This window comes from Halichoeres trimaculatus, unplaced genomic scaffold, assembly GCF_033239565.1.
Source record: "Halichoeres trimaculatus isolate MK-OKI-2021-1 unplaced genomic scaffold, fHalTri1.1 fHalTri1_scaffold_1, whole genome shotgun sequence".
Classification (NCBI taxonomy): Eukaryota; Metazoa; Chordata; class Actinopteri; order Labriformes; family Labridae; genus Halichoeres; species Halichoeres trimaculatus.
The window spans coordinates 33,536,009-34,047,100 of NW_027437179.1; the positions used below are offsets into that span (position 1 = coordinate 33,536,009).

General features: G+C 39.0%; 20 protein-coding genes and 4 long non-coding RNA genes across 46 annotated transcripts; 12 read left to right on the top strand and 12 right to left on the bottom strand.

Moving 5' to 3' along the window:
- Positions 1 to 1,075: 1,075 nt before the first annotated feature.
- On the top strand, positions 1,076 to 6,502 carry LOC141790143 (uncharacterized). Of its 2 annotated transcripts, none has more exons than XM_074669824.1 (6): positions 1,076 to 1,193; positions 2,659 to 3,269; positions 3,357 to 3,470; positions 3,777 to 3,838; positions 5,656 to 5,916; positions 6,053 to 6,502. In XM_074669824.1, exons 2-6 carry the CDS (start codon positions 2,669 to 2,671, stop codon positions 6,089 to 6,091), a joined length of 1,077 nt encoding a protein of 358 aa, XP_074525925.1. In that variant the 5' UTR covers positions 1,076 to 1,193; positions 2,659 to 2,668; the 3' UTR covers positions 6,092 to 6,502. The 2 variants fall into 2 exon arrangements, with proteins under 2 accessions (XP_074525925.1, XP_074525917.1); XM_074669816.1 differs by lacking the exon at positions 1,076 to 1,193 and adding an exon at positions 1,223 to 1,374.
- A 3,166-nt stretch (positions 6,503 to 9,668) lies between these two features.
- rplp2 (ribosomal protein, large P2) lies at positions 9,669 to 11,878 on the bottom strand. The gene is made up of 5 exons (XM_074673902.1): positions 11,782 to 11,878; positions 10,322 to 10,445; positions 10,190 to 10,238; positions 10,008 to 10,103; positions 9,669 to 9,797 (listed from the first exon to the last, which is right to left on the bottom strand). Exons 2-5 carry the CDS (start codon positions 10,442 to 10,444, stop codon positions 9,721 to 9,723), a joined length of 345 nt encoding a protein of 114 aa, XP_074530003.1. The 5' UTR covers position 10,445; positions 11,782 to 11,878; the 3' UTR covers positions 9,669 to 9,720.
- Positions 11,879 to 15,415: 3,537 nt separating this feature from the next.
- Positions 15,416 to 19,051, bottom strand: LOC141793029 (adenosine receptor A1-like). The gene is made up of 2 exons (XM_074673342.1): positions 18,454 to 19,051; positions 15,416 to 17,615 (listed from the first exon to the last, which is right to left on the bottom strand). Exons 1-2 carry the CDS (start codon positions 18,807 to 18,809, stop codon positions 16,988 to 16,990), a joined length of 984 nt encoding a protein of 327 aa, XP_074529443.1. The 5' UTR covers positions 18,810 to 19,051; the 3' UTR covers positions 15,416 to 16,987.
- A 9,819-nt stretch (positions 19,052 to 28,870) lies between these two features.
- On the top strand, positions 28,871 to 31,213 carry LOC141794382 (adenosine receptor A3-like). Its single transcript, XM_074674973.1, has 2 exons — positions 28,871 to 29,238; positions 29,396 to 31,213. The coding sequence occupies exons 1-2, from the start codon at positions 28,910 to 28,912 to the stop codon at positions 30,039 to 30,041; spliced, it is 975 nt and encodes a 324-aa protein (XP_074531074.1). The 5' UTR covers positions 28,871 to 28,909; the 3' UTR covers positions 30,042 to 31,213.
- A 16,783-nt stretch (positions 31,214 to 47,996) lies between these two features.
- Positions 47,997 to 48,935, top strand: LOC141795035 (uncharacterized). The gene is made up of 3 exons (XR_012598573.1): positions 47,997 to 48,075; positions 48,206 to 48,261; positions 48,890 to 48,935. It is a non-coding gene; the product is annotated as an uncharacterized LOC141795035 (long non-coding RNA).
- A 306-nt stretch (positions 48,936 to 49,241) lies between these two features.
- Positions 49,242 to 60,836, top strand: LOC141795023 (tubby-related protein 3-like). Of its 2 annotated transcripts, none has more exons than XM_074675758.1 (13): positions 49,242 to 49,380; positions 52,506 to 52,629; positions 52,746 to 52,856; positions 52,941 to 53,072; positions 57,576 to 57,695; positions 57,835 to 57,978; positions 58,051 to 58,133; positions 58,216 to 58,380; positions 58,581 to 58,693; positions 58,788 to 58,896; positions 58,996 to 59,094; positions 60,074 to 60,245; positions 60,493 to 60,836. In XM_074675758.1, the coding sequence occupies exons 1-13, from the start codon at positions 49,366 to 49,368 to the stop codon at positions 60,624 to 60,626; spliced, it is 1,521 nt and encodes a 506-aa protein (XP_074531859.1). In that variant the 5' UTR covers positions 49,242 to 49,365; the 3' UTR covers positions 60,627 to 60,836. The 2 variants fall into 2 exon arrangements, with proteins under 2 accessions (XP_074531859.1, XP_074531867.1); XM_074675766.1 differs by having other exon boundaries at positions 57,838 to 57,978.
- A 3,292-nt stretch (positions 60,837 to 64,128) lies between these two features.
- On the top strand, positions 64,129 to 105,899 carry tead3b (TEA domain family member 3 b). 8 transcript variants are annotated; one of them, XM_074678343.1, is made up of 16 exons: positions 64,129 to 64,311; positions 64,647 to 64,799; positions 82,660 to 82,913; positions 94,058 to 94,122; positions 96,556 to 96,618; positions 96,760 to 96,822; positions 98,701 to 98,712; positions 99,577 to 99,702; positions 99,792 to 99,832; positions 99,992 to 100,048; positions 100,453 to 100,517; positions 100,612 to 100,748; positions 100,871 to 101,044; positions 101,139 to 101,282; positions 101,377 to 101,529; positions 103,737 to 105,899. In XM_074678343.1, the coding sequence occupies exons 3-16, from the start codon at positions 82,907 to 82,909 to the stop codon at positions 103,848 to 103,850; spliced, it is 1,221 nt and encodes a 406-aa protein (XP_074534444.1). In that variant the 5' UTR covers positions 64,129 to 64,311; positions 64,647 to 64,799; positions 82,660 to 82,906; the 3' UTR covers positions 103,851 to 105,899. The 8 variants fall into 8 exon arrangements, with proteins under 8 accessions (XP_074534444.1, XP_074534462.1, XP_074534453.1 ...); XM_074678361.1 differs by lacking the exon at positions 99,992 to 100,048; XM_074678352.1 differs by lacking the exon at positions 98,701 to 98,712.
- A 1,203-nt stretch (positions 105,900 to 107,102) lies between these two features.
- On the top strand, positions 107,103 to 115,675 carry smpd2b (sphingomyelin phosphodiesterase 2b). The gene is made up of 11 exons (XM_074671116.1): positions 107,103 to 107,545; positions 109,694 to 109,826; positions 109,935 to 110,031; positions 110,140 to 110,216; positions 110,639 to 110,732; positions 110,838 to 110,927; positions 111,021 to 111,103; positions 111,303 to 111,435; positions 111,742 to 111,846; positions 111,931 to 112,108; positions 114,268 to 115,675. The coding sequence occupies exons 2-11, from the start codon at positions 109,777 to 109,779 to the stop codon at positions 114,690 to 114,692; spliced, it is 1,332 nt and encodes a 443-aa protein (XP_074527217.1). The 5' UTR covers positions 107,103 to 107,545; positions 109,694 to 109,776; the 3' UTR covers positions 114,693 to 115,675.
- Positions 115,676 to 118,795: 3,120 nt separating this feature from the next.
- Positions 118,796 to 135,265, top strand: LOC141797237 (plakophilin-1-like). The gene is made up of 13 exons (XM_074678635.1): positions 118,796 to 119,112; positions 120,739 to 120,830; positions 122,570 to 123,129; positions 123,217 to 123,358; positions 125,987 to 126,194; positions 126,530 to 126,689; positions 129,048 to 129,165; positions 130,026 to 130,202; positions 130,974 to 131,144; positions 131,261 to 131,414; positions 131,653 to 131,839; positions 131,975 to 132,059; positions 134,644 to 135,265. Exons 1-13 carry the CDS (start codon positions 118,923 to 118,925, stop codon positions 134,716 to 134,718), a joined length of 2,319 nt encoding a protein of 772 aa, XP_074534736.1. The 5' UTR covers positions 118,796 to 118,922; the 3' UTR covers positions 134,719 to 135,265.
- Positions 135,139 to 146,688, bottom strand: LOC141797211 (troponin T, cardiac muscle isoforms-like). Of its 2 annotated transcripts, none has more exons than XM_074678633.1 (11): positions 146,674 to 146,688; positions 142,636 to 142,659; positions 142,521 to 142,542; positions 142,354 to 142,417; positions 142,155 to 142,271; positions 141,977 to 142,054; positions 141,672 to 141,773; positions 141,472 to 141,578; positions 141,286 to 141,376; positions 139,191 to 139,231; positions 135,139 to 136,231 (listed from the first exon to the last, which is right to left on the bottom strand). In XM_074678633.1, the coding sequence occupies exons 4-11, from the start codon at positions 142,396 to 142,398 to the stop codon at positions 136,192 to 136,194; spliced, it is 621 nt and encodes a 206-aa protein (XP_074534734.1). In that variant the 5' UTR covers positions 142,399 to 142,417; positions 142,521 to 142,542; positions 142,636 to 142,659; positions 146,674 to 146,688; the 3' UTR covers positions 135,139 to 136,191. The 2 variants fall into 2 exon arrangements, with proteins under 2 accessions (XP_074534734.1, XP_074534735.1); XM_074678634.1 differs by lacking the exon at positions 146,674 to 146,688 and adding an exon at positions 145,411 to 145,491.
- A 293-nt stretch (positions 146,689 to 146,981) lies between these two features.
- On the bottom strand, positions 146,982 to 152,000 carry LOC141797253 (uncharacterized). The gene is made up of 4 exons (XR_012599002.1): positions 151,959 to 152,000; positions 148,911 to 151,646; positions 147,201 to 147,342; positions 146,982 to 147,077 (listed from the first exon to the last, which is right to left on the bottom strand). It is a non-coding gene; the product is annotated as an uncharacterized LOC141797253 (long non-coding RNA).
- Positions 152,001 to 152,547: 547 nt separating this feature from the next.
- On the top strand, positions 152,548 to 154,504 carry LOC141787547 (uncharacterized). Its single transcript, XR_012598080.1, has 3 exons — positions 152,548 to 152,749; positions 153,849 to 153,935; positions 154,432 to 154,504. It is a non-coding gene; the product is annotated as an uncharacterized LOC141787547 (long non-coding RNA).
- On the bottom strand, positions 153,464 to 154,947 carry LOC141787540 (troponin I, slow skeletal muscle-like). The gene is made up of 6 exons (XM_074666025.1): positions 154,927 to 154,947; positions 154,596 to 154,634; positions 154,375 to 154,506; positions 154,074 to 154,163; positions 153,816 to 153,992; positions 153,464 to 153,568 (listed from the first exon to the last, which is right to left on the bottom strand). Exons 1-6 carry the CDS (start codon positions 154,936 to 154,938, stop codon positions 153,464 to 153,466), a joined length of 555 nt encoding a protein of 184 aa, XP_074522126.1. The 5' UTR covers positions 154,939 to 154,947.
- A 7,773-nt stretch (positions 154,948 to 162,720) lies between these two features.
- Positions 162,721 to 169,404, bottom strand: csrp1b (cysteine and glycine-rich protein 1b). Of its 2 annotated transcripts, none has more exons than XM_074666005.1 (6): positions 169,299 to 169,404; positions 168,346 to 168,455; positions 166,153 to 166,321; positions 165,871 to 166,000; positions 165,682 to 165,775; positions 162,721 to 163,301 (listed from the first exon to the last, which is right to left on the bottom strand). In XM_074666005.1, the coding sequence occupies exons 2-6, from the start codon at positions 168,452 to 168,454 to the stop codon at positions 163,225 to 163,227; spliced, it is 579 nt and encodes a 192-aa protein (XP_074522106.1). In that variant the 5' UTR covers position 168,455; positions 169,299 to 169,404; the 3' UTR covers positions 162,721 to 163,224. The 2 variants fall into 2 exon arrangements, with proteins under 2 accessions (XP_074522106.1, XP_074522115.1); XM_074666014.1 differs by lacking the exon at positions 169,299 to 169,404 and adding an exon at positions 168,591 to 168,721.
- A 5,660-nt stretch (positions 169,405 to 175,064) lies between these two features.
- On the top strand, positions 175,065 to 277,062 carry nav1b (neuron navigator 1b). Of its 7 annotated transcripts, none has more exons than XM_074665918.1 (32): positions 175,065 to 175,590; positions 202,682 to 203,439; positions 203,601 to 203,689; positions 226,447 to 226,549; positions 229,553 to 229,903; positions 255,218 to 255,368; positions 256,489 to 256,789; positions 257,672 to 258,416; positions 259,075 to 259,491; positions 260,101 to 260,142; positions 260,237 to 260,397; positions 260,972 to 261,136; positions 261,660 to 261,712; positions 261,907 to 261,930; positions 262,417 to 262,494; positions 264,740 to 264,748; positions 265,469 to 265,552; positions 266,315 to 266,426; positions 266,540 to 266,661; positions 267,576 to 267,751; positions 267,883 to 268,039; positions 268,917 to 269,115; positions 269,703 to 269,800; positions 269,886 to 269,981; positions 270,426 to 270,594; positions 272,286 to 272,521; positions 272,610 to 272,764; positions 272,852 to 272,923; positions 273,032 to 273,228; positions 273,335 to 273,453; positions 273,586 to 273,783; positions 273,898 to 277,062. In XM_074665918.1, exons 2-32 carry the CDS (start codon positions 202,709 to 202,711, stop codon positions 273,979 to 273,981), a joined length of 5,694 nt encoding a protein of 1,897 aa, XP_074522019.1. In that variant the 5' UTR covers positions 175,065 to 175,590; positions 202,682 to 202,708; the 3' UTR covers positions 273,982 to 277,062. The 7 variants fall into 7 exon arrangements, with proteins under 7 accessions (XP_074522019.1, XP_074522028.1, XP_074522046.1 ...); XM_074665927.1 differs by having other exon boundaries at positions 175,065 to 175,564; XM_074665936.1 differs by lacking the exon at positions 175,065 to 175,590 and adding an exon at positions 178,432 to 178,449.
- Positions 277,063 to 277,459: 397 nt separating this feature from the next.
- On the top strand, positions 277,460 to 291,780 carry LOC141787514 (myosin-binding protein H-like). Of its 2 annotated transcripts, XM_074665993.1 has the most exons (16): positions 277,460 to 277,730; positions 278,571 to 278,627; positions 278,906 to 278,962; positions 279,971 to 280,033; positions 280,242 to 280,307; positions 281,207 to 281,341; positions 281,979 to 282,146; positions 286,643 to 286,731; positions 286,821 to 287,016; positions 287,130 to 287,269; positions 287,365 to 287,524; positions 288,813 to 288,949; positions 290,558 to 290,744; positions 290,847 to 290,900; positions 291,406 to 291,437; positions 291,526 to 291,780. In XM_074665993.1, exons 1-14 carry the CDS (start codon positions 277,505 to 277,507, stop codon positions 290,876 to 290,878), a joined length of 1,713 nt encoding a protein of 570 aa, XP_074522094.1. In that variant the 5' UTR covers positions 277,460 to 277,504; the 3' UTR covers positions 290,879 to 290,900; positions 291,406 to 291,437; positions 291,526 to 291,780. The 2 variants fall into 2 exon arrangements, with proteins under 2 accessions (XP_074522094.1, XP_074522085.1); XM_074665984.1 differs by lacking the exons at positions 278,571 to 278,627; positions 278,906 to 278,962; positions 279,971 to 280,033.
- Positions 291,781 to 295,159: 3,379 nt separating this feature from the next.
- On the top strand, positions 295,160 to 302,153 carry LOC141798335 (uncharacterized). Its single transcript, XR_012599143.1, has 3 exons — positions 295,160 to 295,471; positions 296,971 to 297,073; positions 302,007 to 302,153. It is a non-coding gene; the product is annotated as an uncharacterized LOC141798335 (long non-coding RNA).
- Positions 302,154 to 302,622: 469 nt separating this feature from the next.
- LOC141809579 (synaptotagmin-2-like) lies at positions 302,623 to 350,862 on the top strand. 4 transcript variants are annotated; one of them, XM_074696789.1, is made up of 10 exons: positions 302,632 to 302,778; positions 302,880 to 302,931; positions 336,880 to 337,120; positions 337,220 to 337,380; positions 339,333 to 339,467; positions 341,782 to 341,949; positions 343,775 to 343,942; positions 344,346 to 344,463; positions 345,053 to 345,186; positions 345,311 to 350,862. In XM_074696789.1, the coding sequence occupies exons 3-10, from the start codon at positions 336,904 to 336,906 to the stop codon at positions 345,524 to 345,526; spliced, it is 1,317 nt and encodes a 438-aa protein (XP_074552890.1). In that variant the 5' UTR covers positions 302,632 to 302,778; positions 302,880 to 302,931; positions 336,880 to 336,903; the 3' UTR covers positions 345,527 to 350,862. The 4 variants fall into 4 exon arrangements, with proteins under 4 accessions (XP_074552807.1, XP_074553055.1, XP_074552890.1 ...); XM_074696706.1 differs by having other exon boundaries at positions 302,623 to 302,931; XM_074696954.1 differs by having other exon boundaries at positions 302,624 to 302,931; positions 339,342 to 339,467.
- Positions 350,863 to 351,352: 490 nt separating this feature from the next.
- LOC141793366 (protein phosphatase 1 regulatory subunit 12B-like) lies at positions 351,353 to 366,015 on the bottom strand. Of its 2 annotated transcripts, none has more exons than XM_074674019.1 (7): positions 365,493 to 366,015; positions 358,075 to 358,091; positions 357,792 to 357,930; positions 356,690 to 356,791; positions 356,246 to 356,293; positions 356,092 to 356,142; positions 351,353 to 353,188 (listed from the first exon to the last, which is right to left on the bottom strand). In XM_074674019.1, exons 1-7 carry the CDS (start codon positions 365,592 to 365,594, stop codon positions 353,102 to 353,104), a joined length of 546 nt encoding a protein of 181 aa, XP_074530120.1. In that variant the 5' UTR covers positions 365,595 to 366,015; the 3' UTR covers positions 351,353 to 353,101. The 2 variants fall into 2 exon arrangements, with proteins under 2 accessions (XP_074530120.1, XP_074530110.1); XM_074674009.1 differs by having other exon boundaries at positions 356,246 to 356,296.
- A 4,107-nt stretch (positions 366,016 to 370,122) lies between these two features.
- Positions 370,123 to 373,622, bottom strand: LOC141787877 (uncharacterized). The gene is made up of 4 exons (XM_074666573.1): positions 373,208 to 373,622; positions 371,171 to 371,649; positions 370,935 to 371,082; positions 370,123 to 370,836 (listed from the first exon to the last, which is right to left on the bottom strand). The coding sequence occupies exons 1-4, from the start codon at positions 373,466 to 373,468 to the stop codon at positions 370,339 to 370,341; spliced, it is 1,386 nt and encodes a 461-aa protein (XP_074522674.1). The 5' UTR covers positions 373,469 to 373,622; the 3' UTR covers positions 370,123 to 370,338.
- Positions 373,623 to 376,669: 3,047 nt separating this feature from the next.
- Positions 376,670 to 389,188, bottom strand: LOC141789460 (immunoglobulin-like and fibronectin type III domain-containing protein 1). Its single transcript, XM_074668871.1, is given in 22 exon segments — positions 376,670 to 376,674; positions 376,774 to 377,100; positions 378,240 to 378,536; positions 378,643 to 378,835; positions 378,923 to 379,008; positions 380,614 to 380,922; positions 381,089 to 381,217; positions 381,297 to 381,473; positions 381,598 to 381,897; positions 381,979 to 382,272; positions 382,365 to 382,506; positions 383,639 to 383,763; positions 384,347 to 385,018; positions 385,096 to 385,258; positions 385,340 to 385,453; positions 386,447 to 386,642; positions 386,710 to 386,752; positions 386,861 to 386,884; positions 387,000 to 387,099; positions 387,211 to 387,350; positions 387,450 to 387,596; positions 389,158 to 389,188. Coding segments are annotated over 22 exon segments (4,014 nt in total).
- Positions 389,189 to 396,300: 7,112 nt separating this feature from the next.
- LOC141789469 (immunoglobulin-like and fibronectin type III domain-containing protein 1) lies at positions 396,301 to 410,208 on the bottom strand. The gene is made up of 21 exons (XM_074668882.1): positions 410,163 to 410,208; positions 408,485 to 408,607; positions 407,944 to 408,083; positions 406,042 to 406,141; positions 405,787 to 405,859; positions 405,510 to 405,702; positions 405,297 to 405,410; positions 404,971 to 405,139; positions 404,593 to 404,865; positions 404,208 to 404,480; positions 402,361 to 402,518; positions 401,187 to 401,328; positions 400,816 to 401,109; positions 400,376 to 400,678; positions 399,908 to 400,087; positions 399,695 to 399,823; positions 399,516 to 399,595; positions 397,810 to 398,002; positions 397,030 to 397,326; positions 396,398 to 396,724; positions 396,301 to 396,305 (listed from the first exon to the last, which is right to left on the bottom strand). Exons 1-21 carry the CDS (start codon positions 410,206 to 410,208, stop codon positions 396,301 to 396,303), a joined length of 3,612 nt encoding a protein of 1,203 aa, XP_074524983.1.
- A 9,645-nt stretch (positions 410,209 to 419,853) lies between these two features.
- Positions 419,854 to 430,234, bottom strand: LOC141789478 (immunoglobulin-like and fibronectin type III domain-containing protein 1). The gene is made up of 24 exons (XM_074668895.1): positions 430,183 to 430,234; positions 429,914 to 430,036; positions 429,699 to 429,832; positions 429,494 to 429,593; positions 429,343 to 429,384; positions 429,217 to 429,262; positions 428,934 to 429,117; positions 428,709 to 428,822; positions 428,428 to 428,590; positions 425,991 to 426,263; positions 425,521 to 425,874; positions 425,269 to 425,346; positions 425,057 to 425,181; positions 424,842 to 424,983; positions 424,444 to 424,737; positions 424,065 to 424,361; positions 423,781 to 423,960; positions 423,186 to 423,314; positions 422,787 to 423,095; positions 422,609 to 422,694; positions 422,314 to 422,506; positions 421,898 to 422,194; positions 419,957 to 420,283; positions 419,854 to 419,858 (listed from the first exon to the last, which is right to left on the bottom strand). The coding sequence occupies exons 1-24, from the start codon at positions 430,232 to 430,234 to the stop codon at positions 419,854 to 419,856; spliced, it is 4,047 nt and encodes a 1,348-aa protein (XP_074524996.1).
- A 3,389-nt stretch (positions 430,235 to 433,623) lies between these two features.
- LOC141791988 (immunoglobulin-like and fibronectin type III domain-containing protein 1) lies at positions 433,624 to 459,623 on the bottom strand. The gene is made up of 25 exons (XM_074672767.1): positions 459,489 to 459,623; positions 455,116 to 455,213; positions 448,548 to 448,667; positions 448,306 to 448,448; positions 447,979 to 448,078; positions 447,789 to 447,833; positions 447,138 to 447,171; positions 445,475 to 445,658; positions 445,267 to 445,380; positions 445,013 to 445,181; positions 443,840 to 444,112; positions 442,953 to 443,663; positions 442,683 to 442,775; positions 438,872 to 438,996; positions 438,592 to 438,733; positions 438,136 to 438,429; positions 437,741 to 438,037; positions 437,314 to 437,493; positions 437,086 to 437,214; positions 436,687 to 436,995; positions 436,053 to 436,138; positions 435,772 to 435,964; positions 435,394 to 435,690; positions 434,273 to 434,599; positions 433,624 to 434,180 (listed from the first exon to the last, which is right to left on the bottom strand). The coding sequence occupies exons 2-25, from the start codon at positions 455,162 to 455,164 to the stop codon at positions 434,176 to 434,178; spliced, it is 4,419 nt and encodes a 1,472-aa protein (XP_074528868.1). The 5' UTR covers positions 455,165 to 455,213; positions 459,489 to 459,623; the 3' UTR covers positions 433,624 to 434,175.
- Between the last annotated feature and the right edge of the window lie 51,469 nt (positions 459,624 to 511,092).

Genomic DNA, 511,092 nt, shown 5'->3' on the forward strand with positions numbered 1-511,092 from the left:
TTTCTCAATTTCTTTCTTTCTTTCTTCCTTTCTTTCTTTCTTTCTTTCTTTCTTTCTTTTGCTAGTTCATGTTTTCAGTCATTATTTCTTTTTTCATTTCTTCTTTTACTTTTTTCTTTGATCCCTTTTCTGTTTTTTTTTCTTCCTTTACTTTTTCTCTCACTCTTTCCTTCTTTTTCTTTCACTTTCTTTCCTTTTTAGGGTCCTCGTCCTGAGCAGAGGGCACCTTCCAGCAAGAGCTAGTTTATATTTTTTTCTGCTTCTTTCCTTCTTTTATTTCGTCTGTCTACATCTATTTCTTTCCTGTCTGTGCCTCTGTCTTTGCTACATTGCTTTTTTTGCTCACTATCTTCCCCTCTTTCCTGTGTTTCCTCCCCCTTTGCCGTGATAGAGTGAAACAGATCATACTGTAGCCTACTTCTTTCTGCTGTACAATAAGAGGTGAGGGTATATGTTTACACATATAGCCCTACTCCCTCAACAAACACTTATATTTTTCCTTTACTTCACTGGAATTCTTATTTACCACATTTTGGAAACTTTTTAAATCACTTCTTCTTTTATTCAATAACTTTGTGCATTAGTCAGACACTCTGCAGAATTGCTTCATTCTTCATTCTCCTCTGAAAATAAACATTAACCTTATCCACTCATAATCACAGATCTTATCAGATAGATAAAGTTACTCAGTATCAAAACAATGTCTTGTCAGATCATCCTCCATAGTAAAACATTCATTCACTTCCGTCTGTGTGTAAACTAAGCATTGAGCAAAATGAGTACCCTGTATTAAATCAACCTACTTTTTTTTTTTTTTTGCAAGTTTTACTTTTTTTACTTTTAATAGAATTACTGCAATCTACTGTAAAATTTTAAGTTGGTAAGTTATACGAGTTCTTTTTGCATATATTATGAAATTGCACACTTTTCTTTTTTTATCACATCAAATTAAGCCTTTTGATTGGGTAAGGTCTTACAAGCAAGCGTTTCTGTCAAAACATCTCTGTAAGGGGAAGCGACCTGCCGTGACTTCCTGTTAGACTTTGATAAAAACAGAAACTCACACTAAAAAGAGGACAGCCTTGAAAACTCGACGTGTACGTAATACTATGGAATAAGGAAGAGGTATTTTCCCATCCCCCGCCCTCTTTTCCAGTCTACGTGTGACGGCGAGGAGGAGGAGGCGGCTCCAGGTAAGAGACGAGTCCTTACATGGGAGGAGAGGAGGGGTAGAGCAGGTAATCTCACCTGAGAGAGGCAGAGAGCTTTAATACGAAGAGCTTCAGAGAGAGGAAGACACGTTTATAACAACTGAAGACTCCTGCGGTGATCTGTAGGGAGGATACGATTTCTACTGCAGCTGAAACACAGCAGGTGAGTTAACATGTGGAGAAGTTTTAACAGTACAGTACTTTACATTACAGACATGATATTTCTGTTTTTATATATACACTTCTTCCGCTTCCTCTGAGCCGTGAGTTTTGCTAAGAAACACTCAGATGTCCACAAACACGAACTGTTACAGGCTGGTTCATGCAGGGCTCATAAAGAGTCAAAGCTATGCGGGTAGATTGATGCGTTTGCAGAGTTAATTAATCGATTAGTTAGTTCAGTTGAAAAATATATCAACTAATTTTAAGCTTAGATGTTTTCAGTTTGTTTTTCTTGGTCTGTTTTGAACCTTAGCACCTTTTTTTTTTTTTTTTTTTTTTTTTTTTTTGAGAAGTCGACACAAACTAAAGAGGAGTGAAAGCCTTTTTTATTTGTTAGAGCTAATTTTGTAAGCTAACAATGAGGCTCTGCATTCATCTGCAGACTGTTGATGTGAATGTATCTGAAATACCTTCAAATGGATCACAAACTAAATTGATAATAATATTTTGGACTGAATGTTTTATAACAGTAAAAGTTTTCCCATTCTCCTGTTTCCACAGTGAGAGTATTTCCTGGTTTTCTTGCTCTTTTATGACTGAAGGCAGTTACTATGGCTGTGATAAAAGAAGAGATTTGAATAAAATACGACAGGATAGATTATAAAGTTTTTATTGCCATCGTGTAATGTGCAACAAACTTGAAAGTGCTTCACTTCAATCTGCACTGAAACAGCAGCATTCAGGTTTCCACAGTTACACAACATAGGCAAAACCAAGCAGAGGAGGATGGTGGGCTAGGTATTAAAATGTTCTTCTAAAAAGTTAAATAAAAAGGACAAGACTGTGAAAGAAGTCTTCAAATGGCATCATTTGAAGACTTCTTCCTCAACATTGTAATTTTTCTTTTTGACTAAACCTGTAATTAACTATCACATTGAAGGGTACCATGTAAACACACAGTAATCTTGGATTGCTGCCATGAGTTTCTGGATTCTGAGATCAATCAAGAGATCAAAAAACAAATATTTTTCTTGAACTAACTTTAAAATCTTTAATTTCCTGGTTTCAGTCTGATCCTTAGAGATGTCCAGTTCTTTATGAGCTAAAACAGCAGACAAGGAGGATAATTTGTTGGCTTTTCGCTGGACAAGAGCTGTTTTTCTTATTGTTGACCAAACAATTCATCAGTTGTCATTTTAGCTCTTTGAAAAAAGAAAACAGTCCATGAGAGTTCAAGAATTCAAAAAGCTGCACCGTGTGTGATGATGTTTTCCTTTTCTCACAGTCAACCAGCCATGGAGGCTCCACCAAACCATCAAAGACACAACAGCAGCGGCCAGCTGATCTTTGTTCCCCACAAAGACACAATACGTCTGCTGGAGGTTTACGTGAAGCGTAGCCTCAGCCTGAACGACGGGACTCTTGGGAATCTGGGGAGCGCCCAGAAAGAGAAATGGGTGATAATGCCGAGGAGGCAGAGACGACATTCTAGCGACCCTTCTGTTCACCTGGCGGGATTAAACGACGAGGGACTCGTTGGGTTTTCTGGGGTTGATACTCAGCCGAATCCACCGGAGCCACTGCCTGAAATACAAGAGAAACCCAACAAAAAACCCAAGAAGAACAAGAAGCCGTCGTTCTGGAAGAATCTGTTTGGCATTTTCTCTCGAAAGAGCAATGAGGAGGAAGAGGAAAGTCTGCCAGAGATCCCTGAGGTCTCCCAAACTGGGGACAATTCTGATATCATAAGCAACTGCTTGCCCACGACTCCAGTCCCAGTGCAGAAGAAAAAAAGCAGCAGGAGGAAATCATTAAAGAGAAGATTCTCCAAAAGACGGCTGTCTGTAACTAAGGTTGGCAAACCTGGAAACCTTTCAGAAATCACGCGAGTTCAAGGTAAGGCCTGAGTCAACTGAGACTCATTCATGCTGCTCAAACTGAACTTTCATAAACATAAATAAAATGACGAATTTGCTTTTTCAGATGCTGTCTGCAGCGTGGAAGCGACTTACTCTTATTACGAGAAGTTTTCAGAGGAACTGGAGAAAATTGTGCACGAGGTGAAAGAGAAAGAAGAAGTTGAACCACTCTCTGATGGTGAGCGGCTGTTTCTGTTATTATGGTGTGGGTGGAAGTGCTTTAAAAACAGAAGTTTGATTTCAAAGAAAGAGACAACAGAATACATACATTTCTGATTGTAGTAAAAGCTGTGTGGCTTAAGGAAACATGACTCCTCCTTTCTTTTTCCGTGCATCGAAGTCCTTCATATTCAACCTCAAAATCGGATCAATATTTACTCACTTTCAATCAATATACATGTCAGTGATACTAACAGGTTATTGTGAGTATCATGGGTTATTCAGCTTAGTGATTCCAATTCCTCCTGCTCTTGTCTTATCTTAGAGGAAGTCATCAACAGGATCATTGCTCTCACAAAGCAGCAAGGTGACGCCATCGACGACAAGGTGAGTGAAACTCTGAAACACTGACCTTTATGGGAATGTCTATGTGATAAGTTCTCAAAAATAACACAGACGGGGTCTAATAGTGCAGATTTTGCATACAGCCAGGTGTTGGGGGCGTGATAGAGTTCAGCCGTGGTGATATCACAGTATTTTTCAACAATCTGGTGCATTTACCGAAAGTAAAAGCTCTTCAGTGAATCATGAAAAACAAAGTCATAAAGAGTTCAAACTCCACAACGAAGGAGAAACCGCCCTGTTTATATACTTCATTTATCAATTTGGGTCATACTGTTTTATGTTAGTATTTCCTATAGTGTCCTATTTATGAGCATGAGATCACTGTTTATTTTATTTTTCAGCAAGTACAAGATTTATGCTGAGTAACGGCAGTAAAATAAGTAAAAGAGTCATCACAGAAAGTCACTCAGAGTACGAAGTCATGAGGTCTGCTCTGCAAACAGGACAACACATGACTGCTCTGCATTAAAGCCTGTTAAAGCACACTTATGTAATGGATTTAAAATGTGTACACAGATACCACAATTAGCCAGCGGGAATGAATTAAGCTGTTATAATTACTAGTACATGTTGAAGCTTGAAAGTTAAAGGATGTTAGCTGTTGTTATGTGATGATATGATTTCTTTACTGAGTCGCGTGTGACTTTTTAAACCGAGTCTCTGATATGTTCAAAAATTAAGAAATGGGTTGTTTTAAAAGTTTACAAATTTTTGATATGTTTTTTTATCCTGAAAGCATCTCTGCTTTGTGTTTACCAACTAGTTTTGCACTGATTTGTCAGAGTTTTGGTGCCCCCTGTGGCCAAAGCATGTAGCATGAAGTCCCTACGATGATTAGCAATGCCAGCCAGGGCTTCTTTTTATTTTTCATCTCTTTCAGTGTTCCCATCTGTAAGATAGATAGCATCGCTCCATGGTCCATTACATGCCTCACTGTAGCATCTGTTCATCCATTTCTCAGTTATGTTTGAAGTTGCATGGTGGCTTCACACTTGTTTACTTGAGGAGGGTTAGCCAGAGAAAGAAAGAAGCTCCTCTCATTAAAAGAAGATCAACATTTTCTCTCTGCATTCCAGACAAACAGGAAATCTAAGCACTGTTTGACTTTTGCAACACAACGCTGAAGAAATTCCTTGTTAATTCATGAATAGAGCTTTCTATAAGGCTAATTTGTCAGATTATAGCTGATAGAAGAAAATATGTCACAACAGCGGTGTTTCACCTGCTTTTGCTCTCTGTAGGGAGCAATTCAAAGTGCTTTACAGAGTGAAAAACAAAACAGTTACATCAGTATCCTTAAAAATATGTTGGGAAGTAAACAACAATCGAAACATACATACAACATGAAATAATATTATTCAGATCAGGAAAGAAAGAAAGAAAGAAAGAAAGAGAGAAAGAAAGAAAGAAAGAAAGAAAGAAAGAAAGAAAGAAAGAAAGAAAGAAAGAAAGAAAGAAACAAACAAACAAACAAACAAACAAACAAACAAACAAACAAACAAAAAGACAGCAAAGCCTATCAATAAAAGTGACTAATGGGCGATCAGATTATGGATTTGCTAATCTTTAAAAAGTGTACAGACAAGTTTGAAGTTTTGAAAAATTTGGACACAATTCTTTTTGGAAAACTAGAGGAAAAGTAAAACTGATTATTGGAGCCTGAAGTTACACATAAGACGGTGACCCGTGACATCACTCACTATCTATTCTTCCAGCAGCTGTTTTATCACTCATAAATTCCCACACAGGTCAAAATATTCACCTCTGACCATCAACCCTCCTCTCCTTATCTCCCACAGCTGAAGGATAACCCAACCTTGAGCAACTTCTTCCAGGGGATGTCCTACTCCTCTTTCCAGAAGCTTGCTGACGCATATCTGGAGGAAGAAGCATCACCAATCCGCAACCCTCCCACTGTGCTCCCAACAGCTCCTGAACTGGTCAAACTGGCCTTTACACTGGACTTTACAGCCAGGATAGCTGGACTCTCCAGACAGAATGTGTGTCACATTACAGGCTTAGGGAACAGATATCTGCAGGACCGATTTGAATACCAACAGGTGAGAACTAAAGATGTCTTAGCTTGGTTTTTGTGGCATGGTTAAAGGATCAAGGATGAATAGAGCATAATGATCACAAAGAAAAGTAGGTCATGCTGAGAGATTTAGGTTAACATTCTGCTTTTGTTTCTTCCAGGCGTGTACAGATCACCCATGGTCAGACAGTGATGACTGAGAGCGCCATGCAGAAACCAAACCACCACTGGAAAAAGGAGACACTGTCTCTCAGGTGGTTTCAGGATGTGAGGAAAGCCTGATTTCCTCTTTTTTTACAAGAAGAAAATGTGCCAAGTCACACAAGTTTACAGCTGGTAAACAACAAATCGTTGCTGTTTGACTTTCACTGTTCTGGGACAGAACGCCTGCATAATTCTGCAGCTTTAGGATGTTTGCTGAAGAACCAGTTGAATGCCACTGGAGGAATTGGGTGTGTGCTCTGCAGTGTGTTGACTGTTTGCATTCACCTGGAAGATGAGGAAAGAGACACTATAGAGTATTTAAGCTATTCACCTCTGTGCAATATGTTTTGTTATTAATAGGATTTTAAATTTAAAGCAAAAAGCTTCTTTCAAGGAGGCTTAGCTGAACTGTGACATATTTGTTATATGGATGCTGGCGTTCATATATGTATAAAAACCTAGAATAAAAGATGTGATTTAATGCAGAAATTGTGCTTTTCTTTTCGTTATTCAACCAAACCTCACTGCCAGGCATTTTTCTGTTGCTTCGTGTTAATTCTGAACCTTTGGCTTTATGCAAAGCAATGCAAAATCAAGGCTTGCTAACACAGGCTGCACTCAGTTGATCTGTCACAAACACTTTCATTCCGGGTAATCCACTCCTTCTGAACACAAAGGTGAATCATTACAGAATGAGCAATATCAAAACGCTGCAGGCTAATACTGCGGTTTCATCATTTAGTGCTTTTTAAAGAGGGAGTGTTGGAGTTCAGAGGCTGCCGCAGCTGTTTGACCATCTCAGGTGTAGACCTTATGGTATATTTTAAACCTCATGGGACAATTTATGAGACAGGAACCAGGATAGGACAAAAACAACGACCACAGGAAAAATTCCTGAAGCTCAGCGAGCAGCTACATGTAGAAGAATGTAAGTGGTCACATGTGCCGAGAGCAGAAGATAAGGACAAGAAGGAGAAGCAGTGCTCTTTCACTGCGGATGTAATGACCTCAATTTCTTGTGGGGTGAACAAGCTTTGAGCTGCCACACCTCTGCATTTTTACAGAGTACATTCCTGTTGTGGCTGGCATTAACAAGTCAAAGCTGCTGCAGCTGTGAGCTCAGTGAGCATTGATCTGCTGAAAGTTATGTCAGAAATGCAGACAAAGCAAGAAGAAGAAGCTGTTCAAGCTTTAATTTGATGCCTCTCAACATGGCCCTCCTGGTTATCTAAGGACAAATAACTCCGCAGTAGAGAATAAATAATGGCTCAGCATTGTGTTAACACTGTGGTCTGAAATAGGATGCAGCACTATTTAAATGAGGGTTCGTTGAAGCAGTTCAACTTCTGCAAATGGATGCAGAACGTAGCTGTGGAAGGGAACAGAGCGTCGGTCTTAAGGCGAAGCAGAAAGCCAGTGTTGATGAGGAATAGGGAGAGGGCTCATGGTGTAACCATGTAAAGTTTAAAAGGTTCAAAGTGCGGTCTAATAAGTGTTTGCTGCAGGTAATTATAAGACAGAGAGAAAAGCTGTTGCATAATACGACACCGTCAGTGATGACAGTCACCTGGAGAACAGGTTCCCCTGCAGCCAGGAAACCTTTCCAACTGAGAGCGTCCGAACAAAACCTCCAACAGCTAATAGGCCCACAAGAGATTCATATACACCTGAGAACTGATGATAACAGCGGCAGAGAAATTAATAAGATGGAACTCAGCAGACCAGTTTACCACCATGTGCAGCAATCTTATCTTTCTTCAAAAGGTCTTTTATTGAAAAAGGAATAATAAAACCAATAATAAAAACCAAACAGTTTGGTTGTTCGATGGCAATTCGTTCTCCCATGCTTGACACCCAAAAAATAAAAACACAAAAAAAACAACAAGTTAGTTACAAATGAAAAGGAAGACACCCTCTCACCTGCCTACCAATTTACCCTCTCATTTACCCTCAACATAACAAAAGTAGAATGGGGGTAAAATAATAAATACAAAATAAATTTATGAACATAAAGTGACAACCCTTTGGGATAAATAAAGTATTTTTCATTTCATTTCATTTCTTTTCATTTCATATATATATATATATATATATATATATATATATATATATATATATATATATATATATATATATATATATATATATATGTGTGTGTGTTTTTTTTTGTTTTTGCAAAGCCCATTTTTTCTCTTTAAATGGAGCCACATCTGAAAGGACCATGCATTTGTGGGATGAGCAGCAGAAGTGAGTTTATGGGTTATACCCCTAAAAGTTGCCAAATCTTCACTGACAATGCCTAACAGTTCATTTTGATGTTGCTGATGACTCTTGTTAAGAGTTTCTGGGACCCCCAGGTGCTGACAATCAGGTGTGTGATTAGCACCTGATTGGGAGCACCTGTGAGCCAGTGTCGTGCTACACTTGTCAGAAGATGTCTGCTCCAAGAATTGACATGCCACTTTTGACTGATCTGGATAGGGCCAATGCCACAGGACAACTTCTAGATGGTATTCCACAAAACCAAAGTGTGGCTAATGTAAAATGAGCTATCAAACATAAAGCCCTTGACTTTTTTGTGCTAAGTTTATTTGATTGTTAAAAGACAGCAAGAGGAGAGACATTACTAACATGTCAATATGACAAGCCCAGCGGGGGTAAGGAGGCATCACTCTAGACTCAAAAACACAAACTTAAAGTTTGTCACGACAGTTCCAAGGAAGGTGGACAACAAAACATGACAGTGCTAGGAGAAGCAAACAGTGGAAAAATTCAAGTCTGTAAGTATTACATAACAGTTTTGACACTTTCAATGACTGGTTAAGGTGTCATGGCATCTAATTAGAATAAATATGAACAATAACAAAGGATGGACTGTGATGTGACAGATGACTCATCTCATTCGGTGCAGCATGTTGGCAGATTCTTGACTTGCGCAAAACAGAAAAGTAGTCTTGGCTCATCACTGCACGGAAGCAAACATTATCGTGACATAAGTGATTGCTCTGCATGCTTTTCAAGTTCTGAGAGCTGAGTTGATCATAGCAGTACTTTGCTGTGAGGAACATGTCTTGCATATCTTGAGGTGACCTTCTACTTCACCTCCTGTTCAAATATGAGAATGAGTGCAGAATAAATACCTCATCCTAAACATAGAGCACAGCCACCATTTACCACTCAGTGTGTCACTGGCTGGATGTGCAAAAACTAGACATAAATGTACATAAAATATGTCTTGAAATCGTGCCTGCTCATATTTTGATGAAGTGTTGACATGGATGCAAATTGTGGTTTTGACCCCTGTGTTCGCAGCTGAGTCATTGCTTGTCCTGTTAATTCAGAGACATTATGTGGTTTCGGTAAGCAGCAGGACAGGCTGACCACATGCAGTGTCCAGATTGCCTCATAATGAAAGGTTGCACCGTCTGAACTATTTTTAGCAGGCAGCAAAACAGCATTCATCATCAAAAGCCAGACTATTTATCTCTAGACACACTTCAGGGTAATCTCTTTAGGAATAATAGCCTTTGAGCAAAGCCATTTCAGAATATAAAAAGGACACAGACCACGTAATGTGTGTAAACCTTTTACATTTTTATTGCTTTTTGAGCACAGAAGAGTGAGATCAATCAAAGAGTCCGAAGCCCATGTCCTCGTCTGACTCTTCTGATTCCTCCTTCTTCTCTTCTTTTTTCTCTTCCGCTGAAAAAAAAAAAGACAACATTCAACACACACATTTGCAACATCTCATGCAGTACTGATTTCAAAAAAGGCCAATCTAGTTTTAAGATTTCTTTATGTATTTATCTTTCTATTAAAATTGATATGTGGTAATGCATTCAGGTCTTAAAGCAATCAAACACACACTATTAGTGTATCAACTTCAGCTAAGTATAAGAGGTGTAGTCTTACCAGCAGCAGGAGCACCTCCAGCTGCAGGAGCTCCACCAGCAGCAGCAGGAGCAGCCACAGCACCACCTGCTGGTACGGAGGCTAACTTAGAAAGGCCTGAGGAGAAGGAAAAAACACATTTTCAGGCATCGTTGATGTCAGAGACTTTATATCTGTTTTAAATTTTCAGAGAGGCTTCTCACCTGAGTTCATTACTTCATTAATGTCCTTCCCATTGAGTTCACTTATGACCTACAGAGACATGTAAGTTTTAAACCAAAGCCATGATATATCTTAAGAGTTTCTTTCATGTTTTACTTTGTTTAATAACAGACCTTATTCAAGCGTTCGTCATCGGCCTCAATTCCCACGCTGCCCAAGATGGCTTTGATGTCCTTTGCAGAGGGGCTGGTGTTTCCACCGAGCACAGCCAGGAGGTAAGCGGCCACGTAACGCATTCTGCAATGACAGGAAGGACAGAGAATAACAGGTTAAGATGAGCAAAACTTAGGTTTGTGTGAGATATTTTTTTTTTTTGTTGCATTAGCCCTTTTCATCAAATATATCTGTGATTACAGGTTGGTTTTGATTTTATAATTCAGTGACCACTCTCAGTTTATTGGGAAGAACATTCTTATGGTATGCAATCCAAACACAGATAACACTGCCTTGCTGCTTTTTTCCTGCCTTTAAACCTGTTTATACACTTGGTGAGACATAAGTGTGCAAACTTTGACAGAAGCTCATGTAATTTTTAATAGCTTAAATAATTTATAAGCCTAATTTTGATAAATGTTGACAACTTGTAAAACAAAAACGAAGTTCTGCTTTTTTTCTCAAAGGTTGGACCGATATATTAACTGCACAAAGCCTGCAACGAATTCAAATATGAAAGAAATTATATCAGATTTATCAATGAAGATTTTATTTCTTGGCATAAATCGTTCTATTGTGATTCCTGTCTGTCTAAAACTTTTACAGAAACCTCAAAATAACGCCAGAAATGTCAGAAAAACAACTCTTGTTTTTTTTTTTTTTTTTTTTTGTCTTGAGGACACCTGATACTCATAAACAGTCCAGCTTTATTACACTTCGGTACTTGAAATCACCACTAGGAGGCGATAAGGCATGCTTCCATCTGGCAACAAATAAATCTTTAATCCCTATCATTACATGATATCATGTGTACATACAGTAGGCAAAACCCGTTACGATAACAACAAAGCCAGTGATTTGGTCCCGCTACAGTCTGTTATTAGCTTAGCTTCAGAACATCAGGACTGATACATAGAATAGAATAGAATAGAATAGAATAGAATAGAATAGAAAATACTTTATTTATCCCCGAGGGGAAATTCAGGAGTCACCGCAGCATTTAAGAAAACAAAAGTAAGAAAGAGTATAGAAAGTGCAAAAAAGTCCATAAGAAATTAGATGACGACATCCCGTCCACCACTCGTCCACCACTCTCCAGCCCACATGTCACCCAGACGGACTAACAAGACATAAAGCTAGATCGTGGAAACTGGATTTTAGTTCATTGTGACGTTTAATCTGTACGTTTATAGCAGGGTAATAACTTGTAGCTGATCTCCATTGATTATTGAGCTGACAGCGAAAGCATGGCGCCTCGTTTTTTCCTACTGTCCTCCATTTCTGACACAGCCTTCTACTATGTCAAAAATACACTATTTATGTAATTAAAAACAAGCTTTAGATCCAATGTAGCATTAGAGACACGGACAGTCGTTGTTTTAGAGGCACAAGCAGTTCAGTTTACTCAGAATTTACTTACTTTAAGTCTAAACAGACACGAAACGTCGGTCACGCTAAGAAATCCGGAAGAGAGAAAGAGGCGTGACCGGAAGTTGTACAGGAGCCGAATGAGTCGATTTGATTGGTCCACCGGGTGACAGACATGCCCGACAGAAATACTTTTTATACTCGAAACAAACGCATTTTTTTTCTTGATTATTATCATTTTATGTATGAATATTATTGATGATACAGTAATTTGAAATACAGAACCAGACCAGAAAAATTATAGGTTTAATAGGTATAATGTTTTCTGAGCTTTTCCTTCCTTTCTAAAAGCTACAAATCCAACACGTGTGTCATGTCTGTTATTGACGGTACGCACCTTATAATTCAAATGTAAGATACGTTGATTATGTGTGTTACAGTAGTGATGCAAATTTTTAAACTACTCATTCAATCAAAATAGCAGTTAAAAAAAACTCACTGCTGCATACATAAGTCTTGCACCACCACAAAATTGAGCATTAATAACAGAAACAGGGCATTCTTTCACCTTTTTATTGTTTGTAGCACTGGGGAGGAGCAGGAGCGTTATCAATATCATATGACAACCTGACAGGAGCTCTTATTACATTTTATCTCTTTTTAAATACTTTTTATTGTCATCATATCACAACTTTCATTGCCCTTTTTGAGAGACCTATGTAAAGATGACAACCATTTTTATACATATATAATGTGTGCATCACCCTGTGATAGTGACATTTCATGTGTCCAGAAAAATAAATAATAACAGTATTTAGCGTCCAAGTTTAAAGTGCTACCATATTTAAGATTCTCCGTGTACAATTAAATATATACAAAACATTTTTGATTTATGAAAATCTGATTACTGTGTTTTCTCAAATTTTCACACCTTCTGAACATTATGACAAGGCAAATAAAGTATATACAAACAAACAAGCAAACAGAGAGAAAAAAATATATTACATTTTATCTACCGGAACAACATCTGAAATAGGCTATTTTTGCTCCTTTGTCTTTCTAAAATTTTATACACCGGTGGCAAAGCTACAAGAGCGTTTCCACTAAAAGGGCACCAGAGAGGGAATTTAATGATGATGTTTTATCCACTAGAGAGACATCCAAGAAGCCTGTTCAGGTTTGGAGGGTAAGGGATCACCCTCCTTTCCCTCATTGCCTCTCTCTGGTAACACAAGTGCTGCTGACTAGGGTAGATAAACTGTTATGCAATCTAAAAGTTAATTGTATTAATTTAAATATTTTTCTTCGAAAGTATAATTTCTGTCAAACTGCTGTTGGCAAAGTTGAAAATCCAGTTAAAGCCTTTCTATTTAAAAATTAAACCAAAAATCTTTGGCTGCATGTTTATTGGTTGGAAAAGTGAATAAAATTCAACACAGTTTCATCCAAATTTTTCTCCTCTTGTTTCTTCCTTGAATGAAACTGATGATCGAAATTTGGGCACTGAACAGAGAATAAAACATACAGTATTAAGTGTGAAAATGCTGTAGTGAGAACAGAGAGGGATGAATGCAAACTTTATTTATTTTCATAAATTTAACAAAATATTATTCAGAAATCATTTCTTCACAAACATATCAGCTAGTTGTAAATTTTTTAACTGGAAAACTCTGAAAAAACACAAAAACACAGCATTGTAGCGGCCAGTTCTCCCTTGCAACCTATAACTCAGCCAACCGCTCCCGTCTGTCCTGCGTGAAAAGCCAGCCAAACAGAAAGACCCCCACTTCATACACAAACTCTTTAATCTTCCTTGTGTTTGACACAGACCATATTTGATACCCAAACACTCCAACCACACACAACAGTAAAAGGACAATCCAGACCATGAAAATTCGATCCATGTAATAGCATACTTTCTCCCTGAATGTCCACTGCTCCCAAGGAAGCGCACGCCTGGCTTCAGCGTATCTACTGACGAAGAGCAAGGCCTTTTCGTTTTCATCCATCTCTTCCTCGGGAGTCTCCTGGTCCTGGTCACCCTCTGCTTGGTCTGTATCAGCCATTTTTACAAAGATGTCACTGCAAACAAAAATGAGCTCTCAGTTTTGTGTCATTATCGAAGACATACCTGTCACAATAGGAGAACTAAACCTCCTGTTGTTGCTGTTGTAAGAAGAAAGAAAAAGGTCTTACCTTGAAGACAATTAGTCTTGGTTGAAATTCAGATGCAAAATCAAAATACAGACTCTGGCTTCTTGTATCTACAGCTACTCCATGCTTGTTCCCTTCCAGCATTCAGCAGACCACGAGTCGCAGTAGTGTGTGTTGCAATGGCAGAGCTGTTAATGCCACGTTGGTTATACTGCACCTACCTCACTAAGACAAGGGTTGAGGATTAGGTCGGACTCAGCAGTTTCAAATCCCTCAACAAGGATGAAGGTGACAGATGGTAAAATAGGCAAAGAGCTGTTGGTTAGAGAGGGACAGAGCTTTACAGAGTGAGGGTGGTGGTTTCAGACAGACATTTTCGTTTAAAGAAGTGTTGTTGAATAGACAGAAGAATGTTCAAAAATGTGGGCAACATAAACTCTTATATCCATACATATACAAACATATAAAATACTAGTTTTAAATCAAAGAAGACCAGATCTTCTGGATCAGACTCTTAGTGGAGATAATTCAGTATGAACGGAAACTAAGCACAGCTCAAACTGATGATAAAGCAGGTTTGCAGCGTTAGAGTTGGAATAAATTACTGAAGTCTGCTGTAAAGCTCTGCTGGTTAATTTACTCAAATGCTTATGAGCTTCACTGCAGCTACTGAAGTATGGCTTAAACCAGCTGAATTAGCTGGAGAAATGGGGCTGTTTCCTGTGATAAAGAGTTATCGCTGCTTTGCTTTGATGTTTCCGGACTTTTCGTACATTAGCTTTGAGGAGTAGTTGTTCATTTGCATACTAGGAAAGGTCTCCTCATTCCATTCTTTATGGAGATTTGATTTTGTGGGGACATAAAATTAAAGAACCAGCTATTGATCTAAGCCACTGAATCATCCGGGTCCGACTCATCTGCTTTAGTTCACATGAACGTTAATTACTTCTTGCTGTAAATTTTATTTTATGTTCATGACGTCAGGATAGCTGTGTCAGGAAATGTTGGTCCATCTCCTCTTAACAGATTGAGATACCTATCAGCCCAATTCTTGAATGTTTTTATTTAGTTGTGTTTTTGCAGGTCAGAAATTTAATTAATGAAATTACTAAATTTAATATTAAACTTTTCTTTAAAAAAAAAAAAAAAATATATATATATATATATATATATATATATATATATATATATATATATATATATATATATATATATATATATATATTAAAGAAAAGTTTAATATTAAATTTATATATATATATATATATATATATATATATATATATATATATATATATATATATTAAAGAAAAGTTTAATATTAAATTTATATATATATATATATATATATATATATATATATATATATATATATATATATATATATATATATATATATATATATATATAACTTAACTTTTTACACTGAAAACTTTTTACAGTCATTAATTTTCTCCTCAGGTTGGATTTTTTCTTTTATTTCTAATTTTTCTTTGCCTTTGGCTTTTCATCTGACACCACCTTGAGGTCAATTTTTCAATGAGTCAAAGTCTTTGGTGACTAAAAGTAGACGTTTTCAAAACTGCAATTTACTCAGTGCCATATTTCAAGTATTTGCATCTAGCGCTGGACTAAAATGGTACTCAAAAAGAGCATGATATCTGCAAACATTAGCATGATAGCGCTGTTATTTAGGCAAGTTAGTTAAAAGGTAACGTAGTGTCCTAACAGCATGTGACACTAGTGGGTGTCAGCAAGTGGATAAGGTTCATTTTGTTGTTCCCGATTCAAGTTTTCAAATACAAGCAACAGGCGATTTCAGTTTATATTCCTGAGTTCAGGTGAGATGTTCCCCATAATTTCACCACAGAATACTTCATAAAGTGGCAGCTTGCCGGCCAATAAATCAAGCTCGGACCACAGTAGCCCAGATTTCAGAGAAGGTTCGGCCTCAGCCTGCCTTCAAACCACTCTGAAACCCACATGTCTGGTGCTATTTGGGCCATATGTATTGCCACTGACGCTCGCTCTGTTCTGTATTTTGAAAATTTTTGCTGCTGCTCTACCTGCCTTGACTTTTCATGAGTCCACATGAAAGAGAGAAGTGTGCTCTCCCCACCTCAGGGCCTGGTATTCCACAAATTCACATGGAAGGGAAAGGTAGGAAACTTCCAGAACAAAGCCATATCAGAATATATAAGTCACTGATTGCACATAGTTAACTCTTTGATGGAAATATTCCTGATGAAGATTTATTGAGAGGTGGTTAGTGGTCATATTTGGTGTGCGGGTTAACAAGATCATCTTCCTATAAATAGTTAACACAATTTGTTTCCCCCACACAGCTGATAGCATTGTGGTTAATTTGCAGCTGAGTTTGATTGATTCTTATGTTGACAGCGAGTGTCTGCTCCTGTGCTGTAAGGAAACTGGGTAAAAGCACCACTGTGTTGTAATTATCGATTGCATAGAACATGAATGTTATGCCCTCCATTAGTGTCTGAAGAAGTATTATGAGGCCAAACGATGGCAGCTTCCAAGTTAGAAGTGCTGACTCCAACTTACTTCAGGCTTTTAAAAAAACTGACAAAGAGGTTGAGCTGAAGCCAAAGCCTCGCCAACGTTGTAAACAGCTACAACTCACCGTTGTGAAAAAATCCTGACCCCTTTAGATGTTACGACCAAAGAAATAAGTAATTTTAAACAGCAAACAACTTCTATTTGCTATAATCTGCTATAAAGCTTAATTTGGACAGTGAATCAAGAGGTTTGAATGTTTATTCCGGGGACTGTACCAACAGGCTTTTCAAACATGAAATGTGTCTGCACTACTCTTGCGTTGATGTAAAACTTAATTCAATATGAATCAATCAAAGCAGCTTTAATATCAAACAAAGCAAGGCAGGCTGGGATTTTTCAATGCAGGCTTATTTTTTCAAATCTAATGTCAAAGAAATATAATCAGTTGTAAAATGAACTGCTCCCATGAGTGAAAGCAAAGCAGTCAAGCTCTTTGTTTTGTGCGTAAATGTGAGGATGTTCCAAATTTTTATAACACTATAAGAGTCACTGCAGAATAATCTGACCGTAAACTGCAGTTTATTTCACAGGTCCACTTTCTCCGTCAGGGCTGGTGTGTTAGTGCACGGGGTCGGCTCTGTGGGTTTACAAAGCATGCATCGACGAGTGATCTGGATCAGTGTGACCCGAAAACGTTTTATCCTGAAGGCGTACACCATCGGATTGACCGCTGAGTTCACATGGGACATGAAAATCCCGATATACATGGCAAACTTTGGCACGTGACAGTCAGGGCAGAAGAAGTTGATGCAGTTCATGATGTGTATTGGCAGCCAGCACACAGTAAAAAGGAAGACCACCAGGGCCAGAGACTTGGCCAGCTTCAGTTCCTTCTGGTAGTACCGGTCTCCGTCACTTGTAGCCTCTGCACGCTGGTTGAGCTGTCGCCGGATCACTCTGAAGATCTCTGCATACAGAGCGATCATTATGGTCAGCGGTACCACCACCCAGCCAAAGAAATTGAAGTACACCATGTAGTCCATCCTCATGACAGTGGTGAACTCACAGGTGATTTTGCTGGAGAGGCTGATGTTTGTGTGAGCGTCAATGTTATTCCATCCAATCATTGGAACCAGTCCGGTCAGAAACGAGAGGATCCAGCACACACAAACTGCAACATACGCCCTCCCCTGGGTCACGATGGTGGTGTACCTGAGTGAGAGTTTTGGAAAAGAAACAAGAAAAGATTTTCAATAACCTGGACCAGTATGTCTTCATAAAAAAAAATCCATCTTTTCCGATGCCAGAGTTTCCGTTACGTCCAAATCCAACTGTTAAACCGAAAGCAGCACAGAACGACTGCCAAACTCCAAGAAACAGTGCTTGTGTCAGTTATTTAAGCAGGAGGCACATTTTAATTTGCTTAAAAGCTTCTGATGTCCGAGCCATTGATTTACATTAAACCAAGGCAAAGATATATGGAGCCATGGTCGGCATCGACTCGGGGAACCACCTGGCTTTGACTGACAGAAACAGATTGAGCTTCTGACACTAAAAGCAACAAAACAGTAAGAGGGGCTATTTGTGCTTCAAATATTCAAAATTTGTTTATCATACCAGCTTCTACGACTACTTTAAATTGTTAGACTGTCTGAGGAACTTCAGTGAATATACCAAGCATTGATGGATCTAAAAGCTGTACTGCTTTCAATCGACTTGTATGAGGAGGATAAAAGTAAATACTTGTGAAGCCAAGCTCAGCAGGAATACTTTGAAGCAGTTTATTTGTAGTGAGAGAGCTGCAGAGAATTAAAACCAGACAGGAACTGGATTGCCTTCCACCTCCTTCAGCTGCAGGCTATAAATATTTTATCTATCTTACTGTAAACAGGCTGCAGATTACATCAAAGATACACTGTTTCTATCCTCGACAGAGCCTTTACACCATCCCTCATTGAGTCCAATCTTCATCAAACCGTTCAACACTTTCCTCACTCACTTCATTTTCCTTTTTTTCTTAGAGATATCAAACCAAAGTTTCACTCCTCACCTGATGGGAATCTTTACTCTCAGATATCTGTCGATAGCGATAGCCAGCAGGGAAAGGATGGAGCTCTGAGTGATGATGAGCAGCAAGCAGGAGAGGAAGAGGCAGGTGTAAAACTGAGTGTTAAATCCCAGACTGATGATGATGGCCAGAGGGATCACCAGGACACCCACGGCGATGTCAGCCACGGCCAGAGACACGATGAAGCAGAAGGTGGTGTTGCGTAGAGCCCGGTTCACACACACAACCAGCACCACCAGCACATTCCCCAGAACCGAGGCCAGGGCGATGGCTGTCTCGATGGAGATGTACAACATGTCCACATGCTCTCGAGGTTTGATACCCGGAGAGGAAGACATTTTGACTCTTTAGGAATCCTACCTTTACTCAGATTGTAAGAAGAAAAAGTTGACTTTTAGAACTTTTACCATCCTCCACTATGTGTGCCCTTGAGCTGAAAGAAGTTTACTTTTCCTCTTTGCCATATTCACACAAAGAACTGTCTTTGTTGAAGGATTCATCTCCTGCATGTTCTACCTCTGCACAGGACTGAGTACCAATGCATCACTACTCTACATCCTCACTCTGCTCACTTACTCGCTCCCTCACTACCCAGTGCACGCAAGTAATAAAAAATGGAGGGGGGGGACTTTGCTCTCTGCAGCTCACTGCAGCATTAGTTTAGCTCACGGTTAGTGTTTGTGTGTGCTCTGTGGTCTCTTGGTGGCAGAATGCAGTGTGATGAGGGTGGTAGATAAAGAAACTCAGAGATGGAAAAAGAGGTGGGTGCTTTCTGAACATGCGGTAGATTTTATAATCAGTTATCATTGAAACTACACCATTTCTCGATAGAAAAACTTTTTTATGCCTTTAAATAGAGAGGATAGGTCAGTGGATAGAGTAAGAAACAAGGTGAGAGTGGGGACTGACATGCGGAAAACAGACCACAGGCTGAATTCGAACCTGGGCCGCCTGCTCAAGTGCAACCTAGACTGCTAGGTCATCTGCATCTCCTTACGAAAGCTTTCATATGATACTTTATATTTAACCCATACATTTGTTGGTGAAAACCTCTCTGATCAAACTGAAGTTGTAATGGTGAGGGGGATATTTTCTTGGCACACTTTGAGCCCCTTAGTACCCACTGAGCATGGTTTAAACACCACAACCAACCTGAGTATTGTTGCTGACCATGTCCATCCCTTTATGACCACAGTGTACTATCTTCTGATGGCTACTTCCAGCAGGATAACGCTCCATGTCATAAAGCTGGAATAATCTCAGACTGGTTTCTTGAACAGGACAATGAGTTCACTGTACTCAAATAGCCTCCACAGTCCCCAGATCTCAATCCAATAGAGCACCTTTGAGATGTGGTGGAACGGGAGATTCTCTTCATGGATGTGCAGCCGACAAATCTGTAGCAACTGTGTGATGCTATCATGTCAATATGGACCAAACTCTCTGAGCAATGTTTCCAGTACCTTGTTGAATCTTTGCCATGAAGGATCGAGGCAGTTCTGGAGGAAAAAGGGGGTCCGGCCCGGTACTAGCAAGGTGTGCCTAATAAAGTGGCCAGTGAGAGTAGATCGTCCAAAATAATGATAGCATCAATTACGGATGCACAACATTAGGTTCTTGGTATCGGCCGATGTTGGCTTAAAGACAAACTATAGGACATGGGCCAATACGCCAATATCCATCGATATAATAAACCAATAAAATAATGGGCTGCTGCTTACTTGACTAATTGCCAAACCTGATTTTTGTTTGAAAGCAGTTTTTATAGATAAATGTGCAGTGAAAAGAATATTGGCAAAAAAATCCAATATCCTGCATCCCCAGGATCAACATATCATTACGATAACTTTATATATAACCTACTTCTGTACTCACTTTTTTGAATGCAGAAGTGCATCATGACTACTAGCTTCATTTCTGGTGATAGGCACAATTTTAACTAAAGGACTAAGGCATGATAAAATAACACTATTAATCACCACAGAGAAATTTCAGTTTGTTGCATCATCAAAAAAATATCCAATAAGAGGAAAACATAATACAATAAAGTAGTGCTGCACGATTTGGGGAAAAGGTGCGATTTGCGATTAGGTGGACAATATTGCGATTGCGATTGTGCTTGCGATTTAATAAAAAAAGTTGTGTCCCGATGAGTCTACAGACTTGCTTGGTTATCATGGAGAAAAATCTGAACTGCATGTGCTGACATTGCGATTGCGATATCCTCTTTTGCGATAACGTAATTGCATGTGCTGACATTGCGATAATCGTGCAGCCCTACAATAAAGCAATAAAAAATTAACAAACTAAAACTTAAATAATAAAATAAAAAAAGGATTAAAAAAAAATAATTAGTTGCAAGTTCAACAGTCTGCATGGGTCAACTTTGAAGTAAAACCCTAGTTTTTGCCACTCAGCCACAACATATCATTAACATATCAAATCAATCAATGCTTGATGTAAAAAGCTGATGATTGACGTGTTATTTTTTAGATAAGACTTGAGGATAAGTGCTTGACGTGTGTGATGACTCATTGGCAACCGGAAAGTTTACCATGGTGCCAAACATGAAAGTTATGACGTCACTTTGGAGAAAGACAAAGAAAAGGACTCTCAGGAGGAGCTGCATATGAGCTGTAAGTGAGCATCATTACTAAAAGTAAGCTACGACTTTTATCCGTTTTCCTCGTGATCACTTTGGTTGCTTGTGCACAGCTGCTAACTGGCAGAAGTTGTGTCTTGCTGTTTTCATCATAATTTGAGATTAATCTGCTGGAGTTTACTGTTCTTAGTCACAGATGATTCGTTTCCTGAGCCCACAGATGCTGTTAGTGACTTTGTTGTAGATTTTAGTGGGTTGGGGTTGTTGTATACTTTTCGTTCCCATCATTTTGACTCTTATACTAAATTAATTATGCTTGTGTTTGTTGCATCAGGTATAATCTGCTCCTGCCTCTACCCCTCTTTATCTACCTACAAACTAAACAGAGAGCATTTTAAGCATAATGATGCAAAGCAATTACATGGCTTTTTTCTTGTTATGGTTATTATAGTTCATTTAACTGCGGTTGGTTACTGTTAATCATCCACTGTGTGACCGAGGTCCCTTCATGTCTTACATCCACTTATGTTCCAGTTTTAATTGAAGTGTTGTAAAGACATGCTTATGGTGACTCAGGTCTCTTTTATCACCAGTCCCTCCTACAGCATTATAGCTCTGCTTTGAATTACTGTTCCCTTAGTCTGCTGATTAAACCTTATCTGCCTCTGTCAGCAGTTAAGATGCTTTTATTCCCACATTTAAGCCAAGCTTATATTTAACTCCAGCAGCATGTTGTCTTTAAATTTTTCACTCTGTATGCTGTTCTATCTAATGAAGTCCAGGCTTTGGATTCTGTGAAGTTAACTGCAGGTAGGAATCAGATCCAAAAGTTCAATTACTTAGAAAAACTTAATTTAATTGTCTGTCTGAGCATGAAAAGTCTTTGGCAGCACGAATCACTGAGCAAGCAATCACTGAGATGGTCCTCAGTTGCTTGAGGAAGCAGATTGTCTGACTGGAAGTAAATTTTGTCAAACCACTTTATTTTTTTTTCTTTCCAGAGAAGGCAATGACTCAGGCTGATTTTTTGGACACTGCCTATCATCCCTGGTCAGTGCACTGAAGTGAACAAGAACAGACAACAGTTCTGTTTTAAGAGGGCTCTTTAATTGTACATGCTTTCATTAGCTTTATTGGAGTTTTCATACATTATAACCTGTAAAACATGAAGGCAGTAAATATCAAACATGGTGCACTTTGAATTTAACATGTCTGCACATATTTATCCCATTTGCTTTGTGGTAGGTTCTGATTTATGTTTGATTTGCATGTATCAACAAACTCTTTTGTGGTTGTTTGGTTTCACATTTTATTCAAGCAACACCGCTTGCCCTCATAATGTGAAACCTACGGGGAAGTGCTAAAATCTGCAGTTCCGTGAGCGCCCACAAGAGGCCAGTCGCAGAAACACCAGAAACTATATGTATACCAAGCCAGAAAAGCAGAATTTCTGCTAAAACAAACACATTTAAAGTCTAGCTATTTAAAACAAAACAAAAACATGTCTCAAGGTCTAGATCATATAAGCTAACATTACACTTTGAAACAGTGGTGAGATTCAAGCCTCCTCCATCTGCAAATGCTTGCGTGGCCTGATGACACAGATCCTACTCTTTTATGGGCAAGCCTTTAATTGCTATTGTAGCATCTGCAAAAGAGACCCTGAGACTTCAGCCCTGAACCACATGTATATAGACAGGAGCGCAACTACCTACTTTCAGGGGGGTATGCAGACACATGACAGGCCCCCCCCATAGATGAGGTCCATGAGGTCCATTTCCATGGGTTTTTTTTTTATTTTTATATAGGCCTACATATATACATACATACTCTTTTTTAGGCTTCAAGTCACACAAGATGTTTATTTTTTAATTATTATTTATGATGTTAAAGCATCATTTTCCAAACAAAAATGTATAGGCTATTTAAAAAAAAAAATCAACTTTTTACACCAAAGGCTAGCTGGATTCCTGTGTATTTTGTTTTTATCTCTTGGACATGTTTGCCCTGCTCTCTGTAACATATTTTCTGTGGAATGGATATATTAAAATTGATATGAGCTGAAAACGAAGCACGTAACTCGAGGTCCTTGAGTAGGCGGATCATCGTGACGCGTGCCTGGCCAGCTGATGAGCCGCTTAAATAAACTGGCTTTGTTCAGATGATTTGACATGCCGAAAAAGTGCTGAATTATCTAAAAAATATATATTGTGGGGCGGGGCGCATGGGAGGGGTTGAAGGAGCGGAGGGGCGCTAATCAGTGATGTGCTGAAGTAAGAAAGAGTGATAGTGCAAAAAGGTCCACAAGAAATTAGATGACGACATCCCGTCCACCACTCGTCCACCACTCTCCAGCCCAGCCAGTCTCCACCTCCACAGTGTCCAGGACTGGACCTCCCCAGAAGTCTGTTCAATCTCTGTCTCCTGGATCCTGTCTGGTCACAGCAGGTGAAACTCCTCCAATGTGGGGCCGGCGTCCGATGTCAGCTCCGTCAGCCACGTCCATGAACAGCACGATGCCGCTGGGTTAGCACAGCTAGCTCATCCATCCCCCGGGGCTAGATCCCACATTCCCAACAACAATGGATGGAAGGACAGGTCCACGTCGTCACCTCCCAGCTCACATCCGAGAACCAGCACGTCGTCCTCACCTCCTCCTCCTCAGCTCAAGGGAAATCATCAAGCCCTGCACTAGTTAGCATTGACATGCTACAGGCTGCTAACAGCTAATTTCACATGTAAACAATGCAGCCATGGTTACATGTAGGATCTCCAGACAAACACAGGAGAAAAGTAGTAAAAAATATCACCGAAACCACAAAAAGTTTGGTGTCTGTGACCAACAATGAACCATACAAAGTGATGATCCACTCCAAATACAAAGATGACGAAAAAGAGACGGAAAAAATTTCAAGAAACGGTAATAGGCAAAATAAAATCATTGCATAAAATCATACCATTAAACATCAAAAATGATTAACTGAATTAAAAGAGGGGAGTGCAGATAAAATACTTTCAGTTGTCATATGTAAAGCTAAACAGAACTGTTTTCAGATAGGTTTTGAACATTGATGGACATTACAGTATAAACGTGAAATATTGGGAGAAACCAAAAATCAGTTTGCCAGATACGGTCTTGGTATATATATATATATTTTACTTTTTTTCTGCAGCTGTTAAACTTACCAGGTTTGCCCGCAAAAGGGCATGGCTAATTTCACAAACAGGCTAACACTTTATAGCTGACTGCAAATTAGCATCTTAACTGAGGAATTCTAGGTTGAAAGGCATTACCATTATGGTCCCCGTCAACAGTGTGCTTAAAAACTCTACAATGGAGGACGACACAGACATTTTCTTGTTGGTAGACTTTCATAATACATTGCTCTGAAATCTTGTTCTCCTGTACAAGAAGAGTCAGTTGTCCTCAAGTGCTCTAGGGCTTAATTATTGTATTCTCAATTCTCTATGGTTTTAACACACCAGACTAAATATAGGTTTCATATTAGTCTCTGGAATAAAAAAGAAAAAGAATGGGGGAAAAAATAGAAACAATACCTTTGTACCACATGTGTATGCCACCTTCCTCTCCTGATCTTCCTTCAGTTGACTCCTCTCTTTGCTCTACACAACACATCTGTATCCATAAACAGACCTAATAAATTCAATTATGGTCATGCAGGGATCCGCTTGATGCATGTGTCACAGGGATTTCATGACAGAAAAGCTTCTATTACCGGTTCCAATTAACAAAATCCTCCGTACCAAGCTTCCCTGCAATGTGAACAATTAATTACGCTCACAACATAATGACTCTGCTGCTGGGCTGTTTTCATTTTTGCATTTGTAGGTCAAGCTCATCACTTTTGACAAGGATTAGATTACAAATTAATGTTTGAAAGACGTGCAATAAAAATGTTTATTGCATGCCAATTGCCTATTTCAATCACATTCATTAATAAAGTTGAGAAACTAAACTCTTTAAGCAGACATCAAGACTCCAAAAGTGGATATTTGCTTTTGTAGATCAAACTTTTCTTTCATTATCTCAAGTAAATAAATTTCAAAAAGCAAACAAAAAACAACAACAAAATTTCATTCCCCTGACACATTTAAGCTAATTTCCATTGTGCGTGTGCTAGAAGTGAATGTATGATGGTGAGCAAATGATGGATAAGGCTGGTGTTCACTAAATGGAAAAGAGTTCTGTTTATTTACATGAACAGTTTTAGGGGGGAAATTTCTATTTTTCATCTGAGTCAAGCAGATCTCTATTTAATATGTTATTTTAATGGATTAAAGACTTAACAAAATCAATATCAGGAAGTTAAAAACACCAATGATCGATCACTTCTTAAAATTCTAAAACTGATTTTAACCATAGATAAAATAAGAATACTACAAAACATGGACACAGTCACCGTGACGTCACCCGTCTGTTCCTTAAACAGTGAAACGAAGTCAATCCACAGACACAGCCACACTGGATATGACGCAGGTTTTAAACTTCCTTAAAAACAGCTACAGAGCGCCTTTCAGTCACTTGAGCTGAGCTGTGTTTCTGATTGGACAATCAGTCTGTCCTAATATCTTCCAAACCGCAGTTGGTAAAAAAAAAAAAAAAAAAAAAAAAAAAAAAAACCCTCCTGTACAGTGTGTGTCAATAGTGAAATCAGCAACCCATGTCATTTTTGAACCAGGCTGTAAAAAATTTTTTTAATGCCATACAAGTCTGTTTTTAATATGTGACTTCCACTCTTTCTGCAGCCAGCCTCAAGTGGGTTCCTGAAAAACAGCAACTTTTAGCTTTTTGGCATAGGTTTCATTTTTGTAAACTGGATGTTGCCCCTTGATTTGAACTGGTTTTCTCTGCAGACTCATTATGCATAGACTGTATAAAAATGGATGTAGTCACCCTGATGACACCCGTGAACCTCTACAACGGAGTTTTGAAGCCAATTGACTGGCGCTCTGCAACTGGGGTGTGCCTTCTCCACAGAACAGCCATAGGGCACCTATCGGGCACGTGAGCTGAGCCATACCTCTGCAAACTCCCGCTTTCAGTATCTTGTGACCCTTTGACTGTGATTCAAACTTTTTTTTTTTTTTTTTTTTTTGTAACAGTCTTTAAATATTCTTAATTCTGCTGTGAAGACACCTTTTTTTTGGCTTGGTGTGTACGTGACCTCTGGTACTTCCGGAGCCAGCCTCATGTGGACACTCAAGTGGATTTTAGCACTTGTGCACTGTCTCATTTTTTCAGACCAGTTGCCTCTGGATATTGTGCCAGGCTGTCCTGAAACCCTAACTGTGAGTACTTCATTATGATTATGTATTTAGTTAGTTAGGGTTTTGTTTTTTGTTTTTTTAATCAAAATATAAGTCATTATATGTTGTGTAGGCCAAAGTCACAATAGAGCAGGAGTTATCACTTGGGGAAAGATAGTGTAATGTAATAATAACACTGCAGGTTGAGATGCAAGCTGGTAAGACATAAAGCAGACCAGGCTAAATGTAGATGATGGAAGATGTAATTTATATGATATTGCTGAATGGAAAGCTATAAAAGTTGTAGTTCTCCAAAAAATGCCAACTACTTTGTCTTTTTGATGAAGTGATGTTTCTTGACTTACAAATTTCATTCATTCCCCCCCCCAAAAAAACAAACAAAAAAAAACAAAACAAAAACAAAAACAAAAACATTTTTTTAAATAAGAAAAATGTACAAGTTAAAAGTGAACAAAGAAGCATAATATAATAGGATGTTCTACAATTAACTGGTTTTTATCAAGTGTAATGTACAGAATTTACGTAGGGGATCAGATGACATGGAGATGCTGACAGAGGTGGAGGAGAAAGGCCTAACTGAATAACTTGATCTTATTCACTGACTTTTGCCCTTTCTGTCATGCTTTTCTCACTTTTATCTGCAGGTGTTTTGGATTAAAAACCTCCAATTAGGTCTGTTTCATCCTACTTTTCAGAATGTTTCTAAAATGAGGTGGAAAGTGCCCAATTACAACTTTTTCTGTTTGATTCTTTTGAAAAAAGCCCAGAAGCTCAGCAAAATAACCGTACGTACAAATGTGAACACAACACTGATGCTTCCACGGCAAGCTAACCACTGAAAGTGAACGAGTAAGACATTAGATGCTGGTCAGATGTTGGGGCGTTGACTATGGCGTTGTAGTACCAGCAGTAGGGCAGGTGAAGTTGTCTTAGAAAGCGAGTTTTATCTCTCAACTCAAAGCAAATCAATTGGAGTGACGGCTTGTGTCTCGAAAATCTCATTAGTTGGGGAATTAATATGTCAAGCTTCCTCGCATTGGTGGAGTCTGGTAAGTCAGGACTTTTTGAGCTGTTTTAAGATTGTTTTTGTAGCTAGCCTGTTATGTGAGCTAGTTTAGCAATTATTTTGATTCAAGGCTTTTAATCAGAAAAGTCAAGGTGAACAGAGTGCATCTGTGGGTTGTAGTGCCAACAGCTGACTTAATTTTGCTAGCTAGTCAGTCAATGTTATAAATGATTGTGTGGTTACAATAAACATTTCTATAAAATGGAATTCGAGAGCAACACAAGACACTTGAGTGAGACGTTCCGAATTCAAGGTGTTGCGGTGAATATGGTGCCCCAGACATAATGTAGCAAAAAACATAATGATAAGAGCCACAGGTTAATTATTATTATTGTATGTTTTGACCATGCCATGTGTTCTGTAGATGACTACCCATTCGGCATGGAAAAAGCCTACAGCTTGCTTCTCACTCAGTCACTTTGCAGCTAAACTTTGCCCCCCAGCGTAGTGATGTCAGGGACTTTTAGTTTACCTATTGCAAATTGATTTGAGTTCTCCACCTATACTGAGGAATAGGTGAAGCAGCCGACTATGAACAAGCTAACAGTGATTCTATTTATAGCTCACTTATAAAGTCCTTTTTTTGTAAACTCTTGCTGTAACCACTCCTGAACATTGTTTCAATGTTTATGTAGGTGAAAGCAGGCCTGTTGTCAGCAGTTGCAGCACAAGAAACAGGACATGAAACAACAAAAACAGATAAGTAATTTGCAGCGATTTTCACACTTGATTGTGGTCAGTGTGTCAGCCAACCCTTAATAGTGTGCTGCTGTTTGTTGATTTCCTGGTTTCATTTATGTTAAACATTGTGCAGCAGAGTACTTCTCTACTAAAGTCTTTTTAAAAACACATTCAAGTCTATCGTGGTTTTTAAATGGAGAGATTTTATTACATGACATAGATATTATTTGGTAGCATTGCATGCTTTGCTTTAATAACTATTTGTCTCTTAGGTGTGCGTTTGTGTCAAGTGAGATAAGTGAAAGAAAAAAAAAACAGATAATTTGCGTGGGCTGATATATGGGTCGGAAATGTGAGTATTATTTCTTGTGAACTGCAGCTGTGCTCATAAGAGTAGCTGTTTCATTTTACATCTGCATTAACTGCAATAACCATTGGATAATGCTTTTTCATTACTGGTTTTATTTCCCTCTAGAAACTCTACACAGAAACCAATGTCACTTCTGTTTTATAGGAAACATTTTCTGTCACTTCAGTCTTAAATATTGATTTATTCACATTTTATTTGACTTGTGTAACATTGAAAGATTTTAACTATAATGTAATAATGAGAAGTAGTGACAAAGTAAAGATGCAAATCATTGCAACTTTTTTTTTTTTTTTTTTGAGGTGGAGAGTGACTAGAGACTTCCTGAAATCTTTCACAACAGGGAGATGAGTGATAAATGAGACAGCACAGCACATTCAGGCTCAGACCCATATTTTGAAATGCTCAAGCGTCAAGCCTGATTTGGAGGATAATGCAAGCAGGCATGTTCTTCTACATTATGTTGGAGGTAATCATAGGTGTTTGCTGCTGTCTTGGAAATATGTTGGTGATTTTGGCTCTGCGGACCAGTAAGTGTATGAAGCAGCCCACTTTCTGCCTGATTGTGTCTCTGGCTGTGGCTGACTTCATGGTTGGATGTGTGACCATACCCATGGCGGTGGTGGTGGCTGTAGGCTTAGAGACGTCGTTCTACGGCTGTTTGTTCCTCAGCTGTGTGGTCATCCTGTTCACTGTGGTATCAGTTTTGTGTCTCGTGGCTATCGCAGTGGATCGATTCCTTCGGGTATACATCCCTCTAAGGTAAGAATATTTTCTTTATCCTGCAGTTAAAAGTAGAATAGTGCAGAGATCATTGCCTTGAACCATTTCTTTCTTTTTATACAAGGTACTCACTTTAATGTACTGTGCTTTTCTTGACTAGGATATGGGTCAATTTAATAATATCATGTTTTTATAGGTACAAAAGGACAGTGACACAGAGGCACTCATGGCTTGTGGTTGCAGCATGTTGGATTGTTGCAGTTCCATTGAGTTTCACTCCCATGCTTGGGTGGCATAACCCCCAAACCTCATCAGCCGCAGAGAACTCTTCTTTTGTTTGTAAGTTCATAGACGTGATCCCCATGTCTTATCTGGTTTACTTCAACTTCTTCCTCTGCACCCTGATACCCTTATTTATCATGACTGCACTCTACGGCTGCGTCTTTTATACGATTCGAGGAAACCTCAGAGAGAAACCAGGCAACGGTTTCCTACGTCAGTCCCAGAAACACATGCAGAAAGAGAGAGATCTGGCTGGATCCCTGGCTCTGGTTCTGGCTCTGTTTGCCCTGTCCTGGTTTCCTCTTCACATCATGAACTGCATTGATTACTTTCAGGGGGAGACTTGTGTACCTTTAGCGGGCATCTACGCTGGCATCATTCTCTCTCATGGTAATTCAGCTGTGAACCCAGTTGTGTATGCGTTCAGAATACAGAAGATCAAGACCGCATACCTGGAGCTCTGGAAACAGTTGACCGTGTGCATGAAAGATAAAGGATCTCAGACAAGTCAGACAACAGATAACAGTAGTAACACCAACAGTGCCAGCAAAAATGGGTGAACTCTAACTGATAAGTTGAGCTCAGTCATGCACATCTTGGAATGAAGAGTCAAAAACTATCCTGACACTCAAGCACTGAGGTCATGAATCAAACAATTTTGGAGACACACTGGAAAACCATAAATAAATATTGTTAACTGTTTTTTGTAGCACTCAGATACAGTGATGATACTAAAACAAGATCTAGAGAAGCTGCAGCAGATTTTTTACAAAGTAATCCATATGGTCTGCTGTAGTAGGACAAACAATACAACAATAGTACACATGGCTTACTGAAGAAAAAAAGATGCTGTTCTAAAAGTTATCATAAAGACATCATCTACACAGAAAGAAGAGACGTCATGCCATGTACCCAATTTTTTCAAATGGAATGATCTCAGCAGCTGAGTTATACAAAAGTCTGTGCACTGTGCTCATCTGTTAAATGGAGGGGAAAAAGCTACAGACACAAACACCATTTGTTGTTCAGGTTACAATCAGGTTTCCTGTGCTGTAAATATTAGCTTTTGTCTCACGTAGCATCTTGAAAAACTGTTTTAGGTGTTTGATTGTGGCTGTATTACGAAGCGACTGATGCTGCTTCCTGTTTTATATTTGGAAGCTTTCACAAAACTGAGGACAATTTCAACACAGTTATTGAATCTCTCAATGTGCACCGAAGATTTATATGTGTGTGTTCAACATTTTGTGTTTCTGTGTGTGCGTGTGTATTGCAAAATCTGGTTGAGGAAAGGGGCAACTTCCACTTGTATTGAAAGTTACACGTGACCAAGTTTCATATCACTGTTTTTCACTTTCTGATCAGGTTCCAGTTCTTCCAGTTCTTCTTGCTAATTCCTTTGGAAACTACCTTTTATTGCCTTCTGTAGAAAAGATATTTCAGTGTAAACCTATGAGTTGATTGGCAGCTGAATGATCACAAAAAGCTGATATGTAATATACTTTGTAAATGTGTTCATTGTCTAATAGCTGTTTTTATTACTGTGTACTTTAAGATACACAATCATCAGATCCAAAAAGATCTACTTTTATTTCAGTTACAGTAATCTCAAAAGTGGGATAAAGACTATAAATGATGCACATTTTCTTTGCAGAACAGTATTGACCATTTACATCTATTCAGGTGTTATTCTGTGTACTATAGCTAACAATTTATCAATAAACAAATACCAACCCGATAATCCACCACTTTGACTTTAACTTGTTTGAATACTAAATGTAAAAACAAAACAGCCGACAAAAATTAGTCTAAATAGTTTGAACTCAAGACAATACTTAAAAAAATTCAAAAAGGGTCAAAACTCCAGCAACACTTGTAAAGAGAACATCTTTATATCAGACTAATATATTTCATGTGACTTGTGGCTTTTATCAGGGTCATTGTAAAACAAAATGCAGATAACAGAGAGTGTAAAACAGATGATGAGAAATCTGATGAGAATAGGAACAGTGTGGAATGATTCTGAATTATGCCTGTTTTGGTAAAACTTTAGTCTGCTTTCAGAAACACCCCGGTTTTAAACTTTTTTTTATTATTACTATTCTTTTGGGGCTTTTCATGCCATTGATTGGAGAGGATAGGACAGTGGATAGAGATGGAAACAGGGTGAGAGTGGGGAAAGATGTGGGAAACAGGTGGCAGACCGGACTCAAACCAGGGGCACATACCTGAGGGCGAACCTCATGGGGTGCGACCTAGACCGCTAGGCCATCTGCGCCCCAGAAACACCCTGGTTTTGTATAAAATGATACATTTTGGAGAAACAAAATAAAAACTAAAGGATGAAGTTGTACTTAAACCTGCTGCTTCTGCTAATACATAGAAATATATGAGTTTCACACACTTGTCTTTGAGGGAATTCCTTCTGCGTATCTCTTATATTTTAAGTTTGTGACTTAAAGCTTATTCATAGGGTGCATCACTGGATAGTATAACACGAGACTAAAGGTCAACATTTGACTCAGAGGCAGAGTGGAGAAAAAGATTCATTTGGATTTTATTTAGTCATTTCTAGGTCAAAGGGTATCAGGGTAAATTCAACAACAGACTTTTTTTTTTTTGTACTGGAAAAAAAATGCTCTTTCTTTCCTGAGTCTATTTTACAAACCATCAAATATGAGTGTTTAACATAAGATAAGAAGAGAAAGCTTTATTAATTCCCAATGGGGAAACTCGTATGCCACCGGAGATTAAAAATAAATACTTGCAAAAACAAATTTCAAATGCCATTGTCATGAAAACAAGGTGCAAAGACAATGGTGCATAGCAACTAAGTCACAAGTGTTCATTAAATTACAAACTGCTGCCAATATAAGTCCTTCTGAATTGTTTAGTGGAGCACTTAGGCATCACCAAACACTCACTAAAAGAACTTCTCAGTTCATTAAAAAAACCAGACTAAGAAATTCCTTGTTATCACAACTAATAATCATACACACTGGGGATATAACTTTGGTAAAACCTCCAAAACAGTGTTTTTAACAGTCTGTGATTTTTTTTTAAAACAGGTATGATTTCCAATAAATTCAGCCTTGAAGCATCATTTTGTTTGAAGAGTAGCTCTACAGGGGTCACAGAGTTTCAAGCAGCATTCAGATGTTCTGGTACAATCCTGAACAATACTGCATTTTAGATCCTCGGCAGTCTAAACCAACTTCTTTCAGATTAGACTCCTTTAGTGTTTACACTTCAGGGTCCTTACATCTAATCTGAGAACAACCCTCGTTTCCAGAGTTTCATCAGATTTTTCACACTTATTCACCTGGCAATCTTTCATTTCAAACCCAGATAAATACAGAAAAGAGAACTTTTAAACTGCTTGTAGTCTTTGGTCACAAGGTGGCGTCAGAGCGTCTTCCTCAGACGGTGTGAGCTTGAGTCCAAACACCCATTGTACCTCTCAAGGAAGGTAATAGACTGTATAGTTATCACCTGAGCGGGATTTAGTCCATCCCACAAACTATACAACCTACTACCTCACCTTGCAAGGCTCAACTTCAGGAACCTGTGAAAGCAAGACTTAACTTAAAATGTAAAAACTTAACTACACACTGTTTATTCCACACTGAACACAGCTTTCATCATTGTGTCTGCTGAATTCATAAATTCTTTGATGTATCTCCAACCTCGTCCTCAGAGGTCAGGGACCAGGCATCTCGTGAACCAGCATCACAGTCTCCTGTACAATCCGTCCTCATCATCACAGCAGATCGGCCTGTCTCTTTAGGAAAGACAGTAGATTGAAAAGTTATCTCAGAGGGAGGATCCAAACCCCACAACTATTCAATCTACTACCTCAGCCTCAAGGACAGAAAAGTTTCCAAAGAGCAGTGGAAACAGGCTCACCCCAACTGTAAGATAAAAATAAAAAGTGTGTGTGAGTTTCACTTCTTGAAAAGTAGTTAACATGTTACCATTTGGGATAAAACCACAAAACTAGTTATTATTTGAGCACTAAGTTTAAAAATTGTCCATGTGACAACACCATTTGTTGTGAATTTATTTTTTTCTCTTTAGCAATTGAGATGCAATCCTAAAAACCTTTCATGTACAATTATACCACAAACAATGAAATGCTAGACAAGGCAGTTTTCAGTGTGTCAGTGGAGGACATAATGGACAAATGCAGATTAGGATAGATTTGAAATGTGCCGAAGAGCTTCTTTTAAAGATTTATGTGACGAAAATACAATCCTGTCACCATGAACAGCATGGAAACTTTTTCAGTCTTGCAGCTTATAAATAATTTGTTATACTTTCAGTCTTGGCTGTTTTTCTTTTTTTCGACTCTGCTGCCTAAAAGACCTCAATTTCGATCCGTCTCTAAATCCTGAGGGCTGTGCCTAAAAAAAAAAAAAAAAGAAGAATGAAAAGAGGAAGGGGGATGGAAAATGGCAGTACCTCGGCCATTTTATGGAGTTGTTTGGCACCAGTACCGAACATCTGTGGTGCAACCTGTTAACTTCTCCTCCATTCAGTCCCCGTCTTCTCAACAGACGTTTGTTTCCCCTAGAATAATGCTTAACACTATATTTGGGCTGACTTTCGGTTCCTAATGCAAAAAAGGGTTTAGGTTTGTAAGTTGCAGATTCACAAAAGCATACCAAGAAATCCTACGTGTGATTTTGTTTTTTGCTTGAGATGCTTTAAAAGAGTCTTGACTCTCAGAAAACTGCCCTTTTTGCTCAGTGTGAAAGCCACTTCAAGTCCATTGAAGAAGAAGTCTGTTTACGGTGCCAGCTTGAGTCTGGGACACAGACTGGGCAGAGCTGTCTGGGCCCCGACTGTGCCATATTTTGGCTTAGCTGACTGAGCCCAGACACTGTTATGGTAGACAACGATGGTCAACTCATGCAAACGCTGGGACGCTTTGCATAAATTAGCATGTGAACCATGGTTGCTGAATGGCGGCTGGGCAGTTCATTAACATTCTGAATTCCTCTTTGGCCTAATTAATGCCGACAGTGATTGAAATGTTTTGGCAGGCTTTGTGGTGGCGGTGCCAGGGCATGCTCGTCGGGCCATAATGAAACGGCACAGGGGCATCAGACGGTGGGAGGCCTTAATTGAGATGTTGAATTAATTTGAAGGTAAATGGTATTGAACTCCTCAAGCTGACTGTTAAAGCAGAGCTGCATTCAACTTCATGTACAAGCAAAGTTGTGTTGACTACCAAGGCATCATGTGAGACTGTCTGGGAAAATGTAACTGTTGGATTGACACCAAAGCATCATGAATTAACTGTATAGATCAGGTGTGCTTGAAAAAAATAGTTTTTTTTCCCAAATTGGCTGGCACTGAATAATAAAAAGAGAGATAGTACAAGTATCTAAACATAGAACGGCGCTGTAGACAACAAGTACCAATGAGTGTAGTACAATAGCTACCATCCACCTAAAAAGGTCAAAACTATGCCCATTTAGACCTTAGCCCCCTGAATATATAAAGGCCAAATGACTTAGGAGATCCATTTTTATTTCCTCTACCTTGATGTAAAAGGCAGATAATGTGTAAGTGGTTGTTCTGCAGTTTTTATGAAGCTTACGGATACAAAACGGAGCAGTACCATGGAGGCAGTGTTGCCGTTACTACCTGATACATAGCTTTAGTGAGACATGAAGAAGAAATAACAACGGCCAAACTTACGCCATGTATTAAACTGCCTCACCGATCACTGCCTCCTACAACACTGCCTCCGTTTAGCTAGCAGTACATTAGCAATACCACTTCCACAGTCGCCATGCTTAAGTGTTTTTTGACTCTGGGCTGCCCCCCCTAGCGGATGAATTGGTGAACTGCATTGTCAACGTAAAGGACTTATGAAAGTATGTGAGCGGTGACTGCAACGTTGTTTGAAAAGGACGAATACATATTTGTACATACATGGAGTATAAATGGGCCTTTAGAGCGCTACAAAGAATGCAGATGTTTCATCTTCATCCTTGAAATGTCTTCTACAAACCTGGTGTATACTCCTATGTTGACTCGTATGGCTGCTTCATAGTGGAAAGTAGTCATGAGTGTCACATATTTGTGTGTGATTGTCATTGCACAGCTGTACTTAACAGAAACGCTAGTCTGCACTGCAGTTTGTGTGCTAGCCACAATGCGAGTATTCTGTTCTTCTACGTTCTGGGCTAGAAACAAATGTTGAGCAGTTAATCATGGTGCATGCAAATTTAAAAAGAGATAATATATTGGAAGAGAGAATCCACAGTCCCTGGAGGGGGGTACAAAGAGTGCCAGTCCATAAAAAAACAGACCAATCACAAGGCTTGTGGTCTAAGTTGTTTAAACGTGTAATTGTTTTTTTGAGAAACTGTGCATCAGGCTATGAGCATAGGCTTCTGAGTAAGTACAGCGCTATGCAAACTCCACCTGGGAGAGGAAGTCACACATGTGGTCATACATATGGTCAAATAAAATGCCATGTTCAGACCCTTGGCTGCATATGTCATTGTATAGATATGGATATTTAGTGAATACCTACAAAACAAATTGATCACAGCTGGAGTTAGGTAAATAATTGTTCTGTGGGTAACAAAACAACAAAGAAGAGCACAACTCATCAAAGTATTTTTCTATGTAGGGTACTCACACCTGGGTAGAAGCTCAAAGATCATAAAATAATTTCAATACCAATAAACTTCAGAAAGGCACAGTGACTTGTTTTTAGTATGTTGTTGTCACTGTTGTCATGTGAGTTTGATACCCTGGTGCATTTTTTAAAATCTCCTTAAATCAGGAGATGATCACACTAACGTTTTAGACATGCTTCCATTTGAGCAAGACCTGAACCGTCAGATGAAGTAAAACCATAGCACTGGTGGAGACACCAAGACACAAGTTAACTGCACCACCAAATTGTACCAGTTACCATGAGCTAATTTGCATCAAGTCCCCTAGAGAATTACAACTTTTTTTCAATAAGGTGCCTCTGTTTTTGATGAAACAATCAACAATCAGTGCCAAGTCTGGCATCCATTCATTTGAAGATTGTGAAAATGTTACCAGAACTTTGGATAAGAGTTGTCATTCACAACCAGATCACCTCTCAACCCTGGGCCAGTGAGGCATGCAAACAGGTACATTCAGATTTTATCAATCAGTTTTACTTGGAGAACATCCAAATTTATCCTCCTCATGACTTTGCATAAAACCTTACTGAAGCTTTCGAGATGTAAATACTAGTTCACACCTCCGTTAGAAGTCCACATGGTGTGTGGGCAACAAGAGTTAAAGCAAATGCTTATCACACCCGGAAGTAATGGTTTGACTTTGACGTCTCAAAGCTTTCCATGAAAGGAAAATGGCTGCTCTGTTGCAGAGTGTAATGATGAATAGTGCTATCAGTCCATGACCTTCGTTTATAAGTCACTCAGAACAATCAACATGCCAATCACGAGATCACAGACACGATTACTCACTACTGACTTAAAGAGATATGCCTCGAGCATCCCGTCTCATACTGCCAAAACCTGCAACTTATTAAACACATTCATGTTGTCAAAGAAATAAGAGCGGAAAAAAAGAGAATTTAGAAGACGAAAGCTTAAAAAAAGATACCCAGAACAAGTTGGCGTTGGTCCATGATGATCGTCGGGATACAGGGGACGACTGTGAGGGAAAGACTGAGACTGGTTCCTCTGAGCGGTTCTTTCCAATATTTGGTGCCAAGAAATGGGCATTGTCTGCGTGCCAAGCTGAATCTCAATGAGACAAAAAGGGGGTGATGTCGTGGATGCAGCATGGCAGAACCCACCGCTGAGGGGGGAGGAGAGTATTGGCAGTGAAGCAATGGGAGGATGCCATGTCAGAAAGAGGGTATGATACTGCACAATAAAGTCTGGTGGCATAGCTTGCTGCCAGATGCTCGGTGCAGTGTCCGTGCTGTGTGAGCGAGTTGATCACACATCTAAAGAAAGGTCCATTGTTTCGTCAGCAGACTTCGTCCATATGTTGGACAAGTGCTCATATTCTGTTTGAGTCTGAGGTTTCAGTGGAAGCACATCATGTGTGATGCATATTGTTATAAACTGAGGTCAGTAGGAGTTTACGTCCATCAAGCAGATTGATTCAGTCTACTGTAATTAACGTGTACACACAGGACCTGCGTGACATCTTAATGTTGCACTGAATTGACAAATTATTTCAATGAAGCTGTTCTAAAACTTCTGTCAAACTATCATTAACTATTATTTCATGACTCACATGAAGGTCATCACATTCACAAGTTAAAGAGTTCATACTGGAAACTTCAGATTAGATCTGAGGACATTTTTGGTTCTGCGGCCAACTATGCCAGATGTTATCTTCATGAAAAGCATGTTTTAACCAAGCAGAAAACCTTAGTCTTGAGAAATAAAGCCAATGCAGAAGTGCTAAAACTGTAGTTCCCCGAGTGTCCACTTGAGGCAGAGGCAACAGAAACCACATCCACACTCACTCAGTGAAACACCAAACAACCATGTTCAAAGCTTCAAAGGCTAAAAACAGTCTAATGGTCTGAATATCTCATAACTCCAGCAGTACACACTGTTCAGGCGCTAAAAATTTTTAGAACTCATTTTGACATATTAGATTAAAAACTAAAGGCATGGTGACTTGGCTGACAGATGGCACACTGTAGCTGTTACTGAAGGAGGCTAAAGGCCCACCTCAACTCCATCTCTTTCAGTTGGTCTCATGAAAATCAGAGTGAGTCAGCATTTTCGATGTGATATCATTTACTGCCAACGGCAGGCTTCAGTACCCTACTTTCTAAACCAAAGAGGAATAAAATGTCCATGTACTGCTACTCAGAGTGTAATCACTTTTCAATGCCCAAAGACATCAATGCTTCCTCAAAGAAACACAACAAAATAACCCAAACTGTCCCACTGGCTGTGTTCGTTAAATAAGGTCTCTGTTATCCTCCCAAACACACCTATATTTTGCTTTTATTTATTGTTTTAATTTTTTGTCTTTATTTTTTTTTATTTCACTGAATAAAGTCAAGTTTCTCAGTGATACAGCTCTGACTGGGATGCACTTTGTTCCTCGTTTTTGGAATAAAGATGTGTACTACATTTCTATGAAATTTATATTTGTAACTAATGACTAAATAAAACAAAAGAAGAAAAATGCCCAAAATAATTAATATTTAAATTTGGCACAGAAGCAGAGCCACTCTTTAGACTTATTCACACACACACACACACACACACACACACACACACACACACACACATTAAGAGAAAAACACAGCAATTACAGATTTAATCTGAATCATCCGTTGGAGCCAAAATGGAACAAGGGCGGGGTTTTAGCCCCCACGCTAATAGCTATAGGGCGCCCACCTGTCAATCAGCCTAACTGTACATCTGATTGGATGAACTCACATTCTTAATATCTTCTAAATTGTAGTTAGAAAATAATTCACCCTCTGTGCATTGTGTGCTCTAAGTGATCTTAGCTATTCAGATTGAAGTTTTGTACCAGGCTGTAAAGGTGTTAATGAAAAAAAAACTTTTCCTGGTGTCTTTGTGGTTCCTGGTACCTCCAGAGCCAACCCTAAGCCCACACTCAAAGAACTGCAGTCTTTAGCACTTCCTTATTGCATCACATTTTCGTTCAAGTTGTTTTGCCCATTGGTTAAAGTTTAAATTACTGTGACTTCAGAGATTCGAGAATCTCCTCAGACATTATTAATAGAGCACTATCTTTACATGCCAAAGAGATCAAACTGTCTCTTTGCTGTTCATTAGTTCTTGAATAATGAACACGTCATACATGGCATTTCTGCAGGACATAAAATTACCCAGAAAGTCTAGATTAAAGTAAACACCTGAACTTAATTACAATACGTCTAAACGGTTGAACCCCAGTCGAGGTTAGGGGTTAGGAGGTTAGATGGCTCTTGTTTGTGGTTGACATTTAGTTGCAACTCTTGCACATTTCCTGTCTTTGGGTTTGTTTTTCACATTCTGCTGTGGTTATCACAAAGACTCATCTTCACTTTTCACTTACCACAAACTCTCTCAACAACTCAGGTTAAAAGACTCTGTAAATATGATATATGAGCTACGTGAGCTGCTTGATGACAGAACAGCGAGTACTTGATAGTTAGGATGATCACGGGAGACTGTTGAAAGTTTGTGTACTGAACTTTGTCTTACGTGGCGTCATCCTGTCACGGGAATCCTTCCCGTCTAATATTCGACACAGCTCAAAAACAAGTGTGAGGACACGAGAACACATCTGGACCTCACAGATGTTGATGCAGAAACATATTTCTCATGACTTTTGCTCTACACCGCAACAGTTTTAAGTGATAGTTTATGTAAAACAGCCAGATTAAAAAAAAAAAAAAAAAGTTGAATCCAGGACTGTTTATGAGACATAAATCAGTAATGCTAACCAACAAGGAGAGCTGTGTGTGTGAGTGCAGTATGACCTGATAAAAGCAAAAGCAGAGACTTTGATCCTGGTAACCACAGAGTCCCTCAAACCATGGGGAGGAGAGAAACGCAAATAGCAGAGGATATGGCTTTCCAAACAACGTGTCATCAAGTTTGACACGGCAAGTTCATCTGAGGAGAGCTGTGGGGGAGGAGGAGGAGGAGGAAATAAGTTCATTTTGTGTCTATCTGCCCATCCTCCCGCCCCTCCCCCCTTGTTTTCTACATTCACTGTATCTGTACTGTACGGTGTCATAATCTGTGACACAAATACAAAGGCTGACTCAGTTATGCACAAAAGAAAATGTAAAAACTGCACATATAGTCGTGTGTGCTTGAAGTGAATGTTTTTATGTAGTCCAAAAATCGAATGAACGTGATCGATTTGAACTTTTCTGTAGCGTCTGTGATTAAAAATAATGAACCAACTGAAATGTGTGATCTGAAACCGAGACCCTGCAGTCTTACATTACAGCCTCTTCATGTATGGGACAATGCAGCAGAGGGATCTGGTTCATACTGGTTTAGGAACAGGTCTATCAAACAGCAGACTCAATCTGATACTACAGTTTTCTCGTATTATACACATCGGGCGGATTTCGTGAAGCCGCTCGCTTCTCCAGTGTAGGCCGCTTTTTTATTTAGAGGTACACGAAGCATAAAAAAATCGAAGTATATTTCTGATGTCGCCTTTATTGGAGTCATTTTGCAATCCGGAAATAAAAAAAAATCGAAAAGTTCCTTTAGAAAAAGCATCCAAATACCTTCGCATCCGCGGATCACTTTTTAAATAGTGATATTTTGTTTCAGCTTCTGTTTTCTGTGTCCCCCATTTGCTGGTAATTGTACCTAAATGTTCTTTTTACTACAGTCCTGCACTTAAAGATGCAAATACTAAACCTCATTTTGCTTCGGGGAAAAGATTTATAGAACAGGCCTCCGTCAGCAACTCATTACAGTAACTACGTACAAACGATTCAGTCATTATTTTGAATGTTTATCCTGAGAAATGAGTTCGTTCTCCACGAATCTTGCAATCGACAACTCGAAGCGAGTCAGGCTTTGTGTTCAGTACAAGCTAAGCAGACACGTGTACAGTGTGGAAGGTGACAATAGAAAAGTGTAAGAGGGTAATAGAAGAGATTTAGAGGAAATTTCACTTAAAACACATTCGAAAGGGGCAAACAGAAGCAGAATCAAAAGCGAGAAATACCTGGAGGTGACTTTTATGAACAGGTCACGCTAGTGTTCACCCGCAGCGTTAGGCCGTGGTGGCGGCAGAGACAAAAAAAAAAAGGAAAAAGGTGGGCTGGAAATGAAACAAGATTGCATTTCCACATCCCTCTCTTTTGCCTGCAGGACGAGAGAAAGGCTGAGAGCTGTACCAAGCAAGAAACCCCACTCGAACAGGGGCTGGGGCTTCAGAGCAGTTTCTGGGCCATGCCCTCCTCTCCCTGTCTCTCCCTCTCTCAGTCTTCCTCACTGCCTGCCCACTTCTGCCCCGCTGCCAAGAGGGAGAGACAGCAAGAAAGAAAGGGGGAGGCTAGGAAAGAAATCATGAAGTCACAAAATTATGCTCGTATTAGAGATAGAATCAGCTCGGAGCGAGCATGCAAGAGGCTGAGTTTGCAGGAAAGTGAGGTCAGAGAGTTAATAACCGGCCACACAAAGTGGAGTCACATGAACGGTAGATTACTGGTCATCAAATACACATCTCACTTGACTGTAGGATTAGGGGCTGAGAAGGGGAAAGAAACAGAGAGAAGGGCAAAAAGAATCAGACCTGAGTACTTACATGCTCTCTTGTAATGAGGCCAAAAGGTTTGACAGATTTATCTGGAGTTGGCCAAACATTTCAGTGCCAGATATTGCTGAAGCATTTCAGAGCGAAAGAGTTTCAGGCTTCTCTTAGAGTCGAGCAGTAAAGCCTTTTGTCAGCAGTTGGCTTCAGTCCCAGGTAGTACATGCCTCACAGTTCCCATTTTCGGTAGTCACTCCGGACGTCTTTAGTTGTTCTGCACCTGCCTGTGTTTTTGTTCGGGTTTGTAACAGAGCAAATAGAAAAGAACAGTATCCTTTTGCTCGTGGCTTAATTTGATTGTACTCGTGAATGGGAGCCGGTGTTTACTGTCAACATAACAAGCCAAACGAGAGATCCGGGATGTTTACCACAACACATCCAAAAGTAACTAAGTGTGTCATGAATCTGCAGCAAAATAAGGGCAGAGGAAGTGTCAGGCTGTAGAGGGAGGTAAATCCAAATATGAGGTCCTTCACTGGAAAATGAAAAGAGAGTAAAACACTAAAACGATCCAAGTCCTGGATAGAAAACAAGCTTTAATTTGAGTGCCACTGGAATCATTGGATCTTTTTTCAGGCAGTATCCAGGACAGCTTCCTGTGTGACGTCACTGACTCCTTATTTTTTAAGCAATTATATCCAAAACATGCATTAAATCCTTCTCTCTACATGCAGTCTTCTTTTAGTGGCATTTCTGTGCATGCTCTTGAAAAATGCGCAGTCTGCATGAAGAAAAAGGCAGATTGAATCATCGTCCTGACATCCCAGAGAGGAGCTGCAAACCCTCTTCACAAATCTAACTCTGTCTTTCTCTTCCTGCTCACGAACACTGAGCTTGTAAAAGTTTCAGCTGCAAGGGTTTTGGGCCAGCCTCCATTGGCACCGTTTCAAAAGAGCAGTGCCTGTTTCAGAAAAACGGAGGGGACAAGTCGGTGAGGGGAGAGCTGGCTCTGTATCTCCCTCTCTGGGGGCTCAGGGCAGTGACCGCTCTCAGGACTTTTTCTCTTTGCTCTCAGGGTAGTGTGCCAGCTCGGGTCGGCTCAGACGTCGAGGCATCTAGTCCTCCTGTTTGAGATCCAGGGTAGTCTGGATCACTGCTTAGAGGCTGGTCTGTATCATAGACAACCAGAGAATAGGAAACGCAAGCAGCAGCACTATTTCCTGGATACTTTGTCCTCCATTTCAGATGTGTGTCAAGCTCTCACGAGGCTCAGCGCTGCTTGTGTTACAGTTCACACAAGGTTCTGGCTGCTCTGCCTTTTAGTTCTGCTTTGAGCTGATCACAGTTTCTCATCCAAGTTTTCATGTTGCTTCCCTGTTCATGACTTGCTGCTGCAAAAAAGAAATCACAGTCAAAAAAAAAAAGTGCACATGCTTGTTCATGTTGGTACTTATTTCCATATTCCACAGATTATTCCTCCTCTTGCTCTATGGTCTTCCTTTGTTTCCCATTGAAGTGAAAGCTGTGCAGATGTAAACTGTTGTCTGCGCGCCAGAAACTCATCGACCCTTCACACAGCTATCTATGCAAATGGAAGGGTGTAAAAACCACATGACCTACTGTGAAACTAACAAGAGCCTACTGCACCCTCGCCGAGGTTATGTAAACACAGTTCTGTTTGGAATTTACTGTAAGCGGCATATTGTACATGCAGGAAGCTGTAAGAACTACTGAATGTTACAGAGGGAACATGCCCTCTCTGCTTTATTTTTAAATATCAACTTCATGACAGCTTTCACCTGCATGGTTGTGGTGGTTACCTGCAAATAACCACACATCTAAAATAATGTTTGTCCCTTTGGGGATTGATTTAGCACTGCAAGCCTCCGTGGCGCCACTGCCTCTCCTCTGGGACCGTACAGTGACGAGCCAGATTACAATAGTACAGCAGGGGTGTCAACGGCCTTTTTCCACATTTTATTTTCTCCTTGAGGTCAAACAGGCCAAAGAACGCTGCATGTCACAAAGCTGTGATAAGACCCCCTACTGTCTTGCTGAAATTATGTTTAACGAGACAGAAAGTGGAGGACTATTCCTAGTTTACTTTTTTAATAGAAATAGTATTTCCCCCTCTACTCAAGCCTTCATGGTGAACTTTAGTTTCAGAATTGTTTCTCATCTTTTCACCAAGCCAAGCCTTATGGTCCTCTGAGGAAAACTCCTAAGGGCTGCTGTGGTAGACACAGGAAGTACTAAAAGTGGGTTTAAACCCAGGAGAATGTGGAAATATCGTAAGCTTAATGCATTTCATACAAGTATTACGTAACTTATTGAGCATTTTGATTCATCATTTCACTGTACCATCTCGACTTCACTAATAACTGCATTGTCCAACACTTATAGTTGTCACACAACACTTCTCGTTTCTTTTGTACTCAATGTTATGTCTATTCAAAACAGCTTTTATGCTTATTATTTGCTTATATTTGGGAAAGTTAAATAAAAAGGAGTCATGTCCCAGCATTGGTCACAGCTACATCAAGAAACTAGACCCCTAAAAAAATATCTATGGGTAAAACAACAGAGATAAAGACTGTTCTATTTATTTTTATTTTTATCATTATTTTATTTTATTTATTTATTCATTTATTTTTATTTATTTTTTTATTATTAATTTTTTTTTTTTTTTTTTTTTTTTTTGGGGGGGGGGGGGGGTCTTTTGAGGGCAAACATTTGGACAGTGGTTAGAGCCTGAAACTGTGAGAGTGTGGATTAACAATGACATCACTCATCTGTTTCTGAAGCAGAGTTTTGGACCATATTGCCGTAGGGTGCCATGTTGGAAATGCTTGAATTCAGCCTACATCAGGAAAAGAGATGAGACAGCCTCTTTGCTAACAGCTACAGGATGCCTGCCTTTTCTGTTGAGTCAGCTGTGCCTCTGATAAAGCTAAACTTTTAACCTCTTCCTCTGAGCTAATGAGTCATAAAAAGATACTGCCCATACAGAGTGTGCCATTAGAGAATGTACTGGGCGCTCGAAGAAGTTGAAGGTGAAGTTTTCATCTATTTAACCATGGCTTCAAAAAAATGGCGTGGCAAAAGATTGGCTAGAAGTTTGGTCCCCATCTTTATGGACTAAAGCCCCTGTACAGGGGACACAGGAATTAAAAGCCAGGCCAAACCAGCAGTTTAAAATTTTGTTGACCCAAATACAAAGTTTTCTTGCAACAGCTGCATCAGTTTCACAGTCACTTTAGAGGAAAGTATGCTGTGAGTCGTCAGGGCTTAAAGAATCTTTATTCACCTTCTTATCAATATATGCTACAAAAAAATGCTATAAAAAAGCATATTCCTGAAACCATTGGGTGATTCCTTAAAGCTTATAGATTAAATAATGAATTATTTCCTACACTTTTTTTCTGCACCATCTGCAAATTTTGAAATCTCCGGATGTGACCTTGGTACATATATACTCTAAGCTGAATCATTTCAACCCTAACCTTTGAGACTATTTTTGCTTACAAATATCATCGTTCCATCTATATTAAACGGAGGAGACCTCCTGCCATTGTCTTCTTCTCTACCCCTCCACCTTGTTGGAACAATCCTTCCTTTGGGAATCCTTTACCCCAGACTTTCCTGTTTTGTCTTCATTGTTTGTCCTTCCTGAGATACGGCCCGGCTCTCGGTTGATGATTCACTTGTCTTTACAGTGCCACTGGGTTCACGTCCTCAACGACGTGTCGTTTCAGCACTGAGCCCATGAGTGAGCTGAAATATCATCATCATCATCATCATCATCATCATCATCATCTACCCCCTCCTCACACACAGGTCCCCTCCACTGCAGCTCTACCTTTATGTGTCCAGCATAACTCTTCCTGGCTTAATGTTTGCACAACTGCTTCCAATGGTCCCAGTTTCACCATAACTTTGATTCATGTGTTTTCATTTCAGTCAGGCTTGTTGTTACAGTTGTTGGTATAGTAAGAGCTGCTTTTACGGCCTCTCATGCTGCTTCTCATCGCCTCGGCTGTGTTTACCATCCGGCACGCAGCAATAAAACAAAAGTGACATGGAAATGGTTTGGAAACACAGTGTATGGTGAGAAACGCACAGTTGTTTCTGTCTCTTTAAGATCTTGATGGCTTCTCCGCTGCTCCCTGGAGGTCGCTGGCCTTCCTTAGGCCGCCTGCCAACTGCCATGTTACTGTCAAACGTTTGCAGAAATGCCAGCAAAGCCATTAGTCTAGATTCTTTTCAGCAGTCAGCACAGACTGGACAGAGAGAGACAAAGAGTGTGGCCTTATAAAACTACAAACAGCATTACTTTTAGTTTTCTGTCTTTATGTCCATCCCTAATGTTGCTGTTCACTTCAGCTGTTAGGACTCCCATCTCCTGTTGTTAACTCTGAGACTGAAACGAAGACATTCGTGTGGTTTTGAAATTTAGATTGCTATCGTTGTCAGGGATAAGTACTTTTTAAACTTTTTCAAACTGTTGAGTGTTGTCAGTTTTACACTGTATTTATGAACTGACTCACATCACCCTCTTCTGCCCCCTGGTGTCTCTTTGCAGAGTCTGGTACTAGGTTTTAGACTCTTGTTTTACAGCAGCATCTGGTGGCTGACTGGAGAACAACAACACATTTGAATAAACTTTATTGACATTTTTATTTATTAATTTATTTATTTTACTGCAAAACCCTATTGAGGGGAGGGGTGAAGGATTTCTAAAAGCATATTTTTTCTTCACTCTCAGGCTTACACTTCAGTGAAATTTTCAGGGTGACATTTCCCCTGTCCCTGCTTGTAAACTCATTTCATCCAAAAACAGAATTATTGTACAGTATTTCTGAATACTATAGAACAACCTGAAATTTATTTCTGATCCCAACACAAATAACCATGATTTCTTATTTTAATTTAAGAAATGAAAAACAGATAAATTCTAGTTTGAATCAAATAAACAAAAACCCGATCACAATTCCTCCACAAAATCCTCTAATTATTCTTTTCATCTTTGGTTGGCTCTGTTCACCTTTTATCATTTTGGATGTAAAAATGAAACCATTTGAAACCAAACCAAGTGAAACTGTTTTTTTGTTTTTTTATAATTATAAACAAAAAAAGAATAAATGAATAATGAAAAGGAGATTTTTGTTCTGTGTCCTTACCCCCCCCCCCCCCCCCCCCAAAAAATAAAAAAATAAAATAAAATAAAATAAAAACCTGTTGTTTTGCACATCATATATATATATATATATATATATATATATATATATATATATATATATATATATATATATATATATATGTATATATATATATATATATATATATGTATATATATATATATATATATATATATATATATATATATATATATATATATATATATATGTATATATATATATATATATATATGTATATATATATATATATATATATATATATATGTATATATATATATATATATATATGTATATATATATATATATATATATATATAGTTATAGTTATATAGTTATTTAAAACAGAATTTTAAAAAAAGGAAACAACTACTTGACTCCTTTTGATATTCAATCTGAAATGATCTAAAAAGAGCAAGACCAAGAACAAACTCCATCACTAGTGTGATCTGATTTCCATAAAAACTCTAGAGACCTTTCTGGAATCCATTTTAAAATTGTGTTACTGCAAAATAAGATAAATAAGACACAAAAGGACCAGGTAGAAGAAAACAACAGAGAGGATTAGAATAAATCATTTTTTAGTTTAAAGACAATTCACAATCATTAGAAAGCCTAAAAGTTTATGGCAAACCATTTTCAACCCCTAGTTTTCAGATGTGTATTTAGATAGAAAAAAAATACATTTAACAAATATGGTCTTTGAAATGCTAAAAAGAGTAAGAAGGCATGAAATAGAAAGAAAGAAAAAATATGAAATGGTGCGATGATTTCCTTGTGGGTTGTGATTGAAAGCCTGAAGACTGATTTCTGGACAGTCTGGATTTCTTGTTGAAGGCATGTAAACCTGTCTTTCTGTTATCTCTTAATCTGTTTATTGTGAAGTGAATTTACACTCTGGCCTTTCTTCTCTTCTTCTATGAAAATCCCTGAAATGCTCACAGATGGTGAGCGACTGATTAGAGTAATCTGGGTTGAAAAGTCGGGCAGGCCGGATGTGTGGATGATGATTGGGAGGGGGGACCTGTTGCTTTGTTAAAAAATCCTCTTAGAAGTCAAGTCATGTGACCTCAGTGTGGGCTGCAGGATGTGCATGGACGGTCATTGAAGAGCTGGATGGAGACGATCACACTGCTGCCTAGAAAAATCACTCCACCTGGTGAGATATTGTTCTTCTGCATGTTTATGTTGAAACTAATTTATTTTTTGCATGCAGGTTTGAACTCATGAAGTATCTTTGTGTTTTAACACTTTCTATTCCTCCTGTTTTCAATCAAATCCTGGTGTAGATGTCAGCCATGCCCCTCCACAGTCTCACCGTGAAGGAGGCGTGGCCACAAGACAGGTATGTCAACATACAGCTACACAAAACTTTACTAATGTTACTCCAAACACTTTCCCCCCTCAGTGTTTGAAAGATATTTTCAGTGGTACTTTTCTGACGCCTTGTGGTCTCTGAATAATGTTTGTCTGGCGTTACACTTGGAGCTTCGGTACTAAACCAATCAAGCATCAGGGGGAAGCTTTAATGGTTGTTGTCAGGCCGACCTGTTAAGGTCCAATTCTCGCACCCAGTGTGACCTGTTCATGGAGGAGTGACACTCTGCATGCAGAGCTCACTGGGTGGTGGGATGAGAGCCATGTTGGCCGTGGACGGCTAAACACATGGACACCATGATGCACTGTTCAAACCATATCTTTTTTTAGAGGTTATATATGAGCTAGTCAACTGAGAGAAGATTTATTTTCTTAATAATTAAAAAAAAAAAAAACAGATTTCCAGTACTCAAAAAAAGAGTTTATTTGGAACTATTTCTTTATAATTACACAATTTCAAGTAAATTATATTAACTAACAATAAAACTCATATGTTCAGGTACAAAAAACACTTCATTGGCACTAGTACTGGTGTATTTGTGATCATTAATGTAATGACTATGATAACTAACAGATTTATCACTGTTTTGCCTCAGGTTTGAAGAAGATGATGATGACTTTGCTTCAGACATGCAACTGAAGGTAAACCTTTTACTTTAATTTCATATAAAAACTAAAAGATCTTATTCATTTTAAGTCCAAACACACTCGAGCTGCAGATGCAGTGCAACAGGTGTGAACAAAGAGAAAAGTGTAAAGCTCTATTGACAGCTGTGTTGAGGTTCAAATGTGAACCCTGGACTCTGCTATGGTGTGTTTGAGTCTCTGGAAAGTGGCTGATAAGTCTTCTCCCTCCTCCTCCTGAGCCTTTGTTGGTTTCTCCCGTTGACGTGTTTCCACAGAGCAGATGGCTTTACACATAAATCCTATTAACAACTTTCTGCTAATGGCGACGCAGTGAGTGCACGGCTCCCTCACTCTTTCATTATCTCTGTTGCCAAGCCTGTTTTCTGCTTTTATTCTCTAACCTCTGAGAAGTGTGAGTGGTAGAGCCGAAGTCGGAGGCCACACCATGTCTGCAGAGAAGGTAAAGGGTTGGGTTGTGGTTTTGTGTATATTTAAATTAACATTTAACAACGGTGATAGTTAAAGTGTTCAGTCAACAGCTGAGTAATAATTTATGATTACATATTGATTCTTTGACTGCAGGCATATTAGAAATTACCTTTCAGAGAACCTTCAGCAACTTGCTTTTTGGATGCCTGAGGTAGGAGTAAGGGTTGGAGTGTCAGAACTTTAAGTGATGTTTTCTGACTGTGCTCGGCTTGTTTTTTGGTGTTTTAGTTTTTACAAGTGTAGAGCCCATCCTTCACATAAACCGGAGAAAAAACATTATTACGTAGTGAATAATCTGTGACCCACATGTGAGGTAACTGACCTGCATACAGACACCTCTGAGGGAAGATGCTGTTCATGTAACACAGACTATCCAGCAGAAATGTCACTTAAATAAGAACAGAAACAGACTAAAACAGCTTTATTTTATTTCATTTATCAGCTGTGCCATGTGTCTGCAGAAGCATGCATGGAGGGATTGAAGGATGTCTGTAATCCATTCATCCTCAACCTCCTATAGTGCTGCTGAGGTGACGTTCAATCCAAATGCAATCTCCTTAGTTATCCCATGTTTTTTTATTTTTTTTATGCATGGTCAGGTCTCTTTTAAGGTTGTTTTTTGGTTGTGTAAATATCAAAAGCTATTTCAAAAATATCATTTTAAAATAAAACTGCTAAATTGTTTCAGCTGACAAAGAGCAAATCATGCAAATCTTTAAACACAGGACATGTGTCAGGACATTAATACTGTTATGCAATGCCAGGATGATTATTGGTTAACAATTTCAAATTCAATGGAAATATTAAATTAACAACTAATGTCAGTTTGTCCAAAATGTTCAAAGCAAGCCACGGATATCTCTGATTTCATTCATATTATTGAAAATGTCTTAATTAGAGCGTGTAGTTCCATGTTTTTGAAGATGCAAAATTGAATAACAAGCAAGAATTTCAAAGACTTTTTAAAAGTCACAACAATCAGATAAGCTCAAAAGAAGAAAAAATGATTTAAAATCACATCTGGGAACTCTAACACAACAACCACCAAATCTGAGAAGTTGGCACAAATAGACCCCATCGGACCGGATCTGGATCTAATAGGATTACCTGTCTCTCCTCTGGCCGCAATCACTCTGACCTCCTTCCCTGTGACCTGAGATAGTGACACACAGATCCTGTTCAAGTTGTACAGATTTAGAAGATTAGAGTCCTCACACTCATGGAGAGGTTGAAAAGCGACACAAAAAAGTTCAGTGTTTATTCATTATTACAAGGAGTACACACGTAAGCTGTCCTGATTAGGTACACCTTTATTACACCAAACACAACAGTGGCTCTGCAACAAATTTCTACAAACTCAAAAACAGCTTTTTGTTGACTATGGAAGTTACAGTTTTGGATGTTAACTCTGGAGGAACAAAGTTGTTCATTGTGTAGTGAAAGTTATTTTTAAAGCTTCTGTGAGAACTTCTTAACTGGTTGTGACACTCACTAATAGTGTTTCTTTCTGTCTAGAGCCTTTCTTGGAGCATATGTTAGGAAATAATCATTACTTTAGTTTATCATTGAGTCCAATCATGTAGCTTAAAGCTCCTGTGAGGCGGTCTAAAATGGTTATTAAACAAGGTAGTTTAAACTGTGAATTATTTTTGCATGACCCCAAAAAGTAATCAAGACCATTAGCATTAAGATTTTAAAATTCCTATTTTCTGTGTTGAAGCTTGTAATCGCTGTGAGGGGGGTGGTCAGCAGATAAGGTGATTTATAGCACAATGAAGACATCCCTATTTTCCCGTCGTAGTGATGAGACAAGCAGAAAAGGACTGCTTTGTCAGAGTACATCCATGTAGATGAGTGAAGATATAAGAGGTACCATTTTGTCCACATGGGGGCACTAAAATTAACACAGGCAGAACGTGTTCTGCTCACAGGAGCTTTAATGCGACGCCCATCATGTAGGGAGAAAAAGCTTTAAAAGCATCTCATCACATCCTCAGTGGTACAGTTTTAATGTAAGGCCCTTTAAGGAATTTTTAGTTTCTGTTGAGTCTGATGTCCCCTGTGGCCAAAGCTGGACTTTAATTTATTTAATTTAATTTTATTGCCGACTCTTTCCTGTTCTACATAAGTAATTATTTTTATACTTAGTCTTGTCCTTCATATTTATGAGTGTCAGAAACTTGATCAATCATTGCAGGCATTGAAATATTCTTTACAGAAGTAATCCATGTCAATTTAGATGGTACTATTGGCTTTATTGGCTCTTAAAAAGATAGGAATATAAATTTCAATGTGTTTTATAACCAGCTGAAAACTCATGAAGGGAGCTTTAAATTTGTCTGAAAAGAATAACCAATTAACACTTGTAAAAATGGACATTTCTTCTCTTATGAATGCAAAGTTTATCACAGGGATCACATTTTGTTTTTACTAAAAGAGGAAGTTGGTTTGAGTGTTTCGTTCCAAAGTTGTAAAAGGTTCTGTGGGAGAACTGCCACACTTCTGAAGAAAACTACAGTTTAAATACAAATTAACAGACAGGAAAGAGTCACTAAAAGTATATTAAACTATTCTTTTGATGTCATCAGCGGTTGTCACATTTTTTCTACGACTTCAGGGACTAATGTGATCATTTTAATGGTGTACAAAGTGTGCTTGTTCTCAGATTTTTGATGTGTTTTTACGATGTATCTTTGAACTCAGTAGGAGTGTGATCCCTTATATAAAATAGTTACCAAACTTGTTTTTCTCAGAGTTATAAAACCGTGCTATCAAAAGTGGTAAGGGATTATGTGTTGGGAAGTTGTTGCTTTATCTATTTCTGTCCATAAACTGAACGCGAACAAATATCTGGAACATAGCAGAGACCTTTTCCAGATAACCCGACATTAATCATTAAAAAAAGAGAAAGTGTATATCCATGACATATGTTATTCTTTTCTTTCCAACATTGCTTCCCTTCATGTCTGACTTTGTGTTGGTAAGTTATCAACAGATATCAACTCTTCTTTCCTGGCTTTCCTTCTCTCTTTTGATAAGTCTCACAAAGTCTCACTTTTAATATGTGTTTTATGTCTTTTTGAAGAAAATCTAAAGAAGCCAAAAAAGAAGAAAGATGATGTAAATGGGACAGAAACAAAGCTGAAAGAGGCCAAGCCCAAAAAAACAAAGACCAAGAAAAGTGAAGATGTGGCTGAAGAGGAGAGTCCGGCAATTCAGAGTGAGAAACAGAAGAGACACTGTTGTTTCAAACTAAGAAAATGCATAAAAGTTGTAATTTTACATGTTTTTCTGTCTCCACTGTCATTCAACCACATTGCGTCTTTTTGAACATAGATGGAAAGAAAGTAAAGAAAAAGAAACCAGAGAAAGACAAAGAAGAACCAGAAAAGGAGAAAGAAAAAGAGCCAAAGAAGAAAACCAAAAGTGCTCCAAAAAAGAAGAAAGGTACACCTAAAGTGCTGTGTTCAAACTCTGCTGTCAAAAGACATTCAAACTTTATCATGTAATACATGTAAAATATTTCTGCAGATTCAGGCTCAGAAGATGAAGATGATGATGATGAGGAGGATGACACCCCCAAAAAGAAGACAAAGAAAAAGACGACTAAGGACAGCTCTCCTGCTCCGAGCTCAGGCAGAGAGAAGAAATCTAAATCTAAAGGTACGTCCAGAAAATGGTGCTGTAAAGGCATTAACAGGTCGATCTGGACAGACTAAGAGGATTACATGATTTTATTCTGTAATGGTGAGTTAGTGGAAACACTGACACAGTACAAAAACACAGCAAATAAACAGTGAAAGCGTGAATAATCAGCTGTGGAAAATGTAATTAAACTACACCAGACAAATCCTCGACACCTACTGCTGAATCTTACTCTAAATAAAGTGTTTCGTCAGACTCCCCTGTTTGTCTCAAGCAGCAGGAGGTCCAGTTAATGTTGAGTAACTCACATTCAGGTAACTCAAAGTGCTGGAACACATTCTTCACCAGTATAACCTGGATTACTAAATAACGATTAGTCAGCTTGCTTGTTAGCACAACAATTCATTGGCTAGCGTTTTTCAAAGTAGGGGTCTCTACTCTGCAACAAATTTTTGACATTTTTAAACATATATATATATATATATATATATATATATATATATATATATATATATATATATATATATATATATATATATATATATATATATATATATATATAGTTTCAAATATTCAGTAGTACAGAACTTCGCAACTACAACTAACTGTTTGTTTGCACAACAAAGTATATAATTGAAAGTTTAAGGAAGCCAAATACAATACATTATTTGTAATACCGTTTTGGTATGCAATGTTTTTGCACCTTTTCTATGCAAATAGTTTACATAACCAAAAAAAAAAAATTGCACCACTCAGTGAATCAGAAACAAGTTGCATACATGACTTATACTGATGTACTATCACAAAGTTGCTGCTCCACTGAAAACTAGCTTTCAAGTTCCCTATATTACTATTCCTATAAATGAAAAAGACCACAAGGAATTCAGACCGAACATGACTCAGCTACAAAAAAAACCCATAACCACAGGAAACCACCTGAGCATCTAAAACTGGATGGTTTGAGTCAGCATTAAGAACATATTCAGAATAGATTCACTACAGTGGGCAAGGTTGGCCGTGACATGTCCTAATGTAGTCCCAGTATTTATTTTTGTTAAAAGACTGTTTGCAAAAACAAAGTCATTGAATGAAATGACTAAACGAAAAGAATACCCGAAGGAAGAACTTTTAAAAGTTGTAAGTTTAAATCTTGATATTTTCTAATGTAATTCACAAGAAATATCAGGCTTTACCAGAGGAGTTTCTAGCAGAGAGTTGTACCTTTAAGGGGTCTTTGGCATATCTGATACATCAAATCTTGTGTTTTAAGCAGAGCACTCTTGTTTCTTCTAACCCTTTTGCAAATATTATATGGTAATGATTTCCCTGGTTCCAAATTTTGGTAAATTCTGCAGTATTTGGTAAGAAAACATCTGAGCATCACTGGGCTAAGAACACATCTTTCTGTGAAGATCCTGTGACTTTTCCTTCCAGAGGAACCATGAAGTGAGCATAACTGGTTTAGAGAGATGTGTCATGTGTGGGATGAATTAGCATGAATTTAGACATGTGCATCCATGCTTCCATTAAGGATGAACTAATTAGTTAAAAAATTCCATGACCTTCAGTGATCATTTATGTAATATTTTTATTTGTATTGTGGCTGAATCCTTGTTAATCTGATAATTTTTTTTATTGAGTTTCATTTTGTTTTAAGTGCAATTAGCAAATGCAATTAGCCCCCACATTGTAAATATGGTAAATATCATAGCTAATCAACACAGTTTTACTGTCTGTAAGCATGCTAAAATGCTTGCATGTTGTTTTCACTATTGATCACAGACATGCTCCAGTTGAGTATAACATACAATTTTAATCCATTCCTAAAGTGTTGACCCAGTTTGTCAAGGATGGTTTTATAAGTACTTTTTTAGCTTTATCAAGCCCAAGGAAAATGTGTATGTGGCCATGGTACCACCAGAAATTTTGGAGCTTTGGCGAAATGTGAAGTGACACATTTCCTCGTCTTTTGAATTGTTTTTACCCATTGTCAAAGATAATAAACAGTCTAAAAACAAGAAAACACTCAGGAAACAATCAAAATAAATCAGAGTAAAATGTTTTTACCAAAGCTAAACACAGGATCATCACAGTCTGTGGGACTAGCACTGAAACTAACAAAGCTACCACCACCTTCACGGGCCTGTGCTGGTTACAATTTACTCCTGTTGAGTGCCTATAATCCAGTTTAATCTGGTACAACCTGCAAACAACTTCATGCACATTTCTCATGACATAACTTTTGAAAGTAGTCAATTAAATCTGGCTGGCTAACCACTGACTCACCCACTGATTATGGCTCATCAGTTCTGGACAGTCTGTGAAGGGACATCTTTTGATTCAGCGTGTTTATGACTCATTTGGCCTGGCCTTAAATGAAGTGACGATGCGTGTGAATCAAACTATTTACACTTCAGCATTGGATAAATCTAATAAGAAGCTCAGAGCGTTGCTCACTTCTCTATATTATTGAGTTGGATGGTCTCCAGAGCTTTTGCCTCAGAGCTTAACTTAACCTCTCTCCACCTCAGAGCAGCCTTCAGTCATGTCAGTGTTACCTGCTCTGACTTGTTGGCAGCTCCTGTTCCTCCTGTACTGTAAGGAAAGCAACAATGGGAAAGGATTTCAATCTATCAGTAGCTTCCTTAACAGATGCTGATAGCCTCTATAATTACCGTGGATAACCTCTTCTTTTATACAATGTCAGGATTTGGGTTATTTTCAGACGATGTTATTCACAGAAGACCTGAACATTTCTCATGTATGGACACAGTCAGACCCACGAATGCAGTGCCACTATAGATGGGGAAAGTATGCATGCTATACGCAGGACCATCAATTTAATATGAGATGGACTTATAAGAATACTTTGAGCTCATTTTAACCTGCAAAAAAATTAAAATTTATTAAGTGTTTTTCTCTTGTTTTTAGTAAAACATGTCTTTTTTCAAGTTATTTAAAGACAAAAATGAGGTCTAAACTGCCGGAAACAAGTAAAAAAATCTACCAGTGAGAGTAAGAGAAATGAGCTTGTCAAGATTAGAATAATGTCTTAATACAAGCATATTTCTTTTGCCCCGCTGGCAGATTTGTTTACTTGATACAGGCAGTTTAGACCTCGTTTTTGTCTTTTATTAACTTGAAATAAGACATTTTTCTCAACTGGTCGGGTGAATGTGGCATATACTAAGTCTAAAAAGACATTTTTACTGAAAATAAGACAAAAACACTTAATAAGATTTCATTTTTTGTAGTGTAGCATTTACAGTTTTGCAATATTGCTAATGGGCTATGCAATCAGTTGCAGCTGATGGAGTCAGGCTGTGCTGAAATTAGCATTAATGCTATAAACCTGTTACTAGTGTAAGGCTGATATCAAAACAAGAAGCACAAAAAGCAAAGGAACTTGTTTTTAGTAGGTTTTTTTGTTGTTGTAACAATACATCTCAGCAGTAAAGCCTATATGAGTGGAAAGCCTGATAATTTCCGTCATTAATGAAGCTATATCTTTAAGGAACTTGCATTTTTGGGATGAGCAGCAGATCTTAGCATGTAGGTTGCACCCAATAAAAAAATGCTAAATCTGCCCTGCCAATGCCAAACAGCTTATTCTGCCATTGACTCTTGTTTTGTGGATTGAATGTCAGCCTTTCTCACTCACACAGTTAAGATGCGCAGCCTCTGAAATTAGACAGTATGTGTGTTTAGACTTTAGCTATGCTTTGTGGTAAGATGGCATAGAGTTAAAGAAATGATACGTAATCATTTGTTGACAATTAAGATGCGCAGCGAACAAAGTATGTTGATGAATGAGTATTTGCTAAAGTGCTTGGCTCAGCAGTTGTTCATCACATGCTTTTAATTCCTCAAGTTCATCTTCACCACAACGGTACCCACAGCAGTTTAACGCTCAGGTTTTCCATATGCAACATATTTTTGATTTACCATTGACTTTAAAAGGCCACAGGATACGTGACTCTAGATTTCTGAAGAATTTCCACCTTTGTCTCAGTATCTTAAAAGTCATTCACTCTCAGTTTTGGTGGTTTTTGAAGTGTAAACAGAGACTGAGAGCAGAGCAAATACCTGCGAGTAATGTTTGTTCACCTACCTGTCTGCTTCATCACCTGTGTCCTTATTTGAAAACACGTCAGCAGCCGCTGATATGCACCATAGAAGCAGTCAGGTAAAGCTTCATAGAGAAACCTGAATATTTCTCAAACTCTGAAACACTTTGAAGCTGTGAAGAAGAGCTGAAACAAAACAGGAGCAGATTTCAAACCAAGCAAACAAATCAGTTTGATGCTTGAGATTTGCAATACTCGTACAACGGGCTGATCTCAATGCCTTCTGATTGACCTCAGTGTTTACTTTTTTAGAAGTCAAACACAAAGAGACATAAAACTCACATCATTCACCTTGAAAAAATTAAATGAATTCCTCAGTGTGCCAATAAATCTCCAGATTGGTGTCAGAGTCAAGGACGGAAAACTTTTCAAAACTTTGTTCTCCATTTTTCAGAGGACAAAGACTCCGATGGAAAAGAGAAGAAGTCCAAATCCAAAGACAAGGACAAGAAGAAAGAGCCAGCCTCAATGTTCCAGATAAACGGAGAGAAAGACTCAAAAAGCAAGAAGAAAGGTGATTCTGGGAGGGATCATGTATGGTTAGGGGGTAGTTAAGACCCAGCTTCCTTTTATACACCAAGATCTGACAGATGATATACTGAATTTGTTGAAATGTCCTGGCTGAATGGAAATCTTTGCACCTGTTCCTTCAGCAGCTGCCAAATCTGACAGTGACGACAGCGAAGAGGAGACAAAGTCGAGTAAATCAAAGAAGAAATCCACCGCCAGCTCTGCATCCATGTTCCAGACAACAACAGACAAGGACAAGGACAAGGACAAGAAGACAAAAAAGAAAGGCAGGTTCAGTTACAAGTTCACCCCCTGAATGAGTCACTAACATGTTTATAACAAGTTTGCTTTTATTTCAGCAAAGGCAGAAGAGAGCGATGATTCTGACTCAGAGAAAGAGGAGAAATCAAAGAAGAAGAAGGGCAAAGGGAAGAAGAAAAAGGTCTCTTGAACTGTAAAGATGGTCTAATTATTCAAAGCTGTGTCAGAGAGGTGAGCTAACAATCCAAATGTTTTCTCTCCAGGAGAGATCCCCGTCTCCTGAGATCGAGTTTGATGATCTGGAGAAGTTTGTGATGCAGCCGGCTCCGCAGGGCACAACCATCAAGTGCCGAGTGACTCGAGACCAGAGAGGGATGGATAAGAGTCTCTACCCTCTGTACTACCTTCACCTCGACAACGAGAAAAAGGTCAGAGTTCTATCTGTATTTAAACCCAATTAAAGATATCCACTTATCCAATGTAGTAAGGATTTAACAGGTGTTATGCAACCACAACATCTGCAGCGTGAGAAGTTTGCAAGATCTTGATGGGAATAACATCAATTCATTCACATTAGATATATACATTTTTTAAATTTAACAGGAAACTTTGTCTTTTTTCTGTGCAGACGTTTCTGTTGGCTGGAAGGAAAAGAAAAAAGAGTGCTACTTCAAATTACCTCATCTCCATCGATGCCACAGATTTATCCAGAGGAGGGGAGAACTTTGTTGGAAAGCTGAGGTACACTACGTTTAAAAACCCACAGGTTCAAAGCTCACAATCCCAAATATGAAAGATTAGCTTCATTGTTTTAACTCTTCAATATATCCTTTAGGTCTAATCTAATGGGGACAAAGTTCACTGTGTTTGACAACGCTCTGAATCCAGAGAGAGCTCTTCCAGATCTGTCCAATGCAAGGCAAGAGCTAGCAGGCATCATCTATGTAAGTCACAAAACAGTTTGTTACAAATAATCCGTGAAAAAAAGGCAGGGATGTAAAAATAAAAAACAAAACAAACTAATCCTTTTTTTCTTGCAACAGGAAACTAATGTTTTAGGGATGAAAGGTCCCAGAAGGATGACAATTGTTATTCCAGGAATGAACAAGGACAACGAGCGAGTACCTCTACGACCGAGAAATGTAAGCTGAAGTTTTCTCTGTTTCTACTTTTTGTTACTGCTTGTCTTTAATATATACCTAGAGAGAGGACAATGGAGTTACTTGGAAAAATACGAGGAGGTGATACTAACCCCGTTAAGACTAGTTCAAACTGAATACAGCCTTCTTCAAGATTTAAAACCTCTCAATACAGAAATATTGAAAGAGACGATGTTGGATGACTTCCGGTTATGGCAGCATGTTAAACTGTCTTATCCTGAATTAACAATAATTTACCAATAATCATTAAAGTGTGTCAGCTCCAAAGCATATGTGCATTATATGTATATACTGACGGAAAAAAACAAGAACCAGTATAAATTGGCTTTGGGGTTTCTTAGTGAGAAAAGACGTGCCTGTAGCTAACTTCAAAAACATAAGGAGGATCAGGGCCGGTGAAAAAAAGTTTAATCTGTCCATTTTTTTATTACAATTTTTTTCTGAGAAAGAAGTCAGAGTTGTGACTTTTTTCTCAGAAAAAAAAACTAATAAAAGAAAAGTTTGGACTTTTTTTCAGTGGATCCAATCCTCTTTAGCAATTTTCAGACCTTAAGATAAAAGAAAGTGTTGGACTATTGTATTTATTTTCCTTTCATTTTTACAGAAACTTTGAAAATGAGTCCTGCTGTATTTGTGATCCTGACTCTACTGAGTTCTTCACACTTTCCCGGACAAAGTTAACACTTTCTGAGTGTTTTTTCACCATAATCTTCTTGTTTGAATAGACACATCACTCTGTTGAAGGACGGCTTTGTGCACATGTTGATCTTCAATGGTTCTGTTCGTCTGAGATTTTAATATCTTGATGCCATTTTTGGGTGTCAATAACCTCCACATGGAGCATACTTCAACACTTTCCTGTTGAAGACTCTGAAAGTTGTATTTTTTTTTCTCTTAACAGTAGAAACTTGTGGATCCCTCTTACTTGTTTCTGGTGTTTCTCTGACATTAATTTCTGCAGGAATGTGACGGCTTGTTGTTAAGATACCAGAACAGAAGGATGGATAATTTGATTGAGCTTCGCAACAAGACGCCCGTGTGGAACGAGGAAACTGCGTCTCACGTGCTCAACTTCAACGGCAGAGTCACCCAGGCTTCAATCAAGAACTTCCAGATAGTTCACAACAAAGACTGTGAGTGCTACCAGAGAAAATTTCCATCTGTGTCCCATAAAGACCTTTCTTAGAGGATATAATATGACATCACAAGAAAATCCAAACATTCAATGTGCTGTGTCTGCCATGGTCATACAGCTCATCAAGTTTAATTTCTACTAGCTGTCACTAAGCAGTCAGTCACTTTCTTTTGTTTCTTCTTGAAGTAAAGACAGGTTTCTTACAAAATTAACACCTTTACCTTTGAAAACTCTGCTCTTTTCAGTGGACTACATCGTGATGCAGTTTGGCCGTATCGCTGACGACATTTTCACCCTGGACTTCAACTACCCGATGTGTGCCGTGCAGGCCTTCGCCGTCGCTCTCTCCAGCTTTGATGGGAAGATCGCCTGTGAATAAGACAGAGATGCTCCCACAGAAACTAGTCTGTGACACACCCACGTCAGAACAGCTTGTGTCTTTGGACACCGCCTTGAACGCTTCCTGTGATAGGCGGTGATAACGAATAATGCTTATTCACCTGCTGCTGTGTTGTTTCCTTTGAGGGCGTGTTCTTCATACTGAATCTAAACAGGTCTCACATCATCGGCTGATCGTACACAGCATGTTGCTGTTGTTTTGAAGGGATGACTGGGGGTGAAGATGTCGAGTGGTAACGCCATTAAAAGATGTAAAACCTTGTTATATTCTGGCTTCAACCTTAATTAGATGTCATTTACAATAGTTTTTCTGAACAGATTTTGGAACTTATTTTCTAGTTTGTCAGTGCTCATAGGAGTGTAACAGTTTGTCAGAGTGTTTGTGCGTGCATTGTTCTTGTCTCTGTTGTAATCTTTTAAAACAAAAATCATTAAGTGTTGAAGTTAAGATTTTCTCCCCACCTCAGATTGGGACTCATGTAAGGTTGTGTAGTTTTTTTTTATTTTGTGTTTTGTTTTTTTCTTTCTCTTTCTTTTTGTATTATTAAATTATTTTTCTGAAAACTGCCTTTTTGTTTAATTTTAACACTTGCTGTGACTAATCAATCGATACAAACTGTGTATTTGTTTCCTTAGACCCAAATTTGCCAAACAGACATTGAGTCAGGAACAGCTGAGCTGCTAAGACATAAAAATGCTTTATAATCATTTAGGTTTTTTCTTTTTTCAAATTTAATCCTTATTTTTACCCCATTACAATATAAAATCTATTTCTTATCTTGTGGCTTAGACCAGGATGAAAAGGCAACAACTCTGAAAGCACATTGACCAAAGACAAGTCAGAGGAAGTAAAAACAGAAACTGTACCACAAGGGCTGATGGGTAAAGTACGCTACAAACTGAGTTTACAAAGTTTGTTTTCATGTTTCAAACAATAACCCCATCCAAATGTCAACAAATACATTACCTTGTTGCTTTGTGTTGTAAAAAGCCTCTTAAACAAAGAAAGTAGAGTTAAAAGAAAGATGCAATCTCTATCCTCACCACGGTGGCGGGGCAAGTGCCCATGGCAAGTGGGGCCTTTATCGTTAGCGCTAATGCTAGCTTTTCTAGAAAGTCCTCACAGCTCTTTAAGGATATAGCACACAACATTTAACCTACACAACTAGTTCCAAATAATCATAATAATATCAAAATTTATCAATTTGCAGGAATTTTTATGAATTATGTCAGAAGTTTGAAGTTTGTATCTTATTTTGTCATACATATGTCAACTTACAAGACAATGGATTTTTCGAGTTATAGCAAACATTTGACACATCATAATTAAGAGGGGTTTTTTTTGGCTAACTGTCAACAATGTTTATTTTTGAGTGATTTCATGAAACAATCACTCTAAGGTTGAAAGTAAAAGGGATCTTGTCAGAATTCACATAGCTGGTTCTCTCCAAAGGTATTTTAAAGTCAACCACCTTAAACAACTACAGGAAGAAAACCAGATCTTAAGTGTGTAACCAGAGATCTTTTGCTCAAAAACAAAGATTTTACCTAAAATTCAGCTGGAGGAGTTAAACTCTGTCTGATCTTCACATATTTATTTCTAAGCCAATAAACACTTTATGTTTACTCTGCCTTCTGTAGACTAAGTGCCACACATAAAAAGAAAACTTTTTTTGATAAAGCTGCCTTTAATCCCATTTCAAGGCCCTTACAGTAGATTCTTGTCAAAGTGGAACCAAAGTTGTATTTTTGTGACTTTATTATCACAGCAGATAATCACAAAGATAATTCTTCCAGTTCCAGCTTTAAGAGACACCCACGCTGCTCTGTGCGAGCTTCCTGACATGTCGAGAGGAGCTTCAGTCAAAGGAAAAACCTGTTTGAGCTGAGGGCCCTGAGAGCCTCAGAAGAGGTGTGTATTCTGCCTCAACCTGCTCAGGCAGTTGTCCAAACTCGCAGATTAAATGAAGCCTGAAGCTGGCAGCTCTTCTGGACAGATGCTGCAAGGTGAGTTCTTCTTCCTCCCCCCTATTGTCCTCTTTCTGTTACGTGAGCTCCAGCAAAACAACCGCCAAGAGTTTTGTTGTCATTCTTTAAGGCTGATACTGTCTGTGTGTATCTAATAGGTGAGTCAGTTTTAAACCATCTGAACGCTGACGCTCTAAATGTAGGAATGAATGTGTCCTGTTTAAATGTTGCAACCATGTTATTGACCAACAGAAGGAGCTGTTGCTGGACAAAAACACAGTTCAGCTCTAGCTTTGTGTAAAAAGAAACCTTAAAGTTGGACAAATAAAAAGAAAGGGCTGACTTTGTGTTATATAATTAAGAAAATATTCAGTATCAAAGTGGGTCATTATAATATCTGATAGATGCAATATTCTATTAATTAAATAAGTTTTATTCACCTCAGCTGGTTCCTTTTTTTAAAAGTTGTTGTGCCTTTAATAGGAGAAACTCCTTAGCACAAATATGATCATAACAGGCTTTTTGTGTGTCCTCTAAATGAAAATAAAAGTTCAACAGGGAGCTAAAATCAGTACAGTACATCTTATAGGTGTAGAACAAAGCTAAAGATACATTTTATATTATATTATAGCATTAAAATAAATTAAGTACTAAACTTCAGTACACAGTAAACTTGGATTGACTTCTTAAGAGTGTTGTTTCAATTCAGTGTTGAAATGTAATTTATTTTATATGCTGGTACATCCATAAAGCAAACGAAGCTACTTTATTGACTTCATGAAAAATAAAAAAAATAAAAATAAATAAATAAATAAAATTTGAGAAATATAATGTACTTGTAGATTTATACACTTAGATAAATATGAGGACAGTCAAAGTAAGTTTACTCTGACAAAAAATAAAACAGTTTGTATAAAATACAAAATCAGTGTGATCTGTATAGAGACAGTCTGCTATCAAGAATTATCAGACTGTTAATATGTACAGACCAATCAGAATCAAGAACAGAAGGCAGCTGCAATAAAATATACTAGGCTATGTCTCATTCAATGAGGTCATTCTGCATTAAATAAATAAAGCCCATTTACACATTATTTATTCATTTTATTGCTAGTTTCTCTATATCTTAACAAAGATATTCAATGAAAAAAATTAATTTGTTGACTCAAGGCTGCTTTAAACCTAACTAGGTCTGCATTTAAACCATTTTAGTCTTTTGTGATGTGAAAAAATACAAATTTGGACGCCTTTTTGGCTTCATGATTAGGGCCAAAGAACAAATAATGACGAAATTGAAAGAATATGAGTACAACTGTTGATTTTTTTTCTGTTGCACTCCAAATCTCAAAGGGATTTGTCTGTGTTTTAGAGCTTTAAGGTAAGCAGTCTGGTTTTGTGGCGCTCTGTCTCTGCTTGGTTTTGGTGGGCGTGGCCTGTGCTGAAGCCCCGCCCCTCGCGCTTGTTGATTGACGCGCACCGATGGCTCCTCCTTGCAAGTCTTTTCTCTCCCTCCCCCTTCGTTTTCCAGTGTAGTGCGTTGATTTCATACCAAAGTCATACTTAACATTCCACTTATACTGTCAAACCTCTGAGAAATATTAGGGAAAACAACAAGGCGCCAAATTTTAACAAACTAAGTCAAAGTGAGCTGCTGCTCTCTTTGAGGAGGAAAAAGGTGAATCTCGGAGGAAAGAAAGGTAAGTTCTCCTCTAAAGTTTACTCTTTCTGTTTGGAGCTCTTTTCTCGGCACTTTTTTCATGCCGCTTGTCTCGGTTGAAGTTTTCAGATCATTGTCATTTTTTACATTTTTCCGCGCAGCTCCCCGCGTTGGGAGGGAAGAAAACATTTGCAGATTGATAGTCTATTGTGTGTGACTTTCCAAGTGTGCAGGGATATCTCTGACAGCCTCAGTACAATCAGATTTTACACCGGTAGCCCGTTCATTGAGTCGGTGTACTAACAAAAACACAAAGCTGCTCTTTTGACAGCGCAGAAGTGAAGTCAGGATGTTTGTTTTTTGTGTCTCGCTCAGCTCATACCTGGACCCAACTCTTCCAGCCTGGTTCCTCAGGAGGACTGCTGCAGTTTTACCCACAGGCAGAGAAAAGAGAGACACACACACAAACAAGAAGCATTTGGAGGAATACACAACTTCAGTCTGGTTTGGACGTCTGCATCCCAAAAGGTAGGAGAAGTTCTTCTGTCAAAAGAAACAGACAGCAACTGACAGTATTATTTTTTTTTACTGAAAAGATAAATAAAAAATCTGCATTAACTTTTATTTTAGTGTTACTCTGGCAGTGATTTCATTTCTCTACATGGGAATTAACTTCTTATCCAAGAAAAACAAACAACAATGATAAAAAAAAACCTGCTTAAATCTGCTAATCAAGAGTCACTGAGTAAAGATAATCCCAATTTAGGCTCTTTTTGCTCACATGTTTGGATTAGAAACCCCATGTTTTACATAAATCTGAAACTAAACTTATGTTTAGAAAAAAGTCTTTCTAACACAGAAAGTAGTTTCTTAACTTGAAGGAAATGTGTGGTTTAAAACAAAACAAGCACAGAAATCTACCACTTAAAAGTTGTGGAGGGAAATGACTGATCTGCAAAGTGCATACCGAAAATGATTTGGGTTACATCATCAGGATTATGACTCTAGGTTTTACGAACAAGTACCAAAACGTGTGCACCAGTTTATTGGCTTGTCTGAAAAATATGCAACAAGAAATTAAAATAAATAAAGCAACCACATAAATTTTCCTGCTTTGACAACACAAAAGAAGTTTTAATCCATAAGGCTGGATGTTAGAAAAAGATTTTCTTTCTGTGGTTTTTATAAATAATTTTTTGTATGGCGCTTCAACAAACATTTGTTGACTTTAGTTTCATTTCCTCTCCCGTCTTTTCTTCTTTCCTTTGCGCTGACAAAACGCTCCACGTGTTTATTCTCTGCAAAGTCCTCCTAAGAACATAATTCATAGGTGCAGATTTGCGATGCACGGATATGTGGGCCAGCTAATTGTATAATTAAAAGCGGGCCACCTCAGACTACACCTGCTCCCTGCCTGGTGTTTGTTCAGGCTCAGGGGGTAAAAATATTTAGTCCTACCCTCGCCGAGCTGAACGTTGTGAAATATGTATTTAAAGAAGGAAAAAAAAAAAAGCGACGACATGTTAGCACCTCCTTCATCCTAAATTTGAGCAGTCATATGAGCCATGGAGTGAAATCACTGCCAGTCAACAGGTTTGACTGAACAACAGAATGCAGTCTGTCAGGTTCGCCTCAGTAAGCAGAATAACCCGTTAGTGTTTCTGTGAAGCTGCTGTCTGTGTCTCACTGACTGTTTTTACTGCTGTGACATTCCTCACACTTTTCAAACAAAAAAAAAAAGTTTTTGAAAATTAGCAAAGTTTTCAGAGGGATGTGTTGGCACCCTGAGTCCCTCTTTTGCATTTGTGTTTAACAGTCTCTGGTTGAGTTCGAGGCTTTTAAAGATGAAAAAAGCTGATTAGATAACATTCGGTTGAGTTTTCTCCTCAGTTTGTCTTGAAGGTTGAGGTTAAAACGCTTCAAATCGCCTGTCTCAGTCTCTCTTCTTTCCGTCCACATGTGGAAATGATGTTCTGAAATGAAACAACCAAACCAGTACAACCAAACAATGTGTCCTTGGTAAATGAGACCCCGCCAAGATGCCTAATAATAGATTTCAATGCTGATGGGTAAATCTGGAAAGGATTAAGCATTCTGCTGCTCCGACAGATTCTCTCCTCATTGTTTTTAAGCAGCATGAACACATCAGGCCTCCCCGTGCACAATGTGCTCCTTTTTTCCCTCCTCATTTTATGTTTCTCAGCCGTTGTGGATTTCACGTTCTCTGCTGGAGCTTGTGTGAGACTTAAATGCGAGGGGAAAGTTTTACAACTTCACCCATGTCATAGAGGTCAATTAGATTACTTGGGGTAATATCCCCTTAAAGTGGCCGCTTTCTCTCCGTTTTACTCCCCAGCTGTGTGCCTTCAGGCGCTTTATCAGAGAGAAGTCTTAATGAGCTTGTGCTCACGTGAAAAAGTCTGTTATCTTCTCATGTGCTTTTATTTCTAAACCACAACTTAAATCAGAAACCGTCCTGACTCTACAGGTATTTCAGATCAGTTGTGTCTGAACTTCTCTTTTCTTGCTCAGCGGTTTGTTTACTCTCAGCAGCAGCTTCACCCGTTTGTGTCAAACCCTCAGAAGAGTGGCTAATGAGCTTTTGCCCATTTGTGCAGACGTTGGTTTGCTTTTTAGCACCATCCCCACAAGTGTTCGTCCAAATGGTGGACACTTGCCCCTCTGTCAGCCAGGATCTGAACAAACACCACTTATGTCTGCGTGGAGAGCACACAGAGGGCCTCAGAGAAGAGCCTGCAGTGCTCAGCGGAGGGCATTAGTGACAATCTGGAAAACAATGTGCAGTTTGAGGAGCGCAGGCAGAGGTTGGATAAAATGAAGTCAATCAAGAGCTATTTCAGCAGAGATAGCACAAAATGAATCAATCAATTCAAGCATTTCTAGCTCCCACGAAACTCATCTTTACAGATACTACATATCCACGACAAACATACTCGTGACCCTGGAGATGCCTTTTTTGAGGGGCTTCTCATGTTACACTTACAAGATCCAATAATTTCAAAAGCAATTCTTCAACCCAAATGTCTGATGAGATCTGGAAGAGTTTAGTTTGGCCATGAATTATGTTTTTTGTGTGAAGGTAGCTTATTATGTTACAGGTGCATGAATATAAAAATAGAGAAGATCAATGGAAAGTAAAGAAAAGTTAAGTCTTATATTCATAACCTCAAGACACAGATCAACACAGGGTAGAAAATATGGCTATAATTCTTGGAGAAAAAAATGTGCAATACATTGGCTTTGGTGTATAAAATGGTCGTAAGGTTTGTGCCAGATGTTGCAAAGCTAAAGTTTAACTGATGAGGCAGTATGCTATAGAAATTAATGTAATTAACCACAAAATCTAAGCTAGGATACTCCAGCACGGATCCTTCAAAGGATATATCCCTGCTAACCTGCACTAACAGCTCAGGCTGAACTGAAATGAGAACCTCTGGTGTACGGAGGATTTCCTGGTCCCATCATGAGCTGTTCCCGCCTTAACACTGGTGTCACATAGTGCTGCCTGCGTCGCCTAGCTGTAGATGTAGCCAGCTGGCGAGCTAGCTAACAAAGCTAACATCATATAACTTGAGCTCACACCATAAAAAAAAGTTGCTGTAAATTTAAGAGTAACTTACTCGCACTTTTCTGCTCGGTACTGTAAAATTTACAGAATTTTCAGAAAAGATTCACAGTGAGCTACTACAAAGATTACGGTAAAATAGTGTTATGATTACGAAACTCAGTTACAGTGCATGGACAACACTTTAGTAATGTAACTTTTTACATTCATATAGCTCACTGTTGAGTTGAAACCATATGCTTTCATTTTACAGTGTGTTACTTCATTGTTTGAAGAGTCTGCCATCTTCTTCAAACTAATAGAGGATGCACTTAACGCTCATCCCATGGCCCAGGAAACAAAAGATAAACCTGTTATAGCATTATAAAGCAAATATGACGAATTCCTGATGAAGATGAAGATGTGCAGTGTTTTTTTCTGTCATTAATTTTTTTGAAGAATATTTTAATGATGAAGACTGAAAACAAATATTGTTTTTTGTGTATGTGTGTGTGTGGACCTTCAGAAAGAAGTAGTTATTTCAGTAATAACTAACCAGATCTTAGTTTAAAGCTACTGTGAGAAGCTTTCATGGAATACATCAAAAAAAATTAAAGAAGTCCGTGTACAGCGCGCTGTTAACCACTCTGTCTGACACCTCCCACACAGCAAAGATTTGACGCTTTGAAATTATAAAAATAATCTGCTGAATGATAATCTGATGGCCTTGATTGCTTTTGTAGTTCATGAAAAGGCATCACTTTTAATTTCTGTTTTATTATCAGCTGGAAAATGCTTCTTCATGAACTTTAATTCAAAAAGGAAATGAATACACAACAGATATAACACCAAACCCTTTCTTCACTTTGATTCCTCAGTGAAACTTTTATCAACATTGTTTTCACATTAATGCACCACACATGTTTACATATGCTCCAAACCATGAGCTTTTAACAGATAAGCTTCCTGGCCTCCTGTTCGGACTCGGCTCAGGGGAGGAGCCGGGGAGTGGCCTAGAACAGTGTACTCTTTGTGTCAGCTGTCCCCAAGTTACTGAACGTTTCTCGCTTTCCAGCGACCAACTTTTGGCAGCCCTTTAACACATAAATCTGCTGTAAAGAGGAAGAAGAGTTAGAGGCGTCCACGAGAGTGTGTGTGCCAGTTTCTGTCTCCTATGGCCGGGTTTGTAGCGATAACAGGAGACTCAGACTCTCACTGGGTTTGTCTGGTGTTCCAGAGACGTATGTGTGTGTGTGTGTGTGTGTGCGTGTGTGTGTGTGTGTGTGTGTGTGTGTGTGTGTGTGTGTGTGTGTGTGTGTGTGTGTGTGTGTGTGTGTGTGTGTGTGTGCGTGTGTGTGTGTGTCTCTGGAGCTCCAGTGACCCAAGGGCACTCATGTGAAACCCCTTTAATCCCTGCGCTCAGAGTGTTTTGGGTTGGGGGATGATCCTTCCCCGGCACCGAGTTTTGGTTGCTCCTAATATAAAACAACACAGGTGTTCCTGAGGGAGATTAAAGAGAGCAACAAGTTTATTTTTTATATGTTATCATAAGTTTGTCTTCCTGTAAATCCCCTCTATATGTCCATGATCAAAGCCTTCTCTCCTTTTAATGCCCTGTTCCACATTTTCTCTGGTTAGATGAGTTATTGGCTGGAGCTTTCTGCTGCAGAGTTCTGCATGTCTTAAAGGTTTCACAGATTATGGCTTCAAACCGCTCGACTCGCCACAAAATGACCAATTCAGGCCTGAATGGCTTCTCCGCTACGTTTGCTGGAAAATTTCCGATTAAAATGCTGATTCAGGCCGTAAAGAAAAAAGAAAAAGAAGGACCCTGGCACACTCGCTCTGTTTTGTGTCAGTCTTTCCCTCTTTTCAGCTGGATTCAGGATTAATTCTCTGCAAGTGTCATAAGTCAAGGTAGACCACATAGAAAGCAGTGTAAAAATAGACTGATGAAGGGATGAATCAGACTGTATGTTCATGCTCTGACTCGACTTTTGATGCTTATTAATCCACCTGAGTCTGGCTGTGACTCATTTCGGAAACCTGTAACCTTTCTTAACTCATGGTGTGTAGGCCTACCTACACGCTGCAGGATTTATGTGCAAAAAAACAACAAACAGGAGTCAGATGAGGTGGATTTCTAGCAGAAATAAGTCCAACTCTGATTATATCTGCACATTTTTGTTCCTGCATGAGCGTTTTTGTTTTTCTTGGGCATGCAGCTGGTATCAAACGGCAGATGTTTAACTGGACGTGGTAGCATGTGGTGTGTGTGTGTGTGTGTGTGTGTGTGTGTGTGTGTGTGAGAGTTCATGTGTGTCTTGACTTTTCTCTCTGCCTCTTGCCGTGTGAGCTGTTGGCTGCATGGCCCTCCTCCTCCTCCCTCCTCCTCCTCCTCTCACTCTCAGCTCTGATTGTTTCCTGAGCGCCGTGCCAGATAGGAAGTAGGAGGAAGTTATTGGAGGAGCTGCAGAGAATTTATTAGGGCCAAACACAGACAGAGGAGCAGAGGAGCAGAGAGGAGGGGAGGCTAATTTTTCTGGAAAGACGGAACTTTTTATGAACTTAAAGAAAGCTGCAGATGCATCCCCAGCAATAAGCAGCTCCAACACTTCATGTGTCTGAAAAGCAGAGTTTTTCTGCAGCTCTCCTGGCCTACAACCTAAAATGTTTTCTTTATCTGTAATCTGACCTTAGAGAGCAGCTGCTCCTTCTGCCACCAAGTCCTGTTGTTTCTCCTGACAAGTGTGTGTTTGTGTGGCTGTTGGTGTGTGCTTGTGAGAGGAGGGAAGGAGGAAGGGGAGGGTAGAGGGGGGCTCACTTTACATCTGTGAGCGCCCCTCAAACTTAACTAGTCTGTGTGCTTCCTCATGTGGCGGAGTTTTTAGGCTGCGGATTTGTCCCCGTGTCTAAAAGTGAAGTTGGATGGAGGTGTGTTTTACTCTCAGCTGAGCAGGGGGGCTTTTGGCTGCCAGCTGGGGTCTGCTCACTGCCAAGAAGTCTCCAAACCACCACAGCAACTCGACAAAAGCTGCCTCTCTAAAGAGCCAAACACATCCTGTCGAGTGTTGGTGTACAAACAAAAAGAAGTGTATACAATGCATAATGCTAATGTGGAGTAATGGAAGGATTTGCAAACACAGCAGGGTTAACGGATGATCACAAGGATGAGGCACAAACTTAAATCTGTTCCCAATCTGCTGTGAAGATGAGTCAGGAGGATTGAGTCATGAAGATGGGAGTGATAGAAGACAGAGGCGGATTATCATTCACTGAGTTTGATGAGACCAATATTCACTTTAGGAAGAAGAAATATCATTAGAAGACTGATTACCCAATGTTTAAATTATTGTGCTGTGTTACCTGAAAGCCGGCACGTCCATGTTCATATGACCCCACCTTTCATCTTACAATGTATGTATTACGGCACTAAAATGAATCATGTCTTGAACTATGTGTACAGTTACATTTTCAAGGCAAGTGCACAAACAAAACCAAAGTACATCTAGCTAACTTCTCACAAAACTACATTTGGTCTGTTTATGGGCTGCTTGCATAAAGCCAAAGCTCTTACATCTGATGTGTTTTAGTAAATGTATTCATCATGATGTGAAAATGTGCTTTATGAATAACCAGAGTGCAAAAAAATATCAGAATACACAAGACGAGATTGAAGCTATGAAATTGAGCAGAAAAGACAAAAAAATAGTCAGAACTGTTCAGATTGCAGGATAAGAGTTATTTAAGGCTAAAATGTTGTTTGTAGGTCAAAATAAAGATAAATATAAAGTTAATTTAAAAATCATCAAAATTAATCCAGATAAAATCCTGAACCGGAGATAACACCCTGATGTATTTTCCCCATATTATCTCTTAATAAAAAAGCAGAGTTTGCCGATGTTGACACAGGATGTAACACCTTAGAAAACTGACCACTTATCATCTGGTGTCTAGAGACAACTGAGGGATAGGTGGGGTTTATTTTTTCCAAGAACAACTAAAATAAATAATTCACAATAGGGGTTGGTACTAAATTAGGTACTTTTATAGTTACCGACCAAATTCTGTCAAAAGTACCGGGTACCGATGAACGTAAAACCAAAAGGTACCATGTGTAGGTACCAAAATGCATCCTTGTGACTGTGAGGGAGTGGAAAAGTAGGCGATTTTCCATGCTGGACATGACCACAGCATTGTAAGGTTATATATTGAATAATAAATATCTTAAATAGAATATATATATATATATATATATATATATATTTTTTTTTTTTTCTGAAACAAATTGATATTTTTTACCACACAAACGCAAAAAAGAACAGAAAATTGGTACCGTTGAGCATTGGTACCGATTGCCAGGAACCAGGCATTGGTACCATATCATTTCAAATGTACCCATCCCCAGTTCACAAATGGGGTATTCATATATTACTTTCATGGTTATAGTCATGTCTATGAGAACTCCTGGCCCTTGGTCATTTTCACTGAATCAAATGTAGCTTTCTTTGAAAACAGTTTGGACCACAGGGGGAAATTGTCATACTGGTACTTTCCCTCAGCTTCACAGAGCATGTCAGTGTCTTTTAGATTATTGTTTTGGCTTTTCAAGCATGTGAGGGCTTTCTGATGGTTATGGAAGAGTCTTGAATTTATTCTCATGTCTCTAAATGACCAACTAAATCAGGGATCTCAAACTTGTGCCATGGAGGGCCAAGAGGCTGCAGGTTTTCTTTCCAACCAAAAACTCCACCAGTTGATTTCACTGATTATTCTCAGCTGTCTGCTTGAAGGTGAGATAATCAGTGAAATCAGCTGGTGGAGTTTTTGGTTGGAAAGAAAACCTGCAGCCTCTTGTCCCTGCATGGCACCAGTTTAAGATCCCTGCACTAAAGCAAACACAAGTATGATTACACCTGAGCTACCACTGGTTCCTCTTAATGCCTGCTGTAGAAAAGGTGTCAGACAATGTGTCAAACTGCACGCTGTTGGAAAATATGCCACCATTTTTTTCTTTGATATTTGATAACAAGGCTTAGATGTGATTAAGGATGGGTACCTTTCACATTTAAAACAATACGGTACCGATGCTGTACCTGGCAATCAGTATCGGTACTCAACCGTACCAATATTCAGTACTTTTGTGTGTGTATTGTACTGAACAAATATTTATTTGTTCAATAAAATCTCAAGTTTTTCAATTTACATTTAAAATATTTATTCTTTAACATATAACCTTACAATGCTGAGTTCATGTTCAGCTTGGAAAATTGCCTACTTTTCCAATCACTCAAAGTCACAAGGATGCGTTAAAGTACCTAAATATGTTAAAGTTTGAATTTATGTGAATCAGTTCTCAGTACTACAGACAGAATTTGGTCATTACCTATGGAAATACGAAATTCGGTGTGTATACAACTTTATTTTATGCTTACATGATGTTTATTTTAAAGAAATTGGTGAGCTTCTGTATCCTTCAAGCTCCTGACTTGTCCTCTCTTTACCTGTCTGTATCTAAAATGATTTAGATATATTGATACAGATATAAATAAAGTTAGTCGTCTCAATTTGTGAAAAAATACAACAAAGATTAGCCACTCATGCTGGGTGGAAAAACCAGCAAAGAACAAAAATGTGCTGCAATGGTGTGTCCAGATTTGTTAACTTGAGTGGCCTAACTGGGGCGCTGACACGTTCTTTATATTCCCGTTTAAAGCTTTTAACTTAAAGAGTTAAATAACTGGCAACAAGCAGTGTATAAATCTTCTAACTTCTGTTTTTATTTTTTAAAGATTCAAAATAAAAATGTTGTCCAAAACCAATAAATCAAAATACTGTGTTATTCAGCGTTCCCTGTAATATAGCGTTCCAACATAAGAAAATGTGCTTCTTGGAAAACTACAAGCAGGCTGTTGCAACCCAGTCCAAAAACCTGATTTCTACAAAAGTCCTGCCTCTTACAAGGCAATTAGCCAATCATATCTCAGGACTTTGGGGCGGCACCATGGGTGGCCAATCATATTTCAAAGGCTGCTCCCCTGGACACACCTCTGGTTCCAAGGGGTCGCCAAAATAAAGTTCCTCACTTGATCTTTATGGTTTCATTCTTTCTTTGGACCATCAGGAGTGTTTTATTTCATCTAAACCCTGTGATAAATCCTCTGTTTTACTGCCTGCAAAGCAGCTGACAGCAGACGGACAAATTTAGCTACTAGCATGGAAACGTATTGTAGCATCTGGCAGCTCAAGAGCTTACTATATCCTGTAGGAGTTGGCAGATCACTGCTCATGTTGTTTCTTATCAGTAATCAGGGGTTTCTTTTTAGAGGTTTACATACCCAAACTTCTTCGACTTTATTTTTAGGCTACAGTTACAGAACCTGTTTGCTTACAATGCTAGCAGACAGCCGTAAGCTCAGACATATCTCTATAGCTTTGTTTAGTAGTAGATTGAGACCAGACATGCAATGGAGGACGTTACTCCAAAGTTTGAAAGAGTGAAAACTCATTCTGTGGTTACTCACGCCTTGAAATCACATTTTTTTTATCCCACTGTTTGGAGTTTGCTGCTTTAAAAGTGTTTTCTGTTTGAGATAGCCTGGGAAACACACATTATTGCCTGTTTGTTTGGTTGCTGTTGCACAGTGGTTAAATTATTTTCATGAATAACATCAAATAGGGTCATGATTAAGTGCAGCCAGACCAGGCACTACCCATTTGTGGTACCAAGAGGAGCCAGTGTCTGTTAAATCCAGAGAAATCTTAGCTGGATTGAAAAATCACTTAAGCAGGTCTTCAGTTTGAAATTAATAAGATGATATGTTAATTAAGAGACAAATCACGAAGCACGTTGAGATATGAGCTTTACTGTACACATAGTTCTTACTAATGCTCCTGTCTGAGCTCAACAGGCTCGCATGGCTCTCATGGTGGGATGTTTAGTCTCAGGATCTATTTTTCTAATCCATCCTGTTTGGTCGTTTCTCTGAATGTTCCTTTCTCACCGTTAGCTTGAAGGAGAAAAGTAACCATCAGGCCATAAAAATCTGAGACATGACAGAGAAATTTTGACTCAAGGTCTCGTCTTCAGATTCCTGAGCCTGAGTAGAAACCCAGCTGCTGGAGGACTGAGATGATCTAATGTTCAGCAGGAGATAAAATGAAGGATTTCAGAAATGCTAGCTCTGCTTTTTGTGGCTGAATCAGTGTTTGTGTGTGTGTATCATGCTGTGGTCCTCTTGTCATTAGTGGTACACACTCCCTCTGTTTGTTTCCCTGCTTGCCGGTGTTTGTAAGGGATTTCCTTCACTCTGTGGCACACTTAAACAAATGCCTGTGATGGAATCCCTCTCCTGATTCAGACTGTACACCGCCAGCGCTCCTCCATGTGACCCGGCAGCCTGAGAGTGACTCAGTAGAATTACAGGAATTCATCGGGACATTTCACCGCACACACTCCTGTCTAGGAAAAAACGAGAGAGAAGGAAACGCAGCGCGGTGCCGGTAATCTGCTCGGTTCGCAGACTGAGTCGCAGCAGAGATAAGCCGATTGCTGCAAACAGACTGCAATGTGATCGCTGCAGCAGGGCTGGGAAAAATAGGAAGAGGGATTCTGGTGCATGAATGGTGCTGTTTCAGTGAATGTGCTGCCGCATAGTTCTGCTGCATTTTCCTGCTGCACTCAGGAATTCTGCAGCACGCTGCTGTCTGGGTGGGAGAGGAGGTGTGTCCCTGAATTTGTCATAAATACAGGAGCTGTGTTATTATTCTATCGGGACTGTTCAGTGACTCCTCTCATCAGTCAGCAGGCTGAGGGAGTTCAAACACAAGTATGTGCAACAGATAATAAATAAAAAGCTGGGTTGGTTGAACATAAAGCAAACATTTAGTTATTTTTTCGACACAAAAACTGATAAGAGACACGAAACTTGGGGGGTAGAGAGAAAGACAGAGGGAAGACATGCAGCAAAGATCTGTGGCTGGGAGGGGAATCATGAACTGCTGTGGTGGGGACTATAGCTGCTGTACATGGGGTGCACCCAAACAACAAATAATAAAGTGAAATGTCCCCATCATTAGTTTTTAAGTAGAGTTAAAGAGACCAAAAAGAGGGGTGCACCGATCACAATTTTCTGTCCAATCACCGATCTTTAAAAAGCTTGACCTGCTGATACCGATTTGGGCTGGTACCGATTTTTATTTTTTGTTTTTTATTTTTTATTCCTGACAGCATATACCTTCATACTCCAATCTTATTCCATTGAGAATCACTGAACAATACCTGTGAAACAATAAAATCTTTATGTTTTAACTTAAACAACCAATAAAGTATCCTAAGTTTTAGGTTTCGGAGCAAATAGCGACAATAGCTGGCTGTCAGACCTTTCCGGAGGTATATAAGATCAGTTTCATATTTAAGGATGGGCCAATCACTGATCACAGATACCCCAAAATTAAGGAAATCAGCACAAGTCTACCAAAAAGTAAAAAGAAAAAAAAGAAAAGAACAAAACAAGAACAAAAAGAAATTGTAAACATGATGCAGATTTAATTTCTGATGTAGATAATTGGACTAAATATGTTATTAAAAGTGTTAATGTGTGTAGGTGGCACATGTGTAATTTTCTATTGTGAGAGCTACACTGTCTAACTTATGGTATATTAAAGCAATTCACAGTTTAACCTTGAATGAATTTGCTAATTGAAGCATTATTCTGAAAGCAAAAAAGTCTAACTTTAGCTGATTCCAGGAATTTCTTTTTTAATAGCTTTTGTCGAATTTTAGTGAAAGTTTTTTTTTACTTTGAGCTGATGGTTTAACAAAAACAATAAAAGCTGTTTTCTTTTTCGCTCTGGAAAATTGTAGTAAGCATTTTTTTACAGCGGTCTGGCATCGTACACACAGAATTATTAACTTCTAAATCATAGTAATATCCATATCAATAGATAAAAATAATAGCATGTGACAGCCTCACTGAGTCAAAGGCTCAGACTTGGCTCAGGAGAGCATGACAGTGAGTTTTGTAACAGCTGGTCTAATTTATTCAACATGTTGATTACAAAAGGTTTTATTCTGAAATGACGCTGTGGTTGTGAATCATGTTTGAAAATCTGATCCCAAAGGTTTCCCATCTGGACACTTTTCATAAGAGCTTGTTGAGATTTGTGTTTTCTGTTTTTTTTGCTGAGCTCAAGTCCGTAAATCTGTCTGAGTAACTTTATTTATTGGTCACTTTTATCGTGAAGACATGACGATAGTCCTGATTTTCAATCCTGTGACTCCAATAAGAGGATGTGCTGAAAAAAAAAGTTCTCCTCTGACAAAGCCCTGCCTCTCGTCCGAGCTTGGGGCGTCACAAAGCGGCAGCGTGTTCACTGCTGATGTTGCATTCCAGCTGGAACAATCCCACTGTTTTCCAGACCCCAAAGTGGACGCCTAAATTGGACAACACCCCCTCCTCCCTTTCCCCCCACCTCTCCTCACCCCACAAACACACCCCCTTTTTCTCCCCCTTTGCTCTCCAACCAACCACCAACCCACCCACCACCCACTCCTCCCATACACGCATCCCCTGGTCTCCTGTCCTTATTTGGGTAGAGACGTTCTGAGAGCCGGGTGGAAGAGGGGGAGGCGGAGGAGGGAGGGAGAGGGGGAGAGAGGGGGGAGGGAGGGCGTTGGGTTGACACAAGGGAGGCAGGAGGAGAAACAGTGAGCACTCGCGGCCCTTTCTTAATAAGGACATGTCTGGAATTCAGGCCCCTCTCTCGCTGAAGAGCCTCTCTTGAACGCTCTCTCGTGAACACAGCGAGGTCGTCAGATCTGAACGCAGCTTGTTGCTCTTCACGGCTCGCAGTTTGCAGTGTTTTCTCTGCTATAATTGGAGATAAACAATAGATCTGCCGCCCCTCCCTCCCTCTGTCCCTCTCTTTCTCTGTCTATGATTATTACCCCGCCTGTACTCAAGCTGTGGCCCTGCAGCACCTGTGCCTCCATTAATGAAATACTTTGAGCTGCCTGAAAGACATTTACACAGTAGACCACACAGACAGCAGGGCTGAGCTCTGCTGAGGCAGAAACTGCATTTTAGGGTTACAGCGTATAAGTTAAGGTCTCTATGAACATTGTTCTGTATGTTTATTTTAATTTGTAGCAGCATGCAGCTTTTAGCAGAAAGACACTGAGAAAACTCTCATGAGTAATGTCATGACGGACTGCCAAAGATGTTGAAATACTTCTGAAACAATGGCTAACCTGTTCCATTCCTTATGCAAGCGATTGTTTTAATTAATACTTTCTGATCTAATCATAACGACATTAAACTAGTCAAAGTCTGATGATGTTTTTTTTACGCTGAAAGCGGTAAACGGTGAATGAATTGACTGGAAGAGTATTCAGTGGCTTCTATTTTGGTCATTGAATTATTCTTCAGCCGTCATTCAAGCATAGCCGACCAGTCCACGCTGCTTACACCATTTCATTCATAAATATTTCATGCTTGGTCAGGCATGGGTATAAATTGAAAAGCTTCAGGGTTTGGAAGAGCAGCATAATGAAGCCAGTGTGGATAGTGTAGAAACGTGCAGTTCCTCAAGTGTCCACTTGAGGCTGACTCCAGAAGTCTCAGCTCTCACATTAGCGGCCATTTTAAAATTCTATTTTCTGTACTTGGATTAAAGAGCCTGGTACATGCCAACTGTTTTGTTTGGGAGGGGCAGTACTGACTTACAGGTAGGTGCTCTTGTAGCTTTAAACAGGAGTCTTGAGTCCAGCCTTGGCTCAGCCTCTTTGTCTGTTTCTAGAAAAACCAAAAGTTAGGTTGAGTCAGTATTTCTGACTAACCAAAAGTCATTGTTAGGCTTTGAAACTTTCCAATGTATGACATCACTATGACTGTGTTGATGATTACGCTCTTTGTCAGACTTAAGAGCAGCTTTTTTAGTAAGTTGTAGTCAGTATTTCCATCATGGTGATTACAGGTGAGAATTGCTTGGAATTCATTGGTACCAATTGTGCTTCTCAGTCTAATTCTTTGTTTTCTCTTGTCTATAAATGTGAATTTTTGGAGAGGCAAAAAGTAAACCTGACAGTTTTTTGTGTAGGATAAATATTCAGTGCCTGTCTTCAAGGTTACCTTTTGTTGACCAGTGTTCTGGTTCAAAAAGTTATTGTGTTAACTAGCCACCTTTAGCCAACCGTGTTGTATCACTGGTTGTTCAGGTTACAACAGCTATTGAAACACAGACAGTATCCTCCTAAATAAAACCAAGTTCATATACTCATCAGATAAACCATATGCTTTTGATAAAAAAGAGGTATTTAAATGAAGGACAAGAGTTAACAGGGTCGCCCTTTTAACCAAAACACCAGTGGGATAGAGCACTGCCATTAATGCATGTGTAGCTTTCTTTCAGCACGTCATGATGTTTCCACCTTGGTTTGAAATCACACGGCTACAGGTTATGCTATCAGCAGCAGTTTATTTTAAAACTTAACCACACTTCTTGTCCACCATGTTTACTTCACTGACTCCATATTGGTAGCTTACATGTTCGGCGTCAATATGTGAGGTGTTTGGCAGAAAGGTGAATGATCTTGATGGCTTGAAATTAGTGGAACTGGCTCTCGATTCCCAAACCCAATGTTGAGCACTACTAATCCATCAAATGACATAAGATGTCTTGAAATGTAAATAAAGCATCAAACGGGAGGTGTACATAAGGTTTTGATTGAGAAATCAAGCTGAAGCATTTTGCAGTTCTCACATGGATCAAGCAGATGAAAAACACTTGTTGGACACTAAAAGGAACAAACCGTCTCATCAAATAGCAGATTAGCATAATTGTGAGCATGTTGCTGTTCATTCTGCCGCTGTTTCCTCTTTCTCCCCTAAATTTGATTATCCAAGATAAAAGAAATGAAAACATTTTTGTAGTTAGCACAGCTGACTGTCAAAGCTAGCTCCTCCAAGACTCTGGGCTCCCATTGTAGAGATGTCTGTTGTGCCATTTACAGCTGCTGCAGGTTGAACTGATGAAATTTCTCACATTACAAAATTTGACCCATGAGTTTATGAAATATTTTCTATGAAAACAATATCACAAAGTTCCCTGTTCATTCAGCTTCATTTCTATTCACTGAGTAATTTACTTTCTCTTGCTTTGGTTGTTGTCTTTGTATCGGTATCATGCACTCACTCAAACGCTGGCAGGACTGAATACGATTAAACTAGCTCTGACTGTGGTCGTATGACGTCTGTGGTGGCTGGGACAGATCCAGCCGTGTGATCTGTGCAGACGGAGTCGGATCACTTGAGCTCCTGATCAGATCTCAGTTTCCGTGTTGAGTTTTCACACCATGACCCTGCAGCAGAAGCTCCACCATAACCAATATCCTCTCTGCTAAAATTAGCTGCTGGACTTGTGGATATTTCTCAAACTCTCGTTTGGGGTCATTGACGTCCATAAATTCCCCCTTGTGTGTTACGTGTGGTGTAATGTCACGGAAGGATCTGTGACGGATCCACCCGCCTTTGATGTTTTATAATTCCAGTTTAACGATGATAGGAGGGAAAGGAAGCATCACTAAGCCTCCCTTCTGCTTCTTCACCACTTTGTGGTTTGTTGGATGGTTGAACTGCAGCCGTCATAAAGTGTGAATCTTTCCCAAATATGAAAAAATAAATGGGGAATAGAAGACAAAGACTTCTCTCTTTTAACGATTTAACATCTTCCATTTGATTTTATATGTCATGCTGCAGATTTCGTCCCTCTTCTCAGAATGCTGTCTGCACAGTTTGTGTCATTACACTGTGAAGAATCACTAAATAGGCCTCAAGAACAAGAGTTCTGCTGATTTGCATGGAAATTTTCATACGTAGATTTTCCAAATGCATTTGCAAGTTCGCATCACATTTCAAGACCAAAATGTTTCGTTTATGTGCTGCTAGTAACAATACCTGACTCTGTAGCTGTGCAAAGCATCATAAAAGAGTTCAAATGCATGGTTTTATAATGGAGAAACAACTGAAAACAGATCCTGTATCTCACAACTGTCACATAAACTCTTAATATAAATATAATTTAATCACTCCTCTATTTGTACCAGTGATGCCTTATTTTCTGTCCGCATCTGCAGAAATGCTGCAGCAGAAACACAAGCATCCTGGGAGGATCATGGTTACCTCATAGACTGCTGTTGGAGAAACAACACAATGCTGAAAAGGCAGCTTGAAAAATACTTAAGATCTTTGCCTGCAGTCAGCCATAAGCCAACCACATCGGGACACAGTTCCCAGACCGCATGAATTCTTTGAGGCCAGTGCTGATTAGTGAGGTTCTTAAGCTTCGTTTTATGGAATATCTTGAATTCATTTGGCTGTTTCACAGACATAAAATATAGGAAATTATAGTAATGATTACGGCTGACATTGTTTGTTCATCCAGATTTAATGACTGCAATAAAGAAAATGTCAAAAAAGCCAAAGTTGTGATCTAAAGATGAATAACATTCTTTATCCTAAGCATCTCTCATTAAGTTTTACATAAACTCAGATTATTCCGGACCTTATTTGTTGCTTCCCAAGTCATTAAATTTATGAGAGTTTAAAAGAAAAACAGAGGACAAATAGAGCAGGGATTAAGGTCAACCAATGTGAAAGGTGCTAAGAAGGTTACAGAATTACATTATCAGATTATTTTTCCTTTTTTTTTGTTGAAGGTGAAAATTGATGATCTGAAGCTGTGTCAAGTGCTAAATTGAAACCAAGCAAACAGCTCAGTGTGTGTTACTGTGTATGCAAAGCAGCAGTGGAGGTGTTGTGAGGAAACTATCCAGTGATTCATGAAACCTGCTCATCCAGAACAAACACCACGAGAGGTTTTCAGGTTTCAACATACCTGCCTGATTGGCCCCACGCACGAGTGTCACAAAATTAATCCACTGCTGGAGATAAGGCTGATGTCAGGTTGATGTTAGTTTGGATGATTCAGTGTGGGAGTGAATTTAGTCATACATATTTCAACATATTTACTGTTGCTTCTGATGTGTTTGTGATAGAGTTGATATTTTCTCGTGCTTCAAATAAAAAAACACTTTACTGACTAAATAAGGAGAAATCCTTCCAAGCATTCCCACTGTGATAAGACTTTTTTAGAATTAAAAACTACAAAGTGTCAAATTACCAATATCACAAAATAATGAAACTTTTCATCTCTTGGTTGTTATACTGTGTTTTTTTTCATATCTGACTGCAAATCCCTTCTGCATTTGCTGTGGTTTATGCAAAAATTCATTAAAAAATACTCATGAGGGCCGACTGCAGCTTTTCACCATGAGTAATTTTTTTTACAATCTGATAAACTTTGTATGCATTTAAGGATTTTCCATTTCTGCGCTTATCCCGTGACAAATCTACCAGACCAAAACTAAGTCCTAAATCAACAAAGATAAACACACAAATGATGCATCATTTTTATATGAAGCAGTATTTTCTTAAACATCTGAGTGCTTTAGTGTGTCAGCCCCTCAGGCTCTTTGTAATAGGAGTAAAATGTCAATTTGTACGGGCCGTTTTTTAGATACAAGCCACTACAGATTTGTTGGATCATGTGTTTTGTGTGGTGGACTGATTTATGAAAGTGCACTGCCCCAAGTCATAATAATTCAACAACACATAAACTTCTACAGTTGTTCAGAGAGATGAATTAAAACCTTTTGGATGATAATGAGGCTGTTTTGCAGCTTAGGCTATATTTAACAAAGTGAAAATATGTTAAAGCTGTTTTAGTTTGGTGCAAAGCTTATTTATGATCTTTGTCCCATAGATCTCCCACAGTTCCTTGATATCGGGGCTCGGGGTCGGGCCCAGGGGGAGCCGCCACCATTGCGTCCAACGAGTGGAGCGCCAACGGAAGCCCAGAAGATGGGCTGGATGGGGACAACGAGGACAAGACCCTGGACGGGGACGCCGAGGGGGTGTGGAGCCCGGACATCGAGCAGAGCTTCCAGGAGGCCCTCGCCATTTACCCTCCCTGTGGCAGGAGGAAAATCATCCTGTCAGACGAGGGGAAGATGTATGGTGAGTACGCTGGAAACAGGCCAGAAAAGAAAAGAACAACAATTACATGGAAATCAGCTCAGCAATGAATGCACGAGAGTGAAAAAGCAGCCATACCGCAGAGATTTGTGGCTAGAAGGAAACAAACATCCCCTAAAGTGCTGTGAAAAGAAGAGGGAAAAAGGCTTTTCTTCCTCTTGCGTTTGTGTCACAGCTTTGACACAGAGGTGAATGTTTTCTCTCCACACACAGCTCTCTTTGACAAGTCTGTACCTGTCGTGCTGTGACCCAAGGGCAGGTTCTTCCAGTCACACCAGCACTCTGAGAGCTGCTTATTGCCGTCCTGAGAGCATCTCCCGCTCCTCACCCTTTGATTTACACCTGTCTCTTTCTTCACAGCGCTTTTCTTTACAGCCTATTTTTATGCCCACTGTTTTACGGCCTCCCCTCTTCCTCACTCGGCTTTCAGCCTTTGTCTTTTATCGCTGCACGTCATGCGCTTGTTTCTCCACACACCGGTATCGCTGGGGGAGTTTTGCCTTCAGGTGACCGGTTGGAGCTGGTTTCTGTACAAGTGTTCTGTTTGATGCTAAAGGTTTGGTTGAATTAGCGATAATTAGCACAGCAGGATTTCAGCAAGACTCAGGAACAAAAACATCATGTTAGCATGTGAAAGATTTTATACATCCATATGGTTTTGGAGAAGTTATGCTGTTTCCTGCAGTGCGTTCATTAAAATGCAGGTGTTGAGCCTGTAGTGTCCTGAAAAAGCCCAGATGGATATGTTGGCAAGTTGTTTGGCAGAATCCTTCACATCCAGGTGTAGAAAATTGAACACATTTGTTTTGAATTATTTGAACCCACTTCTCATTCCTGTTGTTGAGACGGTGCACGCTCTCATAATTTCATCTAACATGCAATGTTTGAAATTTATCTGAGAAGCAGTAAATGGTGATTGACAGAAATTTGAGCTGCTTTCTTTACTGTTTCACTCGCCGCTGTCTTCACCAAACCTCCTCGGGGTTTTCACGAAATTGTGTGATTTTCACCATCATAACTCAACTCCCTAGAGCTGTGCTTTGTCAGACTTCCCTGCCCTTTAATTATTGTCCATCGAGTCTTGAAAACTTAAAATTGACTCCAGCTTCAGAGAAACCTCAAAAACCATCAATCACTGCACAGTGTCTGAGACAGTCTGTGTATTTTTGAAGCATTAGTGTTTGTTTTTGAAAGCGCTGTTTTTTGGGGTGGCTTTTTTTGTGGCTTGACGTCACTTTGGATTCTTCTGGCGTGATTCAGCTGAGATGGAATCTCGTCCTCTCATTCGTCAGGCAGATTTGGATATTCAAGGAGAAGCACATACCTGAGATAACTCAGCTGCTGTTGCAGCTCCTGCTGTTCCTCTGATCCTGACTCAGGAGCATGTTAAGTATTAAAAAAAAGCAGTGAAGTGTAGTCATTTCTGATCCATAGGGAAACAGAAAACAAGCTAGATTCATCTTTTCATGACTTTTTTAGAGCAGTTGTTGCTTTATTTTCTGGGAGTTTTGGACTGCTTGCAAGACAAAACTAAGTATTTTGAGGGATTATCTTGAGTTTTAGGGTCTGGGGACAGGCATTTTGTCTTCTTTTGGACCTAACACTTACCTTTAAAAAAAATAATCAGTAAAAATAATGATTCCTTCAGCCAAATAGAGGAAAAGTTGCATGGTGTTTCTGCAGTAGCCAAGGCCCCATTAGATAAGTCCATACATGATTTTGCATCAGGGAGAGGCTGTCCAAAATGCACCTGTTTAGAAATAAAGAAAAAGGAGTTCTTGTTGGTTTGTACCAAAAAATTTAGTTGAAAAAATATTTTAAAAACTTGACGTATGCAGGATCGTACTGATCATGCATCACAGGAGCGTCTTGTCCTCAAAGGCCACCATCGCTTTTTCTACCCTCTAAATCTTTAAGAGGAAGCATGCATTAAAGTAAATTTGTTCTATATGTTCCAGAGATAGACGTCAAGTTTACAACATGCTTTTAATTTGTGTACAGACCCCAGGCTCTAGCTGCTGCAGGCATCTCTAAATTTACCTAAATAACCCCTCAGTCCTCTTTAGCAGGGCAGTGTTGTGTCCTCAGCTCTGTACATTTGTCATGAGAACGTCAACAAAGCGGCCGGCTGTGCACAGACCTGCCCCCTTAGCAACAAACTGTCAGGACCCCTTTTAGAGGCCTGCTTTTTTCTCGAGCACTAAACACCCTCTCCATTTACAATAAGTCATCTGAGGCTCTGCTGGCACAGCCAAGGCATGCCCCAGAAGAAGCCCTCTCACAAGGTGATTACCTCAGACATCTAAAAGCTGCCCTGACGTGAGCCGAGGGGAATGTTAACGATTGCACTGCATGTAATACTGTCTACCTTGCAGTCTCAGACTTCGAGTGGCCTCCAAAAGCAAGGCAAGTCATCCCTCCCATTGGGAATTCCACTTTTGTTGCCAGGATTTTTTTATATGATGGGAAACCTTTGCAAATTTCCACTGCTTTAGCAAGATGACGGATTAAACATGAGTGTTCTCTGCTCTACAAACCTGTCTAGACTTCCCGGTAGCTTTGCCAGTCATTTATGTAGCTCAGGGGTCAAACAGAGGTCAAAGGGGCATAAAACCCCATTTTTAACAAGCCATACATGATACGAAATACTGTAACTGTTTAAGAACATTAAAAACACAGAAGGAGCTTTCTTTGAGAGTCAAACTGCACGTCTTACTCCTTTTTCCATAAAATGCACAATGCTTTACAATTATTTATTGTTTTAGTTTTGAATGTCCAATCTACCACAGCCCAAGAGCTTGGATTGTAGGAGCATGTCAATTTTTGTTGATTTTAATCTCTACAAATTTCTCAGCTTGTAAAATGCCTGGACCTAAATTACCCACAATGCAACTCAATCAAACAGATCTTGCTTGGGATTTATGTTTACTTTGCTAATTGTGCCCCAGCAACCTGAAGCATGGATCTAATTGTATTTAGTGTATTATGTCCTCATCGTAGGTGACGTACTTCATTATCCGTCTGCTTTCCCTGCTCTTACATCTGTACGCAGTTAACATTTTAACTAGCTTAGCTTACCATTTAGTCTAAAACCAGGAGAAATTACTTTTTCAACCTTTTTCCAGAGGTAATAATTCCTCTTTGCCAGCACCCCTAACATGAACTGATTTACAAGGTTTATCTCATTTGTTTAATCCAGACATGCATTGGGTTTGGCTATTGAGAACTAGTTTCCTTTTCAGGTCCATGGAATTGACGAGGCAGGTGCACTTTGGTGCCACTTATTGGTTCCTCACTGTGACATAAAAAAGTTAAAACGTTTAGGTGTGCAAAAAGAAGTATGCTGATATTTTTTTTTGATTATTTAAATAATATTGATCGATGTCAATCATGTGTGACAAAAAGAAAAGAAAACTCACAGTGTTGACAATTAACAGTGAACAGTAAGAAAAAAGATTTTTTCTACTGATAATATTCATTACTTTTTTACACTCCAGAAAACTTTGAGTCCAAATCAGGATTTGATCAAATTGAAACGATACCCATCCTTTTAAATTTAAATATCTGGGGGATACTGCAATTGCTGTGAGTCACTTTGCTTGGTCAAGAAATAGTCTGTCAGATAATCTCCGTAAAACCACAAAATCATGTTTTAATGAGAGACAGACCCATAAATCAGACAGTTGGTTAGAGTTAGAAAAAATCTTTGGAACATTGGCTTAGGCCTGTACCTGATGACCCAAATTTTGCATTGGTGTTGTTCAGCAGGCGAACAACAAGAGTTAATATGTTATCACCCCTGCTTGTGGGCACCACCATTACTGGACTTAAAAAAAATAAAAAATAAAAAAATAAAAAAAAAGGTTAACATTTTTGACTCTTTTGGTCTGAAACGCCAGTCATATTTTGTGTCCAAGCTGGTGTGCAGCCAGGCATCACTAGCCAGTGCTCAGGCATTAGTTAGTGGATACTGTCTTAACATTATAATGCTATTATGATCTACTACCAGGATGTAAACAAGCACAGATGACAATGACATTTTGCAGGGCTGTGAAGTTTGTCAGTATCTTGATCAAGAAAATGGAGATAAAATTTTTGTGTAGGCTTTTTTTCTGGTTAAACAGGTGTGTAACAACTCAACCATCGCAGTGTGTGAGCACAGTGCTGGTGTGTGCCAGGAAAACTGACCACATTTCCTAAATCAGTTTATCACTGTTGCTCGCAGAGTTTACATTTCTGTTTGGATGGCTTGAAAATTTGTGGCTGCAGAACTTCCATAACCCATTTACACCTTCATCAGCATCAAAGTGGAAACACGTCCTTTAAATGAAGGTGCTCCAGAATTTTTTGCAAAAATTTTTTTATCCCAGGCACGTTTACTTCCTACTAACAATGGCATCAGGATGAGCCTAATTTATGCCCAGTTGTGTTCAATAGATAAACACTAGAGTTAGGCCTGTCACGATTAATTAATAAATCAATTAACCAAATGATAAATAAAAACGTCCTCGGTAAGTTTTCCAGCCTCGATAAACTGACACGAGCATGCATGTTTGTTTTCCTCCTCTCTTTCGACCAAAGAGGCTGAATGAGAAGATGGCTCACTACGTCTATCTTTCCTAACATCGGGGTGCATAGGTTCTATAGCGGATTTAGCAGATTTATAGCGGAGTGAGCATCTGTCAAAAGTGCAATATTTGGTATCTTTTGCGATGGGGCTGCTCGTGCGTACACACAGAGAGAGCTGAAGCGAGCGTCCTGAGGGATAAGGAAGAAACACACGCTAATATGAGTGATGGCACGAAAGATACGGTTCTTGAGCTGCCTGCCACTGTCCAGTGTGGGAATATTTTATTTTTTATCAGAATAAACAAAGTGTGAGCTCACGAACACCAACGAGCTGATATGTCGCATTTGTTTGAAAATAGTGGCGACGAAGAAGAAGAAGAGGGAGGAGCAGCGGAGCCTTGTTCTTTGACAGTCCTCTCTTACTGAGGCTTTTGGTCAGCAAAGTAAATAGAAATAAAAGCGCCAAATGGTGGGCGCTCAAAGACAGCTACATTGCCAAAGAAATGCAGCCCTTCAATACGGTTGAAAGCCAGAAATGTTAAAAATGTTTGACAGACAGTACGGATTGACGGAAAGTACATGTTACAAACAATTCAGGAACTGTATGAACCCCCTTTTATTTAGGCTATAGTTTTTATTGTTGTTTTTTTGGGGGGAGTTTTGTTTTTTCTTTAGACACAGGCTCTATTATTGTTTTTGATTAGTATTAATTATTTTCATTGACATGTATTTTTTTCTAAAAGAGAGTCCATTTCATGTTCATTGTATTTTTTTTTCTCTTTCTTGTTTGTTAAATTTATTTTATATTTTGTTAAATTTGTTTTATTTAAAAGATCCTGACCTTTTAATTACAGTTAAATTCTCTTAAGAAATTAAAGTTTCTTGCTTTTGATATGGTGTACTCACTTTATTATCCCATTTATCATGATTACATCAATGAAAAAAATGGGAAAAAAATCAAAATAATGTTGACAATAATATTGTTTATCGGCAATAACATTTTGGAAAATTATCGTCTAGCAAAATTTGTTATCGTGACAGGCCTAACTAGAGTGATATCTGCTTATTTCCTGGCTGCAAGAAAACAAATGCGCCTATAGCAGAAGTTAATACACACCCAGTGTTCTAGTATCAGTTCGCTGGCAGGTGATAATCTGAAAACAAAAACACTCTCAGTTTAGCGGTCCTTTGAAAGATTAAACAGTTAATAGCTGGCACATTTCACAACCCAAGTTCAGAGGAAGTATCTTCAGAAGATGCGTGTGTGTTAAAAAAATGTTGCTTGTCTTGTTCTGCTTTGGGGCTGTACTGACATGTTGTTCCCCTTGCGTTTTCTGGCCTAGACAGGTATGTCAGCCTGAGCACACACCTCTCCTTCCCTCTCATTCTCTCAGCCCTGCAGCTGTCATGACTGCAAAGCACTCTGGGTACGCAAAAAAGAAAGATTCCAGTGCTAGAGGGGAGGCTTATGTCTGTTTTGACCTTTGAGGGCCACATTAAGAATTAGCATCGGGTTCAGTGCATGTGCAAAGTAGTGAGGAAAGATGTGTGTAGAGGTATAGGAGGTGTGTATGTGTGTGTGTGTGTGCGTGAGTGACGGGGGGTGGTGGTTTGAGCGCTCTGTAATGATGACTGAGCAGGCCTTCCCTGTCAGCCCCCTTGCTGAGATGTTAGGAATGTTTTCAGTCATGGCTGAGCAGTATGTTAGCAATTTAGGATTACCTCAATGTTATGAGAAGGGAGGAGGGGGGAGAAGATGGGTGGAGAAAGGGTTCAGGAGGGAGACAGAGAGTTGGAGGGAGGGCGGGTGGAGGTATACAGGGAGTGAAGAGAGATTACCTTTTTGCTCGCTATCTTAGCATGGAAGTGGAAAATTCCAGCGGTCATGTAGTAAAAGAGAAAGATGGGCGTGTTCAGTTGGGGAAGAGGTTAAGAATGGCAGCCTGCAGCGATCTGAGTGGGTGTTGAGCAATCAACAAGGGAATCATGAGCAGCTCACTGAGAGGGTAGAGAGATGGGAAGACAGCGAGTGTTGAGAAATTGCAAGCGGAGGACAAATGAGGCCTTGCATGCGATTGTACAGCTGTGTTTCTGTGTCTCGTTGTATGCACCTGTCATGATCCCCCACAGTGCGGACCGGCAGTTGCAGCGTTTGTCTGACCTTTACTGGGCCAGATCTGGGCAGAGCTAAGGCTGCAGCTAACAATAAGACTACAGAGATTAGATTGTTTGTGTGCTCACTGCTTAGGTTAGAGTAGACTTGCATAATAAATTCTGGTGGATTTGTTTTACACCATTGACAGTATTGAAAGTCTTGGCTAAAATGTGTCCATGACAACAGCAAATAAATACACAGATTTAAACACTATATGTACCCCCCCTTTTCTCTTTTATGAAGCAGTTACATGTGTTATGGTTGCCATTTTTACTAAGAGGTAAACTCCTTGAAAAACAAACCAAAAGAGGAAGTGATTTCAAAACTGCAGTTCCTTTAAATGTCCACTTGAGGTTGTCTCCAAAAGCAAAGAAATCCCCAATGTTTCCAATGTTAATATGCCAATTTTTTTTGGTAAACAGGTTTACTTCCATGTCTAGCAAGCAATTTTAGTCTGGAAAGTTAATTTCCTTTCCCCCCTTTATGGGTGGATTTTTTCATACAACTATTTTATTTTAAAGATATTAAGGCCAAGAATCGTGCATAGATTTGCATAATTTAAGGCTTGGTTGAGTCAACTGACAGGTGAGTATGATGTAGTAACAACAATGACACTCATTAAAATACTTCAAAATGTCAAACCTAAAGTGTTTTTTTAGAAAAAGTCTCTTGTTTTAAGACTTATGTCATGTGACATTTTTCTATTTCTTTTTTTCCTTTTCGCATTGTGTGCAGAAGATATGACATATAGTTCCTTGCCTGTTAAAAAGGTAAAACCCATCCTCAGAAACAAATAATTGACACTACTGAGACTACTTCCATGCTTTTCACAGTGTGTGTTTACAAATTCCTGTTTTGATGATCCAAAAAAATTCAAAAAATAAAAAAAATGGTCTCAGGTAAATAATGGACAACAACATCATCCAACAGTGTGCTGTGCTAGCTAAGAGTGTAATGCAGGTCAAAGCTCACAAAACATCAGCAGGCTCACCATACTCACTAGTTTTTAGAATTAACCCATTTAATCTCAAATTACTCCCTGCAATATAAGTGCATGCATTTCATTCCTTGGGTCTCCCTAGTACATATGATTTTTTCATAATTTTATGTTATTGTATTATTTATTTAATTTCTATCTATCTATCTATCTATCTATCTATCTATCTATCTATCTATCTATCTATCTATCTATCTATCTATCTATCTATCCATCTAAGTTCAAATTCAAATTCAAATAAGCTTTATTAATAGGGGTGCACCGATCACAATTTTCTGGCCGATCTTTAAAAAGCCTGACCTGCCAGTACCGTATCGGGCTGATACGATTATTAGTTTTTATTTTTTTATAACTGACAGCATATACTGTCAATGTTTAAATCTTATTTTATTGAAAATACATGTGAAACAATAAAATTGTTATGTTTTAACTTAAACAACCAATAAAGTGTCCTGAGTTTAAGGTCGCAGAGCTAAAAGCAACAATGGCTTGCTGCCCTTCCTGATCCCCCAAAACTAAAAAAAATTGTCTATTTATTAGCATAAAGTTTAAAAAATGTTACCAAAGCCAGTGTTCAAATAAACAAACATATCAACAGGCAAAATATGATAAAATAAAAACAAAGAATAAACTAACAATGATCTATATTTGCATATCCATAGATGGTTTTAGTTGCCTTATAACACCTTATTAACTGTCTTTCACAGAAGCATCTGTGACAAGCTGTCACATATTGGTCAAACAGCTGAACAGTCACGCTCTCTTCTCCTAGAGTCTTCTGGAACTGTTCCACTTCAGGGAGATTGAGAAATTCATGGCAAAAATTTGTAAATTTGGGGGAAATATGTCTATAATATTTATGAAATCTTACATATTATATATACATATATATGTTCAAATGCTTATATCAAGGTAGGATTTATTCTGTTCTACTCTAGATGATAACATCCAGCTACAGGTCTTGATTTCTGAAGGCCTAATCAAACTACATCCTGGTTGTGGTGATCCTGAGCCTGGTGTATAAACTCTGTTCTTTACTTTCAGGGTTACACACAGGTCTCTCTGTGGTGTTTCTGCTAACCTTCAGTACACGTAATCTTTGCTTTTTAAATCTTTACACAAGGGTGTGAAATGAAGGATGTGGGTTTTGGCACTGATTACATCAGCATTTCTAAAACCCTTCACTGTCAGCATCTTAGCAACTTTTCTTTGTCATGAACTTGTGCCTCATATTGAGGGATGTAACAGATGACAAATCAAAGCTTTGTTCCATTTCCTGTGGTATCACGATCCTGTTTGTCCTTTTCCATAAAACAGAAAAATTAATGCCAGAGTTTGTATTTTACTGCTTCTTTTCAAAATCATTTAAGTTTATAAAAATTTATTTGAAACTGGAGATATTTGCTGACTTGCTTCAAAGTGGTGTGTCTGCATCCAACTGTATATCAAATGAAACCGAAGCAGTAATTTATAATATCACAGAAAACACCAGATGTTGTGGAAAACTTGGAGATATCATCTCAACAGCTCCACCACAGAGCCGCACTGTTCGACAGATGAACAAAACACATTTTTGATTTGCCACGCAATGCCAACAGTTGCTGTGCTCAACACTGTTATAAAATAAATGGTTTGCTGCTTTGAAACCATTTCCATAACACAGAAAATGAAAGATCTGATCCTCAGCGCAGAGTCGGAAAGTCTGCTGTGGATTTTTTAACCTGACCTGAGAGTCCAGAGAAGTTTTTGACCTTTTCACTTAAACTCTTTCCAAGGTCGTTCAGCTCCAGAGTTCTGCACTCTGCAAAGAGACGTCTGTGAAATTTATAGCAGAACCTTGTCTTGGCTATGATTAAATGTTCCTCCCCCCTCCGCTCCTGAGCTGAAGAGATTGAGAGTGACAGTTGTGCGGGGGTCGAGCTGGCATTGTTCTGTCTGCCATCCTCTGCTGGGACGGTCTGCAGCAGGTGCTGCTGTCCGTTGGGTGTGGGGTCACACAGTGGTGTTGTTTTGGGAAAAGGGGCTGCTTTGCTGCCAGGTGGCAGTTGTTGGCAGAGACAGTTATGGCTTTGTGCTTCCTCCAAGAGTTACAGCATCAGCTGCCCCTTTTGCCCCGCTAACTGTCGACCCCCTCTACCCCGGTCTAATGGCCCTCACCCCCTGCTCTAACCCCTGCTTCCCCCTGAACTGGGAGAGCATATGAGCATGTGTGTGTTCACCAGAGCTCTGGCTGTGTTCGCAGGCCCAGGCCAATCAGACTGGCTAGCACAGATGTGACAGGCCTAGAGGAATGCTAGGAATGCGGAGGCGCTGGAGCGGGCGTGTCCATCCTTGGCCCAGGGCAGAAGGGGACGGGCCAGCTCAGTATCGGCAGACAGCTCAGCTCTGCTGTGCTGGCTGACCGCCTGGCCGACTGGTTGGAGGGAGACGGTGAGCGCTGTGAGCCTGCTGGAGATGGGCTGCAGTACTTTTATGGTAATTGCAGTAACCAGGGCCTTCTGCAGGCCAAGTGCTAAAGAGTGTGTGAGAAACAGGACTTGTTCCTCCTGTCATTATGTGTCTGGATACTTTAAGGGCTGTTAAACCTCTTAGACACACTGCCTATTGTGTGTCTGTTTGGGTAAAAGGAGGCCAATCTTGACCAGTTTATTGTTGATGTAAATTACTGTCAGCAAATTTATAACACTTTAAGTCATTATTCATAATCACAGAGTGGTTCAACCTCTTCTCTTGGCCCAATTTTTAACCGCAGAAACCCCGTAAACATGACTTGGCAGAGAAAAGAAGTGGATAAGAGTGGACCAATTCTTCCTCCAGACAGCATAATAATGATGCTTTTGTAAATTGACTAATATCTAAGGTGCTCTTTGCTGACAAAGCAGGGTTAAATCTCACAGCCCTGAATGTAAAGAGGAGCACAAAGCCAGGAATAGATGTCTGTTCTCTGCACAACCTGTTTGTGCAGAATGTCGAGAGTAGATGTTATGTCATGAAAAACACAGTTCTGTTTTCTGTTCAGATCTGTAATTAGGTTTAGGGTCAAGTGAGCGGACAATAAGAAGGTGTGAAACAGACTAATGAGAACTTACAAGTGGAACAACATAAAATCAAACCTTTCAATCTCAGCTGTTTGAAATCAGGATGAGTGTTTTTAAACCAGGGTCTTCTTCAGGAAGTAGAGGTGTTATTGTGACCTTTGACCTGCGACCAAAGTGTGTTTACCCGTGATCTGCAGGGCTTTGGGAAAGGTCACACCGCTGTTCTCCTTACACCGGTATGATGTGTATTCATGGTATGACAACAGTGCCACCTGCTGTCTAAAAATGGGTACTATCCATAATGTTCACATAAGAAATCTCTTATTTAATGGGTTTGTGACCTTTTTTTCTGTTTATTGTGTTGCAGGTCGCAATGAATTGATAGCAAGGTACATCAAGCTGAGGACAGGAAAAACCCGCACAAGAAAACAGGTAAACACTGAAAGTTTTGATGACTTTGAAGAGTGGATTCAAAACAATCACGCATGAGTTTTATTTCAACTGACATTGTAAGATATAAAAAAAAAAAACTCATCACACTGAGGCTGAGAGTTATTTATTCTGGTAAAGAATGTTTGATGTTTATATTAACAACTTAGTTACAAAAGTTTATTAGTCCTGTTGGTCGTGTAGAAAGCTTTTATCAATAGATCCCATGGAAAGAGTAAAACCAGCATGATGATGGCCTGTCTAGAGGAAAGGACAAGACTTGAGCACTATTCTTTACATAAAAAACAACAACAAAAAACTACAGAAATTGGAGAAACACCTCATAAAGCAGCTGTTTGATTCAAAACTTTGTGTAATTAAACATATAAAAAGGTAAAAAGTTGTAAGTTCAAGCACTGACAAATTTCGGCCGTGAATCAAGTTGCTAAGAGGCTGGATGAATCAAAATTGTTAAAATGCTAGGTGCTCTTTTCAGGGTGTCTGCGGGGTCTTAAAAAGAATTAAAAGTTGATAAATCAATTGTGGGAAAATTAAGGCCCTTAAAAAATATTAAAAAGTCTTAGTTATGGTTTTCTATGGTATTAAATTTCATTGTGTTCAAGCTTTGACTCCAAAACTATCCATGAATATTTCTTTTCCTCCTTGCAACCCCTGATTGTGCATTGGTGGACACTAGAAGCTGATGGAAAGCAAATCACACAGTCTCAGGCACATTTCCTAAATTTTGATAATGATGAAAAAAGTTCTTATTTTTTCAGCCAGTTGACCTTGGATAATTGCTGTTACTTGTTGTATGGGAACAAGAATGGGAGTGTCACTAATCCTGCCAGTAGTTTAATTTATTCTTTCAAGCTTTATTCCTTCACAGCTTACATCATTACTTTTTAAATTTAAACCACAACCGCTAAAGATGGGTTGCTACCAACAGCTTAAAATTGCGATGAGGTCGTAAAACTTTTTAAAAAGATTTTTAAAAAGTCTTAAAAAGGTATTGAAATTAACCTCTGGGTTTCAGCATATCTTTTCTTTTCTTTTCTTTTCTTTTCTTTGGGAATAAATTCATGGCCTGTATATATCATTACTGCAAATTAGGGATGCACGATATTGGATTTTTGCCGATATCCCGTATGCCGATATATCGAAACCCTTTTTGGCCGATACCGATACCGATAATCACAAGTTTGTTTGTTTTTTTCACTGTAAAGAAAGCTAAGTCCATCCTGTACTGGCGTTTATATGTTACTCTTATTGTGACTGTTGTATTTGTTTAAGAAACACACATAAAACGGGACAAAAAAGCATTTGATTTTACCATAAATAAGAAATGTATTATTTTTTTAAACTCAAGACATTCAGTATTGAAATACAGAAAAATAATTTCTTTAGATCACATGAACTTTAAATGTACAATGCATTTTTAAACATAACCAAGTTGCATTTGATTATTTTAGAGCTACTGTAACAACCTGGTGACAGACACAGAGCTCTGCAGTGCAAATAAATGAAGAGCTACATTTTATTTAAGGAGCTTATTTTTCAGATGGAAAATAATAATAATCCTAACTGAATAGCTCCTTATAGGCTGTGCATATCGGCAGAAATTTTCATATCTGCAGAAACCGATAAACGTGTTTTTAAGCTTTTATCAGCTGATACCGATATTGTGCCGATAATATTGTGCATCCCTAATGTAAATATAGTTTTGAAAAGAGCACATTGGTTTTAATGAAAAGATGTGTTCTGTGATGATTTAGGAAAATTATAAATGCTACTCAGGCTGGAGCAAGTCACACGTGTTGGGGACTATTTTCAGCAGCGGATTAATACATATTGAATGCTCTAGTGAGTGTTAAGACCAGGAGTATGCTACTAAGGATGATAACAGCCAGTGATGGTAACTTTAAAAGTTTTCTGTTTTTTATTCAGGCTGTGTGGTTGACTGAAGGATTAAATGTCATTGGCTCACTTGTCTGCACCAGAACTGTTGTTTTGAAAATCTGATGCAAGTTGAGTTATCAAGTTATGTGTTGATGAAGGCCTCAGTTTTGACTGGTTTTTTATTTGGTGTTTTCTTACCTTTAGCCCAGTTTGCAAAGCAGAAATTAAAGTTTTATTTAAAAGTATTTATTCATGGCTTCAGAACATTCTCATTTTTTGGTGGTACCCTTTTTCAGTTTGGACAAATAAGCCATGAAGGACTCCCCACAACATGCAATCAGCATCATTCATGCTAGTTTTGTTTCTTTTCATGGGGTTTATTGATTAAAGAAAACATAGAATTTATCCATTAATCAGTTGATTTTGTTCGCATGAAAATTTGAAGCTGTTTTATTATTTTGTATGAATGCATGTGTTTGAGCCTGCATCTGAGTGCATGCTGTTTTTATGCTCAAAGACTGTTTCACACCCCTTTAGGTGTCTAGTCACATACAGGTGTTAGCACGGAAGAAAGTTCGTGAATACCAGGCCGGTATAAAGGTAGGTGCCACCAGCCTGCCTCCGGGCGACACTGACTGGGCGTCTCTTTCCTCTTTGGTTACGGCTTCTCTCCTCTTCCCTTGTCTTTTCTCTCCCTGTCTCCTTTTCTTCTTCCCTCCTCTTGGCTATTCTTCTGTGCAGGTTTCTAGCCACTTGCAGGTTCTCGCCCGGAGAAAATCTCGCGAGATCCAGTCAAAGCTAAAGGTATGCGCTTCACGGCGGGCTCGGCGGGGCTGGTTCAGGCTTGGCTTTGCACTAACCAGCTAATCTGTGCAGAATTATCCATCCATGCTTTGATTTTAGAAGAGTTCATGCTAGAATACGAGAACGCTAGCTTGGCAATTGAATGAAGTTTTTTGATACAAAATCAAGGTATTATAAATTACATCCTGCTATTGCAGTAAGCATGCAGTGCTGAAAAGAAGACTGTAGATCAGGGCTGCTTCACCTGTTAGTCTAACCACGTAACCCCATCAGAGAATGAATAGTAGCTCATACTAAGGCTTCATCTTTCGAGGAATGCTACGTGACTTGCTGTAACGATGAACCAAATAAACACTCAATGAGCTGCATGTTTCTCCAGCTCTGTATCTCTCCTCTGTCTCAGCCATGCTTTCTGCAGCACTCTGAACTTCTCTCAGACTATTTCTATCCTTAAAACTCTCTTTACTCTGAGACCTTTAGCTCCTCTAATGTCTGTCTGTGTTGTGATTTGTTAAAAGAAACCTGTAACTTTGATTTATGTTGACTTATTTTGTAGATTTTTGAATTTTTCCAGACTCCTTCTCTTTTTTATTGTTAATGTCCAACACGAGTACATAAACAATGAAGACACTCTGTAGTCCTAACTTCATCTCAGATTAACCCTTTTTAATAATCACATTAATTCAAACTAATCCTGCCCTGGACAATGTATTTGACATAAACCGTTTTAGATAAAACTCATACATTAGGGGGATGAACAATTTTCAGTGCTGTTGTTCATACTTCAGTTCACCCGGCCGTGAAAGTGTGTGAGAAAATACATCCATCAACTCTCTTTAATCAAATAAACTTTAAAACTGAACATTTGTTTGAACTCAGTGAGAAATTAACTTGAATGTTAAAATCAAGGCAGATCAAAGAGAGAAGAAACTCCCATCAGTTTCTATTTTTAAGTAGCGAGATTTTTTTTTTTTTTATCAGAAAAGTCACATGATGCACAAAAATGGAAATATTTACATCATGGTGTCAGAAATAGCTGGCATTCATGTTGACATTATAATTACATTATTTTCCAACATGACCTCATCATTTACAAATCTCTTGAAATGAAGCCTTCATTTTTTATGCTCCACCAAAGTGGTGACTTGTCTTGCCTTGGAAGAATCTTGATATGCTCCTTTCAATTCTTCTTGCAACTTTGTTTCCTCATAAAACTATCTGTACTTGGTTTCTATCCCATAATTTGAAATATATGTGAGCTTATTGTTGGAGGAAAATAAATATAAAACATGTTATGTCTCCAAAATACAAACACATATTTAAGTTGAGTCTTTTTTGAAAAGATAAGTTTTTCTTTGGACAGCTTGGCAACTTTTCCTTCGTTTTAACTTTTAACTTAGAGATTTGGAAGCTAAAGTTTGAATAATTTACTGCGTGTGACTTGCTAGTGGAGCTAATAGCTTGTCGAAATGCTAATTTACTTCAAAATGAAGTTAAGTCACAGTAGTTAATTTGTCCGAGACATTCTCTGAAGTTCATTTGACTGAAATGGGGTAGCACCCCTGTTGACCTGAAGCAAAAATCTGTAAACAAATATCAAGTCCAAGTGTGACTGATTTAACAGGACAGCTCAGTGTCAGCTGTATCTCATGCAAACAGCAGGAGCTAAAGATGAAGCCAGTTCCCTCACCTCAGACATAAATGCATCATTTAGTGTATTTTGTTACACATCTGACAGAATCCATACCTGAGTAAACTATGGATCTGTACTCAGCTGCAGCTGTATAAGTCAAACTTTATGTCCCCCCAACACTGAACTTCTCTAAAGCATCATGTAGAACTGCACAGAACTAATGCTGTCTTTCTTTCTCGATTCAGGCGATGAATTTGGTAAGTGCATCTGACTTGTACAATATGCTTCCCCTCCCCCCCCCCTTTATTTGGCAGCACCAGTGCACTGTCCCCTTGCTAAGGCCCTCTGCTGGCATGGCGTCCCGCCTCATCGCTGTCCCTTAGAGAAGCAATGCTTAGAAACAGCCGAGCTTTGATCCACGCAGCACTGCTGCGCCTCCTGCCTGATGTAGCGTAATCCCCTCAGCCTCTGCTCAAAGCCAAAGTCTTGCTTGCTTTGTTAAAGGTGTCGCTCTGTGATTCGGGGGTCCTGCTTTCCTTTAATTGCAGAGTCATAGCTTGAAAAGTGCTTTTTGTTTTATTTTTCAAACATAAAAAAGAGCAGTAGGATGCATTTCAGTAACGTTTGGTGATAAAGTGAGCAGAACTGGTACTTTGACAAGGATTGGTTGGCTCTGTAAATGTTTTGCTGCCTCTTTTTTCTGACTTTCATTCTATTTTTACTGAATTCATTAAATTATTCACTCTTTGATGCAGCATAAACCAACGCACACTCTTTATTCTTCTGTCCCTGTGGTGATCCTGATAACAAACTGATCTTCTTGTGTTGTGACCTAAGCTTTAATATCCTCTCTTCTTGTCTTTTGCTTCTTTTAAGCTGCTTTTTTGTCATTATTTGATGATGTTTGATAATTTGAGCAGTTTTGTCTCTAGAGCTTCAGTAGATGTAATGTATATTATTAAATGTATACCAGTGTCAGGTCTAAGTTAATGTGTCTTTAAGTTAAAACAGTGTGTTTTGGAAGTGTTTAACTTGCACTATAGTGTAGCAGTACATTTTATGTTTAGGTTTTAGTGCCACCTTGTGGTTGACCCAGGTCACTTCTCTGTTTGGCTCCACAGGATCAGGCGTCTAAAGACAAAGCCTTGCAGAACATGGCAGCACTGTCGTCTGCTCAGATCGTCTCCCCGAGTATAATCAAGAATCATCTTCCAACACTGCCTCCTGCCCCCTACCAACCTCCCCGAGTGAGCTCAGCTGCTTTGAAAAACACAAACCACTATGGATTGGATCACCAGTCAAGAAACTAACAATGTTTTTAATGCTTACTTTGCAGTTCTGGCCGGCTATCCCAGGACAGCCAGGACCCTCTCAGGAGTACGTAAACCCCTCTTTACAACCCAAATGATGTTAGAGTGTGTAGTTCCTGCAGAGAGTCATTGATGTTAGAGAATGAGTGATTTAGTAAAGAGGCGAGGTCTGATGTCAGGTGGGTATTGCAGGGCATGCTTAACGGATCACATTTTTGCACACTAGGATGGTTCTAGATCTCAACCCGGGAAGGAGTTCAGGGTTTGGCCACACCAGCCATGCGTAAGTTCCCCCTAGCCGAGGTCCAGCTGTGGCCACAGAGCAGCACTAACTCTTCTTCTACACTGTATTTATGTACTGTTTGTTTCCTGCACTGATGTAAACCACCACCAGGCAAATTAACTGCTTCTAATTTGTTAAGAAAAGAAGATAAATCCCTAAAATGTTAATGAAGGAGAAGAAATTCTAATCTGTTTTCTTCGAAACAAACAAACTGATGCAATTTTGCATCCTTAAGAAGCAATGAAGCAGGTGGACTTACGCCTAGCTGGTGCAACAACACATGCTTATGCTTTGACACTAACTGATTTTCACAGTAAAATTCATCTTTAAGACATGCAGATGTGTGAGGTCTCATGTGGTACTGCAGGCATTATTATCTCACTGAACCATTCGTTGTTTTTCAGTATCAAACCTTTTGCACAGCCCCCATACTCAAGCCTATCAGGCCCTGTGCCACAACCCATAACAAGTGAGTACAAACACAAAAGCATGTGAGGATCTTGGAAAAAAACTACAGAACATTTTACACTTCTTTTTTGGCTGCGTTGGTCTGTGTCATTCAGGTTATGAGCCCTTAGCGCCTCCTCCTCCACCAAGTGCGACTGCAGTACCCGTGTGGCAGGACCGGACGATCGCCTCCTCAAAGCTGCGGATGTTGGAGTACTCAGCCTTCATGGAGGTCCAGAGAGATCCAGACAATGTAAGTCAAAATTTACATAAAGAACTCTTACAGACACATTTAAATCGTCATATTAACTTTTGCTGCACGTTTTTGAAGTTCACACCAAGCTTCATTGTCCTCTTTGTCTTTGTGCTCTGCAGTACAGCAAACACCTGTTCGTTCACATTGGACAGACGAACCCTTCCTATAGTGACCCGCTCCTTGAGGCTGTCGACATCCGACAGATCTACGACAAGTTCCCAGAGAAGAAGGGCGGTCTCAAAGAACTCTACGAGAAAGGCCCTCAGAATGCTTTCTTCCTGGTTAAATTCTGGGTTAGTATCTTATCCTTATCTGGAGTGTGCGTGTGTGTTTGCATATTTGTCTTTCAACAGAGTGGTGAATGCCTTGATTGTTTGCTCTGTGCAGGCGGACCTGAACAGCAGCGGCATGCAGGACGGCCCCGGTTCTTTCTATGGCGTCAGCAGTCAGTACAGCAGCATGGAGAACATGACCATCACTGTTTCAACCAAAGTCTGCTCGTTTGGAAAGCAGGTCGTAGAGAAAGTAGAGGTAAGAACATTCACCAATGCACTTTTTTCTCTCAGTAACAGCTGATTCAGGGTCTCAGTACTTGAAACCTTTCCTGTATGTGTGTATTTAACAGACGGAGTATGCACGGCTGGAGGGAGGAAAGTGTGTTTACAGGATCCACCGCTCACCGATGTGCGAGTACATGATCAACTTTATCCACAAACTCAAACACTTGCCTGAAAAATATATGATGAACAGTGTTCTTGAAAACTTCACTATCCTACAGGTAGGACTCAGTTTTGATTTTTTTTCTGGGTTATTTTACTATAAAGGGAATATTAAATGTCTGCCCTTCTCCTCTGAGTTAAGAATTAGATGTTTACATTTGTTCGTCCAGTCAGTCTGAGTGCCAACAGCATGGCTCAGTATAAATACTACAAACAAGACAAAACAGCTAGCTTAGCACCTTAATGCACCCAAAATGTTTGGGGTTTGTGTTTTGTTTTTGTTTTTTTTGTTTTTGTTTTTTTTGTTTTTTTGGAGAGGCTACAATACATTGTGATTCAATACAGTACTGTAAGATGTACATTCTGATATGCTATGGTGTGGTACAACACCATACAATCCAAAACCATAAGATAAGATTCCAATGGAAACAATAAGATATAATATCTTATTATCAGATACAATCAGATACATTTTGTATTTCAATACCAAACAATGTGATGTTTTAGATACCATATGGATAAAATAAGGAATTATTCTACATTTCCCTGCTTTACATGAGGTTTTAATACGATGTAATATAATATGATACAATGTGGTACATGACAATTTTAAAACAGTATGACATTTGGTATGATACCAAAGAATTATATACGATACATTAGGATAAGATGCATTACAATACAATTCAATATGATACAGAATGATGATAAATGGACCGGTACTTATATAGCGATTCACTGGTCTCACTGACCACTCAAAGCGCTTTTGCTAGTCTCATTCATCCATACACACCACAATCAGACACTGATGGTGGATTTCCCATTGGAAACCATCAGGTTTATCTAATACATTCACACCCATCCACACACCACTGAACAACAGTGGGAGAAATTCAGGGTCCAGTGTCTTGCTCAAGGACACTTCAGCATGTGACTGCAGGAGCTGGAATTGAACCCCCAACCTTTATGATTGAGAGGCGACTACTCTACCACTGAGTTGCATAGTATTTAATGCATGATACAGTGCATTAAATACCATGCAATAGGATACAAAGATACAATATGTTACGTTAAGATAGGATACCAAATGTTACAATACAATACAGTACAGTATAGTATAGTATAGTATAGTATAACCCACCATACAATAAGTTATGATACGACACATTAAGACATGACACATTATGATACTATATGATATTATACCAAGCTAAAAGACAAAATAAAAAATTATCAGAGGTGTGGACTTGAGTCATGTGACTTAGACCTGAGTCAGACTCAAGTCATAATTTTGATGACTTTGGACTCGACTTGACAATATTATCAAAGACTTGCAACTTTGACATCAGTGACTCGGAACTTGATTGACTTTAGCGTGATGGCTTGAAAATTTTTGAAATTTTCAGTAAGACTGAAACTTTAACACATAACTTGAGGTTAAGGACTGGTAATAACACCTTAAACCTAATGTTAACCAGTCCAACATCTTCACTTACACACACCAACCCTACATATCCACTTACACACCCTGAATATACACACACTCAGCACACACACACATTAGATGAGTTAAAATGAATTATCACATCACAAAATGACCACATTTTCAAAAGTTCATTTGTTGTTGCAGCGCTCAGCACTCATTGTTTTCTGAATGCTATGTCAGCACTCTTTTTCTGTCATCAAGTTCTGTAACGCTGGTCACATTTTATCTGAAAAATAAAGCACCTCAAAATACAATAATAGTACTGGTCAAATTTGATAGATTATTTGTGAAAATTTATTATTTGGTAAAAAAAAAAAAAAAAGTGCATATGACTTGAAAGGACTCGAAAATTTTAAGTCTATGACTTCAGACTTGACTTGACTTGTCTTCTCTTTACTTGAGACTTGACTCAAGACTTGGGTTTAAGGACTTGAGACTTACTTGAGACTTGCAAAACAATGACTTTCTCCCACCTCTGCAAATTATAGATATTAGGATATGAAGCGGTACAATACAATACATTAGATACACTCCAACACAATGTGAGATACCACAACAAGATATGAAATGATAAGATCATTTTTGATAAGATATGTTAAGATGGCATACATTACAATTAAATATGTCATAGTACAATAGGTTTTAACATGGTACAAAGATAAAATGTGATGCCTTTAAATATAATTCAATTTGGTACAACATGATAAGATGAATTTTTCAGTGTTTTCTCAACAGACTGCATTTTGTCTTTTGCTAATGCCGCTGTTTTTTTCTCCCCAGGTGGTGACGAACCGTGACACCCAGGAGACCTTGCTCTGTATAGCGTTTGTTTTCGAGGTTTCCACGAGTGAACATGGAGCTCAGTACCACGTCTACAGACTTGTTAAAGACTAACAAATCTTCAGGAAGGTTTTAACTTTTTTGTTTGTTTTTGGAAAAGCCACACAGAAGCGTGACACAATCTCTCTTCGACCAGCTCAAACATCCAGGAAAAACTAAAAACACTCAAACAATCCTCGACCGAACTAACACGGACACATTTTACGCTCTAAAAGAAAAAGTCTTGTTCGCAAAGGAAGAAAGGAATAAGTCTCATCTTGCCAACATGCAAAGAAATTTTGAAGAACTACAGATTTTTCAAACAGCAAGCTATTATCCATGTGTTTAAACATGCTTTCGATGAAGTGGGTCACTTTTGCCAGGGTTTTCAGTGGAGCTCGAGATGTTGGATTGAGGGAACGAGAATGTGTTTAAGGTTGAAAGGACTCTTATAAGATCTAAGGGAACTTTAAGCATTAAGAGAAGTGTACATAAGGTTGAATGTGTAGAGAGAGCTGGACCATGGAAGAGAAAAACCAGAGCCAAGTAGTGTTGTTTAGGTAGGTTTGTTAGGAAAGAAAGTGCCTTTTCTCCAAAGATGATATCATTGCCTGCCACTTTGGATTGCCTTTTTTACTACCTCTTGTTTTTAACAAACACAAAACAGTCAAACAGGTGTATTTTGTAATTAAATTAGAAATAAACCTCTTAGTTCTGATTCTTTAGAGGCAGTTTTAGTATTCTGTCACACAGAAGAATGGGATGGAGTTTCAAAATTTCATGTAGCCTGTTCTTTTTATTGTTACAAAACAATTGTCCCTCAATTTTAAGTCCAAGTGTACAAGGAGAAGGTTTTTTATTACAGTACTATTTAGGTTCTGCTTTTTTAACATTCTGTTACACAGTTAAAAAATCAGGTCTTACAAGCATCTATTTATGGCTGATGTTGACACTATGGATGCCTTGTACAACCGCCAGCCTGACAGAAAGCCAGGGCTTTGCCATCCTTATGAGATCCCCTGTTTTTTCCTCTCTGTTTGAAGACGTGTGCTTGGTTGCACTTAAAAGATCGAGAAGTGTTGGTCGGGTGGAGCAACAGCAGTGCTTATTTTCTGCCTTGAGTTATGTAGCCTATTTGAAAAAAAAATTCTGTACTGTGAGTCAGTGGATGTTAAAGGAATATATGTTACATAGGAGTACGTTTCTTTTTTCGTCGGGGGAGGTGGCCTTTGTCCATATTTGTGATCAGTATCTCAGCACAGAGACCATGGTTTGAAATGGAGAGAAGTTAATCACTGTTTCTTTTGTTTAAAAAAGAGATTGTATGCTGTGAAGTCGGTTTATTTGCTTCACCTTTCTCTGTTCCATGTGTGGAGAAACTGCATGTTTATAAAAGTTCAGTTTTGATATTTAAGACAATTTTTTACTGACATTACACATGAAATATCTCTGAAATCAAACTAAATAAGTGTCTTGAATAAGAGCTATTGTCTCTGTGCTGTGGAGTATGACCATTGATTGTTATTTATGGGGTTGGTAAAGAAATAGGGGAAGGGCAGGGAGGGGTACTGGAGATGTATTGATTTTTTTTCCATTGTGATGGAGCTTAAAAGTATTGCAGGACTCATGTCACAGGCAGAGCTGTCATGCCATGGATCTTGCGAAACGAGTGTCTACTTTTTGTGGTTCACTGGACAATTCAACATTTTTTTTTCCTATGGAATAACTGCACCTGGCTTTGAATGTCATATTTCACAAGCTAGACATAATAACACTCCTCCTTCTCTTGCAGGTTTCATCTTTTATACAGACTTTTTTTGCCATTATCAAGATTAATGTTTTGATTCTGTCGTCTTTTTGACTTTCAGTGTTTGCCATATGCTTCACTGAAAATAATGTGTGATTGTGCTGATATTGATAATTAATAATGAGATATATAATGTATCATATTCTGAATGGTGTGGGCAGTTTTTGTTTTTGTTTTTGTTTTTTTGGTTTAAGGTGGTTTACTGTTGTCTTTGTTACCATTGTGCATTGCAATTTTATACTTCCAAGTAGAGGTTGGACTATGTACTCAAACAAATGTATCTAACAATAAAAGACGCATGGTGCCTTTGGGGCCATTTCCCCCAGAAAATACTTATTAAAAATGTTTGTAAATTTGTTTTGTCCATGTTGGTTCTTTCGCACTCATTTTGGGGGGAGGGGGGTTAAAAGGGCAAAAAGTATGCCAAAATTAGCCATACTTTCACATGTTTTGTTGATAAAGGAGACATTTTTCCGGTAATTCAACAATCTATCTCCTGGTAGTAGCAACTGCTAATATGGAGACAGATTTTCCAAAACGCTTATTTATCTATTTATTTATATGGGAATATTAGAAATAACTCTGATTTCTGAGGGCAGCGGATGTGAAGCAGTATCAGGAGAAAATGCCAGTTCAATTTAATGCTGAATGTCCACTGTTTTTGTACCACTCTGTGTGAAAAACAGGCCGTTTAAGGAAGTTGGCTATGTTGTTCTGAACTGGAAGGAAAAAAAGCTTACTAATATTGAAATCTTGTGACACATCTGTTAGATTTTTCCCACTGAAAATAAAGAATAAAATGTGTACAACTGGGGGAAACTTTCACACAAACAAATAGAAACCATGAAATATATTTGTAAAAATCAGTTGCCAAAAAAATCTTGACATTAAAACATCACCAAGTTTCTTACATGTGACTGTGAAAGCGCAATTTTTGAACCTTATATACACAATTTTCTCAGTCAAAATGAAAAGAGCATGTGATGAAAATGAGTGACATAGGTGTTGTAAGAAAACCTTTTTTAAGTTGATTGCGTAAGTGCATATTGCAAGCAATGTCTTAGGAAGTTGATGAAACGTGCCAAACCTACGCTGCAATAAAACATAAAGACACAGAAACAGTTTCTTCCCACAGGCCACCACAATGATTAACAATTAAATCTGCCATGCTAATACCATCCAAATACCTCATGCACAACTATAATAGACTGTGTCTATTTTTACCCATTATACTTTTTTTTGTCTTTATACATTGCACTATAACTGAATACATGTCTTTTACTTTTTCAATTATAAGATTTAGTGTTTTATAATGTTTTTTTGTACGGAAGGAGTACAGTTAAAAACGGAGTCAAATCTCTTGAATCCGTTTGGAAGATAAATGGCAAATACTTTAAATTCCAAGCGTTCAACAGCGAGGACTCCACTTCCCAGACTCCCTTGGGCACGTGAATCAAACCGGAAGTTTCCGTCATGTTAGCTAATACGTCTGTTTGTCAAAAAAATTCGTCTACGAAAAACAATGTTAAGGAATAATTTGGTTTTAATTTAATATATCTTTTGGAACAGGTATTTTAATTTTCTTGTTATTCCTTTATAAAGACTTTATCAAGATGACTCGAATAAGGGCCATTACGGAAACACGTCCACTGCTGAAGTTCCTGCTTTATTTTGTGGTTGAATATCAGCCAACCGGAGCCCATGACGAATATTTAATTCCGTCCAACTTTACACCGGCTGACATAGCACGTAGCAATGTAGGTGTCGAAGCCCTATTTAGTTAGTGACACGCTTTTTGAGATGCTAACCAACCTTACTATGTAAACCCTGGTTAATACTTAACTGGTTTGGAGAACAGCTACGATTACGGACGGAAAGTGTTTTGCATTTAAAAGCAGTTACAGCACTGTAAGTGCGCGTTAACGGTCCCGTTAACTAAAGCTGGCTTCTACGAGCTCTTGAGGTGAGTTTAAATAACTCATTAATGAATCATTAGTGTGTAATGTCATCAGAAACTGGAGGACGAGTCGTCGCTGTTTAGACTAGCTGGATGGCTAACTGCAGTCACTCAGTGGGTTACCTGCAGTGATTAACCTTACTGTGTGTACGTCATAGCTAGCTTCATAATCATAGACAAACATTTATATAAAACTCTATTATTAACTACCCAGAAGACGGGTATCTATTAACACAGAGTATCTACGTCAGCTAAAACTTCATCCACTGCATCCGCTGTATTTATGCTCGACTATAATCAGTCAACCGGCATTTTGGGTCACGTTACTTTTTCTGGAGTGATTCGTCTGTGAAAGATCCAGGGCACATATAATCTGATACTTTATATAAGAGTGTTAGAGTTTGATTTCCAGTTTTTTTGTTTGAGTGCTGTGTGTGCTACTGACGTATAAACAACATCCATAGCTTGTTTTTACTACTTTGTGATAGACATGTTGGGTATCTGTACCCGTAGGTGGATTTTTTTAACAATAAGATGATCATATGGATCCACTTCGACATTCAGTTACTGAACAACATCAACACAAAACCACACAAAACAGTCAAAAAGACAGAGATGAAAGAGAAAATTGCCACATTTGAGACAAAAATAATAAAAGCTGTATTATTTAAGATATTAATAAAGTCTAATGAATAATACTTATAAATAGGTGTGTGCAAATTTCACAACATCTTGTTCAACTCAGTGATAGTAGCAGGAACAAAGCTGTTGTTGTAATTTTGCCCTGCACCTTGGGACCGTGAACTTCCGTCTAGAGGGAGAAACCTAAAACTTGTTGTGCAAAGAGTAGGAGATATTGTTTTCAACTGAGGGAGCTATCTGCTGTATCTGTCTGGTGTCCCAGGATGCTGGGTAAGGCTGTGACTCACCAGTCAGACAATTAGACCATTTCACTGTTTGGTTCAAAGAATTTCTCTCTTTTAAGTGTTCGACCAAACCATGACACCAAAGACGGTGACAAAACATATTCAACAAAAGCATGAAAAAATAAAGTTAAGAGTGCACACTGGTTCAATTATCTGACTTGTGATTAAAGTGTTGTGGAGGTTTCCTCCTCAGATCAATGAGGAGGGTACGACTTCTCACAGCACTCTCCAAACTTGTCTATGACCGAGCCAGGGCTGGTGTCATCATCCTGAAGCAGACTCGCAATAACCGAATCATCTGCATATTTTATTATTATCCTATTCTTACACCTGCTCTGACATGTTAGTGTTAAGAATCATTCTCTGTTATTATGAAAATAAAGTGATGCTGTGTGCAACTCTTGTAAATCTTGGCACGTTTTCATCCCAAGTATGTTGTTCCTCTTGTTTATGTTGCCTGCTCGAAAAAATAGCTGGTTGTCCCCAAACTTTGACCCCAGAGCCCACTTGACTGGTTCCCCTGCATTGCTGCTTCCCTTTTTTGTCTCCAGACAGAGCACAGCTATGTCAGCACTCTGTTTGGGGCTGGTGTATTGTTGCACTCCCAGGAGACGGGAGTGAATGCTGTTGCCTCTTTACTTTGTCTCTTTTTTGAAAAGTCAACATTTTCCCACTGCAGGACAGAGTGAAGCTTTCCAGGGTCAGTTACATTGTTTAACACAAGGCTGTGTGTTTATGTTTTTTCATACAGAGGTGTTTCATTTGGCACAGTTTCATACTTTCAAACCAGATGTGAGAGCTGATACCTTTTAAGTTGTTTTCATTCTTTTTATAATATTAATTTAGTCTTAGTTGGAAGAACGTTGGAAAATAATTTGAGTTTTAAAGTTAAACTTGGTTAAAGAAGCTCAATCTTTTAAACATGCCAAGGCCTAGATTTGGAACTATGATTCAGACTGCATAGCTTGCACTTTTGGAGCTTACCATGCAGTTGTTCACGTGTATGTGTATGATGGTTTTCCGTGCATTCTTACTGCTGATACTAGTAATTTTGTGCTCTCTCAGCTCGTAAAAATCGATCTTGTGATTGAATTATTGAGCGTCAGCTGCCCTTTGCTCTACAAACTCTCCTTCCTTTGAAGTTTTTCCCCTGATTTCTTCATTTTTTGGGATTAGATTAAAAAAATAAAGCTGAGATAATGTTTGGTTTTTTGTGTTTTTACAAAAGGAGCTGTGTGGCAGTCACTCACCTGATCTGACACTCCATCATCATCATCATCATCGCATCTACTGATCCACTGACCTGCCAGCATGGCTAACATAGACTCAGCCAGTGTACGGGTGTTCTCCCTGAACTGCTGGTCAGTGCCTGTGGTTTGTTTGGAGGGATTCTTAATCCAATTCATTTTGGTATAAACTCCTTGATTCAAACACTTTCTGTTCATACTTTCTCTGTTTTTCTTCTTCAGGGGGATCCGTTACCTCAGCAAGCACTGTCCTCAGCGCTATGCCATGATTGGAGATATGCTCTGCAAAGAGGAGCATGATATTGTCTTACTTCAAGAGGTTTGTGTAGTTACATATTTCAGAGTTAGATCTGATGCATTTTTAGCTCATGTGCTTATAAATCTAAATGTTTAAGAACTCTAGGTGTAACATATTTAATTTCCTCAGGTATGGAGTGAGAAAGACTATTTGTCCTTGAAGAAGAAACTTGCCTGTAGTCATCCTCACTCACATTATTTTAAAAGGTAAAAGCTCTACTTTTTAAACATCTCTTTACATTCTCTGATGTCTCTGACGTCTTTACCCTGATCTGTTATCCCTTTCAAGCCACATGAAGTGCCTTAGTGTCAAAAAATGTATTTCATGGCATTGATCAATCCGAGACTTCAGTCTGGCTTCTACCTATGAGGATTAACTTCTGCAGCTTAATTCTTTCTTGACCTCATACCAGAGCACAAGACTGAGATTTAGCAGAAACTCAACCTTTCTAATCCTCTCTGTAGCTCACTAAAATGTCAACTCTAGTAGATCGGCTCTTACATCTGAAGATAACACCTGTAATCATATAGATTTCCGTTAAAGACATGGTGTAATTGACTTATCTTCAGACACAACTAAAGGTGGATTAAGTTTAAAGCGTGAGTCTTTCTTTTCTCTCATTCTGCAGTGGAGTGATCGGGAGTGGTCTGGCCATTTTCTCCAAACACAGAATCCACGATACGTTTGTGTATCGTTACTCTCTGAATGGTTATCCGTACATGGTAAGTCTGCAGAGTCTTTAGAAACAATCACATGTGACATGATGAAAGTAAACCACACAAGCTAGCATGTCAGCAGTTATAAACTTATTATCTCCTTTTCTTCAGGCTCACCATGGAGACTGGTTTGGAGGTAAAGCTGTGGGCCTGGCCATCTTAAACATTGGCAGCCTGACTGCAAACGTCTATGTCACTCATGTAAGCTCTTCCCTTTTATCAGTCCTCAGCCTCACCTCTGTATAACACCCAGTTATTGATCAGCATGCTGTTGTCTTTGTGTTCTGGTTTCAGCTGCATGCTGAGTACTGCAGGGACAAAGACTCCTACCTACCTCACAGAGTGGTTCAGGCCTGGGAGCTGCAGCAGTTCATTCGGTATGCACTGTCATCGTAACATGAAGCATGAGCCAATATTTGTTTTCTCTGGTTTGTATTTGCATCTCTGAGGTTTACTTCCTCTGTTGCTGTTTGAAGTTGCTGATATATTAAAAGCAGCACTGCACTGCACAGCAAAATTATTATCAGTTGTTTTTTTCAGTGGTGATAATCTTGTGGTGTGTGTTTTTTTTTTCAGTCACACCTCTGCTGGAGCAGACGTGGTGATCGTGGGTGGTGACCTCAACATGCATCCTCAGGATCTTGGCAACAGACTACTGAGGACTTACACTGGACTGAGAGACTCGTATTTAGAGACTGATAAGTTTGATGTGAGAGTGCTTAACATTGTTCTGATGATTTGTCTACTTTAGCATCAAAGCAGAAGGAAATCAGCTTTTAGCTTCATGTTTGTGGTCTATTATCAGTGGAGCGTTAAAGATTCTCACACACAGCTTTAGCAAGTTCACATGAATTTCGTAGAAAGTGTAACGCTTTATCAGGCTGTATCATTACATTGATAAGCAAAGAGTCAACCTCAGTGACAAAACATACGGTCAGAACTGAGTAAACAGGAAGCAGTCTGTGAAAAAAGAAACCTTATTCTGTTGTTTGTTTGATTTACATTTATGTTTCAGGGATGTGAGGATGGTTTGACCCTTATAGCCGACAACCCTTTTATCACCAAAAAGGAGCTTGGTCCTTTTGAGAAGGGAATTCGAATCGACTACATCCTGTTTAAGGTGGGTGACAATTTTGTGTTGTCATTGTTTTATCCTTCTTGCTTTCAACAACCAAAGTCTCTGACCTTGATTTAAAATTTTCAGGGTTCTCCCAAAGCGGACATCCTTTGTGATTTCATGTGCACAACCAAAGGCTCCGTCCCTGATCATCCGTTCCCGTACTCTGACCATGAAGCTCTGGCAGTTAAACTCAGACTGAAGACAAAAACCCTGACTGATGCAGGAAGTGACAACCAATCAAAGAATCAGGACTCCGCTGCAGGTAGTTTTTACACACTTTATTCTTACAATTGAATCAAATCAAATCAAATCAAGTTTATTTGTAATGCACTATTCATACGTTAAAAATAATGCAGCACAAAGTGCTATACATGTTAAAAACAGTCCCCACCCCCCCATTCAAACTCCACCCCAAAGCACCCCCCACCCACCCACACACACACATACACACACACACACACACACACACACACACACACACACACACACACACACACACACACATACACACATACCCACACACACACACATACATACGCACACACAATACATGATTTTAAATGTGTGATTTTAAAATCGTGTGGCTGAGTATTAAATTTAATACCTATCGACATAAATTTTGCTCAGACTGTATCAGCTTGTGAGTCATCAATAAGCACAAAAACATTAATGAAAAACACGTTATAGGTGGGGTTCTTTGCCTCAGCCTGCAGACATTCTGGTTGCTCCAGTGTCTGTACTGTGCTGTGCATATACTTCACAGTATACACACTCTTTACCACTAGCAAAAAAGACAGTTGATGCTGATGTGCAGATAAAGTATATGACAGTTCAGATTGGCACTTTGTTTCTGTGTGCAAAGTCCTGATTTTAGTTATTACCGTACAATTTCTGTAATATTTGACAGTTTAATGGTGCTGTGAGGACTATCCAGAATCAGCCTGACTCCATTTCCCATGATCACTTAATGTTGTGAGGGCGTGACTCTTGACAAGGCGTTTGTTTTGAACAAGGTGCAACATCCGGTTTAGAGAAATGAAGCCTAAAAGTCGCTGTTCATAGAGAATTTGCTTGAGGCTGGCTGCAGAAAGACTGGAAGTCACGTACACACCCAGCCATAAAAACCGACTTTTATGGCATTTAAAAGCAAAAAGCCTGGTTAAATAAAAGGGCTTAGGTATAGTGAGTGATTTTTTTTTCTAACTCTGCGGTTTAGAAGTTATTAGGATCGAGACATGGCTCAGGTCACGTGACTGATGGGCGCCCTTTTGAAAGGAAGCTCAGAGCCAGTGTTAAAATCAATTTGGCTGCATCTGCAGATTGGCTGCATTTCACAGTATCAGGAATATTCGGGTGACGTTGCAGAGACTGCGCCCATGTTTTATACAGTCTATGGTTTTGAAGCAAATGAATGGAGAGCAGATCTCTTTTTTACACTACTCTTTTTTGTTTATAACGATTTTTTACAGGATGCAAAATGATGAGGTAATGCATTTATTAACAGTCACATAGCTCCAGTGTCTGCAATCACTACAAAATAAACTCAGGAAATCCTTCTCTTCAAGAGAAAAGAAGTCTTTCTTCTCACTGCCATACTTTGCCAGCTGGCTAGGGGCGTACAAGTGATGAATGGTAAAAAACAACTGAGAACCTCAGATCTGGAGGGCAGTGTTTGAATTTTATTGGATTTTGATTATGAAGTAAGTAAGTAAGTAAATTTTATTTAGTATAGCAGCTTTCACAGAGTGGAGTCACAAAGTGCTTCACAGAAAATAGAAATTTAAAATAAGATATAACAACACACACAAAAAAAACATTAAAAATGTATTCACATAACCGGTAGAGTCAAAGGCCTGCTTAGATAAAAGTGTCTTTAAAAGTTTTTTAGAATTGGCAACAGAGGCAGCTCAATGATTATTTACAGGAAGACTGTTCCACAAAGTTGAAGCTACCACTTCAAAGGCACGGCCCCCTTTGGTCTTTAGAAAGGCTCAAGGGACAACCAGCAAGCCCTAGTCAGAGGACCTGAGTGACCTACTGGTGAGGTAGGGGTGGAGCAGGTCAGCAATATATTTCAAAGTGAACTTTAATGATCAGAAAGATGCAGACATTTTACATTAATCTTAAGATAAATTAAAAAAAAAAGGATCACTGACAAAATGTTTCAGTCATCAGGCTCCTAGGAACTGTAAAATCTCTCTGAATGCGCTGCTGTAATGCGAACACTGGTATTTTCTTAGACCTGCATCATGTCGACATCAATAATAGGCCACGTCCTGAATTTCACAGCGGTTGACAGATGTCTGATTATATTAACATGGTTCAGAGGTAATTCTGTAAAGCTAATCCAATCAGTTTGCGGCTGATAAAAAGGCACAGAGCAGCTCTGACATCCTCTTCCTCTTCTCTCCCTGTTTCCAGGGAAGGTGGCTGAGTTGGTGGACATTGTGACTGAGGCTCGTACAGAAGTCAAAGTAGGTTTGCACTGTGCTCAGAGGATGCGTTACACGGCAGCTCGCACCGGGGTGATGGGCTTGGCTCTGCTGATCCTGGAGCTGGCCATCGCGGCGGTGCCCTGGCTGGCTCTGGGAGCAGAGCAGCCTTTCCCTCGTACCTCCTTCTACCTACTGGCTGCTCTCTGCTTCGCCATCCTGCTGACCACGTCTCTGCTGTACATCTTCTACACCATGGAGCTGAAATCCCTTCAGGGGGCTGAGGACCAGATGAGGCTGGCTGTTGGGAGTCTGCAAGAGAAGCTCAGGGGCTTTCCTCTGGCTCAGCCGCACAATCCTCAGAGGAGATCCCCAGAAGGCCAGGAACCGAATGCCTTTGAGCCAGAGGAATAAGATGAGAGATAAGTGGGTTAAAGGGGTCTATCTGCAGGAAGTGAGCTTTAAGATGAATGTTAAAGGAGCCATTTACCCTCTGAATGTATTTATGCTCCTCAGATTTAGGTTTGTGCTGCAGAATGACTTTCTGAAAGTAGTGCAGGACACATGCTTCAACATATCTTTTTATACTTTTTATATACTCATCTTTAACCTTGTTTAACCTCTAGAGTTCCCTTTGTGCACCTCAGCATACTTGCTGCCTGTCACATGGTTTACTTCTGTGCTACTGCTCCTCTTTAAGGCCGGAGATGTGATGATCTGTTATTTTTAAAGCCTCAAGTCCCACTTGCATTCCACCCACTGGTAGTTTGAGCGGGACCAGTTGTTTCTGTTTTTAATTCCAGTATTCCCTTTTGTGATTTAGAGTCAACCAGGAATTGAATCCCTTATTTACTTTAAGAAAGTAGACACCCATTGCAGGTAAGACACTCCAACAGATGTAGTTTTACATTTATGTCAGTTACATTTTTCTGCAGGACAGATCACTGAAAGCTCCCAGCAGCACTTAAATGCACCAGTGTAGACTCCACTGTTTGTTATAGAATATTGGAAAACCTCACTCTTCACACTTCTGTTATCTCATCACTGTAAAGTATCTCACTGTTAGAGACAATCTCACTCTTCTGTCTCTGAAAGTTTAGCCGTGGGAATGCACTGAAGTCTTATACACTTTTATCTTTCGGCCTGTTTTACAAGACATCATGTACTGTAGAGAAATTATTATTGCTTATTATGTCTTTAGTGTGCAGTGCACTCACTTGACTAACCAGACAAACCACTTCCTTTTATGTGTGCTTAGAAATGACTTATTGTTCTGTGTTGCTTTGAAACACTGCTGTGACTCATGAAGAGTCTGCAAATGAAGACTTTGAAATTTTATTCTTAACTTTAACTCATAATGTTCATTCCAGTTGTAAATTGTGATGGGCATTATTATGAAAGCAATAATAAAGAAGTTCTTCTCATGTCTCTTGTGGTCAGTCTGCTGCTGACATGTGGTGTGATGTGCTGCAGTTCCATCATTCACCACTAGAGAGCGACACCTACTCAGAAGACTTCCTGCACTTCTTGTTCCAAGTTAAACACCAAACTGGCATCTCATCAGTAATAAAAACAAAGATGACGGAGCCTGAGAGAGAAGATGCCAAATTCACCAGATCCCACATGCCAGCTGGCACATTTACGCCCTCAGGGTGAGAGCACCCAGGGTGTGGTGCACATTTCATTATTTATTTTTTTCCAGTGCAAGTTTCACAAATACATTTACACAGTAATAAAGATAACTATCACTTTAAGTGTATTTCTCATGAAGTTCTGAGAGTATGACACAAAACAGAGAAACCAGGGAGTAGGTCAAGTGAAAGACATTATTGTGCATATAAAAGTCATTTAAAATCAAAGTAGCACTGGTTGCCCTACATCTCTTGTGGAACCATACCTTTTTTTTTTTTTTTTTTTTTTTTTTTTTTTTACTTTTTTTCCATAAAGTGAAGCTCCTTGTGCATCTTAGGTATGACTTCATGCATTTGATAATTTGTTTGTTTTGTTAATGCTAAAAATCATACTATCTTATTATTATGTTACTTGCAACAGAATTTTTGGAAATTCTATTAAGATACTTTTTTCTCCTGCAGCGTATTAGTGATTGGATCATATCCAGAAGTTGCAGTACTGACAGGTAAGACAGAACAACTTGCTTTGAACAATTTTGATTATTTTACCACTGTTTCTGAGCAGGATTATAATGTGAATTCAAAGCACTGAAGGATTAGTTATATTAATAGTCTTTATGCAGTGATTGTGCTTTTTCTTTAAAAAAAAAAAAAAAAAAAAAAAAAAAAGGGCCAAATTTTATACTAGCTCAGGAAAATGTAAGAAAAATTAAAAGTATATTTTACAAGAAGACTCAGGTAAATTGCATGGACATGAATGAATGTGTCCCACTTGTAAAACAATAAACATAATTACTAATCAAAATATCACAAAACTACTTTTAAAGGTATCATAAACACTCGTTATAAAGTCATACATCTCTTGTAAAATGTTGAAAAAATGCTGAAGTCTTCCAAATGACAACAAAACTAATAAAACTTTTACAGATACTGGTAAAAGAAATAGATATGCCTGTACCAGGTGTTTAAAGTTGAAGTACTTTCCCTTTATTTACCTTTATATCACCTGGAAACGTGATACAATGAAGTCTTCAGTGACATTTTTGCTCTTGGAGTCCACCGGTTTTTCTCCACCAGTATTGACAGAAGTACCCGGATTGTTTGCCAAAGTTTTGAGTAATTTCACAGTGCAGGCAGGTCGTCCACAAACTGTAAGCTCTGTGGTTCGATAGCAAGCTCCTGAAGAGATACTAAACGCTGAAGTTTGTCACCATGTCAAAGCCATCCATGTGTGTGCATATTTGTTAATCTGAGAAGATTAAATCCTGATGGGCAGGTTGGCACTTTGCATGGCAGCCTCTGGCATTAGGTATGAATGTGTGTGCATGTGTGAAAGGGTAAATGAGACTTATAGTAATTCACTTTAATGAAAAGAAGATTGCAATTTCAGTAGGAATGCATTTGAAATCTACCAAATCTATAGCAAAAGATTTGTGCTCTACATGTGGAAAGTCAGCCAAGTCCATACAACTAGACACTTGTATTTGCTGCTTTTGGGTATAACTTTTCTACACTTAGTACAGTCACTTCTTACTTATATTCTTCTTTCTCCTTTTTCATTTCAGAGGGGATCATATTTTTATGCTCTGAAAATGTCTACCGTGTGTGGGGCGTTGGTTGTATCACCTGTGTACGTCTCCTCTGTCATGATCTCATTGAGTGTACTGAGGAATAGGGCCACTGATAGGTAAGGTATGTCAAAAAAAATAATTAAAAATCTCAGTTTTTTATTTTTATTTATTTACTTTTTTTTAAAAAAACTTTAGGATTTAAATAAAAAAAGTTTTAAACCCACCTTCTTATCAGCATAACCCTAAACAATACCTCTCAGTATGCATCACTGTCTTCTGTAATACTTTCTTTTTCTTAAATAAAACAGTAAAATTTCAAAGATTTTCACATAACTTACAGATTTCTGGTGGCTATGGGTCATTGAAGATTGTCTGCCAGTTATAGTCTCATAAAGTGTTGTCAGGCAAGACACAAAACCCCAAATTGCCCCCAGTGACACAACCAGCACATGTAAAGGAAATTTAACACTGATTTGCAATTTACATGACATCCTCTGCTGTCAGTGTGGAAAACAGTTAACTTGACACGTAAATGTCTCAATGTTTGTTGAGTGGTCAGAAGACCAAAAAAAAAAACTCTAAAACTTCAGGCCACGGATTGTTTCCCCCCAAAAAAGAAAAGTTCAGTCTAAAGAAATAAAATTAAGTTTCCCTAGAAACTTTTTCCCCCTGTGCTCTGCAACCCCAAGAGTGAAAACCTGATGATGTAGCTTTACATGAACCAGCGAAGCACCAGCCCATATTTTAACCTCAGTAATAAAAATGTCATTTGCCATGTCACTGTAGGTAATGAATGAGTTGCAGGGTGTATTTTACAGTTAAACATACCTTTACTGCTAATGCTGTTGTAGACTTTACTGATAATAGCCTACTTTACTACTCTAAGGGCTTTTTGTGTATCATATACTTAGTGAAACTGAAGTGATTTGCATACAGCTAACAAAGCAATTCATCCACTATTTGAATATGTATGATTTATTTAAAGTTTTCCAAGAGAAATAATCACTTAGAGAGAAATAAGTACAAATCTCTGCAAATTAATGAGGCACACAAAAAGAGGCATACAACACAATACTGCGGTGAAGTCAAAGTATCCTTAATTGCCCTTTGGTAAATAGTTATTTAGAAATATTTCCTGGATCTGTTTGCCCTTCGGGATCATGTTAACCAGCTTCACAGGTCCACCATTATTCGAGTATTTGTCAAGACAAGTCAGAGAAAGCGCAGAGAGTGAGAGTTAATGTGCCAGCCTCGCTTTAGTCTCGTTTGTGTTCGTGCGTGTCTGTCTGGGCGCGGTCTAATGGAGCAGGCAGGGCAGGGCAAGGTGCGCTTTTATTACTTCACTCACACTCACCGACACTGCAGCCCGACTGGCTTCCTGTTTCAGCCTCCTGTGGACATTGTTCTTCGGCGGCCCGGACGGACAGTTTGTGGGGGGAAAAATGGCGAGCCTTGACCCGCTGAAGTCTGTCATATCCATCAACAACGTGGACGACACTTCTCTGGCGATGCCGTCTGGGAATCAGTTCAAAACGGGACAGGATAGAGTCCTGCAGCAAGTGCAGACCATCAGGAGGACCAAGTCGAGACACTCAAGCACCAGGAGCGGGTCTACTTCTTTATCCCCAACAAGTAAGAAGCAGAGCTCACTGTTAAATACAGCAGGGTCTGGAGCTAGAGGATATGTTTACATCCAAGATCAAAGAGGAGGAAATACGCGTTAAAGCATCTTTAAGAGACGTTTACATCCTATGCAGATTTTTTTTTTTTTAAGGTAACTATAGTTCTCCTACAGGAACAGACCTACACTTCTATGCAGGGAATTAATTTAATATGCAGCACGTCCAAGGGTGAATCCTAGTTCCCTAAGGTACTTTCCAGGAATTATTTTAGATTTATTTCAAGAAAAATGAAGACTGAGCTCACCTGTCCAGGTTGTGCTTGGGCGAAATATATTCAATATATATATATATGTTTATTAGATAAGAATTAGAAAAGAAAAAAAAAGTGGATGGACCTTACATTTCAAGTCTATTGATGTGGGGTCATGAGGGGTCAGCAACGTTAATGCAACACAAACATTTTTTTAGAACTCTTAAGACAGCGTTTGTTTAATGTTTTTCCCTCTCAATGTAAGGGGTAAATTCAGGCATCTAAATACATGTTTTCACAAAAGGCTGAAAAAAAGGCCGCAAAGCTTCGATCCTACTTTGATGTTTGGTGGTTAAAGTAGAAAGTTGTGTTTCTAATCAAGGGCAAAATATGTTGAAACATGATCAAGTCAAAAGCAGCTGGCCTCGATAAAAGAGAATGTTTTGCTTCGTATCTGGAAGACTTCTCTGCTTTCAAACTGACTCATAGCCGAAGTCAGAAACATAAGCCGCTGTGGCTCCTCGGGATCATTTCATCCAAAATATATGTTTGATAAACTCTAAACCAAAAATACAATGCGTCAAAGACCTTTGAACAAGACCAGCTGCCTTTTAGATGAAACTTTGACTGAATTTTTGTTGGAGGCTTTTAATCCAGGCCAAGGGTTGAGGTAGGATTCTTGACCTCAAGTTTTCTTCAAACTGCGCCTGTGGCTCAGTAGAAATGTGGGCCACCTCTTGATTAAATGATGTTTGATCCCCAGCTCTTGCAGCTTACAATCCTTGGTGCCTTACACTGGACACTAAGTTGTTCCCAAAGACAGTTTATGTGTGAATGTGATTCATACTGACAAGCAGTTGTGTAGCAGCCTCGACTACCTGTGTGCAAATGGGTGAATGTGACGTGATTCAAGAATACCCTGAATGATCCAAAGACCAGAAGAGCACAATTCAAGTGCAGTCCATTCACCATTTTAAATTCTAGCTGTGGCTCTAGTCTAAAAATCTAAATCGTGTTGAAAAAGGAAATGCATTAGAAAAAGGCTTTTTGCAAGTGTAAGACAAAAAGTAGATCTGGAGACCCAATCATGAATATCATGCATCAAAAGAACTTTCTTAGGTGTTGAATGATGCTTAAGGTGAGTCAGTACGTGTTTGCGGCATGTATGTTTGCACTACTCTTTTTTTCATTATTTTTTTTAATTTGAGTTATATTTGAGTAATTTTATAGATAATAATCCTGAATAGCTCTAGAATGATACAAAGATTTGACCTCCTGTAGAAGGACTAGACCTGTGAATCATTAAGGTCAGAAATCAAAGGTAATGGTCTTACATAAGCATTGTACATAAGCTAACATCTGACCATCCTCCATGTTTCTCTCCAGGCCCAGCGTACTATGACTCCGTGTTCACCGACAGCTCCAAGTCCAGTGCAGCCAATGGAAGCGTCTTCTTTGGGAATGGATTTTCTAAAGCTGTAAGTTCTGAAGCTTATCTGTGTTTTTATTACAGTCCTCACTTGTAAGCCGGCCTCTTTGCTCTTTTATTACTACCATCATAGCGCTGTCAGAGAGAATAAAAGGTAATCTGCGACAGAGATGTAGTAACCGCTGAGGATTGGAGCTCATGTTTTAGGGTTTGACAGACTACCTGGAGACAAAGGGGCTTTGTCTGGATGATTTACATCCCTTGATATTGGAAATCGCCTTTTGACTGTGTACAATAACGTGTTGGTTGTTTCTATAGAAAAAGATCTTCTATTGGCAATAATCCATGTCAGTGTAAGATATCAAACCCCCAAAGTTGACAGCTCAAAAATAATTTCTTTTTTCTTTTCTTCTTTAAAATTTCTGAAAGTGGAAAAAATTACCACTACAGTTTTTTTTTTTGTTTTTTTTTTTTTTTTAAACACAAAAGTATTTTAAGCCAGTACCATCCATCATAGTGTTTATTACCAAAGCTTAATGACAGTTCCCACTCTCACCTGGGCTAATTCACTTTAAAAGGCAAAAAAATTAATAATTTCTTTGTGTCATTTATTAAACAATGTGAAAACGTGTAGACAACTGGTATTACCCGGAATATTAACTATAATATATGGTGTTTGAAGCTCTCAATCTAACATTCTCTGAGCAGTATTTAAACAAAAAAAAATGGAAAAAAAAATCAAATAAGACAAACAAAAAAAACTAAACAAATAAACATTTTGTTTGAAGATCTAGAGGAGGTAAAGGGTGACATGAGAGGGCTTTCTGTGTGTAAATATGAGCCTACAGCGATGTGTGTGGTTGCATAACTGTGCTGTGGTATGGGAGATGATTTGTGATTTGTAAATGCATCTCTAAGACAGACGGGTGACACAAGGGGAATACTTTACTACTTCTGTCTTCCCTGACTTTGCAATTTAACTGCTGTGTTGCATTACTGCCTGAATCAAATTTTATCCTCCCATCTTCTGAATTCTGTCCAGTTGTCTCTTATCTCCCTTTAAGAGAGGGTTTCTTGCTTTTTTCCAGCCCTTATATTGTCCCTCTGGTACCTTAGCTGTAGCTTTACACAATTTACAGCTCAAAAAATTCCTATCTTTCTCACGTGTGTACTCCAGAAAAACATTAATTTAACCTTCATCTAAAAACACTTCATTTTAGTTGCTGTCTCTTTAAGGCTCCCCACTTCACACACCCCCTTCCATCTGATTGGCCAGCCATCTAGAAGCTTTTCAGGGCGGAGTTATGGGCAGACCTTGGTGTTTTAGGCCCTTCCCTCAAAGTGTCATAAACCAGTTCTGATCCTAATATGATGACTTAATCATTTCAGCAAGTCCCGTGAAGATCTTGTGCCATTTTTAGAAAAAAAGCATTTTGAGCAGTTTACAGACAGATTCAGGGATTTCCATTTCCTTACCTTGAAAAAAGCTTTTATCATTTTTTGTGCTGCCCCTTTCTTGTAAATTTCTTCAAGTTCTTATTGAACACCCGTTTCCAGATCCTTTCTTTTTTTTGTCTTTTTTTTGTCAAACAAAAATGTGTTTGAAACAAAAACTGTTCCCAAGAGAGCTGCCAAACCCTCATATCACCAACATTCATGTTTTTGCACCGTGACGATATCTCTTCACTTGATTTTCTAAGTTCATGTCAGTCACGTTGAATCTTCACTCAACAAAAGCATTTGATAAGACATTTTAATAACCGACACATGTATGTTTTGGCTCCACAGCTCAGCCTGGAGAGAAACGGCAGTCGGCAGGTTGTCAACAACAATAAAGGATCGCCTGTGAAGATGAGCACGGCAGCCTCGAACTATCAGTATGACAGGATTTTAGGCGCCAGCGCGGCCGGGGCTGTGGGAAAACCCAACACCAGCCGCAGCGAGCCTGATCTAGCCTGGCAGAACTCGATGGCAAAACGCTCACAGTCACAGAAACTCCTCTCCAACATGAACTTGTACGGGGTCGAAAAGACCAAAAAACAGTATGTAAAGGGCTCCATGTACCAGAATCACATCCAAACTCAGAGCACGCCACAGGTGCAGAATCTGCCGAGGTATCAGAGCCAGATTCCACCTCTGAGTCCAACACAGTTTCAGACTATGACTCTGTCTAAGTCACAGCCAGGCTTCAGCGTTGTGGATGGCACAGGTATGACCAGATCAAGCACAAAGATAGTGACCACCAAAGTTGAGACGGTGAAGACTACTCCAAAGTCGCCTGATACGACCAAAAGCACCTGTTTCATTCAACAGCCTGTGACAACCGTTACACCTAAAGAGGATTCTGGGTGAGTGTTTTCTGACCTTTATACACTCTGTGTGAGGTGAAGAAGTGTTTTAGAAACTCTCCTCTCATACGGTCGTTAACCTCTCAGGTTAAACGGAAACGGTGGAGTTGCAGATATCACCATGAAGGAGGCTGTGGAGTATCTCTCCAACAGCGACGAGACTTATCAGCACTGTGGAGCGTCCTTCATCCAGCACAGTACTTTCATGGATGACAAGTCCAAAGACGAGGTGCGTCTACCTTTTTGTAATCTTATCATGAATGTTGAGCTGTCAATAATTTCCATGTGGGTGTAGCTGAAGAGTCAGAATCGAGAAATAAGATTAGAGATATTTCCCTGCTAAAAAATAATTACGTCACTGTTTGTCCGCACCATGTCGGCCCAAACCCAGGCAAAGATGTGTTTTTAAGTTTTTTAAGTTTAAGTTTTTTTTCCCTCTCACATTTAACTATTTGTATTTTTGTCCCCAGAAACTCACAAGTAAAATATTTCTTGTGCTTTTCTACTTTTAGGTTTTGTATTTTGAGGGTTAAGGAGCAAGCATGAAAAACTAAATGAAGTTGAATTTGAATTTGCTCTTATTTGGGGGTAGGGGTGGGTACCAGATGAGGTACTTTGATAGGTACCGACCGAATTCTATCAAAAGTACCGGGTACCGATTCATGTAAAATCAAAAGGTACCATGATTAGGTACCTAAATGCATCCTTTTGACTATGCGAAGTGGAAGAGTAGGCGATTTTCCATGCTGGACACAAACACAGCACAGCAAGATTAAATGTTGAAGAACAAATATGTTAGATTGAGAAAAAATATTTATTTTATTATCAAACAGATTGATATTTTTTACCACATAAACACAAAAAAGTACAGAAAACTAGTTGAGTACTGGTACCGATGGCCAGGTACCGTCTATTGGTACCGTATCGCTTCAAATGTGAAAGGTACCCATCCCTATTTATGACTGCTCCCAATGCTTCTTCTTCTTCTCTCTTAGCTTTGTAAAAAATACAGTAACTGATATTTTTAAAGCAAAAAGGTTTATTTGAATTACAAACACATGATGGATCTCTGTTAGATAAAATTGTTCACTTTTTTAGGCGCAAACATAAAATGACAAATTACCTAAATCAGCCAAAGAAGGACATATGTAATTGATATCGTTAACAGAATCTTCTATCAGCCACTTCTCTCAACACTTCTAATTTTCCATACATTTAACTCCAAATTGGATTAGCTGTTACATTTCTTTAAAGATTAAAAAGATCATTATGAACCCTCTGATCCCACTTATACTAAAACTAAACTGGCATGAGAAGTATTTCTTGCCCTAACCCTTCTTGAAAGTGATAAGAGCCGCTGGGATAAGTAAAGGAAGGAAACTGGCTCACAACACTCCCAAACAGGTGATTTTTCCAACACAGCTGCTTAGTAAAGTCTGATCAGCACAGACAGAAAATAAAAGCCATACATGAGCAGTGATTCCTCTTTGGCAGCTGTAGGAGCCTGTTGAGACAAATACAAGACATATAAGACTTGTGAACCTTATCCAAGGATAAACTATGACGGAGATAAAGAGGCTGTCGGAGTATACCTGCAAGCTCAGTTTATATGAGGTCACGCTTCACAAAACCTCGAGGCCCCGCCTGAACAACTTCTCACTCCTCTGTGGCATTTCACAAACACGCTGCAAAGGAACGATCTTAAATAGTTTGTGGTTGTATTCCCCCTGAAGATATGATGCTTGAGATTTTTTTTACTTGGTTATTTGGCATCAGAGAGTGTAGCTGAACACGACAGTGGACTTTCCTCAAGAAAATACTCAGCAGTAAGATAAGAGGTGTAGCTGTGAAGAGCAAAGTTAACTAAACCTGTGTAACTTGATCATATAAGCTGCTCTGTTTACATTCTGTATTAGCAGTTCTTCATTTCAAATTTTCATTTCATGTCCCTGAACTAGATCAGAGAGCAGACCTTCGCCAAGCATATTGTGATCGTCAAGAAACACTTTATTCCTACTTTAATGTTATACTCCCTTTCAGCAGACTGTCTGCTACAATTTGGTGTTAGTTGCAGGTTTGTACGATAATTTGTTACCTGACAGTGTTGAAAATTATGACGACCCAGTACATATTTCATATTCTGGATCTCAGTATCCAGAATATTGCCAGGATCTGGATCATACTTTTACATCTGTCAGCAATTATGGTGACCTTGTCTTGTTTTGTTTTGCAAAGCAATCTGACCATTTATCATGGAGTTATACACACATATGGTGAAAATGGCCCTATCTCACAATGATAAAGAATCCTTTAAAAAGATCCTGGATCCAGACGGTGATCCGGATCACCTCCAAAATTTAATCACTTCCTCCTTACCCCATTTTGAACTTTTCCTGAAAACTTCATCAAGATCTGTATGTTAGTTTTTGAGCAATTTTGTTCACAGACAATAAAACAAAAAGACAGACAAACTCTCCCAAAAACATAACCTCCTTGGGGGAGGTAATAACATATCACCAGGAAGTGGCTCTTCACTTGAACATGCTGCGAATGGTTTGTGGATTGTGATCTCATTTTAACTAAGCCTGTAGTTTTACTCCAACAGGACACACTGCCAAAGTTGTAATAAAAAATTTCAACTGGGGTAAGGTTCGTTAGTTTTAAATGTCTGGATTAAAGAACCTGTGAGAATTAAATAGTGATCTTTTATATAGTTGCTTCTTCATAATAAAATGAGATCATCAGCACCAGAATTGGTGATTTCTAAATGCTGTTCCTTAGTATTTGGGGTCAGGTTGCGTGTTCATGAATCTGCTCTCCTTAGCTGTGTTCACTCTCACCTCCTCTTGACCTGCAGGTGTTGAAGTACAGCGGGATCCCTCCCCTGGTGAGTCTCCTGCGCAGTCCCAGCACTCAGGTGAACCAGACAGCCTCAGCTGCCCTGCGTAACCTGTCCTTCAAAAACAACTCTAGCAAAGAGGAGATGAACCGCTGCGGGGGGATCACAGAGGCCGTGGCTCTGCTCAGAGAGACTGACTCTCCAGAGACACAGAAACAGCTGACAGGTATAAATTCACTCTGACATCAGATGAATACATGCATGTGTTTACATCCATCCATAACAAGAAGCACACAGAAATAGAAAGTAGTGTGCTGCCTCAAACCTGTCATCTTAAGATCACAAATCTTAATGGTGCTTAAATGATGCTGCCAAAATCAACTTGCTACCTCTCAGGAAGCTAATGTTGATTTAAATGCAAATAATTGTTTGACCAGAAAGACGAGCTTCATTCTCTCATCACTTTACTTTTCATTTTTTTCAAAGCCAAATGCACACAAACGTCAATCCATTTCAGCAAATTTCATCAACGTCAGCTGATTTTTTCCTCATTCTCCTCAGGTCTCTTGTGGAATTTGTCCTCTGTGGACAGCTTGAAGCCAGACCTGCTGAAGTGCGCTCTGCCGGTCTTGATGGAGCGTGTGATCTTGCCTTACACAACAGGTCCAGAACGGACCAACATTGAGCCTGAAGCCTTCTTTCACGCCACAGCGTGTCTCAGGTACGCAAGAAAATCCACTCAACTCCTGGTTTCATGTCCGTCTCTTTTGTTTTAGCTCTCGTATGTTGACCAGGTTAACATGTTATAACAAAAATTATACATTATAACCAAAATGCACCTGATGGGTGAAAGCAGATAATGTTAATACCATTTCTAACATTTTTAATGACCTCATTGCATTTCTTGTTTTTCAAACAAACTAGGAGTCTCATTGTATTTACAAACTGTAGTTACTTTTAGTCCTTCTTTACTTTGAAATTTCCCTGGAAAATGTCTTAAGAGCTGTTCTTAACTGATTCCTGACAGAGACCATCAAGTAGTCTCAGATTGATGACTTTTGTTTTGATACTTTTTATCACATAAAAAAAATCATAGTTTGACTTCTTAGACTTCTTTCATAACACTCTTCTGATGTAACACAATCAGTGGTTTGAGTGGACGCGACAAAACGGATCCACATTAGCTACCAACGTTGGTTTACCGCAGCAGTCCTATGGCCAATGTTCATCAGTAATGCTGATATCAGCTGATACTGATGTCCAGGTGGTATATCAGTTCACAAGAGATTTATCTACAACTCTTTGTGCTTTGGTAGTGTTTCCCTGTAGAGGTGTAATAAGTTTGTAAATAATTATGTGCATGAAAATACATGTGTGGTGACCAAGCTCAATACAGAACATGTTTACAGTTGCACTTTTTATAGAGGGTGTCGATGAAGTCCCTTCACAATTAAAAAAAAATATATTTCTAAATAAAATAAACAGAAAAATATGTGAAAATCATTAAAAAATGAAGAGGTTGATACTGTATTTTTAAAAATAATTTCATAGAACAACTAACTTTGTAGAACACTGAGAGGCATCCACTCCTCCCTTTATCCAACACTGTCCCTGTCTCCATAAATTTATTGTACTATGAATTGGTGGAAGTGATGGTGGATCTCTTTTATACTTAGTTCCACAGTTTTGCTGATTCTGTGTATCTGATTTTGTTTCAGTAAACCATGACACACATTGTGTGTTTTGTGTTTTTTTTTTTAAATTGAGAGACTTTATAGGCATGCTGCTTATTTGAAAAAGTGCTGCTTAGTAAAAGTGAATGTAAAAAAGAGGCAAGAAGGTCTAAATGTGTTCAAAATACTGTTGCAGTGACCAAAACTCAAAATGTATTAATGATACTAGTTCAGTTGAGTTTTGTCTACCTCTCTTCGCTATGTTCTTGCAACACGGTGTTAGTTTTTGGTATTAGTACTCAATACCACACTAACAGTGTCAGAAACACAGGGTTTTTTTTATAGTGCAGCATTTTATATACTACTCCAAAACAGAAATTGAAAGGGGTGAATTTTTCTAAAGGACATAGAACAGGGTCAGAGTAAAGGAACAGTTCACCAAAATGAGACTCAGTTTGACACATTTAAATACTATTCACTCATATGACTTATTACCATGAGACAGATACAAAAAGCCTTCTGACTGTTATTTCTCTTTTTTCCCAGTGATTTATTTTATAAAGACTGTGTTTTTTTAATACCAAATAAAGAATTGAGCCTTCATAACTTTTGCAAATCATTAAAAATACGTCCGATGAACTCAATCAATCAATCAGTCTTTATTTGTATAGTGCCAAATCATCACAAATGTTATCTTAAGATACTTTCCAAAAACATTAACAGGGCTAGACCCATTAGTGCTAATCAGATTGAATTAACAGAAACCCAACATCAAGATAAGATAAGGAGTCTTATCTCATCTTAACCCTCCATGAGTACAGGACTTTGCAGCATTCAGCAGGTTATAATGGCCAGGAAAAAGTTCCTTTTAACAGGCAGAAACCTCAGACAGAACCAGACTCATGTTGGTCTGTTCTAAATCATATCCTTATATTACTTTATTCTTCAAACAAAGCCTTTTTCATTTCTTCTTATTGATCTGAATGTATAAAATAAATCCCAATCATCCACAGATTACATAAGATTTATATTAGTTCACATGATCTGTCTGCGATGATGTTACTCAATGATTTTTGCTCCTTTCTTTGGAAGCTGTTACTGTTTCACTAAACTTTTGCTGATTAACTTCCTTGATGAGAACTTGTTTTCCAGATAACATCCCAACAATAACTCACACTGTTTCCACTGACTCCCCGCCTGTAAGCTTTGATTAAGAGCCGCTCTGAACTCTTACTCAGAAGAATGAATCAGCCTGGTTCAGTTCCTGGATAGTTTACAAAACTAACTTTGGATGGACAAAACAATCGTTGAAAACATTTTTGTGTGCGTGTGTGTGAACTCTTAAGTCTAACAATGATGTTTGTAAGTTCAATATTTATGTGTGCCATATTTCTGTATTTCCACAGAAACATCAGCAGTGCCAAGCAAAGCAACAGACAGGCAATGAGAAAATGTCGAGGTCTGGTCGACTCGTTGGTCAGTTATGTCAGCGACTGTGTCGAGGCAGGAAGGCCAAACGATAAGGTGAGTACACCATTCATCAGCATGCAAATGTTTCTACTCCCACCTCTGTTGCTCTCTTCCACAACAAATGACTCCTTGTAATATATTTCCCAGCTGATTATACTATGTTAAGTATGGTATAGGAGAAGTTGAGTTACTGTGCAAAAAGTCTAGAAATCGTTGTTTCTAGTCCATTTCACCAGGACTGTGTCACTCTGGATCATCCAAACGTAACTCTTGAGCTGAATTAAGTCTGTTCTATGAAGTGCATGAAGGTTTTCTTTAAGTCTATGAGCCCTCTTAGCTTCATTTGAGATAGCTGGATGATAAAGCGAGGAGCTGCAGTTTAAAGTTCAGCTGCATGCACGCTCTATGCAGCCTGTAATTGTAGTTTTGCAGAAAGTATTTCTGTAATTAACGCATCCTTGAGTCATGAAGTCATGGTGTGGTTATGCTCTGTTTGGTGTGGTGGAAAAAACTATGAACCAACAAATGATATGAGCAGTATCACTCTGAGTATTTTTTATCATTGCAGATTTTTTTAGACAGTGTGACAGTGAACTGAGAGAACTAAAGAAAGGCATTTTACAAAAGTAAATACATGTTTTTTCAAAAAGTTTTAAAGAACTCAGATAAGTTAGACGTGTTTCTACCTAAAAACTTTATAATAAACAGAGAGTTGCTTCATTTTGAGCCAGCAGTGACATTGACTGGCGGTGCAAAGCAACAGCAACCTGCACCTCGAAATGATGATGAAATTCAACAGATGCAACAGTCTGTGATAATCTGTTCAATAACAAAGTTAAGGTGTTGCCATTATTCACACACTCATGTTACTTTGAGTATAACAGGTGCCCTTGTGTTTCCTCATGTTGAACCAGTCTCTAGAAAACTGCGTGTGCATCCTGCACAACCTGACCTTCCAGCTGGAGGACGAGGCCCCGGCTCTGTTCGGCAGGATCACAGCTTTGGCCAAAAATGTCATCAAGAACCAGAACACGAGTGAACCTGGGCCCATCGGCTGCTTCAGTCCTCAGGGAAAGTCTCCTGAGCAAGAGGTGAGAGGACAAAAGAGACTACAGTGATGCCCACAGGATACTTCCAGCACACTAACACCTGTAGACAGTCCCCTCAAGTACCTGTCTGTCTGTCTAGACTGGAGCTGTCAGTGTGCATATTATCAGTAATCCTGTTTCCTGAGTGTGACTGGTCTCTTAATGATACAAACATAATGCAGCGTATGATTATATTAAAGCCTTTTAACGCCTTTAATAGAGCCTCTAAGACCTGCATGTTTATATCTAAGATTTACCCTATACTTTTCATTTATCCCTGATGTGTTCCACTTTCTTTTTTATATATTCTTTCTTAATTGAGGAAGAGCAATCACTTTGCAATCGGCATATATTAACTCAAAAACTTAAGAGATACAACAAAACATGGGAAGATTCCATTTTAAATGTGCAAAAAAAACAGAGCAAGCCAAAGATAAAATAATACTTAAATAAATTTAACCTTATCTTCACATCTTCACTCTAATGAAATCAGGCCTCACAGGTTTAACATATTCTGTCCATCTGGACCAGATTCTATAAAATGATTCTTTTTGAACCTTAAGAGAAAATGACAGCTTCTCCAGAATATAAATGTTAAACATACAATTTTAATCCAGTCGTCAACATGTGGGGGATCAGGTTTCATCTATTTCCTAGTAAATGGTTTTTTGTTTGCTGCTGATGTGTCCCACTTTCGTTTACAGTTCTATGTCTTCAAATATCTTAGAGGATATCTTTATTTCCTAAGGATGCTCTCCTCTCCTTTTTGTGTAGCGTCACTTTGACTTCCCCGTTGTTGAGGATCCACAGCCCAGTGGTGCAGGTTGGCTGATTCACTCCAAAACTCTGCAGAGTTACCTTTCGTTGCTTGCCACCAGTGAGCGGGAGGAAACACAGGAAGCCTGCTGTGGAGCGATGCAGAACCTCACGGCTCAGGAAGGAATTGTAAGACAAAAACAAAAACATTATTACTTTATTGTTTGCAAATTTAACACATACTTTAAGTTTGAGTTCATTTTGATAATTCACTCTCTCAACATGGTGTTTTTTTTTTTTCACAGGTCTCTGGTGCAATGAGCCAGATCGTTGTGCAGAAACTGAACGGCCTGAAAGTCATTACTCCCCTTTTAAAGTCAAACAGAATCAACCTGCAAAGGAGCTCAGTGGCTTTGGCACGAAACCTGATTAGGAACCCTAACCTGCACAATACCCTCGGTAAGAACAGATACCAAAAAAAATGTCTGCTGCCTGTTTATAACATAACACATTTGAAATCCTGAGATATATAAAAATAAGTTGAAATCTCTTTAAATTCTGGTTTAGTTCTGATTCCTTGGTTCCTTTGGGGTTGCTCTCAGATTTACCATCCATCATCATGAACGTTCACTTGCAGTTTTACAAGTGTTTGCTTGTGTTAAACAGCCAGTGGGCTCTGTTTGTCTTGTTTCTAAAGCTCGTAAAGCTCTCCCCGAGCTGCTGAGCATCGTCAGCGCAGGCACAAAGGGAGGGAACGAGTCTGATGATACACTAGCCATGGCCTGCCACACGTCCAACGTCCTGCTTATGAAGGATCCTGAGATGGGCAAGCACCTGCTGAGCCCCAAGCTGATCGCTTCACTGAACGATCTCAGCCAAAACGAGTAAGACTGCCAGCAAGCAGAGGGAATGTGCTAGATAAGATAATACACCATGCGGGGATACCTGTGACTCATCAGGGATTTTTCTGTTCCCACAAGTCCAAGCCTATCTCTAATATTTGTTTCCCCTCCCTGCAGATATTTTCCAAAAACTAAAAAAGCTGCATCTGTGCTTCTCTACAACCTGTGGTCAGAAAAAGATCTGCAAAGCTTTCTGAAAAAGGTGAGTTGAATCATAACCCTCCATGCCAAGATCTGTCAGGGTTTGGGTGTGTCTTTTCTGTTTTCTGTTTCTGTTTACCATCGACTTAAGCATCCACGCCTCTCTCAGGTATTTGTGAGAAACAGAAGGAGAAAAGTAGAAGGATTAAGGTGAGTTCTCAGGTTGTACCCAGCCAATGTGAGCAAGACACAGAGAGGATACCGCAGAGGAATCTAGCAGCTCAGGTTCAGAGGAGCACATGCAGGAGTGTGTTCACACTCGTACAGCAGCGTGTCAGTGAGCTGCAAATTAAAACCTCGGAGTGTGAAATAATGAACGTTGTATTCTGAACACCCTAGGCATCTTGGCTGTTGTTTTTTTTCTTCTGCAGTGATTCAACCCATCTGGTAAAAAAGGGCGGTGCTGTTGAGGAAAGAAGGTGGGGAAAGCTAGAATATCAAAGTTACGCAGCCGAAGCCTGTGGCTAATTCATTAAGTGAGGAATTATCCCGTCAACCATTGTGTTTCCCACAGAATGAGATCCTATTTGTGATGGTAGCTTACTGAATTCTTTGGGCTAAACATGCTCACCATGCACCAAATAATTACTCAAAAGAATTTATCTGATCTTCATAAAGGTCAGCCGTCTTCTCTGCATCAGCAGTTCTGACTCCCATGAAGAGAAAACCATAAATCTATCAAATTAGAAACAATTAAAAAACTGATGAGCCATTTGTGATGAGTGCAAACTCAAGAACCTGCTGACTAATGCTTACATACTAATGAAAAAAAGATATTAAAACTAGAAAAGCATTCAGAGAGCGCAGACCTCTGCCAAGCATATTGTGATTGTCACCAACACTTTAGTCCTACTTTAATGTTATACTCCCTTTCAGCAGACTGTCTGCCATAATTTGGTGTAAGTTGCAGGTTTGTACCATAATTTGTTACCTGAAAGTGTTGAAAATTATGATGACCCAGTACATTTTTCATATTCCAGATCTTAGTATCCAGAATATTGCCAGGATCTGGATCGTACTTTAACATCTATCAGAAATGATCATGTCCTTGTCTTGTATTCTTTTGCAAAGCAATCTGACCATTTATAGTGGAGTTATATGCACATATGGTGAAACCGGCCCTATCTCACAATGATAAAGAATCCTTTAAAAAAATCCTGGATCCAGACAGTGATCCGGATCACCTCCAAAATTTAATCACTTCTTCCTTATTCCATTTTGAACTTTTCCTGAAAATTTTATCAAGATCTGTTAGTTAGTTTTTGAGTTATGTTGTTCACAGACAAGCAGACAAACAGACAAACTCTCCCAAAAACATAACCTCCTTGGCGGAGGTAATGAATAAAATCCTTAAAAGCTTTATCAGTCATTAATCAAGTTCAGCGACTAACTCAGTGTAACTGGCTTCCTGTCGCTTCTGATAATGCATCATCTTGAATGTTAGCTATTTTACGTAGGTGAAATAGGTTTATCATCTTATAAACCTTAGTTCAAGAGACAAAAAAAGGGCTACACCAATGTTTAATCTTGCAGTGTGTAGTTTAATATGAGTTATGATAGGAATTGACTCACTTTTAAAGTAAGCCTCAAGTGGCCTCTTCAGGAACTGCATGTGTTGCCATTAAGTGTTAGCGTAATTACCCAGGTCCTGAGGTTGCTTCCTTTCTCTTTTTTTCCAAATAATATTAAAAATAAAGATGTTTACTGTAAGGATAACTCAAAGTGACTATTTCCCCTGGTGTTTAGACTGACATTTAAATTCCTGCTGGTTTAGCTTAAGTAAAAAAAAAACATGTGGAAAACTGTCAAAGTCCAGCTCATTTTATTTGAAATGCTCAAACACAGGCTTAGAGATGTGTGAGGAAAAACTGAGTGTGGCTAAAGCTTGCAGAGCTAGCATCAACAAGTCTTTGGTCCACCTTGCTGGTTTACCTCGGCATACCTGAGAAAATGTTCCCCATTAGGGGGCGATATGGGGAAAATATGTTAAGTTTTTTTTTATTTTTGTTTATGGCAGGATCAGGATCCAGATTTCATCAGGATTTTTTTTTCATATTCAGACTTTTTGACCCAAATATTTCTTATTATGCATTCTGAACATTTTTCTGCACCATTTCATAACAAAAAAAAAATCTAATCTTGCATCCTCTAATGTGTTTTTAAACTCTTGATGTTCATTAAACACAGTGTCACACCGCAATAAATTCATATATTCAGAGACGTCATCTGTAAGAATTCTTGAGTTTCTGCAGAGTACACAGACCTTTAATTTTATTAAAGTAGCCGATGCACCGACCAAATTTAGTGATACGCTACTAGACACACTTTGTTTTTTTGTGACCTTGACAGAAAATGTAAATGTTCACATAATTTAGTTCATGATTCATTTCAGTGCCATGATTAATACATTGCAAGATGAAAGTTAGGGCTCATATGAAAGTGGGCTCAGGCCTGACTTAGCCTAGCTTAACTGTTTGGCTAACATACAGCTAGCTTTAACATGTTTGCTGTTGTGTCCCTCTTTGTTTGTTCAACATTATTTCTGTGACCAAATTCTGATTTATTCTCAACTTTTTACTCTGCAGCAAGGGATGACTAAGGCCTCATTTGTGAACGATGTTACCACAGCAGTACACAAGTCTCTTCAAGTAGTGGATTAATGCAGCGACCACTGACACTCAGCAACCATCCAAACTTACCTGGAAGTTCTCTGCATCGACAAAGGGACATCCTTTCTCATTTCACAAGGACAAAAGATTTTGTTTCTGTTAAATTTAATCCACAAATCATTCCTAAAGTCAATCTAAAGTTGTTCTGTAAATGTTGTAGGAAAATAGGTGAAGGTGAAGATTTAACATGTAAGCAACTAGATACAAGCCTTTATTTGCTGATGTAGTTTTTGCTGTTAAATGTCTTGAAATGTGTTTTATGCATTTGTTCCTGTGATGTGATCTCTAGAAACATGAGCTTGTGCTATTACTTAGGGGGAAAGATTTATTGCACTAAATTTCTGTTTTTCTACAATAGAAACATTTTAGAAATGAAAAAAAAAGTTTTGTATAAAGGAAATGTATCACATTTTTTTAGAGTTGATAATAAAAACAGGGTTGTTTTCTCAAGCAGTTTACATTTTGTAAAGGCGGCTTTTTCATACGTATGTGTGATTTTGAATGATCTGTTTTATCTTCTTAAGTGTCAATAAAGCCCTCAGAGATTAGCTGTCAATGAATCATCTCTTACCGTCAGATTTTAAGCTCAACATTAGTCATTGTCGTCGGCATAGCAGAAAGAGTTTCGACTCACCTTCCCTCCTGTCACACCCCTCATCCTGCTGCTGGCAGATGAGCACTTCGACTCCACCCTGATCATTTACTCTCCAAGGCTGTCAGAGGGAGCCACGGCAGCTGTTATTGTGCCATATTCTGCGTTATGTAACCGAGGTGAACTTTGGACCTGCGTCATAATCCGACAAACAGCCACGAGAGATGTCTCGTCTCCTGGGTGATGCTTAGATTTACGAGCTATCGGGATCATTTGATCTCTTTTATTTTCAACAATTTACACTGACGGACTTACTGTATATATTTTGAGCCAAACACACTGTCCTTAATCTGCCAGTCATAGTTACTGGTTGCAAAAGCAAACACTGAATGCCTAAACAGTTAATGCAAACACATTTCACCTTTATGAAGGTGTGGCTTTATATAATCATCAAGAATGCGCAAAGTACTCACAAGTGACAGAACCAAAGTCTTAAACATCCTTTTTTAAATAAAGACTTTAAGTTGTTGCATTTCATTGGTCTCAGACTCACTTCCAGTGCTGAAGACATGACAGATTTAGTGGCAGGACAGACATTAAGAAAGCATCAAGTTGTCATTTTTTTTATACCTTGAGTGTTTAAACTTTATGAATCACACACCTCCTGCCAAATCCCAAGTTGCAACAGCTGAACTCAGCATGCACTTCATTTCACAAACATGTTTAAGATCACCCTAAGATAACATCAGAAGTATAACTTGTTCTGGCCTGTGTAAGTATTTAGGAAACATTTAAATGTGGTTCACACTCCTCTCAATTGTTTCCTTGTTGCTGTCAGATGATGCTGGATTCTTGGTGGTTGATGTCAGGTGTTACTTCCTCAGGCCACGCTTGCTTCTTCTTCCCTTAGAGCTGAGGAGAAAGTAAGAAATGTCAAAGATGCTTCACGTGAGCAACAACACAGCCTCCGTAATCTTTAATACACACTGCGACTCTGATATGTTTGTTCTTTTTAACTAATCCACTTGGTTTTTTGCTGTATAACAAAAAGTGAGTTAACATTGATTAACATCTTTGTATTCCAGAAGCTGTATTTTATGTCAGCCTTGCATAGTTAAGACAATAAATGATTGTTAAGACTATTCTAAATACAGAAAGTTCAGAGTATGTCATACTCAATGAGAAATTTACACCTGCATTTGAATGTCATTACATTTAAGTCACATTATTTTTAAAGTAACTTAAAGCTCCTGAGGTAAGTTTTGAAATTTATGGTTAGTGAAAAATTTAGATGTTGGGCTATTTCACTGCCTAAGACCAATGTATGGGGGTTTAAACATATAATCTGGATATTTATGCCTCAATTTAGAGGAGATATGAGAGTGGATTGAGGAAAAATCAGGAGAGAGAAGGGAGTGACAAGCAGGAAAGGAGCCAGGTTGTAATTGAATCCAGGGAAACAGTCCCTGCACAACTTAACCACAGGGCCAAACCTTCACCCGAAGATGAAATAATCAACAAGTTGCTGAAAAACAGTCTTTTCTGTTTATTTATTTTCCTTTTCTGCTTTAAATATTTATTCTGAGAGACACATGAAATTTTCATCATGGAAAAACAAGATAAGTTTCCTATCTTTTTTTCAACTTCTTATTTTCTTTATCCCAATATTATCCAACATAAAGCACAGAAAACATATAAAAACAAACAGAAGTGTAGTGGGGGGGATACATCTCAATATCTTTATTGTTGTTTCAATTTATGAAGTCTTTTCTGTGCAGCAGATATCACCACCTGTCTTTTGGTAATCTGATAATCAGCCTGTTTAAGTTTCTTATCTTTTATTTTTTTATGGTCTGAAGACATAGCTTACGTTTGTACAGGATGAGATCTATGAACGTATAAGGACAATCACTTTGTCCACAAGGGGCGCCAAAACTGACACAAACAAGAAATTTCTTCGAAGAAACTAAAGAGGAATTTACATCAAAGGGAGAAAATAACTTGCACAACTTATCAATGTTATACCAGTGTTAGAAAAAAAAAAACCTCTGGTCGCATTAAGATTATATTTTATATATTATTTTTTTTTATATTTTCTTGTGGCTTTTATGGCCTGCAAACATGAACCAGAACAACATTATTAAGAAAGAGTATTTTTTTCCCATGATTGTTTCTGAGTTGCTTCGTATGCCATCAACCTTTACCAGACGCTGGGTGTCAAAAATGTTTACAACATGCAAACCAGAAAAGCATTTGTTTACATTTTCCTTGAAGACACATTTGACTGTTAAAATAAAGCAGGTTGAAGGTTTTTTTTGTTTGTTTTTTCAAACATTTGTAGAAAAAGAACAGCAAAGAGATAATGCAGTACTTGTTTTCAGGGGGCACAGAAGTCAGTATAAAAGATATATAAATATATATATATATATATATATATATATATATATATATATATATATATATATATATATATATATATATATATATATATATATATATATATATTTATTTATTTATTTATTTTTTATTTTTTTTAAGAGGTCCGTGCTCATTTTTTGTTAGATTTTCTCACTCCTGCATGTAAAATGAATGGCTGTCAGACTTTTGTTCCACCTTTCTTGTCCCCAAAATCCTCTCATGACTCCTCCTTTGTGACCCAGCGTGCAGTTTTCTGTGCAGATCTCTGCTGCTGACCTCTGATACTGTATCTACCGAAGGCTTTTCATAGCTGTCTGCTGTCGGAGGGGGATTTGCTACCAAATAGTTTCCTGCTATCTTTGTCTACTGTTGCCACCGAGCCACACGACCCCTGCAGCTTTTCCACATTGAACATGTAAATATGCAGATTTCAGGCCAAACAAACTCTGCTTTAATTTCTGTCAGCTGTTTCACCTTATGATTATAAATGGCAGTTGAGTGATTTAGTGTCCCTCCTGCAGGAATACAAACACTATAGGCAAGGTAAATCTTTCTTTAAATCCGTGTGTAATCAAGCAGCAGGACTGACATAATTTGAATGGCAGCAAGGTTGGTCACTGTTTTATAGTGAGCCACATGAAGCCAGATAATATCACAGAGAGGTTATGAGATCTTTCAGCTGTTGGGGGGACGTATATGTTGTCCAGCTGGCCTGGTCTGTCCTTTCAGAAAACACCCCCTATGTGCCCTACTTGCTTTGTTTTGGTGGTGCTACTTGGCTGGATGTACTGATCGAGGGATCTTTAGTCCTGCTGTTTGACAGCTGGCACACACAGCTGTTACTGACACAAACTGAGATTAGTGATGTGAGAGGAGCTGAGGTGAGGCCAAAACAGGACAGCAGTGAAAAGAAGAGGTCACTGGGGGACTGGATATCTTGTAAAGACACAAAAAACTGTGTTTTCATTGCTGCCTGAGGCCAACTTTGTTGGAATTTCTTTCCATTCAAAAGTCTTATTTGAAGGTTTATGACTTTTCTCTTGAAGGTTGTGTTTTAGAGACACAGAGAAATATTAGATGGGTATTAATAATACATGTGTCCCCCAATCTCTCTTCCCAGTTTTCCTCTCTATCCACAGTACCTTCCTTTAACAAATGGCACTAAAATCCACCCAAAACAAATAATCTAGAGGGCAATGGTTCCCAATCTGGGGTCTGGTGGCAGTCTGTTTACTCCAAGTTGGTCAAAATCAGATCCACACATATTCACTAGAAGTATTGCATTTAAATGACTATTAGTAAAAGTGTATAAAAATACGTTATTCTCACTGCCTTTGCTAATAACAATACAATTTATGATTATTTCTAACAACAAAGCATCTTTTTTTTTTTCAACTGCATGATACCACGTGGCATCATGACGATACCAAGAATAATCCAAAAATAGACTTACACTTTCTGATGATCGCTGACTCGGTTTCTCAGCACGGTGACCTGCAAAAAAAAAAAGGTGTGTTTGAAATTTACTGAAATCTACTGCAGTCAATATTGAATCTTAAAAAAAAAACACAAAACAGTGATATCTCTTTATTTCTTTAAATAAAACTTTTGTTTCTGGCTTTTAATTTTAGGTGTTTTAACGGCTGAGTTCAATTTGTTTGAACAATTTTATATTAATTTCAATTACTGGTATTAATTTTTTGTATTCAAATCTTACAGTTTTTAATCTATTTCACTTAATTCTATGCATTCAGTGTATTTCATATGTATGTATTTTACTACACTGATTTAACTTGTTTTTATCCTTTGATATTTTGTTTTTTCTATTTTTTAATGTTTTCATTGTATTGTTGTTTCCTCTTGTTGTGAAGCACTCATGGCCGCATGCTTTTCTGCATGAAAGATGTTTTACAGGTTAAATAAATTTGATTTGAGTTGAGTTGAAAACAATGTATGTCGTGTTCTGATCGTGCCGTCACTACTGCTGCACCGCTTGTTGTGTTTTCTTTGTCTAAGTCAGTGGTGGCTGCTGGTCAGTCAAGGAGGGGAAGCTCATTTTTTTCTGGCCTACAAGATAAATTTGTTTATTTATTTAAACGTAATTTCTACCCTCCGCGCCAGCTTGCTTGCAGCTGGAGCTGCTACGTGAGACTACGACAGGCTGTAAGTGTGAGTGACAGGGGGAGAAGCTATGCAGCTGTAGCTGTAGCTGCTTATTGGTAAAAAGAGAGAGAATCTTTAAACACAACGCTCGTCCTTTTTAAGAAAGGTAAACTCGCTGGGGATCGATAAAGCCTCCAGATCAGTTTAAAACAACTAACTGTAAAACTCAGAAGATGCTCTGGTGAAGGGTTATACTTCAAGATTGCTGACTGGCTCATTTTACTGTCGATCAAAAAGGGATTCAGCCTCAGACAGATCATCCAATCATCATGCAGAAGCCCAGCATCCAGGCCAGCCCACTGTCTCATAGACCCCCAGAGACGCTGAGCGTCCGATGGGCGGGACAAAGCCCAGTGTTTATCCAATGACCATCCAGTTTCCACGGTGGAACAACCCACTCTACGCTTCACCGCTGAAGTCAGAAGACGCTAAACGTCCGACTGTGTTAAATCTCTGAGACGCTGCGGGGATGACTGAGAAGGAGGTCAAGCCAGTTACCAGTGATAGATAGCTGATTCTGGACAAAAGATGAAGGAATTCTATCGCATATTTTTGTCAATGAAATGTACACACAGCAGTACATATCACCACTTTTTTTGGGGACATTTTAGGGGAAGCTGAGCTTCCCTTGCAGTCTTAGAGCAATCGTCACTGGTCTAAGTTAGCTTTTAAGATAGGCTTAGTTAACCTTTACTAAACCTAAATCAAAGACAAAATTCTTTTAGAGTCATCTCTCTAAAACACTAAAGGCAATGAGTCACCTGAAATAGCAACAGAGTAAAACACGTAACAGGGGGCTAAAATTAACCGTTTTGCTGCCGTTTCCCTCTGTATCTAAGTTACTTTTCATGGTTTCTTCCTCGTCAGTGTTTCTGAAGCGAATGTCTTCATCTTTTAAAGTGCTTTATAGCAGAGGAGCAAAGCCACAGGGCAATTTTCAAGGACTCTTACTAATGGTATAGTTAAAATGCCTTTACTTAACTAAGGTATTTATAACACCTGTCTAAGACATTTATCTTTGGCTCTTCAAAGTGCGTGGCAACAGCCCTGTGACTTCTCTACCTCAACAGTTTACTTTTCATTCCCTCTTGGTGTTCACCTGAAGTTTACTACCTGCCGCCTCCTGGTCTTTCTCTTTCGATATTGCAGCCGTGTATCTCATAACCACATTCATAAGGAGCTTGTACTTTATGTAGCTACTTCATCACTGTCAAAGCTCATGTTATCTTTGGCTGTGTTTCACTTCAGGTAGGTGTGAGATGTCATGTTGGGTCATATCTGTAGATCTCCTTCTGTCGTGGCATGTTTGGGTTTGTCCCAAGTCCCATTATGTATGTTTCTGATGCACATATGTAAGATGATGATTTACATTTGTTTAAGTTTACCTCATACTTCTGCTTTGCGTGCTCATACTGAAGATCAAACTTCTCTGCCTCCAGCTGGCGCACTTTTTCCCACAGCTCCTTGGCTTTTTCCCTGCAGCAGGACGAGGAATAAAGTTAAAGCAGAACTTATGAGATGATTTATAACAATGTGACGGGGATTCTTTTTATCTTTAACTGATGATCTACCTGAGAGCATCCTCTCTCATGTGATCAACGTTCAGCTCAGTACGTCTCTCGCTCAGGATCTTCTTCTTCTTCTCTCTTTCTGTTTGTCTCTTTGGCCCGGTCTGTGTCTGCCGGTCAGAGAGGTCACATTCAGGGTTAAGATAAAATACACGGTGTCTTTAGTGTCTCCGTCAGTTCACTGTATTTTCATGTGAAATCACCTTATAGCCAGTGAAACTCAAGTTAGACAGAATCATCTTCTTCCTGGCGTCGTCTTCAGCTTTCTTCTTGGCCTCCTCATCCTCTTTTCTGGCCCTCTCCTCCTGGATGAAAAAAAATGGTTTCTTTAATCACAAATTACCCATTTGTTTTGACTTATCTTGATTATATCAAGCATAATTTATAGGTGGGATTGTCAAGAAAGGCCATTTAAATGTTTCTAAATCCAGCTTCTGAAGTGTGTTTTAGCTTCTTCTAACGAAAGCCTTCCTGTCCACCGATAATGATCTGAAAATGTAAGACATACAGCGACTCTGTTCTGACGCTCTCTTTCTCTCTCTGCCCTGATCTTCATCTGCTCCGCTCGCTCTGACCGGCGTTTCTCCTAAAGTAGGAAAGAAAGATATGAAAGTCCTGAAAACACAACAGCAATGAGATAAGCATTATGAATTCATCCACAACACTTGTTAAAGATATGATCGTACTATGCGATCCGTGAGGCTGAGAAGCTCCTCTTCCTCCTTCTTACGCTTCTCAAAGTGAGCTTCAATCAGAGTCTGCAGCTCAGTCAGGTCCTTCTCCATTCGCTTCCTGTGAATGTCCTAAAAATAAAGACAGATGTGAGCTGAGATGTTACCAAGCTTCCTGCCAAGAAGACTTTTATCAGACCTCAGATGAACTCACATCAAAGTCCACTTTCTCTCCCTCTGGGATTTTAGGAGGTGCCATGCCGGGCACGAAACCAAGCCTTGAGAAACGAGATGACAGAATATTTTCAACCTTTGTGTGTCTGTCAGAGACATCTGAGCTGGATTGTTGGGAGTATGAATATTTTTGAACACTGATCTTACTTTGTCTTGGGTTTTGCATCCTCTGTGAAAGGAAAATTGTACATAAATGCTTAGCTAACAACAAAAACTCACTGGAATCACTTCTTGCAAGAAAACTAACAGTCCAAGTCCTTACCTCCTTCATTGTCCTCGTCGCCATCTGCAGAGAGATAACAGGGTCAGTGCAAATCAGTATGGGCTGAAAAAGTGACGTGACAATGTTGAATATGGACGACTCTTACTGTGATTCAATTTTAAACTGTAAAAGTGGTTCTAATATTGTCTAAGTTTGGTTTAACTCAATTTGGATGAATGAAAAATTGGTATCAACAACAAGATTCTTTTTAAGTTAATAATTTCTCTTTTTCATGGTGAAAATCTGTTGAAAATATAAGAGGCCTAAGAGTTTAGGAATAAAACACGTCTTAAAGTCTTGATTACACTGCAAAAAGTGAAATCTTACCAAGTTTTGTCTCATTTTCAGTAAAAAAAAAAAAAAAAAAATCGACCAAATTTGAGACACATTTTCTTGACCAGTCCAGAAAAGTGTCTTATTTGAAGTTATTTAAAGATGAAAATGAAATGTAAAAAAAAACTGCCAGTGGTAGCAAGAAAAATGTAACCAGCAATTCAGACCTCATATTTGTCTTTAAATAACTTGAAATAAGACACTTTTCTGGACTGGTCAAGTGAAAGTGACTCATATTAAGTCTAAAATGGCATTTGTCACTGAAATAAGACAAAAACACTTGGTAAGATTTCATTTTGTTTGCAGTTAATTTTTTTGGGTTACTTTGATCTGAAAAACGTGAATAAAACTCTGTATTTATTTGACAGACTAATTTAAAAAATACTTTCTGTAAGACTTTTCCCACAACTGTTGTGAAGGCCAAGAGAAAAACAAATGTGACAGAAAGAGCCTTTTTTTTCTGTGAGCTTAACCCTGAGGTGAGTTCATAAAGGTCAACAGGTCACTCTTTCCAAGACCCTTGATTGCTGTCTTCTAAACATGTCATGGTTAGAGTATTTCCTGAAACTTCTAAACAATTTTGGAAAACCAGTTTGGCCTTGTGGTTACATTTTGTGCTCAGAGGCTACAGTCCTCACTGTGGACCCTTTGCTGGGTATCTGTACCTCTTTCTGCCCTCTACATTAAAAAAAAAAAGTGAGCTCACTTTTCTAGTTACCGTCTCTGAAGGTGAAATGTACCAGACACATAAAGAGTATATTGTAAGCTTTCTAACTTGCCTCTCAGGGCCTCAGTTGAATCTGGTTCAGCAGGTCTTAACCCCAATAAATCAGACATCAGTAGAGATTGACACTCGTGAGAAGAGCTGTCAATAGTAATGGTGCTGGAATGACCTCAGACGTTCTGCAGGTGACTTAGATAAACATCTGCTGTCAGCGCTGACGGACCAAGTCAGTGAAAGTATGCAGGTGTGTTTCTCTCAGGTAAATGGAGACACAGCATATTAGCTCATCAATCAGTTGAAGTTTGTGTTTTGTTCTTCCTTAAAGTGTTTTTACATTCAACAGAGGATATCGAGATGATTTGTTACGACGAGACAGAGAGGCAGCATTTCTTTGATGCAGGAATATGGAATAATTAATATTTTGTAAATTATTTTGAAGATTAAAAACTTTCCATAAACTTTAAAGGGATGGTTTTTGCTTTAACCTACTTTTGGAGTAAGGTTGCATGAGGAACTTGTCAACAGTGAGTATTTAAGCCACAGGGGGTGACAGTCAGAAATCAGCAGAAGTGAGCCTATCACTGCAGACAAGGTCAATGCTGCCTGAAATATCTTGGCACTCCATACCGTGATCAGAAAATCTTTTTGCTTTTGCACCATTCAGGCTTGTGACACAGACCTGAACAGCTGATCAGGTCACTGCAGGTGGAGGAACATGTACGCAATAGTGAACGAACTATTCATGACCCCGTCTGCAGCCATGGTTAGCCAATCTTCTGTTCCAGTTCTCGAACTGGTTTTTCTGCAAAGAGACTGAACTGACCCCTGCAGCCCCTGGCTGAAACACTCACTACCGACAAGTCCATTTAAAAGAAGGAACTATCCCTTTAATATAATGTATCTTGATGATACCAGACTTATATCGGTACTGAATTCCTTTTTCAACCACTGTTATCCCTGAGTACATTTCTTATCCCCTCAGTCCATACATGCCTGGTCGTAACCTGGGGTCCTCAGCCAAGGCTCTGCTTGCTATTGCGAAACAAGGCTGAGGACCAAAGGTTACCTTTGACCATTTCTGTCAGCGCTACCACCCTCTGGAATAACCTGCCTGAGGAGATCACATCAGCAGACTCTTGACATATGAGTCCAGTTTTAAATCTCTTTTAAAAACACATTTTTACTGATGAGCCTTTACAGGGGATGTTATCTGCGGGTGTTTTAATCCTCAAAACTATGCATCTACTCTTTTTGAGGCAATATCGCAGGCAGGATCTTTACTTTTTTTTTCTTTTGTGTGTGTGTGTGTGTGTTTTCTTGGTGTTTCATTTCATTTAATCTGGTGGTGGTTTTTAGCCTATTTATTGAGGTTTTTCTTTTTTTTTAATATTGTCTTTCTCACTATTCATTTTATACTTTGTGAAGCATTTTTTCAACCCGTTTTGAAGATTGCTACATTTTCAGGAAAAAAAAACCCGTAACTCTAGGTCATTTAATATTTATATCACATGAGCTGTTGAAGCATTTTTTTAAAAGATACAACCAAAGTAAAGCCATAAATTGTGATGGTTGGTATGAACATTTGAAAAATTCATCATCGTCTTAGGTTCCTGGTGCAGTGACAGTAACTCCTCTTACCTCTGCCCTCCATTATGTTAGTGAGCACATGTTTTTAAATGTGTTAGCATGCAAACAGATATTAGCAGAAGCAGTACTACCTTCTACCTCCTCTTCTTCTACCACCTCTTCCTCCTCCTCTGCTACCACCTCATCATCCTCTACCTCTTCCTCCTCCTCTTCTGTGCAAAGCAAGCATGTAAAGTTAGCAAACAGTGAAACAAAGCTTTTAGATCAACATTATTGCTGTTGTGTAAATGCATTTTTGACTGTGCCTTCATGAGAAATTCTGTCAATAAATGAAAACATTTAAGCACATTTTTTAGACTCTTTGTTTTCTTGTCTTACAATTTAATTTCCACCATAACTTAAGAGATATTTTACTCACTTAGCCCTGATTTACAAGTGCATGTTTAAGTATAAGCTGTTGGCATTTTTTCTAGATGACAAGTCATCATCAAAACAAATATAGTTTATCTCTGCAGATAAAAACGTATATCTATTGGTCTACCAACTGCATCTTTTAACCTCACTGTGCATTGACAGCAGATTAATTTTGACTTCACTGAAGTCAGGATATGACTTTTTGCATCTAGATTTCTAACAGCTGTTTTTGCTTGAGCCCTTTTTGCAGTTAAATTCTGTTTTTCCAGCCCAAACACTGGACTCTTCATCAGACTTTTGTTGGTTAAGGTGACATTAAGCTTTTACCCAGAGTCTTTTTGGCCTCAGAGGGAAATTTAACCTCTTTCTCCTCCAGAGCAGGTAAGCCAAGCTGCATTTAGAGGACCTCTAACAGGCCTAAAAATGAAAGTCAGCATTGTGCTTCAGGCGCTTTTCCCCCAAGGTCCTCTATTGAGAACCGACGCTGACCTACATTACTCTCCAACAGTGACACAGTGGGGGACAGGTGCTGCTTAGTTTCAGGGACGGCGGAGCTGTACGGTGGCCCACATGGACCACCTCACAAAGGAGACCGAAATAGAGATAGGCAGCCCTTTATCTCTCTGATGGTGACCCAGTGTGCCATTTGTACTGAAAGGACAGATCCGCTGGGATGTTCACAGAAGCTAAACTATCTTCAGCCTCACATAGACAGGACTGATTGAAAGGTCAAAGGTCAATCCTGAACAACAGCTCATGGCCAGCAGCTGCCTCTACAGTGGCACCATCACGCCAAAAATACAGTAAGCTGCGGTGAAGCCAGCAGCTTAGCAGATGCAGTGTGTTAAGTAACTAAGAAATGCAAGGCTCAAGTGCATAAAGCAGTTACAAAGTGGCAAAAAAGCACAGCCAAGTGAGCTTTTTTGCATTTGGAAGTGAAAAATCATTTCCAGAGATATTGTTTGTATTAAAGTACATACCAACAATATCCTCCTCTTCTTCACAGCGAACACGTAGAAGCAAAGAGAAGAGGTCAATATGCAACAAAAATACTTTTCATCAGATTGACACATTATGCATTTCTGAATTGTTCGCATGCAGGGTAATCGTAAATTTCATGCAAATATGAAGCAGATATGTAGCATCAAGCTGTCTGAAACTGTGACTAAACTGTCAAAACTCATCTTGCCAACATGTGTGAGCTAAAAAATGACTTACGTTGTCCCCTGAGAGAAAGAAAAAAAGCAGACAAGTAAAAGTTTTGTGAGTATTGAATCCATCTGTGCATGCATTGGTTTGTTATCGCTCTGAATTCTGCAGATTTTAACAGTTTACTCACTCATCCGTGACTTCTTCAGTGTCTGACATGTTTAGGATGCAACACCTGCAGAAAAAAATCCAACCCAAAGAAGGAAAATAAACAATAATGGATCAAAAAACAGCTCAATTTTGATGAATGTGTCTGAAAAGATGTTTAAAAGCATATAAGAGGAGCAGGCAGACGTACCCAGAGAGTGCGACGTGCTCTGCAGAGGATGCTCAATGGGGAATTGTATCCTGTGCTCCTCTCTGTGGGCCTTAAGCTTTTAAACCCAGGAGTGGATCACATGGCGGCTCACTGCCCATGTCTACAATGGGTGGGCACATACCTGCAAACAGATGGCACATGGCATTATCTCGTTTGGGAAAACATGCATTCTCTATGGACTCACATTGTCTATTTTTACAAGGCAGAACCGAGTCGTAACAGCACGGGATTACAGTACAGTATTTCAGCTGTGACATGAGGAAGGCTCCATTTAATCCTTGCACTCCTGGGTGTACAAAAATATACAAAAGGATGACTAAAGCTGCTCTGATTTATAAGTGTAATAAACACATTATTAACATTTTATGACTCCTGATCAATGGCTCTTTAATCACACATATTTACTTTACAGGGTTATATAACCACAGCATTTCTTTCCCCAAACTGGAAGTGTTATGCAATCGAATATTTGAGCATTATTCCCACAGCGGGTTGCCAGTAAGGAGTAAAATAAAAGTGACTCCATCTCCTTAACCTCGCCTTGAATCTTCAACATCTGCCCTCTGAGCCCTGCATGCATCAACGTGTTATCAACAACACCCTTTGTGACCACGCCAAGTCTTTTGATACTCCCTCCGTCTGCTGTTAATATTGAACCTGACCTCACAGTCTGGATTATAACGCAACAGATTGTTTTTCCTACGCTGAAGCCAGAATGTAACTCTGTTTGCATGAACAGAGTTCCCCCTCGGAGTCCGACCTTTTCTCTGGCTTTGTTTACAGTTTGTGTGACTGTTTGTTTTGATGTCTTGTGGGTCTATTTCGAGTCTCAAGTCAGTGAAGACAAGTTCTTCTGGAGTCTTAAATCCTGTCAGAGCAAGTTGCACAAGTAGTTCAGAGGCTTACAGGGGACGAGGAGTCAATTTACAAAGGTTGAAATGAAAACAAATTTGAATATTCTTTTAAAATCTGTTGTTTTTGTTGTAGAAAAAAATTGATCACAGTTGATTCAATAAGTTTTGTGCAAAAACACATGTTTTGGTTTGAATTTTGCTGATACAAAGCAGCACACAGGAAAAGCAACCTTTTTTAACAGTTTTTAAACATTTTTTTTCTTAACACTGAGTGATGCATATCACTGTTCAAAGAAAGCAGGATTAAGTTGTTTTTTTTATGTCAGAAAACCACCATTTGCATACACAACGAAAAAGATGTCAAAGGTTCACTTTGTCCACAGGGGTGCCGTAATTGACGTAAACAGTTACTCAACTCCCTTTAAAATTTAAATCTTTCAACTAAATGTTTTGTGTTTTTTTTTTTTTTTACTTATGTGCCTTCATAATAAACTGCAATTTTTGCATTATGCATGTTAGAAAGAAATTGTAACTCCTGTGAAGATGAGCTCTTATCTAGGACTTGGTCATATCTTTAGACTAACTTGGAGATCTCTGTGTCATAACAGGGCTGCACAATGGTGCAGTGGTTAACACTGTTGCCTCACTGCAAGAAGGTCACTAGTTTGAATCCCATCCCAGTTTGAAATGTGTGAAGTTTGCATGTTCCCCCATGCAAGCAAGGTTTTTTTCTTGGCGCAGTTCAAAAACATGCTCATCAGGTTAATCTGTGATTCTAAGTTGCCTGTAGGTGTGAGTGTGCATGTGGGAGGTTGTCTGTCTCTGTGTGTCAGACCTGTGATTGACTGGTGGCCAGTCCTGGGTGTACCCTGCCTCTTGCCGGAAGACAGCTGGGACAGGTTCCAGTCACCCGTGACCCTAAACAGGATAAGATGTAGAAAATGACTGAATGACTGGATGAATTGACTCTGCGGTTGGCTTGCAGCTCCCAAAAGTTAGAATAAGAAATTTGGTGTTTAAAAGCTTTGAATTAGAAACACTATTGCTTCAATGTGTGTGTGTTAATCTGTGCAAAGTCTGTGCTTTAGTAACCCACTTTTTAATGCTAGTTTGTCAAATCCTGTGAAATTCTATCATCCAAAGTTTTCTTTATTGGAGGAAAAAGTTAAGCCTCAAAACTGTCTGTCAATATCAAAGACAAGAGTAAAACAAAAGAATCAATTTTCCTGTTAGGTTTGTTGAGACATCAAAAAGAGGAATGACCCAAGTGCAGACAACTAGTGAATATTTAAATCCAAAGAGGAGAAGAACTGAAGTGGAGACACATGGCAATTTTCAATGACATCAGACTCAAGTAAATTTATATGCAGATTGAGACATACTTTTTCTCTTTTTGTTACTTGATTTTTGAGCACACACAAGAGGATGAAAAAACATCTAAGGGTGTATGCAGTGTGTAGTTAAGCCCCTTAAATTTAAATGTTCAAACAATCTTATTGCTGCCTCAGGGGGGATTTTCCAAGTGTCAAATATTTGAGTTGTGTTTTGTCCCGAGGTCGTTTACATATATGTCAGAAGTTAAATAATTTTGTGTTTATAGGGGCTGGGCTGTTTGAACACAAGTGTTTCAAAATCCAACACACAGTTTTGTTTTGTTTTTTAATTTCCAGGAAAAGTTCGAAAGTCACCTGACACACACCTGAAGCAGATAATCAACTCAGCTAGCACATGCTGTGTCTAAATGTTCTAAAAGTGTGAATTACAACCACAGAGACGGTTCAAATAAAGCTGTCTGGCAATATTTCAAAGTCAGACAATCACAGTCCTGAATAAACGTTCTGCTTTACTTGTTTCTTTAAACCCCACCCACCTGGAACCAGGCTTAACTAAAACAAACATCAGAAAGCATTAGGTCTGTTAATCCAAAACATTACAAGTCCGGACAAATATCTCAAATGAAATACTTCACCTGTTATCTATCATTTTTAAATCCTTTCCACCCTGTTTGGTTGAGATGTACCTGATCCAAATGGTCCATTGTCACGCCAGAACCTGATACCCTCACAATGAAATGACTTTAAGCTGATACTGCCATCTTGTGGCAAAAAAGGGAATCTATCTAAACCGACTGTTTTAACTGGTAATACAAGTCAATTCAGCATTTTAACACCAAAACATCACCATAGAGTCATAAGTCAGTTACACAGTTATCAAAATACTTATATAACATAGTACATCATAGTCCATAGGTCCTTGAAGTAGCATCATGAATATTTACATAGATATATTCATAAGATCAAATAAACAGAATTTAGAATCATTAAATTTACTTATTTTGGAGCACATATTTCTAACTTTTTTAGCTTCCAAACCTGAGGGATATTAAAAAACGGAGGAGTCGTTTCCATAGATTGTTTTTGGAGTGGACAGTGTGGCTCCGCCGTTTACCATTGTACTGTTTTAAAGCCCAAATACCCCTGTCACAGGCGCAGCCATTGAAGCAGTTGTGCAGCCAGAGTCTGCGTAGTAGAGACGATGAGGGCTTCTGGGAGAATCTGAGTGGAGCTGGGTGTCAAAAATATATATTTTTTTCCTTTCCAGAGTTTAATCACTTGTTGACTCTACCTCCCGACATGTTTTACAATCCCACGAGAAAAACACGAGAATGGCAGCTATCAATCATCGTTAAATGTTACGTAAAGCCTTGTTTTTAACCCTGTATAACTAATGAAAACAAAACTTCTCTGAAAAAAAGAGGACTTGAATACAATTGGCAGCCAAATGATCTCTTCAAAACACCAAAACAACTGGATGTGAGAAACATTCCTATGAGGTCTATTAATTTTTTAAAGTTTGACCACAGCCCATCTGGAATGACTGGAAAGCCGTTTTTTTTTAACCTGTACTGCAGCCAGTCATGGCGACGTTTTTACAAAAAGGCTGCCACGACTGGCTGCATAGACTGTATACAGTCTATGGTGGGTTCATGGAGACATCAAGTGAGTTATGGACCAAGGTGCATTTTAACTGTCTGTTTCCTGGGTAGAAAAACCATACAAAGCACTGTTTGGAATTAAATTTCTCTGTTGAGGATCTCATGTAATTTTGGTGCAGAAAAAAGAAGCTCCCTCAGTGAATTGATGTCACTATAGTGGCATCAATTCAGCAAAAATTCTTGCCCAATCATTGTAGTTTGTTTTTAGTTTTTTTTATAGTTATTTTTGACAAGATGTGCCTATTTATTCGGTATTCAAAGGGGTGTTTTAATGATCACAAAACTGATTAAAACATCAATATAGGTCAGTGCTGATTCAGATATGATATACAGACCTACGGGGGGTGACATTTATATTTATATATATGTGTGTGTGTATGTGTGTGTGTGTGTGTGTGTATGTACTGTGTATACCACTGTTGATTTAAAATAAATGCAGGTGTGACACTCTTCTGCTTTGTGCTGCTGTTTATGAAAACACTTGGGTTGGGGGCGTGGATTTCCCAATTTCATCCTAGGGGAAAAAAATCTCGCTTCCAGGACACTGGATGGAGGGAGCATCGGTGTAGTTTTATTCTGCAGAATGGGACACAAAACAATCATAGGGCTAAGTGTCTTCATAAGCTGATCATCAGTTCGCCCCCAGCAAAGACATGAAAGACTGCCTTAATAACAAAGTGTGATCGTATAGTGGAAAATACGGTACAAAACATAGCTTAGAGATGTGCACTTGTCATTTAAGACAGCTAAACACACATATCCATGAGCAATAAATAATGGCTTAACAGAGACAACATTAATTCATTCATAATGAAACAGAGCAACTCTGCTGTTTAGGCATCAACATTGGACAGACACAGGACAACAAACACTTTTTACAAGACATACCTGCAGTATGGGACACAAAACTGCTGATCATCAGTTCGCTCCTGCATAAACACCAAGCAAAGTCAAACATCAGAAAGAGGAGACTACCGCGTGCACATCTGGCTGATCAGCAGCTAACTACAGCTATGCTAGTCACGCCATTTTTAAGTTCGTTATCACTTATCAAACACATGAAAACACTCAAACTAGAAACTTTTCACACCGGAGTTACAATATGTGATGATTTATAACACTTTTGACACTTTAAGAGCACTTTTAGGACAAATACTGACGAAGATGCAACGGAGCGAACAGGAGAGCAACTTACCCCTTACGTTCCTTGGTCATAATTGATAACAATTTTTAGAAAAATTAATTTAGCAATTACTTGCAGTATTTTTAGTGTTCGTGTTAGACATGTGAATATAATGTTTAGTTTTTGCTGGACACTTTCAGACAAGGTGTAAATATCACATCATTCATTCATTCATTCATTCATTCACTGTGACATAAACCAATCGCACCCTTCCCGGTGACGGTTGGGATGCAGTTGGATACTATTGGCTGCGTCACCGTCGAAACCCCGCCCACTTCTAATCAGCGTCTCGTGGTAACGACGGTTGAATGTCTGGAGAGGTGCCAAAGGATGTTCGAAATAATTCGACTTTTGGATGTTTTGACGATGTCCCCAACAAAGAGAGCTTCCAGGTTGAGTCCCTTACATGCTGTGATGTGAGGAAAGAATTTCCTAAAGGATTTATCCCTAACTGAGATGCCATAGATCACTGCTTCACTTCACTAGGCTAACGCAGGTAGCTCATTGCTGTCCTAACAGTTTCCAATGCAGGGTTCTCGTGTCAGTAGTTGTTTCCGTCTTTATCAATGATGACAAATTATTTTTACATTGCAAAATATGTCGACTAATTTTAATAGCAATGGTTGTTATATCTGACTTGTTTTGACTGGGAGGTTAATAGTTCAACACAGATAGAATAGAATAGAATTAAGTTTTCACCTGTTTCAGTTTGTCCAACTGATTTTTTTTTCATCAGCTTTAACCTAAACTACCGCCTGGGTTGAATACTAAGCTAAAATTTCATATTTCTCATAAATATGTAACCAGCTTCCATTATCTGGCTTTATCTTTTAAATGCCTTAAAAGTTAATCAGCCTCTTAAAGGGACAACTGTACTTAGGTTTTATGACACTCCATATTTTCAGTTTGTGAAAGTATTCAGAACAGATTGTGCAAAGCTTCTCAGCTCTTAATTTCAATAAGAAAAGAGTAAAAAAAATAACATAAAATTCCCCACACATGCTCATTTTCATATTTATTTTTTAGTAAGAATGAGACATAACTCAACACTGTGAATTATGGAAGAAATGTGTTTATTGTTAATGACAAAGAGTCTTCTGTGAAGTTGTAAACTATTTGTGATTTTTGTGTTTTGGAGTATTTTGTGCTCCTGTATTCATTCTGCTTTACCAGTGAATGTATTTAATGAAGCATCTGTATTAGCTTGTGTTCACTGGTTTTGGCCTTTGGCTGCATCAAACATCTTCTTGCGGCCCTCCATCCCCGACATGGCCTCCACATTTTTCCTCCAGTCGCTCACCTCCACCGTTTTCTCCTGCACACAAAAACATTTGATGTCATCCCCAGTTTCACTGTGTTTATACATGGATGCTACTTATATCCAGAAGTTTTCAATTATGCAGCTAGATTTTGACTCCACTCTCAGCTTTTCTCTTTCAGCAGAAGCACTTTTGAGAATTCCTTAAAAAGATTTTTGGCAAGCTAAAAAAAAGCTGATAATCATTTTTTTTTTTTTACTGTGTTTTTCATCTATTTAACAGAAGCTTCCTTAGCCAACTAACCTTCTCTGTGTCCTCCTTCTTGACTGATTTCAGATTAGCTCTCAGGTCCAGAGAGACTTTGTGTTTGGAGCCCAGCAGAGAGCGCAGGATGGCATCAGCAGAGACTCTCACCCTCCTCAGGTTAGGCCTCTTAAACTTCCCTCGCAGGTCCAACACCTTAATAGTCAGATCTTTAATCTTTGGAGAACGAAAAGAGTCATAAATTCATTTACATGTTCATCAAAATGTGTGATTTAATGACTGTGATATGTAGGTTACCTCTCTGGTGTTGTGCATGACTTTGGCTTCGATATCATAGCGCTCCTCATCCACAACGTCGATTTTAGCATGCAGCTCTTCACATAACGTCTGTGAAGAAATAGAGAACATATTCAATATCTCATCACTAGAGTCACATAAAAGGGATTTTAAGCAACAAAATGCTCAGTGATGATACCTGAACAAGTTATTTAATGATATTGGCAAATATAAAAAAGGAAATAATCTGTGACATTCGTAATGGTTGAAGAGAGTTTTTGTTCCAGATGTGAATATGTCTGAGGTGATTGTAGAAACATACCTGGAGCTCTTCTAAGGACATGCTGCCGGTCTGAATAGGTGGGGATTTTTCTTCCAGATACTTTGCCTTCTGCTCCTCTTTCTCCTCCATTTCCTGCTCCAGCTCCTCTTTGGCCTTAGCGACCATCAAGCTCTAAAGTTCCACAAAGTGAATACGACGATTAGATCTGCTGATTGTCTCGCTGAAGATTCATTCCCTGAAAAAATCGACGGACAGCTCACCTTTAGCATGAGCTTTCGAGATGCTGAGATTTTAGATTTCTACAAAAAAAGATGACATACGTTAATATTTGAAGTGACATTTCAAGGAATAAAATCTTAATAAGTAGTGAATTGATTTCCTCCTCTTTGAAATCTTACCTCTGGCCTTTGGGTAGAAATTAAAGGGAGGGCACAAAAGGAAAAGTAATCAGAATTCAGTCACATAATTTTAATGGAGAGCTGTCGTGTTGAATTTCACTTTGTTCCTCTATAGATAATTCCTACAAGCTGCACATGTCTGACACACTGATTAGAGAATGGAAACAATAATAGAAACACAATACACTCACGCTCTCTCAGGCATCTTGGTGATTTGGATTCCCCCTGGAAGACAGAAATAAGACCATGAGCCTCTGAAGTGCTCAGCCATAGGGACCACTCAGGTCCCGTGCCCCAAAGGGTCTTAACTCTGGTTTCCCTTTTAGATCCAGTATGGAGACATTCTTCCAGCAGGATAGAGTTACACAATGGAAATATACAGCACATATTTTAACACATCTGATGGTCTTTGAACATGTTTCAATCAGAGTTCATTGGTGATGTCTCGCCCCATGTGGCCTCTCAGTGTTTTGTTTGTTTTTTCATGCTCTGTCATGTCATGCTCGTAGTAAGGCCTGCTGGACAGACTCACGCAGTCACCTCTCAGTGCTGATAACACTCTCATCTGCCAGAGAGCAAAGTGACGGCAGGCACAAGGAAGCATGCAAGGCCTCAACGCGACAGATAACATTTCCTGCCTTCACCCCACTTTCCAGAGGATAAAAGACACAAATATAGACGGACTCCCCTCTTCCCAGAACACAATGACTGACATGTTTAAGGATGTTTGGCTGAGGTTAGCTATCAGCTGACTTATCAGTATAAACGAGAGGAAAAAGATAAAGAATAATGGGTTTCTTTCACAAAATGTAGAGAGGGACGAACGTTAACATGTATTCAAAACCACTTATAACTAAATTCAGTCTTTATTAGCCTTATTGATAATCTGCTCTATAAAATATCAGAATGCTGTTTTTAGTGTTCTCATTATGAGGTGATCCACATGTTGGGTGTTTTTATTTGCAAATCAGTGAAGCTGGCATTAAATTGTACATTAAAATATCAAATATTGAATTGTTTGATATCATCCAGCTAGAAACAGAGGGTGAGTGGTAACTTAATTTTGATCATCATTTGCGTCTTCTTTTTTTTGCACACTAAAAATCAAGGTTATTTTTTTCATATACACAAATACTCAAGTCATAGATTGATTAGTAGCAAAGCTATATTGACAAAAGCTATATTAAGCTATATTGATTTCTGTAGGTGTTAAGAAACTTTAAAAAAAATTTTTTGACTCGAACTGAAATGATCAGGAAATAAAACTTAAATTCTCAATGTTTCAGTTTTTAATTATTCACTCAAAGCTCCTGTGTTCAGTTTTTATCTGGTAATGAAACAGATTAAATTCAATAACGGTGCCTTTTTGTGACCTACAAACACAAATGCTAACATCTGGAACAAAATCCTGTGTCCTGCAACTACTGTGAGGGTGGTAGGAGTCAGATCAGGTGACTTATGAAAGATATAAACTTTCTTTGCTGTGAGTAATTCATGGTTTAAGATAGGGCAGGGGGACATTTTCTGAAAAGAAACTTCATTTTCATGTATAGGGTAAGATGAACAAAAGATATTAGAGGTAACCTTTTTGTCCACAGGGGGCGCCAAAGTCGACAAAGAAAAAGTTCCTCACAGGAGCTTTAAAAGAAAAAGGTTGTTGAGTATGTTCAGGTTTTGGGAAGGTGACACATTTTTACAAGATTTCACCATAGGCTCTCAGAGATCTACAAACAAATATTTACTCATAAATCATGAAAATAATCATAAGAATTATTGGTGTTGGAAAAAATCAGCAGTAGCCTCTCTGAGTCTGAGATTGGTGCATATAATATCTGGAATTAATTCAAAACTCAGGAAACATAAAAAGAAAATGAGAAAAATATACCACATCCTAGATTTGTTGTCTATTTCCTACCTTTATTTTTTTTTTTTTAATAGAGCCTAAAAAAAATTCTCTTCACCGGGAAATTAGCACAGAATATGCCAGGGGCAGTGGGAACTTCATTTATCTGCATCAAAGTGTTATTGAAGCATGATCATTACACCATAAAAACCCCCAAAACACTCAGTGATTGGTGAAATATAACAATACACAGTGGGCAAGCATTGCCCAACAAAACACAAAATAGTTTGTCCTTTAATTGTGATAAATTCAGATTTCTGCTGCAGGTTTATTAAAAACCATTCATGCTGGTTTAAAAGTAAAACTTTGAATAGTAGCAAAGGCTCAGTAATAATTTCTGTTTTACTGCATTTGTAAAATCAAAGGTGAAATCAATTTTTTTTTTGGATCAAATCAAATACAGCATATAACCCATCATTAGTTTGAGTGTTAGTATCATGACCAGCTGCTGGATGGATTCATGTTGCAGAGGTTTAGAGTATCTTACCTCTTTGTGTTGATGCTGTGCGTGCAGACTGACACAAAGTGATGGAGAGGGAGAAACACAACCTAATATTATCTCCTGCACCCCTTTGTCCCTCCTCTGTCACAGGGTGACTTAAATAGAAACACACACACATGCACACACACATTAATCCACTTAGACTATAAGAGGGGGTGGTCCCTGGATAATACTGATAGTGATTGTCATGTTGTGTTGACAGATCACAGCTCGCTACTTCTTCGTTCTGATGTGTGTGAACTTTTCTGTGTGCCAGAGCGGGATAAACAGCTTCATCATCACATTTCTGTTCAGCAGCTTTCAATCAGTTGTTAATCCCTTTACTCTTTTCTTTTACACCGGGAACTATTTCAGACTTGTACTAGGATCTTCTCCTCTGTCAGACTCTACATACATGCTTAAATTTGATCCTGAAGTTCTTCCCAATCTGAAGCTAACTTTAGACCACCATGTCCAGAAAGTTGGTGCCAGTGAAGGTGATTTTCTGAGATATTCTCTGCCTGCCAACAGAGAGTAAGAAATGCCCCCCGCCCCCCCTGAGACTGCAGGGCCCCCTCGCTCTGATTAGGATAATAGTCGCAGACAATGCTAAGCCGTGGTTTCAAACAGGAATGCAGTTTCCACTACACATTTGGCTGAATCCTCCAGACTAGACAAAGATAAATCGTCCATAAAATGAAGCCCCATGTGATGCTGCCACTCTTTGATACATTTTGTTTGAGTATAGATTAAAAATGTAAACACAGATGATGCTTCACCTCATGAATATGAATCAAGGACTCAGAGTTTAAATTTATCTACAGAAACACCTGTGTCTGGTTCATGTCTGGTTTGTGTTTGGGTTACGGATTGACTTGTCTGCTAAGATGGAAATCAAGAGTAGCCATCGACACATAGATAGAAACGCTTCATAGTGACACAGCAGCTTGGATTTCAGGGTCAACAAAGAAGCAGATGAGGGGAAAACAAACATAACTCAACAAAAGGAATTCATTATTGTTTTGGTATCTTAACAATAACTTTAAAATATTGTTTGCCTGAACTGTGCTCATGCTTCATGTCTACACAATGAGACCAGAGCTGATAATCTGTGCTGGTTTTACCTACAGTATTCAGACTCTTCAGTCATTTAGATGCACCACATCTTCAGTCTTTTTTGCATATTGCACATTCTCCTGAAATTGAAAGACTTAGTATCATACCCAACAAAAACTTGGTGTACAATTATCTATATGAATACTTTAACATCTAAATAGGGAGCTACAATTCTCTGCTGTGAATGACCAAGCTTGTTCAAAATACATACAAAAAGATATGTTAATCCCAAGATTGAGCCTTGGGGCTTCACCACAACTTCATTCATTAGGTTATAATTATGTATTCAAAGATGGTGATGATTATGGTTTTAGTTTAAAGGTAAAGTAGAGTACACAGAATTCAGAGACCTTTTTTTTGTTTTTACAAAGACTTGGTTGCAACAGAATATAATATGCATTTTTAAATTTGAGTTTAATCACCGGGAAATAAAAACACTCCTTTTTTGTTGATTCAGGATGAGCCTTGTGTACCTACATAAGGAGTGGGTTCACTTTCACAAAGGTACCTTGCACTACTGTGTTTCTTCAGTATCAAAATGGATGAATTACATACTGTTTATGGTGTTTGTATCAAACCAAAAATGTATCTTGTGCGACAACAAAGAGAAATTGATGAATTGTTTTGACAATGAAAACTGGAAAAACAGAAGATCCCTTGCAGGAAAAGGTTACTTGGCTTTCCCATTTCTACACACTTTACTTTAAAGCAAGTTGACCTCATAAAGTGCTAGTTTGACTTGAAAGACTCCTCAATCTAAGACGACCTGTTTCCAGCGGAGGTGGGGAAATGTATTGTTGGGAGCTGATCCAGAGCTTACAGATATGTAAGTTACCATTGGCTGAGCCTGTCTACTCCACCAGAAGCTAGCAGGGTGGCTAACTCCACATAGCAAAAACAAATGGACGTAGAAAGAGCCACACATTCACCAAGAAACTAAGCCTTGCAGATTTTTCTATATGCATTCAAAACAATCAAGGCAGGTAGATGGTGGAAATCTCTTTTTCCCCTCTGCTGTGACTGATAATCTGGATTCTATGGTGCTCATTATTATTTGATAGCCAGAAAATGAATCCACAGCTCTTCTTATGACTGATTGAGTGTCACTGTTAATTCCAGCACCAGTCATTCAAAGCCTTTAGAAGACGTCCCAGGGATCTTTTATTACTATATTTAATAATTTAATAGATGTTTCATTAATCAGGAAAATAAATAATGAAGACAGGACGGACTGAAAATATTCAGGGGCATCTTTTTCTTTTGAGTGTCTGATGTGAAGTTGGTTGATCAGTTGTACGATAATTATATCAGATAAAACAGTGTTTCTCAAAATTTTTTCAGACCAAGGACCACTTATTCCCCCAGAAAACTCATGAGCTAAATAGCCCCAGAACAACACCCCAGAATACAAACTTGTGTGCTATGAACTCGAATCAGACATGATACAACTTGCTAGGGCTGCAACTAACGATTATTTTGAAAAATGGATTATATGACAATTATTTTTATGATTAAAATTTTACATTTCATTTCTTTAATTCCCTTTATTCAGAACAAGTTTTTTCAAAATGACGGAGACTAGAGTAAAAAAGTGCACTCATTTCTTCATAGCTTGGTGTTTTGTTTTCTTTTAGAATGAGGGAGAAAATGGACCTCAAAATCTGAGTATAACTACATTACTGATACATTATTCCAAAATACTTAAAATATATAGTATTTAAATAGAATAGAATAGAATAGAATAGAATAGAAAATACTTTATTTATCCCCGAGGGGAAATTCAGGAGTCACAGCAGCATTTAAGAAAACAAAAGTAAGAAAGTGTATAGAAAATGCAAAAAGGTCCACAAGAAAATAGATGACGACATCCCGTCCACTACTCTCCAGCCCAGCCAGTCTCCACCTCCACAGGGTCCAGGACTGAGCCTCCCCAGCAGTCTGTTCAGTCTCTGTCTCCTGGATCGTGTCTGCCCACTGCAGGTGAAGCTCCTCCAATGTGGCGCCGGCGTCCGATGTCAGCTCCGTCAGCCACGTCCGTGAACAGCACGATGCCACTGCCCTCTGGCAGCCCCTCTGCCGCTGAGCTAGCACGGCTAGCTCGTCCATCCCACCAGAGATAGATCCCACGTTCCCAACAACGATGGATGGAAGGACAGGTCCACGTCGTCACCTCCCAGCTCACACCCGAGAACCAGCACATCGTCCTCACCTCCTCCTCCTCACTTTGAGGGAAATCATCAGGCCTTACACCAGTTAGCATTGACATGCTACAGGCTGCTAACAGCTGAGTTCACATGTAAACAATGCAGCCATGGATACATATAGGATCTCCAGACAAACACAAGAGAAAGTAGTAAAAATATCCCTGAAGCCACAAAAAGTTTGGTGTCCATGACCATCAAATGAACCGTACAAAGTAATGATCCACTCCAAATACAAAGATTACAAAAAAGAGAAAAAAATTACAAGAAACGGACAAAGAAGAGAGAGCTGCTGCAACAGGCAGCTACTTGGGCAGCGCCTTGCAGCGAAAAAAAAAAAAAAAACCTTAAATACTTAGATTAAATTAAATTATTTTATTATTATTATTTTTGTAGATTTTATCAATTTGCGTAGTAGCTGAACAACTTGCACCCCCACCCCCTCTTTCTTTGTGAATGTTCCATAAAAAAACACAATTTCCTCACGGTCTTTGCAGACCACTAGGGGGCACTGGCGAACCACTAGTGGTCCGGGGAACACAATTTGAGAAACACTGAGATAAAGCCATCAAACTGTCGCAGGAACAATACTGTGAGTTAACTGTACTTTTGTAGGTCTGTCTAACTAAACACAGCATTTTGATTCTGCTGCTCGTCACACTGAACCTCATGCTTAAGATCTGAAGAGACATGCGTCTGCCCTGTCATCTCCAGCTCATAGTGAAGCAGCCAGTGACTCTGAGGGAAAACTGATGAGTTGTCAAACTCCAGACACCACAGTGACTGTGACTGGGCCACCTACACTGTACTTACAAAGACTTTTAGAGTCTCTACAGATTGTTTGAACTCACATAAAGAATGAAATACTACAGCCTGTTTATTGCCTCAGATCACTGAATCAGTCTCGTATAAAATAATCAAATTTTCACTGTATGACGGTTGAATATTGCTCTTGGACTGTTCTCCCAGTCTTGCTGAGTCAGGACTTCAGAGTCTCTGATGTTGATTTGATTTAAGACTCTGAGATCCAGACTGTTGGCTCACAGCAGCTGATTATAATCCTACAGTATATATGGCAGCAGGATTAACAGAGCCCTGTGTCTGGTTGCTGGACCGTCTCTTGGAAACACTGACTCATATAGAGAGAGATGCCAGAGGATTATACAGACGTTTCTGGTAAAGGAGTTTCCACGTTTGACCTATTGATGGGAAGTGGGTTCTTTTAAGATCTGTCCAAAATACAAGAACTGAAAATACTTACTGCAGTTGATACTCACATGAATACTCAAACGTATAAATATGTACAAGAAACAAAATTGTCTTTCATTTGAGCAGAGATCTGACAGCTGAAGAAAGAGACATCTTTAATTTTTCAAACACTCACAGTGAACAATTATTTTTTTTAGGAAAGCAGGACAAGTTATTTTGTCAGGTAATACAATGTTCAGCAAAACGTTGAAGCACACGTTGTTCGTAGGAGATGCAATAATCGCTGCAAACTGAAAGTCCCTTACAGCAGCTCTTCCTCATTCCTAAATTTCACAGTTCACATTCAAAATAATGTAAATTTGCATTTTTGCATTTTTTTAACACCATAAAAAATATATTTTTTAGCATTAATAGCTTTGTATTTCCAGGAAACAAACATTTAAAATCACGATTCTATATCCTCTGGGGTCTCTCTGCTGCCCTCTGCTGGGGAAAATATATGAGGAAATAAAAGCACACAGCCAACCTTTTCTTATTCTTTCACCAGGACATATAGTTTGTACACTGAGTAATCTGCCTTAACAATGTGAAATGTGAGAAATGAAACATTCACTTTCCATTAAACCAAACACAAGAAGGTTTTAGAATAGATCCCATCATAATACTTTTATACCTTCATGGATTTCAGCCCTTGTTTTGCCGTTGATGTGACTCACATTTGTTGCGCTCGCTGCCAAAACAAACAGCTGCACCCTTCAACCACCACAGCTGCCCGGCTCTCCGGTCAGGGTGCCAGCTCCTCGGTTCAGGCAGCGACGGGGCCGAGCACTGTGACTCTGTTGTTCTCCACGACAGCAGAGATTTGACTTTGTTTGATGATGATTTAGAAGGACTTACAACACACCCACATGAAGACATAAACACTGATTTCATCAGAGCAGAGCCACAGAGAGAACAAAGAGCGGTGTGAAACGAAGCATTGTAGGACAAAAAAAAATTCACAGTTTCATCTTAGTATTGCATGATTTTTATTTTGTGTGTCTGCAGTATTGCTTATCTAAAAACAGTTTTTATAGCACATGACATGTAAGGCAGAGAAAGAGTGTGAGTGAAGCATGATGTGATGCTGTTTATCCTCAGCTGTCAGACTTTAAAAAATGTAGATTTAAGTTTTTGTTCTTGCTCAGAGTTGGACAGATTTAAATAAAAATCAAACTCAACAGCTGTCACATTCAGTTCTGTAAAGAGTGTGCAATTGTTTCTTCTTTTTGTAACTGCTCTTTATTTTTCTTTCCAGTCTAGCGCCAGCCTGCTGCTAACTACTTACAATGTTCACATCAAACGCAGAGTTAGAATTCAGTGCATTATAAATGTTCAGCATCATAATTTAGATCCAACTTTCATTATGAAAAATCTACTTGGTGAGCTTGAATATAAAGCAGTGTGCGTCTTTCATTTCTCTTTTCCTTCAGCTGGAGTGAAAGGGCAGTGGGAAATCGATGAGATATCGGCTGAAAGATCCTGGAGGCAGTGATATCAGAGTACAGATGGGAGGGTGGAGGTGAGTCGAGCCTTCAGGCTTTACTGTGAGTGAGCCAGAGCTCCTGCACCCTGACCGAAGCCGAAACCCTTCGGACCAAAGTTCTTTGCATAGCAGCCTGTGGAGGACATAAAAGAAACGCAGAAAAATCACTCTCCTGATAAGGATCGGTCCTTTAAGAGTCAACTGTTAACAGGTAAGAGGGCTGCTGACCTTTTCGTCCTGTCTGTATTCATTTAGGTTAGGAGTGTCCAAACCCTTTTCAGGGTACCACGTTTGATTTTATGAAAATGGCTAAGGACCAGAAGGTTATACTGACATATTTATAAATCTTAAAAATTGTGCTGTCAGGTGATTAAAAAAATTAATATAAGTTATTACAGGATTTGTAATTAATTAATCTAATTGAATTAATCACATTTTAATCTCATAACTGCATAAGGCCCCCAAATAAAGAATTTGAATTCTAGGTCATTACAAAATTGTAGTGCATGACTAATTAAATGAATACAGGAAGAAGAGAAGATTTGTTAATCCACATTTTTTTTTCAACTGGCTAGTAATAAAATGTCCGTGATCGCTGCTGTTGGCTTCTATAGTCTATAGACGTCAATTTGATTGCAACCGTTTCCTACGTCCTAAGAAGTAAATTATGTTTTTCCACGGAGTAGGGTGTGACAGTGTTGTCAATCAAAATCATGCCGTAAAACTACTGTGGGGGAGAGCGATGTGCTCTTTGGATGAGAGATCATCATGGATATGAGGATGAGGTGTGAGATGACAGAGGCAAAACGAGACTCTGCAAGTCAGAAAAGTTCAGGCAGCTCATGCTCCAACTGAGGATGTGTCGCGGTAGTTCAGAGAGAAAGAGTGGCGCTATTGTAAGAAAAGACGACTGAGTTCATGGAGAGGATCAAAGGATGGAGCAATAATATAATCATAATGTAATAATACTATTATATTATGATTATATTATTTGGGTCTTGAAAGATCATTCGAGATGCTCTGAAAATAGCTGGCAGCCCATGAGTTAATTGTGCATTAATTTTTATATTACACATTAATTTGCAGTGTGATTAATTAATCCAATTAATGCGTTAAAGTGACAGCCCCACTTAAAAGTAACATATGAGCGCTTCATTTGATTACTATTTCAGTATTCTCTGTTAAAATCAGTCACTGAGTGTGCTCAAACATCCTTGTGCCATCATTACAAACTTATGAAATCAAACGTCACCTGTCCCTCAGTTGTCTCTTAACACCAGATGATAAGTGATTAGTTGAAAACTCTGCTATTGGCCAAGGAAAATGTTCTCCATCAGGGGGCGATATGGGGAAATATGTCAGGATTTTTATCAGGAATGGTTTTTCCTGATGTTTTTAGGACTAATTTGTCCTGAAAACAACATTTTTAGCCCCAAATATTTCTTTTCCTACATTCTGTATGATTTATATACATTATTTTTCTGTCTTTTCTTCACCATTTCAAAACTTGTATCTTGTCTTGTGTCCTCTGATGTGTTTATTGAATTCAGGATGTTCATGAAGCAGATTTCTACATCATGATAAATACATTCATTTAAAGATGTCAGCTGTAAGAGTTTATGCAAAACATACAGAGCTTTAGCTTTATACAAGTAGCCTATGCACAATGAGTGCAAATTAGGCCTGGGACAATAGTCAATAAATCAATTAATCATACGATAAATGAAATGAACTCAATAATTTTGCTGGCCTCAATATATCGCCATGTACATGCATGTTTGTTTTCCTCCTTTCCCGCCTCCAAACAGGCTGGATAACAATGATACATTTTATTTCAAGGCGCCCTTCAAGACACCCAAGGACACCATACATAACATAGTTTAAAAAAAACACCAAAAAAGTTTAAAAAAATAAAAATTGATTAGGAAGATAAGATGGATAACAGTCAGACCTAGTAGGCAAGGCAGAATAGATGGATTTGAGGCGGGATTTGAAAATAGTCGTCGAGTCAATGTCAGGGATGTCCGATGGGAGGGGTTTTTCCAAGCATTTGAAAGAGTGTAGTACATTATTATGATATATTATTGGCCCAGGCTTAGTGCATATGTAGTTCTGTGAGCATTACTAGACATACTTTGGTTTTGTTTGTGCACTTGACACAAAATGTAAATACTCATAATTTAGAACATGAATCATTTTAGTGCCATAATGGAAACATTTTAAGATGAAAGCTGGGGGTTGAATGAAAATGTATCTTGGGCCACAGTTGGCTGTATTAAAAAAAAGGACATGAATGTTTGCTCAAGCTTATTTTCTGCTTGCAGCTATAAAAACCCCAAAGATATTCACCCCCTGTCCCAAATCCCAAGCATATCAGCAAATCCTCATAATCAAGAGTCTGAATCAAAGGAATGTTCGGTATTTTGGCTTGTGACGTCAGCACATTTCTATTTATTTTGCTCCCAAGTCAAATCATCACTCAGTAGCTTTAATTCATGTTGATATAAACTGACCTTTACAGAAGATCTCTCCATCTCTATCAGCGACAGTCGTGGACTCCAGTCCTTTACCGCACTTTGCACAGCGGAAGCAGCCTTTATGCCAGGACTGTTGAGGGAGCAGAGACAGGGTTCGAGCTCAACAAAATGTCCCACAGAAAGATAATTTATGAACTCATGATGGTACACGGAGATCTCTCTCACATTGCCTCCTCCGATGACTTTCTCTGCTGCGTACACGGTTTTCTCACACCGTGGACACACTTCTGAACCCCCTGGTTTTTGGGCAAACTTTGAGGCGTTTGAGTTCGTCGTAGGGCGATGAGGAGCTTGTCTGGGAGGAAAAAATAAGAGCTTTATGTGAAGTGCTTGGAAAGTGTTTTTTTTACTCCAAACCAAATACAAATTAATGTTAAATTATGTTTATCTTTATAAAATGCACTTGATCACTGATATGTATCTTCAGTTTGCAGGTGTTAAACTTACACTTCAGGCTTAATTCCCAGTCCTTCTCCTGTGTCCATACTCAGGGTACCAGCTCCCCCTCCAAAGCCGTAGCCTTTTGGCCCATACTTCTTGCCGTAGCATGATTTACAGTAGATCTCATCCACGTGAACGGCTACTGTTGTGCTGTCCAAGTTCTTCTTACACACCACTAAAAACAAATGAAAGCAGTTAAAAGGTACAAATAAAGAATAAAATCACAGCTACAAATTTACTTTGAATCACTGATCCTGTTACCACTTTATGCTCACTATACTGTTTAGAGAAGTAATCCCAAACATTGATACCAGCATTAGTGTAACAACCCAAACACCACAGGTAACAAAAATGTAACACCTAAAATGATTTATTTAGTTGGTTTTGATTTTCTGTATGCACAAAGTTCACAACATTGATAGTGACTAAAGGCAGACAAAGAAAAGCCAAATGAATAAATGTGACTTCCAGTTATTAAATACTGTCATGATATAACGTGCATCTCATAGAGTTAGTGATGAAGTGGCTGTAATAGAAAGCTGAGCAGGGACACACACACACGCACATGCACATGCACACAGAGAAGCATGACCTCTACAGCCAACAAACAGAATATGACACTCTCTTGTTTGTGTGGGGTTGTGTATGTATTTATAGGATTGTTATATGTTCTTTTGGAGTGTAACCACTATGAAGAACAACATCTTATTTTTATCTTTTACTACTTTGTTTATAACTGAGGATCCCCCCCTTCATCTTTATTCCAATGTTGATCAACACTGCTGCTTGCTCTCTGCCCTTCTTTTGCAATATGATAAGTTTTTGTGGTTTTGTTTTAGTTGTATGGGAAAACAAAAAAATGTAAAATTTCTACATTATAACACAAGAACTGACAGAACACATTGTTTTCAGAAGACATTCAAGAATAAAAGACAAAGAAATAGGTCTTTATTAAATTAACAAAACTAACTAGATTTGAAATAGAAAGATGTTTTTATATCAAAACTAATAAATAAGATTTTTTGACAACCTCTGTTATGATAGCAAACAACAGGGCAGTACACGCTTATATTGTGCTAAAGTAGAAAAAGTGAGCATGCATTAAGCTACATTCAAAAAGTGTTGAACATTTTTATTCATTACTGTTGTAATTATTTTTTAAAGTCGTGTTTATGTGACGCTCTGGCATGAAACAAGATTTTAGGAATGGCTCGGAACCAGGCTACAGCTAACATTAGCCTAAAGTTGCAAATAGTCAACACAATGTATCTGAAGAATAGAGTTCAGATGACCAAAAAAGTAGAAATGAAACAGTCTTTTTTTTTTTTTTTTTTTATGGTAATGTCAAAATTTTAGGAGGGGCTGGGACCTGAGCTGAAGCTAACATTAGCCTACGTTAGCCAACAGTCATCACACAACTTCAAGCTGTTTTCAAAAAAGCATTAAGATGGCTAAAACTAGACAAAGTGCAAATGAAACAAGGAAAAAAAGTTATATATATTATCAGTTTATATATAACAAGAATTTGGGCACTGGAGCTGAGCTGCAGCTAACATTAGCTTGCATCTAGGCTTACCACAGTGACCTTTCATATTCCACATTTATGAAATGTAACAGGGTTTTTGTTTTTTGGCTGTTAGGTTTGATATTGTATTTCTTTAAGGCAACTGGTATTAGAGGACCATATGACAAGATATCAAAATTTGTGCAGGGAAAGAAAAAGTAGTTGCTAACATTCTTCAGTATCTGTTTTTAGCTCTTTAGCATCTTCAGCATGTACAGCAGCATGAAAAGTCTCAAACAGACAGCTCTTGACATTTTTCAGATGTCTTGCTGTGACATTGCCACAAACTATGAGTGACATTTCAAAGAAGAATACGCCAAATCCACTACAAGCTAAGCTGCTTCAGATAAATACTACTCTGTGCTGTAGGGAGGCTGTGTGTGAGTGTGTGTGTGTATATGTGTGTGTGTACCTTCCTCTGCCTTATAAGGAAGACCAAGCCTTTATCACATGTTTCCACTGTATCCAAATAAGGCGTGAGTTGTCTGAGCTAAACCTGCAGATGCTCACTTTCATCCCTTCATGCCAAATACTCTGCATTCCACCGCGGCACTTCTTCCGACTCCCAGAGTGGATTACACACTGGGATCCAGTGGAGGAATAAAGCCAGATTACCTGAAAACTTAAATACTCACTGCACAGGAAGCAGGATTTATGCCAGCTCTTCCCCTCACACTGCACTTCCTCGGCAAAGTAGACTGTTTTCTGGCAGCAGCCGCATTTGTTTCCTCCTCCGAAAGGCATTCTGGAAAAACACGAGAAAGGCTTTGTGTATATTCATCATTTACTGTATTCATAACATCTCACCTCTGTGTTACATTAAAGTGTTTCCCAGCAGACGGAGCCCATCCGCAACACTTCAGGCTAGAAAAAACAATACCTATAAAAGGCGAGGTAACAGTTAGCTGTGGTCTGCTTCGTCTTCCTCTCCAGCAACAGATATCTGACTGTGAAATGCAAAGTACTGCTTCCCTTAACCACCTCATTCAGATAAAATGACGTCAGCTCAAGAGTTAACTGTCTTTATTTGGTGATGATGACCTCATGTGATGTGAGAAAGGCGGCAGCCAAGGGTCATCCACACAGAAAGTCTGCTATCTCCTTGATCACGCTGGATAAACAGGAAATTCCCTTCATTTCGTCCCGTACTCTCACATTTTAACAGTTCTGACCTCAGACAAACCAGGATTCACTTCAGCCTGGTGTAGACTTAATAAAAAGTTGAAGAGTTCGGGATTGTTGAAAATACAGAGAATATCAAACAAACCAAATTGTTTTTTTGTGTTCGGACAGAGGCAGTGGAAACTTTTTAAAGTAGTTCTTTATTATCTAATAGACAAAATCTTGTCCTTGTTTTTTAAAAATGTATCCTTTAAATTTTATCAGTTTATGGCCATTTGATGAAGATTAAATCTCACTTTTATTAAACTAATCTCATATTTCATTACAGTTTTCTCAATTTAACAAAACTCTTCATTTGACTTGTTTTGATTGACAAATATCAAATGTAAACACACAAAAGTACTCATTGTATTTGTAAAAAAGTTAAGTGTTCAGATGATAATTTGAAGAACTGAAATAACCCTACCTGTGGTAAAGGCAACAAGTTGATCCTCTCAGGAATGAAAGAGCTGAGAAGATACTCTGGACTGAGGAGGTGAGTAAGAGGGAGGCTGAGAGGACACCACGCTGAACTGAGAGAGGAGGAGTCAGGACACACAGACAGACAGAGAGTGGGAGAGATGGAGGGAGGGAAAGGAGGAGGAAAATACACTGGGAGACTGGAAGTAAACAAGAGATAGATTTCTTTTTCATGTGTCAGAAAATCTCCTACTGCAGATCTAATGTTGAAATTGAAGTTAATAGCGACACAAGGATAGTAACTTAACTTCTGTAAAGTTGTTGATGTACAAGATTATTCTTTGTGCATGCCAGCATTCTCTAATGGAAAGATGCAAAAAGAGGAGACAACGTTTACTCCTCCTGACTCTAACGAAGGACTGATGAAACATCAACAGTGTAAAACTAGAAAAGCATTCAGAGAGGGCAGACCTCCACCAAGCACATTGTGATTTACTTTAGTCCTACTTTAATGTTATACTTCCTTTCAGCAGACTGTCTGCTACAATTTGGTGTTAGTTGCAGGTCTGTACGGTAATTTGTTGAAAATTATGTTGACCCAGAACATATTTCATATACTGGATCTTAGTATCCAGAATATTGCCAGGATGCGGATCGTACTTTTACATCTGTCAGAAATTATGGTGACCTTGTCTTGTATTGTTTTGAAAAGCAATCTGACCATGTATCGTGGAGTTATATACACATATGGTGAAAATGGCCGTACGTCACAGTCAGAAAGAATCCTTTAAAAAAAATCCTGGATCCATATGGTGATCTGGATCACCTCTAAAATTTAATCACTTCTTCCTTATCCCATTGAACATTTCCTGAAAATTTCATCAGGATCCATTGGTTAACTTTTGAGTTATGTTGTTCACAGACAAACTCGACCAAAAACACAACCTCATTGGCATAGGAGATAATGTATCAGTACTTCTCTCGGTAGAATAATTAAAAGGAATCATCAGTGTAAAGAAGTTCAGGCCTCTCAACAGAGTGGGACGGGTTCAACTTTTCTGGATCTGGATCTGGATCTGTGTGTCAATCTGTAACTCAGAAATACGCTCACTGCTCTCAAGGCAGTGTCCTGCAATCTCGGCAACAGAAGCAGAGTATGAAGTGTCCATGATTTCCAAAAGGACGGGCACAGTTGTGATTTGGTAATCCAAAAGGGCAGTTTTCCACTTTACTTTAGTCCATCTTAAATTAGCTCAAGCTGAGAGAAGTTGCGTGTTTTACTGCATCATGTTAACAATTCTTTCCTCTTGACATGATCGTTTTTAACCTAAATGTGTGGATGAAGCAATTGAATCTCTTAACAAGCTAGGTTTTGGAAGTGCTTTGAGTAAATGCAGTGATCTCCACTAAAGAGACATTCCAATTTTTGTTGTAGTATCACCCTATGGCCCAAAGAACACAATCCAGTACTGGTTTTCACTTATGACAGGTTTTTGTTCAGGAACTGCTCCATGTGTTTATATTGTATAGCGAAATCTTGTTTGTAGACTGTCTTTGCAGTTTTAAGCTGAGAAATACTCAGGTATCAATAAACTATTTGCTCATGCAGTCTCTTACAGAAACCACATCTTACCTCAACTTCCAAGAGAGTCTGTCTCTTGAAGTCTTTTTTTTTTCTTTAAATCCCAAATCAAGTTACTAAACTGAAAATTAACCTATTTTGTGTTGAGTTTTTGGTGGTTTTTTGTCTCCTTCCCGACCATTTTGAAAAATTCTACTTCTGCTTTATTTAAAGCTCTAAGGGCAACATTTAACATTTAACCCACTTTTTGGAGTAGGGTTGGAATACATGTTGGATAAAATAGTTAAGAACTGATGAAGTCCATCTTACCCCTTTTAACCAAAAGAAAATGTGTTATAACACATATTCTTGAGTTGTTATTATCATCTTATTCATATTTTTAGAAATGGATCCAATGGCTGAATTATGAGTTTGACCAACAGTAATGAACCAACAAAAAATGATATTATAATTTAATTTATTTCACTCTGTTGAGAAATTTCAAGGTCTTTTAGCTTAATGTTTTAGATTCTAACCTCCCAAAACTTGTTTGTGTTGGTTTACTCTCACAGAAAAGTTTTTCACTAAGAAATATACAGAAGCTTTTTTACTTGTATTATTATTATTGTTGATGAATAAGATTTTAAATTTTCCCTCAGGAGTTTCTGGTGACCAAAACTGACAAAAGATACAAGATTTACAGTCACATAAGTTTCAGTGCTGAGGCTTAAATTCACATGATGAATGGATGTTAATGTTGCACCATATTTGTGGTGAAAAGAAGTATCTAGGACGCTAACCGCAACATCTTGAAAAGTAAGAAGTATGGCAGTGATCTTCATATTTGCAAAAGCATGCTCTAATGCTAAGTTTAATACCCAAATCCCCTTCAATCTAAGACTTGGAGAAGTCAGCAGGCACCCTGGTGATGCTAAGCTAGGCTGGTATCTTCTCCTCCAGCTTGTTTCAGGGAATTGCTTTATTAATTTTTCCATCTGTCTGAGCTTTAATAAGTGGAGCACATGATCGGTTGGATTGAGGTCAGATGACTGATTTGGCGAGTTAGGAGCATTCCACAGTTTGGCTGTAAAATAAACCTCTTTTGGTTGATTTATGCATCAGTTTGATGAATCTGTCCTGCAGCAATGTCATCAAATACAGAGAACCAGAGGAGACAGGGGCTACAGATGCTGCACTGATCACCAAATATGGCTGTAATCCTCCAACAACCTTGAAGCCGAGTTTACTTTGACCTTGTGGTCAGTGAATCTTAAACAGAGCCAGAATTTTCAAACATGGATCACAATCTTTCATTTTCAGCTGCATTGGCTCAGACTGAAAATTTAATGAGTTTATGGAGATATGTAGAAGCATGTTTGGTCAGGCTAGAAGACCAGCCTTTTTTTTTTTTTACAAACGACTTCTGTATTTGTTGATTTATTAGATTTCAACCGTGTCAGACATTCTCGTCCAGCAGACGATGTCTGGTACATATTTTATCATGAAATACTGAGTGACTTTGTGAGCTGGATGTTTACACCCTGCTGATGCTTTGGCTTCTCTGATAACCATATATAACAAAAGGGCGGGGATATGTAGTCCAGCTGTCCTATAAATCTGTCTGATCAATGAGGAACTTGACAAGGTGTTTCTGCTGGTGAATGGATATATCCTCTTTGGCTCCATAAAAACATCAGTGCATTACTTACTAAATAAAAAATCTTATACCATTGGAAAGGCTTGTTATTCCTCTTTACAATGGTGTCACATTTATTAGGAGCATGCATTTGTGGGATGAGCAGCAGAGCTGAGTATGTGGGTTAGACCAATGAAAAAAAGCTAAATCTTTTCTGCCAATGCCAAACAGATTTTTCTCTTTTTTTGTTGTTGTTTGGTGGATCAGATGATTTAGGTCTGAAAAAAACAAGTAATGGTAATAAAAAATTATCAATTTCAAGAAATAGGAGCCTTAGGAGAATGTAAGAGAACGGGACACAGCCACAACTGCTAGTCTCCTCCTCATGCTGCTCACCAGCCTGGTCAAACCGGCATTTGTCACAACCATACACTATATAATAAATGGACGTAGTCTTTCCCAACATAACCTGTCTGGTTCTGAAAATAGATTTTTGGAGTAAATTGGCTGACGCGGCCGTATTGGAAGTGAGCCTTGGGTCTCCGCTCTAACAGATATAGGGCACCTGTCAGTCACATGAGCTGAGCTGTGCCTCTGATTGGGCGAACTTAGGATATTAATATCCTCTAAATTGCTGAGATTAAAAAGAAAAAAAAATCTACTCCCCCTACAGTATGTGCCGATTCAGACAAGAGACGTTTTTTTGAACCAGGCTGTGAATAAGTTAATTTCTGCCGTGAAAGCAGCTTATTTTGTAGGGGTGGGTAAAAATATTGATGGAGCAATGCATCAAAATATTTCCTCGCCCAATTTAGTATTGATTCAGCAAATCCTCTGAATTCATGTGATGTGGTCTGATTCATCTCCTGGCAAGTGAGGGGGACTGTGGGTATTACTAGCATCACAGCCGCAGCAGCATAAAGCCAGATTCTTGGGCTTTAAAGTCTGACGTTTGGGTTGTTTTATTGCTCCAAAATGTGAGGTGACATACCACATATGTGCACATGGGGCATGAAAATTGATAATTGAAGCATTTAAATCAATATCGAATCGAATCAATATCGAATTGAATAGCGAACGAAAGAATCAAAATCGAATCGAATTGTGAGGTTTTCAGCAGTACCCAGCCCTATTATTTTGGTTTGGTGTGTATGTGACTGTGCTAAATGCTTCTGCATTGTCTCATAATTAAAGACCAGAGGTTGTCGCTTGGTCACAACGCAACAAACTTGGTTGTGTTTTTCAATGGCATGAATTGAACAGATTTTCCAACATTTTAAGATTTATTACCAAGAAGCATTGTAACACCAGAGAAATAATCAACCATGCACAATTTTAAAATTGTTTTTGCGCTTAGTTTATTCAGAATACTTGAGCACTGGCACATTTGCTGAGAAAACATCCCCAAAACAGTTTCTCTTGAAGCTTTCTTCAGGCAGTTAAATCCTCATTAGACCCCTAATCATAATGCCAAATGGCTGGTTCATAAAAAGGCTTTGAAACACATTTTTGCTCATTTAAATTGGCTTATATCAACGCGTACAAATGCGCATAACTCAGGGTGTGAACAGAGTAAACAGAAGTCGATGAGAAATTCAAAAGCAAGAATACACTCAAGCACACTTAGCTACTTCCTGTACAACACCTGCGATGTAAGAATAGTCCGCCTTGAGAACAGGGACCTCTGCTGATTCAGAGAACAATTACAAAAGCCCTGATGAGACTTCTCAGCTGACCCAAGCTAATCATGGGGAGAGAGACCCTGGAGATTTTTTTCCTAAAGAAACAAGTTGCTTGCAAGATCGGCAAAGTGGAACTTTTCTAGCATTGGAGCATGTCAGAGCTTCTAGTGTTTTCAAGTACACTGCTATCAAAACCAAGAAAAGCTGTGATACGCTGTCTATTATCTGTTATCTGTGCATGTTTCCATCCAGGTATCACAACACTAAAGCTTTAAAGCAGTACCCATTAACCTGAGCTACAGCTCCTACTAGTGGCAGGTGGCTGCGCTACAGCTAAAGCACAGTAGTATTGATTTGTTGACTGACGATGGTGTTTTTTCTTGAAGCCAACACACATGTTGGTGACGTCATACATCCTTCATAAATGATTTGGAGGAACTGTATATCTATAAATAAACACCAGAAATCCTTAAATGTTATTTTTTTCTTCTGAGTGGAGAGTGGAGATTTGAAGAAATTGGCACTGAAATGGATTTTGGTGTGCATGGAGCTACACACAAAGATGAACCAACCTTTAATGCTGTGTGCTTGGCATTCAGTGGTGAACTCTGCACTGTGACATTCAGCGTTTGTGCAGGGTTGGGTTCACTGGGTCTCCTGCTTTATGGCGTGTGTGACCTTTACATGATGGATGGTCATCTCATCCAGCTGTTCACCAAAATAAAAATCTAAAACACTTCTTAAAGCAGGAGATTTCACTTTGATTTGTCACTCCATTGAAAAACGCATGTGTGATAGCGCTTCCCGCGGGGATCAGATATCTCCCTATAAGAGGAGGATGCGGGGAGGTGAAACTGATATGGAGGCTGCAGTCGATACTATCCGGGAAGTAAAATCCAGCAGTGAGATGCTGCATCGCTCTCTCCCTCCGTCTCTCTAAGCCCTCTAGGCTCTTCACCATCACACGAAGAGACAATGATGAACTCAAGAAGCCTATTTATAGCCAGCGAGCGTCCAACACAAGTCCCCTGTTTCTGCTCTGTGGACATCCGCCTTGGAGAGTCGTGTAGTACGCGCACATGTGATTATGCTCATGACTGAGACGGGAAATAGAGGAGAGGAGTGACCGAGAGGCAGGATGGATCCAATCCAGAGGAAGAGGAGAGGATAAGAGGCAGAGTGAGATAAGAAGAGGCAGGATCGAGGCTGGGCTCAGGTCCATCCATCAAACTACGGAGGAGGAGGAGGCTGATTGCTCACTGGAGCCACATGAAGGAATTTAACACCGGCTCTGCTTCTTTTGGCTTTTGCCCCGTCATGAAGCCAGGACTCCTCCATAGGTGATGTTCTCCCTTTTGGCAGCGTTTCTCTCTGAAGCTTTGCCAAGTTGTCAGGTGAGGAAGAGGAAGAGCTGGAGGAGGTGAGATGGTTGCACGCTGAGGTTAAGCTTGCATGACAACAAGCTGCAAACATTATTTTTTGTCTTTGTGCTTGAAGTGTTAAGTGTTGGATTTAATGTGGCTGATAATCATGTTTTTGTTGTTGTTACTTAAACCAGAAGAATATCACAGTCTTGAAATGTTTCATTCATTTTTAGTGTGAATTTTTCGACTTTATCCCAGGGCAAATTACTACATTGGCTTATAATTAGACAGATGATGAATGAGATTCACAAATTCTAAAAATGTGCAAATGTGGCTATTTTGAACCAAAAATTATTGGCTACTTAGATATTTTTTCAAATATTTAATCATTAATTTTTAGGTTTTGGTCTCTGGTGGTCAAAACAAGGCAAGACAAAACAAAACAGCCTGCCCCTTTTCTCCTGACATGACCTCTCTGGTCTAGCTTTAGCAACTTAAAATGAAACATGACATAAAGGTTACAGATCTATTAAGCAGCCCAATCTAGCTTCAAGTGCAACATTAATTTTGAAGTGTTGTCATTTTCATTGCACTTTTTCATCTGTAATTCAAATGTCAATTCATTCACCCTGCCTTGGCAAATTCCTGTAAAATCCTTCACAAACTGTGTGGTTTTGTGCTTGCATTCCACCTAAAAGCTTCATCATTTATATTTTAAAGATCATAGTTTGAACATTTTCTCAACACAAGCACCACTGTGTTCTTGCTTTCTAATTTTTTCCATTTCTGTTTTCATTGTTTGGAAATCAACCTTGATTTGAATTTGAGTTTTATTCACTCTTAGCAAATTTGTTGTTTGCAGCTTGACTTTTTTGACTATTGCATAATGTAGCCAAGCATGACCCAAACTGCACTTGCAGAACTAAATTCAACTGTCTGCTGCATTCAGGGATCCAAAGAAATCAAGGAATTAGTCAACAAATGCCGCTCTTGTTTCTTTTTCTTTCTTTTTTTTAGAAACATTTCTATACTCAGATGAACGAACAAAAGCTTTATTTCAAACACAAGGAGCCATAAATACGTAAAACATTTCTTATAATGTAGTTTAGATGGATTAGAGTAATGAAATTCAATGCAGATTAAATGCATTTAAGTGAGGAAATGAGATAATTGTGTTAAATGCAGATGGAGTCTGGCAGGATGTCAGAGCTGGACGACCCTCTGTGTCTGATCTAGCAGTTTGATGTTTCTCTGAGTTTAACTGCTGACTCCTGCTCTGCCTGCACACATGCTCGCATGCAACGCAGGCAGCTTCTCTGGGTATAATGAGAGGAGGTGCAGAAGAGATGCAGTGTCATAAATTAGTCAGTAGGGGTCACATACATGCAGGCAGAGATTATGTTGAAATGATGCTGAGACACACCCTGAATCTTCTCTCTGGCTGGCTCTCCCCTGCAGGTTTTTCATGGTGGGCGTTACTTGCTGTGAGATGCTCTGATGCAAAAGGTGACAAGGTTTAATGTGTGAATCAGACTTCATGCTCTGGAATGTGAAGTGCACCATGAGAGTAGGGTGAGGCATGAAGGACTTTGCTATCGCTCTTCTAAGTAAATTGTTCTGTGTAGCTTCCTGAATTTTCATCTCTGTACCTATGATGAAGCAGCTGTTATATTCATCCCCATGGAATGGACCCAATAACATAGATAGCATTTTCTATCTTCAAGGTCAGACAGAAGACGAACACAGTTTAATTGCTTATTTTTGAGTTTGTCTGTGTCCAGCTTCATCTGTAATCCTCACTGATCTCCCGTCTGCGACTCCACGCAGACGATTCACCGCTCTAATTTCCAAACTGCCTCTAGTCTATAATCTCTCCTCATGAACTTCAGTCATCCTGCAGCGCGGTTTAACTTCAAAGAGAGGCAATTTACTCGAATGTGCATGAGAGAGTATAACATAAGCCACCATGACACAGCCCTGTTGCCTTGCATCTTCACACCAGCGTGCGTGTGGTGTCACTGCTCGGGGGCGCACTCTGAATTTGGTCATGATCCACTACACTTCTCTGGCCTTGTGAGTTGATTGTGCGAGTCATTTTGCAATATTTGGTCTCACAGCAGCACACATGGAGGGAACATTTTGTAATCCCCTCCTGAAATATTGTAAGAGTAGAAAAGTGTGTGAGCCCATGCAGCCACCATGTCATCTCCCCATACTGTTCTTTCTCTCCTGAGCTGACACCTCTGTGTCGGCTTCCTCTGGCCCAGATTTCTCCTCTGAGGGTCGTGCTGAGCCCGAGCCCTGCAGGCGGCCAACTACAAACATGCAGTGACAATTCAAATCAGTCCAGTTCACTGGCTCTGGCTGTGACTCAGGACACTGAGCGCCAGGCGGAAGAGATGCATACGCAGACCGCTGCACGCTGACAGATAGGAAAGAAAAGGAAGTAAAAGAATGCAGAGGATGAAGCAGGTTTATGAGTGTTTCACCTGGTTTATGGCCCAGTTTGAGCTCAGCACTTTTGTTCAGGGAGACTCGGCTGGAGCAACGCCAGGTGCATTTGCAAGCTTAAGTAGTCTGATGCACGGGCACCAACCGCAGCAGAGGATCCGTAAGGAGTATTGTTATGCAAGCAGGAAGGGAGCAGTCCTACTTTGATCCAGACGTCGGACGGAGGCAGGAGTGCTGTGGTCCTCTGTGCTGTTTGAGCGGCTCTTTGCTGTCCCGTCTGGGGATTCTTTGATCAGACGCTGCACTGTGCTGGCACAAGGGGAAGAGCAGCTACTCTCCAGAGTGAAAGCATGTGATGTATGGACTGATCGTGAGGATAACCATCACTCAGGTTGGCACTTTCATCGTCAAGTGGTCCCAGCTTCTGTTGCACTTGTCAGTAAGTTTTGTCAGCCTCATCTCAGGTGAGTTGTTGAATACTGAGTGACTCTGCTGTCCTCATTTGACACTAAAAACTAATGTCTGCATGAGCAGGTTGATTTTTAAATGATTTGATGACCTTGTTGCAGCTCAGAGCATGACGCTGTGATGTTTGTGGAGCATGTGAGCACTTGGCAGAGACGGTCCTTTAACAAAAACAGCAGAGTCTCATGGCTCAAGTCACATGTATGTGTTTAGGCACAGAGGGAGGCCTGAGGACACATTCAGGCTGCAGAACTAATTCCTGCAAAGACTCTGCGTTGGTCTCAGCTGGACTTTTATTGTCCTGCCTGGGACGGGGAGTTATGTTCTCAGTAATTGTCTGGGATGTACTGCTGACTCATACCACTCTGTGTGAGAGTGTGTGTGTGTGTGAGTGAGTGTGTGTGCTACAGCCTAGCACTGCACCACACTACTCATCTTCTTAGTGCACAGTGAGGCTGTGATCATTCATGAGTTGCTGTTTGATGCCCTCATTAAAGAGTGAATCATCATGAGCGGTTCATTCAGAAGGAAAGCCTTTGAAATATGATACTTCACCACTTTCTTTGAATATGTTTTCATAATTAAATCTGTGCATGCATTAGACAAGAAGTTTGTAATTTGTCACAAAACTGTTTGAATACCCGACTTTAGAAGAAACAGGCTCGTTGTTTTCTGTCAGAGCTGATTTACTTTGGAAGCTGCCAGCAGTAATTCATAATTTATCCAGGGATTGTCATGTGATGTTTTATCTATGCATATAGTGAATTGAGTTATCAGAGTAAGTCTCTTCCTGACTCTTCATATTTGATTAGCATTTTCTCTGCTGACAGCCTCCTTCTTCTCTCTAGTTACTGTGCATCTTTTATTCAGTTCACAGCTTTCTTTCTGGTCCTTGCAGATCTAGACAACATCTTGTTTCAGTCAAACAGATCTCAGAACTCTTGGTCACAACTTGCTCAGCACAACAAGTCTGGCAAACTAAGCAATCAGATGCAGTTTATGGAGAATCTAGCACCTGAAAGTCAAACATTTCCTTCTGCCTGTGGTACAGGCTGCTTGACTTGTTATTGATGTAGTCCTAGGCCAAGTCCACACGTAGCTGGGTATCTGGGAAACAGCATATATTTTCAGAAGCTTACGCCTGTCATCCACATGAGACCTAAGTTTACGTCACTGAAAACGATGTTTTCTGAAACCAAAGTGAAGATTTTGGAAAACTCTGGTTTTATGGTTTTACGTAGACGTTGGTGAACAGAGTTTTCGGTTCTCAAATGTCACAGTTGAATGACGGGGTCTCATTCTGATTGGCTGGCACTGGTTTTATGTCTGAAAAACACTGCCAAATATGGGTTTAGAATAGAACTTAATTGTCATTGTAAAAAGTACAACGGAATTAAATTCGCAGCAGCAATCAAGTAAACAAAAGTAAGAAAGTGTATAGAAAGTTCAAAAAGGTCCATAAGAAAATAGATGCTGACAGCTTGTCTATCATTCAGTTTAACCAGCCTCCACCTCCACAGGCTCCAGGACTGAGCTTCTTCAGTCATGCTCCATCTCTGTCTCCTCCTGTATCCTGTCAGCTCTTCCAATGTGGCGTTGGTGTCTGGTGTTAGCTCCGTTACCCATGTCTGTGAATAGTATGGTGCTACTATGCCCTCTGGTTTTCCCTTTGTTGCTGGGTTAGCACAGCTAGCTCGTCCATCTTATTGGGGATAGATCTTACGTTCCCAATAACGATGGATGAAAGGACAGGTCCATGTCGTCACTTCTTAGCTCACACCTGAGAACCGTCGTCCTCACCTCCTTCTCCTCACCTTGTGGAAGACATCAGGCCTTACACCAGTTAGCATTGACATGCTACAGGCTGCAAACAGCTGAGTTCACATGTAAACAATGTGACCATGGTTACATGTAGAATCTCCAGACAAACACAGGAGAAAAAGTAGTAAAAGTATCACTGAAGCCACAAAAAGTTTGGTGTCCATGACCAACAAAAGAGCCATACAAAGTAGTGATCCACTCCAAATACAAAAATGATGAAAAAGAGAAAAAAAAATGACAAGAAATAGACAAAGAAGAGAGAGCTGCTGCAAAAGGCAGCCATAGCCAACACGGCAGCATGCTTTGTTTGGCATGCTTCTAGCCGCACTTATCGGCGATTTGCCCGCTGCTAGTGGATGAAAGTATTTTTACAAATGAATAGTTGGGGGGTTATTTTGTTTTGAAAATACCTGGCTACGTGTGTACAAAGCTTTTGTCTTTCCTTTGTTTTACGGTGGCAGGCAACCAACTTAAAGAAACACAACAACTCCCGGATTAGTTAGTCACAGGATGTTGCCATATGCTTAATTTGAGTTTATCGCAACAGCCCATTTTGCACATGAGTTTTTCAAGAGGATAGAATTTTTGTGCAGCACTTTATCTACCTTGAATCAAAGCCCCAAGTCCCCTGCCACTAAAGATTCACCCAAGAAGATATTGAGTTTGAGTCCAGGCCCCCTTGCTCTAAATCTACTTTTTAGACATCTTGGCAGGAGATTCCTGTCCTCCAGATTTCAAAGTCTAAAATACTGAAAAACAAATAATATTGTGCTAATCAGCGAAACTGAATTTCAGTAGAAGTTTTTAAATGTGCTACGACTCATTCTGGGAGGTGAAGCTCCAGCAATATATTAAATAAACACTAGCTTCAGTGTTTCTTGGTTATCAGTGCACCATAATGCCCAGAGTCCAGACCATACAGTAATTTGATTTCACATAGAGATCCATGCATGGCTCTGCAAACACCACTAATGGGAGGTGATGTCATCTCCAATAAAAACAGATCCATTACGTGTGCAGCCACTGCACTTTTGAACTTAACTCCCCTCAGTGTCACTCTAGTTTAAAGCACAACAACAGGTTTAGTGTCTTGTGGTAAGAAATCATATATCATGGTAAAGAAAAAATGCTGCAGAAAGCATAATTTTCTCTCTCCTCTGAAGTCTGCATCGTGTCCAGGGCTCTGAGAGAAGATCTGCACGTGTCGAACAGATGCTTCTCAGCTTCACCCTCAACGACAAAACAACTTCTGCTGCTGACATTGTGGTCAGCTGATGTACTGCATGGTGAATGCAGCTGATTTTTAAATTGCACATATCATCAAAATAATTATGATGGTTATGAAATTATAGGAAACCCATGTGCTGGGGATTTTTATGAGGGGATGTTTTTAGATACCACTGAGCATACTTTTTACATCGACGTTTTTGTTCCTTTGTAAATGCCACGTCATGCTGTCCCTCTCTCTATCTGTGTGTGTGTCTGTAAGTGTGTGTGGTTTGGAAAGTCTAGTCCGCAGACACGCTTCAGTAGCAGACATGTTCCACCTTGGCTAACCCAAAATGACATGTGTGCTGGCTTTGGAAAAAACATGATACATATTTTATGTGTTCCGTACAAAAGTGTTACACAATATTGAGTAGCGTTCAGGACAAGACGTCTGACAGAGATCAGATGCAACATGTGACACTGAGATTGAGCTTCAACTTTGTTCGTTGCAGAGTTTGTCATAGACCTCTTCAGATTAAAATGTCAGGGATGGTCTTTCCACATCTGTGATTTTGGTCTAGAGTTGTTAGTGAATAAGAACAAAAATATGGATTGCAGAAAACACTGAAGATAAAAATTCAAACATGCAAGACATTTGTACAAGGCTGTTACAGAATACATGCTTTGAAAATTTGCATTGTTGTGGTTGAAACAGCTGCAAAAACTTTAAACTCTGCTCCTAATGAATGCAGAGTTAAAAATATGCAAATATGCAAATGCAAACACTGCAGATCCAGCCACTGTTTCTTGATTTCTTGCACGTTGCTCCTAATCATAATCATTTAAGCCGCAGTGATCACCCTTGTTGGCCGCTGTAGTTTTTTCCCTGTTTTCTGAATGAGGACATTATGTAAGGAGCTTTTTGTAAATGGTTTAGTTGAATGTTTTAATTAGGAGAATAAAGATTACCTTAAGCATGCTGGGGAACTTTCCTATTGTGTTAATCTGGGAACCCCAGTGAACAAAGAGGTACATTTTAATCACTTCCTCTAATCTGAGAGTAAGATTTCAGTAGAAATATATCCTGTCTTTAAATAATCTTTTAATTCCTCTCATTTTTTTCCTGTCAGCTATAAAGAGAGAGACTGTGGTCTACATGCTGAAAACTGCTTATATGGGAAAACTAAGAGTTTAAAAACACATTTTTCTTCTTCTTACCATTCTGTGCTATGTAGAGCTCATGAAAATGTATCAGTAAGGGACATGGGTCTTTAGCTGTTTTTTCAATTTCAAGTAGATTAGACTTCTTATTAGTACTTAATTTGTCTAAGCTGTCATGCAGTCACCCGCTACTCTGTACTGCCAACAGCGCTTTAATTAAGGGTGTACCTATCCAATCCTGATATCTGATATTGACTTAAAAAATTAGATTGGATAATTTTAGAAAAGCTCGAAGTTGCCAAAACATCTTTCTCCCTCTCATCCTGCATTAAGGAATCCATCCATCCATTTTCTATACCCCTTATCCTGTTCAGGGTCGCGGGTGGCTGGAGCCTATCCCAGCTGTCATTGGGCAAGAGACGGGGAACACCCTGGACTGGTCGCCAGTCAATCGCAGGGCTGACACATAGAGACAGACAACCATTCACTCACTCACTCACGGACAATCTCGAGTGACCAATTAACCTGATGAGCATGTTTTTTGGACTGTGGGAGGAAGCCGGAGTACCCGGAGAAAACCCACGCATGCACGGGGAGAACATGCAAATTCCACGCAGAAAGGCCCACCGGTCGAGGTGGGGATTTGAACCAGTGACCTTCTTGCTGTGAGGCTGCAGCGCTAACTGTCGCGCCACCGTGCAGCCACATTAAGGCATCAAGATTATAAAATTAGTAATAATGAATCAATACCTTACTGGCAACCAGTCCTGGGTTTGCCCTGCATCTAGCCTGCTGACAGCTGGGATATGCTTCAGCTACCCTCAACCCTGACAGAATAAGTGGCAGAAGATGAATGAATGATGAATACCACAACCAAGTGGTATCCATGTTGGGACTTAACAAGTCGGATTAGAGCATCCCTAGCTTCTACAACCTGGATGTAAATAATAGGGGTGTAACGGTACATGTATCCGTGCCGAACCGCTCCATAAGGCCGTTCGGTTCAGTACAGTGCTGTATCAGAACGAGTACAGTAAGTTTACGTTAGCCGCTGCACGTGGCTCGTTAATAATCACGTGAGTACTCGTCTATGATTGGCTGAGCAGGGAAGGCGTTTTAATATTGATGAGGAAAGTGGTCTGTGATTCGTGCTTTGCGATCATGTGCATATCATGTGGACGTAATGTCTCACGGTGAGCCAATCAGAAGATGAATATCAAAGAGCTTCCGTACCCACAGGAGCTTGTGTCTGAATTGTGCATCATGGCTGCTGCTAACGACCAACTGGAGCTTGAAGAGCCTCCCCCCTCGCTGTATAATGGCAAGTTTTGGGTTTAATAAAAATGCTAAACAAGCAAATGGTTTTGCGTTGTTCCATACTGTACCAAAAATGTACCAAACAGTGATCCTAAAACCAAGGTACGTACCGAACCGTGATTTTTGTGTAACGTTACACCCCTAGTAAATAAGCAAAGATAGAATCTGAAAGGAGCAGCCCAGTTTGATGGTATTTTAATCAAGAAAGTGATGTAAAATTATGGCCATGTTTACTGTAACTGGTATTTTACCACTGAACAAAGCCAAGCATTACCAGTGCTAGCTCTGCTAGTGTCAGCCACACTCAGAAAACCAGTCGGACATTGTTCACCCTCAGACTTTATGACCATGAGATTAGCTGCACAAAGAAAAGTTGTGCTTTCTTTTTTTCTGGCTTTTTGTGCTTTTATCTGGAGAACGTAGGAACAGTAGACAGAACAGGAAACAGAACTAGTGACATGGAGGAAAGAGGCTACAGGAAAGATTCAAATTAGGGCTGATCACTCGAAGGCTAACTTCAAGGGGCCCTCAACCTAACAGGAAGACCATAATGGCTCCCCAGGTGTACTGTATTTCGATTGTTTCCTCACCATTTGCCTGGCTAAATTGCATATTTACATTTAACCACCTACTCCATGTATTAAATTTATAAATTTCAGCTGCCTCAAGACCTGACTGGCTATGCTGCAAATTTGCAACACTGGGCATCAAGGGGTTAAACAATATGGAAATTACTCTTTTCAAGACAGTACACCAACACAATATGTAAAAACAGCTTGCTTTCTCTGAAGTGTTGTCATAGTAAAAACGTAATTAATCTGTCTTGCGCTTCAGAAGCTTAATGAAGTGCTGCTCTTCAGTCTGAAGGTTATAATTTATGTCACCCTGATGAGTGACATGTTGCAGTCGCAGCAGCTCCTCCCTGATGAACTGACATTTCAAAGCAGCTCTACCCCCCAGTGTTCTGAAGACGAGTTAAACCTGACGTTGACCGAAGAGCAAACAAGGCTCTGGGTGATGAAATACTGCGTGCTGAACTTGAAGTTGTGGCTTGATTTGACTCTTAAAGACTCTCACACCATCACGTCAACATGTGGAAGCTTCAGTGGAAATCCTCTGCTGTTTGTGTTCTGATCATCAGTGAGCAGGGAGTTTTTGAAACCTTTAGGTGCCAATGAAAAGTCACTTATAAACACAGCTCTCTATTATTGCAGTCTACATAATTACAGATGAAGATTAGACCAAAAGAACTGCTTGATTTTTCCAATTTTACATTGTTTTAGTTTGAAACATGCATCACAGAGTCTGAATGTATTCAAATAAATAATATCTGTTATGTGAGCAAGCAAGGCTTTCTCACTCAGCTTGTGTACATCTTACCTTCTGGATGGAGGCCCGAGAATTATCTCTCTGCTTTCACACCTTCTTTATGCAGGCAGATGAAGCTGGCTATCTGCTTCTCTCAGATTAACTGGTGCCAAATCCATTTAAGTAAAGAAACTGCTTTTTGGACATGTTTCAGGCATTGTGTGATGAGCAACAGATCGATATAGAAAGTGTGAGTTGAAGTGTATCCTCACCCTTAATTGTGTGTTCATTAATCACACTTCATGTAAATATCACACTCTCCTACAGTATCACACCTCATTTGTTTTTCTTGCATCACACAGATTTTCTCTGAATACCAGTAGTGTTCAGAGCTTTTTGTGGACATTTTAAACAGTTTTCATTCAGAATCAGTGAATTTTACTTTTTACTTATTCTTTAAAATTCAGTAAAGTTTTTTTTTTTCTAATCCAGGGTTACATTTGAACTTTCCACATCTTTTTTTTGTTTTTACATAAAATGCCCTCCTACCTTTTGATAGAGCTGGGACGATATGCTATTCTCGCGATTTGGTTCTATTACAGTTGTTGGGATGCCTTTGCAATTTAACTTGCAATTCTTCGATATGTACAGTTTTTGCGATTTTCAGTTTGCTTTTTCAACACCAGACCATGTAAAAAAGTTAAATGATGATGATCATAATGTCTACAGATTATATTAGGAGCCCATAAAATGCTCAATCCAGTGAGTCAGAGAGAAACATTTTGCCCTCTGCTGGAGAAAAGAGGTAACATTTTTCCAATCCAATCTATAAACAAAGACTGAAATGTAGAATTTAAGGTTGAAAAAAATCAATTTTTGGACAAAGACTCACAATTTAAATATTGTCAAACAAAAAGTCATGATAAATAGATTCTTGATTTTTTTCTCCTACCCCTACCTTTTAAGCCGATGCAGCAAAAAGTACCATTCATTCATTCATTCATTTTCTATACCGCTTATCCTGTTCAGGGTCGCGGGTGGCTGGAGCCTATCCCAGCAATCATTGGGCGAGAGGCGGGGTACACCCTGGACTGGTCGCCAGTCAATCGCAGGGCTGACACATAGACAGACAACCATGCACACACACACTCACACCTAGGGACAATTTGGTGTGACCAATTAACCTGGTAAGCATGTTTTTGGACTGTGGGAGGAAGCCGGAGTACCCGGAGAGAACCCACGCATGCACGGGGAGAACATGCAAACTCCACACAGAAAGACCCACCGGCCGAGGTGGGGATTTGAACCGGTGACCTTCTTGCTGTGAGGCTGCAGCGCTAACCGTTGCACCACCGTGCAGCCCCCAAAAAGTACCATTGCAATGCAAAACATACACATCCCATTACACATTTTTATTATATTTTTAAAGACAAACTCAAACAGAAACAAAGTCTAGAGTTAAGATTTAAAAAAAGGTTTTAGTCTCTCGGTAGGATATTTTGTGAACCATCTTCCACTTTTGTGTCTTCTGGCATGTTAAGGCTCATTTCTTCACTGTCCTAAATGTAAATATTTTGTCTGGTGTGCAGCAGATCATCCTGACAGATGGAGAGGGTCAGCATTTAACTCTGTTTTTCTGCTTCTGCAGTGTCAAAGAGCGAGCTCAGTGGTGCCACTGAGAGCCATATGCACGCTAGTTTCCACTCCAACCATTAAAGCCCTCTCCACTAATTGATTCCTGCCCTCATGGCTGAAGCTGTGTTATTAGCCTACACTGTTTTATTTGATATGAATGGAAATCTCTGCACATGTCTGTTCAGCACTTTGTTATGCAATAGCAATCCTGACTCGCAAAATACTTTCCATCTTCTACCCAGAGCGCTCTCGCAGCTGAAAAAAGAAAAGTCCTGTATTATTTAGTCTGCAGCCGCTGATACGAGCTGACAGCGACGACAGCTTTCAGGAAGAGAGGAGCAGATTCTCAACAGGTCAAATAAAGCTGCTCTGACTGAGGCAGCTGAGGAGACGGCTTCTGTCAGTCCGGGTTTGACTTCACTGAAAACCTTATTTCTGCTGTCAGATGTAAAACTGCTAACGACTAATATATGATAGTGACATATATGTAAAATAAGTTTTTTTTCTTTCAAATACATCTGAAACACTGGGATTGCTTTATAGACTGGTCAGCATAGAAGATAATTTACGTTTAAATAGTGTTAAGTGCCACAAAAATGGATTTACATCTACTTAAAATGTTCTGGCATAGAGAAGGCCCTCTGAAATTTCACTTAGACCAGAAAGTCTCCATTCATAAGTTTTAAATAGGATCTCAATGTAGAAAAACACAGAGCTGCAGACATGATTTCCTTCCACAGGTTTCCCTGAGAGCTTTCAGGATGAAAGTGAAGAATCATGTTTGATTTGCTGATGCATAAACTTAGGAGCCAGCACTATTTTAGGTGTTTCTGCACAGTTTTACAGGTACTCAGAGTTATTTCTGATGCACATCTCTTCCCTTACCTGGTCTAATGACCCAGTTTTCAGACTGGTGGTCCAGCCCAGAAAAACTGCCCACATTTTGAGTCATCATGGAGCTGCAGTGTGCTGTTTCAGAGCTTCTCTGTGTTTCTACGTGAGCTCCAGATAACCTCAGAGAACTGTGCCAGTTGTGTAACAGCAGCAGAACTGCAGAGGCAGGTTGTTTCAGTGCGCACAGGGGAATCTGAAATACAACATCCGGCACTGCTCAGGGTTCATTTTCTGATCCTTACGAGGCTGTGTCTACTTTTGTTTCAGGTTAAGAGAAATTATTCATGTCAGAGCAGCAATGCAACTTGGGATACTAAATGTGAAAGGCCTCATTGACCCCACTCAGGGCTAAGGCTGCACACCATGTTACTTCAGATGGTTTCTGAAGAATTCAAAACTATATTTCAACTTTATTAGGATCAAAAGCCAGCTCCTCCAGGCCTGTGATTTGTTTTGAGAGACATTCAGGTCAATGTTATTGAAACACAGTCAAAATATAAGCCAGAAGCCAACTGACCACAAATCAACCAATGAATATCTGCACTTAAGTATTGTAAGTATAATCCTGGTGTTTTAAAGATGAAGATGGCAGCCTAAAGATTTGAAAAGACAACTTTGACTGTAAAAGTACATTTCGCAGTGAGCCAGTTTCTACAGACAGCGTCTGTGAAATCTGTCAGTTTGTTTAAACATATGGAAAACAACAACAGAAGTCTTGATCCAAACCAGGGGTTTGCAACCCAGCGTATGGCTGCCATAGCTGACATGGGGCTATTTATGTTGACACGCAGAGAATTACAATGAGGCAAAAGACAAAATAAATAGATAAATGAAATGAATATTAACAAAACTATTGTAATGTTTTCTATTTAAAACGTTACACTAAATACAGAACACTACAAAGATGCTGGCATAAAAATTTAACAGCGTTAAATAATAAATCTAAATTGTAATGTTACAAGTGCAGAAATGTGACTTGCATGTGTGTCACCGCTAATCTCTTGGGAGTTCAGTCTGCTAGCTTGTAATCACATCCATATAGCGGTGTTATCATGGCAAACAAACCAAGTTCCTGTCATTCTTTCCAACATAGATGGACAAGGAAATGGATTTATTGCTAAAGGAGATCTGGTGATATGCACCCTTTGCTGTGAAAATGTGGTGTGTAGGACATCAAGTGTGTGGCGTCTTTTTGAGACCAAACACCAAAGAAAAAAAAACAACTTCAGAGATGAGACAGATAAATTGGCGTTAGTAAAAGAAAAAACAGCATTAGCTAAGTGTGCTAAACAGAACAATACATTCAAAACATTCTTTATTGTTTGTAACCAGGCAATAGAAAGAAGTTGCACCATTTCTCAATGCACAGGGAAGCATGGAAAAACATTCTCTGACAGGGCGTACATACAGGAGACTTTCCTATCAGCTGCCCAAGTTTTATTTGACGAACTGCCAAATAAGGATGAAATTGTGTCCAGAATCAAAGAGATGCTCTTTTCAGCAAGATCTGTGGAAAAGCAGCAAACTTCTTCTCACAAAGATGCTCCTGAGTTTATTGTGGCTGTGAATGAAAGCGGGAACATCAGTGACGTCCTGCTTTTGGCAGTTGTGGTAAGATACAGCAATGGAAGACAGATGAAGGAAAAACTCTGTTGTAAGTGTGACCTATGGTTGCTGGTGTTGTTGGGTGTGAGGAGCAAATCAGGCACAGGAGTCAGGACAGATGGAGCTTCCAGAATTTACTCTGCAAATATGGGATAAAGACAGTCATCACTCTTAAATGGCAGCTGGATCGGAGGTTCGCTCCAGGCGGAGACATTCACAGACTGCCATAAAGCGCATTCATGTGTGTGTAATCAAGAGATGTGTGTGTGTGAGCTGATGTGAGCTGATAGTGGCATTTAAAGAAACTAAAATTGTCTGAAAACATAGCTGAGCTAAGTTAAAATCAGCAAAATACATTTTGGAATTACATTTTTGTACATGAAGCAGTATCATGAGTGTTTTATCTGTAAAGCTCCTTTTTTCTCTTTTTTCCACAACAGTAGCTATCGGCATTTCTTATTAATGTATCAACATATTAACATCTTACATCATACATACACACATACCTGCAAATATGGGATACAGACAGTCATCACCCTTAAATGGCAGCTGGATCGGAGGTTCGCTCTACAAGAAAACGATCACAGGAGGATAAAGCTAAGGTACACACCTCCACGGCGCGTTAGCAGCTAATGCTAATGATGCCGGTTTTTCATTCAAAACATATAAACAAACGAAGCGGAGGACTCCAACTTAGAATATTAATCTTATTACTACACTGTGCGATTAATCATTAAAGTTTTAGCACTTTTTATAAACTCTAAACAACTTGTTATAGTAACCACCTGGTGTAGCAAACCTCAAAACCAACTTACCCAGGCGGAGACATTCACAGACTGCACAGAAACGATGCGCAGCATTGTGGTTGTTAGCTTCCGCCCAAGCTTTTCAAAATAAAACAAAACTGAAGCTAAAAGTGTCTGCTTCCCAAATTTAACAGGAATTTAAACATGAAATATTTACACTGTTACATAAGAATTTTTAAATATTGAAAAAAAAAAAACCTCTTCTAATTAACTAATTTACAAATGATTTTATGAAGGAAATAGGTGTTGTCACTTTGAGCATCTATGTATTTTAAAGTGGCACGACATGGAAAAAGTTTCCTTCTCCTGATATAGATAGTTGATCCAATGTGATATGACTGAGTACGAGCTGTCTTTATTTCTGACTATTTTAGATTATATGAGGAGTCTATGTACACAGCTGCTCCCTGTGAAGGGAAGCCAAGGCATTTAGAGCTCCTTCTAGTGACTGGCTGCAGTCAAGACCATAAAGCCCGCCTCCTCTATCACAAACAAATGAAACATAGGGCAAATCAAACTAAACATGGCAAAATAAATTCTGCTGATTTTTTCAAGTCCTTATAATTCAAGCTTTGTTGTCAAACATATTTTCACACTTGTTTTATGTTTGGAGAAAGGGGATATGTTTTCATGATTAATGATTAGCAGAGAAGGAAGAGAAAGCAGAAGGAACAACAAACCTTAACAGAGTCAATGAACTTTCCACTTTAAATCAACTCAAGAATGTGTTCTGCTGTGGACTAAAGTGACCAGAAGGATATTTTTTTAGTTTAACATGTGTTTTGGTTACTGTTATGAGCAAGACATTAGTCCTACAGCTCACCAGTTAGATTGCTTATGTGCCTGTGGGTTGGTTTTGGCTTCACTCACTTACAAAGGGATGAGTTGGAGGCACATTGTCCTCATTTACAGAGGGTCAAAAGTTTAAACATCAAACCCTTATGCTCACAATAATCATGTTTTCTGTTTTCAGTTCACTATCTGAGAACCAGTAATATGTTATCAAACCCAATCCCCCAGTTCCTCATCAAGCTAACCCAATTCCCTGATCCTGACTGACAGTCTGATCTGAAGATCTAAATTATGTTAGATCATCGTGCTCTTATCTTGAAAAGGGAAATTTGAGAGGGTGGAGCAGACATGAGGACATGTTGTTAATTAGCATGATGCTTCTGCAAGAAATGTAGGCCAGCTCTCTTCAGCTTCTGATGAGCCAGGGTTTCTTATACAAAGGGAGAAAGTAGAAGAGAAGTGTTGAAGCTCATTTTCTTTAAAGAGTGAACAGGACTGCAGACTTACATGTGTGAAAGCAGAGAAAGGGAGAGTTTCTTTTTCACCCACTGGTGTGAATTCTGACCTTGGGTAATGTCAGAGTAGTGCCAGTGGAAAACAGCTGCATGATGTTGAATCATTGCAGGGTGTGCATGATGTCATGGCCTTACTGACCATATTTAATCACTTAAAGTGACTTATGAGGGATAAACCTCTTTAATGGGCCAACAGATTAACTCAGCTGCTTAAATGCCTGCTCTAATCTCCTGTGCCACAAACACTACAGTGGTTTAAAAACAATATGTTCATATTTAGTGGTGCTGTGTAATCTCTATACAGAGAGGCGTGAGTGCTGGTGATGATGGGACGCACAAGTCTCCTCTAAGTGAGCACACTCTACACGAGAGCGCTGGACGCTGCAGTTTGGGGTAATTTGATTACAATGTGTGATGGATGGGGGGGGGGTTATTGATGTTTCAGCATCATTGTTAATACAGTTATTCCAAAGCAGGAAATGAATACTTGAAAAATCTGAAATCTGTAATGGTGACGTCAAACAACTTAAATACATTATTTTGGAAAAGAAAAAAATGAAAAAAAAAATCTGTCCAGGAGCAACAGAGATGGTGTGTGGCTGGTGTGACACAGTGATCCACTTTAGTCTGACTGTAATGAAGTTGGACGTCTGACTTGCTGTCACACCGGCGGGTTAAAAAGAACATGACAGTAATTGAATCACAGAAAGCAGATGTGCACACACATTAGAGGTTCTATAAAAAGATCACCTCAGGAGAAAACGATCTACATTTAAAAACATGAAGCTCTCCAGCACCTTTTCTTAAACTCCATTGTACTCTGACCTGAGTTAGCTTTTCACAATAATCATCATCACAACTGTTTTAGTCTGCTGGATGATTCCTCTTGGCAGATTTGACACTTTAATTTCCCTCTAAGATAAATAAATTCTAATTGTGATTTTTTTTAATACAAACTCTCTTCTCTGACCTCAGGAAGGCATACGAAATAACTTGTAGTGACAGGGTTGTGTGTAAAGGCAGTTAGTACAGTTCATTCAGACATCACTATTATGCTTTCAGCGGAAAGTTTGACAGCCCTCAGTGTAAAGATAGTCGCCCTGTTAAAGGCACTGTGAGGACTTTATAAGTGATCTTGAAAAAGTCTCACTTTAAATTGTTTTGGTAGTCTAAGATTTAAATTAGGGCTGAATGATTTTGGAAAATAATCAAACTGCAATATTTGTTTTTTCCAATAGTGCTATTGCAACTTAGCATGTGATTTTTTATTTTTTAATTTTTAATTCATTTTATTTTATTTTATTTATTTTTTTTATTTTATTTTTTTCAATTTTATTTATTTATTTATTTTATTTTATTTTTTTTTTTGGGGGGGGGGGGGGGGGGTGTTTATCGTCTACATTATTTACTTAACACAAGCAATAAACCATTCTGACTAACACAACTAAGAATACTGTCAACATTTAGACAATTCTTTCCTGTAAGCCAGGCCTACATGATATGATGAAATGAGATAAATGGATGCATCAGTAAAAATGAATAATGTCTCTTTATTTGACTACTACAATCACAGTAGAGTATTGACTGATTTATTTAATTTTAAGCCTTGTAGACGTGTGATAATATTAAGATTAATTTCCTTAAATAAAATCAGAGAAATGAACCGAGCACTGAAGAACAACAGGCCCAGTATGAACAATAATATAAAAATGAATGTGAATCCTCTCTTCTATAATTCTGTGTGAACATATATGTCAGTTATATAAAAATCTTACTTATCTCTCATCAGTAACAAAACACAAACTAAAGCACAGAAATATAAATAAAAACAAATTTTGGCTCAACCACTGAAATATGTGAATGTATGGATTTCACTTTTTTAAATGCACTTTAAAAATGGCAATTTAATGAATTGCGATTGCAGTTTGAATTTAAATAATTGTTCAGCCCTAAATTAAATTCAGATTATTTAGATTATTTCCAGAATTGGTTATTTCTTAACGGTATTTCTCAATAATTGTTGTCAGGTCAGATTTTCCAGGGAGAACACAAATCGGTGTATGACACACAGACCAAAAGTCCTTTTTATGACACTATGCTAGCTGACAAAGTTTAGCAGTAATAATCAAAATCGCTTTATTTTCTTGAAGAAAATGATTTCTTTGATTTGTTTTATTGTAATAAGGGACACTGTTCCTGGGCCGTCAAAAAAAAAAGGATGTCAGAGCAGAAGAAAGCTAAATAGGTGTGTGATAGAGCACGGGCTAAAACACAGGTTAAGCTGTGTGCTTGATTGTTGTCACGTTTCCAACAATAGTGCTATGTAACTATTAATAAGTACGTTAACGATGTTGCTTTGCATCTGGTTAAAAGCTTAATTGACAGAGAGAAGTAGAGTTAAAAAGAAGATCTTGCTCCCAAAACAAATGCCTTGACAAGAGCCATGTGTGTGCAACAGTGGGTGATGCTGTTCATGGGAAATTGAGTCTTTAAATGAATGGTCCTCACAGCACCTTTAATGCAAATATTGAATATAAAATATTGTCACAGCAAAAGTTGTCACCGCAACAAACTATTCTGTTACTTTTATGTACAAATAGTGTCCATTAGGCCAGAATGAAGCCACTCTGGAGTCACTGAAAAAAAATAATGGTTTCTTGAGTCACTGATGTAAGCAAAGAGGTTTTTGTGGCCCAACAACTCTCATCTATGCTGAATAGACTTTAGAAAATGCATCTCCTAAAAATTTCAATGTTGTGAGAATCCAACAAATTTGTGTCCAGAGCCTCCCAACTATCTGATAATCAGTCATCCCTGGCAGTACTGGAGGGAAAACTTTAACAAAGTGCAGCTTATGAGCGGCCACAAACAATCACACAGAGAACAATGGAGACACAGAGTCTGGTCTGGTTTTGTCTACTGTGTGCCTTCAGCACAATGTAAGCAGATCCATACTTCACCTCTGTCCACTCTCGTCTTCAGCGTGAGCCTGTGTCTTCATGTTCACATGTATGACCCCAGCTATGTTTCTGACAGAGCAAGGACACAGGAGGAAACACTGAACTCAGGAAACTGGGACTTGATGCTATATATAAAAATGAGATCAGGCCTCTTGAAAACCTAGATAGTAAAACAATCTTGGGAAAATTGAGTTACAAAGATAATGATGCACTCGTTCAACTCCATTATCTGCTGGTGCTGGGCTGTAAGAAAGTGGGGCACTGAAACTCTGAAATATATCTGCAAATGATGGGAAAAAGTGACTTTCTCAGAAGGTGGCACCTCATCAGACAAGATTTGGCGAAAAAATAATTACAGAAGACATCCTTGGCCCTGAAACGCTCCGATGATAATGATGATGTTGCAGATTTGGTCAACTACAGTTTTTTTCATTGCACCAAAATTTATTTCCAGCATTCAGTAAATAAGCTCTTCCATCTCTTATGAGCAGTTTGCTCTGCAGTTTTCAAAGAAACGAGGATCCTTCGCTGCCATGTTGTCGGTCTGTGCGAGTATCTTTAGTTTTGCCCTCAGGCTGATTATAGGTTTGGAGGACTGTAGCAGCTTGAGCTCTTCGTACCAGAGGCTGGATGCTTTGATGATGGCTCACTGAAACTCCGACATGTTACAAAGAGGCTCAGAGTCAGGCTGTCACAAAACTACGAGCCTCAGGGGGCAAACAATGCATGATGTCACCAGACCAGCGAAACATGAGTCACTAACATATCTGTTCATACAGAGAGGGGGGATATATAATATGTGTGTGTGTGTGTGTGTGTGTGTGTGTGTGTGTGTGTGTGGAGCTGTGGAGGATTAGAGGATGTATTTCCCCTTTAGCTTTCTGACTGGTCTGCTGTTTTTCAGCATTGATTTTCACTCACTGTAAAGCAGCACCACAGTCTATATTGTGTTACTGTGAGCTGCATCATAATGTAAAGTGAAGCTGGGCTCTGAGAGCGAGTTAGTCTGCACCGCACCTAACACTGCAGAAGTCTCACTGTCTCTGAGACAGAGGGTGTCTGATGCTGGACGTATGTTCCCTCAGGTAAGACAAATATATATTCTTCAGGGTTGTTTGTTTAAATCCAGAGAGCAGACAGTTTTAATTCCACTAAAGTAGTTTTAGATATTCAAAAATGACTAAAGTTAATTGTCTATTTGATGATGACTGCTGAAATCACAGACAAGTCAGGTAAAAAACTGTCAGGATAAAATAAATATCAAACCACTTGTTCATTCTTAAAGTATTTGTCTCTATTATTTTTTTTTTCTATGACTATCCCTAGTCTTACCTCAAGTTGTTTTTGCTAAAAAATGTTAATGGAAATTAAAAAGGTAAAATATTGAAGTATATTCGTCCATGCTACCTTCATGGTGCAGCTGATATAAAGAGTGTCTGATTTTTTGTTTTTATTTTCTGCTTTATGTTTAGAGCAATTAGTGTGTGTCAACAATTTATCATCACAAAAAACCCACAGATGCTACTGTATGTTTAATATCGGGCTCACGCTAGATCTGTCTTCGTTCCATCTCCTCGCTGTTACATTTCGACTGCATGCTCTTTCATCCATCAACTCACTCTGCGTGATCAGTCCAGAGTGTAGTGTGAACTGCTAAACAGCTTGAGACTGAGGAGCCCCCGTGCTGCCTATGACAGTAAAACCTTAAACCTGTTGACTCCTGGCCTGTCTGCTTGTACTGTTGGTTTGTTGTTGTAGTAGAGCCAAATACAATCTGAACTCAGTTTATTTTGAAAGCCACCGGATGTTTTAATGTAGTTCCAGTGCATGACTTCCTGTCCTGCTTGATCTGCTCTGTGCAAATTGATGCGTCGTTGCTTTAGCATCTAGAGGAAAAACACAAGACTTAAGTATACAATCTGGAGCAGAGCCTGTGTGAGTTAATACACTGATTTAAATAGAAACCTATCAGTCTGTATCAGGTGTGATTTTAACAGCTTCTGATGAATTAAAGCACAAATTCAACTAATTGAGTCAGAGAAGGAAAAATAGATACCGTTAACCCCTTGATGCCTGTTGTTGCAAATTTCCAACATACCCTGTCAGGTCTTGATGCAGCTGAAATGAACTTTGTATCTTATTATTACCTATTGATTCATATTCTACACAACCCAAAGATCGTATCAGATCCTCTGTGTCACAATATATTGGTCAGGGGACAAACTTCTCATGTTTTTATATATAATATAACTAAGTTATAACTAAGGTTTGTACCATACTCAAACTTACAATGTCTACTTAATTCAACATCTGTGAGAATCAAAAAAACACATAAAAACAACTGTATAACTGTTAATTAATACAGGCAGTAAGGATAGAATAAAATAGAATAGAATAGAATAGAATAGAATAGAATAGAACTTTATTGTCATTGTAACAAGTAAAACAAAATTGAAGTCGCAGCAGCAATCAAGAAAACAAACGTAAGAAAGTGTATAGAATGTGCAAAAAAGTCCATAAGTAAATAGATGATGACAGCTTGTCCATCATTCTCCAGTTCAGCAGGCCTCCACCTCCACAGGGTCCAGGACTGAGCTTCTTCAGTCATGCTCCATCCCTGTGTCCTGGATCCTGTCTGCTCACAGCAGGTCAAGCTCTTCCAATGTGGTGCTGATGTCTGATGTTGGTTCCGTTAGCCATGTCTGCGAATAGAATGATGCTACTCTGCCTTTTGGTATTCCCTCTGTTGCTGGTTAGCACAGCTAGCTCGTCCATCTTATTGGAGATAGATCTTACGTTCCCAATAACGATGGATGGCAGGACAGGTTGATGTCGTCACTTCTTAGCTCACACCTGAGAACCAGCACGTCGTCCTCACCTCCTTCTCCTCACCTTGTGGGAAGACATCAGGCCTTACACCAGTTAGCATTGACATGCTACATGCTGCAAACAGCTGATTCCACACATAAACAATGCAGCCATGATTACATGTAGGATCTCCAGACAACAAACGAGCCATACAGAGTAATGATCCACTCTAAATACAAAGATTATGAAAAAGAGACAAAAAAATTACAAGAAACGGACAAAGAAGAGAGAGCTGCTACAAAAGGCAGCCATAGCCAACAGGGCAACCAATAAGGGGTTAAATTTGAAATAAGAGTTGCATCAGTAGCAGCAAGCTAGGTTTGAACCCTTTTTCAGCTCAAAGACTCACTGCTTTCATCAGTCCACGAAATACTGCGTCTGTGCAGCTTCAAGGCTGTCAAGCATGATGGAGCTTTTATAGTTGTGCGTTCAAGGGAATTCAACAAGGTACGTTAGCTTTAGTTTGTGTGAGCTTTAGAAAAGGAATACTTCTCATCACCCCCTCTGCTGGTCAAATGTTGTCTCTACAGTCAAACCAGCATGCCAGAGTTTTTATTTACAGTTCTATGGTTGTAAATATATCTGCAACAAAAGTGTGCAGCTGTTTTTTTACCTTGTAATTGTATTATTATGTTGCAAAAAGATGTCAAAGTGGTGCATCTAGACTTGTCTTCCTCACTCGCTAAGCATACTTTAGCTGCAGAGAGGTTGTTTGGGTAATTTAATGTGATGCAATGAAGTACCTCTCTGCTTTTATACTGGTATACTGTGTAGGATGCAGCCAGTTCCATAGACAACAAAAAGGTGTTAAAAGTGGGTCTTACACATTAGATTTAATGGTAAACAGAAAATTATTTAGCTGACAGAAGAGATGGTGTAGGCTGTAGCTTGAGCTTAGCATAATTAGCTTTTTTACATAACATAAACATGCCATGTATATACAGGCTCCTTTTTGTCTCATTCCTGTGTGTGTTTTATGTCTGAGGCAGGATTTATGATGCACATCAGGTCGTTTGGAGGCCTCACATTATGAATAAGATATGAGGAGGAGACGTGTTTGGGGAAGAGGCCACGTAGGGACGAGACATTACTTTGTAGTTTAGAGTTAAACTCACAGCGTTCCTCATTTGAGCTGAATCGAACGTCGACAGTTAGCCCAAACTTATTTTTGTCCTTTTGTAATAGGAAGTCCTGTTTTCTGTTTTTTCTCTGTTGTTTTGAGAAAGAGAAAATGTTATAAGAAAGAAACAATGGGAGAAACCACAGGAAAGCAGCACAGAAGACTTTTCTTTACAGGATGCAGACATGAAAAGCTTTTAGAAAAGAACAAAGAAGACAGATGTGGCTGAAATATTATCACAAAATGAGGGTTTACATTGTTAGATTGATGCAACCGTTACGCAAACAGACTACAAAACATTTTTTAATTTTCAAAACAAAACAAAACCCAGCTGAATCATTGTTTCCTGTTTCATCCTTGGTGAGAAAGAAACAAAAATGATGAAATCATTTCAGTTTGTTTTTCAAAATGTGAATGTTACAGTTTGTTGTCATTGTTTTGAGTCCACCAACTTGAAAAGCAGGATAGCGTACAAGTGAGAAAGGATTCAATTATCTATCACCAGGGGGAGCCCTTAAAAAGCATTTTTGTTATTTAACAAATTATTTAAGTGTTTGATTGAAATACTGATAACATTTCTATGACGGGCACTTATGAGCATTTCTAGGGTGCCTGTTGAGCATCTCTGAGTTGAAATTAAGTGATTTTCCTCAGTTAAACAGCATGAACTGAAACACTATAATCATGCACTCATTGATAAACACTAAGTCCCTGGCGATCCTGCTCTGTTATCAGTCCCCACCATGAGGGGAAAGGTTTGGAGGTGATGGGAATTAGGGGGGGTTGAAGCCCCCTCCTTTAATCTACGCTCTGAGGTGGTGTGTGCGGGGCCGGGTGGGTACAGCCGGTGCTGGCAGGGCCTGAAAGGAGCTGTCCTCCTGCTGCACGTGCCAAGTGGTGTCAGTCTGCCCCCGGCTGTCACAGCACGCTTCGCCCTGCAGGCTGTGGCTCCAGAACCAGAATACATTAGGCAAAGCTGCTGAGACATATGGTGTCTCTTAGACTCAGCTGATGCTTTGATTGATTTGGAGATTCGCTGTTTGATTTCTTACATGTCATTTTTAAACAAGACATGATGTAGATTTCTTCCTGGGACACATTTTAGTTCCTTTTAATCTCTATTTAAAGGTCCTATATTCTGCTCCTTTTCTGCAGTTTAATATGGATCACTGACATCATCATGAAATGGTAGGAACACGTTTTGGTCCAAAAAGCCAATAAATCAAGCACAGCAGCATTGTTTCCAGGCTCTCATAGCCCCTCTGTTCAGAATGGTCTGATTTAGTGGGCGTGACCTTCATATGTAAATGAGCCATGGCTGATACCGCCCTGCTCTTCAGCGTCACTGAGAGTGGCACCACGTAACATTACAGGCTAAAACAACAGGCTAACCGCAGCTAAAGTTAGCATCCTGAAGCTAACACAGAGACATGGGGGACACTGAGGAATAGCTCTTACATCTGCTCCACAGCACACAGCATTTAAAATACTCACATGTCCAGTGTCTGAGGTTCATTTGTGGATGGTTGGTAATGCGCCTGGATTCAGGACCAGTCTATTCGCTAGCCCTCTGTTGTACTGTCCAAAGTTGGAAAAGCAGTAGGCCCTGGAGTGACTAGCACACACATGCACAGTTTTACTGAGTGTAGCTGGCACATTTCCCTCATAAATGAACTCTAGCCAGGGGGTATCTGCTTTGGTGGACCAATCAGGTCAGATTTGCTCCTGATTGGTCGAAAAAGGAAATCTCTGACGTCGGCAAATTCCTAAAATCCAAACAGCTCATTTTAGGTCAGGATTTTACATTCACAAGCACTACTTAGTATAGGTTTTGTCATTAAATATCACATTTTGTGGGCTGGGAGGAAAGCTAAAGACCTACAAATTTCACTAAAAGACTTAATAAAGTGATTTTTGCATAATATGGGACCTTTAACATTTTGATCTTCAGTTTCTTACTTCAGAAACCATCTGAAGCAGCATTGACAGCAGAGTTTAACTCACCGTCTTGATCTTAGAGTGTCTCAGAGGTTCTCAGTGGAGGACTTTGAACTGGTGACTAATCTGGCTCTCAGACCTTTAGGTTACTTTGATGGTGTAGCTGATACTTTACGGTATAATAGTCCTTTCCCTCAAACCATCTCCTCCTCTTTCTTCTTTCCCACTCTTGTACATTCACACTCAGTCAGACCTCTGTGGTAAGAAACCTTCTTTCTGTGAGGCAGACGCCTGGAATGCACAGCTGCTTTAACGACTCCAGTTTCTGCAGCCTGGACCTCAAATGAGAGTTTTCATTCACATTAAATTTACATTAAGGATGAAAGTGCACAGCCTGTAACAAGAACTTTATATTCACACAACAGCTTTTACTCATCAACCTGCTTATTTTTCTTTTTGACTCACACTCCTATCTTATTATTTTAAATAACTTTTGTGCACATTTTCATGCTGGAAGAGTTTCTTTCAGTGATGTTTATATTTCACTTTAGCTAAAATGTCCACTTGAATCTAAAAAGTCACTGCAAAAACTAGAGACAGTTACATGTGCTTTTTTTTCCCAACCCAAAATTATTGCTTTCATGAGCTCTAAAAAGACTGATCCTATAGGTTATGCGTGTCTTTTATCGAATACGTTAGCTGAATGTAACTAGGCTGACATGCAGAGTTTGCTGTTAATTTAATGTGCTCAAAATAACAGAAGACATTTTATCTCAGCCTGTTCAAGCTGCTAACAAACTCTGCTATCAATGTTTTATTTTACATTATTTTTTTTACAACTGAAGTAAAAATAAATAAATTAATTAATAAAAATGACTGTAGCTGCCCACTCTCATAATTCTGCTCCTCTGCTTGCGTCTTATTGTGCACCAAAGATTTCATTCTCGCATCTGGTGCAATTCCTGTCTTCATATTTATCCAGATGAGCAAAACCGTTGGAGGAGAGTCTTAAAATAATACAGGTGTGATACCACCTGATAAGACTGATCATAAAAAGGTGTGAGCTCACAGATAAGACATCCAAGCTGTTTTCACACCTATGGCTTTTTTACTTTTTCTGAAACATTTCTCATCGGCAGTTTTTTTCTTGGGGTCATAATGAACCAAACTACACCATTACAGGGGGTTTCTTTGTGACATTATAGGTCACAGCCTCATTTTCAACTGTGTAGGCAAACAAATTTAATGTGTACTGGTCCATTTTACATAGTGGGAGGATGGTGTTTTGGTTTAAAGAGAAACCCTATTATTTACAACTTCCTGATTTATCTCTTTGCTATATTGTCTAATAATCTTCATATAAGTCTTCTATGAACAGCTGAAGTCATTTATAGCGGACACATTCAGGTTACAGCAGGTTAATTTTATTAAGTTTGCCCACAGCCCATCTGGAATGACCGGAGAGTCTGATTTTTTGACCTATACTGCAACCAGTCACCAGGGGGGGGCAGTTTTGTGGTGACCTTTCTTCGATCTGAACAAGATGGTGTCCAATTTTTTTTACAGTCTATGTCTATGACCAAATCGGGAAGTCTTCACTACATGCGAGGCAGACATAAACAGTGTGAGCACATTTTTTCCAGACCAGGTTAACATGTTTGGAGTGCTTTTTGTTTTTTTCTTTTCTTTTTTTTTTGTAACAGATATCGAACCTAAAAAACAAAAAACCAAAAACCTTTCAACTGGGTGAAATTCTTTTTTTTTCGATGATTGAAGTTGGTAACACTTTGCAAGTTGTGTCAGAATCAATACAGGTCCCTATAGGAGTTTTGATTCTGTAAAACCCTAATGTTCAGATGTCACTTCTTTAAGAAACTGTGAAGATTTTACTTTTGTGTTTTTGCAATACGTTCATCAATTTTTGCTAAATTTTTTGGTAACTTTTGTTTCTGTGAATCTACCCTGAATTCCTTCTTCTCTGCTCTGCTCGATAATCTGCTCCTAATGAAAACATGAGGTCATCACATTTGTGCTGACTCTGTAAGCTGTGCGCTGGCTCTGGTCATGGGAGATGTTTGCCTGATGAATGATGCTGTCTGTGTAGTCTTATAAATGTCTCTCAGTGCTTGAACTCGCTGCATCTTGTCCTGACACTCAGTCATATTCTTTGTTAACCAACAAGCCTCTGTTGTTTGTTATCATCATGTACATACTATGCAAGCCTAACCATGTGCTCTGCAGGATGTTGCTCTTGATTTGATTTTCCATGTTTTCTCTTTCAGATCTGAGCCTGGTGACTGTCTTCAAACATGAGCGGAGGAGTGAATATCAAAGTCATACCTCAGACTCAGAGCGACGCAGGTGTCAGCTCTTCTCTGCCTCGGAGCGTGATGCCTCTCTCAAAGATGGATCCAAAACAACAACAATACAGCCGCCTCTCCAATCCTACGGTGCAGTATCAGCACCCCGCCAAGAGACGGCCTTCCTACCCTTTATCTTCAGCTTCCTCAGGTCCTGCAGAGCTGCTCCGAGGAGCAGCTTTAAAGAACCACCTGCTGCAGCATAAAGCTGGCATGCATACACACAGAAGCCCAGCAGCTACAGAGAGAACTGACGGGACGTGCTCGGCCTACAGCAGCCCGCAGATACCAAAGAGAGAAGCTCCACGCTCAAAAGATACGCTCGATCTCCGCACCAGCACGCTCACCCAAAAGGCTTTGAGAGACCTCCAGCTGAGACGAAACGTGAACCAGAACTGGACGTTTGGGAAATATCGTCAGAGGAGTGTGGACAATGCAACTGAAGACAACACTTTGTACAATACAGCCCAGGGAAGAAGACGTCTGCTTCACAGTAAAAGTGCAAATGGAAACGATGAACCGGGGGTTTCCTCAGCTAGAGTCAGTCAGGGGCTGAGAGGATACAAAGCAGAGGTGTCCAGCAACAACCAAAGGTCTTCTTTTCAAACATTCAACATGGCACGACGAGCCAGTGAGCCAGGACAAGTCAACATGGCTGCTGTTGCTCCCTTCAGGTTCAGGTGAGGGCAGTGTTTCACCTTTTTCAGAGGGGAAGATAACAGACTGATAAAAAGACCGATGAGCGTGCATCTTAGGCTTCATCTTTGTTTTAAAATGACATAATCCTGCCCTGAGTAGAAGACTTTAGCCCGTAAAATCTGTTTTATTTTCCTCCGTGAAGATTTCAGGTCCATGAGGACACAGACGCCACCCTAGATGATCTCAGTGACTGCTCCTCAGACTCCATGGAGGTCTGCTGCGAGGATCTTGGTGAGTCTCCTCTAATCTCCTCATCCATCAAAGACACACATGGATCCCAAAACAAGTCCTGAAACGGATTATGAGCTTTGCAGATGATTGATTGGAAAGAAAAGAGAAAAACAACTTTCAGGGACAGCTATTAGAAATCATAGTCTTCTGTGATGTGTTACTCTTTTCTTTTTAGATACTGAAAATGACATCAGAAATTATTCAGCACATCACATAAAACCACCCTGAGTCACACACTCATAGGTTTCAGGATAAAAGAGGAATTAAACCTTGTTCCCTGCTCCTCTCATTTCTCCACTCTCAGCTTTCCAACATATTCATCATTTCCCCACATAAAAAGTCACACTAATGAAGTAGTTTTCACAGGCGGACGAAGCCAAAGTGTTGTTCATAAGGGGGTGCAAAGCCAAAAAAGCTGGAACTATCGAGTCAAATCAACTTTACTTAATAGCACAACTTACATTTACATAAGTAAAATCACAAGTGGTAAACATATTCTTAACCTGAAAGTAAGACCAAAAGAAGAGATGAGTCCTCAGCAATTTAAAGCCCTTGAGAGTGAGAGCAAATCATATTCATATTCAGGAGCTGTTCCTTGGGTTAGCAGTGCCTCCAAAGGTTTGACTGACCCTAATTTTCAGCCTTGTTTTAGGCACATTCAGGAACAACTGGTTAGTTGACCCCAGCCTGGTGCTCTAACCTGGGTATGAACTTGTACAAGCTCGGATGACTAAGGTGGCGCCAGTCTGTTCAGCGCCTCAGGACATGGCGAATGGAGAGCAGCTGCAGCAGGTGTCATGTTGTTCCTCTTTCCCCGGTCAGGAGATGATCAGCAGCATCTTGAGCCAGCTGATGGAGCTGAATGGTTCATTGTTTAAAGCTCACACACAAAGAGGATGTTTTCACAGTGGCGGGAAGAAAGCTGTTTAAAGCTTTAATAGGAGTCATATTTTCCCACAAATAAAACAGCAACAGACAAGATACAACAACACACTGACAGACTTGTAACAAATGCTTAACAGACCATCCTGATGTTGTGGTTACATTGTAGTCATTCAGTAAATTAATCCTACATCCAGTCTGCATGAGACAAGTAATGAGACAAGTATGAGACAACTCAAATTAAACTTTATTTACATAATGTTTAATTTGAGTTTGGACTTATGTGGCTAACTGTAGCTTTAAGAGAGAACCAAGCGGCAACCTCCGGTCTAAGAATATGAGACTGCTAAAATCTGCTGTTTCTCGAGTGTCAGCTTGAGGCTGGCTCCAGAAGTACCAGAAGTCACATACACACCAAGCCAAAAAAAAAGCTGTTGTCAATGCGGAAATTAACCTAGTTACAGCCTGGTTCAAAAAACGTTGCCTGTCTGAGTCTCTAATTTTACTACTGGCACTCACTATATGGGGGTTGAATTTTTTTCTAATGCGGCCGTTCAGAGGATATTAAGATTGCGAGCTCCCCCAATAAGAGGCACAGCTGAGGGTCACGTGACCGACAGGCGCCCTATGGCTGTAGGCAAAGCCCTTGCCACTACCAATATTGCTGCTATAGCCGATGTGCTTCATTTTCCATTTCAGAAACAGACGGGTGACATCGGCAAAACTACGTCCATGTTTTATACAGTCTATGGAGAGAACGTCATTAGGCAGTTACACAGATCAGTTAAAAACTTTCCAGCAATGGAAACTGTTTTCATACTGTGTCCATCTCCTATAGCCTACCTGTATCTTAGTTATGCAGAAGTTTAAGTCGTTTTTCTGGATAATTTTGTGACATTTTGGGGATAAACGTTTTTGTGTTTTTAGCATCCATTGGCGTGAAGTGGATGAATGCTACTAGAGACGAGGAGAAATGCGAATACCAAGGCTACCAGCTAGCCGAAACAGTTTTGACTCTTACACATTTGCTACATTTTTTTTCTTGAAGATAGAGATGAGATGTGACATTTTTAACTCAGTTGAGCTCATTCTATATCTGTGGTCCTCTGCATACGATGGTAAAGCTGGTACATTTTAACCTCTGTTTTAACCAGTAATTAGGTCTTTATTCCTGGTAGCATGGATGGGCATAGGTATGACTCTTTCCAGGTATGAAGACTGGAAAGAGTCAAATTCTGGTGATAGGTTTATGGATTTAAAGACCACTGCAGTATAACAGTTGGGTGGTTTGGAATGAACATTATCACTCACAGTTTAGCCTGGGTTTTAGCCTTTAGCTTGTGTTTTAGCCTTTAGCTTGTGCTCTATCACTCTCCTGTTTACCCTTCTTCTACTCTTCTTTCCTTTTTCTGTCTGACAGTTTGGCTCAATTGTCCACCATCACTACAAAATCAATCACAGAAATCATTTTCTGCAGAGAAAAACACAGATTTCTCCTTTTTACTACTAAACTACATCAGCTGGTGTGGTGTTGTCAGGGAGACTTTTGACGTGCCGTAAATCAGTCCGGTCAAGAAGCTAAGAAGTAAGTTTTAGGAATAACCTATGTTGGTGCCATTAGTCTTGTTTTAAGTTGAGGATTATGATCAGGCATATATCTCGAAAGGGGATCTTTTTCAAAATTTCTAAGTCCTCACAGTCTCTTTAAGTTTTAACTAAAAAAAGCTAAGCTGAAGATAGTTTGTTAATATATTTTAAAACATATAGACTTCAGCATCTGGAAACAAAGCCTCAGTGAAGTTCCCAAAGTTAACATTAAACTCTGGAATCAGAGAACATACTGTGTGCTTGTAATTTACCTTAAAAAGATGTGGTTACAAACAGCCAAAATCCCTCAAACAGATGACGTGTAGATTATCACAGATCACTCAGTCTGTGCCCGGTTCTTCTCCCTCTGCTGATAGGATTCACTGCATGCAGGTACCGTTATCAACAGGCGAAAGGGCAGCTTTATCTTTGCCTGCTGATAAGCCCACAGAAATATGCTCTGCTTTAAGATGGGTGGAAAACAAAGCCTGAAACCTTGGTTTTACTTGTGTGTGAGTGGTCATTTAAAGCCCACTGGCAGACTGTGCAGATGACATGTTTCAATCACATGTTTTATTCACGAGCAAACCAACCCAAAGAGCAGCAGAGAAAGAGTAAGCAGGTGAAGAAGGGTTTGGACCAAGAAACAGATTGCACAGACTTAACAAGTAAAGTGTCAATAAGCATGCTAACTATCTAGCAGGTACCTCAGGGACACATTTCCTGGTTTTAGAGTTTTTGCTGACACTAACTAGAGCTGATATATTAGCTTAACACACTTGAATCTGCTCCCAGAAATCTTTGTTTGCTTTCCAATGAGTAGTAACGCTGATGCTGGGTGATAACACATAGTGATCGTTCAGGATCCTAAAACAAAAGACCCAAAGACCAGACAGTCCATAAAAGTTTAGCACTTTATCGACTTTACGACTGGACCCACCTGTCCTCCCTCTGTTGTGCCAGTGCATAATAAATCCTGTAGAAAACTGGACTGCGACTGAGTTCACTGAGTTCATCAGTTCGTTATGCAAAACTCTGTTTTTTGGACTGTGTTATATTGCATCCAGTAACACCCAAGCTTTAATATCTCTGAGTGTTGACTTTGGACTGTTCAGCGTGGCAGTTGTTCTCACCGGAGCTGCTGCCAACTCTCAACGAATGCTTCCTCCTGTATGCACCACCTGTTATTTGCATCAGGACTTCCTGCACTGCTTCAGCGCTTTCTTTATGTGCATGTGGGAAAACAAAGATTCTTGGCAGAGACAACTTTTTAGTTCAAATCACACTGCGCCCTTAATGCAACACTGTTTGTTAAAAGTTTTAGTGTCTCTGGTGTGCAGTTGGGATTATATTCGAGCCATTATGTCAGAGCTGTGTGTGCATCGCAAGTTAAATGTTGTCTTTGTTCAGAACACAGGCTCAAGAGTTCATTACCTAAAGGAAATGTCTCGTTAAATGAATGCAATTCATCATCAGCAAACACATTTACAAGGATTCAATCAATTATCTCCAATTAGACAGAGATTACATAATTAAAGATCCTGTGTAAAGAAGTGATATTGATTTACGTCAGTCAGCAGGGGCTGGAGCCTCAGGGGCTTTAGCTGTGGTCACAAACAGAATTAATACTTAAGTATGTTTGTTGTCTGAGTTCACTGCAAGAGATGGGTGGAAACATTTCCAGAGGCTCCATCAGTTATCTCATCTGTTACATAATTTTTTCACTTTTTCAGACCTGAAATACACCCATCAAACACCAAACCCTTTGATATTCTTTGTTTCTGATGATCGGAGCACTATTTCTGACTTCACACAAGATGAATAACATTGCCTCCATAGCAGAAAAGTGAAGCCAAAACACAAATGGGTTAGATGCTGGCATATTGCTCTTTTGACGTCATTTGGAGCGAGAGCCTGGCTAGCTAGTAGATACACTTACTAGTTTATACAGTTATGTTATCCATTTTTTTCAAGTTGTATTATGTTGGCATTTTGCCTTGTTTTCACAGGACAGCTGAGGGGTAACAGAAAATGTGGAGAGCAGATATAGAGTAAAGACATGCACCAAATGGTCAAGGCTGGAAGTTGATCCAGCGATCTCTGCAAGGAGGACTAAAGCCTCTGTGTATGGGGTGCACACTCAACCTGTTAAGGGAACAACAACCCTCACCCATTGATTCCTGAGGTGGAGTTTTGAAGCCCAAAAATAGTGATAACTTCATAAAATGTTCTGATTCAACCTCATTTTCAGTTGACCAACCAAAAGGTTCAGAGTTAAAGTTTTGAGAAGGGGTGCACCGATCTCCAATCTTTGAAAAGCCTGACCTGCTGATACCGATGTGGGCCGATACCAATTTTTACTTTTTTTTTTTATAACTGACAGCATATACCCTCAATGTTCCAATCTTATTTTATTGAAAATCATTGAACAATACCTGTGAAACTATAAAATCTTTTAGTTTTGACTTAAATAACCAATTAAGTGTCCTGAGTTTTAGGTCTCAGAGCAAAAAGCAACAATGGCTGGCCGTCAGACCTTCCAAGAGGTATATGAAATTAGTTTTATATGTAAGGATGGGCTGATCACTGGTCACCCATCACCGATCCCTGATCAGTGATTTCCGACCCCCCGAAATTAAGGATATCTAGTTTTTGGGCCATTAGCCTCCTTTCCAAGAGCTGCAGTGGACCCACCTGTTAGCCAATTCAGTCAAACACTCAATTCAGTGAAACTCATGACTGCGATTTTTTTTTTTTTTTTTGCAGACCTAATGAGGTCAAAAAAAGATTCACCCTTCAGTTTGGATAGAGAAATTAGGTATACAGACTAATGGAGCATTTACACCAAAAGCTGATAAATATCTTTTCTATTGTGCTTAAAGTTAACTTAGTTTGAACAGACAATGACACGAGCAGAAGTAGAAACAGACAATGACATGAGACGATGCTTGTTGGAGGTACACAAGTAGGTGCAGACGACAGCCAAGTACAAGAAGACTAAAGTGCAAGTTCCTTTATTAAGGTGTGAATGAAGTGAATAAAACATGTCACTGAAACAAGCCATTTATGCAAATTAAGTGGGTGAATACCAAACATTTTGTGATTATTTGTGCTCGGCATAAATGCTCCGCAAGGCTGTCAAACTATCTTATTCTTCAAAAACGTCAGCTCTTCTGAGTGTCTATGTCTGCTGCATCTCTTGAAACACTTTTGTTGCACTTCCACAAGAGCTTTATTTCCCCAAGCCCAGAAGCTACTGATTGATTTCACAAAGTTAGATTAAAAACTAATTGTTTAACATCCATCAACTCAAGTTTTAAACTCTCTTTGACCCGATCATTCAGCTTTAGTGCACAGCATGTTTAACGGAAGTGTTGTCTTGGTGGGAAGGAATATTTCATCTGCAGCTTTTGGATACAATGGTTTTTGAAAACACTGTAAGGCCTCTGTAGATGAAAAATAAAACTACAGATGTTAAACTCATCAATCGTTTGGATTTGGAAAGTTGCTCTGAGATATTCATGGTAAGGTAAGGCTAATGTTACCTCTAGCAATAAACGTTTTCTGATTGAATTAAAACAGTCACTTTAGTTGTTACTTTAACTTTCTCATTAGTTTGTGGATTAACTAATTGAATGAAAACACTAGTAGTATTTTGTGTAAGCCTAATTAAAAGCTGAGTTGATTTACAATTGGTCATTTTACAAACATGTCTGTTATATTTGTCCCTCTTAATCACCTTAGTCAAAGAAATTACAACCTCTTATTATCTTCTAATTGCCCTGAGCTATTGAAAACCCTTTAACTGTCTTCTTAATTATCCTAATGACTGTGAGGTTTGAAAGCCTCCATCCAGCCTCCTCTGGGACAGACGGACCAAAGACTGAGCGTCCCACAGCTCAGGCAGGACAGATGCTGAACTGAGAGATTGAGTGGTTTGATGGGAGGATCAGCTTTCACCTCCTGTCTGGGAGTTCCTCTCATCCCCTCTGGACGGGCATAAGGGATGCTTAAATTCTGTTTTTGAAAACAGAGCAAAGAGATGTTTCTTTAGTAAGCTGTGATTCGGCTTCAACTACAAATCAGTGGTGGATGAGAAATGTTATTTTTGATGATCGGTTCAGTTCAGTGGGAACATCTGCAGAAACTGGAGCTAAGTTGGGATCTCTGGTGAGAAATCTTTCTATAGAGCAGCTACAGTTTCAGATCCAGGAGATTTCCTGCTCCAAGACTTGCACAAAACAGACAAATTTATCATCCTGTCAAGTTTTAAACTCAGACAGAAAGTTTTTAGTTTTACTTCAGCGTTTTATTACAAAAAAAGATGATAACCCAGTGCATGAAAGAGAAAGTGTTGAAGAAAACCCTACAAACTGCTGGGAACAATGATTCTCTAAGGTCCCCATCTGATGACTTTTTGATCAGCAATAATTGCCTCATGACCTCAACTTCACTCATAACACATTATCTGCATGGATCTTATAACACCATGCTTCTGACTGCATGTGATCTTATCCGAATTGAACATCAACATTTTGGGGTTTTCCCCTCTCGAGCTCATGTGGACGTCTCCCCAGATGTTCCAGAGCCTGTTGCTTCTTAACAGCTGAGCAGCCCCCAAAATGATTACACGTGCTGTCCAGGGGAACATAAAACAAACAGCTGTGTAACTGGGCTGTCATACCATGCGCGCACACACACTCACACACACTTAGATATCAACACACACTCATGGCTAACTGGAGGAACAGAATCAGAGCCAGATGTGAAGGAAACCAAATGAAAGATGCAGCTCCACCCTTCAATCTCCTGAGGAGTATCTGCATCCAAACTGTTCTGCATTTATTCTCACAGGATGGACAATTTCCCCCCCCTTAATTCATCTTGTTGAGACTTTAAACTTTCTTTGCTGATCTTTTCAGTGCTCAAGTCAGGCTCTCAACCAGGGGATCAGAAAACTCGTCTGCTTTATTCACTGGGGAGGGTGAGTGTTTGTCCTAAGTTTAGCCACCAAAAATTGCACAAAGGTCACCAAAATGTCTTCACTGGGATCCTTCATAGTGTTTACAAATTTCTAAACCATGCAAATTGTTTTCATAGACAAAAAGACAAAAGATGGCAAAAATAATTGACTGTGGCCCTTTGTTTTTCCAAATGAAGCCATTGTGAAGGAGCCTTACAGTCTTGAAACCTTGTTTTTGGTAATGGCGAGCAGGGTGCAACTCCATTAGCTAGGAAAAACAGCCAACTTAAACAGAAACTGGAGAAAATAGCGCAACTTCTGACTTGGTTTGCTACTTTAGCAGTTACATATCTACTGAGTTGAGGGGCTCAAAATATGTTTTGAGGTCTTCATCAACAGTGATGTTCATTTTGTGAACTATGGTTCCATTTAAAGCAAAACTGACCGAGCCTTTTCTGTCGCCGCCCCCACTCTCTGGAATGCCCTACCACTTCATATCCGCATCTGTCCCGACCTTCCCACCTTCAAAACACTAACAAAAACCCACCTTTTTAAAATAGCTTTTAATGTCTGATTGTCTTTTAAATCCACTTGGTTTCTTTTCATCCATGTTTTAATATTGTGTGTTGTTTTATATGCTGTTTTATCCTCTGTAAAGCGTCTTTGAGTATTGTGAAAAGCGCTTTTATAAATAAAATGTATTATTATTATTATTAAAACTGTTGGTGATAAACTGGTTCTGATTCAAGGCATGGCTACTTGAGACTAAAAAATGCCAAACATGACAACCTATTTATCAGGATGGAGATGTAGAAATGTCTATCTGCTTGAAACATATGACTGATGTCAGATTGGGAACACTAGTGGCCACAATTTTAAGTGGACAGTAATAGAAGCTGTAATAATGCTGAAGTCAAAGAGCCAAACCAATGAGTAATATCTGCAGGCCAAGTCACTTCTATTGTCATAAATTTGTACTAAAGTGATTGACTGGCAAACTGTAACACCTATTGAAACTAGCATCAGACAAAACTCATAATTTAAGATTATATTTGTTTTTGAAGTGGCTAATTTTCTAGTCACGGTGACCGATTTCAAAAGCTGACCTATGGAACGTTCACATTAAGTGAAAGCTGCATTCACAGTGAGTGCACAGAGACTCACATTTTTGTGACTGGTAAGGGATCTTTAAAACTCCACTGCAGTCTGTTGTCATCCAACATGTCTGAGCTTTAGTACATTGTGATGTGAAGCTGTTTTTTTGTCATGGGGGCAGATAAATGCAGTGCTGCAGGAGTGCACCAGATAACATCTCAGCCTATAGAATATTTGCAGTTTGTGTAGACTGTTTGAGCGCTTCAAGATCTGATTTAAACCAAAGTTTATATCATGAAAGAAATCGATAAACACAGTGGTCAGATACCGTTTTGGCCATTTAAGGTGGCTCCATTGATTTTTATAGTCAACATGTAATACACTAGCCCAAATGATTGTATTTGTGTTAGTGTGAATGCCTCTTTACTGATTGGTCTAAAAGTGAGCACAAACTTTGTTCACAGTTAAAATCGAACATAAAATCAGGTAAACGCTCACAAATTGGTTTAGAGGGTGTGGCTAGCATTAGCAGAGCTAGCACCCCCAGCCTTCCGGTGACCCTGCAGGTTAATGTCCACACAAGTGGTTACACACTGGACTAACTTGACACATACTACCTTACTGCTAGTCCACATTCACCACAGGGAACTTTCTTTTCTCTGTTTTCCAGACCAAAACACTGAGAAACCATACAGGGATAAGATGCTTTCTGTCATCTGTGCTTGTTAGCAACCTGGTTGTAGAGCAACCTGAACACTAGCCAGTTGTGGGTGGCTGCACTACCAACTGAGCAAGTGGAGAAAAAATCCAAAAGGGGTATGAAGAAGGCATTTAACAATGGTGAAAATGTTTATTTGGCAGTTTTATCAGGCCTGCGCACCTCAGACAAACTTCTGACAACGTCAAATTTGTGATGTGGATTAAAATGGTCAAAAAATTTCATGTCAGGCTGACTGGAGGCAGGAGTTAGCTTGTCGGAAAAGAAAAGGCTTACATCCAGGAAATAAACTATATTTTTAAGCCATTAGTATCAAAAGTGTAAATAATTGTTAAACTGACTGGTAGTCCTGGTGTCAGAGTGATAATGTGTAAATATGTTGTCAACAAAATGTACACATTCCTTCTGAAGATGACGAAATGTTCACTTTTCCCCAAGCAGAACACATTTGTTTCTGTTATGCAATCTTTCAAAGCTCCACTGGTGAAAACAACTTGAGCTTGAAGCAATTTTGGCTTGTCGGAATTTTGTTATCCCATGATTATAAAGAAATTCCCACACCCCAAAACAAACGAGTCTTTCACTGAATCATGGGAGTTAAAGATCTCCATCAGTGATCTGGAGTCCGCAGGGAGGATCTGGAACTCGTGATGAAGAAAAACAAGTCATGACATTGTTTCCAGGAACTAATTGCCAGATCAAACACTCTCGGTGATCCCTGAGTCTCTACAGGTGCCCCGAAACCCAAAGAGGAAAAGCAGTGGAGTGTGTTTGAGGGACAGAGGACTACCCTCAGGGTATTGTAGCTAACAGGTCAATCATAGCCAGAGGATTTGCTCCATGTAACATGGTTGGTTTCAGTCACGCTGTGAAGTGGAAAAGAGCAGCCAACCACTAAATCTTTCTCTTGATATGAAAGAATATATGTAACAGTATTGTATTTGGATTATTTGAGGAATAAATCCTGCTTGGATGTAGTTTGTGGGAACAGTAAATGTCTTTCTGGCAGCTGTGTGTGTGTGAGTGTGTGCAGAGCTTTGAGATCTGGTGCAGATGACATGCAGACGATGAGAGAGGCTGGTTTCCATGGAGCAGCGCTGCATGTGAGCGCTACTCGATCCTCCTGAGAGACGTCAGAGTGGAATATCTTGAAAAGATGACTGCAATCTTATGTTTGTGAAAAACCTGCTTGAAAACAAAGTGACTGGATTTTAGATTCAGCACAGTCACGGTTGTATTTGTGGGTTTATTTATGCTAAGGTCTGATTTAAAGATATTTTTCCAAAGTGTGGTTTTGGGTGTGTTACTTGCTTACCCTGGCACACCTCGTCGTTCCCTCAGTCTGCTGAAATGATGTCATCTGTTTGGCTGTTTGGAATTTAAGCCAGTTTCCCTTCAATCCCTCAAACACTGGATGAGAAAGTCCATTAACTTCCCATTAAGACCATTAGCACATAGCATTTATGCCAGTGTGAGTGATATAAATGACCGTTTAACTCTAAATCTCTATTTTTAGCTGGGCAATGCACACAGCTGATTTTGAGCATATGATTTATCCAGCTGTAAATCTGGAATTGATATGGTAAGCAAGCTCAGACAGGATCAAGAGATAATCTGGGTGCTCCAGTTGTTGCATTGTGTAGGCTTTCACAGCCATGTGATGCTACGGTTTGTAATTATATATCTAAACATGTGTCCATTCTCATTAATAACACTTCAACTATCATCACAAATCATGCATCATGTTGAGTGTATCGAACAGGCAGCGCTGGAGGTGAAGGAGGGGGAGGGGAAGAACAAAGGAATCAGAGGAGGTGGTGGGAAAACATGGTGTGGTACAGGAGGAAAGGTGCCGGTATCCACAGCCACAGATGATCAGCTCCCATCGCACTCCTGCGTTTAACATATTCTGCTGAGACACGGCGCAGCATCTTTAAATGAAGGAAAAATGAGGGAAGGAGGAGGAGGAGGTGGGGAGGAGGAGGCGAGGGAGAGGCAGCAGAAAGCAGGGGGAGGGAAGGAAGGAGGGAGGGAGCGTTGTTGCGTCTGCCGCCGCTGTCATTCCGCTGCTGCGCGGTTCAGCGGCAGGAGGGTGTGCAGAAGGGAGGAGTGTGGAAAAAACGGAGGAAAGAAGGACGGGAGGAAAGGAGAGAAAGGGAGTGCCGGGGCAGCACTGCAACAGCTGCAGCTGCAGCAGCCTGTCAGGACGAGAAGAAGAAAGAGAGGACTGCAGGATTGCCTCAAAAGAAGCAATTTTTTTCTTGCTTCTTGCATGAGGAAAAAGGTTTGATAAGGCAGCCGGTTTTCTCCCCTGCTGATGCTTTTTCGTATGGTCTCATGCAGGGGGAATGCTTGGGAGTAGTGTGAAAGGCAGAGAAGGAGATTTGAAGATGGAAAGGACTGATAGCACAAAGGCATACGGCCAAGCAGATGGCAAAGGAGTTGGTATGGCAGCTAAGAGGGCCAAGTCTGGAGTGCCCCAGAGCACGCAACGAGGTGAGCTTAAGGTTTACCGGGCTGGAAGCTCTGATGGCAGGATACCAGTATCCTCCAGCCTCCGCAAGCAGAGGTCCATGACAAACTTGGCTGTACTCACTGATGCTGAAAAGAAGTTGCACCTTTACGAGCCCAAGTGGTGCGATGACATGGCCAAGCCTGGAGCAGGGCAAGCAAAAGCGGGCAAGCCAAAGACAGCAGGGGGTGGCAGCAGTGCCGGAGGGGGTGCCCCTCTTTCCCGAAACCTCTCCAAATCTGAACACTCGCTGTTCCAGGGCAAACCTAAGCCCTTCAGCCCTTTGGCTGCTCCCTCTGCCCTCAGCAAGCAGAGTCGCATACCTCGTGGTCCTTACGCCGAGGTGAAGCCTCTAAGCAAGGCACCTGAAGACGGAAAATCAGATGATGAGATTCTGTCTAGCAAGGCAAAGGCTAATGCTAAGAAACCAGGAGCGGGGGCTGAGTCCGGATCCAAAGGCCAGGGCGAGGAAGGGGGAGACAAGCCTTTTCTGAAAGTGGATCCAGAACTGGTGGTGACGGTGCTGGGCGATCTGGAGCAGCTGCTCTTCAGTCAGATGCTGGGTGAGTACAGCGGAGTGGGCTTGGTGCTTCTTCAGCGTGTGGCGGCCATGTGCTACAAACCTGACGCCCCTCTGGTACGATTTCTCAAAGTCGGCAGCACGCCCCCTTCCATTCAGCTACCACACGGCACCTGCTTGATGCTGCAGGATGGATTTATGCAGCTTCTCTCCTGAGAACAAATTAAAAACGATCATTTTTGCTTGCAAAGCATGCTCCTCTCATTATTTCATTGATTAATTCCTGCATTTTATACTAAAGCTGATTGATTGGTGGACTTCAGGCGATGCTCTATTGTTCTTCCTCCGGCATGACACTCAGGTGTTTGAGGCTCTCATTGATTGTGTGAAATATGCTCGCCTCCTATCATAGCATTGCTGGCTGATTGCATGAGAAAAGCCTGAGGGTTTGGGGATTATTAGCTGCAGACTGATCCCTTTTTTAAGCCCTCGTTTGCTGCAACATGTGCCGATGCTCTGGCGGGTCCTTCCGCTGCTTGCTTCCACTGTTAAAAAAAAAAAAAAAAGAAGAAGAAGGTGTGAAGACGGCATGCCATATTGAATCCATTTTCAGCACACAGACACATCTTTAGCCTCCTCCCAGCTCCATTCATCTGTAGAGCGCTGACAGATGGTTTACACCCTGTGTACTACGACGGTGGAAATGGCAGAGAAAATGGCTTTCTCCCCAGAGGTGTAGGTCAGGTTTATCAATGGGATTGGTTTAATGAATTAGAGAAGGACTGAGTGAATGATGGTGGTTATGACTAAGATTAATTAATGGTAATTTTAGGATATCAAAGGATGCTTCCTTGTTGGATTGCAGGTGTCATTTGCATCTGATTACCATCTAGTATTATTGTAGAATTAAAAATGCAATACAGTTTAAGTCCACATCTTTCTTTTTGCAAGCCTATTTGTCTTCTCAGATTTTATTTAACCCACCAGTAGGACCTTCAGTCTACAACAACGTAGCCATTGGTACGAGAAATCATTTTCCTGAGACTCAACATGACTGATTTGAAATCCATTAAAGTGTTTAAGTCTGATTGCACTCTGATGGATTTCTCATTTAAATATCTGTACTATGAGACTGTGCGTGCTTGCATTAAGTCATTTGACAGAAATGTAATCCTTGACAAATGTGGTTCGAGCATGTCACCAACAATCAGCCCATGACCCATTCTTCTTTTTGATGTCCCATTATTTCAATCCCATCAGGCGAGCATGTTCTCTCTCTTGCATCTTAATGACACATCTGCCACAATTAGATCTGATATCCATGCCTCATTATGGTATGGCGCATCATGTTAGGCACACTGCAAAAGAATTACAACAACATCCTGGATAATAGGAAGTCATTTTGTGTGACATTAAAACCAAATGTTCTTAAGTCTCCTGAGAGTTGGCGCCACACCCACGTCTGCCTTATTAACCTATTTGCATAAAAAAGCATCAGAGTGCTTCAGGCTGATACATCTCTTCCTCCCTTTGACCCTGACAGTGTTTCCAGATCAATTGAAGGTCGTTATTTCTCAAAAAGGGAACTTTATGGTCTTCATGAATTATTCATCTTTATTTAAGATGATAATCCCATGCGGACTCTTCACACCAGCCAAGTGTTTTCAGCCCATAAGAGATAAAATAGCAGTTCAGTGGAAACAGAGATGCGGGAAACTGTTGCATCACTTATCATTGACTGAAACTGATTTGCTGGAATAGATTGATTAATTATTTATCATCATTTAAGTAGATAAGCCCAGGCTGGCCTCTGACGCCAAATGTTTTGTGGCCATGAAGAGGAAACCATGTGCCAAACTGGTAACAGAGCATGATAATGGAAGGGTTTGTAGCTTATCATGACTCATGTTGACAGAAAATCTTAATTCTGTTAAAGTAGATGAAGATGTTTTGCATTCATTGTAGCTCTTTGGAAGTCTTGTACTTATTCAATTTCTTGTCCTCCAGTTTGCCCCACATGTGCTGCTGCTGTACTACACTGTACTGTACATGCACAGTGGACATGCTTGTTACTGTAAATAGATCTTTTTATTCATCGTCTGCAGAATATTCAATGCCAGCTCTACGCTCAGCTCTCTGAAGCATATCTCATTAGTAGCTTGCTGAAAGCATGCTTTTATTTCAGACCACAGAGGGTCTCTTTGTTTATGAGTGACATAAAGGATGGTGAACTTAGTTAACAGGATCATTGGTTAAACTGGCCTGATAAGTTTATGCAATGCGGCTGTTGTAGAGTGCAGGAAAAACCCATTACAGCTGCAGCATCGCGAGACAGAGCTAAACAAGGTAAAACATTCATCCAGATCGGTAAAAAATGGCATTCCCACTTTCCTCTCTCTTAGGTCTTCTCTACACTGAGTTTGCTCTGTCTCCTAACTTAAAAAACAAGAAAACAGACTGACCTCAAATGAGTTGATTCAGATAATTCCCAACATGACAAATGCACTGTGACAATCAGATTTGAGGTCATGAGGACAAATTCGTGAAGAATGCAGCAGATTAGAGTAGTTCAGACATCAGTACTCCTGGAAAAGACTCTCCTCTAGACAACAACGGGGTGAGCCAACCTCATTTTACTGTAATTGCATGTGATCTGTCATGCAAGACATCAAACATAGCATTGGCTCTCAGCTATGTGAAATCAAAGTGGAGCAGCAGAGGGGTAGGAGGTTGAAGCCGTGGTCACGCATGATGTTATTTCAAGGTATGCGGGCATGCAAGGGTCACGAAAAGTAAAGTCTTAAAGGTACCGCGCAGGTGAAGGCACGATTTATGAGCAGGAAAGTGGTTTAATAGAGACACAAAGAGAAGTCAAGCTCTGCCGACACTGAAGGGCAAAACAATTCATAGCTTTCCTCTTCACTCTGGTTGCATAAAGTGCCTCTTTGTCACTTTAGTCAGCGAGAAAAGAGTGGAAGAAACCTTCAAGCTGATAAAAAAAAAATTCAGCTGCTGATATGGTGTAGGATGCAGTTCAAACAGCGCTGCGAAAAAAAGGAGTTTGTCTGAAACTTAGGTAAGAAAAATCAAGTCGTCAGAAGGAAATAAGTAGGAAGTAAATGGAAGTAGGATGTGAGGGTGAAGAGATGGAGGGCTGTGGTCTTATGTTACCCTATTTTCTAGATACATGCTGAAAGTGAAGTCAATATCTGGTTCGCTTTGGTCTTTGTTGTAAAAAAGATCATCAGGGGATTTAATTGAAAAAATCTTTTGCGTCACAATGTTGGGTGGCTAAAGGAACATGTTACTTGAGCTGGTGCTAAAAACAGTCTTGTCTAAACAATCCCTAAAGACTATTCTTAAATATTAATCCCTTCAACAATGATTATGTCCTATTGTGCTCTGGGATGTAGTTATAGACAGGGCAAGGCTTATTCAGTCTTAAATTGTATGACAGTAGAAATGTAGAGAAGGCAGAAGTGGATCACGGTCAAACAACAAGAAATTAACAGTTTTCATTATTGCCATACTCGCTCCCAAGCTAGTACCTAGACTAGTCACTGTCAGTCAGTGATTGTTATTTTTGTACTTTATATTTTATTCTTTTAAACAAGAATAAGAAGACAAAACAGGTCAGAAGAAAGTCCCATCCACCCACAAAATAGCATAATGCTACTCTGCCTTCTGGTATTCCCTCTGTTGCTGGGTTAGCATGGCTAGCTCGTCCATCTGATTGGAGATAGATGTTACATACCCAATGACGATGGATGGAAGGACAGGTCCATGTCGCCGCCAGCTCACACCTGAGAACCAGCACGTCGTCCTCACCTCCTTCTCCTCACCTTGTAGGAAGACATCAGGCCTTACACCAGTTAGCATTGACATGCTACAGGCTGCAAACAGCTGAGTTCACATGTAAACAATTCAGCCATGGTTACATGTAGGATCTCCAGACAAACACAGAGAAAAAGTAGTAAAAATATTGCTAAAGCCACAAAAAGTTTAGTGTCCATGACCAACAAACGAGCCACGTAAAGTAATGATCCACTCCAAATACAAAGACTATGAAAAAGAGATGGAAAAAAAACACAAGAAACAGACAAAGAAGAGAGAAACGCTGCAAAAGGCAGCAATAGCCAACAGGGTGGCGCCTAGCAACCAAGAAAGAAAAAAGAAAAGAAATGTAGAAGAAGATGTAGTTAGAAAGTCTTTCTTTCCATGTTTTCAATATTAGACACAATACTTCTCCAGTCAGTCTGTGTTGGAGGATTGAATTGCAACCATTTTCGAATCCCAGATAAGTGACACCCAGATAAGTTGTCAAGAATGAGCAGTCATGACCACCAATATAAATGATTTTCAGTGTCTTAGTTATCCTCCATAACAGCTGAAGTTTGGCCAGGTGGTGGTTGTTGATGCCCTACAGCAAGAGTTGTCATCTGCTATAAGTCACAAGATCCGCCACAAATTCACAAACTTGTTAACAGCGATTTTCAGGTCTTGTTTCCTATCTATTTCAGGAAAAATGATTGTACATGTGAGCAGTAAATGAAGCCACTGAAAAAAATGATGATGCTTGTCAAAATCATGTATTTGCAAACATGAGTGTGCTTTTATATTATCTAACAAGCCTGTTTGACAGATCTGTTAACTGAAGCAGATGATGGTTTATGCTGTTAGGTGAACACAACTACTGAGCCTAATAGGGCTGTATAAAAAAGGTGATGACACCGGTCTCTGTGAGTTTCTCAACATACCTCATCCTGAGATGACTTCTCATTTGACAGCATCACTTCATTTATGTGAAGTGGCTAACTCCATTGAGTTACTTTCTGTAACTTTAATGGCTCCTAACATCTCCTGGAATTCAATTATCAGCATAAATTCATAGTAAGCTAATGCCAACACTGCTACTTCAGCCTTCTACTGCACTGAGTGACATTATCAAAGATGTGTCATAGCATTTTGTCAATAGCTGAAGATATTGAATTAGTTCAACTAAAGCCATTCAGATTGATAATTTTCCTCAAAGATGTAAAGATAAAGAGCAGAAATGTGAAATAGAGATCTCTTTTCATGCTATGCTAAACATTATGCTCCCTATTTTGCTTTCTATGGAAGGAAAATTAGGAGAAAGGGGTGGGCGGCTTTGTCTCTGTGTGAAGTAACATCAGTTGATGAGTCATTTTAATATGGTGAGCTTAAATTCAGAATCACAAATGAAGCTTTAAGAGGTGATGAAATCATCAGCAAAAGCTGCAGCATGTCTAAACACTTGGGTTTTTAGAAATAATTAAAGGTCCCATATTATGCAAAAATCACTTTATTAAGTCTTTTGGTGAAATTTGTGGGTCTTTGGTTTTCCTCTCAGCCCACAAAATGTAATATTTAATGATAAAACCTGTACTCAGTAGTGCTTGTGAATATAAAATCCTGACCTAAAACAAGCTGTTTGGATTGTGGGGATTTGCCTGCTCCGTTTTTGGCTGTAAACAGCCACATAGTTCCATGCTCAAGCTTCCCATCTCGGAAGAAGACGAGACTAAGTGGCTTGAGTTCATTTATAAAGAAAATGTGCCAGCTACACTCAGTAAAACAGTGCATGTGTGTGCTAGTCACTTTACGGCCAACTGCTTTTCCAACTTTGGACAGTACAACAGAGGGCTAGCGAATAGACTGGTCCTGAATCCAGGCACATTACCAACCATCCATCAACACACCTCAGACCCTGGAAATGTGAGTATTTTAAATGCTGTGTGCTGTGGAGCAGATGTAAGAGCTTTTCCTCAGTGTCCCCCCTGTCTCTGTGTTAGCTTCAGGATGCTAACTTAAGCTGCGGTTAGCCTGTTGTTTTAGCCTGTAATGTTACAGTAAATAAGCTTTGCTGTTTTCTAAACATTGTGTACTCTGAGCTTGTGGCGCCGCTCTCAGTGACGTGGAAGAGCGGGGCGGTATCAGTGGTGGCTCATTTACATATGAAGGCCACGTCTACTAAATCAGACCACTCTGAAAAGGGGCTATGAGAGCCTGGAAACAATGCTGCTGTGCTTGATTTATTGGCTTTTTGAACCAAAACATGCTACTACCATTTCATAAAGACATCAATGATCCATATTAAACTGCAGAAAAGGGGCATAGTATAGGACCTTTAAAGCGATGGATTTGTTGCTAGTAAAACACATCAGTCTTCTCCTTAAAACAGCTTATTTCAACCACAAAATGATAGCTTTATAGTCTAAAAAGTGAACACCCACTGAAACCTCCCCTGTCATTACTTTGAGTGTTTTTTCTGTGGCGTGAAGTACTCTGCTTATTTTCCCCTCATCATACCACCTGCCATTATTGAAAACTTGGAAAGCTGCAGCTCCATTTGTGGCAGGAAACGAGAATCATCTGAATTTGTGCCGTGTGATAAGCTCCTCTTTTCTCTTCCAAAAGTTCCTCATGAAATTTAATCTAATGAAGCAAGATTTGAAAATAAAACAAACTCAAAGAGGTCTTCATCCTTGAGAAATTGATTCAACAAGTTAAATCTTTTAATGTAAATTAAGCAGTGTTTGTAAAGTTAATAACTAAATTCTTCCTTTCCTCAGACTGTTTTGGTGCACAGGGCACTTCCCGTGTTGCATCATTCATTGGGGCTTTCCTGATTCACATCTGCTTCAGTATTCTGTCCGAGTTTTCCTGCTCTGTATTTCAGAGATCACTGCATTGCAGAGTGCCAGAGGACTGTCAGTCAGCGCACAGGAGCGGAGTGCATAATGCATACAGTATGATACACCAGAGACAGATGGGATTGACATGTGTGCTGTACGTCCGGTGTTCTTGTTCCCTATATAACCAGGAATCCAGTCCAAAGGAAATCAGCTCTGCTTAATTTAAATGTCTCATCATGTTCGTGATGTGATCCTCCAGATTTAAGCCTTGACCTACTTTTATCTTTGTTATATCCATCTTGAAACAGAAGAGAAAGAAGTGCTGGAGTTAATCGTTTTAACCTTGAATGATGTAAATGTTTTATTATGCTTTCTTGAAAATGTCAAACAACCTAAATTTAACAGCTTCTTTGGGCTCTGTTGTCCAAACCTTTTGGACAAATTGTGTTTGATGTTTTGGCAACATTGTTCTGGAAATGTTCAATACAGTTCTGAAAACTGAGCTGAAGATTCAGGTTAAATCAAATTAATACTCCGAGGAGATTCTCCTTCCAAAGAAACATAAAGGAATGTTATCTGAGCAAATACGATCTGAAGGAAATCAAATATAAGCCAGTTTCCTCTGCTTATTTTTCCTTCTAACGTAATAAGGGCGATAATGCAGTCGTGAGAGTGAAGTTACTGAGCTTATTGGTTGAAGCTTTCATGATAGTAGCCCTTTCTTTGTAGTCATCTACATTGTTGGAGAACTTCTACCACCACTGACTGTCTACTTACGCTTAGCTTAAGCTGCATTAACACTAAATTAAATCTGTCTGCAGACAATCTAATTCAGTAGAAATCACAAGTTTATATCAGTGTTTTTTGTCATGGATAATGTAAAGTGAAAGAGTAAATATGCAAATTAGAATTCTTACTTCTAAAGAGTGTGGTGTTGCATCTTAAAAGAGTTCTAGTTTGCATCATCACCTACTCTACGCACTAATAAAAGACATAAATACCACAACACAAAAAGTTGATTTAAAGATGTATTATCATGAGGCTATTAAAAAGTCTTTGATTCCAGTCAGTTAAACTTCTTTACTGCCCTAATTATCATAAACATTGTTCTTTATTTTTTAATCTTGTCTCCATCCAGCTTTCATAAAGTAGTTGCTGGTCTTCCTTGGATTGAAAAATAAATATATAAACAAAAAAAAAGAAAACAATTATTTTAATCATCCTGTATTCATTAAAAAAAATGCAATAGAAAAGTATATTAAGTTAAAAAATAAAAACACAAAATCAAATTAATAACTATTAGTAGCATAATTTAATTAATAATATTTTGATAAATAAAGTTTAATAATTTCCAATTAAGTTATGGAAATAAAAGTTTTTTTAAGATCAAGAAGCTTAAAGTTTCAAAACAGTTAATATATTTTATCTGTAAGAAATCCACCAGCATTTCTTTGAGAGACTTTTTAAAATGATTTCTGTTTTTGATCCGTCTCACATTGGCAGTGAGCTCATTCCAGGCAGAAGATCCTCCAAAAAGAACAGTTCAACGGTTTGTTCTTAGACTAGATACTACCAGACAAACAGTGCTCTCTTCATGTCTTATATAACCATGAAAAAAAACCAGATTATTATAGTATATCACAAAGCGAAATTATGTTTTGTTCCACATTTAGTGTGAATGACAAAGAAAACATAGACTAAAGGTGTCCATTGAGGGAAACCTCAGATAAGGTGAGCTTTACTTCTGTAGGAATATTTATGTTGCTGCTTTAGAGCTCCCGCAGCTCTCCTTCTTAGAGCTTTGAAATACCTCTTATAGCTGAGTTTGCTGTATAAAGATCAGCCATTCAAGATGCTTTCACCAGCTACAGGATGTTTGTCCATACTTTATTTTACATTGATGTAACAGGTGGGATGTGGTTGTCCCTGACATTGTTTTTACTGTCGACTGTATCGGTGTTGTGATGTTTTGACCAATTAAGATCAAGTTTGTAACACGCCTTGGCCTGTTCTAACATCAGCTGAATATCTCATCTTATCCAGCTTTCATACACGAAAACCATGTATTGTGTTGAATAATCATAATCCTTGTTGACATTTATAAAAATTTTGTGGTGAAACAGGGCAGCTGTGGCTCAGTCATAGAAGCTCAGGGAATACTGAACCCCAAACTGCTCCTGCCCATAAACTGTAAAAAAAATGTACGTCATCTTGCTTGGCTCGAAGTGAGGTCTCCACAAGAACTGCTTCCCCTAGTGACTGGCTGCAGTATAGGTTAAAAAATCCGGCTTTCCAGCCATTCCAGATGGGCTGTGGTCAAACTTTAAAAAATTAATACTCCTCATAGAAATTCTTTTTTTCAAGTCCGATTGTTGTGGTGATTTGAAGATAACATTTGGCTGTCTTGTATTCAAGTCCTCTTTTTTCTGAAAAGTTTCGTTTTCAGTAGTTATACGAGGTTAAAAACAAGGCTTTGCGTAATGTTTAGCGATGATTGACAGCTGCCGTTCTGGTGTATTTTTTTCTGGGGGTTGTAAAATTTGTCGAGAGGTAGAGTCAAGAAGTGATTAGACCCCCAAAAGAAAAAAAGTAATTATTTTTTTTGTCACCTGGCTCCACTCAGATTCTCCCAGAATCCCTCATCGTCTCTACTGCGCAGAATCTGGCTGCAATTGCTGCCAATGGCTGTGCCTGTGATGGCGATATTTTGGCTTCAAAACCGTACAATGATAAATGGTGGAGCCACGCTGTCCACTCTATACATAGTCTATGCTCCTGCTATTGTTCAGTGGTGTTTTTAAATCGCCACTATGGGTCAAAAGCCAGTGGTCTTTTAAGTGCTGTTCCCAGGAAGGGCATCTGATGATAAATTGTGCCAACCATGCGGAAAATCGGAAATGGGTGACCCATTAGCGGTGGCGGAAAAGTGGGGAAAAGAGGAACAAAAAAACGTGTCAAATTTTGAATGATTGAAAAAAATGTAACTGTTCAGGTGTAATAATAACGCTTGTAGTTCACACTCTCTCCATCCACCATTCACCCTTCAAACACCCTGTTTGCAACCAGCACATTATTTGACATGTGCTCCCCTGACATCCCGCCTCTCCTCCAGCTTTGAATGTTAATTTCTTTCTCCCCCTGAGGGTTTCTACTTTCACACACTGCAGTGAAGAACCCCGTCACCTTTTCCTTTGAAACAGGGTGGTTTCTTTCATTCCTTACAGCTTACGAGACAACACGATTAATTGTTCTGTAATATTGATTTGACACGTCATGACCCACTGATGCCACACTTAAGAAATGAATAAAAACAGCTGACCTGTTAGTTGAATGCTTGTGGCTGCAGCTCAGCTCAGTGTTAGCCTTCAACATCAGCTGAATGACTCTTAGAGAAAGCTCAATTAAACACAAAAAGGAAAACAGAAGCAGAACAAGATTGCGCTGTAAAAGTCAGGCTCCTTCCCCCTGGTGGGCAGTCTGAGTTACAGGCCACCCTTCAGCGTTTCATGTTCAGGATGTACCATGTCGGCTCCTAAGAGGGGGTGCAGCGGGGTTACCATGGAGCCCATGGAGTGAAATTTGTCTGCCTAATGATGTGAGCATACGTTGGCTCTGTGCCTGCAAGGACGACACCTGTCACAACAGTTTAGACAGAAAAACACAGGCAGGACCACACACATGTGGAGGCAAAAATGTGTCTGTGTGCACGCATGACTTCTCTTAAAGCACAGAGACACAGCAGTTTTAAACAACAGCTTGTATTTGGGTTTTATTTTGACTCTAAATGTTTTATAACCTGTTTGTTCTGCATGGCTGCCCCACAGACCCCGAGTCCCAGAGGAAGCGGACCGTGCAGAATGTCCTCGACCTCCGCCAGAATCTGGAGGATACGATGTCGAGCCTGCGGGGCTCCCAGCTCAGCCATAGGTGAGCGCATTATATCTGTAATCAATATTTTACAATGGTTTCTTCTACTCTGCTGGATAACATCTCATTTAAAGTGAGTATATGGGGTTTCTGTTCATAAAACCTTGGCACAATTCTGACTGGTTTAAACTGAAACACATTGTCATGCAGAGGAGAGCTTGTCGGATGGATGCATTACACAATTATGCGTAAACAGTTGTGTTGTGGATGCTTGGAGAGTTGCCACCTGTTTAACATCTGGCCTCTATCCGTCTTAAATAGCCCCTCTCTGTTTCATGGTCATGACATCACTCTGTGAGTCGCTCTGTTTTGCTCTCATTGGCTAAAGTCCAAAACTTAAATTCATTACAACAACCTCACAGCATAATAAGACACTGGTGTAGGACAGGTATTTATTTTATATGGGCATTAAATTGTAAATAACATCCTGTGTGACATCACTAAGGTTGTTTTAGTGAGCACTTTCTGACACAGTTCATTTGTGTGTAACTTCACAGACTTACTCATGGTGCAGGTTCAGATACTGTAATAAAACTCTGCAGCTCTTAATAGCTTTTTTAGCTCACTGTTGTGATTTTTACACCCCCACATAAACTTTGAAGATGAGTCATAGCTGCCCTCATTAACCCTGAAGATCAATCATATGCTACCCAACAACAAGAAAGGGCTCATGGCTAACTTATTAGCGGGTAAGGATTTTAATTTAAAAAAAAATCAAAATCCAACTCTTCATGGTCCAAAGAGCTTTACCAAGTTTTAGAGGAGTTGCAATGATGTACAGTTTGTCAAGAAGCTAATGGCTAAAGCTCTTCTTTCACACAGGCTAGATGTGTTCATCTTCTTTTAGCCACTGAAGCTGGTTGATTCAAAAATGCCCCAGAGGAAAACAGACTTTGTGATTTGGGTAAAGTACAGTGTTCAAACTATAAAAACCAAAACCCACACTTATATCCTTATCACTGGAACTACTGGATGTTATCAGGGGTCATTAGCTGCACAGATAATGGGCTTGTAGGGGCCTGCCGATTAACCCTGATAATGCCTATTCAATCAAGTGGTAATCCATTTAAACTGCATATAAAATCAGACCAGACAATGTCTTGTAAATCTCCCATGATCCAGTTTTGGTGTGAAATGCAGCCTCAGTTTCCTGTTCTTGCTAATGGGTTAGAAACATGTGTTAACAAGCAGTTAAACAGATGTCAGCTAAAGGCCATGTCAACACGTAGCTGCCGAGTATTTGGGAAACCGGATATATTTGATATATTTACACCTGTGGTCCACACAAAACTGCAGTTTTACGTCACTAAAAATGATGCTTTCTGAAAACTCCAGCCAAAGTGAAGATTTTGAAAAAACTGCAGTTTTACGGTTTCGTGTGGACGCTGGTAAACAGAGTTTTCGGTTCTCAAACGTCACTTCTGACTGACAAGGACTCTTTCTGATTGGCTGGTTTTACGTCTGAAAACACTGCTCAGTATGGGTTTGGTATGCCTCAAGCCGCACTTATAGGCAGATTTGCCCGCTGCATGTGGACGAAAGTATTTTTAAAAACAAATGTGGGGGTATACTCGTTTTTTAACATACTCGGCTACGTGTGGACATGACCTAAAAGGGTTTCTTATACTTCAGCAAAAAACTGTTTTAGCATATGAAATAAAAGTGGTCTTATTCCTATGTGTCAACTTTTTCTGCCTCCTTATGGCCAGAAAGAAACCATGGCAGCTTGAGCGGTTTAAGGTTTTTCTTAACCATTCATGCCTGTTGGTTTAATTTTAATGCCTGCTTGAAGAATTTCCTCTACAAATGTGTGGGGACGTATGTTTGTGTCTACCTCTGTATGTAGTGGTCACTCCAGCTTGATGTAAGAAAATATCCGTGGTGACAAAAACATATGAAGTGAAGATTAACAACAGTTATCAACTGGGAGTCTTTTGGACAAGTGAAAATGTCAGAGGAAAAAAAGGGACTAGAAAGTGGGGGAAGGGTTGTGGTCAGAAGTCAAACCAGAGCCCGCAATGATGACGACTAAAGCCTCTGTGTGAAGGGTGAGCTCAACCACTTAGGCAAACCAGAACCCCCAACCTGCACTTCTGTACTTTTTAAAGATTGTGGTCCATGATGGGCTAAAGCTTTTCAAGACTGATGTGTATTTTAAGCTGTAAAAAAATACCTCCAAGCCATTCCCACCTTGGATATGCTATAAATTACATCATTATGTTGTCTCTAAGAATCTGTGCTCTCCTTAACTCATTCATCTTAAAAATTCCTCCAATTTGACACTTGAAAGGATGCCTGGGAAGACAACTTGTAACACTGCACCGCTAATTTATCTTATAGATATTTTATGAATTTTGTAAATCATTTAGCTATTTTCTAAGCTAATTCACTCTCTTTCGAAAGTAGAAATTATCAGTCTGTAGGTTTCTGGACTGACACCAGAACCAGCCTTCATACTGTTAAATAATCCATCAGCAATGGATAAAAATACTCCCATGGCCGTGGCTGTTGCAATATTTATTCGAGCGAGTTGGTTCTTGGAGTTATGTAATTGACAGACGCAGAAGACGCTCAAAGCCATTTGGAGGACGTTTCCAACCCTGACCTACTTACAGAAGTGAAAAAAGAAACTTTGATATCATCTACAGACACAGAATAATAGAGAGCTATGCTTTATTGACAGAATTTCTTGAAAAGGAAGTCCTTGATGATGTGGATGAATTGCACAGAGAGACACAGACAATGCTGCAGGCTGTGTTAAGAAAGAGAAATCAGGTCGTTCTTATCTTCATCCACATTTCTAGCTTTTGTCCCTGAAGACAATACGACAAAAAAATCTCTATCTGGGTCAGAAGCAACTCAATGACACCGTAGCTGTCTTTGAAGGACTCCTGAAGAATGTCTGAATGTCGGCTGTAGTTGCATCTCTGTGGACGGGATGTTTGCTAAAAGCCTTCAGAAATATATATCCCGCTCATTGATGCTTCCTTCATCTGTCTCCAGCTGTTTGGACAGCACTAACGTGGGCTACGACAGTGATGAGACCAACGCTCGCAGCATATCCAGCCTATCCAACCGCTCATCCCCTCTCTCCTGGCGCCAGGGACAGTCGAGCCCTCGTCTCCAAGCAGGCGACGCCCCGTCCTCCACAGGGGGAGGGTATCAGGGGAGTAAGAGCAGCTCCCAGTACACGGCCCACACCATGCCCGCTCGCTGCTCCAGCCGGCTCAGCAGCATGTCCCGTATCGAGCTCATCGAAGGGTTGGACTCCGAGCTCAAGTCCGGTTACCTGAGCGACAGCGACCTTCTGGGAAAGAGTCTGCCAGATGATGACGACGATAACCTGGCAAACGGGTAAGGATATCTGGTATAAAGCAGCTCTTGTTACTATGACTGCATTAACCCTTCAACCAAGGCCATTGACTGTAAAAGATGGATGGCTCTTAAAACTGAAGCCAGAATTTCTTCTTGTGCATCTGGTTTATTTGGGACTGTCAGCGCTGCAGGATTCAGTTCAGGAAGCTAGTTTTTGATGTACTGCCATGTCCCGTCAAGCATATCACATGTTGAATGAGCTAATATCCCACTGTGAAAAGAGCCATCAGTCGTTTTTATAGGCTCAAGTTAAGCCTTAAAGGTCATTTATCTATGAAAGCCAATTTCTAACTGGTACAAAAAAAGTATAGAATAAAATCTGGTATTAATAAAAACAGTCATTTTAATAACAGAAGGTAAAGATTGGGGTTTAAAAAAGTCATTTGGCAGTTAAAAGGGTATTATAATAAGAAAGTAAGTAAAACTAAGAGATAAAAAGTCTCTTTGATATTAAAGTCACCATATTGAACTAATTAGTCAAAATTATAGGATAAAATAATTATCTAAGGTAATGCAAGGGAATTATAAAAAGAAAGTTTTTAAAGTTTTGGAGTGGTTTGTATAAATATAAGATAAAAAGTCAGTTTAAAGGAAAAAAAGGGAGTTATAATAAGATATGTTGTAGAAATTATGCCATAAACATCGCTTTGAGGTAAAAAGCCAAAATTTAGACATGAAAGGACAAAAGTATGTGATTAAAAAGTCATTTTCACAATAAGATAAGTCATTATGGTTAGTCAGTATTTTTTTGGTAAAATAAGTCATTGTTAAGAGATTAAAATTCATTTTCATATAATATTATTATCATTAGACAAAATGTTAAATTGTAATAAAAATTAAAGCTGCAAGCAGCGTTAGACGGGTCCTCGGGGCTCATGCCGGTTTTGCCCTACTATCATGGTATTGGCCCCACTGTGTCCAACAGAATAAGACGAAAATTTTGGTGGTGGTTTCATCTCTCTAGGACATTCCTAGCCCCAGTTAGGGCTATTTTGCTGTGCATAGGTGGAAGTGAGCCTAATGGCTCTGAGAGAATATTATGGGATGTCAGGGAGTCAGTTGATACCATGTCAACGTATCCTCTGCAATGCTGAAGGGAAATAGCCAACTTCCTGTCTGGGAAAGGTCAGGGTGTCAGCAAATAATTTGTTCGTCTCAATGAGATGAACATTTTGATGTTGGTTTGATCTCTCTAGGACATTCCTACTGGCTGCTATGGCTGTTTTAATGTGTCAGAATGTGGACAGAGGGAATATTATGGGATGTTTGGTATTATATTGAAGAGTTTGATGCTTGAAATGTGTGTGCAGATTTTGGTGAGTTTTTGAGCATGTTCAGGGGGTCTAATAAGCACTTTAATGGAGGAGAGAGTCATTGTGTCCTCTGCTGAGTCATGTGACCAGCTGTGTGGAACTCCTAATCAGTGTGTGACATCATCACAGAAGTGCAGGAGGATCAAATTCCGAAGGGACAAACTTCTCATCCTGTAGGCCAGAATGTTGACCTAATCTGTGTAAAAGTATGATTTTCTTGTAGAACATTTTGCGAGGAATCCAGCCATGTCATTTTAAAAGCTGTGCGACTTTTATTTTTTTGACTAGAGGCCCAACTGCTTCACAGAAGCTCCTCTCCCATCTGTTAACATTGCGTGGTCGGCGACTTTGAGGGCTCGCCATTTGAAAACCGGGCCCGAAACAACAACTTCCTGAACAACTTTTGTAGAACAGGGTCTGGTCTGTCATGTGAGCCACTTTTCATGCCAGTACCATTTTTGGTTCCAGCGGATTTAATGTTTGTAGAAAGGCTAAAAATTCTGAAAACTCTTATTTTGGCGGGCAAATTGCCGGTTTCCTGTTGGAGCAACGCAAAAATACCTCCTATATTTTTTGTGCGTCTCAATGAGACGAACGTTTTGATGTTGGTTTCATGTGTCTACGACATTCCTGTCCCGAGCTAGAGGCATTTTTGTGTGTTTTTGTCTGTTTTAGAGGTTTTTTGGCTGTAGAGAGATTATTATGGGATGGCGGGAGTCATGTTTGGTATCAAACGTAAATTTTGGGCGCCCATAATGTGTGTGCCAATTTTGGTGAGTTTTTGAATATGTTAAGTGGACCTAATAAGCGATTTACTGGAGTGCGGAATAATAATAATAATAATAATAATAATAAGAAAGAAACGCAGCAGGAACAATAGTGCCCTCGGCCTTCGGCCGAGGGCACCTTCTAGCTCTTGCTAGAAGGTGCCCTGGCTCAGGCCGAGGACCCTAAAAATAGGACAATCCTGAGACCAAATTATTATTGTAAAAGAGAGATAGGTCATTTTTGAAAAATATTTTGTCATTTTTATTACTTAGTTTGTCATTGTTATGATATGGTAAGTCTTAATTGAGAAATTAAAAGTCATTATCACTAGCATAGAAGTTAAATTTATGTGAAAGGAAGCTGAAATCATTTCATCAATTCATGACTATTTTTTTAATATGGTCAGTAGTAGATTTGCTATCTCACAGTTTTACTCTTTATTTTATTAGCTTGTCTTTCTATAACATAAATTAGACGTAACTCTTGACTTGGACTTAGCATTCTGTCCCCTTTTTAATTAACCTAGCAGAAATGTGATCTATTTACATCAGTATGATAAAAAAAACTTAATGACAGAAACATGTTTAAGACAAATTTGTTTCCTATGTATGTCAATGTGGTAGTTGAGCCCATTCCTTTACATAGCTAAGGTGGGGTTTTATGACCTATTCTGCAGCCAGTCACAAGAGGGAGCTCTGGATGCTATGGCCTCACTTTCAGTGAGCTCAGTCAGTCCATCTTGTAATGTGGTCTTTTTTTAGGGCTGATGCATTAATGTGGATTGTCTTTTGAGCCAAAGACCTGTCCGGGATTGTTGTTGAATTCAGTTTAGCTTCAGTTTTTTTTTTTTTAAGCTAATAAGCTTCCATTTATACTTGCTGGGCACATATGAAATACAACACTCTTTGTACAATGATTGTGGCAGTTTCACATGCAACTCCATACTAGAAAATTTTCATGCAGACATCCTGGTTTTCTGCGCCTTGAGCTGGAATCTGCAGTTTTTGGACCTGACAGGCCAATTGAAAAGCTTTCATCAGCAGTTTGTGCAGGTGCACTACTTTCTAAGGGTTTCTCACAGCGCCTCTGACTCCTTCAGAAACCGCTGACTGTGAGGAATTGCTTTCAAGAGAATCAAATAGCTCTTCAGGTGTTCACTGAAGAGCTATTCAACTGGTATAAACCTCATAGCTTCTCTGACCTTTGGAAGAGATCAACAGGTACAGGACTGATGATAGTTCAGATCGATTATATGAGAGTTGCTTTATTCTGATGCCCCTTCTTCATCAACATCTCCTCCTGCGCCGTCTCCTCGTGCTTCTTGGTCTTTTTCCTTTGGATCCTGTCATCCTTTCTCTTCTGCTTCTCCTTTTTTTGCTTCTTAGTCATCTTAGTTTACTTTCCTGCTGTTTCTTCATCCACTTCTCTTCTTCTATATCCTCTAATAGTTTTTCCTCTTTCATATGTCCTCTTATGATTCTGAGTTTTCTTTTGTGATGTCTTTCTTCTGGGTCATGTTTTGGCCCTTCTCTTAGCTCTTATTCCTCTTCTTCTCCCTTTTCTTTGTGCATACAGTACATATGTATTACTTTTGGTCTACTTTTGTTCACTCTGTCATCATCACGTCAGTTGTCTCCTTCTGGTTTCACGTTTTGTGCTCCTTGGTCCCTTTCATATCCATCCGTGGACATCTTTTTTTCCTTCCCTTTTGGATGCAGCTCCTGCCTCTTAGTTTTCTCCGTCCACTTCACTCGTCTTGATACGTACTTTTTTTATTGCATTTTCTTTCCGGTCTTCTTTTTTCTTTTTTTTTTTTAATTCCGCTGCCTTTCCTGTGTTGTATTTTTCTTGCAGTATTTTCATTTCCGTTACTCACTTTTCTACATCCTGACCTTTCCCTTCACCTTCCCTCCTCTTATATCCTTTGCGTGTCTTTACCTAATTCTTTCTCCCAAGTTGTCAGCTGACAGTGAGAGTCAGAGCGAGGGAGCAAAAGAATCCAGGACAGTTCTCTGGTGAGGTTTAGCAGCTTTATCGCCGCTGCACATGCAGTGGGAATTAAGCTCAGCCTCTGGAGCGTTCGGCAGGCCCTGCTTGCCAGGTCACGTTCTTACTACAGAGTGCTGCAAGGAGAGGAAAAGAGATGGGACACATTTTGGATGAGTGAAAAATAGAGCAAGGGGGGGGAGTTTGTAAAATGGAAGTAGGTTAATTCTTCTTCAACTACTGTACAACTTGGATTGTGGGTGAGTCGTTGCGGCAAGATTCACTTGAAAAGAAGAAGCAAATGGTCATCTAGCTTTGTGTGTACAAGCATTTTGTTTAGAGCGAGGTGAAAAGATCAGACAGAAAAAAAAACCCTGATAAGGTTAGGATTAAACAGGAATTATGTCATGCTCCTCTGTAACATCCACTCAAAACCCATTTAAATCTGCCCTGTGTGTTGTCCTCTCCCTCGCTGCATCAGTGACTCAAACTCATGTGTGAGAGGTGAGCGTGGGGGCTCGCCTCTGCTTGGCACCACAGGCTCCACATAAATGCAAATCATTTTACATAACTGTGCTTTAAAAATGCCTCATCATGCTCTGTGTTAGGCCAACAATGTCAACAGTGCTGAAACTTCTTAGCAAGGTGAGAGAATTAGTCCTGACAGGAGATTAGCATTCACAGAGAGAGAAACTTTTTATAGACAGCGAAAAAATCCTTCAAAGAAAATTATACAACACAGTAAGAAACACCAAAGTCTGACATTAAAAATTAAACAGACTTCATATCCTCTGCATTTAAAAAGTGAAAGTCGAAAGGTAAGAAGGAGAAAAAGTTAAAAGGGCTAACACTCAAAAAATATACAAAAGAGATAATTAGTGATGTATTTTGAATTGAACAAATATCAAGGGCTCAAAAGTAGAGGTGCAGGATATTGGATTTTTTGCCGATATTTAACAACTCATTTAGCCGGTACCAATACCAATATTTTTAGAATATCTGCATAATTGCAGAGATTGGCGACTCTCTTCTGTACTGGAAGTGGTGTATTATGTTATGGTGCATTATCACATTTGTTATATAATATTTGTTTCTTTTGTAAAATCAGAAATATGTATGCTTGAAACTCTATATTTATTTTCAACATCTGCTTTCAACCGAAAAAGAGGTTTCAAATTAGGAATCCTGCTCAAAAGCTGGATAATGCTCTTCCTGAGAAAATCATAACATTACTGACAACCAGGACAAATTTGGCCAATTTTACAGTTGACAGTCAGTTAACATAACCTCTGTTTACTGGGAACATATGAGAAGTTCAACTGTATAGCAGTTAAACCCAAATTGAATTAAATTGTTTACTGTGGTAAATGGTAAATGTTCCTAAATGAGTCAGCTACATGTAGTTTACAGACTGCAGCTTAAATCCAAGTTTACCTTAAAACAGGAGCCAAATATGGGACTACTTAATCTGAACTGCAAATAAAATCACAAAAAAATGCAAAAAAAAAAAACCATCTGCAACTTCAGCTCATTAGAATAGAACTTTATTGTCATTGTCACAAGTACAACGAAATTGGAGTCACAGCTGCAATCAAGAAACAAAAGTAAGAACGTGTATAGAAAGTGCAAAAAGGTCCATAAGAAAATAGATGATGACAGCTTGTCCATCATTGTCCAGTCAGCCAGCCTCCACCTCCACAGGGTCCAGGACTGAACTTCTTCAGCAGTCTGTTCAGTCTCTGTCTCCTGGATCCTGTCTGCTCACAGCAGGTGAAGCTCCCAAAGTGGCGTTGGTGTCTGATGTTAGCCCGGTTCGCCATGTCTGTGAATAGCATGATGCTATTCTGCCCTCTGGTGTTCCCTCTGTTGATGGGTTAGCACAGCTAGCTCGTCCATCTTATTGGAGACGGATCTTAAGTTACCAGTAACGATGGATGGAAGGACAGGTCCATGTCGTAACTTCTTAGCTCACACCTGAGAACCAGCACGTCGTCCTCACCTCCTTCTCCTCACCTTGTGGGAAGACATCAGGCCTTATACCACTTAGCATTGACATGCTACAGACCGCTAACAGCTGAGTTCACGTACACAATGCAGCCGTGGTTACATGTAGGATCTCCAGACAAACACAGGAGGAAAAGTAGTAACAATATCACTGAAGCCACAAAAAGTTTGGTGTCCATGACCAACAAATGAGCCATACAAAGTAATGATCCACTCCAAATACAAAGATGACAAAAAAGAGATGAAAAAATTTACAAGAAACGGACAAAGAAGAGAGAGCTGCTGCAAAAGGCAGCCAAAACCAACCGGGTGGCACCTAGCAACATTATTTTATCGGCTCATTATACAAGTGGATTTGGTGTGTTCGCCGATATCCGATATTTTCTTTTTAAGCCAATATCAGTAACACCGATAACATGCTGATAATATCGTGCATCCCTACTGTCTTCTAATTGATGGATGCATCTAAAAACTCTACTTTGATATAGTGCATGAATATGTTTACAAATAACAGCAGATTCCTGCACTTGTATGTACTCTGTAAGTTTTATCTTATGGCTGCTAAGAGGAAATGCCTTGGCTGATCTCTGGCAGTGTTTGGATACCTCCAGACAGATTTTTCAATGCAGAGAGTACTTGAACTCTCCGTGGCTTTAGTATTCCTTTGAAATATAGAAATCGCTGCTTGGTGCTATTTTCTCCATAACCTTGAGTAGGCTGCAAGCTTTATATAGCCTGCATGAGCGTGATTGATGTGTATGCTTTCAATGCATAAATATGATGCAACAAACACATTAAAGTAAAAGGTAATATGTAGTGAATGGGTGTTTGGGGCATGAGAATCCTGACAGTTTGAGATGTTTAAAGCTCACTATAGATTTTCCAACTAATCACAGAGCAACCATTAAAAAAAAACACAAACAAGTTGACACAGATTATTGATTTAAAGATGTTTTTATTGATTTTAAAACCATCCATGACTTAGAGATGCTCTCACTTGTTCTGCTGCTGTTTCCTGGATTACAGTGGAGGGTGTTGCTCCATTTTTCCCTGCAGAGGTGTGGAGTCCAGTAGCTACTATTACATCTGTGCCCTCTGACTGTCATTATTGCTGACCCTCAGGATCAGTCTGTGATAGAAATTAACATTTTTGCCACAGTGTCAACAGGCAGAGATGAAATGTGCTTGAACTCCTTTTCATTGACTGATTTGATGTGATGTGATGTGATGTAAGTATTCATATTGTCCCTTATGAGGCCTTTGCATTGATTTATCATCAGTGTTAAGGAGTGTTGACCAATCACAATCAGAAATAAAACACAGCCTTTTGATATTAAAGCAAAGAAAAGATAAAGAAATGCCTCCAACAGCTTCACTATTTACTGATATAAACTCATGTTGCATTGTGTTGCTCATCTCTTCCTCTTAGCTGCACCACTTTAACGACTTCTAAAGTTTGATACAACCTCCTGTCTGTTTAATTCAAAGGGTTTTTACGCTGCAGATGTCACAGAGGTAATAGGATTTGATTATGTAGCTTGGTGTGGTCCATATTTAACACACCAAGAGGACAGTTTGTGTGTTTGAATACCCACATGCTGATTACCCAATGTGTCCCAAAGGCATAGAAGATAGGCTATTGTGGCTGCCAGAATGTGGATAGATATGGAAATACGTGGTGCTATTCTCTGTCTGACCTTGAGTAGGTTGCTTGCTGTATTTGGTGGATAAAGGCTGTTAAAACCAGTTTGGTTTGTATGCTTTGCTGGGCTGTGTTTGCATATGGTTCAATGAAAAGTATCTCTGATCTCTCTGCAGTAATACAGCAATGCTGCATTCCTCCACATCAAGACCTAATCCAGCCTGATAATTACACCAGCATCCTTTGGTTCAGATAGATAACAAGCTAATCCAGGCAGAGCAGCGCACGCTCTAGTTTTTCTTCTTACAGTTCCCTTTTTGCAATTTCTGGGCTTCATTTGCATTTCTACTGTACACATCCCCTGTCACACCCTCACAGTTCAGTTCATGGAGAGCCATTAACCACCAGCTCTTGAAAATAGATCAGGCTCCTCCTGCGTTACCATGGAAACCTGCTGGTAATCGACTGTACAAGGAGGTGCAATTTCTATCCTCTTTTACTAAAGCCCAGCTCTGCCTTTCATACACTCATTGATCTGAGTTTATCATAAGAGTTTGACCTATTTCTGAGTGGTAGTGACTTCTTGTCAATCAGTGATCCTGTTTACTGCTTCACATGATAATTTTTAATTTATCAAAGCAATGCACAACCCTCACAGCACTATAAATAATACACTTGCATGTGAATAATAGGACAGAATGCATATTTTTAGCTGCAACAAAACAGTGCAACTGTTTCCTTTCATTAAATTTCCAGCTCATGTGCTCATTGATCTAAATTTAACCCTGATAGCATGACCTACATCTTGTCAATCAATAGTATAACCCTTTATCAGAGTGTAAGAGGGATGTATCTCATAAGATGCTAATGCCTGAATATCGAGGGAAGTATGCATGCTGTTAGCATCTGCAGCACACTGTACAAAGTCTAATGGATATCGATTAGCCCACGGCAGACAGCAGCAGCTTTCGAAGGCTAAATGTGTCCACCCTGACAGTAATCACTGCAGCTGTGTGTCTGCCTCATCAATAATCTGATACCACGTACAGTACATCCTAAATCTCCTCCAGAGCTCCAGCTTTCTTTCACAGCAGGAGACCCACTTCTCTCCAGTTAAACTCATCTTAATGAGAATCTGGTTTGTCCCAGTTTAAGGAAAGTTGTAAATAAGCCAGATTTTTAAACTACTTAGTATGCATCGATGAAAACTCAGCTCTCAACAGTTTCTCTCTTTTCAAGTATGGACGCATGCCAGAATCCCACTGTATCTAGATTGTAATGCACTCAACCACAGAATTACTATACTGAGAGGCTGCAGCACTGAATTGTTTAACCTGGGATGACTCTGAGTGGTGTTGCTCTGATTTAATAGACTGAAAACACTTTGTCTACAGCTGATATGTTACCTCTCACTTCACAGTGAATTGTGGAGTCCCTCAGGGCTCACTCCTGGGCCCTTTTTTATTCTATTACTTAGTGCACTAACTGTTGTACTTCATACAAAGACAAGATATTTCTTCACTGCTGTGTTTAGGACACAGATGTAAACAGAAGTTGAATTTTGACGCTCTTAAATCATACTGACTTTTAAATTTTATATATATGTATATTTATTTATTTATTTGTTCGTGTTTTCATTTATGTTTTTATTTATTTATTTATTCATTTATTTATTTATTTATTTATGTTTTTATTTATTTATTCACAAATGCCAAACAAACCAGACTTCAAAAATCTTTCACTAAATGCTTTTGTTACTTCAAACTAAATAAAAGCTAAATACAGGAAAATTAGCTGCCCTGACAAACTACATGACAGCCTTTATTCTTAAAATAAAAGCTTTTTCTATTTTTACACTAAATATAGATTGAGACAATCTTTTCAGTTTGTGAGGGATGAGAAAAAAAACAAAACTAATTGTCCAAAAACATGCTTTAATTTTATCATCTTATAAACTCACAAGTTTCTACTCTCACCTGCCAGTACTCTATGGGGGCTGCACAGGAGTCTAATTAGAGACGTTAATTGAAGGAAATTAATGGAAAACAAGAAACTGAGGAAAGCATGACACGTCTCAGGTCATACGACTGAAATACGAGATATCCTTCAGCCTGTCTTTCTAGCACAAACTTCACTGTATACATTAAATGCTTTTCTCTGGCTTTCAAGTGTGCACCAATCCTGACTTGACTTTTGAAACCACTGAAATTGCTCTGTTAAATTGTTGGCTGTATTTAATCCAACAAGTGTTTTTCTGTTTGACTGAATAATTACACAAATTTCCGATTCATCAGTGAGTGTGTGTCTGAGTGCTGATGTGGTTCCTCATTTATTCTCATTCACGTTCGACCACAGCCTGAATCACAACTGCTTCCTGTGGTTCAAATTTTCACACCATGCTGGCAGACACTCACCATCACTCACATGATTTCCTGCTGTTGTAAGGCATATTTTAAAGACTGCTTTCAGAGTAGAGCAGTAATCACTTTATATTGCTGTTGTCTGCTGAGTTTTTCCATCTCTGGTAACTAAATTATAACTACGGCTCAGCGTTCGCTCTCATTTTTGTGGTGTCCAACTCATTATGGTTGATGTTTTGCAGCCACTCAGCTGCATTATATGTAAGCACAGGTTGGCTTCTTATGCTTAATACAGATGGAAATGACTTGTTTTTTTCCAGAATGCCATTTCATTGATGGGTGAAAGCTGTCCTGATGTTTATAGCAGAACATATTATTTTCACAGGAGGCCAGTCTGCCTGCACATTATCATGGTCCCTGACATATTAATGTACTATCAGGGAAGGTCATCAGCTTCAGAACCATGAATTGGAGGATGTCAGCAAAACAAGGATAATGTATTCAAACATTGGTTTGGCTCCAGACTTCTACTCACTTGGGGAATGAAGGAGAGAAATGTCCTCAGCGGGAATAAAGAGCATTAATCGTTTTTAGAGCTTAAGAGGAAGCTCAAGCCTTCCACGACTTTGGGCTAACTGAGTTGATGATGCACCTTTTCCCAACAAAATAAACACTGCATGAAGCTAGGAAATGTTTTACTTTCCTGTTTGGATACAAAGAATTGACAGCAACAGGAGGCGTGTACTTGTCTAAGTTAATCTGGTATGTGTGACCGTGCCTGCTCTTACTCTTACATCAGCCATCACTGATTTTCATGCTGCTCTGAGGCAGCTTAGAAACTTGGAACTACATTCTTATTTTATAGTTCTGGTTTATTAAGTTCCAGCATGATCAAAATATTAAAAGTTCAGACATCCAGCCGACGCAACAGCATTACTGCACAGCTTTAGCATTCATTAGGAGTTGAATTTCTTTCCGCTCATTACATGAAAGTCCATTTTTCATTCTGTTCTCAGCTCTGACTTGCTCCTCACTAACTTGGGGAAAAATCTGGCTCAGATTGTCTCTAAATTTCTTCTAGTTTGACTGGTTAGTCATGACGTTGTTCAGCTGCTGTTTAATGCTTTTCTGGTTAAGTGTTCTCAAGTGGTTTCATCTGAAGTTTTCCTTTTCCCATGAAAAGATGGGAACCAAAAAAGTAGAGCTGAAGTCTATATTATCAAGAATACAAACTAAAAAAGAGATACTTGAAACATGCAATGTCTGATTGTTAACTGTTATCACAACCAAATGTGATGAAAAAAAAACACTTACAAGCACGTGTTAACCACAACTCACAGTTTCCATGTTATACTATCTGCTGTTATTGTATTTTTCTTCACAGTACATTAACTACCTTTTTATTAAATTAGACGTTATGTTTTCCTTTATGATTCTTCTTTCTGACCTCATATTTAACTTTAACTCTCACACATGACATCAGAGCTGATATCATTCCCTGTAGATCATACTGTGGGAAAAATACTGCAGAACAAGTGAGGGGCGAATAGATTGTCCTTTTGTCTACAAGGTAACAGCCAGTTTGGGGCGGTTTTAAGGACACCCAGAGACCTGGACTGAACCTTTTTAAATGATTCTATACAGCAGCACTACAGGAAGCCGTGCAGAAAGAAAGACAGGGAAATGAGGGAGAGAGAAAAGATGAAGGAGGCTGGTTCAGCGGCATCACAACTCGGATCATGCGGCAACATGGCTCGGGATGTGCTGCCATGGCAACCGTCTTCCACTGACCCACTGATGAGGCTGACTTGTGTGTCAGTGTTATAGCAGCTGAACGAATATGTGCGTGTATGTGTGTGTGTGTGAAGTAGAGAGAAAGCGGAGAGCACAGAGGATGATGCTGTAAGGCAGATATAGATTGATGGATGGAGAGAAAGAGGGAGAGAGGCTGGTGTGAGACTGCCACGCTCACCACTTAATTACATTGTTTTTTAATTGCCATTGTGGGGGAGAGCTGTCTGCCCATAAAGCTATTGTTTGACTTTCTGTTTGCATCCTGGTACTGTCAGAATTTACTGCAGCATTAGCTCTGAAAACTGTTCCTGTTCAGGGCTAAGATTAAATATTTCTGATACAGACCTTCTGATTATATTCCAACCCTGAAGTCTACAAAATGATAGAAGGTTATTCTTTCCACACACCCATACTAATGACCCTCAGAGGCTGTATTTGGAGTTGCACCAGACAGTGTAGGAGGAGAAGTTAAATGTCCTCAAGAGCTTCAAACGAGTCCAATTGTCATTTTGGTCGAGCTTTGAATGCTAATTAAGGCTAGTGGTTTCCTGACACTGTTTTTTTTTTCATTTGTCAACCATGCTAAAATACTATAAATAATGCTGATATCACATTTTTGTTGTTGTTATTGTCCAGTATACAAAGACTTGGAAGGGGTTATGCTACAATGATGAAACTTGACATGCACTGAAGTCAGCATTTTCTGACACTTACGGCATGGTTTATATTTTAGCACAATCATCTTCAAGCCTCTCCCTACCCCTATTGAATTCAGCTTCTCTCTTTTTCACAGTTGATAAAGCTGCAGCATCATACCCTAATGTAGCAACCATGTCAGCCTGAATGTCCTTGGGGGTTGACTCCTTTTTCTGCAGATATTTGACAGCGCCAAATCGCCAAATTTTAGCCATATTCACGAAATGTCTCTGGTGATACTTTTCAAAGTCCTCAAACATTACTGTCAGTTAATCTGAAAACAAACCATTAATGCATGCCAAGTTTTATCACTGTGGCAGAACTCCTACCTAGTCAGGCTATGAAGTTTTCAGCCCTCCCTCGTAAATGTTTTTGACAGTCAGAAATATGTTTAATGTTTTCTGCCTGGTGTGTCCAGGCATCAGCCACTGCTTACTATTTCAAATTGGCCCAATAAATTGGTCTGTCTTTATTCTACGACAATAACAAATCTTTGAATGTAAGAAATTGGAATGCGGTTATGCCTGCGATATCGTTAATATGACTTTTTTTTTTTTGATTGTCCACAGTCCTAACCTTTCTTAACTAAGATCCAAAAGATTAAACTTATACAACTTCTTTGTGATGAACTTAACAGTTAGTCAAAGAAGCTGTACAGTTTTCCAGCGGTTTGGCCTGAAGTAGTGTAAGTTTGACTCAAGATGAGGATCAACTATTAGAATATTAATATTTAACACTCAATCTATTACATTGTGTATGCTTAATTTGGCAGGCAACACAAAAACAAATGAATGTATTAATCTTCCCAATTCTAGCTTTTATTACACAAACCCCTAAATAACCATTTCATGAACTGTTACATGTGAGAAAAACAACCACTGAATATTTTTCTTCTGGTGCACTCTGAATGTATGTTGTTACTGTATTTTCGTTACTCCTGTATGATGTAGATAAGCTCTTGGTTTAGTTTACTCCTCTGGCTTTGACTTTCTTGCAAACCACATTAAAGCTTTTCCCATACCATTGTGTGGATCTGTTTAAATCCTGGCATGTTGAGCAGAAAAGTGAGTGTTTACACGTCTCTAAATGTTGGACTGCTCACATCCTCGCTCATGGAAACTATGTGTATCGACAAACAGATTCTATAATGCTCAGAGGGTTTGCTGCTGCAGTCATCTGATCCTGGATCTGAGCCCCAGGCAGTCTGCATTCAATTTCCCTTTCCTGCCCCGGTTGGACCCTTTCTATAGTCGGAGTGCTTCCCAAACTATTGAAGCCTCACACATTTTCTGACCCACTTAAACCCATCTGTACAAAAAAAAAGAAAAGAGAAAAAATGGGCATTGGCCTCTCTGCTCTGGTTCTCCGCAGGCGCTGCTGGGATTACAGTTTAGTGAGGCAAACAACTTGGGGTCAGCACTTTATGGGCAGTGGCTTTTTAAGGAGGGATGTTGTTTTCTTGCCTCTGATTACCACACACACCAAAAACACTTTTATGAAGTCATACAGCAGTCAATTTAAAAGCTGTTTTCAAGCTGAGTTAATTTGTAATTTGCAGATGTTTCAAATTGGTTTAAAAAAAGTAGACCAAAAAAAAAAAAAAAGTATCCGCTCCCTCAGCCCCCCTCCTATGTGTTACCCAGACGTACAGTACACACAGGATCCCACAGTCAGCAACTCAACACATCTGGGGTCAATATGGAGCTTCCTTTCCCCACCAAGGGTCACTAAAACTGTATCCGTACACACCAAAGACTCCTCCATCTCCTTACCAGCCATGTGTATAATGGACCATTACAGCAGCACCCCAGGGAGCATGAATCATACGTATATCATGTCTGCGTGTGGTCGTCTGGGTGCTCAGTTTTGACTCTACTAGTGCATCATTCTCAGCCCCAGGTGGAAAATGTGACACCATATTGTATCACTGTCTAATTACAAAAACGTGAATCATGTGGTAGCTGTTAGACCACAATCTCTGACTCCTCACTATGTTTGTTTACACGAATGAAAGATTATCTGCTGTGAATATAGCTGGTTCAGATTAGCTCCTCATATGCTGATTTATTATTTGGCTCCACTTCAACTTTGTATAGACTCTGAGTCTTTGCTAGTTAGACAGCAACAAAGGTCAGACTAAACTCAGCATTTTAAAACAAGGAAATTAGAGCAGAATGCTATGACCGTTAACTTTATAATTTTGGGTCTATGCTCATAGTAGTGTGAAGTATGTCATTGTTGTATCCAAAATGGATGCTCTTCAATTTGGCATCTTAAATGAGAAACTGCTGGGAGAAATGTCACGCAAGTTAGACTACAAGTTTCTGCAGACAACACTGAGTATGTTGTCACCAAGTCTCACTGATGACAGAAAGTGATTTTCTCAGTTCATTTTCATGAGCTGGCTAGTTCAAACACCTGCAAAAACAGGTAACTCTAGATCTATCCTGCTCTTCTGCTAGCATCATAGTGTATTGGCTTTAGCATTGAGTAGCTTTTTCCTCCATAAACTGCAGAGATCAAAACACCACAGAACAAAAATAACAACAGATTCTTGATTAATATTGTCGCTGAATTATCTGTCAAGTAAAAAAAAATACATTAACTTACTAAAACCAGCTAAATAACCAATATCTGTTAAATTTTTCGAAATTCATTGAGTTATAGAAACTGGTTTAGTAACAAATCCATTTAGGTGGAATAAAAACCCTGTTAATTAAAAAAAAAAAAAAGTTAAGTTACATGAATCGTGCTAAGTTTTGGAAACCAACTAGGTTACGGACACCCGCTAGGTCATGGAAATTGTGTTAAGTTCAAGTGGCAAACTTCGGTCTAAAAATATGAGACAATGCAGAAGTGCTAGAATCTACTTTATATCAAGTGTCCGCTTAAGTTTGACCCCTGAAGTCACACACACACCAAGCCAAAAAAGCCATTTTCAAAGCAGAAATAAACATATTTACAGCCTGGTAGAAAAAACTTCTCCTGTCTGAATCAGTAATTTCCCTATCAGCACACACTGTACGGGTGTTTTGTTTTGTTTTGTTTTTTTTTTTACCCTGCAGTTTGGAGGATGATAAGATCAAGAGTTCACCCAGCCCATGTGACTGACAGGTGCCCGCATCACTTCCAATATGGCCGCTCCAGCTAATTTGCTTCAAAAACCCATTCCTGAAACAGATGGGTGACATTGGGGGGGGGGGGGGGGGGGGGGCTACGTCTGTTAATTATACAGTCTATGGTAAAGTTACAGAAATCCATTGAGTTAAATAATTTTTTCCCAATACTCTGAAGATTTATGACTGGGTACGTAAAACTGAAAAAGGCTGGTGGTGATAGCTCTGCTAATGTTAGCCACACTCAGCAAACCAATTTGACATCATTTACCTGCAGAGTCTGTGATCCATAATTTTTTTTTAGACCTTTGTACCTCAAGACAATACACCAGAACTTAAACTTACTGTTTAAACAACAGACTTGTTGTTCTAGCTTTTAGGGATTCTGCTCCCCCTCTGATTATAACACGGACAAATAAAGCTTCACATTTAGCGCTGCACTATGCTAACATTCGTTTTTGTTTTGTTTTGTTTTGTTTTGTTTTTTTGCTAGAAGGATGGCAGTCAAACTGTGGTTGCTCAGTAATCTTCACAGCTAAATAAGCTGCTTTTTGAACTTGGTTTCCAAAGTGTTTATTTTCACTGAGGTGGATGCTTTGAAAGCCTCTTGACTTTGATATTGTGAGTGTCTGTCAGCTCCTTCAAACCAAATTCCTGAGGCCTTCAAGTGCAATATCAATCAACCTGAAATTTGGAAAAGGGAAAAAATACACTCAGATTCACCTCAATACTTTACAAGAAGAGACACTATCAGGCTGTAAGTGTAGCTCTGCATGAGCTCTCAGGGTAAAGTGTGCATCAGCTCTGTTGAGGCTAGATCTGTGGGGGAAGTTTCCTGTCTGAGGTTGATGGGGACTGTTTATTCATTTTCCAGTCCAATAATCAGACGACGAATCCATTTTCTAAGAATCTGTGGAGATGGGGCGCCCGGCTGCAGCCAGGCGCAGTCAGTGATGCATCTAAGACCCATTTACCATGCTCTGAAATGCCACCGCAGCCCACTCCCATTTGCTCAGCTAAGGTCAAGCTCAATCCAGATCAAAATTAGGCACCAGGGAGATCAGAGATGTGCAGCAGAAACAAGGCTCAGTTGGCAAAGCTGTATAGTGCCTCTGAAGGAATGAAACATAAACAGACATGAACCAGTGAACAAAGTGTTTGCCTTTGTGACTGTTTTTTCTGGAGTTTTTTCCCACATTGTTCTGTTGAACTGAATGTACAGAGTGGAGGGATGTCTGCTTTGTCTCTGCATCAGAGTCCAAAATCCACTGAAGTACTATTGTTCTTTCTAAATGCCAAATTGTTCCCTTCGGATGCATAGTTACAGAGCATGGGCACTGAAGTGTGGCAATATGAGGCACAGCTTGAACTCATTGTGCCTCCTGCTGGACATCTAGTGTCATGACAGCAAAAACAGCAACACAGCTCAGGGTCATTCAGCTTGCTGGATTTGTTCCACCAAGCCCCAGTATAAATCCTTTATAAAAGCAACATTAAGTACTTTTAAATAAGTTTTAAGTTTAAATCAAAACTTGGTAAATTGATGAATTTATGTCTTATAAAACAAATTGCACCTCTGTTTTCTTCTCTTTCTCTTCTCACTCTTTCTTTCTTTCTTTCTTTCTTTCTTTCTTTCTTTCTTTCTTTCTTTCTTTCTTTCTTTCTTTCTTCTCTATCCAGTTACAGATCACTACTGTTTCAGTTCTGGGAGTTAATCAGAATCAGAATCAAGTTTTATTGCCAAGTACATTTACACATACAAGGAATTTGACTTGGTGTGTTGGTGCCACAATTAACACAAAAATAATGTGAACAGAAGATGATACAGAATTACTAGCTGTACACTCTGTAAAATAGTAAATAAAAAAAGTTAATATTTATATAAATAATAATATATAAATATACAAAAAATATAAAAGAAAAGAAAAGAATAAATAATGCATATTTTTAGAAAAATGAAATATAATAATAATAATAATGATAATAATAATAATAATAATAATGATAATAATAATAATAATGAGAAACTCTTCTTTAGCAGTGTTTATTGTATATTGTTGCACACCTCCACACTATACCTTGTATTTTCTGCCTTATATTACTGTCAGAGTTAACCCACATCATAATTAAAAAAAAAAAAAATACCTTGATGAACTCCAGTCGATAAGCCAAATTAAACTTTTGAGATACGCAGGACTTAAATAAAAGCTGAGATAAATTAAAACTGATAAAACGGGTATCAACGAAATATCACAGCTAGATAAGACAAAGTAAAGCATTTAATTGTGATATTTTCCAACACCACAATTACATGGGAGGCACATGATTTGGAAAGTAACAGGCCTTTTGTTCTTTATCTTGAGTTTTTTAACATCTAATTCAGGCTGTATATAATGTTAACTTAAAAAAATGAACAAACTATAAACTAAAGTTTCTTAAACTTCCATAATGGAAGACTAACATTGGACTGTGTTTTTTCCCAGTCTTCTGAATGATTGAATTTTGGTTGTTTTTTTCCTAGCCCAGAAAATACTCTTTGATTGCAGAAGATAGCCATCTAAAAACTCTCAACCGTTCTGCTAATATGCATTTTGCGGCATCTCTGAAGGTTAGGAATCTCACTTTTCTATTTATAATATTTTATAGTTTATAGGCTATTTTACAGCTTTTAGTTTTGCCTTTTATTCCCAAGGTACATCTTCAACCATACTGTAGGTGATGTAGTGCTAGGTCATGTCTTTTTTCAACATGACGGTGCCTCTGGCAAAGAAAAAAAAAAGGGGGGGTGACCATGAGGAAATTGTTATTGTGTTTGATTCTTGTAGTGCACAGGATCCTGACCTCAATCTTATTCAGCACCTTTGGGATGAACTGGAACAACAATGTTTTGTGAGAGCCAGGCCTTATCACACAATGTCAGAGCCAGAACTCTGTGACGCTCTGCTGATTGAATTGGAGCAAATCCCTGCAGCAAGGTTAAGAAATCTTTCTGGAAGGGCTTCCCAGAGGAGACTTATTTACAACACTCAGAAATGGTTGTAAGATTTTAGTCTGGCCAGATATGCTTTGTCATGCATCATGAAGCAGATTTCTTTCTATATGTTTTACATTATCTTGATGCTAATAGAAGAGAATGAGTATGAAGATGATGCCTGATTAACATCTGTATCTCATCAAAAATTTAAATGAAAACTCAAAGTGTTTCTCCGTTATTCCCAACAATATGTACATTTCTGGATCTGAAGACAGCTCAGTTTACTCCACCAGAGGCACCAAGCCATAATAGATCAAAAGCTACAACAGCAAAAGGTCAAATCATGGAAACGGTTTCCCATCCAGTGGCCTCAGGGAAAGGTAAGTACAGGTCCCCATGTTGATACGACCCCTCACAGATGGACTGACCCTCTAATTTAGACAGTTTGTAAATATGTCCAAAATGCACTTTGTTTCAGGAATCCTGAATCGCCTTCCACCGAAGCAAACATACTGAGGATGTGTATAATACAAGCCATTTGGTTATCTGTGCTCGACAGCTGTTTCTATACACAACTCCAGGCTTGTTTAGCGGCTCTGTGGCCAGGCTGAGATAAACAGGAGACGTTTGCAGCACAGCCCTTTATTGGTACAACGCAAACAATTTGTAACACCTCTCATTTATTGCATACAAATGTGCAGCTAAGACTTTATTCTGCTGTTCAGAAATGAAGCTTTAAAGCAAACAGGTTTTAAAACAAATATCTTATGGTTTTTGTGAGAAAAACAAGAGGGGCACCAGCAGAGAGAAGTTCTTCTTTAGAGGATGATCAGAGAGACGATATGAAGAGACAGAGGCAGACACAACATCCTTCTATCAAACATCTTTTTCTCTTCAAAGATATTTCAAAGAAAGCATGTTTGCCTGTGTTTTGTACACAGTGTGACAGCAGAACAGCTGTTTAATTTAACAGGAACCACAGAGATTTTGCATTTTCTCATAGCTGACTATGTATTCATGTTACAAAATGCAGCCTAATTTGGAAAAAACACAAAGAGCCACAAATTTTCATTACATCAAAACTGAAGTTCAATTTGTTCCTGTTTTGAAATGTGAACTTTTGAAGATCTTTGTGTGCTTTTACCATTTCCTGCAGTTTTGTTTAAAGCATCTCCTGAAAGACAAAAACTCACAGATTCATGTCATTTTGGTTGTGCACAATCTTTGCAGCTCTGTTTTGAGTCCAGCTAGATTTACAGAACACTGATTTGTTCTAAGATGTGGATAGGGTGTGGGATGTACTCGACCCACAGAGCCTGTACCTCCTGCAGTAGTTTACAGAGACTGTTCCACTGCTAATGAGAGGGGGAGGGAGGTTTTCCAAGGCTGCCCAGGCTTCACTGGAGGTCCTTGTGTCATCTGTTGGTTTGTGGTTGCCCTTTTCATGATTCAGGGTTCGGTGATCCCTGTACCTTGGGCTGAATTTTTCCAGCCAGGCCCCCAGAGAGAAATAAATGAGGAGAGAACATGTTTTATTTTTAAGGACATTTAATCATTGCACTGACCTCATTAGAGAGGGGCTGATTTCAGGAAGATTCATTTTTTGCAGCCCTTTGTCTTGTAAAACACTGGCTAAAACTCTGACCCACTTAAAAAATCAATTGAACATTTAAATCAACTTTACTTCACAGTATTGGGTTTGAGGTGTGTTACAGCTCACAGTCTGAACTCATACTGCTAATCTGGAAAACATTCCTGAAGCAGACACTGAGCAACACTGGAATCACATTTATTAGCAGCTGGCATTTGTTTTTACATCTGGTTCTTTTTAGTGCTTTTTTTTAGTTGCTATATGTGATGTTGCAGAGTCATGAAAGTCTATTTCTGTACGGTTCTTACGTGTGTCTCTTAGCTGAAAAAGATCCACTGAAAGTTTTATAATAACACTACAGTGGTGGACTGTGAATAAAAGGGAAAAAAAAGCTGGTCAGACACTTCAGGCTATTTTCTTTAAAACTTGAATTCCAACAAAAGTGAGAATGTAAAATTATAGTGAGTGTGGATTTTACATTTGAAGAGTGGACCTTTAATTATTTGTTTTCCAAATTCAAGAAATGGGTAAGCCTACATTATACTGTATTAGTGCCTTAGGCCAAAGACTGTATAATACAATGAGGTTGTCTCTGTGACATCACCCATTTGTTTCTGATCCGAAGTTTTGAAGCCCATCAACAACCTTAGCCATGTTGGTAATGCTAAACCTACACCTACAGGGTGTCCATCTATTAGTCAGGTCAGCAATGCCCTTTATTGAGCAAAAGTTGTACATGAAATAATTGTAAAAATAACAAATTATATTCAAAAGAAAATGTCCTGTCCCTTTGTTGCTTTAAAAATTAGCTTTTTGTTTTAATTTTTATGTGGTTTCTGGTATTTCTGCAGCCAGTTTGAAGCGGAGCCTTGAAAAACTGCTGTTTTTAGCACTTCCACATTGAGCTTGATAGGGTTTTTTGTTTTTTTGATATGGGGTTGCTGCTTAGTAGACTTGGTTGTTGTATTCTTTAGTCTATGGTTGTAGGCTAATAATATTATGAAGGATAAACTTAACTTCCTGTGAGGAAAAAATGGTGCTACAGACTTTAGCTAGGCTAAATTTTTCACAAGGATGTGGCTTAAGCTTTACACAAGGTCCCTAGTCTTGTTTTTGCTGAAAAAAAAAAGCTTAATTTTGTCTTCTGTACTCCGAATATATCTTAATTGCTACTTTGAGATACGGTTTTGTGTCGATAATGTGTCGAAGTCGTACAGTCAACGGTTAGAGCCGGTAGATAAATGGGCGTTGTCATGGTAACCACTTAGCCCGCGCCAGCCCTTGGCCATTTCACTGAGGAGCATCGGGGTCTCTGTGGTCTCATCATCCTTGCCTCCCTTTTCCCTCTTTCTTTCATTACCATTTTTTTATGAGAGGGGGTGTTGCCTGTCCGGCAAGCAGCGGACTGCTTCTTTGCTCTCTGCTCGCTGAATGGGAGAGGAGAAAAAGGTGGTCTACTCTCTGAGGAGGATATGAGTTTGAATCTTACCGTACGCATACAGATAATTCAGGGAAAGTTGTACTTACCAATTAATGGTCACAAATGAGCGGTCGTGTTTTGGTTGGGAAAGTGCCTCCTCTGCAGTCGGTGCCACGGGCTAAACGGACTTTACTTTTTACACCAAGGTAAATGATGTGATAATATTAAGAAATGAGTTTTACTGGGATTATTTTAAGATGTTTTGAAGTCGGCGTGAACGTGTGTTTGTAGCTAAATTAGGCGACTAAACATGTCCCGGCTGTTGATTAACGGTACAGTAACAGACGGTAGAGTGGAGCTGGGTTTGTGTGACGTTGGTTAATAGTTCAAGCGTTCATTGTGAGCTTATTAGGACTTATTTACCGAAATATACTTTCAGAGTTTGGGTTTGAGAAGTTGTGGAAAACGAACAAGTCCTGCTTTGCGTCTGGGACACGTTTAAAGACCGTCTTGGCTGTCGTTTAACTGAGCATCGTCGAATATGATATATTAGTGTCATAATCAAGATAACTCCAACCTTAACCTAAGCAGCCAAGAAGGCACCACTCTAATAAACTTAATGAGTAAAATGAATTATTCATATTTATTTATTGGATTTGTTTTAACCAATTTTATCAAATTAAGCATTTATTGCCAACTTGAGGAAGAAGGAAATGTGCTGAAAATAAATAAAGCTTATCTTCATGTAAGCCTGATAGTGACACACTTTTGTTTGATTAGCATCTTTTTGATTCAAGTGTAAGCTTGTGTTAGTATAGTCTTATCTCTAATTATGACATTTAGCTGCTTATTTTTAAGAGAAAACTTGTTAATGATACGATTTTACTTACTTGGCTAACATAGTTAAGATGTCCAGTGCTGCACATGTAGTTAAAAATACTGAAGAAAAGTGAAAAAAAGTGTGCTGACAGTCAAAATTAAGACATTTGGGGAAACATTTGATTCTGGATGACACTGCAGTTCTGCTGCCACAGCTATCTCTGTAATAGAGGATGTCTTAACCACTCTCTCTGCAGATGCATTCACCCCAGGAGTCTTGTCTTTGCTGCAGAAAATCGCTGGTGCAAAAATAATCTGCAATATGCTTTATTCTACATCAAGATACAAAGTTTGAATCTCATTTCCTTCTTGCCAAACCATCTTTTCATACCTGCTTCTTCTTATTGTGCCTGTGTATATAGTGTGCTACACAATGTCATTGTGTGTTTTCAATTCAGTTGTCAGATCCAGGTCCAAGCCTGGACTGTAATTTTTAACATCCCCACCCTTTTCTTTCAGCCACCTCACAAATGGTACCTCACAGCCCTCTTAAATCAAAACATTTTCACAGCAACCAGACTCCAAATAATCACCGAACACACAAATCAGAGAGATGTTGGAGTAGAGCCACAGAAAACAACAAGTTAATTGCCACCCTATGTACAAAGTATGCACTTTGCTGGTGTACTCCCACCCTCTCCTTGTCTGGATTTCACCTCTGAGTGCAGACAGTTTGGCTTGTAACACCAGTGGCCCTCCTGCTTTTTCTTCCACTGTCATCCTTGTGTAGTTATTCACGGCCCCCTTGACAGAGGTGGTATTGTTCGAACATACCAAGAACATGTGGGCTTAAGGTAAATCAAAATTATTCTCCTTATTGATGGGATCTTAAAATTCCCAATTCAACATGAATCTGTGGTGTTTCCCTCCCCTTGTCAAACTTCACCTCTGAGGTCGTGAATTTCTCACCACAAATCACTCAAACGTTATTCTAATGTGTCCAAAAACTCCACACGGACGCAAAGTGTCAGGATAAACTTCTCCTCTGTTTTACAACTGTGACTACAACTCAACTGCAGCCATGTGATTAAATCCAACCCTGAATGTGTACGGGACGTTTTTGTCTCCCTGTATTTTTCTATGCACTTCCATGTTCCATGCCTCTTCTAATTGCAGGCTGCCGAGCCACAAGGAGCATTTTCAGCTCAGTGGGGAAAGCAAAAGAAAGGGAAAAGAACTGAATCAGCTCAAGCAGTGACTCAGCTTTTACAACATTTTATTAATCTGGCTTTTCCGCTTCTCTACATTTTTTTTTTGCCAACCTGAATTTGATCACCACCTGTGGTTGCCAGTTGCAAAGAAGGGGAACGTAATTACTAAATATGAGTTGGACTTGAATTTGTATCTCAGGAGATATAATTTTGAAATCCAACAAGCCATAATTGCTTTTCTTTGGCTTTTAGAAGTGTTTTATTCTTCCATTTCAGACTCTTAATTGTTTTGTTTCCTGTAACATTTTGGTTAAATGAACTCCTGCATGTTGAATGAACCCATCCAGAGGCTTGATGCCCAATGAGCAGTTTGCCTTGGCTTCCATTTGCATGAGGAGCCAGTCTGGCAGCATCTGTTTCATGCGGTGCGGGGCTCCATTGAGGAGTAGAGGGAAAGGTCAGGGAGGGTTTAGTATCCTGTCACTCTGATTTCCTCTCATCCTGCCTCTTTAGAGCAAACCAGACCGCTTTGTAAACCCTGAGCTGTCAGTCACTGTACTTTTCGTGCAGTATGATTTATCAGCACATCCTGCAAAGTTTCCCTTGAAGCTTCAGGCAAAGATTAAAGAGGGCTGAACCCTGCTTAAAAACAGTTTTCTTGACTTTCCTGGTGGTTTATTAGATTTATTAGATAATGGTTAAGTTACATTTCATTTAAGTCACCGGATTTTGCTTAAAACTTGTTCACTTTCTTGCATTTTTTAAAGATGTGTCATATCTAGTGAAGAAAAGATACACATTTGTCAAAATGAACTAACTACATCCACTCTTTTTTGTAGACTACAAATAATGTGTTAACAGTGATAGTGCTTAGTATGAAAGTTGTTAAGTGTTTGAATTGTATCAGATGACTGTAAAGAGGCTGATTGTGCTCAAAACTTTTCTATTCCCATGTTACACGAGTGTCACCCCCAATGATATCTTATCAGCTGTTACTGCTTAAAGGTTTCACTGTGAGTCTTGTATTTTATTTAAAGAGATGAAGCTGATTTGAAACACAGATGTTAAGTCCTGTCCAACATGGCATGAACAAGTAATGATGACTGAGTGAGACGTTGTTGACTCTTGGTTTGTCAGCTGCTGATCAGAGCAGAATTAGAAGAGCTTTAAAAGGCTACAGGGTCCAGAAACAGTTGGTTATAATTATTGTTATTACAGAGGTTGTAAGTTGGAAAAAACTGTGCGGTGCATGGTCCTAAAAGTTTTGGAGCCTCTGTCTGGACAACTTGGTGATTAAGAAGCCCGAACTTTGTTGCGTTTTAACTGCCAGATCCACTCCTAAGGCTGTGGTCACCATATGGTCCAGACTCTGATGTGTTGGTTGAGTTGAAGCAGCTGCAGCCGTGTTGAAATTACCTGCTTGTTTGAGCATGTGACCACCTCCAGAGACAGCTTACAGCGGACAGATGGACGTGTCCCTGCTCCTGCCAGCCTTTTTACTCTTTAATCACAGACTACTGCAGCTTGATCCAACGTTAAACACAATCGTGGAAGTTATTATTTCAAATGTAGCTCAACAGTCTTCCTGTCTTGTTTCAGTTGGGACGAGAGCAGCTCCATCAGCAGCGGGCTCAGTGATGGTGATGGTGATGGTTCAGAGAACCTCAGCTCAGAGGAGTTCAACGCCAGCTCCTCCCTCAACTCCCTCCCAAACACTCCGCTGGGATCCAGACGCAACTCTTCTGCCATGGTGAGCTGAAATCCTAAATTTAACAGCCTTTGACAAGGCTTGGCTTTCCTTCTTCCTCACTTTTTTTTCTAGCAGCAGTGCTAAAGCGAGCAAGGCCTGTTTGGAGCTTTTCCAGATCTTCACCCTGTGATTTTCTCTGTATTGTGTGTTCAATTCAAGTCCTTTGTTTTGTCAGGCCAGCAGAAGAAACCACAGACCTCGCCGCTGTCATTGAACTGAAGAAAAACATGATATGATACTGAGTTTAATAAATCTGTTTAACACTGAAGGTCTGTTTTTATTCTGTTCAAAAATTATACAAAAATTTCTGGCAGTCCCACTGTGCCCTGTAGCTCCTCTTCTGTTACATCTGTTTGCATCATTGTGATAACTCACACAACGTTTGGAGCTGAGAGATGTGGAGTGATGAACAAATCCTGTCAGATTTAATATCAGCTGCTTTCAGTGTCTGAGCTCACCTGAAGTTGTTAGAATGCGTGCAGGAATATCTCTTTTTAGATTCAAGATTGTCTATTAAAGGAGACAGGGTAAGACTAACATTTAAACAGGGATCATCAACTTTTCTTACATTTTAGATTCTGTCTAGCTTATGCAATACTCACTCTGAGTAAGATATGACAGTCTCTACCTTCCACCAAAAATCATTTTGTCTCTTCGCTTACTTTCAGGCTGCTCGGCAGGAAGACGTGAACATTAGTGCAACTCAATAAGCCATCTGTCACTCTTATTTTATACTAACTAGGTGCCAAAAAGCAGCATGCCCAAGTTTGTCCTCAGTGCCACCTCCCCTAATCACCACAGGAGAGTTTTTCTATGACAGTGTAGCTTTCTTATTTTGTTCTTTGCACAGCCATGTTTCATAAAAACCTCCTCTGAAGTCTTTTTATATCATTCTTTATTTTTTATTAATCCATGAGAGTTTTAAATCCATAAACATTTCCCTTTTTTCCCCCTCAGTGTTTTTCTTTAATCCGCTCAGGGCACATCAGTCTATCTCTCCCTCTTTCCCTCAGGAATGCAGCCGAGATGAAACAAAGATTACAGAGAAGAGTTCCACAGATAACACAGACCATGACTGATTGTTACTCACTCTGCGCCTTTTCCCTTCCTCCCCCTGCAGCTCCGCACTGATGCAGAGAAGCGCTCCCTTGTGGAAAGTGGACTTTCTTGGTACAGTGAGGATGGAAAGGCCAGCCATAAGCTTGACAGTAGCAGCTTTGACTCGGGCAGCCTCAAGACAGAGGCCCCGAGCAAGTGGAGGAAGAAACCTCCGAGCATGAGCGAAGACTTTGGGCTGAAAGGAGAGCTGAAGAAACCTCAAAGTCTGGGTCAACCTGGAAGCTTCAAAAAAGGTCGTAATCCACCGATAGGAGTGACATCCCCCATCACACACACATCTCAGAGCACACTCAAAGTTGCAGGTAACACATTTTTCACCTGTGTTTCCTTACCCGTCATTTCCCTTTGCTTGATTTTCCTCTTGTGTAGGAATCTGCTGTAATACAACTGTTTCGAATCTGTTCGAAACTACAACATCTATGCCAGCCATTATTTCTTGTTGGGTCCAAATGTGAAACAGAGCCAGTTTGTACAGCAGCCAAGACAGATATCTGCTTGGTGTCAAGATGAATACTGAAGTATCCCCCACAGCAGAAACCAGGTTTTAATTTGTAGCACAGTGAAGCATACTGGAGGGGGAAAAAAGCACCATGAAATTCATTTCTCTGAAAAAAACCTAAATCTTAGCTTGGAGGCCAAAGACATTTTTTTCTACTGTTGAATCAGAAAGGAGTCTGTTTCTTTAGAAGTCTGCAGAGACTCAATGTCTGCAGAGACTAAATGTCTGCAATCAGCAGCAAGTGAATTTACTTTATCCTTCAAAAACAGGCTTTGCTAAATGATTAAAAATGAGTTCCCATACCAACATTTTTTGGTCTTTTGTTTTAATTTCCCCGACCATAAACATAAATGATTAAAATAAGATCTGATGTAGTTAATCAGGCTGCTGTTTTTAGGGAGGAAAACTCTCATCTTAGATTAAATTTGACTGCTGTTGTATAATAACTTTTCCTTTTGCTCCTGATGCTGGGGTTTAAAAAATCCAAAGTAACCCTTTGTTCTTGTTTTTCAACTTATCTACATGTTTGTCGTCTCTGTGGTTCACTCAAATAGCTGTAAATAGCAGATAGGTGTTATCTTTACTCATATTCATATTCCTTAAATTTTTTTTTATTCTAGGCTTACTTTTTGAGAATTAATGTAAATACAATCACAATATTGCTTTTCTTTCTATCTTTATGTAGCACCCAAATGTGAGAGACCTCCGGATAAATCCAAGATTCTAATCAAAACTGCTGGTCTACAACGCTCTCGATCAGATGCTGGCAGAGATCACCATGGAGAGCATCGAAAGCCCCCATCAGGTCTAGTAAAACCCACTGCTGGAGCTTCATTTCTCTACAAGAAACCACCAACAGCCACTGGTACTGCCACTGTGATGACAGCAGGGGGAGCCACCATCTCCAGCGGCTCTGCCACTCTGGGGAAAATCCCCAAGTCATCTGGCATCCCTGTGAAGCCTGTAGGAGGAGGACCACCCACAGGGCGAAAGAACAGTTTTGATGCCAGCAGCGAGCAGGGCTTCCTGGGGCCAAACGCCCGCAACAGCATTCAGTACCGCAGCCTGCCTCGACCAGCCAAATCAAGCACGCTCAGTGTGATCGGTCGACCAGCATCTCGGCCCGCCAGTGGTACCATTGACCCCAGTCTGCTGGCTTTGAAACCCGTCCCCATAGTCTCCACAGGCCCCAGGGTCAAAGAACCAAGCAGCAGTAAGATGGCCAACAGAAGTACAGGACCAGTGAACCAGACGGACAGAGAGAAGGAGAAGGAGAGAGCCAAGGCGAAGGCTGGGGTCTGTGACATCGACTGTGGCTCTCTGAAAAGAGATGAGACTCAGGCCACTGGAGAGTCAGCTGTGAAGCTGCATGGCCTGAGGCGAACCAGCAGCAGCAAATACCCTGAGCTGTCATCTCCCACTACACCAAGGTGTGTGGTTTAGATTGACTTTATTCAACCTGTGCTATGAAAATCCCCTGTTGTACAGCAGGACTGCAGAGAATGTGGTTTTCAGGGTGTTGTTAATAACAAAGTCAAAACATTGCCATGTTAATATGAAATCATCAGGATCTTTTCACAGATTACTGTAGTCTAGTTTTCTCAGCAGCATCTCCTGGTGCAGGTGTAGTGAATTTTCTCACTCTTCAACGCTTCTTTGAAGTACAAGTGGAGCCTAAATTGTGACTCCTACAGGATTACAAACTGTCATCTTAGAAATTTCAACAGCAATATATCTCTCCACAAACAATTTCCCAGTTACTCTTTTAAACCACAAAACATTTTTAATGAAACTCCCTACCAAGGAAATGCTCTGGTGTAAAGGGAACGTTATTGCTTTGGATTTATGTTGCTGTCAAAGTATACAAGCAAAAATCTTAAGAGACCTTGGAAAATACAATCACTGCTTTCTGCCTGCCTAGAAATTGCTGGAGGTACACTGGAAATAACAGAAAGGAAAACATATCAAGCACATGGAAACGTATATAGAGCTGTGAGGTTAATGCCCGATCTTAGGTTGTTTGTCCATAAGGTCAGAGGGGCTTTTCTTATTTCCATGTTTCATCATATTTCTTTGTCTGATCCTCAGAATGCTGAACTCAAAGTCTCTTGGTCGTCCTCCAAGCTTGGCTCATTTGGACAAGGTCAACTCAAACAGTCTAGACTCCTGCGTGACCATCCAGGACCTCCCTCCCAAAGTCCCCCCATACTCCAAGCTGCAGGACTTGGCTGGTTCCCACACCTCTGCCCGTCTCACCCCGAGCCCAGCACCTGTGCTCCACATCGATTCCCAAGGCTCCTACACCAGTGAGAGCCTGAGTCTCAGCGGGTCGCCGCTGCTCTACCCCAAACTTACAGGCATGCACCGCAGCATGGAGTCCCTGCCTCTGCAAATGAGCGTGCCTTCCAGTGCGAGGTTTATCAAAACTGAGTCACATGACAAAGAGGAGCGAAGCACAGGAACCTGGGGAGCAGGAAGCAGGACGTCTCTCAACTTGCAAGAAGGGTAAATGTTGTCTCCAGAAGAATCTCACATCCAAAAGCCGGCATTGGGTTTCTGACTTAATATAAAACTCTGGATTTAACTGGTTATAAAACAGCAATTTACAGCATTTTTTACAACTGCAGAATGACTACATCTTTACAACCACCTAGCAATGAAGAAATATGTGTAGTTTCTTGTTTTTGTTTATTTTTTTGTTGCTAAAGTAGTTTGTAAAACAGGATGCCCAGTAGACAGCTGAATCACTCTGTCAGTGGGCTGAAAGTTTTTTGGCCCCAGACCATACCAGCAAGCCAAAGTTTATGAGCCTTTCTAAGGAATGAGACCCTGAGGTGTCATTCAGAAGATGAAGCTCTCAATCCATCCAAAATTGACTGTTTGTCAAGGAGATGGTCCGAGCCATTTCCTGCCAACAGGATGTACTTTAAGGCAGTCCCACGCTGTGTGCACGAAAGTCCCCGCTGTGCCACACATAAAAGAAATGATGATGAACCCATGAGATGTCAAACCTTGATAGAATACTAAACTTATGAGACAAATAAGAAGAAAGTTATCTTTTTAAGAGTCTTACTTGTATGCTGTTTAGTTATGTTTTTTTTTCTCTTCTTGCAGTTTGCAAACAGACAGAAACACCCTACCAAAGAAAGGCCTAGAGTGAGTAAAAACAGTGAATATCCATCCAAGCATCTGTCTAAAATCTGTGATGTATCTTTACTGTGTGAAGTTAAAACGCCCTCTCTTTCCTCAGACGCTATGGCTCAAGCCTGTCAGATAGTGATGGAAGCAAACCAGGAAGGCGCCACTCCCACACCATAGTGAGCATGACAGAGAGCGATAGCCCCCCTCAGCTGCCTTCTCCCACCCGCCACCTCCTCCCCTCCTCTGGCAAGGCTCCTCTCACCAACGTGGGTGAGTCTGCTTGCTCCATTTCGCTGCCAAGTTCTCAAAGCTCTCCTTCTGTAAGCGCTGAAGCTAATGAGACTCGAGGACTCTGATAAGCTGTGTGACTTATCGTTGATTATTATTTAGGACAGAGGTATGAAGTTCAAACTGAGCGGAAAGTCTGGATGAGTTTTTACGCTTTACAAATGTTGTCAATACCAGATCCACTCATGTCTAAATGACAAAATAACATCAAATTAGTCTGGTATCAGATTAGACTTTGAAGATATCACTGCATCAACACTCAGTTAGACTTCATACAGTCTGAAATATGCTGCAGATGGAGGCAGCAGGGGGTCAAGTCAGGCTATATTTATCTCTTTGACTGTTGTGGAACCGTAGTGTTGCCTTTCACTTAGTCAACAGAAAAAGGTGCCAGTCCTAGGTGTACCGTGTGTGTATGTGTGTGTGTGTATGTGTGTGTGTTGTTGGGGGGAGGGCTGGCAAACGATTAAGAAAACGTTTCTCTCCTGCACTGCTTTCTGCAGTTTTTATCTGAGCTAATCACGCTCTTTCAAAACATCTCCCTCTTTTATGACAGTTGCCCCAATTACCCCGAGGATATCTCGCTCCAACAGCATCGGCCCCCCCAGTGAGTCATCCTGCGATCTCTATGGATCCTCCCCCCTGGGCAGCAGCATGTCCCTGGCTGACCGACCCAAAAGCGCGATGCGCTGTGGGTCTTTCCGAGAACAAGGGGACGATGGTGAGCCTGAAGGGGCGGTTGCCTAAGATGGCTTCAAATCAAACAAAGCTGTTGGTTCAGAAAGCAGAATCTGTTGAACATTATTGTAGAAGAACATGTGTTTTCACAGGAAAAAGAGACTGAAAAAAAGAGTTATACAAGGATTTACAGGCATTATCTGTTTTGGAAATGTAATCCAGAACACCCCCAGCTAGGATTTGAAACCCACTTTTAATCTCCAGTCACTTGTATCCAAAGTCAAACTGCCACTAACTTAAAGCGTTTTGATGCTGTGAAAGGCACCCTGCCCAAACACTTGATGCACATAAGCCTTCAAAAGGCTAATACGAGATGCTGCAGTGTCTGTAGGATGGAAGTAGTAAAACAAACATTGAATTCAGGCCCATCTGAAGGCTTTTTGTGCCCTGTTAGCAGGTTTGCATAAATCGACACAGTAAGTCATTAACTGACTTGTGTCTTTACATTTCAAATCATTTCTTAATGCTTTGAGGAAACTAAGTCAAATCGTCTTTTCATGTTTCAGTGCACGGCTCTGTTCTGTCGCTGGCATCAAATGCTTCATCTAACTACTCTGCGGTAAGTAGACTCAAAGGTTGGATCTGTTTGTCAGAGCTTTGGTGCTTTGTGACTTTATTTCCTTGCTTTTAAAATCAAAGTAAACATTAAAGCCTCCCCTGGTTAGTTAAAACCCCCCAGCGATTAGTGTGCTCTCTCTGAAGTTCAACCTTATCCCCCTTCATTGTTATTTGTTTTCACCATGCCTTCCCCAGAGTGAGGACAGGATACAAGGAGAGGTAAGGCCAACATGACACAAATCTACAGCTCTCATCGTGCCTTTGTCTGCATCATCCATCAGTCATTTCCTGTCAAAACCAGCTCTGCTCAACAGATTGTATTATAAGGGTTCAGTGAAGTCTGTCACCTGAGACAGCACTCGTGAGCTCATAACTTTGTTCATTTTGTTTTATCTCTTATGTCTTTTGTCCTTTTATCACCCCCCTCTAACATTTAATAAAGCAACTGTGAAACCTCATGAATTCCCTGAGCACGAGAAATGGTTAATCCAATGTCATCTTTCATTTAATATTTTCCTTTGGTCCAATGTGCCTCTACCTGCTGTCATTTCAGTTTCTGTGTTGTGAAGCATTTCATAACATGCCATAACTGTGTCATCATAATCAAAGCCTGTCATCACTCTGATGCATTTTGTTGCTGTTTGTTTGTTGGACTTTATATTCTTCACACTACCACTCCTCCTTACTTTGTGTTTCTTTCCACAGCAAATCCGCAAGTTGAGGCGCGAGCTGGAATCCTCCCAGGAGAAGGTTGCTGACTTGACCATGCAGCTTTCTGCCAACGTACGTATGAATTTGTAAGCTAATTTGGTAATGTGTTGGAAGCAATCCAGGACTTGTATTGGACTATGATGAAGCCAAAATGTACTACAAATTCTCTAAGCCACTGAGTTTGTACACTACAGCCAAAGCCAGAATTCGCAGATACTTCATCTAAAAAGTCATCTTGTATTCTGAAACTTCTAAGGTTGAGATGTAAATAAGTAATAATAAACTTAATTTATATGGCACCTTTAAAAAAACAAAGTGCTGTGACACATAAAAAAGATGGCACAGAATCAGAGAAAAGAACATCAGGCTGAGAGAGGTGAGATATTGTACTGGCAATGAAATAAAAGAATTAAAGTGGAAAAAAAAAAGAATTAAAGGAAAGGAAAAAACAAGGGGGTAAATGATTACATCACATCAGAAGGAAAGAGGAAAAAGGTTCTGAGAGAGAGAGATAAGAGAATAAAAACATTTAACAACTAAGCAAATGATTAAAAGTACAAAAATAAAGATAATGTGTGTACTCCTATATATGCACATACATACACTAAAATCTACTAATGCAATCAATAAATATAAGTATAAACATTTTAAATAATAATAAATAAATAAATTATAATTATTGTGATAAAATAGATAAATACATAAAAAATACTATGGGGTAGAATTACATTAAAGCAAGTCTGTAAAAATATATTTTAAGAAGAGATTTAAAAGACTTTACTTATTCTGCCAGCCTTATCTCCTTGGGAAAGGTTGTTCCAAAGTCAAGGGCCCTGATGACAAAAGCCCGATCCCGCTTAGATTTGAGTCTTGACCTTCGAGTGACCAGCAGAGTTCCACCTGAGGATCTAAGGCTGTGAGTTGGCTCCTAAGCAGGGATGCACAATATATCAGTATCAATATCGGTATCGGCCAATGTTGGTCTTATTTTTAACATACCCGTATCAGCTGATGTGTAAAAGTGGGCCCATATTTACTCATTAGCTGCCATTTTCAGAGCATCTTGAACGAACCTTTAAGACCCAAAAATATTGTTTTCTATGGCTACGTAAACACCAAAACTACCTAAGAGGAGTGGACTCTCTTCTTTTATGTCTCTTCCTGCTTTTGATCCAAAAAAAACAGACAAAACGTGCTTTTTTGATTGCGTTCATCTCGGGCACTACATCCTTTGTTCCCCTCCATGGTCTACTTTTCTCAGTATCGCACCGCTCTTTCTCTCTGAACTACCTCGACACATCATCTAGGGTTTTTTTTTTTTTTATATACCAATATTAATAATGGTAAATACCGGTTATCAGCCATAACAGCAATTTTAATCTTGGATATTGGTATCGGTCAAAATTTTCATAATGGTGCATCCCTACTCCTAGGGTGTCAACATTTCTGACATTTAACTTGGTGCAGGACCTAAGCGAGCTTTAAAGTGATCAGTAAATCCTTAAAATCATCTCTTAAATATACAGGGAGCCAATGAAGAGATGCAAAGACAGGAGTGATGTGATGTCGTCTCTAAAACCAGTAAATAAGGCGTTAATCCTGCAGTGAAGACGTATAAATCAAGCCTCTGTCTTATTTTCAGAAGGTAAAGACAGTCTTTATGGGATCTACCAGCCTGTCCAGCCCTCTGAGCTTTGATCAGTTTTATATTTAAGCACACCTCTCCCTGCCTGACAGCCTAAGTGAGGTGTCTGACAGAAAATGAATGCAGTTTGACAGGAAAAGCACCACGACCAACCAGCTCTCAGTGCCCAGCATCATTTAGCAGCTCTTATAACAAAGACATCTAATTTCCATTTCTCTCGCTGCCACTCACATGCTCACTCTGCTGCTGTAAAAGCTCCTTTCCAACCTTCTAGACGTGCTTTAGCTGTTTGCTTAGACAGATGAAAAAATGTTACCCTTCCTCCTGTAGCCTCACACCACAGGTTTATGATGCTTTTGTCTTGCTGCCCAAATCCACTTTGACACCTAACCACTTATGCTGTTCTACTTATAGGCAACCAGTCTGCTGTGCACATTAAACCCACTGCTTTTGCTGATCTATCCACTAACCTGGATATTTTTAAACATACTGAGTGACTGTAAACCCTCTGATTCTCTGTATGTTACGATGATTGTTTGAAGTTTTCTCATACGCCTAATGCTACTGTCCATTTCTCTTACGCTCTTGGTTGGTTGCGCTTGACTCCTGGGCTCACTGCTACCCTCTGCCTGCCTCCCACTGACCCACACCTCTGGATGTTGGGTTTAGCAGCTAGGCCAGGTTTGTTGGACCATTGCTTCCCCAGTGTGTCTCTGTTTCTTGTGAATGATTCTGAGTGGACTTCAGGTTTTATCATCTGACATCTCTGTTTGGACAGCTATGTGTCACCACAGACTTCATCAAGAAAATCTGTAGCATGTACCTGTAGCAACACAAATTCCTAAATTTCAAGGTTAATATGAAAAGTCATAAACAGCTGGAAAAATAGCTGGACTTTGAAGAAACAATGGTGGAGTTTTCTGTTTTCTTGATGACTTATTCCCTCTGTTGCAGCACATGACATGCTTGTTCTCTAGAGGTCACTATAATCTGACCCGGTATTTAAATAGTCTGACATATCAGCTTTGAATTACATTGGATTGTAAACTGTAAGAGAAATGCACTTCAGGCCTTCATCATCAGCACAAACAGTGTTAGACATCACAGCCCAGAGGTCAAACATGCTACATGACGCTGATGAAGTTTGTCCCTCAGTTCTGCACAGCTGTCCTCCATAACCATCATTACCCCAACTTCCTCTTTCATCTCTGACATCATCCACAGCTGTCCACTCCTCCATCCCCTCCCTCCCCCCTCTCCCAGCAGATGGAGAAAGCCATTAGCTTGATGTGCTGTGAGTGTGTGAGGCTGCTGACCGATTCCACGCAGCCAGTGACTCATACCTGTTTGCTGTCTCAATCCCCCCTCTCTTCTGTCCCTCTCTGCTGTCTACCTCTAAAGGCTAATCTGGTTGCTGCATTCGAGCAGAGTCTGGCGCTGATGACGGCTCGCCTGCAGACCCTGTCAGTTTCCTCAGACCAAAAGGTAACATGGTTTTAAACAAACTCCAGAAATGTTGCACCTCCTGTGACACCTGACAGCTTTCATTTGTTCTCATAAGGAAAAAGTCTAAAATACTTTCAGGACTGAGCCTTACCAAGCTTGACAATGTCAGTAGAAGAGAATAGTTATTCCCAAAATGAGATGTGGGCCTAACAGCTAAAACACACCAGATGCGTCTGCAGTGGGTCTGCGTTCTGTAACAGCAAACAGATCAAATAGGTTTCATTCAAATCAATCTGTCGACTTACACAGGATCCATTCTGTTGCAGGATATACGCAGCCATCCTTTTTTTGATGGAGCGGGACAGAAACTACCTAAAAACACGCAGTGACTTTCAAAACAGAACAAAGCATGTCAAAATCAGTTTGTATTTAGCTTGACTATGATGATGAATGGACATAACGGGTGGAGCCAGATCAGGATTCAACAGGTTTGAGGTTTTTCAGCCCAACATGAATGAAGAAGACTTATAAATGGAGCAGGAAGCGCAGGAACTTCTCAGTCTTGTTACTCCAGCTGTCTGTCAGTTATGCTGCTTGTTGGAGTGAACACGCAGCCGGTCTGAGTTGATAAACGCAGTCGCACTGCAGACGTATCTGGTGTATTTCAGGCGTTAGCTACTCACCACAACATGTCAGGCTCTTTGAACGCAGAGACTTTCCTCGGGAGTCTGTTTAGAATAAGCTCTGTTTGATTACCAGGATCTGTGTTAAAGCGAGCTTTACTCTGTTTTTCTTCCTCAGGACTCTGAGCTTAGTGAGCTGAAGGACACCATCGAGATTCTGAAAGTCAAAAACACAGAGGCCCAAGAAATTATCCAAGGGGCTCTTAATAACCCAGAATTAATACCTAAAGGTATCAAACCCCACAGATTGTCTTTTCATCCAAATTTGCATATTAACAAGAGGTTTAAGGATTAAAAGTTTTTTTCTCAATCCTTAATTTTGTCTTTTTCTCTTGTCACATAGAGCCCCTAATCAATCGGCAGAACTCTTCAGAAAGCATCTCCAGTCTCGCCAGCACCACCAGCCACTCCAGTATGGGGAGTCTTAAGGAGCAAGAGGCCAAAAAGAAGAAGAAGAAGAGCTGGGTAAGAACAGACTAAGAGTAGCATGCTTACCCTGATTGGAGATTATTAGATACATTCAGTTTATAAGAGGAGTGTACGGCACCAGGGAGCTGACGTGCTGCTGTAACAAAAGTTAAATCTTAATGATCTAACTTTGAGCAAATGACATGATACAGTGAAAAAAGTGTTGTCTTTGCTGTTACATTGAGTTTTTGCCAAAAGAGCTGGCATAGAAAAAATAAGAATGATAAAAATAGAAACAGAAATGAAAAGGGAGAGGATTACAAAGATAAAAATCCTAAATGTCTGCTGCAGAGTTGTCAAAATGACAGGATACGTCTGCCCAGTGTGTTTATGTGCTGTAGACTAAAGCTGTGTTCACCAGGTTTGAATCCTGAAAAAACAGAGTTTAGTCAGCAGCTGTCCTACTTCTTTCTCCTGCATGTGTATGTGTGTTATTCCTCCTATCTTGTTCCAGGTCTGTTATTAAGTATGACTCTGGTCTCTCCCTCATGCTGCCCTGCTTTTTATTTTAGGTCTTTGAGGTGAGTGATGTTGCCACAGTAAATATCCCCCACCCCTCTGACCCCCACCGCCCTTCTCCGGCCTGCATGCACTGTATGAGTCATACTACTGAAACATTTGGAAACTTTCTGCGTGTCACATTTCTATACTTGATCTTCAGCATCATTAAACACCATTTTAGATCCAACTAAACTTTAGATTTAAACAAGAAATCGATCTGTTTTATTTTACTTAAGACACCAAACAGGATGATGAGCTCTGTTATGGAGCTTTACGTCGAGCTAGATGGAAAACGTTGTGTTATTCAGCTACTTTCTTTTCATTTAGTGCTTCCTCATCATCACTCAAGTGCATCTAACTCTGCCATAGATTTTACTCATTAGTTATTCTCATGTTTCTCCTTCATGCAGTTACGCAGCTCCTTTAACAAAGCCTTTAGCAAGAAGGGCTCAAAGTCTGGACCGTATGCTGACATTGAGGAGATTTCCACCCCAGAATCCTCTGCACCTTCCTCCCCCAAAGTCCACCATGATGGAGCTACCCCTTCATCTTCACTGAAATCCTCAACCTCTGCAACATCCACAGGGTAAACTCCAATTTTGAGGATTTAAGACATTTTATAAAGCTGTGTCTTTATTTTTTTCTAATTCTAAATCTGCAATACTCTCAACCTTCAAACGTCTAAGATGAATGCTTATTTGATGTGAAAATCTCCAGACTCTGTGAAGGAGGTGATGTGCCTGATGATAAGGTTGTATCGGAGCTGCGCACAGAGCTCTGGGAGAAGGAGCGTAAACTGACAGACATCCGTCTGGAGGCTCTGAGCTCTGCACATCGCCTGGAGCAGCTGCAGGAAGCCATGACCAGCATGCAGGTGTGTTTGATAACGAGATCTTTATTTATTACGTTGAACTCATCACAAAATTATTTTCATACAAAGGTTTTTCAGTTCCTGCAGTTCAGGTTTTCAGTTAATAACACTGATTTCCAAAATTTCTTTGCAAAAAAATTGTTTGGAGGAAGTTAATGAGATTCTGGTTTATTCGCAACTCTTATATATGTATCCTTGAAAAGTCTTGAAAAGTCTTAAATCAATTTATCTGAAATTAAGGCCTTAAAATGTCTTAAATTTCTTGAAAATGTCATATGCTGGTCTTAAATGCATTACCCAGAGGTCTTCAAATTTTGGGGGGGGCAGGACTAGTAAATGTTTTTTTTTTTTATAATTATTTTTTATTTCTTTTTTATATATATTTTATATGGATATTTTGTATATATTATATGTTTATATTTATTAAAATAGAGGCAATGTCATATCTGTCAGCCCAAATCTGGAGCTTCAAAAAAAGGGAGAAAAAGTGTCAATTTGATTCCTAAAATAATAATGATAATTAAAAAAAACCCCACCTCTGTTGTTTTCTTTCTATACGAATACAGTTTTCATTCTTTTTTTTTGCTTCAGTACCTGTGATATAAATTATCTGCATGCTAGTTAGCCAGTCTGGGACTATGGGTAAGTGCAAATGTATTAAGAGTTTGCTGAATGATGTCGGTTTGGTATTGCAATACATCATCCCCCAATCATCACCTTCATTTATAGCATTTTTAGCCTTAAATTTCATTCAAGTTGGCATTAAAAAAACTGTAAAAAGTCTTGGATTTTACTTGCTGAAACCTGCAGATACCCTGTATAAGAACGTGAAACTATCTTTAACTTTCTTTGTATTGAACCGTTCTGATTTTGTTTGTAGAGGACAGTTGAGAACCTGAAGGTTGAGAACGACCAGCTGAAGACAGGCACGATGTCCCCCTGCCCATCCCCTGGACCATCCAGCTCCGTCTCACAGTCCTCAGGTCTCACCACTCTGTGTGGCTCATCACCTCGACAGTCTGTAGCCATGCACATGCCCAAAAGCTACAGCAGAGGGCTGAGTGAGGGGAGCAGCTCAGGTGAGGTTCAATCACGGACAAGTTGAAGTGCAGAGTGTGGAGAGCAAAAATGGGCATGACGTAAACAAGTCAGCTTATATAGCACTTAGACCTAAAGGCATTTTCACATGTGTGAGTAACAAGTGGAACAATGAGTAAGATAACTGTGTATCTCAAATACTCCAACAATAGCGATATTACACTTAAAACAAATCAAATAAACGTAATGTAGAAATTCAGAATAAAGTAAATGTCCTGCCTGGTTTGTAAATTAAATCATCTTATTTTGAAGTTCCCAATTTTAGTTACTGATTTTCCCTGTTTTTTTTAAGAGTGTGACAGAGACCAAAGTATTCCTTTTTTTTATAATTTCAAAACACAATCTTGAATTTTTGCTTTATTTACTTTTATTTTATTTACTTTATTTTAGTTTGATTCCCTTGCAAAATCTAAACTCAGTGGTTCTTTTGTCCATTGCAGGAGGAATATTTTATTAAAGCACCATGTTAACCAACCAAAGAACAACTTGAGTGTTACCTACATGACTTTTATACATGTTCTTTCTTCATTCTTTGATTTGATTGGTCTTTTCACTCCTTTTTCTGCAGACATCCACCCTGCAGACTCCCTCAGTCTTTCCGCACAGAGAGATGATCATCGTGTCAGAGTAGTGATCTGTGTTGCAGATTTACGTGTCTTCAAAGATGTGAGTGTGGTATTTATCTCTTCTTCTTTACACAAATGAATTTTGTGCAATCTTTGTTGGTAAATCCTTCACTTTGCCTCACCAGGAGGTGAAGCAGCAGGATTTCTTTGTGGGCACAGTCAGGGTGAATGGCAGGATGGACTGGCCCATGCTGGACTCAGCTGTCAGTCAGGCCTTTAAGGTAAGCCTTCTCTCCTTCTCCCAGCTTCTTTCAATGTCAGCTGTGCTAAACGAAAGAACTGAATGTTCAGTTTGCATCAAGTATTGTTCCGTCTGTGATTCAGCTACTTTTAGCACACTGTACATCAAAGAGTCCAGTTAATCCTCACCAGTGGAAACTCAGATTAGGACGTGGGTTACAATAACAGTGAAGGGGGCATCTGGATGTACTTTAACAAGTTAGCAGGTCTTAACTGAGGATTATCTGGTTTGATTTGTATTCTGTAGGTGCACATAAACCACAGAGCTCATTAACAGGAGCTCATGACCCCAGTATACAGATCATATTTACTGTCACCTTGGATGCTCATGGGAAGTTTGCACGCAGGACACCGTCTGTCTGCACTCACTAAATCCCTTTGACACAGATTTATGCAGTTGTCCTCTTCTGCTCTTTTACCTGCAGGTGTATGTAGCCAAGGTGGACCCCACCTCCAGTCTGGGCCTGTCTACAGACTCCATCTACAGCTACAGCATGGGTCACATCAAGAGGGTGCCGGGAGGTGAAGCCCCAGAGACGCAGCCCTCTCGCTGCATGTCCCGAGGCCCCACTGGCATCACAGTGGCACTGAAAGGTCTGTGCAGAGAAGTTTTAGAAAATTAGACAAAAACTTAGAATCGGTGGCATGAAGATGTCATGAATAATGATTTTTTACTATCTTAATTGGTCGTTGATGAAACAGTTTAAAAATGAAGCAAATACAGAAGCCTAGACACATTTATTTTGTCAAATCAATACAAAGCTGGAGTACATTTTACCTGAGGTTTCAGGGTATTTATCTGATGAGAAAAACTCAAACTTGGTCTGCCTCACACACACAAACGGGCTCATAATAATGTTTTCATAAAGTTTCCATCTGTCAAACAGGTCTGTACCCTTGTACCACGTTATAGGTCGTTCACCTGAGTAGTTTCTAAGCCTGGTCCAAGTTCTGCCAAAGTGCAAATCTTTATGTCTTGTCTGTTTATCATAGCAACACATCTGGGCCTGTCTATCTTTTACCATTTGATCCAGCGTTGCTGTTTTCACTTTACAGCCCTCCATGCGTCAGGTGTTCATTTAGTTACACTGACCTGCGAGCTGAACTCGGCTTCAACCAAAACATAAACTTAAACGACCCAGAGTCATCTGAGGATGAACGGTTTTGTAACATGTTTCCATTTATTTACGTTTAAATACCATAGCCTTAGCTTTGCTAGCTGTATGGGGGAAGACATTAACACTTGATACTTTGTATCTTTATGATGCCACCTACATGGATTCATTTTTAGATAAACCATATTTTGCTTTACAAGTTGCACATATGTGAAGTCAATCGTTGAAGGTAAACATTGATGTATGTTTCCATCGTGCTGGTCCAAAAGTTTCTGCTGAGAAGACAACCTACTTTTCTTGCTTTGAAATGTGATGCTTATCTTATCACAGGGTGTTTTTACATGACCTGAACATTTTTGCTTTTTACTTCAACATTATACAAAACGAGCTTTGAATTTCCAAATTGCATAATAAATTAGTGAGCTTCTTAAAACGAAAGTTACATTCTGTTTTTGTACTTGAACTGAAGAAATATTGTCACAATCAAAATGCAAAGAAAGAAGACCATATTTTTATCTGCCTTGTCTCTAAACAAAAGTCTGTGTATTTATGCACAGATTTAAGTTAGAAACTCATTGTTAATGAGCTTTTATCTGTTAAATAAGTATTAAAGTGATTAATAAATAGAAAGCAAAGCTGTGATCATCTCAAAGAGCCAAGTTTCTGCTTTGATAGTCAGCCCCTCTCTACAGTTGCATGCAGGAATGTAAGGCGTGAAGTGCTAGGAGAGCTGGGAAAGCTGCGGCAGCCCAGACAGGCCTGTGGGTAACCTGATCCCTGGGCTGCCAGGCCCAGCTGGTAGCGCAGCCTCAGACACATGGGCCCCATAGATGCTAAGGTGCAACATTAGACTCTTTCTGGCTGGAAGGGGTTGCACAGACTCTCAAACACTTGATGCAAAGTTATTTTAAGACTGAGCTCCATGTTGATTATGAAGGACAAGCGAGGTGATAGAAATCCATTTCCCAACCTCTTCTTTCCAGGCTGCTCCTGTTAATGATACATTTTTTAAAGTCTGGATATGATCAGACTTCACAACAAGAGTATGAACATCATGTGTCAATCCACAGTTTATCACTAATTCAGATTGTGGAAATGATCATCTGTTAATCAGCAGCCTCGTTATTTGTCACTACTCAGTCCACGTCTCTGTTTTTTCACTTTGTTCAGGTTTGAAAGAGAAGTGTGTGGACAACCTGGTATTTGAAACTCTCATTCCTAAACCTATGATGCAACACTACATCAGTCTGCTCCTCAAACATCGCCGTCTCGTCCTGTCTGGACCGAGCGGGACGGGTAAGAGCTACCTGGCCTCCAGGCTGGCTGAGTACCTGGTGGACCGCAGCGCCAGAGAGGTCACTGAAGGCATCGTGACCACTTTCAACATGCACCGCCAATCCTGCAAGGTGACACAGCCCCACTGCCCTGTTTGACAAAGTGAGAAAAATATTTTAAAAATCTTTTCCTCACCCTCTTTCTCCTTTCTGTCCTAAGGATCTGCAGCTTTATCTCTCCAACCTGGCCAATCAAATTGACCGGGAAACAAACATGTCAGAGATTCCACTCGTGGTTATTCTGGATGACATTCATGATCCAGCTGCTATCAGTGAGCTGGTAAATGGTGCTCTCACCTGCAAATACCACAAATGGTGAGTTCCACACTGATACACAAGCAGCAGAAGTTTTATGTCCTAAATTTGATAGAGATTGTCTGATATTGTTCTTTCCACTCACAGTCCTTACATTATTGGAACAAGTAACCAGCCAGTGAAGATGATTGCAAACCACGGCCTTCATCTCAGCTTCAGGTTGGTGAAAGAAACAAAGTTGATTTTTATGTTGCTTGAGCCCCTAACAGGGTCTTTACCTGTCTCTGTGTGAAATATAATAATGTTCTCTTGAATCTTCAATCTTAGAATGGTGACTTTCTCCAACAATGTGGAGCCTGCAAACGGCTTCCTGGTGCGCTACTTGCACAGGAAAATGATGGAGTCCGAGGATGAAAGAAGCTTGACCAATGATGACCTAATCAGGGTCTTGGACTGGATGCCCAAACTGTGGTATCATCTGCACACCTTCTTGGAGAAGCACAGCACGTCGGACTTCCTCATTGGTATGAAGCAATTGCAAGCCAGACAGACATTCTTTTATTTTGTAGGAGACTGAAAGAGCTCTTGTGTGTGAATTGTATAAATGTTTTCTCTCCTCTCTGCCATCAGGCCCCTGCTTTTTCCTGTCCTGTCCTGTCACAGTGGAAGAGTTTCGATCATGGTTCATCGACCTCTGGAATCACTCGATCATTCCGTACCTTCAGGAGGGAGCCAAGGATGGCATCAAGGTGAGAAACCAGAGCAAACATATCCAGAAGACGTTTCACATCCTGGTATTAATTTCTCTCCTGAGCAGCTTCTCTTTCACGGGAAATGTTGCACTCTAATTTTAATGTTCCTGCTATGCTGTGACGCTTTAGGTCCACGGCCAGAAGGCAGTATGGGAGGACCCGGTGGAGTGGGTGAGGGGCACCCTGCCTTGGCCGTCTGCCCAGCAGGACCAGGCGAAACTTTTCCACCTCCCTCCCCCCAGCATCGGATCCAGCAGCCCTGGTCAGCCCTTAGAGGAGAGGCCTCACAAGGAAACCCCACCAAGCTCCATGGAATCTGATCCACTGGTAAGAGGGAGAACTTTATGGTGTTTCCTTTTGGGATTTGTCTGAACTATTTGCTGCTTTTAGTCCTGGATCATTAACGCCGCTGATTTCTTGACTTTCTCTCCTCTGTTGTAGATGGCTATGCTTTTGAAACTTCAAGAGGCTGCCAATTACATTGAATCCCCAGAAAAAGAAGACCCTAGCCTGCCTAAACTTTGAACACAAAGCTTACACTTATCACTTAGCACTTCAAAATGTTTTTGTATTCACTGTTTGTGAGACAGTACTCATTCAGGAACAAACAAACCCTCAGAAACGGTTTTAGCTGGATTCAAACTGTTATTTCCACAGTGCGTTTGACGTCTAACCAAGTTATTATAAGTCATCTTAACACATACGCTCTCTAAAGAAGACTGTTTACAAGTAATGAATGGAAAGACATATTTATAAATTTACTCTATATTTGACAGGATGACATTCACTTCACCTCACATCCCTTCCAGCCACGTCAGCCCTCAGTTCTCCCACACCGGTGCTAATAGATGACCTCATCAAAGCACTTACAACTTCAGGTGATTCCTGCTACTGTGCACACAGTCCTCCCTGTTCTGCACTTAAGTGCATCATGGGAAATGTAGTGCTTGTCAACAGGAGCTATTCTCAATCTTCATGTCTGGTTTTGGAAAAGAGTATGACAGCATTACAGGAGCTATTGCAAAAGTCTTTGGTACATATCTACTGTAAAGTCTTCTAAGGCTTAATTCTTTACATATGCAACCCTGAACTTTACAACCCGAGCAGGTCAAATCAAGTAAATGCCTTAAAAACGGACGTCAGCATCACTTCTACTTCAGCAGTTACACCGGTGCTTTCATCACAGTCAGCTCCAACAGTCACAGTCAGTCATTCTCTTAACTTACTACGTTTTATTTCTCAATTTATTATCTTTCCTTTACAAAAAATCCATTATTATATGTCACATATTACATGTATGATCAAAAATCAAACCTGCTGTCATACTCTTTTGCATAAAACAACTTCCACACTGATTATCTCATCACCTCCTCGCTGCACAGTGTCATATTTTTCCAGCTCTTCTTTTAGTTTGTGGTGCTGCTGTGAGCAGTTCTACCAGTGTTGCCATATTTATCAGGTATTAGAAACACAGGGATATTATAACATAACAAACGCCCTTAAAGATTTAACAGATTACATAAATGCTTTTATATTAAATTCATACTTACTTTCTATGACATTTATCAAGGAAGGAGCACATCTGTTTGAAATCTCCCCCTCCGTATTCAGAGCAGTTATTGTATATATTATGTACATACAATCAGGCTACATCACAGTCATTTTATCTGTATTAGTTGGTGCAATTATCTCAAATACTGAACCAAATACTGTTCTTTAAACAAGCTTATTAGGAGTCTAAGTTCAGCTATGAATGTATAGAAACAGTTATAATGCCACCATTCAACAGTATGATTCATTTAGAAGGTGCTTTTAAAGAAGCCTTATCACAAAGCAAACACTTTAAAGACAGCTGAGTAGAGTGACTTTAAAGCTACCTATGCCCATTTAAAGATCTCATTCTTATTGTCATCATTTAGGTACTTATGGTGCTCTTGAACAATGTCTGAACCCATTTTAGTGTTGAGTGAACATCAAGTAGACTTTCAGGGTAGCTTTAGAAAAGATGTGAAACTAGATCTGGAAGTGAACCTTCTCCTAGGCCGTGTTGTTGACGAAGTATTGAAAACATCCGTAGAGACAGTGAAGTCAGTGTGAAGCTCATGTCGATGTCGTACGGTATTCATATGTGGGAACATTTAGGTACACATCATAAAAATGGACTGAAAGCTGAAGATGAAACCCTTTTTAGGTGCTGTGTGTTGGTCTTTGTAAAGAAGAGTAAATGAATAAGCACATGTTGGTGCAAGTGGTGTCCAAACTTTCCACCTCTTCATTCCAAGCTGTGTCACAGTCCAGGTGCTCAGACTTTCCTTCACATGTACATAAATCCTGTAAATGAATGTCAGACAGCTCGTATAACAGCTTGATTAGAAAGTGTAACGTTTGAAAATGTTTCTGAGCTGCTTTTTGCGTCGTTGCACTTTTCGCTTACGGCTGGCAACAAAAATTTTGAGCTAACTTGCAGCTCTGATTGGTCTGTAGACTCAAAAAGAGGGAATGAATTAAACACGTCAAAGAGCAAAACGTTGCTTTGGACCAGCTACACTCGCACTGGTCACACTGATGTAAATATTTCTGGTATTAGTCGGTATTTCCAGCCGCTCCCTGGTCTGAATCTGCAGGTTAACAAAAGCCATCATCTCGACCTCCTCATCTCATCCTCTGGTTGTTGTGCCTGTTGCTCTGTAGTAGCTGTGATTTGTGTTTGCTTACTAGTGTATCAGGACTATGCAGCAACTTCTACTGGTGTTGGCAATCAACTGATTTCTGAACTTTACAAAATGACAGTGTTTTTTCACATGATCTGTTTTTTAGTAATTTATTTGGACCAAATCACAGGATAAAGGTGCAAAAAGTTAGTTTTCAAGAGCCTTAAAATGAGAGGATTTGTTTGGTATTTCAATGAAAACAGGGTTTATAGATGTTGACAAAAGAAATGAAGATATTTGGATGCTGTTTTGTGTGTTTTGTCCTTTTTAATGGCAACAAAAATGTAAAAACTGGACTTAAAGTGGTCAAAAGACATTAAATAATACAAAAAAGGATTAAAAATCACATTAGGAGTCTTAGCAAGAATTAGCACTTCATTGTTTTCATTTAAGAAGAATCAAACCAGAACAGGTTGCTGAATAGTCATATTTTTGCAAAGCTTGTTGTGGACTAAACAAAGAGTTAAAAAAAAGATGTTATGCGGTATCTAATGTCACTGGCGTGCAAATGTTAAGGGTTTCTAAGTGTTGTAAATGCATGTAAAGTTTCTGTGTGATGAGAAAAAAAAACAACATTAATGTATTGTTTAGGAAAACCATTCTACATTTCCTTTTTAATACTCTGATATTTGATATTTCTGTTTCTTTTTTTCTAAAGAATCCTTTGTAAAACTTAATTTCTCTATTTTGTACAGGACATCATTGTAAAGACTGTAAATAGGTCAGCATTCTGGATGCGGCAACAATCATGAAAGAGGAGGTAGAAAATCACTCCTGAGAGAAAAGGGTTTATTTCTGGGAGGTGGGTCCAGTATTTGGAATAAGGCATGTGTCTGAAGGCTTTCATCCACCGATCACTGGTTGTTGGAATCAATAAAATACATGTTATATTTAAGATGCTGCTTCCTGTGTGTCTGTTTTAAGTTTTTATTTAGATCAGTAGAAGAGTAAATCATGAAGACCCAAATAAACAGGACAAGCTGCTACCATATGTTATTGTTTTCAATATTGTTTACAGTTTCTGTTTAGACTGCATGACTACAGTGAAATTTCATGGTTAGGTTTGTTTAAGGTCAGATTTTTCAGATCTAGATCTGTGGGTCAAGGTTTGTGCGGTTTAAAGTGTAATGATGCTCAGTTTTTGTTGTTGATAGAGATAAACAGACATGGTGGTCTGGGTCCTACATGGTGCCCAGTATCTGTTACATGTATTTCATTAGGGGGCGGGGCCTGAATCTGCCAAGCCCTATATAAGCCTGCCATACCCACAGGACACCCGGCATTGGATATAGTATTTACGGACTTCACAGAGTTGGGAATTAGCTGCAACCATCAAGATGCCGACCAAGCCTGCCCCCATCAAGAAGGCGGCTAAGAAAGAACCAGCCAAGAAGGAGGAGAAGCCAGCAGAGCCCGAACCCGCTCCCGAGCCTGCACCCGCAGAAGCCGCACCAGCTGAGGCCGCTCCCGCTGAAGCCGCACCCGCTGAGGGCGAAGCTGCACCTGCTGAAGCGGCGCCTGCTGCTGAGGAGCCCAAACCTCCCACCCCTCCACCCGCAGATGGTAATGCACCGCGCGCTGTGGCGTGCCAGCCATGATTTACCTTCATTTATAGCTTTTAATCTCCACTTACACCATGTTTCTCAATGGTGGAACCATTGATTAGTTTTTAACCTGTCAATTAAAGTCTAAGTATCCGGTTGATCTTACGGTAAGCACTCGGTAACCTTTACGCACGAGCGTTATGTGCGCTCAGTGTGAGGGTTTCTCAGATACGGTATAGTACCTTTCGTCATATAACATAAACTGCACGATAACTGCATAAACCGCCTGCTTGGACTCGTTAATGCTACAACTACCTGATAAAGTTACTGAGAGTCAAACTCAGGCGCTTTCTGCGCTTCTAGGGCGCATTGTCTTCATGCCAAACGTTAAAAGCTAACCTTTACTATGATTGTTAATATGCGCTTTTATACCTCAGCGACAGCTCCACCCTTACGCCTGTCAAGTAATCTTAAAGATTTCTCAAACTGAAAAGGTACAAGGTGTGCTCATTCCTGAAATAGAACGCATATTAACAACATGTCTTTCTCAAAATGTTCCTCTGCTATTCCTAATATTAACCTGTCTCTTTCTGTTCTTGATTTATGCACTTTTCTAACATCTAATATCTGCATCAGCTGCTCCTGCTGAAGCTGCTCCTGTTGCTGCACATCAGCCAGCCGCTGATGGTATGACACCCAGAGAGGAGCCGCCCAGTCTTCAACAAACTCACCTGTTTCTGCTCTTCCTTTTTTTTTTTTTGTTTTTTTAAGTTTAACCTCTTTCATAGCATCTTGAAAATATAGTTTAATATTTTTAAGATGCTATGTATCTACTGATCTCTTTAACCTTTGATATCAGCTGTAGCACCTGCTCCAGAGGAAACCCCAGCTGCTGCCGCTGAGGCCCCTGCTGATGGTAAAACAGACTATCAGTGGATTAACAGTGGATCTTATATGAGTACCTGACCCTCCTATATTAGAGCTAACCACACTAACAACCCTAACTCTTTATATCAGCTGCAGCGCCTGTTACAGAGGAAGCACCAGCTGCTGCTGAGGCACCTGCTGATGGTAAAAATAAAAGCGTGGAGTAACAGACGTGTCCTATGTTCTATATCCTGAACCATCCACTGCCTACAGTACGGCTAATTATACTAACATCTTATTCAAATATCTCCTAACGTGCAACATCAGCTGCTGCTCCTGCTGCAGAAGAAACACCAGCTCCTGCTGCTGAAGCTCCCGCTGATGGTAAAAACAACTCAAACAGGAAAAAAACACTTATTTTATCTGCATATGTGATTTCAACTTTCAGCTGTAACGCTAAATATAACAACTAATACCTAATGATCATCTAACGTTCAATATTCACTGCTAACATCCTCTAACCTTTAATGTCAGCTGCTGCGCCCGCTGCAGAAGAAGCACCAGCACCTGCTGCTGAGGCCGCAGAGGTCCCTGCTGATGGTAAAAAATAGAGCAGGAAAAGATTTTTTTATGAGCATTTTAAAATCTTTAACGGTCAACGTTAATGCCACACACGGAAACTAACATTTAAAATCTCTCAGCCTTCATGATCTGATGCTAACACCCTCTAACCTCTAATATCAGCTGCTCCTGCTGCAGAAGAAACACCTGCTCCTGCTGCTGAGGTCCCTGCTGAGGGTAAAAACATTCAAGTGGAAAAACATTATAAAACTTTTTAAAACTCTACCCGCTGACAGTAAAGCTAACTTTAAGTTCTACTAACATCTGATAATCTTCTAACCCTCTATCACCTCATGCTAATGTCTTCTAACCTCTAATATCAACTGCTCCTGCTGCAGAAGAAGCACCAGCACCAGCTGCTGAGGCCCCTGCTGATGGTAAAACATAGAAGTGGAAAAACAAACATCTTGTTTAAGCTTTTTTAAATCTTTAACCGCCGACAGTAAAGCTAACTTTAATTTCTAATCTCTGATAATCTTCTAACGCCTCTATCACCTTGCGCTAATGTCTTCTAACCTCTAATATCAGCTGCTGCGCCTGCTGCAGAAGAAGCACCAGCACCGGCTGCTGAGGCCGCCGAGGCCCCTGCTGATGGTAAAAAAATAGAAAGACACAGCCATAATAGATTTTTAATTACAGTTAAAGCTGTAAAGGTAAAGTTACTGCACTTAACGACTCTTTTATAACCCTTCGAACACAGCCTCAGTATCATCATCTCTTGGAACAATCTGCTTCATGCACTAATTATTAATATCTAACATTCAATAATAGCTGCTGCTGCTCCCGCCACAGAAGAAGCTGCTCCCGCTGCTGAAGGCGAAGCACCTGCAGAGGGTAAACCAACAACATGATGCTGCTTGCTCCTCTCTCTTTATTTACCAAAGATGTTTTTTTATTTCATACACTTCAAGGAAAATTGGATAAAAAAAAGTTCTCCTGTAGTGTTACGGCTACCTCCCAAAGAAGGAGACAGAGAGATGTGAGATGCTCTTTTTTTTTAATGCTGCAAATTATAATGATGCAAATGCTTGTTTAACGCCAGCTGAAGCTGCTGAAGCTGCACCAGAGGAGCCTAAAGCACCCACGCCACCACCTCCACCACCCAAAGGTAACCTCTTACAGAAGAAAAACATCATCAGAGACTCTACATTCATTTCCTGTCTTTTTTTTAAATTACATTTTATTGATTTTTCAATAAGTTTCATCATCTGTAGTGTTAAAAAATACAAGATAGTGCAGTTTTTTAAGATCCTTTTCAATATATATTTTTCTTTTATTTTAAACTCTTTCAGCAAAAACGGAAATCTTATCAAGTGTTTTTTTTGTCTTATTTTCAGTAGAAATGTCTTTTTAGACTAAATATGAGCCACATTCACCTGACTAGTCCAGAAAAATGTCTGATTTCAAGTTGTTCAGAGACAAAATAAGGTCTGGATTGCTTGAAACAAGTAAAAACAAGCTGCCAATGGAGCAAGAAAAAAGTTTCTTGCATTAAGACTTTATTCTAGTTTCAGGCAAATTTTCTATTAAATTTTTCTTGCTCCTTTGGCACATTTTTTAAACTTGTTTGGAGTAATTCAGACCTCATTTTTGTCTTTAAATAACTTGAATTAAGACAATCTTCTGGTGAATTTGTCTTATTTGAGGTTGAAAAAGATATTTTCTACTAAAAACAAGACAAAAACACTTGATAAGATTTCCGTTTTTGCAGTGAAATGCAAAAACAAACATAAAGTCAAAGGCATTTGTGCATAAGCATTAGCAATGAATCTAGCATGCTAGCTAAAAAGCATCAGAAACAGCTACAATCAGGTGAGAAATCTTTGAAATGGCCAGATGGAGCATAGACAAAGGTTTTCTTTTGCAGGTTGATACGCATTGCTCCACCTTAGTATCTCTTGATTTCAGACTTGCATCATCTCCTCCTACGAATGAAACTTTCAGTTTATGCCCAGCACTCCCACCCTTTCTGAATATCTCTGGACTAATTCAAACTGTCTCCTGCAGAGCCCACCAGCGCCCCACTCGATCTCTTCATTGAGGACAAGAACGACACCTCAGTGACCATCATCTGGAGCCAGCCCGAGACCATCGGGATCACCGGCCTGGATGGATACACCATCGAAGTGGCGAAGGATGGAAGTAAGACCTGCTCTCCTTTAGACTTAGACCCACCAGGTGCTCTCACTCAAGTATGTGTGTGAAGAGGTCAGATTATTAATACCCCAACAAATTATCAGCTCATCTTGGATTATTTAAAGCGTTACTGCAGCAACTGATTTGGCTTTTCCACAGCAGATAGCTTTATGAAACTGGCTTCTTGAATCTGTAAAGTATAAATGTTCTTTAAATGCAGTCAGGAACATGTGAAATTTTAATGTAGGTCAGCTGTAGTGGTTGCAGCTGTCCCTGAAGTGTCACTGGCAGAGTTATATCATGAGCTTCCTGACTTGTCCCTACAAGGAAAGAGGCACTTCAGGAGCTGCTGTGGTCCTGCTGGAGGTCCTGCTTTTAGACTTCAGGGCCTAAGCTAATATCAGCGGCAGCTCAGTGAGGGCTTGTTTTAGCTGCTGGGGCACGCTAATTACACTCAGAGGGGGGATTCAATATCATACAACAAATTAGTGTCAAACATAATCACCCCACATCTGTCAAGAAGCTGCTCTTATTTTCACACACTTTGATCAAAATCAGCTCATTTCCCGTCAGTCTGCCTGAAACACAGTTTTGTGTGAGTTTTATCAGCATGTTTTTAATTCTGTACAATCCTCCCGTTCAGCTGAGGAATGGAAAGCGGTCAATGAGGAGCTGCAGAAGTCCTGCCGCTACATCATCAAGAACCTGACCACAGGCGACCGTTTGAAGATCCGTGTGCTGGCCGTGAACGCCGGAGGCCCCAGCCCTCCCTGCACTCTCCCCGAGGCTGTCCTGGTGAAGGAGGTGGCAGGTAGGAAGAGTTCAGAGCGTGATGTGGAGGATTCAGTTTATTCTGTGCTCATTTATAAAAAAAAAAAAAAAAAGAGGTAGATATCAACTTTATTTAGCTACTCCAAAAAAAAGAGGAGTCAATGTAGTGAAATAAAAACAAAGCAAAAAGGAGCACAAAAAACTCTCGAAAAATATTCTTCCCAAAATCAATCCCAGAGTACCAAGAAATAAAAGAATGTCGACATTGAATTCAGAGAAATCAGAAACTTTAATTTCCTGGAAATTAAATTATTAACATTATTATTTTTTTGTAATTTTATCTTTTTTGCTTTGTGTGTGAAAGTTAAAATACTATTTAAAAAAAAGAAGAAAAAAAAGAAAAAAGTGTTGTCGTAAAGCGATAGAAACAACTGGAAATGTGTTGTATACTCAAACAGTGTTAACTAACATAGTAATAAAAAAAAAAAAAAAAAAAAGTAATGCTTTGACAACAAATTTATATGATTTTCATTAAGGCAATAGAATCAGAAATAAGTGATAAAAAAAGAAGCCAAAAGTAATTTGTGAGAGACTTCCACACAGCAAGAGTCTGAAGCTTCAGTCATGTGACCAAAGACCAGAAAACCTCCATAAGACGATGTGTTTTTAATCATCAGTAAATGTTTCTTGGATATAATTAATAAGCTTAATGCTTAGACGCAAACAAATCAGACATAAAGGACTTAGAAGGATTATGTTATTAACTTCCTACATGATTAGCCTAATCCGTTTGTAAAGTTAAACACATACAAGGCCTGATACTGAACTCAGAGTCTGACCTGAAGTTTACAGAGTAGAGGGAGAGTCGTTAAATGTGAGTCGAGCTCAGAGATGTTTCCTCTCAGCTGTCTGCGTCCTGTTGGCTCGTTCATACAGTAACACCTAAAACTGAAGCTATAACATTCATTCCCTGATCCTTCACAGTTCTCGTGATAGCTGTGAGCTTGTTAGGAAGTTTTTCTAATCAGTCTGTAAATGATAAATGCAGATTGCACTCTAAGGCCTCTTAGAGAAGGATGGTTGTCACTCTGACTTTCTCACAAATCATCGTTATGCGTAATGGAGACTCAGCCAGGGGGGTGAGGACACTTGATACAAGCTGTACTGGCAAAGTTTCAAAAACCACGACTATATTCACCGTCGTGTTCGTCATAGCAGGAGGTCAAAGTATGGAAACAACTTATGCAAGGTTTCCCACAAAATGATCACAAAGGTTTCGGAAAGATTCTCAGCATGCTGTCGCTGTTAGCGCAGATTTTTTCCCATGCAGGGGTCTGCTCTGCGGCGTGATCCCTGCCAGGTTTCACACTGCAGGAGGGGGTCAGGGTCGTTTTCTGCAAGATCGATGGCGACAAGTGATCTAAGGAGGGGGAGGAGGAGTGGTGGGGTGGGACATTCCTGTGCGTCCCCGGAGTACAGAGGGGTGTGGGTGGAGGGTGGAGGGTGGAGGGTGGTGGATATAGAGCTCAGGTCTCAGGTGACGCCCAAATCTCATGACACTTTCAGAGATTCACTGTTTATTTTTTAACATGCCACAGACTTTACAGGATGAATTTATCAAGTGTAATCCTCTCACATTAAGTGATAAGACTCTGAACATTATCTGGGTGGTGACACTCACTACCTAATCATGTAGCAGCTTTGAAACACGAGTGACAAAACGCTGCTAAAGAGAGGCAGTTTGAAAGAAATGGGAGTTGAATTTGTCTAAGTATACAAATCATCTGTTTCTGAGTCTCTCTCTGATCCACTCTGGTGTGCGTGGGAGTAACTGAAGCCGGGGATCATGCGTCAAGCCAGGAGGTGATATACTACAGTACTCCGTCTTTATTTAGCGTCCTGACAAATGTTGCTCTGCAGGACCCAGCAGGTGTTCCTCCTCCTCACCAAACCTTTTTAACAAATGAGCCTCAGGGAGAAACCTCCGAGGCTTTACGTGCCGTTTCCAGCACCACGGTGGCTAACCGTCCTGTGATCTCCTCATAATGATGATTCATGGGACATTTCTGTCGGGATCAGATGGTGGCTTTGTTTCTGCGCTGGGATCTCGCCCTGACTTTGTTCAAATGATGTTATAAAGGCCTCCATGCTGACTCAGGTCTCTGACACTCACAGATCCCTTCATGTGATCCTGATTCTCAGTCTAAACCTGCTGATTTACATCTCTAACTTGTCCACTGTGCCGTGTCAGCTAATCTTCAGCAGTGTGTTTCAGCTTCATCATGCTCATGCCGACAGATTACAGCAAACTTCCTGACTCTGTTAAACTGATTCTAGTTTGGGTCTCAGGTGAAGTTTAGGCTCTCCAAGTGAAGCTATTAACTACTGATTCTTGGTCCACAATTTGATGTATTTGAACACTTTTTTTCTTGCTCCTAACCCGCTCAATCCAATAATCTTAAGGGAATCAAAAAGTGCCAAAACAGTATTTTTTTTCTTCAACGTAAAATTATTATTATTATTGTTTTGTTTTTTTTGCTTTTTTTGTCCATGTTAATTTTTGGCCTGAGACAACCCCCAACATGGCACATCTCAAGATATTTATTTACTTTATCATTTATTTCTGTTGATTTTTACCAGGGAGTCATCACTTGTTGTTAATTTGGTTCATATTTTAGTGCTGTTGTTTTCCTTTACAATTCTCCAGATTGTCATCCTGTCTAAAAGGCCTCATACAGCGAATATAGAAGGAAAAAAAGCAGCATCAGCTTACACATCATATAGAACAACAATTCATACCATTAATGTAAAGTAAAAAGTATCTAGTTCAGGATTTTATTTAAGGCAGCTGTCAGCACAAACACAGTAATCCTGAGATCCCAAATAAAATTTTTCCGATTTATCTATTTTAAAATTGTATGGTGTTTTGACCCTTTTGGCATACCGTAGTCTGGCTGTTGCCTTCATCAGTGGTTCCCAACCTTTGTTGTCTTGCGAACCCCCTGAGCCTTTTTGTCATATCATGAGTATCCCTTAACTTATACATGTTCATGATTCTTCTAGAGCAGAATGTACCACAACTGATAAATAAATGAAAATATTTAATTTTATCTCCTTAATCTGAAAATTTAGTTCTTATAAATTCTCTTCTTTTAACACAAATTAAAAATGATGATGTATTCAATTTTGTCCTGAAAATAAATATGTAATCTAAAGAAATGGAGACAAAATCTAAATAATAAACCTGCCATTGTTGTATAGAACTGTTGTAACGTTTACTATAAAACACTCGAGCTCCTTTGAGTAAGACCCCTTTAAACTGGCATTTAAACTTAAAAAATTGGGAACAAAACACTCAAAATAGTTTCTCCGTGGGCTTCTTTTAACCCTCTCCTGAATCCAGAACAACTGGATGTTTTAGCTGCAGGTTAGCAGCTGGTTTCATTTTAGCTCGGCTCAGGTTATTGTTCTTCAAGTGTGAGCTACCAGCGGTGAGCTTAGCACACAGGAGCAACTAATATGACTGTTGGCAAGTCGTCATATCACAAAAGCTGACCAGTCTGGAGTACGAGGATCAACAGAGACCTGTGGATGGATAACTCTGTAGCCGCCTCTTACTTCTGGTTCATGGTTTTAGACCACAGTGATGTAGCAGTGCAGCATTTATTTAGTCAGAGGTGTCAAAAGTATTCACATCCATTAAGAATTTGATGTATCAACTCAAGCTTTTTACTTAAGTAAAAGAGCAAAGTACTGGTTTCAAAACTACTTAAAGTATGAAACTAAAAGAAACTTAAAAGTTGGCTAAAAAATAATTACTCAAGTGAAATATAGATACCCCAAATTTCTACTTAAGTAAGGTAATGAAGTATTTTTACTTTATTACATTTCACCTCTGTATTTAGTTACCAAATGCTAAGACACTGACAAGAATTGCAGTAAGTCATTAATATTGTCATAATGAGTGTTTTAAAAATGCAAAAGGAAGGAATTAAGATGATGCTGTTTATTTAGCATTTGATACCCATTTAGAAAACTATTCAACATCCCTCTTCATCGGATATTATTAATGGACATCGAATAATTTAAACTATAATTCAAGAAATTTTATTGTAGTTTCTGACAATTAATGACTTGCAAGTTGCATGTTTTTGCTTATATAATGCACCAACTGTGACAAAATATAACTTATGCTGCTTTCTAAATATTCTCTGTGCAATGTACTTTTAATACAAAGTTCTCTGAGTTTATATTGTTTCTTGAGCTAGTTATCAATAAAAATAATTGTGATTACAAAGAAGGAGGCACTAACTCAGCTGAAGGGATGAAAGACTTAATGGAAGAGTCACTTTTATGATCCATTCAGCCTGGAGAAATCCCAAGGCTAACTTCAGCATCATGTTTTTATTGATTTCCTGAAGATTTGCATCTTTTGTTCTCACTCTTTTCAGTTCTCTTCACTGATCACCTGATAAATTTACAAATGAAATAACTCTACAAAGGCTAAGTTGTTTTTTTGTTTGTTTTTCTCTCTAGATCGTCCCAAGGTCCGCCTGCCCCGCTTCCTCAGACAGAGATATGTTGCTAATGTTGGAGACAAGATCAACCTCACCATCCCCTTCACAGTGAGCTGAACTCGCCTGTCCCTCCCTGTAACATCAGGATGAGTCAAACACAGCTCCTGTAAGTCTGGTTTCTTTGCTCTGTTCTCCAGGGTAAACCCAAACCTGTGGTCTCCTGGACTAAGAACAGTCAGCCCCTGGACACAAAGAGAGTGAACATCCGCAGCACCGAAAGAGACAGCATCCTGTTCATCCGTACAGCCGAGAGGGAAGACTCCGGAGTGTACGAGATGTGTGTGAAGGTGGACGACTTCGACGACAAGGCCCAGATCACCCTGCAGATTGTTGGTGAGCGAAATGATTTCATCCTGAAGAAGAGATGTGGTTCTTTGAGGAGGAGAGTCTCCCAGATGGAGAGATGTGATTGAAAGCATAAAGAATCCTTTCCCTGTGGTTCACAGAGCTGCCCGGTCCTCCTGCCACCGTGAAGATCGTGGACACCTGGGGATTCAACGTGGCTCTGGAGTGGACCCCACCCACCGACAACGGAAACACAGACATCACAGGATACACAATCCAGAAGGCTGACAAGAAGACCGGAGTACGTTTTTTCCTTTCACAGTAAACCCTGAGTCTCTATAACGTCTTCTAGTTTATTAACTTCCTCTCTTTGTGTGTGTGTGTGTGTCTTTGTAGGACTGGTTCACTGTGTTGGAGCATTACCACAGACTGAATGCCACCATCTCTGACCTCATCATGGGCAACACCTACAAGTTCAGAGTGTACTCTGAGAACAAGTGTGGAATCAGTGAGAGCGCCACCACTGCAAAGGATGAGGCCAAGATCCTGAAGACAGGTCACTTTCTCTCTTCTATTGTATCCATAGAGCGTCTCTATATAAAAATCACATTAAAGCTCCTGTCAGGAATTTTTAACTGTCTTTGAATCAGATTTAAATGAATGCTAACACCATAACAAGACATACAGAAGCAAACTAGACAGGTCAGACCATGGTTAATCCTTTATCTAATTTTGTTTTTTATGTTTGTAACCTCTGCCACCAGGTTGGTGTCAGACCTCTGCAGAGGTAGCTTTAAAATAAATTTCTCACAGCAGAGATCCCCAGACAGCGATATTTTTTAATTTTATGAACAGAAAGATGGGATTTCAATCAGAAATTTACTCTCACATAAGCGGTATAAGTTCAAACAAAAATAATCAGAAGTTTGTATTTGACCACAGGGGGCGCCATAGTTGAATAAAGTTCCTCACAGAAGCTTTAAAATACAAGCTCAGGTGCATTAAGGTGGGATTCTCAGTTTTGCATCTGTTGATCTCACCTTACCTGTTTTTAAAACACAATAAATACGTTTTTACACAGACAAGCTCAAACTTAACAATTCAATATCACTTCTCCAACCTTAAATCTCTCAAACTTTGACTTCTGGTAAAATTTACTATATTTGAAAGCTATGTATCAATACTATTTTTAAAACTCAAAATACTGCTTAATGTTATTCAACAAACTTATAAAAAATAAGTTAATTTAAAGGTATTACAAACCCCTAAATATTTATTTCAGGCCCATATATGTATATATATATATATATATATATATATATATATATATATATATATACATATATATATATATATAGATAGATAGATAGATAGATAGATAGATAGATAGATAGATAGATAGATAGATAGATAGATAGATAGATAGATAGATAGATATGGATAAAAACATAGTTCATGAATATACTCCTTCTCTGTCAACACATCCATGTAAAACCTCAAAATGGTCCTTTTCAAAGCTTGTATTATCACAAATGTACCCAGCACGTACGTTAGGCCTGAAGCATTTTATATCCAGTCTGTTTCAACATATGGCCCAGAACAAAATGAATTGTTTCATGTCAAAGTCTTCTTCAAGGAAGTTCGCTTATGGGGGAACAAGTTCTGAAAGCCAACAAGTTTCCAACTCTGGTTTAAATGAAAGCGTCACATCTCTATATTTGAAAAGTTAGAACATAGAGTTTCCATGTCTTCATGTCTCAATGATCAACAATCTCAATTAGAGAGGGCCAGAAAAACTTGATAGTCACAGTTTCTGTTTCTCTCTCCTCTCTTCTCTTCTCCAGGTATCGACTACAAACCTCCCGAGTTCAAGGAGCGTGACTTCACGGAGGCACCCAAGTTCACCACCTCCCTGGCTGACAGAGCCACCACTGTGGGCTACAGCACCAAGCTGCTGTGCTCCGTCAGAGGATTCCCCAAGGTACTCCAACAGCTTTTTACAACTAACACTCTCATATCATTGAGCTTTTATCCTTTGACTACACCAAAAGCTTCAGGAAAACATGAGAACCACAACAGCAGGGCTGAAAACAGCAGTTTACAAAATCAATGTTATCGTCACCAAAAGGAAAGGACACAGGGACAGAGTCTGAGTGAGAGTAAAATTAAGATTTTTATCACATGAAAGTGATGAAAAAATACATTTTCAGCTGATGGCTCTCTCCATAGTCTCAATATTCTGTACTTTGAGGTTCTCATGCTCAGTTTGCAGGGGCCGTCATTTAAGACCATCAGTCTTCATCGCATTTGACATAGGATATTGATTCCTGGTTCTGGCAGTATGTAAGGCATGTCATTCCCCATATCTCAAAGAGTCCTGTAGGTAAAAAACAAAAAAACCTTCGAGAAATCATTTTAAAAATCTCAACTTTTTATCGAAAATATCTGTGGACCTCAAAACACTTATTTTTTTCATAGTTTATCCACCATATTTTGGATTTTCGGATTAATTTTAGATTTCGCTGAATAATTATATAACTTAATAAGAGGCAGAAATCACACAACAAATCTGCTGATCAATATGTGCAAATTGTGGCAAATTGTGGCTGTAGAAAGTTGTCTTAGCCAATCTCTGCCAATTGGTTTTCAGACACTTTGCTTTTGATTCAATTATTTTCTTCCAGCAGAGAAAGATGTAGTCTCAAGTCTTGACGGTGTTTGGTTGGTAGTTGCGAAATCAGAAAAGGAAATCCCAGATTCTTTTTTAATATATCTCATTATAGTATCACAAAGCTATTCTTTGAGCGTTCCAAAACGAGAAGTTTTTCAGAAATCTAACAAAACGGAGATGTGTAATTTAAATGCAGAGAAAGCTCTGACTGGCTCGTTACATCACAGCCCAAAAGGTTAAATTTAACATAAATGACCAATCATACCAAATGACTCGGGGGTGGCCAATCAGATTGCAAATAGGGGGTCAGTGCCATCCCTGACCACTCCTACAAGCACACTGACTCAATCTTTGACATTTACTGAGCTGGAATGAGTAACTAATGTTCAGATGTTCATCATATTTGAGTTTATTAGTTGGACTAAAGGGTAACAGCAGAGATTCTTCAGCTCAGAACTTCCTGTCAGCAGCCCGGCTCTGGACAGATCATGTCTAAGATCCAGTCCTGGCCTTGTTAGCCTGCTGCCTGAGCCTCTCACCTCCTGTTTGAGCTCATAATCCCTCAGTGTCATAACACAGCACAGGAGCGTAGATGGTCTCGATGAGAGTTCTCTGCGTTTGAAGCAGGCATTAGGAGGAGAAGAGGCCAGAGAGGTGACAGGTCAGCGGGGAAGTTGGGTCACATGTGTAACATTCCCTGTGCGGCCCCAGGAGGTCCTCAACGTGTCAGTGCCATTAAAAGTCCCAAACCAGCTCTGAAGTGTTTGTCCACTTCAATCACAGAGGCTTTCTCCTGCAAACAAAAATAGACACGCCAGCACTGGTTGTTTATCTGGAAGATTATGTTTGTGATGGGAAGAGATCAGTCGGTTTTATCTCCACATGCCTTCAAACAAATCTACGTTTCTGCCTCTGTAGCCCAGGATCATGTGGATGAAGAACCAGATGATTATTGGTGATGACCCCAAGTTCAGGCAGATCTGCGTCCAGGGTATCTGCTCTCTGGAGATCCGTAAACCTGGTAACTTTGACGGTGGTGTGTACTCCTGCAAAGCCATGAACGATCACGGAGAGGCAACCGTCAGCTGCAAACTGGAGGTCAAACGTAAGTCAAGACTCAGAAAGAACAATACCAACTATTTAAATTCCTTTACCTGTGCATTTTGTTTTGTTTGATGCTAAATAAGCTTATTTTTCTTTTGAACAGAGCCAGCAGTTGCAGATGCAGACAAGAAATAGGCCAACATTCACATTCTCACAGGTCAGAAACTTCATATTCTTTAAGACAACAAAACCTAAATGAAGGAAATATCTTGGGGTTTAGAGTCTAGTCCTGAAACTTTTGGCATTCATTTTCTAACAATAAATCTGGACACATTTGGGATTGGCTGGGTCTATATGAGCTCTGAGGTGACATCTGTCCCCTCCATGACTTAGCCTCCTTACATGGAGGGCACTAAAGTTGGTCTCTGCGTCCAAAGGGTCTAAGAGGTAGCGCCCATAAATTAAGTCCTTGATGGCTCCTCCTGGGCTCGGGTAGGTGACTTAATCACATTTCCTTGACTCAGCAGCAGCAGAGGCCTCCACTAGTCCACCCAGATACAGCATTTTACAAGCATCCTTCTTTTGGACACACGTATCAAACTTGTGACTGTAATATGAACAATGTTGTGCTTTTATTTGGGATCTCTCTTATTACAGCTGAATCCCTGCCTCTCCTCTAACACCTGTTGTTGTTTTGTTCATCTGTTACAATCCCAAATTAGGAGCAGAAGGAATGAGGCCTTTGCAGCATAAGGTGCGTGACCCTTTTAGCATTTCTAAATCCGTCCCCCACAAAGACGAATAAAGATTTAACAGTTTGAATCTCGTCTTCATCCCTGCAGGAAGGTGCTGGATTCCTGGAAGAACATGTATATATGGCTGGTGACCTCACTACCAAAGCGTCGTTGCCTGTGACCTCTTGCCGAGTGTGACCCTGTGTTGTGATGAACAATTGTTGTTGCTTTTTCGCCTTTCAGCACATTATGATGATCAAGTCCATATCCATGTCCACAATCAGCTTTTTCCCAAATGATTCTGTAGGTTTCTAAATTATCACGTTCCAGGTACTGTTCCTCAGTCTAGGTGTACGCCAAGAACTTTACATCATGTATTTACTGTTCCTCATAGGAGAAGTAAATGTAACATCTACGTGTTTATACCAATAAATAATTTAATTTCTGGTTTTGTTTTTTTCAATTCAGTGTGTTTCTTTAGATCGAAGACCCAGAGGATGGGTGCAAGACTACTGTCATATTTAACAGTGACCAAAACACACCATCAGATTTTAAGAATATCAATCTGAGTACATCGTATATGTGAAATCACTAATCCTTTTATTGACACGTGTCTATTTCCAGATCACGGAGCTCTCTATATGTACCTCCAAAAAGGAAGTAGTGAATGTTTTTTTGTGATTAAGTACTAAAAACACTTGATATTTGCATGTGTATGTGCAAAAGTGTTGATATAGCATCAAAGTTTGAAGGGGGAAGAGTTGTAATACGGAGTACACAAGTTTTTAATGAATTTAGAGAGTGTGTTGGCACTGATTTTATCTCTAGCTTGAAGTATAAATGTGCTAAAAATAAAGAAAGAAATCAGACTCCTAAAACCTCTAATATCATCCTACAAAATAAATTATTTGAATTTTTTTTTTTTTTTTTAATTACAGGTCTGTATGTTGTGAAAAATATTTCTGGATAAACTTTATACAACTTCAAATTTTATTTAAAAAAAAATGAATAAATTGATAATAATAATGATAATAATTGTAATAATTATAATAAATAAATAGATATGCTGAATTTATTAAAGCTGAGACAATTTCTGAGCCCAAAACTGAGTCTCTGATCAGTGTGAAGAGTGGTGGATTCAAACAAACAAGCACTCAAGTGTTTGTTTAAAGCTCCCGTGAAAAACCTTTGGCTTAAGTGGATTCTGGTGCCCCCTGTGGACAAAGTTATACCCCCTTATTTCTGTGGTCTTACATGTGTTTAGGTGATAATTTCTATCAAAAAGTTTCATCTTGTTTTCTTGAAAAATCAAGTGTATCACTCAGAGGAAATATTTAAAAATCAAGGTGCTATGGGTATGTGTACACCTACCCCCCTCAAAAGCAGTTTTAGACATTAAAAACTAGAAAATATTTTTTGCTAATCTTGTTCCAGATGATTTGTTTCCTTTTTCGTGTCATTAAGAGGTATAATTATCCAATTTTAAATCTGTTTTACAACCTGTTTAAAACTCATTAGAAGAGCTTTAATTATAAATGAAGTCTATAATAATAATAATAAAGTAATGACAAATTTGTGCTTTCCTGGATTTAAATGAAGCTGTGTAAAAAAAAAAAAAAATCTTTTTTTTTTTTTTTCAAAAATATTGTTAAGCTAGCTGGTTCAGTGATAAAGATTACCAACAATTTAAAACATAAATAATAAAAACTCTTCTGGTCCCTTGATCTACAAAAGAAAGCAGAAATCTGACTGAATAGTTACTCTCTGGATGCCCTCAGGTTGTAAACCAGTAAGACTGGAGTCAGCAGCACTAGTCATTTGGCTCATTAGACCAAAGAGAACACCTCAGTATGCCTGGACCTCCATCATAATTCCTCCCAATCTTGTAACTATTTGGACGTAGAGTTACTGGCATAGTGATACTGGGAGCATGCCAGACATATCCAGGTTACAGAGACACATGGGTTCACCCAGAGGCTGACAAAATTAGCCCGAGTGCTTCGTCTTGCTCTGGTTATTTTAGGAGCAAGAAGACCGACTGGAAAAATGTGCTTTTCTTTTACTCTGAGTAACTTAAAGACTGAAAAGAAATCCAATCATGAACACACAAAGAACAAAATGTAGAGTTACTGGGATTTAAAAAATACCCCTATTGAAAATACAAGTCTTCTGTCCTGTGTGAATCATGATCAGATTATGTTTACTGGATTATGGAGATTTATTAATACGATTTTCAAGTATTTCAATGCTATATTGTTAATATATTAAAAATATGAGACCACTAGTGAAAAAGCTCTGCAGTTAGAGTAACAGACCTTGAACCTGGCTCTTTGAGTGTGGCGCCCTCCTGTGTTAATGTTGAGTCATGTCAACTGCAGGCCTTATAAAAAAATAAAGGCATAAGCCATTAAGTGTGATTACATTCATAATTTCAACCACTGCAGGAGTAAAAGAGACAGAGATCATATTTATAGATAAATCAAATCAACTTTAATCTTTATCTTTTGAATTAATCTGTCACTGAATCTGTATGGCGGTGATTTTGAGCCTCCATTCTGCACAGTTTTGCGTCTTGCAGCTTTAACCTGTGGGCTGTGGGAACCCGAATGGGTCTCAGTACTACTTCTGAAAGCTCCCTGGATGCTGACATGCTGCAATAGGGTCAGGGAGCGAGAGATTTACCGTCTAAATTAGATCCTGCTCAGAGAAAGGTTCAAACCTCAGATGAAAACCACAGAAACACTGATTCAAAATTTAAGAGCACATTAACTTTTTAAGACTCATGCACATTGTGTTTTTGAATTCAGAATTTCTAAAACTAACTTTGCGGTGTCACTAATCTCATTTAATCAAGTATTTTCTTTGTTGCTATGAGTTTAATTAATAACACAAAGAGTATGATGACTTCACTCCACACTCCACTAGAAAAACAGACAAATGCATAATTACTGTGAAATAAAATACTAATAAATGATCAAAACAAGATTATGTGTTGTCAGAACTATTGTGATAACTCAACTCAACAAAATTTCAATTTTTAGATGTTTTATACAAAGTCTAATGTCCCATCAGAAGATAGTTTCTTGTGCACACAGTTATCTTGTGGGAAATGTGTCATATAGTACGCACAAAGTAATAATGTGTCCCCATGGTGAGATAAAAGATTAATAAGAACAGTTTTTGATTGTCTTCTGTGAACATAAGCAGAGAGATTATCACTTTGTGGAACCCTGGCACTCTTTAGTTTTGATATTTTAATGCAGTATACCATCATTCTTTATGGGACAGTATATTTATTTTATTAAAGGAATATTTTTGATGAACTGCTTTAAGTTTCATTATAAAATTTACAGCAATCCTAAAAGGATGAATTTTAAGGAGTTGGGTTTTAGGCTGACAGCATTTTGCTCAGAAATATTACCCTGTCAGTGTTAATACATCAGAGACTGAAATATCCCCACAGCAATTTTTAAACTGGCATAAAAAAATATTAAGGTGATAATCTGTTTCTAACTCACTTTTCTAATTCTTGCTTTTTGTCACTTTAAAGTTTGTATTTGTCATCCTGATAGAGTCTCTACAAATTAATTGTTTAGCCTAATTTTTTAAACTCTTTTATTTTTGACTACAAGATTGATATGTGATGTAATTTTTTGCTGTTATTGCAGATGTAGCCATTAGCATCGTGTTAGCACACAAAATCTTAGCACGTTAGCATTAGGTGACCTCAAATACACCAGATAGGTCTTCAGGCTACGCTAGCTGCATGTCGTGTAGGCCTCATAAATGACAGGCAGCTGGAGTCGAGGAGTTCCCGCGCATCCAACTTCATTGATGGGCCTATGCCTCTTTCATATTGAGCTGTTAAACCACAAACCTGTTGACTCCTGCTCTTTAAATTTATTTTATTGGTTAGTCAAGCTAAATACGACCCGCTTTTGACATGGATTTATGGGATCTTTTGAATGAGTTTTACTCCATCTGGATGTGCGGGTGGGAAATACTTCTCAGGACAAAGGAATCGCCGTTCACGACCGTTACTAAACTTCAGTCGGTAAGTACAAAGCACACGGTTGTGTACATGGATCACTGGGATGCTTTTATGTTGGATTGTGACGCCTAGCTCGGGCATGAACAGCAGCTAGCCGAGCTCGAGCTTGAGTTTTTTTCGTTAAAACACTCTATACTGAAAACGGACAACGCCTAACGTTCCCTAAACGTTAGGGGGAACCAACCGGAAACGTTGTCTTGTGGTTGCACCCTACCTTCACACAACATTGGGTTGGTTGTTTTTTGGTTGTTTTGGTTGATCTTAGAACTGTGAATAACTGTGCTGACAAGTGAGGTTTCTTCTTCATTGATATTTTACACTTAGGCTACTAATTGGTATGTAGCCTGTGCAAAGTGCCTGTTTACGTGACAATGACAGCCTGGAGTGCTATTCAAAATAGGAACTTCCAGACGTTAAAAGTGTAACTAGCCTAAAACTACAGGAACATTCTCATTTAACATCATCAGTTGTATGAAAATGATAATCTAGACATTGCCATGTACACTTTCAGAGTTTGGACCAATGTTTAGTTTTTGGTTTTATTTCCATTTAGCTTTAATATGCGATTTTACAGGAACTAATATTTGATGTGAGCACAATGTGCCTTTAAAACTGTGTCATATTTTTTTTGCAGAAAGTACAGGAAGGCTTTAAATTAAAAAATTAAAGTGGAAAAACACAAAAACAGATACTCAATTTTCCTAAAAGAACACATATCACTCACTTTTTAAGTCCAACCGGCTAATCCACACCAACACACATCAGTACAGTAGGTGGCGCTAACAGAATTTTCAGCTGGTTTGCCATATGCCAAAAACTTGGTTCGAATAAATACGTTGCACTGTGTCCATGTGCCTCTGTCCATGTAGGACATCATCACAGTTTTTGTCTTTAAAAAGAAGGAAAAAATACTTTATCAAACAACGAAGTTTAATGCACATTGGACATGCAGATTCAGATAGAGCAACCAACATTTCCTTGAACTCCAGCTTTCTGACGTCATACTAGTGTGAAGTCTTCCCTCAGAGGCAAAGTGTTGATAATGGGTCCAAATACCAGGCACCAGCCCTGAATTTAGGTGTGGGACAGTAAATGTAGAGTTTGATAATATTCAGTACCTTTGCATTTAATGGGGCTTTGGGGAGAATCTAGAAAAGCTCTTGTTTTTCTGCAATAAAGACTCCATTTCCCATGAGCCCTTGCTCCCCAATGACCATCCACAACACCAGTAGCAGCAGCTGACTTTTGTGCCAGATTTAAGAAGTTTCAATATCTCCCCTCCTCTTGGGAACCAAAAGACGCCAAAGCACCCTCTTTGGAGCCAAAACGTGTGTCTGAGTGCCAGCTGCTGGTTGGGGGAACACGCTGAACTGCCCTCCTGGGTGAAAAAAATCACATGAAACTGCCCACTTGGCTGATTAAAATATAAAAGATTGCCCTCCTGGGTGTCAAAAATGTGTGCTATATGTGTCTTTCTTTCTTTTTTTTCCCTTTTTCTTTAGGCCCCTGTCCAGTTGAGGATCAAGAATATTTGCATGGGGGAGGCAGAGATTGTGATACCAACTTTCAATGGGAACCAAGGGACAACCTAAACCACAACCAAAGGTAACCTTCTGGGAATTTGATCGCAACTTAGAGCTTAACGTAATCAGAACGTTCTTGGAGCCAAAATTTGTTCACAGGGAAGTCTCATGTGCGCTCCTGTCACTCTCATTCCCAGACCAACCAATCAGATCTAGCATCCGTTACACATTTCAATAAAGTAAGAAAAGTAGGGTCAAAATTTGGCTATTGTTAACTGTCTTACACTCACAGTATTTTTAAGTGTCTTTGCACTAATTCCTGTCCTGTTTGATCTACCTTGTGAAAGTTGACGTGTCACAGCTGTGGCATTCACTAAAATAGGATGGTAGCATATTACCTGCGACCTTCTGGACCTGCCATAGGGACGACCATATTAGAGCCATAAACTGCCGACATCACTCGTCTGGTTCTGAACCAGATTTTGGAAGCAAATCGGCTATCGCAGCCATATTAAAAGTGATGAGGGTTTGAGTACAGCTATAGGACGCCCTGTCAGTCACATGAGCAGAGCTGTGCCTCTGATTGGGTGAGCTCGCAACTTTACTATTCTCTAAACTTCACCCCCCTACAGTGTGTGCCAACAGTGAAATTAGCCAGGACAGGAGACATTTTTTGAGCCAGGCTGTAAATACATTAATTTCTACTGTGCTTTTATTTTGGCTAGGTGTACAAGCCAGCCTCAGGCGAACACTTGAGAAACAGCAGGTTCCAACACTTCTGCATTGTCTCATATTCTTAGACCGGAGGTTGCCGCTTGGTCAGAGCAAAGGCAGACTGCAGACGCATCTGGTGTATTTCAGCCGTTTGTCTCAGGTTCGGACAAACATGATCACTCGGTTCATGGAGCAACATGTAGTTCCCTTGAGTGTGGATTTGGCAATTTCAATCTCATCATACGACAAACACTGGATTACAGTTTTTGACAATAAGAGATAAATTGATTAATCTGTTTTCTGTATTTGTATGGCACACTGACGTACATGTTTACCGATAACATTATTTAGTATATTTTTGACTTAAATTCATATTCAAGACTAGTATAGAAGGATAGTGTAAACAGCTAGCATTGGCATTGATGTATTCTGGGCTGATATTGCCCTGTCTTGAGGGTGTTATGATTGTTTCTTGTGTAAATTTATAAAATGGGTGAGGTAGTCAGGAAAAATCCTGTTAATATGTATTATATATTTTTTTCTATTCTATCAATATATACAGGATTTTTTGTTTGAAAATATTAAAATCAGAATTCTTTATAAAAAAAAAATACTTTTTTCAAATTCTTTATTTCAGTCTTTGTTAATAAACTTAATGAGGAAAAAAGTTACCACCTTTCCCCAGCAGAGGGTGAAATGTTTCTCTCTGACTCAAGTGATGTGCATTTTATGGGAAAATATGGCTCCTGATATAGTCTGTAGACATTATCATCATTTAACTTTTTCACATGTTTTGGTTATAAAAAAGCAAACTAAGGATTGTAAATATCGAAGAATCGCAATTTATATCGAATCAGCACCCCAAAAATTATAATAGAATTGAATCGAGGAGTGCATATCATCCCAGCCCTATATTCTACTGCACAAACCTGGCTGAGAGAGCCTCAGGACTGACGTCACATCCTTTCCATTGAACAAACCATGCACAGAACTTACCGACAAAATGTAGTAGAGTCCTCAGGCTGGCGCAATCTGGTGCTATATAGATTTTTGTGTCAATTTGAAGCAGGCACTAACAGCAGGATGTATTTGAGTATGTGCTAATAAGTCTCAGCATGCGTCAACAGGAACCAAAGGTTCGTGATTCCAAACACAAACTGAGGGCAAACTGCAGGCTCTAATTTTACCATGAGCTCATAGCATCTGAGTATCCCTGTGGACGTTTCACCCACTTTGGCATGTAGTATGTCACTCTCTTAATGAGCAGCTAGCATGCCCATTTTCTTTCTAGTTATTCTTTTCACTTTACTAATTTCATTTTATATATTAACCTCATGAAGCTGTTACTTTTATGAAACCAGATCGCTTCAGGCACAAATTTCAGCTCTAAACTCAACATTGAATTATCTCAGTGTCTCAGCATCATCTATTATAGTGTAAAAGTTCAGCACGAGGCAATCACTAAATATCCTCTGGCTGAAAAATTGGAAACTATCAAAACTTTCCCCTCCATCAGCCAGGCCCTCCAGCTGAAACAGAAACAAATGAGCTCAGTGGGATGGAGGGTTCATAAAAAGCCAGGATGCTGTGGTGATGCAGCACCTGTGAGTCATCTGCTGGTGCTGCTCTAATCGTTGGTAATGCACTGAGCACGGCCTGGCTGCTGTTATGTCAAGGGTAACGCCAAAGGCAATGAATTGGTTCATCCACCTTGAAGGGGAGTCTGGCTGCTTTCTGCTGCAGAGGTTTTGGCAACACTCCCAGAAGCTTTAATAAGTGTAATGGTGTGACTGGCACTCACATCGGTGTCCTGTTGTTACTTTTCATTAACAAATGTTGCACGGCTAAATCAGTTGGCGGACTGTTCGAGGACACTTTTGATTTGTCTCGGGATTGGGCAGTTGAGGTGGTATGAGGAAATGATTCAGTTATGTAAAGTTAAAACACAGACTGTATCAATTATGGGTGTGGACACTGTGACGTCGCTTTCTGGTGTGTGGACTGTCTTATTGAAGTGTTGTTCGTCATTTTTCAGCCGCCATGATTGCTTTGGGATACCAGCAGTGACCACGCTAAGGTGGGGGTGACTTCAGAGAGGCATGAGTGCTTTGCTTGTCTCAAGCTATCAAAGCTAAAGAGTCTGCTCGATCTTTAGCTAGCAAATATTCAAGTTGCCTGACTGAGACTTTGTTTGTGGTGATTGTAGTCCAGCGCTGTTTACTTTATAGTCTCAGGAAGAAGCAGAAACATAACTCCCTAGTCTCCAGTCTAAATTTCTGGTGGTATTTCTGCTGCCATATTTATGATGAAAATCTTACCACAATCCTGACTTCCAAGCACAAGCAACCACAGATTTGTCAGTGTTTGTGTTTAAAAGCCAAACTACTATTGTTGTAGTGACGTATAGTCTGCTCTAGTCGACTACACTGAAATAATTGTGAATGTGTTAAATCTGTAGTCTGCTCCAGTCAGGGGTGTATTTAGTCGTTTGGGGGCCCAAGGCAAACCCAGTCAATGGGACCCTTCATGTCCTTGTAACTCATCTTCCTCAGCTAGACTGGCCTTCCCTGGGTCCACTGTCTCTTTCCCAGAATAAAGGCATGAGACAGTGCTAATCTTGTACATGGTGACTTAACGCAACTAAATGCATTTCCTCAAGTTCTGTACTTAAGTGTGATTTTGAAAAAAGTGAATACATAATTTAGTCCACTTTGTCCTGGATTTGAAATCTTTTATGGTCAATTGACAGCTTATTTGTCCCACAGTGAGGAATTTACAGAGTAACAGTAACAAACAAGAAAGTATGAAGTGAAAAACATTACAATATTAAAAAAAATAATTTATTAAAAAAAACATGTAATTATCAAGCACAACATAAAACTGGAAAAAAAAATCTACTGAAAGAGGTGATATTTACAGTTACCATACTTTTTGGTACTATTATTTTAAAGTGAATGTATTTTTATTTGACCCCCTGTCCAGTGAGTTATGTATCCAAAAAAGAGATTTTGTACAATACTGTTTACCACCAACTCAAAAAGTTTGATTTTGAGAAAATTATCCTATTTCCTGGGCTAGATAAAGTCTTTTATTGTTTTCTATTGTTTTTATAATCAACCTCTGCAGTCCAAATAAGTTGCTGAAGATAGGATTTTTAAACTCTTATAAAAAATCAAATTAAGCAATTCATGGATTGTGCCCAGAAAGACTTTTATCTACCCCAAATTTTGCTTTTTTTTATTGATATAAAAATCTGCTATACAACCAGAAAAACTTTTTTTGTACCATGCTGTAAGGCAGTGTAGTTTGGGTGCAAAATCAGATATTTTAACATGGGATTTAATGGGTATAGTCTAAATTTAGGAGCCAACCTCTAGTGGCCACTTAAGGAGTTGCAGTTTTTGGTAAATCCAAGTTGTCATTATTTCTGCATCTTGAGCGAAATGTCTTTCTGACTTGTGTTTCTCAAAGTTTCAGTCAAGCCTCAAAGCTCAGCACCCAATAATGAAAATAATTTTCTCCTATTTGATATTTTAACATTAGAGTCAAGTGGAATGGGCTAAGTTTTGGCACTGTCCTCCAGTGGCCATTTGATGAAGTGCAGTTTTTGGTATTTCCAAGTTGGCATCAACTCTAGGTCTTGGAGATTTCTTCTTGAGTCAAATGTAATTATCACTCTACAGTTTAAAGTCTAACCACTCTTCTGGCTGAATAATGACCCTGAGATCTCCTACCTGATATATTTTTTAAAAACAGCCAGGTTAATAGGATTATATTTTGTGTTTTTATGCTGCTTCACATCTCCTTTTGAAAAACTAAATATTTTACAAACCAGAATAGATTTCCATTAAAAGCCTGCAGTGTTGATGTGAGACAGCTCCCCACTGCTCTCCAGGACATAAAGTGAGGTTTATTGATTTCAGATGGCAGAATGAGACTTCATTAAGTCAATTTAATTAAATGTGAGGAGCTTGTTTGTTGAGTGGGAGGGGCATCAAAGCAGCAGCAGAATATTTTCAGATAGTTTCTAAGAAATCTTCTTTCTTTCTTTTTGTTTCTTCTGCAGATGAGAGAACTCTGAGGCCAAGGCTCATAAAAGATGGATAAATGTTCAGATATTGAGCGACTTGTCTCATCAGCAGGCAGCATCATGTTAGATCCGATGTCCCTCTACAGCATACAGCTTGACTTTAACATTTGATGTTTAATTAGCAGACTCTATAATCTCCTTAATGAGCAGCAGCAGAGATCTGTCACTCCTGCAGCTGATCCCACCTTCTGCTCTGCTTTAAATTATTCAGGAGTTACATGTTAGACGTCTGTAAACAAGCACGAGAGGAGCTGCTTCCCTTTTTATGTTGAATCTGCTGGAGCTTCACATCATCCACTGCTGTAGAAAAAAAAAAAAACAACAACTTCCCAGCTGACTCTATACTGCAGCAAAACCAGCCCGAGCAGACCGGTAACACCCCCTCACCCATCCTCCCCTCTCCTCCTCCTCTTCCTCTTCCTCCTCCTCCCTCTTTCTATCCTCTCTGGTCCTCACACCTCACTGCACACTCAGGTTCCTGCAGAGTTCCTGCAGCAGAGACGCACAGGAACTAAAACAGAGCTCTGTGAGAGCCACTGCAGACTGCTGGTTACCATCTTCACCTCTCCACTCATCGATTCCCCCTGCTCTCACGCCGCCCTCCCTCCTTCCCTCCTTTCCTTTTGCTTCCTCCTTTTTTCCTCCTGCGCCTAATTCTCAAAGCTCAGCACTCCCTGCACTGAGAGGAAAAGTGATAGAGCAAGAAAGGGAAGAAGAGGAGGAGGCGGAGCGGTGCTGTTAGTGCGCCACAGAAAATCTAACCCCCTCCCTTTCTTACCCAATTGATGACAAGCAGGGTTTTTATTGAGTCACTCCTCAGCCAATGAGCGAACATTGCCGGGAAATACAGCAGAGGAACTGCACCGGCTCTGATGCTTGTGCTGATTTCACTGTGTTAGAATAATGTTAATCTGTGAGAGTGTTCCTTTCATCTGAGCACACCTCTGCAGCATCAGGGAAAGTCTTGTTTGCATCTTGGAGAGGTGAAACTGGGACTTAACACCAGCACTGAGATGTCTTTTAAAAGTGGGATGAAGCAAAGTGCAGATTTTTAAAACATTTTCCTTCTTCTCTCCTTCCCGAGGCTCTCCTCTGCGTCCACTCCTCGATCGGGAGGCAGCACATCTCTGTCCAAGGTAAGCTGCATTTCCTCCTCTTCTCCTCCGTCCTGAGCAGCTTCATCAGTTAATGGGTCTGTTCTGCGTGCCGGGCTGTCACAGAGGCACCTAGCCTCATTACACTGCTCTGTCTGAATGAGAGGAGGAGAAAAAAACTCTGCGGAGAGAGAAAAAGAGAATAAATGGCTCAGGGGTAATTAGAGCAGACGGTGTTAGCCTCTTCTTTTAATGCAGAGAGTCTTAAAGTTAAAGCAAATCTGACGGCGATGAACTTTTACAGCATGAAGGTAAATCCTCATGACTGGTGCGTAATGCTGCAGTATAATGTTACAGAGCGAAAAACAAACGCGTGGAACCTGAGATGGGGATTCCTTGCACTGTAAACAGACCACAAAGGAGATTTCATGCCTGATTTTAAGATAAATAAGTAGAAACAGATTACAAAAAAAAGATTTTTTAATTTTTTTAAAATTCATTGCAGTATGAATCTTTCTAAACTTGAACAAAAACCAACATAAATTAGTTTAATTACAAAACATGAGGCTCATTTCCGTTTCTTTCCATCTGTGTTTCATCTCTGAGACATTTTTACAGTCTGTCAGTCTTTAAATGGATGATGAGAGTCATCTCAGTGTTGTACAGTAAAAGCTCTGAGGGAGTGTGCGTGTGTGCATGTGTGTGTGTGTGTGTGTGCAAAGTCAAATCTGCTGAGCTAGCAGGAGTAAGGGCTCCACGTAAGAGTCTGCAGAGCTCACTGTATTTATGGGAAACTGTGTCGCCTTAATGGAGGTAAAACTGTAAGATTTATAAAACAATCGAAACCTTTTCTTTTACAGCTTTTTTGGGGAAATATTACCTGAACAAGCTGTATTCTGAGGTGGTTGTGTCATTAATCTGCATTTTAATATTGCGCATTGGCCTCTGATGGACACTAACTGCTATGTATCTTGAATTTTTGGTAGCTTCCTTTAACCACTCGTACTATTCCTCTGCATCTCGTCTCTTATTGATCAAAAACTATCTTTCAGTAAGTTTCTCTGCTTTCCTCACCCTGCTGTACATCCCTGTTCTGATTATAATGCAGTGGTGTGAACAGATCAGGCGACGCAGTGTCTTCTTTAGTCCCCTGGGATGTTTTGAGTACATGACGGGGACACTCCTGAGTGTGTGTGAGCCAAATGAGGACTTCCTTTTGGCATCAGCAGAGGTGAATCGAGGGGTGTGTAGCTGCAGTATGTCTGTGCTTACACACAGATACACTCATTCTGACTCATGCAGCCTCTCAGTCCTACATAATGCTCTGTGTACCTGCTGTGGTGCAGTTTGTACTGCATTAATGTCGGACAGGTTTGAAGTCAGATGCTTTTTTTTGTATCAGAACAGAAACTGCGCCGTAGGTGTTGAATCTTTAAGATCATAACATCACAGTTCACTTCGTATGTTGTTTCTGATTTTCCCATTTACCAATTAGAGATCATTTTCCTAAAGAACAACAGTCTAAAGTGGTCAGAAGAAATATATGTCAACACAGATTCTCCCTCCCTTTCGATCATTTTGCCTCTAAAGTTGTTTTCTTGCTGAATTTGCTGTAAGCGACGCTTTCTGAGAGGATAAATCACACACCACAGTGTTGCAGTCTGTGCCCAGCGTCTTGTGATGAAGTCAGCGTTACAGTTTTAGATGAGACCGTGTCTTTAGGAGAGCTACAGTCATCTGTTTCCCACAAATGCGACCAACACTCCATGTGGAGTGTTCCAGCAAAGCTAATGCTACGAGGCTAAGATCCTTGGTTTGCTCCTCAGTGAAATATCCACACTGGATGACACACTGCCCTAACATTCAATTTACAAAAAAAGGATCAGCGTTCATTACTTCTAATAACAAATGTTAGCACGTTAGCATTTTAGTGCTCTAAGTAAGGAAAGTACACATTGAATGAGTAGTAATGCATATTAAAAATCCTGACAGGGTGAGTCAAAAGCCCTGATGTTTATTTGTTACCATTATCCAGTTTAATACCCGACTATCAATGACTTTTACTTTACTACTTTATTACTTTTACTTTTTTTTTTCTTCTGCCGTGAGTGAGAACACTACAGATCATTTTTAAAGGGATTTTAGTTTGTTTGATACACATAACTGTGTCCTCTGGTGGTGATTCTACCTATGAAGTTATGATGACAAAAACAGACTGGGAGGGAGGGAATTGTAATTTATTCATTTATTTGATTAGGACAGTGCACATCAATCAACAATTTCGATAAACACGTCATTGCCGGAATTAGCACAATAGCTAAATTTCATCCATTGTCCTAAGGCAGGTAATCAAACAGGAAAAAACAAAATAAAATAACAACACTTTCCACTAGGGATGCACGATATTGGATTTTTGCCGATATCCGATAAGCCGATATATCGAAACCCCTTTTGGCCGATACCAATACCGATAATCACAAGTTTGTTTGTTTTTTTCACTGTAAAGAAAGCCAAGTCTATCCTGTACTGGAATTTATATGTTACTGTTATTGTGACGGTCTTATTTGTTTAAGAAACACACATAAAACAAGACAAAAAACATTTGATTTTCCCATAAATAAGAAATGTATTATTTTTTCAAACTCAAGACATTCAGTATTGAAATACAGAAAAATAATTTCTTTAGATCACATGAACTTTAAATGTACAATGCATTTTTAAACATAACCAAGTTGCATTTGATTATTTTAGAGCTACTGTAACAACCTGGTGACAGACACAGAGCTCTGCAGTGCAAATAAATGAAGTGCTACATTTTATTTAAGGAGCTTATTTTTCAGAAAGAAAATAATAATAATCCTAACTGAATAGCACCTTATTGGCTGTGCATATCGGCAGAAATTTTCATATCTGCAGAAACCGATAAACGTGTTTTTAAGCTTTTATCAGCCGATACCAATATTATGCCGAAAATATCGTGCATCCCTACTTTCCACAAGACATAAGAATAAAAAACATGCAGCTTTAACAAACAAGATTGACACAATGTGTAAACAACAGATAACTAACAATCTATCTAAAAACAGTAAAACATCAAGCTTTCAGTAGCAACATCAGCAGCAATGGAGGAGTAAATGAACATTATTCATAATATTATTAATAATTATTCATAATATTAACATTAATCATAATATTTTATGAACAGCTGCGTTACAACAAAAAAACCAGCAACAAAATTAAAATGAGCTATTCAGACTGAAGCTATTTGTTTCAATATGCTCTGTAACTGGTTTATTTCTGCTCTAAAAACCATCTCTTATGACTTGATATTTAGGTGGTTTCTAGTACTTCTGGAACCAGCCCCAAGTGGTCACTCAATGAACTGCAGTTTTAAAAACTTGTACATTGGCTTCATTTCCCAGGTTTTTCGCTTCAGACAGACAAATTAAAGCTAAGTTTTATTGCTTTTTGTGGTGCATCAAGGGTTAACAGAGTTTTTTATTTTTTTTTAACCAATAATTGATCAGTACTTTGTGCGCTGTTCTGTTTCTGACTTCCTGTCTGGATTGATCTGCTCCCTGAAGCTTGGTGCTTTTCTGTTTGTGGATTCACAGACCAATGATGCCCCTAGATTGCTTTGTGGTGCTTCTTGTGGAAGTGGAAATGAGTGCATTAACTTAGAGTGAGTTCAGCCCATTGGTGTAATGAGCTTGGGGACAGAACATGGTGCTTGAGCCAAAGAGGGGTTGCCTGTGGAGTCCAAACCAATCAGGTCAGCTAACATCACAAACAGATTCTGATTCTGTCAGCAGTCGCTGTCTTACAAACCGTCCAACTGAGTTAGTTTTCCAACTCATTGTTACTCTCCAGCTGTGTAGTGGTCACTTCTGGCTCCAAAGAACGATAGTGGTGAAGGGCAGAGTGCCAGGCTTGAAGCTTTAAGAGGGCAAACCATAAACCGATGTGTAAAGTCACTGACTTTTCTGATTTTCATGCAGTCTTATATTCAGTCTCCTCAACTGGAGTGGGGTAACTCATCGGAAAGCTGCTGACATTTAAGCACTAGACACACGGTTTTTTTTTACCAGCAGGGGGCAGTCATTCAGCCACATCCACAGACATCTGACTGTGTGTAAATATTTCATGGACAGTTTTTTCACTTGTATGTAGGCCTCTTTGAGCTCCTTTAAGTTTCCACATTAAAGCCCCTCCTGAGGAGCGGCGAGCGCGCCTGGAGGACTTCTGCTGCTTGATGGTTCATGAAATGGGATTCTGTGGTGCAGCCTATAATCCTGTCCCCACTAAACTGAGCTCTTCTTTCACGGGCTGTCAGGTACATCGATGAACACAGAGCACACAGTTGATGTTTTCAATTTTTACTCTGCACCCACTAATACTAAAGCCTACAGTGTATGATCCTGGCTCACATCATGACGCCTCGTGATGCGTTTGTGTTGAGACGTTCTGACGTCTGACGGGGATGTCAGGGGAGATGTGTCGTGGACTTTGGAGTGCCCCTCTGAAAGTTGCTGAGCTGATGTCTGTGTTGGTGCTGCAGTGCGTTTTCTGTTGGATGAAAACCATCAGCACAACAACTCTCAGCCCGAGGACACACTACATTTGTTTAACCTGCCTGGAAGAGACGCGTCTCATTAAAAGGCTCAGAAATTGGACCATGAGCTCTTTTTGCTTTAACTGTAATCAATCTGCTGTCAAATGTTGGCAGAGACTGAGCATTTAGTGGATGATTTATAGAGATAATTATAACAGATGTTGATTTTAACTCTTCAGAGGCTTTCTGACAGGAAAAGAGATGCAGCAGGTCAAATACAGGGGCAGATCCAGAGAGGTGACCAAGGGTGACATGGGCCCACCTTTAAATCTGATCAGCTATTTTCCCTGTGAGGTGGGGCTTCCTTTAATTTCAACTGGATAGACTTCTTCCTTTAAATTTTTGGCTTGATCCTAAACTTTCTTAAGAGTTAAATTTAAAAACTATTTATCAAGAATTTAAGATACCAAAAAGAAAACATGCTCTGTTCAAGAGCAACGAATCTACCAGAAAAGTGTTGTAAAAAAAAGTTGGTTTGAACATAAGTCCTGCCTCTAAACTGACCAAATCTACTCTGCAGCGAGGAGAAACATCAGAGGTGATAATTAAGTTGAAGGTAAAACACCAGGAGCCTTGCATACACAAAGGGGTTGTAAACGAGCCAATAAAGATTTAGAGAGAAGCCCTGCAGCAGTTCATTGGTGCACCCACTGATTTTTACTTCTTCAGAGAACAACCAGCAGTTTGTGTGATAATGCATGTTGAGATAATTAAAAGTAGAAACCACAACCATCACACCATCGTTTTATCTTCTCAACATGTAGTTTAACCCATAGACTGTATGAAACATGGACGTAGTCTCGTCGATGTCACCCGTCTGTTTCTGAAATGGAAAATGAAGCAAATTGGCTATAGCGGCCATATTGGTAGTGGCTAGGGCTTTGCCTACAGCCACAGGGCGCCGGCCGTCATGTGACCCTCAGCTGTGCCCTTTACTGGGGGAGCTCATGATCTCAATATCCTCTTAATAGCCGAGTTAGGAAAAAATTCACCCCCCGTACAGTGGGAGCCGGTAGTAACATTAGCGACTCAGACAGGAGACGTTTTTTAGCCAGGCTGTAAATAGGTTAATTTCTGCTTTGAAAAGGGCTTTTTTTTTGGCTTGGTGTGTATGTGACTTCCGGTACTTTTGGCGCCAGCCTCAAGCGAAAACTCGACGAACAGCAGATTTTAGCACTTCAGCATTGTCTCATATTCTGAGACCGGAGGTTGCCGCTTGATTTAACCTTGTAAAACCTAAAAAAAGTAGCCAGAAAATCATAATCCAATGGAACTGGGCCATTTTTTGACCCCCTTAGTATATATATATATATATATATATATATATATATATATATATATACATACTATATACTATATACTATATATATATATATATATATATATATGTGTGTGTGTGTGTGTGTGTGTATATATATATATATATATATATATATATATATATATATATATATATATATATATATATATATATATATATATATGTGTGTGTGTGTGTGTGTGTATATATACATATATACATATATATATATATATATGTGTGTGTGTGTGTGTGTATATATATAGGTTGAATGTTGTGTTTACTAACCACCAACAAACGTTTGAATGAAGTTTTCAAACAAAAATGCATTTTTTTCAATGCTGAAATTACTTTTTTTTTTTAAATGAGTGACAATGTTGATGTTATTCTTATTGCAACTTCTGGAAGATTAGAAATGACTTCTGAAAAAAGAGTATATGGATGATTTCAAGAGCTGTCGTTTTGAAAGTGGACAAAATGCAACTTCAGCGGCCTGTAATGAAATGACAATCCTCAAGGGGTCAAGAACATTTTAAGTGAACTATTTATTATATTGATGAGACAGAAGTCTTTGACAGTCATGTATCAAATTTGATACATGTAGGGTTATAAAGCTAATCCTGACCAACAATAACTAACATGAAAATATTTTGAGTTTAGACCACTGAAAACTTGCATGTTACAATGACTTTTTTTTTTTTTTTACAGTTTTTTTAATCTGGTGATTGATAAACTAAAAAAATAACTAATTAATCAAGAAAACATTTAGTAAATTAATCCACTATACTAATGATTATTGCAGTTTTACAGAGAAAACACATTTTTGAAGACTTTTAGTCAAACACACGTGTCCTCTTTGCATTGCTCTTTGTGTCAAACCTAGAACTAATTTTGGCAGTTTTTCAGTGTGAGTAGTATCAGCTTAGTGTGTTCATGGTTCATAACTCTCCTGTTAAGATTCTCTCTGATCGCCTTTATCATCAGCATCTCAACGCAGCAGAAGAAAGTCTCATAAATCTACTGCACACCACTCTGCACACAGATAAAGTATGCATAATATTATTTCACCTGAGATGAATAATTTATGTGTTTCCACTATTGTAAAAACATATATTACTTTAATGCTCTGGTGTGCCACTTCCCTCAGTCAGGACTCTAGTATGCAGACATCTGTCAGTGACTGGTGCAGCTCAGCCTCTGCATTCCCCCACAGAGGAGGATCGATTCTTTTCAGCAGATCAATCTGAGTGCTGCACAGTGAATTAATTAATATATTTAAAAAACAGGATAAGCAGCAGCAGCACTCAGGAGCCTAGTTTGTATGCTGTAAGTGTGTTTCAGTCCATATGCTGTGATGCTAATTAGCTAAAATCTGGGGATCAAAGAAAATAATCACGTTTTATGTTTGGTAGAGAATTAATAAACAGCAGCCTGTTCAGCCTTTGGGTGACTGCGGTTTAGTGATGGAAAAACTTTGAATTGACTTTACTATTTAACCTAATCCTTTGATTCATGAAGGCTTTACTTACTGCTCCAGAATGAGGAAGAATATTCAGACTGTTTGTGAAACTGTCTTCTATACTAACAGAGTGTGATGATTTGGCTAAAATGTAGTATGAAGGATGTGAAAATGAGCTTAATCTGCAGTATACCAAAAAAATACACAGATGTCCTACTGATTCTGGGAAATTTCTCAATGCACAATGTTGTTGCTTTACTTTACAGATGAGTTAGCATTACAATTACAATACCACAAAACTCATGTTTGATGGTCTGTTAGATCTGGGGTTCCCAAACTTTCCATGCAAAGGCACCTTAACAGTATTTGCTCCTTGCTTGGGACCCCCTTTGGAAACTAACCAACGTTTCAAAATATGTAAAGAAAGGTCAACTTTGAGAATGTATTTTTTAACTTTTATTCTCTTTTTTCAAAAATTATTACACTTGTTTAGGAAATATTAACAAACAAAAGCCAGAATCACACAAGTAGGTTGTTGCAAAAAGGAGAAGGCATTTTGGGGCTATATCAGCCAAGGTGGGATACACCTTTCTTACATGTAGCCAGTAGTTAGACGGAGGAAGAGCCTCAAAGTTCAGTTCAGATTTTTAGATAGATTAATAGCAGGCGCAGATCATGACATCATCATGCCAAAGGTGTGGTCGGTTACAATCAGAAACTTCAGTTTCTGATGATTATGGCACTTTACCTGATGTATGTTTAGGAAAAATGGTTAGGAAAAAAAAATAACAATAATAAGAAGAAGATAGTATTTTTGCTTTTCCTTCATTTTCCTGAGGCCCCCTTGGTGCCCCCTGGCAGCCCCCCACAGGGCCACTGCTCCTACTTTAAAAACCACTGTGCCAGATAAAAGTGAAGTTGTGAGAAAGAAACGCTGGTAAATCTTCTCACCTCCAGTCATTAAAAAGGTCACAGGTACTTGCTTCACTTCTGCAAAAACCACTTATTAACTTTTTCAAACCATAAATCAGTGTGTTTTTTTTCTTTCAGCCTTACTTATGGTTTCCAAAACCAGCAAAGCAACAAAACAAATCAAACAAATGTCCAAAGTAGTGGGCAGTTTGCAGTACATACTTTGTGTGTACATTTCATTGACAAAATATAAGCTAGAATTCCTTCATCTTTTGTTCAGAATCAGCTACTGATTGGCAACTGGCTGGCTGGGCTTCTGTATGATGAATGGATGATCTGTCTGAGGCCGAATCCCTTTTTGATCCACAGTGAAATGAGACAGTCAGCGATCTTGAAGTATAACCCTCCACCGGAGCATCTTCTGAGTTCTAAAATGCACTTGTTGTGGACTGATCCGGAGGTTTTATTGATCCCCAGCGAGTATACTTTTCTTAAAAACGATGAGTGTTGTGTTTAAAGATTCTCTCTCTTTTCACCAATAAGCAGCTACAGCTACAGCTGCGGAGCTTCTCCCCGTCACTCACACTTACAACCTGTCACGTAGTGCGTCCCAAATCGCATACTTCCATACTCAAATACTCAAAATTTTGAGTATACTGCGTCGAAATGAAAAACAGTATGCATAATATGCGAAAATTGAGTATGCAAAAGTACCAGGATGATGTACTCAAATCATCCCGGATTTTGAGTATGCAGCTGTGGACACTTAACGCACTCATTTCCTCCTCTGGCAGCAATGTATAAATGTAAGTTGTTGATATTGTTTTTTACACGTGTTGTTTCCACCAAGCACCTTCAGCTGTTGACGTTGTGTATGTGGTGTAACTTGTTTTTGTTCGTTTTGTTCCGCGAATGATAGGCTATGCCAGTGTTTCTCAAATCTGGTCCTGGGGCCCCCCTGCCCTGCATGTTTTAGATGTTACCCCACTCAAGCACACCTGATTCAAATGAATGGCTCGTTATCAGGCTCGAGCAGAGCTTGATGACGAGCTGGTCACAATTAAATGTAGAAGAACAGTTCTACATCATGTCGTCATTCCCGGTAAGTACGGCGCTGGGCAGTATGCGATTTGAGACAGCACTACACCCTCAAAATTTGCGCACTAAGCCAGTGAGTATGTAGTATGCTTAGTACACTCAATTTGAAAATTTTGAGTACACAGTATGAAAGTATGCGATTTGGGACACACTAACGGTCTCACGTAGCAGCTCCAGCTGCTAACAAGCTGACACGGAGGGTAGAATTTACGTTTAAATAAATAAATTAACAAATTTATGATGTAGGCCAGAAAAAAATGAGCTTCCCCTCCCTGACTGACCAGCAGCCGCCACTGCTACATTCATATGTAGTATGTAGGTAGTTTCAAAAACAGCCAGTGTCATTGGCCACATTGCAAACTGCTAACCACAGCCACAAGGATGCTAGCATCATGGTAGGGAAACCGTATTGCCACAGAAACAGGACAGTTAATAAATAAAGACATAGTCTGTGTTAGAGTCTTTTTTACTGTATTTTTATTGGATAAGAGTGCTGAGGAGAAATAGGAAGTAAGTAGAGAGTGGGGGATGGCTAACAGCAAATAGTTGAAGCCAGGAGTTAAGCCAGTAAGGATTCAGTTGTCTGTGGATTTTTTTGTATACTTTGCACATTTTTTACAAGCAGAACTCTTGTACATAACTAAACTTTGCCTGTGTTAAACATTTTGTGATTATATACCTAATTCAAAGTCAATACAAAAAACTCAATATCTATTTCACTTCTTTTACTGTGTTTTTTCCCCTTGAAAACCCTTCAACACCTGCTGCAGACTTTTCATTCTGGCACGTTTCAAAGGCTTCACTCAGCAGAGCTCAAATCAGTGCAGTCAGTAAAGTGAAGTAAAAAGAAAATAATTTGCCTCTGATATCAAATGCTTTGGAAATTTCCAGTAATATTGAAGCAATCCACAAGAAAAAAAGAAGAAAGAACTCAAGCTCCCTCTTCTCCTAATCACTTGAGTAGCCTATTGTTAACACATTAAAGAACCCACCTGGTGGCTGGGACTGTTTTCACTGTAGGAGTGACTTTCTGTTGATACTGCAGTGTGCATGACATCTCCCAGAAGTCTGCAGGGACATTGTACTAATAATGGAAACTTGTATAGATTAAAGTCTGGGTCTGTAGTGCCCCCAGCTGGTCATTGTGAGTCCTACACTTTAAGATGATAAATGCATAGGCCTGAAATTGGGGAATAACAACATAAAGTATAATGATTAGATTTTTAAGTGAAGCCTTAATCAGTGTGAAATAAAAAGTGAAATAAAAGAGAAGGAAAGGATTTGTCTTCTTTTTAGAGCTTGATGTAGCAAACACAGCTCTTTTCCAGGATCTGCTGATGAAGGACTCTCTTCATGATGTCAGTTTCTCTTCTCCTCTCCCAGCACTAAACTCTGACAGATTCAGAAATTTGATGGAGCAGAAAGCTGCAGAAGCCGAGAGTGACGTATCTGTTTCCATTGCTGGTCATCTAGACCATAGAGATTCAAATTATACAGCCTCAAAGTTTTTATATCCACTTCACTTTATGTCTGTTTTAATAAGGTACAGAGGAGAGCAGAAAAACGAGTGTTCCCTGTTTAATTAGCGAGCCTCTTGAATAAAATCTGATGGTTCTGAAGCCGGAGGAAAAGATGAGAAAATAAAGGAAGTCGTTGACGAAACATCAGATAATGACTTACTGAACTTGTGTCCCTTCTGGCTCCTCTTTACTGTGTGTTTCTCCACCATGTTGCCCCGCACGGGTGCAGTAAAGCAGCACATCCGTCACTGTTAGGGCGACTCATCCCCTCTTCCCTCCTCCATCTTCTCTCCCTCCCTCCTCTGTGTTTCTAAATGTCACTCTGTCTCCGCCTGATGCTCTCTCCTAAATGCACCAATATCTTGTGCGAGTCGGTCAGGCTATTTTCAGCGCGATCAGGAAAAAAACAAGTGTGTAGAGTGTGTGTTGAGGCTTCTATGTGTGTGTTTGGACAAAAACTGATGCTAAGTGACTAATACCCTAGTGTCAGGGCCAAATCCAAGAGGTAAGAGACCAAAGTGAAGTGATGAAAATCATCCCACCATGAACTCTGGAGAACCAGTGCTTTTAGTGACTTTAATGGGAAACAAATGCTAATCTGGCTTCAAAAAGCCACTGATGTGCATCAATCCTGGTTGTTTTTTGTACCATAACACTTCAGACTGAAATCATCAGAAAGTATCATATTGTTGCCTTTTCTTAATATGCTGAGCTTCAAACCGATAAGTCTAGTTTTTTGATGATTTGGCATCCACAGAGAAATGTTTGTGGGCGTTTTAATGGTTGCAATGCTTTGCCTTTAAGCTAACGTACAATAATTATGTCACAGGGGAAATTTAGTCTGAAGATATAATGCACCTCATTGCTTTTGTTGGTGTTACCCTTGTGAGTAGACCTGTTTTCCATTTCTTTCTTGATGTTAGTTGGAAATATTATGCAATCTGATGTGTTTCCTGCTGTTTCTTAAAGTGTCTTTCAACCAGAGGGTTCAGGGACTTTTAGTTCCCAGTAAAACCTCCCCAGGTACTACATTATTACTGTGGCTTTTTTTCGTCTGCGTTTCCAATACAGGCCTAAGAGCCGGGTAGATTTTGTGAATCAGACCAGTAATGTATGAAGAAAAAAATTAAGGTAAATTGCAGCTCACTGTCAGACCAGTAGAGGGCATTAAGACAGCAACAAAGGCCATTTAGCAAAAATGACACCACAGAAGGAGATAGACAAGCCGGCTTTGGTATGTACAGCCTGTTAGCATGAAGGATAATCAACCAATGCTGGTTTTGATTATGCTTTATTGCACTGCAGGTGGATTTGTTGACACTTGAAAGGAGACAAGCATTAGTGGCAAAGTCAACGCTGATCAAAGCCTGAAACAGCTCAAGTGGTAAACACTGGACCCCTCCACCATTAAAAGCATGAACAGTGGCAGATAGCAGAAGTTGACCACAAACAGCTTTAGATTATCATTTAATGCTTACCTAAAGTGACTGTTTAACACAGACATAAACAGATACATGACAAACCTAGGCCATGTCCATACGTAGCTGGGTATTTTCAAAAACGGGTTTCCCTACCTCATTAGATTTTAGAAATACTTTCGTCAGCACCCAGCGGGTAAATCTGCTGGTGAGTGCAGCTCAATGCATGCCAAACCCATAATGGGCAGTGTTTTCCAGATGTAAAACCCGTGCCAGCCAATCAGAATGAGCCTCTGTCGTTCAGCTATGACGTTTAAGAACCAAAAACTCAGCATCAGGCAACCATGACACCGAAGTTTTTAAAAATCTTCACTTTGGCCGGAGTTTTCAGAATACATTGTTTTTAGTGACGTAAAGCTGGCGTTTCATGTGGATGACAGGCGTTAGAATGCCTTTGAGAGGACTTTCTTCGACAGCTGTTGTTAACTGGATATCCACTGACATGTTCAGCAGAAGGTCTCCAGTTTACAGGGTCACTCTTGAAACCATTACACTGGGAGCTGACAGTGACACATTGTCAGGCTCAAGAAGACCATTGTTTTGGAGTTATTAAACCAAGTCAATCACAGTCACTGCCACTTTTGACAGAGGATGAAATAAAACACTGTGGGTGCTCCCCCTATCAGAAAGGTTTCATGGAAAAAATCTCATTAAGTTTTTGTCTTATTTTCAGTAGAAAATGCCTTTGAAGTCTGAACATGAGGTCCAAATTGCTTGTAAGAGGTTAAGAAAATCTGCCAGTGAAACAGGAGAAAAGTTACTTGTATTAAAACATTATTGTAGTATTTAGCAATTTTTTCCAGTTTCATTGGCAAATTTATTTGTTACAATTAATTCAGACCTCATTTTGCCTTTAGATAACTTGAAACAAGACATTTTTCTGAGATTTAGAGTAAAAATTGTGAAATATATTTTTCAAATATTATCTACAAATGTTGAATATTTTTTCTAAATGTTAAATCTTATATCTTAATGTTGAATTTCATTTATCAGTGTTATAAATGAATGTCCTGGTTCTAAATATTTAGCTATGTTTCTGAACGTTTAGTTTAATTCTCAATATTTAGCTAAGGCTAAATATTTATCCAAGATTTCTAAATATTTGCAAAGATTTCTAAATATTTGCTTAGGTTTTAAATATTTAGTCAAGGTTTCTAAATCTTAAGCAAACATTTATAAATCTTTTGCAAAGTTTTCAAGATATTTGCTAAGATATATAGTCTTGGCTAAAAATTTAGAATGAAAGCTAAATTTTTAGAAACATAGCTAGATATTTAGAACCAGGACATATTAAGAACATTTACAAATAACATTGAACATTTAGATAAAACATTAAACATTTATATATACTATTTGAAAAATATATTTCACCAATATTTCTTTCATTCTGCAGAAAAGTTGTGTTTTAGAGCTAAATGTTGCAAAATGTTGTTATTTATAGTGTGTGCAACTTTGCAATCAGCGCCCCATACAAGCAGAGGCCTGCAGGAGACATCTTTATCACATTCCTGAATCACCTTAACTGACTCCTTAAGATGTGGAGGCATCTAAAATCCAGACCAGACAGTTCTGTTTTTCTGTATTTCTCTACCTTGTATCAAGTATTTTTTTTACGTTCATGTGTTGTTTTTGTTAATAACAGTGGTAAATCTTAAGTCTTGTAGATAGGGTAAGTTTTAGTTTCACTTTTCTTTGCATCACTGTGCAGCAGCAAACACTGACTTTATGTGACTGAAGGATCAGCCATGGGCACTGGATCATAAACCAGTTTTAAATGCTTCAGTCAGAAAAGCACAGGTGTAAATAATTCAATTATGATGGCTAAATTTAATTCTGCTGCCTCAGCTGAAGCTTTTGTGCACGCTGGCTCACTGTAACACCGTTACGGTTTACTGGGACACATGAGAGGAAAGAAAAGAGCAGAGCCATTGTGTAATGTGTTTTTCAAAGTAAGAATGTTGGTATAAATCAAAGACTGAGCTGATGGTATAAATATTTATGGATGAAATATCTGGTCCCTTTGAAAACTAGGACAGCCCTGGTGTTATTTTCAGCCCCTTCATTAGTCAGATCTCCAGGAGAACTGAAGTATTTGAAGAATTTTTGTGATAGCGAAATGATAACAGACATACTTGACTGCATTACTAATAAACATTTACTGTTGATGGACTTTGCCTTTACAGAAAAAAATTCCTACATGGAATCCTACCTGCTGTTTGACCTGCTTACTTGAACCCTGAATTTACTCATTTGTCTTCACTTCTTAGGAGAAAGAAATGCTAATATTTGTTTGTGTCAGACACTGATTAAATACCTCTCTCCGAACTTTCCCCTGGTAGACGCATTAAATGTTAAAAGTTGCCTTTTCTTTCCCTGGATAGTTCCCTCATCCTCTTACACACCTAGTTAATAACACCAGTTAAAGGTTACATGTAAAAAAGTTAACAGCTGTTACTCTTTGAGCATCAACTTCATCACTCTTTAACTCCAAAACTTTGTCAAACCTCGTGACTGATTTCCTCTGTGCTTGCATTGATCATCCTCACTGATGTGACTGAAGACTTTGTCGAAGGAAGAGAGAGAAATCAAACATGTCAGAGGCCATGAAGCATGTTCATTACGACACTAAACAGAGTACAACCATCGATTTTCAGGGATGAGAGATCCAGACACCTCATGTCAACTGGATTAGGCTTTAATCCCCACAGTGTTACATCTCAGCTTCAAAAGTACGGTTAGTCAACAGAGCTGACAATCAGTCTCCTTTTCAACATAAAATGATGTTTTAAAACTAAACTCATCAAAGAAATTAACAGTTGCAAGTAAGAACCAATTGCTGTGACAGAAAAATTATTGACAAAAAGACACATTTTCATTTTTAGTTTGAGTCAACTTCTATCTATTTGTATTTACAGAAGGCGTGAGTTAAAAACCAAACCCTCTTCCCTCTGATTGGCCTGTCCTCTGGAAGTCTGTCAGGGGCAGAGCTATGGGAGGACCTTGATGTTTAAGGCCCATCCCCTTTTATATGCCACCAGTTTGGAGATCCTTATTACCACTGCAAAGGAGGTTATGATTTTGGGAGAGTTTTTCTGTTCGTCTGTGAACAACATAGCTCAAAAAGTAACCAACGGATCTTGATGAAATATTTAGGAAATGTTCAAAATGGGATAGGAAAAAAGTGATTAACTTTTGGAGGTGATCTGGACCATCGTCTGGATCGAGGACTCCTTTAAACCATTCTTTATCATTGTGAAATTGGGTGATAAATGGTCGGATTGCAAAACAATACACGACAAGGTCACAATTTCTCTCAGATGTAAAAGTACAATCCAGATCCTGGCAATATTCTGGATACTATCATCCAGAATATAAAATATGTACTGGGTAATCATAATTTTCAACACCGTCAGGTAACAAATTATCGTACAAACCTGTAACTAACACCAAATTGTAGCAGACAGTCTGCTGAAAGGGAGTATAACATTAAAGTAGGACAAAGTGTTGCGTCACAATCATTATATGCTTGGCCAAGGTCTGTGCCCTCTGAGTGCTTTTCTAGCTGATGACTTTATTGGTTTAGCAAGATCCCATGTTTGTTATTTTTAAGTGACTTAAAGTCCATATTAAAATCTGTGAGAGCAGAATACCCCTTCTTTAAACTACTGATATCTGCCCCTGCCTCAGTAAAGCTCCAGTTATACCAGACAAATTCCTCTTATTAGCTCCACTCATGCTTTTCCTGTTTGCATTAAGTTGTTTGATATAAAGGCAGATTTTTCCAGCTCCAAGCGGAATGAGATTAAATATTTATGGGGGGTAAAAAAAACTCACTTACGTAGAGTTTTAAGGGTTTCCTTTATAGTTCAGAGGTTCAGAGAATTTAGCAAAGACAACAGCGTATCATTTCAGGTCCAGCTTTCACAACATTTACAGTCAGCTTTTAACAGGATGCCAAAAATCATTTGGTTTTGGAGGTTCTGGTCAACACTTAGGCTGTTCCCTATGATGCCTCAGTCCTTGCTGACTCAGCTGTTTTGGTACTTGCCTTGTTTGCTTCATTGATTAACTATTTTTAGGTTAATCCCTCAAATGAATCCCAGTTTGAGGCAGGATTGGACTTTACTCACTTAATCCTGTTGACATTGACTGATGTCAGAGCTCTGCCATCCTTTACTCAGCAGACAGACACTGTAGCATCATTATGGCAGTAACTCAGTTACACTGAAAAGCTGCTGTCAAAGCACAAGAGTTTGTCTGTGACAGACATCCACCCACTCTATCAACTCTAAAAAAAAAATCCACTCGGCATTTACAGACACACACAAACACACAAAGCTTCAACACACACACACACACACACAAACAAATACAAAGCTTTACCCTGCTGACCAACTGCTACTTTCAAGACACCCAAACACTGCAGCTGACATACAGAGCCAACCACCACCATATGGTGCGTTTTATTTCCTGTTGTTGACGATGCAGTATAATGGGCCAGATCTGGTGCCTTAAGTGTGTGGGTGTTTGTGTGAGTGTGTGTGTGTGGGAGGGAGTTAGAGAGGGGAGGCAGAAAAAAAGGCAGGAAAGAAGGAAGTGAAAGATAAAAGCAAAGAGAGGAGAGGAAGAAATGAGGCATGGAGAAAATGGAGGAAGAGTGTGTGCAGCTGACTGTCAGACTAACTGCCGTTAGCTTTGTGTTTCTCCGTTCCACCCCTGCATTGCAGCACTCCCTGCAGGAGCTGAGTGAGTGCAGACTTGTCCACATCCTCTCTGCCGCCTCAGAGGAGACAAATTATCTCGATCAAAGTGTCCCGGCACACTTTGGCACCAGCTGTTCTCTGCATATGTTTGTTATCCAGGGCTTTGATAGCCGCTTGTGTCGCTCTTATTGGCGTCCCGGCGCAGCTCAGTCTTCAGGCCTGACTCAGCTCCTGTGGAAGGAAAAACTGGTTAATAATAAATAAATAAATAAATAAAGCAGAGGGAGAGTTTCACTCATTCACAGATTCAGGGAAGAACTGGAGTATCCCATAATGCACTGAGAGTGCAAGTCAACCATTCAACCGTAGTATCAGTGCTTTGGCTGCATTGTGACCTTGCACTGGAGTGTGCCAAAACGAAAAGCTGCTGAGTCATGAAGAAGTAATGATCCATCGAATCTGGTGGAGAACATTAGCTGATTACAGGCAGTGACCATGTCCAGAATAATAAAGACAGGCTGTTTTCAGGAGGCTGTTCCAGTCCTGCAGCTGTGCGTTCATTTTCATAAACCAACAAACCTGCGTCTGCCAGCTGTTGGTCAGGGTTTTAATAAATAAACAATACGTGAAAAACTGGCTAAAGTTACATAGTGTTTTTCAAGTTCTTTGATCACTTAAATCTTTTTTAAACTACATGTCACTTTGACTCATGTTCATTATGCAGGGAGAAGCTGGGACTCACAGTTTTCTGTCATGTGACCTGCACAAAAACCTGGAGAGCAAGGACAGCTGAGAAAAATGGCAGCCCCTGTGTGACACTCATCATCATACTGAGGAAGATTAGGGCCACTGAAAAAGAAAAAAAATGTGTCCAATTTTTTTTGTACTATTTTTAAATGACAAAAAGTCAAAATTCTTAAATTAAAGCAAATTCTGACTTTTTTCTCAGGTGTCTGAGATCAAAGTCAGAATTCTGAAAAAAAATAGTGAAAAAAATTGGGGAGTTTTTTTTCTTTCTTTGTTTCTTTCTTTTTTTCCAGAGGCCCTAATCCTCTTTGGTTGTCTCATAATAGTCCAGCTATCCCAAATAAAGCTTCTCAATTCCACCTGACTCAACAAATAAAGATATGAACATACTAGAGGTGTGAAAAAACAATACAGCAATATATTGTAACACTTAAACCTATACAATACTGATGATTCAACTCTCATTATAGATATTTTGTAAAAATAAAAATTTATATTTTAGCCAGCCGGATATAAAATATGACTACGACAACAAAATAGAAAAGTTGTTTTTAATTTCAATTTTGAGTCATACTGTGTGATTTACATAAACATCATCTCTATTTTTTTTCTCTCTTTTCATTTTCTTCCCTTCCCTGTGGAGGATCACAGTAACAGCTTCCTGGTTTTGGTCTTCTCTAGCTTCACGGCGCTTCGGTAGCTGAGCAGCTAGCTGACGTGAGAGGGGTAGTGGGGAAGGACGAGGTGGGACCATGGGCATGACGGTGCAAAGCGAGAGAGACAGAGGATTGGATGGACTCACGGACCAATACGAACCGCGCATGCCAGTGCGGTTCGTATTGGTCAACTAGTATGCAGCTTTGCATGGGATGTACTGAATGGATTTTCTTTTTGGTCTTTATTTTGTGTAGATTGGACCATAGGACCATAACAGCCCAACGAACGGTGTTATTAAGATATACAAAGCATCCAAATCGTAGACCATAGCTTGAATTTTTAGGCATCCATGACACGCTTGCAGGGTCTAAAAACAGCCAAGTCCTCACTTGAACATCACTTTAGTTTTTTACTCAGACATACTGATGAGTTCAACTTGGACGTTAAAGCTGCTGTTAGAGTAATGAAAGGCAAGAAATTCATCACCATGGGGAGCCAGTTTTGGCCAAGTGGTTAATTTGTGCACCCCATGAGCTGAGGATTTAGTCCTCAAGCAGGCGGCCTGGGTTCACTCTCTCCCTGTTTCCTGCTCAATCCACAGTCTTACCGTCTCCGGTTTGAGGCATAAAAAGCCACAAAAAAATAAATCCTCTCATAAAAGTAAAGACGGGTCAGTTATGCACCATCATAAAACTGTCCCCAGTGTCCAAAACTTAAGCAAAGTCTTGATAGCAAAAATGATCCTCACCCTCAACTTTCCTACAACCACCTAATCCCTAGGGTGTTTGGTTTAAAGTCTGTGGTGAGAGTTATGTCTGTTTTATCAAAGGGCCATAAGTTGTATTTCATTATATTTCCAGGTGTAACCTGAATACTTTCTGTGGTGTTTGTCTAGTTTGGAGAGGTGCAGCGATAAATGAGACGGTGTAAACCCAGACTGAACTGAGACTGACGTCTGAGCATCATCACACACGTTATTTCTTTCCCCTTCTTGCTGAGTTTCTGTCCGTTGCTTACAGTGTTGTTTTATCTGAAGAATGAGCTGTTTTTCCTGAATGAAAGTGGTAAATGTTTGAAATGGAGAGTAGCTGGCTTTTGGTGTTTTTCTGGAGAGAAGGCTTCTCTTTGTGTCTTTGGATCCAAACAGATTTTCTTCTCTTTGTGTACTTTTTTTTCTGATCCAGTGCTTGTGCTGCTGTTTTGTCTCCTATTCAAACTGTTACAAGGTCATAAGAAGAGAAAAATACCACGTTTACTGCTTTACAGCTTTTTAACTCTCAAAAAACTCCTTATGTCTCTTTCACATCCGCACATCTGGAATTATCTTGAAGCTTTGAAGAAGTCTCCCGTTTACACACGCTGCTTACAGCATGTTTTTTGGAGGTAGACAACTCTTCAAGCACCTACCACCAAACATCAAAGGCACTCTTAAGTAAGCCAGCTAAACCCTGATAAAGAAACAGAGGACCCTCTCTGTAACAACAGTTTTTGCTACAGTTTCTTGTGTAATTCAAGGAGACAATGTAATGTTTCAGTCTGAAAAATGGCTCTTCTCTTTCAACCTCAATTTTTTTGTTCATCCAAAAAGACAAAAAGTAAAACTTCATTAACGCAAGGCATGGCAAGTTTATTTGTAAAGCACAATTCATACACTCTCCTGAATTCTACCATCTGCTCACCTTAACTTCACAGAAGCCCAGAAAATAACTGGTTAATGGTTAGTGGGAAACATTTTTCTATTTCGTTCACACATGCAGCTCACACTGACAATTTGAGGACATTTTCTGGAGTTTTCTGCATGTGTGAACGCATTGTTGTGGGAGTTTTGAGACTTGATTATAAAGCCGTGTTTCTACCAAGCGATTCAATTCAGTTTGTCTTGTTATGGCGCACATTTTGCAGTATTTTCTATGGCAAAAACGTGGAACAGGTACCCAAATTACTGACCCATACCGTCCCACGTTTTGGTAACCTTCTGTCGGGATGCCAGATGTACTGATCCGACCCCAAGAGGTGGAGCTGGAATCGCAGTCCATTGATTGGTCAAAAGAATCATCACTTCCTGTTCAACAGTAGTACTAAAAAACAACACATAACCCTTCCATGTTTATATCTCCAGTTGACTTTGTGAAAAGGATTGTGTTTAGAAAATGGAAATTTCTTTTTTTTTTCTTCTTCTTTGGATTTATTAGTGGGGTACACTGTGTCACACTGTTGTGCTGTCATGCTATTATATAGCTGACGTGGCTATTGGCATCGAATTTACGCACCGTCTAACCAAGAAGAGCACGGTTGGCTGCGCAAACGCAAACAGGATCGCACTTTACAGATCCAACCCATACCAAACTGTACCTGACCACTTGATGGAAATGGAGCTTAAATGTTTCCTTTTGTTTCTGTGCAGATTTACAGTGCAAACAGCGGTTAGCTGAAAGAAACATTGTTTAACTACTTTCTGAAGTAACATAATATTTGCACTGCACACTTCGAGCTGTAAAAGCGCATTCCTTTAACTTCTTGGCACAGTTTAAATCCCTTCACAGCAAAAAGCTGCTGCTGCCTGAATCCTGTTTACCAGTTTAAACACCTGTCTAGACTTATTTTATTTTCCAGTCTGTTTGTCACTCTGAGCCAACAGCAGAAGAGCGACTCTGCATACAGAAAGAAAGAGGCTCTGTGAAAAGTGCTGCTCTGTCTAAGGTCAAAAATAAGACACTTCTAAATTTCGCTCATTAACACCATTAACTTTGGGAAACCTCTGTGACCTTGTTACTGCAGCTCTGATGCTGGCACATTGGCCCAAATACTAAATGGTCTTAAATTTTTAATGGACGGTTCCTGCTTGGAATAAACAAAAAGAGTTTTACAGTGTGTGCTTATTAGTGAGCTCCAGATAAACTTCCATGTTTTCTTGTCCCTCTAAGTTTTTCCTTTGTTTGTTACAGATATGATAATTATCACTCAGTCTAACCCGATCAAGCTATGACAGGACCAGGGTTATTGTCCCCCTGTTCTGTGTTTCACCAATAAACTGTATAAAGAGTGGACAGCGTGGCTCCGCCAATTACCATTTTGAAGCCAAAATACCCCCGTCACAGGCGCAGCCATTGGTAGCCATTGCGCAGCCAGAGTCTGTGGACCCGGGTTGACAAAAATAATAGTTATTTTTCTTTGGAGAAGCTAATATCTTCTTGACTCTCTCTCCAGACATATTTTACAATCCCCCCCAAAAAAACACGCAAGAACGGCAGACGTCAATCATCGATAAATGTGATGTAAAGCCTCGACTTTTTGACCTGCTATAACTAATGAAAACGAAACTTTTCACAGGAAGGAGGACTTGAATACAAAGTAGCCAAATGATTTTTCGAATCACCACAACAATGTGATGTGAGGAACATTTCTACGAGGTGTATTGATTTTTTAAAATATAACCATAGCCCATCTGGAATGACTGGGGAGCTGGATTTTTGACCTACACTGTAGCCAGACACCAGGCAGAGCAGTTTTTGTGGCGACCTCACTTCAAGCTGAGCAAGATGACGTCCATTTTTTTTTTTAACATTCTATGGTTTCACCAGGTTGAAATTGGAAGTAGATTTGTGATGTGTTGAAACTAGGGCTGCAGCTATCGAATATTTTAGTATTCGAGTATTCTACTGAAAATCCCATCGATTAATCGAGTAATAGGACAAAATACATTTTTGTTTAGTTAAAGAGCAGTTATTTTTTAAATTAAAATTTTTCTCTTTAAGAAATAGAATTTTCTGATACAGCATGTCAGTAAGAGCACTTGCTTTGATAGCTCCAAAATTTGTATACACACTTTGACACATTTTTTTGTGCCTTGTACATCACATCAAATGTTGTGGACCCAGATAGCACCCGTTTCGTAGAATGACCCATTCGTCTCCAAACTCCAGAAAAGAAGCTAGATTTGCTATTTTGTATAAGAGGTAGCTTGAGGGGTCTGAAAACTCTCTTAATATGGCCTCAGCTCTATTTGAAATACCACTCTTTGATCTTTTTTTAAATTAAACGATTCCTCGAGGAGGAGAAAATTATTTTTTGTAATCAAGTACCTCGAATCCTTCGAGGAATCGTTTCAGCTCTAGTTGAAACATCCTTTTAGTACATTTATTTTTTATTTTTCAAAGTGCAGGAAAACAAAATACAAGAGCTCGGTACTGTCAATAACAATGAGCATTATTTGCTCTGAACTTGTAGGAATAAAGAGAGGAGTAAGTTTTCCGAGTTCTCAAACCATCCTGGTGTACTTTCCGTGTAGTTTTATGGATGCAAATAAGAAAACAAACTTCATTTCTGAAGGGCATGCATTGCTCGTTTCTTTCTCCGATGTCCGATATCCTTTTTCAATCCCAGTAAGAGCTCAATTACATTCAAGTTTTAAGTCTTGCAAGGTCAGTAGGCTCATTACCAGAATGAAACACTCTGAGAATCTGATAAAGAAACACTCATTAAGTGTAGCAGGGAAGTTAAATGTTAAAGGAGTAAGATATCCAGCCTCAGAGAGAGCAGAAGACCTCGGTGAAGTTGGGAAGTTTTGCACAGAGTTGCAGATAAATTTCTGGGTTGGCAGTCATACTTTTTGCAGCTTTTGCCTTCACTAATTGAACTTGAGAAAGACATAGAATACAAATATCCTCCTCCACAGAATAAAAGTAGAAAAGGAGTGCTATACTATGTGAGATCCATGCCCCCTGCTGGTGGAATAAAGCTAATGCGGCGTTACTTGAAGTAGAAGAGCCACCTCACACTGGCTCCTGACAGCTGCTGGCTGAACACGAGCACACAGAAAGGTATTTCCCCAAGGAGAGACAGAGAGAGGAGGGAGAAAGGCATTTGAGGGGAAAGTAGGGAAATAGATTCAAAGCTGGAATTGGAAAGGTCTCAGTGTGGACAGAATAACCAGTTTAAAATGCAAAGCTGATGTCATGCTGTGCTGTAAGAAATTGGCGATTTGAGGCAAACATAAATATTGAAGCCCTTTACTCTCATTTGCATGCATGGATTTTTGGTCACACAGGAGTCTTTAAGTGGCGTAACGGATTCCTTCATCACTGCGAGCTGAGTTTATGCTCGTATTGTAACTGGAGATGATGCTTTGCAATCTGCTCACTTCCAATTATCAGTGACACCCTCCTGAGGGCTCACTGCGAGGCAGACAGGTTGACCTAATCATTCATGGTGTCTGTTGGTCTTTCAGGATGGCTTTAGCTGCAGAGGCTCTCTCCAGAGGTTTATATCACACTTCTGAGATCAATTGTTGGAGATCCAATTAATTGCATGAGCTCAGTGTGATGATACTGTGTGGAGCTGATGTGGAGAAGTCAGCACACCCTAAAGAGTTCCTCCGCCCGCCTACGACCCTTCCGACTCTGATCTTCATAAACTGAGGCTGGATTCAAACGTGGCCCCTCCACCCCCAAAAGCTTGTGCATATTGATCTTTTACAACTGCCCTCCAATGCGTAGACCAAAGAGTGGCGTGCTGCAATCAGCTGTGTGAGCAGCATCACAAATAAGGTTGGAAGGGAGAGGGAAAGAAAAGAGAGATGGAGACATAGAGGTAAAGAGGCTGCGTGCAGGAGTACATTGAGGGAGAGACAGAGAGGGAGCGGGGAGGTGTGTGTGTGTGTGGAAAATGGGGGAGATGGTGAGCACTGGAGGAGGAGGAGGAGGAGGAGGAAGAGGAAGGGGGGTGTAGTGCTGCAGTGGAGAGAAGTGAGAGGAGACTGCAGTCTCTGCTTATGGGAGAGATCAGACTATGTTACCACAGCTCTGAGGGACTGAAGCCCGTACGGTTATTGATATTGGATGGGCCTCCTCGCTGAAGGGAAAACCACATCTGACCGGTGAGTTTTGTTTCCGAGATCTTTTATTAAATTAAGATGCAGTTATGTGGCTCAGATAAAATCAAAGCGCACAACTAGGGGATGGCTTTCTAAGAGCATCTTTTCTGCATTTTTAACTAAGTGAGTCGTGATAAAGTGTTACTCAGTGATGCTTTGCGTGAATACCTGGATATTCTTGTGATTCAGGATGTGTCACTGCCTTTTTTCTCTTGTTGAGTGATGCTGGCCAGTGGTGAGCTGCAGAAATCAAATGCAGATAAGGACTGAGTGCTAATGGCATGAAGGTAAACACAAGGCTCAAACACAGAGGGAGGACAGCGAACATGTTTTTAAATGTTATTCATTGATATCCACTTTAATCAACATTGCGTGTCAGTTTAATTCAAATCCAAGATCCATGCTAAGTTATGGAAGTGAAGGAATCACCCTAAATTTCTCAGATTTTCTTCTTACGTATCATAATTCTATCTTTCACTGGAATAAAAGTTGTAGAATTTTATTTTCAGGGCAGGTTTGTGACTGTTGCAGTGAAAACTTTCAACATAATCATCCCACATCTCAGCAGAGCAGAGCAGTCAGCATGCATCTCATGCCCGTTCCCGGCGCTCAGGCAATGACTTGACACTGGCCTCAAGCCAATTTCTTATTTGATTGGATGGTCACCTCGGCTGTAGTCTGGTTCTGTGCAATTCAGGACCTTTGATGGACACTATCAGGATTGCTTAGCAACAGTAATCTGCAGGCCCACCGCACGCACACACGGCCCTCAACTCCGCTGTATGTGAGACGCACACACATTCTTTACCGCCGTGGTCTACGTTAAAATACTGACGCTGGAATGCAATACTCATCGATCTGTTTCCTCTGAGGGGGGGAAGATGTGGTTACATCATGAGTGCTGATGGGGAAGTCTGAGGTCTGCAGGTTTACTTTTATGTTATGATACAGATATCCTCACATGCACTCAAGGCTGATGTCGATGATGTCTCCACAACACACAACCCTACAACCTTACTGGACACATGGACTGATGAGTGTGTGCTCCTGAAAACAGAAGTTGTCAAGCTCATAAACCAACTGAGTATTTTCCCCAGTAGGGATGAAATTGATAGAATTCAGACCTTTCTTTAAGCCTCAATGATCTTTGAGATTACTAGGGCTGCGAGAAATGAGTATTTTAATGATAAATGTATCTGCCTATAATTTTTTTTTCTATGAATGGATGAATCAGACATAAAAAAAACCCTGGTCTTCTCTTCGTTATGAGTTAGGGAAGTGGTTCTTCTGGGCCACGTCATTGATATAAAGTTTGCTAAAATCAATTGGTCGAGTGTCTGCTTGAGGCTGGCTGCAAAAGTACCAGAAACTGTAAACAAAGAAGCAAAAATGACTATTTTCACAGCAGAATAAACATGTTTACAGCCTGGTACAAAAAAGGGTCTTCCATCTGGATTGCTCATTTCTCTAACAGCACACACTATATAACGATTTTAACCTCCAACATAACTTAAAAAGTAACAAATGGATCTTGATGAAATTTTCAGGAAATGTTCAAAATGGGATAAGAAAGAAGCAATTAAATTTTGGAGGTGATCTGGATCACTGTCTGGATCCAGGATTTTTTTAAAGGATTCTTTATCATTATGAGATAGGGCCGTTTTCAACATATGTGTATATAACTCCACGATAAATGGTTGGATTGCTTTGCAAAACAATACAAGACAAGGTCACGGTAATTTCTGACAGATGCAAAACTACGATCCAGATCCTGGCAATATTCTGCGTACTAAGATCTTGAATATGAAATATGTACTGGGTCATCATAATTTTCAACACTGTCAGGTAACAAATTATCGTACAAACCTGCAACTAACACCAAATTGTAGCAGTCTGCTGAAAGGGAGTATAACATTAAAGTAAAGCTTGGCAAAGGTCTGCGCTCTCTGAGTGCTTTTCTAGTTGTTTTTCTTACTCGGCACTTTAGAAAATATTAAGATTACGAGTTTATCCAATCAGAAGCACAGCTCACCAGACTGACAGGTGGGCGTCATATAGCTGTTAGTGTGGAGGCTCAAAAGCTCACCCTGTTTCCAATATGGCTCACAGCTGTATGTTCAGTCTGGTGCGTTGCAGTACTAACAGGCACCTGGAGACAGGGATTCCTCCATTCTCACCCTATTGATGATCCTCTCCTCATTCATGTTAAGCTTAAAAATCTCAAACCTGTGGACTCCTGACCTGGCTGTGCTCATTATGTGGGTTTGTTGTTGTTGTAGTCAAGCTAAATTTTCAACACAGTTTGTTTTATTTTGAAAGTCGGATGTGATAATGTGGTTTCCAGGGACAACTTCCTCTTCTTCTCAGTCTACCTAGCGCAAATTGACACGTCACAGCTCCTGGCAACAATAGAAGGCTAGAGATTCTGGTCTGGAGGGCTTCTGCCTGATGGAACTGGGACGCAGTTGGGACACACTGGCCACACACTAAAGAAGCTTTCAGCCTTACTACCACGTTTCTTGTGGATCATTTTTTACTCAAACCTCTTAAGACCCAGCGTCCGCATATGTGAACATTACATTTCTGCCTCTCAGACCCCCATGATACTTCATTTTTTTAAAACGTCGACCCATTAACCACATTTAGGGACACTGCCCACATCATCTTTTGGTGAAATCACAACATTACACCCATTTTAGTAAAAAACACATCGTACAGTAACACCAACTAATAATCAAACTTCCCGTACAAAGACCAAGTCTAGTTATCATACTTATTAGGTCTTACTTATCCCAAATAGCAAGGTGAATTAAAAAATGCACACCAGACAAAAGCTTGGGTCTTAAGAGGTTAAATACTCGCTCTGACGTCCACCACTCTACACTCATGTTTATACCTGATGTAAACTGCTCTGTGACCAGAGAGTGATGCATCGATCGCACAGTGCAGCACATCGATAATGAAGTACACTTTTATTTTATCGATGTGCTGCTGTAGCCCTGGAGATTTAGAGATTTCCCTTATTTACACCAAAGTCAAGATGCAGAAAACAAAGAAAAATCCTCAAAAAGAAGCCATGGCTAGCTCTGAAGTTCCTCGGCTGTTACAGTACACACATACACACTTGGCAACATGCACACATTTAGTTTTATCATTTATTCATGCTGAGTGTTTTATGCATTCCCCTCCTTTTGTCCAAACTCTTCCTCCACATCCAGCAGCAGCGTTATGAAGCTACCAAAAGCTGAAAAACTTCATGACCTTTTCTGTAAAGAATAAAAAACCTGCCTCTTTGATTTCTCCTCCCAGCAGCGAGAACAAACAAACAAACGAACATTGAGGCTGCAGAACAAGTGAATGGTCGTAAAGTTGCCAATTATTCCTCGGCGTCATGTTGAGCTTGCGGGGGGCATGTGAGTATAAAGGAAGGCAGCGTCCAGATCTCTGTGTTCAGTGCTGAGAATAATGACAGCCCATTGGGTCGCAGAAGAGCATCAGACTGCAGTGAAATTATTCCTCCTGATGAAATTCAACCCACTAAATTGCTTTTCCTCCAAATGCCCAATTTGAGGAATGCTGCTCCCTGCGTTCAGTAATCTAATTTAAAACAACAAAGAGGAGCATTTCTCATTCTCTGCGCAAAATTATAATGCACTGATTCTAATTTAATCCAAGCGGACTCAGCTCTACAGTTGTCAAATGTGTCCAATTATCTGCAGCGTATGTTTTTCTCTGTTTTCTGCAAAAGCTATGAGACTCATTTACACCAGAGTGTCAGAATTGTCACACTCAGCAGGAAGTGCTAACAGATTGCTGGTCATTCAGAGCCCAGATATGCAAAAAGAAAAGAAACTGAAATTAAACAATCGCTCATTTGAGGGAGCTGGAAAGCAGAGCGTCAGCTGTTTGCAGAGGATCGGGTTTCAAGAGGATTAAAAGGTGAATCAGTTTGAAAAAACACCTCTTTTATTATCCGGTTATTGCATGACTGAAAGAACTGGCAGACAATGGTTCTGATTTACAGAATTATGCTTTGGATGCCTCTGGATATCTGTCGAGGTGTGACTGGGAGGTGCATAAATGGAGAGGTGTCAGAGTGAGTGGGCTGCACGCAGACGATTACCCACAAGAGCAGTTAGAGTTCTGGTTAAAGGGCACCAAGGTAGCGCTGAGGAAATGAACTGGCACCTCTCCAGCTACCAGCCCAATTTCCAGACTTCCAGGACTGGGACTGGACTGTCTGGTGAACAAACTGAGTCCCTAATGAGTCCCCACAGCTGCCCCATAATTTAATTCGACAGTGTGTTCTCGTCCATCTTCTTGAGGGCAACGTGCACGGCACAGATCCAAAAGATGTTCTTGAGGGATATTTTAATTTCTGAACTTAATAAGCAGCTACTGATAACCTTTATCAACTAAAAGCATGGAGGTCTGTTAACAATCAGGATTTTATACAACCCAATATGACTGCAGCTACCCTAACCGAGCATCAACCTGCAGAACTGCAAACCTGTAGTCCCTTGAGTGTCCACTTATAGCAGGCTGCAAAGCCATAGAAATCCCCACTAATACCCATTTTTGTTTGGGTCTTGGGAAAGTTTGGGTTTAAATAGCTCATTTGGAGATAGTGGGACCTGAAGTGATCTAAAGAATCACACAATAAGAGGCGCAGCTTGGTTAACAGGCAGGTGAAATATAGCCAATTGCTAGGAAGCCTAAGGTCTACCTCAGCTCTGTCTTTTCCCTTATTGCTTGGTTTATTGAAAGTTGGACTGGGTCAGCATCAAATTTAGTTATGCCAGTGTTTCCCAAACCTGAGAAAATTGTTTGTTTTCTTTAATGGAACATACAGAAAAAAAGTCACCAGTTTGACAGGACTTACAGACGTTTCCTTGATACCCCCCACCATTGCTCGGGGGCAAACTCATCATGTCTTGATGGTGGCTTAAGCCAGGAGCAGTAAAAAGAAAATCAGCAAGTTGTTAATACATCATTCTGCAATCTGGGCTGTTGTTGCAGGGCTGTTTAGCTCAGTGGTCTGTGTGTTGTTTTAGACTGGATAAGTGGTCCATGGTCTGGGACAAATTGCGAAACACAGGGCTAGGCTATAGGGATACATCGACAACTCATTGACAAAGATATGGTCAAATGAATGACATTCCTTTTGAAACATCAGCCTTGGTTTGGTTTGGTTCATCCTGGTACCACACATTTTGTGGCATTTCCTTTGACTAATCCAAGGACAGGTCCCCATATTACCAACCTGTACCATCCCACTATTGGGTACCCTTCTGTTGGGGTGCCAGACATACCAAACTGACCCCAGAAGGTGGAGCTAGAAACACTGAAGTCCGTTGATTGGTCAGAAGAATTATTACCTACCATGCAACAGCATCTGTATTTCTTCTTGTGGCACACAGTCTTCTCTGAAACAAAGTTTGATTGCACTGTTTATGAAAGAGCCACATGACAATCACGAAGAAGACCAATTGCTGGATGCCTTCCATCATTAATCTTTGTTTATTGTGTCACGTTTTTCTTCTTCATTGGATTTATTAGCGTGTCGCACTGCTATGGCATCATGCTATTACGTAGCTGACGTGGCTAGGTCCCCAAATTACCAGCCTTTACCATCCCACTGTTTAGGAAATGGAAATTTCACATTTTTCTACTTCTTTGGAATTTTTTAGTTGAAAACACTGTGGCTGAAATCACTCCCTATTCACTATATAGTGCACTATAAAGTGAATAAGCCATTTTGTAGTGCTGTCCAAAATCTGAGAGAGCATGGTCATTTACTATTTGGTCCACTCAATGTGTACTCGCGATGCTCACTATATTGCGGTTCAAACAGAAGAAATGGCTGATCACAGATAACGTGAAACAATATTAAAAACTGCCAGAGAATAACAGTTACCTCTATGTTTAACTTTTGGACAAGCCCGTCTTACAACTTCTAGCAGAGAAACAAACAGCACGGACGTTTGCCGCTAAACCGTTCATTGCGGGTGATGCATTCACTGGACCTTGTAATTCTCAAACACAGCATAGGTTCCACGCAAATATATGGTTTATTTAAAAAAAATGGCATGTATTAATTTTTCTATTATATTTGACTGTTATCACTGAAATAAAAAAACATTTTGCAGTGTTGGAGAGAAGTTAAAACTGTAAATCCCTAGCCGTCTATGGGGGACATGAGAGTAATTACGTCATTGTCAGCGGCTGGCGAATGAGTGGGTAGTGCCCGAAATGTTGTTTAAATCTAGCTGACTGAAGTGGATTATATAGTCCACTACAAATAATTCACTATATAGTGATTAGTAAGTAGGGAATAAGTGAATGATTTCAGACACAACCTGTGTCGCCCTGCTATGCTGTCAAGCTATGCAGTAGCTGACACAAATATTGGCATTTATCTTACATACCGCCTACCAATAAGGGGCACGGTCGGCTGTGGAAACGCAGAGAGGATCAGGCTTTACTGTTCCAACCTGAACCTAATTTTGCTGATCCATACTGGACTACTTGGTGAAAACAGGGCTTTGGTAACCCTTTTGAGTAAAGTGAAGAGATATTTCACTTTTGGTGAAACATGTTTTCATTTAATCGGTTGTGAGAGTTGAAAGTACCCTTTCTCATGTTTTGTTCCCAAAACCAACAACAAAAGAAGCTTATTCAGAGCTTTGTAATTGACATATTAAAGCTCACCCTCTGGGTGCCCCTTATTAAACAGACAAAACTCATTCTGTAGTTTAACTACCCGTCTCTATTATTCCTAAAAACAGATAAAAATGTAGTTACCTGTCCTCCCCCTCTCTCAAACCTCTAACAGATTATTTTGCTGAAAAAAGAAGAGTAAATGATCTGAGCTCAAAGTCATACCTCACGGTGACAGTAAATCCTCACATCATCAGCGTAACAGATGACTTTACTTTCATAGCGTTTACATCCCATTGGATTCCTCAGATGAGAGTTTTTGCCCTCTCACACAGACCTCACTGTTTCCTGTGTTTCTGTGTGATCCTTCATAAACAATGAACATCGCTGCTCTGATGACTCTCAGGGTGTCTGTTTATGCACCCATTCATCTTTCCGAGAGCGGGGCTGTTTCATTGCAGCTCTTGATCTCATCATCTGTTAAACAAATGGGATCATCTTAATCTATTAGTCAGCTACTGTGGCATAGAAATAAATCAGGAATGATGATAAAAGCTTTTGCTTTTGCAGGAACAACTCAATGATTCATCTTTTTTTCAGCTCGGCTTGTTTGCTTGAAGGCATCGTTTACAGACGGATGGGGAATCCTTCCCAGAGTTAGACGAGGAGATATATGATTTCTCTCTTCCTGTCTAAGTTTAGGGTTTGATGCAAATGAGGTTAAAGTTTGTTACTGTGCTTTTGTTTCAGCTCACTCACCAACTAATCTCACCAGAACTGTTTTATTCCCTAAATGAAGATAAGTAGACTCAGAAAGTCTTGAGATAACCTGAAGTTAAAGTTAAGTCAGCAGAAACAAAGCAAACGATGCCCCGTTGCATTTCTCCCTGAGCCTCTGTAAGCATCTTCCAGCTTTATATTCTGCCTGAACTCACCTGAAGACTCACAAACACATTAACACACCGTCCTCAGGGAAGGGACCGCCTCACTGTTGCCTGGAAACCAGATCTGTAGCTTATAGAAGATACAGATTAACTTCTGTTTATGAAGAAACAGCCTCATCACTTCAAGTGACTCCACGTTTTATCTTTTCGCACTATGATATGATTTAACAGTGAAGGATGAATTTACCTAAATGAGCTTTGACTTAGTTATCTGTTCCTCTCTGTGCTAGGCTACGCTAATATCTTTTATTTCCAGCTCCATATTTATTGAAAATTGTATACAATTTTCAGTTTTAAAAAAATGTTGTAGAAAAGCATTTCTCCGTACTCAACTCATTGTCTCCTAAGATCAGAAACATCCAATCAGTGAACGCGTGAATGCTTATAGTGACTTTTTGTAGAGATGGATGGAAGTTTTACATAGTTGGTTTTTTGATTGTCCTGCCTCACTACCTGATGCTATTTTTATACTTAAAACTTCTTATAAGAAGTACCGGGAGTTGTCACTTGTCATGTGACCACATGAGTTTTGACACCTTTCTATCCTCAAGAAAGAAGAGGTGAAAAATCTAATGAGCTAAACTGCCTTCTGGATGCACCAGTGATTTTTTTTTCTTAACTAATGTAATTTTACCATTTATGGAAGTATTTTGCTTTTTCAATAGAATTCACTAAAGTCCAACGTTTTCTTTTTTTTTTGATTTATTACTGTTATTTTTTATTATTTCTGTCTTTATTTGTTTGTTTGTTTATTTATATATTTATTTTTTAATTTAGCTGGGGAAAATTAAACCTTGCCTGTCTCCAATCCAACACCCTCTATCCTTTGCTCAGCCTTTTTATATATCAAAGAATGAAAACTTATGACATATAGATAGAATATGATATATGGACAGATACAATGGAGGCTGTCCAAAAAAAAAAAAAAAAAAAAAACCCAGAAAATATCAGACCTGCGTAAACTCTCAGCTCCTTTAAACATTGGATGAAGACTCATCTTCTACAGCTGCCTTTTATTTTAATATTTCAACAAATTATTTTAATATCTATATTTTCCTCACAGCTCTGCTCATTAAATGTTTGCCTAAATTTTTCATATTTTTTGAACTTGTGTTTTTTGTTTTCTTAACTTGGACTTTTAATTCCTTTCCAAAATAATTTTAAATCCAGTAATGAGATGTCTTTCAATGTGCTCTGTTGACCTTTGTAATGATTTTGTTTATGACTTGTGTGACGCACGTTGAATTTTTATGTTGCTTTATAAGTACAGATACAGCTTGGATACATTTTTCTTAAACATGCTTTTTTGCAAAGCAGTTTGTCCTTATTTATGTGCAAGTGCTCATCCCTCAAAGAAGCTTAAGTTTTGAGAGTTATATGATGTTAAAAAAGACTATCTATCAACAACTGTAATTCATGCTCCATTCTAAGCAGAGCTGAAAAGGAACAACAAGAAAAAAATTATAAAAAAATATATAAAAAACATCAAAACGAGAGTCACTGAACTTTGCATAACTGCTGCTTCAAATCAAGAATGTGCTCTACAGTTGTCTGTATCCACTTAAGAATAATATCAATAAACAGCCAGTGACTCACATACCTGCTAATAAGAAAGTGACAAAAAAAGTGACAGTGCAGAAAAACTTGGAGTTGATTGTCCAGGTGGATCCTGGACTATTGTATGAAAAAGTTGAGAAAGTAATGTGCCACTTAGCACAAGGACATTTGGCTAAAGTTTATGTTTGTATGTTTTTGTGTTTAAAACTTCTCAAACTGAAGCCTGAGGAAGATTTTAGGGGCCTATGACTGACAGAGAGCCAAAACCTATGAGTAAAGTAAAGTTGTGAACATGGAGGTCCCAGTCTGACCCCTCCAGTGTTCTGGTTCTGGACTAAGAGTTCAATTACAGCTCTTTTGAAGTTTAAATATTCCTTCTGGGTTTTTTGCATGTCTCTTTTCATGTCTCTTCACCGAGGTTACGACCCTTCACTCTCATCTTCCTCTGTGTCTGATCTGTGTCTGCTTCAGGGACGCTGCACCTAGTCTTTGACAATGAAGTTCAACTTGTTCAGAAAGCCACAGGCCATGCAGGCCGCCGAGCCCACCGGGGCCACCACCGTGACCATGGCTCCCACCGCTGTCCAGCCGGCCGTCGCTATCTCCACAGCGGCGCCGGAAACTTCAGGCTCCAACAACACAGAGATCAACAAGAATGACATGTTTGAGGAGATCAAGAGTAAATTCCTGAATGAGATTGATAAAATCCCACGTGAGTAGAGCTCTTTGGTTGACTTCATGTTTTCTAATTGAGGAACACCAAAGCTTGGAGTCCGTGTGACACCGTGCTCTGTTTTTCTGACCCTTACAGTGCCGCCCTGGGCTCTGATTGCCATCGCCGTGGTTGCAGCATTGCTCATCCTCACCTGCTGCTTTTGCATAATCAAAAAATGCTGCTGCAAGAAGAAGAAGAACAAAAAAGGGAAGAAGGGCAAGGATGGCTTCAACATGAAGAACATGCAGGGTGGTGAGGTATGACGCATTGTGCCCCCTACAGGCTGAAAACTCGCATTACGAAGAAGTGTTTGGTGATGCTTTTTCTCTTCAAATTATTTCCAAAGCATTTTATTTCTTTGTGATGAATTTATTGCCGTTAAAGATGTGTGTAGCTAATGACGTTTGATCTTTTACCGGCAGCTTTTGTAGCCCAGGCTGTAGAGGACACAAGGAGAGCGCTCTTCCCCTGCTTTATTCGATGTTTTTGTGGTGGTTGTTTACTGTGTGACGTATTCCATTGTGGCCCCGTGGTGAAAAATGACACTCTTTGTTCCGGGTTGGCAGAGAAAAATGAGCACTTCAAGAAGAGAGTAACAGAAGGGTTTCATAGAAATTCAGATAGATTTCGGGCGCTAATGTTGCAGATATTAGTGATTCATTCACGGACCAATCAGCTGACATCGCCACAGATCGCCTGGACTGCAGTGACAGCTAATTAAAACGATCAATTACTCACGTCCGTAGCGTGAATGCATCGTCCAAGCTGAAAACAAGCGTGCCATTTCTCATCATGATCGTGCTGGTGGTGGTGGTGTTGACTGCCCCTCTTTTTTGTAGTGTGTTTGGTGTCTTGTGAGTTGAATCTCTTCCTCTCTCTGCTCTCCTCCTGTTCTTTTGTTCCCCGCGTTGTGTCTGTCTTGTGTGTGCCTCGTGTTTCATGACTGTGGTGGACTCCCGCTCTACGGTAGGTGGATAGCTCTTGGTGATGCTCTCTGACCCCCCAGGGGCGGAGGGGGGTTTCATGGAATGAAAGTCGTAGCTTCCTTTTGCTCTTTTTGATTTTTTTTATTCCTTTGTAGCCCCTCCCAACTTTTGAGTTTTGATTTTTTTGGTATGACAGCTTGAGAATGAAATACTGGAAAGCTATGATGTGCTCCATAAACCCCAGAGAGGAGAGTCTAACCATCTAACACATTGTTCTTGGGACAATGTAACTGTAACTCACACCAATATGCAAAGTATTGGACTAAGAGATGATATGCAAGACACTTTTAACACTATTAATCTGTGCATGTGATAAAGGGCATGGTTGGTTGTTTGGGAGACATGGAAACGGTGATGATAAAACTGCATGAAGAGCTAGATACTCGCACATCTTTCCTTGAATGGCCTTAAAAAGACTAAAAAGATACAAAAAAAAAGAGATTATTTACTCTTAAAACCCTGAAGCAAGATGCCTCTACATGATTCAAATAGCTGGCTGTGCCCTTTAATCCTGAACCATTGACTGTAATGATGGTGATTAAAAAAAAAAAAGAGAGGCATTTTTTTGGTGCCACATAAATTTGGAGGTGAAACAAAGCATGCATCGGAATTTAACTTGAGCTCTGAAAGTTTGAATGTGAGGTTTAATAAGACAACAAATTAAAATCTTGCTAAAAGCTGTTGGTTATCCAGAAGCCATCCCCTTGCACTAAATATTGCCTTTTTATAATTTGAATATGCACTGGCCTTCGCTCTTGTGAGCTAGTTCCTTCGAGGATCATATAAAAAAAAAACATTTATCTCCTTCATTCAGCAAAAACAAAACATTTCATGCAAATATCGGATTTAATTGGACTCTTTTTGATACATTTATTCCCCCTCTTAGTGGAACTAGCATGCAAAGCCTCAACTGACTGGCTGTCACTGAACTGCACAAGCATGTTGAAGGAAATGATCCAAAAGCACCGTGAGGACGACAGCGTGCAGAAACACCAGATAGTGAAATGTTATTTATCTGTTACCAATAAAAGATACACTCCTGTGTGTAAACATGAGGTGCTGTGCAGGTAAGCAGTAACCAAAACATGAATCTCCCATGTAAACAAAACAACTCCTGGAGCTCCAGTGTCTGTGGCATGCTGGCTGTTGTGGGGAGCCCTGTGTTCAAACCTCTGATCCACTGAGTCTAACGGGATGTTTGATCTTTTACCTTTACACCACAGAAACTCCAGGATGACGAAGACGATGATGAGGGAGAGACTGGACTGACGGAGGAGGAGAAAGAGGAAGAGGAGAAAGAGCAGGAGAAACTGGGGAAGCTGCAGTACTCTATTGATTATGACTTTGAGAATACAAAGGTCTGTGGTCACTGCAAATTATATTACACGCTTTTAAAAGATAGATGCAAAATTTTTCCAACAGACTGAACAGACTCAGATTTTTAAAAGTACAAGCCAAGTTTCCCTTTTGGTGTGAATATTTCTGCCATTTTTATATGTTTAGGTCAGTTATTAACTGCCCTGGGTGTACCTTATATTTGAACTTAAAATAGACTCACTTTTATATATTTGCCTGTTCATAATCCATGATTTAAAATGAGATTATCAGTGTCAAAATAAGTCATTACTAAATACTATTTCTCAGCATCTGTGGACACCCCTTGGACGACACCAACCAAGCTGGCAAAGTGTAGCAGCGAGAAGCAAGATCTGTGCTTTTCCTTGAAGAAAATGACTTCTTGGATTTATTTAAATGTCAGACACTGGAGCTGGAATTCAGAGTAGAGGAAAGCTACTAAACAGGAGAGTGAAAGAAAAAGAGCTGCTTTTTAGTCATTTGCTTCAAAAGAAACACATGACTTGGCCAGAGCCCTTACCACAGTGGGTTATGGTGCTCTTTGTAAATGGAGTTTTTAGCTGCGTTTCCACACAGTTTGGTACAGTTAAGCCTGATCCCGTATATGTTTCCACATCAAAACTGTGCCCTCTTGTGGTAGGGGGCGTGCAAGCCTGATGCCAAAAACTGCAGCTGTTAAATAATAGTGTGACGCCGTAGCAGCACAACACAGTGTATCCCCGCTAATAAATCCAACAAAGAAGAGAAATTGACACAGTAAACAAAGAGCATTGATGGAAGACATGCAGCATTTCGTCCTCTCTGTGATTGGCATGTAGCTCTTGGATTCAAAGTGCAACCAAGTTTTGTTTCAGAGAAGTCTGTGTGCCCCCAGGAGAAATGAAGCCGCTGTCCGTTAAGTGACGATTCTTTTGACCAATCAATGGTCTGCAGTGCTGTAGCTCCACCTTCCGAGGGCGGATCAGTTCAGTCTGGCACCCATACGAATAGGTCTCAAAAAGTGGGATGGCCCGTCTTGGTTATTTGGCGATCTGTCCCGGGATAAGTCAGTGGAAACGCCACAAAATGCATGCCGTACCAAGACGAACCGAACTGGTCTGCTTGGTGGAATTGTGACTTTAATCTTGGAAAAAAACTACGCATAGCAGTGACACAAAGGTGTCATTGCTGTCAACGCCAAACAGAAAGTCCCCATAGAGTCTTTAAGCTTGAGATGTTGTGCCCTAATATTTGAGCCTTTGAGGAGCTGGCACTCAGACTTTATTAACCATACTAGGCTAATCTGCTGGATGTTGCTTAGATAAGATAACTAGCTTACAAGTATGATATTTTGGACGGTGACAAATAAGGGTTGACATCAAAATGATGCTCTATACTTGTCAAAACAACATGTAAGATGTTTGTGTAAATGTGTAGTTTGCATTTCTTTTGTTGTCATAGTATTTCATATGACATTTCTACCATTTTTGATTAAAGGATCAGTCCCATTAAATTTTTAAATGTTGCAATCACCAAAGCATGACAAGTATTAAATAATTCACCCTTCTAAAAGTTACGCAGGAGAACTGATGAAATAAGTTACTTGTTTTGTAATTATCACAAAGTATATTTTACATATTTCGTTTCTAAACTTGATAATACAGCTTATGTTGTACTGAGCAAATTAGTCTGCTGTATAAATCAGTGTTTTCTCTGTTTTTGGGTCAGTTGGTTTAAAGTTATAAAGTTCTTTAAAAGTTACCAATTGATATCTATCAGTTAGGTGTCTTTTACCCACTTTCCAAAATGTGGAGCTGGTCCTTTAAGGTCTGGAGAGCTTTGTCAGAAAAAAAGCAAACAGACTGAAAATAGATTAGGAATGGTTATGTGTCAAGAGAACAGATGAGTGCACTGTCAGTGATTCAATATTTTTTACCATCATTAGTTCAACGCTCAGTGATATAAAAAGAGTTTAATTTTATGACATGGACTAAAAAGGCCTTGGAGAGACAACGCTTTTAGTAAAGGTGACTCAAAGTTGGAAACGTGTCTGAATGATCGTCTCTATCATCCCTATCTCTGGCTCACACATGTATAAATCACTCTGTGACAATTGTGAGACTGAAGCAAACCTTGTGACATGCAATATGTTTCCATCTGGGCAGGAAGTCTGCAGTGATTGATTACAAAGCTCAAGTTGTCTGACGATGTTACATAACCAATCTCTGCAGCAGTGACCCTGAAACAAATGAAAAATCTCACAGACTTTGGCTTGGCCTTTTCTTGTTAAAACTTTCCCTTTGCTCTCCCCCTATCTATTATCATATCAACACACAGCTCACAGTCGGCATCCTTCAAGCTGCAGACCTCATGTCCATGGACTCAGGTGGAACCTCGGATCCTTACGTCAAAGTCCTGCTCCTGCCTGACAAGAAGAAGAAGTTTGACACCAAAGTCCATAAGAAAACGCTGAACCCTGTCTTCAACGAGACATTTGTATTCAAGGTGAGTCTTCTCTTCGTGTGATTGCTTCTGCTCTTACAAACTCTGGTTCAGGGGATTTTTTCACACTGCTCTCATAAACTGTAAACAGAAAGACATTAAACATTTATGGACGATAGAAAAAGAGTTTGCATTTACATGAGCTGCAAAAATGATCATCCTCACCCCATGACAGTGTGTCCCTAACACTGTGAGTGTGTCTTGTCATCGTGTGTGTATCCACTGGCCTGTGCAGCTTTAAGTACATGCTGCTCTTCCTTTTCCTGGCTAATAAAACCCACAGAGACTTGACAAGCCTCTGGTTCAGGCTGGGAGCTCTGCCTGTCTAATGATTCGCAGCAGCAGGAAAAACACATTCAACTGCACTTTCATATCCACATAGACACATTTAGTGCTCTTTTTCCTGCAGAGGACGGTGGTGTGAAGATTGTCTTCACCTTTTATAAAGGAGAACTTTAATCATCTGGAGCATTTTATCTGTTCTTATTCTCTCCAGGGTTTTGAATGACTTGATTTCACATAAGAAATCTTTTTATTCTGTGTTAACAACAGCTTTTAAGCATGAGTTCATATTGAGATTGCAACTTTAAAGCCTTATAAGCATGCATTTCTTACATGCATATAGCAAACCTAGCACACCTGATGCAATTATTGGAAAACAAGAACACTAAAACCCAAAGTTCAAATTACTCAATTGTGTGTTTTCAGTGTTTTAACTAATGATTTCTGATTGGATTTAACTTTTGTTACCGTTTCAGTAAGCACAATTTAAAATCATTTGTTTTTGTGACTGCGTTTTGTAACCGTAAGTGAAGAGGGGACGCAGTCAATATGAGACCCTGCTGTACTTGAAGATCCGCAACAGTGGCACAGGCTGTCTTTGCTCCACATGACACTGACTGTTTGTTTGTGTGTCACAGCATGGACCAGCTGTCTGTGCTCCTTGTGGCATCAATCAGCTGTCCACGCTTTATATGGTGGACTGGCTGCCTGTGTCAAAAATAAATAAATATATTGTTTTACATTTTCAAAATTGGCCTAAACAATATGATAGTCCAGTCAAAATTTGCTTTTATTAATATATTAACCAGTAGGCACACTGCAAAATCAAGAGGTACAAGATTCTGTGCCATGGAGCACAGACCACCCGTCAGTGCTGTGGGGCTCAGACAACCTGTGCCCTCTGAAGAACAATATTTCAATGTACAGCAGGGTCCCCCATCTCCTGCCTTTCTTTTGCACTCAAGGTTACCTAAGTTATGAAATAAGAGCCGATTTTTGTTGTGACGGCATTTGTAACCATGAGCGAGAAGGGAACGCTGTGGATATGAGACCCATCTGTACTTTAAAACATCATTTAACTTAGTTGTTGAGCTTTGCTCCAGTTTTTTACTATTACATTTACTTAATTCATAAGGCATCTTTATTGATATCACATCTTTTAGTTTTGAGTAAGGCTAGCTTAATGTGTTTTACAGTGATATGCAACATTTTTAATATTTTAATTTGTAAAAAATGGGCATCAGGTTTATTTGATTAAAGACATTCAGTAAAATTATTTTCAATAAAAATTATAAATACTTAAGATTTAGATTAACTTAAGTTTCATATTTCATTACTTAGTTTTTTTAAGGTAACCAGGTTACAAGCATTTTTCAAGTAAACTGAACTTATCGGGGTTTACAGTGAAGAGGAAATGTGAAAAAAAAGAAAACATTTATATTCCAACAGTAAAATTTAGAGCAAACACTCTGAAGCTTATTTTTCCTACTTTGAGTTTTTCATGGAGTCATAACCAGAACATTTTGTCTTTGCATCTCTCTGTCAGGTGCCCTATGAGGAGCTTGGAGGAAAGACTCTGTGCATGTCTGTTTACGACTATGATCGATTCTCCAAACACGACGTCATCGGGGAGGTGAAGATCCCCATGAACACCATCGACCTCGGACGGCCCATCGAGGAGTGGAAGGATCTGGAGAGCGCGGATCAAGAGGAGGTGCTGTAGTGACTTTTAGATTTAAGAACTATTGATTAAAATGTTTTTGTGACATTTAAAGTATATTCGGGGATAACCCCCTGAGATTAACCATCTTGTTATAAGAGAACAAATCCTCAAATTCATAATTCTCAGTAGTGCAATCATTTTCAGAGACTCGACTGTAAAGAAATGCATGACCTTGGAGATTTCTCTGGCATTTTTTATTCATAGAAAAATGCTCTGAAGCAAAAATGAGGCTCTAATTCACCTCAGAGAATCACAAAAACCTTGAGGTTTCGCTGCCTTGCTTCTTAGATTCTAACCACTAAGTGGAAGTCATTCCTTTAGGCAAAGCATGCAGCTTTGTGTGTATCTGATTTCATGTGTATCTCTGTCTCTCCTCTCTGTGCCGTCTTCTCAGCCTGAGAAACTGGGAGACATCTGCATCTCCCTGCGTTACGTCCCCACCGCTGGCAAACTGACCGTCTGCATCCTGGAGGCAAAGAACCTGAAGAAGATGGACGCCTGTGGATTATCTGGTGAGGAAATGCAAAACAAACTTTTAACTACATTTTTAGAAGAACTGGTACTTTGTAAGACCATGTTTCACCCTGTGTCAACAAACAAATCAGCTACAGAAGATTGCTGAGCCTAGAATAGAGTGAAAACATGTAAGAAAGCTTAAAAGTCCAAGCATAATAAAGTAACAGGTTTGCATTTGTAGGAATACTGCAAGTACACTGCCTGGCCAAGTATAAAAAAGTTGCCACCAAAAGAAAGACCAAAAGAAATAATAATGCAACACTGGGTGGAAATAAATCTTGTGACATTGCAGACGCTTATCGAAACAATGCCACAACAAATGCGTCCCGTAGTAAAAGCTAAAGACGATCCAACAAAATATAAAAGTGTGTGACATTTTTTTTGGTGGCAACTTTTGTTTTGGCCGGGCAGACCAGCTTTTGGTTTTCAAAACCTTTAAATAAGTATATATTTAAAAAGAAATGAATCCAGAATCATAGAGTCATAGAGTCATTCAGCACAAAAAAGAAGAGGAAAAAGTTATTGGAAAAGCAGAAATCTAAGAAGTACAACAGCTTGATTGTCTGTCCTGATGTCCTCTTTCAGATCCTTATGTAAAGATCCAGCTGCTGCAGGGCGGCAAGCGTCTGAAGAAAAAGAAGACCACAGTGAAGAAGAACACCTTGAACCCTTATTATAATGAATCCTTCAGCTTTGAAATCCCCCTGGAACAGATGCAGGTACAGCATGAGCCAAACCTACTTGTTGTTTCTTCTTGAATGAGTTAATTAAACTTGCCTGTGTGCAAAGAGAAGAAGAAAATGAGACTCATTTCGCTCTCAAAAATTCTCTTTTGTTTTACAGAAAATCTTGGTGGCAGTCACAGTGTTTGATTACGACAAGATCGGTAAGAACGACGCCATCGGAAAGATCTTTGTTGGCAGTAAAGCGACCGGCCTGGGTCTGAAGCACTGGTCTGACATGCTGGCTAACCCTCGCCGCCCCATCGCCCAGTGGCATCCACTGCAGCCAGAGGAGGACATCGACGGTCAGCTGGCGTCCTTGGCTGCAAAGAAGTAACGTGCTCCACCAACCAGCTAATGCACTAACTCAGAAAACCCAACCCCCGCCTCTACTTTGCATGAAACCCCCATGACTTACTACATGACAACTGGTCATGAAACCTGCTCAGCAAAAAAGAGACATCTTAGAATATCCGCTCATTCATGGTTAAGTCAAAAAAATATTTTTGAGCATCACATTTCACACATTAGTGTATGCTGAGAGGAGTGGCGTTGAGTTATCGGGTGACTGGTTCATGACTGATCGACTTTTGGTCTTTCTTTCATTTGAAGAAACTGATTTTTAGGGTGCTGACACTGAATTAGAGTCTCAGTGAGGACAACGTGGAAATAAAGCTTTAGTTTAGTTCTTAGAGCATGCTTTCCTTACCTCCCCACTGCTCTGCATACACCACACCCAGTATTGTAGCTTGCTATTAAGTGTGCTATAACTTGCAATAGAGAGTACTGTAGTATTGGGTTATTTCCTGCATAGTCTGTTTAAGTCTATTTAATGCAAAAAAGATTTGATCCAAGTATGAATGAGACAAAGGTCACTAAATGCTGCAATCCATGTTGCAATATATTTTCAAGAAAGTTTGATCTATCAGCTCACTTTTCAGAAAGGGGAGACAGTGAACATAGCAGGAATGACATGATTGTGAAAATTTAGTTTGCTTGTTTTGTCTATGCATTACGGTAAAAAATGCATTTCTGTGTCTTCAAACAATCCAATGTAGGACAGGAGAACAAGGGTGCCTTTCCTGATATGATACACTTCGTTTTATTTTGGCGGGCAACTTCCACAGAGTGAAGTCATTCATAAGTCGTCACAGACACTGTGAATGTCCCATCTGAAATGTGTACCGAGCTGTGTTTGACCACTTGGATGTAAAACCTTACCTGTCTCTGGACTGAGTAAGGGTACTAGAAGGCTAACCAATGACGCTCTGACTATGCTTCCTTTAGATTCTGCTGTCACTTCCTGAAAACGGTGCCATCTGACAGTTTTATTTTGACATCGATCAAATGTCTTTTCTTTTCCAATGTGGTAGTTTACAGAACATGCTGCAGTGCACTTCAATGCTCGTGAAGTAGATTAAGGATTTATGTGGAAGAGAAAATGTTTTTATAGAGAATCGATTCTGAATTGTAAGATGTAGCTTGCACTTTTTAAGAGAACAGGAATTCACACACAAACTGCATATTTGTAAAATCTCAACAGGGCAAATACTACATCAGACATAATATATGACGAACATATCTTGGACCATTTGCTTGAACCAAATAGAGCTGCAGAACCTAGCATGTATCATGCCTCACAGTACTTCATGTCGTTGACTCGCTCAATCATCTGCTGCAGGATAAGTGACCCTGGAGACAAAGTGCTGCAACATGGTGGTGTTAAAACATCACATAAGCATAAAGCTTTAGATCAATGCGCAGAGGGATGGGGGACAAAGAAATGCAAGATTTTGAAGCTTAAATGCAACACCTGATTCTGAATTTGAAATTTTAACACCACTAAATTTTGTCAAACATTTGTCTTTTTGCTGAAGTATAGACGCAACTATTTTACATACTGTTGAAATTAAACAGCTTGTTTAGGGGTCTAAAACTTGATCAATTCACTTTGGATAAAAATTATTCCTGTTTGTTCAGGCTGGTAAATGCACTCCTGAAATTGTGTATCATAAACTGCGCCTTTAGCGCTTTCTTATTGATTTCCAACCATTTGTACCCAAAGGAACACTTCAGCTGCAGCCATTGGGTTTGTGGAAAGATTATGAAGCAGCTTCAACAAATGCAAAATAAAAATTGAGTCACAGATGTTATGCTTTGACCATAAACAAAAGGATTTTTTTAAAGAAAAATATCAAAGTTTACAAAATTATAAAACTAGAAGTGCCCTTTTGCAGAAGCATCACTAACACAACGTATGGTAAACCATAGCGTTCAGATTAGCCATTCAAAAGAGAACTATAACATATTAAGATTCATATTTATAAGAAGCAACATTTGTGTTGTACCTATGAAGTGTTAAGTTGATTTAATTTAGATATACAATTAAATCACAAATGATCTTATGGTTAAACAGAAAGAAAATCACACTTGACCTTTGTGTACATTTCCGAACATTCAAAACTCAAGTCAAAGTCAAACATTTTATTATGATTATTTCAGTGGTGTTTAAAATATCAATGACAAGCTCACTGTGTTGGTTTCAGGAATAGAACTTAAGTTGCAGATAAAATTCAAATAATCAGACCTCTCTGCATCCAGCAGTTAAAAAGTGTTTTTGCCGGAGGATGAACAGCAGCAGCATACTGATCGGTCCATTCACCTTCCTACTTCTTCCTACTGGTATCATTATGCATCGCGCAACTTTTGTGAATAGGCTACAGCATGTATTCAAAAGATGATGTAAATAGTAGCATGTTTTAAAGAGGAACCATAATTATATTGTGTATGTGTGTTTGTGTTCTGTGTCATTTTTGATAATAAAAGGGTTAAAAAAAGAGTATGCTCTGACTGCAAACTGTGTATGTGTTCTTGTTGAATGAGACTGAATGTGTGTCTGAAGAATTCATGTTATGGTTCACAGGTTTATTGTTGCCTGGACTTAAAGCAGGGATCTTTGTGAAAAGAAAAACACCAAATTTCCCACAATGCTGCTGCATGACTGTCTGGTTTCCTGTCACTGTTTGTATGTGTCCTCTGTGCTAAATCCAGTCTTATATGCTTGGGCTACAAGTCATGTTATTGATGTTAGTTTCTGCATATGTTAACATTGACGAGTCTATAAGTCTGAAAGGAGGAATATCTGCCTACCTTGATTTTTAATATCAGTGTACCATGTGTTTTCTTCTTCATTCCCTCCTCTCAGATGGTTTTAAATATCGTTCATTAAATGCAGACAGTTTAATCGACTTGTAGCCCCTCTCTTCTCCCTTTACTTCATTAAGTTTCACCCTCTCATCTTATTGCTGTTCAAATAAACTCGCTCTCACACGTCACATTCAACTCCAAAAGAGTAATGAGTGAGCTTAATGATTTGCATATGAAGTAACTAGACTTAATATTAAACTTTGCCATGCTGTTCCTTTTAATTTCAACATTGCTGCAGTAGTTCTGTGAAATATCACAGCGTATGACTGATGTAAGGAGCTCCAGTTACTTTAAACCATCAATAATCTTTTCATCAAGTAGAAACAGTCTAAGTAATGGATTGCAATGGGATGAGCTGGTGTTGTGTCACTTGTGCATGCTCTGAGATACTAATGCTGTGTCACCCATGAAAATTTAATGTGGGATTCACTGCCTTTTTAAGTCATTGTCATTTACTATTCACAATGTTCACGCTGCACACGTTTTCCTCCGATGCCACGCTCAAACATTTGAATCTAAGAAATCCTCATTTCAACTCTTTATATTCAATATGCAAACTAAAACAAAAACATGTATTTAGAAGAGATGAAAAGTTCAACTTAAAACAACATATTTCAACCATATTAAGAAAAAAGTGACATAATCTTAAGAATTAAGTCATAACTCTATGAGAATGAAGTAGTGGGGGAAAAATGTTTTTACAAGAAAAATCATCAACTGTGGAGAAAAAAGTACATTTATGAGATTAAGGCATAAATTTACAAGAATATGCTTATAACCTTCAAGAATACGTTTTTAATTGTATGAGAATAAACCTTTTCTTCTGATACTGTGAAAGACGTAATAATTAAGGGGCTGTGAATGATTCCCTGCCCTCCCAGTTTTAATGCAGGAAGCTAACTGCTCACTATGAATAAAATTTTGATTTTATCTTCTTAAATAACCAACCTGTTCTTTTTAAATTTCCAAGTATCTTCTCCTTTTTTCTATCTAAAATGTCTCTTTATCTTCAACCATAGACATATGCTGCGCACCATCAACTAACCTTAGATATTAGCTGGGCTAACGACCAGTTAGCTACCATCACTGTTAGCAGGCTAACGTTAGCAAGGAACTTTCCCATTTTTGCTGTCATTTAATGAGCATTAACAACCAAGAGCCGAATTACGTAAGTGTAAAATGAAGTTATTCTCCTTAATTAAAGTGTTAGCGGAGTTTTCACCCTTGTAAAACAAACAGTAAGATTCGCTAGCTAGCTAGCTAGCGGTCAACTGATAACAAGCATTTGAGCGTGCTAACTGCTTAGCAGTGGCGAAAAAGCCATCTCTAACACCAAACCAGGTGCCCATACGGATATGCATCTTAATTTTATTTGCTAAATTACAGGTATTAGTAAGATTCCTTTAATTAAATTAGCTTTATAACACTTAATGAGCCTTTCATCATGACATCAGAGGAAAATTTCTTCCATGTTAAATATTGTGAATTACATTAACCTTTCCTTGCAACATACAGACTATGGTGGTGGTGAAATGCGCTTTATTTTAAGACACTCACAGCATAATAAGATGTCATTGTGTCACTAAAGGCAGAGAGGCATAAGGAGCAAGTCATCATTCAACTTAAATGTCAAATTTATTCCAAAAAAAAGAGAGAGAGAGAGAAAAGAAAAAAAGATAGAAATAGCAAGGAGAAGTAATTTCATTTTTTCCTTTCCTTTCTTTTCAAGACAGAGGGTGTTTGTGTGGAAATTAACTGGTATTACAGTGAACATGACGAAGAACTGATAACTAAAGTGTGCATAAAGGAAAATAATCAAAGAAAGTGCTTGTTTTAAACTCATCAAGCCTTTTTGTGTAACCTTGCCTCTTAGTTTTCTCTGTCCCTTGGGCTGCCACTATTCTGTCTGCTTTTTTGTGTATCTGTATTTATTTTTGGTGTACTGTCAGCAAAATTAACTGTCATCTTTCTGCAAAGCAGGCAACAAAATCCCTGTCTTCCTTCCTAAACTATCCAGAGCACAGACCCAAACAGTGCAGATCAACATTATTCACAATGCAATACTGCCAACCTGCTGCTCCAGTAAGGGTTCTTATTTTGTCCTCTTATGAGAACACAGCCATGATACAGAACATCCAAAGACCTGATCATAATCCCGCTCCATCTCTCATCCACTTTTCAAACAACATAGACAAAGAAATGCCTGAAAGTCTTTCTTGTTTTTGTCTTGTTGTAGAAGTGTGTCGATAGTTGTGCCTTTCTGTGATTTGCATGATTAATTTCTGTACAAATCCACGTTTTCCAGCAAAAGAAAAAAAGTGGGGGGATAAAAAGACAAAAACATGTACTCATAGATCACTTTATGTGAAACTGAATGATTACAGGGAACCAAACTATGGGATGTGGTCAGGACATTTCTCTGTGTTGTCAAAATGTAATCATAGGAAATAAAGGCATTTTAAGTAGCCCGGTCCTGTGTGGTGTGTGTATGGGGTGAAAGGATGCATTTCCTCGTTTGGACAATAGGTGGCATCATTCTCAACATGTACTGTTCTCTCTGCTGCAGTGTTCATGTGACAGTTAAACACGGATTGAAACCAAACCAAGTGCAACACATTTATAGAGTGATTGATTTACATCTGGTTTATCTTTAAGACATATCCAGAGTTTTACTTTTTCACTTACCTCCAGTGCTGGTAACTCTTTTTCCTCTTATGATGCCCTGAATGTATACCAAGACAAAGGGGTGGAATCTACTTTTTATTTTTTCCAATACATAACTGTTAAATTAGATATATCAAAAACAATAAATAGTTTATGTAGTTGACTATAAAGAAATACTACATTGTTGAGTTTGTTTATTTCGTCCCACTAGGATTTTTAAAAACAGCACTCAAGCTTACTTTTTTTTTTTTACTTTTTATAAAATTGACTTTTTTTTTTTACTGACCATGAAACTGATTGAAATATACAGTGATTCCTTTTTAATGAGCTTAAAAAGCAAACTACATCTACACGTAATTCCTTTGTTGTATTTCTTTATGACATTTTATTTTATTTTTTATTTTTTTTAATTGACCAGGACAGCTGAAGAGAAGCAGGAACTGAGGGGGAATAATGTAGGTCAGTGTCAGGTTGATGATTGTCAGCATGCTAAAAGTTTATGTCAATTTCACATATCAAAAGTGAGTCATACAAAGATATAATTGTCAAAAAAGAAAACCTGTATATTTCATCAGAAAACAATTTGAGGCCAAATTCAGCAAATATATAAGAGGTATCATCATTCGTGTCATTTTGGGGGCGACAGGACAGTGGATAGTGCAGGAAACTGGACGAGAGTCGGGGGTAATATGCGGGAAAGAGGCCATCCACACAAGGGTGAACCTTATGGAGTGTGACCTTAAAAACTAGGTCGTTTGCGTTCCAGCAAGAGGTCTCATTTTGTCCACAGGTGGCACCAAAACTTATTACAGAAAGTTAATTGCAGGAGCTTCAATTTGCTGTTCTAAAACTCTGCTTGTCACAAGCTCTTCATCTGTTTGTGTTTGTGCAGCCTTAATTTTTACTGTTAATTAAAATTATTTTTAAAAGTACTTTATAAGAAACTTGCATAAGAAACCTAAGCAAAAGTATGAGTTATGTGATATTTAGAAATAAGGAATCTTTTCATGGAGAAAAGTGAAATTTTGACTTGTCTGTTCAGATCAAAATTAGACATGTCATACTGGGTCAGAATTCAGGGTGTGGCCCATAAGAATCAAGAGTGTAACATGACTTTATTGACTATCAATTTAGACTTTATATTGGTCTCTAAATTCAATAATTCAGCATGAAAACAAAAAGTGATCATAGTCTTTGGTCTTTACCGGATCCCTTTTTGACTAAAAGCTTCTGCAACTTTTGCTTAATGGAGTCTGAAGCGTGACTGTTTTATCACTAAGACCTGCTGGTTTGAAAATGAGAACCCAACCCGTCTGTACTCCAGCATCGACTGCGTAACTCTGTCTGCTTTTCGTGTGGTAAGTTATGACATTAAAAAAGAAGAGATTTCATTAGCGGTTGACATTTGAAGCATTAAATTGTTTTGCGTTGCAGGTAAAGAGGAAAAGCCGTCATTTCTGACATCATACTTCAAGGTAAAGCTCTTAAATCAGCCGACGCTCCCACATCCCCTGAAAAATGTAGCTCATCCATCATCCTTTGTCCCTGACAGCCCAGAGCCAATTTCCAAGGTCTGCATACAGAGTGGACAAAATATTGCAGTTTCCATGGTAATAAGTGTCTGAAATACCTGCAATATTTTACCCACTTAGGTATGCAGAGGTATTCTTTATCACCACACTTTCCTCCCAGACAAATATACACTCTGTAGAAACACATAAAGTGATCATTCTGGCCCTTTTTTATTTATCTAGAAATACCTTATGAATATACAAAAGAAGTTTAATTTAATGTCTTCTCTTTCAGGGAATGAGTCTCTACTGTGCTGTTGGTCCAGAGGTCCATTAGATGGTGTGAAATGCATTTTTATATTTTCATATATTTCAAAAAAACATTAAAAAACATGAAATCGACTCCCCAAAGTGCTGGCAGACTATGTACATGAATTCTTTCAGAGGTAAGGATGAAGGAAGAAGAATGCAGATAGAGTTATGGCCTCTGTTATCCACGCCTCCTCTTTTCATCCCTCCTGCTCTCCATCTCATTTAGACAGTTTAGTGATGACCCGGATTAAAGCGCCGTTCTCATCCTTCAGTCTCTGGTTCTCCATCTTGAGCTCAGCTTTGGCCTGGAATAAAAGCAACAGATAACCAAAGTGGACACAGATGTAAAAATGCAAGTTGTAAGCTCCCTGGAAAGTGCTTCTACTTTACATCATCAGCCAGTAAAACTGACATAAAACCCAGCATCAACACAACAAGCACTTCAGGTACACTTTACTTGGTGAGTGTTATGTTTTTGCAGTACAGCTAATTCATCATTCTTCTCTTGTTTGGATCTCTTAAATGAATCTACGTCATATCTTAGTTGTGTATTTATAAGCTGTGTATCAAATTTGAGTTTAACTAACAGTCCAAACCAAACACTTGTGACAAATATGTTCTCGCAGGCTGCTGCATGACTCAGGATGTTCGTTCAGTCTGTGATGCCCTCACACAAAAAACATTCACAGTCATTCTTCAAACATTACTCACATGTTCATAACGCAACTGAGAGTAATTAATTGTAATAATTTCTCCTGTCAACACTGGCTGTAGGAAGACTCTCCACCTTCCACATCTCTAATGTGTGAGATAATTAAGGAAATTCACAGTCCTTTTTTAAACAAACATGAAATCCAAAGTTTAGCTAAAGCTTTGACATTAGATTTTTACTTTTAAGAAAACACATTTGTAAAAAATACAAATTTTAGTGTACTGTCGCCTGATTAACATATGTAGCATCAAGCTCAGCTGCAACTGACTTTGAAGATTCAAACTTATTTAGTCAAACTTGAACTGTGAAACCATTACATCAGTGTAACATGTAAAATTCAAAATGATAAAGGCATAAAAGGATTGGTTTTTATGCTATTTTGTCCCTTTCAGCACACTGTAGGTAAGCTGCTGCATCATCTTTTTGCTTCCTGCTGCTGCTGCACTGCAAAAATCTGCAATCTTGTCAACTGTTTTTTGTCTTATATTCAGTAGAAAATGTCTTTTTATTCTAAATATGAGCCACATTCACCTGACCAGTCCAGAAAAATGTTTTAATGATAATGATAATAATACATTTTATTTATAGAGCGCTTTTCAAGGTACTCAGAGACGCTTTACATAGGTAAATGATAAAAATGCATATAAAATAACGCAGAAGATAAAACAGGAAGAAGCAAGACAAAAGAGACAAGAACAGCGAAGTAAATTCAGAGGCAATCAGACATTAAAAGCGTCTTTAAGGTGGGTTTTGATGAGTTTTTTGAAGGTGGAGAGGTTGGGGCAGGTACGGATGTTTTGTGGTAGAGTATTCCAGAGGGTGGGGGCAGCAACAGAGAAAGCTCTGTCCCCCCAGGTTCGGTTGTTTCAAGTTATTTAAACACAAAAAAGAAGTCTGAATTGCTTGTAACAAGTTTAAAGAAAACTGCTAATGGAACAAGAGAAAAGTTACTTGTATAGAGAAATTTTCTTGTTTAACCGGCAGATTTTTTAACTTATTACAAACAATTTAGATTTCATTTTGTCTTTAAATAACTTGAAACAAGACATTTTCCGGACTGATAAGTTGAATGTGGCTAATGTTGAGGATAATACGACAGTTTTCACTTAAAATAAGACAAAAACATTTGATAAGATTTCAGTTTTGTGAAATGTTTGATGGCTAATAATGACACCACTTTGCTTCTGGCACATTAACTTTAAAAAGGAGTGGACAAGCCAAAAGTAAAATGCACTTAATTAAAGTATCATCTAAGCAATTTGACTTTCAGCTATCACCTGCAAACTAAGCAAACAGGAGCATATAATTAGACTGATGTAAGGATTTTAAATTTGAAATTCAACAATTTCCATGTCTGAAAGTGTTTTACATCTTTCAAAGGAATACGGACCTTCCACATCAGGATCATGTTGAAGGATATGGCTCGTACAGACATGAGGAAGTACTACACCAAAGGTGCGGTAACATGTCTCATCATCCTACTCTTCGATTCTCCTGTTTGGAGCTACTGTCTTCTTCTCATTTGTCATGTGGTGTAATATTGGATGAACCGGTTCAGGTAGTTGATTCAGGTGGTCATTCTTACACTCATATGAGAAATATATTGGTTGGTTTGGCAGTCTGTTTATTTAGTTTCAGCCTGTGCTCTGTGTATGTCACTGCTTCCCTGCATCAGCACCACCTCCTGCAGGCTCTCACTGCAGGGGGTTTAAGTTTTTATCTCACCATTCCTCAATTTCTGCAGCTAAAAATAAAACTGTGAGAAGTGATGGGGTAGACCACAAATACAAACAATGTTCCCCTGCTGTTGCAAACATTATGAACCATTACTGCAGGGCTGATATTGAATACTTTCTTCAGGTATAAGTTACGTCCTTTCTCATCATGATGATAATCTTAATCATTGTGTATCTGTTTTTTTGCTTGTTCAGAAAGGAATTTAGCTACTGAGAGAAAATAACATGATCTGGTTAAATAAACCTTGTATACTTGCACCCGTTCAGTGACACACAGACACAATTGGCCCAGACTTTCTCATTGAGAGAAACAACTAACAGTGCTCCTCTGTTGTTGTGAACGTCTATTTTCAGACCAGCCTCCAATGTTTGCTTAGAGCCCCCATTCACAGAAAAACAAAAGCGTTTTGTTTGTGTCTTCTCGGGCATAACACAGCAGACAGTTATGAAGGCTGGCCTGTAAATGAACATTGATGGCTCACTCGCTGCTGTGTCAAAGTGCTCACACATTCCTCAGGCAGCAGAGCAGAACGGTGACAAATGATGTCAGCTAAAACCTCCACGGAGAGGGAGCAGCTAACACCACAGCTCCAAGTCCCACCGACACTTTACAGCGCCTGGGTCTGAGTGTTTATTGTTGTCCTCAGGTCAGGTGGGCTTAGATTGCGCCCAGATGAGAAGTCCGGCTACATTATGTATTTATACTTTAAAGATGAGCGGATATGAAAAACACAAGAACTAACAACAGAAATAACACTACCTTTAACTGCTCCTCCATATCCGATATCCTCTTTTTTAGGCTCCAACTTTCCTACAAAGAGAAAAAAGTTCATAAAGACAATAAAACATTGCATGATCTTTTCATAAATCCAGATGAATAAAAGATGCTTGTGAGTCTAAATGAGAGCTAATACCTTCTTTTCTGCCTCCAGCATGTTGGAGCTGCTGTCTCCTGGTCTCTCCTTCTGCAACAATGAAAGGTTATTACAAAAAAGATTACAGCACAAAGCCTTGAAATGTGTAATTATGGGAGCAGCATTACATCTTCATTTGTATTCATCACAGCATGCAAATTTGTCTGATGTAAAATATTCAATACAGCCTTGAAAACTCCAAAGCTGCAAAGCTCTGCTGTAGTGAAAGTAATGACATGGCAGATTCCTTTCGAACCACAATCTTTCATGCAACACTTCTCTAGTTAACACTTGATATCAACATTACAACATGAGAGAAAGATCATTGTGTAGTGCTGGGAAAAAATCTGAAAATGATTTAATATCTACATCACTATCAGAAACTTTGAGTCTGCCTCTTTCCATAACTTCTTTCAGGAATCTGGATCAAAAATACTGTCTCACCTGTGCCCTCTGCAGCTGGTCCTGAATCACGGTGAGTTCCTGTTTGCTCGTCTCCAGCCTGGACTTGAGCCTTTGATTGGTGGCCAGAGCTTTTTCATACATCTATAAGAAATGCACTTGTTAGGACTTCCACGGGAGTGTTTGATTTCACAGCACAAAGACCAACAAACCCCGGCACAGAGACTGTTAGTGCTGTGGATCTGGCTGTCTGACGTTGGTGGTGGTTTATTTTTAATGTCATGGGAATTATGGGAAATATCTCAATGTATATTGCCATTAAAGATAAGGCAGATGTTTGTGATATCCAGATCATAAATGCCATTAAAAGAATCCAGTGATAAACAGGAGAGAAAAAAGGGAAAAGAATATATATATATATATATATATATATATATATATATATATATATATATATATATATATATATATGTATAATATTTTTTTCAGTTTTCTTCAGAAATGTTAAATCAGGGAATTTCCTTCCTTCCAAGAAAAGATTTTTTTATGTATTTTTTATTTTATGGGAAATATCTCAACGTATATTGCCATCAAAGTTGGAGCAGATGTTTGTGAGACGCAGATCATTAATGCTTCAATATATATTCAATATATATCATAAAAATCTACTGATCAGCGGGAGAAATAGAAGAATGGTTTGATCTATAATTTTTGTTTGAAGAACAAAATTAGTTGAAGAAACCTCTGTGCAAAAAGCAGATTTTCTTTACATTTAACGTTGACATGTAGTGATCTAGCCAATAACAATATTATAACAGAAAGTTGTTTTTTTTTTGACTATGCTCAAACAATGCAAGTTAGTTGAGGTAATCTGAAACAGTCAGAGCACCTGATGGTTTGGAAGTTGCCATGATACAAAATCTCTAACTTTTCTCTTTGATATGTTAGGTTTTAGTTGTACTCTTTTATAGACTGAGACATAGGCTGAATATTTGTGGTCATGTCTTTGGATACTGCAGATAGCATATGTGCATTTTTGTGGTATTAATGCAAAAGTCATTGGCTGGATAAAATAAAAGCTCCTCACTCCCTTTGAAGCTGAGAACAGATGAAACGTTAAAACAATGCTGGCTGTGTCCCTGACCTTTTTATAGTCATTGTTTGCCGTCTCCTCTTCTGCTTTTTTCCTCGCAGACAGCCTGTTCTCTCTACGTTTGAAGTAAGACTCAGCATGGTTTGTTGACGTGTTGTTGGAGCCGTCAGTGGATCCAGACGAGTTTAATCTGACAGAATGAGACAGTAGTAGACATTCATTAATGCTGTTTGTTATTGTCACAGTTCTTTGTTACAAAGTTAGACATGGCTCCTCTTCTCTCAGGCGATAATTAAACGTATCAAAGATGTGAAGTAAATCAGAGGGGGCTTACCTTGACAGTCTCTCATGCTGAAAAAGAAGAGAAATGTTGTTAAATCTTACTGAAATTCAAAATACAACAGCCGTACAGACTTTTTAAAGGGATGTTCCCACCAAAATTGTATCTACCATCATTACCCTAACTCTGTTGTACAAGACAATAAGGGCCAGTGTCCACTACAAGGGGCGTCAACTTTCAAATTGATTTGTAAGCATTTACTGTTACTTTAACTTCTTAACAGACCAAATTAAAATCAATTTCTTTCAGGGTAGCACTTCCAGATCTTGAATTGTTGTTGATGCTACAACATCATTTGATTTATTTCCACATTTTCTTTGTAAAACTGACCAAACAGTTACAGATAAAGAAAGAAAAGGTCTTGAGGGGGCTACTTTTCTAGAAACTGCTGGTTCTGGTGAAGAACACCCTTAAATTGACTATGAATGCACATAAACACTGTTAGTGGAGAATATCTTCACACAGCTTGAATATTACACGGAGTATAGTCTAGACCTTATAAATTGTGATTTGCACAATATGATAAGTCCTAATGTTAGATAAATGGAGAGAAATATCACATTCACAAAGTAGGTTTTGTATTTTGCACTTGACTATTTTCTCTCCATTACAGCTTAACCATGTCTCTGACATTTACAAAGGATCTGTTTTTATTTAATGTGCATCCATCGTCAGTACATCCACTTGAAAGCAAAGCTCAGTGATTCTTTGAAGTGATGTTTCCAAGAATTCTTCATGAAAGATTTTCTTTCTTTGGTTTTTCAGAGCGAAGGTTTATGATAGTCTCAAATACCAAGCCAAGTCAAAGAGGGAGAGAGGAAATGATCCCTTAAATAAACTGACATGCGCAGATAGCTAAACACATCCAAAAAAGGTAATAGCTGTCAGTGGTGCTTACTATTTGTTCATTATGGCCTGCTCACATCTGAGGAGTTTCTGAGTCTCCTTCATGAGAGACTTTTTGAGAGTGAGGCAGAGAAAAAGAACAAGAACCCAATTAAATGACCTCTAAACCCTCAAAGCTGAGAGCGAGTGTCAGGGACAGAGATGGTACTTATGGGTAAAAAAGAAATGAATCTTATTGTAATCTGAAGAAACAGAAAGACAATAACATAAAGTGTTTGCTGGCACTGTGGGGAGTTTTCACATTGTCATCCCTTGGGACGAATCTGAGTTTTCTGGGATGAGGACTGCATTTCCCACGAGCATCATCACCCACTATCATAAAGAAAAAAGTGTGCATTTATGGAAGCAAATACATGAATACAGAACTTTTTTTAATTCTACTTGTTTTTCTTTAAGACAATTAATCACACTTTGTAAACTTAGATTTAGTACTGCTGGTTATCTTGGTGATGGTCATGTTGCCTGATCACAGCCCTGGTATCCTCATGTGAGCTTCAGTTTCCTGATAAATTTCTAAATCAAAATGAATGCCACAACTTTTCAATCCTGCTTTTTTATTGTGAAAAGCCCTGCATTTCTCTTTCTAAAACAATACTTCAGTATAACATATGTTTGCTAATTCTGCTCCATTGTCAGTCCTGAGAAGAAAACCTCATGCAGAAATAGAATTATGTGAGGAAAAACAAACACTCTCCCTGCTTGCTAATTTACTTACTTCCACCCAACTTAACCAGCACAGACGCATCCTGTTGAGAAGTGAGCATAAGCTCTGTGTTTGTAGTTAAAAATCATGTCCAAGTAAAGAAACTGAAATTCAGTTTGAAGGAAAAAAACAATCTTGGCTGAAGATCTAATTTGAGGAGTTGAGTCATGAAGAGGAATCAGTACAAGAGGGAGTCAGTTTTAAAACCATAGGGACTACTTATAGACTACCCATTTGGCATATAGGCGCCATTCTCCCTGAGCGCTCTCACCCGCTGTCATAGGATGCAACTTATACTAACTTTTGAACTCAAATGAATGGAGAGCAGATCTTCTTTTAAACACATCTCCTCTTTGTCAAAAAAGTCAACTTTTCGCAGCATGGAAAGTGAGGAAGTCTCTTTAATTGTATTTACGTAGCGCCAATATTTGAAACATGACAACAAGCAAACTGTGTAAACTTAGTTTGTAGCTCATTTTAGTGTCCATAGCCCAGTGCTCTGAGACCTGTCTGTAACACGTAATGCTTGTGAGTCCTGGTTATATCCTGCCAGTGCTCATCTGCCAACTGCCGCTGGAAGTGGGTTGTAATAAAGCAACCTGCGGTCAGAAAATGTGAGATAATACAGAAGTGTTAAAATCTGCTGTTTCTTGAGTGTCGGCTTTCGGCTGGCTCTGAAAATACTGGAAGCCACACACACACTAGACCAGTGTTTCCCAAACATTTTTCCGGTGACCCACTTTTTTAGGGGAACAAGCCACGGTGACCCAATCCAAAATAAGTCCAATCTGTAAACCAATTGACAGAATAACTGTGCTTTAATCATGTTTCTGCATCATCATATATTTTGTCACAGCTAACAGGCCTAACATATTTGACAAATGCATCACAGCTTTGTTAGGCTTACACTATGAAAATACTTGCATTTTTACAGTAACAGGTTAGCCTGCTTGCTATTCAGAATTGTATCCCAGTCATGTGATATTCATGACAAGCTATTAAGATGCGATATTCATCCAGAATAAAGGTAACAGCATCCGTCCATGCCTCTTTTCCAGCGTGACATCACTGCACAGATGTAACAAGCTGTAACAGCCCCGTTTCTGCAGCTGGTGCCTGTCCAAGATCCAGCAATGACTTTGGGCTTTCAATCTCAAAGAGGTTTTGAATCTGACCTCAAATTTTTCTTTTGGAAACTAACGATCAAAGTTATCAATGGGTCAGCTCTTTCATATGTGTGATGGTGACACAGTGACAGCGTTTTCCTCTGAGTGCTGTGAAACAGTAGCAAACATTCGGTGATGTGGCTTTGGTTGTTTGAGCAGCGCCAGCTCATAACTTCAGACTTTCAAGACTTCAAAATAAAAACATAACCAGCTATGACAGTGTGAGGAGCTAATCATCAGTAAACAAATTGGCAAGGGGAGACTTCTGGTTAAGAAAAGCATGAATTTCATGTGAGCATTCTGAAAACTAATTTGATAACCCATAAAAAATCTCTGACAACCCACCTTTGGGTCAGGAGGACCCAGACTTTGGGAATGACTGCACTAGACTATAAAAAGCCAATAACAAAGCAGAAATTGACATATTAAAGCCTGGTACAAAAAAACATCCCCTGTCTGAATCCTTAATTCTACTATTGGCAAATACTGTAAGGGGGTTAATTTTTTTCTTATTCGTCGTTTAACAAGATAGTAAGATCATGAGTTTGCCCTAACAGCCCATTTCAGAAACAGACTGATGGTGTCAGGGGCACTACATCCGTTTGTTATACAGTCTGTGGATGTAATGTGCACAATCACAACTTGACATGTCATGGCCTATGGCAATAAAATGTCATTAATCCATGCCTAATACAGAAAGGGTGCATAATGGGCTCATAAAGTCAGCGCGAGGTCCCTCACACACTTTCTGATTTGACAGCTCTAAGCCCTCACGGACTGTGTGGGACTGCACCACAAAGTCAGTGTGGACATTTAGATTGGGCCTGCGTTTATGCCTCCCTCCCTTCTCTCATGTAGTAAACATGTCATGGTCAGTTTGTTTAAATGTTTTCGGTGACTGTTAGGAAAAATATCAGTAGTTTTAACCAAACAATACCCCAGCATCTACAACCCTTCTAGATCAGGGATGTCAAACTCGTGCCATGGAGGGCCAAGAGGCTGCAGGTTTTCCTTCCAACCAAACACTCCTCCAGCTGATTCCACTGATTACCTCACCTTCAAGCAGAGAGCAGGGGCTAATCAGTGGAATCAGCTGGTGGAGGTCTTGGTTGGATAGAAAACCTGCAGCCTCTTGGCCCTCCATGGCACGAGTTTGACACCTGTGTTCTAGATTGTTGTCTTTTGTAGTTTGACTTGCTGATCACCTTTGACCGTCACCCAAAACAGGCCTCTCCAGTACACAGCAGTGCAGCCCTGCTCTCTGTATCTAACATTGCCCTATATGGTTTTACATTGGAGCTATTTGAAAGCCTGTCTCACGCAGAGGCTGAAGGGTACACTGATGTTTTTGTGAGACATGTCAGACACAGGTCATTATTTGAAAACTACGGGATGAGAATAGCACAGAAGGAAACGAGGAGACATCCTCCTCTGGTATAATGTTGATGATGTAACATCACCATCTTTAGTCAAGGATAATGTACCCAATATTTGTTTTTGTCTATTAAGGAGTAAAATTTCTTCATAAAGCAGTCTCCACAGACAAAATTCACAAAGAGCTTAACATAATGGAACCGTTTTGTTTACACTAGAAACAAGATGACATGGAACAACAGGATGTGGATTTGTTCTCAAGATTTAAGAGCGACAAAATGTTTACTTTGTCATTTTTTAAACAGCCTGTCATGGTGTTAGCATCTAGCTCCGTTCACTGCCGTGCATAACAAAGCTTTGGAGAAAGCCATAAAATCCTACTCATGTTTATTTTTTTTTTAAATGAAAGATAAAGTATTATTATGACAAATAAAGGAATGATAAATTTGGTGTTATTTACCATCTCTGAACCTTCTCCTCTCCATCTTTAAAAAAGCCAATATGTCAGACTCATTCCACAGTGCAAAAATCAAAGTGTATTAACTTGCGGGTTTCTTTTACCTTTGTTTATATATCAAAGAAACACTCTGTAAATGCTCCAGATAATAACTTATTCGTACTGAGGCAGAACATACTGTTCTGATTTACATTCTACTTTATTCTTTTCAACACAGTCTTATTGTGACAGTCACACCAGCTGAAACAAAAAACAGACTAAATCGTGGAGACAGCAAGTGGATTTCTGCAAAAAAGAAACAAGGGTTTCAGTTACAGAAACTATGTGTAAACACAGTGATAGGCCTCTGCTGAGACATTTACAAGACCTTCTGGATCCTCACCAGACTCTGATGTCAGCTCCTTTAAGGCTCTCTCTGGACACTTGGCTGTGCCGGGTAAACGGTCATTAATGATATACAGTGTGCAGACTTGGAAAACACTCTGATTTGGATTAAGAGACATCACGTATAAACAAAAGCTGGTGGAAACGTAGTTTTCTGTGACATATGTCATACATCGCTGTCACCAAGCTCTCCAGCCTTTTGAGATCCCATGAGGAACTTCTTGTTGGCTGACCAGTTATTCCCGAGTGGAAAATGTGAGCTTCCCGTAGGACCCGGAGAGATAAACATCCATAAATACAGCATCTGAGTTCCCACAAGTCAGAAAGCACTCTATCCCTCCTTCTCTCTGTCATCCTGTCTTTCACCCTTTGCTCTTTCTCTTTTTCTCTCTTCATACTCTCTTCCTGTGTCTCTCTCTTCATGTTTATTTCCCCAGAGGATTCTTAGTTCACATAAACGAGAGAGATTAACAGCTTATTACAACTTTGCTTTGGATCGTCTTCCAAGTTTGGTTTCTCTGTACTCATCAACATTCGTGGTGATCAGCACATTATGACAGATATGAGTCTTTCTTTCTTTTGCGTAACACAGTGAAATATGGCTGTGTGTCTGAATCCGAGCTAACTTAAGTGAATGAGGGAGGACGTGATGGTCTTAGAATGTTAACATACCATAAACTACTAATGCTTTTCCCCCCAAAACAGTTTTTTTTTTTTTTTTTTTTTTTTTTTTTTTTTTTTTGTTAAATGAAATTGGCTTAATAAAAATGCAAGTGCCAGAAAAGTAAACCTAACTCTTTTGTTCAATTTTTTTTATTTTTTATTCTACTTCTGTCAAATATCTTCATAATTAGGTTCCATGTTTGTCCTGGTTTTAGAGCTTGTGTTCAGCCAATTTAAACACTGTAAAACAGACTGCTATTGTGATTGATTTGTGTTAAAATGCTAAAATCCAGAAAAAAAAACTAAGGGGAAATGTTATCAAACAAACAAAGCTAACAAAATATTATTTATATCCAATAAAGGAAATACTCAAATGTTTTATTATTAGATGGTTAAGAACGTGATATAGTGTATTACATTAAGGACTAAACTGTATCCAACTTTACTTTGCTTTTTACTTTATACTTAACTTTACTTTGATTTACTTTATATATGACTCAACTTGACTTCACACCACTTGGTACTTTACTTTTTGCTTAACTTTATAATTTTCTTGACATAACTTTACACTGCTATACACCAATTTACGCTACTTGATACTTTATATTGCTTCACACCACTTTATGCTACTTGATACTTTACTTTACTTTACTTTATAGACAAAAACTTGAGAAAGTCTAGGCTCTGGATCAAGTATTCATCTATCTTAAAATTGTCCTTGGTCTTGCCTGTCATTTAAACAATAGAAGTGGCCTCTTTGGCTGAATAAGATCAATGGATACAAGACTGGTTATTACTTGATGCTAAATTGTTAGCTAGTGCTTGGATCTGTTTTTAGCGCTTACCTAGAGGTGGCCATATTTGGAAAGGCGAGGAGATCTTTTTTTTTTAGAGAACTTTAATGTTATATTTTGTTTTCATGGCTTATTCTAGAGAGGGCTCGGCAAGAAAGACGTAGGTTTGTTTGATTTACTGTTTTAAATGGAAAAACTCTTCAACCAGGCTAAAAGTGCAGACAGTTTTTAATGCTAATATTAGAATTTGAATTGTTCACTGCTCTTTGAGGACTGAAGAGTTCAACTATATGAATATTATTGGAACATTTATTGGGACACTGGTGTGCACATCATGATACTGTGATGATGGGTGACATTAAACTGGTACGTCTGCTCATCTTTTGTGAGCAAAACAAAGTTAACAACAAAACTTTATAAAACGTAGTTTTGTAATCATCTTGTGTATAAGCCAAAACTTCAACTCATCACTGTTAAACCTGTAAAAAGTTGTGTTTGCCTCTGCCACTTATGAACACTTTGGTAGAGGCCACATCTTTATGTCACTGGGTGATGGTGCTCATGGGAAATGCAGTCTTCATCCAAGACAACACTACAGATTTCGTCCAAAGGAGTCACAAAAGTTAACACAACATGAAAACTCCTCACAGGGCCTTTAATATGCAAAGATGTGGTTAAAAAGTATTGAAATTGAACTGCAATACATGCATGAATGATTCGATAAAACATACTGATAAAATTGTAATTAGGCCTCACAGTAGGATTTGAAGAGTCGCTGTTACTGTGCTGCATTATTTTTGGATTGCAGACTAATATACTTTGAGGACATATTGGTGAAAAGTTGAATTAAAGGCATTTGAAATAATTACTAGCTCCTCAACAGTGGCAGCATCTGCATTATGTCATCGATGGCATTTCCCCTGAATAAACAAACACTGTAAACATAAAAGCTGATAAAATCTTACCCTCAGGCTCTTGGTGGTGGCAGCAGATGAAGCTGGAGAGGACTCAGAGATTGACTTTCTGAGGCGCAGCTGATCTTTGTGCTGAGAGAGTAAAGATGACATCGCTCCTCAGCTGCCAGCCTCTGCATGCAGCTGTTGTGCTGTCCAAAGAGCCTCCAAAAAGTTAGATCAGTAAAGTCTTCTAAAACAAATCAGTGAACAAAAAAGCTGATGGGTGATATTATGATCCACTCATAGAAAATCTTGTGCTGCTGTCTCCTTTGTGGAAGTGAGAAACTGATGTGAGATCTTCATGTGATGGTGAGACTGTGGCTATCTGATGAGAGTGAAAGAACAGCACAAGTGTGAGAGCTGTATAGGAAGTGGTGGGACCAGGGAGGAGGCGGGGAGTGTGTATGTGTATGTGTGTGTGTATGGACACAAGGGTCTGGCAGCAGTATTGTTCACAGGAGTTTCTCTCAGGCTCATTCAGCATGAAACAGGAAGTGAATGTTGTCTGAAAATTTTATTTTTTGTATTTTTTGTGGCTGTAGACTCCATGGTTCACTAAATGTAATGCCTGTTTTTTTAAAATCTTATTTTAAGAACTATTCAGTAAAAGTGTGTGAACATGAACCATTTTAACTGTTGTATATAATTACTCTTCCCCTTGTGTTACTGCACGGCCCCCTGGAAAGGCCTTAGTGAGTCCTCCTAAAAATAATAGGTACTATAACAATCCATTATTTACGTCTCTTAAAGACTTACAAAGGGACAAATATTGTGCTCCAGCTCTGGTAACTTTTAATATTTTTAGAAAGAGGGAACATGACTGATAATAATGATTCTACTAAAGTATTTATAGAAAGCACATCTGAAAGTAAAACTTAAAAAAAGCACCATAGATACAAGCAGACAGGTCAGATAAGTACACATCAGTGCTCCATTTTTACCGCGTAAAGCTCCTGTCTATTTGAGCTTGTACAGATTTGGGCGCCCCCTGTGGAAAAAGCAATAGGTTTTTTTCCTCTTTGCTAATTTTCTACTTTTTATGTTTAAAGGGGCTGTGAGTAGATACAGGAGATATATACCTCACCATAATCCACACTTTAAAATGAGATTATCAGCGCCGATATTGCTGGTTACAGGTCATTTTGAATTGCTATTTCTTAGCTTCCAGTTTGGGTCGTCCAGGGTTGATTTACAGCAGGTAAAGGTCTCTGTGACAACACCACGCTGGCTAACAAAGTTTAGTTGTGAGAACAGATAAAACACAAGTGTTTTTCTCTGCTGAAAATAATTTCTGTGATAAATTTTATAGTATATTATAGTAGGTATAGTATAGTATAGTATATAGTATAGTAGGTGGACACAGGAGCCGAACTGTCTGACAGAAAAATGACAGAAGAACAGAAAAAAGCTAAACGGGAGAGTGATACAGCCTGAGCTAAAGGCTAATTAGCCTTTAGCTGGGGCTATATCACTCTATAACACGGGGCTAAACTGTTTGTGATAATGTTCATTCTAGCCCACAGTCAGCAGTTATTCTGCAGTGATCTGTTCAAACTTGTGAGTCTATCAATAAAATGAAGAGTGAGGTTACCTTAGTTCTGCTTGGTAGATGACTGGCAGGATATAACCAGGATTCACTAATGTCACACATTATGGACATGTCTTAGAGCACTGCACTGCCAGATGTGCTAAATATAAACAGCTAATAAACTACTTACAAACAGACACTTAACTTGTCATGTTAGCATACAGATACGTCGGAGCACTGGGTTTCCGATGTTGCTAATATATAGCCAGCTGCTACAACGTTTGCTTGATGTCACGTTTCAAACCGTAGTGCTACGTAACAGCACTGGTTAGTCCCTTACCTCGGAGTGTTGTATCCAGTAAAAGTTGTCTTGAGCAGAGAAATTTGATTCGATCCATTCTCCATTTCATTCCAAAACAAACACATGCCTCGCTAAAAGTAACTTATGACAGTATGTGGAGACTCCGAGCCACAAGGTGGCGAGGGGATGCAATTAAAACAGATCCTCCTCCTAGCATCTATAAGCAGAATTTTGAAGGTCTTGTGAGGAACCTTGTACTTGTACCGTTTTGGCGCCCCCTGTGGACATAGTAATCTTGTTTACTTTGTTCTGTAAACGTACAATATCGGTTTTCGAAAGTTTTTGGACCTTTTTACCACTCAAAGAAAGGACAGTAAATAGAGTAGGAAATAGGGCGAGAGTGGGGAGTTTCATGCGGGACAGGTGCAGGTCAGGCCACCCCCTAGAGGGCCAGCCTCATGGGGCGTGAAACCTAGACTTCTAGGCTACACCAAAGCCCACAATAAGTGTTTCTGGACAAAAAAATCTCATCCTTTTCTCTTTTAATTGTCAAATATGTCAGTTACAGAGGATCTTTGCCCCTGTTCATGAAAAAACTTTCCGACAGCGAATGGTTACTTTGTCCGACACCTGTCCTCAGTCACTAGTTCCAAATGTCAAAAATAATCATGCAGAAACAGTCACCTTTCTTTCTCATGTTTAATGACCAGCTAAAAACTCCTCAGAGGAGCTTTCACAAGAAAAAACATCAATATTTAATGATTTGGGTCCGAAAAATGTGAATGAAAATTAGACACCAGAGGCTGCAAACACCAGCCTTGTGGTTGCTGTACTTATCAGATGTTCGAATGCATGAGCTTATTGCTTTTTGTTATCTGTGTACTGTTTGGACTGTTACTGAAATATTAGGCCCGAAACTGTGTTAAGAATAAATAAGAGCAAAACCAGCTTGAGGAAATAAACACAGTTATCAAAGTCAGATCTGCTTTGTCGAGAAAGAGAAACTAAAAGACTTAATTTGTGAATTCATTCCTGTTTTTTTTTTCTTTCTCTTTCAGGTCTTCCATCATTTTCAAACACAGCTGTGTTGACTTTAGTCTGGTTTATGTATTCAACTTCATATTTTTCTGATATCATAGTTTGCTCTGAGTTTGTGGAACATGATGATCTGCTGACGTCAGACTTCCTCATGCTGGTGATTTTTCACATCTTTACGGAAGTTGATTTAGTGCAGTCAGATAACTAAACAAAAACAGGATATGTTTAATTTTCTTTGTTTTATCACTAGATACTGTTGGTGTTGGAATCTAAACAAAAGTATTATATTGGAAACAAAGAATCAATCAGCAACTGAAGGTCTGGTTTATCAAAGGGAGGTGTTAGTTTAAATTTCATTCTCACAGGACTCTTTTTGTTGACTTTTTAACAACTGACACACATTTTTGTGTCTGCTAAAAGACCTGAGAAAAACCTGAAATATGTGACTCTAAAAAGCTGAACAGAAAACACTTGGTGAGGTTAAATCCCAACGTTGGAGGAACTGAAAAGTGTTAGTGGTGAAACAAACCAGGTGCCTCATTTTTTAGTGTGCGTCTAATTAATTCCAGCATGTGTAACAGTTGGCTCTCGGACCAAGCTGCACCTGGTACAGGTGTGATGTCATCTGAGGAATAAATAAGAAAATTACCCTTAGAAATTTTAATGATTTAAATAGTTTATATTTATGACCTGAGGTGTATCACATCTGTTTATCTGGGTCCAAGTTTTTTGAAACAGCAATATCTTTTTAAGGTTCCTGTTGTTTTCTCTCTTACAGACGTGATTCATAACATGTTTTCAGTCCAGACTTTGAGTTTGAGGTTAAAAACATGTTTCAGTATTCGATGGAACTTAAGCAGTGATCTTTTTAAAGTGAGTTTATGAAGCTTTTCATTCTGAAATCTGACTACTGTTTTTAATTTTTAGAGATTTATCTGTAAAGAAAATGTCTTGTCACAAAGAAAAGTGGTGACATTTGCCATTAAACTGTTGCTACAGATTTCCAATCTGGGTACATGCAAAGTAGACTAATGTTTCAACTGGATTTAGCTGTCTGTAAATAGAATTGACCTTTTTAAAAAGGATAAGACGTACATACAGAGGATCCCTCTTTTAAAATGGAGTTGAAAAGTTCTTTCACCTCGTTGGCGGCTGTAAAGGTTGTAATCTGGCACCACCTGCTGGAAGAAAATGGTACTTTGACCTTTTCACAAAAGGGCTCCATGACAGGAGTTCAGTATGTACCCATGAAGTTTCATGTACTCACATGTACAGCATGTACACTCGCACCATAAATAACATCACAGTGAGAGGGACTATTTATGTAATTGTGTCAAATTTCAATGAGTAAGGACAGTCCCATTCAGTTGCTCTTTTATATTTAGAAAACAGTTGATCTCATGCTAAAGTCTTGTTATATTTTTACAAATTAAGTTCAGATGAATAAGGATTTTGTTATTACTAGATTTCTTATTTTAGTTGCCCATTCCTCTAAGAAAAGTTTTAACAATAATTTCATATGATAAATATTTAAATGAGACATATACCAATAACAATATATTTTTTTTCTTTTGGGTCAATGAGATCACAGAAATTTTAAAAGAAAAAGTTTAAAGAAAACTAGGATTTGTTGAAGTCCAAAATGATGTCATGAAATGTCTTGCTTTCTTAACAACTCACAAAAAAACAACAGCATAAAATACTCATATTCAAGAAGCTGGAAATGTAATTTTTTTTATTTTTGACTTTCTTTTATTATTCAAAAAGCCGACACTTAATTTAACAGCCAGAAATTTCTGTCTTCACCATCATTTTGTAAAAATCTTTTAAATTTAAAAAATGGACAGCTTTCCTGACACAAACAGGAGGAATAAAAATAAATACTACAAATCATTTGCAACTCAGTTCCAGTTAAAGCTGCATGTGGAAATGGTTCCCGTTTACCTATATGACCTTAAAATAACAATCTCATAACAACTAAACTATAACTACTCATCCTCCTCTTCCTCATCCGTGATGGCATCATTTGGCTCAGGTGATTGTTCTTCTGCAGCGTCAGACTCCTCCTCTTCTATGGAGTCCTCCAAAATGTGATTGTCTACTGTCTCCTCTGTGGTGTCTTCTTCTGTTGGCTCCTCAGTCTCTTCCTCTCCCTCTTCCTCTTCTTCTGTAACTATGTCCTCCTCCTCTTCCTCCTCCTCTTGCTCCTCTGGTGTATTGTCTTCCTCCTCTTCTGTAACTATGTCTTCCTCCTCGTCCTCCACCACCTCCTGCTCCTGAGGTACCTGTTCCTGATCTTCCTCCCCCTCCTCCTCTGACTCCTCTTCTGTTAAATCTGAGGCATCCTCCGGCTCAGCCTCTTCCTCAACATCTTCTGGGTTCTCCAGCACTTCAGTAGAATCTAGTGCTGGACTGGAGATGAGCTCCTCTTCTGCACCGCTCTCCTCTTCTGACTTTGATTTCAATGACCAGGGAGAATGTGCCAGCTGAAGTGAAAATGAATAAAAAGACAAGGATTATGTCAAAAGCATCATCTTTGAAAATACTTAAAATAATCAGGTTTTTGTATAATGTGAAGTTATACCTGGCTGTGAAAAGTCTGCAGCTGAGCCATCACGCTGCTGTGGAGTGTCTGTGAAGTGAAAAACTGCTCATCTAGAGTCATCTGTACGGCATTGACAATATCTTGTAAAGCTTGGGCCCGCATTGCCTTCTCAGCCTTGATAAGATCCCTAAAAACAAAAACAAAGGATAAAATGTAATGTACATAGTGAACACCGTTCGGACATGCAGTTAAAGTCTACTATCAGCTGAACTCACTTCACTGCAGCAATCTCCTTGTTGTTTGTTTGAAGAGCAGCTGTATGGAGGTGCATTGACTCTTTCAGCTCATCCAGCTCTGCTGCTTGTCCCAGTAACCTTGTGTTCAGAGCATCCACTGATGCAACCTGCTGGTCGACTCTGGAAGAAGCAGCAGCCACAGCATCAGTCAGCCCATCAACATTTTCAGACAGTGCAGCACTGGAGCCCAAAGCAGAGACAACGCTCTCCTTCACGGCCTCAAACTCCTCACTCTGGTTCTTGAACAAGACCTGAAGACTCGAGAGGGATAGGGAGACTTGGTTCATCTCCATTGATCGGATATCCATCTCATCATGGAGGTCCAAAATCTGCGAGAAGAGGTCAGAATTCCTCAACTTCTCTGATGTGGCCTGAGCAACCTCAGCCTCCTCTTGAGCCTGTCTGTGAGCCTCCTCCAGGGCGAGGATCCTCTGCTCCACATTCACACCTGGGTTACTCTGAAGATGGAGATATGGAGATAACTTTTAGTTAGGGATGGGTACCGAATTAAGTACTTTTATAGGTACCGACCGAATTCTGTCAAAAGTACCAGGTACCGTTCAAGTAATACCAAAAGCTACCATGTTTAGGTACTTAAACACATCCTTGTGACTGTGAGGGAGTGGAAGAGAAGGCAATTTTCCATGGTGAACATGAACACAGCATTGCAAGGTTATATAATGAAAAACAAATATGCTAAGAATTTTTTTTATATCTTATTATTTATTTATTATTCAACAAATTGATATTTTTACCACTTAAACTAAGAAAATAGTACTGAAAATTGGTACCGTTGAGTACCGGTACCGATTGCCAGGTACCGGGCATCGGTACAGTATTGTTTCAAATGTGAAAGGTACCCATCCCTACTTTAAGGTACACTTTTGTACTAAGGGCTTTTAAAAAATCGTTTTCTGTATCAAATTTCAATTTCAGGAGCAATCAGAGGTTTTTTGTTTTGCCTGCATTCCTCGTCAATTTCTGCACTCACCAATAGGCAAACAGTTCAACCCAAGGCACACTTAGGACCGCCCCTTCATTTGCATAGCATTTCCTTCTGTATTTCCTGCAGGCAGTCTTTGTTTAAAAAAAAAATATATCAAAATAAATAAACATGAGAGCAAATCAATTTTATTTCCTTATTTATTGATGTTTAATTCTATTTCTACATTTATTTTTCCCTTTTTTTCACATTTATTTATTCAATTATCTATTTACTTATGTTAAAAAAATTTCCATTTTTGTTTTTTTATTTTCAGTTTTATTTATTTTTAATTTTGGCAGTTTTGGTCCTCCACAGGTGTGTTGATGGTTAGTTTAATGTGCTTTTGTCCGAGCAGTCACTAAAGGCGTCTCGAGCAGCAGCAATTGGTGAACATCTCCTCTGTCACATCTCTTCTTCCCCACAGCCCTCGGTAGATTAAAGTTTTTATTTAATGCTGTTAAAGTTTAGAAAATTAAAAGAAAGAGTCACGTTACCGAATAAGACTGATGGCAGCGGGTGTGTGGACTGCAAAATGTTTTTGAACAGAGTTTTTGCCGGGTTAAACAAGCTAGCTACATGTGCTCCGATGCGGCAAAACGTTCGCTCTTGAAGTCAACTGTCGCGAGTGAAAAGCCGACGCTAAGCCAACGGCTAAGTTTTGCTACTGAGGACTCCTTGTACGACTGGATTTATTTTTCCTATTGGATAAAAGTGAGCACGAAGACACTTTTACAGTGGGTACAGAGGCTACGACCCGCCGCTCGTGGATTTTCGAGCTGTATTTCACTTTTTTGGGAACGTTGTTGGCGTACTTGCACATCAACTCTACCTAGAAAGAGATCTTCCTAGCTTATCAAAGCTAAGATTTTAGACAATTAAAAGAAAGAGACAAGCTACAAGCTAAGTTACATTACTATAAAATTTTTAACGCTATTCTAAGGATTTAGTATCCCTTCAACAAGGACTTACACCAAATTAAACACGACTTTTTTTATGTTAACGGCTGGCAGCTACAAACTTTCTGAACTCACCTGCTCCTCCGTTGAGTAGATCACCTGCGCCAGGTTTGTGACCTTCTTCTGCATTGTTGTGAAAGACTCTGACAGTTGGTCGAGACTCTGCTGCTGTTGTACATAAAACCAGCCCATTATACTGACCCCAACCAGGAAGATAATGATCAACAATAAAGCTGAGGAAGTGGAGCTCATCACTCTCCTGGACTGAGGTCCTGACGGCTCCAGGAGAATTGAAGTGTCGTCCAGCTGCGGCTTCTTCGCCTTACGCTTCGGCATGGCTGCAGAAACAGAGGAGGGACTGCACGGAGCTGAAGAGGTGAGCGCTATCAGTGAGACAAATTCAGCAAAGTGTGCTCCCTTGTCTCGTTTTAACAAGATATCACGTTGTGTGTACTGTTAGACCCTTTGCCCTAGTCAGTCATTGGACCCCCATAATATACACAGCAACTGTTGGGGTGGCAGGGGGCGTGACAGCGTATTATGTAACAGCAGTTGTGCCTGAACAGCTAAGATCCACCTCTATCTACTACAGTGCGTTAATACTCATCCAAGTCTCATGACTTTGATCAGATAGAGGGATAATTTAACGCTGTTTTAATCAACTGAATTGAATTTGAAAATGTTACAATGACAAAAAGCTTGATCTATCCTCATAGTTTCTGATGTGTAAGCAAAGAGTTACACACCAGAGCTGCTCCAAGTGAAACAAACTTAGAATGCAATATGTACTGTGTTTTTCAAATGTAGTGGATCCAGTACTATATATTGAAATGCCAGGGTGATTTGGCACACAAATGCACTATAGTTAGGCTCTCTGAAAAACAGCGTGTAGATCATTATACTTTGTTCACTCTCAAACACAGGTGTACAAAAAAGGCTCAAGACTGAGAATTCATGAAAGTTAACCCCTGGTAGACCTAAAAAAAAATACCCCATCTACTACTTGAAAACGAGATACAATGACCGCAAAAGAAAAATGTTATGTTCCCAGCCATGAGAAGGGATCATGTATATCTAATTCTAGGAGTAAGTATGGGAATGTTTCCTTGGCTTTTCCCACAACAACCATAAATGTGTGGAATAGCATTCAACAAGAGTCTTAATTCAACAATCCATTTGACATATTATTCCTGCGTGACTTGTGTGTCTGCACAGGGCACTGCAGTGCATTGTCCTTAGATGGATATTTTTACAATGCTAATATGGAAAAGCATAGATTTAATCTATCATGGCATGACATCTGTGCGGATGATGATTGTGCAGTTGATCCTTTATTATCTCACTTAAGTTCTAGTTTTTTTCACGTTTTAGTTGTGAATTTACATTGTCAATGTTTGTCTTACTTTAAAGTTCTTAAAGACTTTTTTTTTGTTTTACTTGTCAGTTCACTTTTTCTTGAATTGTCTTCATTACTCTCAGTTTAGAGCGTGTTCCTGGTCTTATGTGGGAAAAATGAGAGATAGTGGGCAGATTTAATGTTTGCTCTTGTCTTCACAAGTTCAGTGTGATACAGCAAACTCTGTTTATGTGTTTTTTTAATCTTAACTTAAATTCTTAAAGATAAATCTATAAAAAAAAACAGCTTACAGCATCACAATTCTTCTGAGGAAGACTGCAGGAAGTCTGTAGTTGCAAAATGTTGAGGTGAAAAACAAATCACAATGGTGTAAGAATCTGATTTTTAGATGTATCCTTACATTACTTACCTGAAAATTAAATCAAAGGAATATCTAAAGAAGATGTTAGTAATGAGACTAATTAATAGGGGTGTAAATCACCAGTTTCATGACGATACGATATCGATACTTTGGACAACGATATGATATTTGCCGATATCACAAAGTCTGTCACGATACGATACGATACGATACGATACGATACGATACGATACGATTCAGGGGCCTTCGATCGATTTAAGACGATATAATGTCCTCACTGAACACAATCAGCAACATTTCTCCTGAGGCAATAAAGAAATACAAAACAATTTTGATAGTCTTATTACTGAAATGTGGAACGATGTGCTGATCTTTGGGTATGATGCTTTGTGGAGGATTATAGCCATCTGTATGATCTAATTATGTTTTAAAATTAAAACTGGTTAAATTCAGGTAAGGTACTTTTTTGCCCCCACAATTACCTTATGGGTCTTAATGTTATACTTTAATGTTTGTTTATTATATCAAGTAATGATGCAACACTATAATTGAAAATTACTGATGACATAAACTTTATTATTGACCTCCATCATTTGACTATTTTCTATCAAACTAAAAATTTGAAGTTTTGATTTTAATTAAACCCAAATATTTCTATTGTTCAAAATTAGAACTATCAACTTAACTAACTTAACATTGATATTTTTTTTTTTTTACTGTGATGCCTGATAACCACAGTTTGTATGTCAGTGTGATCAGACTTTGTTTCATTGTGTAATAGTCGATGTGGAGGAGGAATGACACTAAGCTCTCGCCGTTTTACTTTCTAACTGTATGAAATGTCATGAATCAGTGCGCTACAAAACCAAATAATGAGATAACTCACTGCAGCCGTGTGATGATGAACTCCTGTCGTCTGTGCAGCATGCGTCCTCTGCAGTCAGGTCGACCGTATCTTACCCGGATACAGGAGAGCTATTTTATGGTTGGCCAATATGTCTTGCTCCCTTTTAGCTCTGTGATGCTAACAGCGTCTTGCTACACGTTCGCCTACAGCGGTGTGACTCGGTGGGCGCTAAACAGTACATTTTACAGCAGGAGAAATATCAGGTGTGGCATGTCAGAGAGTGAAAAGGTTCAAATGTGTGTCTCATACGCTGAGTGCTTAAGGCTTGAGAGGAAACTTCAGAACGACTCGCGGAACGGACATGCGTGTCCGGTCGGGATTTCAAAATAAAGGCGTACATTAAAGACCACGATGATGATCGATGTTTAGACTTTCCATCGATGTGATTGGATCATTGCTTAACCAATCGATATATCGATGTATATCGATGGATCATTACACCCCTACTAATTAATAGTAATGCACAACATTGCCTTCGTATTTAGTCAGACGGCTTTATAAAAAGTAAAAAACACACTTCTCAGGGCTGTCTTCAAGTCTTTTACTGCAAGGTACTACAGAGGCAGAAACAGGAAATTTAAGAACAAAAACAAACACATATCAAGATAAACAGTGCAATCTCTGCTTGATAAATTAAGACTTATCATAATTAAACATGTTCAAAACCAAATGCAATACAATCAAACCACTAACACTGCATGTTACTTTCGGCATTTCCTTGTGACGTATCTTGTAAGGTCACTGGCGCAGCGCTCCCAAAAGGACTTTTTTTTTTTTTTAAGGTGGTTCCTAGATCTTTTGAAAAACTGTGCATCACACACAAAGTGACAAATGCATTGATTTTGTAAACCTTTCATTATTTTAAATTGACGAGGGATCTGGTGATTCAGCCTCTGTTCAGCAGCTTTTTCTTCACTCTGCAAAAAAATACACATAGGTTATTGTACACTAATATTTATGTGCTGTGATATAGTGTAAGACATGAATTTTCATTAAAAGTACAGTTCTTGTGTCACCTCTGACATTAAGAGTCATTGAAGACTCGGCTGTCCCCAGTTTGTTCTCAACGACCACTTTGTATTCGCCGTAGTCTTTGGGCGCCACCCTTAGTATGAGCATGGAGCACACTCCACAAACATTGGTGATGTGGTAGTTGGTGTTTGTGTTCAGGCTGATGTTGTTGCGATACCATGTCACACGTGGAGCAGGATCACCTTTAACCGCACAGCTCATGAAGCACTCATATCCCTGTGGAGCTGTGCGCATCTTGAGAGGAACAATGAATGATGGAGGTGACTGGAAGTCCAAGCATTTTGTCTCAGGGAGTTCCACTGTGAACTTTTCTGAAATACAAAGATATGCAGAATCTGAGAAGAAAGTTTTAATTGTGAAAAACTAGGTTTTGAAAGACATTGTTGCACCTAAGATTTAATCTGTGCATAGTCTAAATTTGTGTGCATAATGGTATGGCCACACCAAACGCTGCGCAATTACATACAAAGTCAATGCAAAGACGCGTTTAGACGCCGATTTGCTCCGGACAGCGCGTTTGGGGCATTTGCGCGTTTGGAGCATACACGCGTTTGGGCGGCAGACGCAAATTTGCTTGAGTTGAAAATATTGAACTTTTGACGCAATTTCGCGTGAAGGCTGTGCCGCGGCAGCCAATCAGCGATGACATTCCCCCATGACGTCATTGATTTGATGACGCTGGGGGGGGGGAACGCCACCTGCTCCGACTCCAACCGCGCCTGGAGATGGAGGAGAAAATAATCTGTGCGGTGTGTCATCATCCAAAGTTATATGATACGACGTGTGTACTCTACAGAGACCGGAAAAAAAGCAGCAGGCTTGGGTGAAAGTCGCTGAGGAGGCAGGTTTTGAAGGTAGGTAAGTTATTATTTGTGTAAATATTGGTTTCCAGCTGGATTTGCCTGCTAGGGTCATCACTGAGTCTGACTGTGTTTTCCTCAGTGGAGTTTTGAGCCTGATAGAGAGGAGGAAAGAGGGTTTGGGTGGTGGGGGGTTCGGGGGGTCAGAGGTTCAGGGAGTCAAGGATGAGATCGCAGGGAACAGCCCAGCAGGGCCAGTGGATTACCAGGGAGAGGCAGCAGGCCTTGATTGTGATCTTTAAAGCTTTCACACACTCTCCTGTCATGCTTTTGAAACCACAGCTCATTGTTTTTCAGATACTCTTTTGGGCTTTCGGTCTTTAAAGAGCGGGCTCTCTACTCTGCATGCGCAGTGCTGTGCTAATGCGCGTTTGACCCTCAGCTTGTCAAAAAAATGAATGAGTGAGTTTGCGTTTGGTGTGGCCGCGGCATAAGACTCTCTGTTATAAGTTTGTAAACGTCCTTTTCTGAGATATGTTTGTGAGCCATAGTTGTCATTTGAAGAAGTGATACCATAACTGACACAATGTCCCACCCTGTCATGTAAGAACTGATTTGGATTTCAGTTTCATCAAAACAAAGAGACAAACCTTTTTCTTTTTTTGTCTCAAATGCTGGGGACACAGAAGGTGGAGAAAGACCCATATCATTTTTGGCAAACACTCTGAAGTTGTACTCTCGTCCTGGTAAGATGTTGACGATGGTGAACTTGTTGTTAAAGAGGTTATCTGCTGCAGTCCTCCAAGTGCGTTTGAAGGAGTCGCGTTTGGACACCATGTAGTGAAGTCTGTCATCCCTCTTTTCATCTGGAGAAGGGGCCCAGGAGAGAGTCACGGTCCCTGGGGTGTTCTGATCCAGCTCTACTGGACCAGGGGGCTTTGGATCATCTGTAGCCATATGTAAAACAGAAAAAAATCACATAAAAATGTTGATTACTGGATTGATGTTTGCCATAACTTGTAGAAGTCTGTTTTCTCGAGCACCATAATGTACCTGTAACTCTAATTTCAATATTGAAGCTCTCGTGTCCGACAATATTCCTGACAGTTATGGTGTAGATGCCGGTGTCAGATCGCTCTGATGTGGGAATCAACAGTTGAGAGCCCTTGTCAGAGTTGGTAATTGTTACATGTTTGGGCAGTGGAAGACCATCTTTCAGCCAGATGATTTCTGGAAGGGGTGAGGCCTGTTGATCAAAATAGTTTAAGATGGTTTACAAAGTCTTGAAAGTCTTGAAAGCAACCACATAGAGAACAGATCTTTGGTGCTTTACCTCAAAGTTGATGTTGAGGCGGACTGTGTTCCCAGATCTTACCACCACAAAGGTCTTCATGTTGCGGTCCTTGAACTTTGGCTTAACTGTGAGAGTAACATTTTAAAAACAATGTTTGTATTTGTAATATTTATAAACTATAAAAGGGTCTTTTAATTTCTTTCTAGAATTTTCTACATTTGAAATGAATTATATTGTTTAGGAATCTACATTAGCCACGTTTACATGGACCCAAATATTCCACTTGCATTCGGTTTATTTGCTCAAACGGAAAGAATTTAACCTTTGTATACACCTCGTGCCGAAAGAAAAGTGCCAATCCGATTGGACATTTAATCGGGTTCAAGGGGTGGAATATTCCTTTCCCCAAACTGATTAAGGTATCATGTATCCACTCAAATGGAAAGTTGTCACGGTACGTTCTTTCAGCGCATGCTCAGATATGACGTTAGACACAACTAGAGACGTTCCTCAATTTTAAAAATGGCAGCGAGCAGTCAGCACTGGACTGCTGCGGAAAGTTTGTTTTTGATCCAAACTTTTAAAAAAATGAACATAATTTCAAGACTGGATGGACGTCAAACTCGCAATATGGAGTATTGCAACACCGTGATAAACAAACTGTTGTCCTCCAGCTTTGATAAATCTCATGATGTTTACGTTTTTCTGCGCATGCCCCATTGACTACTCTGTTTGATTACAGTGGCGCATGTAGACCAGAAATTGGAATATTCCTTTCCATGTATACTATTGTTTTCGGAAAAGTCATTCAGAAAGATTCCATTCGGAAAGACGAAAAACTCCTCATGTAACCGTGGCTACTGTTATAATTTGTTGATCTTTTGAATGTGAATCACAATGCCTGCCCTCAAGGGGCACCCTACTAACTAGATGTACCAAATGAATAACCCTTGTCCACAAATTTCCTGTTTGTATATGTTTATCTGTGGGAAAGACCAGGCTAATATATTCTTCATTTTTAGGTTAAGAGAACTGAAAAGAAGGAAGAAACTGATCATAGCCACACAACTGAACAGTTCTCAGTAGTAATTGTCATGGTATTAGCTCCTACAATGTTTTCTGGAATAAGAAAATTTTGCTTGAAACTAAAATAATAGCTAATTAATAACTAACAACTAGAAAATAGTACAAAAAAAATCTCTTGTTCCATTGGCAGATTCTTTTTACATGTTAAAAGCAATTCAGACCTCATTTTGTCTTTAAAAAACTTGATATAAGATGTTTTTCTGGACTGGTCAGGTGAATGTGACTCATCAAGTCTAAAAAGACATTTTCTGCTGCAAGTAAGAGCAACATTCGTTAAAAGAGATCATTGTTTGTAGTGTATTTGTGGTTAGCTATGGCTACATTATTTTAGATGGGAAAAAACAAAACTAAAAAAATCAAAAACAGCACCACTTTTTCTATCAATCAATCAATCTTTTTTATAATAACTAGTTAAATATGTACGTATATATTTTTTAATGTAGGGCCCAGTGTTATATATTTACGGTTGGCAAGAGAAGACAAATTCTTGATATCCTTAAAGGCAAAGTGTGCTCTGTGCAAATGTATAACCAAATAAAAGCTCCACATTTCCTGTGACTTTTTACATTGTTTAAAAAAGGGACTCTCTTTCTCGACTGATTTAAAAACTGTCAAGTCCCAAATTGGAGTTTTAAATGTCTTACCTGGAGGAGGCATGGCAATGAGGTAATTGTCGAAGCCCTGAGGTTCTCCATCACCTCCGTAATTGGTGGCAATTACTCTTACCCAGTATGTCGCCATTGCTTTCAAGCCAAGCACGGTGTAGGAGGTAAGAGTAATTGGGATGGCATTACAGCGAATCCATTCAAGGTTCTCTATTGGTCTGATCTCCACGTAGTACCCTTGGGCTTCATCCTCTATGCCTTTAATTTCCTTAGGTTTAGTCCAGGCCAGGGAAAATGTGGTGTAATTGGAGGATGTTAACTTCAGGTCTGTGACTTTGCCTGGGGGTTCTGCAATTATAGCATTATTAGCTTCAGCACTGCTGTTCTTTTTTCTGAACACAAAAAGCTACAAACACTGTTCAATTACACAATGTGTTTCATTAATCTCTAAACCCGTCATTATTATCAGGACAGACAGGGGAATAAAAACACTAGTTTTCAATGTTGTACTTACTCATTGGATCCCTGGCAATAACTGTGTCACATGGAAGACTGGGATCTCCAGCACCAGATAGATTGATAGCAGACACCCTGAATTCATATGCAGCTCCCTCAAAAACATCCTTTACTGCATACTTAGTATCTGTGGAAGACATGGTTATGTTTAAAACATTTCTTCCTCCAGTCAAATACTTTTTTTTATATGTGTCAATACTGAATACCTGTGATTGGCCCTCCTTGGTTTACAAGACTCCAGTAATTGGTGCCCTTCTTGTTTTTTTCCAAATTGTAACCCACTATTTTGGTTCCTCCAGTGTCGCATGGAGGAGACCATGTCAGATTGATGCAGTCTTTAAAGGCGCTGACAACTTTAGGGGCTGATGGTGACCCAGGATATCCTGTAGATAAAAGAAGAAAGTGTTTTACTTTTTAAGTCTTTTGTACTTACTTGTGTCCTTTTAATATCTTTATAATCAGAAGATACTGCACAACAGTCTTCATGCCAGTCTAAATTGGCCTTACTCAGCACACCAGCTGCTATGTCCTCTGTCTGCAGGTAATCACTGATGCCTTCTGAATTTTTGGCTCTGATCCGATAGCAGTATCTCCTTCCTGGGTCCACATCTGTGTCTTTGTAACTTGGGTTGCTGCCAGGAATCTCACCAAGACTGGACCATTTATTGCGTCCGACCTGCTGACGCTCGATGATATAGTTGGTAATCGGACACCCACCATTATCTTTTGGTGGCTTCCATTTGAACTCTACAGATGTTACAGCACTTTCCATGATTTCTGCAGGTCCTTGTGGTGGTGTTGGTTTGTCTGTCAATGAAAAGAAAATAGCTGAAAATAATTTGACTTCTTTTTAAAAAGTGAGATGTTGCAAATTTCCCCTTCACTTACCAAGAACGATGAGTTTGGAAATGGCCTCTAGTGTACCAAAGTCATTCTTTATTTTGATTTTAACCTCTCCACTGTCTTTCCTTTGGCACTTGGTGAGGCGGAGCCTGCTCTCAGTATCTGAAGTTTCAATCCTCACATTTAGGGCAGGCAGGAGCTCATCGTCATCCTTGAACCACTGAATATTCATCGGTGCCCCCCCTGAGAAAGGCAGCTTCCATTCTGCAGTCTCTCCTGCTTTTATAATGACTGGCTTTGAAAACTCTCCCAGTGCATCAGCATCAAACTTTGGTGGGTCTTCAGTTTAACAAAAAAAGAAAAAAAGGTTTTAAAACTTAATATTTTACACCAACAATGAGGTGAGTTAAAAGTCAAACTTTTCCTCTGACCTTGAATAACAAGAGTTGCTTCTGATTTACGACCCTCAGCTTCGAAGCGGTACACAGCGCCATCATCTTCGTTACAACTATCAATAATCAACTTGTGGCACGCTCCGTCTTTGATGATTGTCACTCCATCTCCATCGGTCAGCTTGCAAGATAAAAAGATTTAGTCTTCAACAGATGAACACTTCCATGAACTAAGACAAAAATACAATATTGTAAGCCTCAAAGCATAGCTGCTTAAGTGAAATTTTATGGTTTCCTGAAAATAAAAAAATACATTAGTAATAGTAAAAGTAAACAAACACAGTCATTTTAAACTATTACCACACAAACAATTATATACTTCCATGTTTTTATTGAACACACTATGTAAATATTCACGGTGCTGGATAGACAAAGTATTTGAACCTTTGGATCAAATAACTGGTTGACCCTCCTTTGGCAGCAATATCCTCAACTTCCTGTAGTTGCAAATTAGACCTTCACAATATTTAGAAGAAATTTTACTTTTCACTGCCGAGGGAAATTGTCTTGAAAAGTATTACAAGTTGATAAATCAATTTGGGGAAAATTAAAGGCCTTAAAAATTATTAAAAAGTCTTAATTGTGGTTTTATGAGGTATGGAGTTTCATAGGTATTCAAGCTTTGACCCCAAAAATAAAACCCCAAAAAATAGAGTTACTTTGAACCCAAACTGGAAAAACGTTGTGTTAACAGCAGAAATCGATGGAGTCAGTAGAAAAAAACAAAAATAAAAAAGAATGAAATAAAAAAAATACATAAAGACTCTAGTTACAATAAAATACAACAATAAGGATTGTGAGCGGTATAAACACCAGCTATAAATAATGTCATTTCTAGTTTCATAAAGAGAAATTAAATACAACATTAAAGCAAATCACACTATCTCCGGCACATGTCCTAAATTTTAAAAATGATTAAATAATTTCTCATTTTTCTCAGCAAGTTGGCCTCGAAAAACTGCTGTTTCTTATTGTGGGAGTGTCGATAAACCTGCCTTTAGTTTCATTTGTTCTTTCAAGCTTTATTCCTCCTTAGCTTACATCATTTCTGTAAAAATGTAAACTACAACTGTTAAAAAGTGGATGCCAACAACAACTTAAAGTTGCGATAAAGTCTTAAAACTTTTTTAAAGGTTTTTGAAAAAGTCTTAAAAAGGTATTGAAATTAACCTCAGGATTTTAGCATATATCCTGGTAATGTACTTTAATCTTTGGATTTTTGTAAACCGATGTATTTTCTCCTATTGGCTTACCAGCTTCCCGTTTTTATACCAGCGTCCCACAGAGGTTTCACTGCTTAGTTTACAAGACAGCTCGGCCCGATCGCCTTTGTTAGCCGTAGTATCTGAGAGCCCGCTCACAAACCTGACACCAGAATCTGCAACAGTAAAACAAAGAAGGCATAGAGATGAAAGAAATAATTTGATTATATGAAAAATTGAAACAAACAATAGCAGACTTTATTCACAGTCAGACGTGTGAAGTCTAATTTACAGAATATTTACATCATCAGCATAGAGTTGCATTTTTGAAGTTGTTCATACTTTGTGATTTGCCTGAAGTTGAAACCAGAGCCATTTTAGTTCTACGCTCAGTGTAGTTGCTTCAAAGTAATAAAATCAAGCTCAAGCATTTTTATAAAGAAGAAAATGAGGACAAAGATTAGGCTAAATATCATGGTTCCTCTGCTGCCCTGCCATGGATTACCTGATGGTATGTCTCCCTCTAGTGGTCAACATGCAAGACTGCAGCCAATGTTTTGACAAGTTTTAAAGCATTTTGATGATCTTCTTAATACAGAGCAACATACCTAAGACCTAAAATGTTTATAAAGGTTAATCTCAGCCTTCCAACAATGCATTTCACATGCTTTTGCAAAGACACATTTAAATCTTGAGCTATGGAACTGTATTGTACCGCATCAACAAAATACTCCATCTTCACACATGTATTGATTTTACCTGTGGCAATATCAGGAACCAAAGGACCATCTCTTAGTCGCCTCTTTTTCCTATCACCTGCACCATCCTTTTTATCTTCATCACCTCCATCTGTTAGGTCTTTGTTGTTCTTCCCGTCCCCATCAGCCTTGTCTCCATCAGTCTTTCCAGCAGAGCCATCACCAGAACCATCCCCCTGTGTATCAGCTGCATCCTTTTCAGCCTGAGCTCGTCGTGCTGCCTCTAAGTCCGATGCAAGTTTATTTTGGTTATCTTGATCACCAGTTTTATCTCCTTTACCTTTATTTGGATCAGCTGAAATACAGTGAATCGATAGTTTAAGACAAAGTCATTTCATTTCTTCACAGCATCCAGATATGATGCTTTTTCATTAACGTTTATTTCACTATAAAAACCCACCCTCCACTGTCAAGGATGCACTGCTGGAAGTTATCCCAGCGATGGCATAAAACGCCCCGTTATCCTCCATTCCACAGTTTTTCACCCTCAGTGTGTGAGTTAGTTTGTCCTCTGAGACAGTAATCTCATATTTATCTCCATCTTCAAGTGATGAGTCTTGTTTTGCCCAAGTAATCCTGTTCAGTGGAGTTGACAGGACGCACTGGAAGACGGCATCCTCACTTTCAACAGCCTTCACATCTTTAATCTTTGTTGTAAACTCCACAGCAGGCACTGTGAGAGAGGAAAATAGTTAACTGACCTTTCATTCTTTATAGTTTGTTTTTACAGCTACAGTCATAACATCTTACCTTGAAAGTCTGTCGTGAGGACATTCGCCTCTTCAACATCAACCTGGTAGAATCCAGCGTCCTCCGGCTGAGGGTCTTTGATGCTGAAAACATACTTTGTGCCAACTTTTTTGAGACTGTGCTTTGAGCTGTCATCATCTCCATATGGAACAATGTTTCCATCCTTAAAATGGAAAAACAAGTGGACTCAGAGTTCAGATTTTATTTGTATGTGATTGCTTCAGATGGAGAATTATCAACTGACCTTATACAAGTTGATCGTACTGTTAGGATCCAACAGTTTCATGTCCAGGCTAAATTCGGCTCTTCCATTAGGTTTCACTTCTATTTGTTTCACATTGTCCACTTTTTCTACAACCTACAGAAATGATAGATTGTTTCTTTTAATTCAGATGTAAGCTCTGAATGACACACATACGACAAAAATACGGATTTTGTTTATTGTTCCCAGTTCCAGTGACTTTAAATTTGTAACTAAAGGGGGCAGTGAAACACTGCTGTACAGGTGTGTCCAGTTAAACTTTAAAACCAGCCTTAAAGTGATACTCCGGGCTGGAACAAGTTGGGTCCTATTACAAGGTTTAGGGAAGAAATTACCCCTACAGCAGTGTTTTTGTGCCGCAGAAGCCCAGAGCGCACGCACCAAACACCCCCTCCCTGCTCCTCTGCCGGTTTCCTCTGCACTCAGACAGGGCCATATTTTACTTGACCAAAAACACAAATAAACGGACTCCCACTGAAAAAATCTGATATTGGTCTGCATTCACGCTTTATTTAGAGAATAAATAATTAGAAGAAGGCTCTAGTTCTCATCGTGGCGTATAACGGCGCTACCTCTGCTGCAGAGCCACAGCTGGCTACGAGGCGGTCGCAGCTTAGTGTATCAGTCCGCGCGCGCGCGTCGTGCCAGATACAAACGTAGGTAGTCTGCCAGGACGAAGAGACACGATGAGAACTAGAGCCTTATTTAGCGGTGTTTTTGTGTGAAACTAACGTGCTGAAAATTCTCTGAACAAAGCGTGAATGCAGACCGATACCAGATTTTTTACAGTGGGAGTCCGTTTATTCGTGTTTTTGGTCAAGTAAAATATGGCCCCATCTGAGTGCAGAGGAAAGCGGCAGATGAGCAGGGAGGGGATGTTTGGTGCGTGTGCCCTGGGCTTCTGCTGCACAAAAACACTGCTGTAGGGGTAATTTCTGCCCTAAACCTTGTGATAGGACCCAACTTGTTCCATCCCGGAGTATCACTTTAACCTGGTAACTCAAACATTTTAGTCAAGTCTTTAAAAACAAACATAAAAATGGATTCATAATATGTGTGTAGTTGGCAACATTGGCTCCTGAAAAGTACCTTTGCCTGCTCGTCTTCCCTCTCCTTTTTCATCTGGTTTAGTCTCTTCAGCATCCAGCGAAAGTCAGTGACACCGAAGTCAAAACAAATCTTTTCATAGTCCTTTTTTGGTGCAGACAGAAGCAGTTCCCACAGCTTAGGATCAATTTCTCCTTCTTTTTTTGGTGGAGGCTGCTTTTTCTTGGTGGCTACAACACTGGGGAAAAAAAAGCAAGAAGTCTTTGACTGCCGATACAAAGAAACATTGACTGAGATGAACTTACGTTTTCTTGAGCATAGATCTGAAATTCTGTTCTTGTCCATCTCCTGAAAGGAAGTAACATATCAAAGTCATTGAGATCGCTAAAAGGAAATGAGGTATCATGCATGACAAGAAAACATTTGAGTGATTCAGTGAGTGCAGTGGATTTATACCCTCGTTTTTCTTCCTTGATCCAACTGAAAAACAACAAACATTATTCAAACATAAATGAATATTTAGAGATCTGCAGTTTATTATACGGTAACTTTGTCCATGCACAATTTATGTATTATAGCTAGAAATGAGTTATACCTTCCATTACTTTGAGAGTCGCGGCACAGACAGCCTGTCCGTACTCGTTGGTGACAAAGCATTTGTAGATGTCAGCTAGATCTGGTGTCACACAAGGCATCTAAAAAAAACAAAAAAACGTTATGAATATTTCACAATTGTAACACTTTAATCAAAACTTTTTTGAAAAAACAAAAACAAAACATAGATTATTGTGTATTTCTGCTCTTACCTCAAGAATGTGCTCTTGGTTTCTTTCATCATATCTGATTATGTACTTTTCAGACTCAGAAACCTCACCATCCTTGCGCCCCCATGTCACAGTTGGTGCTGGATCTCCACTAACCATAGCCTTGAAAAGAGCTTTTTTACCTGCGAATTTCAAATGCATATGGTCATCAAGAGATAAAAATGTAGACTGTGTTTGATTTTGTTGTAAATAAAATGATGCTTTAAAGGTTTCTTATTTACCTTCTTGAACTGTCATAGCCATTGGCTTTCGAGTGAAGTCAGGTGTTGACTTTCCTAATGGCAGGTTCTCAAGATACTGGGTGATTATAACTCCAGGAACTCTGGATCTTTTCTTGATCGCCACTGCTAGGATCACAAAATAAGAGTCTCAGCTGTGTGAAGTAATCAAAACCAAATGACAGGATAATACTTTTCAAATTGATCATGCCACTTCAACAACTCTGAGCCAAGAGTGTGATTCATTGTGACTTAAGTGAGGATCACCAGAGCTTTTTGCCTTTGCAGTTATGTTAGGAGTCCAGAAGAGGTCAGTATTTCCCTTCACTGAGTAACTCATTACAGCTTCTACATCATGCTATACCTCTGTGTGTGCTTATATGAATCTGTTTGATAAATGTAAAGTCCAACACCAGCACACCATAAACCAATCAAGTAAAGTACTCGACAAACATGTTGAGTTGTCTTATATCATGTCATAAGATTTGTTTAGAAAATATGCATACATCAGCAAAGATTTTGGCCATGATGTTGAACATGAATGTGTGTCATAGGCATGTTTCAGTGGGCAAAACTTATAAAAATAGAAATGAAAATAAGATGGGATAATGAAAAGCAGGATAAAAGGATATCATGAGGTTATTCAATAGTATAACTTTCTAACTAGTTTTGGAAATGTCAGAAAGCAGCAGCAAAATGAACTTCGAAGTGAAATAGGTCCTTCACTCACAAAAAACAAATCAATTTTACTGACCTAAAGTACACATCTAGCTTATTATTTTAATTCCAGCAGTGTGAAATACTTTCAGATTGCCCATTTTCTACCACTTTTCTTTGTGGCGTACTTCAGTTAGAGGGCGTTTATTGAATATTCATCAAACTCTATGTGTCATTTCTCAAGGGGCTGGTTCATGTTCTTCCATCATCTGAATGCGGGCAGAATTCTTGTAACCTTTTTCCCTCCAGCATTCATACGCACATAATCCAGGCCTGCTAGGACAGCAACTCAGTTATTTGCTTCTGCATATCAAACCTATCAAACTTCAGGAGACAGTCAGTGAAGAATGACGGCTTTTAGGCAAATGTCTCTTTCATAAACCAAGGAGCCACACTAACAGCCTCTGAACAGCACTTTAAATGGATGAGAACAGTTTCACTCACTGAAGTTTTTATTTTTCAGAGAAAGAACTGTAAACAATTACTTCTAAATAAAAGGGACAAGAATTTGTAATTCTGTTGGTAAATGTTAAAATGATGTGTTATTTTCTGCGGCTTGTTGAACTGTTTTCCCCTTTTAAACAATATGTTACCTCTACAAGTTTTCCCCAGTTTGCAGCTTTATAAAAGTGAGTACCCATGTTTGGCAGAGTGGCTATGCCATTGTCTGTACTGATGCATTATCACTCTCCAACCAAAGGGCCCTTTATCATTCATCCATTGTGATTTAAGAAATTGATTAGCTCTGTGGCACATAAAGCTGTTACACTGCTGAATCCTGAATGTGTAGATTTTTCTCAGCATTTCCCTCAGTGGGCAGTTTAAAGGCAAACGTGCAAATACATTTTTGTCTGTTTGGTTTGAAAATTGCCTGTGTTTCTATTACTGTATGTCTCTACAAATTTAAGGATCTTTGGTGAACACAACTCTGATATTTTTAACCCATCATTTATTAACTGCTTAATAAAATAGGATGATAAATAGTCAGACTTACCAGGGGCTTTTGGGTCCTGGGTTTTGCCCATATTGATTGTGGTGTTGCTAATCCACTATGTACTGAAAGATTTGTCAAGAATGTGCCTGAAACACAAAGAGTAACAGTCAGAACTAGTTATACATCACTGACATGACTTCAAACGAAAACCTGTAGAGGTTAACATAACCAAAGTTCATATAATTAAAGTCCTCCCAGTCATTTATGTTTAAAATGTTGGGTGTGTAAGATGTGTGGGTTATACAATGTAGAACAGATAAGAAATGTAACTGCTCTAATCAAAGTCTGTTACATAGCATCCCCATATGACTACATTGAAGACATTATAATGTCTCAAGTAATATAATATAGACTGATGCCATGTTACATTTTTTTTATTCAGTTTGAGCAGGTACAACCTCCTAACTTGGCAAGGCTAAGACCCAACTGTGTTTTTTAAACTTAAGTCATTGCTGTCATGTTAAACTGTGTTGTTAAGCCAACGCTGCAATGTTTAATATTTCAATGCTTGACTGAATCTCTGAGATATCCAGATACAGCAGGATTAAGAAATAGCAGTAATATTTAACACAAGGTGAGCTGAACTTTTTGGTGTTTTCATACAGTGGTAGCCACATTATTGGAACACGTAAGAGGTTTCAGTTGTTTTTTCTTTTTTTCTGAGTTGGCTGCTTGAATACCAATAAAATGAATGAATTATCCTCAAAGTTTTCATTATAGAATAGAGCCATCATAAGGAGACTTAGTTCATTTTCCTGATAAAAAGGAGCTTTGAAAAAATGGAATGGTCTCCTCTACTCCAGACCTCAACACCATCTAGTCAAAGAAGGGTGTTGGAAAATAAACAAGACAGATCTATTGTTAATTAGGGGTGGGCGATACTGGGAATTTTGGTATCGATCCGATACCAAATAAATAGAGGGCTAGTATCCCCAATACCAAAACCGATACCGATACTTTTTACATGAAATATAATGATCATTGAATATTTTGTGATTTTGCCTTGAGTTGGTTGATTTTGATTGTGATTATGGTAAAACACGGCACAAAGATTTTAGGCAAGAATAATGCTTTTTTTTAACTAACCACAACAATATAACATCATTTATAAAATCATCATTCATTAATAAAATAATTATTCTACCACCAAAATTATTGTGGGAAAAAAAAAATCACGAGTGCAAAATAACAAAAAGTTCCCTCCCATTTGCACACAGAGGCGGCAGACGGAGGACAGTAAAGTAAATTGCTGGACAACATTAGAGAAACTACAGTATCGATCTCATCACTCTAGTATTGATCCGATACCAATACTCATCTTGGTATTGATACTATCGATATTTAGATTGATACGCCCAGCCATATTGTTAATTCAAAGGAAAGTCTTTGGCCTCAGTTGCAGAAGACATAGGGCACATTCTTCAGTGACATTTTCAAACATATTGACACTAGGGCTTTAAAACTATGGGAATGTCAAAGTTGGAAACTTCCCACAGTAATTTATGGGAATAAACAGTGATTTATGGATGTAAATTTGGGAATTTAAAATGAGGAACTTAAATGTAGCTAAGTATGCATATTGTAGCATATTTTGGCTAAAACAACCACATTTAATGCAATTTAACTTGACTCTCTATGCTCTTCCTTGGCCACCAATTGAGACCACACCCCCTTCATGCACTGTGCATAATGCCCACATCTCAAGATCATTAGAGGCACCACCTGACGACTAGGTAAAACATAAAATCAAATAAGTTCTGAATATTTCCAAATTTCCCAGGCTTAACTCTCCTTGGAAAATTTCAGGATATTTTCTGCTCCTTTGCAACCTTAATTGACACTATGCCAGAGACGTGTGCTGCTGCTAAGAGTAGATAGGAACAGTAGGTTTCACTTCATCTCATATTTGTTGTGCTCAAAGAAGCCATCTGCATGTTTCATGATCATGCTTTGGAGGAAAAAAAGAAAATCGACACTTTCTGATCTGTCACGTGTGGCCACCACTGTAGGTTATGAGGTAAGGCTTCAAATGTCAGAATATGTAAAAAGAAACAAAACACAGAGTAATTGAACAATTTTTGTAGATATTTTGTTAAAAATTGTAGAAATGATAATCAAAAATGTATGTTTTATAGGCTGTTGATGGGACATTTTGTTCCTTTAAAGAGGATCAGTAGATTATTCTGTGGCAGAAGTATTGATGCCTGGGTAATCAATAATGTGTTTTTTTTAAACAAGTCCCCTGATACTCTTGCAGTGGTCAAAACTAAACTTAAAGTCATATGACTCAACTTGACACAGCTGGGTCATGAGAAACCTGGAGACCTAAAATTGGGGCTGCTGGCCAAAGGCTGAGAAACTCTGCCTTGGGGGGTTCTCCTCATGTGTCATCTATGTTACCATATGACATCAGCCTGTCACAGTCGGGGTGCCTTGACTCCTGTGTGACTCGTGCAGACATATGGAGCCATGCTGTGACACAGTAAAAGGGGAATGTGAAATCCCACCTAGTGGCTGACTCTGCCCAACTGCCTGTGGGGTCAAGTGACTGCCTTCAGTTTTACGGCTCAGGGTCCAAACATAGACAGGAGCAGAATGTCTTCGATTCAAACTGTTAAGCTGATGCACATATCTGTAAATCTTTTTTATACCACCGACTCTTAAACTTTATGTCTGCACAGTGAGTCTCTTTAGGTGCCTGGTTGTTAACTACCGAACAGTAACTGCTGTTTACCATCAAATTCAAACTGTTTGTCAAAAGTAGGCATTCAGATTTTCTTTTGAGTGCACCATTTTTCACTTATTTGCAAAAAAAAAAAAAAAAATCTAAAAAAAAGATGTATATAGCCTTAAGCTAAAATGGATGTAAGCAGGACCTTGTTACTACAAACACTTCACCTCACTTGAGGTGAAGTAACAGTTGCATTGACCAAAAAACACATAGTACTTAATATTTCTGTTGTACAAACTGATCATTGTCATAAAAGTTAACTCTTTGTCAGTGATGGTACGTCAGCTATGTGGGTCATTCCTCACTGAAATATTTCACAAAGTTCAGTGTCATCTTGAAAGGATGTTGTCAAGAGGCACATCCTTACCTGTTTTTTTTTCAAAAGGGTTACAGAATTCTTCTGACTTCACTTTATGACCGTTTGTACACACTGTTGAGTGTAAAGCACTCCTAAAGGGGGATAAAAATCAACATAACAAAGCAGAAAAAAATCTAAAATGATATTAAAAAAAAACAACAACCCCAAAACAAATAACTTAAAGAAAGAAACATGGTGGGAGGGACCAAAAAATGTTAATGTTGACCTATAATTATTAACTTTTTTCCATACAATTTAGGAACAGCTGTGTGAAGCCAGTTATAGTAGAGTTAACTCTAACTCAGTTATGCTCAATGTTTTGAGCCAGGTTGGTGCTCCTATTTCAGAAGGTTTCATGTTTAAACAAACAAAATAAAACAAAACATATCTGCCAGTCAAGACACCAATAACACAAAATGAATATATTCTAAAAAATGAAAAAAACAAAAAACTTGTCACTTATGTCACTATTTTTTTAGTATTGTGGACTTGTGTCCAATTCAGTGTTTATGGACTTGGTGAACTTACTAAAGCTTATCTCTCCTGCTCATCATTCCCCACAGTGGCACATCTCAACAAATATCACCTCTCATTCGTCTTCCTTGAATATATGATTTGCCCTTCTTATCTATTCCTGTGCGACACAGTGTTTTTAGAGAATTTATCATCTTTTTCGTGGTTTGCAAAGTCATTTGTCCCGAGCTGAACCCGAAGGTTAACCGTACAAGAAAGAAAAAGTCCTCGACTTACTCGAACTTCTTTGTTGTCGTTTGTCCTCTTCGGCTTGAACTCCTTCAACTATTCAATGTGTCAAAGGTGGCAGCCCTTTTTGTTCGGTGATAAAAGTTTGGTGCACATTAAAACCCTTAAAAGGGAGAAATGTAGTTCCTAAAAAACCCATATTACAGCAGCGGTTAAGGGTGGAGGTTCCTCTTACTCATCCCTATGAAAGCGATCACTTTGCAGCTGGCTCCAGAAATACAATATGACTGAATTTAATCTGCTCTGCACACCCACAATCAGTCAGAACCACACTTTCAGGTTGGATTAAACAATTTTGATCTCTATGTTATGTTTCCTGATGTATTTAGTAATTAGGATGGAAGCTTAATGAGCATGGATCTACAATAGACATTAACAGTGATGTCTAATATGACCAAGTCAAGACATCAAACCCAAGGCTTTGACTGGCAGCTTCACTAAGTCCCCAGTAATATGATGAGCACACTATGGACTTTATTGCTCCATAAACATTAACATGAGATATTTTATGTGGTAAAATAATATCTGCTTGGTATAAAAGCATTGGCTGTCACTGTTTGTCTCTGAAAGTATAAATGGGAAATCTTACAACATGGTAACTTTGGTATTCAATGAGTCACACTGTACCTGTGTCAGGATTATAAAAAGCTTGTTGCTCATGGTGTGGGGTTTGGCAGAATGGTCTGTGTGGGTTTTGGTGTTCACATTGTCAAAGGTTCAAGAAGCAAGACATAATCCAGACAGTTTAAATCACCCTCTTGACCTCATAGAAATACACTATGACATAAGTGTGAGAAAAAGCACGATGGGACAAGTTGAGAGTAAACACCGCCTTAACCTTTGATCTTCCGGAGGAAATTGGGTTGGCACTCTTACACCATGCAAGGGCATTAAAAACTTTGTCAAGGTTGTATGAAAAACAGTGTTAATTTTGGAAGCTATGCTAGATTCAGTCTTAGTTTAAGTCCATTCTTATTAGTTTTAGACATGTTTTAGTTGTTTTTGCCCTTTACTGTGATAGTAGAATTGAAGTCGACAGCAGCTCAAGACATGTTAGTCTAGTTTTAGTCAATAAAGTCACTCAAAAAGTCTCTCCGACCCAGCCAAGCAAATAATAACAAGGTTGTACTAAACATTTAAAGCTGTAGAGCTACATTTCACTTTCTGATCCCTTTTATTTGTGTTAAACACATTACTCACCTTGATTGGAAAACCTAGACTTCACTTTACAAATACAGTGCTACTTTACTGTGTATTAAAGGTGCATTACACATAAATAGGATGGCAGTAGTAAAGAAATGTGCCGTTCTTTCTTTTTCCTCTATACTGAGATTTAATTGCTCAAACTTGAAATAAAAGTGAAGTAAACACTGGTTTGTGTGGTTTTGACAAAAAAGTTGCAGTTTTACCACAGACCCTAGATCTTCCTGTGGTGACAGTTGCATTGAAAAAATGGACTGACCTCCTCTAGTCCAGACTTCAACCCAATCTAGTCAATGGGGGGTGAGTTGGAAAATAAAAAAGACAGATTTATTGTACATTCAAAGGAAAGTCTTTGGCTTGAGTTGCAGAAGACATAGGGTAACATTCCTCAGAGAAATGATCAAACATGTAGACACTGGGTTTTTAAAATTTTGTGAATTTCAAAGTTGGAAACTTCTCACAGGAATTTATAGGAATAAACAGGAATTTATGGATGTAAATTGGGAATTTATAATTAGGGACTTAAATTTAGCAAGGAATGTATATTGTAGCATAATTTTGGCTTGAACAAACACATTTAATGCAAGTTCACTTGAATATCTATGATTTTCCTCGGCCACCAATTGAGACCAGAACCCCTTCTTGCAGAGTGCATAATGCCCACATCTCAAGATCATTAAAGGCACCGCCTGACTACTACATAAAACATAAAATCAAGTAAGTTCTGAATATATCCAGATTTCCCAAGCTTAACTTTCCTTGGAAAATTTCTGGAAATTTTCTGCTCCTTTGCAACCTTTATTGACACTATGCCAGAGACGTGTGCTGCTGCTAAGAGTAGATAGGAACAGTAGGTCTCACTTCATCTCTTATTTGTTGTGCTCAGAGAAGCCATCTGCATGTTTCATAATCAAATGAACACTGGTTTGTGTGGTTATGACAAAAAAGTTGCAGTTTTACCACAGCCCCTAGATGTTACTGTGGTGACAGATGCTCTGGAAGGACATTGAAACAGACACAGTGATCTAAAGTGCATCTTTAGCTCTGATGATTAGGGGTTAAAGCTGTGGAAAACAGTTGCAGTGACTTTTGAATAGTATTTTGCCTGAAATGGCTATACCTAATGGACAGAAAGGAATATTCAGGTTTTGATTGTCAATGACTCACAAACATTTCAGTTCTTTCGCTTTGTGTGTAAAAAAATGAGTCAAACTTTTAATAGTTTTACATATCAAGGATTTTTATTTCGTCATTGTCTGGATCTTCATTATGGGAAACAAAGGTTGTCGACGACGCAGATTCAGAGCAGTTAGCTTAATGCTCTAGCATCTTTACAAAACGTGTCCACAGTGAACGATCCCTAAGCAAAGATTGTTTAACGGCTGTTATTTGTACTCTGTGGGATTTACTTGTGTCGGCCTTATCATTGAAATACAGTATGCAGGATGTTTGCCAGTGTTTGAAGACGTATTCTTCCATGCCATAACAATTAGCTATGGGTCATGTGTATGGGCAGCGTGCTCCATGAAGCAAACCTCATGTCTGGGTTTGAACCCAACCTGCAGCACTTTCCTGCATGTCATTACCCACTCTCACCCTGTTTCTCCCTCTGTCCACTATCCTGTTCTAGGATAATAGCTGGCTTGTCTGGATAATGTACACAATGTTGAAAGATAAGTGAGTGGAGCACTGTGATGTGCTATAGCTGCCGATACACACTAGAAATGTTAGTTTGCCTAAACAGTGCCCATTGTCTTAGTTTTAATGGTTAATTTAGTGAACATGCTTGGAAAGACCAAGAGAAAAACATAACTAGAAATAACCACAAACAAACATGACATTTCGTAATTTATTTCGATTGTTACAGTGGCATGAGAATTTCACCAATATTTGTACTGAGGGGTAATCTTACTTGTGCTAATAATGAAATGTCTTAGATGACATAGTAAAAATTGTAAATAATTCACATTAGAATGAAACATAACTAATAAATCTGTATTTAGAACTTAAAAGGTTTTACCATCACTTTGCACAATAGTCACTCTTTCCATTCAATGAAATGCACTCACAATGATGAAGAATTATCATTTTAACCTGTGGAGAGAAAATTTAAAGACAAATTAGCATTATGAGAATACAAAGCAAAGTTAAATTCTGAAAACACTTGAACTACGTACAAACCGTACTTTTGACAAAAAGTTTTGTAGAACACTCTGCTTTGCCAAGAGAGTTGACAGCAATGACTCTGTATTCGCCGCTGTCCTCGGGTCGGACTCGCAGAATGTACAAAGAGCACACACCAAATGAGTTGGTGATGTAGTAGTTTCTGTCAAAGTTGATGCAGATGTCATTCAGATGCCAGGATACAGTGGGCGTGGGGTATCCTCTGACAGCACACGTCATGTATAGTTGGTATCCTTCAGGTGGTGTGTGGACTTTTAGAGGGACCAGAATAGATGGAGGCCTTTCAAAGGAGAGCCCTGCTGAAGTTATTCCATTTGAGGTGCTTTGAACTTTGAACAGAAACAAAGGAGTTTAATGAAACTGTCATTTATCAACAAAGATACAAAATATTTTCTCCTGAAGCTTAAAGCGAGAGTCAATAGCAACTGCAGATTATGCTGTTTGGCACTGGCAGAGAAGACTTGGCAAATTTTTCAGGGGCACAACCCACATACTCAGCTCTGCTGCCATTCCCACAAATGCATGTTCCTTACAGATGTGAGGCCATTTAAAAGGGGAAATAAACATGCTTCACAAAAATATAAGATTTATTGTCAAGAAGCTTTGGAACAACATGAAATAATCTACCACTCACCTCTGTTGCTGTTGACGCCCCATGTTGGTGACAGAGATGGGTCAGAAAGACCCATATCATTCTTGGCATACACTTGGAAATGGTACTCCACGCCTGAAACGATGTTGTTGGCAGTGTACGTGTTAGTAAAAAGACGGTCTGCGACAGTCTTCCACACTCGGGTGTCAGAGTCATATTGAGCCACCATGTAGCAGAGGCGGTCATCAAGCTCCTGGTCTGGGGAGGGAGCCCAGGATACCACCACTTTTCCTTGAACCGTTTGCTCCAGCTCCACTGGTCCTGGAGTCTTTGGCTCATCTAGCATTAAAAAATAAGACAAGATTTAGAGCGTTGATTAGATATGAATATCATTAGTTGCTTCACATATTTTTTATGAAGCCCTTCCATGGAGTTGTAATGAACCCTCTTTTAATCTTACCTTAATCAAGAGGCAAGTCACTTCCTTTTAAGTTTATTTCTTACTGTTCCTGCATGTGCACTCCTTAAGAATTGTGCTTCGCATTCCATTTACAGGTAGTGCAATATAGAGTTTGACATAGGGTTTCCATTACTTTGGTAGGTCATTCACATTTAGCTGGCAAAATATTTTCAAACTGTTTCCCACTGTCGATTTAAAAAATGTTATCCGCTGATCAGAGGAGACAAAAATAAAAGCAATTACAGTTTTACTAACTTCCTGTTAAACTTTTCTTATTTTAATACCCGAGGAGCAAATGCACAGTCAGTAGCTCAAAAAACTCATCATATACTTCATGGCAGTGATTTTGTATTTGTCCTTACCTGTAACTCTAACCTCAATGTCAAATGAGGCCTCGCCAACAGAGTTCCTGGCCTTAATAGTGTAAATGGCTGAATCTGAGCGCTTTGAAGACGGAATAACCAGCTGAGACATTCCCTCTGAGTTGATGATATTAATCCACGGGGATATTGGCTCATCATCCATCAGCCAAGTGATCTCAGGAGGAGGTTCAGCCTGTGTGACATTTTAGGTTAAATGAGATGAACTGTGAAGGAGTACACTGTATTAGAGATGTACTGATACAACTTTTAAAGACTAGATACCAATATCTTTACCTGGGCTTTGGTATTGGTCTAAATGAATACTGACTGATCTGATTAATATAACATTCAGCATTCTTTCACATGAAGATGAAACTGAGAATTATGACTTGTCAACTTGAGGCTTTTCTAGCCTTGTAAACCAAAATGGGATTTAAAAAACCCCCAAAACGTTTAGACTGTAATGTTATTTTACGGAATTATGAATAAGGGAGCACAGATCACAGTTTTCTGGTTGATCATTGATCTTTAAAAAACCTGACCTGCCAATACCGATTTTGGCAGATACCTAGGGATGGGTACCTTTCACGTTTGAAACGATATGGTACTGATGCCAGGTACCTGGCAACTGGTACTGTGACTCAACGGTACCAATTTTCGGTACTTTTTGTGTTTATGTGGTAAAAAATATCAATTTGTTTAAAAATAAAATATATATATTTTTTTCAATTTAAAATATATATTTTTTGTATATAACCTTGCAATGCTGTGTTCATGTCCAGCATGGAAAACTGCCTACTCTTCCACTCCCTCACCGTCACAAGGATGCATATAGGTACCTGAACTTGGTACCTTTTGATTTTATGTGAATTGGTACCCGGTACTTTTGACAGAATTTGGTCGGTACCCATAAAAGTACCTATCTCGGTACCCATCCCTACCGACACCGATTTTTTAATTTTATTTTTCATAACTGACAGCATATACCTTCAATGTTCCAATCTTATTTTAATAAAAATCATTAAACAATACCTGTGAAACAATAAAATCTATGTGTTTTGCCTTAAACAACCAATATAGTGTCCTGGGTTTCAGGTCTCAGAGCAAAAAGCAACAATGGCTGGCTGTCAGACCTTCCTGGTATATATATTCCCAGGTATATAAGATCAGTTTCATATGTAAGGGTGGGCCGATCACTGATCACCCATCACCCATCACCCATCACCCAAAATTAAGGAAATTGGCACAGATTGATCGATTCCTGTCTAATTATAAATGTATAATGTGTGTCAGTAGATCTCTAAAAGAAATTATAGTTGAACTCTTAACCTAAAAAAACCTGGACAAGTGAGGAATCAGACTTACACATATTGCAAGTTGCTGTTAAAGTTTTGGGTGAAACAAGTGTGAAATATCTCTAAACTGCTGAACTAACAAAACATGACATGAAACACTTAAATGTTTTTTTTGTCAACACAGAAAAGCCTAGAAATATTTTAAATTGATCTGCTTTTTCAATTGGCTTTTTTCGACAAAAATATCCAATCTTACTTTTTAAGTAACATGGGTGCAACCCTAAACTGTACTGACTTTCTAAATGACTTGAAATTATGAATATAATATGTTGGGAGTTTGAGGAGTAAAGGAGGAGTTAGGAATCCTGCCACAGAGTAAACCCCTGTCTACAGCACACACCATACCCTTACCTCATAGAGAATTTTAACACGTGCAGAATTTCCTGCTCTAACAACAATGAAGTCCTCCGGGTCTTTGAAACAAGGTCTCACTGTTAAAAAATACACAAACATTTCATACAGTCAAGGGAAAAATCCAGACAGGCAGTTTGAGTTTTTACTATACTCTAGGAAGAGGATTAATTACTCACTGTTGGGATTCTTGGCACAAACCATTTCAGACGGAGGGCTAAGATCTCCTGCTCCAGACTCATTTATAGCTGAAACTCTGAACTCGTACTCTGCTCCTTCAGTGACATCTTTAACTGCGTACTTCACATCTAAAGAAGATTATGTCAAAAAAAGACCATTAAATTGGGAACCTTTCCTTTTTATATATTGCTGATAGTATGTGCAGGTAAAACCTTTAATGGGTTCATTGACTGCATTCAAAGCAATCCAGTGATTCGTGTCCTTCTTCCGTTTCTCCACTTGGTATCCAATAATTGGCACTCCTCTGTCATCCTCCGGAGGGGTCCAGGTCAAATTGATGCACGTCTTTGAGGCACTAACCACTTTTGGAGCACCAGGTGGTCCGGCGAGAACTTAGGAATGACAAGTAGACGATTTAATCAAGCCAGCTCATAATTAATAAATAACTTGTAATAAAAGACGCAGAATAAGTTAAGGTCATCTACATTTCATTTTGAGTTTTCCTCTTGGAGATAAAGCAGCTGTTCCAGGAATCAAAAGATGGGTTACAAAATAGTTTTAATGATCAACGATTTAAAGCAGGAAACTCATCCAGAGGCGTTTTTCATCATTACCACCAGTGGGAGATTCACATGGATTTAGTGAGGAATGCTTAATTAGACTTCTTTTCTAATGCTTACTCATTATGCCAGCCATAATGCTGTCAGCTGTCTCCAGGGGGTCACCGAGGCCCTCAGGGTTCTCAGCAGAGATGCGGTAGTTGTACTTCTTTCCATGTGTTACATTCCTATCTCTGAACGAAGTCTTGTCAGCGGAGACATCCCCAAGTTTTGACCACAGACACTGTCCTGCCTGTTGTCGTTCTATGATGTAGTTTGTGACAGGTGAGCCTCCGTCGTCTTTGGGAGGTTTCCACTGAATCTCAATCATAGAGGAGGTGGATTCCACAATCTCTACTGGACCCTCTGGTGGACCCGGCCGATCTGTTATTGAGAAAGTTGTTGTCAGGGTAACTCAGAGGCAATAAAACATACATTCATATAAACAATTCCTTCGGACATCTTTTTTTTAAATCCCTACTTTTCCTTTCTTCACTCATCATATTTTTCTGTTGCCATACCGAGCACAATAAGCCGAGATGTTGCCTCCACAGACCCAAAGGGGTTACTGAGTTGGATCTTTATTTCCCCAGCGTCTGTCCGCAGACAGTCTCTGAGCAGGAGTCGACTGTGATTCGGCTCCTTTAAAATCTTTACTCCTCCTCCATCTTTTATCTCAGTACCATCCTTGAACCAACTGACTACCAAAGACTCCTGAGGGGGGAAAGGCATCTTGAAAGCAGCATTCTGGCCCACTCTTATGACCACAGGTTTGGAGAACTTGTGAAGGTCATCAGGGTCAAATTCTGGGACATCTGTGAATGGAGAATGGTAATCATCAGCAACTATTAATTAATTCAATACTTTTTTCTTGAAAAGTTAAAAACTTTACCTCCAACAGTGACCTTTCCTTGGGAACTTAGATCCCCAGATACAAAACGATAAACTCCAGAGTCGTCGTCTTGGCAGCTATGAATCATTAGTTTGTGATCCATTCCATCTTTGGATATGGTAACCCCAGCGCCTGAGCTTAGCTAGCAAATCCAAAATAAAAGGCAGACCTTTATTCTATTGGTATTTGTGTACCACGTTTGCAAAACAATGAAAAAAACAGGACAAGTAATTGCTTGATTATCTAGTACAGCTCAACTGTATAAAGGCTGTAATTCAAACATGTAGATCATAAAAGCCAAAGACAGCATACCTAGGTATGGAACATCACCTGTACATGCTCACCAAGGTCTCAACACAGTTTTAGAACATCTGGCGTTCTTTGCACTTCGTTTAATGTAGTTTAGCACTAGGGTGACATCTCTAAATAGTCCATGGAACATTGAGGTTTTTGTCTGAAGTGTAAGAAAATTTATATCTCTTGCAGTCTGAATTGTACTTGCATTTTGTCATGCCCAATTGGCACATGAAAACAAACTTTACCAGTCTTCTTCTATACTGTGAAATGGGTGGTGTCAATTAGCATTACAGGACACTATTGCCACCGACTGTTGACGAGAGTGAATAGACGACACTGCAGCATTTACAATCCCTTTCAAAATAAAAGCAGAGGATTTTTCTTTGCAGGTTTTTTATTTTGCACCAAGGTGAATGTAACCCATTAAAAACAGGTCAGTGACCCACTTTTGGGTCCCACTCCACCAGTTGAGAACTACTGATCTAGTACATCCCACAGATACTCAACGGGTCTGGGATCTGGGGAATTAGGAGACCATGTCAACACTGTTGGGTTTGTCAATGGTTGATTACTCATTTCTAATGCTCATATGTCATTGTGGAAGCCTTTCACTGCAGACTAGGTCATTACAACTGGTCTACAGCTTCTGAAGCCTCATACCCAACAGTTTTTCTTGGACCAAAAACGCTGCAGTTCTTAAAATGCTCTGACCTATCTTGCAAAAGTCTTTTACATCCTTACCCTTGCCCATTTTTTCCTGCATCGAACAGGTCAACTTAAAAACATTGACACTGATTTTCTCATTAAACTGGCTCTAACTTTACAAGCCAGTGGTCCTGTTATGGCTGATCTGTTCATATAGTATTGTGTCATTTACCTGCTCTCCATCTTTGAACCAAGTGCCTTCACAGTCCATATTCATCTTAACAGATAATTCAGCTGGCTTCCCACGAAGGCAATAGGTATCAGACAGCCCACAGGTAATCCCAGGGTCTGGACAACAGTAAACATTGTTACTGACTGTTTTCCCAGTTTGTGTAGCGTGTCGGATAATTCAGTATGTATGCTTGGTAATTATATTCAAGAATGAATCAAATACTTACACTTTGTCTCCAAAATTCTACTCAATTAATATACTTGCCAAAAGAAGGTAGTAAAGGAGTTCGGAAGCATAATTAGTAGCAAAAAAACAACGGCTTGAAGATGTTTTTTTTTAGTTTTATTTAGTATGAAAGTTTATAGTAAACTCAAGATGCAAAAGTTAGTGATATTACAACCAAGTAAGGAAACAGATGTAAACATTAGGCTTTTAAACTTTGTTAACAAAACCGACCAAACTCAATAGACTATCCCAGAAGATGTTAACACATTTGAACACGAGAGGCTTGAGAAGAGTAGTAATGTAAGTAATTCTAGTAATCTAGTGGTATACTACTCTATTCTTTATAAATGGTAGTCATTAAGGATCCCTCTTGTTATTGTTGTCTCTGAAGAATTGGCGTTTGACTTAAATCTGGAGTGCGGGTCTTTTGCATGTAACCAGGTCTTTGAATTATTCCACCCATGGTGAAAAAAGAATCCAAGAAAGTTTGAAATTTGGTGTTTCAAGAAAGAACTGCTGAACACAGAAATAAATTGTCTGTGAGGCAATGATGGCCAAAAAAAAAAAAAAAAAAACTCTTGGTGCAGGTTTTGTGCTACAAAGAGTTCCTGAAAGATGAGAGGGGACATGCACATCAACAGGATGTTTTGTATAACTACTATTGCTGCCTGGAGGAAGAGGAAAAAGTCCCGCACCGCAGATCTAAGATGCAGTACTGTGCATGGTTTGAAACAAGGAGTTCAAGTTATTTTCTTCGATAATTAGAGATAAACGAGATTGTTTGTTAATCAAAACCTTAAATGAAAATTAGTCTTTAAGTAAATGTTAAAGTTTCACTTTAGGTATGTAACACCACCTTCTGTAGCTGGAAGTGGTTGGTTGAGCGGTTCCTCGATGGGTTTGCCTAACAGCAGCAACATCATTAAGTCATTAACTCTTCATTAAGCAAATGACTTAGTTCTGAATGATCTGCTGTTATTTCTCTTACCAATTCCTGGGTCTGCAGCAGGTTTTATTGGTGCTGGTGGTGGTACTTTTTCTGAATGCATGAAAACATTTATAGTTGTATTTATATTAGTATTAACAAATACCCATAAAATATATATTTTTAAGAAACCAGAAGACTCCAAATAGCTTTTGTAAAGTCAGCTACTGGATGGCTGCACTTTCAAAGGTGGAAAAAAATCATGAAATACTCAAAAATATTACTTCTGGTATGTTTCATTTGAAATTCTTCTCAGAGTTCATGCAGCAGAAATTAAAGTTCTTACCTGTGCTTACTGCTGGTGGGTCCACTGGTGTTGGCCCAGCCACAACTGCAAACCATGAAAACAAGTTTGTTTTTTTTGTACTTTTTGCATTTAAAAATAATAAATAAATAAATAAATATATATATATATATATATATATATATATATATATATATATATATATATATATATATATATATATATATATATATAGAGAGAGAGAGAGAGATTTATAAAAAAAAAACTATAACTATAGTTTTTGTAAAAAAATATGTTTCAGGGATGGAGAAAAACCAAATCAGCATTAAAGCTTTGAAATAATGTTTTAAATATTTTGTTAGAGCCCAAAATGTAAGAGGTTGAATTGTTAATTTTGTTGGACAGAAGCTTGATAAACCTGTGGAGCATTAATCTTACCTGGTTCAGGCTTTTTCGGTGCTTCTGGAGTCTTGGTTGGAGCAGGAGCAGGTGGAGGTGCAGCTGCTGCAGCTTCCTTTGCGATTTGAATCTGTTCTTTTATTTCTTCTCTTTCTTTCTTCAACTTATTTTGTTGCTCTTCAGCAATCTTCTGTAGATCTATGCCAGATCCTCCTGCCCTTGTTGTTTTTCTTGCAGTCTTTTTGCCCTTCTGCGCGTCTTTGTCCGCTAGACAAGAGGACATAGGTTCGCAATGCACGCACACTCAAAAATACCACATCATGACATTATTCGTTTGTAGATATCATTTAACAGGATTTCGCTGAAAAAAACTACTTACGTTCAACAATCAGCCATGCATTGCAAGATTTTATTCCTGCACAGCAAGAATAAATTCCTTTATCCACCACCATGCAGTCTTTGACCACAAGCCGGTGAATGAGCTTGTCTTCTGACACCTGGATATCATATTTATCTCCTTGCTCCAGTGGTAAATTCTTGCCAAACCACAAAATCTTGGAAAATGGATTCGACAGGACACATTCAAAAACAGCATCTTCTCTCTCAGTTGCCTTCACTTCCTGAATTTTCACCAAGAAATCCACCGCAGGAACTGAAGTTAAAAGAGTGATTTAATGAATTAGGATAGAAGACTACAGCAGACATGCCCTTTTTTTTTAAAGAGACAGGGTTTAAGTATTTAAGAATGGAGCCTTACTTTTAAATTCAGTGGAGAACATATTTACATCCTCCACATCCAACTGGTAGAGCCCAGCATCATCTGGCAAAAGATCCCTCATACTGAAAACATACTTTTTCCCGATTGTTTTGAGGCTGTGCTTCATTTTATCACCCAACTCCTTTGTATACGGAATCATTTCACCATCCTGTGGATACAAAATGTTATGTTGTAAACATATTATCAAGAAAGTTGTTGTGTTACAGGATTCATTTACTTTGAACTAGGAAGCAGGTGAACAGATTTTTTGGTATATTCCTTTGGTAAGGATGATAGAATACTTGTGTTTTTGTTTTCTCACCAACCTTGTAGAGGAAAATTGAGCTGCTCTGGTCAAGAAGGTCCATGTCCAACTCAAAGGATGCTGTGCCATCTGCATTAACTTGAATAGGCCTCAGATTGGACAGGTTTTTGACAAACTGGTATGAAACAGAACAGGATCAGTGGAACTTATGAGTATTTTACAGTTTATATTAAAGCACATGATTGAATTAACATAAACATTTCAAGTAACAAACCTCAGCCTGTTCTTCCTCTCTTTCCTTCTTCATTTCATTCAGTTTCTTAAGCATCCAGCGGAAATCAGTCACTCCAAACTCTGAACAGATTTTCTCGTAGTCTTTCTTGTCAGCGCTGAGTAAGAGCTCCCAAAATTTAGGATCGATCTCTCCTTCTTTCCTCTCAGTCTGCTCCGATTTTGGACGGATTTTACTGGAAATTTAAAAAGGCTCACTCTTAGTTTTAATACAATAGGAATTTATCTGAAATTTAAGATCACTTTTTATACCAACCTACCTTTTCCTTTTAAGTACAGTCTTGTTTATAGTTTCAGCTGCTGGTTGGGGGGCTTTGTTCTTTTTATAACCAACTGATTGAAGAAAAAAGTGGGTTAATTACTTACAAAATCATTTTGTCACAACAACATTTATCCAGCACCTGAGTTTGTGCAACAAGTAGATTGATAAGGCTTGATTACTGAATGAGTGCATGGGATAAATAACACTGATTAACAATGCTGTAAATGAGCCAAAGTAAAAAAGTCGTCCTTACCTTCAATAACGTTCAAAACAACTGTGACCGTGGCCTGTCCAAACTCATTTGTGGCAAAGCATTTATAGGTGTCAGCTTGATCAGGCATAACATTTGGCATCTAGAAAAAGAGACATTTATCGTTCAAATATTCCAGTGAGATAAGAAAACTTTCTATTTTTGTATGGATCAATGTTTGCCATTAATTTTGACAAGTATAATTTTCCCCAAACTTAATATTGTATCAGCTAAGATACTGTTTAGAACATCCTTAGTTGTGGTTAGTTGTGACATGTTTTAATAGTGGACTCCATCACACTTTTAACTTCATTGAAGCAACTTTTACTTTTGATTTTTCAGATTGGTCTCCTTCACAAGTTGTCAAGTTTTAGCAAATTCTCATTAACTACCATACTACTCTTCGCAATTCATGTCACACAACACTCATGGTAACATTTTTAAGACTGACCTAGAAGGTCAATAGGTGCCATCTGCTACACTATGTACGATGGAGTTCTCAAGGCCCCAGAGGGTAGAAGTGATTTGAGTTTTGTGATTAGAGTCCTAAATTTAAGACAGTCAATCAGTACATTTATGGGGGAACAAGTACATTTTTTTGGTAGTTTTGTCTCTGTTTTAACTGTTTGTTATTGTTGTTTTAAAGGAGAAGATAAGAAGAGCAGCTTTGTCATCTCAAAAAGGTTCATGGAGCATCATTTTCAGGTACTCTTTACAAGTTTCAACTATCTATCTATCTATCTATCTATCTATCTATCTATCTATCTATCTATCTATCTATCTATCTATCTATCTATCTATCTATCTATCTATCTATCTATCTATCCATCCATCCATCCATCTATTGATGCGTCTGTCTGTCTGTATCACGATATTTACTGACTGAGCAAAAAAAAAGACAAAAAAGTGAGTCTGTCACGATGAAGGGCAATAGCTTCTGCAACACCTAACCTAACCTAACCTAACCTGACCCAACCTAACCTAGCCTAGCCTAACCTAACATAACGTAACATAACCTCACCTAACCCTTACCTAACATAACATAACATAACATAACATAACATAACATAACATAACATAACATAACATAACATAACATAACATAACATAACATAACATAACATAAACTAACCTAACCTAACATAACCTAACCTAACCTAACCTAACCTAACCTAACCTAACCTAACCTAACCTAACCTAACATAACATAACATAACATAACATAACATAACATAACATAACATAACATAACATAACATAACATAACATAACATAACATAACATAACACAACATAATATAATATAACACAACATAACATAACACAACATAACATAACATAATATAACATAACATAACATAACATAATATAACATAACATAACATAACATAACATAACATAACATAACATAACATAACATAACCACTAGAAAAAGTCACACGACTGTAACCTATTATTTACCTTCAGAAATCTATTTCCACTTCTGTTTTCACTTACTTTCTAAGTGGCATTTTTGATGTCAAAGTGTGAAAAGCCTCTCAGTCAGTCAGTCAGTGTGGATTGTGAGCAATAGCCAGCTGACTGAATAGTAATACAAGTAGTAAAAGATGACCTCACATGTCATACATTTCCATCCTGCCTCGTAAACACAGCTACCAGATTTTAGCCACAGAAAAAGTTGTGTATCTCTGAGACATCTTGAAACATTGAGACTTATGTACAGACTGTCCCTCACTGCTTGATTTGTAGATGTCACCCTGATGTATAACTGCATACTTTTTATCCTAAACAGCCGTCTCAATCCCTCCTTGCTATCTATCCTTTATCTTTGTGCTATTTTTGCCTCTGCCTTACATCAGCATCTTGTTGCATAAATCACTGGGATTTGATAGCCCACATCACTTGCCTCAAATGTATGCTCATCGGAATTTGGATCATATTTTGTCTGGTATCTGGCTGTATCCGATACATCCCCGTTATTCCTGCTCCATTTTACTGCTGGTTTTGGTTCTCCAATGACTTTGGCTTTGAAAAAAGCAAATTTGCCTGTGGGATCAGAAAGACAAGGTCACAAGTGTTCTTGGTGACAACAGATTAGAGAAACTTAATCAAACAGTTGAAACATGTCTGTTCATTATTGAATTTGACTTGTTGTAATGATAACCTCTAGATGTTTTCTTAATTAAATCATATATGTCAGTATCCACAGTACATAATGACATAGTTTTATTTGTTTTAACACTTCTCCTCTCTGAATTAAAGTCAGTGTGTATTTCATTTTTATCTGATGAACACAGAAGTCAGGCTGTTGGATGATAAGACTCTCATCCTAGTGGCTCGGTGCACAAAAGTCATGGATCTAATCCATTATGTAGAATTATGTAAATTCTACCTTGGAATACTTTGTTATACAAATATTTAAAATATCTCCACACTATCAGTCCTACCCTCTTGGATGGTCAAAGCAATCGGCTTGCGGGTGAAGTCTGGATGACTCATTCCCTCTGGCAGCGTCTCAATAAACTGTGTTATCATCACCCCGGGGACCTTAGATTTCTTCTTGATCCCCACTGTCAGCAATAGAAAATGAAATGTCAACAGAAATGAACATTATTTAGTCAAAGAAGTCATGACTCATCTCTCAGAAGCTGCTGTTGTTCTAAAGCTAATATATCACTCAGGTAAGCCATGCTAAAACCCATTCTAACACATGATGTATTAGAATGTTTGATGTTACTCCATGTATTGGTTTCTTTGAGTCAGAGCTGTGATCACACGGCTCTGCTGTAGAAAGCTTTCTGTCATGTCATATCTTAAATCCATTTACATCTCATTAACCTTATCTTCTGAACCGTTTTCTTTGGGACTCCATGCCTAGAATCCAACCTGAGAACAGATATGTGGTGGTGCACCTACATATCCACACACACACACAGACTACAGGTGTGTGTGCAGCATATTAATGAATTCATTGCATATCAAATCTTCATGCCTGAGCAAGCAGGGAAAGAAAGCCAGCTGCGGATGGCTTCTCTCTTGTCCCCTGAGCCTACCTTCTTTGATACCAATGATATTGTCATCATCAGGACCTGACAAGGCACATGTTAAAGAGCATATTCAACACGAGTCAGCATGGTATTAGGGGTAGATTTGGATTTGATCCATACAACTGGGGTTATTCTTCTTCTTCTTCCTTTTTTTAATGTAGTTGCTTTCCCATGATGCAAAATTTTCCGTAGACATGATCTCTAATAAGAGATCATAAGTGCTAATAAGACATTTCAATACTTTTGTATTTTTCTTGTCAGATTAGCAGTACACAGAAATACTTCTCAAAACATACAAATACATATTCCTTACAAATATGGCATGTATCTAAATTTTAAACCAGCTGTCACTTAAGTTGACCCTGATAAAAAATAAAATGTTTCACTGAAAGAGACGTGTGTTAATAAAAGGTGTGTTGAAAATATTGATACGGCAAAATATCGTGATACTTTGACCTCCGATACAATACCGATAATTTAGCTCTTTAAATAGATATTTTTGTAAAAGTAAATATTCATATTTTAGCTGAGTTTGAAGTAGAATATGACTTCTGTGCGTCCACTGCGGTAAATGGCACCAAAGAGCTACTACACTGTATGTTGCCAATAGAATGCATGATAAATATAATTTCAAAGTACATTTGATAATGTGGGTTTTTGTTGCACTTTTAATTTTGAGTAATATTTTGATTTCTTTGAACATCATCTCTATTTTTTCTTCATCAACTGTGAAGAATATCACAAAAAATCACAATATTTTGGAATTGTGATACATTGTGATACTATTGTATTGTGACCTATGTATTGTGATGCCTATCTTATTAAGAGGTTCTTACCAATACCCACCCCTAGTGTTTACTGTTTCAGATGGAAAGAGGAAAATTTATCCTTTTGAAATAAGTCATTTGTACCCACTGAAATTTACATCTCAATGGATTACTTGACTAAATGTCACCTCTTTATTGAAGGTCAACATTGAGAGTTTGTATTCAGGGGAATAGCCATAAGATGTCATGGAATTGGGCAGACAAGCTTTCATCATTAATGGATTAACAAATTGGACATTTAAAGAACTTACCTTGGCCAGTTGCCGTTCCATCTGTGACGACTGATTTCCGAAACATCCTGAGTCCTTTCAGTCCAGGCCTGCTTTAGAAAATTTCCCCCAACTGCAATAAATGATGGACAAGATTTAAGTGTAGTGTTTAATGCTCAGATGATTGACTCAAATACCATGACAGGGAAAGAATTTGAAGCTGCTTTTCGACATACATTTACTGTCATTGAAAAGTAATCCTCTGAGACTCTTTCCTGTCAGTCTTTCCTGACAGCCTTGAATGATGGCTCCTTCAGGCACAAAGGTATTTGAATGGCATTTGATTACTTAAATGTTCACAGTTTCACTGATTTTTTCTTGGCAGTTGATGAGCTACATCAAATATTTTGCAAACCTACTGAGGTAATGAAGAGAGAAGTGTTAATTGTAATTTTGTCGATCTTTTGTGGGGTTAAATATTTGACTAATTTGATTAACTCAGCATAATTAAGTAATTGTGAGGGCAAACATGCTTGTCAAAAGCTGCTTTTATTTTGCATAAGCTTTGTGTGGTACCCTAACCCTGCTCCAACTGCAGAATCGAAAAACACTGAGTTAGTGCAGAAAACACAGTAATCTGTGGCTGCATGCCAATGCAGCTGCTGTCTGGACGCTGAGTATGATTCATCACCAAACAAACTCCCAGAATTAGGAGTGTTTGGAGTGTCCAGTTTCACAACAACATCAGTATATTTATTTTTCTATTTAGAAGATTACACACACATCAATTTAACATTTAGATATGATCCACTGGTTTCATTCAAAACAGGAAACTCTGCTCATATGCCGTCATCTCTTTCATTACCCACAGTTGATGTGCTGATAGTGACAGTTGACATTTCAAATAGACTGATGGACACTGCAGTAATAAATTCAGTGTGCTGGGGATATAAGTATCTGCAGTAAAGTCACTGTATATTAAAGGGAATGTAAAGATCAGACTATTTATGTCCAGAACCCAATTTAGATTCATTGACTTAGGTATCAGTCAACACAAGCACTGGTTTCATTATGGTGATGGGTTATTCAGCACTTGTGTCTGATTTGACTCAAAAAAGTCTGTGACATGGATGATTGTTGTTCCATCCTTTCTTTTGTTGTAATCACTATCAGATCTTTCCCTTCGAAAAGGTGTCTACTTATTGAAGTTCCAACAATTTGAATACACGTAGCACAGAAAGTGAAGCAGTCTAAGTTGTTCGGCATTGGCAGAGAAGATTTGGCAATTTTTTTCATGGGTGCAACCCACATGCTCAGCTCTTTATGTTCCTTGCAGATGTGGCACCATTTCAAAATGAAATGAACAAGCTTCAGCTAGTATAGGATTAAATACCAGGAAGCATTGTAACACCCCAAAAAATAGATAAAAAATAATATAAAATAAAATAGAATAAAAAAATAAATAAATGAATAAATACTACTACTACTTCTACTATTACTACTACTACTTCTACTACTACTACTACTACTAATAATAATAATAATAATAATAATGATAATAATAATCTACAAAACACAAACTGCCTTACTTTTTGTGCTATGTGCTATGTTTATGAACTTATTTCTATCACCAACATTAGCCATGGTTACATGAGGAGTTTTTCGTCTTTCCGAATAGAATCTTTCCGAATGACTTTTCCGAAAACAATAGTATACATGGAAAGGGATATTCCAATCTCTGGTCTACATGCGCCGCTGTAATCAAACAGAATAGTCAGTGAGGCAGAAAAACGTAAACATCACGAGATTTATCAAAGCTGAAGGACGACAGTTTGTTTATCATGGTGTTGCAATACTCCATATTGCGAGTTTGACGTCCGTCCAGTCTTGATATCATGTTATGTTATTATTTTCAAAGTTTGGATCAAAAACAAACTTTCCGCAGCAGTCCAGTGCTGACAGCTCGCCGCCATTTTTAAAGTTGAGGAACGTCTCTAGTTGCGTCTTACGTCATATCTGAGCATGCGCTGAAAGAATGTACCCAGACAACTTTCCGTTTGAGTGGATACATGATACCTCAATCGGTTTGGGGAAAGGAATATTCCACACCTGTGAAACCGATTAAATTTCCATTCGGATTGGCACTTTTCTTTCGGAATGAGGTGTATACAAAGGTTAAATTATTTCCGTTAGAGCAAATAAACTGAATGCAAGCAGAAAATTTGGGTCCATGTATATGTGGCTAATGTCTGATCTCTGAAATGCTTCACTCTATAAACATTTCCCCAGTCATAAGACCAGCTCGATGATGAAGAGCCCTGCTGACTGCCACAACAGGCTATAAACAGTTTGATATGTTTGCACGTTTACTGTCAAGGTAATGCATGACAGGGTGGAGGTTTGCTTGAAATTTTAGTTATGCATAATCTGATGTAATGGAAAGAGCAGTTCCCTACACCTTAAGGTGAAAAGGTAGACTGAGTGGCTGAATGACCATGTGACCAACTCATCAGCTATTCCTGAAAACTTACTGCTGCCTCCTGGCATGAACTCTCAGATAGTGTTATTTTTTAAAAGAACTCCTGTATTTAGCTTTAACCAGATTTATAACATCTTACACCTAATTTCTACTACAGTCTTTCTGACAGAATGAACACAATCAAACTTCTAATCTCGACATGTCTGATCTATGACCTCTCGCTTTCACATAAAATATTTGCATGAACCCAGCACCACTCATATAGGGGACTGACATTCTAGGATGTCGATGATCCATGACTTTTGGAAGATGAGAAAACTGGATTGTAATCTGATAGGTCACATGCCACATAAAACTGAACATCCCATCTGGAACATCTTAATATGCTTGTAAATCATTGCTGACATAGTTGTTGACTCATCCTACACAGGAGCATGCTTGGTATAGCTGGTGAAAATTGAAAAATAAGGCACTGGAGGTACTTTCTTAATTGAAAGCATCTTGGTTTTTCATCAGTCTTAATTAGGTTGTTTATAAAGACTGGACCAAGTACAGTGACAAAAAACAAAACAAATGGCCCTCAAAAAATAACAGGGAGTTATTTTTTAGACTTCTTTAGACTTATTAAGTTTTGGGGCTATTCCCTAAGCAAACAGCCTCCTTCTAGTAGAAGATGTTTCATCTCGGTGTCACATGGCCTCTGTTACATGTTTCTGTAAAGGCCACAGCAGCTGCTTGAATGACCACTGCTGAAATACTGCACGGCACAGAGCATTAAGAGAGCAAGAGCATCATAAAAATGATTAAAAGCAAGACTCTGCTGGAGGCATGTTGAGGAAGCATGTGGCTATCTAAGGACTGAACATTATTGCTGATCATGAGCAGCAGCGGCAGAGAGCGGCGGGTTGCTTAATTTGGGTTATTACCAGGCTTGCCTTGGTTGCAGGGAGATCTTAGGGTTTGCCGTGTATCGTTTACAGTGGCTGTAAAACCTGAGTTAAGTGGAGAAGTGCTGAAAAGTCAAAATGAAAGTAGCAAGTTGCAAAGTCTCCTGATGAGTAAAATTTTAGATTAGTTGAAAAGGAAAAGTGCAATAATATCCTAAAAGCTGGTTTTTAAAACTTTAAATAACTTTAAAAAATGTTTAAGTCTCCAATCAATTTGTAAAATCCCAAGATTTTGGGTAGTTTTATTTATCAAGTTGCCAAAACTAAGTCTGCTAAAAAATTAAGTGTCCACATAATCTTTGCGGCTAATTTTGAAATGTGTCTTGGAGCAACAATTGCAATCAAAAGTGTTTAATCATGAGCATTAGCATATATTTGCATTACATTGCTCCAGGCAATGCTCAAGACAATTATTTACCTTTTTTATTTCATTATTTAATGATTTTCTCCTCTAAATTAATTTAAAAATACTTGAATAGTTTATATCCTCATTTAAATCCATTTAGTACAACTCATCTGAGTCTTAAACACTAAAATGCTGCATCTCAAGAAGACAGAACATTAACAAAGCAGCTTGTTTGTGTTAATAGCCAAAAACTCTGGTTTATCCTTAACTGTGGCTTAATTTTTAGGATATTTAATCCACATGATTAGGACACATTAAATGTATTCACATTAAACCTCCACCAAAGATGTGGTGCTGTAAGATGAATGATGAACTCACCTCAGCTCTCCTGTGATCCTCTGGAGTGGTGCTGCTTCTCAGTCTGATATTTGAGTGTTGCCTCCTTGGTCCTCGAGCTATTAAGACCTTCAGGGAATGCCAGTGACTATGTGACAAGCAGCCACGTTGTCAGACGTGGGGCCCGCCAAAAAGGGGATTGCTTTTTTGTTTTTGGCATTTCAATCACATCCTCCAGCCTGGGGTCGGGGAGGAAGCTAAAGTTGGCAACAAGCCAGACCATGCGACAAACATGACTCTGCCTTATTCTTAACAAATTCAAGAGCTTTATCACGAGTTATCTGGCGAGATTTTTTAATTCTCTTAATTAAAGCAAAGCAAGAAAGTAGTCTAAGTATGTAAGCTTTAATTTGGTATGTATTGCTCTGTTTATTGTTAAATTAATCAGTTGTCAACCACTTCTGTTGTGCTTGAATTGTGAAGTTCAGAGTAAGAATAAGAGCGGAGGCACAGCCAAGTGTTGACAGCCAAGCATGCTCCTGCTGACACTGTTAAGAAATTATGAGAACAACAAAATATCATATTCATGTTGAGACACACTAACAGTTTCTATTGACACCTGTCAAAAATAAACAGTGTTTATTGGATGTTGAAGCGCTCACTAAATAGCTGTGGGGCTCCTTCAGGAAGTGCAACCTCATCTGTGACATAACATCACATAATCTTTGAAAAAGGGAACTTCTGACATCAATAATTACTGTATTGTCCAGTTTTACAAGACAGACCCTCCCTCTTAAGACTCATTGTTAGGACATTTTGATATATTTTTGATTTCATTTTTGCTGTCTGATTCATCAGTGCAGAGTCCAATAATAGGTATATCTGGTGTTTAATTTTGTCATTTCCACATGTGCACATTCATATGATTGCTTTGGGCTTCAAATCTCCTGACAACACCTTTAGTTTACACAGCTGTTTTAGATCTCTGCTGCATTTCAGGAATTCATATCAGCATTTAACCTCAGGATTATCATGGGCATTAAAAATTCACAATTAAAAATACCATTATGATTTTTATTCAAAACTTTGGGGGTAAATTTCAGTTTTAACCATTGGATGGATTTTCCTATCTGCTGTTTGTCTCTGCTCTAAGTGAAAACATAAGGGAGAGTCTGTGCTTTTGGAAAATGTACAAAAAAAGGAAAAGTACACTCAGAATAAACAATGAAAAAATAAACAGATAAACTTGTCACAAAACATCTGAACACATTATGTCATCTCAATGAGAACCTAGCTGTATAGCTGACAAATGATTCCTCTGACAAAAACACTATCCCCCACTACCAATGAGCTGATAAGTGACAAAATATTACTGACTGCTCAATAACTGCTAAAAGAGTTATCTTTGATACCAATCAAAAAGGCATCTTTACACTACTTTAGTCTTTGGCACACTGAGTCACTTCACCCGGCATTCCCACCATAGGTGTGAGTCACAGCAGGATCCAGTCATGAGGCAACACTCACTTTGTCTGGTTTCTTCACCTCAGAGAGGTGCTGTCTATTTTTGTAAAGGGTATTGACATTTAATCACTAAGTTTGAGGACCACCTCTTCTTCTTTGGATGCAGGAAACTAAAAAAAAGAATGCCCATGTTATATTGAGGTCAGAATGTTATCTGTTCATAGCTAAACTAAAGTTGTTATTTAACTTGCATTATTTGTTATTGTGTGTTTTTTTTAATTCATTAAGCTCATTAAGTGGAGCCAGACAGATGTATGACCCAAGTGAATCAAACATACAGTACAATGATGTATATGTCTTTAAGATGGGGTTCTGTTCACATATTTAAGTGTCCTTCGGAAAGACAAATCATGTTTTTCTGTCCCAATGAAAATCTTTCTGATTACAATTTCTATTTATTTAGGTATAATCTATTATGATCTAAGGTTTATATGCTTGAGGGTCAAAGAAACCCTTACACTACTCGCGTCATAACCCTCTAATGTGACCTTAAAGCAGGCCATCACAATAAAGTTAATGAAGGTTTGAGAAAAAGTAGAATATAATTCAATGTATGATCTCTACTTGTGTCGAGAAATGAACAATAGCCAAGCAGCAAGTCTCATGTTTTCTCCCATTTTTTTCTAAATCTAATCGAAATGATTTTCTATCTTAACTTAGTTATTCCTCTAAGGAGTTAAGTGCTCTGCCATTCTGATGAGTTATTATTTTGTTGCCTATGGTTGGCTTTATTCTGGGTTAAATTCAGAAACAATTCTGTTTCTACTCTGGATCACTGGACACCAGTCTTTTAGAAATAGATATTTACATAAATGCAAAGAGTCATTTCGATACCTCACGGAGTCTAACTTGCTGGCGCTATAAGCTATGACCCAGTTATTGTGGTCTTAGTAATATTGTTGCTATGCTCTGTGAGAGCACGATTGCATGTTTGTGTGTGTGTGTATGTGTGTGGGTATTTCAAGCTGTGTAATAAAAGCAGATGCGTGGCTCAGGAACTATGGCTGTTCTCAGGCATGGAAAGATGATATGAGCAGCTTAATGTTCTTGAAGGCATTTATTGCAAGAGGTCGCTGAAGTCAAAAGCTTTGAATTCTGTGCCGCAAAACAATGACAAAATATCCTGACTTTATACATCCCTCTGCAACACGGACAAACGTAACCCTATCTCTGTGATGACAGCTGTTATTTCTCTAGTTATGTTCATTTATGCAGGAATTTACTATTATGAACTTATAAATTAACTTAATTTGAGAAAAAGTTTTGGCTAAATAGGGACTCTACAACATCCATGAGTACTGTTGACGCTAAAGAACAACCAGTGCAATATATTGTCAGAATTGGAAAACCACCTTCACAACTTGTGAATGTCACAAGTATTGTTTTTGTTAGCCTCATTTAAGTTCAGCGAGCTTGTAAATTCTAGTGGCATGTGGTTAGAAGCTTTTAAATGTCAAAGCCTTGTACAATAAACTCACAGTAAACATTGATCCCTGTTATAGCAAGATGCTGCGTGACACTAATAATGTTAGTGCGCCCTTAGACTTTATACAAGAAGATGCACAGTTGTTTGCAAGGTTGCACTTAGCCATGCGAATTAAATTTAATCATTTATGACTTTCCATTACAGTCTCACAACATCCTCTGAAAGCGTGCAAACATTTCCTTGCAGTAAAAGAGAAATTTGATGCCATGTGACAGTTGGCAAAGTAAAAGTAGTGCAAGTGAAACTTTATAATGGAAAAGGCCACACAGCGTCTCTGGCCTGTGTTTGATGAATTCATAATATTAAATAAATGCAATGGCACCAGATCATTTTTTTTCCGGAACATATGATCATAAACAAAAAACCTTGTTAGAAAATAAATGAAAAGGAATTTAATTAAAGGAATGCATTTTAAAATGAACAATAACCTTTGATAAATGGTTGAATCTTACATAATTCTCATATTCATTCCCACACAGAAACAGTAACCAGCCACACTTTTATTCCTGTGATTTGATGATAAGGCTTAGTGAAAAGTGGTGGTCATTCATATCAGTGCACTAAAAATTTGGTCTATGAGTATGAATTCCACAAGTTAAGACAAACTTTTGATTTTTGCTTTAGCACCAAAAATATTTTTGTCATCAGTGTATCCATATCGAATGTCTCAGAAACCCATGGTTGTGTTGCGATAAGCATGCATTCCCTTTTCTTTCCTTTTTTTTTTTTTTTTTAAACCTTTAGCTTACTGGGAACTCTGTTTGAGATATGAAATCTATCTTTTAGTGGAGCCCTGGCCAGGACAGCGGCATAAAAAGATAGCAAGACAGACCAAAAGACAAGTGAACATTATATTTATCAATAAAACATATGCCCAAGCTCATCAGATCATCCTTAATCCTAGTTTTCAGTTACCCAAATAAATAGTACACTTTTGGGTGGCTTTGTAGCCCAGACCTGGACCTTTATCTGTGGAACCAAAGGTTGCAGTCCCAAAAAACTTAAGTAGTCAGTAAAGAGCATAAGTAAGACATATAAACCATTCTCCTGAAATGTTGAAATGTAAAGAAGTTAAACTTTGTTTTCCATTCAAGAAGTGACATGTACAGTGTCTGCAATGCGGCAAGATTTATGTCAGCAGCATTTAAAGCAGCTTGTAGATGTGTGTGTCTTTGGGTGTCACCATGTTTTGTGTGTACATTTGTGTGTCAGCATGTGTGTATGTGGGTGCATGTGTGTGACAAGAGGAAGAGAATTTGCAATTTGTTTTTGTTTTTAGTTTTTCCTGGTGGGCATTGTGCAATAATTTCTTTCTGTCTTCTATTCATGGGCATTGTGCAATATACTGTAAACTGTGCTGTAAATTGTGTATATGTAATGGATACATTCTAGAGTAACTTTCTATTTTTTATGCTTGAGTGTGATTGGACTGAAGTGTGAGTGTCACCTGGGCCCTTGCGTCCAAGACTAATTTCTCCCATGGGAGACAATAAAGATCTTATCTATCTATCTATCTATCTATCTATCTATCTATCTATCTATCTATCTATCTATCTATCTATCTATCTATCTATCTATCTATCTATCTATCTAGATAGATAGATAGTTGATTGCACTCAACAAGGAAGATGATTAAGTGTATAAAATGGTGTGATCTTCATTAGAATGAAATGTAACATCTTTGATTTTTTTCCCATGAATAATCAAGATATCAAATAAGATTGGACCCAATATGGACCCTTGTGGGACACCATTTTTTATGTTTAAAATGGTAAAGAGAGCCATAAATCCTGACACATTCCATTCTGCTACTCAGATTGCTTTTGAACCACTGAACAGTTTTCAGCAACAACCTTATTGCAGTTAACTTCTGCAAAATAATTGAGTTCACCACTGTGTTGACAACCCTTTATAAATCTAAAAATAGATAAATAAATAAATAAATAAATAGAAACAACAGTGTCCTACATATTTTCTTATGAACAGTGTTCATTGTGTTTCAGCAACCTGGCATCAATTTACAACAGAGCCAAATTTCAGTCTTTCTTACTCACCCATTGTTAATTCCAACCACGATGTAACTGTGAAAGAAATGTGGAAATAATACAGCCCACTTTTGAACAGGAAGGATTTATTCACAACTTGGCAAAAATAGATCAAAAGAAAAACAAACTTTGTTCAGAGAATATAATCTTATCTTTAACTATCCACAAGGTTTATAAGTTTTATGCAGTTGCTGGATTGTTTTGTCTCAAACAGACATAGCAGAGGAAACTACAATGCAAACTATGGAAAGTTTCAACAAATACAAAATGTAGGTTCTAGATAAGCACAAAGTTCATGTTGAATGCCCTGCTCTGTGTATTAATTCAACTGAGTAAAGTTTAACTTGAAAAACATAACCTGTTTTTCAGGGCCTTCAAATAGTTGATGATTGTTCTTAGAAGCTCTTTCTCTTTTTAGCATTATTTTCATATTCAGTGTTTACTGAAACACATTAAAACAGTGATTAATGAAGAACAGTCACATAAGCAGCAGGTTATAAAACAGCAGAGCCAGTTCCATTCTTGCTTCAGAAACAGGCTTCTTGTGGACTTCCGGCTGCCTGCGTTATTTTAATCTGAAGAAAGAGATTGAGAAGAGAATTATCATACGGTCTACCTAGGAGAAAATAATTCATAACGAGTCGGATGTTTCTGATGTTTTTGATGTTTGTACCTTGAACAACAAGTTTAGTGGAGCACTCCACTCTGCCCAGAGAGTTTTCAGCTACGACTGTGTAATCACCGCTGTCCTTGGGCCCGACTTTGAGAATCACCATCGAGCAAACTCCACATGTGTTAGTGATGTAGTAGTTGGTGTTGGTGTTCAGGCTGATGTTATTTCTGTACCAGGTGATATAGGGTTTGGGATTTCCTGTCACAGCACAGCTCATGTAGCACTCGTAGCTCTCTGGACTGTTGTGAGTTTTTAGTGGTACAGAGAATGCAGGAGGTGTTTCGAAGCTGCAGTCTTTTGAGGCTGGAAGGCTCAAAGTGAATGTTTCTGGTTCGACAAAAGAAAAGGGAAAAAGGTTAAAAGGAGAAGAGGAATCTTGATGGATGCTGTTTTATCCGATAAATAACTCATTGTACTTAAATTTTTCAACACTTCTTTTCCTCTGGTTATGTTTTCTTCTTCTTCTCTAGTTTTTTATTCATTTTTACAGGGCACTTTTTCTTCTATGAAATTCAACTTTAAAAAAATAATCCTTTTCTTTTTTAATTTTGAGACCTATAATTTTTTTTTTTTTCAAATAATGAGGAGCAAATATATCACAGAGAAGAACTATAAAATCCATATACCCCCCTCTCCAAAACCACCCCAACAACTGTCTTTTGGATTGCAGTTCAGGAAGGACAAGTCTACATCTATCATCAGTTGTATGTTTAGTTAAACAATACATTAGTCACTGCATTTATAATGCATATTTTATAAAAACTGAATGGATTTCATAGTGGTTTACAATGCTTTACTCTGAGCAGTTTAATGCAATTTTTTTCAATTGTTACGCTGATGATATTCAGCTCTATGTTTTAAACTAAATAATACAGATAAACTGATTAACCATCTCAAATGTGTAACAGCCATACTGTACTAGATGAATGACAACTTCCTCCAGATAAATTCAGATAAAACAGGCCTCCTCATTATTGCTCCTTAAAGTGTTTTTGCCTGGTTTTGCAACTTCTATTTCCACTTCCACTTAGTAAAACTAATTTTTAGATATCTAGATATAGTTTTTTTTATCACAATTTGCATATTAAAAAAAAACACAAGATCAATAAACCTGTCATTTTTTTCTTTTTTAAGTTATATTTAAGTCTGGTCCACTGTCTCAGATTCAGAATGAAAAATGCTGCTTCATTACTTTATTTAATTAATTGGTTTCTCATTTCAGAAATATTGTCATCCAGTTTGATCAAAGGTCAAAAGTCAAATATGAATCTGTTGTCCCCACAGGTAAATTTGTCTGCAGCTGGAGACAGATAATACGTAAACAAGACAAAAGGAACATCAAATAAATCCTCCCTATCAAGTATATAACATGAAAAATTGCTCCCGGCAGAGATTCTCCTGCAATTTGATAAGAAACAATAAGAAGATAAAAGAGATAAAAGAGATAAAGTGCAGTGCTAATAAAGTACAGTGCAAGGGAAAGCAAACTCAATGGCTATTCAATAGACCAATAGAAGCAATCTTGCTTGCCACTGTAACCCGACTACCAAGTCTGTTTTTATGGACTAGGGCCAGATTATCATACCAGGCAATGATACAAAACTTTAAAACTGATTCAATGAAACTTTTATAAAAGAGGGTCATCATCTCAGAGGATGCATTAAAAGAATGTATTTTTTTAGTAAATATAGCCTCTGATGCTCAAAAAACAATTTTTTGTCAAGTACAGTGCCCAGATATTTGTACCTGTTCACGACCCCTATACCAACACCCTTTAATTTGGTTGTCTTTTGTATTTAAGAGATTAAGCTGAAGAAATGAGTCATTACACCAGGATGTGAATTCATCAACCACAGGCCCATGATGATGCTCCTCCCCTTCAAGAGCATCATCATGATATTACTGAAGTGAACACTTTTGGTTCCCTTCTGTAAAACCCACCTTTGGTTCTCTTCACTTCCCAAAGGGTCGACTCAGAGGGTTTGGAAACCCCCATATCATTCTTAGCGTAAACCCGGAACTTATACTGCCTCCCAGGCATGATATTGACGGCAGTGAACTTGTTGTTGAACAGGTGATCTGCAACAGTATGCCAAGTGCGTTTAACAGAATCATGCTTGGTGACCATATAGTGCAGCCTGTCGTCTTTCTTTTCATCTGGAGAAGGAGTCCAGGAGACAGTCACGGTCCCTGACACGTTTTCATCAAGTTCCACAGGACCTGGGGGCTTGGGGTCATCTAGAAACAAATATATTGATTATTAAAACCCTGTATATGATGCCAAAACATTCAGAAGGCTTCCAGTACTCTCACTTAACATTTTAGGGATTATTTGAGACATGTGTTCTTTACTCCACCTGTGACTCTTATTTCGACACTTGAGGTCTCTTGACCAACCATGTTCTTGACAATGATTGTGTAGATTCCAGTGTCATGACGCTCTGATGAAGCAATGATGAGCTGGGATGACGTGTCTGAGTTGCTCACTGTCACATGCTTGGCCACTGGGAGACCGTCCTTGAGCCAGTTAATATTTGGAATAGGAGAGGCCTGCCAGCAATAGAAAATATGTGGGTGTGAGTTCATACTTATTTTTTTTTTTGCATAAACAAAACACTTTTGAAGGTTTTAAAACATTTTTTTATAACCAACCTGGAAGTTAAAGTTGATCCGAACAGAGTTTCCAGCTCTCATCACCATAAAGTTCTTTATTTTTTTGTCAGTAAACTGAGGCCTCACTGTGACAAAGTGGAAATATTTTAGAGAGTGATTAATCTACTGTATATGTCTAGAATTTCACCTTTGGCATGTAACATTCCCACTGACTCACCAGGAGGAGGCATTGCAATGATGTAGTTGTCCAGCTCTTGAGGTTCACCATCTCCACCCTCATTGGTGGCTAAAACTCTTACCCAGTACATGGCCATAGACTTCAGACCCATTATAGTATAAGAGGTCATAATGATGGCACTGGAATTGCAGCGGCCCCACTCTGGGTTCTCTGCTGGTCTGAGCTCTACAAAGTATCCTTTGGCCTCATCTTGAACTCCTTCCTCCTCAATGGGCTTGGTCCAGCCAAGTGACAGAGTGGTGTACGTAGAATCTGTCACTTTCAGGTCAATAACTTTACCAGGAGGCTCTAGAAGTTGAAAGGGTTAATATGTAAGACAAGTGATAGGATTAACAAAAATAACAAAATAGTAGTCACTTTTATTGGCTCATTACTCACTTTTTGGATCTCTTGCAAAGACAAATTCAGAAGGTGTACTTGGCTCTCCAGCACCAGAAATGTTGATAGCAAACACACGGAACTCGTACTCAATGCCTTCAACGACGTCCTTTACTGCATACTTCTTCTCTGTTTATGTGTCAGAGGGTATTGTTAAGTTTACAAAACAGTTGATTCTTTTCTTAAAATAGAAGAGAAAACACATTTCACTTGGAAATATTACAGTGGTGTTTAAACTGTTATAAATGAATGAGTCAAAAGTAGTTCTAATAGACTCCTTTACTGTTAGAAAACAGTTAGGACTGTGTGGCCACTTTGGCACTGGGAGTATAATGGGGTTCAGTGGTTTGGCAAGCTATGCAATGGTGACCAGCTCAGTGTGAGCTGGTTAACTGGTCAATAAGCCCTGACACGTTCAGCTGAAGGTAGCCAGTCGGCATGGTTACTGTCTACTCCCAAACACTGATTGCTCTGTAATAGTCGTGATCCAGTCAGAATTCAGAGGAACTTGACTCCACAGTGAGTATCTGACAACCCATCGGGACACAACCAGACATCATTGTACTGCTCAGTTTTATTTTGCCTATTGCCTGACCTTTGATTGGCTCATCAGGTGGGTTGACTTGACTCCACAGGTTACTGCCATTCTTGCGTTTCTCAACATTGTATCCCAACAGATTAGTTCCTCCAGTGTTGCTCGGTGCAGACCAAGCCAGATTGATGCAGTCTTTGAAAGCACTCACAATCTTTGGTGTCGAAGGAGCTCCAGGGTATGCTAAAAATACATCAAAAACAGTTTTAAAGACAGAAATAACTTCGCACCTGCCTGTCATGGTCATTTTAGACACCCACTATACTGTCAGTTTTGGTCTTCCTCACCCTTTGTGCCTGCCTGAATGTCATCAGTCTCCATCATCTCACTGACGCCTTGATCAGTTTCTGCCCTGATGTGGTAGCAATACTTTCTGCCATGATCAACATCAGTGTCCCTGTATTTAGCTTCTGGGCCAATCTTGCCTAATTTCTTCCAGCTGTTTCTGCCAATTTGCTGGCGCTCCAGGATGTAGTCAGTGATCGGGCAACCTCCATTGTCTTTTGGAATCCTCCATTTAAAATCAATGCAGGTTGAAGAACTTTCGATGATATCCACAGGACCTAATGGAGGTGTTGGTTTATCTGTGACAGAAAAAGAGAATAAAGATGCAACTTCAGCAAAACATGAGAATCTGTAGACTCTTACATGTAGTGCACAACTTACCCAAAACAAGAAGCTGTGTGATGGCTTCAGTTGTTCCACATTCGTTTTTAATCTTAATCTTAATTTCTCCGCTGATTTTGCGAGGGCACTTGGTCAACAGCAGGCGGCTGTGTGAAGAAGACTTCTCAATCTTGGTGTGAGAGTCTTCCAACAGCTCTTCGCCCTCATTGTACCACTGTATCTTAAAGGGTTCCCGGCCAACAAATGACACTTTGAAGGCTGCATCTTTTCCACTTTTGATTGTGATAGGTTTTATGAATTCAGCCAGGTCATCAGAGTTAAATCTTGGTGGATCTGGAGAAGGAAGAAAGAAAAAAAGCACTGTTACAAACAGAGACATACATTTGGAGCTGTTACTGAAATCGAAGACCACATATCAACTCTGATAAAATAAATACCTTCAACATTTAGCACAGCTTCTGTTTTACGTCCATCTGCTTCACATCTGTACTTTCCAGCATCCTCTTCTTTGCAGTTTTTGATTATCAATTTGCGGTAAGTCCCATCTTTTACAATACAAATGTCATCTGTGGCTACCAGCTGAAACAAACACACAAATACCTCAGCAAACTTGAATCTCAGAGAGACACGTTGGTTCACTTTTGATTTTCACCTCTTGCCCATCTTTGAACCAGACTCCATCACATTCCTCACTGCTCAGCCTGCACACCAGTTCGGCATCTGTCCCAAGAATTGCGTTCACATCTGACAGACCACCGGTGAAGTACACTCCTGGGTCTAAAGGAAAAATAAGCTCACTGTTAACTGGGAGAAGTACATCAAGAAAGCAGGGTTTAGCATGTATAACGTTCAAATGGATCTTACCAATGACTGTGTCAGGCACGAGTGGACCTGCTCTCACTCTTTTTCTTTTTTCTTGGGTGGGCTCTCCTTCTTCTGTTTCTGTTTCAGCAGCTTCAACAGCTGCCTCGCCTTCTTTTGCTTCTTTTTTTGAAGCCTTTGGTACTACTTCTTTTCCTTCTCCCTCTTCCCCTTCAACTTCTTCTTCCTCTTCCTCGTCCTCCTCCTCTTCTTCCTCCTCCTCCTCTTCCACCTGATCCCCCTCTACAGCAGGGCTTCCTTCTACTTTATCTTCTCCCTTTGCTTTCACCTTCTTTTTCGTCTTTGGCTTGTCTCCTGTCTTTTCCTTTGTTTTCCCTTTTGCTTTTGCTTTGGCTTTGGCTTCTGCTTTAGCTTTCGCAGCGGCTTCTGCTTTGGCATCTGCTTCTGCCTTAGCCTTAGCTTCAGCTTCTGCTTTTTCAGCAGCTGCTGCTTCTGCCTCTGCCCTTACTTTTGCAACTAACTCTTCTCTCTCTTTCTGAACCTTTTCATTTTGCTCTTGAGCTATCCTCAGAAGCTCAGGTCCACCACCTCCAGCTCTGGTTGTTTTGCGAGCTTTTTTCTTCCCAATTGAACTTGGATCATTGTCAGCTAATGAGAAAGATACATAGTGTCAAAACATTTTAAACATAATTGAAAAAGTTGAACATTTAAAAAAAAAAAGGTAAACAGTGGACAGATATGCTCCTAAAATTGTTTAACAGTACCTTCTACTATAAGCCAGGCATTGCAGGACTTCATTCCAATCACCGCTGCATAGATTCCTTTGTCCAATGGAAGGCAGTCTTTTACGACCAATGAATGAATCAACATGTCCTCTGACACCAAGATGTCAAATTTATCCCCTTGCTCCAGCGCAATATTCTTTCCCATCCAGGTAATCTTTTTAAGAGGATGTGAGAGAACACACTCAAAAACAGCATCCTCTCTCTCTTCTGCTTTCACGTCTTGAATCTTCACCAGGAAGTCAACAGGGGGAACTGCAAAAAGCAAAACAAATTACAATTGAAGGTCGTATCTCTGAGTTCCTGTTTAAAGGACAACTTTTGGAGCATGTCTAAGTGTCATTGTATCATATTGTAAACATGTTAGGGCATAGCTTATAGTTTGCTCTAATCTGAGGCCTGACAGTCAAAGGAAAAATTATTATATTGAGCTGACAATGCCATGGGAAGACTTTTTAGGGAAGGCATATAAAGGGAAAAAACTTAATAGAAACAGAACAGCGAGGTTGGAAACTGATGGTTGGTCCAGTTGAAGTGGAATGTAGAAAGAGTTTCAGCACATTTAACGTTCTCACGACCGGGGGGATTGGGATTTCCTGGTCAGAATTTGCAAAAGATGATTAAGGCAATGTCAAATAAAGCAGTTGGAATGAGTCAGGGGATCTGGCGGGGAGTGGGGGTGGGGGACAGAAAACATCTCTCTACTTCAGCGGTCCCTACCCTTTTTTGCGCTACAGACCGGTTTAATATCAGACTATAATTTCACAGACCGGCTCGTCTTCTGTCTCCTCAGTGTTTTTTTTTTTTACCCTGACTAAAGAAACTCTCCAAATATGTATGTTTTTGTCCATTTTGTGGGGGTATGGCATCAAGAACAAGGTTGTAATAGTTAACTAAAACGAAACTAAAAACGAAAACTAAAATTTAAAATACATTGCAGTTAACTCAAACTAATAAAAACTAGAAAAGAAAACAAAAACGATAAGTAAACTAAAACTATCTTGTGTTCACAAAACTAACTGAAACTAACTAAAATGATAGACAAAATTCCCTTAGTTCTATTTTTGACAATATTAATAGCCTTCAAGATTTAAATTAATCCGACATATTTTCCCAACCAATTTTAGACAGTTTTAGGCAGTTGTCAGTGCCGCACAGCACCATCATAGTGGCATATAGGGACGAGCTTGTTTACTGCCTTGACTGGCTGTGCGCTGTGCTGTGTCGAAACGTAGTGGAGCAATGAATTGGAGCATCTGTAAAAGTTTAATCGTTACAGAGTCCATTTTTTTATTGTATTTGAGTCTGGCTTTATTGTTACTGAGTCCAAGTTTTTATTTATTAAAGCTCATGTTATATATATATATATATATATATATATATATATATATATATATATATATATATATATATATATATATATATTATAATTTATGATAATATTATTTTTATGTAATTTATTTCAACATTATTTTATATAATTTATGCTTATATTTTTATACCAAGTTTATATTATTTTCATGTGTTTAAGGCAGCAGCCAACATTTCGGTATCAGCATTGACTGAGCAGTGAGCACTATGTTGGACTTGAAGATAAACAGTATGACAAAATATTTACTCTGACCTTTTTGAATCCTGCACCTGGTTAATAAGGTATGAAAAAAACTAGAATGCCTGCTCTAAAACTAATTAAAACTAAACTGTAATGGAAAATAAAATGTCAGAACTAACTAAAACTAAACTATAATGACAAATCCAAAACTATTATAACCTTGGTCAGGAATGAGTCACAGACGGGTATAACGGAGGGAATCCAGTCATTTTTCGAGATAAGACATTGCTCAGAATCAGATAATGAATCAAGCTGAAATAATGTAAGTTGAGTATTTTTTATGTGAGGCCAACCCACTACTCTACGTGCCCATTCCTTACTTTCTCAGGAGGCAAAGTGCTCAGCCTAGCCTGGCAGTGAGGAGTTCTTGCCTAGACCTGCCACTTGTCCCAGCACTGCCTTCCCTGTCTCCTTCTTTTTATTAGGTTTTAGGGGTTGGGGTGTCTAAGGGAAGCACAGGTAGTATCAGAGCCTTAAACAGAGCTGGGGTCTGTTGAATTTTGACTGGGTCGGATTAATTGGGGTGGATATGATGGACACTAGGAGCTGGCATGGAAGGAGCCAGAGCTTACTGTTAAGCCTTCCGAAGTGACCTAACTCAACAAAAAACTTGTGACAGGAGTTGTCCACTTGATAACCCCTGTGATATTCTGGTTCTTGCTACCCATCTGTCTACAGGCTTTGGGTTTTGGGACTTCGGTAGTGACATTAGCACAAGGCAGTTGTTGGCTGGTCAATAAGCAACACGAAAGAGTAACAAGCATGTGTTAATCCAAAATCCATCGTTACATTGGTGCTTTAACCTACGCTTGAAATCTGTTGAGAAGATCTTAACTCCGTCAACCTCCACTTGGTACAGTCCTGCATCCTCAGCACTAACACCATTGATACTGAACACAAACTTCTTTCCCACTTGCTTCAGTCCATGTTTAACCTCTGTGTCTTGATCAAAGGGAATCATAACTCCATCCTGTCAAAAAATAAGCAGTATGAGAGCAGGTTGAAATGTATTTAATGCAGACTAAGTTATACAGCTCAAAGTTTGTTTGAATTATCCATCATTAAGGTTTTTATTTTGACAAATTTACCTTGAATAAGTAGATTTTGCTGCAAGGGTCTTTGAGTGACATTTCAAGCTCAAATTCTGCATCACCATCCTCCTTCAGTTCAACCGGCTTTAGGTTGCAAAGCCTTTCAACCACCTACAGTACAGAGAACAAAGCTTTGACACTTTGGAAAAGTGAGGGTTCAGAGTTTGCATTGATTGACATTCAGATAACTCCCACTTGAATGCAGATTTAACTGAAACTTACCCTTTCTTGCTCAACCTCTCTTTCCATTTTCTTTTCATTCAGTTTTTTCAGCATCCCACGGAAGTCAGTGACACCGTACTGAGCACAGATACTTTCATAATCTTTCTTTTCAGCACTCATCAACAGATCCCAAAACTTGTCGTCGATTTCTGGTTTCTTCTCTTCTTTTGCCTCCATATCAACCCTGTAAAGCAGAAATAATTTACCAACAACAGTGCATTTTCAACACAAAAGAAACAGCAACAGTGAAAAATAGACTTTCTTACATATTTGTTCTACATACTTATTTTTCAAGGCCTTTTTGAAGTCCTCAGGTACCTCTCGGATAGCTACGACAAAAAACAGCAGCATGGTCACCACTTGAATTCAATGACTGAAAAATATAGCAGACAGTATGCACATTGTATACCTGTTCTTGATTCCTGCATGGCTCTGTTCTTTTTATAGCCAACTAAATAAGAGGAAGAAAGTTAAAAGATATAAGTAAAATGGAAAAGAGGGGTATTAAGTCCAAGTAATTGTCTCTGAATCAGTGCATAAATAAAAAAGAAGTTACTGACCCTCAATAACGTTCAGTGCAGCAGTCACCACAGCTGTCCCATACTCATTTTTGGCCAAACATTTGTAGGTGTCAGCATGATCCGAGGTCACATCAGGAATCTATCAATCATATCATGATTACTTGTTATATGGAACATGGATAATATTTTATATCTACAATAACTTTTACATTTGAAGAGTTTTGAAAATGGTCAGTGATCTCACCTGTAGTTGATACTCTCCTCCATTCTTGTCCTGGGTGATTTTGTAACTATCATCAATTTCTCCGTTATTTCTCATCCAAGTCACAGTTGGGGCTGGTTTGCCAATCACTACCGCTCTGAAAATAACCTGTTTTCCTGCAGAAATAGCAACAATTAGCTGGAATATCACCCTAAAATTCCACTGGAAATGTGATAAGTAGTGCAGTTTTACCTTACCTTCTTGTATAGTTATAGCAATGGGTTTCCGAGTGAAATCTGGGGTAGTCATTCCTTCAGGAAGTTCTTCAACAAACTGAGTGATCATGACTCCCGGCACTCTTGATCTCTTTTTGATTCGTACTGTCATAGTATGAGAAAAAAAATATCATATACAACCTGACATGACAGCATTGATATTTGGTTCTTTTCACTATTTCTAAAAAGATTTTATTTTGTAATTCAATGTTTTGATAACTAGCAGTATAATTGATGTTAAAAATACTTACCCTGGCCAGGAGCTGTTGGCTCCTCATCCTTAGATTTACGTATTTTAAACATCTTGCTTGAGAAAACAGCTTCTCTGCAATAGAAACATCAAGAACATGATGCACTTTGGAGATGCTTTGTTGTTTGGCACTTTTTTATGCTTATGCCACTTATTCCCTTTTGTGTTTTTACTGTGGTTTGAACTTGTTAGCATGACCTGACTGCAATAGCTTACCACTGTAATTTCCATACTTATTTCAGGCAGTCAGTCCTTATTTGAATTTTGTATCATTTTTTTAAAGTGCTGACCAGGGCAGAAGGCCACTTTTATAACATAATAAGGATGTATAATCGATTGATACCGAACTCTGAGAAAATCAAATGGTTTAAATACACTCAATCCATTCCTCCCAGAAATTACAACACACACAAAGAAAAAAATAAAAAATCGGGACGTGTTAAAATGTGAGTTTAAAACAATATTCAGGTCAACCACTAGTATCGATCCCTGGGTTAGTCTATCTTTGCTGAGGGTGAAAGAATTCCTCCTATGACAAAAAGCAGAATACTTGTCATGCCAGCTTCAGATTCCTGTAAGTGGCCAGCCTAATTTTGCAGGCAGTAGGTCACATAACCGGTAAAACGATCTATCATGATGCTGGAAGTGGTGTAGGCTGCTCATAGAGAATGTAACATTTTAATTACTGTCCGCTTATTTAGGGTTCGCTTTCTTTCAGTGCTGAATAACTTTGCTTGAAATATGACAGAGCAAAAAAATCAAACGGAGGAAAATGTTAATGTTATTCTTTCTCCATTTTTTTATGCTGTCGAATGTTATCCAATGTTATCTTAATCACACACTTAAATTTTGCAACAGTTTATAACCATTATTATTACTGTCATTTCTTCGACACTCCTTATTTATTATTGCTAAAGACCAAGGTTCAGTCAAAATTGATATTCAAAGCACTTCTCAAAGGGTTCGAGGTTTCCTTGCAAAAGTTGAGGGGCAAAATAAGGAAAAAAAAAGTGTCAAGGGAAAAGTATGAGAATTAGGTTATAATAATAACAAACGTAATAATGATAATAATAATAATAATGATAATAATGATAATAATAGTAATAGTACATTTCATTTGCGGGCACCTTTCATGACACTCAAAGTCACCTGACCTGGCAAACTATAGTTTTATAAAAAAAAACAAAAAAAAATGAGACCACAATTAATTACATAAAAACAACAAACAGCAGAAGTGAGGACGGCGTGGTCGAACAGAAAAGACTAAATGGAAAAATATCAGTAGGAGAGATAGGGACAAAATGCTATGGGATGTTGCAGGTTGTGGTTATCTGGTCTTGCTTGAATCGTTAAATCATCTTCAGTTGTTTTCATATATTTGTATATTTATTTAACTTAGATAAACTGATTAATAATATATAATTTACAAAATCTTAGAGTACAAGTAGACTCAAATTATATTTACAAAATGTTTCTATTTATATTGGCAATAATTTTATATAAAAGGCAAGAATATTGATATGTATTAATACCATAAAAAGTTTTAGGAGGTAGCGTGAGTTTAAACTTATGAAACATTTTCAATTCTATTTGTAAAAAGTTTATTTCATTTGACAAGGCTTCTGTGACTGCAGAGGTCCTTTGTATTCATTAAAAGTCAATAACCAACACTGCAAATTTCAGCCCAACATTGGATTAAAATAATTTGCTCACTTAGTTCTATCACGTAATGTTTCACGAAAGGATTAAGCAGCTTTGTGCTCTCGGCTGCAGGTGTATGGCTTCACCTCAGACAGAAAATAACTATGACAAAAGTTTCTGAGTGAACAGATGTAAGAATGACTTGACAGCAAAAACTTAAACTTAATGACAAATACATGTTTTGGGAGGAATAAGATACTAAACAAGATTTAACATGTTGGCCTTGCAACATAGTACATCTTTTAGGTCATTTTAGGAGTAAAGTGAATGCATGTTTAATTTACATTGAACAAACTTCATTCGCCCTTTTTCAGCATTTCTTCAACATTTATATATTTTGTATTTTCTCTTAAAGTAAAATCTTGTAGCTAAAAACATGCATCATAATTGTTACTCATGTCCTTGAACTTCAGACATAGTTCATTTTTAGTTCTTCCAGCATTTTAGAATCTCTATAAATTTAAGCTTCTACTTGTATCAGGGGTATATACTTGAAGCATGCAGACCTGTGGCACATTAGTACGCACATCAATTTAGATTCTCATCAGCTTACTTACAAACCAAGAGAATTTGTTAGGACAAATCAAACCATGCTTGAAATCTTCCCATTGCTTATTAAATGTACTTACTATTGTTTCAAGTAAGTGGCTGTTCTCTGCTGTCTGTTGCTGTCAGCTTGCTGCTGAATCTTGAGTGTGGGCTCTTCGTTTTGAGAAGCAATAAAGCCTTTCATAGACACACAGCAACCTAACCCACAGCTTTTTCACTGGAGCCTCTGGGGATGGGTTTACTGACAAGCACTCTGGCCCCAAAATGTATAGGTTCTTGAAAAGGGGTCACCAGAGGAAATGCAGCAGAGAGGCTTCCTAATCCCTCCCTCAAAACTGGAATTTCAGCCGTAGAACACCAGCAGGGTGCCTTTAACAGCTTCTCTTAAAAAGTCTTGTGAGAAGTGACACAGAAGTGCTACTGCCTGAGCTGTGTCCACATTTACTAAATTGTGAGTAAGATGCTTTCTCTTCATTCCAACATTAAACACAAAGGTAAGTGGTCAGATTTTTTCAACTGTTTGCTTTTTCTAGTTGTTGAAATGATTATTAAATGTGTCTGAAATTTCAAATTGCTCCAACCAACTGTAGTATTATGTAATGTTCATGTTTAGTTTTTTTTTTTTTTCATTTTTTTTACGAGTCATGACTTTAAATGCAATTTGAATACAAAAAATGTAGTAGTAATTGAAAGTGTCTCTTCTTTGATTTGAACTGAACAGAAAATAGCTGCCCTTGTAGCATTGTACTTCTCTTTGAAACTGAGACATGTCACCCTGCACTGGTCAGTCATGTTAAAACCCTGGGTGCAACTGTTGACCCTTTCTTCTTCAGTGACTCTAAACTTGGCAAAAGTCTGACCCCACAAATATGTTCAGGGAGGTAATACAAGAAGAGTGGGCATAAATTATTCTCATAAATTGTCAAGTAGGTAGACAAGTGGTATGAATTTCGATACCTGGTTGCTAGGGCAGGGTTTGACCTGGAGCTACTCTATGCCAAGTATTTTTTTTTTGCTGATGTGTCAGTGTAAATCCTGACATTTTTTTTTTGCAGTTGGTTTGAAAAATAAATAGTAAGAATAAAAATGCAATAGATCAAGACAGAAGGATGAAATGTTTATTTACATTAATTTTACCTGCATGTGCACATGTAGAACAGCCCCAAAAAAGACAGTGTCAGGGTTTTTTAATGTCCCGAGGACAGTTGATTCTGATTTACTCAGAGAGGGTTGTAACTTCACATTTATTAAAAATATAAACCAAACATTTAAAGTCTGCATCTTAATTTAATGCAAAAAAAAAGAAAAACAAACAACAAAAACACCCTGGCAGATTGTTCCACAAGCTGTAGACAAGCATGTTTAAAAATCGATGTCTCGACTGACTGCTGAGCTGTAAACAGTACTGCTTGTTTTGCTATTTTCATACATCTCATTATATTTGAAATATGCCACAAATATGTTTTATCAGTATTCAAGCTGTCATTTTATCAACCTCACAGTTGACATAAAGAAAACAGAATGAGATGTTTTCACTTCATTATTGTTTCATGCTTAAGATTCAATTTACTCTGAATAAACGCAGACCATGATAGGAAGTTCTTCTTTAAAAAGTAAACAATCAACAATACTAAATAGTATTACATTGCACTCTTGAGCATTTTGACCTAACTCTAATGATGCAGTAGGTGGACAAGCAACAACTTGGTATCTTTGTGACTTGTACCATGAATAAGATGATGGTTTATTCTGAAAGAGAAAAAGGAAAACATGATTAGTCTTAGACTCAGAGATGCTCTCATTTGAACATGACACTGCATTTAAAGCAAGAATAGATTTACCTCTGACGGTCAGTTTGGTGGAGCACTCAGCCCTCCCAATAGAGTTTTCTGCCACCACCTTGTACTCCCCAGTGTCTTTAGGTCCAACCCTCAATATAAGCATAGAACAGACTCCACAGGTGTTGGAGATGAAGTAGTTAGTGTTGGTATTCAGACTGACGTTGTCACGGAGCCATGTCACATGAGGTGTGGGGTCTCCTTTAATAGCGCAGCTCATGTAGCATTCATATCCCTGGGGAGCTGTGTGCATTTTCAGTGGGACAAGGAACTTGGGAGGGCACTGGAGGACACAAGCCTTGGTTTCTGGTACATTCACAGTGAATTTTTCTGGAAAAAAGCAGAATTAAATCAGTAGAGGAGATGTTCTCATCTAACAAGATAACATGTTTCAGAATTGGCTTATTGAAATACTCTTCATTATGACACATTTAAGCAATACAATAGGGCTGAACGATTTTGGGAAATAATCTAATTGCTATTTATTTGGACCAATATTGCGATTGCGATTTAGCATGCAATTTTTTATTTTTTTATTATTTATTTTTTATTTTAATTAATTAATTAATTAATTTATTTATTTATTTATTTATTTATTTATGTATTTATTTATTTATTTTTTGGGGGGTATCGTTTGCATTATTTACTAAAAACAATAAATAAATCATTCTATATCATTCTATAGTATGAAGGCCGGGCCTACATGTTATGATGACATGAAATAGATTGAAGCATAAATTATACGAATAATATATCTTCATTTAGCTATCACGATCACAGAAGAATATTGACAGATTGATTTAACTTCAAGCCTTGTAGATGTGTAATATTTTTGCCAGAAAAAACAGCATTTTGACTTTTGCTTGTTTTAAGGAAGAAGTTACTTTGTCCCCTCCAGGTCTGTGTACATGAAACTTTTTTAAAATTTTTATTTTGTTAAATTGCAGACTCTGTGATTTGAAAATTGCACTCTGTTACATTGTGATGTCGGTTTAAATTTGATTAATTGTGCAGGCCTACAATACAATATGTATCAATAAACCGTAGGTAACACATTACACTGAAAGGAAGTTAAACAGCATGGAAACAACTAAGTACAGTCCCAGAGTGTTTTAAATACTTACCTTTCTTGGCTGAAATCAGCCACTTTGGTGATTCTGAGGGTTTGGATAAGCCCATGTCATTCTTAGCGTAGACTCTGAACTGGTATTCTCTCCCTGGCATTATGTTGCAGGCCGTGAACTTATTGTTAAAGATGCGATCTGCCACAGTATGCCAGGTTCTTTTGCTCGAATCCCGCTTCATCACCATATAGTGCAGCCTGTCGTCACGTTTCTCATCCGGAGATGCGGCCCATGAAACAGTCACTGTGTTTGGCACGTTTTCATCAATGTCCACAGGGCCAGGTGGCTTGGGCTCATCTGCGGTTCAAAGAAAACATAAATGTCTGTCTTTTTAATCATCAGGGAAAATCATGTGACATAAGAAAGTGTTGGACATACCTGTAACTCTTATTTCAATGCTGAATGTTTCCTGACCAACAATGTTCTTCACAATGATGGTGTAGATTCCAGTATCTGTGCGTTCAGAGGAGGCAATGAGAAGCTGGGATGTGCCCTCTGCGTTGCTAATAGTCACCTTTTTAGACACAGGTACTCCGTCTTTCAGCCAGATGACCTCTGGCCATGGAGAGGCCTATAAAAAAGAAAATCTTTAAAATCTTTAGAACAAAACATGCATTTACAAGCTTGTTGGACATGTGGATAAGATATTTAGTTGTTACCTCAAAGTTGATGTTAAATCGGGCAGAATTTCCGGCTCTCACCACCATGAAACTCTTAATCTTGGAATCCGTGAAACGTGGTCTCACTGTGTAAAAAAGGGGATTCAAATTTTCTTGAGTTACCATTTATTTACATTTTTTCTTCTTCTTTTTTTTAAGGATGACTCGGAAAGTGATGAAAAAGCATCTTAATCTTTTAACTAGGCACATTATTGTAAACTTGTTTTTGAAAGATAAAATCAAACATTTTTTGAAGGATAAAAATTTCAGTTTCTTTCACAAAGTTAAATCTTATTGGATTATTGTTTGAGTAATGAAACACTTCAAATTAAGATATTAATGAACATTTTGATGCATATGTGTACATACAACCACCATGGATGATAACATGGGGATTTCAAATATGAATAACTCCATTGATTTAGACTGTGTCAAACAAAATTGTGACAAATATGACTAACTTTTGACCCAAAACTTTGCCATCTTTCTATTTTTTGTTCATCAGTATGCAAAATTACTTGATGAACCTCTACACGTTTCAAATAATTTGGGCCTTATATTCACTAAAGCTGTACTGTTGAATTGAACATAATAGTAAATGAAATGTAAGACACTTTGAAGTGGATTTTCTCACCAGGAGGGGGCATAGCAAGGATGTAATTATCCAGCTCCTGTGGCTCTCCCAGGCCTCCATCATTCGTAGCAATGACTCTCACCCAGTACATGGCCATTGATTTCATGCCTTTCACAGTGTAAGAATTCATGGTTATTGCATTGGTATTGCAGCGATCCCATTCTGTGTTTTCTGCAGGTCTGATCTCCACAAAGTATCCCTTGGCTTCATCCTCAACCCCCTCAATGTCCTTGGGTTTCGTCCAAGACAGGGACAGAGTTGTGTAGGTGGAGTCTGTCACTTTCAGGTCGATGACTTTTCCAGGAGGCTCTGAAACACATGATTCAGTCAGTGTTCCCCAGTCAGGTTATATGAAGTGTTGAAAAACAACAGCTTTCTTTTTTCTAAATTTATACCCACTCTTAGGGTCTCTTGCAAAGACAAACTCAGATGGTGAGCTGTGTTCACCCGCTCCAGAGTTATTGATTGCTGAAACACGGAATTCATACTCCATGCCTTCAACCACATCCTTAACTGCATATCCTTTACCTGTATGAGAAAAGCATTCAACGACAAGATTGAGTTTTTATTTCTATCATAACTGTCACAAGATGATGCCACAATTCAAACCATCAAATCAATGGTAACCTCTGATCATATCATCTACTGGATTGACTTGGCCCCACAGGTTGCTGCCTTTCTTGCGTTTCTCAAGGTTGTAACCCAGAATATTGGTTCCTCCGGTGTTGGCTGGTGGGGACCAAGTGAGGTTGATACAGTCCTTGAAGGCAGTGACAACCTTAGGAGCTGATGGGGGGCCAGGGTATGCTGTGCACACAAGATACAGCCATTAGAAAATCATGTCTTGGTTTGAAAAGTAGATTTTTTTCTGTAGGTATGCACTTCTGTTTGAAAGGTGACAAGCAAACTTTGTAAGCTCAGTTTATAGTGTGTCTTAGTGTTCAGAGGGTGACAGACTATCTGTTGAGTGTCACCCAGGTCATCACTTATGCCGCTGAGGATGATGCTAATCTTGCAGTTGTATGCTATGTTCCTGTCTCATGTTGGTCTGTACCTTTTGTACCAGCTTGGATATCCTCAGTTTCCATCAGCTCACTGGTGCCCATTGCAGTCTCCACCCTGATGCGGTAACAGTACCTCCTGCCATGGTCTACGTCACTGTCCTTGTATGTGGCTTCTGCACCAATTGGGCCCACCTTTTTCCAAGTGTTACGACCAACTTGTTGTCGTTCGAGGATGTAGTTGCCAATCTTGCAGCCACCACTGTCCTTTGGGGGTCTCCACTTGAATTCGATAGTTGAGGAGGATGCTTCAACAATCTCCAAAGGTCCCATTGGAGGGGTGGGTTTATCTGTCAGAAAGAAAGTAGGAAACAACATATTAACACGCTTGTAGGCCACACACTGGATAAAAAAGACTAAAAACTGCATAAAATTCATCCATACTCACCAAGTACAACAAGCTGGGTGATGGCCTCAACAGTGCCAAACTCATTTTTCAGTTTCATTTTGACTTCACCGCTGTCCTTGCGCTGCAGCTTGGTGAGAAGGAGACGGCTGTAACCATCAGAGTGCTCCAGCTTGATGTTAGACTCATCTGAAAGCTCTTCACCATCAAGGTACCACTGGACTTTGATTGGCTCTCTTCCAATGTAAGGTATCTTAAACGTAGCTTTCTGTCCTTTTTTCACCGTCACAGGCGTTTTAAATGCTGTCAGCTCCTCGGCATCAAATCGTGGTGGATCTACAAAAATTGGTAGAACATATCGACAGATGTTTTTAGCACCATCGATCTTCAACTTGTGTACTCCAGGGAAATTCTGGAGCATTAATAGGATGCCCAGTAATAAATAATGCCACCCCTTTTATACATGTAAGAATAAGAATTTGAGGGTCAGGCTTTTACCTTCAACAACAATCAAGGCTTCTGTCTTCCTTCCGTCTGCTTCAAATTTATATTTTCCTGAAAATTCTTCAGTGACCTTGTGAATCTTTAGCCTGTGGAAAGTTCCTTCTTTTGAGATAGTTATACCCTCAGATGATTTGAGCTGTGAAGAACAACACCCATGTTAGTGTGGAGCATTGATAGATGGATAGAAGTGGCAGTATCCCCAACTTCTTTTTTTACACTTGTTATGCTAACGCTTGTATTCAACCCCAAAAGAATACTATGAGCAGGGCTTTACCTCTTCTCCATCTTTGTACCATGTTCCCTGACAGTCTTCACTGCTCAGCTTACACTCCAGCTCTGCTGCCTCTCCAATAATGGCCTTGCAGTCAGAAAGTCCAGCATGGAAATGAACTCCTGGGTCTGAGGATTCATCAGCCATTCAGTTAGTAAGAGCACATGGCAACTGGATTAAATCCATAAACAATGAGTTCTTAAGTTTTTTTTTTAAGTTTTTGTAATTGTGGATCTACAATTACAAAGAATTTAAAATCCATGTCCAAATGTGTACACCTACCTTTTCTCATGAACACTGACAATGAATTGTATGGTTCATAAACGGTATTTGAATGAAGAATCATGTGATAACTCCCTAAAAGCGAAGCGTTTAAAGAAAAGACCCAATTCATTTGAAACTCGATAACGTCCTCTTGGTTATTGAGTAGCTTGACAATCTTGTTTGGGAGCATCCTTCTTCATCTTGAAAGTTTGAAGAGTAGTAACCTTGACATACTCCATAAGACAAACGTCAAAGAGGCTTTCATTTGCCTTTGTTTAAACATTTTCCTCTTGAAAGAAACCAGGAAAACAAAAACATAACTATCCCTGAGCTCCTATAAGAGTTCCTTGGTTGAAGATTTTCCTCTTTTGTGCTGAATTTTGTCTTCAATGGGCAGAAATTTGTTCAGTAATCCAAAAGTCTTGCTTGGTCGTCTTCCATCGTCAGATGATGTAAAGTAAGAGTAAGGGTGTATCTACACACAAGTGGCTAAATCAAGAACGCAACCATTTTCCAGTTGGTCATCTAAATAATTAAACCTCAATGCACCGACTCATCCTGGATTAAGACAATGCAAGGAAGCAAGAATGTGAACACAAAGCACAGCAAGCAAAGCAACTGAAACACTACACAGACAGACAGACACATGAGAGACAACATGATAAACTGATAAAAAGATCTGACTGAGAAATAAAATTAGGCATCAAATGTCCATTTAATTAGATTTTTTAATGCAACACTATAAACCAGGAAATAGTTATACAGTGTGCTTTGAGCAAAAGCCATTAGTGCATCAGATGTAATCAGAACATTTTTAAGCATCACTTTGGGTTAAATGCACTCTTTCTGCACTCTGATCATTCTAAGAGGCCACGCTGGTGTAATGTTATGGCTTAAATCACTGTTAAAGTCATCTGCTCATCAAATGACTTTGGTCAGTGACAGCGCTTCCCATGCAGCAATAATTGCAGCACCGGTAATCTTACCACTAACTGTCTCCTCGATCAATGGGCCTTGCCTTGCACGGCCTGAACGCCTGCCAGCTGCTGCTGGCTCACCGCCGTCTGCACCCTCACCATTTTCAGCAGTTGGCCCGGTGCCTTTGCCACCTCTGGCACCACTTCCTTCTGTGTTTTTTGTTTATCAGTTAAAGGAATGTCACGATTATCACCATTAATCCAATGTTTTTCACTTGATGACTATGGATATGCCTTTTAAATGAAACTTATGAAAACAGTAACAATAACAGTTTCTCAGTCACAAACTCCAAAAGTGCTGATGCATTTAACACTTAACTGAAAGTCTTATTAGAATCTACCACAGATTATCACTCAAACGTTATATGTATATGACCATATATATTTATAAATATATATGTATATACAGTATATTTTGTTTATGAGGCTCTATTCATGTTTCCAAAATCTGTTGGTTATTCACCTTTGAATTTAATTTCCTCAATCTCTCAAACATGACGAATTTTAGGTTTAAAATACAAGGTGTTTATAACCACAGACTGACAAACATGTAGACAAACACAAAAACAAACATAATATACATTAATTATGTATAAGAGATTATTTTATGGCTTGGCTTTTCTACAAGCAAAGACAGCAGAGTTAAACATATGGTAAATATGCTGAGATATTTTATGTTTCTTAAGGGACACACAACAAACGCAAACCAACAGGAAGACATAGCGTACAGAAGAATACAGGGAGAAGCGTTAAAGAGGGCGTTAAAGAAAAAGTGTTTAAGAGTTACTTCACAACTCTTAAAACAGGCTACAGTTGAACACAGCTGCAATAACACAGCATCTGTCACTGTAGCTTGAGACCTGAAGATCTGGCCCAGTGTAGCAGTGCAGAGCTCTGCAGATTGTCAGTCAAAGGATCAGCTACATGTTCATCAAGGGTTAATACAGCTGCGACTAGAATGTTCTACAGCTGTGATGTCAAAGTCATTTTCCACCTCCAAATGACTTTGGTCGTCAGTAAACGGTATGCAACATGCATCCTTTGACATCTCTTACCAACGACAGCGTCTTCCAACTCCACATTTTTCTTTCTCAGACGTTTTCCTTTTTTCCTAGATTTTTCACCTTGTTGATCTGTTGTTTCCTCATCCTCAACATTATCTCCTATTAGTGATAATAAATCACAACTTCAAACAAATGTCACAAGCTATCCTAGATTTCAGTTTTTTTATTAAAAACATGAATTTTTCTTTAAAATTCTTAATAAATTTCTTGATCTTGTATCCTAAAAGTTTGGCGATACATTGCACACAGAGCTATATTTGAGCTATATCTACATAAGTGTAATTCTTGAACGGTCCCAGTTTCTAAGTTAATGGGTTGTTCTCATCAGATAAGTCACATGCTTTCAGTTTGGAAAAATAAGGTTTGAGATTGCGTGACTGTTTGATTAATGTTGGATGCTAGTAGAGGTGAAAAACTATGCCTTTTTTCTTTCACCAAGGTTTGGTAAGGCATTTTCACTGGGATAGAGATGCATGAATGTAATATACACAAATCTTACAACTCTTCTTCACTGTATCTTGACACCGTAGGATCTGGCACAGTGTAGCAGTGTAGAGCTCTGTTCATCTAGAGTTAATGCAGCTGCAGATTGTAACTCTAAAGCTGTGATGTTAAAGTCATTTTTTTTTATTTTCAAAGACTTTAGTAGTCAGTTAATGGTAAGCAGCATGCATCCCTTGACATCTCTTACCAACAACAGCGTCTTCCAACTCCACATTTTTCTTTCTCAGACGTTTTCCTTTTTTCCTAGATTTTTCACCTTGTTGATCTGTTGTTTCCTCATCCTCAACATTATCTCCTATTAGTGATAATAAATAACAACTTACAATACAAAATGCCACAAGCTGCACCGTAGCTTTAGTAATTCAGTTAAAAACATGAGCTCTTCCTTAAAAAATTTGAATAAATGTTTATTTCGTATCCTTTGTGCATTTTTGGAATACATAGTCAACAGAATTTAAGATGAGTCTGATGCTGCATTCATGTCATCCTTGTGTGGGCCCAGTTTCTGAGTTGATGTGTCATGTCATTCACATAATTTTGGAAAAATTAGGTTTGACATTACCTAATCTTTTGTCTTCCATTACACCTCCGGGTGCTTATAAACTCTAAAATATTGCTTTATTGCTTTAGCTAATGCATCCTACGTGTTAGTTGGGGTCTTATCTTACAAAATTCCCCCTTGAGTTTGATTAAGTATTTCTGATTCTAATGATTCTAACTCTGATCTGAGCGGAAATTATATTTTCATCATATGACATTGGTCGCCTGATGACAAATAGGACATTGAGTCATTAAATCAGGCACCAGATTCTTGCTCCAGTCTTCTAGTTTTTCTTTCAACTAGGACAGGCGCCACATGTTTTCCAGCTGGGATGTGTTTGATACTACATGAATTCAGCAGTTCAGCAAATAGCAAAATATAAATCTTTGATTGAAAATGCTCATTTCTTATGGACCTAAATAAGCGTTTCGTATAAAACAACACAGAAAGAATCATTTTCTTACCTATGACTGTATCTGGAACGAGGGGACCATCTCTCTTCTTACGTCTTCCTTTCTTTCCGCCACCTTCTCCTCCCTCTCCTCCTTCTTCGCCCTCTTCTCCTTCCTCATCTTCTCCACCCTCTCCTCCTTTGCCTCCTTTCCCTCTTTTACCCCCTTTCCTTCTTTTTCCTCCTTCCCCTCCCTCCCCATCTTCTCCTTCCTCATCTGAGAAGTCTTCATCCGAATCTTCAAATGAATCATAATATTCATCATCCTCAAAATCTTCATCACCTTCTCCTCCAGCACCCCCAGCTTTCCCCCTGCGTCCACCTCTGCCCCTAGCTCCTGGTCCACTCCCATCTTCTCCCCAACCTTCACCCCCCGCACCGCCACCTGCTCCAGCTCCAGCTCCCATGCCTACGCCAGCACCAGTTCCATCAACTCCTGCACCTCCAACTCCTCCAACTCCTCCAACACCTCCAGCTCCTCCAACACCTCCAGCTCCTCCAGCGCCACCAGCTCCCCCAGCGCCACCTGCACCACCAGCACCACCTGCACCAGCAGCGCCACCTGCACCAGCAGCACCACCTGCACCAGCAGCGCCAGCAGCACCACCTGCACCAGCAGCACCTCCTGCACCAGCAGCACCGCCTGCACCAGCAGCACCTTTCTTTGCTGCTTTTCTTGCAGCTGCATCTTTGGCAGCTGCTGCCCTCTTGGCCTTAGCTGCATCCTTAGCTGCAGCTTTAGCAGCGGCCTTAGCAGCAGCTTTTTCTTCTTCTTCTTTCTTTCTAGCAACTTCAGCCTCGGCTTTAGCCACTGCATCTGCGGCTTCTCTTTCTGCTTGAGCTTGCTTGGCTTTTTCTAATTTTTCCTCCATTTCTTTCTGGTATCTTTCCTGCTGCTCTTTAGCTATTCTTATCAATTCCTCATCGTTACTGGCTCCAGCCATCGTAGTTTTGCGCTCTCCCTTCTTGCCCTTTTTTGCAGGATCTTTGTCAGCTGAAACACAAGAGCATTAATTTATTTCAGATTCAAAGCTTGCATTGAGAAACAATTAATTGTTATTTAACTGGAACAGACACATTTCTTGTATTGATCTATGCTCTCAGGATTGTTAAAACTGAACAAAAGTTTTTAAAACAAGATGAAATTAAAGATATAAAGAATGATCTCACCTTCCACTATAAGCCAGGCGTTGCAAGATTTGATTCCTGCCACAGCGGCATAGATACCGGTATCCAAAGGCATACAGTCTCGCACAATCAGCTTGTGGATAAGCTTATCCTCAGATACAGAGATTTCAAATTTTTCTGAATTTGTTAGTGGGGCGCTCTTTCCATGCCATTTAATCTCATCCAAAGGTGCAGTCAGAACACACTGAAAGAGGGCATCCTCTCTCTCTTCTGCCTTTACTTCCTGTATTTTGACAGCAAACTCAACTTCAGGTACTGTAGGATGAAGATAAACAGAAAAAAGAGACTTCTTAAGGACTTAGAAATCAGAAAAAAATCTTTTTTGTGATCAGCAATAGACCTTTTTAAAACCCACATTGTCATTGTGATATGCAAACATTTTGGCAACAGTGTGTCAGAAACAATACTCTACCCTGGACTCAAGTTCTTTTGAATTCCGACAGGATCAAGAACAACCGGTGTTTTGAAGTTAAGAGTTACCATGCCAACTGCGGACCTTTAGGTGAAAGGGTAAGTGATTGTGAAGTGACAGTTACCAGTTAGCTCCTGTACTCCCCATGTTATATGTCACTGTCTTTTTATGTTTCTTGAAAGGGATGAAACTGAAATCTAATTTCCCCTTGGGGATCAATAAAGTATCTTCTGATTCTGATTCTAACAGGGTCACGCTTAAGACTTAAACACCTGTGATGTCTTTGGCTAAATGTGCTTTCTGCATCAAACCTCAATTGACAAGGTTGACTGCAAATAAGTTCTATTAACTTGAAATTGTAAATTCAGTGATCACTTTTGTAGTTAAAGAAAAAGTTGGTCTCAGGCTGAGGTTATCACCAAAAACTGGAAACAATATGTAGAGTAACAATAAGAGGAAGTTGAAATAACAATTTGTGAAAACAGATTTCATGTTTATAGTGAAACTACAGTGTATTTCCAAACTTTTAACCATTCCAATCAACAATCATAAACTACAAATCATTAATATAACAATGTGTTCGGTGCCATTTTCTGTCTAGCTTGTCATAACCCAGGTCTCATATTCAGGGGTCTTGTGTACTCGTCTTTGGCTTAGGCGGGTTCCTGGTTCCTGGTTCATTACCATAAGTTTATGTCTGGTATTTAGTCAGACATCAACTTCATCTAAGTATCTTATAGTACCTTTAAAATCTGTGGAGAAAACATTGACTCCCCCGACATCCACTGAGTAGAGTCCAGCATCCTCTGAACCCAGTTTCTTAATCTGGAAGATGTATTTCTTGCCGACTTGTTTCAAACAGTGCTTTGCTTCATCTGCTGCTTCTACGGTGAATGGAACCATGACACCGTCCTGCAGAAAATGAGGGACTTTTAAATATTTTGATATCAGATTAAACATTTTAAGAAAAGACTAAAGACTTTACTTTATGCCTCACCTTGTATAGAAAGATTTTGCTGCTTGGATCCTTAAGGTCCATGTCCAACTCAATTGTTGCACAGTCATCGTCATTGACCTCAATATGCTTCAGCGTACTGATATGCGTGACAAACTGGAGTAAACAAAAAGACAGAAACCCCCAAAATACTCCAGAGTTAAATACTTTACAACTTAGAAAATGAAAGCTGAAGCAACAGGCTGCATACCTCTGCAATCTCATCCTCTCTCTCCTTCTTCATTTCTTTGAGCTTGGTCAGCATGCCACGGAAGTCTGTGATACCGTAATCGGCGCAGATTTTTTCATAGTCTTTCTTTTCTGCACTGAGGAGGATTTCCCAGACCTTCTCCTCAGGCTCCATTGGCTTTTCTTCTCGTGTTCCATCAGGATTACTGTTGAGTGACAGATTTTATTCAGCTTCACACACCACCAACACATTTTAAACCAACCAATGCTCTCATACTGTCGTGTTTGCTTTTTATTCATTTATTTGTCCACTAGTCAAATTTCAAGGAGTTGGAATGCTGTGTAACATAATTATACAATAAAAATAGAAAACAGAATATAGTGCAAGAACATTTTATATTATCTTTATCAAAAAATTGAAAAGTATACACTCACTTCAAATTACGCTAGTTACATTTTGGAAAAGTTGGGACGTGGAAATGATCAAACATTGTGTTGCATCAACTGTTCTATCAACACCCTTTATACATTTGGAAATCAGTGAGAATGGTTCCTGGGTTGGGTTTTCATGTGAAATTTTGTTCCTCATATCGCATGGCTCTGCCATTTACTATTGTATGGTTAAGCAGGGTGTCTGCAGGGTCTTAAAAAGTATTGAAAGTTGATAAATCAGTTGTGGGAAAATTAAGGCCCTTAAAAAGTCTTAAAAAGTCTTCTTGCAAGGAGCACACAAAAACCACCACATACTCTGATTCATGCATGTAAACCACACACATACACACGCACACACACACACACACACACACACACACACACACACACACACACACACACACACACACACACACACACACACACACACACACACACACACACACACACACACACTTCCCCCTAACATAAATCAATACGGATCAGTTTTGACCCGCAACACCACAGATGTTACTATTGTTAATTATGTTTGGTTAAAAACAAAGAACACAACTTAATTTTTGGTAGGTGTGCTCTTATATTAGTCCTTAAGACTTGCATAATGTTCTTACCCATGATGTTCACTATAGGAAAAAAAAGTGATTCAAAACATTTTTTTAAGTTAAAAACAAGTGGTATATTCTAAGATAAAAAGAATATAGAGCCATAAAATATAACATTTAAACCATCGTTTACATGGATATGAATACATTATAAGTCAGCTATGAGGTGAACAACAATGTTGGGTGATAGCTGTTGTTTTTTAAGTATAAACAAGCTAAGTTTAACAATGGGTCAAATTTGACCCGCCAACACTTAAGACGTTGGCAGCTTTCTAAAACAATACAAGGGCCACATAGCCCCTCCCCTCCTCAGAGTGTAGGACACAGTGCCCATGATTTCCAAACAAATTGTGTGGGCTTACACTCAGAATAGTTACAGTCTTTTCTGATTTAATTTTTGGCACATTGTCTCTGCCTCAAATTTTTAGAAATGTGTCGCTGGCCTCAAAATGAAATGAGTGTATAAGAAATAAGAAAACATTTCCGGTTTTAACATTTGACATGTTTTTGAGCTGGTTTGCATTAGATATAGGCTTTAAATGTTTCCAATCATTGATTTTTATTTTTAACATTTTATTCAACGTCCCCGCTTTTTTGTCACGGATTACGTTTATTTACATGGGGAAAAAGGGGTTCACTGTTTTTACTTACCGTTTCTTGAGTTTTTTCCTGAAGTCCATTGCATCTGGGGAACCATCAAAAAAATATTAGCTTATTACTCACTGCCATGTGTTTGGTTTGGAGTGGAGTTGTTGAATTTCTTTAATGTTTACAAATAATTGATCAGTGAAAATGCAGTAGTATTAAATAGTATTGTCTTTGCATGTTAAAATGCATTTAACAGCCCAGTACTTCTTTCAAAAATATCAAATTTGTTGATACAGAAGTGACACTCAATAAACACAATCTGTACATTTTTTAAGTTCACAAAATCTGACCTCTTGATCACGTTTTTTGTGGTTGAGGATGTGCCCATGTATGTAATTTCAGTATATCTGAAGCAGCACAATAGCGCCAAAGGAATTGTCATATTGATTTAAAAAGTACTCAGTAATTAAAAAAATCAAAGGCTTAATACATCTTTGTACACTGCTTTTCATCCAAAAGCATGTAAAGCGTCTTTTGAACAAAGGCTGGCACTGCAGTTCTAGCTTGTCTGGTTTTGAGAGCCAATTGTGTCTGACAGAGAATGGGATGTTTTTACTGTCTGTTTTTGTGATTTCACAGCCCAATTTTCATTTCAGAAACTTCACAAAAATAAAAAAAAATTATACATTTTTTTTGTTTTTTTCTTGAACTCACCCTCTCCTTGCTTCTTCTGGAGTTCCTTGCTTTTTGAGAATCCAACTTTAAGAGGAAAAGTTACATTATTATCATCAGTAAGATATTATATCAGCTGTTTTCCCACAATTATAAAGAAGGGGATATATCATGCAGCCTTTGTTATTTAAAATTCTCAAAAATGTATAAGGAATAATATCAAGGACCCTACCCTCAATGACATTTAAGACAACAGTGCAAACAGCCCTTCCGTATTCATTTGTTGCAAAGCACTTGTAGGTGTCAGCATCCTCTGGAGCCAGTTTGGGAAACTATTGAAAAGCAAACACAGTTAATGGGAATTTTATTTTAAGTCATACTCAGCTCTGCTGCCACTATTTAAAAGGGAAATAAACGGCTTTACAATGTTATAAGGTTTACATGTGCAAAGAGGCAGTGTTAAAACAAAGAAATAATCTTCAAAACACAAATTTCCCCAGTTTTTCTGCTATGTTTACATATAAAAAAATAATAATTTTGCAAAAGTCACCATGCTTACCTCTATGGTGTGCTCACGAGTTGCCTCATCATACTTCTGCACACACATGTCAGGGTGAAAGTGTATTTCTCCATTTGCTCTGCTCCATGTCACAGTGGGTGTTGGGTTACCCACTACGATGGCTTTAAAGACTGCCAATTTACCTGAAAACAGACTTTTTTTGTTACACTTCATGTTTAATAATCTTATTTAACTGTCTTCAGCCAGGCTCTCAAAGAAAAAGAGGCTTAAAAATGACTCACCCTCTTGAATAGTCAAAGCAATGGGTTTCCTGGTGAAATCTGGGGTTGACATTCCCTCTGGAAGTTCCTCAATAAACTGGGTTATCATCACACCAGGCACCTTTGACTTCTTCCTGATACCTGGGCAAGTAAAAGGAAAAATAACAATTAGCCACATTTTTTTTTACAAAGGGAAAAGTTAGACTAATTATACTCAACAAAGAATCTGAAAATGTTAATGATTTTGAGGTGTGACCACAGTGAACAATAAAAAAAATGGCTAAGAATATTTTGAATTAGTTCAGACTTTGATAGAATAGTCAAGATTTTTCATCGTTAACTCTACCATTTAAAATATTCAGATGTCTGGCAATTTTGTATTAGCAGAGTATCATGTCGATTGAGATACACAACCAATTGCTAAAGCTTTGAACCAATCAGTGACTCACTTTAACATTATTTTTAGGCAGTATTTGAGATGAGCAGTACATATGGTCGGGACAATAACTCATACTGAGCGGTTTAGACGTCAAAATAAACTCTCAATGTTTAAAAGATTTTCATCAACTTTCTTTGAGGAAAAAGTAGAATAAAAGTTTTCTGAGACTTTAATGTGACTCTTTAATGTGGCTTTTCTATTAGTAGTGAGTGTTCATTTCTGAAATACGCATGCATCAAAAAGTAACTTAGCAAATTGAATAAGCTAATTGTTTGTACTGAAATCAATTCAGAAGTCTTGCCATAAACATTGATGTTTATGTCTTGTTGAAAACATGAGTAGTTAATTTAGAACATGGTACAGTTCCCTTTTAAAGAGGACCCATCATGCTAGTGTTGAGCTCAATGTTGTAAGTCTGGGACTTCTCTCGTGAACTCTTAAATGGTTTTATTTCCATTGTGTATGATCTTCTGGCCCCTAAATGCAGACCCTCATACTGTCCTCTATTGGATAATGTTTCCTACCCAAAAAGGAGGAGGTTTTGTTTTAATTGGGCTAGGAATGGGAATTGATAATATTTTGTCAATACCAATACCCTTGTCGATTCTGCTTATCAATCTAATTCTTTATCGATTCCCTTATCAGTTTTTTTGGTACAAAAAGTAGCTTTACAGGTTTTCTGTGTCAACAACATTTAATTGAGTTTATACTGTAAGTGCATAAAATGTCCCTAAGAAAATGTCCCTAATTGGTCCCTGAGTCTGGATAATTCAGGGCATAATTATACAGAAACAAGTAAAAATAGCACACAATGTGAGGTTGATGTACTGTGTTGTAATATTTTAATAATTAAAGTAGGCCATCTAGTGTCTCAAAGTGGTTATAGCAATGGTTTAAGTTGTTTGGAAGGTTTCCGTAGTTATAAAGTCAGCCATGAGCCTTTCAGTTGCCTGTTAGCTTTTGACATTTAAAATTCTCAGTATTTTTTTTACAAAGAGTTGATGTGATATGTTTATGTGATGAAAGTTGAAATTCTTTTCTGAAGCTGAAGTTATACTGATTTATGCTAACTGCTAGCATATCAATGCTTGATTGGGCCATTTTGTTATTTTGGTGAATAACGTGATTTATACCATTTGAAATGTACTGAATATGAATCTCCTGAGAGAGAGTAATGTACATTTCTTTATGAAGTCAGTCCTTCAGTAAAACTTCAAACTGAAAATCCTGAATCAGAGTTTCTTGGGAAATGTTATCTAACTGCTAAGCTAAGATAGCTGCAGCATCCTAGTCAACGTAAGGCCCGGCAGCTCTGGCACGATGTTCAGAATTGACGAGGGAATCATTAAGTACAAAGGCTAACGATATTGATGGGTTGAAATATTTATTGATTCTCAACAGGAACCAGTTTCGATTCCCAGGATGGGCGGATTTAAGTTCACATCAGTTTCTTCACTTGGTTCAGTGAGTTAAGTACAACCTACAAATATATCAAGAAATTGCCCTCTGTCTTAGTCATTGTCACAGTTTATCCTCTGTAGACTATGTCTGGATTAACTTTACCAATGATGACTGGTTAAGTAGGTTGCAGCTACAACTACAGACTAAAGAGATTTTCAAAATCCAGCACTGCATCCTTCTGCCTGATCTTAAACCTTAGTGTTGAGTTACACCAACTGAGCAACATACTGTTGTTTCTCACCCATAATTAGAAGAGGCAACTTTCCAGCAACTGCAGCATAAAGTTGCATCCCTATATGATGAATTTCTTTTCTTCTGAATATCAGGATATCTAGTCTTTGGTCAGGTCAGAAACTAAAAGAAAAGCATGATAGGTCCTCCTTCACAACACAGTCATTGTTGTTTACACAAAGATGTTTAACACAATGTTTTTATCTGGCTTATCATACATTGAGATTTTTTTGTAATATATTAAGTATTTTTAAAATGCAAAATATTCCTCCTAAGATTTATTTATTAAGATTAGTTGTTTTGCCTGTGCTGCTCTTATTTTTGGCTAGGTTTTAAGTGTTATTCAGACATTTGATTTTTTAGGGCAGCAGCACAACTGTAACTCTTGGGTGGTGTTAAATAAGTTAAACTAAGTTTTATTTTTGCTCCTATTTGCACCTAAGGATACTTTTTATTAATTTTTCAAAAGGCACTTTATTTTTAATATTTCTCACTTTATTTTTTGAAAGGTTCTTTGAAATTTTGAGCTCTCTCAATAGGGGCAAGTGGCCAGAAAAGGGCCTTTGCATTATACATCCACCCTAGCTTGTTGCTGACTAATGAGAATAGTGCAGAATTAGGTTATAGCGCAGGTTGAGGTGTTCGTGAAAAAGTCCCCAAGACCCCGAGACAACTAATATGGACTAACCAACAGCAGTCTCAAGGGGGCATCTGAATGCTGATCACAGGGGCCCAGCTGGTCCAAGGGTCCCTGGTCTTAATTATTTTCCCTTGGCATGAACAACCTGCAATGGGCAGAATATTTACTAAAGAGTATGTAAATTAAGTAAGTAGAGATGCACATGGTGCCCTGGCATTTTGCAATCTGAAGCACGTTAGATATTAATGATTTATGAAGGTTGAAGAGAGCTGAAAACATTACATGAGTTTTGCAGTGGTGATGGTTAAAAGCCAGATGTTTGCATGGAAATATTGGGCAGCCTATTAATATGGAACAGCACTTGAAGCTGCATGTTTAAGCCAGACATTGATTTCATGGGTCAGTCAAGGAAAAGTATGATGGAGTATGATTGGCATCAATTTGGTACAGAAAGATTTATAGGATCCTGTCATTCTTGAGATAATTTTACTTCTTTTTTTTTTTTTTTTTTAAACTAAATTGCATTTTTACCCATCCCCTAAAGTGCTGACTGCTGAGTTTGGTAGCCCTTAAGAGAAAAAGCTAGAGGCTTTTAAGAGTGTTGGTTATAGTAGTCTTGTTTGTTTGTACTCAACCCTCAGTTGAAAAATGGCTTTATGCTTGGGTGCATGGTGTCCAAATTCATACTGCCAACTACTGGTCTGGCAAGTATACTACAAGTATTCTCTATCATCCTTATAACATATGTCGAGACTCTCCCTGTGACGATAACAAACTTTGCTGGACAAGATATTGTCCCACAAATTATTGCCGAAAAATGATCTTAATGTCAACATTATTCTGAGACCAAACTGCTCTCTAATTTGAGGATTATATATCATTACACTGAAAGTACACCCTTCCAAATTCAGTAAACTTTTATTTCTCACAAGTATTTTCTTCTTCTGTAATTGGAATGTTAATAACTTTTAAATATCTTAATGAAACAATTACATGATGTCTGATGTTGATGGGCTCTCCTCGCTCATTTGGTTTGAAGCTGAAATATTTTTACACCAGGGCTGTAGCATTTAGCTTTGCAATCATCCTAATTTCTACTGTGTTAACTTGCATTATTCCTCACGAGGCTCACTTGTCACACTCTGTGAGTTAAAGCCAATAGCTTCTTCTGCAAAAAGAGGTCGCAAAGAAAACTGCAGAGAAAGGACTCTTCCATCTTCATTAGGGAGGTTTTTGTACCAGTGAAACAAGTCTTGATGTATCTGATGGCCTGCAAAATGTCAACACCACAGAATGAAAGTCACTTTGCTATATGGGAAAAGTAACTTTATGACTTTGACTGAAAGGGTTGCTGTGGACAGAGATCCATTATACTTGGTTTTGGCTCTCCAGTCGAGTTAAATGGGTACCGGTGGCAATGAACCACTCTTTGAGCAAAAGAGCTCACTTTTATTAGCCGATCTTTTTATCAATGAGGGATTTATCTCTTTGATTTGTACTTGGCTTCAACAGTGCTGATGTTTCAAGTACTCACATTGGCACTTGACTGCATTGCATTCTTCTTGTAAGTGCTGTTCATATCTTTTAAGTTTTTTTTGGCCTGGTGGTTTTATTTGGTCTGTTTTTCAGCTTAAAAAGCAATCAAGCATGTCTTTGAGTTCAAAAGTAAATAGTACTGCCTTACCTTGCTGATTACATTCATTATCAAACAAACTAAAAAGTGAAAACAGTGAGGTTCTCAACAAACTTTTGGGTTTTGTTTAACCTTACTTTTTTTTTTGCTTGAAAGCTTTGAAGTAACTGATGTAGATCTTAAACAATAATAAAAGTCTAATTTCCAAGACTGCCAGTGTTGCCCGCACTATCCTGTGATGGCTCAAAAAATACAAGAAGTCAAATAACAGGTTTGTGAAATTCAGGGGCTTCCAGAGTTCATTACCTGCAGACCTCAACATTCTGTGTTAATGTGATAGCACATGGTTCTCTTAAACCTGCTTTGAACTTTTGGAGTCGATGAAATTGCATTTTTGTGCCTGTGACGGTTCAAGTTGTCACAGTGGAGCTTGGTAGAACATGTGGGTCAGGCATGACAAGCCTAATCTTGTTCAGGGAATCCAGAAAGAGGGACTTCACTCAGTTTGATTTCATCTTACAAAAGTACTACCTCAAGCATGATTCACTCTTAATCTTTCCACTGATACCAAATTCATACTTTTTGCAGACAGTCGTTATCAGAGGACCTGGAACGGCCCATTAGATTATCTAGGTTTTAAAAGAAATAGGATCACTATCTGTGGCCCCATCGGGGCAAGTTCACTTATGAGTCTGAACTGTGCCAACAATCTGTTTATCCTTCAATCAAAAGATAAAATAGACACATGGAAATCAACGGCAGCAATAGCCTTCAGCTAGTTTTCATACTGTATGAAATTTTTCACATCGTCACAATGAAATGCATCTGTTGTGACACTGAAAGTTGAATCATCCACTCGGGATGACACCTTTCAACGGGTGATAAAGACCACATCATGCATGCAACTCACCCAACATGAGGTCATGCACTTTCAGACGGTGAGTCGGTTGTTTTTGGTTTCATTTTTGCTACCATACCTTTGTCTTCTGGGTGACTTTCCTCAGAACCGTCGACTTAACACATAACATGACAGCAGGAGAAGGAACAGGACAGGTAAATATCAATCCTGACAAAAGCACCATGGGAGGTTGGAACTTCGACAGGATTTAGGAAACAGTAAACATAAAACACCACATTGTACGGCAAACCCAGATGTGGGAAGCACAAACACAGACACACCTTTTGACAGAACACCAAGTTCATGGACAGAGACGCGTCACATGAAAACAAATGGTTAGTTAGACAAAGTAAAAAACAGTGTGTTAGTGACGGCGTTACAGCAGCAGTGGAGGGTTGTGCTGTGCAACTACAGATTAGACTTAGCTTCAAGCTGGCGTTGGCATTTTCTCATGGCTGACATCTCAGGATGATTCCTGTGCAGTGCTTGAGAAAACCATAATTTGTTGGAAATAGACCCAAAATCAGCCTTCATTTCCTCTTCTACCAAGCATCAGACCCACTTCGTTTTGAATTATCTTCAGCTGTAGCAGAGACTCGTGACTGAGTTGATTCTTTGTTATGACTCTGTTCATCATTCTTGCAGCCACCAGCTGTTTCTTGGTTCTGTTCTTCTGATATCATTTGTCTGACATCTGTTCCACAAAGAAGCTTAGTTTTCCAACATGCTCCTGGTCAGTGATTAAAGCTTATTTGCATCATTTACTGACATCTGGAGTTATCACTCATATGGCAGGCTTCTTGATCAATTCCTTGGAGAAGAAAGCGATGAATAACATTGATGGGGACATATGTAGACCATTTGCTGTTGCAAAGTAGAAGTTCGTATAGGTCTAACAATAAAAGATGTGCTGGATCTCTTCGACATCATGGCAGAGATATTGCTGAGCCATGGGGAGTAATATGACGTTATTTGGTTCTTGTCCTCGCTTTGTTCATACCTCTCAATATTACAGATTTCTTCATGTCTTTGGCGACCGTCTTCTGGAAAATACTTTCTCTTGACACTGACCTTGTACAATCTGTGAAGTAGTATGCTTCCAAGCGGGTTCAAAATCTTGTTTCCTGAAATGCGACGTATCTGAACTTTGCGTTAAGATAAGTCGTGTGGCCTGGATCAATGCTTTCCATCATCCTTCCACAAATAAGATGAATATTGGTTGAGACATCTGAAATACAAACCCTGAACCAACCTCGCTAAAGAGGGCGTACAACACCCGAGACTTACCCGTCTGCCCAGCGGCAGTTTGGTCGGTCACCTTTGACTTCTTCCACATCTTGGCTTCCTCTTGAGCTCAGCTGACTCAGAAGGCTTTGTAACAGACACTGAAAAAAGACACAAGGGATCATCATTAGCACCGCATAAATACATGGATCAAAAGCACCCGGCAGTCTCTTTGGAGGGATGGCGGCCAGTCCTTTTTTAACTTGTGAACTTGTGTTTTGTTTTTATTTTGCTTCATGTCTATTTGAACATGGATATTGAAGGCTCGATACAAAAACCCCTTTGCTTCATGTCTATTTGAACATGGATATTGAAGGCTCGATACAAAAACCCCTTTGCTTCTACTGCTCAGATGCACCGTGCAGTTACTTAAAACAGACAGCAAGAGGCAGCAACCAGTGACTTTACACTTGGGATGAATATCTATCTCAGGAAGCTTTTGGAACCATGTGATAATTAAAATGGAGCCTCTCAAAGCCTTTAATGTACAAGATGAAGTACTCAGTTATAAACTAATGTATACACTGTCCCTGCTACAGAATCCTAAACCAGAATTATATTAGTTTGTTTAATTTGATCCATCCATCAGGTATTGTGAGCACATTCCTAAAAGGAAATAAAAACTGTCACAAACAAGATTTTGTTTACCACAACATTCAGAGCTGTGTTGTAAGACACCAAAATATTTTATCATAAAACCACTGTTTGCAATGTGACACTTACGAGGATTACAACTGACTCTTATTTTATGAGTCCGAATTTTCTGTTGTTAAAGGTCGCATGCATCGCGTTAAGCCATTACTATTTTTTGTTCTTGTAAAATCTGACCTTACGACTCTCAGCTTAAGAGGTCCTAACCTTCTCATTGGACAGGGATTTGAAGTAGGTGTGGTTGTGTATTAGTAATTAATATAATTTCCATCATAACTTTGCAGAGGAAGCTACATAATCAGAGAATATTGTTGACGGCAAGAGGTGAGTGCTGATCTGATTTGAGTGCGGCGTGTGAGTTAGATTAAATCTACAAACTTTCTTTATGTTTTGCAAAACCTTTGTTCCACATTTATTTTGACTGAATGCTGCTATAGCTACGTAAACTACAGCTAAACCCAAATGCTGGCTAATGTGTGCAAAGCTACTGCCGCATGAAAAACGCAACAACCAAGTGACTTTGTGGTCCTTTACAGGACTTAGACATGTTTGCATCTTGTATTAACTGCACTGCTGAATGAATTTTAAGCATGGGTTACTAATTGATTGTACAATTTTAAACACTTGGACAGAACCTGTTTCATTTTCTGGAAACTACAAAGCCCCTGAAACTTCTGTTTCATGGTCTCTTTTTCTATGCCAATAAATTAAAATAATCCATCTTTCTTCCACAGTTAATTAAAGTTTCTTTAGCTATAGATAAAGTTTGAGAAAGAAATACATCCTGAACTCATAGTTGTCTTCATAAAAATAGATTTTCAGGGGCTTTTGACACCAGGAAATATCTGATGAAAACATTGCTTTTGCACTGCTTCTGCTTCTTTTTAACCAAAATCTCAGTGCTGAGTTTGTCACCTTGAATTTTTTTTTTTTAATATTTACAGTACCTCCCAATGTCCCTTGGAAAATAAAACCTCCTGTCTTGGAAAGTGTTTTATTTTTAGGCATACACATGCTTCAGCATATGTTCGGGAAGGTTCTGGGCTCCAGCAGCAGTCTTGGCTCGTGGCGGATCGTGGAAATGAACTACACAACACATATGGTAATCGCAAAACAGCCGGCAACAGGAGACAGCTTGGCAGGAGTCCCTGTGCATTAAAGGAAACCCACTCCTCTTCCCTCCCACTGAATAGTTGTGCCATTTTAGCTCATCACATTTATAGTTTAATGTTTTGGCTGGGGCTCTCATCTGATTTAAATGAAAACTGATGTGTGGGGGAGGGGACATGGCGGACAAAAAACAGTCAATAGGATCTGAGCATCTGTCATCGCTGCTGTCCCTGAGAGGTAAAGGAATTATTCTGTTGGCGGAGTTGCAGTTTACACTTCTGTTGCTTTAAAAACATGCTTCATAGTATCATTACATATGAGCAGAATGTGGGCAGGCTGGTAGGCTGGCTGTCACCGCTGCAACACGACAAGTCACTGAGCTTAAAATTAGAGACAGGCTATCTGAAATGTTGGACCACTGCAGCAGAAAGAAAACACATCCAGCTTTTCACTCTTCGTCTACTCCTTGAGTTTTTACTAATACTTGTCTAATAGTTTTAGCATAGTTCTCTGTTGTGTGCTGTTCATATGTTACAGAGGAGGAAATACTTATGAGATAGAAAATGAAGTGAAAAACTTTCTTGAGTGATCTTAAGTTGAGTTTGCAGCTATCTGTCTGTCATTACTTCACTTTTAACAATTTTAAACAATATCTATTTGCACAAACTTCCTGAACAGAAACATTTTCAAACTAAACAACAAGACTTTACCCTTAGACACTTTGTTTTTGCATCATGCATTTCACTGATGTAGAATAGAATAGAATATTCCTTTATTGATCCGTCACGGGGGAATTTTTTTTGGCCATAGCAGCTCACATAAAAAAGTACAATAATGCAAAAGCAATAAAAATAGAATAAACCAATGATATGAAATTAGAAATTAAAAGAAATATGGAAAAGTAGAAAAATGTTACTATTTACATATTTACAGAAGAGCAAGATATGTGCAAAGATCAGTTCTTGACAATGAAAAGTTTGATGTAACATGAAAATGTTGATGTTGGCATTTCTGGCTGTAATCCAAGGCTAGTATTGTCAACAACATCAGCAAAACACTTTCTTAATTACTTATCTAAATATTGGAGCAATGTCAATGCTTATTATTTTCACACAATTGCTATTTTTTTCAAGTCAAAATGTTTAAAGCCTTTCATATCCCTGGATTTCACACAGATGAGTAAGCTTTGTTCGGCTCTGAGTTTTATTTCCTGCCCAGTTACCAGTCTTATTTTGATATTGTAAGAATATTTCAAGGAATGTACTTTATACAATTTTTCAAAAGTATGTAGTAACTTTTTTTAACAGAGGTTTCTGTCTGCTGTATGTTTTGCTAAGATTGCCTTTTTTCCAATTGCAACATTAGTATTCCCCCCAAAAAAACCAAAACACTTAAATAACTGACAGTAATTTAAGCAGTACGTTTGACTATACTTGATAAACTGATATTTGCCTGGGATTTCATTTTGTTGGTACCACCCAGAGTAAATATAAACTACAGTAACTACATAAGACGTCAGCATACATATTTTTAGTTAGGAATAAAGTAAGAGAGGAAAAAAAGGAGGTAGGAGTGATACTCAATATCATACAAACAAATAACGCCTTGTGTGTCTGTAGTACGTGACATGTCTCAGAGAGTCTCAGCCACCCACAGCAGATTTCAGCACCACAGACTGCATACTCCTGAAATGGCATCTGGTAGCTTCTCGAATGTCTCTCCCTGCATTTCTCAACAAGTTGTCGGCTGTAGCTAGTGTCAAAGACTTCAGCTGTGTAACACAAAAAGAAGGGGGCCTGATGACAAGGCCTTTCGGTGTTGAATGGGCTCTTGATTTCTCAGTGGATTTGCTCATTTGAGGGCTGACAAGTTAATGCATTTATGTGGTTTGTGTAATCCTTCTGTTTACTACATTCTCTGAGAGCGCTGCTATTAAACTGCACATTTTGCATGCTTGCAGATTTAAAACTACTACAGTTAGAACAGCATCCACAACAGTCCAACGCACTTCTTTCACACGTGAGACAGAAAAATTCCTATTTTCTACCAAACTACAACCCACACCTTCCATCCACGGCTCTCAGCTGCACATTGATTTGATACCTCCATCTTGAGTTAGTCATCATCATCCAACAACCCTACAGCTCTGACCTCAATGCTGTGATCCAGCTCTCAGATTTAAAAGCGTGAAATTCAAACTGAGAAGCCTGCATGCCTTCCCAAAGTGATTTCATGCACTGAACACCAAATTTGTGCGTCCTCTATGTAACTAAATCCTCAACAATGTTTAACGTATATAATAAATTATTAACATGGTAATCCGAGAGACTGAAATTAGATCACGCATAAATTCCTTCTGAACTGTAAGTCACTATGTAACTGCTGCTGTGTTAGAGATACAGGCTCAATTGTGCACATACATGTATGATTTAGAGTTCTTCTATTTCTGCACCTGCTCACAAAATAACAACTTTCTGATGCCGTCAATGACACAACACATTGTTTTGATCCTGAATATTTTTGCACTGACTCTCTAATTGTAAGACAAAGGTTACCTGTAATCCATTTCTCTACTTATTTCCTTCTTATCTCCTTCAGTTCAGAGGGCCACCTACCTGCTCACAGTCCTCAGTGCTCTCAACTCTGTTCCCTTTCAGGCAGCAGTCTGGTCACACTGTGCCTTCTTCTAATTTTTTCAATGTAATAGATCCTTCCAGCAGCGTGCAAGTAAGTCTGTGCTTGATGCTCCTCTACTGACTGGACCCAGGGACTGCCAAAAGCTGTTTAGGCTTTTTTGTATTTGTGGTGACTCCAAAGACATTGGAGGTTGAGTGGGCGGCGATGCAGGGGGGGAAACGGTGAAGGTTGGGTCAGTGAGCAGGTTAAACAGCTGAGAAAGAATCCTTCTTTTCAGCATTAAGTACAAACAGAGACACAAACAAAAAGGTACTTTTTCTCTTTTACAAGTCTTGAGTCAAGATGTATAAAAAAAAACAAACAAAGAAAACAGTTCCAGTAAGAAGTGTTTTGTTTATATTGATTTTAATTGTTAGTGTGTACAGTCTTTAAATGAGGTTTAATGTCATGTGTTTTGTTTCTCTGTTTAAATAAAGAAAGAAAACTGAATACAACCACACTTATGTATGTTTTTTTCTGGCAACTTTTTAGGCAAATGCATGTTAAATCAGCTGTTTATGGATCAGTTTGACACTCTAAAAAACAGCTCATGTTTTTTTTTATTTTTTTCTATTCACTTAGGAAGAATCGAGTTGTCACTTTTAGTTTAAAGCAGAAATGTTCCATTGTGTAAATAAGATAAGGCTGACATGACATCCAGGGCAAAGTTCTTCTAATAGTTTCATGCTGAAATGTTGGAATTAAAACCATCTATCCTTTAGTAACAACAATGAAAGTGATACGCACCATTCAGGCTCTTTATAAAGCCTGCAGGTGAATTTAGCAGCTTCTAATTCAAGGTTCAAGGCCCCTGACCTTGAATTCCTTTGTCTCCTGTCTTTTATTACAGTCACTGGTATTCTGGCTGCATGTCGTGTCCAGAGGAGTTGTGTTATTTTAAGACACACAGTAAATGTTTCCAGCTAATGTCCAGTGCATAAAGCTCTTGTATAAAGAAGTTACGTGTTGTTTTGGAACGCTGTCCTCTCTCATAAGGTGACGTGTCAAACTCTTAGCAGCTGTTTTTGTGGCTGTAAACATTTGAAACATAAGAAAGCACAAACAGAAGAAACAATTCAAATGAATAAATATCATAAATTACACCATAAAACTCTGTACAATTCTTTTTTTTTTTTGCTTCTGGAGAAACAACTTTTCCTTTAGAGACAGACGAACCTCCCTGTAATGTACACCCTCTTTGGTTAACCAAACCTGTCTTGCCCCTACAGTTAAGCCGGTGAACTTTGCTTTCAAGAAACACCAACAACCATAAATCTGTCATACTTAAAGAAATATGTGTCCAGCTCTCATTTCCAAATAGTCAGACATTGACTCTGTGTTTCATGGTTAAACTGAAAGTGATTACAAACAGAAGTTTTTGAAAAAGCTCATTTAAAATACCAATAAATGGAAATACTTTTTTTTAAGTGAACACGTCTTTTTTTAATTTTGATGTTTATGTATCACTCCAAAACACTTTATAATTTATATCAGCATCTAACACAGCAGGACTCACAGCTAACACAGCAGCTAACATGTTCCTATATGTAATACAATCATTAGAGCTTAACGCTTAAGCACACATACATCATCCTCAGCCATGTAACCGGCTCACATGGAAAGATGACACCCCTGGCATGTTCCAGTTTATTGACCAGAGCTTTAGCTGTGTCGTCTGGTCAAGTGGAGGTCTGGTAAGGGTTAGCGGAGAGCATAAAAGCTGTCTCACGCTATAAATGGGTTACTGCGATGTCGTAAAAAAGATAAATAAAGCATGTTGGGGTGAGTGGGAGTTAAGTGTTTGCATGAATAGAGATAAATATCTATAGAGTGAGTCACTTCATGAGAAAGTGTTGTAAATTAGGTGTTTTTAAATCAGTTCTTTTATTGGTAGCCTTAATTTCAAAAAGCAACCAACATATCAAAAAATGAGCAGTACTTTTGTCCCAACAGTTCAGAATTGTTGATTTGATAATGCATTTATTTTTAAGACTTTTTTTGTATTTGAAAGACTTTTTTAATGCGAGACAACTGTAGTTTCGTAAAAATTGATCTATTATTCAGTTCAAACTAAACTCAGCAACTCAACTCAACTCAGCAACTCAACAAATCTTCTCTGCCAAAGCTTAACAGCTCACATTACTGTTGTTATTACCTCCGCTAAGGAGATTATAACTTAAAAAGTTATGAACGGATCTTGATGAAATTTTCAAGAAATGTTCAAAATGAGATAAGGAATTTGTGATAAAATTTTGGAGGTGATCCGGATCACCGTCTGGATCCAGGATTTTTTTAAAGGATTCTTTATCATTGTGAGTAGGGGTGTTTTCACCGTGTGTATATAACTCCATGATTAATGGTCGGATTGCTTTGCAAAACAATACAAGACAAGGTCACCATAATTTCTGACAGATATAGATATATAGATATAGATATAGATCCAGATCCTGGCAATTTCTGGATACTAAGATCTGGAATATGAAATATGTACTGGGTCATCATAATTTTCAACACTGTCAGGTAACAAATTATTGTACAAACCTGTAACTAACACCAAATTGTAGCAGACAGTCTGCTAAAGGGAGTATAACATTAAAGTAGGACTACAGTGTTGTGTGGTAATCACAATATGCTTGGAGGAAGTCTGCGCTCTGTGAGTGCTCTTCTAGTTGACTCTTGTTTTGAGCTTCTGGTTCTCCAAAGGGAATTGTAATTTTTCTGTTTTCTTCATACTTCCAATCCACCAATCAAGAGTCAATGGCAGAATAAGCTATTTGGCACTGGAAGAGAAGATTTAGCGTATTTTTCAATGGGCACGACCTACACACTCAGCTTTCCTTAGAAATGTGACACCAATGAAAAGGTGAATGAACAAGATTTATCCCCAAAGAGCATTGTTAAAACACTAAAATAATCGACCAAACACAAATTTTCATTATACTTTGAGCTTAAACAGTTAAATTAATGTAACCATGGGGGGTATCAAAAGGTGTTGATTGGCGTTGTAAAAAGAAAAAAAAAAGGAACAACAGCTCCAGTGCTTGAAGGCAGGTCTGGCTTGCTTCAATTATTCAAATTTTTCCATGTGGCCATTAATCAGTTATCCTAAGGTTGTATAGGCCCCATTAATCATGCATGTTGTCTGTAGATATTTAAAGATCCCTTTATTCACTTACAAGGACCAAACCATTGGTTATATTGGAATAATGACCCTGAATCTGGTGTTAAGCTTCTTGCTGATGTCGATTTTGGGAAGTAGTTACTGCTCTGTCAACCCCCTTAGGACCATACGAATAGGAAGACTAAAAGAAATGAAGAGAAAGAGGTAAGAGACAGGGTTATGTTTGGAGTTATGAGAATGTCAGAAAGGGATTATTTCAGGTGTTGTTCAGCCTTTAAAACTTTCCTTTACAGAATCACAAAAAAAGTTATATTACAGATAGGGTGAAAAACGTCAAGTGCTGATACCGTGAAACAAACATTTCACAAAGTTTTTCCAGAGCCAGTTTCAGGCTGCAGCCGAGCGAGTCAGACAACTTGAAAAGGGTTTCTTCCGAAGGTACTGTCCTTTTATCTCCAAAATCCCTGCGTTTGATTCCCTGAGACGGCGTTTCCTTGCTGAACTGCAGAGGAAGGATTGTAACACAAAGAGGAAATTTGTAGAAAAAGGACTGCTTGTCTTAGATAACACTCTTGTCCAAGTTCTCCCATCATGTGCTGTTACTCCTTTTTTCCTGATCCTCACTGAACAAAGCTCTCAGGTATATGTGTACAGTGATGACTCAGTATTCTCCAAATTCTTTGACCTACTTGCTAGCTGGCTGCTTACGACTGTCAGCGTCTGTTTCTAATGGTCTTTGTCATTATTCAGGCTCTATCTCCTCTGGCTGCCTGTTACCTCGCTTCTACTTTATCCTCCATACATCTCTGTTCTTTGACGCCCCACTCCTTCATATAGTGTGAAACATTTAATGTTTTTTTTTTTCAATTCAATCACCCTTGGTCAGAGGATTAATTTGCCGCTCCGTTGCCACCATCCAAGTGTTTCTACACTTGAGTATTGATCCCAGTATTTCAAATTTACCTGAAACATATTGACTAGTTTTTGACATATCAAAAGTAATCTGCTATATAAGTGGTATGTCCAACACATAGACTGTATATTATAAGTAGTCTCTGTAGGGTCAACCTTTTATTTCTGATACTGAGTTTTGAAGCCAAGCCCATCGTTGACAGAAGCCATATTGGAAATGCTGATGTCACCCTCAGAAGAAGAGGCAAACCTTTGGCCCCTGCAGACAAGCAGAATCTCAAAGAACTGCAATTTTTAGCACTTCCGCATGGACTTCATATTTTTAGACTGAGGGTTGCCCCCTTTGGTTCAACAACCACATTGTCAGTGACCCTGTGCTTCAAACCATTATGGTCATATATCACATCTAGATTTTCAAAGGCAGTTGGAAGCTATCAAAACAGGAACAAAGGGCTTGGTCCAAATCATTTTTAAAATTTAGCATACTCTGAGTATTTGATGAGTGTGGGGGTGAAACAGTTATTTACAAATTTTTGTCATTCAAAGAGGAAGGCAAGGATGTTCTAGGGCATAAAAATTGCTTGGTTATGCTTTGGTGAAGTTTATTTTTGAAGTACAGAAATAATGACATGTAGTTTAGTGACTTTAACACGTCTGGGTCACCATCCCACATAAATGCCTGTAATTTCTTTGATCCATCTGACTTCTGCCCTTTGTTACCTTTGGCTGTGGTGTCTTTCTAAGGGAAACTCTAGAATTGGGAGTTGAACAACAAAACCTATACAGGGATTATTTGTTTATCAACAAACCAGATGTGCACGCAACTTGGGAGAATAATGGTTTGTCAACTGACGTGGAGGAGTTGACCACCATAAAACAGACTTTAGAAGTGAGTGGACAGAAGAGATCAGCGAGTGGACAGATATTAGGTGGACAGATGTTTTTAGCGAAGAAATCCGGCGTGTACCCAGAGAGCAGTTTAAACGCACAACTGCCACTCAATGCTCATGACTGCATTATCTGTGGACACTTACCAGACTGTGACATACCAGGACGTAAACGTGTGTCAATACATCACAAAACCCCCGAGACCAAAAAAAAAAAAAAAAAAAAAAGCACAGACTGCTGAGTCTGAGGGCCGGTTCATAATAAAAGAACCAGAAAACTACGTCCAGAGTTAATTATTTACCCGCAGATGTCGCTGGTGTTTCAGTGTTAAGTGTGACCCTGTTAACTGGTGACTCTCGGCCGTTAATCACTGATGCTGTCAGCTGAGAGTCACCAGTTAGCATGGTCGCTATTAACTCCAAAACACTGGTTGCTCTGTGACGGTCAAAACTTGATAGATGTTGCCTCTGTTTGTATAGTATCATTTCTAAAAACTGACCACAGAAAAAAAACATACATGTTGATGCTGATAACAGATTGAATTTAGTGTTAAAAAAATGCTAACACATCTGAATGAATGGAGCTAAACGCTTCTTCAAGATCAAGATGCGTGCGTATCTTTATGATGCCGTAGACTGATAATCCCTCTATACTTTACCTGCTATATCTCCTGAGCCCAAATAATAGAATCCTATACATATTGTTGTATGTGGCTCTTATACATGGTATTCAATGGAATTTGAGACAGAAAAAGACACTAAAGAAAAACCCAATGGTTTGAGCTTTTTTGCAGCATTGAATATTTGTCATTTTAAAAAACGATTAACTGTTTTTACAAAATTTATCTTATCAAAGAAATGCAATTTTTAATAGTTTTTACTGTTGCCTGGTGATTATAGTCTTTCTGCCAGATGGTGGCTGTAGGTCATTCTAATTTATTGGCCAATAACATTTCATAACGAGAGAAGAAGAATGGGCACTGCATCAAACAAACAAACAAAAAAGAGTGAACATGTGCAACAGTCACTTGAAATACAATTGTACAATAAGAGTGTGATCCAGAAACTGAAAAAAAACTGTCTGAGCACGACTGTAAAATATAAACAAGTTGACCAATCACTGAATAGATTTAAGTGTCTATCAAATTGTGTTTTAGCTTTAAATGTCCATCCTGAATACCCAACGTTCCAATTCAAACAGGCTGTATTTGAAAAAGTAAAGGTATGATATCAGTTCCCTGTCAGAAATACAGAATAGACTGCTTTAGTACTGGTGAAGGCCACCAACCCTGGTCCTCAGGGGGTCTGGGGCTGCCCTATTTCCCTCTGGTACTTCTAACAGTATCAAAATCAGAAAGACTTTTTATCAGCTGTGGGTAATGTTTGGACGCTTCAGGGAGTGCACCACAGGATTAGGGAAGGGTAATGCCCCTGGTCCCTCTAAGAGGTGAGTGACTGATGAGGTCACACCATGGGTCTGATTACCACTCTGCTCGCTTCGCAGTGCTGATGCAACTTGGTCAGAACTACAGCAGCATGCAGAAATCAGAGGGTGTTTTTTTCATGGTTGGTTAAAAAAGAGAAAAAGGGGTTTCTTTCCTGACCAGAAAGTATATAATATGGAGAATGGAAAAAAATGTTAACAAGTTTGGGATTATAACTGTAATACTACAATAAGCATTGACTATAATTCAAACCAAGTTTTAAGTGGCAACATTTTCTACCATCCACTAAGCCACCTCAAACATTTGTCTCTAATGAGGAGACAAGTGTGTGCAGTACAAACTGAATTCTCTCTGACTGTATGGCCCATAAGCAGCTCTGGCATGGTGCACTTAACAGATGGTCGAACAGACTTGTGAGATTTGAGAGATGATACCATCGTCATACATGTTAATCGACAATTTAGCAGGAATCCGAATGGTCACACCTTGGCACATCGCCATCTCTGGAGTGGAAGCGGGTGTCAACCTGTCAACACAGCACATAGAGCTAAATTAGTTTTCACTGGGTGCTCGGCTCCAGATGAAGCCTGACATTGTAAAAAGGAGGTATTAAGTCATTTGGTGTACAGCGTGGTTATGGTAATAAGATATGCCTTAAAAGAGGAGTCACTGTCTCGAGCCTGAAGCTTCACATGAGTACATTCAGAGACTGACTGCGGTTAGTGTGCTTTATGCTCTTGATGTCACTGGACCTTTAAAGATTGTACAGGACAGGAGGCAAGTGTTTTGAACTTGATTCATTGACTCAACAGTCTGTTAGGGTCAGCTTGTCACGCAAGGTCAAAGGATAATTTGACCTCTTCTGACATGTAGATTGTACCTTTCTATACTTAGACTCAACCCACTAAAGAAAGGCTTCTGTTCAACATATTACCCCTTTTATTTCCAGAATTTCTTTTTCCATCCATTAACTTGTTTATATTTTTCTGTCAAAAGTTAGTCTGGATCACCATTCTCTTTTTTCAGTGACTTCCGTAAATTCTTAAAATCAGGATTGGTTTGAGCTTCTTTAAGATTTCCCCGCCTGGCCTTGAGTCATGATCAGATGTTCTTTTAGCTCACAGAGTCGTGAGGTCGAGGTTAGTGTGGCCTCCCTGGAATTCTCTCTTCATCATGTGATTCTGCCACTGAAGGAGGGCTTGGGATAACTGAGATGTCTCTATTTCCAGCAAAGGAGCGATCTGCCTCATTTCTCCACACTCTAATGGAAAACTCAGTGTCCATAACTCTGGCACATCACCCTCATCATCATTTCTTTCATCTCCCTCGCCGTTCCCTGCTTTGTATTTGTCACACCTTGCTAAGTCGCACTTTTACTGTCTCACCCACTGACATTCAACTCATGTTCCAACTCCTGTGGCCTGTCTGTTCCCCTTGGCTTTGGTGATAAACCCAAAGCAGGCGCTGTCATGCAACACTCTGTGCGCTCATAAAGGCCCCACCTGTTACTGGTGCATGCCGGGACGCTTAACTTGGAATACTGCAAACTTGGCACTGCTCAGTCATTTCCCCGCCCAGCCCCCACAGCCCACCCTGGCCCAGTATCCTTTTACTGGTGACATTTGTCCAATTAATGCTGCTCAATCTACTGCTAACAGAAGGAAGATGGGATTTAAAAGAGCAGGGGGACATTGAGTTGGTGGTAGGAAGTTTAGGATCAACAGTTTATGTTGCGTGGTAATCTCTTCCAGGGTATAGTCTAAATACTGCTGCTATACTGTGAACAGAGTTTAAGGGTTATATAACATGGGCAGTTCTCCAGCTGCATCATCTTACTCTCATGTAACATCATCATTCCACAAACAAACAGGGAGTCTAATGCAAATTATTTTTTAATCATTTGGAGCAGATCATCTGAAATAAATGACCAAATTACTGTCAGCATCATTTTTACGTGAAATTTCCAACTAACTTGTAACTAATAGTAATTTTCTCTAACAGAATTTCAAGTATGATGGTCATCAAATTTAAACTCGCATTTATGTATTATTATTGTTATGATTATTTGTTAAATTGACATAACCTCTGTTCTCAGCACAGGGACCTCTAGAGGCTACATGAATTATTACAAGGGAGCTGCCCAGCAGAAAAATGGAAGTAGGCCGAGGTCATTTTTGGAAATGTCCAATGTCACATGGAGCCTTTCATGGTGGATGGACCAAGCCACATACCTGTTGCTGGTTTGAAACCAGCAGTCAGTATTTATTAATTTATTTCCTTCACTTTTCGTAAATTTAAACCCTTGAAATGTTTCCCGGCCTGGCTTCAGGGGAGCAGACCGACTATCTGTTATGGCAGCACATTAACCCATTTATGCCCACGTTTTTTCATAGTTGTAAGGCAAATAGTTTTATCAGTTGAGTCCCTCTGAATTATGTTATGTATTTATTTTTTTGCATTTTGTACTTCGTTTTGAGAAAAGTAGGATTTTTATGACTGGCAACAATTGTTGCCAGTAGTCACACAGCTTGTCACTAGGTCATGTAATAATTATAAAAAAATAATAACAATTATAATATTAATTAAGTTATAAAAAAATAATGACATAGTCCTGGCAATATGAGCAATTCTGCAGGCTGTGTTTTCCTTTGGTTTTTGACTAGCTATGTGCTCACCGACAACTTTTGTTGTCACTCACAGAAATAAGCCCATTAACAAAAAATATTTATCCTTGGTACATTTTTTTGGTGGAGAGTTACTCTAGAGACTAAAATGATTAAATAATTATAAATATGTTTTTGGGGAAAATCATAAGAAATATATGAAAAGTGGCTCTTTCCAGAACAATTCGCATCCACCATGTCCTCCACCGGAAGGAGCAGGAAGCAGACAATGTCATGTGACAGGAACCACTTGGAAGCTAGAGTTGTCTACTAGAATATAAGTGGAAAAAGTTGAGTTAGTATTGTTGAAATTTTTCTATTGTGAGTGGAAAATGACAGTGTTACACTTAGGCAACAATGCTGCTGGTGGGGCGAAATGGGTTAAAGGCATTTTTGTCTTTCTTGTGAGAGTGTGAGGTCAGATAATGCTCATTTTTGACATACAATATAAACTACAGTGGCCCTAAAAGTCAGCTAACCTGGCTTTTTTACAGAATTTCAAAACACCTGGAGACATTTTTTGAGTGGCAATGAAAGAGGATACAGACTTGTTCGTCCAAAAGGTTTTTTCATCAAGAACTTGTGTCTTTAGTCAGATTCTTATCAGTGGTCATCTGCAGTTTGCAGGACATTAAAACAAGAGTTTGAAAAATGTAGTCACCCAATACCAGAGTGTTAGTTTATTTCAAGGCTGTTTGACATTGGCAGGGACGATTTGGCAAATTTATTACGAGTGCAACCGACATACTGAGTTTGGCTGCTTATACCACAAATGCATGTGGCACAACAGTGATCTTATGCAATGGTAAAAAAGTTATTGCCAAGAAAAATTGCTATGACAAACACATAATCTACCAAATACAAACTTCCTTACTTTTTGTGCTAAGTTTAAACAGCGCCTTGCAAAAGTATTCAAGTATTCACACAAACATTTCATGATCGCATAATAATTTCCTTGGACTCTAAATTTACACAGGAGTATCAGAGAAAATGCATTCATTCTGCAGTATGCCAAAAATTTTGATGTATTTCATGAAACCCAATAATCTTTTACAAAAGAAAACCGTTTTGAAACACCTTTAGGTTTTGTGAAATGTTTTTGCTCTCCATGAAACACTTTTTTGTGTTTTCAGTGAGAGTATTTCTTCAGTTGACCTCCCTGGCCCTTGATATAAACAGTGAATTTGTCGTTTTGTTTGATGGTCTCGTTTTCCAAAGCCGATCATTTGTCATAAGCTGCTAAAACCGAGCAGCAACCTCTGGTCTTGAAATAGGAAGTCGATGAGGGAGTGCTGAAAACTGGAGTCTCTCCAGTTTCTGACACTCAACTCAACACTTTCTACAAAAGCATTGAAGTCACAAAAATAAACATGTTTACAGCCTGGCACTGAAAGATTTTGATCCTCATTGCTCATGTCTATATTTCATACACACTGTAGAGAGAATGAATTTGTTTCTGAGACTCATTTTAAAAAATATTGAGGTAACAAGTTTTGCATAATTAGGGGCATAGCTGACTTTTCTGCTAGGCATGCTCTGTGTCTGTTAGCCAGGAAGCTACAAAAAATAAATGTGTTTACCTCTAACTGTAACCGTTTCATTCCCTCATGACTTTGACGTCCATACCACGTCAGCTCAGTCTCTACCTCAAATTTTCACAGCTCGTTCTTTAGCAGCACAGATGACACCATTTGATTTTCTGGTATAATGTTTTAATCCTCAGAAGACTCAGAGAATTGAATGTGAATACTCCAGATCAGGCTGTGCAAATTAGTTTGCCAAAGCATTTTGCAATGAGGGGGAAACATGTTTTAGCGTTAGGTGATGAATTTGTGTTTTGCAGCTGGTGAGATAATTATGATTACTTTGAGTTATTTCCTAAGTGGAAATATGTTTACAAATTAGAAGAGATCTGAAGGGTTTTCACATTTCCACAACCTCTGCATTCCTCACACGAAGCGGGTTTGTAAAGTACCCACAAGAAACAAAACACTAACATTGTGATAAACCATGGTTTTCTTTTCGATCTCTGAGCATTTAGAGTTTCTGAACCTTAGGTCCTCCACTGGCTCTAGTGGTATTTGGGCTTTTTTTTGCCTTTGGTTCACTTAGTTTTGATTATACATCCTGACACTCAAGGGGCCTATGATCAAAGTCTCTCCAAGGATAACCTTTGTTATTTAAATCACTTGACTAAAAGCCACTAGACAGCCTCATGATTTCAGATTAACCTGGCTTTTTTACAGAATTTAAAAACACCTGGAGACATTTTTTGAGTGGCAATGAAAGAGGATACAGACTTTGAAAAAGTCTTGTTTGTCCAAAAGGTTTTTTCATCAAGAACTTGTGTCTTTAGTCAGATTCTTATCAGTGGTCATCTGCAGTTTGCAGGACATTAAAACAAGAGTTTGAAAAATGTAGTCACCCAATACCAGAGTGTTAGTTTATTTCAAGGCTGTTTGGCATAGGCAGGGACGATTTGGCAAATTTATTACGAGTGCAACCGACATAATGTGTTTGGCTGCTTATCCCACAAATGCATGTGGCACAACAGTGATCTTATGCAATGGTAAAAAAGTTATTGCCAAGAAAAATTGCTATGACAAACACATAATCTACCAAATACAAACTTCCTTACTTTTGTGTTAAGTTTATAATGGTGATGGTTATCATGTAGTGTAGATACTGTACCGGCACAAAAACCACAAATGTGTATCAATTAAAGACTTACACTTGAGCACCAGGATGACACTGTTGACAAATGTATATTTATTATAAGCTCAGTGGTTTTGATGTCAAGAACTTTGATGCTGATGTTTTTATTCCTGTTTGAATCTCTTTTGACTTTTTATGGTTTGCTGGTCAACAAGTCTAAAAAAAATTACAACAGACTCCAGGCTATTGTGAAGGTTGCAGGCACATCCCTGCCTGACAAGTCAAGCCTGTATTGAGCCCAGTTCATCATGGCTGACCAATGCCATCCTCTCTTTAGAGAGTTTCAGCTACTTCCCTCAGACCACAGATGCTCACTGCCTAGAAGCAGGACACATAGGAAAAAGAAACTCTTTCATGCCTCATAACACCAAGTTCCCCCTAAGGATAGTAAAGAAAACCTTGAACCTTGAACCTTGAACCTTGAAACATCCTTACACTCCAGACTGTGAATATTTACAGAGGTTTGGCTGGTTTTTTGGGGGGAGAATACTACCTTGGCATGAAAAGAACAAGAGCAGCTTAGTGTACTAGGGATGGGAATCGAAAACTGGTTCCTGTTGAGAATCGATAAGGAATGTTTCAATCCATCAACATCGTTAGCCTTTGTGCTTAACGATTCCCTTATCAATTCTTTACATTGTGCCGTAGCCGCCAGGCCTTACATCAACTAGTCTGCTGCAGCTATCTTAGCTTAGCAGTTAGATAACGTTTCCCAAGAAAACTCTGATTCAGGATTTTCAGCTTGAAGTTTAACTGAAAAACTGACTTCATAAAGAAATGTACATTACTCTCTCTCAGGAGATTCATATTCAGTACATGCAAAATGGTATAAATCCCCTTATTTACCAAAATAATAAAATAGCACAAGCTTGATTCTAACGTATATGGGAAACTGCATTGGTATGCTAGCAGTTAGCATACATCAGTATAACTTCAGCTTCAGAATAGAATTTCAACTTTCATCACAGAAACATATCACATCAACTCTTTGTAAAAAATACTGAGAATTTCAAATGTGAAAAGCTAACAGACAATTGAAAGGCCCATGGCTGACTTCATAAATACGAAAAGCTTCCAAACAACTTAAACCATTGGTATAACCAATTTGAGCCACTAGATGGCCTACTTAAATTATTAATGTATCCCAACACAGTACATCAACTTCACATTGTGTGAAATTTTTACCTGTTTCTGTATAATTATGCCCTGAAATATCCAGACTCAGGGACCAATTACATTTTATTTACTTCCAGTATAAACTCTAATAAATGTTGTTGGCTCAGAAAACCTGTAAAGCTACTTTTTCTTCCAAGGAAATTCACAACAGGAACCAATAAGGGAATTGATAAAGAATCAAATCAATAAGGGCATCGGTATTGACACAATCTGATCAATTGCCATCCCTGAAGTGTATGGTGTCATTTTTTTGCCTACAGGGGGTGCCAAAGTTGTCATCAACTGGGAGGTTAAGCATGTATCCAATCATTGTTTACAAACCAGAGAAGTTTGCCCAGATAAAATTTACCTGCATTGCCTTTTTCACCTTTCATGTACCAGCTAGAACCAATCATAGAAAATGACTCTCTATGTTGTTCGTTTTGTCGGAAAAATGTCCAGAACAAAAAGATTTTTTTCCCCTTAAGTCTTCTCTGTATGTACAATCATGTCTACTGGTCATAAAATATCCCACAGATAAAGCCATGAATAATGTCTGACATCTCTCTGCCTGTCAGAGCTAGAGAAGAGAAGACTGAGAACTGTGAAAAGAAAAGTGAGGGAAAAAAAATCAGAGAAATCTTATATGTATATTTACAGCAGTTTTTCTCACTGCAGCTTATAAGACTAGCCCTGGGTTTGTATGTTTCCTCCTCTCTGACTCACATGTTTTGATCAGTAAGTCCTGCGTGATTACATTTTTGGCATCTTAGTTATTTTTTTTACCATCATCCTGAATAGCCAGAGCGTCACCAGTGTTCCCTGTCCCACCCTGCCCTGCACATGATGAATGATTTGCTGGGCTGAAGCATCTGACCCGTTTCAACCCGACTCCTCTGCAACAGTAAACAGAGGCGCCTTTAGACATCTGAGCCACCAGCACATTCTTACCAGAGCGACCTCCGTTCATCTGTAGCCGCAGCATGTCTTCAAGATGTTGCAACAGTTTCCAGAAAGCCTCTGAGTTAGAGTGATAACCCTTGACATTTCTTAAACATAAATTTTCTTCTGCTCTTCTCATATGCTGAATGTGTGCATGATAGCTCTAAACTGTTCTGTTCAACAACCTTTTAAAGGCGTTTGTTGCTGTGGTGGTCGATCAGAAGAAGAAGAAGAGAACATAACGCTCAGAGTGCCAGACTCACTCCCAGACTTTCTCTAAACAACAGAAATAAGTACTGTCAAGCTGTCAAAAAGAGAAGGAAGTAGCATTATCTTGAAGCTCCAGTGAGAAACTTACAGTTTGTGTCAGTTTTGGAGACCTCTGTTAACAACACATTTCTTTTCTTTTTGCTGACTGTCCTAAATGAGGAAGAATAGAGTGAATCTTTGCTGTTCAAAAAACAAATATATTTTCGATAACAAGCAGTTAATCACCTTGGAGGCCTTATTAAAAAAAAAAAATTAACCTTATCATGGCTGTTTGAAGTCTTCTGTAGGTCATAACAACACCAGCACTGACCCTAATGATACATAAGCAGATTCTAACTCTCAGAGTTTTGTTCGGGTCACTTTCGATGCTCCAAATGTAAACAAAAAGCATTAATGCCTGGCTCTTAAAGCTCAAAAATCCTCAAATCACACAACATGAGCTTCTCATAACTCCCAGTCTAACTGGAAGATTACTTTAACAACAGTGCTGACACAGGAAACTCGTAATCTGTTTACTATATTATGTATTTCTTAAAGGACTTTATCAGTGATCTTGAAATAGTCTTTTTTTCATACATTTGCCTTTTCATTATCCATTATTTAAAAAGAGATTATCTGCCCCAAAATTGGTCATTTGTAAACACTAAATTTAGTATCCATGGCCAGTTTAGAGAGAACATGGGTCCATTTACAACACATAGATGTTAATTCACTTGGATGACGCTATGTCAGTAGGCAAAGTTTAGCAGCAAGTTCTTGGATTTATTTTGTAGTAAGGATGGACACTGGAGCTGAACTGTCTGATAGAAAAAAAATGTCAGAGCAGAAGAAAGCTAAACAGGAGAGTGATAAGCTAAAACATGCAGGCTAAACTGTTTGTGCTAATGTTCATTCCAACCCACAGTCAGCAGTTATTCTGCAGTGGTCTGATCAAACTTGAGAGTCTATCAATAAAATGAAGTGTGAGGTTATGTTAGCTCTGCTTGGTGAGGTTGGAGTTGGTAGATGAGCTCTGAACATAACCAGGATGCACATTACAGACACGTCTCAGAGCACCAGGCCGAGAGTAACCTAAACAGATAGTCTGGACTCTACTCTGCAAACTGAGTTTACAAAGTTTGATTGTTGTCATGTTTTAAAAAAAATAGCACAACATAACTACAAATAAGTACATTATCTCATCACTTTGCATCCTGGGAAAAGTTGTCTTGAACAAAGAAAAGAAGTGTTGAAAAGAAAATCTGCTCTCCATGCATGTATTTTCTAAACAAGCCAATTGGCACATCACATCCTTATGACAGTGGGTGATTGTGCTCATGGAAAACAGAGGCTAATGTCCAAACCGCCGACAACACTAGCAGTGTAGGGCCGAAATTCAGTATGTAGTAGATAGTATGCAAATATCTGGATATCCTTTTGAGCCGGGAAAATTTCTTAGTATGCAACGGACCACAATGCACGGCGCTAACACTGTTCGTCTATGCGGGTGGCAGGTTTGAGTCGGTGAGATAGAAGTGAAATAATATAAAAGGAACACAAATAAATCATCCAGTTATACAAGAGGCATTTACTCCTGCTAATTCATTAAAGCCAATATAAACCACTAATTCACTTTTTAAAAACATTTGTGGATGATATAGAAGTGGTTTTTCACGCAGCTGTTAATATGAAAATCCCTTCCAGGTTTATTTTTGAAACGATGCAACTTTTGGTGAAAGATTAAAAATCAAATATGATGATTCTGCTATGATATGATGAACAAAATAACTAAAATGTTAAGATCTACCCAAAGTTTGCGTTTTACATTTATAATAGAGGCAAAAAAGAAATCCGACACCTGTAGCTCCATTTTCTGAGACTGAAAACCAGAGTGGTATACCACAAAAGAGACCCAACAGAACAGTCATACTACATACTACATGCAAAAGCAGAAGGCAGTATGCAATGCTTACTACATACTGCATTCCCATTTGGAAAAAAGCCAGAGTCTCTGTCATAGAATAACACCACCAATTCTGGCCAGAGATATCACTGTAATCAACACCTAACAGATAGTCCTCACAGCACCTTCAAATACATGATTCGTACAGGCTGCCTGATTTGTCATTTGAATAAGGTTATTACTGTGTTTTGTGTGAACAATATCTGTTCACAGACAGTAGTTCTCAAATGTTTGTAAGTGCTAGTTTATATAGTACAATGCAACAAATGAGTCTAAGTAAAAATGCTTTAAGAGTTAATTGGGACAGCAGAATAGTGTATTAAGATAGAGATATGTAATAAAGAAGAATGATTCATCTATATCAAATTTATAGAGGCAGCATTAGTAATCCAGTGTTCATTTGAGCATTGAATAACCCAGAATATGTTGTTTAACTTGAGTCACACACTTGCTGGGACTGAAATGACTGTTCATGTGGGTCAACAGATCCTTGTGGCCTCAGGGGGAACTGAAGAGGACCCCTTGTGACTCGTCAGGATTAACCCCTACATGTAATAAACATCCATCTCAGTGAGGCTACATTCATCACATGCTAACATAAATAAAGATCAGGACTGTGTGTTATGGCATTTGTCCGTTAAAAGCAGTATATCAATCCTAATCACCCATACATATTTCATTAAGGCAACACATTTTAACCTGATATCGGGAAACTGGATTATTGCTTTCAGCATGAACACCCTCCCTGCTTCAAACTGCAGAGCAGGAATCTATCAGGGCTCTGGTGTCGGTGGCCTCAGCGCAGCCACCAGGGTTTAAAATAGCTGCTGGGAAACCGATCGTCAGTGCTGAGCTGCAGTGAAATCACAAAGATCAGATTTCTGCTCCATGCTGAGCGAGGACAAGATATAAAAGGCCTTGTCAGCATTATGCAACTAAATAGTTGATTACCTTTTGGAAGTGGGTCACCTGGAGATGAGTTATTCTCTCACCTCTTATCACCTCACAGAGCAGCAGCTTGACTTGATTCTTTGAGATGTACACCCCTGTGTTTAACTGAGCCTGGTGCTTCCACTAGATGGCATTGTTACACTTTGTTGTGCTTCACCACCCTCTGAGCACAGGCCTCCCCAAAAGCAGGGAATGAGCTCCATAAATTAAAAAAATATATAAAGTTGTGGAGTCATCGGAGCACAGTGGTCAGAATTTAAGGACCCAGGATTGCTTTGCGGTTTGGTGGCTGGGCTTCCATCGTGTTGATGCAGTTTTTCGCGACCATGAAATATTGATTGCATTATGAAATTCACTTAGATGATAAGTGGTGTCTTGGAATATGTATATTCATAAACACAGAGACCTCCATTTCTTAATGGCTATCCATTTCTTCGCAGAGGAACAGCAATGTGTTGAAGGCAGAGGTGAAATCGAATTGCATTGCCAAGGGGAAACCAAATTTTCCCCTCACTGTTCCAAGCATTCATCGAGGGAAAACCAACACAATTGCTTTCTTTTTACATATTACATTAAACATTTCTCATGTGGATAACTTCCTGAAGATGGCTCTGAATGAGTTTCTTTAAATTAAGTTCATATGAAATGAAAATATTAAGATTACCACCCGTCACAAAACAATATTTTTAAGTCATGGAAAATAAAGTCTTTTCCTGACCTGACAGGACTACACCTTTCATTTCGAAAGATTGAAATCAATCATGAAACTGTTTAATGCCGGGAAGAGGATATACAAGCTTCAAATACTCTTCACAAATACAGCAGCATCTTAGGTAGATGAAAGGATTGTGTGCACCTTTTTCGGGAGATTCCTGAGGCAACATTTTGAAGCATGAAGCTTCAAAGAAGGGGAGGTCTGGGAAAGTGATAGACACAAAGGTAAAAATGCTTTTTGAGAGTACTCAATGAAGAAATGCATCCATCTGAACGTGAGATCAAACAATGGGATTATTCTAGGACCCATCATGCTTTGCCTTACAGCTACCTTTAAGAAAAATGACATATTCTTCTTCAAAAAGATGGTTTTACACATCAGACTCTGAAAATACTTCTTTCTCACAGTGAGGTTTGAAAAGACACGGCCATGATGTTCCTGTATTGTTCCTCAAACGGTAAATGGACTGCACCAGCCTTTCTAGCCTTCCAACCTCTCAAAGTGCTTTATGCTGTACGTCAATATTAACCCGTTAATGCACAGATTCATTCACTGATGGCTGCCTTGCTAACAGCTCTGCTCATCAGGATGGAATTTAATTGCATTCACACACTCACACACTGATGGTTATGCCTGTTGGGACCACTTCTGGGTTCAGGAATTTTGCCAAATGTAGAATCAGGTCATCCATCTTCTGGTGAGTGGAGCCACAGCCGACCTCAAATGAATACACGCAGCACTTTATAGTTTTTGTATCATATTTTTTAATGTGGTTTTAGGTTTGACTTATCAGGCTGTCTCACTCTGCGATGATGAACCAACTACACTGACTATAAATCCCTCTGTGCTCCAACATTTTAACTCGGGGTGAGTCATGATTTTTGAAATTCAAACAGCCATTTATTTCATGAGAACTGAATAGCTCTTGTGACTACTTTCCAACTTTTGACATACACATTATTTTAATTTGTAACACAGTGATTGTAGCCTCTCTGAAATTTGTCTGCTAACTGTTTATTAAATACAAAAGAAGAAGACAGAATTATGCCAGGATCTAGTAAAACTGGTGTGGTTCAGTAAGATTCAGATCCTGAAAAAGAAAAAAAAAAACGAAAAAACACACACTCCGAATATTAGTTGTTAATAGTGTGTACTTTGGCAGGTGGGTGTCAGACCATAGACTTAAAAAAATTAATTGGACATCATCTTGCTCGGCTCAAAGTGAGGTTGCCACAAAAACTGCTCCTGCTGGTGACTAGCTGCAGTATAGGTCAAAAAATGCGTCTCTCCAGTCATCCCAGATCGGCTGTGGTCAAACTTCAAAAAATTAATACATCTCATAGAAATGTTTCTCACGTTCGATTGTTTTGATAATTTGAAGATATCATTTGGCTGCCTTGTATTTAAGTCCTCTTCTTTTCTGAAAAGTTTCATTTTCATTAGTTATTAGAGGTTAAAAACCAGGCTTTACGTCACGTTTAACGAACGTTGACAGCTGCCGCTCTTGAGTAATTTTTGGGGGGATTATAAAATATGTCAGGAGGTAGAGCCAAGAAGTTATTAGACTCGCAAAAGAAAAAAAAGAATATTATTTTTGTCACCTGGCTTTGCTTGGATTCTCCCAGAATCCCTCACAGTCTCAACTGCGCAGACTCTGGCTGCACAACTGCTACCAATGGCTGCGCGTGTGACGGTGGAATTTTGGCTTATTGCAACTATTTGCAAAAGCCACTACACGAAAGCAAGAGAAAAAACAGAAATGCAAACGCCACAACACAATGGAAGCACAGCCACAACGGACGTTAAGAGATTAGTTATCTCAACAGACACAGAAAAGTTGCAAAAGTGAGTAAATGATTATCTTTTTAACTTCATCTACGACAAACAAAGCTTCGTTGTGGCCTGACCTTGTAATATCCGTACTAGTACCCATACATCATCTTATTTTTGGCTTTATGAATCAATAATGTTAGCATTAGAGCTACATTTGTCATAGTCGACAGTATAAAAGAAAAAAAGTCATTTACTTACTATCACAAATTTTCTGTGTCCATTAGGATAACTGTCCTCTTAACTTCCATTTTGCTGCACCTCTGTTGTGTTTTGGCTCTTGCATTTGTGTGTTGCTTTTGCAAATCAGCTGACACCTAACTACCACTGTAGCTGTGTACCAAAACTAAGGTCAACATAAGGCTACAACAACTTGCACAGAGAGTTGGACGTAGAGGGGGGTGATGACTATTCGATTAATTTGATTCCATTTTGATTCTATTTCATTAATTTCAATAGTGTAAAAGCTTGAATCCCTTTTTTTGTGTCGTATTTATTGAAATTCAGTTGAAAAAATCACTGTAATTGTGGGCAAACCTGATTAATTGGCTTATTCTACAATACAATTATTTATGTCCTTACATCCTCTCATTGTCATCTTGATGTCAGTTATCAGCCTTGAAAAATACAATCTCCCTCGACAAACACTGTCATGATTTTCATCATGTGGACGGCTGCAAGACATATACTTCAACAGGACACATCAGTCGAACAGCCGTGTTCATCATTTTGATTTAGGATGTACATTTTCTCTGTAAAGTAAAAATGATACCAAAAATAATCTGAATATTTTTTTCTGCAACCCATTTCTCTCCTTCTCTCTTGTTGTCCTGTCTGATGCCCAACTACCCTGACAGACTACCTCAAACCACCTCTGTATCGGGCCACAGCTTTTTGGTATATATCACAGCCAACCCTAAGTACCAACAAATAAGCCCAGGCAAAGCTGTAATTCATCATGGGATGCTTGCCTGTAATGTATCTCTCTGTCTCGGTCACCATAACTCTTCCTCAGAGTAGCCGTTCGAGCGCTGCAGTGTTACTAGGGACAGGAGTGATAACTCTGGGGTAATAATGGACCTCTGCGTACCCATGGTGATAGACGAGCCCCCCTTTGCAGGAATATATTCTTAGTAAAACACACTTCTTTAATAAAGGCACCATCTGTTAGGAGTCCCATATGGGAGAAAACTCAGGAGACTGAGACTTCCACCCGTCTCTTGTGAATACCTGCACTGCCCAAGGTTGTCTCCATGTGAAATAATCAGGTGTTCAATGGCACCGAATAAAACTGATGAATGTATTTTATCAGCAATTACAGACACATCTGAGCCTCACAGTGCTGGAGGTCAACTCTGTGGAGATGAGACACTTTTTAGCTGTGGTAGCAGCGTTTGCTATTCACTGCCAATGTCAGTCTATTAGTTGGTCCAGCGTTTGCGAGGTCTGAGTTAAAAAAACGTCTCAAACATTGACGAAGAGTCATATAAGTTTTAAACACTCACTGCTCTGCTGTGTATTATAGTTAAGAGTCAAGTGGTTATGATGGATAATTGCGATACTCTTAACATTTCTCTTGAGAGTATCTCTACTGCCATTTTTTTTATTTCCCTTTTTTTGGCAGATGTATAAATGATTCTATCATTTGCATACATTTGACAATTAACTGTAAATTGTTTAGCCATAAAGTAAAAAAAGTAAGGGGCTAAGAATTAAACCCTGTGGAATCCCCATTCTTTGATGATTGATAAAAACAATGTCAAATTCCCGAGGCTCATTTATACACTTGACTTTATTTTTACACTCAACTAAACAAACTCCCCTCAGCAGAGGCTAACAGCAGTCATCATTTTGGAAATTATCTGTTGGTCCCAATTCCAACCTTTGCCAACGCTGAATGTCATGAGCTTTCTGATAAGCCTCATTGTATTGGCCCTGTGAGAAACCTTCTCAGCCCTGCTCTGTGGATAAGGGCCAGAAAGATGCAGTTTGAATCTGAATGAGAAATCTGATAACCTTTTGATATCATAACCTGTGAACCCATCGAGTGACTGAGGCGTGTGAGTCATTATTTGCAGAGCACGAGCTGCAGATTTCTGTGAAGCTACACAGCCATACAGTCGTCAGCAGCAGAAGAAAGAAACCTCCTTTAAATTCAGTCTGTATCACTACAATGTGAAAAATGTCTCCTTCTTTAGTGAAGTGGGATTATTGTTCTTTTCAAGTTGGATTGAATAATGGGAGTTCCTCATGCACAGGTTAGGTTTTAAAGTGTGGTACAGGATTGCTCACATAACGATTTCTGCTGTCTGCGCTTTTCTGACCTTGGAAACAGCCAATAAGGGAAGAAAAGCAACTATGTTTGTGCAGTCCATCACCTTCCACTATAACAATCATTTATCCTAGAGTGTGGCCAGCGCAGCCAACACTTCCCCCACTGTGTCTGATGAAAACCCATCAAGTACCAAAACAAAAACATACAAACAAAAGTCTGAGAAAGGAGAAAGATTTATTTACTTTGACCTGATTTAACATTTTAGCCATTACAAACGACATCAAAGTCTTTTCAGTGCAAACAGGTGAGAATGATAAGTGTTCCCCTGAGGTCGAAGGGTAAGAAGCTTTGATATTACGTTACTGTAGACAGAAGTGAAAAAGTAATATCTCCAGGCCCTCCACTTGTCACACTGTGCGAACAGCAGTGCTCCACTTATTTTAAGCTCCTCCAGCCAAAATAGAAAAAGAAACGAAGAGAAAGTGTAACATTAATAACAAAACTCCCCCAAAATCAATGATTCCAATGGATGATCCACCCTCAAGAAAGTGACTTTGACTCATAAGACAGCTATTGGTGCTAAAGCTAAGACTGATAACTCTGTTCAGAAGAAGCCAGAGGCAGAGCTGCTTTCAGCGTGGACTCGCACTATCTCTCACATTTCCTCTGCTTACCTTGTTATTGGTGTGTAGGCATCATGTTACCAGTCTGCAGCACATGCACTTAACCATAAGTGTTTGATTGTTTCTTTTTATAAATTCTCTCTGCATTGTGATATTGAGCTCTGGCACATTTACTGTAAAGCATGCTAACGTCCTGTCTGAGGTTTGGAGTATGTCAAAAAACAAACTGGGTATTGTTTTCTCAGCTAGATGCAAAATGATGTTACCAATTCTTTCAAGATTTGCCAAGGAAAATCAAAGAAGACAATTTCTAATCTTCATTTTCTAGTTTAAGGGTTTTTGTCCAATCAGCAGCAGTGTTAATCGCCTGCAGATACCTGTGTTGCTCAGTATCTTTTCTTTTCTTTTTTTTTCTATTTTTGTTTCTGTGGCCCTTTTTGTTGTCCTGGGCCCTGTTCTACAGGGCCCAGGACAACAGGCAGGATTACTGCCTAGCGAGGTAGCTTTGAGGATAGGATTCCCTGTTCTACGACACGGGATCACTCATCAGCGAGGCGAGTCTCCATGGCAATGTACGCTGAACGGCTGACCTGCTCCGAGGCAGGTCAGGTTCCAGATTGAACTCGCGGACTATATAAACCCCGCCCACTGACCAATGATCCCTCACGAAAAAATGGCTTGTCCATTCTTAGAGGATCCCGTGGACATCGGAGCTTGCATTGTCCGAGGAGCACTCCGGAGCGCGAGAGTTTTCAGGGACCGCAACGACCCACTCTCTTTTTCGGATGACCACCTTTATGAAAGTTACCGGTTTTCCAGGGAGGGGTTGGTAGTACATAACACTTTCTACAGGTAGTTAAAGGGAATGAAGAGCTCTCATTGCAATAATAAGATCTTCAATCCCAACACTTCTGTTCCATGACAATATTTTATTGCCCGTAATAAAATTGTGACAGGAATTCATGTAGGGCTCATGTGGGCTACATATCACACAAAAAATGTGAACACGATAGGAATGAACAAATGAATAAATTCATCTAAGAAATGAATTAAGTAAGTTGCATGTTACAGTAAAAGTGCATGGTGAACAGTGCTATTTCAGGATGATAATGGCACAAAAGATTTTTTTTGCACTAAACTCACGCATTTAGACTGTCAGCAATTTTCTGCCAGCACTCCTTCCGTGCTTTAGCAGCAGCGGCGGTGTTGCTTTTAACGCTAATTACATGTTTCACCTCGTCATACTTCCTCATGATCACCTCCTGCTCCTCCTGTGTGAAGTATGTGGTCCTTCTCTCTCCTGCTCTGACGCTCCAGACTGGTCCATGTTCGTGATTGGCCAGATGCAGCGGACTCCGCCTTGTATGCGTGCATGCGCTCATTGCCTAGCTGGATCCACTTATGAGGTTGATAACCAGTGTCGTCACACCATGTAGCAAGACCGCCGGCTACCGCACTCAGTTCAGCGAGGTAGCTCCAAGGCTATCTCGCTAGGCTGAACTTGCTTCGTAGAACAGGGCCCTGTTATCTCCTCTGTTGTTGTTGTTGTTTTCTGTTTTTTTTTTTTTTTTTTTGTCGTTTTTTTTTTTTTTGTCGTTTTTTGTCGTGTTTTGCACTTTAGGGCTACCATACAGTTGCAAAGTAAAACACATTCATAGACGTGGAAACTCAGTTAACCCTAAAGTAACCTCAAAGTATAATCCAAGGTCTAAATGGCACTCCTTATGTTATCAACAAAGACTCAGAATCAAGACAAGATGAGATTCTCAATCTGCTACAGAAACTGGCCTCTTAATGACCAATTAAAAGAAATTGGACCATCAGCACAATAATGAACTATTTCTGTCCGAGTTGGCTGGTATCGGTAGGTGTCAGTCGAATGGATGAACTATACACTACAGATGTAGATACCTCCGCTGAAAATGTCATTATTCTGTCTTAAAACTGACGTTTTTTTGATGGGTGATAAATCTGAGTGTCAAAGCAGAATGAAATGAGTATTTTGTTAAGAAACGCTACTCTCGTATATTCATCCCTAAATCAGCCCAAGAGGTACTGCTTTGTCCAGAGAGGGCGCCAAAACCAGCAATCAAAGTTCAGGAGTTTTAATACTCTTACCCTTTCTAGTTTTAAGTACTGTTCATAAGATTTATTTAGAAATAGTGGGAACATTTTCTCCTACTTTGTTTTTTAGAAATTCAGCAGTGTTCTCTGTGGTTACAGCATTAATGAGATGGTACTTGTGAGATATAAATTGGGCTTTATTTGCTGATTAAGTTGATGTTCTTTGAAGATTTTTTTTTTCCCCCACAACTGTCCTCCGTGATTATTTAGCACCCCTTTTTTAAACACAGTCAATTCCTTTGCTCTGCAGCAGTAAAACTACTGCAGTGATGTTAATGAGACATGCATGCTTTATTTTTAAACAAGGTTTTTTTATTTTACAGCATGAAGCATATAAAGTCACCTGAGGGATGTTATCACTTTGTACCGTGGCCTCCCTGCAGAATAAGAACACCACTGCTTTCACAAAGGCCAATTTGATGGTAATTTCTTAGGAAAGGGACCGAATTACTCATCTGCTTCACCCACCTATGTCCTAAGATAATGAATCATAAGTCCATGTGATGATGTTCAGAGTACATGCATACAAAGGTACAGGGTCCTCTTTTGCTGTTTGTTTCCTTGTCAATGTCTCCAGTCATTAGGGCAGGATGAAAGCAGTTTGTCAGCTTCAAGGACTCGTGATTGTACTAAAACAAAAGCAGCAGGGAGGCTCTCCAAAGAGCTGACAAGCCGTGTGGTGAATTACCAGAGCACCTGCAGGCTGTTAAAGTGATATACTCCACCCCAAACCCGGGGCATCTTTGGAGTACGAAACACTTAAACTCTGTGGACTGTGGAGGTGGCTCTTAAAAAAGTAAATATATAAATAAAAGCATTCTCTCAGAGCTGTGGCTGTAGCTCAAAACTTTTCACAGTTTCGAAACTGCCTTAGAAACTTCTCCAACATTGTCTACCTACAGAGTGTCCATACTGTCAAAATGGATATTTTTACCATAGTATGTTTGCCTCAATCTCGACACAGACCTCTTTTTTATCTTTGAAGAACACGACCACATGTCAGGATTAACCCTGACTCCCTGCTGAGCCTGTATTAGCTGTGGGCCTTCCCTGACTTCGATCCTCTTACTCCCACCCTTTGTGCATGGTTTATATAACAGAGCAGTATCTGTCATGTGCATGGTACTAAGGAAACATAAGAGCTGATTTAAAAAAGAAAATGCTTCTTTGAAAATGAATACCTTTCTTTGTTTGTTTCACTAAAGTTTCATCTCAGTGAATTTAGGAATATGAACTGTTTTAAAATAATTCTTAGAAACATGATAAAGATCATAAAGTGATCTAGAAACAGGACTTCACCAAAGTATTTAAAAACAAATGGCAAAGTAAGTCACATGAGCAAAATGAGATGTGGGAGTAAGGACATGGATGTTGGGATTATGGACATTGGTGCGACACCTTACAAGCCTACTCTGGTTCTATCTCAGTTGAACATTGTGTCCAACCGACAGCCCACAACTCCATCCCTGCACTCACCCTTACTTCCTAATCTCTAGTGCCACGGAGCAATCGAGCAGCTGACATTTCCTGAGGCAACATTCTCTTTTTAAGCTTTCTTGCCATCTAATCACTCTGACCCTAAACCAGATTTATTGACGCTTTGAACTCTTTGTAACCTTTTCATAAGCTGTTTCTAACTGGAATCATGAAGTACAGTATCTCTATTGGATGCGTAACCAATGGAGGGAAAACCAACAAATTGCACAAGGATCTGCCAAATCATTGTTTTGTTCATCAGGCTGGCTTCTTCAAATCATCCCTGCTTTTGACACCATGGTGAGCACAATCTACCTAGGGCTAGAAAACATGGCAACGTTTTTGAAGTCTCATGGTGTCAATAGCACACTGAACGCTGAGATTGTTCCAAAGTCTGATACTAAGAATGTAGAGGAGGGGACTCACATCTAATTTGTTGTAGTCTTATTTACTCCAAATAACCTTCGATTGACATGCTGAGCCAACGGTACTTTATTTCCATCCCTTGCGAAGACTGCAAAAAGAGAAGGTTCTTTAAGAACAACTCATCTGATGGATGGTCAGGTCTGGCCCATGTGTTTGAAACACAAAAATATCATCCACAATTTATGTAGACTTTTCAATGGATGGATGGATGGGTGGGTCAATCAATCATTTTTTGTAGTGATAAAGCACAAGTCATTTCATTCAATCTTACATATGGTGCAAGTAGAGTACTTTTTGTATGACCTTTAGAGTCCCAACATTACCCACTGGGGTCAGCTCGATGTTCCTAGCGCTCAGTGTTTCCACAGCCCAGTCTTTCCACACCTCTGAGATTTTTTATTCCCCACGGAGAATTAGGCCCATATTCCCACAGCCCAGAAATCATCACAACCACAATCATTCCAAGAAAAAGCAAAACAGGCTGATCAAAAGGATTTCTGAACCATCTCATTTCCTTAAATCAGACAAACAAAACCAGATTTTGGAAAAAGAAATGTTAGAATTGTGGGAAAATAGAGCTATGGGAACCTGGGGCTGTGGAAACAAAAGCACAATCCTCAACAGTGTAAGAGGAAAAGATTTGTAGCAAGTACAATCCTTGATCAGGTCTAGACTCAATGATGGGAAGCCATCTTCAGACGACTGCAGGATGAAGGCCCTTAAACAGACAGGAAAACATGCAAAAACTCGAGTAAAGTTTGTTTAAGTTTTTCCATCATAGATGCAATCTGACTTGCAAATTATCAGTGCAGGCAACCAAATAAGTTTCACCTTTGGTGTGCAAAAGTTAGCCTTGTGTTCTTGTGTCTTTGGCCTCCAATCCTCGCAATTGAGTTTTTAGGTTCAACTTTCAGCTGGTTGAAACTTTGGCTTCAGACCAGAAAAGTCATTTTGTCCACTTGTTTGGTCCGGACCAAAAGCGGACTTAATTTTTTTCGTTTGGTGCGGTTCGTATTCAGATTTTACTTTTTGCAAGTGGACTATATTCTGTAAACACATCCACGTGTGTGACGATTGGTGCTCTCATTGGACAGCGCTGACAAAGGGCGGCACACAGAATACAGACCCGCAAATGGAGGTAAACGTGTGTTTGTGCTCTTATTAGAGCTGCAAAATCATTTTCAGCTTCAAGAGCAGCTCCTTCAAAGCAGGCTTAACAACACCGTTTCAAACTTTGGAACAGCAAAGACGAATGCACGTAGCAAGGAGACGCTAAGCTCTGCGTGTCCTGACCCACAACATGCTAGCAACAGCGTGGCTAAACAGAAGACGGAGGATCAGATTTAAACCACAGACGGTTAGGTTACTGTGGCTTTATAGGCCCAAAAGGCGCATGTATCCTGTAGTTAGTTCGGATGGACCTTGGGTTGTATTCAGACCTGCATCGGAGAACCGCGAACCGCACCAGAGTTTGTTTGGAAGTGGACCGAGACCATCTCAAAAAGTGGGTCTCGGTCCGGTTGTTTGGTCCGCACCAGGGTTTGTTTGTGTCTATTCACACCTGCATGGAAAGTCCGCACCAGCGTGGGAAACGAACCCTGGTCCGTTTAAAGTGGACCAAACAGTTCAGGTCTGAATATGCCCTTTGTCGCTTCTCACCCTCTGCACCAGGGTTCTCCAACTCCTACCCTGGAGGGCTGAGAGGCTGCAGGTTTTTGTTTCCAACCAAAAATTCCACCAGCTGATTTCACTGATTACCTCACATTCAAGCAGAGAGCAGGAACAAATCAGTGAAATCAGCTGGTGGAATTTTTGGTTGGAAAGAAAACCTGCAGCCTCTCGGCCCTCCAGGGTAGGAGTTGGAGATCCCTGCTCTACACCCTGCTTCAACTATGACTCATCATCTGCCAAGTGAAGGCAGAAACACCAAAAGAAAAAAGAATACTCAACATGTAAGCACAAAATCATAGAGTTTGATCTGGGCACCAAGATGGCATGCAACAGCCACAAATGACCAACTTTTGGATAAAAACATTAAAAAAAACCTTTGCTCATTTAAAACACCATTTTTATTTGTATCTGTATAGATCTATTGAAACCTCTGATGGAATCAGAGGATAGGGATTAAACAACCTGCTAACACTAGCATTGATTCACTCACCTATTTATAGACGAAGCTTGTAACCGTGTGAATGGTGTTTTGTAATTTGTCACCTTTAATTGGTTGGAAACAATGCTCTAAATCGTAGGTGTAATCTATCCTCCCATGGGCAGTGAGCTTGCATTGTGTAGTCACAGGTTTACACACACTTTATCACCTGTGTTTCGATGATTGTGCCATTCAGCAGGGTGGATGTGTGAGATCAGGCTGGATGTGTTAGATCCCACAGATCCTGGTGGATAGCTGGTTTATTGTAAAGACAGAAAGAGAAAGGAAGTTCTCCTTGAATGCAGAAGCAGCAGCCTTTTTTATTACCATTATTATTATTTGCCTCAGAACAGAGACTTCTGACAAGTACAGCCCATACCACCTCTTGAACACCTCTTCAGGACTTAAAAGTTATTGGTGGTGCAATTTTCAGACTCAAACCTGACAGATAGAGTGTCTGGAAATCATGCGCAAGTTGTCACACCAAATAAGAGTGAGGCGTAGGAGCTGCAATGATTTTCTTTGCTGTCTAAACTTTCACACATATGGAGAGCTGGTCTCTTGACTCATTTCCTCGAGTGCTCTTAACAATTCTGTAAGATTTGTTTGGCTTCTGGCGTGCATGTTTTGAATCTGGTCCACATTCAGCTCATTCCACTGCTTATGAGCTTAGCATTAAATCTTTTTAATAGCTTAAGACAGAGTGTTAGGCTTATATGAAGCTTTGAATACTCACATGGACTGTCTTTTAATTTGTGAATTATTAAAGAAATGATTCCCTTAATAAGTAAGTGGAAAATAAAATTGAGAAACAAATTTGACTGCCTGTTAAGTTACATTAAATTTCAGCGTCTTCCTAGAAAACAGTCCCATTGAAAGTCACAGATTCTAAGAGAAAGGTGAAACATCAGTTAAAGCACAGTGATTTATTGACTATTTTAATAGTGCTAACGTTACTGTTAAAAATTTTGGAGCATCCGGTGCGTTTGGGGCGCCAAACGTCTCTATGCCCGCGTTGAAAATATTGAACTATCGACGCAAATTCATGTGACGCTGTGCTGTGGCAGCCAATCAGCTATGACATTACCCCCTGACGTCATTGATTTGATGACAAGTGCGACCTGCTCTGGCTGAAAAATGGGGGAGAAGTTGATTTGTGCGGTGTGTCATCATCCAGAGTTATATGATTCGACGTGTGTACTCTACAGAGACTGGAACAAAAAGGAGCAGACTTGGGTGAAAGTTGCTGAGGAGACAGGTTTTTAAGGTAAGTTCTGTAAATATTTGTTCCCAGCTGGATTTGCCTGCACGTGTCATCACTGAGTTCAACTGTGTTTTTCTCAGTGGAGTTTTGTCGTAAAAGATGGAAGAGCCTCAGGGACTGTGGTCCTCTCTTTCCTCGACCCCTTCGTTATCCCCAGGGAGACCTCCAGGAACATGGGTCGGGGGGTCGAGGAAAGAGAGGTCACATGGAACAGCCAGGCAGGCCAATCTATAATGAGCAGGCTCTCTATCCCTATCCGCCTGCGCATTGGTGTGCGTCAGCGGTGGCATTACTGGTTGTAGGTGCTCCTGTGAAATTGTGAAGTTAACATGATCACCCCTCAATAACAATCAACAGTAGGGGCTGTGAGGAGTTTGAAAGTGGTCTTAAATATGTCTCCCTTCTAGATATATGACCGATTATAATGAGATTATCAGTTCCACTGTAGGCTAGTTCGAAATGTCACTTCGTAGCTTTTTTGCAGCAAGACCGGATTGATTTAGGGCACATACAGGTCTTTATGACAACACCACATTGGCTGACAAAGTTTCGAAGTCAGAGGGGAGATCTGTGTGTTTCTCTGCTGAAAACAATTCCTTGGATTAATTTTGTAGTGATGGTGGACACCAGAATCTAACTGGCAGAAAAAGGACAGATGAGCAGAAAAAAGTGATGCAGCCCGAGCTTAAGTCTAAAAGGGCTAAGTTGTACTCTCTACACTCTAATAACGAAAAGATTGGGTCAACAGTACAAACTGACGGTTTGCTTGTTGTCGGATCGCATAAATCTTTGCACTGGGCTGCCATAAGCGCTACATGTAGCTGGCTCCCACGTTCAGTCCAAACTTACAACATTTGCTTGTTGTGATGCTTTTAACAACAGCGCTACAACTGTACTGATTCATACCTTACCTCATTGCGTTGGATCAGGTAAAAAGTTGTCTTGAAGAAGGAAAATTTGTTCCAAAACAAACACATGGCAAGTTAAAAAGCCACATTTTTAGGACAGTGTGCGTGAGACTCCAGGCCAGTAGATGGCGAGTCAGTCCAATTAAAACATATCCTCTTTATAGCATCTTTGATACTGTAGCAGGATGAGAAATGGTAGCAATTTTTTGTTTTAAAAAATAACTTGTCGCTAATTTATTTACAAGAATAAAAAAAGGATACAGCAACCGGTTTGAGACAGATATACTTCCTGACAAAAATAAAAGAGTAAGACGACACATAAAAGCTGTATTACATCAAACTTCTTTTGTTTGTGCAGCTTCAAAGTTGTTGTTCTTGTCTCTCTGAGACTGACCACAACCAGACCATGGGCTAAACAAACAGCATGACATCAACATTAAAGGGAATCGGCTTTATAACAAAGTTTGCACACCGAGTATAAAAGCACTGCATTTTAAAACTTTCCTGTAAGTTCTCACTGTTTTGTTGCGAGCAGTGCACCTTTTAAAAAGCAGAGCAGCCGAGCACTGCAAACATGGTAAAGGTAGAGATAGTCTTAATCTGTTAACTTGTTAGGCCAGAACGATATGCTATTCTCGCAATTTAATTCTATTATGATTTTTGGGGAGCTGATTCTTCGATATTTATGATTTCTGAGATTTTTCGTTTGCTTTTTTTAGAGCCAGACCATGTAAAAAAGTTAAATGATGATAATGTCTTCAAACTACATCAGGACCTTATTTTTCCATAAAATGCATGTAACATAAGTCGGAGAGAAACATTTCACCCTCTGCTGGAGAGAAGTGGTAACTTTTTTCTAACCAAGTTTTTTAAGCCAAGACTGAAATGGAGAATTAAAAAAATAAAAAAATAAAAAAATTGGCAAAGAATCCTGATTTTTGATATTGTCAAACAAAAAATCCCAATATATTGATTTTATTTTATTTTTCTCCCAACCCCATTAACTTGTAAAGTGGTAAAACAAGCCTTAGGAAACATTTATTTACTTTTTTTTTTTTTTTTTTTTTTAATGATGAGCCAACATGGTGTTAAGCAGTTCCCTTCATTTTATGAAAACACAAATGCATCCTTCCTGTAGTGTGGTAGTGTATGGCTCAATATTTAGACCCTGGAAACCATGATGTTTTTTAAGCTGATGGTGACCAAAACTAATCTTAAAATAGCCTCAATACCAGGACCAAAAATTTTAGACAGTTAATAGGGATGGCCTGGAGCCTGCAGACACTTTTCAATCCCACCACATACTTTAAATTCACATTTTTCTACTTATTGATGCAATGTAAGTCACATTATCTTTTCCCTATTAATGCAAAAACCAAAAATATGCTCCCCTAATATATTCTCAGAAATATCTTATTGGTTCTCTTTTTTCCAGAGTTTGTTTGTTGGCTCCCATTGTCTAGGATTCCACAAACAAATCATCATAATCCCTCAGACACTATGCAGATGGTGCTTGATAATTAGGAGGGTGAAATATGTCACTTTTATGAGCATTGTGTTTGGCTGTGCTGCAGAAGTGTAGCACTCAATGCAGCTTCCAGACTGCACCCTCCTGTTCCTCGGGCTTAATTGACACATCAGCAAGGACCGGTGTGGTTAAGATGTTGATGAAGGATAGAGTGTGGTTACCTCAGCAGTAGATTGCTCGTTTTGACTCAGAAACACAGCAAACAACGTAATCAGATGGTTCCTCTGGCTTTTGATTTGTGCAGGGTATCCTGTTTTATGAGCTATTATCCATTATTCAGCATCCTTGTTTTGTTCAACATGATTCTCTATTAAAAGAAGACATTTGGGTCGCTCGTATTTGTACATTTTGCTGTTAAGTTCATGAGCACTTAGTGTGAGGCCTTGAGGCGACAAATTAAGTTAGCAGGAAGGAGGGATCAGGGGTTTTGTGCCTGTGTGAACTCATCAAGGCTCTAAACTCCACGCAGTTAAGTTATATAAGAATTAATGAAACCCTTCATCAGCCCCTCTCCATCAGGGGGATTTTATGACTAATGGTATTTGTCACAGCTTGTTGAACATACATTTAGTTTTGCATTCAGAGACCCTGTTCAGAGCCAGAAGTATATTCATAAATATATCTTAGGGAAAAAGAAAAGGTGTTTTGTTGCACTGAGAAAACTGTTCAAGCCTTTATTCCCCAACAGCTGTAGTTAAAACTGTCATTTTGCTCTGAATACGTACTGGCAGGTGCGTAAGAAATGCAGCACTTCTCCCAGAAAAAGTGATTCCATTTTCATTTCATCATTTCCTTGTAGACAGAGTATTACTTTACAGGAGATGATGATAACAATGACACATCTTCTTTCTTGAGATGCCAGATAAACTACTAATACCAAAGCTAAGCTTAGCTGATTCACAATATCACACATGCACACATGTATAGGAATACATATATCGTCTTCTTTCTTTAGGCTTCAATTATCTAGTCCACCAAACAACACCAGACAAGAAACAGTGGTAGAAAGAGATGCGGGGTGGGGCTGAGACAATATGCTTTTCTCCCATTTCAATTCTTTTGCGATTTTTGGGGTGCCAATTCAATTTCAATTGCAATTCTTCAATAGTTCCGATTATTGCGATTTTCAATTTTTTTTTTTTTTTTTTTTAACACCAGACCATGTGAAAAAATATTTAATGATGCTGATGATGTTTACAGACTATATCAGGAGCCATATTTTTCCCAAAACTGCACATCACATGTGACATAGTGAGGCAGTTTCTAAGATGTATTTATGGGATCTGACATCTCAACTTTTTTCAAATCAGGCTGTAAAGAATAAAATCAAGAACTCAAATTAAAAAAAAGCTTTTAAGCAAAAAAAAAAAATATCCCAATAAAAAATTGTTATACAAAAAAAACCTGGTTCTGTGATACATTGATTTTTTTTCTTCCAATCCTAATGTTTGGCACTGGCAATAAAGATTTGGCTAATTTTCCTGGGTACAACCCACACACTCAGTTCTGCTGCTCTTTGCAAAAAAACATGTTCTTTAAAAATTTGACACCGCTGAAAGGGAAATAAACAGGCTTAAAAGGTAATAGGATGGAGTGGGGTTTGATTGTCCACACAAGAAAGAGGAGATATAAAGACTCCTCATTCTGTTAGTGTGTTACAGTTACAGTTAAAAGTGTTAACTGGAGGGGTGCAGATGGCCTAGTGGTCTAGGTCTTGCCCCATGAGGTGGCCCTTGGGTGGGTGGCCTGGGGTCAAATCCAGCCCGTGGCCTTTTTCCTGCATGCCTCATTGTCAAAAATTGTTTCAAAGTTTCATTTTCTGAAACTGATGTAGAAATGGGAAAAACTTGAAGCCGGTAACAAGACACACAGCCATTACTGAGTTGATGTTTTCACCAGGTTAAAGTCTTTGTGTTATGGCAATTTGTAATCTTTTGTAAATTCATTCTTCCATAATTTATCAACATTTATATACTTTATTTATTTCAAAGCATAGATATGACTTCCAAAGTTAATCTGTTGTCCTTGTCTTAACTTTTATACCGTGCAGATGTGGTATTTGCTAACCAACACATGAAATACTCAGCAAAGTTTAAAAGCCAACAATGCCCTAAAAGTCCTGCTTAAGATGATAATGTTTTTGTTGTGCACAGCATCTTTTTACTTGTGAAAAAACATAAAAAAAATAAATAAAAAAAAAGTCAATAAGAAACCGTGCTTTTGATCAGGTGGTGTCATAATCTTTGGGAATAACTCTTGAGAAACTTGGGAAAGGATTTAGTGCTCGACTTCACATCATGTTTTATTAATGGTAAAAAATACAGCAGTATATTAATTAACACTTTGCACATTAGCTATTTCAAATGGCAGAAATGCAGGTGGTTTGACACATACATAGATAATAGAGAGGTAAACGGCCCAATCAGTCCACTGAAATTGTAGTCTTTTTCTGTTGTCACAGGAAGGACAGTCTTCTGTACCATTAATGATGGGGCCCAAAAAGGTTACCTCAGCAACATTAGCAACAGCGAATCGATGGGACCTAGTGTGGTATTTTTTCACGCCCCTATCTGTGGTTAAAAAAGTGTCTGTTGCAAGGAAACACTTCTTTCTGGCTTATACATTGCTCAGTTTGTTTCCAACCTACCATAGTAAAATAAACAGATTCTGGTGGTTAGTACTTCATTTAGACAGAAGGAACAAAGTCTGATGCATAAAAATCAAAGCATGTGTTGACCACAGTGAAATTTTAGTGATCACATTATGAGGGATATGTGGACTATCATCCTGAAAAGGGGACTGCATTTCAAATAGGGAGCAATTTCCTCTTCTGCATCTTGTGATAACAGCGTAGATATAGAACTGTATGAGCTCCTTTCCGGTCTGTGACTAGACGCTATCCTCTGCTTATAAAATGAGAATGTTTTGTTAGCCTATGCATCACATTTACTTACTGTGTCATCCAGAGTGTGGCTGTGTGGAGGGGGTTGAATAGCTCACCATAAATCATGATTTTAAGCAGCTTCAGGGATTGAGCTCACCTCTCTTAGACTTGACCTACTTCTTAACAAAGTCCACACCAACTAAGTTGTTGGAGGGTCCCTTGTGGAGTAAGACAAATGCGGATGTTCCCTGAATGCTTATTATCCTCTTTGCCATCTCATTTGTTATACACACAATGCACAATTACAGCTACAATCTACAGCTTACTGGCTCCACTGGCTTTCCTTTAAAATATTTTTTTTCTTTTTTTTAATTTTACTTGTATTTTACCTTTATTTCACCAAATGGAAACACATTGAGTTCTAAATTTCTTTTGCAAGGGTGACCTGGCCAAGAGGTCAGCAGCACGTCATATTAAATATTTGTTGCAGTGACTACAAGAATCATTTAAAACAAACAATACTTTGGAAGTAAATTACAGATTAAGTGCTGAGTTGGAATCACAATAGAAGGTATGCGTTTGTATCACTTTCCCTCTGGGATACACCTACTTCAGTTGGACTGAGTGGCAAAACAAACCTCACTTAGCATTGCATAGAACGGCAGTCAAAACAGCGAGACCGGGACAAATGTGGACCATGACATGAAATTAAGGAAAGTTGGACTGGACATTGATTTGTTAAAGCTGAAAGTTACGAAAGCCTCTATATTATTCAATTTACAATATACAGTACACTGACCCAAGTGATACACGTATTATCTATCTCTGTCTTTGGTATTTAACATAGACTGTATAATTAATAGACTTATAGTCTCTGCAATGGTATTTAAGTACAGTGAATGTTTAATACTCTATACAACACAGCTACAAATACTTGTGCTGGAGTTCCCCCTTATTTAGAAAATTGGGTTAGCCTCAGTTTAAGTTAGTGTATATATCATGGCAAGCAAAAAGTTCATAATCACACAAAAACAAAAACGTTTCAGTTATGAAAAAATATAGCTGAATGAAAAGTGCAGAGATTCAGAGATTGCGTAATTTAAGGAATGATTTAACCCAAAAATACAGCATAAATTAACGATAACTGACACAAAATGGGGAACGCAAATCCAGCTATCGTTTCCTGGATAGTTTCTGAAAATTGTAGCGATACATTAGTTTCTCAGACATGTTCGTTCCATCAATTGCGCAACAGCTCTTCCTCATTTTTTATTTTGTTTTGGAGTTTAGACAGTATTTAAGCCAACGGTGCCACTTTTCTCCTTCTTTCTGCCACTTTGTGGGTGTAACCTCTTGCTGTGACATCACGTGCATACCCTCTTTACAAATTGATAAACGCAAGCGTTGTTCCATAGCCCCAAGTTTGTCATTTAGCATGGTACGAAATGCCCCAAGAGAAACAAGATTAGACAATTTAAGATCTGTCTGTAGAGCAATCCATGCAGAAGGGGCAGAAAGTCTGAACACTTTTTTCCCCATCTCTGTCCTGACTTGAGGAACAAGCAAACGAATGATGTCCCTAGAGCACAAGGCATGACGGCTTTCAGTTCTTTGAAGAGTGCACCGGTATGAAGGAACCAAGCTAAGACTAAGAAGAGCCTTGCAAATGAGAGTCAGCCAGTAAGTGTACCTGCAAGCACTCAGGGAAGTTCTCTGATGGATGATGATTGCACTTATTTCCTAGACTCAAGATTACAATAATTGATAAAATAAGGTATACTAAGATTACTTAAGGCAAGTGGGGGCTCTTATTCATGTTCAAAACCTGAAATCTCAGGAAGACATGGACCTCAAAATGGGGCTAAATATTGTTGCCAATGTTTTTCTGGCAGACTCTGGTTGCCTTAGGGTCAAGGGATAAGGATTAAAAATCAAATTATACATGAGACATCCAGAAAATTTGCATTGCAGATGGCATTTACAAAGTCAGTGTAAGACAGGCATGTCCAAAGTCAGGCTGAAAGGCCAGTCATGGCTGGAGGTCCATTTTCATACACCTAAAATGTATGACACTGAGATCTGTCATGTTGTAAATTATATGAACATTTGCTTTTTCTGTCAAGTGTACAAACCAAAGTATATCCCCTAATGTCTCACCAAATTACATTTGGAGTGTTATGACTGGCTATTTCTATGAAGCCAAGGATCTGTACATTTGGAAGAAACTCATCAGCTCTTACAGCTCATGGGTTTAACTGAATGTATTTATTAGGATGTGAAAATATGCTTTATAAGCACCCAGAGTTAAAAAAAAAACACATTAGATGACACAAGATAAGAGTTGGTATGTAAAAAATGCTCAGAATGCAGGATAAGTTTTCCAGCCATGAAATATTGTTTTTGCAGTGACATATTTCCCTATATGGCGCTACCCAAGTAGCTGCCTGTTGCAGCAGCTCTCTCGTCTTTGTCCGTTTCTTGTAATTTTTTCGTCTCTTTTTCGTCATCTTTGTATTTGGAGTGGATCATCACTTTGTATGGTTCATTGTCGGTCACGGACACCAAACTTTTTGTGGCTTCGGCAGTACTTTTTACTACTTTTCTCCTGTGTTTGTCTGGAGATCCTACATGTAACCATGGCTGCATTGTTTACATGCGAAATTAGCTGTTAGCAGCCTGTAGCATGTCAATGCTAACTAGTGTAGGGCTTGATGATTTCCCTCGAGCTGAGGAGGAGGCGGTGAGGACGACGTGCTGGTTCTCGGATGTGAGCTGGGAGGTGACGACGTGGACCTGTCCTTCCATCCATCGCTGTTGGGAACGTGGGATCCAGCCCCGGGGGATGGATGAGCTAGCTGTGCTAGCCCAGCGGCATCATGCTGTTCTCGGACGTGGCTGACGGAGCAGACATCGGACGCCGCGACACATTGGAGGAGCTTCGCCTGCTGTGAGCAGACAGGATCCAGGAGATAGAGACTGAACAGACTGCTGGGGAGGCTCAGTCCTGGACCTTGTGGAGGTGGAGGCTGGCTGGGCTGGAGAGTGGTGGACGGGATGTCGTCATCTAATTTCTTATGGACATTTTTGCACTGTCTATACTCTTTCTTACTTTTGTTTTCTTAAATGCTGCAGTGACTCCTGAATTTCCCCTCGGGGATAAATAAAGTATTTTCTATTCTATTCTATTCTATTCTATTCTATATCGCCCCCTAATGGAGAACATTTGCTTGCCGATGTTTACACAATGCGTAACACTGCAGAAAGTCGACCGCTTATCATCTAATATCAGGACACAGTTGAGGGACGGTGAGGTTTGATTTTCCATATATATATATATATATATATATATATATATATATATATATATATATATATATATATATATATATATATATATATATATATATATATACATATATATACATATTAACATTTCAGGCTGGAATAATGTAGTTTAATGCTTTGCAGCACAAATTTATTGTTTGGTTTATCTATTGAACATTTTCTTCACCTGGATATCTGGTTTCAGCTTGTGCTTCTGAGACAACTCCCTTATGCTTCCAGCTTCTGCTATTTTCACAAGCTCAGCAAAGAAAGGGCCAAAGAATGAGACGTGTCCCGTGAGACTTCACCAAAAAAAAAAAAAAAAAAACAGAAAGAGAAGAGAAACACTATGTTCTCCAGCCAGCCAACTGAATAACAGTTAGAGCCAAGTGTTCACACGGCAGTACTGGTCTTCGTATTAATGCTTCTGTTGGGGCTCGTAGGTGGTTTTTTAATCACCTTTATTGTAGAAATCTGACTTTATCTTTGTGGCACTTCCTTAATAAAAAATGTATTTGCTGTGATTATGTTTATACTGGTCAAAGTAGATAAGAAGAGTTGTTTGGGTTTTAAAATCTGCATATTGCACTTATGGAAGAATTGGTGGGGACATTCATATGACCTCAGAGTTTCAGCAAATTATACTTCATCTGCTGCTTGTTTTTTTTCTTGTTCCTAGCCGAAATTTGTTGACCAATAGAAATTTTTGGATTCTTTTTATGTTCTCCAAGATACCCATTTTTCTTCAGAACTTCTTTGTGGAAGGCACAGCAAACTCTAAATTCTAATAAAGAAGTCTAACTTTCTTCCTGACTATATTTTTCACTTTTTCCTGCTAGAGCACACAGCATAATTCAGGATAATCCTGTTTGGAAAAAGGATGTAATATGGCTTTGGAGGAGCAGATTAGGATTAGGATAGTTTGGATTACACACTGTCAGAGTCTACAGCCTCAGGCTCTGCTGGGGGATAGTGATGCTGAGAGCTACATGCTAATTCCAGCATGCTAAGACGCCAGCCTGCTCACTTGTCTCAGGTGCAGTGTAAAAACATGTTTTCTACGTGAGTCATGTTTGACATCAGGTTAACAAACATAAAACCATGAAAACAGAAAGGGCTGAGGTTTTAAGGGTTGTTAGTTGGCTGGATAATTCCCGCAGCTACATGACCCAATACGAGGAGACAGTACTTGTGATACACAATTGATTTTAGAGAAGAAACACATCCTGTACAGAATCTACCACAGCTGTTATCTGTTCTTGTGAATAACATAGTTTTAAGAGTCCTATAACTCAGAATTCTTCATGTTCAAGCCAGTGATTCATAAATTGGGGATTGGGACCCCCTGGGGGTTGCAAAACACTGATAGAGGGGTCACCTTCACAGATCCAAAAACAATTACACTAGTATTTACAACACTTATAGAAATATATAAACAACAGTATGTTTGATCTGTTGTCTACATTTTTTGTTCCCACAAGACTCCTGTGATAACCTGACATGCCAGTGTCATGTATACACCACGGAAATATTTCACTAGTTCATCTGGGTTGCAGCTCTTTGGATTTGTTTCCAGAGAAGGGACCTTAAAAAAAATCAGCAGCTGGTGATTGGATGACCGTTCTGGTTGACACACTAACCACAGACCAATCCACGTCAAGACGTAGCTAATGTGCACCGCTGCTGAGAAACAATAGACGAACAACTACAGGAACACGAGAAACAGTTGTGATAATGGGTTAGACTTCTGCCGTTTTTGTTAAGTCAACTTAGGAACCAAAGGAGTATAAAAGTCTGCTGACATCACGTCTACACGTCACTCCCGCAGCTCCCCCAGCTCCTGCAGCCGGAAGGACCGACTACTTTCTCCGGCTTCTTTCTCCCTACCAGTCTCCATCTCCGGGGGTCATAGGTCAATGACTTTAGGAACCCCTGCCCAAAACTACATAAAATACTCTGTTTAAAATGTGGTAGAAGATTTTAAATGCAAATGAAGTCATCTTGAATGTTCAAATGCAGAATAGCCATCACTTTCAGTTTTCTGGTTCAGTTTTGTTTAATCAATAATCCTGGTTTCATTCATCTATCAGTCTGGTTTTATTCATGTACAACCAAAACACCATACTTTTCTTTGATGAATGGATTAGTGGGGATTGAATGTGTTTTTCAAAACTGCAGTCACAGTATTTGCTTTAGTCTCTTTTTCTGTATCGTGCTTGATGCATGGAAAGAAGTATGAGATGGTTTAGAAGAGTCTCAAAATGAAGCTTTGTTATTCCATAAGAAAGTTTGTTTTCTCCTTCATATAGTTGCTGATAAGCTGACTCAAATCCTCTCATACCAACCCCATCGTGGAACCAGGGAATGTTTGAAATCAGCATGATTCATCACTGGAGGTCCCTTAAATGTTTTTTTTCATAATATCTTCCATCAAATACAGTTAGGATGTCTCCATAAATAACAGCATCCTTACACCCAAAGAAGAACCAAACACATAATTTAATACTGTCTCACAACTACCAGAACCCAGTTTATTTGATCCAGAAGAGTAAATACAGGATATGAGTGTGCGCACTAAAGGAGAAGTGGCAGTTTCGAAATTGAAATCCAGTTGTGATGAATTATTAAAATACTCCAGCATGAAACATTAACAGAAAATGAATAAAATATTGATCAAAAGAACAACATGTCACTGCTGACATGTGGCAATCTATTGTTGAATCTGTGCTGACATAAACATTTCATTTTTATGATCATGAAAGCAAGATCTAGATGTTTGAAGTTAAACAGCACACTGACAGAATATGTAAGGAAATATATTTACCATAAGACATCATAATGCATTTGATGTCAGCAGAGCTTAAAGCACAGAGTGAAATGGAGCATAGCAAATGAAAGCAATATTGGCAGCGAGTATGAGACCCAGGCTGTGGTGTACTCAGCTCTGTATTCTACTGTCACAGTCTTTCCCAGTCCTTGTTAGGATGGCCTAGTTTCATTGTGAAAGCTTTACCCACCTCCTCACACTTGTGTTTTTTTTTCCCTCCCACAGGGAAACATGGCACCCGAGTGTGTCTCTAACCTATACATACAGCACTCGTCTGGTTGTTCGCCTTCCCTCGGGCTCAATTAGACACATTGTTGAGTGGACTCCACAGATGAGGTGATCACTGCCTGCGTGTTACAGAGCGACGACTATGTTATCTTTAAAGAAACGACCTCAAAGATTAGACGACTCGGAACATCTGTGTCTGCTGAGGATCACAGCCACATTATTCTTCACAATAAAAACAGCAGATAGGGGCTCTTCTGAAGGACAGTTAATTAAACTCAAACCTAAAATGGATCATCTATGTCAGAACGCGATAGGAGGAGCTAATTAAGATGACTCAGTGGCATAATGGGAACATATAACATGTTTACATTAAAGCTGATAAAGTCTTGGAAGTGAATATGCAGCTTGTGTCAATCACATAGCGATTTCTTTCTTTCTGTTTTTTTTTTCACCCACCAGTAAAATGAATTCCACAGATATTCACCCAGCTGGCTCTGCCTGAGGGTCTCAGTTTCTATTTCTAGCAAATTACATGTCGATTTCAATCTGACTCATATTACAAACCGTTTAATCTAGCACGATGAAGGTTTTTTTAAAGTCTGAACATACACTTGGTGCATCTAGTAAGGGATGGGTACCTTTCCCTTTTGAAACAATAGCCACGTGTACATGGACCCAAATATTCTGCGTGCATTCGGTTTATTTGCTCAAACTGAAAGAATTTAACCTTTGTATACACCTTATTCCAAAAGAAAAGTGCCAATCCGAACGGACATTTAATCTGTTTCACAGGGGTGGAGTATTCCTTTCCCCAAACTGATTGAGGTTTCATGTATCCACTCAGACGGAAAGTTGTCAGGGTACGTTCTTTCAGCGCATGCACAGATATGATGTAAGACACAACTAGAGACGTTCCTCAATTCTAAAAATGGCCGTGAGCAGTCAGCACTGGAGGAAAGTTTGCTTTTGATCCAAACTTTGAAGAACTGAACATAATTTCAAATCTGGACAATACAGAGTATTGCAACACCGTGATAAAAAAAAAAAAAAACTGTTGTCCTCCGTCTTTGATAAATCACGTGATGTTTACGTTTTTCTGCGGATGCCCTATTGACTATTCTGTTTGATAATAGCGGCGCATGTAGACCAGGGATTGGAATATTCCTTTCCATGTATACCATTGTTTTTGAAAAAGTCATTCGGAAAGATTCCATTCGGAAAGATGAAAAACTCCTCGTGTAAACGTGGCTATTGTGGTACCAGTGCCTGGTATCAGGCAATTGATATTGGTACTCAACAGTAGCAATTTTGGGTGTGCCTGTTAATGTGGTAATAAATTTTCATTTGTTTGAAAATAAATATCTCAAAGTTTTTCAATTTAACATATTCATTCTTCAATACACATTTTGACTTAACATTAATCTGTACTTGGTGCTACAGACAGAATTCCGTCTGTAACTATATAAGTACCTAATTCAGTACCCCTCCCTACACCTGGTTAAAGTAATATTTGGAATTTATGTTATGTTATGAAAAAGCAGATCACTGTATTTGCATAAGGGCACTTTAAAGTGTTTTTTAGCAATTTTAAAGTAGACTTACTTTTAAATTTTCGCTTGTTTGTGACTAAAGAAAAAAAATAAAGAATTTATCTACAAAGTATTTTTGTGCTTCCAGAAGCTAAAAGCTCCATTCACTGTGTCAGTTACCCCCATAGCACCTTATAGAAAGCCACCTATGAGTCATACCATTGCACCAAAAAGGGATACTATGAGTGATTTTGAGTCGGCACTTCATATGGCAAGTTGTTGCCCCCCCAAAAAAAAAAAAAAAAAAAAACACTTGCCATTACAAAAAATGTACAAAGTTGTTTGAGAAATGGTTGCTGAAAGCTACAGGGCTTAGCTGACTTATTAATTAGAGCACTGAAATTACATGTAAGATATATACAATGAGTTTTTTCAGCATGTGGTTTGACAATTTAATTCCTTAACAAAAATCATTGTTAGATTTATACCCAGTCAAGATTTGTAAATGGCTTTAGAGATTTTCCCCACTGGTCGCCTAATCTCTGTCAAAAGCAACTGGCTTTTGTAACTGGTTGAAGCGGTCAAAAGGAGCAGTATTACTTTACCTAATTACCTGCGGCAAATGCACAACAGGTACAAATCCTTGCTACATTTCTTTATTCTCATTGATTTTTTTTTCCCTCTTTGTGTGTAAGCCACGACTCAGGGACAGGGTGACGTCAGCTAAATGTAAAGCTTCCACATAAATCCTTGATTTTCCCTGGTTTGGGTACACATAGAGGACATACTTATATTTGCACAATGTTTGAATCAACTCTAAACCATGAAAGGTATCAATGCAGCTGAGAGGGTAATTAGCTGAAGGTCAGTCCAGCGTTGCTGTCATCACAGACACAGATAAGGACCATGAACACTTATGTGGCTAAAGAAGCAGTGCTTTGTTCCATGACCTGAAGGACTAATCCTTCCTCAATGTTCCCACTTCAATCTTTGCGTAATGCACTTTCGCTGGTCTTGAATTGAAGGTTAATTAATCTTGAGAAGTCTTGACTTGATTATCTGAGTTAGGTATAAGAAATCAAGATGACAGGAAATAATAAACAGAGTGAAATATTTCTTTTCAGATGTAAACACAGTGAAAAAAAGTCCTTGATGCAAGTTTTTGATCAGCTTAGAAAGTTGAAATGGTCTCACTGTAATTTAAGGTGATGTGTAACGGTTTCGGGGGCAGACACATTAGGATGTGGCTTTTTATTCTATTGTACAGATGTGAATGTGCTATAGACATTTATTCTGTGCTATATTTGTATCCAGGGCTGCTCTATGTGCTGCTGGCTATCTTGGCCAGAAGACTCTGAAAAAAGAGATTTTCAATACCACAGAGTTTTTCTCCTGGTCAAATAAAGATGAAGAAAAAAAAAGTTTAAAGACAGAATCATTATGACTAAAATTAAGGCTTTCAGTGTAATGATCTTTTAATTGACAAAATCTGAAATGTGTTTTCCACAACTAAAAGTAGAGTGAGACCATAAAAGACAGAAATGACTAAATTGTGATGTAAATTATAAACCATTTGGGTCTAGATAGTGATACATATAAAATTACTTCTGAAATTAGCATTGATCCAGGAAAGTAAGGGAGATAACAGTAGCTGTGCTTTTGTCTGGTTTAAGTGAATCATGTCCTATCTTTTGCAACTCTTTGTTACAAACTATGTTAAATATGACAGTAGTGTGCAAATGCTCAGGCTTTATCCTCTGCAAGAGTCAGTCCATCCATCCATCCATCCATCCATCCATCCATCCATCCATCCATCTATCCATCTTTACCAGCATATCCTAGTTTACATTGGGCTTAGGTGTGTACACTCTAGACAGGTTGCCAACCTATCACGGGGCTAACATGTCGACACTGATGGCTATTCACGCACACACTCACATCTTCAGACACTTTGAAGTGACTAGTTTTGTGTCTTAAATGCTATACTTTCCTCAGTATACTTACATGAAGTGCACAGCGTACACCATGAACTTGCTAGAGCAGTCTACTATTTCTAAAAGGGTAGCGTCTCAAAACAAACACTAGACACAGTCTTTCAGAGGTGTTCATCTGTGTTTCATTTATTGTGACCATTCTCCAATGTTTGATCCATCAAAATAGTGTTAGTACAGAAGTACCAAGCAGCAACCTCCGGTCTAAGAATATCAGACAATGTGGAAGTGCTTAAACCTGCTGTTTCTTGAGTGTCCCCTTGAGGCTGGCTCCGGAAGAAGAGGACGTCACAAACACACCAAGCCAAAAGCTGTAATTTCACTATCGGCACACACTGTACAGGGGGTGATTTTAATTCTAACTTGACAGTTTAGAGGATATTAGGATCTCAAGCTCGCCCAATTAGAGGAACAGCCCAGCTCACGTGACTGCAAACGCCCTATAGCTGTACTTGAAGCCCCTGTCACTTCCAATATGGCCGCTATGGCCAATCTGCTTCAAAGTCCGTTTCAGAAACAGATGGGTGACGTCGGGGAGACTACATTCATTAATCCATTAAGTAGACAGTCTATGAGAAGTAAGCAATTTGAGACACAGCCCGAATGACCACTGTAACAGTGCCCATGCTCACGGGCACAGACAATCAGATGCCTAATTGGCTGCACCTGTGAGCACCAGAAGCAGAATAAGTTGTAGAAGAGAATAGGCAAATTTTTCAACCCACAATCACTGCCACATTGCTTAGCTCTGCTGCTTATCCCATAGATGCATGTTCCTCACAATAATAGCACCATTTAAAAGGAAATAAACCAGTTTATTAACCGTATAAGATTTATTGCCAAGAAGCATTGTTACAACAATGAAATAATCTACCGAACCAAATTTCCTTACTTTCTGTGTTAACATGGACTGTACAAATGCTGCATCGATGCTTTGGAAGGTGCAGTTTTGTTACTATTATTAATCACGTGGAAGTACTGATGTATTGAAAAAATAAATTAATTTCAGTTTTGCCAGTTTTAGCCAGCAGGGATGCGTCCTTTTGGCATTTTGTACTCCAGCACAGTCACTGAAGTATCACAGCATCACTCCTTTGATTGTGCAATAACTGCAGGATATTCACAAGGTTCTGTTTCCTAGCAACATAGTGTATGCTCTGTGTATAAGTACCGCATCTCTGATCACTCATCACCATCAGAGACTTAAAGGTGAACCAAATGTTAGTGGAATAATTGAAGAATTGTCGGGCTATGATTATTTTAGCGCCAACACGTTGTCATGAGACTCTGCACTGTTTTCACTTTGTCTTATGCTTCATTCAGAAGAGTAGAATCCTGTCTTTCCCTTAATCTCGCTCTTCAATCGCGGTCCGCAGTGACTAGCAGAGCCTTTGTGGCTGTGACTGTCTCTTCTGTTGGAAAATCACTCCTCTAGATCAGACTTCTTACTGCGGAGCAGGCAGTGCTGAGTTTGTTTATGACGGTATACAATAGCGGTGCCGCCCAACTGAGAGCGCTCAGTCAGAGTACTCTTGAGAGTAACATCACTGCATTGCTTCTCTTCATCCGGCTCTATATTGGGGCTCAGTTCTAGACAAATGTGCTCCTGTGCTCATTCTGTCACCTGAGGGCAGTTGTATTATTTTCACTTGTGCACAGGAAAGGACCAAAGCAGGTAAAAACACACTTTATCTGTTCAGCTTGTGATATTTTCACCTGGATTGTCCCAAAGTTTGTTCTCTCTGGCTCTTGATAGCTCAGAGTCATGCACTGCAACCAGCTCAAGTCAAGTCTTAAACTGTAATGAAATTAAATTATGAGCCGATTGAAACCAAATTAAAAACTTTTTAAGAGCTTTCTTGCTTTCTTTGCTCTTCTTACGGACTTTGACATGATCCAATTGTATAAGTAATTTGTGCCAAGACCATTTCAGAAACATATGAAAGGATTAATAATTGCACTGTAATCCAGTCCTCGTGTGATGGGTTTTGCTCATGTTAATATTTCCCTCTGCTGTATGAGCTGTATTAGAATTAATTTGCTCTACTAATCTGAATGAGCTGTCATTGTTCCTGCGATGGTGTAGCAGAGAAGAGAGAGGGCTCCACTCAGGAGGGATCCAGATTTTGTTTTCTGCTCCCACATTAAAGGACCAAAGTGTCAACAGATGAGTGTAACATCATAATGCCAAACAGTGTATATATAGATGCTTAGCTTGTGTGGATAAACCTCTCAACCTCTCCCACAGAATTTGCATCTTTATATCTGCAATTACACAGCTGAGTAGATTGCATTGAACCTTTCAATAGTCGTGTCATTACGACGGCCCACAGAAATTTGTTTCTGAATGAATTCTGCCATTACGCCGCCCGACGACATCTGAAGTTGTCCTTAATATTCTCCAAGTTTATTGAAAATTGCTGGTTTTCAGAGTGAGGCGCGCTGAAGCGAGGACAGGCCAGCTGTTGGAGGAGAAATACACACTGTCCTGTCTTCCCTACACTCCAGGAATGAAATCCTTAGTTATAAAAATAAGAAAAACTGGAGTTTCTGCTGACTGGAGCTGAAGTGTACTGTGAGAATCCTGGTGCCTGTTTTCAAAAAGCCATTTCAGCAAACGGTGTTTCACCTCCATGGAGGAAGTTATATATTGTCGGCTGTTTGCTTGTCTATATGTTGGCAAGGTAACACAGAAAACTACAACTCTGACATGGATCTCCGATCAAGGCTGTGGCGTACGGTGTAGTACTCACTGAAAAGATGAGTCTTCGTTGTGAGCATGGCTTCTTGCAGAAAGATTTCCTGGCAAGGAAAGCGATTATTATCATTAATAACACTGAAAATAAGGTTCATGAATGACAGTTTCTCAAGTGGATAAAATGTTAAAAATGCAAACTGAAAATAAAGTTTTAAATCATATTATGTCTATGTTGAGCTTTCAGAACAGCATTTCACAGGGGAACTATTTACAAGCTTTGTCTGAGTTCTGAGCTCCTTGAAATCCCCTCTAGTTCCCCCTAGTTTGTAGGCTTGTGAATAAGAAATAGTGTATTGCCAATGGTATGCATTGGGATCATGCTCACCCTGTCAGAATTCTGATTTGCATAACTATTCTAACAACTGCTGTTATCCTGCTAATTACTTTGCCAATGGCTAAAGATAAAATTTAGTTTACATAAGATATGTCAAGATGATTTTACGAGTTTAAAACATGATTTGTTTATGTAGGTAAAACAATGCCACTTTGAAACATTTGAGTCAAAGGTAATGTTAGAAAAGAGTATCTGGCCTTTTGCAGGAATTATCACGTTCACACTTTTGCCCTCTTCCAGCTGTGAACTTTGCAGTCGACACAGTTTTAATCAGAAATGAGAAATGTCACAACTTTTACATCACCACTTTTATCAATGATTCCTCAGATTTACAGGTAGGGTCTGCAGGAATTTTTGTTAGCAAACATGACATTCAAATGGAACTCCTCCTCGTTGGCTCAGTGCCAGCAGCAGCGCACACCCACAGCCTCAGACCAGAGTTGCGTGAACACACTCATTAGCCCAGCAACCACGTGTAGCGTTGTGTTTCTACATGGGAGACACTCAAGAGCCATGCACCAGACTTGGCATGTTAGCACAAGCAAACCACAGGTATTTGACACATACCTGGCTAACAGAAAGCCAACCTGCATCTCACTTTGTCCCGAGCTGCTATCCAAGTTCCCGAAAGCGAGTGAAAGTTGAGCCAAGCTTCACCGTTGTTTAGGAAAAAGCTTCATCTTTTTGGCGTTTCTTTTCGCTTTGGTTTTTTTTTCCTTTTCCGTGGTGCAGCTAATATTGCAGCTGCTCAGTGTAGTGTCTTCCAATACCTAATGAACATGCAAAAGCTTACTTGGCGTTCTGTGACTAGCTGATGCAACCACGCTAACTCCATGCCCAAAAGTGTCCTGATACAACCAAAACATCAACATACAGGTAGAGGAGAGGGTTTGAGGCAGACATAGACACTGGCACACCTGTATTGAGGCCTGTAGAAGATAGTTAAGCAGGATTTTTCCTGTAAGAGTTGACATTTTATTTTTTTCTGAAATTCCTACAGACCCTACCTTTAAGTTACTTTGTTAAAACTGGTCAGTGTTGTCAACTCAGTGAGTTTGTGTATAGCAGGTTTTCAAACCCTTATAGCAATTCTTTTTCAGTGACTTTTTCTGGAGTTTGAAAATTGACATGAAAGCATGTGTCGAATTTTACTCTTCTCAGTGAGCAGTGGGTGCTGCCACAGGCCGTTCCACACCACATGCTGGCGAACATGTCCTCTTGGCTTGCGCAGCAGTCCCTCCCTGCTGCAGTCAGAGCAGACGTTTGCATGTGAATGAATCCCACTTGCATGTCTCTTTTGGGCCCAGTTGAAGGAGGAATATTGTTATTTTGACATTAAAACAAAACTGGAATAGACACAAAAAAGTTAATTTATAGTTATAAACATATTTACAGGGATTTTTACTCACTCTTTGTCTTTCCCACAACATGAATCTAACTACTGTTTCCTACAGCGTTAGTGCCAATTACATGAAAAATGGACGAAGACCTTATTTTGCATCTTCTATGAGAGCCAGTAGCTACTTTCCTTACTGAAGAGTTGACAACGCATTACCTGGCAACCTAAAAGTTACTCTTATTCCTCTGTATTTCTCCTGTGCTCATTAGCCGTCGACACTAACATTTTGCCACAGTGTCAACAGGCAGAGATGAAATGTGACAGAACTCCTTGGTTTGATATGTTGTATGTGATAGTGTTGTCCCTGGTGTTGGTTTTGCAAGTATTTAACTAAGCTAAGTAATAATTTATCTTGTAAGTTGTAAGTTATTTATTCATTCACATCAGTGTTTCGCTGAGTGCTAATGATCTGTCGCAAGTTTTTCCATCCCATAAAACATTTACAGATTGCATATTAACTAATGTGTTGTTCATTTGAGTCCTCGTGAACATCTTCCCCCAAAGAAGAACTTGCAGTCTGTCATTTTTTGGTGCTCACTAATCATACACATACACATGGACAAAGACCTTCACAAGACTAATTATTTCAGCTTTAACATCAACAACAACAGATAAATTATGTGAAACTTCTGCCGGCTTTGGCCAAGAGTTGTTAATTAATAATGTATTGATTTATTTAGTAAGAATGCCCCATCCACATCCTGCAGCATCTCCCATGTATAGATTTGTTCGGCAGTCAGCCAAAAAAGTGTTCTTTATTTCTATTTTTGGATTAATTATTTGAATAATTCATGTCAGAAGTCAGCGTGGTAATGCAGTTAGAAGTGCAGATGAAGTGAAAAATCTGCCAGAATGTTACATTCATGTGAGCTTTTGACTTCAAGCTGAATACTCAATACTGTTTGCAGCCTGAGCTGGAAATACAGTGCAGAGCCTCTCTATTTTTCCTAGATGTGTCTCTAATAAGATGCTTTTTGTAAGAAAAAATAAAAAATAAAGTGAAAAGTGTGAATCCTCTGGAGCATCCTATGCGTCTTAATTTCTTTGATCAAAAAGGCAAAAACATCAAGCGTCAGTTGAACAAAACCCTGAAACCTCCTGAGACAAAACACTGCAGACCACTTTCTTTCCAGGCTGCATGAGGATGATATACACTTTGCTCTGCACACTGCACTTACCGTGGGCATGCATTTAACACACTTGCAATGCAACAACTCTCATTTGTTCGTCTTTTGTATTCTGGTTCGTAGTGCAACGGAGGCGTGGAGAAGATAATAGATTGTGAGAACTCTCTGTAGCAGGGGCCTTGAATTCAAGTTGCAGCTACCCATTCATTTTAAATAATTTCAGGTTTTCCTCCACCAATTCTCTCTCTTTTTCCAGTGCTATTATCAGAGCAATTATGGCAACGTGTTATTCAGAGGATGGCAGCCTTTGTCTCTCTTCTTCAGGGCTAAGAACTTGTTTTTAATCTGCACTATTAGTTTACAGCGAGAATGAAAAACACACTTTCATAGAAGTGCTGCCAATCACTCAGCTGGGGATTCTATCAGCCTGCTTACGCACTGTTAGGTTTCATACTCATATATTGCATGCAGCGTGTGTTTAAGTGGGAATATAAACTGATATGTTAATAGTAAGATTGCAGGTACTGTTGGTGAAATTCCAGAAATGATGGTGGCCTTTGAGGACAGGAAGCTCCTGTGATGTGTTTGATCCTCCATTGGGCAAGTTTCTATCATCAAAACTACAATCAGTACAATTTTCTTTGACCACAACAACAACAAATCCTTTCATCTTCATATTACGACCTGTGCGTTTTCAGCGGCTGCTCACCAGCGCAAAAACATGTATGGGTCTTACTAGCTTGTCCATTCTGTGCAATTGTAGAAACATTTTGGTGCAAGATGGTAGCCTCCTTGGAAAGGAACACACTCTATGTTCAGAA

Bases quoted from the DNA above. Each gene is read 5' to 3' on its own strand.
- LOC141787877 (XM_074666573.1), bottom strand. From the start codon at position 373,468: ATGCCGAAGCGTAAGGCGAAGAAGCCGCAGCTGGACGACACTTCAATT. The intron at 371,650-373,207 runs GTGAGTTCAGAA...CTCCATCTTCAG, and splicing joins TCTACTCAACGGAGGAGCAG to AGTAACCCAGGTGTGAATGT. The intron at 370,837-370,934 runs GTATAACTTCAC...TTTTCACTTCAG, and splicing joins TGCAGACTTTTCACAGCCAG to CTGGCACATTCTCCCTGGTC.
- LOC141790143 (XM_074669824.1), top strand. From the start codon at position 2,669: ATGGAGGCTCCACCAAACCATCAAAGACACAACAGCAGCGGCCAGCTG. The intron at 3,839-5,655 runs GTGAGTGAAACT...TATCTCCCACAG, and splicing joins GTGACGCCATCGACGACAAG to CTGAAGGATAACCCAACCTT. The intron at 5,917-6,052 runs GTGAGAACTAAA...TGTTTCTTCCAG, and splicing joins ACCGATTTGAATACCAACAG to GCGTGTACAGATCACCCATG.
- LOC141787540 (XM_074666025.1), bottom strand. The intron at 154,164-154,374 runs GTATGTTTCTAC...ATTTCTTCACAG, and splicing joins TGTCCTTAGAAGAGCTCCAG to ACGTTATGTGAAGAGCTGCA. The intron at 153,993-154,073 runs GTAACCTACATA...CGTTCTCCAAAG, and splicing joins TCATGCACAACACCAGAGAG to ATTAAAGATCTGACTATTAA.
- LOC141791988 (XM_074672767.1), bottom strand. From the start codon at position 455,164: ATGTGGAAGAAGTCAAAGGTGACCGACCAAACTGCCGCTGGGCAGACG. The intron at 445,381-445,474 runs GTATGCAGCCTG...TGTTTACTCCAG, and splicing joins GAGAGGATGAGATTGCAGAG to TTTGTCACGCATATCAGTAC. The intron at 438,430-438,591 runs GTAAAAGCCTGA...CAATTTTTGTAG, and splicing joins AGCCTTGATTGTTGTTGAAG to ATCCACCACGATTTGATGCC.
- LOC141797237 (XM_074678635.1), top strand. From the start codon at position 118,923: ATGGCGAGCCTTGACCCGCTGAAGTCTGTCATATCCATCAACAACGTG. The intron at 126,195-126,529 runs GTATAAATTCAC...CATTCTCCTCAG, and splicing joins GACACAGAAACAGCTGACAG to GTCTCTTGTGGAATTTGTCC. The intron at 130,203-130,973 runs GTGAGAGGACAA...CTTTTTGTGTAG, and splicing joins GAAAGTCTCCTGAGCAAGAG to CGTCACTTTGACTTCCCCGT.
- LOC141789469 (XM_074668882.1), bottom strand. From the start codon at position 410,208: ATGTTTCGGAAATCAGTCGTCACAGATGGAACGGCAACTGGCCAAG. The intron at 397,327-397,809 runs GTAAGGACAAAT...TTTTAATGCTAG, and splicing joins CATTGAGGTTAGAGTTACAG to ATGAGCCAAAGACTCCAGGA. The intron at 396,725-397,029 runs GTGAGTGGTAGA...TTCTGTTCAAAG, and splicing joins GGGCGTCAACAGCAACAGAG to TTCAAAGCACCTCAAATGGA.
- tead3b (XM_074678343.1), top strand. The intron at 96,619-96,759 runs GTAGGTGCCACC...TCTTCTGTGCAG, and splicing joins AATACCAGGCCGGTATAAAG to GTTTCTAGCCACTTGCAGGT. The intron at 101,045-101,138 runs GTTAGTATCTTA...TGCTCTGTGCAG, and splicing joins TCTTCCTGGTTAAATTCTGG to GCGGACCTGAACAGCAGCGG.
- csrp1b (XM_074666005.1), bottom strand. From the start codon at position 168,454: ATGCCTTTCGGAGGAGGAAACAAATGCGGCTGCTGCCAGAAAACAGTC. The intron at 166,322-168,345 runs GTGAGTATTTAA...ATTTGTTTTTAG, and splicing joins TAAATCCTGCTTCCTGTGCA to TGGTGTGTAAGAAGAACTTG. The intron at 166,001-166,152 runs GTAAGTTTAACA...TTTTCCTCCCAG, and splicing joins CTGGGAATTAAGCCTGAAGT to ACAAGCTCCTCATCGCCCTA.
- LOC141787514 (XM_074665993.1), top strand. From the start codon at position 277,505: ATGCCGACCAAGCCTGCCCCCATCAAGAAGGCGGCTAAGAAAGAACCA. The intron at 277,731-278,570 runs GTAATGCACCGC...CTTTGATATCAG, and splicing joins CACCCCTCCACCCGCAGATG to CTGTAGCACCTGCTCCAGAG. The intron at 282,147-286,642 runs GTAGGAAGAGTT...TTTTCTCTCTAG, and splicing joins CCTGGTGAAGGAGGTGGCAG to ATCGTCCCAAGGTCCGCCTG.
- LOC141793029 (XM_074673342.1), bottom strand. From the start codon at position 18,809: ATGTCTTCCTCTCCGGGTATCAAACCTCGAGAGCATGTGGACATGTTG. The intron at 17,616-18,453 runs GTGAGGAGTGAA...ACTCTCACTCAG, and splicing joins AGAGTAAAGATTCCCATCAG to GTACACCACCATCGTGACCC.
- LOC141809579 (XM_074696706.1), top strand. From the start codon at position 336,904: ATGAAGTTCAACTTGTTCAGAAAGCCACAGGCCATGCAGGCCGCCGAG. The intron at 337,121-337,219 runs GTGAGTAGAGCT...TGACCCTTACAG, and splicing joins TGAGATTGATAAAATCCCAC to TGCCGCCCTGGGCTCTGATT. The intron at 341,950-343,774 runs GTGAGTCTTCTC...TCTCTCTGTCAG, and splicing joins ACGAGACATTTGTATTCAAG to GTGCCCTATGAGGAGCTTGG.
- LOC141797211 (XM_074678633.1), bottom strand. From the start codon at position 142,398: ATGGCACCTCCTAAAATCCCAGAGGGAGAGAAAGTGGACTTTGAT. The intron at 142,272-142,353 runs GTGAGTTCATCT...CTTTATTTTTAG, and splicing joins GAGAGAAAGTGGACTTTGAT to GACATTCACAGGAAGCGAAT. The intron at 141,377-141,471 runs GTAGATCATCAG...GTCCTGCTGCAG, and splicing joins ATGAGAGAGGATGCTCTCAG to GGAAAAAGCCAAGGAGCTGT.
- LOC141793366 (XM_074674009.1), bottom strand. From the start codon at position 365,594: ATGTCATCTTTACTCTCTCAGCACAAAGATCAGCTGCGCCTCAGAAAG. The intron at 356,792-357,791 runs GTCAGGGACACA...CATTTCTTATAG, and splicing joins CAAACAATGACTATAAAAAG to ATGTATGAAAAAGCTCTGGC. The intron at 356,143-356,245 runs GTATTAGCTCTC...TTCTCTTTGTAG, and splicing joins TGCTGGAGGCAGAAAAGAAG to GAAAGTTGGAGCCTAAAAAA.
- LOC141795023 (XM_074675758.1), top strand. The intron at 57,979-58,050 runs GCAGGTTCAGTT...CTTTTATTTCAG, and splicing joins CAAGAAGACAAAAAAGAAAG to CAAAGGCAGAAGAGAGCGAT. The intron at 58,694-58,787 runs GTACACTACGTT...TATATCCTTTAG, and splicing joins AACTTTGTTGGAAAGCTGAG to GTCTAATCTAATGGGGACAA.
- nav1b (XM_074665918.1), top strand. From the start codon at position 202,709: ATGAGCGGAGGAGTGAATATCAAAGTCATACCTCAGACTCAGAGCGAC. The intron at 269,116-269,702 runs GTGAGGTTCAAT...CTTTTTCTGCAG, and splicing joins GAGTGAGGGGAGCAGCTCAG to ACATCCACCCTGCAGACTCC. The intron at 272,924-273,031 runs GTTGGTGAAAGA...CTTCAATCTTAG, and splicing joins GGCCTTCATCTCAGCTTCAG to AATGGTGACTTTCTCCAACA.
- LOC141789478 (XM_074668895.1), bottom strand. From the start codon at position 430,234: ATGTTTAAAATACGTAAATCTAAGGATGAGGAGCCAACAGCTCCTGGC. The intron at 425,875-425,990 runs GTACTGTTAAAC...CTTTCTCATTAG, and splicing joins TGCCTGGCTTATAGTAGAAG to CTGACAATGATCCAAGTTCA. The intron at 424,362-424,443 runs GTAAGTTGTGCA...TTTCTGTCACAG, and splicing joins CACACAGCTTCTTGTTTTGG to ATAAACCAACACCTCCATTA.
- smpd2b (XM_074671116.1), top strand. From the start codon at position 109,777: ATGGCTAACATAGACTCAGCCAGTGTACGGGTGTTCTCCCTGAACTGC. The intron at 111,847-111,930 runs GTGGGTGACAAT...TAAAATTTTCAG, and splicing joins TCGACTACATCCTGTTTAAG to GGTTCTCCCAAAGCGGACAT. The intron at 112,109-114,267 runs GTAGTTTTTACA...CCCTGTTTCCAG, and splicing joins GAATCAGGACTCCGCTGCAG to GGAAGGTGGCTGAGTTGGTG.
- LOC141794382 (XM_074674973.1), top strand. From the start codon at position 28,910: ATGCAAGCAGGCATGTTCTTCTACATTATGTTGGAGGTAATCATAGGT. The intron at 29,239-29,395 runs GTAAGAATATTT...ATGTTTTTATAG, and splicing joins CGGGTATACATCCCTCTAAG to GTACAAAAGGACAGTGACAC.
- rplp2 (XM_074673902.1), bottom strand. From the start codon at position 10,444: ATGCGTTACGTGGCCGCTTACCTCCTGGCTGTGCTCGGTGGAAACACC. The intron at 10,239-10,321 runs GTCTGTTATTAA...ATGTCTCTGTAG, and splicing joins ATGACGAACGCTTGAATAAG to GTCATAAGTGAACTCAATGG. The intron at 9,798-10,007 runs GTAAGACTACAC...TTTTTTTTTCAG, and splicing joins TGGAGGTGCTCCTGCTGCTG to CGGAAGAGAAAAAAGAAGAG.